Genomic DNA, 576,716 nt, shown 5'->3' with positions numbered 1-576,716 from the left:
AAATGTCGGCACTTCAGGGTGATGTAGCGTTTATAAAGGCTAGCAGATAGAGTTCGAGAGGACGTAAATTAAATTCGTCAAGAAATGGAAACCTTACAGAAGCCAATATCTGAGAAGTTTGCTGGAGTTAAACATCATCTACTGAAGAATATTAATGTTATTCGGGAAATACGCAGCACCGATATTAAGGATAATAGACAGTAAATGTATGAAATACGCAGCACCGATATTAAGGTTAATAGACAGTAAGTGGATGAAATAACAACTCCATTTTAGGACATTAAGAAGATATTGGAGGATGATAAGTCAGAGGTCATTGATGAAATCACTATTTCTGCCGAAGATATGAGAAATATCACACAGAAAGTGGGTGAAAACACAGATGTCGTAGAGGACTTGGAAAAAGAACTTATCTTCCTAAAATTACAGGGTAGAGGAACTAGGACAATTCTTAAATCTGTTAAGGAACGTCAAGATAGTCTAGAAGGAAATGTCAATATTAGCCAACACTTCCTGGACCAGAACTTGAATATTAAGGGAAATGATCCATAGAATTCTCCTGAACAAGCCATTCTTGAAGTTAGAATAAATAATCCACAGATGACAAGTTCTCTATTGGCTAATTCTAATTCTACACAGATTGTCAACATATTAAGCTTCATGAAGATCGTCCTAAGAAATTTATTGGCACAATGGGTTGATTAACACCAAGTAATTTTCCTTGAGAGCTTGATAAATATGAAAGTGAAAATAAAGTAGCAACTGAAAGATAACTTTGAACAGTTGGAAGATTCCTAGATGCTACTCCACTCCAAAGTTTTCAATCTTTTCATCATTTGTGACGATTTAGAGGGTTTCAAAAGGGCTTTAGAAGAAAAATATGGGAACACCGTGATCCAACAATCTTTGAGACTGGATCTGTTCTCCAGGAGATACGAAGCTACCATGCCGAGACGCTACGCAGATTAGTTTGTGATGCAATTACAACGCATGAGGGAGCTTGATTCACAGTCTTCCGAAATCGAATACATACAAGCCCTAGAAAAACAATTCCTACTGGATGTTCAACGCATTTTAATAGTTGCGAACGTACAAACAGCGGTACAAACAGAAGCTATTCTACTTCAGTTGGATCATACTACATAATTCACCCAGAGTCTAGAGGAGCATTGTACTTCCCATAAACGTGTCTAATTCTTGGTCAGACGTGCCTAATATAGAACCTTGGGATGGAAGAGATCAAGTTAATTCAAGATATCAAGACAGAAGGGGCAGAGAGAAATTACATCATAACCGGTATGAAGAAAATAGAGGACAGTCCAGAGATGGTCCGATAGAAGATCGGAAAGAGAGAAAACACAAAGATTTGGGACGATATGAAGGCATAAAAAGAAATAATGTGATAAATTTTCTCAACAGACGCGATTCATATCGCTGTAATGATGATAGGCTAAACATCTAAAGGAACACGCATGAGCTACATCAAGTAAGTATGAGATATCTTGATGAGCTAAGATTACCGAGCTCGATAGCTGTAATCGCTTAAGTGCGGCCAGTATCCAGTATTCGGGAGATAGTTGGTTCGAACCCCACTGTCGACAGCCCTGAAGGTGGTTTTCCGTGATTTCCCATTTTCACCCCCAGTCAAATGCTGGGGCTGTACCTTAATTAAGGCCAAGACGCATCCTTCCTATTCCTAGGCCGTTCCTCTCCCATCGTCACCATAAGATCTATCTGTGTCGGTGCGACGTAAAACAAATAGCGATGAGCTTAAAGCAGAGGCTACTGAAAACGCATAATGGAAACAAGCTGTAAATAATCAAGACACTAATGTAGACTGGAAGAAAGTGTAGATTACAAAGAATATAAGAAACAATGAAATCCATCCGCACCTCCGTACAATTAAAGAGGTGACCAAGAAAAAACCCGCCCATTTCTAATTAGAAGTTATGAACGTGGATATGTGATGTGATCTAACAATGGGCCATTTTTCAGAGAGATTCGTGGTTTTTGAAAAATGACGATGTGATAGAAAACCGTACTATAGTTAATAATCAAAGTTCCAAAGGATTATCGATTCATTTTATACGAATTTGTGGAATAAAGGTACATCTTTTGTGGATAATGGTGCGTCCATTAGTGGGATTTTTAAGGCATTATTTGAAGAATTGAAAGAAGCTTCCAACATTCCGTTAATTCCCGTTTCTAATCTTAAGATCAGACCGGTCATACCAGACCGATCTACAGTATGTATGGAACAAACTTACTTGGATTTGAAAATCGGGAACACCAGATATTCTGATCCATGCCCAAGATAAATTTTAATCTTATACTGGGCGCTGATGTTCTGAGAGAATATAATTCAATTATTGACCTACGGAATAATGAGATACGTTTTCGGAGAGCTGACGCCCTGGAACGAACCCAAATTGGAATTGCTATTTTTCAAAGGGTGCGGAATGTTTATGATAAATGCCGACGCAGATGAAAAAAGACAATAATCTTCGTGAGAGAAGAAGAAAATGATTAGCGTAGATGACGGAGAAGAAATGTATCATTTGTTGGAGAAGGTCGTGAAGGATAGTAACCCTATCAATGATATAAGTGCTATATTGAAGCCTAAGGTTGATCATATTAAAGGCTAAGAAGATTATAAAGGGAATTTGATGAATTTGCTGTCCCATTATCAAGACGTTTTTGATTCCAAGCCTGGAAATATTCCCAATTTCTGTTATACATTATTGGTGAAGGATTGGTCCCCTTATAAGAAGAAATCTTATCTAATCGCAGAGTAAAATTATCGTTTTTATGTGAATCTTTTCGTCATTGTAAGCATACCTAATGGATCTCTAATAATATGCTTAGACGTCAGACAATCAAATTAAAGGTTACTACCGGAAAATCACCAGGCACCCATCATAAAAAATGTTATTCGGAAATTTATAGACATGATTTATTTTACCTCCGCCAGCCCCGTGGTGTAGGGGTAGCGTGCCTGCCTCTCATCCGGAGGCCCCGGGTTCGATTCCCGGCCAGGTCAGGGATTTCTACCTGGACCTGAGGGCTGGTTCGAGGTCCACTCAGCCTACGTGATTAGAATTGAGGAGCTATCTGACGGTGAGATAGCGGCCCCGGTCTAGAAAGCCAAGAATAACGGCCGAGAGGATTCGTCGTGCTGACCACTCGACACCTCGTAATCTGCAGGCCTTTTTGCTGAGCAGCGGTCGCTTGGTAGGCCAAGGCCCTTCAAGGGCTGTAGTGCCATGGGGTTTGGTTTTTTTATTTTACCTCCATTGACTTCACATCCTTATACCACCACATACAAATGGATGAAAAGTCGTGTCTTTTGGCAGGACTTTTGTTTGACCAACATGTTTACGTCGTTTGAAGACTGCCATTTGTATTAAAACGTTCTGGATCCGCACTTATACGAGCACTGGATAGAAATTAAACACCAAAAAGTTAAAGAAGCAACAGTCGGATATGTGGATGATATACGCCTCGCATCCTAAACAATGGAAAAGCATTTATATAAGCTGGATAAATTAATACTAAATTTACGCGAGACCGGTTTTAAGTGAATTAGTAAAAATCATACTTTTGTCAAAAGAAATATTATTTCTTGAGCACCTTATTGATGGCAAAGGTACCAAAGCTAATCCTATTAAGATTGAAGAAATAAAAAATTCCCCAGGCCAAGAAGAATGAAAAATATGAGATTATTTCTTTGGAGTTGTCAGTTTTGCGCTGACTATTGTCCAGGCTATACCAAAACTGTAGCTCCGTTACAAGAATCATTACGTAAAAATGTTCGCTGGGAACGGGCTGAATTACACAAACAGCCTGTCCTTGGAACTAAACTGATACTAATTGACAATATCAAGCTTGGTTACCCTAATTTCGATCTGGGCTTTATAATCCAAACAGATGCTTCTTCTAGTGGCATTGGAGCGATGCTATACCAAGAAAATCCAGACAATTCTACTGATAAAACGTATTTAGCTCTTACAGTAGTACACGGGAGAAATTACAACACCACCGGGAATAGGAAATATTAGCAGTTGTAAGAGCATTGCAACACAGGAGAAAAATTATTTGTGGATATTCCATTAGGCTCAGGACAGACCATAAGGCATTTACTTTCATGCTCAAATCTGCTATGTCTAGCGAGCGATTGTCGCGATGGTCATTATTTGTCCAACAGTTTTAATATCGAGATTGAACACTGTTCAAGGTTCTAGGTGATATTTTGAGCAGAAATCTTGACGGTAATACTTCTGACATAAATGACTTAGATTCGGTGCCAAGAGACCGTGAGTTTGTAAGGAAACTACAATATTTACTCTAATCCCAGAGAAGAGACCAATTCATCAGAAAGCTAACTGACCATTCCCACAAGAAAATATTAGTGGCGACCTTGAGTAAGACTTCACGAATTGTCAAGTGACTATCTTATGATAAATGGATTAATGCATACATTTATAGACAAAGGCCACTGAAAATTAAGGATTGCATTACCAGATAAACTTCAACATGAGCTTATATGGTATGCTCATCGTGGCAATGGGCATGGAGGTGTGGACAAAGTAGTAGCTACTGTTAAAGAAACTTTCACGTGTGTAAGGATTAGACATACAGTTATAAATCTCTTGAGGACATGTGTTATATGCTAGAACCGTATCCTATTCCATTGCTACCGACCAACCGTAAGAAATAATTCGCCATGGACTTATACGGGCAAATTCCCAAGGGATAAGTGGGTCATCGTTACAATGTCGTTACCAAGGATGTTTCCTCTATATTCATTTCCCTGCAACCTATTCAGAAATCAAATGCCAAGATGATCTTCAGAAGACTTAAGTACAATATTATTCCATTAATGGGAAAACCAGAATTCTTAGTTACAGACCATGGGTCACAACTTACGTGTCTACAGAATTTCAACAGCCTATGCAAAACGTAGGTATGAAACATATTTTAAATTCTGTTAGACAGCTGTGGTTTTTGGAAGCGCAGGGAAATTTGAGAATTGAGGCACTACTTAATTTATATTACCCAGGGAATGTAACAATGTTTTGAGCTGATAATATCTTCTTAATAAGGTTTATTTGGCTTGAATTTAATATTTTGGGTGATTTATCTTGAGTATCTTCTTGTTACATATAAACCAGACTAAACCCAACAGCGCAACTACCCCGAAGGTCTATGGCCTACCAGACGGCCGCTGCTCAGCCCGAAGGCCTGCAGATTATGAGGTGCCATGTGGTCAGCACGACGAATACACTCGGCCGTTGTTCTTGGCTGCTTAGACCGGGGCCGCCATCTCACCGCCAGATAGTTCCTCAATTGTTATCACGTAGGCTGAGTGGATCTCTAGCCAGACCTCCGGTCCAGGTAAAATCCCTGACCTGGCCAGGAATCGAACCCGAGTCCTCCGGATAAAGACACAGTCGGGTGATGTTTCCTAAATTATGACACTTGGATCTGTCAGTCACGCCCCACTAATGTTTTGACCTTGGAAATGGACAAGACAACGATGACACAATAAATAGTACGACGGTGAAATCACGCACAACAACTCAAAAATCACGTAAAATAAATGCTGAAATATAAGAATAAGGCATAAATATTCTCAACTAACTACGTCCACACCAACGAGCTATGAGTACATATCGATGCAAATACCATATCCTAGAAAATGTACAAGTTATCCGCGCCTTTATATTTCCTTTTAGTTCAAATTGTGAGTCTTATTATCATTATTATTGTTTTATTATAGAAAATGAATCAACATCATTGAGTTACATTTACGTAAGAGAGCTGTAATCCATCCATACTGGTTGCTGAATGGTGGAGAGTATAAATTATTTCCTTTTTTGAATTAAATGCATTAATTTTCTCTTCATTTTGGTGTAAATAAATATCACACAAGATACGCTCATTTCCTTGCATAAAACCATTTAATGCCCCTACACCTGTTCCTTAACAACACAGAGTTATAAACAATTATACACACCTTAACACTGAAGCAATTTACTGTAGATTCTGTCAAGTACACATATCAACAAATCCTCACGCTGATCGGTCACTTCACCCTCACACAGTCGATTCTGATTAGTACAGATATCAACAAGTACACACACTGATTGTTCACTTTACCATCACAAGGCAAGACTGACTACCGTCTCACTCAAGTCAATTCTGACAAGTTAAGACATCACCAAATCATCAGCTTACTGTAACACTCACTCTAACCCACACTCTGCACTCTCTAACTTCCACTCACGATGGCCTCTCGGCCTGTCAGCTCGATATATATATTTAGTTCGAAAAACAGTCTAGTAATACCGACTTCTGGAAATGTTCTTGCAACACTTTAAATCAAGACAGACTCCAATCCACAGACCTTAATGCTACTCTCAATCGTACAAACATGGCGAATCGAGTAGCCGGACAAGGTGGAAATGTGGATTTGTTTTGGTTTGTTGTTATCGTATTTAGTCGGTGTAATTTCATGAAAGTTGACGATAAAGGTTATTTTCTTCGTAGAATGTAAGAATGCGGGTGTATTTATATGAGTCAGTTGACAGTTAGGATCTGTAGTTATACACATTAATGTGTGAATGCGTTTGTTTTGATCTGTTGTGGATCAGGATTAAGTTTAATTATGGCAATGCCTCTCTACAAGTATTCTTAAGGTTTCTACGGAATCAAACTTCAAGAGAGAAATGGATTAGGAACATACATCGTGACTATTTTGAAGTCGATTACAAAACAGTAGTGTGGATACATAATGTTGAGGATAAGTCTGAGGTTAGGGAAGCCTTTTCTCTAATTCCAAACGCTGAACATGTTCATATTCATCGAAAAAATATTATTTAGATAGAAGATAACTGATATGGTGATGTTCCGTCAGCGTCTATGTGCTTCAAAGTACCGAGTGATTTAGATTCAAGTGTGTTTTATGATAATCTGTGCTTGCCTGCTGAAATGCTTAGCTGGATCTTGGAGTATAATAAAACTTATAAGTGTGACTGTTGGAGCAATCTGTATACTGTTACACAGAAGAAATCATGACTGGGAGGGATTAGCTGGATTTGTAACGCAAGGTTCTACACTACCAACACCTTCCGATTCATTCTGTGGTTATCTGTTATCAAGGAGACTGCACCGGATTAAAGCTCGTCCATGAAGGTTAAATATTAATGTTCATAGTCAATAGAGTTGTTGCACTCATGTTCTTTAATTGGCAAAATCCTATTATATCTTTATAGTGTCCTAATATTTCATTACTAAGTTTACCATCATTGTGTGAAGTGCTGCTTTGCCATATGTCAACATTACGTTAGCATTACCAGGGCCGTTTATTGGGTTAACATAATCATTTCGCGTGCACTTGGGCTGAGTGGCTCAGATGGTTGAGGCGCTGGCCTTCTGACTCCAATTTGACAGGTTCGATCCTGCTCAGTCCGGTGGTATTTTAAGGTGCTCATATACGTCAGCCTCATATCGGTAGATTTACTGGCACGTAAAGGAACTCCAGCGGGACTAAACTCCGGCACTTCGGTGTCTCCGAAAACCGCAAGAAAGTAATTAGTGGGACTTAAAGCAATGACATTATTATTTCGGGTATACTTCCCTTTCATTGGGTGCTGGACATAAAAAAATGTCCACCACTTCAAAACTAAGGCAACAAGTTTTGTTTCATACTTCTCACGAGAGTGAATTAATTGAGGAATTTCGCACCTTAATTTATTTTGAAACATTCAAAATGATGTTATAAATATAATTTTAACCTTTTTCAATGTATTCCCATCTACCCACAGAAGTGAAATGTAAGAGAAAACGTTAGTTTACTAAGTGAAATTTCTAAATAATCATATTGTTTTTCTCATTTCTAGTAGAATATATGCAATTCTAGTTGATTATATGTGGTGAGTGCTTGTTGGCGAATCGTTTTCATACCTGAAAATGTGATTTTCCCTATGATGTTACATTTATCATCTTAAATTAACGCCGTTTGTTTTCATATTTTTTGTTAGCCAATACCAGCAGCCCGGCTACTTGGGCCGCCATGCATTTTTTAATATTACGGTCTGAGTATTGAAGTCGGTCTTGTTTAAACTGAACACATCTGAACATAAAAGGAACAATCAATCAACCAGCCTCTCGATTGGAGTAGATCAATCTCGAATGTTCGATTACACCTACAGAAAACATATAAGCTTACAGTGACAACATCTACAAAATTTCCAATGTTTCTACATGTATCTGGATAATAAATAATTACAGTAAGTTTACAGAAACCTCCATATGTATCAGAATGGTAGTGGATTATACCCAGTATACGAGTATTACACAGCTTTCTACAGTTTTCGACTACACAGATTTTGAGGTTAGACGTATTCACAATACGTATTTGAGGTTATACAAACTTACAATACACTAAGCATTAATAAAAGGGAATTAAAATATATTTAACATAATAATTGAAGGATTTACAAGCGTTAGGTTAAGAGTGGGATGGCGTACATAAGATAGACTTAGGGGAGAGTGGGGCACATTGAACCGGAAAAAATATTTTTCACTGCTACTCATCCAGTAATTTTAATACGGACCTGCGGTTTTCCCCCTTTCGAAGTTCAATCATTCAAGTATCAAATGCCCTTATATGAATATACTATGAATAGTAGTTTCTAAGCTGCATGTCTTTAAATAAAATTAGGTAAATGGTTCATTCTGCCCCACCCTTGGTGTACCACGAACCAGTCTACAGAGTTTCATTAGAATAACTTAATTACAGAGTTATTTCCAAATTTAACGTAAACCTCCCATACAATCTGTATATATAAAATAACTTGTCCTGACTGACTGACTGACTGACTGACTGACTGACTGACTGACTGACTGACTGACTGACTGACTGACTGACTGACGGATTCATCATCGCCAAGCCAAAACTACTGGACATAAAGAAATGAAATTTTGGAGATATATTCATATTAAGATGTAGGTGCTCGCTAAGAGAGGATTTTTGGATATTCCATCGCTAAGGGGGTGAAAAGGGGGGTGAAATTTTAAAAAGAGTGTATCTATATCTCAAAACTTTACAGATGTAAAAATTGGTATTTAGAATCTTTTTTAAAAATAAGGATACACGTATTTTTTGTTTTCTGAAAACCCCAATAGGAGGGGTGAAAAAGGGTGAAAATGGGGAAACATGGGTTGAATGCCTTCAATCAGGATACCGGTACTTATATCTCAGAAACTGAAGATATTACAGTCCTGAAAATTGGTACAGTTGATCTCTTTTAAAAATAAAGAAACACGTATTTTTTTGGTTTTGGAAAACTCAATTAATGGGAGGGTGAAAAGGGGGTAAATTTTTAAAATGAGTGAATCTATATCTCCAAACTTTTAAAGTTTGCAGATGTAAAAACTGGTATTTAGAATCTTCATTAAAAATAAAGAAACACGTATTTTTTTGTTTTCGGAAAATCGCAATAGAGGAGTGAAAAGGGGCGGAAAAAGGGTTGAATGCCTTTAATGAGGCTACTTATATCTCAGAAACTGAAGATATTACAGACCTGAAAATCGGTGTTTGGGATCTCCTTTAAAAATAAAGAAACACGTCTCTTTTTGTATCTGGAAGATCCAATTAAGGGAGGGGGTGAAAAGGGGGTAATATTTTAAAATGAGTGTATCTATATCTCAAAACTTTTAAAGGTTATAGATGTGAAAATTGATATTTAGAATCTCCTTTAAAAATAAAGAAACACGTATATTTTGTTTTCGGAAAATCCTAATAGGAAGGGTGTAAAAGGGTGTAAAAGGGTGAATAATGGGTTGAATGCCTTTAACGAGGCTACTTATATTTCAGAACCTGAAGATATTACAGACCTGAAAATTGGTATTTGGGATCTACTTTAAAAGTAATGAAACACGTATTTTTTTTGTTTTTGGAAAATCCAAATATTGGGGGGTGAAAAGGGGGGTGAATTTTTTAAAATGAGTGTGTCTACATCTTAAAACTTTAAAATTTACAGATGTAAAAATTGGTAGTTAGAATCGCCTCTAAAAATAAAGGAACACGTATTTTTGTTTCCTGTAAATCCCAATAGGAGGGGTGTAAAAGGGTGAAAAATGGGTTGAATGCCTTTAATGAGGATACATATATGTCAGAAACGAAAGATATTACAGAACTGAAAATTTGTATATGGAATCTGCTTTAAAAATAAAGAAACACGTATTTTTTAGTTTTTGGAAAATCCAATTAATGGCGGTTAAACAGGAGTGACAAATTGGGGTGAATTTTTTGAAAGACTATATCTACAGAATATCTTGGAAACGTAAAATGTTACAGACGTAAAAAGTGGGTGTTTGGAATCTCCTGTAAATGTAAAGAAACATAGGCGATTTGTTTTTGGAAACTCCACTTAAGGGGAACTCCAAAGGGGTGAAATTTTAAAATGAGAATTTTTACAGTATATCTAAAAAACTTAACATGTTACAGAAGTGAAAAATGGTATTTTTTATCTCTATTAAACATAAAGGAACGTGTATTTTTAGTTTTCGGAAATATCACTTGGGTGGAGGGGGGGCGTAAAAGTGACTGAAAATGGTGTTGAATTCTTTTAATTAGGCTACTGATATATCAAAAATGAAGATGTTAAAGACGTGAAATTTGATATTTTCAATCTGCTTTAAAAGTAAAGAAACACGTATTCTCTTAAAATCCAATGAAGCGGGGGGTGGGGGTGAAAGAATTGAAAAATTAATTGACTTAATTGTATGAAAATACATACATCTAATAAAAACTAAGGTTGTTACAGACGTGAAAATTCGTATTTGGATCTCCTTTAAAAACAAAGAAAAACGCGTTTTGGGCGGGAAACCATCTTGGAGGGCGGGAGTGTAAAGGAGTTGAATTCCTTTCATGAGGACACATAAATCAAAAACTGAAGAAGTTAGAGTCGTGATAATTGGTATTTAGAAGATCCTTTACTATTAAAGAAACAAGTATTTTTTGCGGGAAAGTTCACTTAGTGGGGGCGGGGGAGTAGTGTGAAATGAAGTGAAAAAAGTAAATTACTTTTATGGGGATACTTATATCTCAAAACTGAAGGTAATAGACGAGAACATTGGTGTTTGGAATCTCCCTTAAACATAAAGAAACAAGCCTTCTTTTAATTTTTTTTGGGGGGGGGGGAGGCGGTAAATAAACTTAACGGCGGTGGGGTGTAAAAGGAGGTGAGACCAATTGATTTTACTGTTATTAATGTATTTATAAGGATCCTCCGTTGCTCAGGCGGCAGCGCGCCGGCCTCTCACAGCTGGGTTCCGTGGTTCAAATCCCGGTCACTCCATGTGACATTCGTGCTGGACAAAACGGAGGCGGGACAGGCTTTTCTCCGGTTACTCCGGTTTTCCCTGTCATCAGCCATTCCAGCAACACATAATAATAATAATAATAATAATAATAATAATAATAATAATAATAATAATAATAATAATAATAATGTTCCGGACCGTCGTCAAATGTGCGGACCGCGCTGGTAACGGCTCCTGTACGGGTAATGACTAAGAATGCAGTCCGGCCGCGGGTTCAGTGCCGCCAAGGCACCCAATATGACACCACGCCGCATCTCCTGAAGGATTTTATCCATATTAAAAAATATTATAGGAAAAGATGGCAAAGATTTACGGGCTCAACTGACCGGGAGGAATACCTGAGCCTAACCTGGGAAGTACGAAAACGATTGCTGGAAAGGAAGATTTAAAAATGGGAGGAAACGTGCCGTAAAATAATAGAAAACCAGTCAGATCGGGAATTTTGGTGGATTCTCGCAGAAAACGAGTCAGATCGCGAATTTCGGCGGATTATATATCTAGAACAATAAGCATTCAATTATAAATTTCAGTATAATACCGTAGCGAAGCACGGGTATCTTGCTAGTCCTCTTATAAATTACATAACTAAGCATATAGGCATTCAACCACGCATACACATTTGAAATTAACGGACTTCAATGGACTGGAAGTTAATTCCAAATTTGAAGTATGATTTTTATCTCTTTGTCAAACCCCTGTTCAGTAGGTTTTGGCAGCACATATACTATATTGTTTGCTGAAACGGATGCATCATCCCTTACCTGAGGAAAAAAGAACTTTCCACCCATTTTTTCACTCTTTCTCAAAAATAACACCTGATAGTCGCCTGCATTATCCTTCGGTTTCAATATTTTCCCCACATAGTAAACATACTTTTTGTTTTTCAGTTCAAACTTGGTCAGAACAAAATCATCTGTTTCTGGAGATTTGTCCAAATCCTCAAAGTTGTATTCGGATTCATCAAACTCATCCAGGTTGGCATCGCTCTCTTCGTACTGAACTTCACTGTCCTCTTCCTCAGATTCCTGCTCATAAAGCTTTCGTTTGATTTTTTTATGGGCTGTTTTGTGGCTTTCAACAATTTTTTCTCTGGTGTATTAGTTTCAATTAAACTTCGTCCTTTCTTTCGTTTAGGCCTACTGCTCTTCTTTCTGTTCTCAGCTTTTGGATACCTCGAATTAATTCTGGAGAAAATCCTTTAGGAAAAAATGTTTGAGTAGCCTATCTTGCACTACACGTGGTCCTGTTGCTGCTGATCTTGTGAAAGGCTAACACTGCCATAATTAGCATCTGACGTTGTTCCATTATTTTCCTTAACTCTGTTTGTCACCTCACTGACCGTATAATCTTCATCGGTAAATATGTCTTTATCAAAAGGAAGAATTCCAATATTTTGAAAGGCAGAACATATGTTAGAGGGTGTCATAGATCTGTAGTGAGCAATTTTAATGCATGCAGCTACATCGTAAATTGTAAGAGGAATACCCTTACTTTGTAGGAGATTGGAATTTAGTGCTGAGTAATAACTTCCCTTGAATGAAGAGAACACGCCCACATCTAGAGGCTGCAGTTTGTTTGAGGTATGTGTGGGTATAGTCAGCATAACAACTCCATTGGCCTTTGCTAAATCTATCACGTCAATAGACAGATGGCTTTCGTGATTGTCTGAAATCAGAAGCGAAGGATTATCTTTGCTACTACTGGATTTATGAACGAAATGCTTCATGACATCCACAAAGAGTTCACTGTTCATCCAGCCAGTCTTTGTAGCTAATCCAAGGGTGCCTGTTGGTACACTACTTGTCATATGTTGCTTAAAATATACTCTAGGAAATACCATTGCTGAGGGCAATAAATTACCACTCACACTAATTATGCAACAGGTGGTGATCAAGACACCACGTTCACCACTAGTAGCTTGAGAAACCTGTTTGATTCCTTTCTGTGCCACAATCTTTGGAAGTCTCTCTGGTACAGTTGAGGTAGTGGTTTCATCTAAACTGAAGACCCTGGTACCATCAGCAAACTCAGAATACCTCCGGTACAGTTCTTCCAAGTTGTTGAAGAAAGTCAAAACATTATACCGATTAAAAGACGTTGCCCTGGACAAGCTGCAGCCTTCTGGGGTTCGGATACTTAAACTAGGATTTCGTTTTATGAACCCATATAACCAGTCCACACCTGCCATTCCCTCATTTCAGTTCCCTGGAATTGTCAGACCATTTTTCACAGCCAACTCACACGCTAAGCGCCGACATATTTTGGTGTCAACGCCGAAGCATACCCTAGAAGAATGCAACAAATACTCTACTAATTCCTTTCCTTGTTCCGCAGTAAATACCTTACGATTAAATAGTTTGGTGTCAATCTGCCATCGGAATCACTTTTCATTTTTTGGACGTATCGTCGAAGAGTAGGGTAAGGTATTGAATGAGATTTAGCTGCTTGGCGAACCGACATTCCAGTATTCAGAACTTCCTATACAGCATCCTGCATTACATCATGACTAGTTTTACCTTTCCCTGACTTTCTGTGATATGTACGAACCATCTTCAAGCCTGATAAAAGAAAATAGGACTAGTTAAATTTGGTAAATGAATAGACATTACCAGCACCTAAGTATTTACCCATGCTGAGAACCCCACAAAAGGACACACGGTATTTAGGGAAAATTAAATCACTCCCGGGGCACAATGAACCATTATGGGGCAAATGAACCATGGCTCACTGAGCCCCGGGAGAGCTTGGCTCAATGTCTCCCAGCAGTACATATTTTATACTAAGCTATTGTGAGGTTATGTGTGAACAGTGTTCATATTTTAAGATATATAACATTAAAACACGATTCTGATGTTATTATAATAACTTACTTAAACTGAATTGCAACCAATCATTTGCCACCAAATGTTAATCTACCATGTTCTCAGAAAGTTACTTCACTGTAGCCGTAACCAAATAACACATGCAGAGAGCTAATGGCGGGAACCAGATGTTGCAGAAACAATATGCAAGTAGATAGAGCAGGTCTATCAACATACCCAGAGCGAGAAAATAATTTCTTTATTTATACTGAAGTCATGTAACCTGGTTCATAGTGCCCCGTGGTTCAATGTGCCCCACTCTCCCCTATCATCTATCATCATCGCAGGTATTCAGTTATGGCCTTACAGTTCAATAAATATTAGTGGCAGGTTTATTTTGATTTTGTTTGCCTTGTTAATGCCAGTTGCTGTATCCTTCAAGACATTTCATGTGTATTGTCAGCACTTAATTTACGTTCCATCTATGGAGTGAGCCACCAATGAGATAAGATTAATGCCGAGGTTCGGAATAGCGGAAGCTTTTACCTTTCACTCCTCCAAATATCTACATTACCTATACGGAGATGCCTTTGTTGTACTTGGTACACAAATTGAGACTACTGATTGTTTTCATTTATTTGCATTTTCTTTCTATTAAAAGTAATGTAAAAGAAGGCAAAGGCAAACATGACAGAAAAAATGCATACAAGCCTACGAGCATTAAATTACAAATATTTTGAAATAAATGAACCAAACCCCATTGCAGTACAGTGCTGATGGCCTTTGGCCTGCCAAGCGACCGCTGCTCAGCCCGAAGGCCTGCAGCATACGAGGTGACGCGTGGTCAGTGTGACGAATCATCCCGGTCATTATTCTTGGCTTTCTTGACCGGGGTCGCTATCTCACCGTCAGACAGTTTTTCATTTGATCGAGGGAGTTGGCCTAGCGGTTAGGGGCGTACACCTGTGAGCTTGCATTCGGGAGGCAGTGGGTTCGAAACCCATTGTTAGAGCCCTGCGCGGATATACAAAATATTATCAGCATCCGCTCCGCATCCGCACTTCCTTCATCCACAACCGCATCCGCATCCGCGAATAGTTATCCGCGGATATTGTATATATTTAACTATATTACACCCAAGGTATTATCGGACCACTGATCTCTATACATGGATGGCTAGTAGCTTGTGTAGCAGTAAGCCGAATAGAAGATGACTGGCGTAGTAAGATGGCAGCGAGCTCACGGTGCAGTAGACCACGAGGTTCGCGCTTGCTTTGTTTATGCTTAGTTCAGTGACGCCAGGCCTCCTGATTGTAGTTCAACGGGTGTTCTGTGCTGTGTTATTGTAATACCGCACACATTTACAAAGGAATTAAGATGAAATACATCAATGAAAAATCACTAGTTTAGATATTTCACTCGCTGAATTGAACCAACGTGTTACTTCTGCATGTTAGTAAAATATAAACAAACAAGGGAGCCATGCTTGCACAAATACCAATTCCTAAATGTAAATAATACAAATACATCATATTTTTAAACTATCGAAGTATACATGTGTGGCAGATATAAATTGAGTACTATTTGTAAGAGGTACAACATTCTCTCCGCGCGGCTGTGAGCTTGCATCCGGGAGATAGTAGGTTCGAATCCCACTATCGGCAGCCCTGAAAATGGTTTTCCGTGGTTTCCCATTTTCACACCAGGCAAATGCTGGGGCTGTACCTTAATTAAGGCCACGGCCACTTCCTTCCAACTCCTAGGCCTTTCCTATCCCATCGTCGCCATAAGACCTATCTGTGTCGGCGCGACGTAAAGCCTCTAGCAAAATTCTCTCCGTCAGTTCAAATTACAATATTTCCTAACATAACGTAATTGTATTGATTACATAGTAAACAAGTGACAGGCAGCATGCCGAAGTGTACTCCTACGGAAAATACGCCGCGAAATACTTGAATATCCAGCGAAAAACACACAGTAAACTATGGCTTTACAAGCTTTATAAGCTTTAAATAAGCCGGAATTACTAAAATTAAAGCATATTGTGAAAGAGGAAGAATAGGGCTATTTTTGTATGAATAAAAAGAAAAAACGAGTTTTTCGCTCAAAATACGAAAAATTCAATTCATAATTTCGTGGCATACATGTTTAAAATTTATAGCAATGTTTCCAGGAACTGTTTTTCACTTGTATTGTATTACCGATCGCTAATTGCATGTATTGAGCACCTAAGTTAGTATTTGTCGGCCGTTATTAATACACTCATTTTTATTGCTATCCCGGAGATTTACTGACCTCGGAATGACGTATCGGTGTTTCCGATGTCCTTATGCTTTGAGTGAACATATCCCTATATTTTTAATTATTCCAATGCGCCATTAATTGCGATTTAAAATTGATAATATTATCATTGCTTCCCCATAAGGAGAGTTCTAGGATGGGTACAATAACATGGCGGACCGAGCGCTCAACTTGGCGTACTTTCTCCTGCAGCGGAGAGCTGCCATCAGCGAGTCATGTATAGAGATCAGTGAATCGGACAGATCTTTTAACATCATATAACAGGCCTCTTACCTGGCATGAGACCGTCTATAGTCACAGGCTTATGACGGATTTCCTCTTGCTACAATTATCGACATTTGTTCCTTCCTTTCATTAATTGCAGGAGCCGGCTTTATGGTCTCTAGGCTCTTTATACAGTACATCACCATTATCCCATTGTAATGTAAAGGGTCGCATAACCACAAGCAAATATAAGATTATACCTGAGTGAAAATAAATAAACTTAATTATTTATAAATGATCAGGAAATCTATCCGCACTGGAATTCAGTTTGGCATCCGCCAAGACACCAACTTCGCTAATATCAGTATCCGTACAGGCTCTATCCATTGTCGGCAGCCCTGAATATGTTTCTCCGTGCTTTCCCTATTTTCACACCAGGCAAATGCTTGGGCTGTTCCTTAATAATTAAGTCCACGTCTGTTCCTTATCACTTCTAGCCGTTTCCTAGCCCATCGTCGCCATAATACCTATCTGTGTCGGTGCGACGTAAAGCAACTCGAACAAAAAAAGAAAAAAAAGCTTCTCAAGTATAATCACGCAGAGCTGACCTCGAACAAGCCCTCAGATCCAGGTAAAAGTCCCCGACCTGGCCAAGATTTGAGACCGGATCCTCCTAGTTAGAGACAGACAGACAGACAGACAGACAGACAGACAGACAGACAGACAGACAGACAGACAGACAGACAGACAGACAGACAGACAGACAGACAGACAGACAGACAGACAGACAGACAGACAGACAGACTCGCTATCCCTAGAGCGCGGGTCCTGCATAGTTTCAATTCACGCAACTTAATTTTAAATAAAGATTGTTATTGTTATTGTGGCCGGCCGTCTCCGAACGAACAGAAATAGATGCTGTGAAACCAATATTGCATAATTTATACGCAGTGGTTGCGAGAATTGGAACATCCTTTCCACTTCTATGAACACTACTCACAAAAACATATTCACATCTTTGAGGGATCTTTGGTATGTTGAGGGTCTGTCTCAATCGTTTTTTGCAGACGTCACTTCATTGTACTTGAAGTAATCGAGAGGAGAGTGTAAATCACGACCACCCAAACGTTCTTGTACGGAGGGTCAATAGTGCAATAGTTATCAAAAGGGCAGGTCGCGGGCCACAGAGTAGATTATTATTATTATTATTATTATTATTATTATTATTATTATTATTATTATTATTATTATTATTATTATAGTAATTATCGGCTCCATGGCTAAATGGTTAGCATGGTGGCCTTTAGTTCAAGAGGTCCCGGGTTCGATTCCCGGTCGAGTAGGGGATTTTAACTTTCATTAGTTAATTCCTATGGTTCGGGGACTGGGTCCTTGTGACGTCTTCAGCATTAGATTTCATCATAGGTAGGGCCCCATCTTCACAGATGCGCAGGTCGACTATACGGCGTCAACTCGAAATACCTCAACCAGGCCTCTCCACGCTATTATTATTATTATTATTATTATTATTATTATTATTATTATTGGATTTACGTCCCACTAACTACTTCTTTACGGTTTTAGGAGATGCCGACGTGTCAGAATGTAGTCCCGCAGGAGTTCTTTTACGTGCCAATAAATCTACCGACACGAGGTTGACGCATTTGAGCACCTTCAAGTACCATCGGACTGTGCCAGGATCGATTCTACCAAAGTTGGGGTCAGAAGGCCAGCGCCTCAATTGTCTGAGCCACTCAGCTCAGCATATTATTATTATTATTATTATTATTATTATTATTATTATTATTATTATTATTATTATTATTATTATTAAACTCGCTAATAGTAAACATATAAAAACTTCGTATGCTGTTTCCTTTAGTTTTAGTGATTAGTGATATTATACTAATCCAATTTTCTAAATTAAGCAAATATATGCTTGCAGTAAATACCTAGTGAGAAGGGTGGAGCTGGTTTTTTTGAAGAAAACAAAGCACTAATGTCCGGTTTAAGTTCATTGGTGCTGAGTAGTAACACGTCATGTATATGATCATCACTCAGCATCGGTCTCAATCTTGATTTCTGGATCTTCAACTTGGAGAATGTTTGCTCACATATATCTTCTTCTACTGTACCTGTTTACCCTCCAGGGTCGGTTTTTCTCTCGGACTCAGCAAGGGATCGTACATCTACCGCCTCAAGGGCAGTGTCCTGGAACTTCAGGCTCTGGGTCGGGGGATACAACCAGGAAGGATGGCCAGTACCTCGCCCAGGGGGCCTCATCTGCTATGATGAATAGGGGCTTTGCGGGGGATGGGACGATTGGAAGGGATAGACAAGGAAGAAGGAAGGAGGCGGCCGTAGCCTTAAGTTAGGTACCATCCCGGCATTTGCCTGGAGAAGAAGTGGGAAACCACGGAAAACCACTTCCAGGTTGGCTGAGGTGGGAATCGAACCTACCTCTACTCAGTTGACCTCCCGAGGCTGAGTGGACCCCGTCCCAGCCCTCGTACCACTTTTTCTTATAAATTTCATGGCAGAGCCGGGAATCGAACCCGGGTCTCCGGGGGTGGTAGCTAATCACACAAACCACTATACCACAGAGGCGGACTGCTCACATATCAGTTGAAGAAAACATGGCGATCGTGGGTTCGAGCCCCACTGGGTGGAGATGGTCTCCGAGCAGCTCAACATACCGCGTACCATTCAAAGTCTCTTCCAGAACAACTAGGGGGGCCATTCTATACCAGGAAGTCATTAAGCCAAGGTGTTGAGTTCTTAAGCGAGGTTACATAATCTATTATCCTTTTTGTCAACCGATTTTCTGGTAATCTAGTCAAATGGCCGAAGAATTTAATTCGTTTTTTCCTAATGCCAATTTCGATGTTTGAGAACTTTTCTGTTGTTTTGATTGATTGTAACCTTCTTGGGTGCATCTTGCTCCTAAGATCTTCCTCTCTTCTTTTCTGATTTCTTCAAGTTCTTGCTTTCTGTGGAGTGCCAATCTTTCGCTTGCGTAAAGGACTCTTGGTTTTATGACTGTGTTGCAATGTCGAATTTTTGTATGTCTTGACTTGGATTTTTTGTTTAGATGTTTTGGACTAACACTAATGCTCTTTTAATTTTTTGGAGACGAGTTGGTTGTGAGATATTGTCAAGGCCTGTCGGTTCGATAAATTCTCTGAGTATTTAAAGTAAGGGACTCTGTCAATTGTACCATATTTTGTTCTCAGGCTCTTGATATCTGCCTCTGAACAAAATAATTTAGTTTTCTCGAATGATATCTGTAGTCCCACCTTTTCTTCACGTTCTTTAAGTATCTCGAGCTGTTTAACGGCAGTCTCCTCATCCTCTGTTAGTATCGCCAGATTATCTGAAAAAGCGAGGTATGGTATGTGGAGGTTATCTCTGGGAAAGCCCAGTCGGATGGGCTTCCAAAACTCACATATCTTGAGTTCTTTCTCCCATTCTTCCATAACCTTGTCTAGGACGACGTTGACCAGAATAGGAGAGAGTCCATCACCTTGTCTCACGCCTGTTTGAATGTCGAAGGGTTCTCAGATTTCCCCCATAAATTTCACTTTAAACTTCGTGCCAGTCAGTGTTTGTTTTATAAATTCTCGAGTTTTGGAATCTAGTCCCCTCTCTTCAAGAATTTGGATCAGTCTATTGAATCGTGAGCCCTTTTGAAATCTGCAAATATACATACGAGGGTTTTGCCTGAGAACTCGCATTTTTAGTACGGTTTTGAGGTAAGAAATTTGTTCAGGGCATGACCTATTTGGTCTGAAATCTGCTTGATATTCAGCTAATTTGGGTTCTAATTGCTTTTGTGTTTTTGCAAGAGACATGCTGATAAAATTTTGTAGATACAAGAGAAAACCCTCTATAATTATTTAAGTTACATCTGATTTGTCACTTTTTTATGTAGTGGATGGATTAGAGCAATCTTCCAATCATCCGGGAGCTTTTCAGTTTGCCAATTGTTTTGAATTATTTGTGTAATTTCTTTGAGTGAATTTGGGCCTAAAGTTTTCAAAAGTTCAGCTACAATTCCGCCCTCCCATGGTGCTTTATTTTTTTAAAGTTTCTTTTAAAGTTTCTTGATGTGTGAAGGAATTTCTTCTTTTGTTGGTGGTGACGAATTTTCTAGCGTGGTTTCTGGCTTATTTTCGGCAATCTCTGCGTGGGTTCTGGACAATTTAAAAGCTGCGAAGAAATACGTGGCTAGTTCCTGGCAATTTTCTTTTATTTGTTAAGGCCAGTTTACCACCTTGGTTCCGAAAGTAAATGTTCTGTAGAGAAAACTATTTAATTTGTTTCGCGAAGGTCTTGTAAAAATCGTGTGTGTTGTAATTTTTGAAATTGTCTTCAATTGACTTCAGTTTATCGTTGACGTATTTCCGTTTATTTTGCCTTACAATCTTAGATGCTTGTTTGCCAACTTCGAATAATCTCTTCTGTGTTTCTTCTGATGTGTTGCTATTGTAGTTTTGAAATGCCTTTTTCCTTTCTTCTAGTGCGCTCTCACATTCTTGATTCCACCAAGGGTGTTTTGGTTACTTGTGAAGAGGGATGAAATCTTTCGCCGTTTTGATGATCTTAGTTTGAAGTTTCTCCCAATTCTTTGCAAGTTGTTCTTCCCATTATTCTGTTATTTTGGAGTCTTTGATTTTGTGTAGATCAAATTTTGGGATCACCGGCATTTTCCTTTTTAATTTTCTTTTGAGTGTGACTTTAATTTTGATCCTGGTTAATAATGATCCGAATCGATGTTAGCACCTCTGCGCACTTGCTAATCGTGAATTTCCTTTTGGTAATCGTACGATATTGCCACATGATCAATCTGAAATTCTCCTAAATGGTGGTTGGGTGATCGCCATGTCTTTTGTTTTTGGGAATTTCTGGAGTGAAGTTGACTTAATTTTCAAGTTGTTTTGTTGGAACAACCCAGTGAGACGTGTGCCATTCTTATTGGTGAACCTGTGTGCCGGATAGTCTCCCAATGCCCTCTGGTATTTGCGTTCCCTGCGAATTTGTGCATTGAAATCACCGAGTAGAATTTTCACATCATCTTTTGGGATTTTGGCCATTTCTGTTTCAAGTTCTTCCCAGAATCTTTCCGTTTCTTCGGGCTCTTTTTTATTGTCATCATTTGTTGGAACATGGACATTAATAAAGTTGTAGCTTTTGTTGGTGTGTTTGATTCTTGAAGTCATAAGTCTATTGTTGATGGGTTTCACCTCTTTTACGGATTCTGAAACTTTTTTGTCTACAATGAAGGCCATGCCAAATAGTGCTGCTCCTTTGCCAATTTTCTTGTTTGTTCCACTTTTGAAGGTCCTGAAATTATTGTAGTCTATCGTTTCTGAATCTGTGAAACGTGTTTCTTGCAGGGCCTGTTGTGAGATTGTGTAGTTTTCCTGTTTAAATCAGTGTCTGAATGTTGAAAGTGCCAATGTAAGTTGGGTTTTTCGTGGAAGTTTACCAGAGCACTCCGACTTGCTCTCTCGTAGAAGTCCAAGCTCCCTAGAATCCGAATGCTTGGTTGCTACTTTAGCGTGGGTGTATCGTCCACCTGGGGTAATGTTGTCTTTACTTATACGAGTCATTATTGCCTGTAATCAATATTATAGCTTTCGCTAGTGGTGTAGAACCAGGGATTGTTAGTTCCTGGAACATGTTTACAACCACACCTCTGGTGAACAGACGCTGACCACTTTGCCGCTTGTTGCAAGTCAGAGGCGAAGTGGTTTTGAATCGGTTCTTCCGCCCTCTCTGCCATTGGGATATACCCTCTTCTGTCGTCGAGGCCGTTGACCATTTTTCTCTTTACCTCAGCTGATCCGCGAATGCTTATTTGGCTAAGCCTTATTCACACCTGTCTAGTATATCTACAGGAACTTCCTCTATCAGCCATTGGGACGCGCCGTGTCGGGGTTGAGATGTCCCCACACCATTGTCTCACGCAGGGTTGTGTTTAGCTCTTATTCAGTTCGGAGCTAAACCCCCACGCAAACTAACTCTAGGCTCGGTTATTATTATTATTATTATTATTATTATTATTATTATTATTATTATTATTAACAAATTCATCGCAATTGGGAAAAATCCCAGCGGCAATTATCACTTACAGTAGTGTGATAATAGAGTAAAGTTAAAACATAATCACCCAACAACAACAACAACAACAACAACAACAACAACAACAACAACAACAACAAAAACAACAACAAGAGTACAACAAGCAATTCCATTGAAAGAAAATATTACAAGAAATAAGGTACTACTAGTTTAACATTCTAAATCCAACATTACGATATGCAAATTCACACACAACTTAAGTATTTCCAGTGCTTAACATTGCGGTTTACAATAATATAGGCTGAGCTTACTACTAGCTTAACATTACAAGTGGTAATAAAGCTAAAACGTAACTACCCAACAACACCAACTACAACAACTAGAGTACAGCAAGCAATTCCATGGAAAGAAAATACAAGAAATACTTCTAGTTTAACATTCTAAATCCAACATCATAATATACAATTCTTCTTCTTCTTTCCCTACCGCTTTTCCCACATCTGTGGGGTCGTGGGTGCGAACTGCGTCGCACATGTGGATTTGGCCCTGTTTTACGGCCGGATGCCCTTCCTGATGCTAACCCTTTATGGAGGGATGTAATCACTAACGCGTGCTTCTGTGATGGTTGGTAATGTAGTGTGTTGTGCGAATATGAAGAGGAGAGTGTTGGGACGGACACAAATACCTAATTCCCGAGCTAGAAGAATTAATCAGAAGAGATTAAAAATCCCCGACCCGGCCGGAATCGAACCCGGTACCCTCTGAACCGAAGGCCAGTACGTTGACCATTCAGACAACGAGTCGGACAGCATCATCATATACACTCATGTCCATAAAAACACAGAACATCTTGAAAGACTAGAGATCGGAAGTTCATATTCACAGGACATGTTCATTAGTATGTTCTGCAGAAACGGTTAGCATTTAAGTTACCTAGGTTTAGCATGTGTCCTGTTGCCTAGTAGGCAGTGGGTCCTCTATGGGCAATGATAACTTGTTCCATACGTGATGGCATCGACACGTATAAGGCGCGAATGGCATCCAGGGGGCATAACCGTTCAGACTGCATTCACCTGGTTCCACAGTTCATCTTTGGTGGTTGACATTGGGTCACAGCGCCGCACCCGTCGTTTCACAATATCCCACACATTTTCGATTGGTGACAAGTCCGGTGATCGGGCGTGCCAGGGCAACAGTTTGACATCCTGTGACAACAGGAAGGCACGTGTTCGTGCAGCAACATGTGGTCGCGAATTGTCCTGCTGAAATATGGCGGCTGGGGTGTCGTGCAGAAAGGGTATGGCTACGGGTCGTGGGATGTCATTCATGTAGGTCAAACTGGTCACAGTGCTCTGGACACGCACCAAGTGTGATTTGTGTTTGTACCCAATAGCACCCCACACTACGAGGCATTGTGTTGGCGCTGTATGTCTTGTGCGAATGGAGTCAATATGATGCCTCTCCCCCTGTCCGTGGCGAACCAGAATCCGGCCATCATTTTCAAACAAACAGAACCTGGATTCGTCCGAAAACACTATTTGCTGCCATTCCTGTCCCCAGTGACATCGTTCCATACACCATTGCAGTCTAGCATGTTTATGCTCACTAGCCAAAGGTAGACGGAGAAGTGGACGACGCGCCGGTAACCAGACCGTAATAAACGGCGACGGACTGTCACTTCTGATAGAGTACGCTGTGGTATACATTGCTCCACTGTTGCGCCAGAGCCGAGGAGGACGCAGATCTCTCCTGCAATGCCATAAGGATGAGGTGTGGATCTTCTCGGGGGTGGCTGGGTGGTGCGACCAGACCCATCTCGTCGTGTTCTACGGCCTTCTGTGAACCATTCTGTACACACCCGTTGCACTGCCGACACACTTCGTCCCACACGAGCAGCAAATTCCCGGATGGATGCATCACGTTCTCTCGTGTCAATAATGCACCCTCTTTTAAACTCACTCATTTGACGGTACGGTTCTCGCATAGGCTTACATCGTCGGGGCATCCTGCACGTCTTCTGAAGCCACACCTTCGGTTTATAGCGACAACGAGAGTCGCAGGCACATTTTACCATTCGGTGGTGGTGCGCCGAGATACCGATGTGGACCTTGAACCTGAGGGTTCAAATGCCAACCAATTTTTTTTTTTTTTTGCTATTTGCTTTACGTCGCATCGACACAGATAGGTCTTATGGCGACGGTGGGATAGGAAAGGCCTAGGAGTTGGAAGGAAGCGGCCGTGGCCTTATTTAAGGTTCAGCCCCAGCATTTGCCTGGTGTGAAAATGGGAAACCACGGAAAACCATCTTCAGGGCTGCCGACAGTGGGGCTCGAACCCACGATCTCCCGGATGCAAGCTTACAGCCGCGCGCCTCTACGCGCACGGCCAACTCGCCCGGTCCAACCATTTCTTCAGAACAAACAAGTGCATATACCCTGTGAATATGAACGTCCTATTTCTAGTCTTTCAAGGTGTTCTAGTTTTTATGAACATGAGTATACAATTTCACACACAACTTCAGTATTTCCAGTGCTTAACACTACGGCTTACCGTACTATAGATTGAGCTTACTACTAGCTTAACAACTGAAGTGATATTAAAGTTAAAACATAACTACCTAACAACAACAACAATAGTACAACAAGCAATTCCATGGGGAAGAAAGATATTACAAGAAATACTACTAGTTTAACATTCTAAATCCAGTATGAAGGCATGTAACTCCACGTTCACACTATGAAAATATTATGTAATATATAATACGATCGGAAGATGCGCACTAACCGGACTGTCATGTCTTTTTGGACTTTCCGAGATGAGAAATGGAGACCTGGTGAAAAATGGTTGGATGAACGCCGTGTTAGACACAGCGAGCTGATGAAAACCATCTGGATCTAACGAAAAATGGACAAACGCTATAATGTTTAATGAAACCTATCGTGGTCGTACTTGGCCGATTAGCGAATAATAATAATAATAATAATAATAATAATAATAATAATAATAATAATAATAATAATAATAATAATAATGTCCGTCTCTGTGGTGTAGTGGTCAGTGTGATTAGCTGCCACCCCCCGGAGGCCCGGGTTCGATTCCCGATTCTGCCACGAAATTTGAAAAGTGGTACGAGGGCTGGAACGGGGTCCACTCAGCCTCGGGAGGTTAACTGAGTAGAAGGGGGAGGGGTCGATTCTCTCCTCAGTCATCCTAGGAAAGAAAGCTCATGGCACTACAGCCCTTGAAGGGCCTTGGCCTACCAAGCGACCGCTGCTCAGCCCGAAGGCCTGCAGATTATGAGGTGTTGTGTGGTTAGCACGACGAATCCTCTCGGCCGTTATTCTTGGCTTTCTAGACCGGGGCCGCTATCTCACCGTCAGACAGCTCCTCAATTCTAATCACGTAGCCTGAGTGGACCTCGAACCAGCCCTCAGGTCCAGGTAAAAATCCCCTGCCTGGCCGGGAATCGAACCCGGGGCCTCCGGGTAAGAGGCAGGCACGCTACCCCTACACCACGGGGCCGGCTCCATCCTTGAAGTGGTTTTCCGTGATTTCCCACTTCTCCCCAAGGCAAAGCCGGGATAGTACTTAATTTAAAGCCACGGACGCTTCCTTCGCTCTTCCTTGTCTATGCCTTTCAATCTTCCCATCCCCCCTCAAGGCCCCTGTTCAGGTGAGGCCACCTGGACAAGGAACTGGTCCTCCTTCCCAGTTGTATCTCCCCGACTCAATGTCTCACGCTCCAGGCCATTGCTCTTGAGGCAGTAGAGGTGGGATCCCTCGCTGTGTCCGAGGGAAAATCCAACCCTGGACGGTAAAGGTATTAAGAAGAAAGGAAAGAATAATAATAGGCTACGTTGAACGGTTTTATATTTGGCAACAATATAAAAGAATTAGTCGTATGCTTTGAAATGATGTATGTTGCTTATGAACTAGAAGAAAAGAAAAAGCATATGCACGAGAGCAATTTATAATTATTCAGTGGTTCACGCTGTGGGTGCGAACTATGTACTACAGCTGAGTGACCCATGATGTGGGTCAAGATACCGGTTAGTTGGCATAGCTGAGGACATGTTGCAAATACAGTGAGTGTAAGAAGTAATCGAATATTAACGATTCGTACTAAAAGTGCAATATATCTCTAGTAACATCTTCATAATTTTAGCCACTGAAAAATATAAACATTCCTTTAAGTGTGCAGATGGACTTTTACGGATAACTAAGCAGGAATATTATCCTGGCCACGCAAACAGGAATACAAATTAATTTCCGCACCATTATACGGGCGAAATAAGTATTCGAAGAGTAAAATCGTAAGTTTATACACGCTTTTCCAACACTTTACTCCCTTAAGTACGGGTTTTGTCAACGCAGAAGTGTACACATGTGTGTCCTTGTTCCTGTCTGATATTTCATTTGCTGCGCTCTTAACGTGTTGCAGAAAACATCCCTAAAAAAAAAAAAAAAAAAAAAAAAAAAAAAAAGAGTCGAAAGAAACGAACTTGGAAGAAAGAAATGTAATTATTTGATTGCACAACCAATGCAAATCATTGCGAGACATTTCTAGGATAGTAAATAGACCTGTAAGAACAATCAACAATGTCACTGACAGGTTCAATAAATGAAAATCGTTTCAAAATTTGCCACGAACTGGACGACCAAGATTCTTTTTCCAATTGTCTTTACGTCGCACCGACACAGATAGGTCTTATGGTGACGATAGGATAGAAAATGGCTAAGAGTGGGGAGGAAGCGGCCATGGCCTTAATTAAGGTACAGCCCCGGCATTTGCCTGGTGTGAAAATGAGAAACCACGGACAACCATCTTCAGGGCTGCTGACAGTGGAGTTCGAACCTACTTTCTCCCGAATGCAAGCTCACAGCTGCGCGCCCCTAACCGCACGGCTACAACTCGCTCGGTTGATCACTTCTAGTGACAGGAAGTGTAGCATGGCTGCCGTAATCAATATACCCCCACTAAACTGCCTGAAGTCTCTTGTGGTGTGCTTGCTCAGGGTTAGTCGTTGTCCCAAGGTAGTGGATTCGCAGCCCGGCCCGAGGACGTGATTAGTCTTGTGACTTACCTGCCGGTACGGCCGAGATCCTGTTGGATCCCAGATTAGAAAATCCTGAAATTCACGTGGCATCAGATCTGAAAATTTCCATCCAAAATCAAAAAGTGCTAGAGTGGCTTCAGTGACTCCAGAAATACCTGTAGAAAAACATCATCATCATCATCATCACCGTTCATTTAATCGTGAACTTTTTCATCGCCAAAAATTAACTTAACTTGATCAGAATATTTCTATAAAAACCTAATGAACATGATGAAGTTTCAGCTAGCACCGACGTGGAGAAAAACGCCGGCTGGCAAGACCTGTCACATACCGCGGAGATGAATACGAATTAAATGAGGGGCTCGGAAGTAAGTAATGGTAAGGGACATGCCATGTTGAATAGTAACCACAAACTTGTCAACGTTGTGTGTGATTTTGCATGTGGTTGCTATTGTACATATTATGCCCCTTACTCATGTACTTATCTATTTCTTATTCTTCTTCTGCTTCTACCGCTTTTCCCACATGTATGGGGTCGCGGGTGTGAACTGTGTCGCACATGTGGACTTGGCCCTGATTTACGGCCGGATGGCTTCCCTGACGCAACCGTATATGGAGGGATGTAATCACTATCGCGTGTTTATGTGGTGGTTGGTAGTGGAGTGTGTTATCTAAATATAAAGAGGAAAGTGTTGGGACAAACACCCAGTCCCCGAGCCAGATGAATTAATCAGACGTTATTAAAATCCCCGACCGGCCTGGAATCGAACTCGAGACACTCTCAACTGAAAGCCTCAACACTGACCATTCAGCCAAGGAGTCGGACTTATTTATCTATTTATTTACTTATTATTTATTTAATCGCAACTACAAGTGAACAACAACGTCGACAAGTTTATGGTTGCTATTAAATAAGCCATGTCCCTTACCATTATTTACTCCCGAGCCCCTCAATTATATTATTACGGAGTGCTACCGGAATGAGAGACGAAACAAAATATTTAGGAGGAAATCTTATCGCCAATGCTGTGTCCAGCACAAATTGTACACGGAGAGACAGATTAGAATCTGAGACAAAGCAGTAAAAGTTCACCACGAATATTGTGCACCATGGAGGCGCTGACAAACAAACAAACAAACAAACAAACAAACAAACAAACAAACAAACAAACAAACACATACGTACATAATACTCTTCGAAGGTCAACATAAATTGTAGTTTTCTTCATCCCCTTCCACCAGAAGTGGTGTCAATACTACTGATGATATCGGTTTTCGGACCTCCAGACAACCGTTTGTTCAATTGATTAATTGAATAGCATTTCTCCACTCAATCACATTTTCTAGAAAATTAAAAGTACGTTTTGGAGGACATAGTTCATTTTGGGCACTTCAGATTTTATTGTTCCATTTTATCCACTGCTAAATGCAAATAAAATGACCAATAAAATCAGTTCAGTACTAACGTTTACAGAATTATTTTTATTGCACCCAAATTACCTTAGGCGATATAGTGGAATAAATTTTTGAGTAGTATCGAAGCAGCATTCGACAATCTTAACAAGGACTGCAGAACTTATCACAGTCCAACGGCGTAGAAAATATCATCCACCATAGCAGATTTAGAGCACGCTCGGTTGGGGGTTTGTTAAGCAATTATGTCATTAATGCACTTAGCAAGAAGCTGCACCCAGGCGCTATTAACTGCGCGCTTACCGCCACACCCTGGGAACCGGAAATTTCTAAATTTTCCACGCATCTTTGTTAGAAAAAGAAACCTGAGATGTGCGACGAGGAAAGATGATAGCCGAAATTCTTTGAATTAGAGTCGTTGACCCCGTAGGAAAATGGCTCAGTCAATCCAATTGCTCCAATTTTAAGCACCAAAATTTCCCGCTGAGAATATTTAGTCTATCTCGGGAGTATATTTATAATGTTGCACGTCAACTGGGCTTCTAATGAGTGTATCAGGGTGTATATCATTTTTGGTGAACTCATTTAAATTAAGTACAACTTAATTAACATACAGTCATCGTGCGCGACTGATCCCGCGTTGATGACGTGAATAGAAACGGAAGTCAGAAAGTGCCGTCATCAAACATGCCCGACGTTAGTTTAATAGTGTCCACGCAAAGTGAATTACACAAAGTGGTACGATCGTATACCTACTTTCAGCTCCGTACCCTGATACCAGCAAAATTAGGAACAACGGACACCTGCTAATGACTTGTCGAAGCCTCTGGTTTAATTTGTGACGCTCCGTAATACACCGGAATTTTGGGTTAGAATCTTGTGGTAGGACCGGAGGTTTATAACGGGGAGGTGAACCGAACCCTCAGTCAGTCAGTCAGTCAGTCAGCCTCAGCCACGAGCAGCCGTGTGCATGTAAAGTATTCCTTTGTGTCCATCCGACTTCGAGTGAATGCCAGGCGACCGACTATTCAGGACTCACATAAATATACGGTAATTTGGAAATGCAAGTGAATACTCAAAAACTATATTAATTCACTTTCAGTGAGGAGAAATGGCTCTAAGCAGATGACTTCCTTGGCTTTATAATGAACCATTGCCTAGGACAATGTACGATCTCATAAGGCAAGGTGCAAAATTAAAAGCCGAGACAAAAGTAGGCAGTTTGTTCTAAAGACAGCGAGTTGGAGAGATACATTCTTATCAGTAGCAGAGCGAACGTTTTGTGAAATTTCGAACATCACAGAATGTATATAAAATTATCAAACTGTACAATAAATTTGCAAGATGTATATATTTAATTTATCGTAGGCCATTCGAAATTATTATGCTTATATATGGGGTTTTTAGTCATCTATTTCACATTATCGTCTTATTTCTTTGAATCACGGCAATGACGAAAAATGAACGAGTTAAGACTTGAGTAAGGTATTACAACTTCACCCGTATTAATAGCTTGCAACTTGCAACCAATCTCCATGATCTACAGGAACTATTTAATGCTGTTACTGAAGCCAGCAGCGCCATGGGCTTGAGGCTTAATGTAAAGAAGACCAAGTGGATGGTTATAAGTAGGAAAGAAGATGGCATTCGAGGTAATCTCACAGCAACAAAGGAGCAGATCGCAAGAGGGGCAACATTTAAATACCTGGGATGTCACATCAATGATGACTGGGACCTTACTCACGAGATCCGTTGCATAATTGAGCAGGCCAGAACTTCTTTTCAGAGACTTAGAAAACTTTTGACAACCCGTGAACTTTCCATTACACTACGGACACGACTACTCCGGCGCTACGTTTTCAGCATTCTGTTATACGGCGTTGAGGCATGGACACTAACTGAGACCATGTGCAAGAAGTTGCCAACATTTGAAATGTGGACGTACCGAAGTATGCTGAAGATACATTGGACAGCTAAAATGACCAATATAGACGTTTTTCACCGTATGGACAAAGAACCAGAAATTCTCACTACCATCAAGGGAAGGAAGCTAGAATACTTTCGTCATATTATGCGGAACAGTAAATACCACCTTCTGCAAGTAATACTCCAAGGGAAAATTATTGGAAAACGTGGTCCGGGGAGAAGTAGGACATCATGGCTCGGCAACTTGAGCCAGTGGTTTGGGGTGACAAAGCTTACTCTGTTCAGAACAGCTATGAACAAACAACAGGTCATGCTACTGATCGCCAACGTTCTGCGAGGACATGGCACATGAAGAAGAAGAAGAAGAAGAAGTAAATTTCAAGTAGCCAGAGCTCAGGCGACTGAGCACGCCATGATAATTTTAGCTCTTTACCAGGAAAAGGACATCATCGAGATTGTAGAATTACACCGTCCTTCCATATTCTGAAGAGACAGTTAGAACTTGTTAACTCGTACTTCTCGAACTTTGCTACATGACGCTTACGAAGCGCGCGAACTTTCAACCTATGTGAATGAACGTAACGAAGCAAGATGATGGATATTCAGCGATGGAAATAGGAAGGGATAGAATAGCAGATTTTACTGAGCCATGCGATATGGTAGATGGAGGGAGATTTGGAAGCTTATATACATCAACGATAAGAGCTCGTGGAGGTCTTAATAGATGAATAGCTTAACGTCGGAAGATCTTAATATCTTAAAGTGTTAATGCGAGAACATGTTAACATGTTAATATCTTGGCGTCTGAACGTATTAGCTCCTGATGGTCATAATGATAGAGGAAGAAGGTCTTTCTCATTGTTCTTATTATAGGAGAGAAGACAGGGCAGATAACAAGAGGAGGTTCTCCGTTTAGTTTACAAGTTCACTTCGGATCTGAGTAAAGCACTACTCAATGTTACTCTCATTGAGAACTGGCTATCTTAATGACGAGAGATAAAGGTAGGGAGAGACCGGTTTCTGACTTGTCTGGAAAAGGAGATAATTTGGTATATCTTTAGTTACGCTACATTTCTGTAATACGGAAGAATACAAGTGCATTCTCTCCATGAACGGAAGCCAAGGTGGTTTTAATATTGAAATTTGAGCTCAATACCACATTATGTAACGAGTATTATAAGAAGTGTTCAGGTCAGGAAAGTCGTTGTCCAATTAGTGGGCAATACGCAAATCGGAAATAGGACTAGTTTTTACTACGAGATATGACAACGACAGTACGAGAGGAACATCAAACAACAGCTCCTACATCATCGAACGTGTCCAGATACCAGAATCTACAAATGTTGAGCTAATGGCATAAATTAGTGCAAGTCTCTGCGTGACAGTTCATTTTATTAAATTTTACTTCATTCAATTTGTTTTATATCCGCAACTTCAGTTTTCGGTAATACGAGGTCACATTTATCATCCTAATAAATCATTAATTTAATTGGTACTTTCATTAATTCTTATTAATGGTGCTTAGTTTCCTGGTTAGTGTGTACTTAATGGTTAGTGCCCTGTCACTCCACCTCTGGGAGTAGTTAAGAGTCTCATTACCAATTATTATTAATTATCAACTATCGTTTTCAAGCTGTTAGTTTGAGGGCTGGCGCCCAAGGTGTATTGTTTATGGAGAGGGAAATGTGCGAGTATTTATGTATAGTAAGGTGACCCGGCACGTCACATATTAACGCGCAAGCGTGGAGCACTAAAACCATTAAGTACTTGTAGAGTACTGCTGTAAAGAATATAGAATCAGTGTTTTGCGGGGTAAGTGATGTTTATCCACAGTGTATTATTTGTGTGTTTGATTTTGGGGGTAACATGGCTCATCAAGATGAGAAAGACATGACACTGCGTAGTGGTTACGTACTGAAGGGTGTGATAGTACGTATATCACACCCTCGAATTGTATGTAGAAGTTAGAGATATTATTTTCAGTATTCGATTTATTATTATTATTATTATTATTATTGTTATTATTATTATTATTATTATTATTATTATTATTATTATTATCGGTATTTCATTTGTATGTTTTGTCATTTATATTTATAAGCTGGAAGATCTCCACATATGCAGGTATGAGTAATTTGTTTTGCACGAGTGGGAAAACATTGCTTTAATAACTCTGGTAATTTGTATGACTCATGCGGACATCAGAGTGTTTGTTGAGATGTACTTGTTGTCGGGAAGTTCTATGAGTCATGTATATATCCCAGTCTGAGGAGATGAGCTTGTTGTGGTACTAGGAAAGTTTGATGACTCATGTAATATACCCCAGAGTTTGTTATTGTCTTGGGAGCAAGAAGACGTTCAGGGTATGGTCTTTATTAGAGGTTCACTCATGATTGGCTGGCAAGGACCAATCAAGACGTATCATGTGAGAGGAAGGGGAATGCCGAGGTCTTTATATAAACTTCGACATCACAGCGGAAAACAATCACTACGGAAGAGAACCACAACTGAGACACTGTACGGGAAGGAAGTGGTGTTGATACACGGTACTGGAGTGACACGGCTACAATGGACTGGACTTCAAACTTTCGTGGAGCATAGTCTTGTTATGTTCGTGGGAAGTGGCTGATCGACAAATTGTGGAGTGTTTACGCATTAAGTATTGTAGCACTTGTGGCGGCTTGGCATTATATGTTGGTGAAAGCTATCTCAGACTTTCCATAATTTATGTTCAGGACCGATAAGCGTGTGTTACTCAAATGTATATATCTTTACAACAAGTGTTTAAGTCTGAACACAGTATTACGTGGTACGGTATCTGTGTGATTTTATAACTGCCGATTATGAGAATCGATACGTAGTATTGATACAGAGACAGTGAAGGGTATTTATCTACATATATGTACATTGTTCATCGGACTATCTACAAATGGTAGCTTAGTTCTCGCTTTCGTTTTCCCACTGTTTTAATTCTTGTTGTTGTTGTAAATATGGAGTCTTCCAGCAATCTTTTGTGTGTGTATTATATGTATAATTTTTTGTGTTGATGAGGTGTTCATGCACGGATTTTGTTAAGAATATAGTTGGCTATTTTAGAATCAGTGGAGTTATTGATGAACCTAGGTGCAGTTCCTACCTATTTAGTCGTTTTCAGGAGGTTAGGTAAGGCCTGCAGCAGATGTACCAGTACGCAGCATTATGTACACGCCCTGGGATATAAAGTTTATCATGCTCTATCAAAATTCGAGGGATCCATTCTGGTGAACTCTGGCGCCCATACTACGGATATTTCGGTTAGCTATTTTTATTAATTTAATTTATTTCAAGTATTTTATGAAGTTTTTGAGTAATATTTTATTTACATATTTTATTCATGATTTTATTTATCAGTAATCTTCAAAATAGTTACAAGGGTAGTGCTTTAAATAATTCTAAGGAAGAGGTAGATAGTGTGTAGAGGAGGAAACAGTTAATAGGAGCGAAGCTAGTGAAGGCAAAAAGAGTAGGAATAACGAAGTTACTATAGATTCAGGCGATAGTACGATGGAGGCGAGGTGGAGGTTATCTCTAACAATGAAAGTAATAATAATCAGTTACTAGAAATGATACAGTTAATGTTAAGGAAAATAGAGGATAGTAAATCTAAAATTAAAAAATGAATTGAAACAAACTAAATGTGAATAAAGTAGGAAATTGAATGAGCACAAGGTCGAAGATAATAAAATGATGGACGAACTGAGCAAACTGTTAAAGGAATTATTTGAACAAAATGAAAGATGAACAGAAGGAGAAAACTAAACAAGACAATCAAGACGTAGAAAAGAAATTTGTAGAGCAGGGGAGTTAGTTTTTGGAATTAATGGAAAAAGAAAGCAACAGCATTAGAGAGGAGTTAAAGAAACGGAGGAAAAGTATGAATAATAAAGCTGAGACCCAAAACGAGGAAATAAGAGAATTTAAGGAACAGGAACAAAACCCTGTCGATACGGTTAAGTGTATGATAGAAGACAACACTAGGGAACACAGAGAAATGTTCGCGATTGTAGAAGGCAATCCAGTGGAAATTAAAACGTTGAAAGAAAAACAGAATAATTTAGTGAGTGATATGGAAAGGAGAGAGAAAGATATAGATAATCGCATAGCGACGCCAGAAACACGCGTAAGGCGAGAAATAATGGAAAGGCAAGGTAAAATTGAGAGGCAAAGTCATGGAGGGATTTACAGTAAGGACATACACTGAAGAAAATGGAAATTGCAACGCCCAGAAGGAGTGGTGCTACATTGCTGCAATTGAACGTGCAGGACGAGTGTTCGGTTGTGATTCGATGATTACACTTTCCGATCCCTCTGACCGCAAGTTTGGACAACAATCAATACAGGATGTGCCCACAACGAGCTGCAATACATTGATGAATTCGTCGAGGCATGGAGTCAATAAAGCCCTGGATCGCTTCCTGAGGAATTATGGCCCATGTTTGCTGCACTGAACGGGTCAGTTGTTCCAGAGTTGTGGGTGGCTGAGGACGGTTGGCCAGTTGTCGACCCATCATGTCCCACACATGCTCAATAGGACTGAGGTCCGGGTATCTGGCGGGCCATTCTAAGGTTGTGATGTCGTGGAGAGCTTCTCTGGAGATGCGTGCAGTGTGAACCCGGGCATTGTCCTGCTGACCTTAAAATCGACCCAGTTAGATTACAAAGAAGCAATGGTAAATTTGAAGTGGGATGATAATTATGTCAAACTCGAACTGAAAAATGGAATTCGGAGGAAAACGGATGTTTGTGGCATGTGTAGTGTTACTAAGGTTTATAGATTTGAGGAAGAACCCAGAGAGGGTTTTAATTTATGTCAGTTGTGGTTGAAAGAGGATCAGAAGGATGGCTTATTTGAAGCTGTGAGTAACAGTAAATTAGAGGAGGTCCAGAGGGACGAATTTTTGGCATTGTTATGTGAACACGCTGATTTTTTCTGTGAAACCGGGTGAAACACATGTGTATGAATATTTTTTCAGTGCTAGATGACATTCCTTTCAGCGGGCAACCGTATGCTATACCACACAAATATGCCTAGGCAGTTGACGATCAGATACAAGCGATGTTAGCCGATGGAGTGACTGATGTGTAAAATAGCCCTTATTTATATCCTTTCATTTTTGTGCCTAAGAGTGATGGAAGTGTTCGACGGTGTATCGATGCTAGATAGTTGAATCAACCTTTTTGTGCTGACCAGTTAAAATCGCAGACAATTGAAGAGTTGATTCTGGTTTTCTGGGTAAAATGGTTTTCATCTGTTGATTTAAGAAGTAGCTGTTGGCAGATTCCGGTGGGAATAGATGACAGGCCTCTTATAGCATTTAGTCAGAAGTACAGCTTGTATCATTTACAGCGCGCTCCCTACGGGACTAAGACGAGTTCAACAACTTTAATTAGAGCATTAAATATAGCATTAGGTAATGATACAGGGGATTTCGCTACGGTTTATATTTATTATCAGATAATATCTTCTAGGACCTTTGAGGAGCACTTGAATCACTTAGAGAAGGTTTTTATTAAGTTAGAGAGTGCTGGTTTCACTTTGAAGCTAGACATGTGTGTTTTTTGGTAGACAGGAGGTGACATTTTTGGGACACCGTGTATCTGCGATAGGGGTTACGCTTGAGAGTACAAGAATTGAGAAGATATTGAATACCAGTACATTTAGAAATATCAAGGAATTAAAGTCGTATATAGGGGTATGCAATTTTTTCAGACGCTTTGTATTAAGATTTGCGAATTTACTTGAGCCGTGTAGAGATCTGTTCAATGATTTGAAAGAAGGTTTCAGGCAAGCGGTTATTCTTAGGTACCCCGTGGCAAATAAGAAGTATGTGTTACTCACAGACGCAACTCACTATGGTCTTGCTGGTGTATTATGCCAAGAGGATAACAACGGAGATTTAAGAATTGTGTCATTAGCGTCATGAGGTTTAAGTGCACCGGACAAACTGTATCCTATTACCGAGCTCGAATTCCTAGCTATTGTGTATTTTTAAATACAATTAGGAAGTACGTCTTAGGTGGAAAATTTGAGATTAAGACTGATCATCATGCTCTTTCATTTATATCTACATTTAAGCTATCAGCTAATAGGGTTAGTAGGTGGATTTTGGCCTTACAGCAATACGATTTTTCTGTCGTGCATATAAAAGGAAAAGACAACATTCTTGCTGATCTGTTGTCTACAGATAAGAAATTGTGTGTTGAAGGAAGTCTCCTCAAACACAGGGGAAGACATTTTAATTTATGCGTGCCTTACTAAAGACAATAAGCCTGCTCTAGACAGATAACGCAACTTGTTGGTGGAACAATCTGTGGACGAAGACTGTAGGGAACCTTTGTCTGTACTTCAGGGAGGTGAGCAGGTTATTGCGACTCACAGTAGACAAGTTTTGAAATCGGTAGACGTGATTTTAGCTAGAATATTTAGCGGACATAAATGGGCAATTTGTGTACCCAAATCGCTACGAATGGAGTTAATTTGGTTCATCCACAAGGAATCGCGGCATTATGGTGCTAATAAAGTTCTGTATGAGATCCAACAAGGCTTTACCTGGGACAAGATGGGGAGAGAAATCAGAAAGTATCTTGCCACTTGTGATCTATGTCAGCGAAGGAAAAGTCCGAACCGGAATTTTGTTTAGTGGGACCTCGTCAGGCAGTAATTGCAGAAGAACCTGGTGACTTGGAGTGTCTCGTCCTCTTCGGACGTATAGTTAAAGGGAAATATGGGTTACAGTATATTTTTGTTGTGATAGACTCTTTTTCAAAATTGGTCAGATGATACTCTATGAGAAATGTAGCAGGAAAATACTGTAGTCGTGTAATCCGAGGAAAATATGTCCATGAATTACGTACTCCTCAGAGAATATTGTCGGACAGTGGACCACAATTTACATCGAAGAAATGGAAAGCCGTAATTAGTAAATGAGGTTTTACACAAGTCCATTCATCCATCAGGAATCCTCAGAGTAACATGTGTGAACGGGTGATGAAAGAACTTTCGCGAATGTTCAGATCACTAGTGCACTAGAAGCATTCCCCTAGGGTAGTGCATGTACGCCTTATTGAGACATGGAACAATGCCGTACAGCACGAGACTACTAGACTGACACCATTCAAGTTCATTTTGGTGGGAAGCCACAAAATGAATTGGTGAGAGTATTAGGGATCAACGGGGAGCCACAGCGTGATGCGAAATGTTATATAAGATTGACCAGAGAAAATCTAGTAAAATTTGGCAACCTTCGAGAGAAGCAGAAAAACGTAAGGTGCTGGATGAATTTGAGGTAGGTGACCTTGTTCTTTTAAGAGTTTCCATGCTGTCCAACAGTGAAGAAAAATTCACGAAAAAGTTTTTCCTTTTATATCAAGGACATTACCGTATACATAAGAAACTAGGACCTTGTTAGCTGACGGTGGTAGTAGCATTCTGCTTGGGTCGTACAACATTATATGTCTGCGTATGAACTGTAAATTACTAGTCAGGTGGATTTTCCGTAGCTATGTGATGTGGGTGAGTAGGCTAGGCTACTCTTATCTCTTACATAACGTACCTGTCCTGGGGACGAGTGACCGCTCTCTCGAGGGTGGATTTTCTGAGATTTGTGTTGTTGTCAAGACGATGTGGGTTTGTGATTTATACAGTAGGCACGAGTTCATTAACCAAGGTTACGTCTGTTTTCCTTATGTAATGCCATGTATGATGTAACCTAGAATTTGATCTGATATAACAAGGATAATTAATATTGGAGATTAAGATTTGTATATTCAGCGTAGACAATATGAACTCATCCTAAAGACTTGCAATAGCATAGGCTAAAAGCACATGAATGTGTTAGCGTGTGTGAAGCGGTGGTTATACAGCAAGAACTGAGAAACTCTTGAAAGAGTGAAAGCGAAGGATGATTAAGTAGTATATTATGTTTGTGTTATTTTTTTACAGGTGTAAATTGCATTTTCAAGTGTTTCAAAGGCCGGATTCATGAAATCATCAAGATATGATGATCATTTGGAGAGCGAGATATCAAAAGACCTTCTCTTCCTCTTCTTAATCTGTTTACCCTCCAGGGTCGGTTTTTCCCTCGGGCTCAGCGAGGGCTCCCACCTCTACCGCCCCAAGGGCAGTGTTCTGGAGCTTCAGACTTTGGGTCGGGGGTACAACTGGGTAGAATGACCAGTACCTCGCCCAGGCGGCCTCACCTGCTATGCTGAACACGGGCCTTGTGGAGGGATGGGAAATATGGATGGGGCAGGCAAGGAAGATGGAAGGAAGCGGCAGTGGCCTTCAGTTAGGTACCATCCCGGCATTTGCCTGGAGGAAAAGTGGGGAACCACGGAAAACCACTTCCAGGATGGCTAAGGTGGAAATCGAACCCACATCTACTCAGTTGACCTCCCGAGGCTGAGTGGATCCCGTTCCAGCCCTCGTACCACTTTTCAAATTTCGTGGCAGAGCCTGGAATCGAACCCGGACATCCGGGGGTGGCAGATAATCACGCTAACCACTACACCACAGAGGCGGACTTATCAAAACATCGCTAAGTAAAATATTCTGTTTTTAAGGAAATTTTGGAGTGTTATATATTATCTATTATAATGAAGTTGTATGTGGAATCAGCAATATGACAAATAATAAGCCGTAGAAGAGACCAAGAAGTAATTTTGTAACATATTGTTTCATGTGTATAATGTTGTACAATGAGGGAATTTAGAGTTGCTTTACACACAAGTGTAGGCATAAGGGAAATGTAAGTGGGAGAGGGTAGGTGTGAGACCTCAACTGAAGTGTCACTTGCTTCGGGCTCAGATGGGCGAATGTGTTGTTTCGAACATCACATAATGTACATAAAATTATCAAACTGTACAATTAATTTATAAGATGTATATATTTAATTTATGGTAGGCCATTCTAAATTATTGTGCTCATATATAGGGATTTTAGTCATCTATTCAACATCATCATCTCATTCCTTTCTATCACGCCAATAACGAAAAATCTTGAGTGAGGTATTACATCACCCGAATTTTTTTAAAAACATGCTATTTGTTCGGAGTGTCGACCTAGAAAGATCTTTTGCCCCTACTTGCACCATATGCGAGGAACCTGCGTGTATTTTGTAAATGGCGGAAGTGTAAAGTGTTGAATGTGAGGAAAGGAACGTTAAGGACGACACAAATACCCAGTTCTCAGGCCAGGGATATTAATCATTTAAAATTACAAAACACTGACCCGGCCGGGTATCGAACCCGGGGCCGTAGGGTGACGGGCGGTCGCGTTGTCCCTACACAGCGAGGCCGGACTCACCCGTATTAATAGCTTGCAGTAAATTTCCAGTAGCCCGGGCTCAGGCAACTGGACACTCCATGATAATTTTAGCCCTTTACCAGGAAAAGGACATCATCGAGATTGTAGAATTACACCGTCCCCTCCATATTCTGAAGAGATAGTTAGAACTTGTTAACTCCTACTTTCCGAACTTTGCTACATGACGCTTACGAAGCGTGCGAACTTTCAACCTATGTGAATGAACGTTACGAAACAAGATTATGGATATTCAGCGATGGAAAGAAGATTTTTGCTATTTGTTGTACGTCGCACCGACACAGATAGGTCTTATGGCGACGATGGGACAGGAAAGATCTAGGAATGGGAAGGAAGCGGCCGTGGCCTTAATTAAGGTACAGCCTGGTGTGAAAATGGGAAACCACGGAAAACCATTTTCAGGGCTGCCGACAGAGGGGTTCGAACCGACTATCTCCCGGATGTGAGCTCACAGCTGCGTGCTACTAACCGCACGGCCAACTCACCCGGTATGGAAAGAAGAAGGGATAGAATAGCAGATCTTACTGGACCATGTGATATGGTACATGGAGGGAGATTTTGGAGCCTATATACATCAATGACAAGAGCTCGTGGAGGTCTTAATAGCTGAATAGCTTAACATCGGAAGGTCTTAACATCTTAACGTGTTTATAGGAGAACATCTTAACATTTCAACATCTCAGCGTCTGATGGTCATAACGATAGAGGAAGGTCTTTGTAATCGTTCTTATTATACGAGAGAAGGCAGGACAGATAACAAGAGGAGGCTCTACGTTTAGTTTACAAGTTCACTTCGGATCTGAGTAGAGCAATACTCAAAGTTACTCTCATTGAGAACTGGCTGTCGTAATGACGAGAGATAAAGTTAGCGAGAGACCGGTTTTTGACTTGGGGACAGGAGATAATTTTGTTATATGTTTATTTACGCTACATTTTTGTAATACGGAAGAATACAAGTGTATTCTCTCCAGGAACGCAAACCAAGGTGGTTTTGATATTGAATTTAGGGTTCATTACCTCGTTATGTAATGAGAATTATAGGAAGTGTTAAGGTCAGGAAAGTCAATTGCTAAGTATATTTTATTACAGAGCGCCGTGGGAGAACCCTAGACCAGATTACCGCCGCTTTAACGTTTCCAAGGGCACAGTATGTGATGAACATGTGCTGTTCCTGAAACCGACTAACATTTCATTAAAAAATTACTATTATTGATAATGACTACACATTAATCAACATAACAAATTAGCTCCTTTCAATTCAGGAAAAATATAATCTCTATTCCAGTTTTAATAAACCCTGATGCATCACGTACACTATCAATCTACTTCCTCAAGAAAATCATTTTCAAAATTTTTCAACTTCCTCTCGCGATACTAATTAACTATAAATACGAAGATCAATATTTTTATTCCTATATTAAAACTTAACATTTAAAGTTATATCAAGTAATAACATTCACCCTCACAATAAACTCAAATTTATACTTTCAAAATAATTCGAATTGTAAGAACTTCTCTCAGTGTAAATGTAATGCTTCACTTCACGCTTTATTTTCCATTCTAGATACACTTTCCAGTACATCTAGTATATTACGACTTATCTTACCTTAATAATGAGAGCAACGGGCGATGTGTGCATGTTTTAGAGCTAAAATCATAATATAACAATATTACTTTCAAATCCACCTTCAAATGGACCTTTTCAATGCAAGATACATTTAATGTCTTGTGTTGTAATCCATCTCTTACTTAGCTGTAACTTAATGTTCTACACCTTGATCTGACATAAATTTTAATATAAAATTAAGAAAATTACCACTCTAAAAATATAATCTTACGACGGCGGTAATAATATAATAATTTCGTGTAACTATTTCTAGCCGAGTGGAGCCCTTGTAAGGCAGACCCTCCGATGAGGGTGGGTGGCATCTGCCGTGTGTAGGTAACTGCGTGTTATTGTGATGGAGAATAGTGTTATGTGTGGTGTGTGAGTTGGAGGAATGTTGGAATTAACCAATGAAGGTTAAAATCCCTGACCCAGCCGGGAATCGAACCCGGGACCCTCTGGACCGAAGGCCAGTACGCTGTCCATTCAGGAAACGAGTCGGACACGACAGCGCTAAACAAACTGGAAAACAAACTTAAGTCGAATATAACGTGTGGCGTCGTGTGCTATGGATCACAGGTCAGGCCGCGGTATTTTGACCGTGCAAAGGTGGTATAATCATTAGTATTTTCACTGAAAACAGGAATATGTGGTATGACGAAACATTGGCTGTCTCTTTATTCTTAATCCGCTTACCGTCCAGAGTTGGCTTTTCCCTCGGGCTCAGCGAGGGATCCCACCTCTACCGCCTCGAGGGCAGTATCCTGGAGCTTCAGACTCTGAGTCGGGGGATACAACTGGGGAGGGTCAGTACCTCGTCTAGGTGGCCTCACCTGCTATGCTGAACAGGTGCCTTGCGGGGAGATGGGAAGATTGGAAGGGATAGACAAGGAAGAGGGAATGAAGTGGCCGTGGCCTTAAGTTAGGTACTATCCCGGCATTTGCCTGGAGGAGAAGTGAGAAACCACGGAAAACCACTTCCAGGATGGCTGAGGTGGGAATCGAACCCACATCTACTCAGTTTACCTCGCGAGGCTGAGTGGACCCCGTTCCAGCCCTCGTACCACTTTTCAAATTTCGTGGCAGAGCCGGGAATCGAACCCGGGCCTCCGGGGGTGGCAGCTAATCACACTAACCACTACACCACAGAGGCGGACGGTGTTATTAACGATTACATTATCATATTTTGAAAGATAAAAAATGGCCTTTAAGAACATTGATTTATGAATTATTTCTCCGTTATTAGCGATTAAACAATAAAGTTACCTTAGGGATAACAGCGTACAGAAGATGTTACAGAACATATTTTAAATCTGTTATTCGATATAGGGTCTATAACAACGCAAATTGCCTATTGAACACAACTTTAATGCAGAACGTGTTATTTTCGGGCAACAAATAAAATAAAATATACTAATTTTCTGTTGTCCGGTCCTGCGGTGTAGGGGGGCAACGCGTCCGCCTGTCATCCGGCGGCCTCGAGTTCGAACCCCCTCCGGGTCAGGGGCGTTTAATTGTAAATGATTTATATCCCTGGCCTGGGGACTGGGTGTTTGTGTCGTCCTTAACGTTCCTTTCCTCACATTCAACACTCTACACTTCCGCAATTTCCAAATACACGCAGGTTCCAAACATATTGTGCATTTTTATTTTTAAAAAAGTTTCTGTTACTCCATACATTTCCAATAATGTCAATATTTCGTTAAAGAATGTCCGCGTCCGTAGTGTAACGGTTAGTGCTATAAGCTGCCGCTCTCGGAGGACCCGCGTTCAAATGGTACATGCACTTCACCTCCAGATAGTAAGTCATCTGTATACCAAGTCTGGTCGAGAGTTGTGCTGGAACATACCACATCCATAATCAAGGTCATTTTGGACATTTTCTTCTTCACCCCTTTTCACTCAGAAGGCCGATGGAGACTTAAACGTTATCCGAAGTGTCAGTGTTCATCTCAGCTATCCCTAAATGTACGGATTCGTCACTAATATTGGTCATTTTCCTATTTGTAGCTCTCCAGCAATGTGTGGTTCTTGCACAAAACAGAAAGACTGGATCGAGTCTGAAAGCCAGAGACGTTTCCTTTCTACACAAAAATTTAGCCTTTGCCTCTGTATTCCGTAGCGTAAGGGTTAACATTATTAGCTGCCGTCCTCGGAGGCCCGGGCTCGATTCCTGGTACTGCCAGAGGTTTAAGAATGGCATGAGGGCTGGTCTAATTTCGTGTGGCTATTACTAGCCGAGTGCAGCCCTTGTAAGGCAGACCCTCCGATGAGGGTGGGCAGCATCTGCCATGTGCAGGTAACTGCGTGTTATTGTCGAGGAGGATAGTGTTATGTGTGGTGTGTGAGTTGCAGGGATGTTGGGGACAGTACAAACACCCAGCCCCCGAGCCACTGGAATTAACCAATGAAGGTTAAAATCCCCGACCCGGCCGGGAATAAAACCCGGGACCCTCCGAACCCGCTCACCATTCAGCCAACGAGTCGGACACCCAGCAGTGAGGGGCCGGCGCCGCAGGAGATTGCTGTGACCTAATGAATGGGGTAAATTTTTATGAAGTAGGTGAGGGAGATTATTTTATTTTTGTAAAAATTCCATGGGGATGTTGTAACCCCCAAGTGACCCCAAGCCTTACCCTGGCTACGTCCCTGAAACTGGAAAACGAATTTTGTGAAATGGGCGGGTTGTTGGGAGATGCAGTATAGACATGTTTGACATATCGGTACGCTTACTAGTTGTAGCACAGCAATATGTGAATCGGGAAAACATCACATAGATTCGTCGATCATTCATTTGAGTCTTCACATGTCTGATCAGGCCGGGCTGAGTGGCTCAGACGGTTGAGGCGCTGGCCTTCTGAACGCAACTTGGCAGCTTCTGTCCTGGCTCAGTACGGTGGTATTTGAAGGTACTTAAATACGTAAGCTCCGTGTCGGTGGATTTACTGGCGCGTAAAAGAAATCCTGCGAGACTAAATTCAAGCACCTCGACGTCTCCGAAAACGGTAAAAGTACTTAGTAGCACGTCCAGCCATTAACATTTTAAATTATTGTCTGATCAGGCGAAATTCTGAACTCAGCGAAGTGTGAGTCAGTGTTTTCCTGTAGCAGATAAGGGTTGATCGTTCTTGGTAGAACAGGAAGTTCGCCTTTGCAGCCACATTCCTCTTTCTTGCATTCTTCTCATCTTAGCTGGGTAGTAAACTGTTTCTACCTAACTATGTAAGCGTCGAGGAAGCAGACGAGGCCACATTGCCGAGGGTAAACAAGTACAGTCATACATTCTTAGTGTTACGGAATCCCTACAGCAAATATTTCCACCTGCCTATGTTAACTGAGTACCGTTTATCTGGCCCATGATTATGAGCTCCGCAATGTACACACCGTAAATTAATTACGTCACCGTCAAGTACACGTTTGAACACAAGCAAGGTTATCAGTCATGCGGCTCAGCCAGATACCAGACAGCTTTTAAGGTTGTTTTTGAGTTATTACTTAAACGATAACAAAATATGAAAATACCCAGGTTTCTTATTTATTCTTCTGGTAAAAGTGGGCAATCAGTGACAACTGACGGCAGTAATCGATTTTAGAGTTTGTTTTGATAGCGTCGATATTAAGTCTTCAACTGGTTAACCCTTCGTAGATAAAACCCGGTCCGCCTCTGCGGTGTAGTGGTTAGCGTGATTAGCTGCTGTCCCCATAGGCCCGGGTTCGATTCTCGGCTCTGCCACGCAATTTGAAAAGTTGTACGAGGACTGGAACGGAGCCCACTCAGTCTCGGAAGATCAACTGGGTAGATGGGGATCGATTCCCATCTCAGCCATCCTCGAATTGGTTTTCCGTGGTTTCCCACTTCTCCTCCAGGCAAATGCCGGGTTGGTACCTAACTTGCGGCCACGGCCGCTCCTTCACACTTCCTTGTCTATCATTTCGGATCTTCCCATTCAGCATAGCAGGTGAGGCCTGAAGGAATTTGTATGTGAACTGCAAGGGTCCGAGAGCAGCGCAATGTTTTAGAAAATATTATTTCAGATAGGTAGTGCAATTTCATAAGTAAACATTCTTAAGACAAATGTACTGAATAATATAACAATGACGTGTGACCTCCGTAGGTGCAGGTCTTTTGAGTTGAGTTGACTCCCTCTGGGCGACCTGCGCTATTTGTGAGGATGAGGTCCTACCTAAGAAGACTACACAAAAATCCAGTCCCTGAGCAAGAAGAATTAAAAGCAAAGTCACCTCCGTACAGGCCATGAAGGCCCTTGGAGGAGTGGAAGGTAGAGGCTTCCACCATTGTTAACCTCGGCACGTGATGGGGTAGAGTGGTTAGCTCTACGCCCGGCCGCCTTTGCCCCCCAGGAATTAACCTGATACTCATTTTTGGGGTAGGCTGAGTGAACCTCAGGGCCATATGCACCTCCGGAAGTGGAAATCTCGTTTCTTAAATTTTACGACTTCCTGACGGGATTCGAACCCACGTCCTTCCGGGCGAACCGAGTACGCCTTTACCGCCTCGGCCAGGCAGCCCCTGCCAGAAAAATTAACCAATGAAAATTAAAATCTCCAACTTAGCCGGGAATCGAACCGGGTCTCCTTAGACCAAAGGTCAGCATAATCATTTACCCGTAGAGCCAGGCAACGTACTGAATTATGCTGACACTTTGAATTATAAGTTAAGAACTTCATTTTCCCGTATTGAACTGAGATTCACAATTAGAATTAAAGAAGGTTCAACCTATTCAATACAAAGTGTGTTGTACAAGGTGTTCACAACATGTTATTTATTATTACTAGTACAGGTTTCGACGCTTAATGGCGTCATCTTCAGCTAGAAATCACAAAGTGGGCAGGGTACATAACATAAAATTGTATACATGATACATGCACTGCAAAGTACAAATGATTGACTGTTTTTACATTAAGAGCTAGATGAATAATGAGTAAGATATGATGGTATAATACAACGCATAGAGGCGTTATAGTCTAATGAGGCAGGTAGGTATTGTACAATAAAATTGGTCTGATGAATGAGAGTAAAAGTCTTAGTATAATAATAAAACGATGCGGTAGAATTGTCCACTTTTCTGTTGTTATCAATGGAGATATATAAGTCCAGGTCCAGTGTTGTGTGTGGTTGGCAAGACCATCAAATATTTGTTTAAGGCCGGTACACCTGACGTTTAGTGGTTGAATAAGGTTGAATTTTGAGGTCGTCTCAGCTCAACATAGGTGATGAAGCTTGTTCAGCGTGCTGGTTGTGTGTTGTGAGAAGGGTTGTGGACGTCCACCGGCCTTAAACAAATATTTGATGGTCTTGCCAACCACACACAACACTGGACCTGGACTTATATATCTCCATTGATAACAACAGAAGAGTGGACAATTTTACCGCATCGTTTTATTATTATACTAAAAGACTTTTACTCTCATTCATCAGACCAATTTTATTGTACAATACCTACCTGCCTCATTAGACTATAACGGCTCTATGCGTTATACAGTTACTCCCATAAATATTCGGTCAGTCTGATTTTTCACACACTTTTATTGGGTAGTTATTCTTACACTATAATGATAACGTTTAATACAACGAAACATGTAGGAAAACATAGTAACACGTTATACAAACATTGTGATGTAATTCAAAATCTTCTGACAGTCATTAGTACGCCCTCCGTCGTACATTAAATAAAAGCAATAATTCCAGTGCCACCTCAAAAATATTCGGCCACTATACAAAAAGCAACATAAACTCGCATAATTCACAACAGTGTTACACATTCAGTACTTTGTAGGTCCACCTTGATGTTTTAGGACCTATTCCAGTCGATTCGGCATACTGGCGATAACTTTCTTGATGTAATCAGGGCTTAATGCCGCCCATTCTTTTAGCAGTCTCCTCTTCAGGTCTCTGAAGGAACTTGACCGCCGCAATTGCAGAGCTGCCTTCATTCGACTCCATACCTTCTCGATGGGGTTCAGGTCGAGTGATTGTGGTGGAGTTTCAAGACCTTCGGGCAGTTGTACAACAGCCACTCCCTGACAAGTTACGACTTGTGCTTGAGGTCGATATCTTGGTAGAACTTAAAAGTACACTGTATACCAAGTTGTTCCACAAATTTACGCAAATTGTTTTTGAGGATAGCCAAATACGCCCTTTTTTGTCGAAGTATCTTCAATGAAACTCAGTGCACCAACCCCGTTCGATGCTACACATCCCTACACGATTGCTCTTCCTCCACAATTTTTTCCCGTTGCTTGTAAATTGCTTGTTCTCAGTTCCTCATGACGTTTCCAGCACACAAATTGCTTTCGATCGGACCTGAAGACGTTGAACTTTGACTCGTCAACAAATAATACATCCTCCCACCAAGCACTGGGTTTGCGTACGAAGATTTTTGCGAACTCTAGCCGCTTGTTTTTATTTACTGCACTAATGTATGGTTTCCTCCTAGCTCTTCTCCGAAAGAACTCAGTCCTTCGCAGTGCTCTTCGCACGGTATCAGTACCCACTTTCTTTCCACACTCCTCTAAAACAGCTGCTGCCAGTTTCGGAGCACTAATTTTCGGATTTCGTTTTCCATTCTGAAGCACAACCGCTCCTCTCGTTGTGTCAGCCTTCTTGGTCTGCCTGCCTGGGAAATTGAAACAATTCTGTCTTCATTTTGCATCGTCTTATTATATCTCCAATTGTTGTTCTGGTTATGTTAAGCATCTGCGATATCTTTCTATGCGATTTACCTCGAGCACGATGGAATATCACGAGCTGGCGTTCTTCAAAAGTGGTATTGTGTTGTTTTTTGCACCCCATTTGATACCATTCGGCAACACTGCAGCAAAATAATTTCTGTACGACGTGTCTCGCGTCACCGCACTCCTGAACTGAACGTTTTGCAACGCTATCTGCCCTCTCTCTGTCAATGAAAACAACGGCAATCCCGGCCTTTTCGGGTGACCGAATATATTTGAGGCGTGTCATTTCACCCACGTCCACTATGTCCTTTCTTTTACAGCATATTGTACATCAATGTTCCGTGATTTCTCTTCGACCTAAGCAACCAAATGTAGTTTCATAACTTGGACACATTTGGTTTCACATTCAGCTCATGGGTACGTTATTGTCATCACTTTTTCACGGATTTTATCAGTGGCCGAATATTTATGGGAGTGACTGTATTATGCCATCATATTTTACTCATTATTCATCTAGCTCTTAATGTAAAAACAGTCAATCATTTGTACTTTGCAATGCATGTATCATGTATACAATTTTATGTTATGTACCCTGCCCACTTTGTGATTTCTAGCTGAAGATGACGCCATTAAGCGTCGAAACCGGTACTAGTAATAATAAATAACATGTTGTGAACACCTTGTACAACACACTTTGTATTGAATAGGTTGAACCTTCTTTAATTCTAATTGTGACACTTTGAAGTCAAATGCACTGAATTGTTAATATTTGTGCAACCCTTCTTTGCAAACACGGCCCATAGCCCATCCGCAGAAAGGATATTTTTCTTATTAAATGTGCATTGGATGCATAATAGATAAAGGGTCTGCATAGCATGTGTCAAGAATGTGTGGATGTTCAATGACGGCAGGTCTGATCAGGTGAGACACTGAACTCAGCAGTGTGCGTCAATGTTTTCCTGTAGCAGATAAGAATATGAACGACCAGCAGTAGCAGAAACGTATCCGGAAGAAGAGAAGAAGATAAGAATTGATCGTTCTGGGTAGAACAGGAAGTTCATACTTGCAGCCACATTCCTCATTGTTGCGTTCTTCTTATCCTATCGGAATGTTCTAAGAAGTGACAAGTATTCAGTAAAAAATAAATAAGTGGAGAATGTTAACTATGTATGTATGTATGTATGTATGTATGTATGTATGTATGTATGTATGTATGTATGTATCGTAGGTTATGATGATCCACAAATACACGGTAATAATTCTAAATTATCCCCAAGATATTTCTTCAATACTAAGCATCACAAGCCAATGTATAATTTCAGCTGATAACCAAACGTTTCATGTGGTTGTGTGGTTATAACAGTCAACAAGTTTTGTTTGTAATAAAAGGTTCACATATTCCAGTTGATTGTGGGAAGACTGCTTGACAAGTCTATGCCGAGTTGTACAAACATACGACAGCATTTTTACTCATATCCAAGAACATTAAAGTGCCATGTGTTTCATATCAGTGTATAAACTTTCAATCAATATGTATATTCTCAACTACGATAGTGCATTTGTTTCCAACAGATTGAAACAAGACTAACAGTTCCATTCTGTGTTCCACGAACACATGACGATTTTTTGAAACCAAAACCAAGAACTTTCAAATGCCAATGTGTATATGTTTCATGTAGTTTAGTCAGATGGAGGCAGGACTGTCAAGCCCAGGAACATTCTAGAAACGCCAGTTGTTTCATATCGTATGTGTGTGTTTTCAACCAGTGCATGTGTTTCCAGTGTTCCGTGTCCATGAACGCGCGACAGTTTAGGCCAGAACTATGTCTTTGTACATTTTGTTTCAATGTGTGTGTATTTCATGCAGTTTTCTCAATAGAAACAGGACAGTCAAGTCCAAGAACGCTCTTAGAGAGCCAAGGTTTCATATCATTATAAGCGTTCGTGTCGTATTTGTATATATTTTCAACCAGTGCATGTGTTTCCAGTGTTCCGTATTCCATGAATACAAGACAGTTTAAGCAAGAACTAAGAACTTTTCAAGTTCCAAGTGCTGCTTGCCATGTGTACGTTACATTTCCAGGTAATGGCTTGCAATCCATTGATGTGTTTCCATGCAATCGCCTTTAGGTACATAATTTTTTATTATGATGATTCAGGTTCCCCTTGATTTGATTTTCAACAAGAACTAATGATGACTCCAAGGGTGTCGAAACAGGTCTTCTTATATTTTAATGTATTTTACAATGTGTTGAATGGTGGATCATCCCTCAAACCCTATCTTGTATGTATGCATGTATGTATGTATGTATGTATGTATGTATGTATGTATGTATGTATGTATGTATGTATTGTGACCGTATCGGCACAATTAATATTTGTTTCAGGTGATATGCTTGGTAAGGAAGCTGGCAGCAAGCTCTCTTTGTGTGGAGGCTGGGGGATCATCAGGTTGTGCAATAAGACGCCCGCCAGAGAGGCGCCTTCACCCGCCCACTGGGTGGCTTAAAGAATCCCCGAACTAGGCACACGTCATAGAAGAAGCAGGAGAAGAACACTATTTAGCGACTCCATATTGGAAAACAAATGCCAGCGTACAGCGATGCCAAAGCGATCGGGCAAAATTTAATGCATTTTCGGCGTAAATAAGGCTTAATTAACAATACTGCACCCGTTAGAGTAGTGTGCTGAAATTTGGTGGAATTATAAAGTCAGGAGTTCTGGTAGAAAATACTCTCCAAGCGAAAGGCGTTGGTAAACAACTTATATAACTCCGGTAGCGTACGTACGCCTAGTGAAAAACCAGATGCCTTCGGGGACTCCCTATTTCCCCTCCGAGCTGATTAATTAATTACTGCAGATCCGCCGAACATATCCAATTCCGCATATCATAGCGTACTTGTGCATAACCAAGTCACACAGTCTAGCGTATTGCTAATTTCGACAGGCTGGTCTATCCAGCAGCAGTCGAAATAAGAGTGGGGATGAAGTCACTAAACCGCCCCTACCACCGGGGCTAGTATAAGTTTTTCGCACTTCCAGGGAGCTTCAGCATTCGTTGAGGAGCTTTCGACGGGAAACGACGGTCGCTTCGCTATCGAATTACCGCTCCATTGTATACTGTGTGAACAAAGCGGGGGTGAAATCTTTCAGTTTCTTTGCTTATAATTTGTGATAGGCAACAGAAGATTACGGTAATGAGATGTAATTTAGATCTCGGTTGCAAAGTAGACTAAAACTTCGTGAAATATGAAGTAGGATTTTGCATAACAACTACTTGATAGCACGTAGGATTTCTCGAGGAGAACAAAGAACTGTATAAAACCACGCTGTTTCTGAACAGAGCGCAGGTCAGATTATTAACTGATTAACAATCTAGTGAGGAGTGTTCCTGAACTAGTAAATCATACAGAAGATAGGGATAGAAAATTCTGCATCATACGAATGCTGGGAACGCCCGGCTTAACAGTGCAATTTGGGTAGACAAAGAAGTAATAGGAGTGAACGGTAACACGTGTGCAAGAAATTGATAAATTGTGTAAATTACAATCTAATTTCAGTGATCCGTGTGCTACAAAAATGGATTACGCGAGACAAGATATGGAACTTCTGAACTCCAGGACTCCAGGATCCAGTGCCATGGAGTAATCCAACATGGTTAGGCCTCCGGAGCTTCCGGATAGGGCCGAAGACATCAGCCGTTGAGTACAAAGTTATGTTTTCTTCTCCAATGCTAGTATTTCCCTTTGTAAATAATAGTCATGAAGTATAGGGTTAAAATAACATTATAAATAGGCTTAATCCGCCCAAGAATGGTCGGAAATCCTTTTATTCATTTTTGTTTTAATTAATTAATTAGATATGGGAAGGGAGTGATCCTGTGTTAGTGTATAGAATATGGGACCCCTTTTAGTGGCTAGATTTGCATGTTATCATATTTTGTTTAATTAGTGCTGAGAAGGAATTGAGGGGGAAAAGGAGTAGAATGCTATGTAGATTAATAATGTAGATCTCATCTGAGCTATTGCCTAAGTTACGCAGGGACTAGCGAGGTGACAGAGTCATCAACAAATGCCCGTATCAAAGGAAAGGCTTGGGCTACAATCAGCACTATGTTCGTAAAGATATAGTTTGTTGCATGATAATATAAGTTTTGGCTGTAACTGAAGATATTCAAGGAATGACGTGCCGAGGTTTGAACCCTGTCCTCCACTACACTATTGAGGTTACACTAATGAGGTCTGTTAGTGTTTTTGGCAGGATTTAATAATTTTTATTTTATTTTATTATTATTATTATTATTATTATTATTATTATTATTATTATTTTCTTAATGTAACTTGATCAGTGTTTTGATACCAATACATTTCAAGCAAAAGGTTAGAGGATTATTATTATTATTATTATTATTATTATTATTATTATTATTATTATTATTATTATTATTATTTTACCGAAGGTATTTTGATTGATGATTTATACCAATAGATTTCGAGCAATAGGGTAGTATCTGATAGGTACACACTCTCGCCTCAGAGGCGGAGAAATAGGAGTATTGCTGTGGTCAGTGGCTAACGGATGGTGGACCTTTGGAAGGAGAGAAGATACGAGTCGAACTCCAGACCTCCAGAGATATGAGAGAATGAAATGTGAATTAACGGTCGAATTTGAGAAATGATTCTCGTGTACTGAATGTATGTGGGCTGGTTCGAGCATTGAATAAAATGTGCCAGTTTCTAATGAATTAATTTGATGGACACAGAGAGAAAAATCCTAGCGTGAAGCAGGTTGAATGGTGTCTTGAGTCTCCGGACAGTGGGACAAGTGTCAGTCATAAATTACGGCTGAGAGAGGGGGAGCGTCTGGAACAGGGAGGAATGAATACAGGCAGAAAGGTTGGTCGGGCCAACATTCTGTTGTCTTTTGAGAATAAAGACAGCGAGTTCTTTAATTGCCACACCGTAGGCCATGACCTGCAGAGCAATATTAACGTTTATTTTGTTATGACTGTTCTATACATGATTAGACTAGTTAGGGCTTGATTACAGTACCCTGGATGGAGACGACCAGAGTCTCAGGTTCAGACCTCGGGTAAGCACTGTAGGGACCAACAGCTCGCTAAGACAGCGGGTTAAAACGGGTTACTTACAGCCATCGTCTTTATTGATACATGTGTTTGATATATTTTCTTTTTCAGGATGTGTTTTTTTTTGTTTACTTATAATCGATGTCGATTTGAATCTAGACTTCGTGAAAGTCCACTGGTAGTGATTGCAAGTGATAGTTCGTTGTTCAAGTCTGTGTTTAATTTTATATGGAAGACTTGAGTCCATTTCTTTTTCTTTCTCCGTGTTTTAGTGACGGATTTCTGATATGGTCAGAATGTTCGGATTAATTATGTTTTGATATTTACTTCATTGATTCCTTAAGTTAGCCGACCATTCAAAAGCGGACATTTTTCTTTTGTGTAAATAGAGTCTAATGTGTAATACGGGATTCAGTCCCATGGAATACTCGCATTGGGGGAACATGGCTTGTTTTGTTTTGTTTCTGTGAGTATGGTAGGGTACTCAGTGGTTTATGCTAAACCGGGTGATAATACGCACAAAACAATTGCGATAATGCACAAACAATTGCGATAATTCACAGAACAATTTGTGTAGCATACATCCAAACTAATGTAATAATTATGTAAGCTATATAGGACACAGGCAATTCAAAGCGATAGTATGTGAAAAAGTGAAACCATATTAACAACCTCTCGGTTATTCTCTGTTTTGGTAGAGAAGGATATGGATATTAACGTCAGTGTCAAAAAGGAAAATTTATTGGATTAGAGAAAGTAACAGCTAACGTTGCCGTTCACATAGATTTTGTCTGTGGAATGTGGAGGTAACAGCTGATGTCAATGGCAGTACGGATTTTTCCGCTGCTGAAATAAGTGAGTGCTTATATCAATTGTGTAATAAGTATCAAGAGTGTATGTAAATTTTGTATATTTCACCGAGTGAATAGTAAATTGTTCCAAACGATTTTGCGCCTATCTATACCGAAAAACATGCATCCAGAATCCTCTTCCGTTCATTGTAGGCCTTTAAGATAGTTTATGTTTGATAGCCTCTATATGCCGCGAACGGTCTTCGGCCCTGAGGAGTCCGTGTTCAGACCTCAGGAACGGGAGAGTAGCTTTGATCTAGCTGAGTCGTATGGCCGATAACCTTTCATGTGAGTGGATTAAGTATACAATCCCAATGAGGGGAAATCGGCACAGACCAAAAAGATCCCTTGACTATCGACTTCCGTGGAGCATGGTCCCATGTGTTCGTGACCCGAAAGGGTTGGTTTGTTGTCACATGGTCCCATGAGTCATGGGGGACGGTGGGAAAGGTCCCATATGGCGCCCTCCGTGTTGGCATTTTCGGTATTTTCGGCATTTGCGTGTAGGCATTTTCGGCATTTTCGGTAGATATTTTCGGATTTTAATTCTTTCTGTTATTGGGCGCATGGCACATATGCCTAAGTTAAAATGGATAGGTATGGCCAGTTATGATAAGGAACTGATTTAGTTCATACTTGGATGCACGTAATTGGACCAGTAGGTAAATCTGAATGACTAAGTAAATACATAATGTTTATTTGAGGGAATTTTTCGGTATGTCGCGGTTATTATTATTATTATTATCATTGCAATAACCATGACGGTCATTCAAAGCAATGGACGTACCCGGAAGGTAAATAAGGATTCAATCGAGTCCAGGAAACAATGAAATGATTTTCCAGAATCTGGGGAAAAATGAATATCGATGCCCTTCAGGTAATCGTATTCGCGTGTATGAGTCGGAAGGTACTGTTTGATGTAGGCCTCATTGCTAGTAGTGAATGTTAGTTACGTGTTAAGGTAGATTTCTCGTGATTTAGCAAGGGTAACCTCAGGCCCTTGAGCTGATTATGAAATGGCAATAAATTAGGTTTCAGACGGAAAGTCTTGGGACGGTATGACCTATTGTATCGGGTATATCTGCCTCAATGCTGGACGGATGACCTGCTTTATTGGCATGTACCACCTGTGTTGGTAATTTAATGCGCGCGTCATTAATTTATTCAAAATTGATTATTGATGAAAAAAGGCTATGTTTTTAAATCTTGATTGTGCTCTCGGTGAAATCGGGGTGTACATGTTAGGCAACTTCGAGTTAGCCGTATTTGAGGCGGTGTTTTGGAATTAATGTTTTGATTTTGAAAAATTTTTCGAAGTTGAATGGGGGGAACGCATTCTTGAATGAACATTGTTTTGTGTGTCTATCAACCCGAGGTCCAAGGTCCGGAGGTGAAGGGGGTCTCATTTTAATGAAAACAGTGGTATTATCATGGATATGGAGGCGTTAAAGGAACTCTTACGGGAGATGAGTGAGGAGATGCAGGCAAAACTGAATAAGAATAGTGAGGATATTCAGGCGAATTTAATGGAAAAACTGAATCAATCTAATGAGGAGATGCAGGAAAAGCTGAATAAGAATAGTGAGGATATTCGGAATAATCTAACGGAAAAACTGAATCAATCTAGTGAGGAGATGCAGGCAAAATTGATTCAAACGAGTGAAAATATTCAGGATAATTTAACGGAAAAACTGAATCAATCTAGTGAGGATATTCAGGAAAAGATGACGGGAAAACTGAGTCAGGCTATTGGAAACGTTCAGGAAAACATCAAAGAAATGATAGACCAGGTGCAGACAGAGTGTAAGGTAGGAAGGGAAGAAATTAATAAGCGATTAGAGCGAATCGATGAGCGGCAGGACGAATTGGTAGAACAACTAAGAGTCGATCGCGAATGCTGCATTAAGATAACCGAACGTTTAGAAGAACGAGTAGGGAGCGTTGAGGCAAAGCAGGAGGAGATCAGTAAGACCATGGATACGGCAATTGAACGCATTGACTGTGTTGAGGCTCAAAGCACAAATGTCGCGGAGCAGTTAGACCAACATATGAAGGCGACAGTTGAATACCAGGAAAATCAGCGTAGGGAAACTGAGGCAATAACTAGGGAAATATCCCAGACCCAGATGAAGCTGAATGACGTACGCCATAAAGCCGAAGCGTTACGACAGGAGTTTACCGACACGATCGAACTGCGTGTAGCAGAAGAAAGAGAGCTAACGTCCGAAAACATTACCGCGATCCGGGAAGAAATCGACAAGAGGGACGATAAAATTTCAGACAGGATCGAGGAGTGGTCACATAGAACTCAGAAGGTCAAGCTCAAAGTAGACACCCATGACGCCATAATTCAGGAATTAAAGGAAGAGATTGGGAAAATTAAAGTAGGGAAGGATTTTCCGGAAGTTGGGAAGGAATTTAGCCCAATGAAACCCAGTCAATTTAATCCGTTCGACACAAAGCCCGAATCCGAAAGATCAGGACTCTTCCAGAAAATGAATGTGAGTCAAGATCAGATAGCGGAGACACCAGGCCATAATTCAACATTGTTTCCAGTCGAACCCATCCCCATCTATAACATGGTGAAGATGGCGGACGACAAACCAAAACGCTTCAAAGCCGGCGGGAATATGACGCCAAAGAAATTTTTGATTGAGATGGACGGTTACATGAGCGATAACCGGATCTCGTCTGAACGAAAGTTACGGGTTGTCGAGATATTTTTAGAGGACCAGGCCCTTGTGTGGTTCCAAGCATTTCGATACTGCTTCGACGGGTACGAAAGCTTCAAAAGGGCATTCTTAGATAAGTATTGGGGGATGCAAACGCAGCAGGGTTTGCGCCTCGAACTGTACTCACGTCGGTATTCGATGACGGGACCGACGCGCTTCTGCGAGTACTTCACAGGACAGCTAGTGAAGATGAGGGAGTTGGACAACCCTCCGGCAGAAGGCGAACTATTAGCAGCGCTCACAAAACAATTTCCCGCTGACGTGCAGCGTATTTTGATAGCGGCAGATGTAATAACAGCTGTTGAGATGGAGCAAGTGTTACGGCCCCTGGACCAGACGTCAGGTGGCCAACACACGCGGACCAGGCAGACTGAAATGGTAAATATCGTGAACTGCCAAGGAAATGCTAATTCGGTCGGTCAAAAGGACCAAGGGACAAGTACGCGGGAGTGGTACGCTACAAATAACCAGTCAAGGGATAGTAGGTGGAATCCTCGTCCGTGGAGAGAGGATAGGCGTAGTTATGGTCGGCAATCCTATACGAGAGATAATTACCGTAAGGACCGGCGACCCTATCCGAATTGGCAACCTAGAAACGAGAGGAATCCGCAACCACGGGGAGATTATCGTCAGGGAGACCAGAACGACCGTAAGAAAGAATCTCAACGGTACGTTAAAGAACTGCGCGAGGGGCGAAGTAATGGAGACATATGGGAGCAGCCCATAAGGCAACTCTCCCAAACAAATGAGTGTCAAGGGGCAGAGAGTCTTGCGTTACAGCAGCATAACGCGAATCAAGGGAGGTTGAACCCCTGTGCGCCAGAGTATGAGGCCACAGAGGGGAATCGCCTTAAAAAAAGCCCAAATACTAAGCGAGGAGATAGCCGGATTTTCGGAAGCTATCGATCCTCAGGATACGTCATGGACGGTCATTACGATAGACACCTGGGTGGTGCAAGCTGATGATTTACTGGAGGAACAGTTGAAAACAGACATTAAGGTCATAAGAGAAATACCCGTTATTTACATCAGGGTTAACGGGGTTCGAGTCCGTTGTCTTGTGGACACGGGAGCCAGCGTGAGCGTTGTCTCTAGAATTCTATTACAAGAACTTCAATCCAAAAATGATATCCCGGTTATCCCAATATCAAATGTCAAGGTTCGTGGAGTAATTCGGGACAGGACGACAATCCGCAATAGCCAAGCGTATCTGGACCTGGAGATTGGGAAGGATATTATTTCCCATCCATTTATCGTTCTATCCAAAATTGAATACAACGTGATCATCGGTTCAGATTTCCTAAGGGAATATAAAGCCCATATTAATATGGAAACAAACGAAATTTGTTTAAAATTTGATTCGGCCCAAACCGAGATGAAGTTAAATGATTTTGAGGAGAAACCGAGGAGAGAATTTGGACGACACAGATCTGTTCAGGAAACCCGGAGGGAGAAGAAAGCGGGATAGGATTGGACGGAATCTGCCACAAAGTCTTTGAGGAATCTGGAATGACAATCGCAGCATTGGAGACAGAAGAGGAACCATCGTTGGATTCAACCATTCAAGGGAAAGTTCATGAAGCCAAAATTGGGGAAAATGAAAAGGACCAATTATTCAAAATTTTAGAACAATGTAAAGAAGTTTTCGGTTCACGACCGGGGAAGATCCCAAACTTTCAATATACCTTGGTAGTCAACAGTTGGGAACCATTTAGGCAGCGCCAGTATCCGGTACCAGAAAAGTATCATGACAAAGTCAGTAAAATCATTGGCGAGATGGAGGCTAGTGGTTTAATTATGAAGTCCCCAACGCCTTTCCTGAACCCACTCGTAATTGTCGAAAAGGCGAATGGGTCTCTTCGCGTTTGCCTTGACGCGAGGGCTATTAATAAACGCTTAGTCCCCGAGTATGATCAAGCCCCCTGTATCAAAGACATCCTGAAGAAATTTCGGCATATGAAGTTGTTTTCTGGGGTCGACTTAACTTCCTCTTTTCATCACGTAGAGTTAGACCCGAAGAACAAAATTTTGACTGGGTTTATGTTTGACCAAACGACATACGTCTTCAATCGGCTTCCGTTCGGCATTATGAACGCGGGATCCGCTCTTATCCGAGCCCTCGATAGAAACCTTAGCGACGAAGTAAAGGCATTTACGGTAAGGTACATCGATGACATTTTGGTGGCATCTGAAACAGTCGAGGACCATCTCGAAAAGATCAAGAAGCTCTTGCTCGATCTGGATCGAAACAACTTTAAAGTCAACCTTCCAAAGTCACAGTTCTGTCAAAGGAGTATTTTGTTTTTAGGACACGTGATTGACTCCGATGGCGTGATCCCAAACCCCGTCAAAATTCAAGCAATTCAAAACTTTCTAAGACCAACTAGGGTCAAGCACGTTCGGCAATTTTTAGGGATCTGTAATTTCTTCTCTGATCACTGTCCTGGGTATACCGAAGTCGTAGCACCCCTCCAAAATTTGCTAAAGAAAAATAACCGTTGGAAGTGGGACGAGGAATGCGAAGCCGCTTTCAATAAGACGAAGCAACTCCTCGCCAACAGCATCAAATTAGGTTACCCAGATTATTCTAAGAAATTCATTGTGCAAACAGACGCATCGAAAATTGGGGTCGGTGCTGTACTGTACCAAGAAGACCCGGAGGCACGACCGAAAATCACATATCTGGCATTTATGAGCCGCAAATTGAGAACTCACGAGCTCAAATACACAGTGACTGAACTCGAGATGTTGGCCATCGTCACAGCCCTAGGTCACTGGCGGAAGTATATCTATTGCTTCCCCATTGTCCTTCGGACAGACCATAAGGCATTAACTTTCATGGTCAAGTCGACAATGACGAGCGAAAGGGTCAATCGTTGGTGTCTTTTCGTCCAACAATTTGCCTTAACGGTTGAGCATTGTGCTGGAAAGAACAACATTATCGCAGATGCGCTAAGTCGAAACCCGGACCCTAGCGAAACTTCCATTTTTTCACATCCAGCTGGAAGATGAAGACCATGCCACTCTAGAAAAGTTGAAAACTGTAGGGGAGGAGCAGGAAAGATATCCAGAAACAGGGAAATTGATCGAGTTCTTCAAGCGGAAATTACAACCGGGTACCGCCGAGCACTCAGAAATAGAGAAGAAAGCAGAACGGTACAATTACTTCAACGGGATTCTCCATAAGTTTGTCGATGATAATCACACTCGATACAGGATTGTAGTGCCGCCCGTTTTACAAGAGGACTTAATCTGGCTGGCACACCGAGCCATTGGGCACGCCGGGATCGACAAGGTTGTATCAACGTTAAAGGAAACCTTCATTTGGCAAAATATGAGGAAGATTGTCCGCCGTGTATTGATGACATGCGATATATGCCAGCGGGTGAAACACAACACCTTTTTGCTTAAACAACTGCCGCGACCTTTGTTACCGAAGCAGCCCAAAGAGCTCTTCGCGCTAGATTTTTACGGTCCCTTACCCAAGGCACGACGCGGGATGCAGCATATTTTGGTTTGCGTCGATGTCTTTTCGAAGTTTATCCAACTTTGCCCTGTACAAAAGGCAAATACCAGAGCTGTCATCAATCAGATAAAGAATAAAATCATTCCGAGGATGGGTAAACCGGAGTGTATATTAACAGACCACGGTTCCCAATTCACGTCCGGAGCTTTTAAAAGGGATATTGAAAGGCTAGGGGTGAAGCATCACCTGAGTTCGATTCGCCACCCCGAATCCAATCCAGCCGAGCGGATCATGCGGGAGATAGGAAAATTTTGCCGGATCTACTGTTCCCGTCAACATTGGCGATGGGTGAACGTCCTTCCTATTATTGAGGAATGTGTGAATGGGACGGTCCACGAGTCGACTGGGATGATCCCAAGCGTCGTTCACTTCGACGAAGTTCCAAAGAGACCCTGGGTGAATGCAATCCAATGCCCTCAAGACCCCCGCTTATCCCTGGAACTCTGCATACAAACGACGGCGGAATATTTGAAAGAACAGGCAGAGAAGCGATTACGGCGATTGCGTGGAAAAAGGTACCATCGTCCATTGCGAGTTGGAGAACTTGTTCTTGTCAAACGACCAGCGATCTCCGATCCCGCAAATAAAATTTATCATAAGTTCGCGGAGCTATACATTGGGCCGTATCGGATCATCGAAAATTTGGACAATAATTCCTACAAGGTCCAGAGCATGGACGGCACGACTGAGACAGTGTACAATGCCGCCAATTTGAAACTGTACCATCCTCCAGGAAGCGGCAGAATAGACGCCAATCAGGTGGACGAGAACGCCGAAGAAGAGGAAGAGGATTTGGAGAGAGACGAAGATGAGGATCCAGGGGACGACGAAGAAGATGGTGAAGAAGATCCAGCAGTCCATGTAATGACGCTGGAGAAACGAGACGATTTGAATGACCAGAGTTGTGAGGAATGCATAGAGCTGTACCAGAGACGCGACATTATGGCACGAATATGTTTCTTACTCCAGAGAGAAAATGCCCAGTTGAGGTTGGAATCAAAGAAACTTAGAGCAGCTAAAGAAGATTGATCTTAAGACGGATTGGGTAGTAATTATTCAAGAAATTCGCAACTCCGTTTCAAATTATTGAAACCAACGGAGGGGCAGATGTGACCGTATCGGCACAATTAATATTTGTTTCAGGTGATATGCTTGGTAAGGAAGCTGGCAGCAAGCTCTCTTTGTGTGGAGGCTGGGGGATCATCAGGTTGTGCAATAAGACGCCCGCCAGAGAGGCGCCTTCACCCGCCCACTGGGTGGCTTAAAGAATCCCCGAACTAGACACACGTCATAGAAGAAGCAGGAGAAGAACACTATTTAGCGACTCCATATTGGAAAACAAATGCCAGCGTACAGCGATGCCAAAGCGATCGGGCAAAATTTAATGCATTTTCGGCGTAAATAAGGCTTAATTAACAATACTGCACCCGTTAGAGTAGTGTGCTGAAATTTGGTGGAATTATAAAGTCAGGAGTTCTGGTAGAAAATACTCTCCAAGCGAAAGGCGTTGGTAAACAACTTATATAACTCCGGTAGCGTACGTACGCCTAGTGAAAAACCAGATGCCTTCGGGGACTCCCTATTTCCCCTCCGAGCTGATTAATTAATTACTGCAGATCCGCCGAACATATCCAATTCCGCATATCATAGCGTACTTGTGCATAACCAAGTCACACAGTCTAGCGTATTGCTAATTTCGACAGGCTGGTCTATCCAGCAGCAGTCGAAATAAGAGTGGGGATGAAGTCACTAAACCGCCCCTACCACCGGGGCTAGTATAAGTTTTTCGCACTTCCAGGGAGCTTCAGCATTCGTTGAGGAGCTTTCGACGGGAAACGACGGTCGCTTCGCTATCGAATTACCGCTCCATTGTATACTGTGTGAACAAAGCGGGGGTGAAATCTTTCAGTTTCTTTGCTTATAATTTGTGATAGGCAACAGAAGATTACGGTAATGAGATGTAATTTAGATCTCGGTTGCAAAGTAGACTAAAACTTCGTGAAATATGAAGTAGGATTTTGCATAACAACTACTTGATAGCACGTAGGATTTCTCGAGGAGAACAAAGAACTGTATAAAACCACGCTGTTTCTGAACAGAGCGCAGGTCAGATTATTAACTGATTAACAATCTAGTGAGGAGTGTTCCTGAACTAGTAAATCATACAGAAGATAGGGATAGAAAATTCTGCATCATACGAATGCTGGGAACGCCCGGCTTAACAGTGCAATTTGGGTAGACAAAGAAGTAATAGGAGTGAACGGTAACACGTGTGCAAGAAATTGATAAATTGTGTAAATTACAATCTAATTTCAGTGATCCGTGTGCTACAAAAATGGATTACGCGAGACAAGATATGGAACTTCTGAACTCCAGGACTCCAGGATCCAGTGCCATGGAGTAATCCAACATGGTTAGGCCTCCGGAGCTTCCGGATAGGGCCGAAGACATCAGCCGTTGAGTACAAAGTTATGTTTTCTTCTCCAATGCTAGTATTTCCCTTTGTAAATAATAGTCATGAAGTATAGGGTTAAAATAACATTATAAATAGGCTTAATCCGCCCAAGAATGGTCGGAAATCCTTTTATTCATTTTTGTTTTAATTAATTAATTAGATATGGGAAGGGAGTGATCCTGTGTTAGTGTATAGAATATGGGACCCCTTTTAGTGGCTAGATTTGCATGTTATCATATTTTGTTTAATTAGTGCTGAGAAAGAATTGAGGGGGAAAAGGAGTAGAATGCTATGTAGATTAATAATGTAGATCTCATCTGAGCTATTGCCTAAGTTACGCAGGGACTAGCGAGGTGACAGAGTCATCAACAAATGCCCGTATCAAAGGAAAGGCTTGGGCTACAATCAGCACTATGTTCGTAAAGATATAGTTTGTTGCATGATAATATAAGTTTTGGCTGTAACTGAAGATATTCAAGGAATGACGTGCCGAGGTTTGAACCCTGTCCTCCACTACACTATTGAGGTTACACTAATGAGGTCTGTTAGTGTTTTTGGCAGGATTTAATAATTTTTATTTTATTTTATTATTATTATTATTATTATTATTATTATTATTATTATTATTATTATTATTATTATTATTATTATTATTTTCTTAATGTAACTTGATCAGTGTTTTGATACCAATACATTTCAAGCAAAAGGTTAGAGGATTATTATTGTTATTATTATTATTATTATTATTATTATTATTATTATTATTATTGTTACGGAGATTTCCGTGGTAGGTAGAGGTGAAAGAAGGTGCGGGTGTGAATAGGTCTCCAACTACGGAATTAAAGTTAAATGTAAAATTTAACAAGGTTATATTTTCTTTCCAAAATTCAGAAATAACAAGAATGGCAGGTACGGAGTAGCAAGACAACAAAGTACAATTACAGTATTTATAGGATTTGGGCTTCGAGCCCTGAAAACACAATTCTTGAGCAACTAGCCCAACTTTACGATATACAAATTTCAACAACGGGGCAGAAGACCCCGATCAAACCCTGGAGCACTTGCTCCAAATTACACCGTAAAGCCTCCTCGAGGCATACAAGACTCAGTTTCCGGAAAAGAGCCACTCGCTCTCAAATTTAAGCCTCTCCCAGGCCACAGCAAACTCCACCTTCAAGCTGTCCTCAACGGACATAAACACAGGGGTAAAATACCCAATCTACTGAGGCCTATTAAGTGAGAAAAGGTTAATTATATGGCCTCTAAAATACCAACTTGAAAGGAGGCTCTCCGCACTCCTAATACACTTTATTTAAAACCTACTTGGCACTAGGCCGTTAATGCAAGGGCTAATCCCATACTACAGAGGTGACTTCAGAAAAGAACAATTTACATTATATTAACGAAGAATAGGTTGAGAAAAATAAGTTCACCTCAAAACAATATGATTGGGAGCTCGAGAGGGTTAAGCACTCTCTATCCCTATATGCAGTTTAAAAGATGAAATAGGTACAAGTTTCTTTACATTTTAAGGAAGGTTACATAATGGAAAAAGCTTCGGACCCGCCCCGAGAGTTAAACTGCTGAGCTAGCAAAGAAAGAAGATATTAATTGACCATTACCTTGTTGTTGACCGCTGCCGAAGAAAGAGGCGCTTCACGCCCCCTGCTATGTCCTTTACACACTGAAAGATGGAACAGAAGTGGCGCAGAGACCCTAAAATCAGCAGTTTATATACTCTCGCGGAAGGTTCTAGGCGTTAGGGGAATGAGAACACCCGCCCACAATCACTTTATTGGAGAATAAAGAGAAACCCCTACACAAGATGAAGAAGAAACACATTATTGGTGGAAAATTAATTTCAGAAATTCGGGATTGGCTAGATTTAAAACAAGGGGAAAGAAAGGGGTAATATTGCCAACTTAACCAATGACTGAAAGAAATTTAACAAAGAACAAACTTTTGAAATAAAATTTTCTCCAAAGAACAGTTCTTTTTCTTCGCACTAGGGTGCACTATTGTAGTTCTTCAGTAGTGTCCTCTAGAAGAGAAAGTTCACACTTCTTACTTCAAGCAAAACAAAAACACATCAAAAATGACACAGTTCTAAAACTCCAAAATTTACAGGTAGTGACATCTTCAGAGAAAGTAGAAAATTAATACCGTCAATAAAGTTCAGACTTCCTCCAGCAGAGGAGTTTCAACTGGCGCACCTTTTGAATTAGCGGCGTGGAGGTGTACCGCCCGGTACAATTATTATTATTATTATTATTATTTTACCGAAGGTATTTTGATTGATGATTTATACCGATAGATTTCGAGCAATAGGGTAGTATCTGATAGGTACACACTCTCGCCTCAGAGGCGGAGAAATAGGAGTATTGCTGTGGTCAGTGGCTAACGGATGGTGGACCTTTGGAAGGAGAGAAGATACGAGTCGAACTCCAGACCTCCAGAGATATGAGAGAATGAAATGTGAATTAACGGTCGAATTTGAGAAATGATTCTCGTGTACTGAATGTATGTGGGCTGGTTCGAGCATTGAATAAAATGTGCCAGTTTCTAATGAATTAATTTGATGGACACAGAGAGAAAAATCCTAGCGTGAAGCAGGTTGAATGGTGTCTTGAGTCTCCGGACAGTGGGACAAGTGTCAGTCATAAATTACGGCTGAGAGAGGGGGAGCGTCTGGAACAGGGAGGAATGAATACAGGCAGAAAGGTTGGTCGGGCCAACATTCTGTTGTCTTTTGAGAATAAAGACAGCGAGTTCTTTAATTGCCACACCGTAGGCCATGACCTGCAGAGCAATATTAACGTTTATTTTGTTATGACTGTTCTATACATGATTAGACTAGTTAGGGCTTGATTACAGTACCCTGGATGGAGACGACCAGAGTCTCAGGTTCAGACCTCGGGTAAGCACTGTAGGGACCAACAGCTCGCTAAGACAGCGGGTTAAAACGGGTTACTTACAGCCATCGTCTTTATTGATACATGTGTTTGATATATTTTCTTTTTCAGGATGTGTTTTTTTTTGTTTACTTATAATCGATGTCGATTTGAATCTAGACTTCGTGAAAGTCCACTGGTAGTGATTGCAAGTGATAGTTCGTTGTTCAAGTCTGTGTTTAATTTTATATGGAAGACTTGAGTCCATTTCTTTTTCTTTCTCCGTGTTTTAGTGACGGATTTCTGATATGGTCAGAATGTTCGGATTAATTATGTTTTGATATTTACTTCATTGATTCCTTAAGTTAGCCGACCATTCAAAAGCGGACATTTTTCTTTTGTGTAAATAGAGTCTAATGTGTAATACGGGATTCAGTTCCATGGAATACTCGCATTGGGGGAACATGGCTTGTTTTGTTTTGTTTCTGTGAGTATGGTAGGGTACTCAGTGGTTTATGCTAAACCGGGTGATAACACGCACAAAACAATTGCGATAATTCACAGAACAATTTGTGTAGCATACATCCAAACTAATGTAATAATTATGTAAGCTATATAGGACACAGGCAATTCAAAGCGATAGTATGTGAAAAAGTGAAACCATATTAACAACCTCTCGGTTATTCTCTGTTTTGGTAGAGAGGGATATGGATATTAACGTCAGTGTCAAAAAGGAAAATTTATTGGATTAGAGAAAGTAACAGCTAACGTTGCCGTTCACATAGATTTTGTCTGTGGAATGTGGAGGTAACAGCTGATGTCAATGGCAGTACGGATTTTTCCGCTGCTGAAATAAGTGAGTGCTTATATCAATTGTGTAATAAGTGTCAAGAGTGTATGTAAATTTTGTATATTTCACCGAGTGAATAGTAAATTGTTCCAAACGATTTTGCGCCTATCTATACCGAAAAACATGCATCCAGAATCCTCTTCCGTTCATTGTAGGCCTTTAAGATAGTTTATGTTTGATAGCCTCTATATGCCGCGAACGGTCTTCGGCCCTGAGGAGTCCGTGTTCAGACCTCAGGAACGGGAGAGTAGCTTTGATCTAGCTGAGTCGTATGGCCGATAACCTTTCATGTGAGTGGATTAAGTATACAATCCCAATGAGGGGAAATCGGCACAGACCAAAAAGATCCCTTGACTATCGACTTCCGTGGAGCATGGTCCCATGTGTTCGTGACCCGAAAGGGTTGGTTTGTTGTCACATGGTCCCATGAGTCATGGGGGACGGTGGGAAAGGTCCCAGTATGTATGTATGTATGTATGTATGTATGTATGTATGTATGTATGTATGTATGTATGTATGTATGTATGTATGTATGTATGTATGTACGTATGTTGAGTATTCAGCCCAAAGGCTGGTTTGATCGTCAACAGCTCCTCCAACAGCTGTCGAAGATGGCCTATGTGTCACTGAATTTTGTACAGAAAATACATGAAATATCTCCTAATTTTTCATTTCGAAATTTAATAATAACAATAATTTTGTGTGGCTATTTCTAGCCGCGCGCAGCCCTTGTAAGGCAGACCCTCCGATGAGGGTGGGCGGCATCTGCCATGTGTAGGTAACTGCGTGTTATTGTGGTGAAGGATAGTGTTATGCGTGGTGTGCGAGTTGGAGGGATGTTGGGGACAGCACAAAAATCCCGAACCAAGGGAATTAACCATTTTAAGGTTAAAATCTCCGACCCGGCCGGGAATCGAACCCGGGACCCTCTGGAACAAAGGCCAGCACGCTAATCATTTAGCCATGCAGCCGGACATTTTGAACATACAAAGAAAGGCCGGTTGAAAATTTAAGTTCGCAAGTGCAAGCACGACTGAAGAGAGGGAGCACATGCAGTACACGACTGTAGACATTTCTAGGTTAATTAATACGCGAAGGTTTACTTACAATTTTCCAGTACGAGGTGTACTGTATGTTTTTGCTTTTAGAACGAGTTTGATTACATTCGCCATAAATTGTCCTAACTGACTGAGTTGGTGGCGCGGTTAGGGACGCGCAGCTGTGAGCTGGCATTCGGGAGATAGTGGGTTCGAACCCCAATGTCGACAGCCCTGAGGATGGTTTTCCGTTGTTTCCCATCTTACACCAGGCTGTACCTTAATTAAGGCCGCGGCTACTTTCTTTCCATTCCTAGCCCTTTCCTATCCCATCGTCGCCAGAAGACCTATTTGTGTTGGTGCGACGTAAAACAAAAAACAAAACAAAAAAGCCCTAAACGTTGCTTGTCATTTTCTTAACTAAATGGAACTACGCAAGTTTATTGGCAAAGTGTGTATTACAGAGTAAGTTAAGAAATACAGTATTTGAATTGCGAAAACCGAGGTGCACAATGTTTGACGCCGATTGCGCTCACTTCTTGTGTAGGAAGTGTATGTTGCAGACTGTGCTGATGTTAGAATAGTTACATACGACTCGCGAATATTTCTCCTATTGAAATGAGGCACTTAATAGCTATTAATAACCAGTCTTATTCATGTTAGTAGAAATATAACCCAGCTATGATTTTCAAAATAAGAGGAAAACAAAGGTAAAACTAAAGGATAATATTTACGTGGTAGTCCGACTCCTGGATGAGAAATATTCTTTCTTAATCCGTTTATCCTCCAGGGTTGGACTTTCCCTCGAACTCAGCGAGGGATCACACCTCTACCGCCTCATGGGCAGTGTCCTGGAGTGTGAGACTGTGGGTCGGGGATACAACTGTGGAGGAAGACCTGTACCTAGCCCAGGCGGCCTCACTTGCTATGCTGAACAGGGGCCTTGTGGGGGATGGGAAGATCGGAAGGGACAGACAAGGAAGAGGGAAGGAAGCGGCCGTGACTTTAAGTTAGGTACCATCCCGTCATTTGCCTGGAGGAGAAGCGGGAAACCACAGAAAACCACTTCCAGGATGGCGACGGTGGGAATCGAACCCACCTCTACTCAGTTGACCTCCCGAGGCTGAGTGGACCCCGTTCCAGCCCTCGTACCACGTTTCAAATATCGTGGCAGAACCGGGAAACGAACCCGGGCCTCCGGGGGGTGGCAACTAATCACACTAACCACTACAACACAGAGGCTACTCTAATTCTCTGAGTTCTTCTTCTTCTTCTTTATCTGTTTACCTGTCCGACTCGTTGGCTGAATGGTCAGCGTACTGGCCTTCGGTTCAGAGGGTCCCGGGTTCGATTCCCGGCCGGGTCGGGGATTTTAACCTCCATTGGTTAATTCCAATGGCCCGGGGGCTGGGTGTTTGTGCTGTCCCCAACATCCCTACAACTCACACACCACACATAACACTGTCCTCCACCACAATGACACGCAGTTACTTACACTTGGCAGATGCCGCCCACCCTCATCGGAGGGTCTGCCTTACAAGGGCTGCACTCGGCTAGAAATAGCCACACGAAATTATTATCTCTTTACCCTCCAGGGTCGGTTTTTCACTCGGACTCAGCGAGGGATCCCACCTCTACCGCCTCAAAGGCAGTGTCGTGGAGCTTCAGACTCTGAGTCGGGGGATACAACTGGGGAGGATGACCAGTATCTCGCCCAGGCGGCCTCACCTGCTATGCTGAACAGGGGCCTTGCGGAGGGATGGGAAGATTGGAAGGGATAGAGAAGGAAGAGGGAAGGAAGCGGGCGTGGCCTTAAGTTAGGTACCATCCCGGCATTTGCCTGGAGGAGAAGTGAGCAACCACGGAAAACCACTTCCAGGATGGCTGAGGTGGGAATCGAACCCACCTCTACTCATTTGACCTCCCGAGGCTGAGTGGACCCCGTTCCAGCCCTCGCACCACTTTTCAAATTTCGTGGCAGAACCGGGAATCGAACCCTGGTCTCCAGGGGTGGCAGCTAGTCACACTAACCACTACACCACAGAGACGGTATGTGTGATGTTTCAAGTAATAATGGTATGTGTGTGTCGTTCTTTGAACTATTATCACTCCACAGTGATGCAGGCGTGCCGACATGCGGAGGAATGCTTTAACGTGCCAGTAAATTTCCTGATGGGGATTGACTGTGGCTAGAATTCTATTTATCAACCATAAGATCAGGAGGTGAGAATCTAAAAAAACATCGTCATCTTTACAATGTTATTAAGGAGGAAGGCATAATTTCCAATGTCAACTTAGTGAAGGTAATCAAAGTGCTGTGTTTTATTACTGGTATATTGTAGTGTTATATTTAGTGTTTCCGACACACTGAAAAGCTTTAAAGTTACATGTTGCAGATAAGGTGACTACGCACATCTTTTGCTTGTGTGCCAGGCTGAGTGGCTCAGGCGATTGAGACGCTGGTCTGCTGACCCTAACTTGGCAGGTTCGATCCTGGCTCAGTCCGGTGGTATTTGAAGGTGCTCAAATACGTCAGTCTCGTGTCGATAGATTTACTGGCACATAAAAGAACACCTTCAGGACAAAATTCCGGCACCTCGGCGTCTTCTGAAGTGGTAAAAGTAGTTATTATTATTGTTCCGAGGTATCTGTGGAACAGCAGAGGTGAAAGAAGGTGCGGTTGGAATAGGTCTCAACTACCAAATTAAAGTTAATTTAAAACTTTAACAAAGGTTATATTTTCTTTTCAAAATCAACAAATAACAACAACAGAGTAACAGGTACCAAGTAGCAGGAAAACAAGTTAAGAAATTACATGTGCTGGGGTTCAAGCCCCGGGTGAATAATTAATGAGCTCCAAGCTCCACTTTACCAATATTCAACCAGACCACCTGGGGCAGAATTCCCCTGAAATCAAAGAGCACTTGCTCTCACCTAACACATTCCGGCCTTCAAGAGGCACTCAAAACCTAATTCGAAACGAGCGAACCGGCTCCCAGTTACTCACGCCTATTTAAGGCATCCTCGACTTTTACCATCACATGCCTGCAGGCACAACTTGCAAATTTACACAGGGGTACCATGTACCCAACCTACTGGGCCTACTCAGAAAAGGAACAGGTTAATTACATGGCCCAAAATACCAAAATTGACTGGAGGCGTAGCTTGCACTCCTAATACACTTTTAAAACCTACTTGGCACTAGGCCGCTTACACAAGGGCTAATCCCATACTAAGGAGGTGACTCGAATAAGAAAACTTTATTACATTGAGAAAAGAAGAAAATTGGTTATTTAAACGTAGTCACCTCAAAACAATATGAGTTTGAGCTCGAGAGGGTTAGGCACTCTCTACCCCAATTTGTAGTTAAAGAGACGGAATTTTTACCAAATGTCTTTTACATTTTAAAGGTAGGTTACATGAGAAAAGTTTCGAACCTGCCCCGTGGGTTAAACTGCTGAGCTAGCAAGAAATAAAGTTATTAAACGGCCATTACCTTGTTGATGAACTGCTGCCCGAAGAAAGAGGCGCTTCCCGCCCCCTGCTACATATTCACACACTAAGCAAGATGTCGATGGAGTGGCGACGAGCCATGAACCTCAGCAGTTTTATACCCACAAGGAAGCTTCGAGACCTTTCATGAAATAAAAGCGCCACACCCTTTCCCTTTATTGGCTAACATCAAAAGTTACACACAACATGAACAAGAAACCTAGGCTTGGAGGAAAATTAAATTAGAATATTCGGGATTGGCTGAATTCAGAACTGGCGGAAACAGAGATCAATATTGCCAACCCAAGAAATGAAAGAAAGAAATTTAACAAGGGACAAACTTATGGATACAAGGTTTCTTCAAAAAAGTACATTCCTTTACACCAGAGTGCGTTATCATAGTTTTTTGGTAGAGACATCTGTTAGAGAATGTCCCAACTTCTTGATACGGAGCAAACAAACACAAATCGAAATAGACACAGTTCAGAACACTTCAAAATTACCAAATTTACAGTAGTGACATCTTCCGAGAAACCGTTGAGTTAATACAGTTTGTTAAAGTTCAGGAGTTGCAACTGGCGCAATATTTGAACTAGCGGCGTGGAGGTGTACCGCCCGGTACAGACCTCCCCCTCCCCCAAACGTCCTTCCAAGGGGTGACACCGAAGAAAACAAAATTTTGTTTTAAAACAAAGTCCATTTTTTTTTTTTTTTTTTTCTGATGATTTGAAAAATTTAGAAGAGAAAAATATAACTTTTCAGTAGTTGGAGGTCTCAGAAGTTGTTTGATATGGGTGGGTGCGACTAGATTAAGTGCAGTTGTAAACCATTTGTAGTAGATTTTGATGAAAGGTCTCTATGTTTGTAGTAGTTGAATTAAGACAAAAACTTTAATTCTTGAAAGGAAACATTTGTCTAAGTCCACCAAATTTTGATTTGAAGGAGTATTTAATTGCCGAATAGAGAGTCCATGTAGCAGAAGGAGTACATAGTTGCCGATTACTTTTGACGACAAGACCTGCCGCCGCTGCCTATGTCCAGAGGAGGCCGCTCGGACCCCTCAAGTACCCTGAGATACACCTCTCCCGCACTATGAGAGGGGTAGTCGTGCTGCACGCCGCAGATGCGAAGTTTGTTTACAGTCCACAAGTAGCTTCCTGGTGGTGCGCCGCACATCAGCCTTGGCCGGAATGAGGGCTACGTCGCGCCGTACACAGGTTGACCTCGCTGGAGTGGAGTGGGCCCGTACCCCACCTCAGTGGCGGTACGGCGCCGCACGGCTGTGGCGGCACTGAAACAGTAAGATCTCGGTGGCAGAATTGTGTTGGACATTAATAATTTTAGGGCACACGCGGCGCAAAGCACAAATATGACCTGTAAGATGGTGAAATTCCTTCCACAATGGCATGAACGATTTGATCTTCGGGAAAATGAAGGGCAAAAACCCTAGTATAGAATTTGATGTCTTGTATGAAGTCTGCCAGGTTTTCATCAAGTCGCAGTACTCTATAATAGTACTTCTGAATTAGAGATGACCTAGCTCGAGCCGGAATAAAATTAGCTAACAGATGGGCGTGGAAGTCTTCTATGGATGACTGTTCAGCAATTGCCCTATCTATCTTGTCTGATAGAACCCCAATTGCATAGGGATAAATAATCTGCAAAATTTGACACGGAGAAAGAGAAAACTCAACTCAACTAAAAATCTTAAGAATGAAATAACGTCACTGGTAGAGTTAACAGAAAACTTAGAAATACCCCTGGGCAACATTGCTAATGGATGAGGCAAACTGCTGAACCCTGCTGATATAGTAGGTAGAGGCCTAAGTGGCGAAGAAGCTAATTCAGAACGTGCATTATTCAAAGAGGTACGGCATTCAGACTCATTGTCTAATGGGGAAGAGGTTTATTGCAGTCCTACGGATTTCCTATTTTCTTCTCCTTTAGAAGAGTCTTCCTCGCTAATTAAGTTTACCGTAGCGTGTTGGTCGGTTTTGGGAGGGACTGCCCCAGTTAATAATAGGTTAATCTTACTGGACAATTCTGAAAGGTTTTCGAGAACAACACTAGCTTCCTTCCTTTGAATGTCATTTAACTTCAGAGAGAACAGATCGTTAACTCTATTAGAAAAATGAAATAACCTGGCTTGCACACGTTTAAGTTGATTAGGAGAAGGATCATTTTCTTAAAAAAAAAACTAACTACGGATGCCAGCTCAGTAGTATTGTCAGTGATCGTGGAGAGAGAGTCGTCAATCTCTTTCTCACCCAAAGTGGGGATGGAAATAGGCAAATTCAGGGAATCTTTAAGCTTATTGGTATCTACCGCAACCGTACCTCCAGATTGAACATTTCTAATAGTTAATTCATAGATCAACTCCTCCTTGCGCAAATAGCCGGGATGGAGGACATCGCGAGGGCCGGGCATGATGACAGAACTTTACAAATTTAGAATTTTTTTTAAAAAACCAGCGACTGAGAAAATTGTTAGAGTTCAAACAAAAGCAATATTTAGCCGTCAAAAGGGACTAAATTGAGACCCATTCAACCACGCTGTGCTACCACTTGTTCCGAGGTATCTGTGGAACAGCAGAGGTGAAAGAAGGTGCAGGCTGGAATAGGTCTCAACTACCAAATTAAAGTTAATTTAAAACTTTAACAAAGGTTATATTTTCTTTTCAAAATCAACAAATAACAACAACAGAGTAACAGGTACCAAGTAGCAGGAAAACAAGTTAAGAAATTACATGTGCTGGGGTTCAAGCCCCGGGTGAATAATTAATGAGCTCCAAGCTCCACTTTACCAATATTCAACCAGACCACCTGGGGCAGAATTCCCCTGAAATCAACGAGCACTTGCTCTCACCTAACACATTCCGGCCTTCAAGAGGCACTCAAAACCTAATTCGAAACGAGCGAACCGGCTCCCAGTTACTCACGCCTATTTAAGGCATCTTCGACTTTTACCATCACATGCCTGCAGGCACAACTTGCAAATTTACACAGGAGTACCATGTACCCAACCTACTGGGCCTACTCAGAAAAGGAACAGGTTAATTACATGGCCCAAAATACCAAAATCGACTGGAGGCGTAGCTTGCACTCCTAATACACTTTTAAAACCTACTTGGCACTAGGCCGCTTACACAAGGGCTAATCCCATACTAAGGAGGTGACTCGAATAAGAAAACTTTATTACATTGGGAAAAGAAGAAAATTGGTTATGAAAACGTAGTCACCTCAAAACAATATGAGTGGGAGTTCGAGAGGGTTAGGCACTCTCTATCCCAATTTGTAGTTAAAGAGACGGAATTTTTACCAAATGCCTTTTACATTTTAAAGGTAGGTTACATGAGAAAAGTTTCGAACCTGCCCCGTGGGTTAAACTGCTGAGCTAGCAAGAAATAAAGTTATTAAACGGCCATTACCTTGTTGATGAACTGCTGCCCGAAGAAAGAGGCGCTTCCCGCCCCCTGCTACATATTCACACACTAAGCAAGATGTCGATGGAGTGGCGACGAGCCATGAACCTCAGCAGTTTTATACCCACAAGGAAGCTTCGAGACCTTTCATGAAATAAAAGCGCCACACCCTTTCCCTTTATTGGCTAACATCAAAAGTTACACACAACATGAACAAGAAACCTAGGCTTGGAGGAAAATTAAATTAGAATATTCGGGATTGGCTGAATTCAGAACTGGCGGAAACAGAGATCAATATTGCCAACCCAAGAAATGAAAGAAAGAAATTTAACAAGGGACAAACTTATGGATACAAGGTTTCTTCAAAAAAGTACATTCCTTTACACCAGAGTGCGTTATCATAGTTTTTTGGTAGAGACATCTGTTAGAGAATGTCCCAACTTCTTGATACGGAGCAAACAAACACAAATCGAAATAGACACAGTTCAGAACACTTCAAAATTACCAAATTTACAGTAGTGACATCTTCCGAGAAACCGTTGAGTTAATACAGTTTGTTAAAGTTCAAGAGTTTCAACTGGCGCAATATTTAAACTAGCGGCGTGGAGGTGTACCGCCCGGTACAATTATTATTATTATTATTATTATTATTATTATTATTATTATTATTATTATTATTATTATTATTATTATTATTATTATTATTATTATTATTATTATTATTATTATACCAGTGTTCTAACGCCGCACTAACTCATATGCTTTCGACGACGATGACATAGTAAAAAAGGGCTGAATTTCCCCGATGCAAGAATGAGAAACCACGGAAAGCCATTTTTAGGGCTTCCGATCGCTTTGGAATCAGCCATCTCCTAATTCAAGCCTTCAGCTACATGGCTTGAACCACACAGCCAACTCATTCGGGAAGACAATGTGTGGTTATGGTGCAAGTACTGGTGAGTGTATTTGTAATCAATCAGGATTAGGATTGAGAAGAATGTAGACATGACTTGCATGTTAGATTCGCTAGGAGTGCTAAGCCAGTACCGCATAGGATACATACGCTCATTGTGCCTTATCACTCCAATTTGTTTAAATGGTCACATACCTTTACTAGTACTTATTTTTCTGGAAATGTATGGATATACTGGTATCTATTCTTAAGACTAAAGCAATTTGTTTTGCGAAACTCATGCTGGAATAAATGCCTTGACATGCTTGTGGCTCCCAAGCCACGTGGGTGTAGAGGGAAACGAGTTAGCCGACAAGGGTGCCAAGGAGGCTGTTACCTTGCTCTCGTTGCCTTACAGGGTTCTTGCCAGTGGCAGTCGCTCTCAGCAGAGACATCTGGTTATTTCCCGTTGGGAGATCTAGTGGCAGGCCACCCCTCTCCCAAATAAGCTGAGAGCGATAAAAGGAACTAGGAAGGTACGGAAGACTTCGCTTCTGGCTTCTCGGAGAGAAGTTGTGGTATTATGTCGTCTTCGGATCGGTCATGGCATAGTAACGCCCCCCCGGTGTGTACCAGCGGCGGTCTTCTAACCGTGGTACACACCCTTACGGAGTGCGTGAACCTGACCGATCTTCGCCGTAGTCTAAAACTCCCGATTGCCATTTCCCTCATCCTACGAGATGACGAGCAGTCAGCAGACCTCGTCATCCATTTTATGAGGGATAGTGGCCTTTTTATCGTGTGTAATAATGTTTTTTGTATTAGTGTATTTTTGCTTTTATCCCACTGACTCTATTTTAGTTCGTGATTGCGTATTTTAACGTGTTATTTTAACTTCTAACTTGAATGTTATATATCTATGTACTTCGAGGCAATGGCTTATTCCATTGTAATCAATATTTTCTCTAATTTTATTAGAAAATAAGGCATTGTGAATTAGATCCACTGGTTATTTTAATCTCATATCCATTTTTCATCATCATTTATTTTAAATTCTTGCCAGTGAATATATTTTTAAATGTTAATTATCATGTCTTTTCGTTACATCTCGTACCACTAGGGGCCGTTGACCTAGCTGTTAGGCTTCTCTAAACAACAAACGTCATCATGTTTACATAAACACTGAATATGCAGAATTTACATTGTATTGACTTATCAAATTAGGCGGGAGCTCTACAAAATCAGCTTGTAGGTTATCTAGTCAGAGCAATCATCATCTTCTAATGAAGTGGAACTTTCTTCAACTTCATATTCACTGAATATTTCTCAAGCACTTCGATACTCACTTCCCGAATCAAGTTGCGAAAGACAATCATCTTCGCTCGAGTTTAGATCATTCACAGTCTCAGGTTGTATGTCCAAATCACGCTAAGAATATTATATTCAGACGGTCATGGATTCTCTAAAGTCTGTATGTATCGTTGCTATTGATGCTACCACGGCCCATACTTACAGACATGATACTGTATAGGCTTTTGAGCTTAAGCCGTGTCAAGAAAATAAGGTGAAATTCTTTAGGTTTCGCAGAGAACTGTGCTCTGATTCCTCAGAAGAAATCTCGACTGTCCACGAAAAAGGCTTCTTAAACAATAACTCTTTAAAATTTAGACGTTATAATAGAAGTGGAAATGGTACGCTTATTCGCCACCATTCTCTCAGCTGATAAGGGTAATGCGACAGTGGTTATGGACACTGACGAGTATAAGAATAAGATCTCGGCTACATTGTCAGAGCCTGTTTACAGACTGAGCTCACGTGACCCCACCACTCGTGTGTCCAACGCCACCGTGAAGCTCTTAAGGCAATCTTCAATTCCACAAGAGGAGGCAAAACATCTGTCCCCGGGGGATGCAGTGCCACCTAGATTACATGGACTACCTAAGATCCATAAAAAAGATGTTCCCCCTCAGACCTATTGTTAGTGTCATAGATTCTCCTACGTATGCTCTGGCTAAATACCTAAGCAAATTGCTTCAGCCACACATAGGACGTACTGAATCATACGTCAGGGACTCTCGCTATTTCGTCAACAAGCTGTCAACCATAACCCTTCAACCTAATGCACTTTTGGTGAGCTTCGATGTGGAGTGCTTGTTCACTACAGCGCTTATTGACTCGGTCGTGTCTCTCATTGAACACCTGTTCCCTGAGGACATTACTAAGCTATTTTACCACTGTATGACTTCCAGCTATTTCTTGTGGGGTGGGAATTTTTACGAACAGACGAAAGGAGTTGCTATGGGAAGTCCACTTTCGCCCGTAGTGGCTAATTTCTTTATGGAGCATTTTGAGGAGGAGGCTATTGCATCGGCGCCCGTCAAACCTATGATATGGTGGAGGTATGTTGATGATGCATTTGTGGTCTGGACAGAAGGTCCTGAGAAACTTCATCTATTTCAGCATCTAAATCAGCAACATCTATCAATAAAATTCACTATGGAGATGGAGTCGGACGGATGCCTTCCTTTCTTGGATGGTCTAGTAAGAAAGAAACCGAACGGCTCCTTAGGACATACCGTCTATCGTAAGCCTACCCACACAAATCGCTATCTTCATGCAGAGTCTCACCACCATCCAGCACAAAAACAAGGCATTCTCACGACACTCGCCAAGTGGAAGAGACGAATTTGTGAGCAATCACATATACAGGTGGAGATGGACACTCTCAAAGTCGCGTTCAAGGGTAATGGTTACAGCGATTTGCAGATCCATAGGGCCCTGCATCCCAAAGAAGCGACCAAGCAAAGCTCACAGAAGGAAGAAGTGAAGGGGACTGCCTACTTGCCTCACATTCACAACACCACAGATCGAATTGCAAGGTCCTCCGCAAACACAATATAAAAACCATGTTTGGCACCGCCACTAAAATTGCTCACAGTCTGAGTAAAACCAAGGACAAATTGTCCCCACTTTTACATCCTGGGGTATACGAAATTCCCTGTACTTGCGGTAAGGTATAAATCGGCCAAACATGGCGGTCCATTGGTACACGTATCAAAGAACACGAACGTAATATTCGGCTCAACCAACCAGACAAATCGGCAATAGTTGAGCACGCTCTATCGTCGGGTCATGATGTCATGTTCCAAGATGCTCGACCTCTTACCTACACTAGACACTACAGGTCCAGCATTATACGGGAAGCTGTGGATATACGTAGAAATCCTAACAATTTCAACAGGGACACCGGCTATCAATGAAGTAATAACTGGTTGCCAGCCATTATGGATTTACGTAGGTAGTTCCTTTCCTTGTCTTTTCACTATTGTTATTTTGGTCCCGGTGTTTTCCAAATTCGTATGTTCCTCATCGCCAGATGTTTCATTCCAGGCTTGTGTCTATATCATACACCTGTCAATGTCATATGTTACGTACACACGTTTATGTGAACCGCTTAGACTGATTCTATGGTTCGGTCAGCTTCCTCTTCGAATGCTAGCGTTGTGCCACGCCCTAGAAGCCATCTGGTGGCGAATGAACGTACCATTTCCACTTCTATTGTAACGTCTAAATTTTAAAGAGTCATTGTTCAAGAAGCCTTTCTCGTGGACAGTCGAGATTTCTTCTGTGGACGCAGAGCACAGTTCTCTGCGAAACGTAAAGAATGTTACCTTATTTTCTTAACACGGCATAAGCCCAATAGCCTATACAGTATCATGTCTATATGTATCGCCCAAGAATGACTTGCTACTTAAATTCTTCCGTTAAAGCACATTTTTCTTGGCGTAAACATTCGGAACATTTCCGACATACAAACACAACTGAAAATCGCGATGTTAGAACATTTCCAACATACAAGAAGAAGAGAAAACCGCGATGTCGGAACATTCCCGTCACACGAGCACAACAGAAATTCGTGATGTCAGAACATTTCCGACGTACGACCACAAAAGAAATTCGTAATGTCGGAACATTTCCGACATAGGAGCTTAAAGGGTTAAGGAGTTCTTTTTGAAATTGGGGAACTTCTTTAAGTGTTTTGGGAACTCCATATTAGATGTTTTGCAGATTGCAAGGATAGTTTTTGGACCATGCCCAGTACGGTTCACTAAGAATGAGAGAGAGAAAACGAATTAGATCCAGTTATCGCCCTGTGCTGTTCTACTAACAGTCACAGGCAGATTATTTCACATTTACAATATAAGAATCCATTTTCGTACAGACCATGAAGACCTATGAAATAGGCCGGACAGGGCGATTTACTCCATGCTTGGTCACGATAGCCTCCAGGAATTAATCTGGTGCTAATTTTTAGTATAGGTAGAGTGAAGCCCAGGACCATGTTAAGTACCTCTTGTTTACAAGTGGAAATATTTCTAACTTTTTCAACTTTCACCGGTGAATCAAACCCACGCACTTCCGAATGAACTTAGCACATTTTATATTTCTCCTCATCTTGAGAGAACCCGTTTACAGCAACGGTACTTTAAAGCGTAAAATATTATTGGAAATTTATCGTCCTAAAATCTCAGAATGATGGATTGTTAGGGCAATCCATTCTTCGGATGTAGACAAATAAATCATATACACACGTAAAAAAATGCTGTGCATCACCCTTGTGTATCATTTAACTGTGATGCAATCCTGGCCAGTCCTATGCAGACCGGAAAGACGACCCTTACGATGTTAATGAACATAGCCTACTCACAACTGCACGTACCTCAACCCACACGCAGAACGTCACACTCAAATGGGAGGCCGTATTTCAGTTGAAGTTGAAGCACTATAGCTCATTCCACGTTAAGAAAGCAGTGTTGCTCTTATGGACCTACAAGCAGTGAACACACCCCCTCTGAGGGACCCAAAATTCCTCGTGATTAAGGAATATTATACTGTACTTGGAAATGTATTATGAAAGACAGAAAAAGAGGATGAGGCATTTTTGCCCGTGAGTTGTCAAAATAACTAAATAACATTTTCTTTTTGATAAATATATTCGTAGGGAGGAAGCACAATGGCAGGAACAGCCATCGCTTCGTTGCCTCCCTTCATTTTCCTTCTTCTGTGTTGCTCTGGTACAAGCCTCGTGTAGTCCCTCACTCTGTGAACTGCCGGCAGCTCACTTCTGTAAGGAAGTCATCTACAGTATTTATTTGTTGCGTGTGTGTTTTTAGTCTTTAAATCAATGCGTACTTGCCTTGTGTTGAGTGAGTGTTGGTTGTGTATTGCATAGTATTTGTGTGTGTTATATTATTTTCGTACTGTACAGAAGTTGTTACTGAAGATTGTACTGTTGTGGTATGCAGAGATACGTCATGACATAACTTGTATTGATAAAAAGATTGCCGTGTGTTTTATTTGTGCTTGTTTTGTTATTTAGCTGTTCTTTCTTAAGCGCATTTTAATTTCACCCCTTTTTTATAACCGCATTTCAGCGAACTGGTAGTAGGTCAGCGAGTGTGTGAGGTAGTATTTACGGAATGTGCTAGGTTCGCGAGATTCTGCCAGAAGAGAGGAGGAGGTCGCTAAACCTCTTTGTACTGAGTTGTCATTTCTATTATCGTGAGCATCCTCGCGATCCCATGGCAACCGACAATTATATGATATTCACAGTCTCCACGGCGGGGAGGTCCTACTAGTCATTCTACAGCTATCCTTTTGTCAATCTTCAGGCCCCAGCCAGCAGTCAGCACTGCCGGCGGGAGCAATTATCCCTTTATACGAATTTTCTACTAAATTCATGAGCAGCCTCGTGAACCGTTGGCAATCTTCAGGCTTCAGCCAGCAGTTTGCACTGCAGGGGGAGCAATTACCTCTGTATACCAAACCCCTACCATATTCGTGAGCAGCCTCGTGAATATCTGGTAATCGTCGAATAGCGGGGGAATACCACGACCCTCCGCGCAGTGATCACTGTGGGGAGGGCCCACTATTCCATTATTATTTTATCTATAGTATAGTTGAAGATGTTCGCCTAGGATGGGCAATGTTATTTCTCTCCATTAAGGATCACTAAGGTAGGAAATACTGTAGATCTGGAGGGAAATAATAATTAATCACTGTGGGGAGGGCCCACTATTCCATTATTATTTTATCTATAGTGTAGTTGAAGATGTTCGCCTAGGATGGGCAATGTTATTTCTCTCCATTAAGAATCACTAAGGCAGGAAATACTGTAGATGTGGAGGGAAATAATAATTATAATAAAATACATAAATAAATATGACCGCATTTAATTTTTACTATTGTGTTTGTTAGTGGTACGACAGCACAGTAGTACCCCGTGTTGCCTGGGGGAAATTTATTAAATGCAATTAAATGCATCCCTCATCCTTCGAATCCATAACAAAATATTTTCCTATTTTCTCCCCCAGTTTTGTTTACACTTCATTGTTGAGATTTTTTATGTGCCGTGAATCTGTACAAACCAAAAATAGCCCCTGTAAACAACGCGTCCCCTTTTATTCATGAAAATAATTTGTAGCTTAATTTCTTCCGCTTTTTAATCTTGAACTTAAATAATGAATTTCACAAATTTACGTGCCACGGTTTTCCCGTGATGGTGTTAAGCAGAGCCGTTCGATAGGTCAACTCTGTTGTCATAAGAGCAATACTGTTTTCTTACCGTGGAATGACCTATAGTGTGCAAGAACTACAGGTGTGTTGTAAGCAGTGTAGTGAGCTTATTGGTTGGCACGACGTGCAATGTCAACACGTGAACGTGTCCGCGTAATCACGTTATGTCCAGAAAGACACTTGCTTAACGTGTGGGCCGTAATCAAAGTGATGTGTTTCGAACATGGAAGCGGTACAGGGAAACAGGAACTGTTGGTGAGCTTCCTCGCACAGATCGTCCAAGAACTGAAACTACAAAGGATGACCGTTACCTCCGAATTTCAGCTCGGAGGAACTTTGAGCGTAATGCCACCATGCTGAATTATGATTTACGGGCAGACCCAGGTCACCGCGTTTCAACTCAAACTGTGAGAAACAGGTTGAACGATAAACAACTTCACTCTCGACACCCATGGCGGGCCCAGCTCTCAAACCTAGACATCATGGGACGCTGTACAGATGGGCCCAAAATTATGCTGAACGGTCTATTCAGAATTGACATAAATTCCTTTTCACCGATGAGTGCCACATAAGCCTTGTTCCTGACATCGTCGGCAACGTGTTAGGAGGCAATCTGGTCAGGATTAACGCTTCAGGCACACTGTCCGTCACATGCAGCAATGTGGATGTATCCTGGTGTTTCGCAGTGGACTGTTCAACGTGTCTACAAGCAGTGGTGTATTACACGTGGCCACGAAACACGACGTCAGAATTGCTGTCGGATAACGATCCTGACTGAGAGGGACCGGAGACGCGTTTCACGGCTTGTGAATCAAAATTGCTTCCAAACCAGACAGAAATTTCTGCAGTCAGCGAATGAAGGTCCATCCCAACCTGTTAGCGAGAGAACATTGCGACGGGAACTGCGTGCAATGGACATTTTGAGTCGGCCACCTCGCAAGAGGCCATTGCTCACAGAGGCACATAAATCTGCGCGTCTTCAATGGGCTAGAAATCATCGAACGTGGACAGTAGCTGACTGGCGGAACGTAACGTGGTCTGACGAATCACGCTTTTGCCCGTACTCCAATAACGCACGTCATCGAGTGCACCGAAGGCCAAATGAAGCATTTCATCCTGGGTGTGTGCAAAGTCATATTCAAACCGGAGGTGGGTCTGTGATATTTTGGGGGTATTTTTCGTATCATGGATTGGGCCTGCTAACTGAGGTGACTACTAACATAAACTAGCGTGTTTATTTAAAAATTCTGGATGATCAGGTGTTGCATTTCAGTCAATATCTTCATGATGAGTATGTTATGGATACTCACATTTTTCAAGATGACAACAGCAAAGTTCATCTGGCTGGACGCATATTTGACTGGTTTTGTAGACATTTCCCCCGCCCTATTACGTCTCGATTGGGCTGCAAAATCACCTGACTTGAATCCCATTGATAATCTGTTGGACATGTTGGAACAGCGGGTAAAACGCCGACATCAGCACCCCCGCAACTTGGTGGAACTGCGCGATAAAATCCTCAGCGAGTGGCTTAACATGGATGCGACGAGCCTGCACAACCTTGTGGACTTACTTCCTAACCGAATCCAGACGGTTGTCAAGTCCAAAGGCGGTGGTACACGGTATTAAATGATGCTTGTAATGAATTCTCCAGGGGTGACTAATATTTTGTCCAGTGAGCTTATTTCTCACATCAAATGGCTAAAATGAAGATAAATTATCCTTTGATTTTCTAGTAGGTACTTGGGAAATCAGTAAAGATCGATGACACAGCCCATTCCCCGCCGAACGACGAGGAGCAGATTTGCAATAAATTAAATATCGTGTTATTGTATTGGTTTACAGCAACTAGTCTCCAATATTTTAGTTCAACCAATGTGGCGGCCACACTTGTCTGCTGGATTCCAATCTGGGAGCGTATTGGCGACTCTGTATTATTCTGTGCTCGTTGATTTTGACCCAGTACCGTAGTAAACAAATTGAACAAGATTATGCATGACCAAGGCTCCAGGGTAGAGTCAACACAGAAGAACTCGCTTGGTACACATCTCACATAAATTGTTAATTAATTCACTTGCTTATCTTAATAATAAGTTTCACTTTGGTTCCAATAAAGGTATGGGAATGTGTTAGACTGCGTCGAAACTCTTCAACTAGAGTACATCAGGACCAACACACGAAAACTTTCTTTTCTTTGCAAGTTTCCACTATACAAAGTTGTTGCGCTGACAATTGAAAACATTCCACAAGATTGAAAGTTACTCTCACACACACTGGAATGAAATATACACTGTATTGCATGAAGCAATTTAGAGGAAGTTCATGCTGGTCGAAATCGTGGACCGTATTTAATCCGATCAGTTTATTACGCAGTCATAAGTATGGTTAGAAATGGCCTGTAAAATGTTATAATTTTGTATACAGGTGATAAGGGCCGCGATGTCGGTAACGTGTAGTAGGCTTCTTGGTCTTGATGACCCATTTGAACAGGGCGATATCCTCATCGATCGTTTGGGCGAGGGTAATCCGGGACTTCGTCATTCTATCTAGTTTCAAACTCTTCCAGTTGTCAGTAGGAATATTTCAATTCCGGTGGATCTTGACTTTGGACATGTACCATGGCGAGTTGGTCATGCGCTGCAGTGCCTTGTTCTAGGGCCCGGAAGTAGGCGCAGTGGTGTTTTCAAAATATAGCACCAGGCCTCACAGCCATATAAAACAATGTCTTGGACACACGTAAGGTATAAAGACCTTTTGATATCACCACTTAGGTGCTTGTCGTGGAGCAGAGGACGCAATGCTGACATTCTACCGTAGGCAACTTGTAATTCTCGGGCTATATTCCATCTTCATGTCAGGGCTTTGTCCTGTATCATACGAAGATACTTAACCTTACTTAATCACGACAACTCTCTCTTCTTGATTTTACGATGACGAGACCTGGGTTTTATCCGGATTGATTTTGACAGTGTTTTTGAAACACCAGAATGAAAGTGGATTAATCCAGGCATGTAGTTTCGCTATGGCAACACAGGACGTCTCTAAGTGGTACAAACTGTGATGTCATCAGCGAACTGTTTGGAGCACTACTACTGCGACGTAAAAGCAAATATTAAAAAAAAAAAGTATTTTCTTGCAACAGCTTTTTCTGTAATCCAGGCTAACGGTTCTGGAAATTGTGCACCTCTCTCAAAATTGAAATATTTTTTTTAGGAACCTCATGTAGAGGTTCCCTAAAGATTTAAAAAATGTTTGATTAGTTGCAATTATAGTATCTGTATTGAAGGCAACCACATATTTGGCACTTTTGAGTGAAAGGGATTTGAAGTTAAAAATTCAATACTTTCAACAGTAATAGAAGAAAACAAAACAAATGTACTAATCAAACAACCATGATTTTTAAACTGATCTTTAGGGACCGATGACCTAGATGTTAGGCCCCTTTAAACAACAAGCATTATCATCATCATCAAACTGATCTTTGCAAGAATGAATTAGAAATTGGGTTCTTTGATGTGTTTGACAACACGTATAGTACGTCTTGCATTAATTTAGTAAGACTTTCATGGTTCATCAATTGAATGCAACAAGTCGTCTCTGTCAAACACGCCATGAAGTCAGCTAAAAACATGGCTGCACTGTGACGACACGCAGCAGTTAGTGGTCAGTGGCCATGCGATGAATGCAGTCATGGAGCGCTGTACGGTACATGGGAGGAATAAATATACGTGCACTTGGTATATGGTGTATGCAATATTAATTCGAGAGCTGTCGGGCGTTTTCTCGCGGAGTGATAACCTAGACAGCATTTGTTCAAATCCATCCTCCGGATGCGCGAAAGCGATTCGGTAAATGTGAATCAGTCAAAATGGGTGTTCATGGTCTCCTAACTATACGGATTTACATTTTGACTTGCAAAGGTCCGATGCTGGCCTTCAATGCCTTAGGCGCACAGCTGAGTTCAAGGTGGGCGTTTTGGAATAGACAGAGAATGTTCCATCAATATGCCATCGCATGTTGTGGTCGTTCCAATGGGGTGCACTTTGACCTACCTGTGTCCTACGAAACTTGGAACACGTATGAATGAGCTAACTGGTTGCCTGTGTCCTAGCCACAGACCATCACCACCCCATCCTCGTCCATCCTAGCCAACGGCCTTTTACGGGACCAAATAAATAAATAAATAAATAAATAAATAAATAAATAAATAAATAAATAAATAAATAAATAAATAAATAAATAAATAAATAAATAAATAAATAAATAAATAAATAAATAAATAAATAAATAAATAAATAAATAAATAAATAAATAAATCAGCATGTGGAAACTATTAAGATTGCAACCTTGCCACATCTCAGGCAACTGGCGGTCAAAAATATCATTATATGCATGGGAATCGAAACTTTCGTACCCTCGAGCACTATCCATATAATATGCCCGACCACACCCCTGCCAATTGAGCTATTGAGAGGCTTGACATGCAGTGGGAAGTTCGCAACGTACGATATCTATTCCTGGTCTGTGCTGGTCTGTTTATACACCCGTTGTAACGTACGTGTTCTTCGTATCTGTGCTCGTTTTATGGGTTCATTCGAGGTACCCACAACCAATTAATAGTGGCGCTCACGAATCCTGCTCTCTTCTAGCCCGTAACCACACATTTGTTTATATTACCCCGGTCTAGGGAGAGGGGCCGATGTACTGTACTTCAGAAGTGTAGTAAGTGCGTTGGGTTGCATAAAATAAATCGCAAGGGGCGCGTGGTGGTCCCAAGCGGTCACCCATCCAAGTACTGACCATGCCCAATGTTGCTTAACTCGGTGATCGGACGAGAACCGGTGTGTTCAACATGGTATGGCCGTTGGTGGTGTAGGGGCAGCGTGCCTGCCTCTCGCCCGGAAGCCCCGGGTTCGATTCGAGATTTTTCTCTCGACCTGAGGGCTGGTTCAAGGTCCACTCAGCCTACGTGATCAGAATTGAGGAGCTATCTGACGGTGAGATGGCGGCCCCGGTCTCGAAAGCCCAGAATAACGGCCGAGAGGATGCGTCGTGCTGACCACACGACCCCTCGTAATCTGCAGGCCTCCGGGCTGAGCAGCGGTCGCTTGGCAGGCCAAGACCCTTTCAAGGGCGTTAAGTGCCATGGGGTTTGGTTTTTTTAATGGGGCGCTTGGACCACCCTGAATTTAGTCATCCTTGTCTGTTGCTGGGGAACAGTCATATAGCCTGCCATCTCTACACATTACATAAGATTCTTTGAATGGATAGCTTAACCTAGGTCAGTATACATTTATATCATAAGATTGCATAATATTTTGTACCGTACTTTGGTACACGGGTGTATTTTAAGATAAGATTAAGCTCATTTAAGCTTCTCGAGCATTGTTTCTGAAGTAGGGAACGACCTTCGCCTACACTACAAGCGTTAACGATATAATAATTGCATCTACATATTATTTTCTTCTTCTTCTTCTTCTTCTTCTTCTTCTTCTTCTTCTTATTCAAGATAAGTAGGTAATCGCTGTGGGTGAGGTAAGTGCTACCACTGGAATTCGATTGCCGAGTTTTCAATATACCCTAAGCCATTTAAGAATTATTCACGAAAATCTTGTGTATATATGGTGTATTTTTTCGCAGACACAGTATTAAGTTAATCCGCCTTTGTGGTGTAGTGGTTAGTGTGATTAGCTGCTACTCCCGGAGACCCAGGTTCGATTCCCGGCTCTGCCACGAAATTTGAAAAATCGTACGTGGTCTGGAACGGAGTCTACTCAGCCTCGGGAGGTCAACCGAGTAGAGGGAGTTCGATTTCCACCTCAGCCATCCTCGGATGGTACCTAACTTAAGGCCATGGCTGCTTCCTTCCTCTTCTTTGCCTGTCCCTCCCGATCCTCCTATACCCCTACCAGGCCCCTGTTCAGCGTAGCAGGTGAGGCCGCCTGGGCGAGGTACTGGTCATCCTTCCCAGTTGTATCACCAGACCCAAAGTCTCACGCTCCAGGACACTGACCTTGAGGTGGTAGAGTCGCTGAGTCCGAGGGAAAAATCAACTCTGGAAGGGTAAACGGATTAAGACAGAAGAAAGAAAGACAGCATTAAGTTATGATGTCTGACTCCTTGGCTGAATGGTTAGCGTTGAGGCTTTCGGTTCAGAGAGCTCGGGGTTTGATTCCCGGCTGGGTCGGGGATTTTAATTGCGTGTGATTAATTCTTCTGTTTTGGGGACTGGTTGTTTGTGCCTGACCCAAAACTCTCCTCTTCATATTCAGACAACATACTACATTACCAACCACCACAGAAACACGCAATAGCGATTACATCCCACCCCATATGGTTGGCGTCAGGAAGGGTATCCGGTCGTAAAACAGGGTCAAATTCACATGTGCGCCACAGTTCTCTCCCGCGACCCCACAAGGTGTGGAAAAAGCGGGAGAAGAATATTAAGCTATGATTAACTAGGTCTATCATGGTTTCACTTACCGATCCACATTAATACCGAAGAGTAAGTAGTCTCTTTAATCTGCTGAATTTATGAACATGTCAGTAAACGTAAAAATACTCATACCAGTGCCTGCAGTGTCTAAATAGAGAGATTATTATCTTTACAGTTTGCAGCGACACTGAAATGAAATGGCGTATTGCTTTCAGTGCCGGGAGATCCCAGGACGGGTTCGGCTCGCCAGGTAGTCTTTTGATTTGACTCCCGTAGGCGACCTGCGCGTCGTGATGAGGATGAAATGATGATGAAGACAACACATACACCCAGCCCCGTGCCAGGGAAACCAACCAATGATGGTTAAAATTCCTGACCCTGCCGGGAATCGAACCCGGGACCCCCGTGACCAAAGGCCAGCACGCTAACCATTTAGCCATGGAGCCGGACACTGAGAAACCAGAATTTTATTCCGCAGGAGTTCCTTTATGTTGTTTTAAGCATATCGACTCGAAGCTGGCGTATTTAAGCACCTTTGGCCCGGCAACTTCAGCACAAACTAACGCTCTACCGGCTGAGCCACTCAGCCCGCCAACGTGTATTCTACTGCATAATTACCACGATTTAATGAACCACTCGATATTCCCTCCAGCTCAGTGGTACTTTGCTGTGAAGGATGGAGATCAGATTTTTCATTATTATAATTATTTTATGTCCGCCTCTGTGGTGTAGTGGTTAGCGTGATTAGCTGCCACCCCCGGAGGTCCGGGTTGGATTCCCGGCTCTGCCACGAAATTTGATAAGTGGTACGAGGGCTGGAACTTGGTCCACTCAGCCTCGGGAGGTCAACTGAGTAGAGATGGGTTCGATTCCCACCTCAGCCATCCCGGAAGTGGTTTTCCGTGGTTTCCCACTTCTCCTCCAGGCAAATGTCGGGATGGTACCTAACTTGAGGCCACGGCCGCTTCCTTCCATCTTCCTTGCCCGTCCCATCCAAACTTCCCATACCTCCACAAGGCCCCTGTTCAGCATAGCAGGTGAGGCCACCTGGGCGAGGTACTGTTCATCCTCCCCAGTTGTATCCCCCGACCCAGAGTCTGAAGCTTCAGGACACTGCCCTTGAGGCGGTAGAGGTGGGATCCCTCGCTGAGTCCGATGGAAAAACCGACCCTGGAGGTAAAACAGATTAAGAAGAAGAAAATGATTTTATTATTATTACTAGTATTATTAAATACATCATAATTGGGAAATATCCCGGCGGCAATGATCACTTACAGTAGTGTGATAATAAAGTAAATTTAAAATGTAATTACCCGATAACTACTACTACTACAAGCAACTCCATGGAAAAATTATTACAAAAATACTACTAGTTTAGCATTCTAAATCCAGCATCATCATATACAAATTCCCACACAACTTAAGTATTTCCAGTGCTTAACACTACGACTTCTATGAATCCGAGGAAAACGTGTACGGACATTTTTTTAAATGTCATATGCAAATACAAAACAGAATTCCCCTACACCGACGTTGCTCCTTTTCTTACTACAAAGATACGAAAACAGTGGTTAACTGAGTGGACACGGGAACAACCCACAAGACTCCATGATATCAGGCGTGGATCTACAGATAAATTTGATGTTTCATTCCTTCAGCGTCGAGAACAAGTGCTCATTACTAGAATACGTATAGGCCATAGCAAACTGACTCATGCTCATATCTTCTCTAAGAAACCTCCACTAATATGTGACACCTGTCAAAGAAAAGAAAGACTGTTGACCACATTTTACTAGAATGTCATCTATACGATCAACAAAGACAGTTGTGTAATTTAAACCAGAATAATAGAGTATGTGACATCTTCAACAAAGATACTCAGTGTAAAAACATAATTAAGTTTTTTAGACAAACAAATCTATTCAGTGACATATAATTACTATCTGATCAATATGTACTGTTGTTATTTTTACAATTGTAACTCTATGTAATCAATATAATAATCCTGTATGTATAATTATGAATGTCGCGATATGACTTTCTAAGTTAAAGCGACAATAAATAAACTTAATTTTTTAAAAAACAGAATTGACTAATCTAACAGATTATTTGGTAGACAGCCAAAATATAAATTTTGACAAGTTTTATTTAGATTAGTCACTTCTGTTCAAAGAAAGGAAAACAATCCTGCTGGCTAAGAAAGTGTGTGATTTAACTTCCTGTGACACTGCGGTTTTAATAATGAAAGTATCTGGTCACTCTTCAGTGTCTTCAAGTGTGTAGAAACCCTAAATGAAATGTTATTCATTTAGAAATGGAAATTACTATGTATGCGCTTACAAGCTTGCTGTAACTGCTATAATCCACAGAGAAAATTCAAAAAGTGTTGGCCAGTATGAATATAGAATATCCACAGCCTCTTTCTAGTCAGTCGACCGGGTCAGGAATGAACTGAATGAAACCCCTGTCTAGCGGCGAGGATGGAAATGATACCGGCTGCCGAAGCCTGTTGCACTCCTCTTGGACAATGATTAATGACTGACAGGTGAAATGGTATTGGAGAATGTTTCTGGAATGAAAGATGACGGAGAAAACCGGAGTACCCAGAGAAAAGCCCGTCCCTCATCCGCTTTGACCAGCACTAATCTCACATGGAGTGACCGGAATTTGAACCACAGAACCCAGTGGTGAGAGGTCGGCGCGCTGCCGTGGAGGCTCTTGTTGGCCAGTAATGAAAGCATATTTCCAAAGTTTGGGAAAATAAAAATGTCCATCTTTAATATGTAAACGTATGAATCATTAAAGGCACGGCTGGGGAAAAATATACGAGTAGAGTGAAACATGAAAGTGTAATATTTTGTGAATGAACGATTTGAACATTTCTGAAGAGGCAATACAAGAACGTGATGATCTGACTGCTCCTGAGTTGTGTGAAGTCATGTAGATAAATGTAAATGCTTCGACAGCGGAAAAGAAATACTCTTTCTCGGAAGTGTGACTGGTTCATATCTTCACAAAAGGCCACCTTAAGGATATGTCCAAGTGAAACGCGACTTCCTAAATTTCTTTACTAAAACTATTTTGAATAGAGAATGTAACTTTGTGTTCACTAATTAATATTACCTGTGTGATTTACAACTCTTTCCTGTGAAAGTGAGATCTTGAACTTTTGATGACAATAATTTTGCTATTGAATGTCTAAATATGACTGATATTTAAGTATGGATAATTCATATAGTGAATATACAGAGCTACCAAGACAATTTTTGGCGACCTGGAAACCAGATTATTTAAGTGATAAAACCTAGTTCTAATTCCCGTGCTCCAACACATTTGTTGATACGATATTCATCCTCGTGCCATTGCACTGGACCAGCGCTCGAAATGGATGTAGCTTGGCGTAGAACTTCAAGTGGGTCGTCTCTTTGCCAAATAGGTCATCTTCAAATTGTTAAATTTTTCAGAAAACTAAAAAGAAAACATAAAATATAATGAATGATGTTTAATACATGTTGTTTTACCTTAATAAATTTAAACAGCACTTTCAATGGATGTGACAAAAATCGACCTTTTACTCGTATAATTATTTGGAATATTTAAATTTCAAAATTGGAGATTCTCGGCTTTGAAACGAAACTGTTGGAGATGGCCGAATGTGCAAGAAATTGAAGCAACGAAAAAGTACAAACATTGCTTTATTTAACAAGAAAACTGCAAGAACTCAATCCAGTGAAGAATGCCAATGTGTTTTTCTACATTTTACACAGAATACACCAAAATTAAACATTAATGGTAAAATCCAGACTGTGGACACATTTATATTTTTCATCTTCTGGTAAAGACATTTCTTTGTAGAATGATAGGCTATTACGTATTAATGCATGCTTTGTAAAGCTCAAATCCTTCTACATTTCGTCAATGAGTCCCAAATTTTCTGCAATAGATTCAACATTGCTTATCTTAATTTAGTTCACTGATTTTACCCGGTTGTATGACCTCTGGACTCCTTATCATAACACTTCTGTAGTCGTACAGAGTAGCGGCGATTGGGAATTAAAAGTACCCGGGTTACGGGATATAGCGCACAGGGGGACGGTGGGGGTTATATACATCAAAACTGAAGAAGCAAGCTAAAAAATGAAGAGTTTTCTGGTGCTTTTCTTCTTCTCCTTCTTCTTCTCCTTTATGTGTTTACCCTCCAGGGTCGGTTTTTCTCGGACTCAGCGAGAGATCCCACTTCTACCGCCTCAAGGGCAGTGTCCTGGAGCTTCAGACTCTGGGTCGGTGGATACAACTGAGGCGGTTGATCAGTACCTCGCCCAGGCGGCCTCATCTGCTATGCTGAACAGGGGCCTTGTGGGGGGATGGGAAGTTTGGAAGGGATAGACAAGGAAGTGGGAAGGAAGCGGCCGTGGCCTTAAGTTAGGTACCATCCCGGCATTTGCCTGGAGGAGAAGTGAGAAACCACGGAAAACCACTTCCAGGATGGCTGAGGTGGGAATCGAACCCACATCTACTCAGTTGACCTCCCGAGGCTGAGTGGACCCCGTTCCAACCCTCGTACCACTTTTCAAATTTCGTGGCAGAGCCGGGAATCGAACCTGGGCCTCCAGGGGTTGCAGCTAAGCACACTAACCACTACACCACAGAGGCGGACTAGAGTAATAACTAAAGACGAAAACATAAGGTTCCAAGACAAATCTGCGTTATAAACCAAATCTATTATATCGGAAGATGAGAGGAAACTAAAATCAGTAAGACTGAAGAAATACTGGCCACTAAAAAAAGAACAACACGCAGAAATTATCGCGATTCAACGTACCCCAAAGAGGGTGAAACGAAAGAAGAAAACACCCCCCTGCCACCCTTCCTCACAACATGTGCAAAGTGTCCACTACTTGCTGTGGCGCTATAAAAATCGGTTAGCCACGACAAACGACATTTTGTGGGCATTTCCGCTAATAATTTTGTTAATAATTAATAATTTCCTGTGGCTATTTCTAGCCGAGTGCAGCCCTTGTAAGGCAGACCCTCCGATGAGGGTGGGCGGCATCTGGCATGTGTAGGTAACTGTGGGTTATTGTGGTGGAGGATAGTGTTATGTGCAGTGTGTGTGTTGTAGGGATGTTGGGGACAGCACAAACACCCAGCCCCCGAGCCACTGGAATTAACCAATGAAGTGTAAAATCCCCGACCCGGCCTGGAATCGAAGCCGGAACCGTCTGAACCGAAGGCCAGTACGCTGACCATTCAGCCAACGAGCCGGACATTCTTTTTGTTGTAAACAAGGTTGGGTTTACAAAAACACAACTTCTTTATTTACTTCACATGTAAAATTACAATATTTATACTAACAAAACTGAAAGTTATCTCGAAGCAAATTGAACTATGAATTTGGAAAAAGAGTCTGTCTTTGTACACTATATACACGTTGGAGAATTCACGTTCACTACTATTTCGGAAAGATAGTCCTTGTGACATGAAAAGTTCTTGATAGTCGAAAACTATCAGAAGCACTGACGTAAATATCTCAGAGAGTCCTTCCTTGTTGAAGTGTCTGAGTTCATTAACGTAAGTTCAATGACTGAAGAGTTCCTACTTAGCAAAACTAAGTTGATAATGGGAGCTTGCATTAGCTAGGGAATGATAGTGGCATATAATGGTAAGACTGGGCATGGACAGCGGAATAGGCAAGAGGAGCGGTGACCCGAGGTGAGACCTCTTACTGCCAGAAATTCAGTCCACCTGGCCGAAGCACATTTTCAAGAGGAGTAGCCTCCGTGCTCGACGTAGGGTGTATTCTGGAGCTGGACACCGGGGTCAGTGGGCGTCTGGACAGACTAGGAGCTCCTTTTTATAGCACACACGACGTTCCAGGCACGCTCACTGAGAGCTGCGCGTCGAGGTTCGAAGAATAACACACTGGCACGCGTGTAGCTGGCTGGCGGATCGAGAAGGGAGCGACGGACATACAACACCCTCCCCTCCTAAATACGCCGGTACGGCGTGAAACGGCGGCGGCGCTGGCGGCGGCTGCGATGCTGGGCCGGAGCTGCTGATGTCTCTGTTGTATTGTCCGGAGCTGGGACTGGGCGGAGTGGCGCTGCCTCGTCCTGAAAGGAACCCATGGTTATTAAATGGTCTAAAGCTCATTCAGCAATAGATTTATCTGGCTTAGCAATGGCATCAATAGCTGGACATGGGCGGTAGCGCAGACGTATCTGGTCTTGATGGCGACAGATACGTTTCTCCGTAGTCTGTATCTCGTAGAGACGATGACCCAACGATCTGCAGATGACTCCAGGTATCCAGAGTGGGGTGGACTTGAATGTCCTGGTGTAGACCTTGTCGTTGACGGAGAACTTCGGTGGTGAGGTCTGAGGCTGGGCCGGAAGAGGCTGCAACAGAGAAAGTAAAGTTGTTGTTGTTGTTGTCAGAGAGGTTATGGGCTCTATTATTTCACCCAGCCACTACACTTATTATCGTGATATTACACTTATAATGTGAAATCACACGCAATTAGTCCACAACGAAGGTCACACGCAATGAATTTCACTACGAAGGTCTCAAGAACAGTTGAGCATCAGGTCTATGTGCACATCTTACGTAACGCGAAACAGAACAAAGGAAGTACGTAGAAGCAAAAAAAAAAAAAAACAACAGTGGAAGCAGGAGTATGTAACGGTGCAAACAAGAAACAGACAGTAATTTACAAATGAATATGAGAGTCATCCAAATATTGATTGATAGCATGTATTAGAGCAGGAGACATATCGGTAAGCAAGCAGGAGACATTGGTGGGGAGAGCTTTCTGAAGACTGAGAAGACGAGAAATAAAAGCCGGACGAAAAGAATCATACACAGGGCATTGGAATAATAAATGATTTACATCAGCACTCAGAGTACCACATAAACAGGAGGAGTGGGGGGAGAGGTTAAAACGATGTTTATACAGAGGAGTAAGAGCATGGTTAAAGCGAAGACGAATAATGTTGGTAATGTGACGGCGAGAATAGTTACCCTTCAAATACCAAGGATAGGGAGGAATACAAGGCTGAATATTGTAATAATAGCGACCTTTATAAGAAGCTGATCTAGTCCAATCTTCTTGCCACTGACCATAAGCATAATGTTTAAGAATTGGATAAAAATCGGGTAGAGGAACTGCAAGTTTAAGTAGGGATTTGCCATCACGAACAGCTCGCTTAGCGAATAAATCTGCCTGTTCATTCCCATAGATACCTATATGACTAGGGACCCAGACAAAAGTGAGAACCACCCCAGATTGATGCAAAGTATAAATGAGACTTTTAACATGATACAAATACCAGTTAAAAGAAAGATGAGATGACTTGAGCGACTGAACCGCACTGAGGGAATCCGTATAAATAGCTGCGTTAGGTATAGAATGATGCTTAATGTACATAAGAGCTTGACGAATAGCAAACATTTCCGCAGTGTAGATAGAAAAGTCACTGGGTAAACGATAGAGTTCAGCAACATTGGTATTGACAATATAGAACGCTGCTCCAACGCCAGAAGAGTTTTTTGAGCCGTCTGTATATATGTGGACGCCAGAATCACTTGGAGCAAAACGTAGCTTCTTAAAAGGAGGGCCAGTCAACGAAGAACCAGGAAGAGAAGAGGAAAAAGAAGATGTAGGGGAGATAATTATAGAAGGAACAAAAAATAAACAATCAAAATTTACTGAATAAACGGGGGAAGAAGCAGTGCGTAAGATAGTGTTTTTATAGGAAAGAAGAAATTGATATGCATACAACAAAGCAGGCATCTTACGACGGCGGGCCTGTGAAAGAAGAGAATATTCATCTAATAACTGCAATTTAGGAAGCAATGGGTGTTGAGCCAGAGCAAATCTTTTAAGTAAATATTTAGATGTGATCATTTTACGGCGAATGGGAAGAGGGAGTTCACCGGTCTCGACAAGGAGAGCATTAGTAGGGGTAGACAACAATGCTCCAACACAAGTTCTCAGGGCTTTAAATTGTAAAGTATTTAAGTGGTTAAGAACAGAATCCGACGCAGTATCTATAACATGCGCACAGTAGTCGAGTCTAGAGCGAATAGTAGCGGAATATAACAACTGAGCTGTGCCAGGGTCAGCACCCCATGATCGTCTAGTAACCACTTGGAGAATTTTAATATACATATCAGAAGAATGACGTAACTGAGTAATATGATGTTTCCAAGATAATGAGCGGTCTAGCATAACACCAAGGTATTTATGGGAGGAACAAAAAGGAATGACATGTGAATCGAAAACAAGTGGCTCAGAGTTAAACCTACGCTTAGAGGTAAAAAACATTGCACAGCATTTGGAGGTAGAAAGTTGAAGACCATGGAAAGTAAGCCATGTAATGACTTGCTCCATTAGCTGATATATATGGTGACGACACACATCGACATTACTATGAGAGTAATAAAGAACTATATCATCAGCATAAAAGAGAATGCGAGCTTTTTGGGTAACCAATTGTTCAAGATTACTCATATACAGGGCGAAAAGCAGACCACTTAAAATGTCTCCCTGAGGAACACCGACAGATGACAGACGACAAGGAAGAGAAGAATAAGCAGATTTAAGTGAAAGTTTCCGATACGTAAACAAATTACTCAAGATGTGGAGAAAATGAGCAGGAAAACCTTTCTGTGCAAGATTAGTCCAGAGAAGGTGAAGTGGTATGGAGTCAAAAGCTCCTCGTATGTCCAAAAAAATAGCAATAATACAATCCTTACGAATTTGCGCTAATAAAATATCGATAAGTAAAATGTTAATAGCATCTTGAGCACAACGACCTTTAAAGTAGGCGAATTGATATTTGGGAACCAAATTATAATATTCAAGAGACCACAGGATTCGTTGAAGGAGAATTTTTAAAAACGTCTTGCGGATACACGAACCAAGGACAATCCCTCGAAAGCCGTTAGCGTCAGTTTGAAGGTGACCAGGTTTGGGGATAGGCACTAAAAAAAAATCATTCCAAGAAGTAGGGACAGAAGTAGTGAGAAGTATATTATTATAGAGAGCTAATAAAGCTTGTTTAGCACGTAGAGGGAGAATCCGAAGCATATCATATGATATATAATCAGGGCCCGGAGACGAACTCTTTGCATTACACAAGGTGGCCTCAAGTTCAGAAAGGTGTATAGGTTGGAGTAATACAGAAAAGCGGGAAGAGCATGGAGATAGGGGGATAGTAAAGTCAGGCACGACATAATCAGGAGTGAGGGAGTTGAGAAAAATAGATAGAATCTGAGGAGGGGTGACAGAGGGTGGAATGTATTGAGAAGCTCGGGTAAGGGAACGAATTGCACTCCATAAGTGAGAAGACGAAGTATGAGCGTTTAGGGAGGAAATAAAAGATCGCCATGCAGCACGGCGTTTAGAAAGAAAAACTCGTCTAGTATGAGCAATATGTTGTTTAAGACGGAAATAATGGTGGGGGGCTAATGTTTTCCTATATATCCGGAATAAACGGCGTCGTTTAAGAACCAGATTATGGCACTCCGAGTCCCACCATCGTAAAAAGGAAGAGGGGCGAGCAGAGTGGGAAGAAATAGGTTGATAGGGATGATAAAGATCGAGATAATCTTGTATAAATTGAAAGAGAGTAGAAAAGGACAAAATATTATCCGAAATAAGCTCAATACGATGGGTAACATAAGAAATAAAAGATACTCTATCAAAGTGACGGAAGGAGCGAACATTACTGAGACATGTAGGAGCAGAAGAAGAACTAGGAAACCTACCAAGACCATACGTAAGAATAATAGGGAAATGGTCGCTAGAATGTGTATCAGTAAGACGGTGCCAAGTTACAATCGAAGCCATTGCAGGACGACATAATGATAAATCCACAGCGCTGGGAGGAGAGCCAGGGGGAGTGAGGCGCGTGGGAGAACCATCGTTTAAAATGACAAAGTCATGCAGTTGGGAGGCGGTGAGGAAATAAGAACCCAGAGAAGTATCACTACTGCTTCCCCACATAGAATGATGAAGATTGAAGTCCCCTAAGAGGAGAAGCTCGTTATGAGAAGAAAATTGCTGCAAGAAGCGACACCATTGAATGTGAGAAATAGAAAGATCTGGAGGGCAATAAAGGTTAATAATGGAACAGCGATTATATGAGATACCAATAACAAATGTATGGGGTAGACAATACGAGATATGAAGACGTTGATAGGATAAACTATGGTGAATAAATAAAGCAACACCACCGTAACCAACACCATCACAGCGTTCAACATTAAAGCCATTTAAATAAAACTCAGAGGAGGGGGAAAACCAAGTCTCCTGTAATGCTATAATGAATGGGGAAATTTCATTTATCAAAAATTGTAACTCATACCGTTTAGAAGAAATACTCCTAGCATTCCACTGCAGGATACGTAGCATCTAAAGAGAACATAGTGTGCACACAGTCACGAAGCTTATAAAGTGTATGTGCGACATGTGGCTGGTCCCCTAATAATTGAATAAGTTGTAGAAATAGTTGATGAATACCACTTTGGAGATACGCCTTTTGGCGTAGTACAGGGGAACTAGATGATTGAGAAGGAGCTGAAGGTAAACACTGAGAATTACGGGACGTAGACGGAATCGGGGACGGGGAGGATGAAGATGAAGTGGATGGAAGGACCGAGGTATGTGAAGACACTGGAGGGGGTCGGATGAGATTAAGATACCCAGACTTATCGAAACCAGGTGTTGGAATGGGGCGGGGCTCTGTCATAACCACCTGAGTAAATTTACGTTTCCTCGGGGTTTCCACAGGTGAAGTGGAACTAGTAGAAGGAAGAGGTGGAAAAAGATGGGTATTATTGGACATGTCAAATTGGGTCGAGGGTATTCTAGCAGACGCCTCGGAAAAGGATAGATTTTCGGTACACATAAGCTTTTTAAGGGCAGTTTGCTGTTGATGAGTAGGGCAGTTTGATGAGCCAGTATAATGGTCCTGATGACAGTGAACACAGCGACGAATATTTTCCTGACACTCTGATGTAAGGTGATGTAACGCGCAATGTCCACATCGGGGTGACTTAGCCTGACAGTTTTTAATCGTGTGTCCATATCGCTGACATTTTGAACAGATAATCGGGGAAAATATGAAAGGGGAAACCTCTAAATGCACTTGAAACAAAGAGACATATTGAGGAAGAGTCTGAGAACGAAAAACAATCTTAACTGTGCCAGTAGGAACATAGTTCACTCCACTGGGCTCCACAACCTTGCGGTTAAGCCGCTTGACCGATTTGACCCGAACATCAGATTTGAGGTATTTAAGAATGTCAGCATCAGAAACATCCTTTTCCACACCGCGTATAAGTCCAACACGAAAGATATTAGAACTGGGAATATATGCTTTCAAGGAGTGAGTTGCAAGTATTGAATGACGTAGAAAGGAATTAGCTTGGATCGCGGAACTAAATTCCACCAATAATCTATTGCGTCCTTTGGGCGTTATACCTTTCACAAAAATATCATGATCGTAAAACAAGCGCCCAAGCGCCATGGGATGTAGCCCACCAATATTTTTCGACTTAGTTGATTCAACAAATACAATAAATGGGCCAAAATGAGCCTGTTGATAAACCTCCAACTCTTCAGGAGGTGGGGGAGGTGGAGGAGGCGGCTGAGCGGCATTAGACTGTTGAGGTTGTAAAGGCTGCTGTAATGAAGTCGTATTTGAAGTGAGATTAATCAAATCGGTTTGCATCGGCACAGTTTCTTCACGACCAACATTGGCATTAGATGAGGGATCCGGTGCCTCATCTCCTCCACTATCAGTATCCATCACCAAAGCGTACACAGACACACACTCGCCAAACGGTCACACACTACTTGTCACCGCAGGCAAACACCAGACTGCAACCAAAGAACGATCCGCACAGTACGAGACACACGAACGGACTAGAAAGTAAAGTTCTGTGAGGTCGTCCGTGGAGCTTCTGTGCAGGAGTGATATTATCAGCGCCGGGCAGAGTTCTGTAGTTGCTTAAGAGTTGGAGCAATGCTTGGTCTTTAGTTAAGCCTGAAGAGGCAGCTTTTTTCATACTTCTCTTAAATGTTTGTACAAAGCGTTCAGCTTCACCATTAGATTGAGGGTGAAAAGGCGGTGCTAGGATATGACGAATGCCATTATATGTACAAAAGTTCTTAAAAGCAGTAGCTGTAAATTGAGGTCCGTTGTCCGAAATGAGTACTTGAGGTAAACCTTCTGTAGTAAATATTTTCTGAAGAGCACGAATGGTAGCTTCTGTCGTAGTAGTTGAATGCATATCCACTACATATGGAAAGTGCGATAGTGAATCGATGACTATTAACCACATGGAACTGAGGAAAGGACCTGCGAAATCGATGTGAACTCGTTCCCATGGAGTAGTAGCAGGAGGCCATGAAGCTAGATCAGAAGACGGGGCGTTCTGATTCATTTGACATTGTTCACAATAACGGATGAGTTTTTCGATGGCGGCATCAATACCGGGCCAGTAGCAGTGTTGACGTGCTAGTTGTTTTGTTCTGGATATACCCCAATGGCTTTGGTGTAATAATTCGAGAACTTGTTTCTGTAGGCTAAGTGGGATAACCACTCGGAAGATGGTGCCTGTTTCTAGGAGTACGACTCCAGCACGAGTCGTGAGACGATGCTGCAGACGATGATAAGGTGCAAGGTTGGCAGGAAGCTTGCTCTGAAGAGGCCAACCGTTGCGGATGTAAGTACGCACAGTAGCAAGTGTACTGTCCCTATCCGTAGCTTTAGCTATGCAGGTAGCATCAATAGGAAAACTGGATACAGTATCTTCAAGTTCTATGTCCAACTGAAGACATTCAGATTCCTGAGAATCGAAGGCAGTATCAGGACCAACTGGTAAGCGTGAGAGGGCATCAGCATTACAATGCTGGGATGTGGCTCGATAAACAATCTGATAGGAATAATCAGAAAGGAACATGGACCATCTTTGAAGCTTTCGGAGGGAATTCTCAGGGATCTTATTACCAGGGTGGAATAAGTGTACGAGAGGCTTATGATCAGTAATGATCAGGAAATGGTTGCCATAGAGATATTCATTGAAACGGCGAATACCAAAGATGATGGCTAAAGCTTCTTTCTCTATCGGTGAGTATCGACGTTGATGGTCATTAAGTGTTTTCGAAGCGAAGGCGATGGGGCGTTCCTGTCCATGACGATCCTTCTGGGAGAGAACGGCACCGACACCGTAGTCTGAAGCGTCAGTAGCTAGCGTGATGAGCTTGTCGGGTTGAAAATGAGTGAGTTGTATAGCTTGAATTAAGGCGTTGTTGATGGTTTTCCATGCCTGGTGGCATTGCGGAGTCCACTGAAATTTAACACCTTTTTTACGTAGAACGTTTAATGGAGCGGCCACTGTAGCGAAGCGGGGAATGAACTTATTATAGTAGTTCGCTTTGCCTATGAATGACTGGAGCTGCTTGAGGTTCTGAGGTGCCGGCATGTTTACGATAGCTGAGACATTCTGTGCACTAGGGCGAATTCCAGTCTTATCAAGTATATGTCCTAGGCTGAAAGAATGTACATTTAGCGAGATTCGCTCGTAGGCCATTGTCTTTCAATTTCTGGAGAAGGAGGCGTAGATTGGTTAGATGTTCCTGATGATCTTTTCCAGTAACAATAATATCATCCAGGTAGTTAGCACAACCGGGAATGGAGGCGGTGAGTTGAGCTAAATAGCGCTGAAAAATAGCCGCTGAGGATGAAACACCGAATGGGAGCCACTGGAGCTGGAGCAGTCCGAGAGGAGTGTTGAGTGTTAGAAATTTCTTAGATTCTTCGTCTAAAAGTAGCTGGAGATATGCTTCTTTAAGATCAACACGAGAGAAGAATTGTCCACCAGAAAGACGACTGAATAAGTCTTCTGGACGTGGAATAGGAAAGATATCTGTGTCGATGTGTGCGTTGACGGTAGATCGAAAATCTCCACAAAGTCGAACATTACCATCAGGTTTCTTGATGACCACTAGTGGAGTAGCCCATTGACTAGAAGTAACTGGTACCACAATTCCAGTTTGTATCCATCTGTCTAATTCTTTCGTGACCTGGTCTTGAAGTGCTAGGGGTACTGGACGTGCTTTGAGGAAGCGAGGCTTAGCTCCGGATTTCAGCTGTATGTGAGCTGTATAGTCTTTTGCTGTTCCGAGCTGAGAGTCAAAGACTTCAGGAAACTGCTCTAGGAGAGCGGTAACATCAGAAGTAGGATGCAATGTAGATACGACGTTAATGTTGTCATGTATCTGGAAACCAAATAAGTTAAATAGATCCATGCCCATAATGTTGGAGGCAGTGTAGTTGTTAACTACGAGAAGAGGAATGGCCTTCTGAATTCCTTTATAACTAGCCTGAAGCTTGATTTTACCTTTAATGTCAATTTTCCTTTTGTTAAATGTCACGAGCTGGATGTCAGCTGGAGAGCATGAAGGTGAACCTAAGTCGTGGTATGTAGCCAGGTTAATAATAGAGACAGGTGATCCAGTGTCTAATTGAAAATCGACAGATCGATCAGAGAATGAGAGAGGAACGATGATCTTGTGAGAATTCTTTGTGGGAAGAATAAGATTGATCTGATCCACTTCCATGTCTTGGCGGGGCTGTATATGCTTCCGGCGTGCTGCAGGGGTCTTAGCAGGGCGGAGCGAACTCTGACATACCGTCTTAATGTGTCCAAGTTTATTACATCGTTCACAAGTGGCTTTGAAAAAACGACAGTCACGACGTTCATGATGCTTGAAACAGCCTCGGCAGGAAGGCAGGAGTTTCGAATTGTTTTTAGAATTGGGCTTCCTTGTAAAATTACGAGAGGGACCCGTGCGAGAATGCTTGGTAGAGAGCGCCTTGTCTGCGCGGTTCACTGTAGCAGAGGACTTGCGGGCCTGAGGCGAGACTTGAGCAACTTCGTGTGGAGAAGCTATGGCTGCGGCAGTCTTGGTAGTAAGCTCATAAACCGTAGCAATACGCTGGATGTCTTCTAAAGAAGGGTTACTCTTCTTGACAGCGTCAAAACGTATTTTGTCCTCAGGAGTATGTAAAATTACCATGTCCCGAATTAGAGAATCAGTGTAGGGTGAACCACAACCGTCCTTGGAGCATATGAACTGGCAGGGTTTAGCTAGACCACGCAATTCAGTTATCCATTCAGTATGTGTCTGATGGGGTTGCTTTCTGCTCTGAAAAAATTTATAGCGAGCAGCCACTATGTGAGGAGCTTTGGCATAGTGTTCAGTGAGACGGGCCAAGAGCAGTGCGAATGGGACCTCAGAGACGTTTTCTTCTGGACTTAGTTTACGTAGTAATTCACACGTAGCATTGCCAACCGAACTAAGAAATAGTGGTCGGCGGCGTTGATCATCTGTGACAGAATGGCAGATGAAATGCTGTTGTAAGCGGGCTAAATAAACTGACCATTCTTCCTTAGCCGGATCAAAAGCAGAGAACGGAGGAATAGCTGATGGCTGTGTAGAGACAGAAATAGCTTGAATAGCCTGAATTAATGCTGTCTGTTGTTGTTGCATAAACTGTTGTTGTTGCTGCTGTAAGGCCTGGAATACTGTAGCGAGTTGCTCAGCTGTAGCCATTGCGAGAGGCGTGCAATAAAGAGCAAGTATAGCTGTGTGTCAGAACTGGTTGTAGGCGAGACCTTGACCGGTATAGCGGGGAGTGAGAGAGAGAGCAAGCAAACACGCTGGAGCGTGCCACACAGGTGGAGCGCACGACAGAGAGCTGTGGAATGTTGGCTGACGTTCCGGAGTGTGAAGAAGTCTAATAGCTTCAGTTGAGAAAAGCGAACTGCTGTGATAGGTCGTACGGGCGCCAATGTGGAATGATGATAGTTACGTAGTATAATGTCACTGTGCCCATGAGTGGACAATATCCCGCAAGAGTTTGTTGGTCTGTTGCAAATGAGTTGAGAACCGAATGGACACAGGCTTGCACTTTATTTCGACCGAGTGGGCGACACACTGAGCACTGATTGACTTCGTCGCCAAGATATAAGTGTCTGAGGGCACAGAGTTTGCTGTATCTCGGTGTGAATGAGTGGATGACGGGGCCTATAAAGTTCGTGCTGTGTCCTGTCACCACTGAGTGTCGATGGGGGCAGATGAATTGCAAGTTTGTTATCCCGTCGCCCCAGAGTTGGCGACTGGGGCCGATGAATTGTAGTTTTTTTGTTTTTTTACCTCGTCGCCACAGAGTTGTGTTGTAAACAAGGTTGGGTTTACAAAAACACAACTTCTTTATTTACTTCACATGTAAAATTACAATATTTATACTAACAAAACTGAAAGTTATCTCGAAGCAAATTGAACTATGAATTTGGAAAAAGAGTCTGTCTTTGTACACTATATACACGTTGGAGTATTCACGTTCACTACTATTTCGGAAAGATAGTCCTTGTGACATGAAAAGTTCTTGATAGTCGAAAACTATCAGAAGCACTGACGTAAATATCTCAGAGAGTCCTTCCTTGTTGAAGTGTCTGAGTTCATTAACGTAAGTTCAATGACTGAAGAGTTCCTACTTAGCAAAACTAAGTTGATAATGGGAGCTTGCATTAGCTAGGGAATGATAGTGGCATATAATGGTAAGACTGGGCATGGACAGCGGAATAGGCAAGAGGAGCGGTGACCCGAGGTGAGACCTCTTACTGCCAGAAATTCAGTCCACCTGGCCGAAGCACATTTTCAAGAGGAGTAGCCTCCGTGCTCGACGTAGGGTGTATTCTGGAGCTGGACACCGGGGTCAGTGGGCGTCTGGACAGACTAGGAGCTCCTTTTTATAGCACACACGACGTTCCAGGCACGCGCACTGAGAGCTGCGCGTCGAGGCTCGAAGAATAACACACTGGCACGCGTGTAGCTGGCTGGCGGATCGAGAAGGGAGCGACGGACATACAACACTTTTTGCTAGTGGTTTTACGTCGCGCCGACACAGATAAGTATTATGGCGACGATGGGACAGGAAAGGCCTAGGAGTTGGAAGGAAGCGGCCGTGGCCTTGGAATGAAAATGGGAAACCAAGGAAAACCATCTTCAGGGCTGCCGCAGTGGGATTCGAACCCACTATCTCCCGGATACAAACTCACAGCCGCGCGCCTCTAACCGCACGGCCAACTCGCCCGGTGGACATTTTGTTTATAATTCAAGAAAATAAAGGAAAGAATTAGCTGATAAGACAACAGGCCTTGTACAAATTGCTTTTTTAAAATAATTCCTAGTTTCAGCTGGCTAAAATGCGAACAAAAATATAATATTTTCTTTTTTAATTCTTTATTCTTTATTATTTTTCTCCAGATCTACAGTAAATTACCCAATTGATCTGTTGAGTGAGAAAAATAACATGTACAACCTAAAAGCCAGAATAAATGACACTAAAATGAACAACCCTGAATAAACAGCACTCTTTCTCCCCATGCATTGGCATATGGCCCCTGATCAACCCTTATTGGTGATCCCATAGGCCATGGCAATAGGCAAAAAATTAGTGTAAAATAACAACAATAATAATAATAATAATAATAATAATAATAATAATAATAATAATAATAATAATAACAGAACGGCATAGTCGGCCCTTTGAGGTTTACAGGCCTCTATATTCTCTTCCGGCTGAACTCGAGTAACTGGCACATTCCATGACTTCTATTTTCCATTCTCATTGACCTAGTCCAGTACGCTGATTCAGCCATAACATAACATCAAGGTCCAGTTTGTGTGTCAATTCCGCACTCCACTCACATTATCTTAATTACATAATCAAACAGCAGGCCTCATCCTTTCATTACACCGTATTTACAATTACTCTCTTGCCATGATCCACTCATCATATAGTAATTAGATCTACTTATCATAACATTAAATTATATACTCACAATATACGGACCTTTTACCATCAACCGTCAACCACATCATCACTACATTACATATCCTTCAGATTTATAAACTCAGATCCCTCTATGACCAACCCTCGTACCACGCCAATCATTCTCTTATAAATACGAAATATTCGTTCCAAAACAATTGATCCAACAATGACTTAAACTCTTAGCCACCATCATTCCCATCACATCATCTTCATATGACACTACCTCTCTTTTCATCTATCTCTCTTTCCTTCCAACCTTCACTTGTTAACACTTAGCCATCATTATCTTTTTTATCAGCGCCAATATCCTCCATATCGTACGTTTAAACAATCAAGACACCACTCCACCAACTCCACGGCACTACCTCACTTGTCATCTACCTCTCCTTCCTTCCATCCTTCACTTGCGTACTCTTAGCCATCACACCTCACTTATCTTCGCTCATACCTTTCATATCACACTTTTAACAACCAAAATACTGCTCCACCATTCACTTACATTTCTGAGATATACTGTAGATAAAGTTTTTATGAAAATTCATCGGCTAATGAAAACTGTTTGCTTAGGAGAAACAGTCTGATGAATGCCGGTCAGCCTTGTGTCGGTAGATTTACTGGCACGCAAATGAACTCCTGCGGGACTAAATTACGGCACGTCGGCGTCTCCGAAAAGAGTACAAGTAGTTAGTGGGACGTAAGACCCATAACATTATGATTATTATAAATGTTTTAGAACAGGCAATACTTCACAACACATGTGCTTGCGATTGCTTTCTTCCACTCTCCAAACATGGTGAGACAGACTGTAGAGTCGTGCATCAACATCGGCGTCACAGTTACCATTGGCAGGGAACACTTCGCACACATGGCAGAACGATGTAACGATTGTCACTTAGAGCTCGAACGGCGTTTATTTTTTTTTTATTTTTTTTGCTAGGGGCCTTACGTCGCTCCGACACAGATAGGTCTTATGGCGACGATGGGATGGGAAAGGCCTAGGAGTTGGAAGGAAGCGGCCGTGGCCTTAATTAATGTACAGCCCCAGCATTTGCCTGGTGTGAAGATGGGAAACCACGGAAAACCATCTTCAGGGCTGCCGATAGTGGGATTCGAACCTACTATCTCCCGGATGCAAGCTCACAGCCGCGCGCCTCTACGCGCACGGCCAACTCGCCCGGTGAACGGCGTTTAAAGTACCATGTTAAACAACACAGTAATTCAATGTAATACAAGGTACTTGTGGAATTTTTCGAAAGAAAAAAAATGAGGAATGTAGATCTCCAACTTCCTCAGCCTCAAACTACAGGTGGTAATATTTTGAGGATCTGTGTCATAAACGAATCAGAGCGGATATTTCACTTTAAAAGGTACAACATCCTTACCTGCTACCTTTTTAACTGTGTTGTTTTTTTTAATTTCGTGTGGCTATTTCTAGCCGAGTGCAGCCCTTGTAAGGCAGACCCTCCGATGAGGGTGGGCGGCATCTGCCATGTGTAAGTAACTGCGTGTTATTGTGGTGGAGGATAGTGTTATGTGTGGTGTGTGAGTTGCAGGGATGTTGGGGACGACACAAACACCCAGCCCCCGGGTCATTGGAATTAATCAATGAAGGTTAAAATCCCCGACCCGGCCTGGAATCGAACCCGGGACCCTCTGAACCGAAGGCCAGTACGCTGACCATTCAGCCAACGAGTAACTGTGTTGTGATGAGTTCCGATGAACAATGCAAATTTTTTGGTAGAAAGAATCTACGTAAGTGACAAAAATCAAACTTTATTTCTTTCTTCCTGTGGACAGCTACCACAAGTCTCCCAAGTGCAACTTATTTTTCAAATTTTACGTTTGGGTTCTAAGTTAGAGTTGCCGGCCCCGCGGTGTTGGGGTAGCGTACCTGCCTCTTACTCGGAGGCTCTGGGTTCGATTCTCGGCCAGGTCAGGGAATTTTTACCTGGATCTGAGGGCTGGTTCGAGGTCCACTCAGCCTATGTGATTACAGTTGAGGAGCTATCTGACGGTGATATAGCGGCCCTGATCTACGAAGCCAAGAATAACGAACGAGGGGATCCGTCGTGCTGACCACACGACACCTAATAATCTGCAGGCCCGAAGGCCATGATGTGGGCCTTGGCCCTTCGGGGCTGTTGACCCATAAGTTTGTTTGTTTGCTTGTTTGGTTCAAATATATTGTATGAAAGGATTGAAACCCTTATTTTTCATGACCGCAGTGTTCAAAAATTCCCGCTTTCTTGACAGTGATCCAGCATCTATGTGCGTATTGAAAAATATAACTTATTTGTTACTGTAAGTGCTTAGTTCGTTATAAAGAGATTTCAATAGAAAACTGGGTTTACTCCTTACGCTTAATGTGTACTAAGAAGGGCTATGTGTATCGAAAAAGTAAGAAGTGAGGTGATAGTTGTTGTGTTTGCTATGTGAGACTGTTTCGAGTCGCTCAGGTTTTAAACAGTAAGAGATCGTCATTTCGTAAACGTGATCGGATATTCACCTTTTCTGCCTGTTTACTGATATATACTGCTGAACTGGAACAGTATACGACTGGCAATGCTTCGTACTGCACACAGTGCTCTGAAGATTATTTTCCGTGGTTTCCCATTTTCACACATGGCAAATGCTGGGGCTGTACCTTAATTGAGGTCATAGCCGCTATCTTCCCAATCCTAGCCCTTTCCCTTTCTTCCGTCGCCGAAAACCTTCGATGTGTTAGTGCGATGTTATAGGCTAGATGTAGGGTAGGCAAAAAAAAATTGAAAATGCACACAGTTTTACATGTCTCTTTAAGATAATCCGAACATTTCCGAATCCGAATTGATCATGGTCCCTATTAGTTTGAATTATCGCTGTATCAAGATACTAAACATGACAAAGATGCAACAATGCGTTTCCACAATGGAGCGTAACAGCAATAAACACGGCTAGTTGACAAAGAAGCTGATGTGCCAACACTGCTAATTGTGAGAAACGTAATAGTGGCGGGCTAAGCATGATGAGGCCATGCTCATTAGCTACGTTGCAATAACAAGCAAGTTTCGCTACTCAGCGACCATGGGCGCCCGCAAGGCTTGCTTGCCACCCCCTCTCCCCTGGAATTCTAGAAAGGTTTATGTTCAATTGTTTACTATCATACCAAAGTATTTCATAAACTGAACTCACTGACAGTCATCTAGCATCTGTTATAACCGGAAATTTCTGTAAACAATTTAATGTTGCTGACGTTATATTGGATTTTATATTCAAGAAAATTGTTAATGTGCCCCCCCCCGGAAAAGATCCTGCGGGCGCCCTTGTCAGCGACGGTTGAGGAGTAATTTGAACTCACGCACTAATTTGTCTGGAACACTGAATTTTTCGTCTCTGGTATAGAATATCATCGACCGAGCTCGATAGCTGTAGTCGCTTAAGTGCGGCCAGTATCCAGTATTCGGGAGATAGTGGGTTCGAACCCAACTGTCGGCAGCTCTGAAAATGGTTTTCCGTGGTTTCCCATTTTCACACCAGGCAAATGCTGGGGCTGTACCTTAATTAAGGCCACGGCCGCTTCCTTCCCACTCCTAGCCCTTTCCTGTCCCATCGTCGCCATAAGACCTATCTGTGTCGGTGCGACGTAAAGCAACTAGGAAAAAAAAGAATATCATCGAGATAATAATATTCTCTTGGATGGCAGTTCTAAGTCCGGGAAGTGAGGGCATAGGGCGACCAACGGCACGAATGGTGGTGACGATTATTGCTTTTGAGAGCAAGTACAACTAGGCAACCATCCTCTATCTAACACTAATCAGAAAGAAAAAGGGAAGGGATCCGACATTTGAAAAAATGAAGGTATCGGACAAAGAAAAACAAGGCCACGAAAGACTCGCTAGGCCTCGAACGCTCTAATACCGACGGAAGAGAACAAGGTCGGATAGGATAGATGAAAGTGAGGAGCCTGGCTCACGTAATTGGAAGCAATGCCAACTCGGGACAAAAATGTGTCATCACCTTTCAGAAAATCAAATAATAATAATGATAATAATAATAATATGATGAAGATAAATAAAAATGTCGTATGGGTTTTAGTGCCGGGATATTCCAGGACGGGTTCGGCTCTCCAGCTGCAGGTCTTTCTATTTGACACCCGTAGGTGACCTGCGCCTCGTGATGAGGATGAAATGATGATTGAAGACAACATATATACCCAGCCCCCGTGCCATTGGAATTAACCAATTAAGGTTAAAATCCCCGACCCGGCCGGGAATCGAACCCGGGACCCTCTGAACCAAAGGCCAGTACGCTGACCGTTCAGCCAGCGAGTCGGACATAATATGATGATGATGATGATGATGATGAAGCGATATTGCTTCGTATTGTTTTAGCTAACTATAATAATAATAATAATAATAATAATAATAATAATAATAATAATAATGATAATGTTATTGGCTTTACGTCCCACTAATTACTTCTACGGTTTACGAAGACGACGAGGTGCCAGAATTTATTCCCGCAAGAGTTCCTTTACGTGTCAGTAAATCTTCGGACACGAGGCTGAGCACCTTCAAATACCGGACTGAGCCAGGATCGAACCTGCCAAGTTGGGGTCAGAAGGCCAGCGCCTCAACCGTCTGAACCACTCAACCTGGCTAACTATTTTTCAAATAAAATACTGCGAGCATATCGGTTATATTTATGATGCATCTACTAGAACACCCATAAAAATAAATTCAACAGTGTTAAATACTGGGATAGTACTGTGTTGTTAAAAATAGACAGTACGTATTGATATACGAATTACATTCACGATGTTACAACCACGTTATAACCAACAACTCTACACAAAAGAAACCTCCTCACATGTTTTCAGTGTTTCTCCTCTGGTCGCCATTGCGGCACCTCACACGCATAGCGTCCTATTTCTGCTACTCCACAGCTGCTACACGTCTGTCTAGTTGCCACACCGGCTACGCAATATAAAAATCTTTAACAGCATTTCTTCACATTGACCTGGGAAAAAACAATTCCTTGCTTTTCTTGACCATCCTCTCAATTTATTGGGATCGGTACTGGTATATGAATTAGGCCCAGTTTTCCGACTGAATGCCCTTCCTGATGCCAATCCTATATGGAGGGTTGTATTCACTATTGCGTGTGTCTTTGGTGGTTGATGGTGCGTGTGTGCGTGAGTGTAAACAGACGAAGACAAATGTACACTGACTGACAGAGCAAATGCAACACCAAGAAGGAGTGGTCAGAACTTTATGCCAATTGCAGGGTAGACTGACGTCACTGAGGTATGCTCATGATGTGAAATGCGCCGCTGTGCTGCGCACGTAGCGAACGATAAATGGGACACGGCGTTGGCGAATGGCCCACTTCGTACCGTGATTTCTCAGCCGACAGTCATTGTAGAACGTGTTGTCGTGTGCCACAGGACACGTGTATAGCTAAGAATGCCAGGCCGCCGTCAACGGAGGCATTTCCAGCAGACAGACGACTTTACGAGGGGTATGGTGATCGGGCTGAGAAGGGCAGGTTGGTCGCTTCGTCAAATCGCAGCCGATACCCATAGGGATGTGTCCACGGTGCAGCGCCTGTGGCGAAGATGGTTGGCGCAGGGACATGTGGCACGTGCGAGGGGTCCAGGCGCAGCCCGAGTGACGTCAGCACGCGAGGGTCGGCGCATCCGCCGCCAAGCGGTGGCAGCCCCGCACGCCACGTCAACCGCCATTCTTCAGCATGTGCAAGACACCCTGGCTGTTCCAATATCGACCAGAACAATTTCCCGTCGATTGGTTGAAGGAGGCCTGCACTCCCGGCGTCCGCTCAGAAGACTACCATTGACTCCACAGCATAGACGTGCACGCCTGGCATGGTGCCGGGCTAGAGCGACTTGGATGAGGGAATGGCGGAACGTCGTGTTCTCCGATGAGTCACGCTTCTGTTCTGTCAGTGATAGTCACCGCAGACGAGTGTGGCGTCGGCGTGGAGAAAGGTCAAATCCGGCAGTAACTGTGGAGCGCCCTAGCGCTAGACAACGCGGCATCATGGTTTGGGGCGCTATTGCGTATGATTCCACGTCACCTCTAGTGCGTATTCAAGGCACGTTAAATGCCCACCGCTACGTGCAGCATGTGCTGCGGCCGGTGGCACTCCCGTACCTTCAGGGGCTGCCCAATGCTCTGTTTCAGCAGGATAATGCCCGCCCACACACTGCTCGCATCTCCCAACAGGCTCTACGAGGTGTACAGATGCTTCCGTGGCCAGCGTACTCTCCGGATCTCTCACCAATCGAACACGTGTGGGATCTCATTGGACGCCGTTTGCAAACTCTGCCCCAGCCTCGTACGGACGACCAACTGTGGCAAATGGTTGACAGAGAATGGAGAACCATCCCTCAGGACACCATCCGCACTCTTATTGACTCTGTACCTCGACGTGTTTCTGCGTGCATCGCCGCTCGCGGTGGTCCTACATCCTACTGAGTCGATGCCGTGCGCATTGTGTAACCTGCATATCGGTTTGAAATAAACATCAATTATTCGTCCGTGCCGTCTCTGTTTTTTCCCCAACTTTCATCCCTTTCGAACCACTCCTTCTTGGTGTTGCATTTGCTCTGTCAGTCAGTGTATTAAGATGAACACAAACATAGTCAAGTCAATCATGGTCAAAAAGCTGTTCCTGAGCCAGTGGAATTAACCATACACAGTTAAAATTCCAGCCCTGGCAGGGAATCGAATAGGAGCCCTCTGAATCGGAGGCTATGGCGCTGAGCCAAGAAGCCGGGCTGGAAACACCCATTTTGAACGATTTAAGTGTGATTTTAAATTTTTAGGGTAAAGCGATAAAAAATGCGATATACACATCACCATATCGATTAAACGAACGCATGCCAACATTTTATCAATCTTCTTCTTCTTCTGCCTCTTCTTCTCCTCTTCCCAACTACTTGGGGTTGGCACTATACAGGGTGGTCGGAAACAACGCGAACAGAGTATATGAGCGTTAGAGCTTCGGCCATACTGATAAGTAATTTGAAAAAAATTACGTCGATATCTCGTGCCGCTCTCATTTTATCGGTTGCAGAAATTAGCCAACCAGATCGCTTCGCGGGCGAATTCAAATGGGCTTTACGTGGCGGTGTTGCTAAACCTGCACGTGGCTTGGTCGGGCCATGCCGAAAAATGCGCATCAAACTCTAACACACCGTGGGTTTCAGCGAATGCCACCGTAGTGTGCTTGCTATTGGCCGAGCCTATCAGCAGGGAGGTCCTCGTTCAAATCCCTCCCCTGGATAAGTTTATTTCTTCTATTCGGGCTCTCAAACCGGTCATAAACCACGTGCAGATTTAGGAATACCGCCTCGAAAAGTCCATCTGAAATCGCCCGCGAAGCGAAGTGATCTGTTTGACTAACTTCAGCAGCTGATATCGACCTAATTTTTTGAATTTCTTTTTCAAATTGCACCTGGCGAGTTAGCTGTGTGGTTAGGAGTGCGCAGCTGTGAGCTTGCATCCGGGAGGTAGTGGGTTCGAACCCCACTCTCGGCAGCCCTGATGATGGTTTTCCGTGGTTTCCCATTTCCTCATCAGTAGTGATGGGACATTCGATTCATTTTACTGAATCGATTCATTTGATTCCGTTCACGTTACTGAATCGATACAGTGATCCGATTCACGGCTCATTGGTCACCGCTCCTACTGCATCTGTGTAGTATGTGCTGGTAAGACAGCAGCAACAGCATTCAGTGCTCGCAGCTGCCATCTGGTCTTCATACTATGAACTCCTTTCTTAGAAAAAATGCTAGTTACTCTAATACATCGAAGGTTTCCGGCAACGCAGGGTGGGAAAGGTTAGGATTATGAAGGTAGCAGCCATGGCCTGAATTAAGGTACAGAGCCAGCATTTCCTGGTGTGAAAATGGGGAAACTACGGAAAAACCATCTTAACGGCTGCCGACGGTGGGATTCGAACCCACCACCCCCCGAATGCAAACGCATAGCCACGCGATATTAACCGCACGACAACTCGCTCAGTCTTTTTTAAAAAGTATTTTTCTATCAGCTGAGGATTTTTTTAAATCGTCATATTTTGTATAGGCTACTCGAGATGTACAGTAGCCCGCTGGTTTTCTGATTCAACATACTGTTATTGCGTCTGTCCACATATGATTGAAGTCTTGTGCAACGATGTGACATATGAACTGAGAAAATACTGAGCCGTTCTTCCCAATATAAAACAGGTACTTTTGAGTGGTCATGAGCATGACTCATAGTCATAGGGCAGGCTAGAGTCGAGTTTAATTGTCAAAAGTCAATTAAGTTATAATACTAAGATTCATTAAACTAATAAATAGTATAACCTAATAGCCTACCTACTTACTAGCTACTTCAGAATTATGTTGTGACTACCTTTTTAACACTGCAAATAAATCCATCTATTATTTAAACCTCCCTGTAAGAAGAGGACAGTGAATGCAAATGGGTATTATTTTCAAATGAGCTGAGCTCGAGAGTCCATTATAGCATACGATTCTTTCAGTCTAGCATGTCTCACTGTATGTCTCGCTGCAGCGGAAGCTCGGCTCTCCGCGTGTCCAGTGAGCCGAAGGAGCCGTGTGTATCATGCGTCTCACTGAGCCGCCCTCGTTCACGATTCTTTCGATGTGCCATGATTCACTGTATGTCTCGCTGCAGCGGAAGCTCGGCTCTCCGCGTGTCCAGTGAGCCGAAGGAGCCGTGTGTATCATGTGTCTCACTGAGCCGGCTCGTTCACGATTCTTTCGATGTGCCATGATACACTGTCTCGCTGCAGCGGAAGCTCGGCTCCCCGTCAACATCCAGTGAGTGCGCCACTCAGCACTGTCCGCTGGGAGTAAGCCGAATCGTGAGCCGTGAGCTCGCCTTTCCTGTGAATCGATTCACTCGGACACTTGAATGAATCGATACACTGCTTCGAATCATGCATTCAGTAGCCAACACTACTCATCAGGCAAATGCTGGGGCTGTACCTTAATTAAGGTCACGGCCGCTTCCTTCCCACTCCCATGCCCTTCCTGTCCCACCGTCGCCGTAACACCTATCTGTGTCGGTGCGACGTAAAGCAAATTGTAAAAAAAATAAAATAAAAAATCAAATTGTGTATCAGTATGACCAACGCTCTAACGCTCATATACCCGGATTCTGACCGTTCTCTCTATATATGGATTAAGCCCAATTTTACGGCCAGATGCCCTTTCTGATGCCAGCCCTATGTGGAGGGGTGTACTCACTAATGGTGGTTTGTGTTGTGTTGTGTTGTGTTGTGTTGAATGTGCAGTAAATGAAGATATGTATTAAGACGATCACAAACACCCAGGCCCCGAGCTAGAGGAATTAATCGGATGCGATTAAAATCCTAGGTCCAGCCGTGAATCGAAACCGGGACCCTTTGAACCGAAAGTCACCACGCTGAACATTCAGCCAAGGACCCGGATAACATTTTAGGGATTTTATTGGAACGAAATTATCTATTTCTCCTCCTTATGATGCCTTTTCCAATAATATTTCTCCCAACTACGTGAAGTCCTTCAACCCATTCTTTTATAAAATACAATCCCCCATGGCACCACAGCCATTGAAGGGCCTTGGCCTACCAAGCGACCGCCGCTCAGTCCGAAGGCCTGCAGATTACGAGGTGTCGTGTGGTCAGCACGACGAATCTTCTCGGCCGTTATTCTTGGCTTTCTGGACCGGGGCCGCTATCTCACCGTCAGATAGCTCCTCAATTCTAACCACGTAGGCTGAATGGACCTCCAACCAGCCCTCAGGTCCAGGTAAAAATCCCTGACCTGGCTGGGAATCGAACCCGGGGCCTCAAGGTAAGAGGCAGGTACCTACCCCTACACCATGGGGCCGGCCTTTTATGAAATTGTACGATCTAATTTAAGGTAAAATATGACTTGATTAGTCTATTTGCAAAACTAGCCATATAAAAATAATGGATACCATCATTTTCTGCCGAACGTGCTCTTTGTCAACGTAAAGAATTAGGAATAACACAATGTTATTGGCTTTACGTCGCGCTAACTACATTTTCGGTTTTCGGGGACGGCGAGGTGCCGGAATTTTGTGTCGATGGGGTTCTTTTACGGGCCACTAAATCTATCGACACGAGGCTGACGTATTTGAGCACCTTCAAATACCATCGGACTGAGCCAGTTTCGAACCTGCCAAATGGGGTCAGAAGGCCAGCGCCTCAACCGTCTGAGCCACTCAGCTCGGCTAAAGAATTAGTGGCCCCATGCACGTACAGTTTCGCTTTCCGATCGGCCCGAACGTTGAAAAGTTTGACAGGTAAAGTTGACGTGTATGGTGTGGCAGGCCGCCTAGTCGTGAGAATTCCGTCAGTTCTAACTGCAGGACATGGCGCCTGACAGGCGAAACGGACGCGTATACTCGTACAGGAATCACAGTCGACCGGCAGGCAAAATGCTCAATCCGTCTAGTCTCCGCGTGGATAGAGAAATATTGTTTTCTTCCCGCATTGCACCCCACGTGGTCGAAATACATTTTTATCTGAATTTATTCATGGATTCAGTGATCTCCCTTCGTCGTGGAAAGTAAAAAGTAAAGATTAAGTTCGTCCATGCTTAGATAATTGTGCAAATCCTCTGCGTACACTTATAGTTCATGCAACACATTTACGACGGTGTAATTATTTCTGTTCAACCATTGTTTTCTCCACATTCTGCATCGTTTCCGTTCTCTCTTCTTTAAGATGGATGAAAACGCTGCATATGCAAAACAATTCATCTAGTGATGACATCTTCCCCACGAAAAACATATACACTTCTATAGTCAACCAGATTACTGGGCGGACTGAAGATGATAAGCTGACAGTGTGTGTGGCGAGGAGCCGGGACAGGCAGAACTGTCTCAGCCTGGCCAGTCAATTCAAACTGAATATGGAACTGTATGTGTATGTGGGCCCTTATAGTCCGATCATAGATATGGCACGAGAATAAAGGTGCTGAGTTACATTGCCAAATCTAGTCGGCTGATTTGAAAGCTATTGCTCCATGGACTGACCCATAACGCTAACATATTTCAATCTGCATAGTGTTTCAATTAACAGATAATCTCCACTAAGCATATACTAATAATAAAAATTTATGGGGTGAGTCCTCTACGGCAAAACTCAGGGAGGTGACTGGAGCGATGGTGAGGAGAGTAACCCATGATGTATGGTCCAATACACTAATAATGTTTGCTGTATATTAAAGTTGAAAGATAAAGCGCATCGTGTTGTTTTGCCTCTAGCATGCCGACGAATCCACTTCAGCAACTGCTGTGACCTTTTCCTCCCCCAGCTCACCGTAGACGTTGCTTCACGAGGCATACTCATCAACAGTCTGCCTACAGATCGTAGTATGTAGTACAAACACGCTACTCACATTTACGCTTAAATTGTTTATGACAAGGACTCACAGTTGTTCTAGCGTCATCAGATGCAGGTCTGGATTCGCAATTGTTGTCCTACAAGTATACAATTGTAGTACAAACATTGTAGTGAATTGATCTATACATCTTAGCTTTGTCATCTTCGTTATACAGTAATTTCCTTGCCTTTTGCCACAGAGTAAGAGACACGTCCTGTATGACCAGTGAAGTAATTATTTTTCAAATTATTCAATAAATACACCAGTGGATAAGATACACACAACATACAATCACGATTTCACAAGGGCGGCTCTAGAAAGGAGTAGCAAACGGATAAGGGGGAGCCCTTTTGCCTTTTTTCCAGAAAGAGGAGACCTTTTGCCCTTTTGCCTCACAGATGAGGAGGAGGTGTCCTTTTTTCCCATTTGCCCTTTTGCTAGGAGGAGGAGCACTTTTGCTCTTTTGCTATACGGATGAGGAGGAGAATGGCGGCTGTTTCCCTTCGGAGGAGGAAGAGGCCATGAGAACCTATGTATAGCCGCCATCGTGTGCAGTAGCCCCATGACTAGCTTTCTCCATAACAGCCTGTGTATAGCCGCCATCTCGCGCAAGCGCCCTTAAGCCGTCTCCTAAGAGCTTATGTATAGCCGCCATCTTGCACAGTAACCTCTGACCCAGGTTCTAGGAGTTAGTCTCATAAGAGTCTGTGTATAGCCGCCTAAGAGTCTGTGTATAACCGCCATCTTGCGCAAGCGCCCTTAAGCCTTCTCATAAGAGCCTATGTATAGCCGCTATCTTGCGCAGTAGCCTCTAAGCTAACTTTTCCATATAAGCCTGTGTATAGCCGCCGTCTTGCGCAAGCGCCCATGACCGTCATCTTTTTCCATAAGAGCCCATGTATAGCCGCCATCTTGTTCAATCGCCCACGGCCGTCATCTTTCTCCATAAGAGCCAATGTATAGCCGCCATCTTGCGCAGTAGGCTCTAAGCTAGCTTTCTGCATATAAGCCTGTGTATAGCCACCATCTTTTGCAATCGCCCATGGTGGGCATCTTTCTCCATGAGAGCCAATGTATAGCCGCCATCTTGTGCAATCACCCATGGCCGGCATCTTTCTCCATAAGAGCCTATGTATAGCCGCCATCTTCGCAATCGCCCATAGCCCCCATATTTCTCTCCGTGCATAGCCGCCATCTTGTACAATCGACAACGGCTGGCATCTTTCTCTATAAGAAGCCGTGTATAGCCGCCTTCTTGCGCAAGCGCCCCTAAGCCGTCTCATAAGAAGCTGTGTATAGCCACCATCTTGCGTAAGCAACCTTAGGCCGTCTCATAAGAGCCTATGTATAGCAGCCATCTTGCGCAAGCGCCCCTAAGCCGTCTCATGAAGAGCTGTGTATAGCCACCATCTTGTGCAAGCGTCCCTAGGCCGTCTCTTAAGAGTCGACGTATAGCACCCATCTTGAGCAAGCGCCCCTAAACCGTCTCATAAAGAGCTGTGTATAGCTGCCATCTTGTGCAAGCGTCCCTAGGCCGTCTCATAAGAGCCTATGTATAGCAGCCATCTTGCCCAAGCGCTCCTAAGCTGTCTAATAAAGAGCTGTGTAGAGCCGCCATCTTGTACAAGCGTCCCTAGGCCGTCTCATAAGAGCCTATGTATAGCTGCCATCTTGCGCAAGCGCCTCTAAGCCGTCTCATAGAGAGCTGTGTATAGCCACCATCTTGTGCAATTATCGTGGGGAAGGGCATCTTTCCGTAAAACTACGGCCCTGTGTAGTTAGACTCCTCCATGTGGTTACGTGTGCTTACTTATGTCAATCCCCATTGCCCTACTACTTAAAACAACGTCCGGATAATCATCATTGTTCTACTCCTCCTCCTCAAGATAGCGTCGGGAAGGGCAACTCGCCGTAAATCTACGTCCTGTAATGTTAAGCCCCACCAAGATAACGACTGTCCACGTCAATAAGGGCATCTAGCCGTAAAATTAAGGTTAGGACCCTCAAGATGGCGACTGTGAGGTTAGGCTCACTCTCTTATGCAAAATTCGCTAATCGTCATTTCTCACCTACTATACAAGGGGTCAATGACCTCGGGTCAGAACACGCATAGCTACACTACTAGGTGCTGACTCATTTCCGGGTGTGGGGCCGCTATTGCCCTACTACTGAGGAGAAGTGGAAAACTACGGAAAACCACTTCTAGGATGGCTGAGGTGGGAATCGAATCCCCTCTACTCAGATGACCCCCCGAGGCTGAGTAGACCCCGTTCCAGCTCTCGTACCACTTTTCAAATATCGTGGCAGAGACGGGAATCGAACCAGGGCCTCCGCGGGTGACAGCTAATCACACTAACCACTACACCACAGAGGTGGACATCCTAGTTAGTCGACAGTTGATATACGAGCATGACACTATAGGAGTAAGAAGCGTAGCGAGGATCGAACGAGGGAGGGGAGGGGGGTTAGGTTTTAAAAATGATGGTAGAACGTAATGAAGGCGATTGTGAGTTTGTGGTGTGAGCATGCATGAGTGCCTTTACAAGGACACTGATACAAGTGTATTATATTGATATTCACATTACAATTCACGACAAAATGTTACATTAAAATACAGAACGAGAACAAGATGATCACGGTCAACAGTTTTACAGCGAATGGTATATTTAGATTGCAATCTAAAATCCAACTTTCGAGGCTTCATAGAAAATAGGTTCAAAAGATCTATTGGTTTTACAATTATGAGTCTCTGAATGATCAAAAGAGCCAACAATTTGAGTCGACTTTAATTTGTTGATTGTCAGTTTCCGTGCATTGTCTTTTGTAAGACGTTCAGCACTGGCCGCAGGGAGAAAACGGCCATGTGTTCTTGAACATCCGGGCTGAGTGGCTCAGACGGTTTAGGCGCTGGCACGTTCGATCCTGGCTCATTGCGGTGGTATTTGAAGTTGGCCAAATACGCCAGCCTCATGCCGGGAGATTTACTGGTACGTGAGAAAACTTCTGCAGTGCAAGGATTTGAGTGATTAGGCCTGTGATCCGAATGGGAAAGGACAGAATCTCAGAACTTCAAATAAGTGCGATACAAGAGGGTTAGCAAGGTCAAAAGTAATGTCTGAGTAATGTAAAAGTAAATTCGTGTCCTCATTCAGAGACGGTGCAGCCCCTTTAAGGTAGTTAGTGAGTAGTATAACTGGAGAGTTCTGCCGCCACCACCGCCACCGGCCCTCCGCAGAGGCCTCCTCCTCCCGCGGGAAATTTGAATTTTGGCGAGAGATTTGAAGTTTGCCGCGAGATTTGATTTTGTAAACAAAGCCACGTGCTTTTTGACAGCTGTCATCCGCCATCATTAAACAACAACGCATCGCTAACCTCAGTGCTGCCATCTTGATGGGGCTCGTCTCAGTGCTGCCATCTTTACGGCACTAAACCTCACGGGCGGGAAATTTGAATCTTAGCGCGAGATTTGAATTTTTAGGTGCTTTTTATGACAGCCACGTGATTTTTGCCAGCTGCCATCCGCCATCTTGCATCGCTAACCTCAGTGCTGCCATCTTAACGGCACAAAACCTCAACAACAACAACAACAACAACGCATCGCTAACTTCAGTGCTACCATCTGAACGGCACAAAGCCTTATAGGCACGTGGTGGTAGGCAATTTCCACGTGCTTTTTTGACAGCTGTCCTCTGCTATCTTGCATCACTAACCTCAGTACTGCCCTCTTTACGGCACTACCGTTGAAATGTGGTGGCGGTAATTTCCACGTGCTTTTTGACAAGCGGCCATCTTTAATCAACAGAGCATCGTGCTGCCATCTTTAGGTACATACCTTTGACATGTGGTGGCCGGCAATTTGAAAAATTCTGTCAGGTGTCATCCGCCATCTTGCATCGCTAACCTTAGTGCTGCCCTCTTTATGGTACTAAACCTAATCGTGGTGGTGGTGGGTAATTTAAAATCCACGTGCTTTTTGATAGCTGTCATCCACCATCTTCCATCGCTAACCTTAGTGCTGCTATCTTTAGCTACTACCTTTGCAATGTGGTGGCGGTAATTTCTACGTGCTTTTTTGACAGCGGCCATCTTTAAACAACAAAACATCGTGCTGCCATTTTTACGGCACTACTTTTGACATGTGGTGGCGGTAATTCCTACGTGCTTTTTCGACAGCTGTCATCCGCCATCTTTAATCAACAGAGCATCGTGCTGCCATCTTTATAACACCAAACCTCATCGTGGTGGCGGGCAATTTGAAGAATTCCATGTGCTTTATTATTGACAGCTGTCATCCGCCATCTTTAATCAACAGAGCACCGTGCTGCTATCTTTACGGCACTGCGGGCAATTTGAAAAATTCCGTCAGCTGTCGTACGCCATCTTTAATTAACTGAGCATCGTGCTGCTATCTTTATCGTAGTAGCGGGCAATTCCACATGCAGCTGCGACCATCTTTAATCAACAAAGCACATACCTTTGGAATGTGGTGACGGGTAATTTGAAAAATACCGTTAGCTATCATCATTAAACAGTAAAACGTTAGTGCATATACTAACCTAACCTCTCATCTACTATCTTGAAGGAGACTATAAGAGAGGTAAGATACCCTTCCCGACGCTAATTAGCGGTTAGAGGCTACTACACAAGATTGCGGCGGCTGTTATAGCCTCCTCCTCCTCTACCTCCTCTACCTCCTCCGCCTCCTCTACTCTTCCTCCTCTGCCAAGGCATAGCTTTATCGAGCATGCTTCGCCAAGGCATGAGTGTGCAGCGATAACATCACTGTGCATGTTTAGACTTGCGGATTACAAAAGAAGTAATTGAAACATAACAAGAATAGAATCGAACACTGTACTCGATGTTGTTATCTTCAACATGTGATCAGAACATTGATTGATGTGTTCAGAACACAAATAAGTGATCAAGGCTAGAATCGAACACTGTACTCGATACAACATGTGTTTAGAACATGTTAGGGGATACCGTTGTTCTAAGAAGATCAGATTACAAAAGAAGTGATTGAAACATAAAAAGACTAGAATCGAACACTGTACTCGATGTCGTTAACTTCAACATGTGATTTGAACATTGATTGGTGAGTTCAGAACACTAAATAAATGATCAAGACTAGAACAGAACACGATACACGATACAACATGTCTGAGGATACCTTTATGCATATCACGTACCTAGAGTGATGCATGTTTAGACTTGAACACATACTGCTGTTCAAAACATATCACAACAAGTGATGAGTGCACAAAAATCGCATACTATAGTTTGATGTTGTAGAACACTGCATGGCAAGACTAGAATCAAACACTGTTTTGGAAAAAATTCCTTCTTAACATACTTACTGAGCTGCTCTTCTTTTTCGTCCTTTGTCAAGGCACATCTCTATCGAACACGCATTGCAAAAGCAAGAGTGATCACGTGCTGCAGTAATAACATTATTGTGCATGTTTAGACTTGAACACATACTGCTGTTCAAAACATATTATAACCAGAATCGCATACTATAGTTCGATGTTGTAGAACACTGCATTGCAAGACTGGAATCAAACACTGTTCAGAAAGAAATCTCTTCTCAACATGCTTACAGAGCTGCTCTTTTAAGACAATGACATACTTACGAATCTGCTGAACACCATTTTTAACATACTTACTCTCCTTCCTCGAGTGATATAGTATTGAACAAAACTTTATCTTGGAAAGAAGGAGCGGGTGGAGGAGAAGGTAATACCTAATCTAAAATAAAAGAATATACCAATTCTACATTATTTATTTACATCTTGTATGTACAAGTTTTATCTTGAATAATTTTACCGTAGTAATGTTTGCGTACTTCTCCTTTTTCGATGCAATTCTTGTATGTTCAAGATTTATCTTACAATTAATAATGCAATTCTTGTATGTACGAGTTTTAGTTGATGCTGTGGCCCTTATAGAACACTAGTAAGGGAATCGCTATCCTATACACGTTTGTGGAAGCAATAAACATATATTTCGTTCTATCGTATACAGATAATATTTACGTACAGCATTTCTAGAGGTAAGTACATCGCGCGGTGTAAACGGCTAACGTACACCTTTTGCTTCTTTTTGAGTGTTATGGACATGCAATAGTCAAGAAACCGACTATGCAGAACGTGCTAATATAAAAACGTAAGAAGAGCAACAAAACGCATGCTTTCTCAGAAAAAAGTTCAAACTGCAGAATGTTTTATTGTGAATATTAAAAACTCTAGGACACACACTTAATGTTTTTTCTAACACTTGCAGAACAAAATTCCGGCAGTACAATACATGCTGCAGCGAACAATGCTATATCAAAAAACCGACCGATACAAAACCTAGAATGTTTGATAGTAAATATTTAAAAAAACAACACTTGCAGGATAAAGTTCCGGCACTACTATAAATGCTGCAGTGAACAATGCATATCGAAAACCAACCGATACAAAACTTAGAATGTTTCATAGTGAATATTGAAAAAACAACACTTAAGGCACAAAATTCCGGCAGTACAATACATGCTGCAGCGAACAAGGTTATATCCAAAAAACCGATCGATAAAAAACCTAGAATGTTTCATAGTGAATATTCAAAAAACAACACTTGCAGGACAAAATTCCGGCAGTACAATATATATTGCAGCGAACAATGTTATATCAAGAAACCGACCGATACAAAACATAGAATGTTTGATAGTAAATATTAAAAAACACTTGCAGGACACAATTCCGGCACTACTATACATGCTGCAGCGAACAATGTCATATCGAAAACCAACTGATACAAAACTTAGAATGTTTGATAGTGAATGTTGAAAAACAACACTTGCTAATAACTAGGTCTGTCGGATGGAGACCGTCAACAAGGGCATCCGGTTGTTTTGAGCTGACTAATAAGAAAAATTAAATTTCGTATAACACACTGGATAGAAATACTTCGAATTCCTGATAGATGCACAAAATTCTTTCATCATTTTTTTTGTTTCTATGCAGTTATATCGAAGAAACCAGTCGATAAGAAACTTACTTTGAAGCTGCACACAAAAACCGACTAATTTGTTATTTGTTGCAAGACTAGGGTTTAGATTAAGCGAATTTTTTTTTACAAAAACGTAAGAGCAAAGAATTTCGATATAACACAATAAAACATGTATGTATAGTTTCCAAATCTATTACGCATCAACAAAACTAATAACACAAGATTTGTTCTCTATTCCGCGATATATAATGCAAATAGAACGTTGATTTAGTTTTTCTATTTCTAAATCAGTTAGCACACTAAATCTATTGGGCAGAAAATCTTGAAAGTACTTACAGACGCATAAAATTCTTTTTCCAATTTTTTTAATCTTCGTAACGAAATTACTTTAAATTGCTGATTTAGCGGTAGACTTGTCGGCGGCTTGGTGGTTGGAGATGAAACATGACCTATCTGGTTAATCTTCTCCATGGTTTTTCTACAAAATAGTGGAATATTATTTTTTATAAAAAACAATGTACACATAGGAGATCGATAAAAAAGATCGAAACATACCTTAAAATGTACCCGTTGCATACTGCAAACTGTTACTCGGATGAATAACGATAATTCTTAAAATGTGCACGTTCAAGCGTTTCAAACTGTGACTCGAATAAATGTCGACGATAATTCTTGATGTACCTAGAAGAAAACAAAAATAGATTAATGATGTCTGTAGCGTTAGCACTTGCATCGCATTTAGTGATGAGGATATGAAAGGGCAAGTCGGATCGTCAAGAACTAAACTGTTATGAATATCGTCTAACTGCCTGAAAGTAGCGTTAGCACATTCTAATGTTTACATACACGGCACTTGCATCGCACATAGTGATAATAGGATATGAAATGGTAAGTCGGTCCGTCAACAGCTAGCCTAGCTATCTTCACTGAGTTACAAACATGCAACTCGAAGATCTTTATTACCTAGCGTAGAAGCACTTGCATCGCACATAGTGATGACAGGATATGAAAGGGTAAGTCGGTGTGTTAACTGCTAGCCTAGCTATCTTTACTGAGTTAAAACCATGCAACTCGAAGATCTTCATCACCTAGTGTAGAAGCACTTGCATCGCACATACCGATGATAGGATATGAAAGGGTAAGTCAGTTCGTCAACAGCTAGCCTAGCTATCTTTACTGAGTTAAAAAACATGTAAATCGAAGATCTTTATTACCTAGCGTAGAAGCACTTGTGTCGCACATTGTGATGATAGGATAGGAAAGGGCTACAAAAGTTACTTGGTTTGTTAACAGCTAACCTGTTATGAATATCGCCTAACTGTCTGAAAGTAGCGTTAGCACATTGTTATGTTTACACACAGAGCACTTGCATCGCACATAGTGATGATAGGATAGGAAAGGGTTACGAAACTTAGATCGTCAACAGCTAGCCTAGCTATCTTTACTGAGCTAAAATACATGCAGCTCGCAGATCTGTATTAGCTAGCGTGGTAGTTACTTTCGAAAAATTGCAAACACTAACCAACAGTTTAGGCTTAATTAAGGTGTGCAGATGAATAACGCTCACTGAAATAATGTTAACAGCAGACGGTGATTTTCTAAAAACAAAGAAAAAAGAAATCGTAATAATAATAATAATAATAATAATAATAATAATAATAATAATAATAATAATAATAATAATAATAATAATAATAATAATAAACTAATATTCAAGGAATTAATCTTACCACCGAGCTCGATAGCTGCAGTCGCTGAAGTGCGGCCAGTATCGAGTATTCGGGAGATAGTAGGTTCGAACCCCACTGTCAGCAGCCCTGAAAATGGTTTTCCGTGGTTTCCCATTTTCACACCAGGCAAATGCTGGGGCTGTACCTTAATTAAGGCCACGGCCTCATCCTTCCAACTCCTAGGCCTTTCCTATCCCATCGTCGCCGTAAGACCTATCTGTGTTGGTGCGACGTAAAGCAGCTAGCAAAAAAAAATCTTACCTTTTGTTTTACTACTAGACGGTAGACGATAATGAGCTTGAATCAAAGTACAGGAATTACACATGCACACACTTTACACACACACGGAGAACGGCAACTGGCGTGCGTTTCACACAGACTACATCCGGTGGACTGCGACTTGTTACTAGGCGGCTATGCAATCAGCGTACGTCAGCACTACAGTTGTAACAAAAGTTTATGCACTGACCTTCTAAGCGGTCGGGAGAAAACACACAGGCCTTTAAAGTAAGCAGTAAACTAAAGCCCTTCTTCCTTCCCTTGTTAGTATCCCAAAAAATAGTTGTTAACAAAAAGCGACTCTAAGTTATCAACAACGCGTCGTAACGAAAGGGGGTATCGTCTACGGTATCCCCTACCGGATCGAACCTGCTAGAGACGCTGAGGGACCAGAATTTAGTCTCTCAAGAGTTCTTCCGAGCACCTTCAGACTGAGTCACAGGATCGAACCTAGAGACACCGAAGTGTCGGAATTTATTCCCTCAAAAGTTCTACCAAGCACCTTCAGACTGAGCTACAGGATCGAACCTGGAAACACCGAGGTGCCGGAATTTAGTCCCTTAAATGTTTTTTGTAAATTAACCAAGCACATTTAGACAGAGCCACAGGTTCGAACCTAGAAACACGAAAGTGTCGGAATTTAGTCCCTCAAAAGTTCTATCAAGAACCTTCAGACTGAGCTACAGGATCGAACCTAGAGACACCGAGGTGCCGGAATTTAGTCCCTCAAAAGTTCTTTATAAATTTACCAAGCACCTTCAGACTGAGCCACAGGATCGAACTTAGAGGCACTAAGGTGCCGGAATTTTGTCCTTCAAGAGTTCTGCCGTACACGACTAGACTAAGCTAGGATCGAACTCAGATACGGTAAGGTGCTAGAATTTAGTTCCTTAAAAGTTCTTCCGAGCACTACCAGACTGACCTAGGATCGAACCTGGAGACCCCGAGGTGCAAGAATTTTTGTCACTTAGAAGTTGTACTGAGCACCTTCTAACTGAGCCAGGATCGAACCTGGAAACACCGACGTGCCGGAATTTTCTCCCACAAAAGTTCTTTCGTGCATCTTTAAACTAAGCCAGGATCGAACCTGAAGACACCGAAGTGCAGAAATTTTACCCCTTAGGAGTTCTGTCTAGCACTACCAGATTAAGCCGCGATCGAGCCAGCTGTGTTAACAACACAAGACGCTGAGGTGCCGGAATTTAGCCCCTCGGAAGTTCTGTTGTGCACTACCAGACAGAGCTAGGATTAAACCTGGAGACGCTGAGGTGCCGGAACTCGGCCCCTCAGAAGTTCTGCCACGCACTACCGGACTAAGCTAGTTAAACCTGGAGACGCTTGGTTGCGAGAATTTAGTCCCTTAAAAGTTCTTCCGAGCACTTTCAGACTAAGCTGGGATCGAACGTGTTATGTTGAAAAGCTACTCAGCCTGACTAGGCGAGAAAGAGCAAATCTAAAGTCTGCTGCTGAAACTTATGGCGTAGGCTATAAGGGACCGATGGACCTTGCACCATGAGAAACTCGCTGATGCACTACATTCCAGCAAGTGTCTTTGTGCTAGCCGACTTGAAGCAGCTTGTGTGTTTGCTTCAAGCTTACTCTAATACAACGTTTTAGTAAAACACATCCGCGATATTTTCTTGCTCGGAAGGGACTTACGCATCTCTAACCCGATGCCGGAAATCTAGGGTTTGCACAAGTACTCTTTCACAACCTGGTGCTAGTACATACCCTACTCCCAAAGCTTAACGCCCGAACCACACTGTAAATGCTATAACGCAGCTAACAGCTTCCTGCTCCTAGCCCTAAGAATCTGTTCTACGGCAAGATGCCCTTCCTAACGCAAGGACTAAGATTTTAAGTCGCAAAATCTGTTTTACGGCCGAATGCCCTTCCTGACGCAAAAGCCGGGATTTTAAATCGCAAGAATCTGTTTTACAGTCTGATGCCTTTATTGACGCGAGGACTAAGATTTTAAATCGCAAGAATCAGTTTTACAGCTAGATACTCTTCTTAACGAAAAAACCGGAATTTTAAATCGCACTATCTAATGTCTTACATCACGAACAATTGCTTTACGGCCGGTTGCCCTTCCTGACGCCAATGGACCGTGATTTCAAGTCGCAAGAATCTGTTTTACGACCGGTTGCCCTTCCTGACGTAACAAAACCGGGATTGATTTTTGCAAAGTCACATCCGTTTTGCTTGCTTTAACTCTAAGTTGTTGCACAAGATCATGTCAGATGCAAGTCTTGCTGAGCAGCATTCGCCTAAGTCTGTAGTTGCTTCTGCATGCTTTTACTCGAACCCTGAACAGATCCGTTGGATAGAGACCGTCAACAAAGAAGATAGCGCCTAACAAATTGCCTGCGTAAATTTTCACGCATGTGGATTTAGCTAGCACTTTGTTGATGGTCGCTGTAGAATTGCCCACTACTACGACTGCTGTAAAGATAGCAGCTTGATAGAATTTCAAATTACCACCACCACATGTCAAAGGTATGTAGATTTGTACTGTAAAGATAGCTGCTTCATAGAATTTCAAATCGCCGCCACCACATTTCAAAGTTATAAGGCTAAAGATAGCAGCACGATGCTTTGTTATTTAAAGATGGTCGCAGCTGCATGTGGAATTGCCCGCTACTACGATAAAGATAGCAGCACGATGCTCAGTTAATTAAAAGTGGCGGATGACAGCTGATGAAATTTTTCAAATTGCCCGTAGTGCCGTAAAGATAGCAGCACGGTGCTCTGCTGATTAAAGATGGCGGATGACAGCTGTCAATAAAGCACATGGAATTTTTCAAATTGCCCGCCACCACGATGAGGCTTAGTGTTATAAAGATGGCAGCACGATGCTCCGTTGATTAAAGATGGCAGATGGAAGCCGTCAAAAAAGCACGTAGAAATTACCGCCACCACATGTCAAAGGTAGTGCCGTAAAGATGGCAGCACGATGCTTTGTTGTTTAAAGATAGCCGCTGTCAAAGAAGCACGTAGAAATTACCGCCACCACATTGCAAAGGTAGTAGCTAAAGATAACAGCACTAAGGTTAGCGATGGGAGATGCTGGATGACAGCTGTCAAAAAGCGCGTGGATTTTAAATTACCCACCACCACCACGATTAGGTTTAGTACCATAAAGAGGGCAGCACTAAGGTTAGCGATGCAAGATGGCGGATGACAGCTGACGGAATTTTTTTTATTGCCGGCCACCACATTTCAAAGGTATGTACCAAAGATGGCAGCACGATGCTCTGTTGATTAAAGATGGCCGCTTGTCAAAAAGCACGTGGAAATTACCGCCACCACATTTCAACGGTAGTGCCGTAAAGAGAGCAGCACTGAGGTTTGCGATGCAAGATGCCGGATGACAGCTGTCAAAAAGCACGTGGTTTTTAAATTACCCACCACCACCACGATAAGGTTTAGTACCATAAGGAGGGCAGCAGTGAGGTTAGCGATGCAAGATGGCGGATGACAGTTGTCAAAAAAGCACGTGGCTTTGTTTACAAACAAGTGCACGTGAAATTTCTCAAATTGCCCGCTACCACATGCATAAGGTGGCAACAGTGAGGTTTAGCCCTGTCAAGATAGCAGAACTGAGGTTAACGATGCCAGATGGCCGCTTAACAGCTGTCAAAAAGCACGTGGAAATTCAAATCTCTGGCTAAGATTCAAATTTCCCGCCCGTGACTTTAGTGCCGTAAAGATGGCAGCACTGAGGTTTAGCCCCGTCAAGATGGCAGGACTGCAGTTAGCGATGGGTTGTTGTTTAAAGATGGCGGATGACAGCTGTCAAAAAGCACGTGGCTTTGTTTACAAATTCAAATCTCGTGAAAAATTTAAATCTCCCGCCGAAATTCAAATATCCCGCGGGAGGAGGTGGCCTCTGCGGAGGTGGCGGCAGAACTCTCCAGTTATACTACTTTAGTTGAGTAAGCTGCATCTTCCATTTTGACCACATACCAACACTCCTGCCATTATTACATAATAATTATGTGGCAGTATGGGGAATTGAACTCAGGTCCACTACACGGCATTTAATAGTGCTAATCATTACAGTACGAAGCTGGACGTCTGAATAATGTCCAGAATGACCTTTTACATGCTAGAAGGACGGGAAATAGAGGCGAGCTCAAGACCGACTAGCATGGATAACTGTTACTGGATATTTTGAGGCACATGGGCCACCATATGCAATCAATCGCTAAGCTGAAGTAGCTCATTCGGTAGAGTCCTGGCCTTCTGAGATAATGATAATAATTTCCTGTGACTATTTCTAGCCGAGTGCAGCCCTTGTAAGGCAGATCCTCTGATGAAGGTGGACGGCATCTGCCATGTAACTGCGTGTTATTGTGGTGGAGGATAGTGTTATGTATGGCGTGTGAGCTGCAGGGATGTTGGGGACAGCACAAACACCCAGCCCCCGGGCCATTGGAATTAACCAACGAAGATTAAAATCCCCGACCCGGCAGGCAATCGAATCCGGGACTCTCTGAACCGAAGGCCAGTACGCCTTCTGAGATCAAGCGGGCAGACTCCTTACGCTATGCCCACACTTGCGTGATTTCACACTGAGTTACTGCGTGAAATCTCGCATCAAAAATCCACACACTAGTTTGGACGGGGCCGACCATACACAGCGTGATTTCCCGCCGCGGGACACGAGTCAAGGCCCGTCTTCAAGGTCGCCTGTTCGAGAATTGGCCGAGGTCCATTTTGTTTGCGTGTTTTCTCGGTCACAGCCTGGCCACACTTGCGGAATGAACACGCTGCTGTATTGTGCTCTTGTTTGAATAATGCGCGTGGTCCATCTGCGTTCGTTTCGTACCTTCACTTTGCAAAATGGAATTAGACAGAGAATTAATATTGGAGGTACAAAAGTACCCGTGCCTTTACGATACAAAGGACCAAGAATTCAAAAACAGAGACATGAAGAGAGATGCGTAACGGGCGATTTGTTGGGGGAGACTTTGTTTCTTTTGCTGATAGCCTTTTTCAGCAATCAGAAAATCATTTCAAATAAGTTCACGGACAGTCTGTAATATTCAAACATTTATCATGGTTGTCTTTTAATTTATTGTGAAGGAGCACAGATTGTCTACTTGGTGACCTGACACTTATTATAGGATGGGTCCAATATTTTCTTTGACGACGACGACGACGACGACGACGACGACGGACAATCAACGCAGCACATAACGCAACAACGATGTTATTATTTAATGAAATTCCTTCCGTATGCATAGCAATGGCGATGCTTTGCTACTTTACAATACACTTCTTCATCATCTTCTTCTTCTTCTTCCTAATCTGTTTACCCTCCAGAGTCGGTTTTTCTCTGGGACTCAGCCTCAATGGCAGTGTCCTGGAGCTTCAGACTCTGGGTCGGGATACAACTGGGAAGAATGACCAGTACCTCGCCCAGGCGGCCTCATCTGCTATGCTGAACAGGGGCCTTGTGGAGGGATGGGAAGATTGGAAGGGACAGGCAAGGAAGAGGGAAGGAAGCGGCCGTGGCCTTAACTTAGGTACTGTACCAGGAAAGCCTAGCTCCTGGCCCATATCAATCGAAAGAAATGTTATTCCAGCATAAAATATCCGTCCGACGTACGAACAACTGAGCAAAGGAATGTTCCAGCATGTGCCAGACTCCACGAGTGCACTAAGCAAAGTCAAGTGACGTCACCTGTCGCTCGAAGCTCACCTCCCCTAGAGATATTTCTCGAAAAGAATTTTCCTTTCTCAAGCTTTTCAACGCCTTAAACAATTTCAACGGGACAAACGCTGAATTGTAGCGGACGTCATAAAAGTTAATCCCTGTGAATTTCGAATTAATCTATCCCATGGTTGTTGAGTTATAATAATTTAAAATCTAAGAAGATTATGCACTCACGGTCACATGACCAAGAGAACCACCCCTCCCAGCGCCGGTATATATGTCAAGGCTAACAAGCAGAGCAGTACAAGGACGAGTACACAGATGTGTGTGTGAGTGAGACAAAGGGGAGACCGACCCTCGTACAGGATGTCCGCGCAGTCACGGTGAAAGTACTTGCCGTCGCGTTTCCGGAATACGAAGTTATATCGCCGACAAAATTATAAAAGACGTCGCACTGTATTTAGTATATCGCGTCGCGACTACGGTCTAATTCTAAAGACATTTGAGAATATAATACGAGTGAACTTATTGAAGTGCAAATACCAAATATTTAACGTTCACAGAGTATATCATTACGTGTGGACTTAGTTTACTTTACATAATATTGAACTTCTACAATGAACAGAAACTAATGTGTAGAATTACCAGGACTCATTTCTTTTCGAGCATTGAACTGTGTTTCTTTATTCACGTAGTGTTCATGCCATATTGGTATACGACTTACAGTAGTAAACTGGGTGAATACTTAGAACATTTTCTGAGGTAATATGACGTTATAATAACCAGATAATCAGAAAATAATCCTTAGTGACTTAATGACAGTGTTCAAAGACTGTGATTATAGACTGTGATTTGCCTTTTTCAAGTGTGAACTGTGCAATTATGGACGTTCTTAGTAACGACTCTAAATAGTATTTCATACAGAAAGGACTGTGATTATTCATTTAACGTCTTAAAGTTCAATTACGCCATAAACTGTGTTCGACAGTAAATGACAGTGTCAGTTATAACTACTCGCACTAAGTGAATTTTCCGTGTGCGAAAAATCACCTTAACGAGCTGCAATTCTACATGATCCAGTTCCAGCAATCATCACCTCATCGAAGGACGTCAACATGGTGTGTTAATGGAACATCGCCGATCCTGATTCTCCACGGAACATTCCAGACGTCCGTCCTTCAACATTTGTAGCAACATTTCTTTCATTAAGTGAGTAGTAACAAACTGACTGAAATTTTCTCATTAATTTTGAACAGTGTAAACTTCAGTGCCGCGTGTGAACAAATATTTCAGAGTTCTCATAATTTCTCAGAAGTTCATCTTTTGTGACTAATTTAAATTTCAAATTTAATTTTCATATCTCATAGAAGAACTTTAGGCTTTTCAAGTGTGCTATACATCAAGGTTTGCAAACTGAAAAACTGAAAAACTTTCAACAGAAATTTAAATTCTCATGTCAATTTGCAGTTACAAATGTGTGCTCATATTTAGAAAGACTTTAGGTGGAAATCTAATACCTCGTATTCTCACATATGAAAAACTTTGGAATCAGTGACATCCGTTTAATTTTCATGAACAGAATTCAAGAAGATTACGTTTAAATTTTTAATTTCAATGCCAGATTTGAGTCCAATAATCATATTGTAGGGTGAAGAATCAATAAATCGTTTTAAAAAAAATTATAAACATCTATTGTTCGCTCTGCGAGTCTATCCTACTTTGTATCGGCTCCAAAACTAAGTTCCACTCCCTGAGGTCCTACTCATGCCCTTTACCCAAGAACTTTTCCTGGTACAGTACCAAGCCGGCATTTGCCTTTAGGAGAAGTGGGAAACCACGGAAAACCACTCATAGGATGGCTGAGGTGGGAATCTAACCCACCTCTACTCATTTGACCTCCCGAGGCTGAGTGGACCCCGTTCCAGCTCTCGTACCACTTTTCAAATTTCGTAGCAGAGCCGGAAATCGAACCCGGGCCTCCGTGGGTGGCAGCTAATCACGCTAACCACTACACCACAGAGGCGGACACTATACAATACACAACACTTTAATAAAAACTCGCCGTGCAAAAACGCAAGTATGGCGCGAGCCTAGGATTCACAAACCTACAACTGTCGGAATGAGATGAAAACATTAATAGGCCAGTAAAGGACGGACAGGAGAGATGGCCGTAGCAGACTGTGAGTGGGAGCAATGTGAGATGGAGTGGCGGCGCCGTAGTCGCCACGCAATAACCGGAATTCTGTTTTCCTTTCCTGAACAAAATCGAGATTTTCTTCTTAACACCATGTCTCAGCAAGAGCTTAGTGCACTTGCTATGTTCCCAATTGTTACCAGCACCGAGCGGTTCAACTCTGAAGTCATCGAAAAGTTCTGCAGCAGAAAACAGCGACATGTGACCTGCATATTTCGTCAATGAGTGAGTACTGTTGTTTGTTTGATGTCTTGCTCGAAAATTGTAGCACACATCACAATTTCAGCACCAGCTGCCACTAATTGTCACAGCCTTCATGACATAATTCAGAGCTCGGAGACATCCATCCCCACCCCCCACTACTTGTTTCTATGTGTTGTGTGTAACAGTAGAATTTCAGTACGAACATTTAAATAAGGATAATTCTAAACATCGCGTCTCACATTTAGTTACATTGTTTGTCATGTTTTTGACGCTCTTCACGTTCCGTATGAACTTTGTCGTATTATAATTAATATTTAGTATATTAGAATTTGCACCTGTCTGAGGTTAATTTAAGATTTCATTCAAGACAACGGTATTTCTGGCAAGAAGCCCAATGCCATCTGCGTATGCCAACTATTGCCTCGTACAACTACAGATTGAGCTACCGAGGTTAATGTCCGGCTTCATGGCTAAGTGGTTAGCGTTTGGTCACGGGGGTCCTGGCTTCGGTTCCAGGCAGGGTCAGGAATTTTAACCATCATTGGTTAATTTGCTGGCACGGTGGCTGGGTGTATGTGTCGTCTTCATCGTCCTTTAATCCTCATCACGACGCGAAGGTCGCCTACGGGCGTCAAATCAAAAGACCTGCACCTGGCGAGGCGAACATGTCCTCGGATACACTAACAGCCATACGCCATTTCATTTCATCAAAGCCAATGTTAAACAGTAAAGTTGATACGAATCCCATTGTCTAAGTCCACAATATTTTGTAAAATTATCAGCGAGTTTGTTTTATATTTGAACCTTGTTCAAGGTATTTCCGGCAGTCTGCTTTATTTGCTTGGGATTTCAAACACTGCCATTGTATTATGAATGCTCTGTTGATGCAGTCGTGAGTTCGTTTGACGCCAACATAAAGTCGATATAAAGGCAACGCTGTGCTTCATGAATACTTCACATATCACTCATGTATGGTCTCTATAGAGTACCGGCCTCTGCGGAAACCACGTTGATATTCATCAAAAGCATCTTCTTCATAGCGCTCAGAGTATTTAAACAAATCTTATATTTCATGTTCAAGAAATTCATGCCACTGTAATAACTAAACACGAATTTACTTACAAATCAAGGTTCTTGGCTGAAATCCCGTCTTGAATCTACGGTCACCTTCGAAGAATTTCTAAGTTCTATTTCGTCCGAACTTTTCCACCGACCATTTAGTAAGTTTTCTTCGTTCAGTCTCCTTCTCCACTTTAACATTTCTTTCGGGTTTCTCCTTGAATTTGTCCGCCTCTGTGGTGTAGTGGTCAGTGTGATTAGCTGTCACTCCCGAGCGCCCGGGTTCGATTCCGGGCTCTGCCACGAAATTTGAAAAGTGGTACACGGGGTCGAACGAGGTCTACTCAGCCTTGGCAGGTCAACTGAGTAGAGGGCGATCGATTCTCACCTCAGCCATCCTCGAAGAGGTTTTCCGTAATTTCCCACTTCTCCAGGCAAATGCCGGGATGGTACCTAACTTAAGGCTTCCTTCCCTCTTCCTTGCCTATCCTATCCAATCTTCCCATCCCCCATTAGGACCCTGTTGAGCATAGCCGGTAAGGCCGCCTGGGTGAGGTACTGGTACTCCTCCACAGCTGTATCCCCAACCCAAGTCTCACGCTCCAGGACACTGTCTATGATGCGGTAGAGGTGGGATCCCTCACTGAGTCCGGAAGAAAAACCAACCCTGGATGGTAAACATTAAATAAATTTAAATTACACTTGAATATTTCTATAACAGCACTGGTTTCTCTACCACCTTCTTCTTTAGTTTAATTGCTTCTCTAATTTATTAATTAAATCACGAATTCCTTTGTTTGCTTCATGCAGTGCCTCTAACAACTTCTATATATGCATATATTGCTTCATCGTAAACAAATATCGTTTAACAGAAGAATTTCCTATCATTCGAATCTCAATTTTATCTTTGATGACCTCTTAGAACAACTTGTAGGTGATCAGAATCATATCGCAGAAGTCTGTCAGGTCATGATTGTTTCGAAATGGAAATTTTAGGTTCAGAGGAGCCCGGTTTTGATTTCCGGTCAGGTTGCTGGTTTTAACCGCGACTGATTAATTCCTCTGGCTTGGGGACTAGGTGTTTATATTTGCCTCAATACACATCTCTTCATATACGCAACACACTACCAATAACCACAGAAACATGCAGTAGTGAATACATTCCTCGACATAGAGTTGGCGTTAGGAAAAGCATCCTGTTGGCAAATTAATATGTACGACACAGTTCGCACTCGCGACCCCATTAGGGAAAAGTGCCAAAAGATTTATTATTATTTCTTTGTTACTTTCTTTCTTTCTTTCTTTCTTTCTTTCTTTCCTTCTTTCTTTCTTTCTTTCTTAATACGTTTACCATCCAGGGTTGATTTTCCCTCGGACTCAGCAAGGGATCCCACCTCTACCCCCTCAAGGGCAGTGTCCTGGAGCGTGAGACATTGGGCCGGGGGATAAAACTGGGAAGGAGGACCAGTACCTCACCCAGGCAGTCTCACTTGCTGTGCTGAACAGGGGCGTTGTGGGGGTTTGGGGAGATTGGAGGGGATAGACAAGGAAGAGGGAAGGAAGCGGCTATTGCCTTAAGTTAGGTACCATCCCAGCATTTGCCTGCAGAAGTGGGGAAACCACGAAACAGCACTTCGAGGATGGCTGAGGGGGGAATCGAACCCCCCTCTACTGAGTTGACCTCCTGAGGCTGACTGGACCCCGTTCCAGTCCTCGCACAACTTTTCAAATTTCGTGGCATAGCCGGTAATTGAACCCGGACCTCTGGAGATGGTAGCTAATCACGCTGACCACTACAGCACAGAGGCGGAAGTTTCGTCTTAATACATTTCTTCTTATTTAAATACAGCACACCACACCATTAACCAGTTCAGTAGCACGCAGTAGTGAATACATCCCACCACGTAGAGTTGGCGTCTGGAAGGGCATCCTGCCGTAAATCTGCACCAAATCAACACCCATTGCTGACCCCAATTAATTGAGACAAAGGCCGGGAAGAAAAACTACAAAAACTAATTTCTTAATATCCCTGCACTTTCCTCAACTGAAGTACAAACCAGGTTGTAACACTGAAGTCTCCACTATATCGTGCACTCAAACCTGCTGCATTGTGTATGACCAAGCTATCGCGTGTCCAGGTCAAGCGCTCCAAGGAGAACACGTAACAGTCTCTTATACAATGTCACAACTCGTTACACTTTCACATTTACAACATACGAAGTGCTAGAAAACATACACAGCAGAACGCTGTGGCACAACTCTACATTCGGGAGGCGAGTGGGTCCAAACCCCACCGCCGGCTATCCTAAAAAAAAAGGTTTTCCGTGGTTTCCCCTTCTCACATCCGGGCAAATACCGGGATAGTTCGAGGCCGTGGTGATCCCTCCTTACCCTCTAAGTGGCCCTTCAGGTTACGGAATGAAGGTTTGAGAAGAAGACTCGACTGAAGGCAAGGAAACGTAGAAATCATGGCAATCAAAACTGGGATATGATCCGGGGGTGGGGAGTGGAGGGTGTGGGGGTGGCGTGGCAGCCGAGTAACATCCTCACTGGTTCCTCGCCCGGGTGGCCGTGGTTCAAATTCTTGTTATGCAAGTGGGATTTTAGAAATTAAATGTCACGCCCCAATGATTTCTCAATGGAAAACTGGAGGTCTTGTGGGTGTCACGAGATTTACAGTCGTGTAAAACTAAAAGTATGCCCTGTGTGTAGGAGCAGCATGTCTACGCCATAACTGGAGACCCTGTGTTTGATTCCTTGTCAACGCTGGGATTTTAATTCTGGGTTGAGGACTGGAATAGGGTTCACTCATCCTCCTGAGACCAACTGAGGAAATGCTCGGTATCAGAGACAATGGATAAGGTCACATGCTGTTCAGTATGTCGTCAGGCTGACAACGTGGGGCTCCAATATCTGCAACCATTAAGACCATTAAGGGCTGTATGTCGCAGGAGTTGTTTGTTGACTTGCCGAGGCAGGAGGTTTGCTATTGCCGGCATGATCAACCTCCACTGTTCGGTTGGTCACAGGAGAGGCAAGAAGTAAGACGTAAGAACAACACAGGAATCTCTCAACAACAACAACAACAACATCACGGCGTTCTGAACACAGGCACTAATACCCCCTCACGACAAGAGAGGCTCACATCTGAAGGAAATAACGTATATTCTCCCCATCAAGGATATGGCTTACTAGTTAATAGTACGTAACCAACCAGCTAAACGATTTTGCGAACAAATGGTAGGACAGCCAATAATAGCATAAACGAAGTAGAAAAGTTGATAGACATGGATATGTCAGACGCCAGTACTTCAACATCTAGTAATCCCTCGATCCAAGACGTGCCAGTAACTAATCAATCAAGTTCAAATAAGCTTAGTTATGATAAGAGAACGCCTACCTCTCAAAGTAAAGACAATAGACATAGTCGCACAGACATAGTCCCGTATTGTATTTTCGTGGAAAGCTTGGACAGTACAGTTGGCCAACTACACCCCATGTCGATAGGTAATTGTTTTTTCAATATAACAATGCCTTTTAAAAGGAAGTGGTTGACATCAACTCTATTGGAAAAAGTCGTTTAATACTTGGAACTCGTACGGCAGGATCTGCAAACTTAATTGTACAATGTGATGTTTTTAAACAAAGAAATTTAGAAGCTTACATTTCAAACTTCCTAATACATAAACAGGGTATAATCAGAAATGTCGACACCGCGTTAAGCGATAAGGAAATTTTAGGAATAATTGTCTCTCCATATCCAGTTTTAAGACGTATGGAAAAGATCACATACGAACTCGGATCAAGTTATAGCAATCCCAGTGTGTCTCGTAACTTTTCGATCGCAGTCCCTTCCCACTCATATAGTTATACTAGTAAGATACCCGTACTGCGCTACGGTATTGTACTAAAAAAATATCCATGGCCTGTTTCCAGTCATCCGACCGGGTGAGGAATGGAATGAATGAAGCCCCTATCTAGCGGCGAGGATAGGAATTGTGCCGGCTGCCGAAGCCTGTCGCACTCCTCTGTGGCAATGATTAATGAATGGTAGATGAAATGAAACGATATTGGAGAGTGTTGATGGAATGAAATATGATAGGGAAAAACCGAGTACCCGGAGAAAAACCTGTCCCACCTCCGCTTTGTCCAGCATAAATCTCACAAGGAGTGCCCGGGATTTGAACCACGGAACTCAGCGGGGAGAGGCCGGCGTGCTGCCGCCTGAGCCACGGAGGATCACGGTATTATACTGACATTTATAATTGAATGATTAACATTTAATATATAATCCGCCAAAATTCGCGATCTGACGGCAAAATTCCTCCCATTCTTCAATCTTTCTTCCAGCAATCGGTTTCGTACTTCCCGGGATAGCTCCAGGTATTCCGCCCGGTCAGTTGGGTCCCTAAATCTTTGCCATATTTTCCTATAAGCATTCTTAATATGGACAAATCGTTGAGGAGATCCGGCGTGGTGTCGTCTTGGGTGCCATGGCGGTACGCGGCCGGACTGGATTCCTAGTCATTACCCGTTCAGGTCCCGTTCCCAGCGCGATAGGCACATTTTGACGACAGTCCTGAAAATTATTATTATTATTATTATTATTATTATTATTATTATTATTATTATTATTATTATTGTTATTATTCTGGCCGTCGCACCAAGATGCAAGACCACTTGGCGGTAAATTACATCTGCTGCCATTGTCATTGCTAACAATGTGACCAGCACCATTGTCGCGCGTAGGCAAGTGCGCGGGATTTCTGGCGATGCGAATGATATACTTCCGTGCATTATTGACCTTATTATAGAGGTGAACAATTGCACGGTCAATCTCATTCCTATCGTTTATTTCAAATGTGTCTGGCTCCATGGCTAAATGGTTAGCGTGCTGGCCTTTGGTCACAGGTGTCCCGGGTTCGATTCCTGGCAGGGTTGGGAATTTTAACCATCGTTTGGTTAATTTCTCTGGCACGGGGCTGGGGGTATGCATTGCCTTTATCATCATTTCATCCTCATCACGACGCTCAGGTCCCCTATGGGCGTCAAATCAGAAAGACCTGCACCAGGCGAGCCGAACCCGTCCTGGGATCTCCCGGCACTAAAAGCCGTACGTCATTTCATTTTCATTTCAAACGTGTTTAAAATGTATTTATGTGCCAGGAGAATCTACTGTAATCAAAGTCTGCAAAGGAAAATATGCCTCTTCAAAACGAACCCAGGAAAGATTAAAAATTATCGGTGTATGATCGGAATCAAGTACATTATGAACAGAAAAATCAATTGGTCTCAAATCCTTTTCCACTCCACCGCCGTTAAGTTGATTAGCTCCCCTCCCCCCCCCCCCAGAAAGAAGGCGTGTTTCTTTATGCTTAAAGGAGAACACAACACAAAAATCAAGTTGCCTCAGAATCAAAGAGTGTATCGGACAGTGTTCAACTATATATTTGCTTTTGCTGTGCGCCGCTCCGCAGGCCGGTGAACTAAGGAAACACGAGTAGCTGTGACGTCACTGCGCTGTAAGCGCTGAGCGAGCCATCCAGTTGATTATTGCAGTACGCGCTCAGCCGCTCTTCCGTTTACTTGAAGTGTTGTCTATTATAATAGTGCGTTGACTGTTTGTCGAAATGCCTTCCTGTAGTGTGTACGGCTGTAACAACACAACGAGTAGAAACCGAAAGTGTAGAGAGAAAGAAATACATTTCCATAGGTTTCCAAATCGAAGTAAGTCGCCTCGAAGGTTTAGCAGTGGGGTACAATTTTGCAAGAGGAAACATTTTTTTTTTCCAGGTAAGGGAGCTACTGTGTGCTCAGTGCTTTTTTAAAAATACAGACTATGATGAAACGCAACTTTTGAAAATGAAGGTGATGCCTACGGAAAAGCTGCAAGGTCCGGAATTGAAGCCAGGGTCTGTTCCTTCAATAATATGTCTGGCGTCGACAGATGAAGATACTTCTCAGGTAGGAATGCTAATTCATACGGAAGCCGCTTCACAAAATACACTGTGGGAGTACTCGTCAGAAACTAAAAAGAGCAGGACGGAAAGGTATGAGGCTAAAAGACGAAGGGAGTTTGTTGACACAGTATTAAACGAAAGTGATAACGAAAATGATGTACACGACGTTCAGAATGATATGAATGAAAATATTTCACCAGACAGACACGAATGTAGTGTAGAAATACAGTGTGAGTTAGGAAGTGAAATAGCCAGAAAATACTTCGACGTTGCAACTTCCGGCACTGCCTTGAACAGTGACGTAATGGGAGAACAGTTGAATGACAGTTTCTATGAACCAGATGAAAGTGACAGTGAAAGTCATATTAGTGATACTGATAACGAACACACTCAGGACGATGTACATATTACAGGTTCATATTTCTTTGTAGCGGGGACAAGTTTGCTCACACTCTTTGAAATTTTTTATATTTGTAAAAGTAAAATGAAAAATATTTCACATTACATTGAAGGTACTTTGTTGTGCGTAAAATCACTTTGCGATTGTGGTTAGTATTCTCAACCTATGGAAGGAAGAATGTCCTAATATCATCAGCGTTATTGTTGTCAGGCATTCTGTTTGAAACTTTTCGGTCATTCTGCAAGTCCATTAACTTACATATGATGTCACGAACTGTATATGATAGAATTATTCATAGAGTAACTGGTCCGATAGTGGAGGGTGCTTGGGATCAGGAAAGGACTAATGTTATTGATTGTTTGAAAAGCAGTGCCAAACCCATTTGGTCAGCCGGAGATGGCCAGGACGATTCTCCCGGCTTTTCAGCCAAATATTTAGTGTATTCACTAATGGATAGAAATACAGGCCGCATAGCTCATTTGGAACTTGTTCAGAGAGTGATGGTGAAAGGTGATCTTGAAAGGGCTGCGTGTGAAATCGCGATGAGGAAGATTGTACAGGAAGAAAATTGTAATATAAACTCTTCCTTTCCGGTAGACACAAAGGAGTAAGGTATTTACTGAGAACGCAGTATCCTGATATTGAAGATGAATTTGATGTTTGGCACATATCAAAAAGTCTAATGAAAAAGATGAAAGCTCTCGATAAAAATCATCCAGAAGTTCAAGCGTGGAAGGCCAGTATAAATAATCATTTATGGTGGGCAGCACAAACATGTAATGGAAACAGTTCTGTGTTAATCGATAAATTTACGTCAATTTTGCACCACGTAAAAAATGAGCATAAGTGGTTAGAAAACGGTGAATGGAAATCCTGTGAGCACGATACATTAACGGAGGAGGAAGAGAGAAAGAAAATGTGGATTAAAGGAAATTCAAGTTCATATGAAGCCTTGAAGAAAATAGTTTCAGACAAATCTTTTTTAAAAGATGTGGAACATATAAAACACTACGTTCACACCGGAAGCCTAGAAAGTTATAACAACCTTCGTTTGAAATACGCTCCTAAAAGAGTTCATTTCTCGTATAGAGTCTTAAAGCTCAGGTCAGTGATTGCTGCATTGGACTATAATTGGAATATCGATAAATTGAAAGCTGGTATCAAAACTCAGTACCATTTAACAGGAGCCTGGGTGATAAAACAGAAATATGAGGCGTCAAGCGATGGATGGAGGAAGGCAATAATGAACAAAATAAATCTCTTGCAAACTAACTATAGTAGAGCCTCACCTGAAGATCAAGCAATGGATCTGTCACTGTCTAAAACATCGCTCCAGTACCTCTACCTTCCAATGACGACCTGATCAAGAAGCACTTTTCACGATTTCACTCGCAACAATAAATGAGGTACCGTACTTCATGTCAAAATAATATATTATCTATATTTATCATACAAACAAGCTTAGGAAACTCTTACATAATTCTACTGTTTTAATTTCATTTTTTCATTTACAGCTTGAAGCCCACATATGTGCCATCGGGTTCCGGAAATGTGTTCCTTATGGTGTTGACAACACGTGATGGTACGACAACTCTGCTTTTTTTACCAATCGCAGTCCATGAATTTACTTACGAAGTGAACTGTTTGTAACAAATAAAACGCCAAGTTCTATTTGATGGATTAAAAGCTGTCAGTAAACGTTTCCTTGCCATGTTCTTTGTTTTTAAGCTCATGTTATGCCTTGTAATTGTCAATAATTCACGGTCTAAAATAAGCCTTGTAAACGAAGGATTTCTTGTTATACACATGAATTTCTAAAATTTTACTGCTTTTACATTGTCTAATTCACAACAGCATACACTATCTTCAACCGTATCCAGGATGGTACACTCATTACATTTACACTAAATTCGCGTGCCGGCACGGCCTGTAGTGTTTAGCATATCCATGTCAAGATCGCTATCTGAATGGACATCAGCAAACGTCGTTCGTTCTGGCTCATACTGATACGGACGCCTAAGACCGCGACCCTAACCTCACATCCGCCATCTTGGAGGGGCTTAACCTAACTTTTTTATGCGTAAGAGAGCTAGCCTAACCTCATGGAAGGGCCTAACCTCAGTTTTACGGCCGGATGCCCTTCCTGACGCCTAAGAGAGTGAGCTTAACCTTACATCTGCTATCTTGGAGGGGCTTAACCTAACTTTTGACGCACAAGACAGCAAGCCTAACCTCATGGAAGGGCCTAACCTCAGTTCTGCGGCCCGATGCCCTTCCCGACGTCAATTGCACAAGATGGCGGCTATGCATGGCTCCTTATGAGACACCGCCTAACCTCACATCCGCTATCTTAGAGGGACTTAACCTAACTTTTAACGCACAAGACAGCAAACCTAACCTCATGGAAGGGCCTAACCTCAGTTTTGCGGCCGGATGCCCTTCCCGACGTCAATTGCACAAGATAGCGGCTATACATGACTCCTTATGACACGCCTTAAGGGTGCTTGCGCAAGAACTTTTGACACGCTAGACAGCAAGCCTAACCTTATAGCAGGACCTAACCTCAGTTTTACGGCCGGATGCCCTTCCCGACGTCAATTGTACAAGATGGCGGCTATACATGACCCCTTATGAGACTCCTCAAGGGTGCTTGCGCAAGATGGTGGCTGCAAGATTGCTGCTATACATAGGCACTTACGAGACTCCCTTGGGATGCTTGCGCAAGATGGCGGCTACAAGATGGCGGCTATACATGGCTCCTTATGAGACGCCTTAAGGGTGCTGGCGCAAGATGGCGGCTGCTCTTATGAGACGGCTTAAGGGTGCTTGCAATGACTCCTTATGAGACGCCTCAAGGGTGCTTGCGCAAGATGGTGGTTGCAAGATTACTGCTATACATAGGCACTTATGAGACCCCTAAGGATGCTTGCGCAAGATGGCGGCTACAAGATGGCGGCTATTAACGGCTCCTTATGAGACGCCTTAAGGGTGCTTGCCAGAGCACCGTGCTGCTATCTTTATCGTAGTAGCGGGCAATTTGAAAAATTCCGTCAGCTGTCATCCGCCATCTTTAATCAACAGAGCATCGTGCTGCCATCTTTATCGTAGTAGCGGGCAATTTGAAAAGTTCCGTCAGCTGTCATCCGCCATCTTGCATCGCAAACCTCAGTGCTGCTATCTTTAGCTACTACCTTTGAAATATGGTGGCGGATAATTTAAAAAATCCACAGCAGCCGTCTTTAATCAACAGTGCACCGTGCTGCTATCTTTAGGTACATACCCTTGAAATGTGGTGGCGGCAATTTCCACGTGACAGCTGTAATCCGCCATCTTGCATCGCTTACCTTAGTGCTGCTATCTTTACAGTACTGCGGGTAATTTAAAATCCACGTGCTTTTTGACAGCTGTCATCCTCCATCTTGCATCGCAAACCTCAGTGCTGCCATCTTTAGCTACTACCTTTGAAATATGGTGGCGGATAATTTAAAAATCTACAGCAGCCATCTTTAATCAACAGACCACCGTGCTGCTATCTTTAGGTACATACTGTTGAAAGGTGGTGGCGGCAATTTCCACGTGATTTTTTGACAAGCTGCCATCTTTAATTAACAGAGCAAACAAAGCCAGGTGCTTTTTCTGACAGCTGTCATCCGCCATCTTACATCACTTACCTCAGTGCTGCTATCTTTAGCTACTACTTTTGAAATGTGGTGGCGGCAATTTCTACGTGCTCTTGTATGGAAACAAACCCACGTCCTTTTTTGAGAAGCTGTCAGCAGCCATCTTTAATCAACAGAGCATCGTGCTGCCATCTTTATCGCAGTAGCGAGCAATTTGAAACATTCCGTCAGCTGTCATCCACCATCTTTAATTAACAGAGCACCGTGCTGCTATCTTTAGCTACTACCTTTGAAATGTGGTGGCAGCAATTTGAAATTGTATCCAGCTGCCATCGTTAATCAACAGGACACCGTGCTGCTATCTTTAGCTACATACCTTTGAAATGCGGTGGTGGGTATTTTGAAAAATTCCGTTCGCTATTATTATTAAACAGTAAATCTTTAGTGCATACGTGAACCTAACCTCGCATCTACCATCCTGAATGAGACTATCCTTAGTTTACGACGAGATGCCCTTCCCGACGCTAATTAGCGCTTAGAGGCTACTACACAAGATAGCGGCGGCTGTTATAACCTCCTCTTCCTCTACCTCCTCCTCCTCTGTTAAGGCATAGCTTTATCGAGCATGTATCGCGAAGGCTAGAGTGAGCACATGTTTCAGCAATGACGTCATCATAGTTGTGCATGTTTAAACCTGTTCGTTGACTGAAAGCTTTTTTCTTCGAGATACATTGATAGAGAGTGGAGCGCAAATATGATGAGAACATTCATAGTTGATGTACAAGGCTTTAAAGTAATCGGCAACAAATTTGTGTTTAAAGAGGTGGCTGTGTTAGATTGCAGTGTATTGTGGGCACCAAAACTTGTAAGTTTAGTATTTAGCCCACCTTTCCTTTACTGTCTGCAAACAGATGAAAATAAAAAGCAGACTCATTGGATTGAAAAAAATTAGGTCTGCAGTGGGAGGTAAAAGGAATACCTTACCATTTTCTATCTTTAATGATGAACGCACATTTGTCAAGAGCAGATCTTGTTTTTTTTATAGGGTTGTGAAAAGAATGGTTGCCATCATGTGAAATTATCGACCTGCATGAATTAGGGTGTCCATCATTTAAAACTCTTCCGAAGGAGCATAGTAGAGAAACAAGTAAACAGTCTTTACAACATGTTTGCATGCTCCTTGATTAGTTTTGTTGCAGTGCGTGCCGGGAGATGAACAACATCTGTAAACTGTAGTGTCGAAATAACGTTGCCCGGCTGAGTGGCTCAGACGGTTGAGGCGCTGGCCTTCTGACCCCAACGTGGCAGGTTCGATCCTGGCTCAGCCCGGTGGTATTTGAAGGTGCTCAAATACGCCAGCCTTGTGTCAGTAGATTTACTGGCACGTAAAAGAACTCCTGCGGGTCTAAATTCCGGCACCTCGGCGTCTCTGAAAACCGTAAAAGAGTAGTTAGTGGGACTAAAGCAAATAGCATTATTATTATTAAATAACGTTGGTGTGAAAGAAACATTTGTAGAGTAAAGACATCATGTCATTTCTAACATATACTAAGTGTAACGCAGTTGAAAAGGCAATCCTAAAGTTTTATGCATGCAAAAAGAAACTAAACACTTTTACTGAAGAAGAGTTAAATGCATTACCAAAGTCATTTTTGGTTAATGTAGCTGCGAATGCTGTAAAGAAGTTTTGGGACAAGGTGCCTCGTGAGTGGGCTCAAGATCCTGTTTTGTCAGAGCTTCAAACTTGGAGTTTACATCATGAACACGTGAGTTTAGGTAGAAGACCTTCTGTAAGACAGTGTCGTACATGTCAACTGCTTAAACTGTATCACGGACCTAAAACTAACGAGTTGTCTTCGCTTATAAACATTTATCATGGCTGCGAAGAGAGTAAACAAGGAAAAGGTGAAGAAACGCGCTGGGAGAAAGATGAGGAAGCATGCTGGGCATGGGCTCATCAATAAAGTGATTGATCTTCTTCCCTTCGAGCTTCATCTTCCCTGCGGCCCTAGAACACGTTCGCCTGACACGTGGTTAGATGCTCCCTGCAAAGAGCATGTCGACAAAACAGTCCTAAACTAAGACGTGTAGACAGTAAAAATCTGCTTCGTACAGCTATGCTGCGTGTGTTATTACCAAGTGCTTCAGATGCTCAGAAAATAGCAGCACTTGTTGTTGGTGGTGCAATAAAACGAAAACTGAGTGACAAAGACAGTAAAATAAAGATGGCAGCACTGAGGTTTGCGATGCAAGATGGAGCATGACAGCTGTCAAAAAGCACGTGGATTTTAAATTACCCGCAGTACCGTTAAGATAGCAGCACTAAGGTAAGCGATGCAAGATGGCGGATGACAGCTGTCGCGTGGAAATTGCCGCCACCACATTTCAAAGGTATGTACCTAAAGATAGCAGCACGGTGCTCTGTTGATTAAAGATGGCTGCTGTAGAATTTTTTAAATTATCCGCCACCATAATTCAAAGGTAGTAGCTAAAGATAGCAGCACTGAGGTTTGCGATGCAAGATGGTGGATGACGGAATTTTTCAAATTGCCCGCAGCAGCAGATAGCAGCACGGTACTCTGGCAAGCACCATTAAGGCGTCTCATAAGGAGCCGTGTATAGCCGCCATCTTGTAGTTGCCATTTTGCGCAAGCATCCTTAGGGCGTCTCAAGCCATCCTGTGCAAGCACCCCTAAGCCGTCTCATAAGAGCAGCCATCATCTTGCGCAAGCACCCTTAAGGCGTCTCATAAGGAGCCATGTATAGCCGCCATCTTGTAGCCGCCATCTTGCGCAAGCATCCCGAGGGAGTCTCATAAGTGCCTATGTATAGCAGCCATCTTGCAGCCACCATCTTGCGTAAGCACCCTTAAGGTGTCTCATAATGAGTCATGTATAGCCGTCATCTTGTGCAATTGGCGTCGAGAAGGGCATCCGGTCGTAAAACTGAGGTTAGGTCCTTCTATAAGGTTAGGCTTGCTGTCTAGCGTGTCAAAAGTTCTTGCGCAAGCACCCTTAAGGCGTGTCATAAGGAGTCATGTATAGCCGCCATCTTGTGCAATTGACGTCGGGAAGGGCATTCGGCCGTAAAACTGAGGTTAGGCCCTTCCATGAGGTTAGGCTTGCTGTCTTGTGCGTTAAAAGTTAGGTTAAGTCCCTCTAAGATAGCGGGTGTGAGGTTAGGCGGTGTCTCATAAGGAGCCATGTATACCCGACATCTTGTGCAATAGGCGTCGGGAAGGGCATCCAGCGGTAAAACTGAGGTTAGGCTAGCTCTCTTACGCATAAAAAGTTAGGTTAAACTCCTCCAAAATGGCGGATGTGAGATTAGGGTCGCGCTCTAAGCCAGCGTGAGGAGGAGGCCTCTCCGAGAGCGTGTGGAGGAGGTGGTGGAGGAGGCATCTGTGGAGGTGGAGGCGCTCGAACTCTCCAGTTATACTACTTACGTGTTTCTTTACTTTTAAAGCAGATTCCAAATACCAATTTTCACGTCTGCTACGTCATTCGTTTTTGAGATAATACACTCATGCTCATAAATTAAGGATAATTGGATATTGTGGTGCCACACAGCGTGGCACTACACAAAACTGGCGCTAATAGCATAGGCACATAGTGAACACAAACGAAACATGTCTCTAAGTCCACGGCATTGGGGATAAGTTGAGAAAATCGTCCCAAAACACATGTGCTACAAAACGCCAATGTTTCCTGGGCATGTACCCCAACATCAGTATGGGATATGATCACCATGCACACGTACACAGGCCGCACAACGGGTTGGCATACTCTGGATCAGGTGGTCGAGCAGCTGCTGGGGTATAGCCTCCTATTCTTGCACCAAGGCCTGTCGGAGCTCTTGAAGTGTCCTAGGGGGTTGAAGACGTGCAGCGATACGTCGACCGAAAGCATCCCAGCCGTGCCCGATGGGGTTTAGGTCTGGAGAACAGGCAAGTCACTCCATTCGCCGGATATCTTCTGTTTCACGGTACTCCTCCACGATGGCAGCTCGGTGGGGCCGTCCGTTATCATTTATCAGGAGGAAGGTGGGACCCACTGCACCCCTGAAAAGGCGGACATACTGGTGCAAAATGACGTCCCGATACACCTGACCTCTTACAGATCCTCTGTCAAAGACATGCAGGGATGTACGTGCATCAATCATAATCCCACCCCACCCCATCAAACCACTACCTCCATACAGGTCCCTTTCAAGGACATTACGGGGTTGGTATCTGGTTCCTGGTTCACGCCAGATGAGAACCCGGCGAGAATCACCGTTCAGACTATACCTGGACTCGTCCGTGAACATAACCTAGGACCACTGTTCCAATGACCATGTACTGTGTTCTTGACACCAGGCTTTACGGGCTCTCCTGTGAACAGGGGTCAGTGGGATGCACCTTGCACGTCTCCGGGCGAATAAACCACGTCTGTTCAGTCGTCTGTAGATTGTGTGTCTGGAGACAAGTGTTTCAGTGGCTGTGGCAAGGTCCCGAGCAAGGCTACCTGCAGTACTCCGTGGCCGTCTGCAGGCACTGATGGTGAGATATCGGTCTTCTTATGGTGTTGTATACTGCGGACGTCCCGTACTGTAGCGCCTGGACACGTTTCCTGTCTGCTAGAATCGTTGCCATAATCTTGAGATCACACTTTGTGGAACACGGAGGGCCCGTGCTACGACCTGCTGTGTTTAACCAGCCTCCAGTCGCCCTATTATTCTACCCCTCATAACGTCATCAATATATGTTCGTTTAGCCATTTCCACCACACAGTCACCACTAGCACGTCTGAAAACATCTGCACACTTACTCGCTTCACCGTACTCTGACATGCACCAACACACTTCTGCGTATTTGGACTGCTGCCAGCGCCACCGTGCGACGACCGCAGGTCTAATGCACCACATGGTCATGCCCCGAGGTGATTTAAAACTGCAAACCGCCCACCATAGCGTTGTTTCACCATGTATCAGCATTATCCTTAATTTCTGAGCATGAGTGTAGTATCTTTATACAAATCATTCAAATAATTTTTTATTCTACCCCCCAACCCCCTTTAAGTGGATTTCCGAAAACAAATACGTATTTCTTTATTTTTAAAGGAGATTCCAATTACCAAAGTTTACGTCCGTAATATCTTCAGTTTTTGAGATATCAGTATCCTAATAAAAATAATTCAACCCCATTTTCAGTCATTTCTATCCCCCACCCAAGTGGTTTTCCCGAAAACAAAAAATAATGTTTCTTTATTTTCATAGAGATAAAAATACCATTTTTCAATTCTGCAACATGTTAAGTTTTTGAAATATACTGTAGACATGCTCATTTTAAAATTTCACCCCCTTTTTAGTTTCCCTTAAGTGGAGTTTCCGAAAACAAATCACCTATGTTTCTTTACTTTTACAGCAGATTCCAAATACCAGTTTTTACGTCTGTAACATTTTACGTTTCTGAGATATATTGTAGATATAGTCTTTGAGAAATTTCACCCCATTTGTCACTCCCGTTTAAACCCCATTAATTGGATATTCCGAAAACAAAAAAATACGTGTTTCTCTATTTTTAAAGGAGATTCCAAATACCAATTTCAGGTCTGTAATATCTTCAGTTTCTGATATATAAGTACCCTCATTAAGGCCATTCAACCCCTTTTTCACCCTTTTTCAGCCTTCCTAGTGGGATTTTCCGAAAACAAAAAACACGTGTTTCTTTATTTTTAAAGGAGATTCTAATTTTTACATGTGTAATCGTTTAAAGTTTTGAGATATTGATACACTCATTTTAACAATTCACCCTCCTTTTCACCCCCTTAGCGACGGAATATCAAAAAATCCTCTCTTAGCGAGCACCTTCATTGTAATGTAAATGTGTCCTCAAAATTACATTTCGTTATGTCGAGTAGTTTTGGCTCGGCGATGATGAATCAGTCAGTCAGTCAGTCAGTCAGTCAGTCAGTCAGTCAGTCAGTCAGTCAGTCAGTCAGTCAGTCAGTCAGTCAGTCAGTCAGTCAGGACATGTTCTTTTATATATATATTGTTAATTAAATAAATTCAATGAGTTTTAATTCCTTGCAGTGGAATGCTAGATCTACCATAGCTAATAGGGAAAGGTTAGAGCATGAACTTGGTCGCAGAGATATCAAGGTGGCAGCATTTTCCGAGAAGTAATTTAACGAATAAAATCTTATAAGATTTCGAAATTCTACGATACGATCGGTTCGATGAGAAAGGAGACGGAGCACTGTTCATACATAGCGCAGTTCCTTTTAATGTATGGCCTGTCACAGTGGGGGTAGATCCAGGTCAATCGTTACCGCACGTATCCATTCATCTGCGCTCAACTTCACATGTCTTTCAGTATAATGTATTGTAAACCAGACAGAATTATAACACCGGCAGTTTGGAATCAAATTTTATCTCCCTTGGCACCACCCTACCTTATATGCGGAAAACTCAACGCACACAGAACCACCTGGGGGTGTGCCTTCACCGACCGACAGGGTTGCAATATTTTTGAGAGAGCCGACACTTACAATCTGTACATATTGAATGGTGGCTCACCAACACTAGTTCTGTCCTTATATCACCGTCCATCGGCAGTTGATATAACAATGTGCTCTCCCGTCAAAGCCACAATCGCGCACTGGAATGCATTTAAAGACCCGCTTGGTTCAAATCACTATCCAATACTTATAAACATTGATATTTCTTCTATAAATAACCCCTCACCATATCCATCAACCAAGTGGAATATCAATGGTGCAGACTGGACGCTTTTTATGGAAAGAATACTTGAGGAAACACGCGGTTTCCCGACCCAGGCATCTGCAATGGTCAATTATACAACATTTGTCGAGACGATGGGACGTGCTGCTCATATATCTATCCCCCTGAGAGAACCTCCTGGTCAGAAGAAGAACACTCCAACAGTATGGTGGAACACTGATTGTTCCCGAGCCATTGCTCTCCGGTGGAAGGCTCTACGGGAATTCCGAACACACCCTACCCGAGAAACACACCTACATTACCAAAAGATTTCCGCTCGAACTAAGCGATTTCTCAAGACAACTAAGAAACAGAGTTGGAAAAAATACTGCTCCACGTTGAATAAGGAAACCCCAATTGCAGAAGTATGGCAACGCATATGGCATTTGCGCAACAGAATATATAGTACTCAAGGTTCGTCACCTGATACCTCTTGGTTAGAAGATTTTGCTGATAGAATTACGCCACCATCACCAAGTTATCCACCGTGTACATTCGATACATAGCAATCTGAACAATTTATTTGTTCGTCATTTACAATCAAAAAGCTCCGAGTGGCCATTAAGAATACCGCCAATACAGCACCGGGCATAGATGAGACCCGATACCCCATGTTACAAGACCTTCCTGACGAAACATTGCAGCTTTTCCTGAGGATTGTCAATGAACTTTGGTTTTTTCTCTAAAATGCATACCTGCCTGAGTCATGGAAGCATTTTTTTTTGCAATTTGCTTTATGTCGCACCGACACAGATAGGTCTTATGGCGACGATGGGACAGGAAAGGCCTAGAAATGGGAAGGAGGCGGTCGTGGCCTTAATTAAGGTACAGCCCCAGCATTTGCCTGGTGTGAAAACGGGAAACCACGGAAAACCATATTCAGGGCTTCCGACAGTGGGGTTCGAACCCACTATCTCACGGATGCGAGTAACCATGGAAGATACAAATTATAATACCCATCCTCAAGCCAGGAAAAGAGGCAGGAGATCCAGCAGGATATCGACCTATTGCCCTTTCTTCCTGCATTGAAAACCGGTGGAAAGAATGACTAAAGTCGCTTAGAATGGTGGCTAGAATCACAATCTCTGCTACCTTCTACTCAAAATCGATTCCGCAAGGGTCGTGGCACATATGATAACCATGTCATACTAATCACATACAGCTTCTCTAAATAAACATTACCTTTCTGTTCGCTTTTTGAACATATCAGCTACGTATGACAATCTACGAATACCAATACTAATGGACAAACTGTTGCTCTTGGATTGCCTCCAGCCTTTGTGTCGGCTATATATCAATTTATACATGTTAGATGGCTCTATTTCCGTCATAACCATAGACTTCTCGGACCACGACTATCGACCCAAGGACTTCCTCAAGGTGCAGTACTAAGTTCACTACTATATGCCAGTTATACTGTGACGTACCACATATGGCCCATAATTAATTTATTCAATATTGCGCAACACTGTTCTTTCATCAGAATGGAAAGTTTTGTGGGAGCGGCGGTTAGCCAATGGATTTCATACTGGACCGCGCGGAGCATGCCTTTGAACCGCGAGTATTTTAAAACTTTGAACGTGTTTGCAAGGTGTCTTGCAGCGTCGCCTGTTGCGCGAAGCATTTGAAATAGACCTGTCACAAGTGTGTAGGCGTGGTCTACGGCGGCGGTGATCCCCGAGACAAGTGAGCCCGCAATACCAACTTCATACTTCGCAGTGCTGAACCTACCATCATCCGTCGGGTGAAATCTGCCATTAAGCCTATGCTTCACGGTTTTTATATGTCCACTGAGTCGTGGGTGAATTTAGATATACTTCAGTGTTGAAATTTCTGTTACGTATAATTACAGTTTTGAATTGACCTTTTCAAACAGCTGTGTGCTTTGTTTTCAAGTGACAGTTGAACCGCCAAGCCTTAGTCTCCTAGGGAACCCCCTCGTTTGAATGAGACAACCGCAACTATAAAACCAGCCCGGAGCGGGGGAAGCGCTCTCAATCGTTTCTCAGTCGTGAGGCCATGTTCACGCCAGTTGGGACGACGGTAGTCTTTGTTGTAAGTATCTTCAGTGAGAATATTGCTATTTATCTGAGACTGTGTACAATGAACTATGTCAGTAACGCACCATCCTGGCGCAGTTTAATTCTGTAATTCACGGGAATAAAAAGTTCGTATTTTGTGGCAGTTACCTCTGCCTGCATTTGAAAGACGGTGTCGCCAAGTGCGGTAGGCACGGCTTTGTTCGCATCTGTGAGACGGTACGCGTCGTTTCATGCATCATACAATTAACTTTGCAGATTAAGCGAGTATTTACGTATGCACAAACTGTTATCGGGTCGCGAACCGTGGTCGCGTATGTTGCGGGTGCGTCCCGAACGACCGCTGATGTCGCATATAGACGGATACGGTATTTTACCCGCTGAATAGTAACATTGAACAAAGTCTTCTGTGTTTGTGATTTAAAATAATATTGTATAAAAGTGTTTTGTATTTAAAGAACGTGTGTAAATAGAAGTAAAGAGATACTAACGGTATCCTCATTATAGGAGTGCTAATTACAATCATCATGATGGCAACTTCAAGTTAAAATCCAGTGTATTGTGTCAACATCCTATGCCCTGATATGGAGGAGTAAAATCTACAGGCGCAGCAGATATGTGAAAGCCGTGTCGACGAAGATGAGTAGTATGCCTTGAATTTTATTGCATTTTCTTAGATAGAAGGAGTCAGCTTAGTTTCATCCAGTGTAAATATGATTGTAATATTAGATGTCAGTCCTGTGAAGCTGAGTTTGCTATTCTTCATTTCATTTGAAAGTAAATCCAGGGTATGCATGTTTAGCCCTTTGTTTTTGTTGTGTTTAGGTTAATTATGGGAAGAGGGATACGGATAGGTATAGTTAGGAGTGTGTTTCTTTGCTTTAATTACAGAGTATTCCGTAATGTGTGTTTAGTATGTAATCCTGGCGTTAGCTTCATCGTGATTGAGGCTGTGCGCCGTAAATTTCGTGAGGGAGAAGATATGCAACTCAGAGTAGGTTATTTTATTTCCGTATGTAGCGCGTTTTCAGGAATTTTTGGCCATCGAAGGTCGGAAGCCAGCGTTGTAAACGAAGGTCTTTAATTTAAGCAGAAATACCAGTAACCGGTAGGAGATCGAGATGAGTTGTGAAGAAAGGCAGGTACCGCCTAAAGTGTAACGAGGGCGATGAAACAGGAGCAGATGCCTGTGAAAATGACGCTTCAAGGGGAATAAATGAGTTATAGCTGCATTTTTGGAAACGGGTTAGACCACGCCCGGAAATGTGGAGTTGCAGTCGAGAATTGAACTCCTAAGCTGCGAGTTTATGATGGCCCGGATGACGTCTTGTTTAATAGAGGATTCCGCGCCCGTTAGAATGAGATATAAAGGCCTAGTTTTCTGTTGAGACAGAACATATTGTGTATGAGAGAAAGATGTAATATTTTGAGTGAAGTAGCAGCTGAATAAGTTAAATGTGAAGTTTCCCTTGGAACGTGACAGACAGAGCAGAATAAAGGTTTCCGCTGGGGAGCAAGGGGATTGCAGTTGAGAAAGAGCTCTCGAATGAATGGCTCGCAACCGCTTGCTGTGTAATCTTCTGCATGTAGAATTCTTGACGTTTACCGCTGACCAGCCGACGATGAGGAGTGCGCCCTACCAGCTGTACCCTAGTGGGCTTAACCTACTCGCACAGTCCTTTAACTGTGCCACGCAACTGAGTGGCCTCCTTCATGAGGAAGTGTTTATTTGTTGTATGTATTTTATTTCTCAGACATCCGGATTTTCTGTTGTTTGGTTTGTTTATTCTTGGCCGGGCTGAGTGGCTCAGACGGTTAAGGCGCTGGCCTTCTAACCCCAACTTGGCAGGTTCGATCATGGCTCAGTCCGGTGGTATTTGAAGGTGCTCAAATACGACAGCCTCGTGTCGATAGATTTACTGACACGTAAAAGAACTCCTGCGGGTCTAAATTCCGGCACCTCGGCGTCTCCGAAGACCGTAAAAGTAGTTAGTGGGACGTAAAGCAAATAACAATTATTATTGTTTATTCTTGTGTATTGTGATTGTGGTTTTCTTGTGTCGTTGTCCATGTCATGTCAGCGTTGATTAAGCATTTTGCATTTTAATTAGCTCGATGCTAATTTTAAGGGAAGTCAGCTTCTATGCTGATTCATTTGTGACAGATCGGTCTGTCGGTAGCTTCAGTGTAGTTATAAGAGTCGGGAAACCTGGATTGACTGTGACGTGTTTTTGTGATTTATTTGTATATATTATGGATTGAAACTAGCTTGATCTTCTTTTATCGAGGAACATGTTATGGACGTTTACACGAACGCAACCCCGTTGGGGTACCGGCATATTATTTCGTCCACGTAGATACAATGCAATGTGTAGATTTCATTCTAAGATTTCATTTGAATTCCATTTGTATTTAGATTGTTAATTAATTTGATCGGTATTTTTGATCCGACTAATGTATTTTCTTTTCATTATATTTTGTTCTGATGTGCGCGGCACATGGTCTGTATGTTTACGGACCTTCGAGTCCAGTTATCTCATTTTCATTGAAATTTGCATAATTAGTTCGAATTGATGTCATGTGTTTTGGATCAATAAATCCATTTTACCCCCTATTTTGCTTCTTATTCATAACAAATGCAACTGTTTCCCATTCATACATACCGTTGGTTTTTACTTCTTAGGAAGTTAGTTTTTAGTTTTCCGCCCTTTGACCGAACGTACCGTGAGCTCGCCGAAGCTAGCCTGGCATATGCAAATTAGATGGATGGGAACGGTTCAATACCCCAGATTTTGAAAATATTCTGCCTCCTTGAGTTAGCATTCTTCAATATGCTGACAACGTATGCATTTTTACTTCCGCGACGACAATACCTGCTGCCAAGTGTCGTCTTTCAGGTGCTATACAGCATGTAAATCAGTTGTTACATCAACATGGGTTTAGACCTCTCTGCAAGTAAGTCATCGGCAGTAATATTCACAAAAGGAAGTATTTAACCACCAGTTTACAACATTCTGGAATCACACATCATCTTGGTTCAACCACAAACCATATTCATCGGACTGGTTTATGATTCCCGACTCACGTGGACTGCTCATATGCAATATATTATTCCAGAATTGGAACAAGGGATCTATATCCTACGCACATTAACTCGAAATTGGTGCGAAGCATATCCAACTATAACACTAGTCCTATGTCGACCGCTGATTCGCTCGAAGCTGGAATATGGAAGCAACTTTTATTTCAGTGGCAATAAACGCCTACTAAATGAACTGGATAGCCTTCAAATGCAGTGCATTCACATTTGCCTTGGAGCTATGAAAAACACGCCAACTAATGCTCTTCTATTGGAAGCCACATAAATGCCCTTGAATATTCATACACAGTTTTTTCAGACAAGTTCATATTAAAGCAAACTCACACTAACAATTAAACAATTCTAACATCTCTTCACAGTTTACAACACTTAGCAATCGATCAAGACCGGTTTTCTTTGAATCAAAGATATCTCCTGATGCAAAGTGTCACGTATCTAGACTAACTACTGACCCAGCACTGTCAAAAGAGTATAGCAAACATATACGATATTCCATTTTGAGCACTGCATATGCCCTATGGAAGTGAATGGATCTCTAACATATCTACAAAAAGATCACAGACTGGCGCAGTTATGTCAAGATGATTTGACTCTCTGGTATCTTTCTTCTGTTACGATTTATACTGATGGCTCCAAAAAAAACGAATATGTGGCGTAGGATGTGCATTCTATTGTCCTGAACAACATGAAACTCAAGGTTTTTGATTGCCAGAACATATTTCTATATCTATACAGCAGAAGCTATTGCCATTATAGAAGCCCTCAAATATGCCAGGCGATTCTTCCGTAAAAGTACCACTATCCTTACCGATTCATTGAGCGCCCTTTCCACACTATCTACTCCGCTTATCCTCCAGAAACCCAATATCTACCATATCAGTATTATTAAAAACCATACGAACTCCAAAGACGCGGTTCCAGAGTAAAATTCCTATGGGTCCCAGCACACATCGGGATACCATATAATGAATACGTAGATGCCTTAGCGAAGGAAGCATGTGTCAGTCTACAGGTCATGAATACTCCCAGCAACTTCATTGATTATACAGTGGATAAAGAAGTGGGAGGAAACAAAGAGCCACAAAGATAAATTTTACTCAATGATCGAACAGAATCCCCGTGGCGTCCTTGGTTCGCACAATGGAACACTTAATGACGATTCATCAGGACAATCACTCGAATGCGATTCAATCATTGACATTTTCGAAGTCACCTTTATCTGGCCCGCCAGATCGCCCGATCTTACGCCCCTGGATTTTTTCTGTGGGGCCATGTAAAACAACTGGTGTATGCACAGGAGCCGGCCAGTCCTTGTCACCTTAGACAGCTCATCACCGATTCATGCCGATCCGTTTCGCCAGAGATGTTGCAACGGGCCAGACGGTCCTTACAACATCGCATGTGCTCATTACCACCAACAGAAAAATGTGTTGATCACATCTCTGCTTCACGCTAAGTAGCATACCAGGCACAACGCCTGTACCAAGAATGTCTTCCGGAAAGACGACAACCGACGGGCATGATACAGTATTTCGGAGTGTGGGAAGACGCCTGCGGTATACTGCGTTCCTGGGAAGGACACGGCCTGTTCGAGATCATCCCGTGACGTCTCCCGAAATGAAGAGGTCGTGTTTGACGCTCTCCGGCGTAACCTTCATACTAGCACACGGGCCATTGCACAGAAGAACATCAGCCGAGCGTCTGTTAAAGGGATATTGCACACCCACCGGTTTCACCCATACCATCTACACTTACACCAGGAGCTCCATGGCCATGATTTCGATGAACGGGTGGAGTTCTGTCAATGGAGCCTACAGCATGTCGACACTGATCCTGCCTTTCTACCGGCTCTCTTATTTACGGATGAAGCACAATTCCACAACAATGGAACCGTTAATTGCCATAATATGCATTACTGGAGGGTGAATAATCCCCATTTAGTGTGACAGACAGCTTTTCAGGTACAGTGGGGCGTGAATGTATGGTGTGAAATAATGGGTGATCACCTCATCGGTCCCAATTCCTTTGAGGGCCATCTGACTAGTCAACGCTATCTGCGGTTTCTCCAAGATGAGCTACCACCGTTTTTGGAACATCTGCCACTCTTTGACCGCTGCAGGATGTGGTTTCAACATCACGGAGATCCACCGCACGCGGCGGTGGTCGTCCGGAACCATCTCCTTGCGACGTATCCTGATAAATGGATAGGAAGGGGAAGATCTGTCCCCTGGTCCGCCAGATCGACCGATCTTACGCCCCTGGATTTTTTCTGTGGGGCCATGTAAAACAACTGGTGTATGCACAGGAGCCGGCCAGTCCTTGTCACCTTAGAGAGCACATCACCGATGCATGCCGACCCGTTTCGCCAGAGATGTTGCAACGGGCCAGACGGTCCTTACAACATCCCGCGCAGCTCTGTATCGACCACGGAGGTCGTCAGTTGGAGCAGGTGCTGCATTAAACGACGTGGATAACTGAAAACCTTTCACATCTTTCCTAGCCTCTATCAACCCATCTCCATACCAACGGCCCTTTTCAGGGACAAATAAACAAATCAGTCTGTGAAATATACAAGTATTAATTATACAACCTTGCATCATCCCAGGCAACTGGCTTAAAAAAACTTGCATGGGACTTGAACTTTCTAAGCCTTGAGCACTGTCAACTGTCACACATCCTATCGCGCGCTAGCCATGTGAGCTACTTCGACACTTGACCTACGGCGCCCGCTTCCCAGCTCATACTGGCCACATACCATCATCCCCACACCCTCGTTCACCCCAGCACCATACCCAGTGTAACGATGCATACAGTCTTTTATAGGGGCAAATAAACAAACCAGTCCTTGGAAGCTATCAAGTATGCAACCTTAACCACATCCCAGGCAACTGGCTGTTAAAATAAATCTTATGGGGAATTCGAACCTCCTACCTCGAGCACTATCCACAATCACATATCTCCCAGCCCGCTTGCCATGCGAGCTACTGCGACACTTGACGTACGGCGCCCACTTCCCAGCCTACACAGTACCGTGCTCCCGGTCTGTGCGTCCACCTCCTGTTTTACAGCACGTGTTCTGCGTATCTGTACTCGTTCAACGAGTTCATTCGAGGTACCCGTAATGAACCAATAGTGAACCGATGTCTGTCAGAATTGTAGTAAATGTGAAGGGATGCATAAAACTGGATCGCAAGGGGCTGGTGGACCAGCCGGTATATACCAGGCGGCTCGCGAGCGCCGCACTTTCTACTTAGAATGGACCCGCATGCACTAGTGATGCATGGGATGCCTAATCACTTGTTTTCGAGAGCTACAACGTGCTGTATTGTGGATGTTGTGAAACACATAGCAGTCATTTTACTGCACACGTTCCATAGATTCAAGATTCAAAATACCCGTCTCCCTTTATCTCAAAATCATAGATTAGGGAGAGGGTATTATTTATTGTAATCGTTCCATAATTTCATAATTTGTGATACATGCCGTATACAAAATTAGAAGGAGTAACTTAAATAACTATTGTGAATATTGTTAATAATTGGTACATGCGATAAATGTTCGTATAAGACAGGTGCATAGAAATTGAACAGAGAAAGAATACTAGAAACTGAATGTTGGACTTCCATTCATATATAGTATTATGGCAGAAAGAAACACCAAAACATCTATTTATAGTGATATCTTTTCAGATTATCAAAGCTAATATTGCCTTTGCAGGCTGTTAAGAAAAAAAAGAGAAAACGGAAATTATTACTCGACAATACATAAAACTAGTAGAACTACTGTAACGAGGTAGTTCCATACTATCCCTTAACCCTATGTACCTAGTGGCTCTAGACTTCAACGGAGTTATATTGTCTAGGTTACCTTAGGCACAATTCGGTTCCTGGCTGACATGTATCACATCCTTTCCTTCCTTCAATTTCCTGCTCCACCTTCCCCTAATAATGTTAAATAATTTTGCAATTCTATCCGGGTGCATCCATTCTCTGTTCAATAACTTTACAATTGTATACAACTGATTTTCGTTCTCAATTTTCTTTACATCCTCATCGTCTATGAATTTTTCTCGTATTTCCTTTGTCATAGGGCAATCTTTACACACGTTCCATAACAGGGTGCATTTGTAAATATGGCAAAGGTGAAAAAAAGAAAATGTGATAACTTATTAATTTGTACACGTGTAGACATTCCACTCTATAAAAGAGTTTTTTGTATGAAACAAAAACTAGTACTGTTCGGCGAAATACAGTACGTGTGCAGAAGACAGACGTCTGTTTGGAGCTTCGACTGCATTCTCACCAGATTCTCCACAGATCAGAATGATGTCTGTGTATTCGTCGTCGCTGAACACACTAGCTACTGCCGATATGCAGACAGCAAATGTAGTGCTGCTGTACACTAGTACATACACCAGCCTAGTAGTAAGTGGTCGTAAACGAGGTTTGCTAATCCAAGGGTTTGCATTAGACGGGTAGCGCTGAGTAGCATGTTGCGAGCGACCGCCCGGTCTCTTCATATTCTGACCTAACCTGCCCGCTGGCAGTAGTTCCCCTGTGGATATCAGTTAGTAGATATCCCATTCATCATTTGTGTATGCGGGACATTTATAAGTAGAAAGTACGGCGCTCGCGAGCCGCCTGGTTATATCTAATACTGATATAAAGCCAAATAAATTTAAAAAAACACAGGTATCTGTTCGACGGAACACAGAACACAGGGTTGTGGACACAAGTGGCATGTAGTGTAAGAACAACACAGCTATCTGTTCGACGGAACAGGGAACAGAAAGTTGTGGTCAGAAATGGCACGTAAGGATTTTTTAGTGATGTGCGCGAATAATGCCTGGAATCGCGAGAATCGGTTCCTATGACTCGAGGCCGCCCCCGAATGTAGCATGCGAGAAATCGGTTCCGCGATGACGTCACCAAGAATGTGCTGGGTGCACTCACTAGAGTGAGTAGTCCGTTTATAAGTGCGGCAAATTCGAACGTGCAATATTTACTATTTCTTGTGTGTACAGTATAGTATGATATAACACCCATTTAAATTAAATGCCGTATTGTTTGTTATGAATGAATTATGCCACATAATAAAGAAATAACAATTTAACCTGATAGTCTGGGAATAACATTGCACATTTCGACACTGTTATTTACGCTTATTCTGTATTCTGCTTCTAATGTGGTTTTCAATTATTGCTAGTATAAACGTATAAGGTCTGTAGAATCATATTTGTAATAAGAAAACAACCTGTTTGGTAGCGTACCTGCCTTCCCTTACATTTAATTTGCAATTAATATTTCATGTCCGCCTCTGTGGTGTAGTGGTTAGTGTGATTAGCTGCCACCTCCGGAGGCCCGGGTTGGATTCCCTGCTCTGACACGAAATTTGAAAAGTGGTACGAGGGCTGGAACGGGGTCCACTCAGCCTCGGAATGTCAACTGAGTAGAGGTGGGTTAGATTCCCACCTCAACCATCCTGGAAGTGGTTTTCCGTGGTTTCCTACTTCTCCTCCAGGAAAATGCCGGGATGGTACCTAACTTAAGGCCACGGCCGCTTCCTTCCCTCTTCCTTGTCTATCCCTTCCAATCTTCCCATCCCCCACCAAGGCTCCTGTTCAGCATAGCAGGTGAGGCCGCCTGGGCAAGGTACTTGTCATCCTGCCCAGTTGTATCCCCCGACCCAATGTCTCACGCTCCAGGACACTGCTCTTGAGGCGGTAGAGGTGGGATCCCTCGCTGAGTCCGAGGGAAAAACCAACCCTGGAGGGTGAGCAGATTAAGAAAGAAAGAAATTAACATTTCATACTACTACTGCCCTAACGGACACCCTTATTCAGCGGACACCTCCCTATACGGACAATTTTCCTCGGAACCGATTTTATTTTACATAAGACAGGTGTTAAATTGGCCTCATTTAAGCGGACACCTCGAACTCCGTACAGAGGACATCGCCATTTGCCCCGTCCACTTGACTTAAGCGGACACTTTACACGTTGCAGGACAATTTATTACGCCGGACCACATGTCATCCGTTCTTTTAAAACCATTCTTCAGACATTCTTGCACTATTTCGAGTGCAAGGGGAGAGAAGTTACATCGGAATGCAGTTCTACCTAGTGGTGTATAGGTCTATTCCGAGAATTCTAATTGCCCAGAAATGCTGCCAGAGACTGTTGACTCACAAGTTACCTGTGGATTTTCTTCCCTTCTTGCATCAATCTAATCATAACTCGGATTGTCGCTGATAAGGTCGAGTTCAGGTAGTCAACTTAAGAAGGAAAAGACAGTGCAGGCGCTCCTTAGTGAGACAGAAATGCCGTAGCATTTCAGTTGTCTGTTAAGCATGAGTACCAAGGGATTACTTCACGAAGCTGTAATGTTTGTGGATGATGTAAAATCACTTATAATAACTCTCTATGAAATACTAACACAGAAATAACTTAGAATAATAAAAATAAGGACATGCATGCTTATATTTTAGGTGGATGTTCTTTGCCGTTAAAAAGTTATATTGTGTTTACAAACTTGTTTTAGCGGACACCTCTCGTAACGGACATTTTTCCTCGGAACCGACGGTGTCTGCAGGAGGGAGGTTCGACTGTACTAAATATTATTATGAGCAACTGTTAGAATTACTATTTTTGTTTTCATTACTGCTTAATGCTAGCTAAGATTGTATCTTTAGTACAGATGAAATTTGTTGAAATAATATTACATTATATTATGTCATAATCCACACGAAATTTTGATTTGTTCTTTCTTTCTTTCTTTCTTTCTTTCTTTCTTTCTTTCTTTCTTTCTTAATCTGCTTACCCTCCAGGGTTGGTTTATCCCTCGGACTCAGCGAGGGACCCCACCTCTACCGCCTCAAGAGCGTCAGACATTGGGTCGGGGGATGAAACGGGGGCGAATGACCAGTACCTCGCCCAGGTGGCCTCAACTGCTGTGCTGAACAGGGGCCTTGGTGGGGGATGGGAAGATTGGAAAGAATAGGCAAGCAAGAGGGAAGGAAGCGGCCGTGGCCTTAATTTAGGTACCATCCCGGCATTTGCCTGGAGGAGAAGTGGGAAACCACGGAAAACCACTTCCAGGATGGCTGAGGAGGTATTCGAACCCCCCTCTACTCAGTTGACCTCCCGAGGCTGAGTGGACCCCGTTCCAGCCCTCTTACCACTTTTCAAATTTCGTGGCAGAGCTGGGAATCGAACTCAGGCCTCCGGGGGTGGCAGCTAATCACACTAACCCCTACACCACAGAGGCGGAGAAGTTTTGATTTATTGACAATCCATACAACTTCATTAGTTTCAAACAGAGAATCATGTATTCCAATCATGTATTAGAGTCGTATTAGTGTATAGGTATAACTCCAGGACACTATAATGAGAGCAGGCATGGCTTTTAGAGTGACCTGGTTATAAACCAAAACCATCTCACATTACAGAACACATTCGTGCTGCACGTATTTACGTATCTGCATCTTAGATGGTGCTACTAGTTCCTCGGAATCGATTCCGTAATCGGGTACTCGATTCCCCAGGTGATTCCAGCCGAAATCCATCACTATATAATAGTATTTATTTCTAGATCTGGGAGCGGAGCGAGTAATACCGTTGAGTTATTCGGTTTTAGCGGTAGAGTGCACCACCGATCCCCTCCGCTTACAGCTGCAAGTATAGTATGCGCACCTTTTAGTGATACATGCACACCCTAGTGCTGAATCGGTCGATCTCGGTCAGCTTCGAGATTCGTATTGGCAACCTTTGAAACACAAACTATGAATCAGTTATGCATCGCAGTGTGACATCTGGCGTACACTTTACGTACTAGTACTGTTGTTCTTTACACAGCAAAGCCAAACTATAGAATTCATGCTAGGAACAAGATTCGCATAGAGAAATATTATATAATGTTAAATAATGTATCTGTGACACAGTTGTTGGAGTAATATAATAAAGGTTTAGAAAATTCATATCGATCGATCATTATTATCGATTCAATTCAGATTTCATTTCCATTCAGTTGGCAGTATTACCGGAACCGGGTGTGCTCCCTCCTTACTCCTCACCCCCGTACAAAGTAATATCGCTAAAAGGTGCGCTGACTATACTCGCGAAGGACCACATCACAGTGTAGCACACGACGCATTTTTAACAAGGGGAGGCCACGACGTTCGGATCACCGATTATCTCCTACTACAACACCTAAAATGTTCTCTTAGATGGTGATGCCGTCTCTCAGGCCGGGAGACTTGTTCGGTGAAGGAGATTTATGTAGAAGGTGAGGGGGTTGGCGGCCTTGGCCTATACTAGGAACTGTCCCGGCATTCGCCTTAGTATAGGAGAATGGAAAACCACGGAAAACCATTCTCAGGACAGTCGACGGTTGGGGCCAGGCGTGAGGACCAGCCCAGTCCCGTCTCCCGAATACAGAGGCGTAGAGCCAAGGTAGAGCCGTGGTACGAGGGCTGGAACGGGGTCCACTCAGCCTCGGAAGGTCAAATGAGTAGAGGTGGGTTCGATTCCCACCTCAGCCATCCAGCAAGATAAGTTTCCGCGTTGAATATGTACCGGTGCGTTGCGATTAAGTTCACAAGATGGAGGCGGTCGAGTGGTTGGCGCTGAAGCTCCGTCATCACTCGATTGTTGGATCGAGTCCCACTCATCACTTTTTCCAAATCACAAGAGGCATACAGTATATTTTCAGGAAAACTTTATGCATTTGGTCGTTTACTTGTCGACAATTTTCAATAATATATTTTTGTAATGATAAAAATGGGTCCGCCTCTGTGGTGTAGTGGTTAGTGTGATTAGCTGCCACCTCCGGAGGCCCGGGTTCGATTCCCGGCTCTGCCACGAAATTTGAAAAGTGGTACGAGGGCTGGAACGGGGTCCACTCAGCCTCGGGAGATCAACTGAGTAGAGGTGGGTTCGATTCCCACCTCAGCCATTCTGGAAGTGGTTTTCCGTGGTTTCCCACTTCTCCTCCAGGCGAATGCCGGGATGGTACCTAACTTAAGGCCACGGCCGCTTCCTTCCCTCTTCCTTGTCTATCCCTTCCAATCTTCAGATCCCTCCACAAGGCCCCTGTTCAGCATAGCAGGTGAGGCCGCCTGGGCGAGGTACTGGTCATACTCCCCAGTTGTATCCCCCGACCAAGAGTCTGACGCTCCAGGACACTGCCCTTGAGGCGGTAGAGGTGGGATCCCTCGCTAAGTCCGAGGGAAAAACCGAACCTGGAGGGTAAACAGATGATGATGATGAATGATAAAAATGGTCCGCCTCTGTGGTGTAGTGTGATTAGCTGCCACCCCCGGAGGCCCGCGTTCGATTCCCGGCTCTGCCACGTAATTTGAAAAGTGGTACGAGGGCTGGAACGGGGTTCACTCAGCTTCGGAAGCTCAAATGAGTAGAGGTGGGTTCGATTCCCACCTCAGCCATCCAGGAAGTGGTTTTCCGTGGTTACCTACTTCTCCTCCAGGCAAATGCCGGGATAGTACCTAACTTAAGTCCACGGCCACTTCCTTACCTCTTCCTTGTCTATCCCTTCCAATCTTCCCTTCTCCACACAAGGCCCCTGCTCCGCATAGCATGTGAGGCCGCCTGGGCGAGGTACTGGTCATTCTCCCCAGTTGTATTCCCCGACCCAATGTCTCACGATCCAGGACACTGCTCTTGAGGCGGTAGAGGTGGGATCCCTCGCTATGTCCGAGGGAAAAACCAATCCTGGAGGGTAAACAGATTAAGAAGAATAAGAATAAGAAGAAGGATTAAAATTAGTAAACAGCCAAATAACCTTGAAATTTCAATACAAATATTCGTGCAAACACACGTATTTTTTACATTATATTACCTTTCAATTGTAATATATATGAAATAATATGACCAGTGTTGAAAAAAATGATGAGCGGGACTCGACCCAGCGATCCAGCCATTACGCAGCTTGAACGCTGACAATTCGACCGCCGCCTTCTCGTGCTCGTGACCGCAACGCAGCAGTTCATATTCGACGCAAAACTTCTATTGCGATTTTCTTGAGAACGCCTTACTATTTGCACATTATGTTGTCCAAATGGACTACTAAAAGTGTACAAATTTTTTTCGTGATCCGAACGTCGTGACCTCCCCTTGTAAGGGTACTGTATATGTATTCAATCTGTGCTTATCAAATTTGCGTCTATATTTCCTCCGCTTGTTGTGTTTTGTAGGTAATGCAAAGTATCTTAGATAATAATTTAATATTTCTTTTCTTTTTGCTAGTTGATTTACGTCGCACCGACACAAATAGGTCTTTTGGCGACGATGGGACAGGAAAGGGCTAGGAGTGGGAAGGAAGTGGCCGTGGCCCTAATTAAGGTACAGCCACAGCATTTGCCTGGTGTGAAAATGGGAAACCATGGAAAACCATTTTCAGGGCTGCCGACAGTGGGGTTCGAACCTACTATCTCCCGAATTCTGGATACTGACCGCACTTAAGCGACTGCAGCTATCGAGCTCGGTATTTAATATTTCATCCCCTTTTTTCGACGGTATTCATGTTTTTAAAACATTGAAATAAATTTAAATAATTTTTTACAGAAATTTGTTCTACAAATTCCACGTAAACCGTCTGTTGCATCGCAGTTCTTTGAAATGAAATGGCGTATGGCTTTCAGTGCCGGGAGTGTCCGAGGACATGTTCGGCTCGCCAGATGCAGGTCTTTTGATTTGGCACCCAGAGGCGACCTACGCGTCGTGATGAGGATGAAATGATGATGAAGACGACACATACACCCAGCCCCCGTGCCAGCGAAATTAACCAATTAAGGTTAAAATTCCCGACCCTGCCGGGAATCGAACCCGGGACCCCTGTGGCCAAAGGCCAGCACGCTAACCACTTAGCCATGGAGCCGGATACAGTTCTTTGAAATTACTGATGATAAAATACAGCTAAACGCAAATTTTGCATCCGCGTTTACCCGACGGGTGGTGGCGTATCAAATTTGTGGGATCATATCAAGAGGCATCACGAGGATGAAATGAGCAGGTCGCTTCTTCAGCAGAAAACAACATTGCTGTATTCAGCAAAACAGTTATGTTGTGAGAAAAGAGCACTGAATAGACGGGTGAAATACCTTTTACGTTGTCCTACCAATAACGTATTTGAACGTGCCGCTACAGTACATTCACTCGGTAGTTCACTAGTTACAACCGGGTGGTGACGTCACAATAAATACATCGCTCCCAACGAACTAGAATAACATAGAGAGGCGGAAGCGCTGCATGGCTGAAGCTAATTGATCGAACGTCCGCTATGTTTTCGGTGGTCACAGAAGCAAGGGGGCGTGGCTGTCGAATGACGAAAAATATTGAAAATACGCATTTTAGAATCATTGGTGCAAAATTAAAGACAGTTAGCCGAAAGATTAAAGCATTAATAGTCACAGAGTGCGAATTGCGCCACTTCATCCATGTTACGGCGAGAGGCCAGCATCACGATCAGCTGATAGTAGGGTAGTTCGAAAAGGATATTTTTTTGCTATTTGCTTTACGTCTCACCGACACAGATATGTCTTTTGGTGGCAATGGGATAGGAAAGGCCTAGGAAGTGGAGAGAAGCGGCCGTGGCCTTAATTAGGGTACAGCCCCGGCATTTGCCTGATGTGAAAATGGGAAACCACGGAAAGCCATCTTCAGGGCTGCCGACAGTGGCGCTCGAACCCACTATCTCCCGATTACTGGATACTGGCCGCACTTAAGCGACTGCAGCCATCGAGCTCGGTCGAACAGGAACTAAGGAGAATCGCCATACAATGACATACGAACAAGCCAAGAAATCCGAACACGAGTGTTACCCTTTTGGCTGTTGTAATTAAGCGTAAATTACAACAAAAACCGTGGACATAAATTAGTATTTATGAAGGAAGTCTTTAATACGAAAGAGACGTACGATAGGTTGCAACCTCATTCTGATGATATTTTAAACGCATGGCATCCCCATGAGTACCACTATAATTGTTCAATGTAATTACTTATTTACTTTTTGCTAAAGTCAGATGAAGAAATTTCGGAGGAGAGCGACCCTAAATATGTTTAATAGGATAAGCCAAGTAACGAGGATAAGTATTAGTAATGTAGATAGAGCTGCGAGACGAGGTTAATTATGGTGGATGTTGGGTTTATACAAGAACAAGGGATGGATCCGGAAAAAGGACAAGACTTTATGTATACTGTGTGATGAAGTGAGGGAAGGTCTTTATTTGTTATCAATATATAAAGAAACACAAAATGTGAGAGGGAAAATATTGAGTGAGAGTCAGCGGGAATTGTTAAAGCAGCCTGGTAATGAACAGAAAATTATTGGATGGGTGGTAAAAGAGTGGAAAAGGTTAGGTAATTTAAGTTTGTATTTAAGTGCAGTGAGGAAATTATGTATAAAAGAAAATAAAGGGAGCGGACATGTGATTAACGCGCAAGAAACACTTGGACACAGAGGGGAGTTATCGTGTGTGAGTATTGCAGTTGTATTAGTGCTATGATGTAATTATGTTTAATGGTAGTGTACGTAGGGGTCTGATAGATTTTTTTGCTATTTGCTTTACGTCGCACCGACACAGATAGGTCTTATGGCGACGATGAGATAGGAAAGGCTTAGGAATGCGAAAGAAGCGGCCGTGGCCTTAATTAAGGTACAGCCCCAGCATTTGCCTGGTGTGAAAATGGGAAACCACGCTAAACCATCTTCAGGGCTCCCGACAGCGGAGTTCGAACCCACTATCTCCCGGATGCAAGCTCACAGCTGCGCGCCCCTAACCGCACGGCCAACTCGCCCGGTCTGGTAGGTTTTGTTTTGTGTTGTTAGATATTTTGTGTTGTTGTTCGATAGTTTGTGTTCCGGGTAAATAAAGTAAGATGAAATGAGATATATAGGGCACTGAGGCTCAGCAAGGATACGGGAAAGAAGTTGGTTGAATCAGCAAACGGTCTTAGATAACGACAGAGATCTGCTCATGACAGTGTGGCGGGATAGGGAAGGGAACATGCAGCCGTGTCGAGAATCAGTGAAATATGATTCAAGGACGAGCTGATGCATTGTTCTAGGTCGTGGTTTGCGAGTCTAGAGTTGGAAGACAAAACACGCTGATTCAATCAAGGCTTGACATGCATATAAATTTTTCCATTTGTCGTATGATCAGTCATGCAACCATTAACCAATTATTAATTCAAGTCATTAATTCATTCATTTATTCAGTTCATTCATAGGTCTGTTGTAATTGGAGGATAACGCTGTACAGACTGGTTATATAAATAAATGTATTTATTGTTGCTACTTGTATAACGTCGCGCGAATACCGAAGGTTTCTGGCGATGAAAGAATGGGAAAGGACTAGCGTTCGGAAGGTAGCGGCCGAGACTTTAATTAAGGTACAGCCCCAGCATTTGCCTGGTGCGAAAATGGGGAAAACACGGAAAACCATTTTCACGGCTGGCGACGGTGGGATTCGAACCCACTACCTCCCGAATGCAAGCACACAGCTGTGCGACCCTAACCGTACTGCCAACTCACTCGGTAAAATTATTTATTGTGTTGTAGTGGAAATATACTTTTTATCGTATCATGCTGGGATATCCAGCTGAAAGATAACCTAGAAAATTGTCCATTATGAAGTGTAGCCTAGTTTTAAATATTAATGTGACTACAATAAACTTTCTTTACAACCGGTTTTATGTTGCACCGACACATATAGGTCTTATGGCGACGATGGGATAGGAAAGGGCTGGGAGTGGGAAGGAAGTGACTGTGGCCTTACGTAAGGTACAGCCCCAGTATTTGCTTGATCTGAAAATGAGGAACCACTGAAAACCGTCTTCAGGGATGCCGACAGTGGCGTTCGAACCCACTATCTCCCGAATGCAAGCTCACAGCTGCACGCCCCTAAGCGCATGGCCAACTCGCTCAGTGTACAATAAACACGTTATAAATTTCACGAACGCTAGTAAAATACTGTATTTACCGTTTGACTTACATAGGCCTACACCAAACCAACGCCTGAGCACAAGACAAGTCTTCAGAGCCATTATGGAGAAGAACAAAGAAAGAACCTGAATATCAAACTTCAATGAATAACACAGCAACACCAGATGGCAACAAAAATGAACTTTCAAGGACAAAGATAAATAGGTACCAAGAAATCATCGCTTATGATAAGTGTGAAAAGGGGGAATATTATCAATCACTTTACTGCGAGTCCGCCTCTGTGGTGTAGTGGTTAGCGTGATTAGCTGCCACCCCCGGCGGCCCGGGTTCGATTGCCGGCTCTGCCACGAAATTTGAAAAGTGGTACGAGGGCTGGAACGGGGTCCACTCAGCCTCGGGAGGTCAACTGAGTAGAGGTGGGTTCGATTCCCACCTCAGCCATCCTGGAAGTGGTTTTCCGTGGTTTCCCACTTCTCCTCCAGGCGAATGCCGGGATGGTACCTAACTTAAGGCCACGGCCGCTTCCTTCCCTATCCCTTCCAATCTTCCCATCCCTCCACAAGGCCCCTGTTCAGCATAGCAGGTGAGGCCGCCTGGACGAGGTACTGGTCATACTCCCCAGTTGTATCCCCCCGACCAAGAGTCTGAAGCTCTAGGACACTGCTCTTGAGGCGGTAGAGGTGGGATCCCTCGCTAAGTCCGAGCGAAAAACCGAACCTGGATGGTAAACAGATGGTGGTGATGATGACTTTACTGCGATTAGTGCAGCCATACACTGAGCATACGGCTGCCTGGCATTCTTGAAGGAGAGAATCTAATTTTTCACTTCTTAAAATTCACGATGTTCAGTCGCCAAGCACAATCTCCGTGTCACCTCATCATATGTTCTGGCGTCAACTCGCTTTGTTTTGACAACTCGAAACATGGTTGACCCTTTCTCAACTTGCCTCCGCAAGGAGCGCTGATGTCAAGCACACAGCCCCTCTATGTTATTCTAGCTCGTTCGCTCCGCACCGCTCCGTCCCCGCCGCTACTAGTGGCTTACAACCGGTGGCAGCATAACATGCACAAAACAAAAAGTACACAATAAAATGAAATTATAAACTACACTATACTGATTCTGGATGTCAAGCGAAGATAAAAGTAATAATGGGCATAATCCCTTGTATGAAACTGATATTAAACATGTTTCCAATAATAATTTGCTAATGATCAATATAAGAAAACATTAATAAAAATCTATTAATTTTGTAAATTCAGAATTGAATTAAATAGCCGTATTTCCGTAACAATAATAATAGTCATAATAGTAATAAATGTCTTCTCTTTTCGTTATCTGTTTACCGTCCAGGGTCGGTTTTTCCCTCGGACTCAGCAAGGAATCCCACTTCTACTGCCTCAAGGGCAGTGTCCTGGAGCTTCAGACTCTGGGTCGGGGATACAACTGGGGAGGATGACCAGTACCTCGCCCAGGCGGCCTCACCTGCTATGCTGAACAGGGGCCTTGTGGGGAGATGGGATGATTGGAAAGGATAGACAACGAAGAGGGAAGGAAGCGACCGTGGCCTTAAATTAGGTACCATCCCGGCATTTGCCTGGAGGAGAAGTGGGAAATCACGGAAAGCCACTTCCAGGATGGCTGAGGTGGGATTCGAACCCACCTCTACTCTGTTGACCTCCCGAGGCTGAGTGGACCCCGTTCCAGCCCCCATAACATTTTTCAAATTTCGTGGCAGAGCCGGGAATCGAACCCGACCCTCCGGAGGTGGCAGCTAATAACAATAACCACTACACTAAATAGGCGGACGTAATAAATGTCAGTTATAATAATGAAGGTATCAATAATAATTATAATAACAACAAAACCTTAGTAAATAAAATAAGTTTATATCAATAAGGAGTAAGTTGCTTTTACGTCGCACCGACACAGATAAGTCTTATGGGGACAATGGGACAGGAAAGGTCTAGGAGTGGTTGGGAAGCGGCCGTGGCCATAATTAAGGTACAGCCCCAGCATTAGCCTGGTGTGAAAATGGGAAACCACGGAAAACCATCTTCAGGGCTGCCGACAGTGGGATTCGAACCCACTATCTCCCGAATATTATATCAACAAAATAACAGTACTTCTGATAATCAAGTTGAGATAACATTGTGGTCTGTCTGGAGCATCAAGGCATGTAAATCCATCTCACACAATTAAAATATTATATATCATTTTATATCATGGCCTTTGTATAAAAGGAACAGTTGAAAAAGAGCCAGAGATTGAAAAATATGTAGGTAATCACAAATTCAGTGTCCGTCATTTACAAACTTTTGCTTTTCACTGGCACTAATGATCTTCCTAAACGTTTTGATACCGGAAGGGAATGTATCAAAGATTTGCTGCAGGTAATTTATTCCAATCCCTTAATTATGCTCGTGTTTACGAAGGAAAACTTGCCCACATCCGTATGCTGGTTTCTGGCCCTAATTCATGCTTGTGATCATTTCTCGGTATGTACGAGGGAGGTTCCAAGCTATTTCTAATACTACTCCAGGCAGCCCTTTACGTGTAGCTCTTATAAAGACCACCCAGCCGAGCTCTAATTCTTCTAGATTCAAAAATGTCCCAATTAATGGTAGTCCTCCTATTTCCGTTTACGAAACGCACCGCTCTTCTTTTAACTCTTTCTGAGGAAGTTATTAAACATACTCTGTGCGGATCCCAACACGCAGATCCATATTCGAGAATCGATCTTACCAAAAATTTATTATAAGCTTTACATTTGGCACCAGAAGTGGCTTTCTTGAGATTCCGCATAATAAAATGTAACGATCTCCAGGATTCCTTAACTACCTTTTCCACTTGTTCTGACCAGTTTGAGCCTTTTCTAATAGTAACACCCAAGTACTTACAACTATCAACTTCAAAAACACCCCCACCCCGAAGTTAGTAATCCCTCTTTCCTGTCTTTTTCAATTTTTTTTTTACTGAAACACAATTTCTTGCATTTTCCGCTCTGGATTTTCATTCGATTTTCACACGCGCATTTTTCAATTGTATCTAAATCCTGCTGAAGCAATAGTTCGTCCTCCTCTGTCTTTATCTCCTGGTAAATGACGCAATCATAAGCAAAGAGGGCGCACTTCCGACTTTATCGAATCAGGCATATCATTCATGAAGAGTATGAAAATAAATCGCCCAATAACGCTACCCTGAGCCATGCCAGACGAAACGATTACTGGAGAAGGTAGCGTTTCTCCCACTCGCACTCTCCGAGATCTTATATTGAGGAGTTCTCGTATCCATTTAACCACTCTGATGTCAATGTTCGTACGCCCTAATTTGTTAAGGAGGATATCATGTGGCACAAGATCGAATGCCGCAGCAAAATCAAATCCTACTGCATCAAACCTCGACCCATTGTCGAGCTTTTCGGATATGCCTTTATATATGGAATAGGACTGGCTTTCGCAGGAGAAGCCTTCCCCAAAAGAGAAGGAACTGACGTGTTCTCTCCCTTCAATCTTCGTAAATATTTTTAAAGAAAGGGTTCCAGGAATTTCGATTTTCATTTAGGATACTGTCAAGGTATTTCTCTTCAGCCATTTTCTTTTCTGCTAGCAAATACTTCACCAAATTTCTATATTCCGCTTTGCACGCATCATTGTTATGTCTTCTGTTGAACGCTCTCCTACTCTTTTACGTTTAAGGTTCCTAATATTCGTGGTGTAGTATATCGGATCTGAATTTTCCCTAATTGTATTTTTTGGGAAGGAATTTATTCAGTCCAGTATTTAAAATGGTTTTGAAATTCTCCCAAAGTCGTCCATCCGCTTGCACTCCTTTAACCAATTAGTACAGCACAACATCAAATAGCTTTGAAAACCTACGGAGTCTCCCCACGCATAGCACCAAATAACCTTAGAAATTCCCACGAGCCTCGTATTACAAGTTCCCCAAGAGAAATCAAGTACCACTGCACTGTGGTCACTAATCCCCTGAATTACGTCACAATGTCGTCCGGTCTGACTAGAAAACATCTAAAAGCGCTCATTTCGTGTGATTCAGATTGACGAACTTGCCGTATTTGGTATTCCAGAGATCCAGCCGCTGCCTGTTGCTCTGCGTCAGAGGAGAGAAGTGGGAAGTGGGAAGTGGGAAGTGGGAGACAGAGGTAAAGCTCCACGCGAATGCACAAGTTTCTCGTACGTTTCGCACAGTCGCTTCCCATCCCCAGTAGGCAGTGTACAGTTTGACTACCATGTGAACCCCATGGAAAGAGAAGATGAACTTGCACCAAGAATACAGGCAGCCTTCCGGGTTGTTCGCGACACACCACACATACTGAACAGAGTCCAAAGGTCACTACTACACGGTTGTGAACTGTGCATCGAAGTGGGTGGGGGCATATTGAAACTCTGCTGCAATCAAACCATTGGGCGTATTGTTTCCTTCGTTTAGTACTTCATTCCATTTACAATGTAGTCAGTGAAGGAATACACAATCGTGGGGCAGCAGCGTTGCATCTTCGAGCATGTTAAGTAATAAAGAACGTTACTGCGACCAACAGACGAGCGGAGAAACGATCTGGTGCCTTCCTTGACCGACAAGTGTGTCTTAATTACTGTGTGCTCTTGTACTGTAATGTGCGCAGTTACGGCTGTTTAATAATGGAACTGTGGATATTGCCTGTGGGAGACAATGACAATCCTGTGCGAGTCGAACGAGGAAACTTGTGCATACGCACTGAGCATTATCTCTGTCTGCAGCATAAACCCCACTTCCCCTCCCTCCCCTTCTCTTGCCTGAAGCGCGGCAGTGGCTTGTACTCTGGCATAGCAAATACGGCGAGTTCGTCAATTTGATTCGCGCGTCCGGAAGTAACAAAGTAACCTTATTTTCTCGAATAGAACAATTTTCTCCGCCAATCCGATTACACCATCGTTCTTAACATAACACGAAGAGCATCCCTGATTTTTTGTAGGTATAGTTCTGATACACCTTGTATAGATTTCGCTCAGATTTCTTCTTCGACAGTAAAAGGTAACTTCAAAGCTCTTGAGGCTTCGAACAGACAAGTTAAATATAGATATTATATTACAGACAAGTCCGCCTCTGTAGTGTAGTGGTTAGTGTGATTAGCTGCCACACCCGGAAGCTCGGGTTCGATTCCCAGCTCTGCCACGAAATTTGAAATGTGTTACGAAGGCTGGTACGGGATCCACACAGCCTCGGGAGGTCAACTGAGTAGAGGAGGGTTCGATTCCCACCTCAGCCATCCTTGAAGTGGTTTTCCGTGTTTTCCCAATTCTCCTCTAGGCAAATACCTAACTTAAGGCCACGGCCGCTTCCTTCCAACGCCTAACCCTTTCCTACCCCATCGTCGCCATAAAACCTATCTGTGTCGGTGCGACGTGAAGCCAAAAAGAATGTTTTACAATGTAGAAATAGACAATTAACAAAAGTTCGTCCACAGTCAATATAAAAGGAAACTGTGTCGCATAAACCAAAAATGTCCATTTTTAGTAACGTTGTGACTATCTATAAACATTTAAGTAGTAGCGCAATATCATTGTCTTTGCAGACCACAACATTATAAGAATTCATGCGCAGATTTCACAGTAAAGCCCGTGATACTTCTCCTCTAAATAATACAACATAGCCAATAAGACATTTTTTTTGGCGTTGGCGTTGCTAATGACCGGAATATTTCCGCAGGGCTGGATGGACGGTATGTTCCTTATGGCATTATGAGATCGTCCTTGCTCAATATGTTGCTGTCAGTTCACACCTCTATTTCACTTGAATGATTGTCTTGTTTAGTCAGTGGTAACTCGGCTGTTGAAATCTCTATGCATGACAGGATGCTGATTTTGAGAGGCGCAGTGTTTAGAAATGTGTCACTTTCCTTAGCGAAGTCAAAAAAAAATCCTCCTTTGTCATTAAGATTAACTTGATATGGTAAGAAATGCCTGGCATTTCGGACCATCTCTGCGAATTCCTCCGGAACCATCGTTGGGCAAACTTTCTTAATCTTTTCGATTACGCCGAAGGCGCGATGACACGGCATAAGTAGTGATGTACGCGAATGACGCCTGGAATCGCGAGAATCGGTTCCTACGACTCCGGGGCCGCGCTGAATGTCACATGCGAGGAATCGGTTCCGCGATGACGTCACCAGTGTGTGCTGGGCGCACTCACTAGTGTGTGTCGTCCGTTTATAAATTCGAACGTGCAATATTTACTATTTCTTTTGTATACAGTATAGTATGATGTAACACCCATTGAAATTACGTGTCGTGTTGTTTTTATCAATGAATTATGCCACATAATAATGAAATAACAATTTAACCTGGTAGTCTGGAAATTACATTACAAATTTCGACGTTGTTATTTATTACCTATTCTGTATTCTGCTTCTAATGTGGTTTTCAATTATTGCTAGTATAAACGTATAAAGTCTGTGGAATAACATTTGTAATAATAACACAACTTGTTTGGTAGCGTACCTGTCTTCTGTTACATTTAGTTTGCAATGAACATTTCATACTGCTACTAAATATTATTATGAGCAACTGTTAGAATTACTATTAATGTTTTCATCACTTCTTAACATAGCTAAGGTTGTCTCTTTAGTACAGTTGTATTTTGTTGAATTAGTAGTACACGATATTATGTTATAATCTCCGTAAAGTTTTGATTTATTGACAATCCATACAATTTGATTAGTTTTTAACAGATAATCATATATTCTGATCAAATTACAGTCGTATTAGAGTATATAACTCCCGGACACTATAATGAGAGCAGGTATTATAACTTGTATAGTGACCTGGTTATAAAACAAAACGAACTCACATTACAGAACACATTCGTGCTGAGCGTGTTTACGTTGGTTCTACTAGTTCCTCGAAATCGATTACGGAATCGGTTACCCGATTCCCCAGGCATATGGAATCGACTCTTCGCGATTCCAGTCGCAGCCCATCCCTAGCATATAGACTTACCATTTGGTATGGAACTGGATTCGGAGGCAGTTTGGTGATTGAAACTTCACGACAGGACAGAACAGAACAAGAATAACAAAGTAGACACCGGCGTAAACAAACCCGGGTACAGTAAACTTCCCCACAGAGCGCGAGGCTTGCGTGTCATTCCTCAGGCCAAATATCGTGGACTCAATGCAAGTACAATCTTCCGTCACTCGCAGGACCTAAACCATTCCACCCATTGTCTTATTGTTCATTCAGTAATTCAGTGATATCGGCCCGGCCGTTTACTGTTCTTTCCATGAAAAAACGAAAATTCGATACTGTGTGACTTGCTGACTTCTCCATGTCAGCGCCTCAAAGCTTTGTGCCGCGATCGTTTGCATAGGTGTGAAGCACAAGCAGCATACATGTTTAACCAAATGCAGTAGAGATAATAGAGGACAGTCTGCGAGATATCGAGGGACAGCGATTAGAGCTCTGTCTAGCGGTGTGACCTGGAGTTACTTAGCATGTCATAAGAGCGCGTGCATTCTTTTGTGAAGTTTTGGGTGTTATTTATGCGTTTGGAGTAAGTTAAAAGTAGTGAATAATAGCGCGTGCCATTCAATTATATCTCCTCTCGTCATGAGTGGAAAGATATGTGCTGTGTTTGGCTGTAATAATTATGAAGTGGAGAAGAATTCGCGGTCTTTCTTCCGCCGTCATCGTGACATGGAAATGCAAGTAGATATTGTGTTTACATATATGTTATTCCAGTGACAAAGAGATTTTTATATTACTTTCTGAGCTGTGTAACTCATATTATAAATGGCTTAAAATGTAATAAGCTTATTATATTGTATAGTGCATCGGTTAACCTGCAATACCGATGTGTCGTTGTAGGTGTGAACTGTGGGTTTTGAAATGTCAGAGAAGTGACTTGGATAAGGTATACAAGAAAGATGGACGTTACGCTTGAATAAAAATTATAAGATGTGTTCAGATCATTTCCTGGTCAGCGACTTTACAAATGTTATATTCTTCCTCCTAATTGTACGTAAATATTCCTCAAAACATAACTATCGATAGCATTTTAATGCTTTTCTTTGTTTTATCCCTCTCCTCAGATTAAAGCCAACAAAGAATCTCCCGAAAAATGAAACATCAAATGCTACGGCCCCATGCAGGAGGAAAAGACAGGAATGTGCCGATTTGTTTATTGACAAGTGTCTTAATGCGAATACACAATGTTTTTTTAAATGAGCGAATAGACAAATCTAACCGTAAACGTTCAGACAGGAAAGTAAACCCCCAAAAAGTAATGCATGAATGAAAGATCAAACCCTTTCACAGCAGTGCATTTTATATCTTAAATGTGTGTCTAATTTCAGTCTTTAAGTAATAACCTGCTAAATAATTCTTCTTTTATTTATCCAGAATTGCTTCGGCAACTTTGAAGTTAATATCTTAACAACACTTTCATTCTAAACGTAATTTACTTATCCATTTCCGTATATGAATTTCAATTGATATTTGAATTCGGCGCGAGTATCCAAGCCACACCACTACGAGCGCCACTTACGAATTGTCTCCCATTTTAACAACATTAAATCCAGAAGTGTCCTGTATTGTCTATACCCGTACTGTATTTGGTTTAACATAACATTATATTATCCGAAAAAATAAGACGCTCTGTCGCTCACAGGTATAATGAAGCTATTAATATCTTCAAAATATCTGCATAGAGCAGAATTGAAACCATGGTTCCAATTTCCGAAGCCAAAGATCTTGCAGAATCATCCACAATGACGACACACTCCAGGCTCGCAGTAAGCGCAATACAGTTGCCTGCTCATTTCACCTCGACATTTAATTTCCGTGTCATATGTTTGATTCATGTTTTACAGCGTTCATTTAGGTTCTATCTTAGCAGGTCGCTTCACACAACCTATTGACTTGGTCGTATTAAGCGATACATACTGTATATTGTGCCCTACTGGACTCTAAAGTTCCGGCCAGGCGAAAGCCGGTCTCGAACCCAGAGTACAGTAGTGAAAGAACTCTCACAGACGTGAGCTGGTGCACATAGTCTTACCTGAACACAGTCCTCTTCACTCAGCCGGATAAGCGCTCTTCTCAGGGATAACATGGGGATAACGGGGCAACATGAAGATAAAACACTAGGACATGTGCCTACTCAGGTAAGAATTCGCTAAATCAAAATAAAATAAAATATCTAACAGAAAACATCGCTGCATTCAAAGTTTAACAAATAGGGATTTATTACACAAAATTGAATTATTTACAAATGAAAGAGCTTTTCAATATGATAGGGTAAAATAACGCTGAGCCGATGACAACCAGTTCACTGCCTTCACGAACCGCTGTTCTGTAACAAGCATGTTACAATAGTGTAAGTAACGAACTCTAGGAGAATGGATATCTGCAGAAGTACACAGAATTGAATGACTCCCATGAAATTTAATATGCCTCGTACCGTCGAACCCCGGTGCAAACAAAAATCACCACAAAATTTACAATGACCTGACTCGGTCACGAACCCTAGTCCCATGACGAGTAAGGCGTCAAAGATACCTATGCAAACCATATAAATAGGACACAATCAACATATACATGGGTGTCAGTATCAAACGGGCCAGTGTTAAAATTTTACGTAAAACAAATAGGATATAAAAAAGATCTCTTCCTGCTTTCAAACATCACGGTCCTCCTCCCCTTCGCACATTTGACAAGCTGCAGACGACAAAAACCAATTCTCAAGCCTGTGACGTCAAGCTCAACAACCTTCACCCTCACCACTTCACTCGCGGCAGTCCCCCTAATTTATGAGCTCATCTGGGGAGGAAGGCTAAAAATCTCGCCTTTCAAAAGAAACACCTCACGTAGTCTGCTGCTAAAAGCCCTCTTTTAAATACACCTGGGCTATCTGCTCTCGTCTCAATACCACCAGCAGTATCGCAAATCTTACTTACGCCTCTCATGGGCTCAACCTTGGTGCTACAAAAACACTAATCATTAAGCGATAGTCACATGGCCATACTAGGCATCTCCAATACATACTCTCAACTGTGCTGGGCTCTCTCATATCAGTCGCAAATCTTATTTCTGCCTCTCATGGGCTCATATCTCTCAAATATTCGGACTCGCTCGCTCTATTAGTGAATCTGGGTGAATTACTGGTTACGTCTTGGTCACAACTATACACATCTACGCCTGCAGAAACAAATGCCTAAATGCGATACAAAAAATGCCTATCTGTTAGACTAACCTCCTATGACCACAGGGGTTCGATCAGACCCATAAAATCACACATACGTAAAATAATACCATCGAAATAAAATACACACGCTAACAAGGAATCTACAAAAATCATCTACCTTAAAGTACGGGGTTCGAGCTTGAGGCCTAGCTCTAAATTACAAGGAAAATTTTCCTACCATAACTAATCTGTTGACCGACGGCCCCCATATTCCTATCTAAATTTAAATGACATGCTTGAAACAGAATTGGAAAGCTCTGACCTTATGTTATCGATGACATTACGGAGCGGCCCTCCCTGTGGACCACTGAATCTACCACATCATGATAGACTGCGGCGCTGGCATCAGATACTGTTGACCACTTGGAGACATTCTTTCTTGTGTGGCGTCTTCGTACAGCTCCCTCTGTAGTTGGAAGGTGTCCCCTTCGACGTTGCGCTGATCCGGTGCTCCCAACGTTCCTGGATCGATGCCCGTTGTCGTGTTGGCTTCAGCTCCTGGTTGTGGCTTCCTTGCAATGATGATGTCAAACACTCGTTCGGACTTGATGCTGGGGTAATTCCTCGCAGAAATAGCAGTACCAGTCGTCGGTGCAGCTCGAAGACAAAGCGTTGTTCTCAGAACCAACACGCAGTATGACGACTCGTTCAAGCGGTCTTCTGGTCCAAGAATGAGCCTGATATGCCAGGCGGCCTTATTTTATAATCCCGTATCGCGTCATCACGCCGCTTGATCGCGTGCAATCTGCGCGCGCCCGCGAAGCTTTTCCCGCATTCAGTCTATCATGAGCTCTAATTAACGAATGCATTAATGAATGCAGCCCTAATGCATATCAAAATAAAGCAGAAATTATACAGGTTGCAATTCTTGTCTCAAATCCAATGCAACTCTTCCGTAACCAAAGATATTAATTTAATTCTTTCTTCCCTCCTAATATAAGTTTTGCCGGGATCTGGGAAGCGTCCCCAATCTTCATCAAGAGGCTTGGCTTGGGACATAACTCCTTTTAATGAGTTTCTGGAGATTTCTCATAATGACGCTCGCGCTCACTTCACACAAGAACGCTTCTTCTGGACTCCTTTATGACATATACAGTAAGACACTGGCTTCGTGGGTGGCCTTGTGTGATTCCAATATCCAATACTAAAATTAATACTATTGTCCCAATGAACAGGATGGTTCAATATTATAACAGCACGTCGTAAACAGCTTGCTTGTGATATAGTTCTTTAATCTTGGAGCGACGATTACATATCGTAATATTTCATGCGCAGGTTTGACTCGTTTTATGTTGTTCATGTGTAGGTAGCAAGCACAGCAGTATAGACCTTAAGGACTAATATTGTTACCTGGGTTGCATATCTTCATGCGTGATAAGGAGCTGATTAGGCCACTCTTTACATGCCGGGGTCATTTCGTAAGTCATAGCAAGTGTGTTATATCGTCAGTGCGAAAATTCATTATATGCGTTGGAAGGCCTAAAAAAGGAGCGTCTCAATGGGAAAGGATAGGGTTGATTGAGTTAACGACAGTAGGGCGGGGGGGGGGGGGTCGAAAGACACGTAGGTAGAACGTAGTGTTGTACTATGATAATATGCAGTCCGGCCCCGCGGTGTAGGGGGCAACGCGTCCGCCTGTCACTCGGCGGCACCGAGTTCGATTCCCGGCTGGGTCAGGGGTTTTTAATTGTAAATGATTAATATCCCTGGCCTGGGGATTGCGTGTTTGTGTCGTCCTTAACGTTCCTTTCCTCACAATCAACACACTACACTTCCTCCGTTCCATTTACACACAGGTTCATATCATATAGTGCAAGTAGGGACAAAAGATCTCTATAGGTCGACGCCCCAAACAAATAGCATTTATAGGCTATATTTAAAAAAAATGGTATTATGCACAAACTGAACACACATCTGCCTTACAAACAGCTAACGCCCTTCAGGATACCCATCCAGGGAATGGCGCTGAGTACTATCGACGATGTTAGTTGCACACCTCTCACGGGTATACCCTTACGTTGCAAAGCACTTTGCGCGCAGTTTCCGAGTTTTGAATTTCGTGTGGCTATTTTCTAGCCGAGTGCAGCCCTTGTAAGGCAGACCCTCCGATGAGGGTGGGTGGCATCTGCCATGGGTAGGTAACTGCGTGTTACTGTGGCGGAGAATAGTGTTATGTGCTGTGTTTGTGTTGCAGGGATATTGGGGACAGCACAAACACCCAGCCCCCGGGACATTGGAAATAACCAATGAAGGTTAAAATCCCCGACCCGGCCGGGAATCGAACCCGGGACAATCTGAACCGAAGGCCAGTACACTGACCATTCAGCCAACGAGTCGGACAGTTTCCGAGTGAGATCCAATGAATAGGGAGACTGTTATAAGACATCTCACTCCCACCGCAGTACAAAGTTCCTGTCGGGAGCAGCAGTTTTGGTTTCGGCGTTATGGTGGAGAAGTATGGCATTGACAAGCAGTGCCGGACATTTCCGCCGATCTATACGATGCAGATGACCATACAGACCTGGGCATTGACGGTGTGGCTATCACAAACAGGATGTCACTCAAGAATACCCCGGCTGTCATACGCAAAAATATTAAATATCATTTCGTGTGATTATTGCTAGCCTGGTGCAGTCCTTGAAGGGTAGACCATCCGAGAGGGTGGGCGGCATCTGCCGTGCTTGGGAAACTGTGTGTTATTGTAATGTAGGATAATGTTGTGTGTGATGTATACGTTGCAGGGATGTTGGGAGCAACAAAAAAACCATCCAGTCTCGGAGCCAACGGAATTAATCTATATGACCGGGAACCGAATCCGAGACCCCAAGGACCGAAAGCAACGACGTTGACCACTCAGCCATGAAGCCAGACATTTGTGTTGTAGTGACGCCGGACTATGCCATTTAGCGACTGACGCTTCACTTCTGGTTCATACGTTGCGTCCAGATTTCGCCAATTGCAGTAATGTGATGAGCACATTTTCTTAGCGCTGAAATCACTCCAGATGGATAGAGCAGGTCTTGTATCGTGTCCACTTCTGCACCTCCATTAACTGATGTGAACATCCCAGTGTTAGTTAGCCTGTTTTCTTCTTCTATCCTAGTTTCTCCCCCCCCCCCCCCAATTTTACGGGGACAGGCACTCATGTAGATCAAACTCTGCTTTAAGGCCGTATGCCCTTCGTGACGTTAACCGCATCTTCTGACCTCCAAAAGTACTTTTTATCCCCATACTTAAGTTGAAACAATAAGATGTTACTTCAAAGGAGAGCATAGCAGTAAGAACTTTATGTAACCTCCGACTAACAGACGCTGAAGCTGAGCGATTATTGCATAAGTTGGCCGTCATTAAAACTGATACCACAAGGCAACTCAGCGCTAATCTGTATGGCGTGCATACACTGAAATGCACGACTGTCTCCAGTCCCGCATCCCTGATGCAGAGTCCGGGATGAGGCGAGATGAAATTTTGTGGCATGTTTTTGCGCCAGAATGCCCTTCCTGATGCCAACTTCATTTGTGCTAAAGAAGCTGAAATGAATGATTGTGAATAAATTTGGGTAAGGAAGTGGAAGAAATTGTCTGTGACCAATGAATATATATTTTATTATCATTAACAAATACATCACAATTTGGAAATATCCCGATGGCAATGGTTACTTACAGTAGTGCAATCTTGTCTGTACATTGCTCAGAATTTGAAAAGAATGGTATTTCTGTATCGGTCATGTCCACAGTAACAAGGAAATGTACTTTTTACTTTTCCGTAATGTCTGTCTGTCTGTCTGTCTGTCTGTCTGTCTGTCTGTCTGTCTGTCTGTCTGTCTGTCTGTCTGTCTGTCTGTCTGTCTGTCTGTCTGTCTGTCTGTCTGTCTGTCTGTCTGTCTGTCTGTCTGTCTGTCTGTCTGTCTGTCTGTCTGTATTTATGTACACGCATCACGGGAAAACGGCCGAAGATAATTTCATGAAAATCGGTATGTAAAGCCAGGGGATGAGCCACTACAATCTAAGCTATAAATCATTTTATTCAAGCTGAGTGAAATGGTAGTTTAGGGGAAGGCCTAAAATTCAATTCTCAAATATTTATATTATTAGTGGTCCTGTCGATAAATACTACATAACTGAAGTTACATAGAATTAAATTTCCGATCATTTATGTATTATACATTTTTACCGTAATGGCTATGATAACACAGATATTCATGAATTTCGATTCTTTTACTAAGTCCACATCAACGCCGAGCCACGAGAAGATAGGTGAACAGAATTTAATGAAAATCGGTATATGGAGTCGGGGAAGAAGAAACTACAGTCTAAGCTGTAAACAATTTTACTGACCCTGGATGAAATGGTAGTTTAGAGGTAGGCGCCTAAAATTTAATTTTTAAATCCCTATGTTATTGGTCCTATAGAAAAGTACTGCATAACAAAAGTTATAGAGAATACAATTTCCGATCATTTATGTTTTATTCATTTTATTATGTTTTACCGTACCGACTATGATAAGAGTAGTATTTCAGAGTCGGAAGAAAATTAAATGTGAAGGCCTACAATATCGAAGGCACATAACATTGATCAACAATAACATTACATTGACCATTGTTTGTTGTGATGGTCTTTGCCTCTTATGGTACCCTCAACCCTCAACTGCTGCGTACCGAGTATAACAGCCTGACTGAATATTGGCGGGAAATAGCTGGGGAGTTAGAAAACATTTTTCTTTAGCATGCCATTCCTCGGGTTCATACATTGTCTGATACTATTGGTACGTAACCTACTGGTTCATCATAGTATTCTAGCTGTACGATCCCTACTCTGACGCGCTGTTTTGAATGAGCAGTGTGTACATTTGGCAGAGGCTCACTTAGTAATAGTAGTATGACCTGGTCTAGAATTACAATTTAAGCCTATTCCAAATTATAGCACCAGAATTCACTAAATAATTCAAAATCCAACCCAGAAAAGAGGCGTTTCTTAAGAAAAGCATCTTCCTCTTCACCTTTATTAAAATCTACATTCATTTTAACCCAAATTAGCAGTGAAGAGGGGTTTTCTCCTCTGGCTCGGAGGAAAAAATTTGCCTCCAAGTCAGATAGATTTTTCCGCCGCCAGTGTAGTGAAATGAAATTTTCCGACTCATCGGGTACTCCTAAAAATCGGATTAGTAAAAGGGCATAGATTTGCCATGGGACTCTCCACTACTCGACCCCCTCCCTCCCTCCCCCCCCTCCCCGCCGAAGAAAGACGAAGAGTGTTCATGAATCACGGCTGTCTGCGGCTTGGGCATTCCGGCTCTGGAACTTCGGACTGTTAGATCGACAGCGTAGTATTGTTCGTTAAAAGTGAACAAATGCGTAGTTTTTCATTTGATCGAGTATTTCATATTGCTTTTAATCGCACCTTCCCTACTGACGTCATTGTAATGACCTATGTTCATTTCACTTGGGAAAACCATTAAGAGAGTCTTTCTGGGGATGTACAAAAGCAGGTGGAGAGTGAGTGTCTGCCATTATAATGGAAACTCCGAACCTGATTGTGACTGATGGTAGGCATGCTGGCCTACCATTACAATGAAAATTCCCTAACCCAGTCTTCATATGAGAAAAGACGTTTGGTGACTTCCCCGTCGCGTTTCTAGGGTAACGTTAAGAGCTGTGCAATATAATACATTCTTGCTCACAAGGTGTACACTACCCTACCTAGAATTCTGTATACAATGTAGAATTCCGTAGCGAAGCACGGGTACATCAGCTAGTAATAAAATAAAGTTAAAGCATAATTACCCAACAACAACAAGAGTAGGGCCTACAACAAGCAATTCTATGGAAAGGAAATATTACGAGAAGTACTACTAGTTTAACATTCTAAATCCACCATCAATATAAAATTTCACACACAACTTAAGTATTTCCAGTGCTTAACACCGCGGCTTACAATATTATACGTTGAGCTTACTTCTAGCTTAATATTGCAAGTGATAATAAAGTAAATTTATAACATAACTAGCAATAACCCGCGGCTTCGCTCACGTGGATTTCGTAATTTGGTCATAGTAATCGTTCCTCGGCATTGTACGAAGACATTATCAGAAAATTCCTAAAGTATAAAATTTCACCCAAAAATTGAGTTTCATTTACCCCAGAAATTCTTTGTAAACCATGTTTGTGGTATTACCTTTTGGGACTAAGACGACCATGCGACATACAACTGTACATGCGAGAAATAGTCTAATCTCAAGTCGAAAAAATAAATACATGTTCCTTTATTTTTAAAGGAGATTCCAAATACCTATTCCCAAATCTGTAACATCTTCAGTTTTTGAGATATACATAACTATCCCCATAAAAAGAATTCAACCCCTTGATCAGTCCTCACTCCACCCTCACCCCCATCTAAGTGTATTTTCTGAAAACAAATATACATGCTTCTTTATTTTTAAAGGAGCTTCCAAATACCAATTTTCACGTCTGTAAAATCTTCAGTTTTTAAGATATAAGTATCCTCATAAAAACAATTCAACCATTTTTCACTTCATTTCACCCCCTGTTAAGTGCCTTCTCCGAAAACAAAAAGGTACAGGTTCCTGTATTTTTAAAGGACTTTCCAAATACCAAGTTTCTTGTTTCTAACATGTTAAGTTTTTGACATATTATGTAGATATACCGGAACTCATTTTAAAAATTCACCCGCTTTTCCAATTCTTTACAGCCCCTTAACTGGATTTTCCGAAAACAAACACATACGTATTTCATTGTTTTTAAAGGAGATTCCAAATATCAGTTTTCATGCCTGTACATCTGTAACACCTTCAGTTTTTGAGATAAATGTGTACTCATAAGAATAATTCAACTTCTTCTTCTTCTTCTTCTTCTTCTTCTTCTTCTTCTTCTTTCCACCCCTCTTCCGCCTTAAGTGGACTTTCCGAAAACAAAAAAATACGTGTTACTTTATTTTGAAAGGAAATTCAAAATACCAACATTCTCGTCCGTAACAGATTCAGTTTTTAAGATAACGTATCCTCATAAACATATTTCAACTCCTTATTTACTTATTTTCAACCCCACACCACTTACGTCGATTTTCCGAAAAAAAACAAATGCGTGTTTCTTCATTTTAAAGGAGATTCCAATTACTAATTTTCACGCCTGTAACGTCTTCAGTTCTTGAGGTATAATTACTCTCATAAAAGTAATTCAACTCCTCCTTCACCCCCCTTCCTACTCGTTAAGTTGATCCCCCCCCTCCCCAAAAGTACGTGTTTCTTTATCTTTAAAGGAGATTCCAAATACCAATTTTCACCTCTTTAACATCTTTAGTTTTTGTGATGTAAGTATCCTCACACAAAGAATTCAACTAATTATTCAATTCATTTACCCCCCCCCCACCTTAAGTGGATTTTCCGAAGACAAAAGAACACGTGTTACTTTACTTTGAAAGAGGATTCCAAATACAAATGTTCATGCCACTCACATCTTCAGTTGGTAATATATAAGTATCCTCATAAAAGGAATTCAACTCATTTTTCACCTCAGCCCGTGAAGTTGATACCCCCTACAAAAATGTGTTTCTTTATTTTTTTAAGGTGATTCCAAATACAAATTTTCACGTGTGTAACCTTAAGTTTTTAAGATATAAGTTTCTCCATAAAAAGAATTAAATTTTTTCACTTCCTTTCACCCTCCCCTTAAGTGAATTTTCCGAAAACAAAAAAAATTGTTTCTCTATTTATAAAGGAGCTTCCAAATGCCAATTATAACAACTGTAACATCTTAAGTTTAAGATATATGCATCCTCATCAAATGGAATTATACTCCTTTTTCACCGCCCCGCCCCCAAGTTGATTCCCCCCACCCCACCACCAAAACGCGTGTTTCTTTATTTTTAAAGGAGATTCCAAATACTAATTTTCACGTCTCTAACATCCTTAGTTTTGAGATATGAGTATCCTCATACGAAGTATTCAACTAATTTTTCAATTAATTCACCCCCGTAAGTGGATTTTACAAAGACAAAAGATTACGTGTTTCTTTACTTTGTAGGAAAATTCCAAATACAAATTTTCATGCCTGTAACATCTTCAGTTTTTGAGATATGAGTATCCTCATGAAAAGAATTCAACTCCTTTTTCACTCCACCTTCGTCTGTTAAGTTGGTTTCCCTCCACCCAAAAAATGCGTGTACCTTTATTTTTAAAGGAGATTCAAAATACCAATTTCCATGTCTGTAACCTTCACTTTTGAGATATAAGTTTCTCCAGAAAAAGAAATAATTTTTTTTACTTCCTTTCACACTCCCCACTCAAGTGGATTTTCCAAAAACAAACAGTACCCGTTTCTTTAAAAGAGCTTCCAAATACCAATTATCACGACTGTAACATCTTCAGTTTTTGAGATATATATATCGTAGTAAAAGAAATTCATCTCCGTTTTAATCCCCCCCCCCTACCGAGTTGATTAGCCCACCAAATGCGTGATTCTTTATTTTTAAATGAGGTTCCAAATACCAGTTATCACGTGTGTTACATCTTTAGATTTTTTTAGTATATATACATTGTCATACAAATAATTCAACTAATTTTTCAATTCTTTCACCCTCCCCCCCCCCCTGCGTTAATGTTTTTCCGAAAACCAAAGAATACGTGTTTCCTTATTTTTAAACGAGATTCCAAATACCAATTTTCACGTCTGCAACATGTTAAGTTTTTGAGATATACTGTAGATACGCTAATTTTAAAAATTCACCCCCTTTTTCAGTTCCCCTTAGGTGGAGATTCCGAAAAAAAATTTTATATTTCTTCACATTTACAGGAAATTCCAAATATATAGTTTTCAAACTTAAATCTGTATCTCAGACACGTTGTCATAAACTTTTTTCTCTTCTCTCTGTGTGAGGAATCCATTCCTAAATTTTTGCCGTCGAGTTTTGGTACACCCCTGTACAGTAACAGCCTGCTTTTTTCGTGTTATTATATTCTAAGCTGATATCATGCGATATTTACATGTAATTAAGAAATTGTAGTAACAGAAGTACTGCACCGGGTGCTTCAGATACATACTGTACCCGCAGTAGAATGCGTAATTTACCTGGCCTGCTGTCACAGCTATCGTTCTGGTGCACGAAACGGCTACACGCAACAACATAAAGGTGGAAAAGTTGCCGAATTTCAGGGGCTGCAAACTAAAGGCCTCTACAAACGACACAGTCTGCTGGGCCCGATCTGCAGTAGGTTGACTGGCTGGCTCTACACTGAAAACACGCGTGATCATGGCTCCTTCATTTTATAACTTTAAAAAGATAGGAATTTCATTGACTTTGTCGTCACTGAATTCGATGCGTAAGAGAAAATACTGGACTAAAAGTCGTTATTGCAGAGGAAAGAATTTAGTCATACAAATATTATTAAAGAACTAGAATCATTCGATTTTAGAAACTTTCTACGAATGGATATTGACACCTTCAATGAACTGCTCGAAATGGTGGTGCCATTAAAGGAACAATATGTTGTGTGCGTCCTCCGCGCCTACAATCTCCGCAGCTCTCCCGACACATATATGTTTCCAGAGACCACGAGGCAGACTGCAGTGCGCTGACGTGATCGTCGGTGACGTCAGCCAGCGCTATAAAAGGAGCAACGTTTCTCGCCTCTCCAGGACTACCACAGTGTCCAACGACCAAACTACACCGCAAGTCAGACACGGAGGTACCCTCTTAAAAATGTGTTCTGCATAGGTGGACTGATTCCTGGCCGTGAGGTTTCACCTCTGGACATTGCCTCATTCATCCTGCATCCCGTAGCCACGTTGAGCACCCATCCAAGCATTCTGCTACCCACTCAAGTCCCCTACAGTGCTCCGACTCCAATAATAGCATTCTGCTATATATGAACACTAGACGCAAGTTCCTTGCAAGTTATTCGCCTCCTGTTAGCATTCTGCTAATACGAACTCTCTCTACAAGTTACACTTGTTATTATACGTGACCGATAGTTTTCGACTATCAAGAACATTCTCTCATTTGAACAGACTGTCTCATCAAGACAAGATTGAATGTATATAGGAATCTCCATTTGTACCTGTGTAAATAATACTCAAGCCCTCAGCCTACTACCTTATATTAACATTAAACGAGCTTCAAGAAAAGTTTCGTTCTATTTCATGTACATGTTGTATAAATGTGTTGAAGCAATAAACTTTTATGTTGTGCCTAGTATACCAAGTTCCTTGTATACAACACAATACACTGTATTGAGGGAAGTGCGAGTGTTCAAGAGCGATCAATCGTGACCAAGATGTTTAGCAACCTGAGCGAGTTACGGAGATTTGCAATTTAGTGCGACCGTGTCACCACATATTTCCATTTTCCCCTTTTAAAATACAGTTGGTCGCATTCTCATCGACCCATTTATGTTTATCTAGTAAAATTTCTAACGCTTCATTGCGCATATCTCTATTGGAACTTGAAATATCCCATAGACAGGGAATATCTTTGTATAGTTCCAAAATCTCCTCCCAAACCCAAATCTATCGCTAAAAAGTGCGCAGATAATATTCGACTCCGATATTGCCTTCGAGTTCAAATGTCGACGAGAGAGCTCGCTAGTGCACATAGCGACAAATCTACACCGAAGATGATCGATCACATTCAATATAATCGCTGGAGCGCATAAATATTGTTAGTGGTAAAAATTATACGCACGCTCAATCGCTCGCAATAACGCATGCATCATTGATAGGGTTCTCGCTGTTACCGAAGGATAATACAAAGTTTAATATAGGGATTTTCAAGAGACAGAGAAAAGCTGTAGTTATATCGGAGGTCTCGTTACATGCCGTGCTCACTATAGCGGACTTCTACTGTACATTGGCTGATGGACCTAAAGCTTTGCTTTATGGATATCCAAGCAATCAGGGGATATTCCAATATTAGAATTGTACTGCAGTTAGTCAATGATCACTCCTAATTTGTAAATATTTACTGGCCTTCGGTTCAGAGGGTCCCGGGTTCGATTCCCGGCCGGTTCGGGGATTTTAACTTTCATTGGTTAATTCCAATGGCTCAGGGGCTGGGTGTTTGTGCTGTCCCCAACATCCCTGCAACTCACACATCATACATAACACCATCCTCCACCACAATAACACGCAGTTACCTACACATGGCAGATGCCGCCCACCCTCATCTGCTCTGGTAGACCACAAAAGTGCAAAGACAAGCAATAGCAGGTGAAACCTTTAATGCACAACGCTATAGCCAACAAATGATTCATTTAAATCACGCATTGATCGAAAGACGACCGGAATGGGACAGAAGACATGGCAAAGTGATTTTGTTACACGACAGTGCGCCATCTCACGCAGTAAGACCAGTGAAAGACACCTTGAAATCGCTTGGATGGGACATCCTTCCGCACCTGCCATACTGTCCTGACCTGGCGCCATCTGACTATCACCTCTTCACATCAATGGAGCATGTGCTCACAGAGCAGCACTTCAGCAATTTCGAGGAAGTTGGAAAATGGCTCAGTGAATGCTTTGCTGCAAAAGACATGCAGTTTTTCTGGCATGGCACCGTATTCATGACTTAACTGAAAGATGGGTGAAACGTGTAGAAGCCGATGGCCAATATTTTGAATTTACAAAAATGAATTTCCCTTGAAAATTAAGTGTTTTCTTTACCACAAAAATCGGCAAAAACTTATGCATACACCTAGTAAACTGATGTTCAACAATCCCAGTGTCACACGGAAATCCAGACAGCATTGTTTATCAACAGTACATGCCTCTAATTCCTTACAGTGTGTATTGCGAGACCTTATATTACAAGGGGAATCTAAAATGTGAAGATAAGTGAGACACTGCATCAATGCGAGCTGAGCTCGTCATTTGATTAATGCGCCAAAACACTGTGTGCGACCACTGCTAGTCAAATTATGCAAGCCTGTTAAAGATAAGAGGTACAGAACTAAACGAGGCCACAGAACTCTATAGATGGATTCACAGAGGCTTTTAGACTGAATGGTGAAACGCTGAGTCTAGAATGAAGATGTATGTATGTATGTATGTATGTATGTATGTATGTATGTATGTATGTATGTATGTATGTATGTATGTATGTATGTATGTATGTATGTATGCATGCATGCATGCATGTATGTATGTATGTATGTATGTATGTATGTATGTATGTATGTATGTATGTATGTATGTATGTATGTATGTATGTATTCGCTCAATAAGATTTTTCTTAAAAGCGTCAACACATATACAGTTGTTCAAAGAGAAACTACTGGCAACCCCTCTTCTACCTTTGCCGATACTTACCCAGTGGGGAACTTGGCTGTCTGCTACCATTTACTATGCTAAGCATCTAAAAGGCATTAAAAATGTCTTAAATGACTTTGATGAAACAGAAGCTATCTCCATCGTCAAGGCCAGGATATGACTTGAGTGTCCCACTCTTGCAACTTGCCTTGCATATACAGAGTGATTTCTTCCACCGTGTACAAACTCTAGGGATTGATCATGGAGAGGATAGTAGCAAAATGGTCTAATGAACATATGTCCAGAAATGCATGGTGTCCATGCTAGTGACCATGTATTCAATCATACTTTGTTACAGAGACTGCAGGCCAATACGCGCTGTACCATGCCGCCACAGTTACAGTATGCATGGTTTCCTCCTAGAGGGTGGTACTGTTCCTCATACGTTGTACCCTAGCACCCTCTCTACAAAATGGTTCTGTATTCGACTCGAGAGCTTGCCGACATGGTGTTTACTTACGGCAAAGCAAATGGCAACGGGCGGCGGGTAGCACAGTTGTATCGGGAGACCTATCCCCACCGGCAACAACCACAGCATTCAATGTCTGCAACAGTGTTTCTCCGTTTGTCTGAGACAGGGTCATTTAAGGAAGCAGGCAATTGTGAAGGATGTACCTGCCATATTCGGACACCAGACGTGGAGGAAAGTGTGATTAACACTATGGAAGGCGACCGCCGTGTCAGTACCAGGCAGCTGGCACGCCAATACAGGGTAAGCCAGACGACCATGTGGAATTTTCTCCAAGACAATAGTTACTACCCTTATCACTTACAGCGTGTGCAGGGCTTACTAGCGACAGATTCTCCACATCGGGAGCGGTTTTGTCACTGGTTTATTCAGCAGGCAACCACGATTCTGGAATTTGTAGCATCCATCCTATTCACAGACGAGGCCACCTTTACGCGGAGTATTATCTTCAACTTTCATAAGTCATCTGTGGAACTGTATGCAGAACCCGCATGGTTTGGTGCCAGCGAAACATTAGCAGCAGTTCAGCCGGAATGTGTGGGCCAGGATAATTGGTGACCGTGTTTTGGGACCAGTCTTCCTTCCACGTTGCCTAACAGGCTGGAACTATCGGTGTTTTCTGTGGGTGACCTTGCCTCCCCTGCTGAAGGACGTACCAATGATAATTCGCAGGGTTATGTGGCTGCTACATGATGGTGCTCCAGCCCACTTTGCCGTGAATGTCCGGACGCATCTCAATCGTGTCATCCCTGGTCGATGGATCTGACGAGGTGGTCCAGTTGCATGGCCTGCTCGTTCACCAGATCTCAACCCGTGCGATTTCTGGTTATGGGGCCATCTCAAAAGTATCATGTATGCAGAGCCCATTCCAGATGAGGAGACACTGGAGCAGCGTATTCATCCTGCCTTTGACACTGTTCGGATGCAGTCTGACTGATATGAACGTGTGAAAAAGAACATGCTACAGTGTGTACACACATGCGTCGAGGCACATGGAAACATTTTTCAACACATACTGTAACTGTGGCTGCATGGTACAGCCAAGGCCAACTAGATAGACAGGCCATAAGGCTCCCCCTCCACATCGGGCGCTACGTAACACAAATCGCCAGCCGCTTCACTTCTCGCCAGTGACTTGTAGGCTGATCTGAACCTCGCAGCAGTGAGGCTATCGATGGTGTTGAATGATTTAAATGTGTGTGAACATTGTGAATTATGGCCACGTCGTGTTGTATACCTGGTTGTAGAATCAACTACAGTTCAAAACAGCCTAATATTTCAGTGTTTAAATTTCCTACTGACTTCTTTCAGAAACAAAAGTGGATCATAGCCATCCATCGAACCGAATTCGTCCCTTCAGCAAGCTCAGTTGTGTGCATAAAACACTTCGACGAAGTTTCGTAATTAGGGACGATTCTGTTAAAAGACCTGATGAGTCTATTTTAACTGTAAAACCTAACCATTTAAAACTCTCAAACGACGCTATTCCTAAGTCTGAAAATGTGCCTGCCTATCTGTCTAAAAATCTTCCAACACCGAGCAAAAATCATATTCAAAGACAAGAAGAAATTGAAAAACGGGAAGAGGAAGGAAAGAAAGCTGAGGAAGAATATGACAGGATCAAGGACTTCGATAACGCTCAGGGTAATTTCAGTATTAAACGCAAATTAGATTTGGACAAAGTTTTCGTCAATTTTAACAGCCAAAGTCTCTGTATTTTCAAAATGTATATGACTGAGGAAAATATTCCAAAAATTGGTACTTCCTTAACATTAAACGAGGCTCTTGATTTTAAAGCCATTAAACATGATATTTTCATGAGTGATAACCCTGATATACGTGCATTAGGTCAAATTAGAAAAGTATTTGTAACTTCCTGTTTAGACCTGCTTGTAACTCAAAAGTGACTGTCCACGACAAAATAGAATCTGTGCACAAAATAATCGATGAAATTGAAAGTGAAGTTGATGAGTGTATCATTACTGATAAATTATAATTTTGTAAGGAACAGTTAAATACAGCCTTTGCAAAGAAAGTATCTTACTCCTGTATACTAATAACATGGTTCACTTCAATATTTTTCGTATTTCCTAGGGCATAAAAGAAGATAAGACAGTCAACGTTTCTTACAATGCCTCACCCGGTTATTCGCAGTCGTGTACTGCAGAACTAGGCATGGGAAATCCAGGTATTGATGATTCATATTGGAATTACTTGAAAAAGAAACAAATTGTTAAAGGAGCATGAAAGATTTTGTAACTTGTTGGATGGAGTCTACGTAAAACGTGAGCTGAACTATAAAGGAGGAAAGGTTTTGTTTTTGTTTTTGCTAGTGGCTTTACGTCGCACCGACACAGATAGGTCTTATGGCGACGATGGGATAGGAAAGGCCTAACAGGTGGAAGGAAGCGGCCGTGGCCTTAATTAAGGTACAGCCCCTGCATTTGCCTGGTGTGAAAATGGGGAAACTACGGAAAACCATCTTCAGGGCTGCCGACAGTGGAATTCGAAGCCACTATCTCCCGATGCAAGTTCACTGCCACACGCCCCTAACCGCACGGCCAAATCGCCCGGTAGGAGGAAAGGTAGAGGGAGTTGCTTTTAGTAGTAAAAGCAGAGAAAATAACACTACATTAGCTACAACTGCACAAACATTTATGTTGTCATCCAGTCTTTAAAAAAATAAAGACGTTGTTGATTTGTTTCCATGTAAGAACCTAACGTGACATTTCTCAGAAGAACTATCTTTGCAAGTCTTTAAAGTATTAACAGATAGGCCTATAGCTCATAAGGTAGCATGCATAATATATATATTGCAAGTTGCCTTACGTCGCACCGACGATGGGACAGGAAAAGTCTAGGAGTGGGAAGGAAGCGTCCATGGCCTTAATTAAGGTACAGCCCCAGCATTTTCCTGGTGTGAAAATGGGAAACCACGGAAAACCATCTTCAGGGCTGCCGACAGTGGGGTTCGAACCCACTATCTCCCGAATACTGGGCATAATTTCTAATAATAACAATGTTAGTAGGAAAATGTTTGAAAAGCTGTGCAAGAGCAATTTATAAACCACTTTTCAAAACTCATTTGACGAAACACAAAAAATAAATAATAGTTTGATACTGGTCATTTATTTAAAATCTTAATAAATAACTGGCTTAATAAAGCTGACAACTTATCCTGACTTTGACAACCCTGAGTCAGACAAAAACATGTTTATCTGAATCTATCTAGTGCAGCCTTGGCTTGCTCCTGCATTGGACCAAAAGGTGTTGTAACAGACACTTTTAGAGCTATAAAATGTAAACCTGTATATTAATGTTTTTACATGAGGATTCTCAGAGAAAAATTCTGATTTCGCTTGTCAACAATGTTCTGGAAAACGAAAACGTCATGTTTAAAACATACAGTGATTAAATAAATGGTTTTAAGCATTTCGTTGACAAATGTATATACATCTTTTGTAAAATATTATTGAATAACAATAGAAAAGTTACCGTAGACAAACTCATGGCTAAGAAGAAGAAATCCCCAGGAAAATAAAAGTGTATAAACTAAAACCTTAGGAATTGTTAGGTAAGTTTTAAGTTGCAGCTTAATTTCTAAGAAAGGTTTCAGACTATTGTTGTGAATTGCCATCATGTATTTTCCTAGTAACATTACAACTATTTGTATACGTATTATGCGTTCTAATCTTTTACATGATACCGTGTTCAGTTACAAGTGACAGATGTCAGCATAATTTTAAGTAAAGAAATGTACATATACTGCCCAGCCAGTTTTCTCCCCACATAAAACTCGTGTAGTATACAAGCCTAAGTAAAGCCACAATTGACCGAGTGTTCAATTATATCGTAAAGGTTGAATAAATGAACAATATCATGGTGAAAGTGAGAGCGGGCCCTACACTGCCATGCTGAATGCCAGCCACTCTCGTGACGTCACGGTCTGAGCCTTGTGGCCTGTCTATCTAGTGCGGCCTTGGTACAGCGCGTATTAGACCGCTCTCTCTGTAACAAAGAATGATTGAATACATGATCCCTAAAAAACAAACCATACATTTCTGGACATACGTTCATTAGACCTTTTCTGTCCCGTATCCTCTCCTCGAGCAATCCCTAGAGATTTACATGGTGGAAAAAAATCACCCTGTATTAAGACACATTTTTGTTTTAGCTATTCCCTGGTTGGGAAGTGCAACCCAGTCACTCGAAGATGCTCAGGATTACAATGGCATTGCTTCCAGAAAAGAAATAGACTGATCTGGGGGAGTTATTCTTTGAAGCTGCAGAAGATTCTTCAATGCAATCGTTGTTTTGAAGATATAAAAGTCATTAGTTAAGTACTATAAGAAAACAAATATATAGGAAAATTAACTCTATAATCTGCAGCACTAGCATCTATGCCATACACTCCAATGAGTTCACATTCCATTGAAAGAACGTTTTCCTCATACAACAATGTGTTACATGTAATAGGAAATTATTTACACCAGAAAATCTGGGTAAGTATGTAGTTATCTACTGTAACACCACAATTTACCCACAAAAGAAACAGTAAAATCTATTCTGTGCATTTTTGATGAATATCTTTGACAATGTAATCTTTTATGAAAGAAAGAAAGAAAGAAAGAAAGAAAGAAAGAAAGAAAGAAAGAAAGAAATCTCACAAAACTAAGTAAAACAGAAAAATATTGGTGCCTGTATTGATCCATGCAGTCTAGAAAGCCAAGAATAACAGTCGAGAGGATTCGTCGTGCTGACCACATGACACCTCGTAATCTGCAGGCCTTCGGGGTGAGCAGCGTTCACTTGGTAGGCCAAGGCCCTTCAAGGGCTGTAGTGCCATGGGGTTTGGTTTGGTACTGATCCATGGTGCAAAACAGAAAATAACATATTTGAAGCATAAAGAATCTTAAAATAAATGTTTAAACCACCTAAAAATCTAGGCCCTAGTAATGGGAAATAGACCACCTAATAACATTCCCTAATAAAACTAGAAGGAACATGATTATGTTACTATTCTACAAAGAGTGCTTACCTCCACCACAAACCACAAATGTTTCATACAGACCTGCCAAGAAAGTATATATCTACAGTGTATATCTATCTATATACACTGACTGACAGAGCAAATGCAACACCAAGAAGGAGTGGTTCGAAAGGGATGAAAGTTGGGGAAAAAACAGAGACGGCACGGACGAATAATTGATGTTTATTTCAAACCGATATGCAGGTTACACAATGCGCACGGCATCAACTCAGTAGGATGTAGGACCACCGCGAGGGGCGATGCACGCAGAAACACGTCGAGGTACAGAGTCAATAAGAGTGCGGATGGTGTCCTGAGGGATGGTTCTCCATTCTCTGTCAACCATTTGCCACAGTTGGTCGTCCGTACGAGGCTGGGGCAGAGTTTGCAAACGGCGTCCAATGAGATCACACACGTGTTCGATTGGTGAGAGATCCGGAGAGTACGCTGGCCACGGAAGCATCTGTACACCTCGTAGAGCCTGTTGGGAGATGCGAGCAGTGTGTGGGCGGGCATTATCCTGCTGAAACAGAGCATTGGGCAGCCCCTGAAGGTACGGGAGTGCCACCGGCCGCAGCACATGCTGCACGTAGCGGTGGGCATTTAACGTGCCTTGAATACGCACTAGAGGTGACGTGGAATCATACGCAATAGCGCCCCAAACCATGGTGCCGCGTTGTCTAGCGGTAGGGCGCTCCACAGTTACTGCCGGATTTGACCTTTCTCCACGCCGACGCCACACTCGTCTGCGGTGACTATCACTGACAGAACAGAAGCGTGACTCATCGGAGAACACGACGTTCCGCCATTCCCTCATCCAAGTCGCTCTAGCCCGGCACCATGCCAGGCGTGCACGTCTATGCTGTGGAGTCAATGGTAGTCTTCTGAGCGGACGCCGGGAGTGCAGGCCTCCTTCAACCAATCGACGGGAAATTGTTCTGGTCGATATTGGAACAGCCAGGGTGTCTTGCACATGCTGAAGAATGGCGGTTGACGTGGCGTGCGGGGCTGCCACCGCTTGGCGGCGGATGCGCCGATCCTCGCATGCTGACGTCACTCGGGCTGCGCCTGGACCCCTCGCACGTGCCACATGTCCCTGCGCCAACCATCTTCGCCACAGGCGGTGCGCTACACCGTGGACACATCCCTATGGGTATCGGCTGCGATTTGACGAAGCGACCAACCTGCCCTTCTCAGCCCGATCACCATACCCCTCGTAAAGTCGTCTGTCTGCTGGAAATGCCTCCGTTGACGGCGGCCTGGCATTCTTAGCTATACACGTGTCCTGTGGCACACGACAACACGTTCTACAATGACTGTCGGCTGAGAAATCACGGAACGAAGTGGGCCATTCGCCAACGCCGTGTCCCATTTATCGTTCGCTACGTGCGCAGCACAGCGGCGCATTTCACATCATGAGCATACCTCAGTGACGTCAGTCTACCCTGCAATTGGCATAAAGTTCTGACCACCCCTTCTTGGTGTTGCATTTGCTCTGTCAGTCAGTGTAAAATAACTTGTCCTGACTGACTGACTGATTCATCATCGCCGAGCAAAAACTACTGGACATAAAGAAATGAAATTTTGGACATACATTCATATTAACATGTAGGTGCTCGCTATGGGAGGATTTTTTGATATTCCATCGCTAAGAAGGTGAAAAGGGGGGTGAATTTTTATAATGAGGACATCTATATCTCAAAAACTTCATGGTTTACAGACATAAAAATTGGTATTTGGAATCTCCTTTAAAAATAAAGGAAAAGACCATATCTGCAAATTATCTCAGACACGTAACACATTACAGATTTGAAAACTGTATATTTGGAATTTCCTCTAAATGTAAAGAAACATAAATATTGTTTTCGGAATCTCCACTTAACGGGAACTGAAAAAGGGGGTGAATTTTTAAAATGAGCGTATCTACAGTGTATCTCAAAAATTTAACATGTTGCAGACGAGAAAATTGGTATTTGGAATCTCCTTTTAAAAATAAGGAAACTGAGTTCGATAGCTGCAGTCGCTTAAGTGCGGCTAGTATCCAGTATTCGGGAGATAGTAGGTTCGAACCCCACTGTTGACAGCCCTGAAAATGGTTTTCCGTGGTTTCCCATTTTCACACCAGGCAAATGCTGGGGATGTACCTTAATTAAGGCCACGGCTGCTTCCTTCCCACTCTTAACCCTTTCCTGTCCCATCGTTGCCGTAAGACCTATCTGTGTCGGTGCGACGTAAAACAACTAGCAAAAAAAAGGAAATATGTATTCTTTGGTTTTCGGAAAAAATTTAACAGGGGGGGGGGGTGAAAGAATTGAAAAATTAGTTTAATTATTTGTATGAGAATGTATATATACTAAAAAATCTAAAGATATAACAAACGTGATAACTGGTACTTGGAACCTCCTTTAAAAATAAAGAAACACACATTTGGTGCGGTAATCAACTCGGTAGGCGGGGGGGGGGGGATAAAAACGGAGATGAATTCCTGTTACTACGATACATATATCTCAAAAACTGAAGATGTTACAGTCGTGATAATTGGTATTTGGAAGCTCTTTTAAAGAAACGGGTACTGTTTGTTTTTGGAAAATTCGCTTGAGTAGGGAGTGTGAAAGGAAGAAAATAAATTATTTCTTTTTCTGGAGAAACTTATATCTCAAAACTGAAGGTTACAGACGTGGAAATTGGTATTTTGAATCTCCTTTAAAAATAAAGGAACACGCATTTTTTTGGTGGAGGGAAACCAACTTAACGGACGAGGTGGAGTGAAAAAGGAGTTGAATTCTTTTCATGAGGATACTTATATCTCAAATACTGAAGATGTTACAGGCATGAAAATTTGTATTTGGAATTTTCTTTCAAAGTAAAGAAACACGTAATCTTTTGTCTTTATAAAATCCACTTACGGGGGTGAATTAATTGCAAAATTAGTTGAATACTTTGTATGAGGCTACTCATATCTCAAAAGCTAAAGATGTTAGAGATGTGAAAATTAGTATTTGGAATCTCCTAAAAAATAAAATTAAGAAACACGCGTTTTGGTGGGGGAATCAACTTGGGGGCGGGGACGGTGAAAGAGGAGTATAATTCCATTTGATGAGGATACATATATCTCAAACTTAAGATGTTACAGTTGTGATAATTGGCATTTGGAAGCTCCTTTATAAATAGAGAAAGAAGTTTTTTTTTTGTTTTCAGAAAATTCACTTAAGGGGAGGGTAAAAGGAAGTGAAAAAATGTCATTCTTTTTATGAAGAAACTTACATCTCAAAAACTTAAGGTTACACACGTGAAAATTTGTATTTGGAATCACCTTAAAAAATAAAGAAACACACATTTTTTGTAGGAGGAATCAACTTAACGGGCTGGGGTGAAAAATGATTTGAATTCCTTTTATGAGGATACTTATATATCACAAACTGAAGATGTTAGTGGCATGAACATTTGTATTTGGAATCTTCTTTCAAAGTAAAATAACACGTGTTCTTTTGTCTTCGGAAAATCCACTTATGGGGGGGGGGGGTGAATGAATTGAATAATTAGTTGAATTCTTTGTGTGTGGATACTTATATCTCAAAAACTAAAGATGTTAAAGGCGTGGAAATTGGTATTTGGAATCACCTTTAAAAATAAAGAAACACGCACTTTTGGGGAAGGGGCAATCAACTTAACGGGTAGGAAGGGGGGTGAAGGAGCAGTTGAATTACTTTTATGAGAATACTTATACCTCAAAAACTGAAGATATTACAGACGTGAAAATTAGTAATTGGAATCTCCTTTAAAATGAAGAAACACGCATTTGTTTTTGTTTCTCGGAAAATCGACGTAAGGGGTGTGTGGTTGAAAATAAGTAAATAAGGAGTTGAACTATGTTTATGAGGATACTTTATTTTAAAAACTGAAGCTGTTACGGACGTGAAGGTTGGTATTTTGAATTTCCTTTCAAAGCAAAAAACACGTACTTTTTGTTTTCGGAAAGCCCACTTAAGGCGGGAGAGGGGTGGACAGAAAAAGAATAACAATAATAATAAGAAGAAGAAGAAGTTGAATTATTCTTATGAGTAGGGGAAGGGGGGCAAGATGGGGACGCTAAGAAAAAAGTAGTTCAGGTGCGTTATACATGTTGATAATGTATTCATAAATAGTTCCATTTTGTTGCGTCACTATCTGTTTCTCATAGTGCACTGAAGTATTTTTTGAAAAGTCAAACACAAAAACTCCACACACAAAAAATCGTGCATACTACCAATGCCCCGTCTTGCCCCATATATGGGGCAAGATGGGGTGGGGGTTTCCTTGTCTCCATGGTGCTGCTACTGGCCTGGAAACTTGCATTTTTCAGTAAAAATTATACTAAAATTTGAATCTATTCCCATAACCTTGAATTACTAATATCAACGTAAAGTATTACACCATAATAAACCATCATAAGGCTCGTAGATGGCATAATGAGCAAGAATACAATTTAAATTCATTTTTATGGTAAAAATGTATGGATTTTTAAGTGACCGATTTTTTTCGTGTGACCTCCTGAGAGGCCGTGTGCAGGTCTTTAAATTCGACTCCCGTGGGCGACCTGCGCGTTGGGATTAGAGATGAAATGGATGAAGATGAATGAAACTGGGCAAGGGTGTTGAAGTAAGGTACCGTCAGAAGGTACCGTCCCAGCATTTGACTGGTGTTGTAAATGGGAAACAACGGAAAATCACTTCAAGGACGGCCGACTGTGGGGCTCGAACCCACGCGTCTACCGAGTCAGCAGAGAGCTTGGCCCCATGACCTATCGCTTCGCTTTAGCCAGCGTAGCCACTGCTGTCGGTAATGACTAATTGAGAACCCCACCACCCTTTGCACTCAGTATTTGATCCCTGGGCCTATAATATACTATTTGTCCTAAAGGGCAAGATTAGGACTGGGGCAAGATGAGGACGTCCCCGTCTTACCCCAAATGTTGTATTGAGTCTAACGGAATAAAAATATCTTTATTTATTTATGAATTACCTCCACAAGCTCAATATATATACACTAAGGTACAGTCTAATGGATAGTGTTCAAGAACAAATGTATTGCAATTCCAGTTTACCTCATCAAAGTCCAAGGGATACAGATGTATAAGATCACAGCGGTGAGAAACAGTAAAATGGCCACACCACGAATACAGACTGCTCACACTGACTAGAAGTCGTACGAACTGTGTAACCTTCATCTGCCCTTCAATCTATTTCCGTTTTCAGGCCAGTGGCAGCACCATAGAGACAAGGAAACCCCTACCCCGTCATGCCCCGTGTCCCCGTCTTACCCCCCCTGCCCCTACACATTTATCTCAAAAACTGAAGGTGTTACAGACGTACAGGCATGAAAACTGATATTTGGAATCTCCTTTAAAAATAATGAAATACGTATTTGTTTGTTTTCGTAAAATCCAGATAAGGGGCTGAAAATAATTGGAAAAGCGGGTGAATTTTTAAAATGAGTTCCGGGATATCTACATTATATGTCAAAAACTTAACATGTTAGAGACAAGAAACTTGGTGTTTGGAAAGTCCTTTAAAAATACAGGAACCTGTACCTTTTTGTTTTCGGTGAAGGCACTTAACAGGGGGTGAAAAGAAGTGAAAAATAGTTGAATAGTTTTTTATGAGGATACTTATATCCTAAAAACTGAAGATTTTACAGACGTGAAAACTGGTATTTGGAAACTCGTTCAAAAATAAAGAAACATGTATTTTTGTTTTCAGAAAATACACTTAGATGGGGATGAGGGTGGGGGAAGGACTGATCAAGGGGTTGAATTATTTTTATGGGGATACTTAGGTATATCTCAAAAACTGAAGATGTTAGAGATTTGGGAATAGGTATTTGGAATCTCCTTTAAAAATAAAGGAACGTGTATTTATTTTTTCGACTTGAGAGAAGACTGTTCTCACATGTACAGTTCTATGTCGCATGGTATCTTAACCCCAAAAGGTAATACAACAAACATGGTTTACGAAGAATTTCTGGGGTAAATGAAACTCAATTTTTGGGTGAGTTTTTATACTTTAGGAATTTTCCGATAATATCTTAGTACAATGCCGAGGAACGATTACTTTGATCAAATTACGAAATCCACGCGAGCGAAGCCGCGGGTAATTGCTAGTATAAAATAACTTGTCCTGACTGACTGACTGACTGATTTATCATCGCCGAGCCAAAACTATAGGACATAGAGAAATGAAATTTTGGGGATACATTCATATTAACATGTAGGTGCTCGCTAAGGGAGGATTTTTGGATATTCCGTCGCTAAGGGGTTGGAAAGGGGGTTAATTTTTAAAATGAGGATATCTATATCTCAAAAACTTACAGGTTTAGAGTAATAAAAATTGGTATTTGGAATTCCCTTTAAAAATAAAGAAACACGTATTTTTTTTGTTTTGATTTCGGAAAATCCCATTAGGAGAGGGGAAAAGGAGTGAAAAATGGGTTGAATGTCTTTAATGAGGATACTTATATCTCAGAAACTGAAGATATTACAGACCTAATAACTAGTATATGGGATCTCCTTAAAAAATGCAGAACATTTATTTTTTGTTTTTGGAAAATCTAATTAATGGTGGTTAAACAGCAGTGATATATTGGGGTGAATTTTTAGAGAGAATATATCTACAGCCTATCTCAGAAACGTAAAATGTTACAGACGTAAAAACTGGTATTTGGAATCTCCTGTTAAAGTAAAGAAACAGGTATTCTTGGAAAATCCAATGAAGGGAGGGGGGGAGGTGAAAAAAATGAAAAATTAGTTGAATTAATTGTATGAGGATACTTACATCCAATAAAAACTAAAGTTGTTACAGACGTGAAAAAAGGTATTTGGGATGTCTTTTAAAAATAAAGAAACATGTACTTTTTGTTTTTGGAAAATCCAAACAGTGGAGGTTTGAAAGAGGGGTGAATTTTTAAGAATAATGATAATGCTATTTGCTTTACATCCCACTAACTACTTTTTCGGTCTTCGGAGACGCCGAGGTGCCGCAATTTAGTCCCACAGGAGTTCTTTTACGTGCCAGTAAATCTACCGACACGAGGCTGACGTATTTGAGCACCTTCAAATACCACTGGACTGAGCCAGGATCGAACCTGCCAAGTTGGGGTCAGAAGGCCAGTGTCTCAACCGCCTGAGCCACTCAGCCCGGCAAGGTGCATTTTTAAAATGAGTGTATCTATATCTCAAAACTTTCTAAGTTTACAGATGTAAAAATTGGTACTTAGAATCTCCTTTAAAAATAAAGAAACATGTATTTTTTAAAAAAAATCCCAATAGGAGGGGTGAAAAGGGGTGAAAAAGAGTTGAATGCCTTTAATAAGGATCCTTATATCTCAGAAACTGAAGATGTTACAGAACTGAAAATCGGTATTTGGGATCTCCTTTAAAAATAAAGAACATTTATTTTTTGTTTTTGGAAAATCTAATTAATGGCGGTTAAATAGCAGTGACATATTGGGGTGAATTTTTAGAAAGAATATATCTACAGCCTATCTCAGAAACGTAAAATGTTACAGACGTAAAAACTGATATTTGCAATCTCCTGTTAAAGTAAAGAAACAGGTATTCTTGGAAAATCCAATGAAGGGAGGGGGGGGGGGAGGTGCAAAAATGAAAAATTAGTTGAATTAATTGTATGAGGATACTTACATCCAATAAAAACTGAAGTTATTACAGACGTGAAAATTGGTATTTAGATCTTTAAAAATGATACAACGCATTTTGGGTGGGGGATAACCTCTGGGGACGGGTGTGAAAAGGAGTTGAATTCGTTTCATGAGGACACATATCTCAAAAACTGAAGATAATCGGTATTTTAAGATCCTTTAATATTAAGGAAACAAATATTTTTGCCGGAAAATTCACCTAACGGAGGGGGGGGGGGAGTGTGAAAGTAAGTGAAAAGAAAGTTAATTATTTTAATGGGAATACTTATATCTCAAAACTGAAAGTAATACACGTGAACATTGGTATTTGGAATCTCCTTTAAACATAAAGAAACACGCCTTATTTTTCTTTGGAGGTGGGGGGAGGGGGTAAATCAACTTAACCGTGGTGGGGTGTAAAAGGAGGTGAGACCAATTGATTTTACTGTTCATAATGTACTTACAAGGAGCCTCCATGGCTCAGGTGGCAGCGCGCCGTCCTCTCACTGCTGGGTTCCGTGGTTCAAATCCCGGTCACACCATGTAAGATTTGTGCTGGACAAAGCGGAGCGCGACAGGTTTTTCTCCGGGTACTGCAGTTTTCCCCGTCATCATTTATTCCACCAACACTCTCCAATATCATTTCATTTCATTTGTCATTCATTAATCATTGCCCCAGAGGAGTGCGACAGGCTTCGACAGCCGGCACAATTCCTATTCTCACCACTAGCTGGGGCTTATTCATTCCATTTCTGACCCAGTTGAATGACTGGAAACAGGCTGTGGATTTTCAATGTAGGCTACTTATTCTGATCATAAACCGATCATTTTTAATCTTTCCTGGGTTCGTTTTCAAGAGCCATCTTTTCCTTTGGAGAACCTTCTTAGATTACAGTAGATTCTCCTGGCATATAAATAAAAAAATTAAACACATTTGAAATAAACGAAAGGAATGAGATTGACCGTGCAATTGTTCACCTCTATAATGAGGTCAATAATGCACGGAAGTATGTCTGTTGTGTGAGATCAGTTAGTGTAACCTCTTTGATTCTTGTTACTCCTGAGATTTGTTTACGAGAGCTTTGAAATAAGCAAAGAAACACACTTCAAGTTTTAGTTTGGTATCATTTATGTAGTTCGCAAGATGGCTTCCATGTATAGGCCTATATGTGTATTAAAATAAATGTGTTCGATTATTGTGGAATTGTACCCGTGTTTTATCGTTTTCGAAGTGCATTCCCAACATTTGGCGACCGTGACAGGACATTAGACAGTTATATAATCATATAAACAGTTTCATACGTAGTATTTCAAGCATGGAAGTGAATATAGCTGTGACAAAGAAATCAAGAGCGGTATTACGGCGATCAATAACCAAGATCTACAATGAGCTCGACGCGTTACTACAGATGCCGGAGAAAGATACGGAAAGTATTAGTGCACATATGGATCTATTAGAAACAAAATTTCATGAATTAACAGGTATGGATACTCTTATCTTCACTAATATGATTGAGAACGTGGAGGTTAGGGATGACGAGTTAGACAAAGAAATCAGTATGGCTGACGAGTATAAGTTCAAATTTTATAAGGTTAAGACTGTTGTTACGAAATTATTAAATGAAGACGGGAACTCAGAAGCTACTGCAGTATCAGTTAATTCTAACTCGTCACTCCAAGTTAAGCGTTCATACAAACTACCTTTGTTGGAATTGAAAAAGTTCGGAGGTGAACTAAAAGATTGGCTTCCTTTCTGGTCACAATTTAAGAAAATTGATGAGGACCCTCTTTTAGACCCTAGTGATAAATTCCAATACCTCATACAGGCCACCACTTCTGGATCCAGAGCAAGAGATTTAGTTGAGAGCTTTCCTGCTACCGGAGAAAATTACTGTAAAGCAATATCAAGTCTCAAAGCACGCTATGGGAAGGATGATTTGCTGGTAGAAGTGTACATTAGGGAGTTGTTAAGTTTAATCTTACAGAATGCTGTGAGCCCTAATAAGGTGTGTTTATCATCCCTCTATGATAAGCTTCAGAGCCATATAGGAGCCCTAGGAACCTTAGGTGTCACAACGGACAAGTGTAATTCCATGCTTTTACCACTAGTAGAGTCATGTTTGCCTGAGGACATTCTAAGAACTTGGGAGAGAACTTCTTCAATCGCGCTCATTGGCCAGTCTTCTTCAAATTCAGCTGTTGAACCAGGGGGGGCTAGTGTCGGTGACCAGAGTGTGAATTCCAAGAATCGTTTAGACAGTTTGATGCAATTTCTTAGATGTGAAGTAGAACAGGAACAGAAGATTACTTTGGCTATGTCAGGGTTTGGTGTTTTGTCTTCGGTAGCTGTCAAGGGAGGTCCAAAGAAGAAGGAAAAGAGCTTGAATTACACCACTAATCCGAATGAGAACATTCCCACAGCAGCAGGTCTCCTTACTGCATCTGGTAGAGAAACAGCAGGGTGTGTCTTTTGTTCGTCTAATCACAAGTCTCAAGACTGTATTAAGGCCCAGAAGATGACTTTGCAAGAACGTCGTCTTGCACTTGAGACTAAAAGATGTTGTTTTTCTTGTCTCAAGGTCGGACATCCAGCGAAGAAATGTAGAAATAGGCCTAGGTGCATCATTTGTAGTCGAGGGCACTTTGTGGTTATGTGTGATAAGTTGCCACAAACCCAGGTAGACTCAGCCGTAGAGAGACTGAACTCAACAGGAGACAAGATGGCTTCTAGTGCGCAAGTCCAGAAAGATGAAGCTTTAGCTAGTTTGTCGAACCATTGTGGGGTGCTGATGCAAACACTAGTTGTCAAGGTTCGGGGCCAAGGAGTTGAGCGGACTGTAAGAGCATTAATTGATTCAGCATCACAACGTTCCTACATTTTGAAGAGTACAGCCACGGAAATGGGATATCAAACTGGCAGACAGGAAAATATCCAACACTCGCTATTTGGAGGTACAACCACTGGAGTATACCATCATTGTGTGTACACTATTTATCTCTCTAGTCTGGATGGTAGCTACAACTGTCACTTTGAAGCATTAGACCAAACAAGAATTTGTGGTGCCATACCTTCAGTACAGCAAGGTCCTTGGATTGAAGAACTAAGTAGTCAGAACATTGTTTTGAGTGACATCGAATCTTATGGACCAATAGAAATATTAATTGGAGCTGATGTTGCAGGCAAATTGTTTACAGGAGGCCACAAGATACTAAGTACTGGACTAGTGGCCATGGAAACTCGTTTGGGATGGATTTTAATGGGCAGAGTACCTTCAGAACATAGGAATGAGGAAAGTATGGCTATGGTGGTGACTGCTATGCTAACAAGAGAAGCCACCATCACAGATTTGTGGACTCTAGATACTTTAGGGATTAGCGATCCATCTGAGAAACGCAGCAGATCTGAGATTGAGTCTACTACACAGCAACATTTCCTTGATACAGTATCAGTCAATGAAGAAGAACGGTTTGAAGTTCACCTCCCATGGGTTGAGAACCATCCTCCACTGCCTGATAATTACCAATTATCACTGAAGAGACTGATGTCTACTGTTAAGAGATTGAAGACTGAAGGTTACTATGATGCTTATCAGGAAGTACTAGATGATTGGCTGAGGGAAGGGGTGATAGAAGAAGTGCCTCCTCAGGAAATGGATGTTCATTGCCACTATTTGCCTCATCGTCACGTTGTGAAACCTGGATCAACAACACCAGTGCGCCCCGTGTTCGATGCCTCGTCTAAAGAAGATAAACAGCCCAGCCTCAATCAATGTCTTGAGAAAGGCCCTAATTTAATTGAGAAAATACCTTCCGTGTTGGCTCGTTTCCGACTGAAGAAGGTGGGAGTTGTTGGAGACATAAGAAGAGCTTTTCTCCAGATCAGCATTCGTGAGAGAGACAGAAATTTTTTGAGATTCTTGTGGTTAGACAGAAATGGAAGTCTCAAGACATACAGACATTGTCGTGTTGTATTTGGAGTCTCTCCAAGTCCTTTTCTATTAGAATCATGCATCAAACTTCACCTTGAAAATACATTAGTACTGTGTGAGGAAGGGAAGTCACCATGGCCCAAGTCATTTGTGGAACTTCTTACCCATAGCTTCTATGTTGATAATTGCCTTGCCAGTTTGGACGATGAAGAACAAGCTAAACAGTTTATTGATGTAGCTTCAGGTGTCATGAGGGAACGGCAATTTTGTCTTCGAGGGTGGGAGTTGACCGGAAGTAATGATGTTTCCGGACCTACCAATGTGTTAGGACTCCTATGGAACAAGTCCGACGATTCCCTAGCAATCAACATAGATAACCTTCTTTCGATTAGCTTCGAGAAAATAACAAAGAAAGTTATTTTGAGTGCTGCCCATAGAATTTTTGATCCGGTGGGTGTCACATGTAGTGTAGCATTAATACCAAAATTGTTGCTTCAACAGACTTGGAGAGAAGGTTTGACATGGGATGAAGAAGTCAATGAAGAGATCAAAATGAAATTCTTGAGTTGGCTTGAAGAAGTTCCTCTTTTAGCTCAAGTCAAGATTCCTCGTTGGTTGTCTAACTGCAACAGCCCAGACGACTCCTGGACACTTCACATTTTTTCACATGCCTGTCAGACCTCATATGCAGCAGCTTTATTCCTGCGTGTTGAGCAAGGGGGTGAAGTGAGTGTTCACTTGGTGGCTGCCAAGTCAAGAGTTGCACCAACTGGAAAATCAGGCAAGGGATTGACCATTCCCAGGTTAGAACTTTTAGCAGTTTCAATAGCAACGAGATTATATGCATCGATTGTAAAGGATTATTGTATTCCCGATATTAAGGCAATTTTTTGGACAGATGCTTCAACTGTTCTCGCTTGGATTCAGCGAAGTGAAGCATGGGATGCTTTTGTCATGAACCGGATTAAAGAGATACGAGAACTGTCAGTTGGTTGCGAATGGCGACATGTTCCTGGAAAAGAAAACCCATCAGATCTTCCATCACGCGGATGTTCTGTGAAGAAGTTGATACAATGCCGTTGGTGGGAAGGCCCTGGTTGGTTGAGAGAAAATCCAGACTGCTGGCCACAAACTGACTTTTCTTATAATGAGGAAGAGATAAATTCGGAGAGAAGGAAGAATGTCGTTTCATTGATATCAAGTAATTCAGAAGACATCGGTAAAGATTGGTATTACCGACACTTTTCTCAGTACAAGAAAATTGTAAGGATGGTAGGCTGGATGTTCCGCTTTCTGACCAACTGTCGCATTAGCAAAGCTCAACGCATACATTGTGACCTGACAAGTGAGGAATTTGTCACGGCAGAAAGGAAGATTTTACGGTGGGTGCAGGAGGAAGTGTTCATAGATGTTTTCAATTCCAAACTAAAGAGCTTACTTCCGTTTGTTGACGAAGAGGGATTGATTCGTTTGATGACCAAGATATCAAACCGGGATGATGCCAGGGACTTTTGTCATCCCATTGTGCTCCCAAAGGCTGATCACCCAGTCGTTCAGCGACTGATTATGGACGCCCATCTTAGCAACTGTCATGCTGGTACGCAGATGCTTTTGTCAATTCTGAGGCAACAGTATTGGATTCTAGGAGGTAGACAAACAATTAGAGCTGTTATTAACTCCTGCATGATTTGTAAACGTCATAGTTCAAAGAAGTTGGCAGCTCATCCTTCACCTTTACCTGAGAGTAGAGTGCGTGACGCAAGAATTTTTGAAGTTACTGGAGTTGATTTTGCTGGTCCTCTCTACGTCAAAGCCGATGATGGAACCTCGAAGAAGGCATGGGTTTGCTTATTCACTTGTGGAGTTTACCGTGCAGTTCGATTGGAACTGGTATCTTCGTTATCAACAGATAGCTTTCTACAAGCTTTCAGACGTTTCTGCAGCAAACAAGGAAGACCTGTCATTGTCTACAGTGACCAGGGAACAAATTTTGTTGGGTTTAAGAACTCCTGTCACAAACTGGACTGGAATGCAGTCTCACAATACAGTTCAGCGCGGAAGATAGATTGGCGTTTTAATCCTCCAGCTTCGCCATGGTGGGGAGGTTGGTGGGAACGACTAGTAGGAATGCTCAAAACTCTTCTCCGTCGAGTGCTTGGTCGATCATCTGTCAACTATGAAGAGATGCAGACAATCCTCTGTGACTGCGAAACCGTTAAAAATTCTCGGCCATTAACCTATTTGTCTGACAACCCATCAGATCTGGCTGCTCTAACTCCAAACATGTTTCTACACGACATAGAAGAAATAGGAGTACCTGAGTATGACCTGTTCGAAGCAACTGATCTTCGGAAAAGACTGCAGTATCGCCTTCAGTTGAAAAAGAATCTTAGAGAAAGATTTCGTACTGAGTATTTAGGTCAGTTGAAGTTATTCGCCAGCAAGTATAAGCCACACGATCTCAAACTGGGAGAAATTGTTTTGGTTGGCAATGATGACACTAGAAGAATGGATTGGCCATTGGGACGAGTTGTCGAGCTTGTTAAGGGAAAGAATGGCAATGTTAGAGTAGTTCGTGTCATCACTGCTTCAGGCGAGCTTATAAGGCCAGTTCAAAGAATATACCCACTAGAACTCGAGTTTCAACCACCTGAGGATACCCAGGAAATCCGAAACCACCTAAGGAAAGACTTTGTTCCAAGTGAGGAAAATATAAAGGATAATCACGAGGCCGGAACACGTGACTCTTCTACTCCTGCTGAAGATGGTCCTCAAGTTACAAAGCAGACAGTGAAAATAACTCGTCTAGGACGATTGATTCACAAGCCAGAAAAGTTAAATTTGTGATATGTGTCAATTAACATATTTATTTGTGTTTATGTTATTGAATTTCATCATTTTGTAATTGTTTCAGGACTATTTTATGAAAGTGGCAATTTGTGCATAAAGGTGTAACTCAATTCATGTTAACATTCATTTGACTTAGGTGGGAGGATGTTGTGTGAGATCAGTTAGTGTAACCTCTTTGATTCTTGTTACTCCTGAGATTTGTTTACGAGAGCTTTGAAATAAGCAAAGAAACACACTTCAAGTTTTAGTTTGGTATCATTTTTGTAGTTCGCAAGATGGCTTCCATGTATATATGTGTATTAAAATAAATGTGTTCGATTATTGTGGAATTGTACCCGTGTTTTATCGTTTTCGAAGTGCATTCCCAACAATGTCATTCGTATCGCCAGAAATCCTGCGCACTTGCCTACGGGCGACAATGGTGCCGGTCATACTGTAATCAATGACAATGGCACCAGATGTAATTTACCGCCAAGTAGCGGTCTTGCATCTTGCTGTGGGGTTCAGAACATCAATAATAATAATAATAATAATAATAATAATAATAATAATAATAATAATAATAATAATAATAATAATACCCGTGTGGGGATTTACCGGTTACCTCCATCGGGCGCGTCCCATTGGAATTGGGGAAGCTCGCTGGCTCTGCCGCCAGCAGAGTCAGAGGGTAGTAGTGAAAAAAAAAACTGGTCCCTTGCCAGGGTTACGGCGAAGACTGGTAAATGACCAGAAGCCAGAAAAAATCTTGAGGCAACCTCTAGGGCTAACAACCCTAGTTGTAAAAGGATGGGTACCCGTCCAAAGCAAAGTCAAGTCAAAAAGCATGATGGCACAACATTTCAAGAAACATACCCCAGGGGATAAATCTTCGGATAAATCCCTCGTCGTGAACGCCACGGCGCACGAGTCTCGTTTGGATTCTGGGGGAGACTCGACATCATGCAAGAGATGAGTCGGAGCATCTCGGTGTACCCCGAAGAGTCAAAAACTCAGGCCAAAATCTAAAACCTTTCTAGCAACTTTCAACATAAATTCACTTACATAAACTGGCAAGCTGAAAACCCTCACCAAAGCTCTTCACGAAAATCAGATATCCATAATGGTCCTACAGGAAAAAAGGTACCCAGATGAAGAAATTTTTGAATCCGAAGGCTACCGATTTTTCAAGAGCAAAGCGCAAAGAGGAATCCTCAATGGAGCTGTGATGCTTGGAACCGCGTTTGCTGTTAGAACCAAGATCCTTAAATTGGTTGCAAATTTCGAACCTGTGAATGACAGATTGTCTATACTCACAATTAAATGCGCGAACAAAACCTACGCCCTAGTTAACGCACGTGCTCCTACAAACGATAAGAACAAGTCTGATCCAGATGAAGTTGATAATTTCTGGGACCTACTGGATGAAAAATTAAACAAAATCCCCAAACACCATGCCAAGCTTCTTTTGGGTGACTTCAATGCCCAACTAGGTCGTGAACAGAAGTACAAGAAAGTTATACGAAATTACCCTGCTCACAAAAGAACCAATCCCAACGGCAAAAGACTGGTGTCCATTTGCGAAAATCACAACCTGCAGGTCATGTCGACCCACTTTCGCCATCTACCCGGAAAGCAAATGACTTGGCGTTCTCCCGTCCAAGCTCCTGGAGAGTTCCAAATTGATCATGTTGCAATCTCCAGGAGAAACAGCCCTCAGATTATGAATGTCAAGGTAAAGAAAGGCATCAATGTGGCCTCAGATCATTATATGTCTCTTATCAAATTCAAACCAATTCCCGCAAACACAAGGAAGACAACCAAACAGATCACACGCTTCGACAATGATAAACTTCGGCAAAGGGTCGAGGAGTTCCAGGAGAAGGCTAGACCAAATGACTGTGATTTTAACAATGCCAAAAGTCTCCTTGTTGAGGCCGCCAAAGACGTTGCAGAAATCAAGAGAAGCAAAAAGCATGCCTGGTGGAATAGTACCTGCGAATCAGTCCTCCAAGAAAGACTCAATGCGTGGAAACAGTACTACTCTACGAAATCAGAAAATGATTGGGAAACCTACAAAACCCAACGTGCCCAAGCAGCTAGGGTGTTCAGAACTGAGAAACATAAATACGAAAAATCTCTCATTGAAAAGATAGAACAAAACTTTAGGAAGAATGAAAGCAGAGAGTACTACAGAGCCTTCAAACACAAACTCACTGGCTATAAACCACCATCTCTATGCTTTGAGCGAAAGGACGGCACACTGGCGACGTTAAATGAAGAAAATTGCAGCATTCTGGCAGATTACTTCAAGAATTTACTTAATTGCTCTAAACCGCAAAGCACCATTGAGACCAAGGAACCCTTACTCAGGTACCTAGATTCCAGACCACCCGACAGAGATGAAATCAAGCGCCACATTGCCCGTCACAAAAATAACAAAGTGCCGGGGGAAGACTCAGTAGTAGCAGAACTATGGAAATATGCCCCAGAGGAACTACTTGATATCTTGCAAAAGCAAGTAGAAGAAATTTGGAACAAGGAGACCCTACCCGAAGATTGGAAAATAGCTTTGATCTATCCATTACACAAAAAAGGCAGCATGAAGAACATCAACAACTACAGAGGAATATCTTTGCTACCCGTGACTTACAAAATTCTATCACTTGCCATCCTGGAGCGTTTGGAAGCACAAGTCGAACATCAAACAGGTGAAAACCAAGGAGGGTTCAGAAAAGGTCACTCAACAGCTGAACAGATCCAAAATCTCAAAACGATCATCAGATATTGTACACTAAGGTCCAAGCAGTATGTGTCTGTGGACTTTAAGAAAGTGTACGACTCCATTGACCGGGATGTCCTGCTAAACTACTTAAATGAATTTGGAGTTGATCTGAAACTGCTGGCATTAATTAGAGCCACCCTGACCGATACAAAATCCAAGGTGAAGTTCCACGGATGTCTGTCGCATTCCTTTGACATCAAAACAGGAGTCCGACAAGGTGATGGGCTATCCCCAATACTCTTCAACTGTGTTCTTGAAAAGATCATCAGAACCTGGTGGGTGAGATTACAGGAAACCAACTGCAGTCCATTGAGAATAGGAACCAAATCCAAGGGGATTGCAACAGACTGCTTAGCAGTTGCCGATGATATTGCTGTTCTCTCAAACGACATAGAAACCGCTAGAGCTCAAGTTGAAATTTTAAAGGAAATTGCCGAACAAACTGGTTTGCAGATATCATTTGAGAAAACAGAAGTAATGGCTAACATCAAAGAGGCTCCACCAAAACTCCATACAAAATATGGGGACATCACCCGAGTATACAAATTCAAATACCTGGGTGAGATCATCATGAAAAATGGACTGGACAAAGAAGCACTTCAGGAGCGAGTACGCAAACTGGAAACAGCCTACCAAACATCCCGCACAATCTACAACAAAAAATGCCTTTCCCAAAACACCAAGATACGTCACTATGAAACAGTCCTGAAGCCAGCAGTTCTATATGCAGCCGAAACCCTGTCTCTAAAGGCCAACAAAGGACTCCTTGAAGAACTGGAGAAAAGAGAACGCAAAATTGTGAGAGGAATCTTGGGATCAAAGTACAGAAATAGAATCCATCAAAAGAGATCCAACAAGGAAGTCTACAGCAAAATAGAGAAAATTACTGACACAATCAGAAAAAGACGGGCACGATTTTATGGTCATCTGAAAAGAATGGACGGAAGAAAGTTACCTAAAGAAATCTTTCACTTTTTTGATTCAAACCCCAAAACCACAATTCCCTGGTTTAGAAATACCAAAGAAGACCTGCAAATGCTCCATATCTCAGCTGAAGACGCCCTTAACAGAGATCTCTTCCGCAAGAAAATATTGACGAACGGGCTAAACCGAGACGAACAACCGAAGAGAAGACATGGTGCCCCTTGGACAGAGGAGCGTAAGCAGGCCCACTCACAAAGAATGAGGGAAATTTGGGCTCTAAAGAAGGCCAAGTTCAGTGTCAAATGCAACAAGACTTAACGTGGTCCTTGATGGCCCAAGCGAATTATATAATAATAATAATAATAATAATAATAATAATAATAATAATAATAATAATAATAATAATAATAATGTTCTGGATCGTCGTCAAAATGTGCGGGTCCTGGACGGGTAATGACTACGAATGCAGTCCGGCCGCGGGTTCAGTACCGCCAAGGCACCCAAGACGACACCACCCCAGATCTCCTCAAGGATTTGATCCACATTAAGAACGCTTATAGGAAAAGATGGCAACGATTTAGGGACCCAACTGACCGGGTGGAATACCAGGACCTAGCCCGGGAAATACGAAATCGATTGCTGGAAAAAAATTGAAAAATTGGAGGAACGTTGCCGTAATCTCTCAGAAAACGAGTCAGATCGCGAATATCGGCGGGTTATATATAAAACGATAAGCATTCAATTAAAAATTTCAGTATAATACCGTAGCAAAGCACGGGTATCTTGCTAATCTACAGGGTGAAGCGAAATTCGCGCACTCGGGCGTCGCAGCGCGACTCCTCACATGCCAGCAATAAAAAAATGTCTCTCACAAAAGTTCGTCCTGCGAGTATATCCGGGAGAAAAGGGTCGTTGAAGAGTGGGCAATCTGGCAACACTGTAACGACATGTAGGGTAACTACCTCATGTCAGCACTTATTAGTCTTGCTGTACAGTTGGAGCAGTGGATAGAGTTTTGGGTTAACATGCAGGAGGGCGAGGGGTCGATTCTGGGTTGAGGCGTATGCTTTTTTTTATTTCGTAAATGTAGTCCAGGTGGTATGGTATCTGGCATCTTAATCGTCAACAGCGATTGCAGCGGGTTCTCTAGAACCATTTGCACTTACTACGATCCTAGAAATGGACGAACATTCGTTTTGATTGGTCAGCTTTGAAAGACGCCCCTTCCACGTCGTGGGCGTGAATTTTTTCGCACCACTTCATCTACTAGATGCGTTACAACGTGTTCAGCGTTACTAAATTTTGTAAGTGTAGGATACATGTGACCTAAGAAACGGTGTCTTACTGTGTTACAGTATGTAATGTCCGATGGAAATTAGCAAATAACCGAGCTCGATAGCTGCAGTCGCTTAAGTGCGACCAGTATTCAGTAATCGGGAGATTGTGGGTTCGAGCCCCACTGTCGGGAGCCCTGAAGATGGTTTTCCGTGGTTTCCCATTTTCACACCAGGCAAATGCCGGGGCTGTACCTTACTTAAGGCCACGGCCGCTTCCTTCCAATCCCTAGGCCTTTCCTATCCCATCGTTGCCGTGAGACATATCTGTGTCGGTGGAACGTAAAGCAAATAGCAGAAAAAAATTAGCAAATAAAAAAGCGCCTCAACCCAGCGTCGAACCCTCGACCCCCTGCATGCTAACCCAGAACTCTATCCACTACACCAACTGTACAGCACGACTAACACCTGCTCATAGCGGTAGTTACCCTACATATGGTTACAGTGTTGCCAGATTGCCACTCTTCAATGACCCTTTTCTCTGGGATATACTCGCAAGACGAACTTTTGTGAGAGAGACTTTTTTATTGCTGGCATGTGAGGAGTCGCGCTGCGACGCCGGAGTGCGCGAATTTCGCTTCACTCTGTATATATATACTAGTACTTGCCCGCGGCTTCGCTCGCGTCATACTTGAGTTAAGTTCCATTATAATTTTTATTTCAAATTTTCTTTTGAAGGCCACCGAATAATTCCATGCGTTCATCAACTTCCGTAAGAAATGTAAGAAGTAAATTATGTGCTTTGCCGTTCCGGCTTCGGCCAGAATTGAAAAGTTTCACGTGTATTCCGAGTTCGCTATTAAATGACATTTGAAATTCCCTGTGATCTCGAAATATAAATATATTAATATTTTACATACTTCGTTTGTAACAATTTCTTTGCCTGCTTTATGAATGGAATGAAACAAAAATGAAATATTAAACATATGAGTGAGCTTATTTAAATTGTCTTAATCTTAAAAGTTAACTTTGAATTATGAAATAAAAATACAGAGTTAAAATACAAATATTTGCTATCGAACTAAATTATAATTTTAAAGATTTAAAGAAACGAATTATAATTAACCATATCTAAAACCTGTTCGCCTCTGTGGTGTAGTGGTTAGCGTGATTAGCTGCCACCCCCGGAGGTCCGGGTTCGATTCCCGGCTCTGCCACGAAATTTGAAAAGTGGTACGAGGGCTGGAACGGGGTCCACTCAGCCTCGGGAGGTCAAATGAGTAGAGGTGGGTTCGATTCCCACCTCAGCCATCCTCCGTGGTTTCCCACTTCTCCTCCAGGCAAATGCCGGGATGGTACCTAACTTAAGGCCCTCTTCCTTGCCTTTCCCATCCAATCTTCCCGTGCCTCCACAAGGCCCCTGTTCAGTATAGCAGGTGAGGCCGCCTGGGCGAGGTACTGGTCATTCTCCCCAGTTGTATCCTCGACCCAAAGTCTGAAACTCCAGGTGGGATCTCTCGCTAAGTCTGAGGGAAAAGATGACCCTGGAGGGTAAACAGATTAAGAAGAAGAAGAAGAAGAAGAAGCAGAAGAAGTTAACGCTCTAATGAATGTTGGCACCCAAAACCCATTGCCGATGTTCCTTGTTAGAAACAATCTCTAAAGCAATTTGCTTCCTTTCATTGACCTATTGTGATTGTGATAAACTGATGGTAATAAAAATTTGGGTTTAGTAATGGAGTTGGGAAGATCTATGCTACCTGGCAAATTCAACTAGTTATATCATGGGATTTTATCTACAACCTTCAAGGTTTAATTTGTTCCATGACATTTCAATTAACAGAATCTGAAACTGAAGACAAATAAAACAGATTTTGACTTGGATATACTAGAATCTTGAAGATTTCATGCCATTTTTACCACCTCCTTTCTTACTTTAAATACATGTTGGGAGTTGCTACATGCCAAGTTGAACCATTAGCCTCCATTTCATTCACCTACTATTGCCAAGTCTTTTAGTCTCACAGGAAACCTTACCTCACTCATTCACATCACATGGTTCCACTTCTTAAGCAGATTCATTCTCATGGCTTCCATTAAGATACTGACTATAAAGCTGACCTATTACTGTATCTCATTAACAAAGTACCTTGCAGCAGTTATATTCCCTTGTCTGTACCAGAAAACATTCTCAATACCACAATTCTGCCATATTTTTACTCTCCTATAGTGGAATTTACATGAAAGCTGAATTACGTAAGGATAGTTTGTTCAAGAAATCCAAATGGAACAGCCTCTCTGTGAAACTGTAGCTACATCAAGGGTAAAACGCTTTGGGCGGGTAAACAGATTAGATTAAGGTCATAATAAAGCGGCTAGAGTATGGCTTGACAAAGATATGGAAGGCAAGTGACCTAGAGGCCAACCAAGAAAAATATGGCTCACTCAAATAAAGCAAGATATGAAAGGAAATAGAGTGGAACGGTGCCAAGTTCAAGAGGGACAAATGTAACTAGACTGGCAGGAACAAACTGCACCTGGACCCTGTTCCACAAAGCTTTCTTGTACACCATTACTCCATACTTACAACTGTACATGTGAATTTACACTGTTCTCTTTCACGTAAGTATTAGTCATTCTGTTCTAACTTTTATAGATTTCTCTAGAAGTGGGAAATATTAAGAACGTTGTTTCCTGTGTCAAAAAAAGGGCGACAGAGAAAATGTAGACAACTACTGCCCGGTCTCTGTAACATCTCGTATATGTAAATGCATGGAACACCTAATTGGTAAACATGGGCTGGATTTTCTTAACCCCTTAACAGAGTATTTATTTTTCATCTGTTAGTAATTTATTTTTCCCTCCTTACGTATGAACATTTTTCACTAGCGAAAAGTTAATGTGAAACATGAGAGACACACACACACTCTCTCTCTCTCTCTCTCTCTCTCTCTCTCTCTCTCTCTCTCCTCTCTCTCTCTCTCTCTCTCTCTCTCTCTCTCTCTCTCTCTCTCTCTCTCTCTCTCTCTCTCTCTCTCTCTCTCTCTCTCTCTCTCTCTCTCTCTCTCTCTCTCTCTCTCTCTCTCTCTCTCTCTCTCTCTCTCTCTCTCTCTCTCTCTCTCTCTCTCTCTCTCTCTCTCTCTCTCTCTCTCTCTCTCTCTCTCTCTCTCTCTCTCTCTCTCTCTCTCTCTCTCTCTCTCTCTCTCTCTCTCTCTCTCTCTCTCTCTCTCTCTCTCTCTCTCTCTCTCTCTCTCTCTCTCTCTCTCTCTCTCTCTCTCTCTCTCCCCCCCCCCCTCCCCATATGATATCAGTTCATCAGAAAAGAAATGTTCAAAAAATTCTTCTTCTTCTTCCTGCATTGATCTTCGCATAGCCCTATGTCCAGATGCTCAAAACCATCTATAGCTTCAGAGTTATCCACAAAAGTGTACATGTAAACTAGCATCGGCGGTAAATAAAAACCTTTCGGGCTGTTCGAAACAATGCCCACTCTATTTCATTGTCTATAACGTCGCTGTTACCTGTGCCACCTTCTGCATCATTGCTACCGGTACTACTCAGATCACTAAAATAACTGTCACTATCAGCATCACTATCTTCTGAATCTAACAACATACACGCAAAAATAATTTTTGGTTAAATCCTTCAATTTGCTTTTGCCTCCACAACCACTGAAATTTGCCATGCTGATAACACTGCCTACTATATGCAAGAGCAGTGTGCTGTAGGTGGGACAGGCAAAGATCCTGAAAATTTTTCCCACCTGCAACTTGAATTCCATGATCAGCATGTCATGTAACCATCACTAATAGATTGCAGAAAGCTTCAGAAAAGGTTTTACACTTATACGTGGCTCACACAACATACAGTGCTAATTTGAAATGGCTTGATACTTCAAAATGGTTCACACTACTAGCAGACTGTACGACATGACACATATAAGCAGTTGACGCGGCTTGGCGGTCAATGCGAGAAATCTGTTGAATAACAACCAACATAGATTCCTCCCTGGAAAACCCTATACAACACTTAACAACAATAACTGATGAATGGCAACATTTTCTGGACCAGTTTAATATCTCCCAAGTGGACTGTGTAACTCTTGACTGGAGTAAGGTCTTTGATCAGGTACCTCATCACATGTTAAAACTTGTCAACTATGGCACTGAAGGCAAACTGCTGGTATGGCTTGAATCATTCCTGGCAGGTTGAATGCAGTGTGTTGTATTCAGTCAGACCAGGTAAGACCAAACTAAATCATCCTGGGTGTGATTAAGGGTAGCGTGATAGTGCCACTTCTGTACAAAAATTTTACACTGGATCTACCAGGTTGTGCATCGTCTATTATAGTGCAGTACGCTGATGGTCGTTTACAGAGCCATTCAAAATTAGAATGACATACACAGGTTACAATAAGATCTCGGTAATGTGACTCCATGGTGCAGTGTAAATGGAATATCTATAAAGGCATAGAAGTGTAAGTATATAAACTTAATAGAGCAAGAACAACGTTACAAGATAAAAAAAATTGCTTGACATTTATATTTTAAAATGGAACTAGTATGTGGAGGAAATAAGGTGAAAAGCATAGAATCTTGAGATTTATCTGCAGATCTCTACTGGGAGCTACAAAGAAAGAAATTCACACAGCCTATCTGACATTACTTTGGCCAATATTACTGTATGGGCCTCCTTACTTGCACCCCTCGACAGTAGAGAACATTGTGAAACTAGATGGAGTTCAATGCCGAGCAGAACGACTAATTACTCAACACAGACGTTTAAACACAGCCAAGTCACTGCCCCCATAACAGCTCTCTGTAAACAAATAGATATTGCTTTTCTAAGAAAATCCCTCACGGGTAGCATTCACATCAACCCTTTCAACCGCTTACAGCTAAACCACTGTTCCGCTTAAAGAAGTCGAGGTGTGTCCCTTTTTCCTCCACTTGCAAGAACATCATTATATCAGAGTGGTTTCTTTATTCATTCTGCTCAGCTGTGGAATGAACTCTCACCGCAGAAAAAAAGAATTTCCTGCCAAAAATGTTTGTAAAGATGTAAAATGACTGGATATTTACTGAAACCTTCTGTACATAACATAATTTTCTATTTGTGTGAATGTTCGGTATGCGTGGGAGGATGGATTGATATTTATCTAATCTCAAGCGTGTAGGACTGTATGTGGGTATGAATGAGTCAGCCTAACTGGAGTATATGTGGAAATTTGCGAGTTTGTGTAAGTGGCAATGAAGGCACCTTCGTATATGTTGGGCTATGTCCTTTCTCGATTCACCATCCCTAAACTATTTCACCAATTGGATGACGACAATGATAAAGGCAATTATAATACATTTAGGTGTTATACAAGGAAGTATAGGAATAAAATATGTTGTCTAGTAATAATAGCAAAAGTAATGATAATGACAATAAAAGAATAATATAAACAAATTATTGTGCCATCTCTTGATCAAGATTGGTACTATGTTGTAGGAGAGATTACATTAGTAACCTACTACGCTTGCGTAGCAGGGGGAGAGGTGATACTCCCACGTGGCATGTCTCAGGTGGCGGATAGTGGGGTCCTAACCAGTTTGCCCATGGACTTGAGGGAAATAAAATACCTCTCGCAGACCAAACACACAACCTCCTGTTGATAGGGGATGCAGACGAAGAATACATCCACTGTATCCCCTGCCTGTTGTAAGAGGCGAATAAAAGGGGCGACCAATGGATGATCAAATTAGAACCACGAGACTACTTGTAATTAGTACCATCACGCAGGGAACACCATGGGTCGCTTTTACTTCCGCGTAGTACCACTATGTGAGGTACAAAATAGGTTTGTGATTAGTAGAGACAGTGTGTGGCTCAGGATGCATTTTACAGTACCTGTGATTCGTACCCCTACATGAGCAATACCATGGGATGAGCGACACCATGGTTCTGCCTTGCCTGTGCTTAGTACCCACTATGTGAGGAACACCACGGGATAGTGTGGGTCCCTGTAGTTAGTCCATTTATGTGAGGAACGCCATAGGTTTGCGTTGCCTGTAAATATTGCCGCAGTGTGCAAAACACCATAGGTCTGTGTTACATGTGCGAATTTCATTACCTGTGAGTAGTACCACTATGTGTGGAATACCCCGAGTCTACGCTACTTTTGATTAGTACCGCAACATGACAAATAGCATGGTTCTATTTTCCTAGCGATAAGTACCATTATGAGGGGCCAATGACCTGGATTTTGGACCCATTTTGACTACAAGCCTAATCGATTCAGTATTGTGCTTGAGAAGCAATCCCTTGGTCAGTAATATTATTGTTTAACACTAGTTTCTGGGAATGTGGGGCATTGTGGGTTGGATCCACCGATTGTTTTAACTTCATATCCATCCATTCATTCTTTGTCCTCATGTTTTCAAATTCTGGTCAGTGGAGGATTATGGATTTTTAAATTGTCATGACATTTCGTCTCCGTTTCGTACCATTAGGGGCTGATGACCTAGATGTTAGGCCCCTTTAAATAACAAGCATCATCATCATAATCATCAGATTACATTAGTCTCAAAGCAAAATATTGCATTTCAATGTTGACCAAATAATTAAAGAATCTGAATTGCTATGATGCCTGATAAAAACATCAGTTTACTACTGAGGAGTTATACATAACCTAATTTAAGCTGTAGTATTGCTTGTCAAACAGCTGTTCCATCATATATTTCCATGACAACACTTGTAACTTCTTACTAATACAAGGACTGTAAGTAAAGTAGTGGCAACATAGTCCAGACACTTGCAGAAGATGGGGTATGCACAAATAGGACATGGGAGCAGTCAAGTGGCGCTGTTGTTGATGTGTAGTGTGCATTTGATAGGCATCCAATTGGGTGTGTTGTTGCTGTGTGGCATTGAAGTGAAGAGTGTTGATTTCACTGCTCTAAAGCAAGTTTTCAAAAGGTGATCAGTCTAGCTCCATGGCTAATGGTTAGCGTGCTGGCCTTTGGTCACAGGGGCCCCAGATTCGATTCCCGGCAGGGTCAGGAATTTTAACCATGTTTGGTTAATTTTGCTGGCATGGGGCCTGGGTGTATATGTCGTCTTCATCATCATTTCATCCTCATCACGACGCACAGGTCGTCTACGGGCATCGAATCAAAAGACCTGTACCTGGCGAGTCAAACTTGTCCTCGGACACTCCCGGTACTGAAAGCTATACGCCATTTCAATTTTTTTTCAAAAGGTGATCATTGTTCGTGGATTCAAATTGAGGTTGCCCATGGCAAATATGCATCAGGATATTATCGAGGATTATGTGAAGCCTGTGGCAAGAATGCATTACCGTATAGGATGGTTGCACAATGGGTCAAGGCATTTCTTGCAGGTCGGAATGAGACTTTGTTATTTGCACTGGACAGGTCAGCCGTCCATTCCTCAAGATCAGACTGACATCGGGAGTGGTTTCATTTCTGTGGACCATCAATGGACTGACCGGGAATTATCCATAGAGTTTGGTCTCAGTCATCAAACGGTGAGCCACATACTGACGAAATGTCTTAAAATGAGGAAAACCGCATCCTATTGTGTTCCACATCAAGTCACCGACATACAGAAATGGCAACAATATGCACTAGCTGGCATCCACCTGGACAGATACTGCAACAGAGGAGATGCATTTCTGCAGTGTATTGTCGCCATTGATGAGATGTGGGTATGTGCGTACGAGCCTGAATTAAAGCGTCAATTGAATGAATGGCGCCAGCCGGATTCGCCACGTCCACAGAAATTTACACAGAAATCCAGTCGTGTGAAGCTTATGCTGATTGTGGCATACAACTATGAGAGTATTATTCTTACGTATGTTGTGCCTGAGGGATAAACCGTCAACAGTGACTACTATTGCCGATTTCTGGAGTGACATCTGCATCCAGCTATGCAGCATTTATTGTGAGATAATCGCCCTATCATGTTGCATGTCATAAACAATGTCAAGCACTTATTGTAACGGTGGTATTGGGACATCTTGGAACACCCTCCGTACTCACTAGACTCCTTGGGACTTCAACCTGTTTCCGAAGTTGAAGGAACCCCTCCGAGGTCGCTGATTTTCTGACATGACCTGTACTTTGCGCAATAGGGTGCTCCATTGCCATCACCAACAGAGAATACCTTGCCAACAGTCCCCCACGTCTTCCTGACATTTGGCTGACTCTGCTGGCGACTACAATGAAGGAACGTAATGCAATTGTACTGTACTTTTTAGTTCATTAATTATTGCGTCCTATCAATATTGCCACTACTTTAATTACAACCCTCTTAGTTTATTAGTGTTGTACATTATAAGTCATTTAAGAACATTTACTAATAAATAATTATGTATTAGACCATACTTTTGTGGAATAGGGCCCTGGACATCTGGAGACTGCTCGAGGAGGAGGTGGAGGAGGACGAGGAGGAGTTAAGTCTGGAAACTACTCCTTGTATACAGTAGATCTCAAGTGAGAACTCACTGTCTTAGCTTTCATGTACCTTGGTTTTATTTCTTCCATAGTAATGTCACCCTAGGAGAATAAATGATCCTAGTACATGAAATTGTCTATCTGAGATTCGTTCTGCGTTTCTCTTCTTTACCAAATTCACTTTTATATTTCAACCAATATCATTAGACTTCAATGTTAACTAAAATTTTTAATAATAAAAATCTCTCATTTATTTTTCAGGACTTCTGTAACGGAGGATACTACAGTGTAAGGACAACAGTAGGAGGCAATTAGTAAACGACAGTAACTGAAAAAAAAATAACGTAACCCACTGGGTCATTTTACTGTAAAACTTAATTCATGTTCCTTAATACAAGTTGATGCTCTAATCTGTACAAAACTTATCTGAACATTTTGGTTGCAAATTCTCTTAGACCTTCAGACTACTGTAAGTACATCATACAGGAGCTTCTGTCTGGTGGTCAATATCCAAACAAAGGAGACAGTAAAATATTTGTTGATGCACGTGTTAATGAAAGTATTAGTTTGACTAAAAACATTGAATATGTTCCACAGTAAATATTCCCCCTGTTTACTGCCCAAAAATAGTTCTCTTTTATACAATATTCTGAAAGAACAATTATCACTTTATAAATTCTTTTGTATTAATAAGAGTTCCACTCAACACAAATGCATTCATATGCATGCACATACTGGAATAATACACTGGAATGTGAAACTGAAATAAAAATGGACGGTCTCATTTTGATATTTGTGACAAGGAATTCCTACACTCTAACATAAAAACTTTGAACATTTCTTCCTTTAGCTAGTCAACATTTAAGATAATTTCAACATTTAAGATAATTTAACAAGATAAAGGTAGAATGAAAGAAATAATTACAACAGATACATAGGTTTGACTTGTGTTACATAATTTTCATTTGCATTGTCCAACATATTATTTGTAAAAAGAAATGTTAAATGAAATATCAAGGTGGTAAAAGACTTCTTGAGAAAATTACTCAGTGTTGTTCATATGACGACCTTCCTTCCCCCCGTGAATGCAGAATGCAACAAAAATGTATTATTTTGTAAATAAAACAATTTTCATAAAAATTTCAAGATATTAATTTATATTGTTTTAAAAATATTGACATTTGTATTCTTATTTTATGGAAGATATCATTGGTTGCTTCTGCATCCCTGTAAAACCACACCTGATGAGAAAGCTTTCACCATGAGCTGTAGAAAAATAAAATGTTCAACTCTCCTTTAATTTATACATTCATAAATCTAAGGCCTCAGATCTGATTCTCATGTTTATATTAGATTAGATGCATTTTTCACTTATTCAAACAGCTTTAAAAAAAATATGTCAAAATTTTCCCGCTTGAAAATTGTATTTTAAAAACCTGCAGGGTCACAAACTATCTGATCATTGATCTTCGTCTAATAAAACTGAGATATAAACGGTAATATATAATAAGTTTTAACTACAAGTCCCTCGCACAGAGTTAAACCTAAAATATTGTTGTCTTTACAGGTATGATGATAAAGTGATACAGCTGGAAAATTAGGACCACTGAAAAAATTAAATCACTTCGCTCTCCTGAAAGATGGTAATGGAATTTCTTTAAATTATTTCAGTTCAACTGAAAATTTTAGGAGACTGAACTGGAATCATTAATTTTGTATTACAGTTGCAGAGGGTAAATAACATGTTTCATGAACCAAATTCATTTAATCCATTAAAATATAACCCTGAACTTTGCATATCCCATAAAACCATATTTACAAATATAATAAACATCGAGAAAGATTATCCAAGGCCTTAATTCCTTGCTCTTAAAATTCATCAATCTACATGAAAAAGGTGAAAGTTCTCTCCAAGTGTTACAATGATTGAAGAGGCTATAGGAATTTTTCATATACATTTTTTTTGCAGATAACCTCTTTGCACCTGAAAGAGTAACGAATTCCAAGACAATGCATGGGAGCCATAGCCCAGTGTAACTTTGTCCTTAGATGGATAGGGTCCTCATGTATTCCTGTACAAAATATATCTGCCACACTCTCCATCACATATATCACAAGGTTTGTCCTATCTACTGAACTGTTTCTTCTCTGTATATTTGGGTCCCTAGACTTCTCGTGAATGGCCATCAATCTTCATGCATTAGAATCTTAATACGCATCAATTTGACACAATAATCTGATATTTCATTTAGAACATGACAATAATTGTGACCATTTCAAGTGAGTTGCTACTAATGTTGCAACATTCCATGAACCTTAACCTGAACTTTAACAGCACAACACATCTTACGCCTTAGCTGTGGTTCTCTACGATTAGGAATCGAGTCATGTTTTTATTTAATTGTAATTGGGTGATTTTCAAGTTTTCCCAAATACTTCTAGTTGTTTGTCAGTTCTAGATTTATATATTAATCACTTGGTTGTCTTATGAAAATTATTCTTCCTTAAGCCACATTTTGGAATGTTTGACATATAATGAACAATGTCATGACACAATGACTCAACACTCAGACTTGTCCTCTTCTACGAGTTTCTGTGTATCCTTGCCAGTGTCTGTGGAACTTGGATCCAGCTCACGGTGCCGGATGTGAATCTGCGGTGAAGACCGCTGTATTACACTGGAAGGTGCTAGGATGGCAGATGCTGGTTCAGGGTGGGGTATTGCTTCTACCTCACCATTACTGCCTGCCTTTAATTTGGTAACATCAGCTGGTACTTCATAGATTCCCCCACCACTTCCACCATTGCCTGTTGGACCACCTTCTATATTTCCAAGGGCATCATACATTGGATTACTGAAATCACGATTCTTGCTTCCAATGTCTCCCATGTTGTATTCCACATCCATTGGCTCCTGTAAGTATAACAGAATACGTCAAGTAGAGGAATATTCATTATATACCCAAATATACTGTACATGAAATTACATACAATACAGTATTCAGCTGACTGATTACAAAGAGGACAAAATTAAAGGAGAAATATTGCAAAACCGACAACTAGCACATAAATGAAATTGCCGGTAATTTTTTCCATCATTTAAAAAGGATATTAAAGTAAAATCAGAAAAATATTTCAGAATCTTACAAATATTTAATATCTAAGACATAAATAATTTTGTTGGAAATCTGTGTAAATAGTATTAGCACACAAAAAATGTATATGCTTTTGCAGAGAAATGTTCCCTGCATAAAGTGCTTTTCTTTTCAGGGAAATCTTATCAAACAGAGTACTCAAATCAAACAATTCTTAGCAATGTTCCCCAGCTGTATGAATTATTTCAACCATAATACAGAAATTTACAAAGCCTGTTCCATTTACAGAATAGAATAATATGTTCAATAGCAGCTAAGATGTCTCTCACATACAGGAAAGCCATCAAATTATCTTTCTTTCTATTGATCCCTTTCAAATGAAACTGAATGAATCTGCTACGTAGAAAGTACAGTGCTATGGTATGGAACAATGAACTATGTCTATATCCATCCTCGATATTTTACTGATTATACATGCAGTTAAAAAGGTACTAAGATAACTGCTTTCAGAAAGGTATGTCTGTATGATGTGGTCATACAGTACATCAGGTTTGAAATGCAGCTGTTTATTGGATAATTTATTAGCTTCTTAAGAAGTGTAGCAAATCTGTTCCCCCACTCCATGGTGTTACAAGTCCTGATGGGACTGCACATAATGGCGTTAAGCATGGTCAGTGGAACAAATTCTCTTGGCTGTTATTCTTGGCTTTCCAGACTGAGGCCGCTACCTCACTGTTGGATACCTTCTGAATTATTTTCACATAGGCTGAGTGGACACTGAACTAGCCCTCAGATCCAGGTAGAAGTCCCTGATCTGACTAGAAATCGAAGCAAAGGCTTCTGGGTAAGAGGCAGGTTCATTATCTCTAGACTGCAGGGTTGGCTGAATCTGTTTGCTATTTGCTTTACGTCGCAACGACACAGATAGGTCTTGTGGCGACGATGGGATACAAAAGGCCTAGGAATTGGAAGGATGCGGCCGTGGCCTTAATGAAGGTACAGCCCCGGCATTTGCCTGGTGTGAAAATGGGAAACCACGGAATACCATCTTCAGGGCTGCCAACAGTGGGGCTCGAACCCACTATCTCCCGATTACTGGACACTGGCAGCACTTAAGCGACTGCAACTATCAAGCTCGGTCTGAATCTGTTTTATGAAGTGTATTATTTTATCGTCACTCTGCAATGGAGATCAATGTCCAAGAATTATATTGCTTCTTTTTTCCTCAGAAAGTTGCACTGCAACATATTTCAAACGAATTTTAAGGGTTGCTTCAAACCTTACCTTTCCTTCTGTCAATAGACTATATGATGTTATCGGTAGAGTGGTTTGTATAACAAAATTTTGTATTACATAATTCTAGGTGTTAGGAAGGGGAACAAGTCCTAAATGCTGGTTGCCATGCATTCGAGGGCATCTGATGAGTTTTGTGCTTACATTCACTCGCACTGCTGTCATCAGATCATATAATAAAATGGGTGACAAAGTTACAGTTATACATATATATGCGATGTATGATGATTTAAATCAAAATTAAATAGCTACCAGTGTTCAAAAGTTATTCACACAAGATGGTATTTTCTAATGTGCGTAAGTGATATTTGGGTAGAGGACAATGAACACATCACCTGTCCTCCTGAAAAAATGAAATGGCGTATGGCTTTTAGTGCTGGGAGTGTCCAAGGACATGTTCGGCTCGCCAGGTGCAGGTCTTTTGATTTGACACCCGTAGGTGACCTGCGCGTTGTGATGAGGATGAAATGATAATGAAGACGACACATACACCCAGCCCTCGAGCCAGCGAAATTAACCAATGATGGTTAAAATTCCCGACCCTACCGGGAATCGAACCCGGGACCCCTCTGACTAAAGGCCAGCATGCTAACCATATAGCCATGGAGCCGGACACCTGTCCTCCTGTGGTTATGAAATGTAATTAAGTGCTGATCCAAGATGTGGGATTATAAAAAAACATGTTATTCAAACCACATACTTTGCTAAACTGTTTTAATCTTTTATCGAGATTTCCTGGAAAATGCCCAACCTGCTCAGTTAAGATTTATAGTTCACTGTATACGATTCCAGCATGACAGATTACCTACCAATTCTAGTTCCATGGAAAAGCGATACCCCGATGGAAATATCAGATGAATGACATGCGGTCTTCTCGGATGGATTGCATGCTTTTGAATCTTAATTTGATTGACTCCTACGCCCCAATGACCTACATGTTATGCCTCTTCAAATAATAAAAATAATAATAATAATAAATCTATCCATCAATGTAAATGTTACAATGTTTGGGCTGGTAAGACTTGGGAGAAAGGAGATGAGCTGCTCGACTAAGTGTTATGTTCCGAGGCGTCAGTGGAGAGATGTCGTAAAATGATATTAGTAGACGAATAAGTTTAAGTGTTTAGAAGTAGGAAGGATACAATATGAAGATAAAGTTGGAATTCAAGAGGACAAATTGGGACAAATATTTGTTTATATGAAGAGGATTTAGGGATTGGAATAATTTACCAAGGGTGATGTTGAGTAAATTTCCAAATTTTGGCAATTATTTAAGAAAAGACTGGTAAAAAAAAAAAAAAAAAAAAAAAAAAAAAAAAAAAAAAAAAAAAAAAACAGATAGGGAATCTGCCACCTAGGCAACTGCCCTAAATACAGATCAATGGTGATAGATAGATAGAGAGATATTGGCACCAAGCAGCAGAGCAGCCAAGAGTTAATGCTGGGTCAGTTCAAGCTTACCCTGTTGCACTGAATTGACGTAGGTATATCTCAGTTACTCAGTCACACTAATATTTTGGCTGAAAAGAAATGGCGGCAAAGACTTTTCGATTTGCCCCGGTATTATTAAATAATGTGTGTGACTGAAGTTCGGCATCTTTTGTCGTAAGTCACCCAGAACAAATCTAGCTGCTTTTCCTTGGAATTTTTCTAGTTCTCGAATCAAGTAATCCTGGCGAGGGTCCCATACATTGGAACTGTACTCTAGTTGGAGTCTTACCAGAGACTTATACGCCCTCTCCTTTACATCCTTACTAAATTTTCATTGACAATGTGCAGAGATCTGTACCATTTATTTATATTTCTATTTATGTGTTTTCACCAATGAAGATCTTTCCTTATATTAACACTTAGTACAGTGATCCCCATATGGAAATTTCACCCCATCAATGTGCTAATTAAAACTGAGAGGACTTTTCCCTATTACTGAAACTCACAACTTGACTCTTAACGCTGTTTATCATCATGCATTGTTGAAGTCTTTTTGCAGTTGCTCACAATCTTATATAACTTATTCAATGCTCTATACTGTATATCATCATCTGCAAAAAACCTTATCTCTGATTCCAGTTCTTTACTCATATCATCTATATATATAAAACTAGCAAGATACCCGTGCTTCGCTACGGTATTATACTGAAATTTATAATTGAATGTTGTTTTAGATATATAATCAGCCGAAATTGGCGATCTGAATCGTTTTCTGCGAGAATCCGCCAAAATTCGCGATCTGACTCGTTTTCTAATAGATTATGGCAAGTTTCCTCCCATTTTTCAATCTTTATTTCCAGCAATCGATTTCGTACTTCCCAGGCTAGGTCCAGGTATTCCACCCTGTCAGTTGGGTCCCTAAATCTTTGCCATCTTTTCTTATAAGCATTTTTAATATGGAACAAATCCATCAGGAGATCCGGCGTGGTGTCGTCTTGGGTGCCTTGGCTGTACTGAACCCGCGGCTAGACTGCATTCTTAGTCATTACCCGTCCAGGACCCGTTTCTACCGCGGTACGCACATTTGACGACGGTCCAGAACATTATTATTATTATTATTATTATTATTATTAGTATTATTATTATTATTATTATTATTATAGATGTTCTGGACCCCACAGCAAGATGCAAGACCGCTACTTGGCGGTAAATTACATCTGCTGCCATTGTTATTGTTGAGAATGTGACCAGCACCAATGTTGCGCGTAGGCAAGTGTGCGGGATTTCTGGCGATACGAATGACATACTTCCGTGCATTATTGACGTTATTATAGAGGTGAACAATTGGACGGTCAATCTCATTCCTATCGTTTATTTCAAATGTGTTTAAATTTTTATTCATATGCCAGGAGAATCTACTGTAATATAAGAACGTTCTCCGAAGGAAAAGTTGGCTGTTGAAAACGAACCCAGGAAAGATTAAAAAGATCGGTTTATGATCAGAATAAGTACATCGAAAATATACAGCCTGTTTCCAGTCATTCAACAGGGTCAGGAATGGAATGAATAAAGCCCCATCTAGCGGCGACAGTAGGAATTGTGCCAGCTGCCGAAGCACTCCTCTGGGGCAATGATCGATGAATGACAAATGAAATGAAATATTGGACAGTGTTGCTGGAATGAATGATGACAGGGAAAAGCGAAGTATCCGGAGAAAAACCTGTCCCGCCTCCGTTTTGTCCAGCACGAATGTCACATGGAGTGACCGGGATTTGAACCACGGAACCCAGCTGTGAGAGGCCGGCGCGCTGCCGCCTGAGCAACGGAGGCTCCTTATAAGTACATTATGAACAGCAAAATCAATTGGTCTCACCTCCTTTTACACCCCACCGCCGTTAAGTTTATTTACCCCCCCCAAAAAAAAAAATTAAAAGAAGGAGTGTTTCTTTATGTTTAAAGGAGATTCCAAACCCCAATGTTCACGTCTATTACCTTGAGTTTTGAGATATAAGTATCCCCATAAAAATAATTCGCTTTTTTTTTACTTCCTTTCACACTTCTCCCCCTCCCCCCTTAAGTGAATTTTCCGGCAAAAAATACTTGTTTCTTTAATAGTAAAGGATCTTCTAAATAGCAATTATTATGACTCTAACTTCTTCAGTTTTTGATTTATATGTCCTCATGAAAGGAATTCAACTCCTTTCCACTCCTGCTCCCCAAGATGGTTTCCCCCACAAAACGCGTATTTCTTTGTTTTTAAAGGAGATGAAAATACCAATTTTCACGTCCGTAACAACTTTAGTTTTTATTAGATGTATGTATTCTCATACAATTAAGTCAATTAATTTTAGAATTCTTTCCCCCCCCCTTTCATTGGATTTTCCGAGAATACGCGTTTCTTTATTTTTAAAGGAGATCCCATATACTAATTTTTAGTTCTGTAATATATTCAGTTTCTGAGATATATGTATCCTCATTAAAGGCATTCAACCCACTATTCACCCTTTTACACCCCTCCTATTGGGATTTACAGAAAACGAAAAAATACTTATTCCTTTACTTTTAAAGGAGATTCTAAATACCAATTTTTACATCTGTAAACTTTTAAAGTTTTAAGATATAGACACAATCATTTTAAAAATTCACCCCCCTTTTCACCCCCCATTATCCGGATTTTTCAAAAACGAAAATATACGTGTTTCCTTATTTTTAAAGTGGATCCCCAATACCAATTTTCAGGTCTGTAATATCTTCAGGTTCTGAAATATAAGTAGCCTCGTAAAGGCATTCAACCTCTTTTTCACCCTTTTCCACCCTTCCTATCGGGATTTTCCGAAAACAAAAAAACGTGTTTCTTTATTTTTAAAGGAGATTCTAAATACCATATTTTACATCTATAAACTTTAAAAGTTTTGAGATATATATACACTCCTTTTAAAAATTCACCCCCCCCTTTTCACCCCCATTATTTGGATTTTCCAAAAACAAAAATATACGTGTTTCTTTATTTTTAAAAGAGATCAAAGGTACCAATTTTCAGGTCTGTAATATCTTCAGTTTCTGAGATATAAGCATCCTCATTAAAGGCATTCAATCCATTTTCACCCCTTTTCACCCCTCCTATTGGGATTTTCCGAAAACAAAAAAATACGTGTTTCTTTATTTTTAATGAAGATTCTAAATAGCTATTTTTACATCTGTAAACTGTAAAAGTTTTGAGATATAGATGCACTGTTTTTAAAAATTTAACCCCCTTTTCACCCTCCCATTAATTGGATTTTTCAAAAACAAAAAATACGTGTTTCTTTATTTTTAAAAGAGATCAAAAGTACCAATTCTCAGGTCTGTAATATCTTCAGTTTCTGAGATATAAGTACCGGTATTCTGATTAAAGGTATCCAACCCCCTTTTTTTACCGTTTTTCACCCCTCCTATTGGGATTTTCTGAAAACAAAAAAATACGTATTTCATTATTTTTAAAGGAGATTCTAAATACCAATTTTTACATCTGTAAACTTTCAAAGTTTTGAGATATAGATATACTCATTTTAAAATTCCAACCCCCTTTTCACCCCCTTAGCGAAGGAATATCCAAAAATCCTTTCTTAGCGAGCACCTACATCTTAATATAAATCTATGCTCAAAATTTCATTTCTTTATGTCCAGTAGTTTTGGCTCGGCGATGATGAATCAGTCAGTCAGGAAGGGTGTAAAAGGGTTAATAATGGGTTGAATGCCTTTAATGAGGCTACTTATATTTCAGACAAGTTATCTATATATATATAATAGCTTGTACTGACTGACTGACTGACTGATTCATAATCGCCGAGCCAAAACTACTGGACGTAAAGAAATGAAATTTTGGGGATATATTCACATTAAGATGTAGGTGCTCGCTAAGAGAGGATTTTTGGATATTCCGTCGCTAAGGGGGTGAAAAGGGGGGTGACATTTTAAAATGAGTGTATCCATATCTCAAAACTTTAAAAGTTTACAGATGTAAAAATTGGTATTTAGAATCTTCTTTAAAATTAAAGAAACACGTATTTTTTTGTTTTCAGAAAATCCCAATAGGAGGGGTGAAAAAGGGTGAAAATGGGGGAAAATGGGTTGAATGCCTTTAATCAGGATGCCGGTACTTATATCTCAGAAACTGAAGATATTACAGACCTGAAAATTGGTACATTTGATCTCTTTTAAAAATAAAGAAACATGTATTTTTTTGTTTTTGGGAAATCCAATTAATGGGAGGGTGAAAATGGGGGGGATTTTTAAAATGAGTGATTCTATATCTCCAAACTTTTAAAGTTTGCAGATGTAAAAATTGGTATTTAGAATCTTCATTAAAAATAAAGAAACACGTATTTTTTTGTTTTCGGAAAATCGCAATAGGAGGAGTGAAAAGGGGTGAAAAAGGGGTTGAATGTCTTTAATGAGGCTACTTATATCTCAGAACCTGAAGATATTACAGACCTGAAAATTGGTGTTTGGGATCTCCTTTAAAAATAAAGAAACACATATTTTTGTTTGTGGAAAATCCAATTAATGGCGGGGGGGGGGGGGCGGTGAAAAGGGGGTGATTTTTTAAAATGGGTGTATCTATATCTCAAATATTTTAAAGTTTATAGATGTAAAAATTGGTATTTAGTATCTCCTTTAAAAATAAAGAAACACGTATTCTTTTGTTTTCGGAAAATCCCAATAGGAAGGGTGTAAAAGGGTTAATAATGGGTTGAATGCCTTTAATGAGGCTACTTATATTTCAGAACCTGAAGATATTACAGACCTGAAAATTGGTATTTTGGATCTTCTTTAAAGTAAAGAAACACGTATTTTTTTCGTTTTTGGAAAATCCAATATTGGAGGGTGAAAAGGGGGGTGAATTTTTTAAAATGAGTGTGTCTACAACTTAAAACTTTAAAATTTACAGATGTAAAAATTGGTAGTTCGAATCTACTCTAAAAATAAAGGAACACGTATTTTTTGTTTCCTGTAAATCCTAATAGGAGGGGTGTAAAAGGGTGAAAAATGGGTTGAATGCCTTTAATGAGGATACATATATCTCAGAAACGAAAGATATTACAGACCTGAAAATTGGTGTTTGGGATCTCCTTTAAAAATAAAGAAACACGTATTTTTTAGTTTTTGGAAAATCCAATTAATGGCAGTTAAACAGGAGTGACAAATTGGGGTGATTTTTTTGAAAGACTATATCTACAGAATATCTTGGAAACGTAAAATGTTACAGACGTAAAAAGTGGGTGTTTGGAATCTCCTGTAAATTTAAAGAAACATAGGTGATTTGTTTTTGGAAACTCCGCTTAAGGGGAACTAAAAAGGTGTGAAATTTTAAAATAAGAATTTTTACAGTATATCTAAAAAAAAACTTAACATGTTACAGAAGTGAAAAATAGTATTTTTTTTATCTCTATTAAACATAAAGAAACGTGTATTTTTAGTTTACGGAAATACCACTCGGGTGGAAGGGGGGGTAAAAGTGACTGAAAATGGTGTTGAATTCTTTTAATTAGGCTACTGATATCTCAAAAATGAAGATGTTACAGACGTGAAATTTGATATTTGCAATCTGCTTTAAAAGTAAAGAAACACGTATTCTCGGAAAATCCCTTGAAGGCGTGGGGGGGGGGGGGGGGTGAAAGAATTGAAAAATTAATTGACTTAATTCTATGAGAATACATACATCTAATATATATAGTTACAGACGTGAAAATTCGTATTTGGATCTCCTTTAAAAACAAAGAAAAATGCATTTGGGGGGGAAACCATCTTGGAGGGCGGGAGTGTAAAGGAGTTTAATTCCTTTCATGAGGACACATAAATCAAAAACTCTGAAGAAGTTAGTCGTGATAATTGGTATTTAGAAGATCCTTTACTATTAAAAAAACAAGTATTTTTTTGAGGGGAAAATTCACTTCGGGGGGGGGGGGGTATTGTGAAATGAAGTGAAAAAAGTAAATTATTTTTATGGGGATACTTATATCTCAAAACTGAAGGTAATAGACGTGAACATTGGTGTTTGGAATCTCCCTTAAACATAAATAAACAAGCATTATTTTTTGGGGGGGGGGGGCGGGGGGTGGCGGTAAATAAACTTAACGGCGGTGGGATGTAGAAGGAGTTGTATCCAATTGATTTTACTGTTATTAATGTACTTATAAGTATCCTCCGTTGCTCAGGCGGCAGCGCGCCGGCCTCTCACAGCTGGGTGCCGTGGTTTAAATCCCGGTCACTCCATGTGACATTCGTGCTGGACAAAACGGATGCGGGACAGGTTTTTCTCCGGATACTCCGGTTTTCCCTGTCATCAGCCATTCAAGCAACACATAATAGTAATAATAATAATAATAATAATAATAATAATAATAATATTCCGGACCGTCGTCAAATGTGCGGACCGCGCTGGTAATGGCTCCTGGACAAATGACTAAGAATGCAGTCCGGCCGCAGGTTCAGTGCCGCCAAGGCACCCAATATGACACCACGCCGGATCTCCTGAAGGATTTTATCCATATTAAAAATGATTATAGGAAAAGATGGCAAAGATTTACGGACCCAACTGACTGGGAGGAATACCTGAGCCTAGCCCGGGAAGTACGAAATCGATTGCTGGAAAGGAAGATTGAAAAATGGGAGGAAACGTGCCGTGAAATAATAGAAAACCAGTCAGATCGGGAATTTTGGTAGATTCTCGCAGGAAACGAGTCAGTTCGCGAATTTCGGCGGATTATATATCTAAAACAATAAGCATTCAATTATAAATTTCAGTATAATACCGTAGCGAAGCTCGGGTATCTTGCTAGTTTATATATATATATATAAGGAAACATGTAGGTCCAATAATACTGCCTTGAGGATTTCCCTACGTAATGATTACAGGATCAGATAATACTTCACCTACTCTAATTCTCCGAGTTCTATTTTGCCACCCATTCAGTTACTCTTTTGTCTAGTCCATTTGCACACATTTTTTTTTCAGTAGCCCCCCGTGATCTACCCTATCAAATGCCTTAGATAGTCAAACACGATACAGTCCATTTGACATCCAGAATCAAAGATATCTTGCTATATCGGATGGCCAGTGAGCTTACCACATCTTGTCATAAGGGAGCAGTTATCCATTTTCTATAGAGCAAGGGATGAATACCCATCAAGGTCCATAGGGAAATCCAACAGACATACGGTGATAAGCATCTCGCTTTGAAAATTGTGTGTTGGTGCTGCTGCGAGTTTATAATGGCTGAGAAGACCTTAACGACAATGAGAGGTCACCCAGCCTTGCACCTCACTCACACTGGACGACAATGCCTGCAAGGATGCAAAGGCAAAAACGGATCGGCATGTGCACCTCAAGGTCATTTCCAAGGAGACTGGCATGGCAGCATTTATGATATTGTTCACAATTCCTTGAGGTATCTTAGGGTTTTATGACATGGGCACCTAAACTGCATCTCCAAACTTGTGGTGTGATGGGATAAAGGCCTGAATCGCTGTGCCAACTCTGTGGAAAAATTGTCAAAGATATTTGGGAACACCGCTTATCTTCTGATTTCCCTATATGTTTATTATTGTGGCTGAAAAAATTGGAACAAAGATTTTTTTGATTTGCCCTTATATATTGATTTTGTTTAAAGAGCTTTCATCTACCATGAACTACTACAACCAAAGTTGTAACTGCATTTTACTTAGGAGGGTAATTCTCTGTTTGACAGTTAGAAAAGATGGTTAGTGTGAAATATAATACCAACGAACTTACCCCTCTTCCCTGTGGCCCATTAGCAGCAAATGTTGGTGATCCAAACTCAACATTAGTGCCTTGCCTGAAGGAGACACTCTGGGAATTTGTGAGCCCTCCAAGTCCAGTTCCTTTACCACTGTAAAAAAAATATTTATGTCATAACTAGAAAATATGAATGTGATTTTCATATTAACTGTATTATTCAGGTGTTCTATTGAGGAAAATCAAATTATCTATTCATGCAAAATATAAATTCTGATGATCAGTGTTCTACAAATGGTGATCCACACATGGTGGAAACCATAACATACTAATCTGAGATAAATTTTCAACAAGTTAAAAAAAATTCAAACAAAAGCAGAGCATATAGACGAGCAGGGAAAGGAATGAAGAAAGAACAACGTATGTAGGCATGGCCCTGATATCTCATTGACTATCCCTTTTTTCTTGAGAAAACAATTATTATATTTTCATCAGTGTAGGCCCTACATGGAAGACTAATATAGGGAAGGCTCCTCATTCTCTGTCCTCGCCTGACTATTTCATATAATCTCCATCCCATAAATAAGCGAAAAGTTCTTACAAAGGAAGTGCTTTTGGTTTTCAAAGCTTATTTTCTATTTTAATTTACATGGTGTAAAAATGGGCAGCAACTTAAAAATTGTTTACAGTCCAAATTTATCCCAACAAGTGTCTTTGGACAAAACTTTTTTTCTTCAACCCAACTTGTGTATATTTGCATGCTCTTCCCTGCATTCATTATGTGTCTTACATATGTAGCTATACACAGACATTTAAATAATTCAAAATTAAACCATTCAAACATCACTTTCTTCATACAAAAGAAAGTTATAAGTGTCCAAAATTACCCTGTGTGATGATTGTTCACTATTTCCCCTTTTTTAAACTTGATTTACATTCCATCAACACAAATAGGTCTTATGGAGATGGTAGGATAGGAAAAGGGCAATAACAGAGTATGGAAACACATAAGGAATTATGATACAGAAGTTATGTGTAAAAAGGCCTACTGGTATTTTGTTTAAGGACCGTTAATGATCCAGACTTGCAACATTAGTGAGCCCTGTTCTTCCTTCTAAAGGAATATTATGTGACTTGATTCCTTCTTAAACTGTGCGGATACAATATATTAATAAAAATTTAATGCTTTATTTTCTTACAATGGTCTCTTCCGTAGAACGAAGTACACAACTCCAGCAGACAGAAGAACTAGCAAGCAGACTATGATGGGTATTACTATCGCTGCTGTGTTGGGGCCTTCACCAGGAGCTCGTGTACGCTGTACGTAAATATCACAGAAACTGCCAAGGAAATCTGGTGGACATTCACATTCCAAATTACCAGCCGTTGGTTCTCGACATACTCCACCATGTTGGCACTTGCACACACGAGGCGGTGGGCGTTGCCCTTCCTTAGGAGCATCACAATTAATCTCTGAACCTCCTCGTGATATAGCATTGTCTGGACATAAGCAACGGTGTCCACCAGGAATAGCCACACATAAATGTGTGCAAGGATTGTTGTGGCATGGGTCAGGATAAGATGTGTTATACCTCAGAGGATGATAAACTGAAAACATAGAAATGGAATCCATTAACACATTTGACAATTTTTGGTTCATTCCTTTCTTTACAACTCTAAGGAAATAGAATCAAATCAAAGAACTGACCTTTTACACCTGATGGATTTACTAGATCCTTGGCTACAACAACAGGAACACCTCGCCCAAACTTGTCTTGCTTTATGAGTTCACCTGTATCATGAGTTACCCAAAATAGAGAACTCTCAAACACATCAAGTGATATAGGATGATTAAGTGATCCTGTAAAGGGAAAAAGGAGAAGTCAATTTACGCTGATAGAACATTGCAAATAAATTTAAAAAGAAACAAAGAAAGACTGACAAATCTGTATATGTAAACACAGCTCTGTCTTATTAAAGGGTCAATCTTTTTGAAATAGAAGGTTTAATGAATATAAGAATAGTGACTAAATTATAAACTCGAATATTAAATTTTCAATCTTTACAGCCACAATACTACATAAAATGACTAATATACTCTTTATCAATGAAGAAGTTGTACTATCAGGAACCCGACTTGCCTCCTTTCAAGACAACACGTCTATTGCTTCCATCTTGTTTCATCAATTCAATAGTGTTTAGCTTTGTATCCACCCAGTACAACATATGGTCCATAGAATAGTCAATAGCTAGTCCAGTGGGGTGTCTGATTCCTTCCGTCACAAGTGGACGTCTCTTACTGCCATCCATCCATGCCATTTCAATCTTAGGTGCTGCTCCAGAATCGGCCCAAAACATGCGCCCAAGTTGTGGATCCACAACAACAGAAGATGGAGATTCAAGTCCAGTTGAGACCAACGACCGGCGGTAACGTCCATCATTCTTGGCAACCATTACCTTTCCACGAGGTTTATTGCCAGACCTGTCTATCTCTGTCCAGTACAAGTTCTTAGAGATCCAATCCACTGCCAAACTAGTAGGCTTTGAGTTACCTGAAAAAAATAAAATAAAAAATTATACTTGTATCTCGTAAAAGATCGCTAAAGGGCAGGAGAAGGAAAGAGAAGAAACATGTTTCCACCCACTGGATAAGAAATTAATACAAAGTGTCTACCCCATCAAATGCCAGGACTGTAATTATGATACAAGACCAGACTGCTCTTATCTTTCTGGAACAGATAGTCATATTAAGTATAGCTGGTAAGGGTTATAATCATAATTTAGCTGTCTTTTGTCTGAGTGGTTGCACATTTATACTTCCATGGATATTTTTCCCAGTATTATGTCTGACTCCTGACTAACCCAGTCCTGAAAGGATGACAGGAGAGTTGCCCAATTCAAGGTATAGCAACTCTAATTTACAAAACTAAGATTGCTGTTAGTGGGAATTGCTACATCTCTATCATATACGTTCCAGTACAATACTGTACTTGTGTATCGGGTGGTACAGCTGTGCCTATTCACTCAGTTTTTGCAAATCTGTTTAAAAATATTCACCTTTCCTAATCATAATAACGTCTAGTTTTATTACACTTTCATGTCAACCAAACCAGCGTAAATGATGAAATATTGAACGATGGTACTGTACCTGTACAGGATGGACTACGTGTTACGATTTGAAATATTATTTATATCATAATTTTATACATACTAGCATACATTTGCTCACCTGGGCAATATTAAGACACTAACAAGATACGAGGACAATGCTGTCGCCAGACAGATTACCAATAGGCAATAAAGTAATGAACATTTCCAAATGGCAGAAGGGATGGCTAGTCAAGCTGCTTAGCGAGTCAAAATCATAAGAAGTGGCCGGTCCACTAACTGCCAAGTGGAAGGGGGAGCTAAGATGCCCACCCACGTACTGAGTCACATAAACCAAGTATTCTTAGAAAATGACCAATTGAAATTTCCAGCCCACAAGCAATTCATCGTGAAGGTTGGCCATGGCTCTGAAGAAGTAATATTTAAAATCCTGCTCAACTCATAGTCCAATCAGAAAATTCTATTACAAATCTTAGAGAGATACAGGAGTGCCATCTATGATTCTGCAAATATGTGATCCAGCTAACTTTCCCATTGATAATAAATTGTACTGGTGACTGAACCACAATCCTGAGAATTCTTGGAGGTCATAACCAAAAATATTGCAATAATTTAATACTCTAAGGTGTCAAGTTTCAAGAATCAAGCCAAACTGCCCTATGATTGGAAGGAAGCACCTGACGCCAGTAGCGAAGCCATAAATTGCGCAAAAAAGAGAAGAAGGAAATTTAATCATGACTTTTCATTCCACAATCGATTTTTCATAAAATTGCAACATGGGAATTAAGATTACTGTCCTGTTCAGTGATGCATATTTAAAGGTCCAGCTCAGTCTACAAATGCAAATTCCAGAAATACATCTTTTCTCTCTCAACTATGACCTCAGACGAACCGGAAAAAGTGGCAGAAATATTATAAATTAAGGCTTCTCGCCGAATGTCAAAACACTTCTTAATAGTCAATTGAGGAGTGAACTACTGCCCATCAGCGAACAATTATTCGTGCTGCACTTAAGTTATCTACAGTACCCAGCCCGAGTACTTTGTTCTAGTATCATTCAGAGCAACAGTGATAATTTCAGTTCGGAATTTATTATTATTCTCATCATGTAGGAAGTGATTCCGGTTAAGTTTAAATTACCAGCTGATACCAGGAGCACTTTTTATAAAGACAATGTGCTGAGCCTGCATTTTTCTATCCTTGGACTTTGAATAGACATGTAAAGGGACATTTCTAGCATTCACTTGGAAGGGAGACTGGCAATTGTCATAGTAAGTACAATCTAACCTTAATATGCAGACAGTGAGACTTTGCCATTTGTGGAGGAAGACCAAGTCAGCATAGCAAACACTAGCTGGCCTTGACAATCATTTCCGGAAGGGCCATGTTCGATCTTCACAACGTGCATTGGGTCGCATAACACTATACTCGTCATGTAGTTCCTAGTTCGGGAAGGAACACTGAATGTGTTGGTGGTCTTAGGCACCTAAAAGTCAGAATACTTGTGTGATCTTGTGGATTTGTTAGGTTAAGATGTGTTTGATATGCGAGTGCATGGGATTAATTCAACACCATGTCCTGATGGCCAAAACCATGCCAGCGCAAGGTGGATTGCTGGCCTCATTTTTCAAATACCTATGCCGTATCCATTATTTCAACAAGAGCATTTTTAAGCACCAACCTTTATGAACAATTTTAGAGACAAAAACGGTTTTAACAAGAACCGATTTAGGTGTATTTTAAAACATATTTTTGTAATTAGTCCATTTTGAAGTGTATTCATCATTATTTCCTACAATTAGCTAAAAAAAAAAAAAAAAAAAAAAAAAAAAAAAAAAAAAAAAAAAAAAGAGGACTGGAGTGTTGTTCTAACATTTAATTTTTTTTTTTTGCCAGTTGCTTTACGTCGCACCGACACAGATAGGTCTTATGGTGACGATGGGACAGGAAAGGGCTAGCAGTGGGAAGGAAGCGGCCGTGGCCTTAATTAAGGTACAGCCCCAGCATTTGCCTGGTGTGAAAATGGGAAACCACGGAAAACCATTTTCAGGGCTGCCGACAGTGGGGTTCGAACCTACTATCTCCCGAATACTGGATACTGGCCGCACTTAAGGGACTGCAGCTATCGAGCTCGGTGTTCTAACATTTAAAAAACTGTTTATCGTAATAAATAGTCGACATCATATTGAACAGGTGGACGTGGAAATGTAGTTCTTTTGAGAATTTTGTCAATACGGAACAAGAATGAAATTAATTTGTTGCAAATTTCTGATGTGTTACAGCCTTATGACCCTGTTTTAAGCCTTTGGAAAGCTCTAATGGTAGTAATTACATGGTGTATATCACAACTGCTGTATAGCATTTACATGCCATAGATTATAAAATTATGTGATAAACACGTTTCTATCAACTTCAATGTGATGAGCCTACATAAAATGGTAGTGAATTGACTTTTATGTTATTGCTCCTAACCTGTCACATCTTCTATGATACCATGACCGCTCATTGCTATCAGAAGAAAATGGTCTCTTGGAACAATTAGGTGCAAAATTCTATAGGGATACCTATAGGGGTGGATATGATTTGTAATTAATATTTCATAAAAATGATTTAGAGAATTGGACTCCACTCTACATAAAAGGTACAGTGTTTTTGAGATGAGCCTCGCTTACTGCCTCATGTACGGTTTTTGCATCGTACGAGGGAGTCTACATCGGGCTGTGTGAACATAAAATTGCTGTAAGATGTTGCGTAAGATACAACTCAGACATTTAATTCCCAACAGGTTGCATTATGTTCGAGAAAAAAATAGGCACAGCTGTACCACCCGGTATATTCATCAGACATAAGATAGAACCCAGAGCAGCAGAGTATGGGAAGTTCCGACCATTGATGGGTTGTACGGCCACATAGTTCAGTTCTTGAATGCTGGTGTCCAATGTGTTGTAATAATATACAGCTGTTTGTACAGACTTCATAAAACATCACTGAAAGTGCTTTCCAACAATATGATTTCTTTCTTTCAACAAATACATGAACGTTATTAGTAGTAGTTTACTTGTTAGCTTCTGCACACAGTTGTCTTACTTTAAGATTATAAAGGAATGGAACAATATTACTTTGAAATTTCATATTATGCCCAGTCTGATCTCTTTTCATAAATACATTACTGGCACTATAACCCCACAGTTTTGATGGAACAAGCTTAAAATAATCATAATTAACTATGATGGTTCTGAAAAAAAAGGATTGTTCTAATTAATACATCAAAAGAAAGCAGAAAATAAAATGCAAACCTTTCATATTCAGATCTTGAGCATATCCAGTCTTTACCTCCCCATTTTGGGCATTTAACATGTAAGAACGCTTGATGGTTTTGTTGTAAGAGTCAGCCCAGAAAATAATCTCACTGCGAGGATCATAGTCGATAGCATCAATGCGGCGTTCATCTAAGATTACATCAGCTTCACGTTGTTCCTGCAGATCATAAGCTCTAATATCTGGTCCATTTGCGTACAATAGGGTAACTTCAGCTACCTCAGCCTTGCATACACCACTCAGCTGGTCAGATAACTTGAAACCTTCATGACAGAAACAGCCGTATGTGCCATTCAAATTGGTACATATCTGAGAACAGTGATTTGCACCAGTAGCACATTCATCCACATCTGAAAAGAATTCAAGCAGAACATATTTTACAGACTGATATAACAGAAAGAAAAAAAAGTTAAAGAAAACTAAAGAGTTTCATTGCAGTGACAATTTCATCAAGAAACTGAAACATAAAGCTCCTCTCTAAAAATCAATACAAACTGAACAAAATGTACAAAACTGATTTGGAGGAAGTAAGCCCAGTGATCTTTTACAAAGAAGCTGCTCCAAAAGGTAAGGAAGGTGGACCTACCTCCCTACAGTACTGTTAGGTAGGCAACTGTGTGAAGTCATTATGTGAAAACCTCCTATTCCTAATCTGATGATACGTAAATTTCTGCAATAATTTGGAACACATTTTAACACAACTTAAGATATAATAGTATAATGTAAAGGACAGCCTCCTTGTACACATATTGTATGTAGGATACAATAAAGTTACCAATTCACTTTGGGCTATACAGGAGTGTATGTCACTAGCTTGGCAGTGGTTTAGGATATGTAGTTGGAGTACATGTCCACCATTTCCATCACACTGTTACTTAAATATAAGGTGTGATCAAAAAACGTTTCAGTCTGAGGGCATTGCTGCAGTGGACATGTGGTGTAGCGCGACTAATGCGGGTATATAAGCACGGACATGTAGGCAAAGGGATCAGTGTGGCAGTCGTGTCGTGCGGAGGTGTGCGCTTTAAATGCAGCCACGTGAACTACGGCGATGTTATTAGCAAATGCGTCCAAACAGGACCAACCTGCTGCTGTTCTGTTCTTGGCTGCCAAAGGACAAACACCGGTGGACATCCATTGGAGAGTCGGGCAGCATGTGTCAAAAATCACAGTCGTGGAACGGTACACCAAGTTCCGTGCGGGTCACGTTTCAACACAAGACTCCGGTCGATCTGAAAGACCAGCCTTATCCATTAAGGACAACAAGGAGAGGGTGGTGGGAGACACTCAAGCACCCACCCTATAGTCCTGATTACCATGCCTTCGGTTCACTCAGAAAGGCCTGTAAGGGTCAACACTTCCTGTTGGACAAGGTGGTTACAGACTTCAAGCAGCAGGACACAGTGTTTTACCAAACTAGTGCGTCAGTGGGACGAGTGCCTCAGTGCTCACGGTGATTTTGCCTGATTGGCATCCCAATTTAGGACTGTACGGCTGTCGAATGGAAACTTTTTTATCACCCCTTACATCTGCTATTTCTCACTGTCATTCCATACATACAAGGTGATTCGATTATGACCAAGATCTATTTCCTTTCACAAAACCAACCAATGTGCAGCAAGTCTACAACTTTCGGCTCCTTCTGCCACGCTCAACAGTGCATTGTTATAATTTGTGTTAATTATTATTTTCTATTATAACAAGACATGACTTTTCTTGTTAAAGTGTGAACTTATATTTAATTTGTCTTAGTTAAGGATAGCATATAGGACTGCACAACTTATTAAACATTAAAATGAGTACTGTCACTTCCACTTCGACAGTGAGTGAGTTGGCGGGCCCAGAATGCTCGTGTACGAAGGCAATTTCTTTTAAGTAAGGTCCATCTGTCAATAGAAACTAATGCACTAATGATATTGTCAAAATCTTATTATTTTCTCTTTACACATTAAACTGTTTTTCTACATATTTAATGTGTTTGTTTAAACATTTATCATAGCGTTCCACCAATTTTTGTGTCCCCTCATCGTAGAATACTGTTGCCTGTGATTGAAGTCTATCTTCAAATGCTGTTTTCACTTCTTTTTCGGCGTCAAACCGCTGAACGGCAAGAACTGCTTCAGGTAACAGAACAGATGGTAATTGCTCACCTCAAGGTCCGGGCTGTATGGTGGGTGGTCCACTTGATCCTGCCCAAAAGATCAGATTAAATCTTGAGTTCAAGCAGCTGGATGAGGTTGTGCATTGTCATGCAGGAACAAAACTCCAGATGACAATACGCCACATCGCTTATTCTATGCAGCATGCCGAAGCGTTTTCAAGGTTGTGCAGTACACAGCCAAGTTTATTGTTGTCCCTCGTGGCATGAAGTGAACTAACAGGACATCATGTCTGTCCCAAAAAAACAGTGACCATATTCCATAGAGTACTGCTTCGAACTGGGAGTCAAATGCGAAACCCATGTTTCGTTCCCTGTGACAATGTGGTCCAAACTTTGACCTCCTTCCTCACTGTATTGTGACAAAGTCAAAATACAAGCCATTCTCCTGGTTTTGTGTTCCTCAGTAAGCGGTCTGAGAACCCATCACGCACACAGTTTTCTGAAATGCATGGTGTTGAAAACTATTTTGTATATCACTGACCTTGAAACTTGCGGAAATTGGAAAATATGAAATGAAATGGCGTATGGCTTTTAGTGCCGGGAGTGTCCGAGGACATGTTCGGCTCGCCAGGTGCAGGTCTTTTGATTTGACACCAGTAGGCAACCTGCGCGTCGTGATGATGATGAAGACGGCACATACACCCAGCCCCCCGTGCCAGCAAAATTAACCAATGATGGTTAAAATTCCCGACCCTGCCGGGAATCGAACCCGGGACCCTTGTGGCCATAGGCCAGCACGCTAACCACTTAGCCATGGAGCCAGACGTGGAAATTGGAGTGACAGAGGAAATCATGAAATGCAGGTCTTCATGGACTTTTGCTTCTACTGTGTGCACCAAATCATCCGAGACTACAGAAGGTCAGACAGATCGCGGTTCATCATGGACAATGTCCCAACTGTCCTTGAACAATCTTGCCCATTTACACACCTTGCTGTCACTCATTGCATTTGGGTCATACAGCTTGCATATCTGGCAATGAATGTCTGCAGCCGACATGTTCTTTGTTGTTAAAAATTGAATCACAGACCTTATTTCACACTCGGCGGGATGCTCAATTATCTGAAACAATTCAACTGCCCACACCGAACCATACGCAATCATATTCAAACTGCAACTGGTGTTGACTCATGCGCAAGGCATCCCGGGAGACAGCGAGCATGCGCATTTTGACAGGTGCAAAAAGTTTACAAAGCTACAGCCGATCACACCTTTGTTAAAAAATAACCCTCGCATAATACAAAGTTTAATGAACACGCCATTTTCGTTAAGAACCTTTGAAAAAAAAACATAATTGAAAAATTATGTCCAGGAATCTAAAAGAACAGCATGATAATTTCATGACTCATGGTACAGAGATCTGCACTGGTTATGTGGTTGGGCAGAAATGAATTAATTTTATTGTTGACCATGTGTTCTATTTCCCTCAGAAAATAATGCTTAGGATAAAGACGATTGGAGAATGTAGACAGTTCCAGAGTTTTAAGGAGACTCCATAAGGTGTCTCACGCAAACATCAATGCTGCTGCTGATATGATTCAGTTTGGGAGGTCTAGAAAAGAGTTCTGTTTAAGTACGGCTTATAGAAAGAAAACTGACAAGCATAATGAGCTAGTAAAAAATAAGAGATACAGTATCAGCCCTTTCCTATTTCACTTTTAATTTCATTACGTCCTAAATGTAGTAGCCATGTCACGAATACCTTTTCAGAAGGCTTTGCACACATATTTGTTTTCAAGTGCAATACTTTAATTTTTGGCCATATTTAAGCATTCTAGATACATGCCTCAATTATCTGAGCTCTTCCACCTTTGGGGATACCACAAGAAGAACTACCTCCAAATATGACAATATTACCACCCATTCCTTTTTCACACTTCCTAATGTCATTTTGTAGGTGACCAATGCAAATAACAATAACAATAATAATAATAATGTGGCCTCCAGATGGAATAGTTTCTTGGCCTGATGTAGTAAATGTGAGAAATCTTCTCTTCCTGCAAGCCTGAAGCAGAAACTGAAGCAAGATTATTTTTTACCTATTTGCTTGACGCCTACTGGCATTACATGCAAATGTCCAAGTTCCTTGTCCCAGCCAGGTTCTCCCTCATGAAAACTATTCCATCAATACTTAGTGCTATTTTCTTGAGCTTGATTAACTACAAAATCTCGTAGCCCTTGTAACTGTTCTACCCTTAAGGATTTCTGGTTATTTCTTAAGTATTCAAATCTTTGAGCTTCAACTCAAGTATATTGATCAACATGCTCTGTGACTGCTCATCGCCCATAATATGGTCAATTTTGAAGAGTCTCTCTCATGCTCCACAATGGCATGATGATTTTCTGTGCCCCAGATCCTAACAATATGGGAATTGACTTTTCTGCCTGGGTGAAACGTCGCCTTGTCACCGAACACTAACATGTCAGCAAATCCATCCTCTTAAAAGGTTCTGGATTTCAATGCAGAAGGTAGCATGTTATGACTTGTCTGCTAGTCTCAAAGTCTGCACAAGCTGCACTTTGTATGGCTTACAGGACAGACTCGAAATACAGCGAGTTGTGGCACATGTAATAAACAAATAGCCTGAGTCATCGATTTCTCTGCACTCCTTGCATACGCACCTTGGATCCTTTCTACTGTCTTTCGTAACATTTGCTGGCAATAAGGTCTTTCTTCAGGGAACAAATGCCCAGTGGATACGAACTGTTGCATCAAACACGATGTGCAGTTCCTATGTGGTGGGCGCTTGTTAAATTCTGCTCGAAACTGTCTCTGCACTTTTAGAACAGCCCCATTCGTGCAAATTCCATCACACAAAATGTGTTCTCTTGTTGCGAGTTTGCCATTTACACACCAAACTGTAAACATCAGTGCCTCTTGCAGCAAGTGTGTAAACTACAAGGACAGACGTGGAATTTATGAACAACAAATTTACGAATGTTGTCTATCATTGCATACCACTGTGGATTGTGTATGTCAGTTCAATAAAGAATAAATTAGCTTTACTTTTGCAGCATCCTTTTTTAATATCACAGTATATATTTTTAATATGAGGAATAATTTAAGGTCCCCCCCCCCCCAGTTTGTTTTACTCACAGTTATTAGGAATATTCCAACATTTAGACACTTTTCCATAGTGCAATAATCCTAGCAATTTCATGTTCATAAAAGTTCCCTGGTAGCTAGGTGATGATAGCCTCCTGTAGATCAGGATGCGAAGCAAATCTATGACCTTTCAAATGCTTCCTTAGTGCACCAAATAAAATAAAAATTACTTTATGAAATGTCTGTATTGTATTGTTTTTCACTTTCCTCTGCTCGAGTTTGCACAGTAGCTTAGCCTCCGATACAATGCCTTACAGCGTTTATTTTACAAAGGTAAAAAATGAGAGTATCCTCCTAATTCAATACAATAAATATTCCGTCATTAGACGGAGTAAACAAATTCAAACATGTTTCGGCTCGTTTGAGCCATCTTCAGTGAAAAATGATGGGAGATTTGAAATAATGTACATAATATAAGTTGAAAAAATGCGAAAAAAACATAATGAAGGAGCAAATGATAAAACAAACAAAAGAGCGCCTAGACGGAAACAAAATTAGTACAAATATACAATATTTACATCAATATGCGGAGCAAAAAACAACTCACTGCGACAAAATTCAGTGAAAAGGTGTTAATTTAAAATAATAATTGAATCTAAAAACTGTGTTAATCTAAGAAAACAAAGGAATGAAAAAACAAATGATGCAGACGGAATTGAACAATAGCACATGGTGAGGTTGTGGACTTCATAGTTTACAAAATATTGTTTAGTAACAATAACAAACAGGTTCCTTGGTTTTCTTAGATTAACACAGTTTTTAGTTTCAATTATTACTTTAAATTAACACCTTTTCACTAAATTTTGTCGCAGTGAGTTGTTTTTTGCTCCGCATATTGATGTAAATATTGTATATTTGTACTAATTTTGTTTCCGTCTAGGCGCTCTTTTGTTTGTTTTATCATTTGCTCCTTCATTATGTTTTTTAGCATTTTTTCAACTTATATTATGTAAATTATTTCAAATCTCCCCTCATTTTTCACTGAAGATGGCTCAAACGAGCCGAAACATGTTTGAATTTGTTTACTCCGTCTAATGACGGAATATTTATTGTATTGAATTAGGAGGATACTCTCATTTTTCACCTTTGTAAAGTGAAAACCGTCAATACGGAATGATTCTAATATCTTATAACAGCGTTTATTCTCTTGCTACAACGTTTATTCTCAACTGCTAGGTGTAAACATTGCACAAAAATGTTCAATGTTGATAGTCTACCAAGATTTGATAGATTCCATGAGTGAAGGTCCCTAAACATAGAATATGAATGAATGAATAAATAAATATATAAACATCTTTCTGGGAGAGAGGATGATGATGATGATGCTTATGCTAGTTGTTTAAAGGGGCCTAACATCTAGGTCATCGTCCCCTAAAGGTACGAAATGAGACAAAATGTAATGACAATTTAAAGTCCAAAACTGACCAGAATTCAAAATGTGATGAAGAATGAATGGGTGAACATGAATTTAAAAACAATCGGTGGATCCGACCCGCAATGCCCCACATTCCCAGAAACTATCGTAAAACAATAGTATTACCGACCAAGGGACTGCTTCTAAAGCACAATCCTGACTCAATGATGTTTGTTGTCTAAATGGGTCCAAAAACCAGGTCATTGGCCCCTCATAATGGTACTTATCACTAGTAAAGTAGAATCATGGTATTTGTCATGTTGCGGTACTGATAAAAAGTAGCGAAGACTCGTGGTATTCCACACATTATGGTACTACACACAGGTAGTGTAATACGCTCATGTAACGCTGACCTAAGGTGTTTCTCACATTGTGGGGCCACTTACAGGCAACCCAAACCTATGGTGTTCCTCACACAGGTGTACTAATCACAGAGACTCTGACTATCCCGTGGTGTTCCTCATATAGTGGGTACTAATCATAGGCAACGCAGAACGCACGGTGTCATATAATGGTACTAATAACAGGCAACGTCCAGACCCATAGTGTTTCTCACAAAATGGTACTAATTACAGGCAATGTAAGCCCGTGGTGTTCCGCATGTAGTGGTACTAATCATGCGTACTGTAAATCCCATCCTGATTCACACTCTGTTGCTACTAATTGCAAACCTATTGTGTACTTAACATAGTGGTAATACTCTCAAGTAAAAGCAACCCAGGGTACTCCCCGCGTGATGGTACTAATTAAAAGTAGTCTTGTGGTTCTAATTCGATCATGCCTTGGTCTCCCCCTTTAGTCACCTCTTACAACAGGCAGGGGATACCATGGGTGTATTCTTCGTCTGCATCTCCCACTCACAGGGGGTGGAGAGAGGATGGTTTTAGCCTCCTTCAAGGATAGTGTGCTTCCATTATAGGGTTTAATGTTGTCTCCAGTTTGACACAAAGTTTCAATGGTGAAACAATGTTGTACTGAAACAAACCGTCTTCAATCTAATAACTTAACAGATCAGTGAACACACCACCTGCTCTCATATGAAGTTCAAAAGCTTGGAAATCCAGTGGGCACAGAGCAGGTGATTGCTCAGATGTTATTGAATAATGTGCACTAAGCCACAACCGATGTGCACTCTGGAGGCCACATCAATACTGCAGCGATCATCACGCAGTTACATCTGGTGTTTGTCCTGTACTTCCATCATCTCTGCAGTTTTTACGTCCATCCTGGAAATGCTTGTTTCATCGTTTTACAGAGAGGTCTGGAACAGATCTTTTGAGTTGAACAACATCGGCGACTTGCACCTCTGCGAGGATGGGGCCCTACCTACAATGAACTCTAATGTTGAAGACAGTGGACACACCTAGCCCCGAGCCGGAGGAATTAACCAATGAAAGTTAAAATCCCGACCCGTCTGGAAATCTTAAACTCGGGACCCATTGGACAAAATTCCAGCATGCTAACCAGTTAGCCATGGAGCTGGACAGAAGAGCACATTACATATCTATATAGAGACTGTTAAAATCATTATGACTACTTATACAGAAATAAAATGTTTTTTTTTACCCACAATATTTGGGTAGTTTTTTCCCCAGCAAATATTTAACATTAGAACGGCCACAGCGGTCATTTTGACCGTTAGCGAATTGAGGTATTTCCACGCTCGTAATTTTTTACGCACGAGGTTGTTCTTTTGTGACTTTTAATTTTTTAGGGTTATGTACATTCATGCTAAAAATTACATCCGTAGATAATAAGGGAACACCGACATTGTCCCCTATACCTAGGAAGGCCATAAGCAGTCATTTTGACCGCTTCACTTCCTTGATACGGAGAGCGCTATTCTGCTCACTGCTTGCTTCCTGTGATATATTTACAAGTGGCGCTATAGGGGCGTATGCTGTAACTAAATAGTGTGCCTCTAGCAGTGGTTGTGAGTGGACGAGTTTGTGCCTGTCCCTTGTGTTGTATAGTGCGTAATAATGGCTCGGCGACAAAAACTTACTCCTGTTCAATTATTAGCAGAACTTGAAAAGCTAGGAGAAGACGAATCAGGTGACAAAGATACATTATTGGATATAGACGCAATGAGTGACAATGAGGATTTTATACTTCAACAGTGTGATAATATTTCGGATAGTGATGCTGATTCGGCTGATGAAAATATGCACACAGTGGACTTTGCACCTACGATAGACGCAGTTACTACTTCAACCAGCCGTGATCAATCTTGCAGCAGAGGACGATCTCTTAGCAGCCGGCAACATATTCGAAGAGGAAGGGGACGAGGTGAGAGAGGTCATGAACTGGTAAAGTCTTCTTCATTTGCACCAGGGGATCAGTTATGTGGTAATGATGGAACAACTATTTGGACTGTTGTCGACAGTAGTGGGAACCCCCCTGGAAGGATGGCTGCTCAGAATGTACTGAAAGAGGCAGCAGGGCCTATTTCTCATGCTAAGCGTAACATAGAGACTAACAGCAAGGTTAGTGCCTGGCGTTTATTCACTGACGCATCCATGTTGAAGCATATAAAGATGTGCACAGAGACCGAAGCTCGTAGACAGACAACGGATAATAATTGTTCTATTTCTTTTTAAGAATTAGATGCTTTTATTGCTTTGTTATACGCCTGTGGAGCTTATAAACTTACTAGTCTAGCTGTAGATCATATGTGGTCTTCTTTATGGGGTCCCCCTGTTTTCACTAACACTATGGCAAGAAACAGGTTCAAAGAAATTCTAAGGTATTTGCGCTTTGATCGCCGTAAAACTAGATCCACTCGTTTGCAGACAGATAAATTTGCTTTGGCTTCGGCTATTTAGAATAGATTTATTGAGAATTGTTATGCGTGCTATAAACCAGGAGCGAATGTCACAGCTGATGAACAACTCTTCCCCAGCAAAACTCGGTGCAGGTTCAAGCAGTACATGGCCAACAAGCCACATAAATTTGGCATAAAATTCTGGCTACTGGTAGACGTTGATTCTAAGCATGTGTGCAATAGGTTTCCTTATCTTGGGAAAGACGAAATGCGACCCACCAATGAGTCACTACCTGAAAATGTTGTTATGAAACTTATGGACCCATACCTCATGAAAGGATGTAACGTGACCACTGATAACTTCTTTACATCGGTAAAGTTGGCTGAGAGACTGAAAGAGAAGAAAACTAGTATTGTTGGAACAATCAATCGAGTGAGGAAGGAAATCCCGGTGTCAATCAAAGCACTACGTATGAATCTGTACGAGACTGTCATACTTCAGAAGGAAGATCACACTACTCTCACAGTATATCAAGGAAAAGTGAACAAGAATGTGCTTCTGCTAAGCACTCTACACCCAAGCGTTCAAGTCAGTGAAGATAACAACAAGCTCCCTAGTACTACTGAATTTTATAACGGAACTAAGTATGGTGTGGATGTAGTTGATCAAATGGCGCGTAAATACTCCACTAGAGCTGGATGCCGAAGGTGGCCTGTACATGTATTTTTCAACGTACTTGATCTAGCAGCAATTAATTCATGGATAGTCTACAAGGAAGTTACGGGACAGAGAATCTCTCGACATGATTATATTCTTGAAGTAATACAAGAACTAAGATCTGATTTTGTGAAGACAAGATCCCGGTTGATTGAACTCCCTACACTTCAGCCTGAGCCTCAGATTCAGGTTCAATGTGCCAGTCGTAAGCGACGACAATGCCAAGTGAACTCCAATTGTAAACAGAACAAAACCTCTGAAACATGTTCTTCGTGCAACAAAGTAGTCTGTGGAAAATGTTCGTGTAAGGTAATAACTTGCATAAATTGCTTGTCAAGTGTCTAAATAGGCTTTTAAACAAATAGAGACCGTTATTTTTATCATAATTTTTCACAAAGGCATTCAATAGCAAGTCCGCTGAAATATTTCATTGTTACCTATTGGAAGTGAGAGAATATGAACAATTATTAATATTTAACAATGGATTGATCTGTATACAATACATCCTAATGGTTAACTGTTGTTTTAAAATAAATTATTGAACATTCTCATGTTTCCCAGATCCTGGATCCTAGGTATATGTCAGTAAGCGGCAGCGGTCAAAATGACTGCCTGCGGCCTTTATGGGTATGAGGAATGTTCGGCCGTTCTAGTGTTAAAGCTCTTACAATAATACAGAGGTCAATATATACTTGTTTTTCAGTACCACTCATATCAATTCTCTAGTATTCAATACACATTTGCTGACTTGAGATTCTGAGCTGGTATTGTACTTACCAAGACACTTCTTCCTATTATCTGGAGAAATGATGAAACCAGTATAACAGGCACATATATAGCCACCATCAGTCAGGTTCATACAGTGATGTTCACAGCCTCCTTTGTCAGCCTCTGTGCATGTCTTGGAATGATCTGAATAAGAAGGAACATGCTGTATTATCATATTATTTGGTATCTTTGAATGAATGAATAAGCAATGTGCTACTGAATCTCAATAATAATAATATTATTATTATTTTGTGTGGCTTTTGCTAGCCTGATACAGCTCTTGGGAGGCAGACCCTCTATGTGGGTGGGCAGCATCTTCCATGTATAGGAAAGTGCAAGTTTTTTGGAGGAGGATAGTGTTGAGTGTGGTGCATGTGTTGCAGGAATGTTGGTGACAGTACAGAACAACCAGTCCCCGAGCCAAGGAAATTAACTGCTGAATATTAAAATCCTTTGATCCAGCTGGGAACTGAACATAGGGCCCTGTGGACTGAAGGCCAAAGAGCTGACCAGTCAGCCATGGAACTAGTCAAGCTTACCTAACATTAAGCTGTTACTTAAGGATTACAAGTTGTTAAGAGTAAGAGTAAGCAGTCTGTATCTCAGTAAACTGATCTCTCTTTAATTCTTTTTCCTGCTTACCAATGTAGCCTGCGTTACACCCGAGTTTGAGAATGCAGTATGGATTGTAAATACAAGAAATACAAGATAACCTTTATAATTTGGCTGAACTGGGAGTGTACAATCAATCAATATGAATATCAAGAAGAATGCAGCATAATATCTTTGCACTTTTTAAAATAGTCTGAAAAACAACAGTGCAACAAAGCCATATTATAGTTCAACAACTAACAGAAACATGACTGTAGACATGGGACTCACTCTTGTGGTAATCATCATCTAAATTTATACAGAAATAAATTCAAACAAAACGAGTTTTCAGTTTTGTGTGAAAGCATACAATACTGCAGTCACTCCAACAGAATTCTTGGTAGTGTTGGTGAACATAAGCACAATCTGAGACAGAACTACAGGACAGACAACAAACTAGGTGACCTGGCTGCCCTTCAAAAGAAGATTGTATTTTGGAAGGAATGTCACAGTTTCAAGATTTCTAAACAAAGTGGATATTAATATATTTAACTGCTCATTGTCAAAATTTAGAAATCTCTTACACAATCTCCAGAAGTGACTATTACTTTCCTGTTCTTACTTGTATTGTAACCTGTGTATATATTTGTTTGTCCTTTTCTTATACTCCACTAACCTTTCTTTTTAGTGTTGTCGTTGTTGTTGTTCATCTATTGTGTGTAAAATGGTATTACCATTAAGAAAGTAGTAGTAGTAGTACTAGTAGTAACCCAGAATTTAAAAAAAATAATCATCTGCAACAAAGTGTTTTCCAGAGAAGCTGTATGTCAGGCCAGTGGCAATAGCTGATTTGTGAAGGTACGTGGCCCTGGTAATGAAGTAGATTGCACATTTAATAACTCTCTGTTGAATAGTGAGCAGCAGTAAATAATTCCACTACCAAGCGAGGCCAATGACTTCAGAAGGGGAAAGATATAAAAGAATACACACCTCTTGCCTGCAAAGTCACATATAATTGCTATCACATTTTAAATTTAACTTTAAGGAACTTTAAAAGTAATACTTACGACAACCAAGCTCATCAGATGAATCACCACAATCATCAGCAAAGTCACAAACACGGGTCCGATCAATGCATTTCTTGTTAGCACACTGGTATTCTGCATAATGGTTGCATGGTTTTATACGACTAGCACATAATGTCATATTATTTTCATCACTTCCATCACCACAATTATCAATGCCATCACAGAGTTGATAACGAGGGACACACCTATGATTGTCGCACTGGAACCGTCTCAGAGTATCACAATTGAAGTTAGCTGGAAACAAAGAGACAATAAGATGATAGAAAAAGAGATGCCTAATTTTAAGGAATCAAATGTTTCAAACAATAGAAGACTTACTGCAAAATGCTGGACTTTCATCTGAATTGTCTCCACAGTCATCTGTGCCATCGCACAAGTCTCCCTGATTTACACACAGATGATTCTTACACTCATATTTGCTGTCTGGACAGTAACGGTTGTTAGGGTACCGTGGCGGGCAGTTCATCTCATCGCTCATGTCCCGACAATCTCTATCTCCATCGCAGCGGAAATAGGAAGCAATGCAGTGTCCACTTGCACACTGGAATGTATCATTCTGAAACATATTTAATATGTGGATAAACATATTTATTATGTGGATAAAACCAAGACTGTTCACTTTAAGGGATACATTTAACAGAAAGATACTGTAACTTTTTCATAAACTTATATACATAAATTCATGTTTAAATAAGCAAAGATTACACTTCAGTTCCTATTTTTGTAGGCATTATTAAACACTTTTCATACAAAATAGAGGGATCACAGTTATTAGACAATAATTGCTTTTGGAGACATAAGCAAATAAGTTTGTAGTTTAATTAAAAACGAACCATTGGGATGAGATTTTTTATTTTATAAATTTCACACGCATTGACTGGGATCCAAATATTGGCACTCCCCTTTCATGCTTCCATGTGGAAGATGTACACAGAATACATGTCTAAGAAGGTTCATTAAAAGTGTGTACTACTATTTTAATTATTCAGTTTTATGTACAATAATTACCCATTTTTTCCATGCCTTACACTAGAACATATTATTAACAGAATTTATTATGAAATTGTCACATCTCTGTATTTCATTTGAGCAGATTTTCAAGGAATAGAATTTTATACAACTAAATTAAACATGTCACTAACAAGATAAACTGCTCTCCCATTACAAATTAAGCAATGAAAGAATGAGCTTGGAATGGCAAGAATACCTGTTCAAACTATGGCAGTGTTAAAAACAAGTTAATGTTAATAACATTACTGGTTTTATGTCCCACTAAAACTTTAACACACCAAGCCAGTGGCTGCGCAGTTTGGGGCACGTAGCTGTCAGCTTGCATTCGAGAGATAGTGGGTTTGAACCTTACTGCCAACAGCCCTGAAGATGGTTTTCTGTGGTTTGCCATTTTCATACCAGGCAAATACTGGGGCTGTACCTTAATTAAGGCCACGGATGCTTCCCTCCCGCTCCTAGCCTTTTACCATCCCATTGTCACCATAAACCTATCTGTGTCAGTGCAACGTAAAGCAAACTGTAAAAAAAATAAAAAAAATTTTAAATTAAAGAAACCCTACTTTTACAGTTTTTGGAGAAACCAAGATGCTCAAATTTTGTCGTCCATGAATTATTTTATGTTCACATAAATCTACTGACATGTGACTGGCATTTCTGAGCACCTTCAAATACTACTGGATAAACACTTGAGCAGTAAAAATCACAACCCAGGGTTTCCGATTCCAAGTAAATTTGGAGGCAGTATTGGTATGATCACATAGCCAAGTGTCACGTGTAACAATGAGTTTGCTTCCTTGGTTAAAGCTTTTTCTTCATCAAACATAATTCTCCAAGACTAACATGACTTCCATAACGGATCGAAGCACAATGAGGGACCGATATGAAAAGTGTCGTGTCAGTGAAACTCACCTTACACTGGAAGCCAGAGCAGTTTATCTCATCAGAGTTATCACCACAGTCATCATCATGGTCACAGCGCCATCGGTTTGGAATACATTTGTTGTTGGCGCAGCGGAATTCAGACTCTGAACATTCCCGATACTGGCCCTTGCACACAGATTCCTGTTCATCACTGTTGTCACCACAGTCATTCTCAAAGTCACACAGCCAGCGCCTGAATTCACACAGAAACAAAATTACTATCTCTCTATCTCACTTCTTTAAAATGAAAAGAATAATTTGGAAAGTGCATCAAGAGTATATGAAAGGTCAGCTGAAATATGGCAACTATACTTCAACTGCTATAAATAACAGATAATATAGAATTCTGAGGAGAGAGACATTGACCTTAGAATATACCAATGCTCTTGTAACCAATTCATTAAGTTGATATATTAATATATAAAAGAATGCCTTACTTTGGAATGCATCGATGATTGTTGCACTGGAAGTCGCCTGTTTCGTGGCACTTAGGACAGTTTTCAGGTAATTCATCACTGTTGTCTCGACAATCGTCCTTTCCATCACAGAACAGCCATTTAGGAATGCAACGGTAATTGGCACGACCTGGACAGCGCTGCCAACCTTTTGTGCAGTTGCGTTGCCTGTTTTATGAAATATCAAGAATTGAAGTTCTTTGGTTCATTTGGTGCAGCACATATACAATGAATAGTAAGATGATTTTGGAAAAGGTATTGTATGATAGACTCTGTGTGGTATATGAGCTTACAATCTACCAGTTGCAAAGAATGAATACTATCTACAAATTATAACTGGGTTTTTTTTCTATCAATCTATTTTTCACAAAATATTCTTAATATTACACAAAATGAATTTTTAGACCCATTTTAAGCAAAAGGAAACAAATGCACAATGAATTTTATAGAGAAGTTCAGCAATTACTTATTTCAAAAATGCTTGTTCTCTTTAGAGCTCCATATGCAAGTAAATATGAATATTCAGGTATAAACATTTTGAGGTATTTTGAGAGATATTCAATTTGCTATGAAAAATAAATAAGAATACAGTATAATCTGGTCAATATGACTAGGAATCACATGACAACCACTAATGAAATGGCGTATGGCTTTTAGTGCTGGGAGTGTCCGAGGACAAGTTCGGCTCGCCAGATGCAGGTCTTTTGATTTGACTCCCATAGGCGACCTGCGCGTTGTGATGAGGATGAAACGATGATGAAGACGACACATACACCTAGCCCCTGTGCCAGCGAAATTAACCAATTAAGGTTAAAATTCCCTACCCTGCCGGGAATCGAACCCGGGACCCCTGTGACCAAAGGCCAGCACACTAACCATTTAGCCATGGAGATGAAGTAGTGTAAACATTAAAAACTATCTCTCAATTGCCTAGCAGAGAAATCTATCAAGTGTTTTTATGGCTAACTGCAGTCACAATACATAGTTATAGAGCTACACTATGACCAAGGAAAGAGTGCCTGAAAACAGAAAAACTGGAAGTTCATTAAATATCAGCAATATTTTAGCTAAGGATAAAAGAAGAATTTCAGGACTATTTGAATGAACCTGGGACATCAGGACATACCTACCAACTGTAGCTATCAATGGGAAGATGAAGTTTCATATAAATAAATAATTTTCTAATCAAAATAAATGATGAGACAAATGTAATATGAATAGTAACATAATTCTTGACATAAATATCTCACCTGCACATATAAGCTGGTTCATCAGAATCATCACCACAATCATTATCAAAGTCGCATACCCATAGTTTAGGAATACATCTACCATTTTTACAGTGGAATTCAGTTTCTTGATCACATGGTCGATTATCTGTAACAGTAAATTACCATTTAACTTCTTGGACAGGTTAGGATTTTTAAACTTTTTATGAAATATAAATTTGATGAATTTATGTTTAAAAAAGAAGCTTAACTTATAACTATCTTTTCTGAAAAGGTAAACTAAACCAGTCTCATATTTAGAAATATTTTCTGGGGAGAGCTTCAGAGTTAAGTGAAAAAAAAAAAATGAAAACAGCAATGAGATAAATAATATTCTATGGAGTATATACCATATTTTCTCACATAATTAACGCCCTTGCATAATTTACGCATCCCAAAATTTTTTGGGTCGAAGGTGGAGAAAAAGAAATGTTCACGTATTTGACGTACCCACTTCTTCGAACATCCATCACGCAGCTCCGGATGAGTTTTGAAATAAAGATGTCAATTACTCAGGTAGCAGCCTTTCTATTGTGAAACCAGGCATTCCGAATACCAGGCAACGTGCTGTTATCAGCCGGTAGGAAATACCACTGCATTAGTTCAGTGAGAGAATCAGCGCAGAAGTGACTAGTGATGCTCTATAATTCCAGTCTGGTACAAATGTATTTTACGAGTGTTTCAGATATGGGACATGTGTGTTTTTTGTGATCTCAAAATTGTTTATAGTTCACAGAGAGTAAGTGTTTCAGTAATACTGCATCATATAAACTTACGGTGATCAGTTACGCCGAAACGTACGGGAATAGGGCAGTGGGCCGCAAGTACTCAGTGTCCGAATGCAACGTGTGCTACCGTGGTAACAGAGAAATATACTTCAAGCAACCAAGTCTCGCAAAACATTTTGCAGACTGAAGTGCGGCTAGTTTCCGAAAGTAGGGAAGGATCTGCTTATATATATGATTTCGTTACACAACGTTGGGTATGCCGTTTCTCGCGAAATGATGTATTTTAAAGGACGAGAAATAGCTGCTGCATGTGGAATCAGTGTCTCTGATTTGAAGGTTAGCCGAGGCTTGATGATTAATTTTATGAAGAGAAATGGACTTTCTCTTCAACTAAGAACAACATTATGCCACAAAATGTCAAATGATTTCAACTAAAAAGTAACTGCTTTTCATCGCTTTGTGACTGAGAAGCATAAAGTGAAGGAATATTTGCTCTCCCAAACAGGAACCACAGGTCAGACGCCAATCAGTTTCCGTTTGTCACAAAGTCGAATAATCGACAAGAAAGAAGACATCGAGTGTTATCGTATGCACTACCGGAAGTGAAACAGAACAATGTACTGAAATGCTTGCTGTCACAGGCGATGGCAGAAAGTTTGCACCTTATGTTATTCTCAAACGATAAACAATGCCTGAAGTAAAATTTCCACGAGGGATCCACGTTCGTATCCAAGAAAAAGGGTGGATGGACACGTCACTCGTACAAGGTTGGATACGAACGGTTCGGGGAAATATAGCAAAATATAGCAGGGGTCCCTCCTTTGATGCCTGTCCCTTCTCGTGGTGGGCAGTATTCTCTTTTTTTTTATTTTGCCGGTATGTTATTATTATGTACTTACATGAACTGTACTTTTATTAGTTCATGTTTATTTCACTTCAGGTCATATTGTCAGCTCGTAATGGAAATAATATTTTACAGTGTTGGTACTTCAAACCCACAAGTCGAACTTACCTGATATATCTTATTTGAGTTTTCAGAAAAAATATCACACTGGAATTTTATGCCAAATGACAATTAACGGCAAATGAGTTGAACCAATTGAATTTATATTATATTTGATGTATCTTTTAAATGTAAATGAATTGTAAATCTAGTTTTAAATACCTGAATTCCTTGAATAATTTACGCATCTAAAGTTTTCGCCTGTACTTTTCGTCAAAAAAGTGCGTTAATTACGTGAGAAAATACGGTAATATGAAAGGGAAACCTGAATGGTAACTGGTGCAGAAAGAAACTGTATTAGAGCCATTGAAATGTTGTGTTATGGAAGAATATGCCAACTAAGTGTGAAACAGAGCAGACATATTTCAAAGGAGTTAGTTAGTTAGTGAGAAAGGCACTATTGTATTTGGTGAAATATAACAAGAGAAGATTCAGGTTACATCCAGAACAAATATAGTTTTGGAGGGAAATTTGTGAAGTAGGTATAATAGGGGGATATAAACATGTAAAATAAAGTAGTTACATGTAGATTAAAAGTAGAGCACACATTTGGATGGAACATGACCTTTTCTGCCGTTATAAGCATGAGTTATAACTGAGCCATGTTTTTTCCTAGGATTTGAGGGTTGGACTTGTGGATCACAAACTTGAAAATAAACTGAAAACTCAAACAATATACTATTCAGATAATTTTCAAATAACTTTGACTATATTTTGTGTTAAAATATACAGTAAGTATCCTGTAGAAATAAAGGTTTCTTAACAGGAAGTATGAAAAGGCAAGAGGAAAACATAATTAAATAAAAATGTTAAGTCAATTGCAGGGAGACAAAAAAATCTTAGAAACTGGACAATATAACAAGAAGTAAGCAGTATTCTCCTCGACGATTTGACAAATTTACAGAAATCTGTGAAAGGACAAAGAAAGCCCGATGAAAAAAAAAAAATGTTAATGGTTCCTACAGGTTTTAGTTCCTGTCTGAAAACTTCTTTCAAGTAACAGTTTTGAGAGAAATTGAATAATCAGAAAAAGAAAATTTAAATAATGACTTGTGAAAATTTATACATACGGCAAATGGAGGGATCTTCATCACTGCCATCTTTGCAATCAGCATCTCCATCACATCTCCAAGCATTCAGAACACAGCGGCCATTCGAGCGACATTTAAACTCCAGATCAGGACATGGCAGGTCACAATTTTTCTCATCTGAACCATCTCCACAATCATCCACACCATCGCAGATAGTAGCTGATGGAGTACAATTGGTGTTGGCACACTGAAACGAGCCTGCTCGACAGATGCGTTTCGGACAGCTTGCAGGTTCATCAGAGCCATCCTTACAGTCTTTTTCACCATCACACCTACGCAGAAAGTACCACTTATATTTCTATTTACACCATTTTATAACTGTTATTGTAAAATACAATAGAACACTACTTACCAAATCTTCATATGAAAAATAATTATTACATCACAACAGAATTTACAGATTATGTTTTCTTAAAATCAATTAAGAAAAAAAAAATCAAATTTCATGAATGGTGCCTGCCTAGAAAACATACAAGTTCCGAATTGAATATCTTAATGAATTTGATATATTATTTTTTAAACTAAAATGCTGCACATAAACTGATAGATTTTAAACAAAAATATAACTTAAACAAAGATGATTTTGGAAATTGAAGTGAATTAATACTGTTTTAAATCTAGTTAAGAAACAAAGTTATAGATTACAGAGTGCTCCTCTGAATTAAAGTACTCCTCTTAAAATCTATCCCACTATCTAATGTGGATTTCAGACATTTATATTAATCAACACTATGCAATATTGAAGGATATTTTCCTAATCAGGACCCTCCACCCCATCCCAAATGCTGTTTTTCTTTCAATTTACAAACTTGCAACATCAATCACCTTTAACAATATAAAGTCAGTCTGGTAACTCAGATGACTACAATATTCATACTAATGTGTGTATGTCTAATTATTTGGACCTAGAATTAGGAAGAAAGGTACTGTGTGTAATGTACTGGATACCATTCTGGCATTTGTATGCAGATAGAAATAGGTGAAGATTAAAAAAAAATTACTTTTGGAATGGTTAAAAGTTGGATCTGAACTCCCTTTTAATTTTTCTCAGCAAGAGCACCCGGCTTCAATCCTCGTAATAGAACAGGAATTTTCCAAATCAAAGCTGAGAATCAAACCTTGGGCAACTAGATGGGAAGCTAAAATGTCTATCTAGTCCACTAACATGTCTGCAATAAATGTACAACTTTTCCCTAACTCCACCAATCACTGCATACTTACAAAAACACTCCTACAGGTAAGCATATTTTGGAATACTTTTGAGGAGGGCACTAAATTGTTCAAGTCTTCTGAACACACAGCTATGTTATTTTAATTTTTATGCAAAAATGGGCAAGTCAAAACAAAAATTTCCCAATTTTATTCCAAAAAAGGAAGACATCCAGCTCATTAGATTACTTGTAGTAATACTGTAGTTATACCATTAAACAGCACATAACAACTAGCCAATGCAACAGCAGTGACAGTATGAAAATGGTGGAGATACTGAAAGAAAGGTTCAGAAAAGGAGATAAACACAATATTTTCATTCGTGTATGCAAAAAAAAGTCAGAGTCTACATTCATCCCACAACAGACTGCATAAGTGGGGAAAGCATATTGTCATGAAAGAAATGAAGCTGTGAATTTGTCAAACACTATGAAAGGCAAAGTGTGTAGTGGCCATTTATTAATATCATAAGTTTTTGTTAATTTCTCAGTGATATGATATGGGAGAACAGACATGTCATGACAGAACAATTTGTCAATGGATTTCAACAGGCTCAAAGATTTCTGTTCACAGACATGTCTTGGCTGAGTGCAGTACCAATTTAACATCTCCACCATTTTCTAACTGTTGTTGTAGCTAGGTTCCATTTTATTGGCTAGCACTATTTTGTCCATTTGGAACCTTAAATCTAAGGAAATAGTACAGTCGAACCTGTCCTGACGGACACCCTTATTCAGCGGACACCTGCCTATACGGACAATTTCCCTCGGAACCGATTTTATTTTACATAAGACAAGTGTTAAATTGGCCTCATTTAAGCGGACACCTCAAACTCCGGACAGCGGACATCGCCATTTGTCCCATCCACTTGACTTAAGCGGACACTTTACACGTTGCAGGACAATTTATTACGCCGGACTACATGTCATCCTTTCTTTTAAAACCATTCTTCAGACATAAGGAAATCCCTTTTGAATGTTTGTACTATTTCGAGTGTGAGGGGAGAGAGTGTACATCGGAATGCAGTTCTACCTAGTGGTGTATAGGCCTATTCCGAGAATTCTAATTGCCCAGAAATGCTGCCAGAGACTGTTGACTCACAAGTTACCTGGGGATTTTCCTCCCTTCTTGCATCGTTCTATTCATAACTCGGATTGTCGCTGATAAGGTCGAGCTCAGGTAGTCAACTTGAGAAGGAAAAGACAGTACAGTACAGGCGCTAATTAGTGATACAGAAATACCGTAGCACTTTAGTTGTCTGTTAAACATGAATAACAAGGGACGATCGTGTTTAGATCTTGAGGCAAGAAGAAATGTAATTATAGAAAGTGACAAGGGACTTTCAGTAAGAAAGCTTACCGAAAAATTCAACTGCGGGAAAACTCAAATAAACACTATTGTGAAGAATAGAACTGAATATCATAGTTAAGAAAACGTGTGCTAAATTTACACAGACAAGGCTTCACGATTACTTCACGAAGCTGTAATGCTTGTAAATGATGTAAAATCACTTATAATAAATCTCTATGAAATACTAACACAGAAATGACTTAGAATAATAAAAATAAAGATATGTATGCTTATATTTAAGGTGGATGTTCTTTGGCGTTAAAATGTTCGATTATTTTTACAAACTTATTTTAGCGGACACCTCTCGTAACGGACATTTTTCCTCGGAACCGACTGTGTCTGCCGAAGGGAGGTTCAACTGTATTTGAAACAAAAATGCTTTTTACACAATTAATGTTTGAACTAAATTGCCATATGTCTTCACTGTTCCCAACATTGCAACCTGTAGCTTGCATGGTGAAAAAATTTTATGTTGCTTACACCCATGGGTCCAAGGAACCCAAATGTAAATAAGTTTTTCTACCACATATTGTATCAGGTTTTGAAAATTTTCTGAAATTGCACGAGCTTTAACTGATCATTTTCAATGAAAATATACATTTAACTGTCAGTTCATCTTCTACAATATTCTTCAAATCTAACCATGAAAACAATCACAATTCCAAAAATGCTTACCGGTATTTTTAATATCCTATAACCATACTAAAATTTTGCTTTATATTACACTAGCCAACATGATTTTGCGGTAAAATAGAAAATATGTAATTCTTATGGAAATCGCTGCCCTGATTCCGAAAATGATGCTATTTTTTCCCTATCACATCTAGTTTTGATGTAATTTGGTGTTTTAGTGTCTGCATGATATCGTAAGATGTAATGTTGAGAGATGTTCTCGCGCAACTTTTTTTAGAATACAATTATGTGATTTGACCTGTTATTGTTTGCATTTTATCATAGGTTTATTACCGTCTCAATTTTTATTTTGTAGTTTGGGATTTCCTGGTAAATTCATAACAAACTCCCCCAGATACGCAATAGACCGCGAGGTATGTAGGATTGAAGATAAGACAGTTGAGTGTTTGATACTAGTAACTGGCATTTTTTATTGACTCTTCCAAAAGAAGTTTAAAGATGTTTTGCTTCATATTACAAATGTTCTGGCATCCATACCACTTGCACACTCCACAGAAACTCTGAAACATACGAGACCTTAAAGCTGGTGCTTGAAAATATTAAATATCACGAGCATAGGTGGCAAATTTGCGGTGATTTGAAGATCATTGGATTGTTGCTGAGACAACAAAAAGGCTATATAAAATTTTCCTGTTTCCTATGTGAATGGGATAGCAGGGTATGGGATAAATATTGGGATACAGTGAATTGGATAGAAAGGAAACAACTACAACCAGGATCCAAAAATATCTTGAATGTAAGTCTTATTGACCGTGAAAAAATTATACTTCCACCGTTGCACATCAAATTAGGATTGATGAAACAGTATGTCAAGGCATTAGATAAAAGTAGCCTATGCTTCCAATATTTATCCACTAAATTTCCAACATTATCAGATGCAAAAATCAAAGAAGGCGTATTGGATGGACCACAGATTCGTAAACTGATGACGGATAAAAATTTCACAGACGCGATGATCAAAATTGAGAAAGAGGCATGGAACGCATTCAAAGATATAGTGACTAAATTCCTTGGCAACATTAAGGACCCTCAATACAAAGAAATTGTAAGGAAAACGTTGGTAAAGTTTAAGGAACTCTGTTTTAACATGAGCCTTAAGCTTCATTTCTTAGCTTAGCATCTGGATTATTTCCCTCCAAATTTAGGAGCCGTCAGTGAAGAACAAGGTGAAAAGTTTCACCAGGATCTCAACGATGCAGAACGATGCTATCAGGGACGTTGGGATGTGAATATGATGGCCGATTACTGTTGGTCGATTGCAGGAGACGACCCTTCTAGAGATCATTCAAGAACTTCAAAAACCCGGAAATTCCACGGAAAACGGAAAAAGACGAAGGTATGAATCTAACTTGCACATAATGTAAGTAACAACTCTATGTATGTTTCACCATGTAATTTTTATTCAAGGCACGGTTATATTAATTTTAAAACAACTGTACAGCCGAAACTAAATAGGCGCTTTATGCTTCAGTTTCACGAATTTCAATATACATTAAAATATAATACAAATCATCTACTTGCTTACAAAGCAACATTTATGTGTATTTAATGCATGCAAAATATGATTACGTTTTGCAAGCTGAAAATTACATTAATATATCAAATTTAATCAATACTAAGTATCAACAATTTACGTAAGAACAAAATAACATTTTGTAAAATTGCGACTAAACCAGACGTGATATGCCAAAACTAATTTTTTTCTCAAATTCTGAGTTAAGAAATTCATAAAACCCACCTATTTTCGTTTTTACTGCACAAAAATAGGTTTTTTATGCAGGCTAGTGTTATTAAGTTATATGGTTTTGTCATAAAGAATAGGATTTACATATTTACATAAGGTTTTTCTCAAAATTGTCACATTTGCACAGATTTTCAATGGGGGAAAAATCTCTGTCAGTCTGTTCTACTAAAGTTCAAGCACACAGTTATGGGATCAAACCTTCAAAGGAGGAGAGAATTACTCTTTTAATCACCAGGAGGCGGCTTTAAACCTTTATAATTCAGCACACTTCAAGCAAATGACAGTCCCACAAGACCTGCACAGTGGAAATTGACACTTAGCACATGCACATGCCTTTCTCCTCCTCACTTTCAATAGTACTTGAATTATGTTTGCTAATTTCAAACTCACTTTCTGCATCCAATACATCATTTAAATCTTCTTCTAACAAAGCTCTCACATCATACCTACAGTACATAGTGACATATGATTCCAAAAATAACGTTTTAGGGCACACATAAATTAGTTACTTTCCTTACACACATGGGTCCCAGAGACCCAAACGCTGTAATTACAGACAAAAGGAAACCTCAGCATATCTGCATCATATAGAGGATGAACAGAAAGGAGAGTACAGGGAGGATAAGCGCAGTGTGGCCATCATGTGAAAAATTAATTACAAAAGAAAACACTCATGGATCCCAGGGACCCAACCGTGTAAGTTACGGGTTAAACCATTTTTGTTCATAGATTCGACAACTACAAGCATTTTTCCCCATGTATTTATGACATTTCTATTTGCTATTTGCTTTTACGTCGCACTGACACAGATAGGTCTTATGGCAATGATGGGAGAGGAAAGGCCTAGGAATGGGAAGGAAGCGGCTGTGGCCTTAATTAAGTTACAGCCTGGTGTGAAAATGGGAAACCAAGGAAAACCATCTTCAGGGCTGCCGACAGTGGGGTTCGAACCCACTATCTCCCGGATGTGAGCTCACAGCTGCGCGCCCCTAACCGCACGGCCAACTCGCCCGGTATATGACATTTCCTAAATGGTACAAGTCATGTCTGATATTTTATACTTATTAAGCATTGTTGTGTTTATTTTTAATTAAATGTAGTGTCAATATTCCACAGTAAAATTAGTTAATAACAATAATAAAATAAAATTCTTTGTTAAACTTAACATATTCCTGAAGATACAATTTAGATTTCAGGACTCTCATTTTAAAAGTGCTAGTTTCTTGAAAGGAGTTAGACTTCGCCATTACTTTATTATTACATGTAGACACTGAAAATACGTACTTTGTTTCACCGTATTCCCAAGTTCCTCACTGTAATCAGTTAACAGGAGTTTAAACATCAAAGTATCACCCACATAATATAATACTTATACATTTTTTTAGCCTGTATTATTTATCTAACATTTAATATTTTACACAGTATATTGTCAACGGAGACTATTTATTCCTCTATCAAAACAGTGGACTGTACGAAAGTAAACCATAAAAACTAATTAGAAATAAGGAAATGATATGAAAAACTTACTTCCAAAACCATGGAATACATTTTTCATCTGATCCCTGGCAACGATGCTGACCAGCAGTACAGTTAGCCACACAAGTTTTGTTGTCAGGTGATAAGAAGAACTGGTTGGGACATGCACATGTGTAGGTAACAGCAGTCTCTCCTTCTCCAAATCCATCTGGAGAGGGATTAGCACCTGGGGGAGGACTCAGCAGACATAAATGAGAGCAGCCACTATTGTTGTTGGCACACGGATTCTGGTACGGTAGCTGACGCAGAGGATGGTAGACGTGAAGATCGTAAGGACGATGTGTTGTATTTCTGATTGTCTCCAAGTCTTTTCCGGTGAACTTATTGGCTTTATTGATAGCTTTGAGATTCCAATCAGTCCAATATATAAAGTCGTCAAAGAGTGTAATTGCAAAGACATGTGGTACCTGTTGGCCTGAAAGTACTACATGTCTGTTTCTACCTTCCAGATCAGTGAAGGCAATATAGTCCAAATGAGCATCTGCCCAGTATAGTCTATCGGTGAAATAATCTATTGTCAAGGCATTAGGCCATGCAATATCATTTTCCCATGTCAGAATACGAGTGAAATTGGATCCATCCATTCCCATCTTGCCAATGAATGCCTAAACAAGAAAAAAATTCAGTAAGTTCTCAATGTCCTTGAAAATTAACATAACAGCCAGAAAAAACAAGTAATTACATAATGAGTACATAGAATTAACAGGAGTTTAAACATAATATAATAAAGTTTAGTCTGGTGACTAGAAAACATGAAAAGGTGAAGTGAAGTTATCTAACTATAGCAAACAAGAATTTTTAACCGACAGACTATAAAAATAAAGATCTTTGCATCATAATCTATTACAGAACTAGTTGAGAAAATTCTTGTATACTACATTCATTAACCATCAGAAATATCTTATTACTGAGGTTCAAAGGAAAATATAAGAAGAAAATCTCTTAACAGAAGTTTGTCTTAGAATCACACACTGACGTACTCTGTCAGTGACACAATTACACGCTCACTTATATTCTATTTACACCCCTATACCATTCTGACTCCCACCTGTCTCCAACTTGCTGCTGTTTACCATGCACACAGTACCATCCCCAGAGTGACGTAGTGAATCATGTTTGGCCTCTTAGGATATGTGCCTGTAATAACTTTCCTTCAAAGACTACAAGCAGGTAGGGAAAGTTCCCTGAAGCTGGTATTATACTCTTTTTCTCCTAACCTAGTCCCCAATTACAAAGGCCATTACTTATCATTCTTTATACGACTCTATTCACCATGTTTCATTCTATTCCATTACTTACTTTCTTACTTACTACTACTGTGTTTGTCCTGTGTTCGCAGATTTTTATCTCCAAGTGGGTACGATTCAAGCAACCGTTATTAATTCCAATGAATGTATGGTAACCCTAACAGAACTTCACGCTCAGATGAATTGTGTTTGACTTACAACACCAGACTCTTCTATACTCACATTACATCTCTGATATGGCACTCCTCGATCAACATTTCTTAGTAATCTGAAGGACTCACTTCATAGAAAAAGATTTGAAGGTAAGAACTCTCTTGTGATAGCTGCTACACAGTAGCATAGACATGCTGGACCAGAATTTTACCGAGCAGGCATAAGGCAGTTAGAAGGAGCGGAGTCTGAGTGGAGAGGCGACATTGTGTGTCTTAAGGGTGTAGCTATATACTGTAAAAAAGTTGTAGAATAAAAATTGGCTTTATAAAAACTGTGTGAACTAGTTTTGAGCAATGCTCCTAGATGATCAGAAACATCATCCGATTCGTTGGCTGAATGGTCAGCATACTGGCCTTCAGTTCAGAGGGTCCTAGGTTCGATTCCCGGCTGGGTCAGGGATTTTAATCTTAATTGGTTAATTCCAATGGCACGGGGGCTGGATGTATGTGTTGTCTTCATCATCATTTCAACTTCATCACGATGCGCAGGTCGCCTACGGGAGTCAAATAGAAAGACCTGCACCTGGTGAGCCGAACCCATCCTGGGATATCCCGGCACTAAAAGCCATACGACATTTCATTTCATTTCATCAGAATCATCAATAAGTCTCTCAGTATACAGAGTAGGTTAGGTTGTCAATACTGCTCACACATACAATTTCATACAGTTTTCCTAAGAAAATAAACTTTCAGCCTATTACAGCACATGAACATGCCCTCTGACACTCCCGGCACTAAAAGCCATACGCCATTTCCTTTTACAGCACATGGATGGCCTTAGGCTTAGCCAGACGGACTGCAGTTATAGGATGGGATGTGATTAGTGTGACAATTTCTTCAGTCGTTTTGCTAGACTTTCTTGACCATTACCGCATTCCTGGTGGCTCATTAAATTGTGGGTAAGAATGTCCTCCCAACCACCAAACAGACATATTAAGAATAAATCCTTTTAAAAGATTATAAACAAAGAGAGAATACTTGCCTGTAAGTGCCAACTGGTAAAATATAAGTAACCAGTTCCAGGGTGCACAACCAAAGCACGAGGATCTGCAATGCCAGCTTTTAGAGTCCTGCGGTTAGTTCCATTAAGTTCTGCTACCTCCAGATGTTTGCTGTGACGATCCAGCCAATAAAGTTTACGTCCTACCCAGTCCACAGCTATGCCTTCCAAGCCATGACTGTCATGTCGAATAACAGGTTCTTTTACAGTTGGTCTACCGGTTGGCCCATTGATGCGAGATCTGAAATCCCATTATAAAAAACACTTAGAAATATATATATATATACATAAACAAATGTATAATGTATTCAAGCCTGAAGGGAGTTCTACAATGAGCTGGATTTGAGGAAAGAAAAGTATAGACAGAAATACCTTAGAACTCCAACAGACAAAACTCACATTGTAACACATAAGGTCAAATACGAAGGCCATCCGGAAAGTGGTACCCGTTTGCGTAATAAAGACACAGGAGTAAATATTAACAAATATAAACATTTTTATTGGAAAGAGCATACTTTACACTACTTCTCCACATAATCTCCAAGCAAATTTAGGCATTTGTCATAACATGGGAAGAGTTTTTGTTTTTCAGCGTCATAGTACTCCGCCGCCAGCGTACTGAGATATGTAGTCATGGCTCGATTAAGTTCTTCATCGCTGTCAAATCTTTTTCCCACCAGAAAGTCTTTAAGCTTCGTAAAGAGATGAAAATACTAAGGGGCCAAGTCCGGGCTATACGGGGGATGGTCGAAGGTTTCCCACTTGAATTGCTGCAAAAGTTGTTGTGTTATCGCAGCTGCACGAGGCCTGGCATTGTCATGAAGGAGAATGACGCCTGTAGACAATAGACCTCGCCGTCGATCTTGTATTGCCCGCCATAATTTCTTTAATGTTTCACAATATGCATTAGCATTAATTGTGTCTCCACGGGCCATAAAATCAATGAGCAGTACACCTCGGCGATCCCAGAGAACGGTTGCCATGAGTTTCTTAGTGGACAGAATTGTCTTGAATTTTTTTTTGGTTTGGTTGGTGAATGAGCATGATGCCACTCCATTGACTGTCGTTTACTCTCAGGTAATGCATAACAAACCCATGTTTTGTCCCCGGTAATGATGCGAGTCAGGAAAGTCTCTCCTTCATCGGAATAACGTCCCAGAAACATCAGTGCTGCAGCAATACGCTTGGTTTTGTGCTCCTCTGTAAGCATGCGAGGGACCCACCTTGTACAGATTTTTGAATAATGCAGATGGTCTTTGACAATTTCATGAACAATTATTCGAGACACATTAGGAAAATGTTCACAGAGTTCATCAATTGTGACGCGCCGATCGTTCCTCACGCTCCTCGTCGTGTGTATTCCCCCTCCCCAGGTTGAAGTTGCGACACCAGCACCGAACAGACGACTCGTCCATCACATTGTCTCCATACACCTCCATTAATTGGCGATGAATATCACAAGGTCGAACGTTTCGTGCATTACGAAATTTAATCACGGCCCTCACTTCACAACTGGCAGGGTTCTCAATTTGTTTAAACATTTTAAACAATCATAAACACAACACAGGCAATGCTAGTGTCATGCAACCTCGCACAGAGCAGACAGACAAGCCACTGACACGGTCTGACCTTGCCCAGCGGCTACCCGAGTCGTCAGCGCTCTATGTGGCGCTAATGGATACTACTTTCCGGATGGCCCTCGTATGTTTGCTAAAGCCTGTATTTGTAACAGAGATAAGAGATGATTATTTAAATTTTTCTATTCTTGTAATATTCCTATCATGTCATAATTACTGCTCCCAACACATGTGAGCCTTGCTTAAATACATATATGATTAAAATATCAGACTTAAATTTTAAAAATTTATCTTAATAGTAATTTTTAAGTCTTTTTGGTACCTAACAGAAGAATGTTAGGAGTGAATCACATACCATGATGAGAGCTAAGTAGAGATGGGTTCTCAATACAGAGGTATCAACATCGAACAATACTACTACAGATGAGCTAGATTGGTACTATGTTAATAGAATACTAAAATTTTTCATTAATACTGTCAACTTGGCAGAAGTAGCAGATTTTAAAGTGGTCACAAGGAGCGCCTGTCTCAACTCATAAGTTTCAAAATAGCAGGTGAAAGATATAACAAGAAATTGGGCTCATTTATAGCTCTACTAATCCCAAAACAATTTTGAATTTCTACAGATGTTCTGGTGCCAGTATGTCTGAAGTACAAATTTCTTTAAAAGTCATGTACCAGGGCAATCACAGTCTAGAAAGGCAAAAATAATGGCCGAGGGGATTTGTCGTGCTCACCACACACTACCTTGTTATCTGCAGATCTCCAGGCTGAGCAGTGGTTGCTTGGTAGCCCAAGGCTCTTCAAGGCTGTTATGCCAGGGGGTTTGGTTTACCAGGGCAATAAAACTAGCCAATTTGTAGCTTGCAGGAAGATATTTTGAACGTGATATGGCACTAATTTGTAGCGCTATTTATTTTCAATTTAGATGGCACTCTGCCTACAAAATAACCTAGTTCTGATTGTTACCAATAATGAAGACTTCCAGTAAAATATCAAATCACAAGCAAGGAAGCAACTTATTGCAAAAAAATAGTCAGCAACTTTAACATTAAACCTGTTTTTGATTTTAGATTACTATTTTAAAATGTTAAGTCAGTTGTTATCATGAAGTGATAGAAGCTGGTACATTTTGTAATCTACCACTTTTGGATAATATGAGTGAAGTGTGGAACTACACAGCCTCTCATATAAATTAAGACAGTCCAAGTGACGTTTTTGCTCTCCGATACGTAAGCTCCAGGATTGGAGGCGTGTGCATAGTTCTTGACCTTTCAAGCAGCATGCACACATTCGACCTCGCAAGCATTAGTCGCCAGTCTGAATCTCGGCTCTTAACATAGTGAGACAGTTATCATTGCAACACCATATTTTCGTATGTAAAAGTTATTTTAAGTACGAGTCAGCTCGAGAGGTATGTGATGCATCTGTTTAGCAATTTCCCGGTTAAGTACCACCTTCACGAGCACAGATTCACGTAATTATAAATAAATTTGAAACTACTGGCTCAATGCTCAATAAAAAAACATGCACGCACACAAACAGTTTTAAAAGAAGATTCACTTCTTACAATCTCAGAAGTATTTGCAGACAGAGTGATCAGTGCTAGTCTATTTTCCCCTCGTTTTCCAGATCTAACAGTGTGTGATTTTTACTTATGGGGTAAACTGAAAGAAAAAGTGTATCAAACAAATCCTCACACATTGGAGGAACTGAAAGAAAATATTATGAATGAAATCAGAAACATTCCAGTGGGAGAACTCACTCGCGTCAGCCAGAATGTGGTTACCAGATACAATCCCTGAATGACCCAGGAAGGACGACACTTCTTACGTCTTTTATAAGGTAAGATTTTATACACACTTCAAGCAGGGCGGCCGTGCACAACATAAGCTCGGCTGAGGCAACTGCTGTAGCGCAGAGTACAAACATTGTGCGTTCGGTCCTAGTTTACATAAGAGATCCTGTATTTCCAATTAGACCCTGTTAGTGGTAACCATGCCATATGCCACATTTGTAAAAAGAGTTTCATGTGAGGAGGATAATCTCACAACACTAGCAACCTGAAGAAGCATGCCACCTTGGTTCATAAAATTATTTTTACTGAACATGAACATCCCTACAAGAAAATAATATTTAAATGGTAAAAGTGTAACAAGTGAAGAAATGGCAGTGGAAGAGCCTGTGCCCATTCATTCTATATAATATGCAAAGAGAGCCAGCAATTAGCACTGCACAAGATTAAGGATTTAAGTAGTTGATTCAGTACCTCTAGATATAATATGTCTACTCATAAGCACATATCAAATGACATCCTCCAAGAACAGAGTCAAGAAGTAGAAACAGAGTAAAAGACTAGCTCCAAAATGCAGACAGTACAGCTGTTATGACGGATTTGTGGACATCGCCAGCAACGAACTACTACCTAAGCATTATCGCTCATTTTTTCGACCAGGACTACAAAACTTCAGCACATATGCATTTAAGTTATACCATTTGAAATAGTGAGACACATAGGTGAAAATATTGCAAATTTCTTGAAGACCTTAGAAACTTGGGGTTTAATGGATAAAATAATGGCTGTGATTCAATGAGAACAGTCATAATGTAGCAAGTGCCATAACTATGGGAAAATTTCCCCATTTGCTGTGTGTAGCTCATACTTTTTTTTTCTTTCTTTTTTTTTGCTAGTTGCTTTACGTCGCACCAACACAGATAGGTCTTATGGCGACGATGGGACAGGAAAGGGCTAGGAGTGGGAAGGAAGTGGCCATCACCTTCATTAAGGTACAGCCCCAGCATTTGCCTGGTGTGAAAATGGGAAACCACGGAAAACCATTTTCAGTGCTGCCAACAGTGGGATTCGAACCTACTATCTCCCGAATACTGGATACTGGCCGCACTTAAGCGACTGCAGCTATCGAGCTCGGTGTAGCTCATACTCTACAACATGTTCTGAAAGAGGGACTTTTCAGTTCCAAGAATAATCTTGTATTATGTAGAAAATTAGTAGGAAGTTTTAAACATCCCTCAAAATCCACACAAATATTCTCAAAGCTGCACAGAAATATCTTTCTCTACCACTACACCATCCAATTCAAGAAGAATCTGCATGATGGAAATCAACTCTTCATAAGCTAAAGAGACTTCAAGACAGAAGAGAGCCACTGTATTTGCTTCTTCCAATCTCACCCTTCCAGTAAATCTCACACCATTGCAATGGGAACATAATGGTTTATTGATCAACACATTAAACTTTTCTGATCAAGCAACAATTTCCTAAAGTTGTTCTACAGTGGCAGTGTCCGAGATAATCCCCACTGTAAACAGTGTCATCTCTTATCTTTACAAACCAACATAGAGTGGATCAGGAATTGTGGTAGTAAGACAGTCATTGCTGGATGCAATTAATATGCGGTACCAAGGCATTGAAAGCCTCCGTGGCTCAGGCCTCTCACCGCTGGTTTCTGTGGTTCAAATCCCAGTCACTCCATGCAAGATTTGTGCTGGACAAAGCGGAGGCAGGACAGGTTTTTCTCTGGGTACTCCGGTTTTTCCTGTCATATTTCATTCCAGCAACACACTCCAATATCATTTTATTTCATCTGTCATTCATTAATCATAGCCCCAGAAAAGTGTGACAGGCTTCGGCAGCTGGCACAATTCCTATCCTCGCCGCTTGATGGGGCTTCATTCATTCCATTCCTGACCTGGTCGAATAACTGAAAACAGGCTGTGGATTTTCACCAAGGCATCGACAAGAACAACGTATGTTCCATCGCAACGCTATTCAACACCCTGCTTTTCAATGCAAGTGCTCTCACCGCTGCTACAGAAAAACTGCTGCAACTTGCTAATCAACTGGAGGGTCCTGAATTTACAGATAAATAGGTAAGCTTGTAACTCCATTTTAACAGACTGTGTATTCAAATCTTTGGTGCAATTATAGGCTGCACTTAAATACTTGTTAAAAATAGTACGGTATAGTAAAGATTTTTTTAAATGTTTACTTCAAGTGAGTCATTCTTTGCAGCCAGAAAAATTGCCTGGTGTCTGGTGCTTGTATGGAAGCATTGTGCAAGAAAATGACAAATTCATTGTCACTTAACACCTCTGAAGATGAAATCACCACATACCTAAACGAAGGTAAGTTATCCTCTCCTTCAAGTGTTAACGATTATAGGAAAACAAAAAGGTGAAAGCTGTGAAATATTTATGTATACCAACAGCAACAGCATTTTCTGAGACACTGTTTAGCACAGCAGGACCCATATGTGCCAGGAAAAGAAGTAGGCTCGACCCCAAAAAATTGAGAATGTTTGTATTTTTTATCAAAACTTTGTTGTTTTTTGTTCAAGTCATCAGTTTAAAGACTGGTTTGATGCAGCTCTCCGTGCCACCATACCTTATGCTAATACTGTATTTTCATTTCTACGTAACTACCTACTTCCTACATCTGCTCTAATCTGCTTGTCAAATTCATACCTTGTCTACCCCTCCTGTTCTTACCACCTACACTTCCCTAAAAACTAACTGAATCAGTCCTGAATGTCTTAAGATGTGTCCTATCATTTAACTAGTCAAATTTAACCAAATCTATTTCCTCTCACCAATTCGATTCGATATCTCTCCTTTTGTGATTCTATCTATCCATCTCACCTTTAGTATTCTTCTGTAACACCTCATTTCAAAAGATTCTATTCTCTATCTTTCCGAGCTAGTTATCGTCCATGTTTCACTTCCATACAATGTGTGTTCCAGACAAAAGTCTGCAAAAACACCTTTCTAATTCCTATATCAATGTTCGAAGTAAGCGAATTTCTTTTCTTAAGAAAGGCCTTCGTTGCTTGTGCTAGTCTGCATTTTATGTCCTCCTTACTTCTTAACAAAATTCATCAACTTCCTTTAAGACTTAATTTCCTAATCTAATATTTCCTGCATCACCTGACGTCGTCCGACTGAACTAGATTGCTTTTGTTTTGGACTTATTTATTTTCATCTTGTACTCTTTCTCCAAGACTCTGTCCATACCATTCAGCAATTTCTCTAGATCTTCTGCAGACTCAGATAAAATAACAATATCAAAAATTCATAACACTATCAAGCTACTTTTTTTATCATTAATATAAAAATGCCCATTTAATACATAACATTGTATTTAGAAATATGTATTTTATTTCAGGAATGAAAGTATCCAAGTATCTATTATAGTGAAAAGGTAATATATTAGTATAGAGTATAGACTAAAACTGATATTGACCCATTTCTAGAGAAAGGCAAATCTATCAGCACAACAGAATGGAAAAAGATCAGCGGTAGAATGTAGATAGGATGAACAATACAGATTCAGGTCATTATGACAAGCAGGGAACATAAAATAATCCCACTAACAGGCCACTAATCAATTATCTATGTTCTATGTAACAGAAACATATAGTAAATCATCTTACCTAAAAATTGTTTTAGCACTGACATCGCAGAAGTACATCATCTCTTCTTTAATGTCAAAATCAAGGGCTACCACGTTCATAAGATCTTGATGTACCAAAGAATACAGAGATGCATCGAGAGACATGTTGCGGATGTAATACTTGTTTGTAAAGATAAGCCATGGTGTATTGCTATCACGACGTTTACAAGTGTGCTCGTCTGTAGCTCGTTCATAATAGGCTTCATTACATTTGCAATAATATGAACCAGGAGTGTTGGAACAGTATTGTGAGCAAACTCCAGGAGTCTCAACACATTCATCAATATCAGCACATGCCTTATTATCCTCCAACAGCCTAGAAACAGAAGAAGTTAATGAGAAAAGTACTGAAAGCATACTACCAGTATATTTCAGAATACAATTCTTTTTTTCTCAGTCAACCTGTGCATAGCATACATGTTGTCTCTAAAATAATACCCATGTTATTCACGAGATGAAACGATTCCTGTTTGGAAATATGTTCACCATAAAATAATATTACACTGAAATCTCTCTTCTGTTAAGAAAAGGTGCAGAATTCAAGGGAATGCTAGATACGAAATAAACTATGCACAAATGAATGTGTAATTTGTATTTTCATTTTAACTAAACAGGAGTGTCTGATATCTGTGTCACCAGACATTGCTTGAAAGTGCCTAATATAACAAAGAATTATTCCATCCATACTCACTTGTATCCTTGGTTGCATTCGCAGTAATAACCTGTAAGTGTATCAACACACTTGTGGCCACACTGATGTACCTCCACTTTAGAGCATTCATCCACATTACAGTGAAGTGGTTCATCGCTATCGTCTGAGCAATCTGATACTTTATTACACACCAACTGATAGTCAATACACTGACCATTATTACACAGGAACTGGCCAGTTGGGCATGTCGGTTTTTCTTTCTCTGCAGAAACAATAAACATGCATAAATATGAAATATTTAACATAAAAAGGATATTAAAAGAAAATTAAACTCAAATAAAAACTTGCATCAAGCTGTTCCTGGACCTATCTCACAACCACTCCCAAATTAGCAAAAATCATTGTATTCATGTCTATGCCTCTTCATAATTTCATCCATCACAATGATAAATAGTAAAAGAGTGTACTGATGCCCAATGTCAATATGGTTTCAATTTCAAATCATCTTGTCTTGTACATTTGCGACTTGACATGATGAGAGAGAAGTGCCAGAGCAGCTTTATGCAGTAAATAGGAAGACTGAAGAATGAGAATCAGTGTGGGGAAAAAAGCACAATGATGATGATCATGATGATGATGATAAGAGAGGAGGATGAGCACAGAGTTGGAAACAAAGATTTTAATGATTATGCTTGTTGTTTAAAGGGATCTAACATCTAAGGTCATTGGCCCCAACAAACATTTTGAAGAAGTAGAGAACATCAGGAATTTAGAACTACTACTACTAAAATGTTTCCATTCCTCCCCTCTTAGATGGTGACGCCGTCTTTCAGGCCGGAAGATTTGTTGCGGTGAAGGAGATGCTAAGAGAAGGCGAGGGGGTTGGCGGCCGTGGCCTAGACTAGGAACTGTCCCGGCATTCGCCTTAGTGCAGGAGAATGGAAAACCACGGAAAACCATTCTCAGGACAGCCGACGGTTGGGGCCAGCCGTGAGGTCCAGCCCTGTCCCGTCTCCCGAATGCAGAGGCGTAGAGCCGTGACCACCCCTCCTCTGCTCGGTTGGCTGGTCAGAGTGCAGAGTTGTTGGACCACGGACCAACCGTGGCCGCACATAGGCCGAGACCCGGTCTGCATCTACCGACTGAATTTAGAAAACAAATAACAGGAAATGTCAAGATGGGATTTGAAAATCAGATGGAGGATACTACTTGAGTTAAGTTTCAACGATAGAGTATAGAATCTATTATACGTCTATTTTATGTCCCACTAACTACTTTTACAGCTTTTGGAGAAGCTGAGAAACCAGAATTTGATCCCGCAGGAGTTCTTAAAACCTTGGATGCTCGCGTGGGGTACCGGTGTAGCCCAGTAATTCATTTTGATAGGTTATGAAGACTTTACTTTCAATGCTGAGTCTCCCTGTAAGTGCCTGTCATTGTTGCTTCTAAATAGAGAGTATATTGTCAGCAATCTCAGACAGGTGAAATTAGCGTCAAATGATAAATAAATCATCTGGCTAAACGTGTAAACCGTGCAAGTAACAGCGCAAGGTTTTCTACTGCAAGTATCTGAGAATGAACATGCCAGTAAATCTACAGATGCGAGTCCGACGTATTTGAGCACCTTCAAATACCACCAGACTGAGCCAGGATCGAACCTGCTAAGTTTGGTTCAGAAGACCAGCGCTCTACTATCCAAGCTACGCAGCCCGGCAAAGACATACCAATGAATGCTGTGAGATGGACAGTGGACAGTGGTATGATGGTAAATGTGATGAAAATTCAGGCTGTAAGTTTCACCAAGAGGAAGTCCAGCTCCATGGCTAAATGATTAACGTGCTGACGTTTGGTTCAGAGGGTCCCGGGTTCGATTCCCAGCCGGGTTTGTGCCGTCTTCGTCATTAGAATTCATCACAGTAAGGGTCTCATCCTAAAAAACGCACAGGTTGCCTATACCGTGTCAGCTCGAAAGACCTGCATGAGACCTCTTCGGAGGCCACATGCCTTTTTATTTATTACCAAGAGGAAAAGTCCACTCAGTTTTAATTACTGTGTAGATGGGCTGATAGTACCCAATGGGGAAAGATCATCATTGGGGTAATCATATTAATGAGGTTGTAAATAAAGGTTACAAGTTTTTCATGTGGCTACGAGGGGATTTAAAGGTTTTAGTAAGGAAGTAAAGGGGAAGGCATATAAGTCTCTGGTAAGACCCCAATTAGAGAATGGTTTCAGTGTTTGGGACCCACACAACGATTACTTGATACAAGAACTGGAAAAGATCCAAAGGAAAGCAGCACAATTTTTTCTGGGTGATTTTCCGATAAAAGAGTATTGTTACGAATATGTTGCGAAATTTGGGCTGGGAAAACTTGAGAGTAAGAAGACGATCTGTTCAAGTAAGTGGTATGCTCTGAGCCATCATTGGAGAGATGGCATGGAATGACATTACTTGACGGATAATCTTGAGAGGAGCTTTTAAAGTTAGAAGAATTAGAGATTGGAATAATTTATCAAGAGAAATGTTTGTTAAATTTACAAGTTCTTTGAAAAAATTTAAGAGGAGACCAAATAACTGATAGGGAATCTGCCACCTGGGCGACAGCTTTAAATGTAGATCAATGATAACTGACTGACTGACTGACTGGACTGAAAGCTAAATAATGGACCAGTTCCTAACATGAAAAGTGGTAGACTGAAAATTACCAAATCTGCGACTGCATGTATGACAGAAAAGAAGGAGTACATTATCACAGAGATATGTTGGCTAGTTAGTATATAGAGGTTCATCTACACTTTGCCACAAAAGGGGGCACTTCAGTTATTAAAACAAGTTTGTGATAATATTTGCAATAAATTGCTTATACGCTTGTTTTTCCTAACATAACAGAACTATACAAGTTAACTTTCAAAGTGGGTATTGGATCAAAGTATGTTAAAAAGGAAAGAAATTTTATTACCTAGCATGGGACAAGGTATACACCGATACTGATTCTTTTGTACAAGGGTCCACTTAGTTTTTATGTTAGGAAACATAAGAGGTTTATGATGACGCTTGTTGTTTAAAGGGGCCGATGACCTTCGATGTAAGGCCCCTTTAAACAACAAGTAACAACAAGCAAGCTGTTGTTTAAAGGAGCCTAACAACTACGTCATCGGCCCCTACAAGGCTTATTTTGTACATTTTATGAGAAGAGAGAATGTAACTTAAAAGCCTTTCAGTCTGTCAAACATACAAGTTAAATATTATTACACTGTAGCACACCTGTAAAAAACACATTATTAAACCAGAAAAAAAGTACATACTATCAATTCCTTGTTAACTTGTGTGTTCAACAGACTGAAAAGCTTTCATGTTACATTTAACTGAGTCAACACTGAAAAGTACGGCTTCTGTTTTAACATCAACAACAACAAAGAGAATGCCAAATCAAAGAATGGAAACACAAACCATATTATGATGGATGGACTTGGTTACCAACACCATAAAGCAATGGGACCAGGACTGGAACATTGTGTATGAGGAGTGGTGAAATGGAGAGGAATCCTACTTGCCCTAAACCTGCTGGATCTGAATGAGGATGTCTGGTCACAACAGCAGCATTTAAAATACACTGAGTCTTCCAGTTTTACGGTTTCTTTCCTGACAACTCCCTCTAACTTTGGTCTGGGGGCACTATCGTAGGCCTTTTCCCATGCAACAAATGTCATTCTCATATCCATTAGTCCTGATGCATTTTGCATATTTTGTCAAATAACAAAAACTCATCCAATCACTGAAACCAAACAGTTGTATCCCCATCTGTACAGTAATTCTCCTTTCTAGCATTCTTTGCATTATTTTAGCAACATGGGATAGAATTATTAAATGTCCTCTTTTAATTCTCTTTTGTCCATCTTCCGGAAACTATTCACTTTTTCTTACATTTCCAATTTCTGAGTTTAGTATTATTGTCCTAGGTCCTTCATAAAATCTTCCTATACCTGCTAAAAATATATTTTTTTTAAAGCAAGCAAGCTTATAGTTTTACATGACTTATGATATCGCAACCAGTCTTGCATTAAATCTGAGGCACAGGAATGTGACTTTTCATCTCATAAATCCCACGTGCATTGGTCAGGATTCAAACCACGGCCACTTTAATGAGAAGCCAGCAACAATGTAAATTGCCTATCAATTCCCTCCTTGTTAATATTTCTTTTTTTTTTTTTACACACTCTATTTTCTTCTCTCTTCTTTCTCTTTCAGCTTGTTTCAAATCCCTGTTTTCTAATCATTTCCAAAAGCTTCTCCAAGTGTAACTAAAACATTCATCAGATTATTAAAATTTGCTTTACCCATCAATATGTAGTTGATTAAGGATTAATTTTCTATTTCCCCAAACATCTGGTATTTTTCTGACCACCTTTCTTCCTGAACAATGTGTTCTCTATAATCTTTTAGTTCCTCTGTCAAAAACCTATTAGCACATTCACTACTTGATTTTTTTCTCCAAATAACTTTGGTGTCCCAGTGGTGGAACAGACCACTATGAATGTGTTCAATTGGTTGCCCATCTTAACACCATGTGATTTTTCATGTAAAAACTCCAAATCGAGATTGACAGGGATTTGAACGTCAAGTCATCTGAAGTGGAAAGCCAGCAGTTAAGCCATTGTGCTAATGACATCCCCAATGGGAGATTGAATGCTCTAAAATATTGTATTTCTTTGCTATTAGCTTTGTCACACAGACATTAGACAGGTCTCATTGTGACAATGGGATAGGCTATGGCTAGGACGGGGAAGGAAGCAATCCTAGCCTTAAGGTACAGCCTGGTATGAAAATGGGAAAACACAGAAAACAATCTTCTGAACTGCCGACAGTGGGGTTTGAATGCACCATCTACAGCAGGGGTCTCCAATCTATGGCCTGCATAACATTTTTAATTGCCCCTGATAAGGAAAGATAATATTACAGCTATGGTATTTTTATGCCTGTACCTCAGAGAAATATTAGCAAGTTTACTAAGTCTCATACATCATTGTTATAAAATATTGAATGAAATGCATAGAATTATTTCTTTAAACCTGCAATCAGAGGGCAAACAATGCTGTTGTACAATAATTTTCTCAATTCAACTATCATAGGCAGTTAGCTGTGTAATTTTTTATAGTCGCTCATATGACCCAGTGGGTGGGTTAACTGGAAACTCTGGAAGACCATCTATTACTGCTGCTTCCTTGCACTTTCTGTTGCACTGGCAACACTAAGCCATTACTAATTTGTAGACATTGTTCTTTCTATTTGGTTCAACTATAAGTGATTGTAAAATACCAGTAGCTGAAAATTATTTCTGATTGATCCCTTTTAATATATATATCTTCCTGCCTAGCCAATGTCACCCCCTGCAGAGAAGAGTTGGAGACCCCTGATCTATGAAATGCAAGCTGACAGCTATACGGCCTGAACCACACAGCTGAGTAAAATATTTAAAACAAATTAAAACAACTATTTTACCGCTTACAACCATACTCAAGGAATATGACCTTATTACATGATATACTTACTTTGACAACCTACTTCATCCGAGTTATCCCCACAATCATCTTCTCCATCACAGCGGTAAGTGTTGCGAATGCACTTGAAGTTATTGCATGTGAACTCGGCACTGCTACAGGTCTTGTACTTTGAATTACATAACTTCCCTTCATCTGTGCCATCACCACAGTCATTATCATGATCACACATCCAGCCCTGTACAAACAGACATTACCCAGATTACATAACATGCAAACTGCTTAGTGAAAGACAATATCAAAGGGCAATAAAGGGCAATCACAACATAACCAGAGAAGCATTAATACATTAAAACTTCAATTAACCAAACTTTGCTAAACTAAAACCCAGTTTAACTGAAATGATGGTGAAAAACATCATAATTTGTGGGACCAGTGCTCAAAATGTTGAGGAAAGTAGAAGAGAAAGAGGAGGGAAAGAATAAGGTGGTAGTTTTTCACATCGGTACCAACAACGTACGGCAAGCAGATACAAGTACCACCATATAGGGGATGCGCGAGTTCTGGTAAATGCAGCACTGACTGTACAGACCTTCCTTACATCTTTTGCTTCAGGTTCCTCTTTTCCCTCCAATATTTGTGACAGTAAAATGTAGCCTATGCTAGATGCTTTGAACATTTATTCTATTATAAATTTATTTTTACAGAATTCACTTCAATCACTTAGAAGTGATAATGGAACAGTCAGTCAGGTACACTAGTGTAGTTTCAGTTTTATTAAATAGTGTATGTAAATAGATATTTTTTATCACTTTGAATAAAACATTATACTTTCTAAACCAACCATGAAGAATGAAGAAGGATCTCACTAACAGCAAGTGGTTACTGAAGATGGAAGTGTGAGGTCTTGATCAATTCTAATAAGAGATGAGAGGTCATGAATTTTTGAAAGTAAACATAATATACTGTATATATGTACTTTACCTTGTTAATGCAACGGCCATTTCCACATGTAAACTGTTCCTCTCCACATGGAGTTGGACTAGGGCAGTTTGGAAGAGTCGAGTTCTCATCTGCACCATCCACACAATCAGGATCTCCATCGCAGAGCCATTTTTTAGGGATACATTGAGCACGGTTCCAGCGTTTATTTTCAGTGCACGTGAACTCAGTCTCGTCACATTTGCGATCATCTGAAAATTCGAGAAATTATTTTTAATGCTTAAACAGAGAGTGGTAAAAGCTGACAGAGGAGAGAAGAAATTAGTGGAGGGTCTGACTGAATTTCATCTTTCTTGGTGAAGATATACATTTCCACTCCATGGAAAATTCCCTCAATTCAGGAGTCATTTCTGTCTCTGACAATGATGTCTTACTATCTGAAAGGAGATGGCTCAAGAAGTAATTTTTTTTTTTTTTTGGAATGTCTGAGAAAGATCACCATATTGGTGAATACTGTAATTCGTATTCAAGTTCCTCAGTGAGGATCTTTGGCACCTGGCTCGAGGACAACTTTCAACTCCATACAATTTGGTGTGATGCCATGGAGAAGTGGCTATGAAATTTCTGAAAAAGAGCAGGAAGGTGACAAAATAGTTTTCTCCATCCAGTTCAGAAAGTTGATTATGAATGTCTGTTGAGTACCACAATACCTGCATTCCAAAAATACACAACAGACTGCATTTCACAGATAGTACGCTGCCTGCTCTGTACATGCTGAACACAGCGGCGACACTTGACAATTCATGGGTATTAGTGTTTATATAAAATCATCCACGAACCCATCCTCCCCAAACGTCTGTTGGTCCTGAATTTTCGGCAGAAAAATGTAACAAAATCATGGAACCCGGGATTCTTCTTTAAGATTTTCAGAAGGTCCTACTCAATCAAAATTAACAATAATTCTGATAATTTTTCTTCTGCCTGTATACTTCTTAAATAAGATGTTATCAGTTGTATTGCCAATAAAGCTCATTTGACACAGACACTAGTAGCAGTAATACTGAAAATTAAAATACAGGGTTAGGTTTTCTTCGTGTGGCTATTTCTAGCCGGTTGCAGCCCTTGTAACCTTGTAAGGCAGACCCTCTGATGAGGGTAGGCAGCATCTGTCATGTGTAGGTAACTGTGTGTTATTGTGGTGGAGGATAGTGTTATGTGTGAGTTGCAGAGATGTTGGAGACAGAACAAACACCCAGTCCCCAAGCCAAGGGAATTAATCATTTAAGGTTAAAATCCCCAACCCGGCCAGGAATCGAACCCGGGACCCTCTGGAGCAAAGGCCAGCACGCTAACCATTTAGCTATGGAGCCGGACCAAAAGTAAACACGTGTCTTCATCCTGACATGGTGCAGCTCTTTTCAGGCACACCCTCAATGGAGATGAGCTGCATGTACCATTTCAACCACATACCAGCCCTCCTGCCATTCTTAAATTTCTGGCAGTACCGGGAATCGAACCCGGGCCCTCGAGGACGGCAGCTAATAACACTAACCGTTATGCTATGGAGGCAGAGAGTTAGGTTACTTCAAGTAATGCCAAATTTAATCCTGAGAATGTTAATATTTATAATGTTCCAATATGCAGGACTTCTTGAATTCTGTTGATCCATTGATGGTCAACAACTATGGTATATTTTGAGAACTGCACAATTTAACCAGGGACTCTTAATAGCTATGTGAGAAAAGTCTGCATACGTTTCAAGTAAGTCAAAATCGAAAAGTTTTGAATTTAGAAAACTGTGGGCACAAACGGCATGTCTTCATCTCTCGAATAATGCAATGTTTTCACAGTACCGTATTAAATAAACAGTATACTTATATGCTGTACTATTTATGTAGTCATATTCATTGCTTTTATCATTTTGCATGGTGTTAGGCTGATTAACATGGCAAATGCAGACCGCCACACCCGGCTAAACAGGAGTCTAGACGATTTCACAGTCATTGTACATATATTTTAAAAAGTTTTGCATCACCTCGGAACAAAAAGTTCCTGGCTCTTTACAATAAAACAAGAGAGAGAGACATACAGAGGTACCATATCAGCGTTATTTATTGCCCAAGAAAACAACAAACGAGGGACTCTACAATAAGACGGCTTTGATTTCTAAATTTGAGTTGCTGAATATACCACAAACCAGTACCTTTAATACTGGGTAAAACTTCCCCTTACTTTGATGCATGCCTGAATTAGTCTTGGCATAATGTCCACTAGTTTATCAAGGTAATGTTGGTCCAAACTGTCCCACTTCTCATTGGTGAATCATTATAGATTTAGCAGAGTGGTTGGTGGGTCATGACGTCCAGAGGTGGTTTAAGGTGGGTCTTCCCCCCCCCCCCCCTTAGTTACATATAGAAGTTAAAAGTTTGACTAAACTTTCAAGATTTTTGGGCTTGGGGGTTTGCTGTCTGATCAAATATGTCAGGTAAATATATTGGAACCCAAGCACTGATTTTAAATGAGCAACCTCTAGCATTTAACACTCACTGCTTCAGCCATAGACTGAACTTGTGTATTACAAAAAGCTATGATATTAGGTGAATTAACAATATGTTGGGGATTATCTCATCAGTGACAATGTTTGCCTCTGCTTCTGCAAAAAGAATGTCTGCTCTTCAAAGAGTGTTATTAGTGAACCTGGTAAGAATTCTTAAGACGGGTAAATTATTTTAATGTGCACTGATTTTAACAAGACATTCCTGTTTTTTCAAGAGACATTAATTTTAAGGATCCTGATGAAGGTTCAAATGTTTTAATGTATATTTTAATATATGTCTTAATTTATAAGAGAAGCACTGAGAGTGAAGCTGTGCCTCATGCAGCCTGTCTGAAGAACATTATTCGGCATGGTGTTATATGTGATGTGTTCAGGGTTCCTCAGAGCTGAAATTCGAGGGTAACAGCCACCGACTGCAATCGGAGCCCTTGGACAACTGTGCGAGGCAAGTCATCGACAGTTCCTTTCTCCCTGTACCGCTTCCATGTTCAAATACATCACTTTGATTGTGGACCACATGTCAAACAACTGCCTTTGTTGACCATTTTTCTCGACATAAGATGATTATGATACAAATTCTTATAATTTTGTTAATTACCACCTATTCAATACAATAAAAATGTAATTAAAATGTACATATTTATTAAGTTGTTAATATGGTACATGTTTCGCTCCTTTTTCGTGAGCATCATCAGCCAATTATTATTTACGAGAACAATTCAAATTCTACATCACAATAGAAAGTGTTTATTCACCAACAAGTTTGTTCATGAACAATATTCTTGTATTGACAACATAAAATTAATGCCAATACATTTTGTACAAATGTTACTCCAGCAACATCGAGAACAAGTAAAATGTTCATAACATAGGCAATTATCAACTGTAGAAAATTGTTAATATAGTTAATGAATTTCAACGACAATCATAGAAGTCAAGCAACATTGAATCATTACGAATTAGCCAGATCTCAAAAGGTTTTTTAAAATAATTTTAAAGGATGTTCACCAGATGAGTTTCGTCAATAAAATGTTAGACTTAAGATAGATTTTAGACAAATATATTTTAACTTAAAGACATAATTTTATTGTTATATGACTTGTAAAATATTATAAGATTTGTCAAGGTTTACAAGCATAACCTTAATCCAATAGAATAGATTCATGATCTTATATAACCTTAAGTAAATAAATAATGCTTCCACACTACTGCAACAACTTCAGCTGATAAACTGCATGCCATTTCAGCATAGCATTCTTCCTGTGGGTTGGGGTACATGCAGTCTTGAGCATGTTAACAAATATCCTACCAGTTGTCTTCCGGTCTGCATAGGACAGACCAACAGAGGAACACAGTTAAATGACACATGGGGGTGATGCAAAACGTTTTTGATGTGTGTGTTATTGCTGAGGCTTACTAAAGCTTAAAGGAACTTCGTGTATATGTGTTCAATCATGGCTGCAATGTTGCAGCAACAATTCCTGCAAGCAGAGCTTACTTTCTGGTTGTAGCAAATAAGTATGGGAACACAGGCTGGAAAGAAATGGAGGGAACAAATTGAGAACATTTATAAAATAATACTACCAAGTTTTTGAGTGGCAAAAAGAAAATGCTGTGAACTCTAGGTTGTTTAATCTCTCGATCATCCCTGGAAAGGAAATTTGTCATAGGAAATAAAACTTTATCCTTCTTTGTGGTAAGTTCTGGACAATGTTACTAACAAGTCAGAGGGAATCCTTTAAAAGATTTTTGAAGTCAACATTTTCAATTCTGTTGAGTAACATGAGGAATTTTGTTACTGCTGTGTTTATCACATGCTTTACAAATAAGTTTTATTTCTACATTACTTCATTTACACCTACAGAAAATCAACAACATTACTCACTGCATTGATGACGTTCATCTTCATCAGAGTTATCCAAGCAGTCATTGTCCCCATCACAGATGTAGATACGCGGGATGCAATTGCCATTATCACAAGTGAACAAGTCTCCAAAGCAAGTACGACCCTCTGATTTGCAGTATTCTGGTGGCTCATCAGATCCATCGCCACAGTCATCATCTCCGTCACAGTACCATGTAGCTGGTATACAACGATGGTTGGGACATCTAACATTGAAAATGAACGTAGTTAAACTTTAAATGGTTGGTTGCAATTACTATATTACTATATTTTAGCATTTATTAAATTGTTAAATACTAGCTCTTGGTTGAAATATTAAGGTGATCTGAAATAACCCCATCAATTTCTTATTATTTGAGCTCTTTTAAAGAATGCAGACTAGTGAAACTTATCTCTATCAGATAATTAGAATACAGTCGAACCTCGATATCTCGAATCTCCATTACTCAAATTTTCAGTATCTCTAAATTTCCCGGCTGTTTGTCCTATTCTTCACGTGTATTTATTATTCAAAATTCAGTTCAATGAATTTCTCGATTTCTCGAAGCAAACATTTCCTCCCTTGAAGCAAAAAATACTCCAACTCGAATTTTGTGCAACACTGACTGTGCAATATGGCATTTGTGGTTTATGAGGAACAGTTAACACATAAAGAAAGCATCATAGTGATGCTGGACGCTTATATTACGGGAACTGAAAAACTAAAACCTCTAGTAATCGTAAAATTGGGGAAGCTTCGCTATTTCTTAGGTGTCAATTAATTACCGGTCACGCACGAAAGCGACTCCCGAAGTCGTGGATGACAAGCTCTATTTAGGAATCTCAGCTGCATGGTATTGATGAGAAGTTTCAATGTGAAGGGAGGAAAGTTCAACAGTAACAAACAGAAGAGACTAACGGATTGTTTCACTACTGTATGTACTGTAGTCTGTCTTCTAAAAAAGTACTATAATAAGAGTTAAAGTGATGCCATAAAATAGAGTTAGTTTGTATATTTTTAAATACTGTTAAAAATAATATGTTCAGTATAAGCCCTTAGAGACAAATAATTAAATTATGTGCTATCCATGCTCAAAAACGGTATTCTCTGTATCTCGAAATTTCGATAACTCAAAATAAAATTTAGCTCCCAGGGTGATTCGAGATATCAAGGTTCTGCTGTAATTCCTCATTGCACAAATATCTGACTATAATAACAGGATATCATTTAGAAATCAGCTATACAATACAGTATTTTAAAATGAATAATTAATGTTATTAGCTTTACGTCCCACCAACTACTTTTACGGTTTTCGGAGGTGCCGAGGTGCCAGAAATTTAGGTCCCACAGGAGTTCTTTTAAGTGCCAGTAAATCTACTGATATGAGGCCGACGTATCTGAGCACCTTCAAATACCACGAGACTGAGACAGGATCAAACCTACTAAGCTGGGGTCAGAAGGCTGGCGCCTCAACTGTCAGCCACTCTGCCTGGCATTTTACAAAGAAAATGTGTAGTCACTGGTTTACTCTTTTTGCTTTTAACTCATAGAGGGACAAGGGATAGGCAGCTCACTAGCCACATGCACTGTAAAAGTAGAACTCGTGACAACCTGTGTTACTGGGGTGCCCATAGAAGTTACAAATTATTTAGTGCTGGATTTGGAATAGGTGCCTTTGGAGAAATAAGAACTCTAGCATTTGACAAGAGTGAGTACAGAGAAAATCAAGGACACTTACAATAACCACTGAAAGTTGCACGATTCCAGGAATAAAAGTATTAAATTCTGGCTTCCTGATCTCACATATGGCTTTGAAGACACATTAGATCCAACAAACAGCATTTTTTAAAATCTGAGGCATTATATAGATACAGACAATGAAATTTGCCTTGAAATATTTACCTAGAATGTACTACTACTACTACTACTACTACTAGTAGTAGTTTAACGTCGCACCAACACATTCGATTTTCATCGATGCTGGGATGCGACAGTGCTAGGATCAGCAATGTAGTGAGAAACTGCAGAAAACCATCTTCAAGGCAGCGGACATTGGAGTTTGAATCACGGCAGTATCTTCAAGCTACAATATGAAATATTTGATGTTCCAGTATGGTTAAATCACCTACCTAAAGCTGTTGAGAGGACACGATCGCTGAGCACAATGCAGAGCATCCTCGTCACTGTTATCTCCACAGTCATTGTCTCCATCGCATAGCCAGTAAGGTTCAACACAGATGTTAGTTTTCTCACATTTGAGGTGATTCACTGGGCAAGTCGTGTTGCGCGGGCACCGATCGTGAGTTTCATCAGATGTTACATTATCTTTGCAGTCGTTCACACCATTACAAACCTGTTAAGGAAACTTCATTTATTATTGAGAACATTAAAAATAATTGAAATTCAAAGCTTATGCTAATCCCTTCTAGAAATCTTATTTAAAAATGTCTCCTTTCTGCATATCACCATCATTACAAGGTGTCTGTAATTCAGTATCACATAGTTTAGTAGAATCTGGATATGGATTTTGAAAAGCATATGAATTTATGACTATCTTCTCTTCATACATAAGATTTCTTACCTTTAAATAATAAGTATAGAGAAATAGACATGAACAATGGTAGAATGTAGGCAGCCAATGTCAAAATTAGAAGAAAGGTTTAATGAGGCAAAGACAATATGGATATGCACATTTATCATATAGTACAACACCACAAAACACAAACAATTGTGTACTAACCCATACCGGTACCTTTACAATAATGGGTACAACCATTATATTATGAGTATCTAAACTGGACATGCAGAACTGTGACAAATTATTTATTTTGTTTGTGAATGCTAACAAGATGCTTATCATTGCAAGGAAGAGGAAAAATGTTTCTAATTGTTCCTCAATATTGGACAAAGCAGCAGCAGCACAGAAGTATCTGGTAAGTTGAGTGATCGTGGCTGTTCTAACTTTAAGATGAAAGTTAAAGACTAATTCTCTTCTCTTACAAAGTGCATCATATATCATCATTTAACTCTTCAGTTTAAGGTAAAAATCTAAAATGTATGACAAACATTGTTGGTTTCAACATTTATAACACAAAATGTAAAATAATCTCATTCAACAGTTCCTTTTCAAATGATTTAATCTTGTGTCATTGGGTGAAGCCTTCATCAGTATGAATAGAAAAGTGCTCTGCAGCCCATGAATGGAGGTAGAAAATGGAGGGAAAGGGATAGAGAAGAATAAAAAGAAATTGGCAACATATGAAGCCATGTGCAGACTTGGTGTGCTCTGAAGTTACAACAACATTATTATAAGATCAGCTACAAGTGGAAATAGGAAGGCAGCTCTGGAGTTTGCATTTACAAATTTTTTATGCCTATCCATCCAAATGGATATGGATGTGGATGGCAAAATGTAAGTCAGCTGTTGCATGAAATTTTAGATGAACGATTGCCATGCCCGTCAATGGAATTGGTTTCACTGTCGCAAATGGTCGACATGCAGGTTGTGCTCCAGCCATTCACAATGGAAGGAATCTTGCTGAAGTTGACTAATATAGCTGATGATCGGCTATCTCTCCTCCACACATACAAAACCTTCATTCACCGAGCCTCCGGCTGAAAAAGTAATGATGATGATGATGATGATGATGATGATGATGATGATGATGATGATGATGATGATGCTTGTTGTTTAAAGGGGCCTAATATCTAGGTCATCAGCCCCTAATGGTACAAAATGAGACGAAATGTAATGACAATTTAAAAGTCCAAAATCCTCCACTGACCAGAATTTAAAACGTGAGGATGAAAAATGGATGGATGGATATGAATTTGAAACAATCAGTGGATCCGACCTTCAATGCCCTACATTCCAATAAACTAGCGTTAAACAATACTATTACTGACCAAGGGACTGCTTCTAAAGCACAATCCTGAATCGATAATGCTTGTAGTCTAAAGGGCTCCAAAATCCAAGTCACTGGCCCCTCATAATGGTACTTATCACTAGGAAAGTAGAACCATGGTATTTGTCATGTTGTGGTACTAATCAAAAGTAGCCGAGACTCGTGGTATTCCACACATTATGGTACTACTCACAGGTAATGTAATGCGCACATGAAACACAGACCTATGGTGTTCCTCACATTGCGGCGCCATTTACAGGCAACGCAAACCTATGGTGTTCCACACATAAGTGTACAGGGACTCGTACTATCCCATGGTGTTCCTCACATAGTGGGTACTAATCATAGGCAAGGCAGACCCATGGTGTCGCTAATATAGTGGTACTAATCACAGGTACTGTAAAACCCAGCCAGAAACACACACTGTCACTACTAATCACAAACCTATTGTGTACCTCACATAGTGGTACTACGCGCAAGTAAAAGCGACCCATGGTGTTCCCTGCGTGATGGTACTAATTACAAGAAATCCCATGGTTTTAATTCAATCATCCCTTGGTTGGCCCTTTTAGTCACCTCTTACGACAGGCAGGGGATACTGTGGGTGTATTCTTTGTCTGTGTCCCCCACCCACAGGAAGTGGCTGAGAAAGTGGCTGTTCCTGTGGCTTCTAGGATTGTAACAGAGTGAAAAGTGGGACAATGTGGTAAGTATAGGAACTGAGTGTCAGTGCAAGATATCATTCGATCTTCTTCTTCTCCATACATTCCCTTTTTCAGATTCTCTCTGGGTAGGGTAGTGTACCAAAGCCCTCCACCTTACTCGATCTTTCCGCCATTCCTCTTCTAGTACTTTATAGCTATCAGCTCCTCTATTTGCAATACAGTCCACAACAGAGCTCCTCCATCTCCTTCTAGGATGGCCCCTAGGCCTCTTTCCAGTCTCTGTATCCATTAATGTTCTCTTTGGTATTCTCTCTCCTGGCATTCTCATCATGTGTCCAAACCATTTTAGCTTTGCTACTTCCATCTCTTCTTGAAGTTTACACACTCCCACACTTCTCTTTATTTTCTCATTTTGTATTCTATCTCATTTGTCTTTCCCTGTATGCTCCTCAAGAACCTCATTTCAGCTGCTTGTATCTTACTTTGGTTCCTCTTAGTTAACATCCAAGCTGATGAAGCATAGGTCAGTATAGGTTTATAATAGGACAAGTATGAAACCTTCTTGCACTTCATTGGCACATCTTTGTTCCATACAATGTCTCTCACACACTGGTAGAAACATGCAGACTGCTGTATTCTTAAATCAATTTCTCCATCCTAATTTCCATCTTGTGATATCACGCTGCCCAAATATTTAAAATTTTTCACTACTTCAAAAGGTTCATTTCCTATTTTTATCACTCCCCTGGATTTTCTGTTCTCTTGTCATGATCAAAGTCTTTATTTTTTGCAGTACTAATCTTCATTCCAAAATTTCTTATCTCCTCATTCCATAAATTAACTTGTGTCTGTACTTCCTCTTCATTATCCCCCCAAACTACAATGTCATCAGCAAAAAGCATAGACTTTGCTTGCTCGCCCATCATCTTCTCCTTGATATTATGTAGAATTCTATCCATGATGATAATAAAGAGTAAGGGAGACAATACACTTCCCTGTCTAAAGCCTGTCTCAACTCTGAACAATTCAATTTGACCTGTTTTGCTTCTAACACAGCTTTTGCAATTCTGATACAATGCTATTACCATTTGCATTGTTTCACTCCCAGTCTGTGCCTCTGTCAATATTTTCCATACCAAATTCCTTGAGACACTGTCATATGCCTTTTCAATATCTAGAAACGTTACTACCATGTCCTTTCCATATTCCCAATACCTTTCGATCATTTGATGCAATGTAGGCCTAAATATTGGGTCAAATGTGAACCTGCCTCTTCTGAATCCATACTGGTGTTCTGACAATTTTCCCTCTACTCCGTCTCTTATTCGTCTATCCAAGATTCTTTCAAGGATCTTAGCTGTATGAGGTATCAGTGTCACTCCCCTGTATTTTTCATATCATTTGATATTGGGTGAAAATAAAATGGGGTGAGGCCATGGCAACAGTCTGCTGGAAGCAAAATAGAATATGGTACCAAAAGTCACCATCTTCATGAAGAAGCTGTACCAAATGAATGCAGAGTTGCTATAGTAGCAACTGCATTCAGAAGTTATTCCAGTGAGGCTCAATTTAAAGGATTCCAGTAAGGTATAACAAATATTTCAGATTCAGCAGAAAGGAGACAAGCTAGTCGATTAAGCAGTCTGTTCCAAGCTGTCATAGGAGAGATGGCTTGGAATGACATTAGTAAATGAATAAGCTTGAATGGTTAATGGGATAAATATGGAGAATTAATTAAGATTGGTGAAAAATTGTAAATGAAAATGTCTTCAGCAATTGTTGAGCAGTATGAAAACAAGTATGTACCTTTAAAAGGTGGTAAAGAATGGTAAAAACCCCACTATATAATAACAGCCAAATAAAGAGTCTAAGATGGAGGTGCAGATTAGAGAGAAATAGCATTAGGAATGGTTGTGGAACTAAGAAACTTTCTAGAAAATTTAACTTAGCAAAAAAAAGTCTGTTAACATAACATAATGGCAAGCATTAACTGTCAGTCATATGAATTTTAGTGAAAAATGGAAGGGTAAGAATAGGTACATTAAGGTAGAAACATGTTCCAGAAGGACATTCCAGTGATCATAAAAGGCCTAGGAGAGAGAATATGTAAGGATATACAGAAGGCAGAAGTATTCAGTCACCAATTTGTTAAGATAGCTGGGCATATGGATATTGTTCAGACAGAGGTAGTGACTAAAACTAGCAAAGTACTGGTATTTACCTATGATGGTAAAGATATTTGTAAAAATATACAAAATTATGAAACCAAGAAAAGCAGTTAGAATTGATAACGTTTCTAGGGATATACTAAAAACAATGGGTTAGGATATAGAACTATATCTGAGCTACTTACTCTGTTACAGTTTGCATGAAGAAGTTATACCAAATGAATTCAGAGTTGCTATAGTAGCCTCTGTGTACAAAGGGAAGGGTGATAAAAATAAAGCGGATAATTACAGGCCAGTCAGCACGTAAGCTCTGAGAGAGAGCGTTATTTTTCTTCTTCTTCTTCTTTTCCGACAGCGTATCCCACATCTGTGGGGTTGCGGGTGCGAACTACATCGCACATGTGGCTTTGGCCCTGTTTTACGGCCGGATGCCCTTCCTGACGCCAATGCTATACGGCAGGATGTAATCACTATTGCGTGTTTCTGTGGTGGTTGGTAGTGTAGTGTGTTGTGTTGTGTTGTGTGAATATGAAGAGGAAAGTGTTGGGACAAGCACAAACACCCAGTCCACAGGCCAGAAGAATTAATCAGAGGCGATTAAAATCCCTGACCTGGCCGGGAATCAAATCCGGGACCCTCTGAACCAAAGGCCTCAATGCTGACCATTCAGCCAATGAATCAGACTAGAGCATTCTTTTTTATTATATTAGACATATTTGCAAAATTACTAACTGGATTGATAGAAGGCAGTTCAGGTTGTTACTCCAGCGAGGCTCAGTTTGCAGGATTCCAGTAAGATATAAGATACGGTACAGCAGATATTTTAGATTCAGGAGGTCAAATGGACTGTATTGCTATTGACTTATCCAAGGCTTTTTATAGGTTAGATCATGGGAGGCTACTGATGAAAATTAAATTTATTGGTCTAGACAAAAGTGTGATTGAATGGGTGACAATTTTTAGAAAACAGAATTCAGAGAATTATGATCCTGTAGTGATTAAGAGGGAGGTTCTACAGGGCAGTATTACTGGACCTTCAGGTTTTCGTACGTGTATATTTATTAGTGATATAAGTAAAGAATTGTAATCACATAAGGCTTTTTGCAGATAATGTTTGTCGCCTGTGGTGGGAAAGCCAAGATTTAAAATTATGAAAATCGCAGTTTGACTATTCATTTACTGTTTAACTGGACCTTTTGAACTGCAAAATTAACTGAGTGTAAAATCATTTTATGTGTCGTATAAATATATCTCCTTCGAAGAAAATTATTTATGTAACTTGAAGAAATTATTTTAGGAAAACTAGGAACAGTGTAGATAGTGTAAAAAAATTGGAAAAACTATTAAGAAATTCTGAATGTTGTATTGTGTAATTGTGTTGGATGAGGACTAAAGGAAGAACAATTATTTTAGAATTTTGTTTTGGTGTTGTATAAAATTATTATGAAAAATGTTATTTTGAGAACATACAACCTTTTAGGCAACCTGTACTGACACGTGGAGTTCATGATGAAATTGTTGTTGCATCAGCAACCTTCTAGAATTTACTGGACTGAATTTGAAGTGCTTCCTTATTGGAGGAAATATGAACAATTGTCGTAGGTTGGAATAAGCGTGTTTCTTATTGGTGAATGTGTGTGTTAGACGAGAAATTTCTGCGTGCTAATTGGTCTTTGTGATCACTCGATTTCCGGTTTAGGGCTCCTCGTGAGAGTGAGGCAACTGTCCACTAGAGTGTCCCTTAAAAGGGAATTTTTTTTTTTTTTTTCACTTATTGGAACACATACCCCGTTATTGTGTTTATTAGTCTATTAATTACCCAAGTACAGAATTTCAACTTCCTACATTAATTTTAACCCATGCCGACGGGGCCTAAAACTTTTAGAAAATAGCTGCTTAAAGGGTCTCTTAAATATAGTTGTAGTTGATCACTCAAAACAATTATTTTAGAGAAATATAAATGAAAACAGAAATTTATGTAATGCTCTTCTTGTAAGTAACAAAAAAGATACAATTTTTATAGTTATTCATTTGGATATTTCCTCTTCAAAGTCTCTTTTTTACAGTCTGGGTAAATTTTTCTATGTTCTTGCACACAATGTAATAAGAAGTGCTTCTGTTCTTCATCTGCGATAATCAAACCATGAAAGTCTGTCATCAGTTTAACAGCTCTTTCAGCTGTGTCATTAACTGCTTTTAAGGTAGAAACCCTCTTTTTAGATTCCACAAACGCCACGTTGTCTTTCCATGAAGATGGAATTTCTTGAAGGAAACCACTGTCAAGTTTCAGCAGTTTAATTTTTTTTAATTTCGTGTGGCTATTTCTAGCCGAGTGCAGCCCTTGTAAGGCAGACCCTCCGATGAGGGTGGGCGGCATCTGCTATGTGTAGGTAACTGCGTGTTAATGTGGTGGAGGATAGTGTAATGTGTGGGGTGTGAGTTGCAGGGATGTTGGGGACAGCACAAACACCCATCCCCCGGGCCACTGGAATTAACCAATGAAGGTTAAAATCCCCGACCCGGCCGGGAATCGAACCCAGGATCCTCTGAACCGAAGGCCAGTACGCTGACCATTCAGCCAACGAGTCGGACAGTTTCAGTAGTGAAAATAAATCTTTACTCTTGACAGAAACAAAATCACTCAAAGATTTCCCTGAAACAAGATAAAAAATACTTGTAGTGCCTATAAATAAAACAAATAAGTTCTAAATTAAATACCAGATTAAACGTACCATATAGAGAGCCAGACATCTCTTCTCTCGATGGAACATATCTCTTTCCGGAATCACCAAAGCTTTCTTTTTGTAAGTTTTCTACAATGTTTCCTTTACTCTGCTCATCAACTTCATTATCAAAAATTGAAAGGATGGCTATTTCCTCCGACAAGTACCACAAGTGTTGACTGAACTTGTTTAAAGCCGCATTGGAAATCAACTTGTCAACTTTCTCGTAATCTTTTAAGGTTTTTAAAAAACAAAAATCTTGATTTGGCGCTTTTATTGCCAAAGTACATCCAAGCCAGGGCTTCACGTATACTGCCACAACGAATAAACAAACATCTTGTAAAGCTTGTTTGTCCTTAGTGCTCATTTTAAACTGGGACTTCAGTAAACACATTTTTAAGGAGTAAATAGCTCTTGCCATCCATTGTGCTTGATGCATTGCACCAGGAGCTCTGATTTTTATTTTATTTTTAATGTCTCCACCCAGGAAAACAATAGTGAGTTGTATGAGCTCGCGATAATCATTCGTACATTCGATTTTGCCAGCTCACTGTAAAAAAACATCACCAATTCAATAATGTTTGCCTCACAGAGATGTTGTTGGACAAAATCAGTGCACGGTTCGATGGCACTAGGATTAATATTCATCCAGTTGTCTCTAAACTTTTTGAACAGCAGAATATCAGGACTGCTAGTGATTTGTTGGATCTTTGATTCAAACACACTTTTGAGCACCAGTTCGTAAATATGATGGCGGCAAGGAAAGAGTAACAACTCTCTTCTAGTTTTTGCTCTAAAAGCACACAAGGTCTGTTCAAGCGTCCTGTATTAGATGCTGTTGTATCACAGCACATTATTTGTACCTTATCATCCAGGTTCCAGTCATGAAGGGCATTTGACACTGCTTTTGCTTGCTCTTTGCCAGAAGAGTTGTATAACATCGGCACAGCAAGAAGCTGTTCTTCCTTGTCATATGAAATAATAATTGGTAGGCATTCTTCTTTAGAACTTCTTACGTCCAGAGCAGGTAACAATTTTCCATCCCAGTGAACAGTAACTACTTCGGGCACGTTATTCTGAAAATCGGATTTAATGGATCTCGCTCTATCTTTTCTCATTTGTGTTCGAACGCGTTGAATAGAAGATTTGCTGATCGGGTAATTGTCAGAACTAAGACCAAGTGCTTCTACTACAGACTGAATTATATAAACAGAATCTCTGATGCTTAGTTGACATCTGTCTAAAGTTGCAACTAATTTAGATGTGATAAAATCTTTTCTTCCTCTTCTTGTCGACGTAGCTTAAGAACTTACAGATTGAGATGTGGATGGCAGAGATTCTTCCAGGCTTTCTTCAGAGCTTGTGGATTGTTCTTCTACGTCTTCATGTGTATCGAAAGTCTGTAAAGTTGCAGATTCCAATAAGCTCGCGGAAGGCATTTGCTTTAGTCACTTTTTATCTTCTGCGAGTTTTCTCAGCTTGGCCCTTTCTTCAATATCAGCCAACTTTTTGTCAACACCTGCTAGGTACCCCGGACCTTCTTCGATTTTTATTCTTTCAAGAGCATCAACATGTGCGATATCGAATAAATTATCTAATTCAAGTTGAAAGTTCTCTTCACAGCGCCTATGTAAATCCTGCTATTTTTTTTTTTTCTCCAGTTCTCGCCAGACCTGATAAAGATCCACTAACTTCTTAACACAATTAGGCACAGCTCTGGTAGGTATTCTAGCCTTTTCCCAGAATATATTGCACTTCCGAATGACAAGATTTGCGCTTTCAATAACCTCACGTATGTTGAAAAATAGAACTGCGAGAACTTGACGATTAGATGGTAATTTTGCGCCTGTTATTTGGTAATTTACTTCACCAACCAAGAAAATGCTTTTTTTTATTGCTCCTTAGTTCCACCAACATCTTTGAAATATAAAACAATCCGTGATAGCTACCCGATAAGCGAAAACTAAGTGACAATAACTATGAGAGCGCACCACTCTTGTGAGGCATCTTGTATGGACATGTTTGCGCACGAGTCGGCACGGGTTGCACTGTTTCAAATAAAGAAAAAAATTGTTTTTGGGTGTTTTAGGCCCAAATGAGTAAAACAATAACCTATGCATTGCAAAATTAAAACTTTGAAAAATAAGGGACACCCTACTGTCCGCGTCTTTGAATACTGATCACCTTAGCAGTCGGACGCGCTCTGCTTCCGGCCAGTCTCTGGACTCTAGCCCCTTAGGTAAGCACTATCATCTTATGTGTGAGTTAATTTAAATTCTTATTTGTGTTTCAGCCCTTTTTCTCATTTAAAGTAACTTTCATGATAATGTCAATTTGTTTTGCGTAACAGAGTTTTCCTCTAGACTTCCACATTCACCAGTTTTGGGTTTATGAATGACTGCGCCTCAATGGACAGTATTTGGAGGCAATTCTCTTTACTTGTTTAGTATTTGTAACTAAATGTAAATTTAACTTCCTTTTATGATTAACGATGTTACCAATCACGTGTAAAGATTTGTTTTCATTTGAGATTGCCTCCCGTCATTCTGTGTCAACTTCTATGTTAAAGTTTAATCCATATCGTCAGAAGATTACCATTTGTGTTTTATAAATTTTTTTAAATATCCTTTGTTTTAATGTGCTTAATTGTCATCACCTATGTCACTGCTTTGTTTTTATTTGATTTGATTTTGTATCTTTTCATTTTGTTAATAATTAATAGATTAACTGAGGGTGATTATCAAGAAAATTTTCTTCCCCATTCCGTTATACTTTCCCACGGACCTCAATAGGGCTCCCACCACTTCCAAGTCCTTTCCGTAGTTGTCATTTGAACCACCTGTAAGTTAAGTTTTATCTCGCGTATGGTTTGATTTTGCATATATTGATAAGTTTACCATCTCATTCCCATTATTTTATGTTTTTGAATTAAACCCACCGCCACAATGTTATGCCAGATAGAGTAATAAATATGTTCCAGGATTGTGAACAAATGCAAAAGGATCTCAACAATGTTGTGAGATGAATAGCAGACAATGGTAAGATAGCAAACAGGGTGACAAGTCAGGTTATATGTTTCAACAAGAGGAAAAGTCCTCCAGTTTTAATTACTGTGTTGATGGGATGAAGGTACCTCATGTAAATCACTACGGAGCTTGGTGTTAATATTAGGAAAGGTCTTAATTAGGGAAATCACATTAATGAGGTTGTAAAGAAAGGTTACAGATCTCTTTATATGGGGTTATGAGGATATTTAGGAACGGTAGTAACGATGTAAGGAGAGGGCGTATAAGTTGCTTGTGAGACCTCAAGAAGACTATGGTTCCAATGTATGGGACCCTTGCCGGGATAATTTAATTTGAGAACTGGAAAAGATCTAAAGGAAAGCAGCACAACTTCTTCCGGGTAATTTCTGACAAAAGAGTAGCATTACAAAAACTTTGCAAACTTTGGTCCGGGAAGACTGGGAGTAAGGAGACAAGCTGTTTGGCTAAGCGGTGTGTTCAGAGCTCTCAGTCGAGAGATGGCATGGAATGACACTGGTAGACAAATAAGCTTGAATGGAGTTTTTAAAAGTAGGAAAGATCATAATATGGAGATAAAGTTTGATTTCAAGAGGACAAATGTGGGCAAATATTTGTTTATAGGAAGGGGAATTAGGGACTGGAATAATTCACCATGGGAAATGTTCAGTAAGTTTCCAACTTTTTTTGAAATCATTTAAGAAAATGCTAGGTAAACAACTGATAGGGAATCTGCCACTTGGGTGACAGTTCTAAATAAAGATTATGGTGATTGATTGATTGAAAGAATCAAATATGAAGGGGAAAGGTTACGTTCCTACTGGAAATGAGGAGTTAAGGTTGCCCATAAAAAATTGAATATATTCATCTCTACATCCTAATCAATTCAATCTTTGTCTACAAAGGGAACCACATGATATTTTCCTTCCTTATCCCCTCATGAGAGAGAGAGAGAGAGAGAGAGCGAGAGAGAGAGCTAGGAAATGGTATTCTCAAAATACAATCCTATATCAATGCTTTCACAGACAAAAGAACAAAATAAAGGAAAGAATTTGTTATGAGAACAAGTGCATGTTCTGAATCCTTTGCAACTGTAAAGACATCTTATTAAAGTATCACTTTTAATAAAAATAATAATGCAGTTTGGAAAGATTAAATTAATATTACATTTTCCACATCTGTGACTATTAATGATGAACATTTATTTGTCCATCAAGGTACAGTACTACTGAAAAATGATCTGGAATTCTTTGGATCTCAGCCTCCCAATATGAAGTACAAACAGCATTTATCAATTTTAATCTTACCTGAGACATTGGAATACAGCGATGATTAGCACATGTAAATTCCCCAGTGGCACAAGGAGGATAGTTACAGTCAACCTCATCTGAGCCATCACGGCAGTCATTTTCATGGTCACACTTCCAAGATCGGAAAATGCATCGCCCATTTGCACAGCGGAATTCATTAGGACTGCAAGAATGATAGGCTGGAAAAAAATAATTTACATCAGACAACTGATATGTCAAAGGGACATCCTTCATTAAAAGATGAATCTTGAAACCTCAACTAACTAGTGAATGATATGGTGGTAATATAAATGTTTTTGAAAGGCATGACGATATAAGCTACAAATATTTTATTTTTAATTAGATGAGAAAACAATTAACTCACTGCAGTAATTTACATCCTCATCACTGTGGTCTCCACAGTCGTCATCTCCATCACAGGCCCACATTCGCGAGATACACTTGCCATTGTGGCAGTAAAACTTGCTACCTTCGCAAGTCAAGTTCTTGGGCACGCACATTCGATTCTCATTTACCAGCTTTGAGGTATCATCACATTTGCATTCTGCCTGGAAACACATAAAACAACACTTGGGTTACCAAATTTGAAGCTGAAGTAAGGGAAGATCTCTCAATGAATACTAGGTACTTTGTATTTGTATTTGTTTATCTAATTTAAATGCAAGGTTTACATCTCAAAAGCCAAACTAATAGGTACTGTATATATCATTAAGAATTACACATGCAATGATAAGCTAAAATCAAAAGACCATCACCACTTGGTTGGAGTGGACATTAAGTTATCTTGACACCATGATTTACGAGGTGCTGATGTTCAAACAAAGATGATAAGCTTACAATATACTGACATGGCAATCAATGGGCAAGAAAACTTCATACTACAGGGAAATGGTGGCATTTTAATAAAGTATGAACCAACAGAAAGAAATGCTACTGTTGCTCAAATTACAAAATGCTTTAATCAGGGTGCAAAAATAAATATACAATGAAATCTAGAATATTAACTGTTGCTGCATAGTGGCCTGCATAGTCATAGACTAATCCAAGTGCCCATCAGGGGCAGTGCATGGTATTGTTGCAGTGTCGCACAACCCCGATAATTTTACACTTCATTTATCATCTTTTCTTCTACTTATTTTAGTTTAATAAACCTAAAATATATTCTAAAATATGTTAAAAGCAACTGTCTTTGGTCGTTCGATGTACTAATGTTTTGTAATGGGCCAATGGAACTCTACCGGCTACGAGTCAAACTCAAGGGGTTTGCTTTCCTACGGCAACTCTCAACTGGTGCACCTAAGCCTGTATGTAACATCAGGTAGCACACTCTCCAGTATCGGTCCATGAGTGTTGCACAAGACCAGCAAACCGCCTATCAAGTAACAACTCCAAAAGTCCCCATAAGATTGCACCATTCTGTGGAGAGAACTTCATGCCCGCTTTTTCTCCTCTTGCAACAGTAATTTCTTATCCACGCTACTAGGGTACGCCACATTGGTACACGCACAATATTACCAACATTTTGCATCAATGAAAAACAGAAGGGCAAATTTTCAATTCAAGAGTGGTAAGAATAACTGTAGTTATACTGTATAATTAGCCTCTTATTTCCTGTGTTTTAATTGCCAGATATATTTCAGTTTTAATAGGAATGTAGTTCATTACTTAACGATAATTAAGTTTCTTGTTATATCTATAGATTTTTCATATAAAAATGTGAGATTGAAATATTTGGTGCAACACCCAGCTGCAGACACCACCAGCTGCCACTGGTGCCCATTATAACCCCTGGTCACAATTACTTTCAGTGCATACAGTAGTCTCGATTATCCGACTTAAACGGGACCTGGAGTATGTCGGATCACCGAAAATGTCGGATAATACGGAATAACTTTGAAAATGAACTAAAACAAACAGGAAGGCTATACTGTATTATGTACTATGTTTTACGGGACTCTATTTATTGACTTATTAATTCAATTGTACAGTAGATGCAGTACTCTTTTCTTACTACGTCTGTAGCCAGGTGCAGACGTCTTGGCTTGGGCTGCAAGAGATTTGATGTCAGCATCTTGAAATTCAGCCCAGTCTCATCACAATTAAAAATCTGATCACCGGATAGTCCTTCAGCAAGAATTATTTCTTGAAATTGTCTTTTAAATTTCACAACCTCATCGGATTTAGCTGACAGTTTTTCTCCACAGATATTAAGCTGCCCAATGCTGTACCGTTTTTTCCACCGATCAAGCCACCCAGCACTGGCAGTAAAATTAGGGTCCCTTTATTAAACTCCTTCTGGATATACAGTACACCGCCATTTCTTGCAGAACGGGGCCAGATATTGACAAGCCCTTTTCCTGGTTTTTAGTGAACCAAAGAAATAGTGCTTCACTTACTTTTTCGTACTCACATTTTTCATTGTTTTTTTTTTCTAATTTTCAGTGCATCACTTGTTGCTCTGGTAGAGTACCACTTTTCAATTTATTCCCTCGTATGTTTCCAGTCTCCCACTGTAACACGTCCAACAGCATAATCTGAAGCCATTTTTTGGAGAGTTTCCCCTTTGTCCAGTCTCTTTAACCCACTCTACTTGTCTTCCACAGAAACAGTCACTTTCTTACGTTTACTCGCCATACTCACAGAGGATATGAAAACTGTAACATCCACACCCAACCAGTACTACATTGAACGATCCTACCGCATGACTGCCAGTGCTTGTCCCACAGTCGCACCCTCCACACCCCGTGTCCCAGAATTGCATCCCCCTAAATTTCAAATTAAGACTACCAGTGTCGGATAACACGGAGTGTCGGATAAGCGAAGGTCGGTTGAGCGAGACTCTACTGTATGTGAACATTGGAAATGAATTTTTGGTCAGTGCAAGAAGGCTGACTGATTTGATAATACCCACTTACTTCTGCATAAGATGGATGCTAAAGTACACTGGCATCATTTACCAAGAGAAGAAATGGCATCAGGATGCAGTCTCGGAAAACAATCACAAGAAGGAAAGAAGATGGAAAGTAGTAATTTTCTGTGCTTTATTAACAGGAATGGATGAACTATCAGTGTTGAAGTAAACTATTAACCTGACTTAACATTCCTGCTGTGACAACAAAAATCCATCCAATAATTAAATCAGTAACTACTGAGGGGAAGAGGAGAAGGCAACACTGACCATTTCATTCTCTACTGATCTCCCTAGAATAATTTAATGAGAATGGTTCAGGTATCAACCAGTGTACTGGTAAGTCCAAGGTCAGCCATGGTGCAGAATACTACGTATACTGTGTGTCTATTTTCATTCCAAAGTAACTTACACCTACTCTCAGGCCCATCATCTGCTGTACCCGAGTCATTAACCCTCAAAGTGACAGTCATTTATCCTGTAGCGGCAGAGATATTTTACCCGTTTTGCAGACTCTTAGTATAAATTGTATTAACAGCACACCCTTTTATCCTCAAAAGTACAAGGAATAAGATGATGATGATGATGATGATACTAAAGCTGTTATTTATCATCCAAAAAGTGCAAGATCAATATACTGAATTTGTTTATATTATTTATTTTTGCAAAAGTTTTGCGATATATAATATGTTTATATTTACGTAAATTTAAAAAAATGACGTATACAAAAAGAAGCACCAGTTCATAGTAAGTAGTTGCGTACCGGTATATAGTTTATAATACTGTTCTTTGCTGGAAAAAATATACAACAATTGTATGCTATACTACTACTACTACTACTACTACTACTACTACTACTACTACTACTACTACTACTACTACTACTACTACTACTACTACTTGCAAGCACACAACACATAGGCGATTCTTATTCTGTGGTAATTTTTCGAGAGCATGAGAGGGGCCTCCTGCATGACCTGTTGTCCTCACAACTGGAATTGGGAACTGTTCATTTAGCAATCCCCTAACTATACTGACCATGAAGTCTCGTCTTGCTAAAGGCTTATCAGTGTTCTTTATGTACAGGATGTACGCGTCAAATGATGTCATATCTAGAAGATTTGAAAAAATTTGCTTCCAGTACCTTCTGGTCAGTCTGGAACAAGTGGCATGGTAAATGCACTTATCTTTATTATCTACACCACCCATGAAGATACTGTACTTATGAATCAGTAGTGGTTTCAACCCTTCCATTTCCCTTTCGACTCCTTACAACATTGTCCTCAGTGCGACATCCAGTTGTGAGACAAACTGGTTTCCGTGTTTTCTTCTCTCTATAAGCAACCAGTAGAACGTCACCTTGCCTAAAGTAAACGGTTTGCCTATGTTCAAGTTTTATACCTAAAGCTATCTGAGACAGTCCCTCTGAAGATTTATTCACTGTTCCTGTGAGGTACGTATCCCTTTCAAGTAGTTTGTTAGCCAAGGGGATTTTTGTATACCAGTTATCGGTGAAAAAAATAGTACCCTTTGTCTAATAAGTGGGTTCTTTCTAGCAAAGCCAAATGACCTTTCGGGTAAATGGATCATTTCCATCGGGTAGGAAATCTTTCCCACTATGAAGTTTCACATGCAAAACATACGAGGTCCTACTGTCACACACTTCAAATTTTTTAATGCCGAACCGAGCACGTCTTATTTGGCATGTATTGTATAAACACGTATCGGTTCTTCACGCCTATCACTGATTCGTCGATGCATATTTCCTGAGTTGTTATGAAATGCCTCTTGAACGATGCACTGATGGCATCTAGAAAAGGACGTACTTTGAACCAGGGATCGTGACCAGCTTGCCCCTTAGGAATATGATGTCCTGAGTACAAGTGTATCATTGATGATATCAACTGAAATCAAATTAGTGACATAGTCTCTGCATAAAAGGGTATTCTTTCTAGTGGATCCATGTCCCAATAATGTGTAATATTGTTGCGAAACGTCAAGCCCATATTGATAATTATTGCTATAAATTTCTTTATTTCAGCTATAGTGACATCTACCCACCCGCGTATTTTGCTGTGCCTCGGTACTTCAGAGCAATGTTTTGCAGCAATGTTTCCACTAACATAAATATTTGTCCGTCTTACAATCAAGTTCCACACAGCTGGAGTAAAATACAAATAAAAGTAATCTATAGGGTGTGAATTTCTTTGTGGACAGTTCTTTATACCTGCACTTGCTTCTCTCACCTTGACTTCAGGGGGATACACTCTGACCCAAACTGGAGACAAATTAGAAGGAGCAGAAGAACTTCTACTTGCACTTGCTGAACTTATATGACCTAGGCCTACTGTTAGAACATCATCTTCCACATTTTCTTCATCTTCACTATCAGATGTGTTACAGTTTGATGGCACATATTCTTCACCACTTCCTGATGAATAATCTTCCAACTGCACTTCACTGTCCTTGTCAATATCAAAATCTGATACCCCATCATCACTGAAATCAGCCTCGAGAATTTCTCGAATATCACTGGAACGATCCAGAAAATGATGTCATAATAAGGGTATTTACACAGTCATGAACCGGAAACTCTACATAGATCAATTACGACAATATTTAGAGGCACAAACACAACGCGGAACATTACTCCTGACAACGTCAAAAAGACATCTGTCTTAACGACTAAGAGGGAATTTATCTCGCTAGCCAGCAATTCATTCCGCCAGAAGAACGAGGAAATGATTCAGTATTACTGACATGAGTGCATATCAACACTTCAGATTGATATCAGAAGGAAAACTGGCAACTAAATATCGCTGGCTCAGCTGAGACATACGTGTGGCTGGCCGCTGAGTATGTAGCAGCTACAGTGGGATTATGATGCTACTTTGGCAACGATTTACACTAGATTAGTGCAACATGCTATTATACAAACTATTTCATGATAATGGCCGAACATTTCTCCTTTGATTGATTCATAATTAGCACATTTCGATAAATAATAATTTGATTATCAAAATAAAATAAAGAGCCTGTCAAAACGCCTGATATCAGGCGTTGCCACTGGGCAAATGCATTAAACACCTGATATCAGGCATTTTCCATTTGGAGTGTTAAATAGGATGTCTTTAGATAAAATAATTTTCCTTGACAAACTTTTGACATTTTGATGGGAAACAAACATATACAAGAGGTCTCTCATTTACTCCTCCTCTTTGTCCTATTTTCATCTCGTGCTCTGTAAATGATGTTAGGGGTCAGATGAGTATTGTCCAGAAATTATTTCACCTCTCTAACTCTAGTCACAATTGTAATAATTCATCTCAGCTGAACCTTACCAATGGAAAAGTGAGTTATAGCTGGGTGGGGTCATCATAGTTATGTTAACTAGGATTGAGAAAATCATCATCATCATCATCATCATCATCATCAATGTCCCACTCCAGTCACCCGGGTGTGGTTTACAAGCCTCCTCCACTCCTTTCTGTCCTTCCACTTTTCCTGCTACATTACTTCCGCCACATCCAATCCAGCTTCTCTAATGTCCTTCCAAATCTGATCCATCCATCTTCTTCTCGGTCTTCCAACTGGTCTCTTTCCCTTAACTTCTCTTTCCAATTCCCTTCTTGTTACCCGTTCCTTTCCCATTCTTTTTACAGGTTCGAACCATCTCAGTCTTGCTTTCTGTATCTTTTGTACTAACAGGTCTATATTCAGCTCTTCTCTGATTTTAATATTTTGAGAATATGCTGAGAAAATAATGTGCATAAATACCTTCTAAGAGGAACAAGTAAAAACAATAGTGTTTTATCCCAACCCGATAACACAATTTTCTGAAAACTATTTTAATTTGTATAACTTACAGTTCCATTAACTCCAGGGTGACATGACTGTGCACATCCTCCATTATTAATTTGACAAGGGTTCACAGTGCATTTCTGTCGTGTTCCAGAAAAGACATGGATGTCTCTGGGAGAATCCTCAAGCCGTTTCACCATTTCCACCATGTTAGCACCTGTATGCTTTTCTGCACGATACACACCACGTAACTGAAGGTCAGTCCAGTACAAGTAGTTTCCAAAGACTGTGATGGCGAATGGATAAATAGTAGCTGCAATGAGTACCTGAGGAAAAAAACATTTGATCGAATCACTAAAGCAAAAATATTTCTATTTGTTCATTTATTCACGAAATAAGGAATGCTCTAGTTTCAGTAAAAGTACATGTTACAGGCAGAGTTAAGAAATAATTGAGTAAAAGTAATCTAATTAATTTAAAAAAAAATGTATTTTACTAATCTCGACTTGTAATCCTTACTTCTTACAAAATTTCATTTTTACTCGTAATTTACTTCCTGAAATAAAACTGTAATCATTATGTTCTGATAATCTATATACACCGCTTGGAAGCAAAGAAAGGAAAAAATTAAGTGATAAAGAAGATAACATTTTTCAGCTTTACTACAGCAGAACCAGTAGCTTCACCAGTGCTGGATGACATACTTTCTTACCTCTCCAGTACTTAAAAAAACATATCAGATGTAAGGCTTTTCAGGCGTTTGCTCTATTAACCAGCGTTTCGTCTTAGGTCTGACACTAGACTCGTCAGAGTAGGATGTGTCAGACCCTACCCACTGACGCTGGGTGTATGCAGGTGAGCTTATCAGAAGCCTATATATGAGGCACAGTCTGATAACTGCATATGGGAGATAAATCTCCACAATGGAATTATTGCCCACCTAGCAATTCCGAATGGAAAATTCTAAATTCCCATGGAGGGAATTAAGCTCACCTGCATACACACAGCGTCAGTGGGTAGGGTCTGACACATCCCACTCTGACGAGTCTAGTGTCAGACGTAAGAAGAAATGCTGGTTAATAGAGCAAACGCCTGAAAAGCCTTACATCTGATATGTTTTTGACATGCTCTATTGGTGAAAAATATCTAATTCCCTCCATGGGAACTTAGAATTTTCCATTCTCTCCAGTACTTCTGAAGACATCAGGCTTATCCTAAAATATCCATCACTGCTTGGGATGTTCTCAAAATTCAACACAGATTCTTTCCAAGTCCCCCTGTAGAGTGTCTGTTCAGCAAATGCAAAGATGCATTTCACCCCCATGAGATTGATGCTTAGCAATGAGAAATTTATGAACCAATTATTGTATAAATAAATGGTAAATTATTTGAAATGCTGGAAGTCACTAACTAAAATTTGAAAACATGAAGAAAACATGTTTTGGAAGTTCCAAGCTATCATGTTTAGTCTCATTTAGTGATGGAAGCAACTTAAATGTCTCTATACTAAAGAAAAAGCACAAAATGAATTAATATCTTTCTCCTTGCAAATGTTGACATTACTCAAGCCGTATCCAAAAGACTATTGTCACCAATTTCCTTAAGAGTGGTGTTATGTGAAGTAATTGGAAATTAGTCAAGTATTTCTTTGGTAACTAATTCATCCCAATTTATCTTTTTTTTTCTCTCTCTCTCTCTTACTCTTTCCATCACTGGTTATAGGCATAGTGAAAGTCAATCTGCATAGTCTAAAATCAGAACAGTTTTGCTTGTGAAACATTTTATCTACCTGACGGTTATTGCCATCTAGCGTAGAACGCTCTATTTTTTCTCTAACAGCATCTGTCCAATACAACATTCGGTCCTCATAGTCGATTGCAAGGCCGCTAGGTTGAGACAGGTCCTTATCGATCACAGCTTTCTTCAATGATCCCGCCATAGTAGTTTGGAAAATTTTGCCTGAGGTGCCAAACCGTCCCCAATCAGTGTAATAGAGAGACCTGGAATTGTAAAAGAATGTCACATAACTATCAAAAAGGCTTCAAGACATTTCACTAAGAAGATCAGTTTATTGCTGAAATTGGACCTTAAGTTTACCACAGAAAGCAAAGCACCCTGGGCAATGAGTAGGCAAAGCTTTATCTGACCCTGTAATAATTAAGAGGGGTATTCCTCAAAGCAGTATTATTGGATCTTTATGTTTTCTTATATATATAGAAATGATATGAGTAAAGGAGTGGAATCAGAGGTAAGGCTTTTTGCGGATGATGTTATTCTCTGTAGAGTAATAAATAAGTTACAAGATTGTGAGCAACTGCAAAATGACCTCGATAATGTTGTGAGATGGACAGTAGCCAATGGTATGATGATAAACGGGCTTAAAAGTAAGGTTGCGAGTTTCACAAATAGGAAAAGTCCTCTGAGTTTTAATTACTGCGTCGATGGGGTGAAAGTTCCTTTTGGGGATCATTGTAAGTATCTAGGTGTTAATATAAGGAAAGGTCTTCATTGGGGTAATCACATAAATGGGATTGTAAATAAAGGATACAGATCTCTGCACATGGTTATGAGGGTGTTTAGGGGTTGTAGTAAGGATGTACAGGAGAGGGCTTATAAGTCTCTGGTAAGACCCCAACTCGAGTATGGTTCCAGTGTATGGGACCCTCACCAGGATTTCTTGATTCAAGAACTGGAAAAAAATCCAAAGGAAAAAAGCTCGACTTGTACTGGGTGATTTCCGACAAAAGAGTAGTGTTACAAAAATGTTGCAAAGTTTGGGCTGGGAAGAACTGGGAGAAAGGAGACGAGCTGCTCGACTGAGTGGTATGTTCCAAGCAGAGAAATAGCATGGAATGACATTAGTAGAAGAATAAGTTTGAGTGGCGTCTTTAAAAGTAGGAAAGATCACAATATGAAGATAAAGTTGGAATACAAGAGGAAAAATTGGGGCAAATATTCATTTATAGGAAGGGGAGTTAGGGATTGGAATAACTTACCAAGGGAGATGTTCAATAAATTTCCAATGTCATTGAAATCATTTAAGAAAAGGCTAGGAAAAGAACAGATAGGGAATCTGCCACGTGGGAGACTGCCCTAAATGCAGATCAGTATTGATGGATTGATTTCAGTTTATGTTGGTGGAAATCTTATTCAAGAACTGTCTAAAGGTTAGGGAATTCTCTTGATCTCACTTCACAGTCAATACAAATACTTCCAGGAGTTATTTTAACCATTCTAAGGCAAAGGTAACAAACTGTACTTTTAGTAATTGCTCTTTTGAAAGGTACTTCGTAATAGAGAATGCCTATTAAAGAGCACTAAAATGAACCCAATCACTTCCTTTGTATACTTTTACCATCACTTACCCATTGCAAGGGTCCACAACAATAGCTCTAGGACGTTCTACTCTTGCGATCATGACTAGTTCAGATCCATCCATGTTCATTGCATAAATACTGTTGTTGGAGGAATCTGTCCAGTATACTTTCTTCTGTGTCCAGTCATAAGCAATGCCTTCTGGGTTAATGCCACGTTTAATAATGGTGTGAATTTCACCAGAGGGTTCTTTACTTGAAATCCATGCAATCTTCGCCCAAGGTCGAATCTGTGTGAACAACAGTTTTTGGTCTGCGAAGTCGAAGTCCACACCAACCACATTCGTCAAGTTAGTCTGTAATGGACAATTTATTATAAATTCTTCCTCCACCTATAGGCTGCTCGAAGACAAAGAATACACAAAACAGTGAATGTTGATTAAAAGAGAACTCAAAAAATAAAAAGGATTGTGAAATCATATCTACAATTTTAAACAATTCTTTAAAAAAATAGTCAAGTTAAAAGCTACAAAAACATTTTCAATGTTGTAAGAATAACTTGAGAAATAATTCCAACAAAACTTGAAATATATATATGATTCAGATTTGAGGTCAGTTGATCTTATTCAAATGAGTATAGGTGATGTCTTAACCTGAGGATACACATCCTTAGATCTTTTAGTCCCACTGTAGCTACAACGTTTGAACCCACAGAAAACATAGGAACTGCAGTTTTACACTGAAACAGGGAGAAAACTTTTCATCTGAAAAATCTCACATGTACTGGCTGGGATTCACACTGTGGCCATTGTGGTGAGAAGCCACTTGGCTATCGTGCGACCTCCCCTTGAGAATTTGAATAATCATGTATAACTGTATACTCAGAAAGGGCAGTAGCACACAGAATATCATGGAACACATGCATCCTCTTTATGAGAGAGAAGACAAAGCATGAAGAAGGAAATCTACAGACCAATAACAATCATTTTTTAAGAGAAAAAGAAATGCTGAGCTGCTAGCAAAGCTGGAATGCATAGAAAGTTTTAAAAATACCTTTTTTTAAGAAATGCAATCTTGTTTGAAATTGAAAAAAATCTCCTTTCTGAAAAATACCCTCGACTTTTGCATACACATGTTTGTATGTATGTTCAGTCTTCAGCCCTAAGGCTGGTTGGATCCTCAACAGCTCCGCCATCAGCTGCCATAGATGGCCTAGGCATCACTAAAGATGCGTACTAGGGAAATGAGGAGCGAGGTAGTTTCCCGTTGCTTTCCTCACCGAGCCAGAAGTTGCTATTACATATCAGTCTGCCAAGCCCACTGAAATGCATGCACCAACCGACCCTATGAGCAATGTTTTCGCACCATTCATAGCAGGGACTGGCTGCAAAAGGAATGGCATTACTAGCATCGCTCATACCTCGGTCACTTTCATATTGTCAAAGCCAAGGATAAAACAGAGACAGATCAATGAAAGTAACAAAATTGCTCTAGCCCATACCAGAAGACATAGTGCACTGTAAACACTAGGTCCTGCCAGCAAAGGCATTACACATGTTTATTAGAGATAATTTTAAAAGAAAGAAAGAAAGAAAGAAAGAAAGAAAGAAAGAAAGAAAGACTGCATTACTTACCACTGGCTGGAAAGGCAGGGTGGTGGCATGAGGGTCCAAGTGAATGCTTCTAATCTCTGTTCGTGTTGAAAAGACCAAGAACTCCTCCACAGCAGCACATTTTTGACTGTTATCTTCAGCAGGCTGGCCAGTTGCACAGTCACAGCGGGACTTTACTGGCGTGTTGTTGGAACTGGCAGGGTAAGAGAAGCAAAGCTGTTCACAGCCACCATTGCCATGTTTTAAACAAGGATTACTGGAGTCAAATGGCTGGCTAGATTCATCAAAGATGGCAATGTCACGCAGATTCTGAAGGTTTGTACGAACGGAGATGGGCCGTGTACTATTAGCTGGTAACTTTGATGCTTTGAACACTGTGTTTAGGTTGCGATCCACCCAGTACACATCATTCTTGTACACTGCTATGCCCATAGGATTGGGCAAATTGCGACGAATAACCTGCAGAAAAATGTACACGAATCAGTACACACACACACACCATGACAAAGTATATGCAAGTCGGTTGTAATTCACACTGTTGAAGTATGCATGTACTCGTATCTACAAGATAGAAAGTATGATTTTGAAGTTATTCATATTTTTGGGTAATGACCTAGATATTAAGTCTCTTAACGAGAAACATCAAATCATTCTAATTTATCAGACTTTCTTTCTACATTTTCTTTTGAATCCTCATTTAACTGCTATTTAGTTTTCAAGTAATAACTGCAGATTGGAAACCAAATTTACAATATCAGCAGCTGTCACGAACAAAATATAGACCAATTATACATAAAAACTATCAAATACATGGAGAATGCAGGTTCTTGATCAAGCTAAATAAGCAAACATTTAAATTTCCATAAGTTATATTCCTCACATCTAAATACCACATAATCTAATAGTGGTTAAGTGTAAGACAGGGCCCAGACTCCCAACTTCACCATCAATAAAGACTATATCTTATCTAATCTAATCTAAATGTGCTGTAAATAGTAATTAAAGTTGTTTCTAAAAAAAAATAAGAAGAAAACTTTTTCCTCTTCCTAAATGAATCATTGCTTAACCCATAAAAATATAATCACAGACTGAAAAGCACAAGTTATTTACCACACTGTCTAAATAATACTGGAAAATACAGAAATACAGTTTTCTAATAACCTGTTCTTCACTTCGTTTTTGTTTACTAACTTGGAGAAGCTGTTGCACTATGACAGGGATATGAAAAGAGCTAGGAGTAGGAAGAAAGTTATCATGGCCTTAATAAAGGAAGAGCCCTACATTTGCTGGGTGTGAAAATGGGTAACCGCAGAAAATCATCTTCAGGGCTGCCGACAGAGGACTTCAAGGCAAACGCAAGGTCTACCAGCTAGATGGCCTGAAATGCACAGCCAGCTCGTTCGGTCACTACTTCTCAAAGTGATTATGATCATATACCAGTCTCAAACGGGAGCTGCTTAACCGAGGTGTGTTTGGTTCACCTGAAAGGATGTGGGTTCAATTCCCTGTCAGGAGCCAAAAATTTAGAAAGAAGGCTTCCACATCTGGAGAGACACATGGCCTTATGGTACACTTTCATACACTGGAAATAAGGACCAGGTTAATTCCTGGTATAATGAAAATGAAAACCTACAACCTGTTTTCCAGTCAATGACCGGGTCAGGGATGTAATGAATGAATCATATAAAGGCTATTAGTACGTTGGGGTCGCCACTCCCAAAGCGATTTATAAATGACTGATAGATGCTATGAAATGAGAATGAAGAGTGTTGCTGGAATGAAAGATGACAGGGAAAACCAGAGTACCCGGAGGAAAACCTGTCCCGCCTCTGCTTTGTCCAGCACAAATCTCACATGGAGTGACTGGGATTTGAACCATAGTATCCAGCGGTGAGAGGCCGATGCACTGCTGTCTGAGCCACAGAGGCTATCGACTGGTATACTGTAAACAAAATTCGAAATAAAAGAACATGTTTTTGTAATGAATGCGTAAATAACATGGCCGAGAGCAGTTGTTAACTCATTAGAAATAAAGGCTGAAGTAAACAATCGTTTAATTTTAATGCTATGTACTGAAATAAGTATGAATGTTATCTACCTCAAGATACAACATTTTGAAGATCAGTTTATATTTTCTGAAAATCTGTTCCCATGTAAATTTGTATTGGTGCTTGAAATATGTCTTCACGATATATATACCCACACACACGATTAAGTTAGGGTAGGTGCTGTTTGAATAACAAAGGTGAAACATTTGCCACAGAAGCCTTGAGTGATACTAATTATAATTTTTAAGAATGAAATTGATTATATGCATTCACGTATTATCGAAAATGAAAAATTAACTACTGTGTAAGCTGGAGTATGGAGATCATCTGCCAAAATGAAAGTTTTGAACAAACTGATTGCTGTTTCATACTGATTTTAACGTGAGTGGACTTTTTTCCTGTCCTTTATGAAAAATCGGATATAACGACAATCTGCTGTAGCGAGTTAACTTTTTTCCGTTATGAATTCTCGCTATAATGGACTTCTACTGTATGTACCCCCTTAGACACGGAGTCTGGGATGAGGTGATATGAAATTATATGGCATGTTTTTACAGTTGGATACCCTTCCTAATGCCAACCTCAGTTGAGGAGCTAATTAAGATGAAAAGAATGATTGTAAATGAAATTCTGTAATGAGGTGGAAGGAATTGCTGTGTCCTATGAACAAGAGGAACTGTCCTGGCATTTGCATGGGAGTCAAAATAGGAAACCACAGGAAACCAATCTCACAACAGTCGACAATTGGTTTGCACCCACTCACCTCCCGAATACAGAGCTTGGCTCCATAGGTGCAGCACATTAACATCTGCAGCCACTCCGCTCAGTAAAAAGAACATTCCAAGTACAAAGCAAATAACTGAAATATCTGAAAATAAGCCTGGCCATGGCAATAACTATGATTCAGATACAATTTTCACTACTGTACCTGCCGATTTCCTCCACTGGCAGAAACCTTTTGAATCATATCCAGCTTGGAGTCAACCCAGTATACTTCATGGGTTTGCATATCCACTGTTATATCACGAGGATTGCTGATGCCAGTAGTTACTATTGATGTCCAGTTACTTCCATCCAAAAGGGCTTTCCCGATCCTTGGATACTGGCCGTAGTCAATCCAATACAATAGTCTGAAAATAGAAGTACATTGCAACTGTCACACATAAATATCCTTTTACTTGTAAAAGAAAAATTATCATCCACCACTGAAGGAACCTTTTGGTGAAGGGATATACGAATAATGTAATATGCATGAAGAAACCTAGAATATCATTAAAAATAATTCAAGATACAAGATATAATACCAGTAACTGCAAGTCTAAACGTTTCATAACTGCATGTCAACTCCTTCCTTCCTTCAACTACAAGAATGTCCTCCCATTAACAGCTGGTCTTCCATAGTTATAAGATTCATTCGCTTGCTTCGTGTGACAGCTTAGTAATATCACTAGCATCTCAACAAGGCACCTGTGGTTCAAATCCTAGTCAATGTATGCAACACTTCTTTTTTTGCAATTTGCTTTACGTCGCACTGACACAGATATGTCTTATGGTGATGATGGGATAGGAAAGGGCTAGGAAGTGGCCACAGCCTTAATTAAGGTACAGCCCCAGCATTTGCCTGGTGCGAAAATGGCAAACCACGGAAAACCATCTTCAGGGTCGCAGACAGTGGGGTTCGAACCACTATCTCCCGAATGCAAGTTTACAGCTGTGTGATACTAACCGCATGGCCACTTGAAACTTTTTCAAAATGAATGGTCATGCCTTAGTGATTTGGATACCATGCACAACTGTTGGCCCCTTGACTTGTGATAAAAAGTTAATAGTCACATGAAACATCAAACTTGTTTGCTTTAATTAATTAATTAATTAATTCATTCATTCATTCATTCATTCATTCATTCATTCATTCATTCATTCATTCATTCATTCATTCATTCATTCATTGAATTTGCCTCTGTTGTTGACAATATGAAAGTGATTGAGGTTTGAGTAATGATGATACCGTCACACTTTATGTAGCCATTCCTCGCAATAATGTGAAAATTCGGCTCTATGGTCGGTTAGAGTATATACATTCAGTGGGCCTGGGAGACTGATAGGTCATCATGTGCCTAGAAAAACAAATACAGGTATGTGAAATATTTCAGCTTTGAACTTTGGACAGAAAGGTTCTGTCATCTAAGGTTCAAAATTGTGCAAATTATATCAGAGAATTCTTGTGCTTAGTGATATGTGTGCCGCAGAATTCTTTCTTTCTTTCTTTCTTGTATGGCTTTTTAGTGCCGGGAGCGTCCACAGACATACTCTGCTTGCCTGGTGCAGGTCTTTCTATTTGACGCCCATTGGAGACCTGCAATGCTGGGTGTATGATTATGACAATGATGATTACAATGATGAGGATGATTATTATTATGTAGGGAGAGGGTGAAACACAGTGTCAGCACATCCTCCTCCCGTTGAATAACACAACAGGGTCTGCTCAAGGCTTAAGGGAAGGGTAATAGGGAGGAACGTTCAGGGAAACGGCGCGGCCTAGGGAACGGCGATAAGGGAACAGGGAACTGGAAATCAAGTAGGGATGACATAAAAATGTTAGTGTTGAATTGTAGAAGTATTGTAAAGAAAGGAATAGAATAAGTAATTTAACAGAGATATATTTACCAGACATTGTAATACGAGTTGAATCATGGCTGAGAAATGATATAATGGATGCAGAAATTTTCTTGCGGAACTGGAGTGTATATCGTAGAGATAGGATAGGAATGGTTCGAGGGGGGGTATTCATTCTGGTGAAAGAAATATTTGTAAGCTACGAAAAAGTTAAAGATGAGAAACATGAAATTCTAGGTGTAAGGCTCATTTCTAAAGATAATAGGCAACTTGGTATCTTTGGAATGTATAGACCGGGAAAGGGTAGCGCTGGCACGGATTCAGAATTATTTGATAAGCTAATCAGCTATGTGGGAAACGACATGGAAAGGAATGTGATTGTAGTGGAAGATCTGAATTTAACAGATGTCAATTGGGAAGGAAATGCAAATGACAGGAATCATGACCAACAAATGGCAAATAAGTTAATATGGGAAGGACAGCTGATTCAGAAAGTGATAGAACCAACTAGAGGGAAAAATATCCTGGATGTGGTGTTGGTAAAACCAGATGAGCTCTATAGAGAAACCAAAGTAATAGATGGTATTAGTGATCATGAAGCTGTTTTTGCCGTAGTTAAAAATAAATGTGATAGAAAGGAAGATCTTAAAAGTATGACTATTAGGCAGTACCATATGGCTGATAAAGTAGGCATAAGGCAGTTTCTAAAAAGTAACTATGATCAGTGGAAAACGGTAGATAAAAATGTAAACATACTCTGGGATGGGTTTAAAGCAATAGTTGAGGAATGTGAAAACCTTTAAAGGTGGTAAGGAATGGTAAAGACCCTCCTTATTATAATAGAGAAATAAAGAGACTAAGAAGAAGGTGCAGAGAGGAAAGAAATAAGTTAGAAATGGCTGTGGAAGTAAGGAGAAATTGAAGGAACTTACTAGGAAATTGAATCTAGCAAAGAAGGCACCTAAGGATAACATGATGGCAAGCATAATTGGCAGTCATACAAATTTTAGTGAAAAATGGAAGGGTATGTATTGGTATTTTAAGGCAGAAACCAGTTCCAAGAAGGACATTCCAGGAATAATTAATGAACAAGGGGAATGTGTATGTGAGGATCTTCAAAAGGCAGAAGTATTCAGTCAGCAGTATGTAAAGATTGTTGGTTACAAGGATAATGCTAAAGTAATATTAAAATTTACATATGATAACAATGACATTTACAGTAAGATACAAAAGTTGAAAACTAGAACAGCGGCTGGAATTGGTAAGATTTCTGGGGATATACTAAAGACAATGGGTTGAGATATAGTACCATATATGAAGTACTTATTTGATTATTGTTTGGTTGAAGGAGCTATACCAAATGAATGGAGAGTTGCTATAGTAGCCCCTGTGTATAAAGGAAAGGGTGATAGACATAAAGCTGAAAATTACAGGCCAGTAAGTTTTATATGCGTTGTATGTAAGCTTTGGAAAGGCATTCTTTCTGATTATATTAGACATGTTTGTGAAATTAATAACTTGTTGGATAGAAGGCAGTTCAGTTTTAGGAAAGGTTATTCCACTGAAGCTCAACTTTTACAATTCCAGCAAGATATAGCAGATATCTTGGATTCAGGAGGTCAAATGGACTGTATCACGATTGACCTGTCTAAAGCATTTGATAGGGTAGATCATGGGAGACTACGGGCAGTATTTCTAGAAAATAGTCTCAGAGAATTAGAGTGGACGGAGCTTTATCTGACCCTGTAATAATTAAGAGGGGAATTCCTCAAGGCAGTATTATTGGACCTTTATATTTTCTTATATACTAGCTGATGTACCCAGGCTTTGCTATGGGATTCTCAGAAAGATGTCTTTGTGGTTTTCTAACTGAAGTCAACATAGGTCATTATAAAAACGTCAGTAGGAATGTAGCGATTAAAAGCAATGTTATCATATCAAATACCCGATCAAATGAAAAACCACACATTTTCACACTTTGAACGAACAGTACTATGGTGCCGATCTAACAGTCTTAGTGCTGGAATGACCAGACCGCAGATAGCCATGAACACTCCTCTGCCATTATTTATGTAAGCGTGCAAACTGCTCATCCTAATCAGTGCCACAGTAGGGATTGAACAGCTCGAATGCTATGATGAACCAGTGTGTTACATACCAGTAGTATCAGAAAATTTATGAACCACAGGATTGGCATGCTAAAGAAGAAAGTTATCTAACTCCCCAGCTACTTCCCGCCAATAATCAGGCAGGCTGTTATACTCGGTTCGACCAGGTGAGTTGGCCGTGCGGTTAGGGGCTCCCATCTGTGAGCTTGTATCTGGGAGACAGTGGATTCAAACCCCACTGTCGGCAGTCCTAGAGATCGATTTCCGTGATTTCCCATTTTCACACCAGGCAAATATAGGGACTGTACCTTAATTAAGGCTGCACCCGCTTCCTTCCCATGCCTACCCTTTTCCTATCTTATCGTCGACATAAGACCTACGTGTGTCAGTGCGACGTAAAGCAAATTTTAAAAACCCTCGGTACACAGCAGTAATCCCATCTATCGGAGATAAGTGGCAACAGAAGGCACAAAGCACATCACAACAAACAATGGTCAATGTAATGTTATTGTTGATCAATTTTATGAGCTTTCTATAGTATAGCCCTTCACATTTAGTTTCCTTTCGACTCTGTGATATTAGGGCGTCTTATCACATTATTTATAGCATAAACTGTAGTTCCTTATTCCCCAAGTTTACATACTGATTTTCATTAAATTCTGTTCACCCATTTTCTCGTGACTCGGCGCTGATATGGACTTAGGCAACAAAAATCTGAATTAATGATTATCTCTGTTATCATAGCCGGAACAGTAAAAATGTATAAGACAAATTATAAGAAATTTGATACTATATAACTTTAATTACGTAGGACCAGTAAATTTAAGAATTAAATTTTTGGCCTTCCCCTAAACTACCATTTCACTCAACGTGAATAAAATTATTTATAGTCTAGATAGTAGCAACTTATTCCCTGACTTTGCATACCGATTTTCATTGAGATACGACTACTAATAACATAAATACTTGAAAATTAAATTTTAAGCCTTCCCCTAAACTACCATTTCTCTCAGCGTGAATACAATTATTTGTGGCCTAGATTGTAGCGACTTATTCCCCGACTTTGCATACCGATTTTCATTAAATTCTCTCTAGCCGTTTTCTAGTGATGCGTGTAAGTACAGACAGACAGACAGACAGACAGACAGACAGACAGAAATTACGGAAAATTAAAAGTGCGTTTTCTTGTTACTGTGGACACGACCGGTACAGAAATATCATCCTTTTTAATTTCTGAGCAATGTATAGACAAAACTCTTATTTTATATATATACTAGCTGATGTACCCGTGCTTTGCTACGGGATTCTCAGAAAGACTGAATTTGTGATTTTCTTAACTGAAGTCAACATAGGTCATTACAAAAATGTCAGTAGGAAAGTAGCAATTAAAATCAATGTTATCATATAAAATACTTGATCAAATGAAAAACCGTACATTTTCTCACTTTTAACAAATAGTATACGTACTACGGTGCCGCTCTAACACTCCAAAGTTCCAGAGCTGGAATGACCAGGCCACAGATAGTCGTGAACACTCCTCTGCCATTATTCCGTTAAATATGCACACTGCTCATTCCAATCAGTGCCTCAGAGTAGGGATTGAATAGCTCGAATGCTATGATGAAGCTGTGTGTTATGTACCAATAATATCAGAAAATTTATTAACCAGAGGAATGGCATGCTAAAGAAGAAAGTTATCTAACTCCCCAGCTACTTCCCGCCAATATTCAGACAGACTGTTACACTCGGTACGACCAGGCGAGTTGGCTGTGTGGTTAGGGGCACACAGCTGTGAGCTTGCATCTGGGATATAGTGGATTCGAACCCCATTGTCGGCAGCCCTGAAGATGGTATTCCGTGGTTTACCATTTTCACACCAGGCAAATGCTGGGGCTGAAGGCCTACCTTAATTAAGGCCAAGGTCGCTTCCTTCACACCCCTAGCCCTTTCCTATCCCATCGTCGCCATAAGATCATCTGTGTTGGTGTGACGTAAGGTAAATTGAAAAAAATACTCGGTATGCAGTAGTAATCCTATCGGAGATGAGTGGCAACAGAAGACACAAAGCACATCACAACAAACAATATCAATATTATGTTATTGTTGATCAATTTTATGGGCTCTCTATATTGTAGGCCTTCACATTGTTTTCTTTCGACTCAGTGATATTAGGGCATCTTCAAAATTATTTATAGTGTAGACTGTAGTTCCTTACTCTCCGAATTACATACCGATTTTCATTAAATCCTGTTTACCCATGTTCTCGTGACTCGGCGCTGATATCCAAATTCATGAATATTTCTGTGATCATAGCCAGTACGGTAACAATGTATTAGACATAAATGATTGGAAATTTAATACTATATAACTTCAGTTATGTAGTATTTATCGATGCGATTCATAAATATTTGAGAATTAAATTTTAGGCCTTCCCCTCAACTACCATTTCAATCAATGTAAATAAAATTATTTATGGCCTAGATTATAGTGATTTATTCCCCGGCTTTGCATACCGATTTTCATTAAGATATGACCACTAATAACAGAAATATTTGAGGATTAAATTTTAGACCTTCCCCTAAACTACCATTTCAGTCAGCATGAATAAAATTATTTATGGCCTAGATTGTAGCAACTTATTCCCTGACTTTGCATACCAATTTTCATTCAATTCTCTTCAGACGTTTTCTTGTGATGCGTGTACATACATACAGACAGGCAGACAGACAGAAATTACGGAAAAGTAAAAAGTCCATTTCCTTGTTACTGTCGACACGACTGATACAGAAATACCATCCTTTTAAATTACGAGCCATGTACAGACAAAGCTCTTATTTTATATATATATAGATTAATACAGTAAATGATATGAGTAAACAAGTGGAATCAGAGGTAAGGCTTTTAGCAGATCAAGTTATTCTGTATAGAGTAGTACAGTAAATAAGTTACAAGATTGTGAGCAGCTGCAACACGACCTTGATACCTTGATAATGTTGCGAGATGGACAGCAGACAATGGTTTATTGATAAACGGGGTTAAAAGTCAGGTTGTGAGTTTCACAAATAGGAAAATTCCTCTGAGTTCTATTACTGCATTGATGGGGTGAAAGTTCCTTTTGGGGATCATTGTAAGTATCTAGGTGTTAATATAGAGAAAGATCTTCATTGGGGTAATCACATAAATGGGATTGTAAATAAAGGGTACAGATCTCTGCACATGGTTATGAGGGTGTTTAGAGGTTGTAGTAAGGATGTAAATGAGAGGGCTTATAAGTCTCTGGTAAGACCCCAACTTGAGTATGGTTCCAGTGTATGGGACCCTCACCAGGATTAGCTGATTCAAGAACTCGAAAAAATCCAAAGAAAATCAGCTTGATTTGTTTTGGGTGATTTCCGACAAAAGAGTAGCGTTACAAAAATGTTGCAAAGTTTGGGCTGGGAAGACTCAGGAGAAAGAAGACGAGCTGAGTGGTATGTTCCAAGCTGTCAGCAGAGAGATGGCGTGGAATGACATTAGTAGACGAATAATTTGAGTGGAGTCTTAAAAGTAGGAAGGATCACAATATGAAGATAAAGTTAGAATTCAATATTCATTTATAGGAAGGGAAGTTAGGGATTGGAATAACTTACACAGGGAGATGCTCAATAAATTTCCAATTTCTTTGAAATCATTTAAGAAAAGGCTAGGAAAAGAACAGATAGGGAAACTGCCACCTGGGCGACTGCCCTAAATGCAGATCAGGATTGATTGATTGATTGATTGATTGATCCAATGGGGAACCACCAGCAACAGCCTTGTATGCCCTCATTCCATATTATGAACTCTGCGGAGATGTTTGGAATTTAATGCAGACTTCTCGCACACAATCTAGTGATTAGAAAGTGTATAAAACACAGGCAAGCATTGTACCTCCTACTTTTCTAGTGGCAGATTAACGAGAGCAAGGAATAAGGGAGCATCCATCTTTTAAGACACTGTGCCATACAACCAAGGCCATGCCGTCATTCAACTCTTACTTCAACAACAACAGCATTAACAGCGACAGCTTCAACAACAAAGCAGATGTTATAAAACAACAAAGGATGTTTCCCCAACTGCTCAGATTGTCTTAATATCAGCGCTTTACAAGACCGTTAATTCTGATACTTGTTTTTATGCTTCATCGACGATTCGAGTACGAATATTTGAACATTTTTTAACATATGTTTTTATACCCACAGTAACAAATAAGAACTTCACAGTATTCCTCAACTTCAAGTTTATATATATTATCTTCAAACTCTTGTCAACATTGTACAAACGCACTACAGTTATCTGTGACCTGGATCGTAGGTCATTGTTTAAATTTTGTTTTTATGTCATATAACTCATGTGTGTTTAAAGGCAGATTTCATGTTGATTGTTGTTAAGATCCTTTTGATTTTTATATTTACTGTGAACTGATGATGATTCCAAGGGAATCAAAACTGGTTTTCACTTAATAAATGTTATGTATTATATTAAGTGTTGAATGGTGGAACATCCCTCAATTGATTCCTATTATAGAAAGTGTATATCACCACCACTCCTATCCTGCTGGCCAACATTCTGATGGTAATTTCCCCCCCCCAACAAACAGGACTTGAACCGGCTAACCATGGTGTCAGACCATACAGACTTGATGCCGTAACGATCACAGCCACCAGGTGGGCTGCAGGTTAGTACTTATCCTACATCATCATCAACAACAAACTACCTTGCTCTTTATTTTCCTCCTAAGCCCTTTCAGTGATACCTGATGGTGGAACTGTTGGGAGTGGGTGCGGGTATAACCAGCCCTCGACAACCACGTTAACATCCTTACAACTACTACTGGTCTTAAGAGAAGCATAAAACATGGAAGGTGGTTATGACAAGAGAACTGTGCGATATAAAATTTAAAAAAAAAAAAAAATTTAAAAAATTAGGAACATGAGAAGATCCAAGCTTCCTTATTATAAGAGATTTATTAGATGTGGTTATTGCTCAATGTTGTGTGAGTAGAAGAAAATAAGAAGCTGTACTAAGAATTTAGGATTAAAAGATGTTCCTGGGTGTGTGCTGCTGACAGCATTCTTAACTGATTTGTTGCTACTCTGTCAGTTTTTTTAAACGTACATTGTTCTCCTCGCAAGCAGCTTTTGTATCCGAGTATTTCATATTAGCAAGTTATTTCTAAGATCCAGAAATGCAATCAACATATGAAAGAAAGTAAGTCAGAACTTGTACAAAATATAGATATGATTCTTACCGCTTGATAGGATTTACAGCAAGTTCTCTAGGAGCATCAGTTGTAGTTTTCACAAGGACTTTGCGGTTTGATCCATCCAACCAGCATACTTCCAGGTAATTTTCATGTGGGAACACATTAGTAAAGTAAAGGTTTCCAGCAATCCAATCAACAGCTAAACCTCTGATGCCATTAGAACCAATACCATCTTTAATGATTGGCTGCAGCTCTGTGCCATTGGGGCGGATGCGATAAATACCATTCCACATGCCACGATTAAATTCTACCCAGTAAATCCAATTACCAGAGAAATGAACATCAACATGGAAGATATGGTGACCTAAAACAAAATTCAAATAAAAATATTAATGTAAATCTCTGAAAATTCCTTTACTGGTATAAAGAAGGAAAAAGAAAAAGCATGTTTAATATCTAAACTTTTTTTTTTTTTTTTTTACTTCTGATTAGCCTTTACTAAACTCAAGAATCCTATGGTAATGGGATACTACGCAGAAAACATGACTTTGCTAAATGTGATTCTTTGTGAAAATTTACCTAATTCAAGATCATTAATGAAAGTAAAAAGCTTTACCATTGCAAACTTAAGAACAAAGGGACAACTACCGTATTAGATATACTGAACAAAATTAACATGTAGAATGTATAGCAGTAGATCATCAGAAAGAATAACTAGCAGATGGAGTGTTAACAGTGAAACAAATAGTAGATAATGAGATAATGAAGAAAGATAATGATAAAAAGTGCATGAAATGACAGAACATGTAAAAGAAATGTAATGGAATCAACAGTAAGTGCAATAGGTATCACAGAGTCATGAGCAAGCTGGCAGTCTTTTTTTTATCATGTTACTCCTGAACTATCTTCAGCAGTGTGAGTCAACCTAATCCAAATCCTCATATCAATAACAAGTCTTAGGAAGAGCAAGGAGCTAATACAACACATAAAATACATTTACTGTAGAGTTGACAAAACAGAAATTATTACATTTCATATTTCCTTTCTGGTATACATAAATGTATAAGAATAAATACTGAAAAATAATAATTACAAAAAAGTAACAGTCAAGTCGTCATGTAGTTTATGTACTTATACATACAGTACACACCACATGAACTGATAGTTCGATCAATTTCAAATTTTACATACATACATACATACATACATACATACATACATACATACATACATACATACATACATCTTTCAATAATTAAATTGTCTTCAGTGTTTCAAACAACTCAACGTGACTCCTCACGTGCAAACTAAGTAACTTATAAGTTACCAGAACATAATGCAATTAATTTCACTTTAATTTGATTATAGGCTAAAACAGTCAAATTTTTTAAAATTATTATTATTATTATTATTATTATTATTATTATTATTATTATTATTATTATTATTATTATTATTATTATTATTATTATTCTGTACCAGGTGCATGCATACGTTTCTGCCGGTTTTTATGGTAAAGAAAACACGTAATTTTCAAAGGAAAGTAATTTTTTATTTACTCAAAATATTGGCCATCACATTCTACACACTTCGCCCACCTTTCAGGTAAGTTATGAATACCATGCCAGAAAAACTGCTTGTCTTTTGCAGTAAACCATTTATTGAGCCATTTTCAAACTTTCTCTAAATTGCTGAAGTGCTGCTCTGCAAGCGCGTGCCCAACTGATGCACAGAGGTGATAGTCAGATGGTGCCAGGTTGGTGCAGTACAGCGGATGTGGAAGGATGTCTCATCCAAGTGATTTCAAGGTATCTTTCACTGGTTTTGCTGTGTGAGACGGCGCACTGTCGTGTAACAAAATCACTTTGCCATGTTTTCTGGCCCATTCCGGTCGTCTTTCAATCAATGCATGATTTAAATTAATCATTTGTTGGTGTTAGCATTGAGTTTGAGTTGGGTCATCATCCACTAACACCTGCAATTGCTCGTCTTTGCACTTTTGTGGTCTACCAGAGCGCACTTTCACATTGAAATCACCAAGTTTAAATTGTCAAAACCAAGTCTCGCATGTTCTAATCGATAGAGCGTGTTCACCATATGTTCTACCAGGGAACGATGACTTTCGACAGCCTTTCTCTTTTGATTAAATAAGAGAAGCAATGCGTGCCACAAATATTCTTTTTCTGGCACAAATTCGACATGATCACTGAATGATACAACACAGACGCTAGTGTTTGGCGGACTCAACTTGTGTGTGTGTGTTGGTAGGTAAATGTCAGACGAACAAACTGACGTATGTGTCCAATTCATCTGCTGCGTACTGTTCGCTGGCGCCATCCCTTGGTGAAACCGGAAAAGACTTGTGCATAGACCTGGTATGTCAGATGCTAATATATTAAATATATTCTAGATGCCTTCTTGACTCGTAAATCACATTGGTACAGTCCTACATAGAATAATGTGTATCTACTATATATGTGAATATATTCTAGGTTTACCATCAGTTAAGCAATTAATGTGGTTTGAGAGACCAACTGTTGTCTGGGTGGTACTGGGATAAAATCCTTGCTCTTCCTAACACTTATTCTTGATATAAGGATTTGAAATAGGTTCACTCACCATGCTAAGGGTAGTTCAGGAATTACACAATACAAAAGTCTGCCAGCCTGTACATGGCAGTGGAATTAACTATATGGACTGTGTGATATATAGTGCAGCTTATGATTACAATCATCAGTGCATCAGTCCATTTCTCCAATAGTCTCAGAAGTGGATTGTGTGTATTTTTTTAAACTAATATTTTCCTCTTTCTTTCCCATTTTCTGATAATTCGTAACCCAATGGCTGCCAAGATCTGATGTACGTCGATGCTCTGTGAATTGTAAAACTACTGCGATCCGATGAGATTCGATGCCGTAAAGGCTGGTTTTCAAATACCGTTTTTTAAGGTTTAACGCAACAGATGATTCGTGTATGCATGTTGGCTGATCCATAGTATCTCTAACTATAAATAAATACCATTTTCTCTCTGACAAAGAGACTATAACATTCTTATTCTTCATTTCTTTGAGAGGTTGGTATGCGCTGACCACGTCATGTGCGCCACAAACTTTGCGCGGCAAGTTTGATGCGAGGTATTGCTTTTATAGTGTTTTTGAATATTATATTGCAAATTTATGTAGGGTAAGATGGTGAAATATTCGACAGTGATTATTCTTCTAGTGATGAAAACAGTGAGAGACAATAACAGTTCATGTGGCAGATATTAGGCCTAATGGTGTTTTCCCTCCTCAAATTACTACTTCTACTGTCAAAAGTGAAGATGACAATGATGTTAATGTTAGCCAGTGAAATGCAAGTTACCATGACGACGAACCTAACCTCAATTTTCAATTTCAAAAACTAAAATCATTTGAACATTTTTAAATACAGAGATTTAAAACTTTTAACATTTAAAGGCAACAAAGTTTAGTGATTCTAAGAGTGTCATCAACATGTATGTGAAATAATTATTACTATGCCAAATACTAATTCAAATTTTGAAAATTAATTACAGAAAGTGGAAATTAATAATTTATTATTTTTTTAACATAAAGACATAAGTGCCACCAAAGTAAATCACAGGACATATACATAGATATATCATGAATCATGAAAAAAAAAATCATCTATACAGCTTCAAAACTGAGGCAAGCACAACATTTTCAGTAAGACCTTACGTTTTGCATTAATTTAGGTTGGTACTTTTAGCAGTACTACAGCATTTTAGCTTGGTAGGGGCATGGTTAAGCCCTTTAATGCAACAAGCAGTTTATTTTGCAAGATTCCACCTATATTTAATGACTTCCTGAGCACATGAGATGTATTCAATATTAACATTCAAATAGTGTGTTAATAATTCCCATGAAGGTTCTATTAAAAAAAGAGAAAAGAAAAATAAAACAAAGTTCACCAACAAAGATTTATGTTAGCAAATATGTCAAATTCATCTGAAGGAGCACACTCACCAGGACCAGAAATTGGTACCATAGCTTCTGACGGATCCTCAAGACTATAGCCACGTGTTATTTCCAACTGAGATACAACTGCAAATGTCTTGTATGCTACACAATTCATCTCGTTCTGTTTCTTATAACCTACTGAACAACTGCACACACGTGAACTTTCACCAATAGGAATACAGAGGTGTTCACAACCACCATTGTTATGGCTGCAGGGATGTGTCAATGGCACTGAAATCAAAATAAATGTAAATACATTATAATGAAGCATAAAATCTTTGAAATCACAATATCTAAACCTGAACTGTATAAATCCATCTGTACTTACAATCAATTTCAATTATAATGATTTGTTTAATATCAATAAAATACACAAATCAAATACAGCATTACATGTTTATGTATTAAAAGAATGGTATATTTCATCAGATAGAATGTACATACAGTGAGGTCCATCAAATGTTTTCACCTCAAATATGTTCAGACTAGTTGAAGATACAGTAGCTACATGTGGTTTTCACCTAAGTGAATAAGAGGCATATGAAAAAACTTGCAATGTGGTTCCCATGCTTTAATAACCACCGAGGCAGTGATGTTAAGCTGTCTTTTTAAAACAAAACTAAACCCATTCCTCTCCTATGACCACCACATTCAATGATGCAATTATTTCCACAGTCAGTCTGATGAAAAGGATTATTGAAGTGTGCATGTTTTCAAATGTTGCAACGTCAGGCGTTAGTAGCCCAAAGGTCAAGAAGACAAGGTTTACATGCAACTCATACCTCGTGTTGGCGTCACCGGGGAAAATGAACATACAAATTTAGATGTGTCTCAACTGTTCCACTCCTTTACTACTCTATAACTTGATACGTTGATATTTGAGTCGAACCATAGGTATACTCCTCTTAACCCCTTTCCATTTCCATAACCAGGCCCCATTATGGAAGACTTTTCATTCAACAAGTAATTTATAAATTGGATTTAATCTCTTCATTACAAATCTCTTCAATCATTCCCAATTCTCTAAATCACAATTATTCTTGTTCTCTGCTGCAAACCCAAGGTCTATTAAGACAACCCCTGCTTAGTCAAGAGGTCTACATATAATGGACAGTCACATGGTCAATGTGACAACCCCTCAGTTTCAATATTAGGCTTTCATGATCGGGTTCACAACTTCTTCAGAAAGTTCCTCAATTGGAGTGATTCCCATACCCTCGCACCACGATTGCACTCCTCTGACGAGGTAAGTATTGTGGCCTCCAAGTAACAACACAGATGCTACCCCACCATCACAGAACTATGATCATATCACTTGTGGGCTGCAATAGTGGCACAACTAAAAAAAAAAAAAAAAAAAAAAAAAAAAAAAAAAAAAAAAAAAAAAAAAAAAAAAAACGAATTTGGAGTTAAGCACTCTCCAGCATTGCAGATTAGCCTTCCTTCCAGTAGCAACAGTGGCAGATCTTTTAGTTCAATATTCCACCAACAAATGGCAGAACTGCCCTTGTTGCATTCTCTGCTTTGTTGTTTACGACTGCAATACTGATGCTTCTCAGTTTGCACGCGGAGCTCCGCAGTCGCGTAGCACATTCTGTTCATCACTAGACACACATTGTAATTTGTGCCAGTTTTGCAGAAGAATTTAATTAATTTCTGCAGTACATCAGAAACTTTAAACTCATTTATCTCAGAACTTGTTTTTTCAAGTCGTGCCACTATTGTAGCCTACAAGTGATATGTCTAATGCTTCCCTTTATAAGAAAGATGTAGCAGTTGGTCTGGCGAGGGTTACCTGCTATGGGATGGAGCAGACCGTACAGCCAGCGACTTAACGCCAGATGTGGGACAGCAGGAAATAACCTGACTTGGGCGGAGGAGCTCCTTTAATTGGGTGCTGGTCCCCCAGTGGAGGAAATGCCACCAAAATGTTCTCCAGGTTAGGGGAAGCTGCACTGAAACCTGAGAGTTGGGTATATGGATGTGGCAAGCCCATCGTAATAATAGCCTACATGAAGTATCAAAATGGATCAGACAAAGATCTAAGGAGTACCCCAGAAGCAACGCGCATCTCCTGTGTCCACAGGGAGGTGCGAGAAGTGGATGGAAGTCAATGATCCACAGCCCAACCTAGGAGCTCACTGGATAAGGATGACAGAGGGAGCAGATGTAGCAGCTGATAACATCAATTTTAGGCCACCTAAAATAGCAATTACCAAAAACATTCCTGACCCCTTCCTTCAGGTTAGTGCAATTATTGCTTTAATTTTTTTTTCAGAAAATACCTTACCTAAGTCTCATACTAATTCTTTAAAATCAGTTTATCCCTACCATATCACAGTAGTTTACCCCATTTGATGTAATCCACTTTTGCTTCCATATACAGCAGATGAACTTGAAAAAAACTGAAGGTAAGGAATAGACCATCTTTATTTGAACAATCTTGAGCAATGGAGTTGTCAACTGGACAATCTTATTATTTTTCAGAATTTTACAATCAATTACTCCTGTTACTTTTTTAAGTCAGAGAACACAATCTGAGTCTGGAGCTTTTCTATTCTCAAATTTATCTGCACATTAAGATAAATAAATTAATGAATGAATACATAAATAAAATAAATTTGGACATTAAAGAAATTTCACAAATTATTTACAGTGTTTCTCACCTGTTGATATTGACATACATTTATTGGCAGCGTAATTAATTTATTTTAGTGCAACCCTTGAAAAATCTCAGATGTGTGTTCTCCATCAAGAAAAACTTCCTTTCTAAAGTAAAAAATGATTTCTACCTCACACCTTTTATTCTCATACTTTTTGATGGGATCAAATTTAAACTTTAGTAGCTTGAGGTTTCAAAACCCACCTTGTCGTTTGCGGAATATAGTGAAAGTCTTCAAATCAGATTCGTTATCAACAATATGTTTTGGGTTTTCTCCAGTAAGGTCAACTCTTTCAATTTTGTCATACTTAGGATCCAAATAATACAAGCGGTTCTCATAAACTGCCAGAGCACGAGGTAGGGCAATGTTGTCATCTTCGGTCAAAAGATCACTAACCTCCTGTCCATCAACAGTCATTACCTGGATCTGAAAGGCATCCATAAAACAATTAGTAAACCAAAGCAAACATTATTAACTTATAATGAACCACAAAATATTTATTTCATCAAGTCTTACAAATCACACAAATACTCAAATGCAAATAAACAAAAACCACAGCTGAGGGAAGAAGGGAATGTGTGATTATGATGATGAACAGAGAGATAAACGTATCCATCTAACAAACTATTAGTGTTGTAACTTACGAGTTAGTGTTGTACTAACCTGCAGAGTCAAATATTTTTAAGAAGATGTTCAGACTATCAGCTCACATTCTAAAGACTCATTCCAATCTTTGAAGTTCAATGGGCACATGACAAAAAATACTACTGTTTGGGTACTTGCAATTCTTCTACATGTGAGCAATAGTACTAACAATCATACACTTATCATACCAACATGAAGATTATGACCAACAACCAAATTCTGAATTGACAATTTAACCGACTGTGCAGAAAAATCTAGTGGACTACATGCTCTTCAACCAATACTACTGCACTAGCAACACACAGCAATGACATACCATTAGATTCCAACTACAGAACACAACACACACTGTTTTTTCACTTCATGAAGTTGTTACGAGTTAAAAGTAATAACTAACAAGATTCATTTAAAATTAGGATAATTAAATATCTGCAATAATGAAAATATAAGATACTCAGAGGTCATTCTACATTACACCTTGAATGTTAAATTTGAAGTTACCAACTTAAAAATGTTAAGCTAGTTCTGGACAAAAATCCAAATGCATCTGGCTGCAAGAGGTCAGCACTTGTACCAGCAAGGTACATACAAAACTGTCTGCAGGAATTAAACATATAAACTAATCTTTCTTAAGGTGGTGTGAAAATGTTGACAAGATTATCCAGTATTTAAGAGATGATTTTATTGGTACACTGAAACATCCTGGAAAACACAGGCCCTAATTTCTTCTCGAAGGGTTACACATCCTGTAGATATGAGACATGAATTAAAATACCATATTCATGTATAAAGCTGTGCTGTTAATCAGATTTCATACTATAACAAGGGTCGCAATATCTGTTTAGGACACAGAAGTTACTTAGCACGTCAAATTACTTCAACAGGACTGCATAGGAATATTTATACCAGGAAGGACGTTTTCATCTTGAAGAAATCAGGACACCTATACTCTCAACATTTTAAACTGTACAAAGAATAATTTCTCCTTAATTGATAGAAGAGTTATTCAGGATGTGTAAGCCCTGTACGCAACAGAGATCTGCAATGTTAGCAAATTAGATATTCAAAATCTGATTCACCCATAATAATACCCAATCACCACTACCAAATTAAACCACACAATGTTCTTATTTGTTACCACAATTACACAGACTATAGTAGAGATATGCTCCAATAGGAAAATCTAATTACATTTAATTCCTAGAAAACACCTTCCTTCTAGTATGTTCTCACTTATGCAGCCAATACTCTAATTGTCCACTTATTATTATTATTATTATTATTATTATTATTATTATTCATGGCTAATTTATCCAGTAGCTCTATGAAGTTTTACACTACATTTTCATGCCCTCCTTCCAGCTTGTTCTTGCTTAATTATGGTGACTAATTTAAATCTTAACAGGTCTTATTTTGAAAAACTTCATTTATATTATTTACAAGATACTCATCACTCACCTTGGTAGGATAAAGAGTGCTGAAATATAGCCGTTTTGTTTCCAAATCAATAGTTATTGCCTCTGGCCTCTCTGACAGTTTGAGAACAGTGGGTTCTGAGCCATCCATATTAACCTTTCCAATTTTTGCAGGTACACCAAATCCACCTTCATCGACCCAATAAAGTTTGCTAGAAAGAAACCAAAAGTTTGTTTAGAAAACAATTTAGCAACAATTATATGAAAATAAGTGTATTATGATAAAAGCAGTTAGTGACAGTACATCAACCATCACCACCACCACCATTTCCATTTGTCCAGAGTAGATTTTCAACTTAGTCTGAGTGAGCTTTCAATGTTCATTTCCATTACTCTGGCAAGTATGGTTGGCACCCACATAGTGCATAATCTGTTCTACCTAAATAAATGTAAGTGAGAACAGCAATAAGTTTACATACATTGAGGAAACGGTCCAGACAAGGTCAGAATTGTGATATTGCCCAGAATTTTCTAGTTTGTGATGTCACCACTTGCAACACGTTGCTGTTCACCGAGACTGGTCTAAAGTAGTCCTTTACCCATTCTTGGAGATGATCAAGGAAAAATGTGGATTCTCTCACTGATATTCCTCATTGGAAAGAAGGATAGCGACAAATTTATAATAAAACTGAATATAAAATGCATTAAATTACATTTGTTGCCTGATGCCACCTCTTCACGGTGGTTGTATTTTTGGAGTTATCCTTCGAGGTAAGTCAGACTAAAAGATACCTTCACTAATTTCTCAGTCTACTTTGTGAAATTCATCTCTTTTGCTATTTGTTTTACGTCAAACTGAGACAGACATGTCTTATGGTGACAATGAGATAGGATATGATGGAGCAGAAGTTCCTTTCAGGGCAAGTTCAGTACTTTAGGCCGATGATTTTAAGAAAATGATATATATTTAAAGTACATTAGGAAAATAAAACACACTCTTTGTACAAAGGCACAAAGGCATGTAGAAAACTATTTTCCATGACAAAAAAACAGAAACTCTATTGAAATTCATCTTTTGCTTTTTGTTTTATGTCGTACACAGACAGACAGACAGATATTATGGTAACAATGAGATAGGAAAAAGCTATAATTGGGAAGGAAGTGACTGTGGCCATAACTGAGGTTCAGCTCTAGCACTTGCCTGGTGCAAAAATGGAAACCACAGGAAACCATTTTCAGGACAGTGGGGTTCGAACACACAATCTCTTGAATGTAATCTCACAACTAAATGACCCAAACCATGTGGCCAACTTGCTTGGTAAATTTCTCTATTCATATGTTCTAAATGTAGAATACATGTCTGGTGTTAAGTTTTGACTGATAACATAATGATGCACTTAAGATTTTAAAAATTAAATTTAAATGTTTAAATTTATATATACTGGTAAATTATATTACTAGGCCATATTCTGTGAATAAAATAACCAAAAATGAATAATGTATATTAAAAACCAACATGCACATATTGTATCTGGGGTTGTACACCCTTATAAAAGTTTACGTCAGCAAACATAACTGAAAGAAATCGAAATCCATTAATTGCCTTAAAAGATAAAATGTTATGCAAGGAAAATTTCATAAGTTTACTTACCCTGCAGCTGGGTCAAGACACATGGACTTCGGTCTTGCAACAGAAACATTACGGCCATCATTAGCAAGGATAATTGAGCGGTATTTCACCTTTCCATCTACTTTCACCGCCTCAAAATTGGACGCAAGTCTATTTCCAATATAAAGGTTACGCCCAATCCAATCAAATGCAATGGTGTATGGTGCTCCAACAATGCCAGTATCTTCACTAGTCAAAAATTCAGTCTTATTACCTCCACCATAAGGTGTTGTAAAGATGGTACACTAAAAAATAAAACATATTACAAAAAATGAGTACTTGCTAATATATATAATTCTATCTTAAATTATCTTACTAGTATCATCTGTTTTTGACTGCCATAAAACAGGATGCCATGGACATATTGCATGAGGAATGTTGCAAAGGACTCCTAGACATGTCTTAAATTCAAAATTAAACTAAGACTATTCTGTATATACCAATAATTTTGCACCTCTCCATTCTCAATAAACTTTGGTCAGGTAATAAGTTCATCAGCCACTTAAATACTATAACATATCCACTGGTGCTCTGATAGTCCAAAGGTCTTTTGAACAATTTCTTAACAGCAGCCAATCATGCACTAAGTTGTTACAATTTATCAGCAGACATTGTAATCTGCGAGCCAAGGGAAGATTGCAATACAGAACTGTACTACATCATTTAATGAGGGGGCATTATTTAAAATTTTCTAATTTGCTCCACGTCTGAACTGCTGTTTTGCTCCATGGAGCACAAGCAGAAACTTGTATGTCCAAAATGTGCACAAGGGTATGTGATCTTACACAGAGGACAACTTTATTTATCTTTAGAGGATCACAGGACACAGCAAAGAGTATATGATAGAAGGTATGTTGTAGTCCTACAAAATTCTGTCTGGTATCCTGAGCTTCTGTAGTATCTATATTTGTGGGTATATTAAATTCACTGAAAGTGCGATTGGGTAAGATATCATTACGACCTTAGGAGAGGTACTATGCCTCAATTTGTCTGATGTTGAAATGGGAGACTGTTTCAAGTATGACCAACAATGCAATTCAAAATAAACCTGCCCCATGAGTCCAGAGGTATCTCGAACACTGGTAAATGCTTCAATACACAAGTCTCAAATTAATTGTGGAAGACACTGTAGTAACTATGCTCAGAATCAGTCAAAAGTGTCTTTTATCCCAAATTGATTTTCTGTTTGCTAGTTATTTATCTCTGCACTAGCACAAGCCTCGTAATCTGCAGGCCTTCAGGCTGAGCAGCGGTCGCTTGGTAGGCCAAGGCCCTTCAAGGGCTGTAGTGCCATGGGGTTTGGTTTGGTTTTGGTTACTAGCACAAGTACTTTCTCAGAAACAAAGGGAGAGAAAAGGTAAGGGATGATAGCAAGTATGGCCTTAATTAGGAAACAGACCTCGCATTTGCTTGATGTGAAAATAGGAAATAACAATTACAAAAAAAAAAAAAAAAAAAAAAAACATCTTCACGGGTACCAATAGTGAGGTCTGAAGCCAAAATCACCTGAATGAAACTTTACAGTCATACAATCCAAACCGTGAAGCCAATTTCTGTGGAGTACTACAAATTAAAATATTACAATCTAGCTAATCAAAAAAATTATTCAAATGCACGTGTAATCCACATGTTGCAAGATAGTAGTGGGGAAAACAAGTATATTCCATAATATAACATCATGTACACTTCCTGAAACAAAATGATCAACTGAAAAAATCTTAGGCCTGAAGTACAAGCATGACTGAAACAAATGAGCACATCGGTGTAGAGATTTCTTGGCTAGGTAATACATAGAAGATTATCTGCACTTTGCCAATAAAAGGGTGCATTTCCATGCTTTTAGAAAAAGTTTAAATGACAACATCCGCTACAAATTGCTCTGAACGCTTCTTGTCAGTTACCTCACATAATTGAATTATGCAAGTTCTTTTGGCGAAGTATGTACTGGACAAGTGTATATTAAAAAAGTAAGACAAGAAATACTAAGGTATACAAAAAGTGTGAAGTGTGATGCTGATTCTTCTGTACAAGATATCGCTCAGCTTTTGTGTCAGGAAGTGTATTAGTATGTCATAAAAGAGAAATTGTTTTTACACCTCAAAAATGAGAATTTCATTACCCTACAAAACTCCAGAATTTAATTTGTGTTAATTTTAATAATTTATACATTATAAGAAGAATCTAATAATCTCTGATAGTGAACATACACCCAGTGAGTAAGCTCATTGTTAGCTCAAATGAAAACTCTAGCCATTCTTTTTTGTTTGTTCTTTTTAACGTCGCACTGACACAGATAGGTCTTATGGCGACAATTGGATGGAGATGGCCTAGGATTGGGAAGGAAATGGTCATGGCCTTTGTACTGGGAGGTACACCTCTAAGCAGCACCTTTAAATCTTGCGCCTAAAAGAACTCCTCTACTACTCAGAAGATGTCACTACAGTAATTTGACGTAATTTTCTTATTGTGAAGTTTCATGTACTGTATGAAATTCTACGTGTTTTGTTTACCATTCATCAAGAAGTTTGGACTTTCTTCAACAGAGGTCACTGCTAAAAAACTATGATTATGCACCCTGGTGCGAAGTGGATGAACTTTGATTCAAAGAAGTTTTGTATTCATAAGTTTTTTTTAACTAATTAATGTTCCTTATTTTTGGGTTGGCAATACTGATCTTTTCTTACCGCCAGTTTTGAATCCAACCAATCAAGAATTTCTGTAATTAATTTTCTACCAATCACCACCTTCTTCTTCGGTTTTGAGTGTAACTTTTTAATTCTCCAATAAAATTGAGAGGGTGTGGCTGGTTTATTCGTGAAAGGTCTCGAACTTTCCCCGAGGGTTTATAAACTGTGGATTTTCTCGTCTCTTGGCCATTTCATCGTCGTCTAACTAAGTGTGTGTGTCAAGCAGAAGGCGAGAGGCGCCTCTTTCATCAGGTAGCAGTTCTCCAGCCAGGTAATGGCCATCTAACATCTTACCTTTTGCTAGCTCCGCAGTTTAACCTGAGGGAAAGGTCCAAAACTTTAACTATGTAACCAACTTTTCTAAAATGTAAGTTCTGCCGACTAATGTAAAAATTTCATAAAATCTCTAACTGTAACTCGGGGATAGAGTGTGATGTACCCTCTCGAGCTCCCCTTCATATTGGTTTGAGGCGACTACGTTTTGTAACTGGTTTTCTTCCCTTCCGTAATGTCTTAATTTATTCTTATACGAGTCACCTCAGTAGTTTGGGAATAGCCCTTGTTTCATCGGCCTAGTGCCCCTTAGGTTTTAAGAAATCATATCTAGGAGTGCAAGTACTCGCCTCCATTCAAATTGTGTTTCGGGCCATTTACTTAACCTGTTCTTTTCTGCTACGGCCTAATAGGTTGGGTACTAGATACCCCTGTTTCAAATTTTGTAAGTTGTGCCTTGGTGGCAAGTAATTGTAATTTTCTGATATTGCCTTGAGTAGGCTTCAGAACTGAGAGCACGTTAGCTCTTTTTCAAGTGTTGTAAAAGTGCCTCTGGGAGGCCTGATATTGTAATTGCTGGAGCAAGGGCTCCATGTATTAGGGGGTTTCTGCCCTTAAGTAAAGTTGTGATCTTTGTAAATGTGAGCGTGTAGCTCAGGAAATGTAAGCGAGGGGCCTGAAGCCCAGGACTTGTAGAATTCACTACCTTGTATTTTACTTGACTCATTTCTAATTTGCCTATGGGACCTGTTATATTGTTATTTGTTGATTTTTTGAAATTCTAAAAAAGAAAAGAAAATACAACCTTTGTTAAAGTTTTAAATTCCATTCTTGACTTTATAGTTAGACCCATTCACCCCGGCACCTTCTTTCACCTCTGCATCCACGGGTAACCCCGTGACAGCCTTAATTAAGGTACAGCCCCAACATTTGCCTGGTGTGAAAATGGGAAAAGATTGAAAACCAGTTTCAGGGATACCAACAGTGGGGTTCGAACCTACCACCTCCCAGATGCAAGCTCACAGCTGCACGCTCCTAACCGCAAGGGCAACTCGCCCGGTAGCCATTTGTTTGTGTGAGCAGATATTCACCTATCCTAGCTGTAACAGTGCTTTGTAGCATTGCCACCAGTCATTTGTTAGTTAAGTGAGAACTGAAGAACAACAGAACAAAATAATTCGAGTTAACTACTTTAATGGATTTTGGAGATGTCCAGATGCTGCAATTTTGCCCCACGAATTATTTCATGGGCTGGTAAATCTACTGACAAGAAGTTGATGTGTCTGGGCACCTTCAAATACCAATGGACTGAGCCGAGACCAAACCTGCCAACATGAGATCGGAGGACAGTGCTCTGCTTTCTGTGCTGCTCAGTCTGGTGGTATCAAGATATGCTGGAAGGGCAAAGGCCACTGACCATCAAGGGGTAAAGACATAACATACAAATCTATAGAGATATGAATGAGATATCCTTTCTGGTACATACTCACTACAGTTATGTAGAGCTCACTACAACCAAGCTATCCCATCAACATGTACTGAAATAAAATTTAACAGTAGTAGAACTTACATTCTCTTCATCATCCTCCTTTCCTTGGACCCAATAGATTGTTTCTGTCTTGCGATCAAAATCAATCTGCAGGCCTTTCTCAACACCCACAATTGGTGTGAGGAAGCCACTTGTCTTATCACCAGGATTCAGGCTAATATCCACAATCTGAGAAGCCCTCACTACCATCAGGAAAGGAGTCTCCTCTGCAAACAAACAAATGGCAGTTAAACAGGTTCATAATATTTTACAATTTGCTTAATGTCGCACCGAGAGAGATAGGTCTTACGGCAATGATGGGATAGGAAAGGGCTAGAGTAAGAAAGGTCTCCCAAATGCAAGCTCACAGCTGCACGACCCTAACTGCACGGCCACTTGCTCAGTAAAAACAGGTTCACAAAACTTATTCATAGTAAGAGAAAATTCTAAGCAGCACAGAGAATGTCAATTTACAAACCTGAACACACTACACAATAAGTTTTACAATGGCCAATAGTTTTAAAGTTTGACAAATTTAAGAAAAGGAAACAAAATTATGTTAGCAGGCAAGAAGCTCCTGAATGGAACTGAAGCACATGACCTAGTCAATTATAACATCTAGGGGAAAGTTCAAGAAACGTCAAGAATACTCAATAAAGCTTCAAGTTTTCAATGTGCAAATTGAGATTTCCTATCCTTTTGCATCAGTAAGAAATGTAAAATGACTTGGCAAAGAAAATGATACAGTATTAAGCACAACTGTCAGATTTTTTATTTCTTGGATTTATTCTAGTAATACTTGTCTAATGAGTCATCAGTGCTAGTTAAATTGCTTGTGAATTGTATAGGTTAACTGAAAATTTAATATTTCATATATTAAGAGCTGATATATATATATATAAATATTTTTTTTTAACTTTGAAAGTTTCATTGGGCATAATCATTGTACTTTGCCCACCTTCCCATGCTAATCCACATAAGACAATGTCTAATGTTTTGGTCCTAATGTAGGGTATGCCTTCTGCAGCCTTCCTTTGTTCTTCAGCTTAACTTACTTTCTTATGGAGAGAGAAAATAAATGTACTCCCATGAATTTTCTCATCCATGCTAACCAGCTTTTGTCTGTTCACCTTTGACTTTAACAGTTCACCTGCTTTCATCATCTCTGATTATGCCACTTTTTTTTTTTTTTTTTTTTTTTTTTTTTTTTTTTTTTAGAATCATACCAATGAACTATCTCAGCTCCATTTGTCAAATTACATTTTATTAAGTCATGTTCCAGTTCACATTCCTCATCTCTGAGATTTTGCCAAATACAGCAACACCATAGTTAGATCGTAAGGAACATCATTAATGGAAATATAATAATTATTGAAGAGTTTTCAACACATTTGTAACCCATTGTATGGAAAGGGACCTAAAGTCAGATTCTTCACTTTTGAAAATTTTGTGCTTCTAACACTGACATAAGATAATTAACACTTTAAAAAAATAGTTCAAGCTTCTAGGTGCAATACTTCAGAAGATATTACTTATTGACTATTGCTGTTAGGAAAATTGTACTTTTAGAAAATCCAATTACAGCTTTCACTAATTTTCTAACCAACTGTACAAAGGTTTCACGACATCAAGTGGCAAAGACTTGAACTTCTGCGTAACATAATTTGGTAAGAAGACCCATAGGTAGCGCAAGAAGTTAAAACATAGAAATGCAATTTTTAGGCAAAAGATATTTTTGTTCACTCTGCTGCAAAATTTACGTTGCCGACTTTCGGTCCCTTTCCGCACAACGGATCACATTATTGTGAGTGAAACCACAGGCAGAGGCAGAACAATTCTCTTGTTCTAGCGGGTGGGTTTGGGCAGTACAAATAACCAAATTTAATCTCAAAGTAAAGGGCCAATAAGGACGATCTTTCATGCCAGTTCTAATTACAGTATAACTTCAATTTTGCCTGACCTCAATTTAGCGTAAACTCACATTTAACGGAAGAAATTTCCAGTCGCGAAAATTATTCCATAAGAGCAATGCAATTTTATATTCAATTTAACGTAATTCACAATAGGACAAAACCCACATTTAGCGTGAAGGAAGTGTTAAAATTATCAAATATTTATTTCTATTAGTTTTTGGTTATGGGACATTAAGAACCTATGAAAAAGATGCCATAAGCTTGCTAACGATGATTCAAGGCAGAAGGGGAATTTAGAGTGCAGGCACTTAGGGCTAAAGTGAGATTTCGGACTCTAATACACATCCGACCGCGGCCGCTGTAGTAGAAGAGAACCCCGTTTTAATGACAATGTTATTATAACCTTTAAAAATTCCTATATTAACCTGTGCAATATCCTTCGGTTACAATGAGAACCCTTTTACTGTTTCATCCAATATTACGGGCAAATTCGGGCGTGTTAGTTTTTATCCGTTATCAATATTCATACACTCTACTCCAGTGTTTTTCGTAATGCGATCAATCATCTTCCATATCGATTCCTCACTACGCACAAGCGAGTCAATCTTGAGCGAGCCTGAGGTCTCCTCACAACTCCGACTAGGCTGTAAACAAACATCGGGATAACATGTTTTAGAAATAAGTGCAATGATAGCAGTTGTTAACTCCTTAGAAATAAAAACTGAAGTAAATGATTGCTTAATTTTAATACTATGTACTGAAATAAAATAAGAATGTGATACTTCTCAAGATACAGCAGTGTGCATAACTAATTTCAAAGGTTAGGTTATGTACTTTCGCGTCTTCTTAAATTTCAGAAAGGCTGTTCTTGTGTAAGTTTCTAGTGAAAATATTATTCTACAAGGAGCTTGAAATATGTTTTCATAATACGTGCGCAGTACACCAGACCAGGGTTAAGTGATGCCGTTTAAAGTAAGAAAATGGAAATGCTTGCAACAAGCCTCTGGAGTGATGCTACTGCAATTTTTAAGAATTAAACTGAATATGTATTCAGACTATTGGAATTAGAAAATACGTGTTAATGAGCAAGCCGCTGCTTGGAAAATATCCGCAAAAATGTTTAAACAAACAGATTGCCGTTTCATACCGATTTTAATGTGTTTTTGTGCGAGTTTGGTATCTTTCCCGACTTTTATGAAAAATGATGTACAACGTTATAAGAACAACCTTAAACCGAAGCGGTTTTACATTCACCACCAAAAATCTGTTAAAATGAAGCACAAATCGCAACTGCAGTACAGTGTGTAGGGTAGATATCTCCTTGTTTTATTGCTGTCACTGGGTAAATAATGTATGATGGTACAATTTATGTTAATAGAGGCAAAGATCTCTGGAAATGGTGTGCTATCTACTGAAACCTCGATTTAAGGTAAACCCCCATGTAAGGTTAAAAAAGTCAGGTCCCTCTAAAAATGTTAAATAGGGGTTCTACTGTATATGGAATTACCTACCCTGACCTAAACGCACTGGAGTCCAAGACTACACATACTTTTGTAACCTTTTACATACTTTGTATCATTTACTTCAATTCTGAGACAATAGCAGCATTTTGACTCCTGTAGTTTTCTCTCAATGAAAAGTGGCTCCTGAAGTACACTAAATAGGGCGAGTCAATAAGAACATCCACCTGATCTGTTGAAGATAGAGATGTGCTATATATGCCCTGATAATTGGTAGCAAACCATTTTGTTCCTCCTATCTTGGTTTTTTTTCACTACTAACATATTTTCTGTTCAAAGCTTTTATAATTTGGCACTTCTATCTACTCTGTGTAGTTGTTTTTCCTCAGTGCATTACAAACTGACTGCCTCGATACACTGTCACAGATGTTCTCAATATCTATAAATGTCATCAACAAATCTTTCCCAATCTCCCATAAAGGGAAGAACTTTGGGAAAGATCATATCAATTACCGATCGATCAGCAGTTCAAGAGAAGGAAATGGCAGTGGACTTGGCGTACATAGTGGGATTTGATAACATCTTCAATGCTGATCTGTCTTTCTTAAAGCCATATTCCTCTACTTCCACCACAAGAAACCTGGAACTTAATCCAAGAGAGGAAAGTTTCTAAAGTTAAAAAATACAGCATGAACAAGAGATGCTAATGAGTAACACCTATGGAATACACTGCAATCAATCAAAATATAGTTTTTACAGAGATAAAAGGATATTCATGAACAACTGAGCCACAGAAGCAAAGCCTGCAGTACAGGAGGAGATGCTAGAACCTTTTATAATAATTACAAGACAACTCTCAAACAAGAAATTTGACAGCAGTAAGCCAATAAAGACTGAGGATGTCAGCTTTCTTTCTTCCCAACAAGAGCAGCTGAAGAGATGGAGGGAGTGCTTTAACAGGGTCATTGAAGAAACTTAGATCAAGGAACAGGAAGAGGAGACTCCAGAGGAATGAAGGATCCGTACAGACCCACCAACCAAGCAGGAGGTAATCAAAGCCATCAAACATTTGAAAAATGGTAATGCTGCTGGATTAGGCAACGTAATCCCTAAAGCTCTTAAAGCAGGCCCCAGTTCCACTGCTTACAGCCATTCCTAAGGAATAAATTTAGCTTCCAGACAGATGCAATCTACCTGTCTGCAACTAGCACAGTATACACTGCTTTCAATGTCTATTAAGATATCATCCTAGATCGGATTAAAGCTTGTGTGGACAAAAAACTGCAGAAAGAACAGGCAGACTTCCAAGAAGGTTTCTTGTGTGTTGATCAGATCTACATGCTACGAATAATTACAGAACAATCAATGGAACACCAGTTTCTCTACATGTTATTCATGATAGTATCATTAGGTCTAACAAGCAGAGAGCCATGAAGACCTTTGGCATTTCCAAGAAATTTAGCAACTTGATTCAGTGCATGAAGGAAAATTACACATGCCTGAACATGGGTGTGAAGAAAGGATACCTGCTCTCATCCATCCTACAATATTCCTTATGGTTCTAGACACACTCATGACATGTGCAATGAACTGTCATTTGGGTATACAGTGGAATCTTGCCGAATGTCTCAAAGACTAGGATTTTGCTGATAACATATGCTTGTTGACTCACCACTGCTAGGATATGGGAATTAAATTTAAAGGCTGTTCCAAAAAAGGTTGGTCTGAAGATTGACACTGAGAGGATGAAGGATATGTGCCTGGGGAATCACAACACCACATCATTGCAGGTCGATGGTCAGACTATAGAGAGGGTAGATAGTTTCTGCTATCTGGGAAGAAATTATAACAGCTAATGAAGGAGCAGGTGAGGATGTAGACAGCCTATAAATGAAGTCTAGGGTGCCTTTGTAATGCTCCGTTCTATATGGAGATCAAAAGAACCAAACTGTGGATCTTTAATAGTACAGTAAAGTCTGTCTTGCTGTATACGTGTGAAACTTGGAAGACAACAAAGCAAGTGATAATAAAGATCCAGAACAAAAGTCTCAGAAGTATACTAGGCATCCACTGGCCAGACATAATGTCTGGTGATGAACTTTGGGAAAGATCACATCAATTACAGATCGAACAGCAGTTCAAGAGAAGGAAATGGCAGTGGGTGGACATACAAAGTGAGATTTGACGAGTTCTTCAGTGGAATCAACAGGGACAGAGGAAGAGGAAGACCTAAGATGACATGAAGAAGATCGGTGGAAGAGGAGAGTCCACAGCTGGATTACGGTTGGAGAGATTTAAATTGTACAGATCAGCACAGAACCGCATAGCAAAAACTGGTTTCAACCTTATGATCCTCCCCATGACTTTAAGGAAATAAGTTAAAATAGGTAAGTGAAATGTGGCTTGTACAGTGGACAATACTCAGCATCAGGGGATCGTGGCTTATAGGTGTAAGTCACAACATACTGACACACGTTAAATCATCTCGTATGCCCTTCGTAGCCATTCATTGGAGTAATCAGTAGTGTATCTATCTTCAAAGATTCAGGAGGTATCCAAGATGGACCTTCTTAATGACTCAACTTATATATCTCCATCTATGGTAAGTCCTTAAAAATTTAGAACTATTCCATGGAAATTGATTTACCTTCTGTACATTTTCCATCGGCTGATATACGGAAACCAGGTCGGCATTTACAGGTGTAACCAAGAGGCGAAGAAGGAGATAACAAACAGAGTTGTGAACAAGTTGCCTTCAGACAAGGACTGGGATACTTAGGTTGCAAGGATGGGTGATGAACATGGATACTGAGGGTATGGGAGATGAGGTGTGAAACTACCGACTGGTTCTGTCCTCGAAACTTATGGGCTGAAAGAACCCTGTTCAGCTGCCTGTCTGTCCAGTACATGGTGTCTTCAAACAGAGTCAAAGAATGTGGATGCAAGAGGTAGTGACTGCTCGCAAGGACCTGTTGTCGACCAGAACCATTATAATTACAGAAATCAATGAAATCAAGTTTTGAGTCTGCAAAGTAAACACGTTGATTTGCTATGTCCAGTGTTAGTCCATTGGGCCAATAAATTTTTGTACTTATGATGATGCTGCGGTTTAGGCCATCCATTCCAACACGCTCGATGCGTGGGTTCTCACCCCAATCTGTCCAGAAGAGCCAGCGAGCACTGTAAACAAGAGAGAGAAACTAAAGTCAGAATAAAATTTAGAATATTGCTAGCCAATGATTAGATATAACAGTTCTATTATATATATTGTAAGGAAAACTTTTAGAAAAGTATACTTTTTTCAATCCAACCCTCAGTAGAATCTGTTTTCCCTATATGATTTTTTAAGAAACTGAATGTTTCTCTGTTACCTCCAGTGACAACATTTGCAATATAAGTTAGGTACAGTAAACTTTTTCAAAATTACAAAGGTGACAGTGACAGTGAAGGACTTCTGCATTCATAATGTGTCATACTTGTTCATAACATCACCAATTCACAATAACTGATGTTTAATTTCATGTTAACCTCCTTTACAATCATCACACATTATCATAAGAACTACATGGTAATTTTTTTCAGTTTATGTGAATGATCACCTTCGCCAAACATTATGAAGATCAGAGGTGTTTATTTTGTACATTCACTCAAAATTAAACTAAAAATCCAGCAGATCAGCAGCAAAAGTAAGAGATTTCTCATCAAATTTTCATCTTTCCTATGACTTAATAGTACAATTTATAATCTAAACAATACCAATAATTTATGATACTAATACAATTCAAAACAGGGAAACAAGAGAGAAGATGTGAATGCTAACAATACAAATCAGGTGTTCACACAGATACAGCCCAACCCAAAAGGAACCAGATAAAAAGAAACATTGTAAAGCTTGTTTCCTGTTGTTGAGTCATTCAAATACAGTGCAAATACTTAATAAGTACACGGTAGCTACTATTTCACTATGATATATTATTGAAAATTTGTAGGTATAGTAAATCTGCACCTCAGTTGCTCACAATTCTATAGCAAATATTTATTTTAACAATTATGAACAATTCGATGTTCAAATCTCAAATCTGGTTAATAATATGCTTATAATCTTCAGAACTACAATACTCAGAGATGAGAGCTGCTCATAAATGCAAAATTCACCAAATATACTTTTCATATCAACTCTATGGCAAATGTAATGCTAGAGACACAATTAAATGTGTACTATGATTGATCCATAAATTATTCTCATTTCTGTGATTAAAATTATGTTTCTATTTTAACACAGTTCTCTCTATATCATATTCTATTGCTATGACAATTAATTCAAGTGTGATCACATCTGTACTACCAGTCTTCAATACACTTTTGTCGAAATTATTCTACAGGTCTCTAAGGTGCTTATAAAAGTAGCTTATGTTTGTATCACATTATTATAGGATAGATTCAACATTACAGTCTTAAATACACAAAAAGAATGTTTTCCTTACTTAGGACTAGGGTCGAGAGCCATGCCTCGAGGCTGGGTGATATTCTCCTTCAGTAATACCATGCGATTTGAACCATTCTCCCGAGCAACCTCGATGGTATTGAGCCTTGAATCCAGCCAGTAGAGATTACCACCAATCCAATCATATGCCAAACCTTCCACAAGGTCCAGTCCATTAGAGATCACCTGTCAAGAACATAACATTATTAATGTACTATCCTTGTTCAAAAAGTTCTCAATTTTCTTCAAGTGCTGTTGAGTAACTGAGCAATTTTCTCTTCCTTCACTACACACAATGTTTAAGAGCAAAGAAAATATACTGAGACTTGATTTGTAACCAATCATACTTGGAATAGAAACAAGAAATGGAAGAGAAAATTATGGTAGCATACATACATCAGAAGAGGACAAAATAAAATGACAAACGTTTCAATATTTAGTTTTCATCATTCCGAGTGAAAGAAGAGCCTGCTAAGAAAGATGCTGCCTTCCCTTTCAGAAATTCACTTGCATTTCTAGTGTGCCTTTACTGTCACTTCACTAGTGTTGGTAACAGTATTATTTGCACCTACAACACAGTCAAAAATTATTTAGGATACCTGCCAAAGCATTCTGTATCTTGTTGCAGTCTGACAAAATAATAATAATAATAATAATAATAATAATAATAATACAAAAAACTAAATGGTGTATGGCTTTTAGTGCCAGGATACGTCTGAGGACTTTCGCTCGCCAGGTGCAGGTGCCTACAGACGACCTGCACTTCGTGATGAGGATGAAACGATGATGAATACGACACATACATCCAGTCCCCGTGCCAGGGGAATTAACAAATTATGGTTAAAATTACCGACCCTGCTGGGAATTGAACCCGGGACCCCTGTGACCAAAGGCCAGCACACTAACCATTTAGATATGCAGCCGGACATAATAATAATTAAAACTATAGTATACTTGCAAAAAAAGAAAAAAAACACTAATAAACAAACAATGTCATGTTTCGTTCTACAGAACATCCTCAGATTCTACGAAATCGCTTTTAATGATGTGTATATCGTTGAGAGTCAATGTTCCCTCATATTGTATACTCTTTGGCTGAGGCATTTACTCAGTGAGAATGTATAGACTCCTTGGATCAGCTGTGTACTTATAGTATGCGCACTTTTTAGTGATAGATTTTTATACTCGTTGGAGAAGTAAGAAGAGGGTACTGCCAGTTCCGGTAATACTTCCAACTGAATGGAAATGAAATCTGAATTGAATCAATAATATGATCGATCGATATGAATTTTCTAAACTTTTATTATTTTAAGCAAACAACTGTGTCACACACACAATATATAATACTATATAACATTTCCCGTTGCGAAACGTGTTCCTAGCATGAATTCTATAGTTTGGCTTTGCTGTGTAAACAACAACAGTACGAGTACTTAAAGTGTACGCCAGATGTCGCACAGTGATGATTAGCGATTCTTAGTTTGTGTTTCAAAGGTTGCCAATACGAATCTCAAAGATAACTGAAGTCGACCGATTTAGCACTAGGGTGTAAATCTATCGCTAAAAAGTGCGAAGATAGTATATTAATATGCGACAGTAGTAGGATGCAGCAGTAGTAGGATGTGCCAGTTGTTGGATATGTGAACAGTTGGATGGTACTTGTACATGAGTTACAATGTAGTAAGCTGTGAATTAGAAGAGTGAACATGTACAGAAATGTTGGAATGTTGAATAAACCATTCTTTTAACTAACATGTGGTATCATGGTTATGTTACTCCTCACATAGCCTGATAGTTCACCTACATATATTTGTACAATATTGTTTATGTTGCATAAATGTGTCAATAATTGTGAACTGGTGATATTATGAGCAAATACAGAAATTATGAATGCAGAAGTCCTTCACTGTCACCTTGGTAACTTCCAGAAATTTGCTGCATTTATCTTAAGCTGCCAACTGTCTGTTTCCTCCAGTGACAACATTTCAAATATACGATAAGTACAGTAAATTTTCTCAAAGTTAGGTATCAAGGTGACAACGGAGGACTTCCGCATTCATAACTTGTCTCGCTTGTTCATATCATCATCAATTCACGATCACTGACAAGTTTATGCAATGTGAACAATATTGTACATACATACGCATGGTTAAAATTGATTTCATAGAATCCGAGATGTTCTTGTAGAATAAAACGTGTTTATTAGTGCGTGTGTTTTTTTTACAGGTATGTTATTTTTATTATAATTAGTGTTTCCACAGACTGAAAACCTTTGAAGTTTAACCGAGTCGACACTGAAAAAGTATGGCTCCCTTGTTATCAAATCTTGTTGCTCTAACATTGGTGGAGAAGTTACTTATTGAGAGATTTTGAAGCAAGCAAGCTTGTAGTTTTATATTAATACTAACATCATGATAATAGCCATGTGACTTTTAGTTTTAAGTGGAATATAAGCCATTTCAAAAATCTCACATGCATTGGCAGGACATTAAGAGATTTTTCTCAAATATTACCATTCCTTATGACTACAAAGCTGTTTTGTTCTTCATTCATCAACAACCAATGAAAAGTCACATCCCTGAAATTAGGATTCCACATTAAACTGGAGATCCCATGGCTATGATCATGATATTGTGACAATGAGGGCTGAGGGTGCAGTGGCCGGCAGAAGAAACGATGGTGGTGGAGCGGAGTTAATGTTGGCAAGCATATTCTGCTGCAGCATCATATAACAAATTGCCAACTGAGTTAAGGAGTATTTAAAAAACTTTTTACAAAAATATATAGAAATGTATTAATTATTATTGCCACAGTTATATACAATTGCTCACTTTCTCCAGTGTACTGCCAAAATTGTTGTGATCAACGTATATTATATTAAGGATATAAAACATTATTTTTTGTTACCATGAATTGAAAAGCCAAAATTGTAAAGGGCAGTCTCTCCCTCAATCTAATAGCTCATTGGGACAACACTAAGAAAAGGAAAAAAAAAAAAAAAAAAAACAGTAGCCCCAGTTAACTGCTGAGGCACATAAGTTCAAGCTCCTTTGAAGATGCTGAAAACTGCCGACAATGGAGAGGCACCCAGAATGATCTGGAAGTGGAAACTACAAAATTCCTGACCAAGAATCTTCCACCAGCCTGTAAAAAGAACAAGTCATTTGGGAGTGCACCAGTAACATATAAGACAATCAGATGGTATTTGCTATGCAGAATTCAGCACAGCATGTGAATAGAGTTTTTCTGCTTAGCTGTGTTGTGGAGTGAACTGTTTTGAGAACAACACTTTATTGCGAGAGGCCCTGTTGAGCAATCGGAGTTTAAAGTGCCAGAGTGCAGTTGGCTGAGTTAGCGATTACAAACTTGAGTGCAATTGTAATTAGTACACAAAGCAGTTTTAATACATTTAGTTCATAGTAAAACATGCTACCTCTCTGAGCAGCCATTTTCATTTTTACGACCCTGATAACCTGCAACAGAATCAATGTCACCCGAAACTGTGTACCTGCTTGCTTGCTTTTAAACAACTGTCCGTCTGTCTGTTTCTGTTTGCGTTTGCTCAACCCTTGTCCCGCTGCTCTACAGGGTTGGGTATGAGGTGAGATAAATCTGTCGTGGCGGGTTTTATGACCGGATGCCCTTCCTGACGTCACCCTCATCAGAGGAGTTAATGAGATGAAATGAGTGACGTGATATATGATAGTACGAAGGGAGAGGGTGAAACCCGGTGCCAGCACATAGCCTACTCCTCTCGGATAGCACCAAGGGGCCTGCTCAAGGCTTAAAGTCCCTGTCTGACGGACGAATCGCCATCAACAGAGTCATATGCCCTCACTCCACATCAGCACTGTGGAGAGGTTTGGAATTTAATCCAGGCTTTTGGCATGCAATCTAGTGATTAGAAATTGTATACCACCACCTCCCCTACACTGCCGGCCAAAATTCTTATGGTAAAATTTTTCAACCAATGGGACTAGAATCAGCTAACCTCGGTGTCAGACCGTTTGGACTTCAATGCCGTAACGATCATGGCCACCAGACGGGCTCTTATTTTTGAACAACTATCAATGAAATGTACATTCCTTATGCAGCCATTTCCTGCAATGAATGGTATGAAATTGTGACTCATACAGTCTGTTGATGTGTACATTTCAGTAGGCTTGGCAGACCAACATGTAACAGTACCACCTGGTTTAGAGAGGAAAGCACTTCAGCAATACCTATGCTTTGGGGATTCAACAGCCTTCAGACTGAGGACTCAACAGACAGAGAGATATACCTTACTTGTTCGCGTACCATGTGCATTTTTTTAATCCTCGCAAAAGTGGATGTCTACAATAGCAATATATAAGATTCCTCAGAGTACAAAAAAATTCCTTACCTCTTTAGGTTCACTGCCACGATCCAATCGCGAAATTTTCTTCAGTTTCATATCAGACCAAAAAATTGTTCCAGTGTGCATGTTAGATGTGGTAGCCACAACATTTTCCACTACAATAGGCACCCTTTCCAGGCCCTGTTCATTTAGATCTGCTATTAGGATTGAGTGACGGTTTGAAATGATCAAGAAAGCAGCTGTATGATCTGCAAAAGAAAGAAAATAATATATTTTACAATATAGTAACTACATGTGTTAGTGATATATTAACTAACATTTCAGTTGGAATTTAGAAAATATGAAACTCTGAATGGACGGGAAGGAGGAGAGTAAATTTTCTACAATTACCGTATTTACTCATGTATTAGACCCCCCTCCTCCCCTGGCTTTTTGGGACAAAGGAAATGAAAAAATGAATCTTGCATACAAGAACCCCCAACATAATTCATCAGAGAAGAACAAAGATTCGGCTTCGAAGCGGGTACAAGACTTACTGCAGTTCTGATGACATCACACAAATTTGTCAATAGTTTCGTCCATACAACCCACGCAATGAAAACATGTGTCAAAGTCATGTGGTACATCTGTGTTTCATAGTTAAGAAATGTCACCTCCATAGCATAAGCCTACTGCAGCTCTGATGACGTCGTACAAATAGGTGAATCGTTTTGTGTCCGATCTGCGCAATTAAAGCATGCATCAGTCATGCTATATGTCTTTTTATTTTTTGTAGTTAAGAATGTCCGCCAGCACAATGGTTTGCACAATTAGCTGCCGTTCTCTGGGGCCTGAGTTTGATTCCCAGTACCGAACTGCCAAAGATTTAAGAATGGCAGGAATGTTCATATGAGGTAAAACTGGTACATGCAGCTTCCCTCCATTGGGGCTGCACTACCTCGGGATGAGGAAAAGAGTTTACTTAAGTTAAGAATTATTCACAGTTGCTGCTATCAATATAGCAGGCGAGATCGTTAACAAAATGATCGTTTAATATCTCATAACTCGGGCCAATATAGACTACGTAATCTTTGCAAACAAATGCGATAAAAACAGTCCAATCATAACAAATGTTTTACTTGCCAACATACCTAAATAAATAATAATAATAATAATAATAATAATAATAATAATAATAATAATAATAATAATAATAATAATAATAATAATAATCTATATAAATAAAAATGAATCGCTAAATGTGTTGCTAAGTGCAAAACTCGGGAATGGCTGGACAAATTCGGCTAATTCTTGTTTTTAAATATTCTTCAAAGTCCGAGTAAGGATTTTATGAATAGAAAAATTGGAAAAAATGCCAGGAAAAACGTAAAAGCCTCATTTCTCTTTTTCCATTCAAACTGTTCATCTCTCTTTCCTTCTCCCACGTTTGCGCTTAGCGCTGTCCTCTTCTAATCCAGCGCATTTGTCAAATGTTCGCAAATCTCAATATTATCTGTTAAAATGGATGAATATCGGATTATGTACAAAATTTCAAGCCGGATTTGATGCCGTTAACAAAAAAAGGTTTACAAAATTATTGAGTGTGAAAATGTTAATATAATGGAATGTTACCTCAAATGCAAAATCCTCATTGCATAGAACTTATCATATCATAACTCCTATTTCATATTCACTATATTTTTAACTTTTTCACTACTGGTAAAGGAACATTTCAGCTTGACGTAGATAAGTTTGTTTTTAAATTTAAATGATAAGAATATGCACTATTTGTGTTTCTTTTCAGTCATGTTCAGAGATTTTTATGTGCAGGCACGAAAAAGTCAGTCGCTGGCCAACTTCTTTGCTATTGAATTTGCATGGGGAGTCAAAGCAAGGCAAATAATCTTCAGACATGGAAGTTATTTTTAAAACAAACCCCAAGTTCTTATCTTGCTTATTTCTCAGTTTGTGACAGGAAGAATGTCTCCTTGGGTTTTGCTTTCGCGCGGGCTGGCTGGCTGCCTCGACTGCCGTTACGGATCTTCCAAACTTACGCTCTCCAAACAGTCGCGTGCAGTGTCGTCTTTTGTTATAGTTGGAGACCTTTGTCTACCCTGATTGTTTTTAAATCTTCGCTTCTCAACAAAAGTTCATCGATTTATTTGGTTGATTGGTTTATTTTCTGTGTGCTTACATATACAATATACTCATTGCAAGACTCAAGCCGCCTATAAGACACGGGCGGAGAAACTTCGGTCGAAGAACTCGAAATACTACAAGCCAAGTTCATTTTCAGTCTAATCGGACTATGCAATAACGTGAATAGCAAAATGAAACTGAAAGAATTCGAACATCACAAACCCATGCAGCGCGTCATTCAGCTAATAATCTTGCAAGTTTGAATCGAGCTGCTTTCAATTACGATGTCTCAATTGACTACAGTGCCTACCAATGCATTGCTATTGGATCTATGCACTCAGTTTGCCAAAATTGTAAGGCATTGAAATACAAAAATGAAGCTGTTGGATTGTGTTGCACAAATGACAAAGTGAAATTAGTGCCATTGATTCCACCACCAGATCCATTGTATTCATTGGTTTCAGGAACAGCAACAGATTCCATACATTTCCTTACAAATATACAAAACTATAACAACTGCTTTCAAATTACTTCATTTGGGGCAACAAATGTACTTCGGGAGAATTTCATGCCAACTTTCAAGGTAACATATAACATTGCTTTCTTTTAACATATAACAAAGAGACTTATCCCCCATATAGCTTTGTTTATTTTATTTTATTTTATTTTATTTTATAGCTGTTGTGAAAAAAATAATAAACCTGTCCTCCTTAATTAACAGATTTTCGAACTCGCTGGATTTGTCAGGATTGCCGCCTCACATTCTTCAATTAAAGGTCAGATCAGTGGTCATAATGTTACAAAATATCAACCAATCGCGTCTTTGTAATGGCACATGGCTAGCGGTGAAAGCATGGGTTTGCAAGATTAATGCTGCAAACACTCAATGAATGCCCCTGGGATTTGGGATTTGTTTATGGTCATAGCAAAAGCGACCCGCACTGGAAACTGCAGTGATCGAAGCAACCATTCTAATGGGGAAGTATAAAGGGGAAGATGTTTCGATACCACGCATCTTTATTATGATTCTGACCGACATACCATTTGAAGTTAAACGACTGCAGTTTCCAGTGCGGGTCGCTTTTGCTATGACCATAAACAAATCCCAAATCTCAGGGGCATTCACTGAGTGTCTGCAGCATTAATCTTGCAAACGGATGTTTCTCGTATGGCCAATTGTATCTTGCCTGATCCTGTGTTGGAAAACTATCAGCTTTGTTTCTTTACATGCCAGGTAATCAAACAAAAAAAATATTGTGTACCTTAAAATGTTACAATGAAAAATATCTTCATAGTGTTCATAGGAATCAGTGTTTTCTACGATAGTTATTTCCTACGAAGAAAGAGGAGTAACTTTTGCCACATTACCTTCATGCCATCAACTTATCAAATTATTTGATTTGCAACGGGGGATAATTATGGCTCTGTGAGGGATTTGAAGACCTGCTGAACAGTTCCCATCTACGTTACAGACAATCAGGGTTATTTCTGGGTAGTGATATGCTGTGACCTATTTGCTTGCTATTTGCTTTACGTCGCACCGACAAAGATAGGTCTTATGGCGATGATGGGATAGGAAAGGCCTAGGAGTTGGAAGGAAGTGGCCATGGCCTTAATTAAGGTACAGCCCCAGCATGTGCCTGGTGTGAAAATGGGAAACCACGGAAAACCATCTTCAAGGCTGCCGACAGTGGGGCTCGAACCCACTATCTCCCAATTACTGGATACATGCCGCACTTAAGCGACTGCAGCTATCGAGCTCGGTGTGACCTATTTGAGCATTTCCTTATTCACAATCAAGATATTAATATTGCAGGTAATGAAAACACGTTTTTCCAGTAGTTTGTTACTAACTTTTGGTAGGAGTAGAAAATTAACTCATTTGATGTTGATAATGTAGTCATAGCATTATTCTGATTTTTGCGTGCAGTACAGGCTGAATTTCAGTTCGTTCCATTGTCATTTATTTTTGACAGAACGACGTCTGTCGGGTCAGCTAATAATAATAATAATAATAATAATAATAATAATAATAATAATAATAATAATAATAATAATAATAATAATAATAATAATAATAATAATAATAATAATAGTATTGAATGCCAAACAGAACATACTATGCATTAATAAAACAAATATGGAGCCAATGAACGTGCAAAATTAAACATTATGATAATAAAATGCATTACCGCCACACCTGTAGGTATCCATAAATGCAACAAGCTTTCCTGTTCCTTATTTTTATTATTTCGCTGGGCTGAGTGGCTCAGACGGTTAAGGGCTGGCCTTCTGACCCCAACTTGGCAGGTTCGATCCTGGCTCAGTCCGGTGGTATTTGAAGGTGCTCAAATACGTCAGCCTCGTGTCGGTAGATTTACTGGCACGTAAAAGAACTCCTGCGGGACTAAATTCTAGCAACTCGGCTTCTCCAAAAACCGTAAAAGAGTAGTTAGTGGGACGTAAAACAAATAACATTATTATTATTATTATTATTATTATTATTATTATTATTATTATTATTATTATTATTTCTGTTGTGGAACTTCGACACTATCCTGGCCCTTAGTAGCATATGTAACCTAAATAATGTGGTCTCTCTTATGTCAATTACAGCTATTTAGGTAAATCCTGATGTGATAAATGTAGAGAACGAGCATGAAATATACTTAAAATTAAGGTCTGGCTTTCAATAGCTGCATTTATCTAAAGAATGCTTCCAGTCACTATGTATTACTTTCGGAAATACAACTTGTAACATATGGTAGTTATCAGCTGGTGGATTGGCAGGCTTTTTACAGCACACCTTTATTCAAAAGGGGTGGCTTCTGCTACACATACACCAAATGGAAATAACAGAGACCATTTCTAGAAACCATTTGCGAATAGATTCTCACTGAACTTTTTTTAAGTTGCAAAAAGACGGGATCTCGTACTCACAACTGCCGTGAAGATGACGTCATTTGTAATGATGACATGCCGGTAGCAGGGAAGTTGGCAGCACAAAGACAACGATAATTCAAATGAAAGCAGTGATCATGTTTACTATGTGGTAGGTCTACTGCTTAACTGACAGATACAAATGACTGCCATTACGTTCTTTTGTATTAATATTGCATAATACAATACCCTTAACCCTTTTCTCTACAGGGTCGAGTATGAAGTGAGAAGAATCTTCGTAGTGAGTTTTTAAGACCGTATGCCTTTCCAGACATCAACCTAATTAGAGAGTCAACGAGATGAAACGAATGACATGATATAAGAGTAACTAAAACTGACTATATTTACTTTATATGTAGACCTAAAAGTCATGTGTTCACCATTCATTCTTTTTAAATTTAGAAATACTGCCATCGAACAAAAATAGCCAGTAAAACTCATAACACTTTCATAAGTTTTTAAAAGAATAGTGTCAAATGTTTACATGTACAATTTATAGCCCTTTATAGCCTAGAAGGTATATGTTCACTGCACAAAATTTGAGATAACATTTTTATGTAAATGTGAAAAAAAAAAAAGAAAAATAAGAAGGGGGTCTAATACGTGAGCAGATACAGTAATATGTAAAGTACCGGATAAACACAATATATTGGATATGCAGGCTTCCTCATCACAGAAGAAGCAGTAGTAGCAGCAGCAGCAGCAACTCCTGATTATCTAAACAATTTTTACCATCATCATCATCATCAATGGAAACATATTTCAATGGACTTACTATACTTAATGAAGAATTAAAAAAGAAAAGTAGATAGTCAGAACATATCAGAAACACAACTTTGAAGAAGCAAAAAGGAACAGAAGATAGCTATGTTTTCAGAATGTTAATATGAAAGGAAGAATATTATTTACAATTAAACATTTCTCCGGTATAAAATTGGAGACATGCATCAGGAAGAAAAAGTCTCTAAGTCAGGAAATATTTAACTTTTTCATCATCTCTTAGTTTGCCAAGTGTTGAAAAATATTATTTTATGACAACAAAGAAATATTTATATTTCTGAGAAATTTATTGATGTAGTAAGAAAGAATTAATTGTTAGATACTAGCAATTAGTTTGAGTGGGTGAAGAGCTGAAGTAAATAAAAAAGAAACAGCTCACCTTTTTGCTATTTTGAAGCAAAAATACACGAGTGGTCAACTTAATATCCAATTCACGACCATCTGACTAGCATTATTTTCAAAATTTACAAGTCAGAAATTTGATTTTACTCAAGTATATTATCAAGAAGTATCAAATAACAGTTATTTTGGATAATTTGATCACGCAATTATGAGAATAAAAACAAGAGGAGTTACCAATAGGAACATAAGAATCAATGGTTGACTCTAAACCTGTTGACAATATTTGAATTAAAAGCTATCACTTGTGATTTGCATGTCATGTTGAAGTTTTTTTATTCATCTTGAGACAAAGAGGAGAGAATTGTATGTACAGAATCTGTATAAGGTCAAACTAAAAGTTAATGATAATCATAGCTTATTCATTGATGTTTTATAACAAGTGTTTCAGCACTTCACTATAAAAGAACTTACTGATTGCTTTGCACGTGTGCTTGTCTTTCTCAAGGACATAGCCCTGAACACAGCCGCAGTAATAGCCTCCCTTGATGTTAGTGCAATGCTGAGAACAAGCACCTGGTGGTTCACACTCGTTCAGGTCTTCACAGGTATGTGTGTCATTGCTCAACACCTCACCATCAGGACAGGTACAAATGGCACCCTAAAGATAAAAGTTAGAAGGAAATCAGTCTTCAAGAACAAGAGTATATATCAAATTGTAATTTTATGTAAATGGAATCATCTTAGTCTACTCTCATCCACACCATAAATTAGGATAAAACTCCCCATTTATAGTTATAAATAAATAAATAAATAAATAAATAAATAAATAAATAAATAAATAAATAAATAAATAAATAAATAAATAAATAATTCACAAGAATAACTGGAGTTAATTTATTTTCAGGTATTCCACTAACCTGATATAATAATAATAATAATAATAATAATAATAATAATAATAATAATAATAATAATAATAATTATAATAATAATAATAATAATAATAATAATAATAATAATAATAATAAAATATATATTTAATATATGATTTATAAATTTTTTTTTTTTTTTTGTCCTACTAACTACTTTTTATGGTTTTCAGACATGTTGAGGTGCCAGAATGTTGTCCCACATGAGTTCTTTTACATACCAGTCTACCAACATGAGGCTGATTTATCTGATCACCTTCTAATCCCTCTGGACTGAACCTAATCAAATGAACTGAAAAAAGTCCAGACAGATTAGACTAGCATTTCCCTACTGGGAGAGGGGGCATGGCTTAATCAATCATCTCATGCGATGTTCCCTCCTAGTCAAAACTACTCAAAAGGCAATAACTTGCAAGTGGGCCATTACACATTGCTCCACAACTAGACCTAAGATAGAATAATTGTGCTTCAGACGTGTCTGACAAGTGCCAACAGTTTTAGTGACCTATTTTACTATGACATTGATTTAGAACAACAGAACTATTTGATTGTGAATTTATTATAGTACTTTAAGACAAGAAGAGTGACATTTTAACAGCAGTAAATTGCTATTTTAGTTATAAGTAATACAATATATCAGCTGAAGATGATCTATACAGATCGCAACTAGTTCTGTGATATATTTTTAGAACATAAATACATATATTTATCATTATACACAGTAATGATTAGGTGGAAACATCCAGAATTGTGGAGTCATCAATACTGGAAAATGAAACGAATATAATGTGAGACATGACTATGGATCATACAACTAAACCAGTAGATAGACTGTGCTGTTGTACTGAAATAATTGAAAACAGCTTGGATTACCTAATGGGTTGTTTTACCTTTGGGCTATAAATTACTGCATCACCCTTGACACTGCTGGGGATCATTTGAGTAGGGTATTTTTAAGTATGTTATCCAACAGTACGTGTTAAGTAACTGTATCTTGATCCTTTTGAACCCGTCAACAGAGTATGTGCAGCTAGTTCCTGATTAACAAGTTTTACAGCAAGGCAGAACAACAAAAAGGAAAGAAAAGTAATATCAGATGTGAATTCTTTCAATGAAAGAACTACAAAAAAAATGTTGTATTCCAACTTACTAGAAAAAAAATAGTTTTTAAACACTGTCACCAGATTTTATCACTTAAGTGATTGTTATGTAGTTATGACAAAAACAGAACCACAGAAGAATATACAGAAGTTTTGAATTTACTACTGAATGACACCTGAACCTTTTCCTTCAGTCAGATTTCCAAAAACAAGGTGTAAGTGCTTTGTACTCACAAGTGGTGTTTGTTTGCACTTGTTAGAACACAGTCCTCCTTGATGCTCACATTCAGACAAGTCGCAACCAGGCCCTTCATCTGCACCATTAGGACAGTCTAACTTGCCATCACATACAAGCGAGATATTGACACATCGTTCTGTTACACCAGGGCATTGCCATTCTCCAGAACCACATCTGTACACAACACAAAAACATATGGTAAATGTTCCATTGAAAGTACATTATAAGGTGAAATGTTACAATGCACAGAGGTAGAGAAGTGCAGTGGAAATTGATAAGGTCTGCTGAGAAATTAATCTGGTGCTCACTTCTTGGTGTAGGCTGAATGAATTGGAAATCCTGTTTCTAAATTGTTTAACTTCCTTTACAGGAACTAAACTCGTCTCATTCCAGGTGAACTGAGCACACCTTTATAATTGAAGCATCAGGGGAAAAAAGCAGGAGAGTCAATATGTGTACAACTTGAGAAAAAGCAACTTTTGTGCTGGACTTCCCTAGTTCTTTCCCCTAACAGCGAAACTTTGAGTGCTAATTTCTCCTGACTCGCCTGCTTTTTTTTCTATTTGCGACTGCTGAATAGATGCGCATGATCACTCTGAAGCGGATTGTAACAATATCTCAATTTCGATGAAAAAGTGACTTACCTGGTTTTTTCCCCCGACCTTTCAATTAGGGGCTGCCTAGCCAAAGTTGTAAGACAAACCATATAATATTCTAATATCTAATCATCCATCATGTACGGAACATAATATGGGACAAGGGAGTTCCTCAGGGGGCTAAACAGACCCGGTTTAAGACTCATCTCCTGCCCATCATGACACAGTCCGGAGAGTTGCACCTTACATAAAAGAGAAGTAAGTCAAGTAGTATAAGATGTTGAAATGAAGCTCCTTAGATCAGCTGTACAGAGTACAAGGAAGGACAGAATTAGGAATGATCAAATATGAAGAGACCTGCAGATCAACTTGACCATGGAATAAAGGCTGAGTGTCGCAAGGCTGAAGTGGGTAGCACACGTTAAGCGGATGCAAGTGACTAACACCAAGGAAGTATTTTGAAAAGATCGTTCCGGGATGAAGATAATTGGACACCCTAGAAAAGGTGGTTAGATCAGATAAGAGAAGACCTAGAGCAGAGAGGAGAAACATGGGATGCCCTAGAGAGAAAACAAGCATGCCAGGACCGTAATAAATGGAGGCACATCATTCTTAAACATCCTACCCAGTTTGCTGGAAGGAATTCATGATGATGATGATGATGATGATGATGGTGGTGGTGGCGGTGATGATGATGACCTGATCATTCTAACATTACAGGGTGTGAAACAGTCCCATGTTAAATTCACATAAGTGAGAATGATGCATAAATTTATGACAAGAATATATTATACTACAGCTCTTACTGCTACTGTATGACCAGAAAGCTTTCATGTGGTCATTTCAACAGGTCATTTTGACAAACAGAAAAGCAGTTAGATACATTTCCCTCAGTATCTAGAGTAAACATCCTTATGAACATCAAAAGAAAGAAACATACCTGAAAGGTGGTGGACCACAAGCATGTCTGAAGTCTTCATCTGAATTGTCACCACAATCATCCTTTCCATCACAGATGTACGTTTTGAAGACACACTGCGAGTTGTTGCACTTGAAGAAGCCCATACCACACTCAATCTGCAAGAAAAAATTCCTCAATTACAAATAGCCTCTTCATAGGCGCTACATCATGATCACCAGCCACGGACAACCAAAGAGAGCGTAAAATGTGCCCAAAGTGATTTCTTGAAAAATTCAATTCTAATAACCCACTCCTTTCTTTGTTTTGAGCTGAAAAAGTAAGTCTTTCTTGCATCCTTCCCAATGTGTTTACAGTCATTCGCCACAACCAAAATACACACCCCTGACAATGTAGGAATAATATCCAATATGCTATGATGATGCCACATTAGAAAGTACTATCTGTAATCACTTGGATCTACAATGAGAAAAGCTGTGCCAGTATACATATCATACCACACTATTTGCATAGAATGAGCAGAAGAAAACTATCCACTCTACAAGTGATCAAACGTCATTGGGAACCAATGGTGTATACTGAAGGCTACCAAGGTTATCGGTGAAGCCAAACCTCAACTGAGAAGGATGCAATTCTAAAGCACATTGTAATGTAAGCATCTGACATATTGTTCCATTTACAAAACTTGAAAGCAGTGAGAAAAAACATTGCATGTATTTCTGAGAGCAAGGCATCAGAGACTGATATTGCAGCCCAGACTCTCATCCCTCTCCTCTCGACCCACCTCGCGCAGCTTGCTGAAGTATGTTCGATAGGTGCTGGGACCATGGTGATAGCTGTGCTAGGCTTCGGTCCGCCAGATCGCCACTGCTATCAACAATGCATTACTCATCGTATACGCTTCCTCACCTAGTAGATAACAGAGTGCTGGTATTTCACTCCTGTTTACTTCTACATCCTTGTAGAGGAAGACACTGCAGGCCTACTGTTATAGGAGTAACATAAGTTTCTTTTTATAAGTAGATCTGCTAAAATGAAATGCAGTCTTCCAGGTTTAGTGTTCTCTTTCATTGGTTGGAATCGAACCTGTGATCATGGGTCTGACACCACCACTGATCTCCCGAGGAAGCTAATTAACCAGTGAATGATGGGTACAATCGCTGTAAAATTCAACACGTTTATTTAATAATAATAATAATGAAAATGAAAATGAAAACCTACAATATGTTTTCCAGTCAATGACCAGGTCAGGGATGGAATGAATGATGCAGATACAGGCTATTATTACGATGGGGTTGCCACTCCCAAAGTGATTTATTAATGACTGATAGATGCTACGAAATGAGAATGGAGAGTGTTGCTGGAATGAAATATGACAGGGAAAACCGGAGTACCCGGAGAAAAACCTGTCCCGCCTCCGCTTTGTCCAGCACAAATCTCACATGGAGTGACCGCGATTTGAACCACGGTATCCAGCGGTTAGAGGCCGACGCACTGCCGTCTGAGCCACGGAGGCTCTCTTAATAATAATAATAATAATAATAATAATAATAATAATAATAATAATAATAATAATAATAATAATAATAATAATAATAATAGTGCATGACATATATATAGGCTTGGTGGTGACCTAATGAGGATAAAATGAATGGCAAAGACATCATCAACAACCAGTCCCCAAGCCAGGGGAATTAACAGTATGAGGGAGTTGATTCTGAGAATGAACCAGGGCAAGCATTCTATCCAATAAGCCACATAGTCAGACATTAATTTGTTAAATCTTAGGCTACCATCTCCACTGATCAGGTGTTGAGTATTGGCAGTGGCAGAGGCCAGGGCAGTAGCTTGTGCAGCAGCCTTGACAACACAGCAGGCTTCTCCTTTGGCTATGGCTGCAGCTCATAACGCTGAAGGCTTCACGTTCACTAAACCAACTAGGCCTATCAAAAACGCCATTCATTCATTCATTCATTCATTCATTCATTCATTCATTCATTTATTTAAATTACTGCATCACTGATCAACCTATTCTGTGAGAAGCAACTGTGGATAAATAACATTACCTGTCCACAGGTAGGTGGTTCATCAGACTCGTCTTCGCAATCTGGAGTACCATCGCAATGCCAAGAGCGTGGGATGCAAATTCCAGATGATTGACATTGGAACTGCTTCTCCGTATCGCACTGATCTGGAGCTAATGAAGCTGCAGGACATACCACATTGTATTAACATCAACTGAATGAAAGAAAATACAGTACATAAATTTAATATCTTGTATTATTTATTTATTTTTAAAATTCTGACCTGTAATAATTTAATATGGCTATTGCTCACCTGGTGCAGCCCTTGTAAGGCTCTCTGACGAGAGAGGGCAACATCTGACATGTATGGGAAACTGTGTGTTATTGTGGTGGGGGATAGTGCTGTGTGTGGTGTATGAGTTGCAGACAGCACAAACACCCAGCCCATGAATCAAGGAAATTAACCATATAAGAATAAAATCCCTGACCCAGCTGGGAATCTAACCCAGAGCCTTCTGAACCAAAGGCCACTATGCTGACCATTCAGACAAGGCAAAGCAAAGCAAACTCATCTCCATACAGGCTAAGAAGGCACTTGGAGGGGTGGAAGTGAAAGGCTTCCACTATCCATAACCTCGGCACCTGACGGGGAAGAGCGGTTGGCTCTATGCCCGGCCACCTTTGCCCCCAGGAAGTAACCTGGTACTCATTTTTGGTGTAGGCTGAGTGAACCTCAGGGCCATGTGAAACTCCAGAAGTGGAGATCTCGTTTTTTATTAAATTTTACAACTTCTTGGCGGGGATTCGAACCCACGTCCTTCCGGCGAACCGAGTACGCCTTTTCCGCCTCAGCCAGGCAGCCCTTTTTCAGACAAGGAGCCAGACAAAATCTGACCTGAGAAGAATAGACAATTCTGAAATGTTTTGAAGACCATGCTGATATAGAATGGCACTATTTACTGATCTCTACACATAGAGCTTTATGATTTGTCAGCGACACTGTCTCACCACTCAGTCCGAAGTTTAGGACACATTACCTCTAACTCTCTCAGTGCACATAAATTGTAAAAGACAGCAGTTGAGGATGTCTGTACTAAAGAAGCTATTTCCACTTTAAGAAAACTGTGAATAAACTTATAATAGAAGGCACATGGAACATACCCATGATTGAGTAGGATACTACTTTCAAAGGATTACATCTTTCTGGTCTGGATTGCTCATGACATTCAATAGTATTCAACTACTGCAATGGATGTGGACAAAATACTAAAAAGTAATTTGAAGTGGAAATAGCACCTTTTGAACAGACTCTCCTCGATTACCAATTTCCAGGTCAAATTAACCGCAGGGATGGGAGAATATACAGAGAGAGGCAGCGAAATGTTATTGGCACTTCAGCTGGTTCTGCTGCACAGGTGAAATGGCGAAATGCTTGCACTGTTACCATATGGCAGGGATAGAGTGCATGGTCAGGCAGCGCAGCGAGCATGGTAGGTGGTAAGCGTAAGGAATGAATATTTAGTTTACGAGTGGAGTTCTTGTTGAGCGCATAACCAATGACATTCTTTAAACATCTAGTTGTCACAAGAATAATCTCTCTAAATCCATACGAATCAGGACTTACAACATATTTGTTTACAAATGTGATTATTGCTCAGAGGAAATACATATAGAAATCTTAACTCAAATTACTCTGGATAGACATTTCCAGTGTTTTTAGATTACTTTATCACTTGTGAACTGTATTTATAATTATTTTTAGTTAAGTATGTCCAACACTTGTAATATAATATTGTAAAGGTGACACATTTTAGGACTCATATTTGAGGTTTTAACTAGATTTAAAATTATTTATTTTTTAATATATCTTGGATTGTGTCATAATAGGATTTTGTATTAGGAGTTGTAAACCAATATCAATATGTTGGTTTTAAGTTGTTATTATGTCCGACTTAATACGAGTATATCATTTTAGCTTCTAAATCTGTTGTTAATCAGCAGAAGGAGGAGGCCCAAATTAGGGTCAAAACATGTGCTATTAAATATCATATGCTGTATTGAATTGGTGGATTGACCTTGTAATTTATTTTGAAGAAATTTTACATATCATTCAAGAATTTGTGTAACAAAACTGTTTGCAAATTTCTATGTTGATCCTTCCCTTTTTATGGATAAAGCTTATTTCCATTTAGTGGGTATGTGAATTCTCAGAATTCAAGGCACTGGAAACACTGGCAATCCTCATGCAGTATACGAAATTCCTCTTCACGATCAGAAAGTCTGTTTGGTGTTTCATTACTGCAAGCAGAATAATTGGCCCTATTTTATTTTATGATACAATTAACTCAAACTTTACAGTATGTGCTAAACACAGTGCAGCCATTTTTTGAAGTGATGACTCAGGCAGAAAGGCAGTATGCATACTTCCAGCAGGATAAAGCCACTGCCCATATAGCTCATCAGTCGATGCATGAACCAGAACAGGTGTTTGCAGACCAAATAATTAATCATGCAAATTGGCCCCCTTGTTCCGCCTATTTAAGTGTCTAATTTTTATTTGCAGGGTACTTTAAAACAGAAAGTGTAGAAGAACAATCCACATACTCTTGAAGCCCTGGAGAATGAAATCAGATGACTGATACAAGTGTTTCAGAACTTTTTATGCCAATTCAAAGTTTGTATCGAGAAGAATAAACACAAACTTCAAGAACTGCTTTGATGAAAGGCAAGATCTACATTAGTTTTAATGAAGTTATTTGCTTTACATCCCACTAACTAATTTTACGGTTTTCAGAGACGCCAAGGTGCCGGAATATAGTCCCGCAGGAGTTGTTTTATGTGCAAGTAAATCTACAAACACAACTCTGACATATTTGAGCACCTTCCAATACTGATCCACCTGACTGAGCCAGGATTGAACCTGCCAAGTTGGGGTCAGAAGGCCAGTGTCTCAACTGTGAGCCACTCAGTCCGGCTGCATTAGTTTATCAACTTCATTCATTATTAACTCTTAACTAATAATTTAGACCGACCGTAATGAAACTGAATGCGCACCCATGCTGCTACAGCTTGATGTATCCACAAAGATGCACACAAAATGCTATCACTTGTGCACACTGTTCTATTTCGCACTTGCACTCGTATTCACTCGAAAATTATTCTTACGTCCCTGTCACAGTTGCCAGTTGATGTATCCACAAAGATGCACACAAAATGCTATCACTTGTGAACACTGTTTTACTTACAGGTTATGTACACAAATTCACATGCATAAACTAATAAGCTGCCCTCATAAAACAAAACACTACTACGAGAGAATAAGGATAAGGAGAGACTGCAACAGTTGCATGTCAACTACCAATCCAACAAAACCAATTCACATACTTGACTTCAAACACTCAGCTACCACAACTTTCCACACAAGTCTCATTAAACAACTCCACTCTACTCCCAAGACTGCCTCTTTATATACGTTGCCTGGCCAGGCTTCTGAAAGAATATGACATAACATGTTTTCTCGTAAATTTGAGAGTCTCCAATAGCTTATTTACAATGTAGGGAAGTCTCTTCACAATTCGACACACACATTGCATTGTTCTAGACTATTACAGTGTGTTGCACAATATTACATTGGATTATACATCATATATACATGTAATAATAAATTATATACTATTAATTACATGTTCTTACATTAAATAAACTCATATTAATATATATATAAATCCAGCAGATGTTTCATGACATAACCTTACAAATAATACGATGAGGATTACACCAAATAAACTTCGTACATAACTACGTAAATAATAATAATACTAATCCAACTTCATAGCCACACCTCATAAGAAGTAATAATAATAATAATAATAATAATAATAATAATAATAATAATAATAATAATAATAATAATAATAATAATAACAACAATTTGAGCTAGATATTTGCATTTTATTTACCCCTAGGTTAGAGAATATTGTTTCCAAGTTATATTAGTCTATTACACTTGCGTCAAGCTTACGGGCAAGTCTAGCAATGGACTGTGGGCAGTGTGCTCCCCAGGCATCTCCACCAGTGTGGTAACTCTTTGCTTCATCTCCCTATAGTTCTCCATTAAAAATAACCAAGATCTGCAACCTGTGCATGAACTTATCAATATTTATTATTTTCATATTTCCTCATGCTGAGTAATGAACCATGTCTGGTGTGAAATGGGTGAATTTGCATACAGTACATCCATACGCACATCATTATAGACTGTTAAGTTTTTCAGCATTCAGTCTGCAAGCCTTCTGTGAATTAACTAAGCATTTCTACAATCCTCTATTCACAACTAGCTCTGTGACCTCATCAAATTCCACACCCCTTATCATTAAATCATTCAAACCCAAGTCTAACCATTGGCACCTTAGTCACCCTCTGCTTCTTTTTCCCTCCATGGGGGAGTCCATTAATCACCTAGTAACCCAACCTCCATTCACCTCACATGGTATCACCACCTAAGCCAATTTATGCATACAGATTCATCAAGTTCACTCCTAAATTAGGTTTTATTTCCTAATTCCAAGTACCCATCTGCCAGTGTTCCCACTCATTTGTATCAGCAATCATTCTCACTATATTCACGTCTGTTCTCTTCAACTTACGAATAAGATATTCTGAGTCCGCACAGATCTGACTCCTGTACGGCAAAGTCGATCTGAAAAGAGACCGTTGTAAAGACAGTTTCGTCTGACAGCCGACTTCCTTCTTACAGAATATCACTGACCCCAACTTCAAGTTCACTGTATTAGCTTTGCTGTACCTTTATACAATTTCACTCAGTATACCTACCATCTTCACTGAATACACATCCTAAATACTTGAAATAATCCTACTCTTCCAGTTTTGTATTTCCAAAACAAGTTTCATGATTTTGCACAAGGCAAAATAATGCTGATAATTTATACATTTCTAATTTAAATTCTATTAAGTTATTTCAACCTTGGAAGTACTGATTCACAGTCATAGCCAAATCAACAGCCAGAATTAAATAGCATAGGTGTCAAACTTTGAAGCGGGTTTTCAGTAACTCCCCCCTCCCCACAGAAAATTTTCAAGTCAACTCCAAATTATCCTCCTACCTTCTCAATACCACCACCCCCCCTTCCCAACAGCAATCTCTTCTAGACAATAAAATTTGCACATTACCAGTTAGTTCTGTCATAAAACCTTCTTTGTAGCTTTATTTGCACCCAGCAGCTGCTTTTCAGTATGGATTTTCTTGAAGCATCATCCCTTTGTGATGGCATTTTTGCCTTCTGAACCATAAGTGATTCAAGTAATGTAGACCTGAATTCTCTATGATTTTTCCTATCAACACTGTAAATTCTTTCTGTGGGCGAGTTACTGTCAGATATACTTAATACCGCAAATACAGTATTACTTAAGGTTTTATAGTTCAGAGGAACAGAGTGCAGCTCCTTCATACACAATGATTTTCACAATGCTCAAGGGTAGCAAAAGAAAGTGGCGATTGAAGTGTCGTTGCCAACTCACAAGCATTGAAATGAGGAGGGTTGAACAGTAGTGCTCAAAAGGATTCATTTTCCTGCTTTCCCTCTTTTCCCCGTAGAGAAGTATTTTTTCAGGATAATGTCCTGTTTTTCGTAAAATTTTCCCCTTTGACCATAATGCCGTAATCGTGAGGTGAAATCTGAAAATAATTACGGATAATCCATAATAACTGGCACCTCTGAAGTAGTAATGTAACCTATTAGTGATGAAGAATATCCATCTACATTTTTATCATAATGAATTCTCTGTTTGAACACATGGGTGGTGGTTTGAAATATAAAAATAGAAATTGTTATAGGTCAGATGGCAACACCTAAAGAAATATGTGCAGTATTATGATAACCACATATACTTACGACAGCCATGTTCATCGCTACCATCATTACAATCAGGTATCCCATCACACTTATAGGACTCCTGAATGCATTGTCTCATGTCCGTACACTTGAACTGCGAGGCTGAGCACGTTATCGGAGGACAACCTTCTTCATCTTGATTGTCGAAACAATCGTTGTCACCATCACAGACCCAGGACTGCGGGATACAATGTCCTGAACGAGGACATGTGAACTGTAACATAATTGTTATCAATGGAAATCAACATATTTAGGAGAAAGGTATAGTCTAACAAGTAAAGCAACAGAATATTAGGGATTACGGTCCAGGAAGAAAGGGAAAGGGAGGTTACTTGGAACATTAACTGACTTGATCATGAAAAGGAAAACAGAAGACAATTTAAGTGACAATGGGTACACAGTTTTATTTCATGCTTCTAAAATACTGTACAACTACCAACAGGAAAAACACAGAATGAAAGATATACAGAGAAGATCAATTTGGACTCAGAACAGGAAGAGGAACTAGGGCAGCATTCTTGTGCTATGTTTGATTTTATAAAAATGTCAGAAATTGACAGAGGGACTTGTTTGGTATGTTTTGATTTAGAAATGGCTTCTGATATAGTGAACTGGAAAGTCTTATTTCAGACAATGATGAGAACAGGAATTGTTATTTCAACTCTACAGGAATCAGAACACCTTAATAAAAGTTTATGGTAGTGTGAAAATCACTGAAGTATTTTTTTTTTTTTTAAAGCAGTAAGACAGGGGTGTCCACTCTTGCCACTTTTATATAATATGTTTACTGAGCATGCGACTGAAATCATGAAAACCAAAACTAACAGAGTACAGGTGAATGGATGAAGGATTCATTGCATTAGATTTGTGGATGACACTGTTGTCACAGCTGAGTCAGAGAACAAAATTAACAGGATGCTGAAGAAATTGCCACAGACCCCAACTTGATGGAAGCTAAACATTAACGTCATGAAGACAAAACATTGCAAGGTAGTAACAAAAATGCAAACGCAAACATAATTACTACTATAGTAGTGTTATTACAGCAGACAACAGAGAACCTACAAAACCAATAATAGAATTGCCCTAGCGAATAAAGCATTTACAAACAAAAGGAATTTATTGACAAGTAGGCTGATGGATATGGCGCTGAGAAAAAATCTGCAAAATCCTTTATCTGGAGTGCTAAGATATATATACAGTAGAAGTCCGTACTAGCGAGAATTCATAACAGCGAAAAATTTACTCGCTACGGCAGATTGTCGTTATATCAGATTTTTCGTAAAAGTCAAGAAAAACCCTATACACATCAAAATCGGTATGAAACGGTAATCAGTTAGTTCAAAACTTGTGTTTTTGTGGATGATATCCTCGCTATGGCTTGCTCGTTTGTTATTTTTCGAAATACGATACTACGTGGAAGTGTATGTTTAATTTCATTCTGAAAAAATTATAGTATCACTCCATAGGCCTCTGTGGCAAACGTTCCAGTTATCTTCTTCAAACAGTGTCACCTAACCTAACCGTATGTATATCATGAAAACTTATTTCAAATGCATGTAGAGAAATAATTACCTCCTTGCTACAAATTTACTGGGAACAGCCTTTCCGAAATTTAACTAGACGCGAGAAAATATAAACTATCCTCTGAATCAGTGATGTAGCCTACTCTGCCATTATCTTGAGATGTATTCCATTCTTACTTAATTTCAGTATATAACATTAAAAATTAAATGATCGTTTACTTAAGCCTTTATTTCTAACGAGTTAAAAACTGCTATCCGCCACGTTATTTACACATTTAATACAAAAACGTGTTATCCTCTTTCATTTTTAATTTTCTTTTAGATAAAAGCAGTCGAAGGGCATTACTAATCGACTCAGACATCGCTTTCGAATCGTAATCTATAAGTTTCATTTCCGCATTGATATTATATACAAATACAATGAGAAGAAGATTTCCACCTAATCAACACTTATTTTATTAAATTGAAACTACAGGACTGGTTTCGGACCTTTCTAGGTCATCTTCAGCTGGTCACACATTCACACATAACATATCATGCAATCATAAAACATTACTATATCTAACAAAGAATGTCATACGACGATAACATTGTATTTGTTATCACTTTCGAATGTCGAGGAGAGAACTCGCAAGTGTTTACATAGCGAGAAAACAATACTATATCGAAGATGAGTAATCATATTTTCTGCCAAATGTTTCAGTTTTCTTATTCAAACCAGCATCATCTAACCTAACTTAACCGCGTATGTAGACCTACCATGAAAATATATATCAAGCACCAGTAGAGAAATTATAACCCCCTTGTTATAAATTTACATGATAATAGCCTTTCCGAAATTTAACCGGACGTGAGAAAATATAAAACTAACCTCTGACCCTCTGCCAGATCTTGAGGTGTATTTCATTCTTACTTACCTGCAGTATTTAGCATTCAAATTAAGCGATCGTTTACTTCAGCTTTTATTTTTAAGAGTTAACAACTTATCGGACAAGTTATTTACGCATTTATTACAAACACATGTACTCCTCTTTCATTTTCATTTTTCTTTACGGAACAGCAGTTGACAGGTATTACTAATGGACTCAGAAATTGCCTTTGAATGTCGACAAGAGAGCTCGCAAGTGGAAATAGCGAGGAACAGGTACCAAAGATGATGGTTCGCATGTAATAGAGTTGCAGGGTGCATAATTGATGGTAAGGGAAATAATTGCACACGCTTAATCACTCGTAATAATGGATGCATCCGTGATATGACTCTTGCTGTAACTGAAGGATAATACACAGTTTAATATAGGAATTTTGAAGGGATGGACAAAAACTGTTATTATAAGAGGGTTCTCGTTATATGCCGTACTCGTTATAGCGGACTTCTACTGTATTTGGGAAACATGAACACCACGGAAAGAGAACGCAAGATGGATGGAAGTAGCAGAGATGTGGATGTGGAGAAGGATAACCTGTATAAGACATACAGAGAGAAAAACAAATGGGGAGGTGTTCTGAGAGGTCAGAAATAACTGTACACCACAAAGTGTAATTAATGTATAGTAAAAAAATTAATTAAGGTATTGTGGACACATTGATTATCATAAATTAATAAATTATTATTTAAAAAAACAGGCTGGATTAGCTTAGGTGGTTAGATACGTGCCACCAGTGCTCAAATATGTGATGAAATTGTACACAGTTGGTTGCATGCAAGAGTAGTTAAATGCAGACGACTAATATGATATTCACCAATGCACTGAAGAACGCCTTAACAGGGCAAAATTCCAGTAATATGATATCTTTTAAGAAAAGATAGTAGTTCAAGATATATAAGAAATAAAAATCATCAAACACGTAGGTTGAAAAATGTATATGTTCTGTTATAACATACCTGAAAATAGGCACATGTTTTCTCAGCACAGAAATCTCCTTCATCAGAGCCATCACCACAATCATTTTCAGAATCACATTTCCATGTAGCTGGGATGCAGCGAGCATTTGCACAGGAAAACTGAGACAGTGAACAGGTCACATTTTTGCAACCTGTTTCATCTGAATAGTCACCACAATCGTTCTCTGCATCACATTTGAAGCTGGAAGGTATGCAACGCCCTGAAGAACACTGGAACTCTCCTGGACCACAAGTTGGCTCTGAGGAAGACATACATTATTCATATACAAAATCATGCAATTAAACAGATTAAAACTATTCATGTTATTACAATTTTATACCATTAACTTTGAGTTCCATATATAATATAAATGCAACTTTAAGTAATCTGTTTTGTATATTCCGTGTAATATTCTTGAGATTAAAACTCAGAAGCTGCAAAAATGAAACAACACAAAAGAACTACAAATCATACAATATGTAACATGGGTAAAATAATTTTATGCAAAATGCAAAACATTTTAAAATATTAAGTCCAATAGGAATTTATTTCCTTCTTTCAAGAAATGTTTGAAAGGTGTATTTCTTAATATATACAGTAGGTATATTATAGGATTCCAATAGGTACTGGATACCCAAAAACTGGTAAACTTTATCAGGAGCTACTTACAGCCATCAGCTCCTAAGGTAATCTATCACTGGAGGACTTACAAATTATGATGGCAACTGATCATCCCGCAAGACCATTCTTGTACTAAGGAGTTCCCAGATAATTATTCTGAATGAACTTTGCTTGATACAAGTTTTTTTGCCACTTTGCAAATGATGCTTGTAATTCTTCTTAGTCACTATAACTTATTCCTTCACTCTCGATTATGACATATTCAGGAAAGAAGTCGTCGTCAACTTCTTCTTCATGCAACTCTCGCATCATTCATCAAGATTTTGAATGCTTTTTCACTGTCCAGTATTACTTCAATACGACTGTGAGCGGCCATGTTCGTCAACTAGCAGTAGATTCCCAAAAGCCGTAAACATTCACTTGCAAAAACTAAGTTTACAGCACTTCCCATGAGGATATGAACAAGGATAAGCTTCAGTACTGTAGCCAATATGACTTGAATTATCATCTGTTTGTTATTTTCCAACACTCAATCATATCTGTTAATTTTGCTTCCTTAGAAATCAACAAAAGTAAAAGAATAAATTCTGTATCTGGATTACATGACTTGACAATGAAATGATGGCAATGGATAATCAGGTAATAGGTGCAGTACTCACTGGTGCAGTTCTGTTCTTCATCTGAATTGTCTAAACAGTCATCATCCCCATCACACACCCAAGCTTTTGGAATGCAACGTTGGTTATCACAAGTGAAGTCCCAAGTATTGGGGCAGGCTTGCACAGGAGGTTCAGCATCAGGATCAGGTTGGCAAGTCTGGTTATCTGGTGCCACCAGCCTCTCACCGTATGGACACCCACATTTTGCCTGAAGAGAATAACCAAGAGAAATACATATATTTAGGATCTTCACATCAACTGTACAGCATATAACTGCTTAATTATTCTAAACCTGACTTTATTTTATACCAAAATAGTATACAGAGGAATACAAAAAAGAATACAGCTATCACAGCAAGGATGGGTTTATTTAAGTTTGAAACTGTGGTATGTAGAAATTCTTTTCACCCTGTAAGAGGACCGCCATACCCCTTCAGGGTACGGAATAAAAGCATATATTTTAGAAAAAGAAATAGCAGCACACAATAGTGATTACATCCCTCCATATAGGGATGGTTATCAGGAAGAGCATCTGGCCGTAAAACAGGGCCAAATCCACCTGTCCAACACAGTTCGCACCCAGGACCCTACAAATGTTGGAAAAGCGGTAGAGGAAGAGAAGACGGCTTGTTTATAGAAATGTTGATTGTAAATAAAGTTCAATTTTAAATGTGTTCAAATATTTATTGATTTTTTACATTTTCCCAGATGGGGGCAGGGGCAATTCATTTTGGGCATTCAATTGGGGAGGCATTAAGAATTGTTACAACATGTTACAATGGGGGGAGGGGGTTCAATTTTATGGCATTTTTGCAAACATATTTTAGGAACGACCCCTTGCACAATTTTCTTTATCAAAAGGAAAGTAGCGTGAATTTGATAAACTTGATTCACATGATTGTTGCCCATTACTCATAACTGAAAGAAGAACATTTTCTTCTCATGTTGAATTTGCCCTTGATTTTCACAGAGCCTCCACTTTAATATGCTGAGGATGCTGGTGACAAGACAGAGTCTATACAAAAACTGCTACTGATGCAGGAAATAAAGAAATAATGAAAGGAAAAAACTGACAATAGTTCTGCAAAATCAGAGGAAAATGCACCCATAAAACAAATTGCCTTTCTAGGTTTTTACTATGAACCACATCCAAAACACTACCTTTAAGAGTTTGTTGATAGTATTTTTTTTTTACCAACATTAATGCCACTTTATCTTTCTCTCTACCTGTTTCATCTCACCCATCATCTCCACCCATCAATGGCCTCAGAGGCACTTCATTCTGGTATCTCACTGTACTCACAATGGTGAAGACTTGATGTGATATATCTTTATTTTAATTGTGTGTGTCGCCTGGAGAAGTTACTCTCTCTCACTATGTACAACAATCTCAGATAAGAAAAGCTCTGGAACAAATACCTGCACTTTTAATATACAGAAATTTGAATATGTTATTTCTAGTTCCAAGGTGGTAAACTACTACTCACACCATAATGCTTCCTCAAGTGAGGGGGAACAACCACCACCATGAAACAGTAAACAAGAGGGTCTACTTCATCTAAATTAGGTTGTAAATTGTTCAACAGTTATGCATCTGTTAGCCCAAAGAATTCTTCAGCCTAGATGTTTGCTTCCAGCAACAAATTATCTTTGTCCTCTTAAGATGTGATAATGGTTCATCATTTAATCATTCTGGCACCAGTATTAGTACACCTTAAACATTGTGGAACTCTAACAACCCATAATTCCAGCTTATTTTGGGAGGATCAAGGCACAAGTTAGTTGCGTCCTTTAACAGCCCTGTAAATCCTACCCTACGCCCATGATATTCAAACTTAACTCGCATAAGTATGTTACAATCTGTGTGGGGGCAGTAGAACACATTCACGGTATTCCCTGCCTGTTGTAAAAGGTGACTAGGGGCTTTCAACTTAATAATAATAATAATAATAATAATAATAATAATAATAATAATAATAATAATAATAATAATAATAATAATAATATTGGCTAAAAGTCCCAATAACTACTTTTACGGTTTTGGAAACTCCTAGGTGCCGGAATTTTGTCCTGCAGGAGTTCTTTTACGTGCCAGTAAATCTACCAAAATGGGGCTGACGTATTTGAGCACCTTCCAATACCACCAGACTGAGCCAGGAACAAACCTGCCACGTTGGGATCAGAAGGGCAGCGCCTCAACCATCTGGTCCCCTAGATGAGTCTGACATTGTTTGCACTTGCTTGTAGATTTGCTGACTTCCAATTTTCCTATCCAACCTCCCTTGGCCAGCTCATTGTTCTCTTCTGGGCCCAATGGTATTAGGTTTGCCAGGCCTAGGGAGTCTCACTTTTATGCTCTTTGGGACCTTTAGCTTTCTTTTCCCAGTATCTTCATTCTTGGAGGTGTTGGACCTCTTCCTTTTCTCTTTTGATTACAGTTAAGAGAGGATGGTTGCTTAATTGCACTTTCCCTTAGGGGAGTCATGACTGAAATATTGCCATTTTCGACCAAATAATCAAATTTTCAATTTTTAAAAATCCTCAATTCTTCCTCTTTCAAATCTAGTTATCAGCTTGTCCCTAATATCATTTTTAAATCTCTAAAATTAAAGGGTAGCGGTTCGGCATATATGGAGCAAGCCCTTTTCTCTCACTGGTCAGACACAATTGTCTACAAATGTATCTCAAGCAACCATTTCAATAATACCGCCAGAATATGTTTACTTTGTAGTAGGCCTACAGTGTATGTAAGAGGAGAAAGACATATGAGGGAGTAATTTACACTCCAGAGCAGTTTTAAAGCAAGTATGCTTCTTAAAACTTGCTATCGTTATTATCTACCTTAACATTTTTTCAACTCTTTGCCATGCATAAAATGCTCCTCATGTGACAGTTCTGATTCACCCAAAATTTTCAGGGAATATTTGAATATGTATAGGAATCAAAATTAGTTCTGCATTTTATTATCTGATGAATATTACCTTAATATTTTTACTCCTGAAATAGCACAAAACTAGATTTTTGCCTATTGAATAAATAATGGAATTTTTTTTTTAAAATATGTCGAACAGTGTATATGTGATTGCAAAACCCGGAGTTGTTCACAAATACGAGTATTTTTGACAAATATGCCAAATTATAGCCAAACAAACTGGAGCATTTTCCATGCAAGATATAAAAATATAAATAATTTGTCAATAATTTTGCAACCAATTAACCAATCAACTCCAAGGTTTGCATGGGGCTATATCTTATTAATATGTGCTTGTATTTTAAATTTGGTTTTGATAACTGGTAAATTGTAGAAGTTCAACATTTCAGTCATGACTCTCCTTAAAACAATAATCACCATCACCAACAAGACATCTCTAAAGCCTGGATTTTTAAGCATTAATAAGTTGGAGTTCAAATTTCTTTAAACAAGTAGCAAGTATCTTCACCACAGTTCTGCCATGAGATTTGCATAAATATAAGGTATATGACTTAAGATTTATGCACCTTGCTTACATAACTATAGAATAGGCTATTTGCCAAATGAGTGTGCTCACAGCTATGCGACTAACCGTGTGAGCAACTCAAATTGTATAGAATAGTAGATACACTGAAACAAACTTCCCTTTAACAATATTCATCAGAAATTACTGCAGCCATAAAGCTCCATCCAAGAATGTAGTGAAGCAAAGGGAAAACAGTTTGGCCAACCTTATAATACTTTGCTCATAATAAAACTCACCTGAAGTCCAGTTGAAGTGTTACTTGGAACAGCAAAACAAAGCTTTTCACATCCTCCATTAATAATAGAACATGGATGGTTATGAATGACGGTCTGAACCGAGCTACTATATACTTGAACACCATACAGACGGTTTGTTTGTGGTTCTCGCACCAATACTTCTTCTAAGTCGCCAGTCAATTTATGTAGCTTAATGATTGCATCCAATCGCCAGTCAGTAATGTACATGAAATCTGTAAATGTAATCACAATGGAGAATCTACATTGATACACACTTTAAGCAGAATGCCACAAATAAAAATTGAAGATGATGACATGCAGTCATGTTTTGTGATGGACATTTTATTTATTTTGGATTCATGCTAAAATATGAAATACATTTCCCTTGGATGGTATGGACAAGTGAAGAGACTGTAAAAGAAGAGGATACCCAGGAGAATGTATGAGATGGGAGTATAAGACAGGAGACCAAGAGACAGATGAGTATTAGGAGAAAGAATTACACTTTGCTGACTAACAATACATTCTCAAATATCAAAGAACATTGTTAAGGTAACATAGTTTTGCAATATAAACAATGGAATGAAATGAGAAAGTTGAAAATTTTAAAAAAAAGTTGTAAACTTTTTTTTAAATTTTAAAATCTTCTAATCAGGCCTTTATCACAGATATTTTGAACATAAGGATTAACCAAAATGTGTCAATTGTAAGGGAAATGGATTAAGTTTTACATTCAAAACTTAATATTCAAAACATTACATTAATTCAAATGTAGAACTGCAAATGAATAAATTAATATAATTATTAGAGAATCCATTTCTTATGTACAATTACTGCTAGTGCTTCTGTATATAAATACTAAAATAAAGACAAAGGATTAAAAATCTATATAAATTTAAATTCACTATTCACTCACTTTAGTTAAGTAAGTTTTAAGACTTCAGAAATACCCTTCAATCAAAATAAGAGGCACCAGATGCTTCACCTTGACTATCCACTTATGAAGTGTTACGTCATCTACAAAGTCATCTTTTGGGTATCTATATTAGAACTACCTGAACAATAAAGTCCTTTATACCTTCACTCACAAATGTCTGATATTGTAACAGAATTTAAGATTAACACTTAGCTTCAATAGATTTCTTTATCCTTCGCAATGTATTAAAGAGGAATTTTTAAAAAAAATTTCAATCGTGCATTACTCACCCTTGTAGATAACTATTGAGAAAGGATGTCGTATAAGCCTTGAGTTCACAGTTCGTACGTCTGTCCCATCCAATTTCGAGTGCTGAACATGGTCCAATAATGCATCACACCAATACAACCTATCAGTAGCAAAATCCACAGACAAACCATTGGGCCAGCCCAAGGTCACATTGCGGAACACCATCAAATTGCTTCCATCTGTGTGAGCGCGACTGATATTTGCTGGACGGTCCCATTCTGAAAAGAAGATGTAACCTTTGTTGGGATGCACAACAATAGCCCGGGGCCTCTTCAGGTTCTTGAGAAGAGTTCTTCGGTAAGCCACATTGCGTGTACTCAGTACGTTGAGAGTTCCCTTGCGGCTGTCAATATAGTAGAGGTTTTTAGACACCCAGTCAACTGCCAAGCCTTCAACACCCTCATTCTGAGATGCCAGCACAATCTCTCGTCCTGAAACATATAGGATTATTGTATAAGCACCCTAAAATGTAGAATTGCCTGCATCTATTGCATGCTCCTAGTTAGAAGAACCACAATGAATTTAAAAAGTAAGCCTGTTGGGTGAATTGCAGAAACAATAGTCACAAATATTCAATTATTATATGATCCTTGAAAAGTAATTTATATACACATATATTGATTTCTAAACTATTGTCTTTAACCCTTGTAAGACCAAATGATGATATATCGTTAATGCCCACCCTTGCCAAAAAAACACTGATAATATACTGCATTACCAATAGCTGCGCTATAGAGATCAACTGGCAATATTCTGTCAATGGAATGAACCTATAATGTGTTTTGAAATAGCCTTTTTTCTTTCAAAGCATATCTTTTTTAATTTCATGCAAAAAAAATTAATAGTTTTCTCAATATTTTGGAAATAATCATATCAATATGTTAGTTAGAACCTATGCTATGGACTGATGAATGGAAAACTCTAAATATTAACCTCATGCACTACACAACCTCATCATGTAAAACTGCCAGTCAGTAATAGTTTCAAAAGATGAACTGTTACTATCCTGGGAGTCAGTTTGCTAACAACAGTTGTACAACAAGTGGCTGAAAGTGCAGCAATGAGGTAATAAATTAATTATAAACGTAGTGAAAAGCAGTTTAATTCCATGAACTGCAATTAAATGCTGAAAGAAATATGTATTTAGTTATTTGCAGTATGATGCAAAGCAAATCATTAATAGGCCTTTGAAATCCAAATTAACCTTGTTAAGTCTGCCCCCGATAAGCCAGATAAGACAGACTGTTTCATCCGGACAGCAAAATAAAAATGTGTAAAAATAGAGAATGCAAGATTTTAAAGTGACTGGAAGTGAAGAATCTAATTTGTCACATAGCTCTGCAAATGTTAAGAATATTTACTCATTGTGGATACATACTGCAACCAGTTTCTATTAAGCTGCTGTAACAAACATTTCATTCTTTGTATTGTACAGTACTGCATTTTACTAAATTTCAACAAGCCCTTTTCTGGATAGAAACACAAAAATTACCTGTTATTCAAAAACTTAGAAAAGGTGCATCCTTCAGAAAGATAACGAGTGAATTGTTAACATTTCAGTTAAAATAATATAGAAAAATGGAAAAGCCTGCCAGTAAAAGACCTGTATGATGCTGTGTACAAGTGGTCTATACAACTACATTTGAACAGATTGACAGTCCGATGAAGTGAACTGTAAGTTGGGTTATTTCAATTAATATGGACTTTCATTTATCCAGTCAACTATCCCCCAACTAGTCTGGATTAATGAGGTTCTGCTGTATTATAATTCTGAAGTTTCAGAGAAGAGAAAGGAACTGCAGCAAGGTATTTCAAGAGGATCTGACTATACTACTTTCAGAGTAACTGCCACTCAAGAACACATGGCTGAATTTAGCAAAAAAATACAAACACTTCGGCATTTACGTTGAAATATAATGTTGATATATAAATAAATAATATAACCATTTAGTCCCATCCAATTTTCATCAGAATGTTGTTATACCTATTCCCAAGAAAGCCAGTGCTGACAGGTGTGAAAACTACCGCACCATTAGTTTAGTATCTCATGCCTGCAAAATTTTAACACGTATTATTTACAGAAGAATGGAAAAACAAATTGAAGCTGAGTTGGGAGACGATCAGTTTGGCTTCAGAAGAAATGTAGGAACATGTGAAGCAATCCTGACTTTACGTCTGATCTTAGAGGATTGAATCAAGAAGGACAAGCCCACGTTCATGGCATTTGTAGATCTAGAAAAGGCATTTGATAATGTTGATTGGACCAAGCTATTTAAGATTCTGAAGGTGATTGGGATCAGATACCGAGAACGAAGAATTATCTACAATCTGTATAAAAATTAGTCTGCAGTAATAAGAATCGAGGGCTTTGAAAAAGAAGCAGCAATCTAGAAAGTAGTGAGGCAAGGCTGCAGTTTGTCCCCTCTCCTTTTCAATGTTTACATAGAACAGGCAGTAAAGGAAATCACAAAGAAATTTGGAAAGGGAATCACAGTCCAAGGAGAGGAAATCAAAACCTTGAGATTTGTTGATGATATTGTTATTTTATCTGAGACTGCAGAAGATATCAATAAGTTGCTGAATGGTATGGATGAAGTCTTGGGTAAGGAGTACAAGATGAAAGTAAATAAGTCCAAAACAAAAGTAATGGAGTGCAGTTGAACGAAGGCAGGTGATGTAGGAAATATTAGATTAGGAAATGAAGTCCTAAAGGAAGTAGATGAATATTGTTACTTGGGTAGTAAAATAACTAACGATGGCGGAAGTAAGGAGGACATAAAATGCAGACTAGCACAAGCAAGGAAGAGCTTTCTTAAAAAAAGAAATTTGCTCACTTCAAACATTGATATTGGAATTAGAAGGATGTTTTTGAAGACTTTTGTGTGGAGCGTGGCATTGTATGGAAGTGAAACATGGACGATAACTAGCTCAGAAAGAAAGAGAATAGAAGCTTTTGAAATGTGGTGTGTTACAGAAGAATGCTGAAGGTGAGATGGATAGATCGGATCACGAATGAAGAGATACTGAATCAAATTGGCGAGAGGAGATCGATTTGGCTAAATTTGACGAGAAGAAGAGATAGAAAGATAGGTCACATCTTAAGACACCGAGGACTTGTTCAGCTGGTTTTTGAAGGAAGTGTAGGTGGTAAGAACAGTAGGGGTAGACCAAGGTATGAATATGACAGGCAGATTAGAGCAGATGTAGGATGCAATAGTTACGTAGAAATGAAAAGCTTAGCACAGGATAGGGTGGCATGGAGATCTGCATCAAAGCAGTCTGTGGACTGATGACTCAAACAAAATAATCTTTACAGTTTCCGTAGAAGTTCATGCCGATCAGTGCCTGATGAATGCAATATCACTGGTGAAGTAACCAGATTTAAGAACAATATACAAACTTCTTAATAAATTTAATGGCTTTGGAGGCTTATGGAATACCTAACCACAAATTAATCAATAGCTGTTACTTGCAAGAAGTACTAACAAAAATAAAGCAAAAATTTTCAGATATCTCTTTATTTATAGTGATATGGCTGAGCAATTTTCAGACCAAAATCCCTTTGGCAGTTTTTGGCTATTCCTGTTAGGCATGCAAAATTGGTGACACCTGACAGTAACGTAAACAAGCTCTTATTTCTCCTATTTTATAAATTCCAGATAATTCCTAATTTAGAAGTCCTTGCATACTCACCAGTTCCATTTTTGTGAATTCGGTGAATGACATCTTGTAGTACATCAGAATAATATATGAATTCATCATCAGCATCAAAATCTAGTCCAACGAAGCGTGCACGGCGGGATACAACTGGTAATATTGCATCGCTGAAACCTTCTATTACTGGATCTAACACTTTTCCTTTGATGAATCGTTGTTGTGAATACATTAGAAATTCTGTCACCACTGCAAAGCATCAATCAATATTAACATAAACTATGTAGCACTTGAAAAAAACAAAACAAATAAAACAGTAATCATATCTGTGAAGAATAAGTAGCCCCATACCATTTTGATTGCTTTGTTGTATGTCCTTGGAAAACATAGTAAACAGACACTGAAGTGAATATGAAGTTTGGCTGATTATCAGTGTAGCTATGGTGTTTGTATTGGCAAGTGTATAATTGAGACCTGGGAATTCGCTAATGTTAGTGGCTTTATGTCCCACCAACTACTTTTACGGTTTTCGGAGGGGAAGTCATTGGTCAGGGTCTGTATGTTTGGTACCATCCCGGAACTTATATGGAAACGGAGAATGAAAACCGTAAGAGAATATTTCTAGAATAATACAGCATAGGATTTGGATTCTCTTTCAAGTTCATTTAATGCTGCTGAGTGTGTCCTTCATCTCAATCTTTATACTAGGATAATGATTTTTGTTTTAAGGGACCTAACATCAAGGTCATTTGTAATGATTTCTTAGTTATAAACACATCTAATGAGACATGGTTTTATGGTGTCAAAAAAGTATTAATATATGAGGAATTTTTGATAAACCATGTGCCTGTGGCTAATGATCATAAAGTGAACAATCAAGTAAAATAGAGTTCAATCAATCAATTCATTAATTTATATTTCCTAGGAGGAATTTGCTAGTGATTTCCTTTGAAGTATTGTGCAACACAATAGTTCCTGAAGAGCATTTATTAATATTTTTCCTGACTATAGTGAAAATGCAAGCAAACTTGCTGTTTTATACAACAGTTGATACCATCATGATCACAGACATGACACATTCAGTTTAACATGGAATCCAAACTGTAAGGACTAGAGTTTTTCTTTCAAAAAGTCCCATATGCTTTGGCTGGGTTTCGAACCAGACCCATCTTAATGAGAAGCCAGTGACAATATCTTTCAGTAATCATGCCCCCCTCTTGAAAATGCAAAAATCCAATCATTTAATACACATTACAAAAGGTGTATGCTATAGATCATTCCATGTTAAGAGAACAGTATTGTTATTATGACAACAGGGTTGCCATATTGAACAGCATCACAGGAAAGCAGCAGCATATACATTAGTGAAACTCAGTATTGAAGTTCAAGGTAAAAGGGGGAAGAAACTAAGCTGAAAATTATTTTTAGGAACACAAGGGAATGGGCCGTTTAGAGGAATTCATTCATTCATTCATTCATTTTATTTTATTTAGCAACAAGGGTAAACTACTGCAGATACAAAACCTCAGCACTGAGGTTCGAGGCAAACTGGGGGAGAAAATAGACAACATATAATTATTTTTATGGGCTTGAGGGGTAAGGGATGCATCTAATTGGATTTAAGACATTTGTCCAGGCAACGTCAGGTACTACTATACTGTCGTATCGCCCCATGAAAACAATGGTTAAAATTAAAAGCTCTTGTGCAAAAAACAGTGGTAAAATTAAAATGCTTTTAAGAAACAACAGCTAAATAACAAAACCAAGCACAAGATGGTGAATTTATGTTTCAGTACAAGTCATTTATGATATATTGCTGCACACTACAGTACCAAAAGCTTCAGTAAGAACTGCTGTAGAATATAATAATATTAGAAAAAACACACACACACACAAAAATACTATGCAAGATACAACCAAAGCAAAATATCTGCCATTAGACAACCACTTTCTGGCACTCGCCAAATGTTACCTCCTCACCGCTGTAGGCTGGAGTCCCTATCGCTCGGAACCTGGAAGATTCACTGCCGACAGCAATGATGAAGAGGTCCATTTTGTCCTGGATTAAGTCAGATTTCTACATGTCCGCTTCAATTTTAATAGGGTTCAGCTCACAATGGTATGGCGGTAAATGAAGAAATGTGATTACACTTTCTCTTGCCATTTCATCAATTCTGTGGTGATCATATTTCCATCACAGAGTTTATGAGGGCTGTTAAGTCTGTTTTTAGCATGTTCTCATCCTACACTGCACCATGTTCTCGAAGCCATGACCATACGTTTTCTTTCTTCCATGCCTTCAAAGGCAGAGCTTCTTTCTTGCAGCTGTGATAGGAGGCATTGTCAAGGACAATGAAAGGATTTCATGGCAGGTTCGGTAGCAGATGTTCTTTAACATATTCCTCATAACAATCATAGTCCATCTCATGAGTGTCTGCAATATTCTTCTTGCAATGAAAACATGTACTTTGCCCCTGGAATGAACCCATGCTCGTTACCAGCAGGCACTGATATGAACGGCAGTCAACGACCTGTAGGCGACTTAAGACCGCATGAGAGTCCTAACAGAAAAGCATCCCATGGAGTTGAAATGGTCTTATATAACCTTTTTATCCCAACAGTGTGCCCTGCATTTCCCTGACTTGTCAATGTGAAAAAAATGTTCTTGCCCTATTCTCAGTATTTCTTAACTGTTGTCAGATACTAACATATAAGATATAATGTCCTCTCTTTCCATCATATGAGCTGAATTCCCTTTCTTTTTGTACTATAAACACATGTCCTTCAACAAACTATACAGGATTGATATTTTGAAATCGGGAAGGTCTTTACCATTATTCGCAGACAGTAGCACTTGCTGCAAGGTTGGAGGTTAGTTTGTAAGGAAAGAATCATGCAACTTACACCACTGCAAACATAATCGTAAACTTGACTGACCTATTGCCTTTCCACTGTGCTTTAAGTTCTCTTCATTTAACCGGAGCCTAATATCTTGTAGTGGCTGCTGATTGTACTTTATAAACAGTCCTCTCAGAGAAGCCTGTTCCTTCAGCAGTTTCTTTAATCACCTAGCTGAGACATTTATCTGGATTCTTTCAACAAAGGTAATCAAGTACATTAAGCACAGTTTGCTTTTATTTTTCCTAAGTACCTGTCCGTGCTTATTTTTGAGAACAGCCTCAGCCATAATGCAAATACATCACTGTATTAATGTTAAAGGAAGAAATTGCACAAGTAGACTAATTAATCACATAACACTTGCTCAACACATGACAAATATGCACAGATACTAAGGCTAAAAACACACACACAGCAAATGGAAGACTTCCTTACAACAGTGATAAGCTGCCGGTGATTTATGAAGCAACGGATTACGCGGTACATGTACCACAGCAACACAGAAGGATAATGAAGAAAGGCAAGAAAGCGATGACTGTTCCTGCCATTGTGCTTCCTCCCTGCGAATGTATTTATGAAACAGAAAATGTTAAATAGGTATTTTAATAACTGACAGGCAAAAGGTCTCTTTCTTTTCATCCTTCTTTCATAATACAATATAAAGTACATTAAAATATTCCTTAACCGTTACTGGTCGACTGGCGGGCCGGCCCCGATATTGTGTTTATCTTGGAAAGGTCGAATGTTGGGTGGAACACAACATGTGATTTACGATCATCTTACGGCAATTATACATTTCTTTGCATAATATCGATGGTTGTGTTAACTTCTCGAAGGAGTTAATAAAATATCTCAATATATATCTAAACACTACTATCGAATTCTAGCAAGAAACAACCAATTGTTTCTGTTTATATTCTGTGTACTTAATGAACATCATGGTGTCTTAACAGTAATATATATATAACAAAAGTAAACATATCTTTTTGAGACATTCAGACATTATTGATGCACTTGAGAATCCCTATATTTCAAAATTACTTATATTAAAGCATTTATGTGAAACCTGTAAAACTTGCTCCTTTTAAATACGACCTGCTGAGCAATCATTCTCTATTTAAATACGGCTGCTAAAGGTTAATCATGAGAAATTATGGGTGTCTGGGGGGGGATATTCATTCCTTGTAGGTCAATAAGAGGAACACTGTTTTCTTAACATGGGATTATTTATAGGAGATTTTGTTGTATGTCCGGCGCTCCCTTCTCGCTCCGCCAGCCAGCTACACGCGCGCCAGGTGTCATTCTTCTAGCCCCGACGCGCAGCCCTCAGTGCGCGTGCCTGGACCGTCGTGTGTGTACTATAAAGAGGAACTCCCAGCCTGTCCTGATGCCCACTTGCCCCGGTGTCCAGCTACAGAATACACACTACGTCGAGCACGGAGGCTACTCCTCTTGAAAATGTGCTTCGGCCAGGTGGACTGAATTTCTGGCAGTACGAGGTCTCACCTCTGGTCACCGCTCCTCTTTCCCATTCCGCTGCCCATATCCAGTCGTACTATTACATACCGTTATATTTCCCTAATTAATGCAAGCTCCCTTGGTTTCGCCAAGTAAGAATTCTTCCAACATTGAACTTGCTTTTATGAACTCAGCAAGGAAGGACTTTCCAAAACATTTATGTCAGTACTTCTGATAGTTTTCGACTATCGACTTTTCATATCACAAGGACTATCTTTCGAGATAGTAGTGGATGTAAATACTGCAAACTTGTATATAGTGTACAAAAGATAGACTCTTTCTCAAGATTCCTAATTCATTTTGCTTCAAGTTAAATTTCAGTTTTATTTGTGTAAATAGTGTATTTTGCATTTGAAGCGAATAATAAAGTTGTGTTTTGTAAATCTCAACCTTGGTTACAACAGATTTTATAGGAGATATACAGGAACTTTCTTCTCTATAGTCATCATATTGTAATACTGTTTACGTTCATTACTTCAAGGCTTAGTTCACACAGATTTCTGTTAAAAAAATGTTAATATAAGATTGGAGATTATGTTGTGGTGATTTTTCTTAAAAAGAGTAAAAGAAGATGATCAATCCCTCAGTATTTGATTTTTGGAGTTCTTACTGAGCAATATAGATTACTGAGAATTGCATTCTTACTAATAAAATGAACTAATTACAAGAGATATGACCATGCAAAGAAGACTCACAGTTACAGTTCCGCTGATCAGAGGCCAACTGCCAACCAATGTGACAAGCACACCGGTATGCTAAATTCCCTGGTCTATCTGCTGCTGTCACAATGCACATATGTTGACATCCACCATTATTATTTCCACAAGGATTGAACACTGTCAATAAGAAAATAACATATTAATTCTGTATTTCTAATTCAACATTCACGGAATGTAAGACCTGTGAAGAGAATACTCACCACGCAGCTGTATCAGTTTATGGACAGCCTTTACAGCCCTAGGCTCTCTAACATCACGATTCCTATATATGGCCTGTATAGAGTTGGCACCTTCAAACTTGTTGACACTCATAATTCCTTGCTTTGTACCATCGGACCAATAAATATTGTTTTCAAACACAGTTAATCGTGATGGTGACGGAACAAGCTGACCTAGGAAGAAAAAAAAATTCACCAAGAACTAAGATTAGCTACATGTTACTGAACAGGTGCCTGGGAGAATATGACAATTGCTACACACTGAAATAAATATTCAAATCTAATGGAACCACTAAAGAATGACAGAATACATCAGAAAGTATGAACAGTTTATTTATTGAGAATCAGACACATCATGGAGCCGAATTACAAGGATCTGTCCCATACTCATCATAGTGGTTCTGAAAAAGTCAAGTTTCAAAAGGGGTTTGGTCCCCTATAGTAGAAAAAGGGCAGTCTTTATATCAGGCATTCTACTGTAGAATTTCCAGTAAGATTATTTATTGGGCACTACATATTGTTCATCTGGCAACTACACATGCAGTATGTGTTTGTATGGGGATCAACATCTGAGAAATGTTACTGGCTCCTTTCAAATGCGCAAATAATCTACCCGCCACTGAGGTCAAGGATCAGTGTCAACATCTTCACCTCAGAGTCTGTTAAGTGATACAAGACTTACGAGATGAGCATTAATTTGGTGAAAATTAGAAATGAAACAGTATTCCACTGGAGTTTGATACTGTCTAGGATGAATTATAAATTCAGTAATGGAAGGGGGAAAAAAAGTATTTAATATCGCAACTTTCTTCTGACTCTTGTGGCTCTCCTGTGCTTAGCAGTTACTATTTTTTATGTGATCTATTTTAATTGTCAATTTGTTTCCTTATTCCAGTTCCCTTGTCAGTGGGATGGTGGGGTCAACTCCACAACCTGTTCCTACAGTCCATGAAAGTGTTTCAGAAAGATATTAAGTTAATCAGATTTTCTGACCTCACAATAACATAGATCACCACACAATTCATATGCTCAGAAACTGATGATAAAATACATTACTAAAGCCTGCAAAGAATTTCTCCAAGGAAGTTAGAACTAAATGGAAGGAACTACAACAAACTAAACGAAGCTTACCTCGTAGGACCAGATGACGGTTCTGTCCTTGATAATCGACCGTCTCAATGTAATCCAAAAGGGAGTCACACCAGAACACTCTTTTAGCAATGATGTCTACTGCAACCCCAGAAGCTTTGTATGCAGCTTCAGACACTATAGCAAGAGAATTGGTGCCATCCATATTTGCTCGTAATAATTGGTTGCTGTCGGCTACAAACATGTACCTTTAAAAGAACCATAAATCTTAATAGAATATTACAGTGCTACATATAATCTATATAATTATATAAAATAACTTGTCCTGAATGACTGACTGACTGACTGACTGGATACATTCATATTAACGTGTAGGTGTTCGCTAAGGGAGGATTTTTGGATATTCCGTCACTAGGGGGGGGGGGATGGGGGGAGTGAATATTTAAAATGAGGATGTCTATATCTCAAAAACTTAAAAGTTTACAGATGTGATGATGATGATGATGATGATGATGATTGCTGTTTAAAGGGGCCTAACATCGAGGTCATCGGCCCCTAATGGTACGAAATGAGACGAAATGGAATGACAAATTAAAAGTCTACAATTCTCCACTGACCAGAATTCAAAGCGTGAGAACAAAGAATGAATGGATGGACATGAATTTAAAACAATCAGTGGATGCGACCCGCAATGCTTGACATTCACACAAACTGACGTAAAAGAATAGGATTACTGACCAAGGGACTGCTGCTATAGCTTAACACTGAAACGATGATGCTTGCAGTGTAAAGGGGGTCCAAAATCCAAGTTATCGGCCCCTCACAATGGTAATGATCACTAGGAAAGTAGAACCATGGTATTTGTCCTGTTGCGGTACTAATCAAAAGTAGCAGAGACTTGCGGTATTCCACACATTATTGTACTGCTCAGAGGTTATGAAATTTGACATATAATACAGAACTATGTTTTTCTCACTTTGTGGCATCATTTACAGGCAACGCAAACCTATGGTGTTCATCATGTAAGAGTACTAACCACAGGGACCTTCCCCTTTCCCGTGGTGTTCCTCATATAGTGGGTACTAATCACAGGCAAGGCAGAACCATGGTAGCTATCATCCCATGGTCCTGTTCATATGGTGGTACTAATCACAGGTACTGCAAAAGCCGACCGCACGCTGCTCCTGTGTGCTACTAATTACAAACCTATTTGGTACCTAATATAGTGTTACTACACGCAAGTAAAAGCGACCATGATGCTCTCCGCATGGTGGTACTAATCACAAGAAGTTTCATGGTTCCAAGACAATCATCCCTTGGTCGCCCCTTTCAGTCGCCTCTTACGACAGGCAGGGGATAATGTGGGTGTATTCTTCGTCGGCGTCCCCCACCCACAGGGCGTTGTGTGTTTGGTCCGCCAGCGTAGCAGGTTCGTGGTTTACAGATGTAAAAATTGGTATTTGGAATCTCCTTTAAAAATAAAGAAACACGCACTTCTAGGGAGGGGGAATCAACTTAACGGGTAGGAAGAGCGGTGAAAAAGGAATTTAATTACTTTCACGAGTATAATTATAACTCAAAAACTGAAGATGTTACAGACGTGAAAATTACTATTTGGAATATCCTTTAAAAGTAAAGAAATACACATTTTTTTTTTGTTAAATCGATGTAAGGGTTGTGGGGTTGAAAATAAGTAAATAAAGTGTTGAAATACGTTTATGAGGATACTTTATCTTAAAAACTGAAGCTGTTGCAGACGTGAAAGTTGGTATTTTGAATTTCCTTTCAAAATAAAGAAATGTAATTTTTGTTTCCGGAAAGTCCACTTACGGCGGGAGAGGGGTGGAAAGAAGTGAGGGAGAAGTAATTGAATCATTTTTATGAGTATACATTTATCTCAAAAACTGAAGGTGTTACAGACATACAGGCGTGAGAACTGGTATCTGAATATCCTTTAAAAATAATGAAACACATATTTTATTTTATTTTTTTCGCTTTCAGAAAATCCAATTGAGGGGCTGAAAATAATGGAAAAAGCGCATGAATTTTTAAAATGAGTACCGGTATATCTACATTATATGTCGTCCAGCTCCACTGCTAAATACTTAGCGTGCTGGCCTTTGGTCACAGGGGTCCCGGGTTCGATTCCTGGCAGGGTCGGGAATTTTAACCATCATTGGTTAATTTCCCTGGCACGGGGGCTGGGTGTATGTGTTGTCTTCATCATCATTTCATCCTCATCAGGACGCGCAGGTCGCCAACGGGAACCAAATCAAAAGACCTGCACCTGGCAAGCCAAACCCGTCCTGGAATCTCCCGGCACTAAAAGCCATACGCCATTTCATTTTACATTATATGTCAAAAACTTAACATGCTAGAGACAAGAAACTTGGTATTTGTAAATTCCTTTAAAAATACAGGAACCTGTACCTTTTTTTTTGGAGAGGGCACTTAACAGAGGGTGAAAAGTAGTTTAATTGTTTTTTATGAGGATACTCATATCTTAAAAACTGAAAATGTTACAGACGTGAAAATTGATATTTGGAATCCCTTTAAAAATAAGGAAACATGTATTTTTGTTTTCGGAAAATACACTTAGTTGGGGGTAGGGGGAGGACTGACCAAGGAGCTGAATTCTTTTTATGGTGATACTTATGTATATCTCAAAAACTGAATACGTTACAGATGTGGGAATAGGTATTTGGAATCTCCTTTAAAAATATAGAAACATGTATTTATTTTTTGACTTGAGAGAAGACTGTTTCTTGGATGTACAGTTCTATGTCGCATGGTCATCTTAGCCCCAAAAGGTAATACCACAAACATTGTTTACAAAGAATTTCTGGGGTAAATGAAACTCAATTTTTGGGCGAGTTTTTATACTTTAGGAATTTTCAGATAGTCTCTTAGTACAATGCCGAGGAACGATTAATCTGATCAAATTACGAAATCCACGCAAGCGAAGCCGCGGGTAACTGCTGGTTAAGTTATAAAAGCTTATTCATTTCTCTGATAAACATAAAACAATGCTCTAAGACACATAGCAGGCTCTTCAATCATTGTACTGCATCACTGAAGAGGCTTACAGAAATGAGAAGCGAGGTATACTCCCATTGCTTTTCTCACTGAGTCAGAAGGTGCAAATACATATCAGTCGGCAAAGCCCACTGATATCTACACAGCAATCAACACTAGAAGTTACAACTTCACACCATTCATCAAAGAGATTGGCTGCAGAAGGTTGGCATTACTGGCATCACTCACATTTTCATGACTTCATGTTCTCAAAGCCTAACGTGAGACTAAGGCAAGTCTTCGTCCACACCAGAAGACACAGTACAATGTAAACACTATATATTACCAAGATACATTATTCTTGAGTTACAAATTATTTATTATCAATAGTATTCTGAAATATTTCTGAAATAGATGTGGCTAAATCTAAGCTGTTAATTAATATCATAACACATAAGAAAGCAGTAAGTGTACATTGTTGCTAAAGTAAGAAGTGACAAGGTCAATTGGTGAAGATAACAGTCCAAAAATGTACTTCAATGTAACCATTTATTCAATAGCATTCATGAAGTGTCAAAAAAGCCACTGTTGTCGCTCTAATTTGCAGTAGTGAATTTATGGTGCAAGGTGCTTGTTTCAGGATAAGCTTCCGTTAATAATAACAACAATTCAGTCTAGAATAAGCAGTATTGAATTAGTAAAGAACGTTACGTGAAATAGCTCAATGGTAGTTCATTAAAGGTTCAGAGGGGTGAAATAGTTTGAAAAGCTGCAGGCAAATTAAAGACTCTTTCATAAATGTACTCTAGGATCCAGAAGTTTGAGACCTAGTGCATAGTTCATTATCAGGAATACTTTAGAACAAACATGGGCACAATTCGGCTCAGTGAGCAGCGCTTCAGCTCAGGCAGAGCATGCATTCTGGCGGCAGATACAGCCTAGCAGCTGCTTGCATGGCTCTCGATTACAACTAGTGTAGGGGCGTATACATAAACAGGTTAATACATTTAACAGTTTTATTGTACCTAATGTCTCACTCTATTCAGTGTATTAGATTATGGTGAGAAAACAAAATAAGTTATTTTGTATACAAATGTCTTGCACTAAGTAAATATGTGTAATTATATTCATTTCATTAGCTAACGGGTAGGAAAAAAAATTAATTCTTTTAACATTTGATAACAGAATACTCCTTTGATGACTACTACTACTACTACTCATGGAAATACTGCAGGCTAACATAAAAGCTTGTTTAGGCATACAGCATAAACGATGAATGACAAATTAACTGTACGATTGTATTGCATAAACATAATATACTCAGCCAGGTTCAAGCATACTGAGGTGGCTTTGCTTGCATCTTGATTCTGCATATCGCCATCTACTCTTTATAGCATAAGCTATTAGAAGTCAGCTGCTCTCAGCTCTTCCCACACTCGTGCCGTTAGCTCGTGGAGCGGGGCTCTCTCTCGCTGCCCACCTATGCTTTCGAACAGAGGTGCTCACGCTGGGCATTCCGTCCCACAGGCACCCAGCACTGTAAGTGGGCGAACTGGAAGATGACAAGTGCAGCCATGTGGCTACCTCACAGGCCATGAAGTTTGGGCAAATGTCTCCCAGTCACTCTCGATTACTGCGGCGATACCACAAATTGAAATGGAGGCAGAAAATAATGAAAGAAAGAGGGCAGAAATCCACGTCATTTTCAATTTACATTCTAAGAAATAAGTTATTTACATTCATTACAGTTTAAGTCTTCTTCTTCTTCTTCTTCTTCTTCTTCTTCTTCTTCTTCTTCTTCTTCTTCTTCTTCTTCTTCTTCTTCTTCTTCTTCTTCTTCTTCTTCTTCTTCTTCTTCTTCTCTTTGTTTTACTCCTTGGATCCACTGGTTGCCATTCTTGCTCATGTAAACATAGTTAAACACTTGGTTTTTCAATCTACTGTTATCCATCCTCATTATGTGAGCAAAAAATTTAATTCTCCTCTTTCTGATCATGTCTAACAGCCTTTCATTTTCTTTATCCTTGTATAGATCTTTACTCCTCCTATGTCTAAACTCTCCTTCCTTCCTTCGGTTTCAATGGTCCCCAAATTTTCCTCAATATTTTCCTTCCTTTTTTCTCTCTTCTATTTCACCAGCTTTCATAGAGAACATGCATTCTGTGGCATACAGACTCTCTGGTTTGAATACTGTGCTATAGTTTTTTATTTTAGTTTTCCTTCAGAGATTCTTCTCATTGTGTATCTTTAGTGAGTTGGTATGCTAGTTCCAGTTTTCTTGCTCTTGATCAGTTTGCTTCCTTATAGAGTCCATTAACCTGAATTATTTCACCTAGTATTTACATTTATTAACCTTGTTGATTGATTTTCCCATACTGTTTTTAGCATTGTGGATGAATCCCTAATATTTGACATGAATTTTTTTTTTTGCTAGGGGCTTTACGTCGCACCGACACAGATAGGTCTTATGGCGACGGTGGGATAGGAAAGGCCTAGGAGTTGGAAGGAAGCGGCCGTGGCCTTAATTAAGGTACAGCCCCAGCATTTGCCTGGTGTGAAAATGGGAAACCACGTAAAACCATCTTCAGGGCTGCCGATAGTGGGATTCGAACCTACTATCTCCCGGATGCAAGCTCACAGCCGCGCGCCTCTACGCGCACGGCCAACTTGCCCGGTTTGACATGAATTTAGTCTTCTCAAAAGATATCTGAAGTCCAACTTTTCCTGCTCTTCAGAAGATTGATTTGCTCTAAGGCAGTCTCTATACTTCCGGAGAGGACTGCTATGTCATCAGCGAAGACCAAACAGTTTACACCAACCCCTTTGTGCTTTGAACCTAATCTTATCTCATGATGGAGTCCCCTTTCTTTAAGTCTTTCTTTCCATACTCTTATTACCTTATCCAAGACGATATTGAAAAGAATTGGGGAAAGCCCATCTCCCTGCCTGATACCGGTTTTAATTTCAAATTCATCTGAGATCTCTTCCATAAATTTTACTCTGGACTTTGTTTCAGTCAGAGTTTGGCTAATTATATTGATTGATTTTGTGTCAACTCCAAATTCCTCTAAAATGTTCAGTAGTGAACTTCTGTCTACTGAATTGTACACTTTTTTTGAAGTCCACAGAAACTATGACATAGTTTTTGTTCTTTGTAACCCTGTCTTGCATTATACTTTTCAGGTTTAGAATCTGTTCTGCACATGATCTGCCTTTTCTGAACCCAATTTGTTTGTCTATTATTGGTTCAATTCTATTATGAAGAGCTTTTGACAGTATTTTATATGTAACTGCTACTAGGGAAATTCCTCTGTAATTGTTTACATCTGTTTTGTCACTGTTCTTATATAATGGCTGTATCAGTGCATTCTTTCAATCATCAGGGATTTTCTCCGTTCGCCATATTTCTTGTATTATGTTTGTCAGTTCCTGTCTTGCTTGACTGCCTGCTTCTTTCCACAGTTCTGCAACAATCAAATCTTCCCCTGCAGGCTTATTGTTTTTCAGACTTTGGATTATGTCATATATTTCTTTCTCATTTGGTGGGTCTAAGCGTTTAGCTTTTGTTTGTGGTTGACTGAATTCCAATCTTTCTTCAGGTTCTTCGCAGTTCAGTAGTTTTCACAGTTGTCCTTGTTGTTTAGTCTGATTTTTCCATTTTCATCTTTAAAAGAGAGACCGGGTGGTTGATACTTTGTTGTTTCCTTTTTGAATGTATTTTAAAAATTTCCTGTATTATGTTTAGTGAAATCTTTTTCAATTTGCATAAGCTGACTTCTTCCATATTTTCTCTTCACATTTCTTATAGTTTTAGAAGTTTGTTTCCACGCTATCTTGAAAGTCTGAAAATTCCCATCAGTTTTGAAGGAGTGCCACCTTCTCCACGCTGTCAGTGGTCTCTTCACATTCTTCATTCCACCATCTATGCTTCTTTTCCCTCTTCAGAGGGCTAGTTCCTGCGCAGCTTTAGTTATTTTTGTTCTCAGATCCCCCTCAATTCTTGGCACTGTCCTTTTCTAACGTCTCTTTGAATTTTTGGTTTACTTCCGAGTTGATTTTTAACATTCCAACATCCAATTTAGTTCTCCTGTTTGTTCTCTGTTTTGTCTATTTTGAGGGATGAATCTCATTTTTATGGTCATGAGGTAATGGTCACTCTCAATGTTGGCTCCTTTTTTTTACCTTGGCATTGTGGATCTCTTTTCTGCTCTTAGCAGAGATAGCTACTTGGTCAATTTGGAATTCCTCAAGGTGTGGGTTTGGAAACCACCAGGTTTTTTGTTTTCTACTTAGCATTTTAAAGTAGGTAGACATTAGTTTGAGATTAAAAGCCTTGCATAGCTCTACAAGCCTTATTCCATTTCTGTTTGTTCTTTTGTGTGCTGGGAACTCTCTTGCAATCTTCTTATAAATCCTTTCTCACCCAACTTGTGCACTGAAGTCTCCAAGTAACACTTTTTGACGTGATCTGCAGGAATTTTGTGGATTTCGTTTTCCATGAGTTCCCAGTACTCTTCCACTTTGTCAGGATTTTTCCTGTTATCATTTATTGGAGCATGAGCATTAATTAATGTATAATTTTTATTTCCACATCTTATGGTCAAGAGAGACAGTCTTTCAGAGGGTGAATAGAAGTTCTGGACTGATTCCACTATGCTCTTATGTACTATGAAAGCAGTTCCTAGGTGGGGGATTTTCTTCATTATTCTCTTCCATGCTTTTCTTTTGTATATTCTGTAATTTTCTGAGTCTAACATATTACTGTCTGTACATCTGGTTTCCTGAAGAGCAAATATTAACATTTTCTGGTCGTCTAGAATTTTGATTAGTTTTTTTAGTTTTCCAACTTTCAGAAGTGTATTAATATTTAGCGTACCAAAGGAGTATTTTCATTTTGGTTTCAGTTTGCTGTTACTTGATGGGTCACCAGTAGGAGGCTCTGATTCCTCCTTGCATGCTGTTCTGGGCTCTCCAGAATCCTTAGGCCCAGTTATACGGATTACTGCCGTGGTGGATTGACGTTTCCAATTACCACCTGATGTAGTTATTCCGTAAGTTTGCATCATGTATAGGTTACCTGACTTTCTTGGGGAACGGTTTGTTGACCGTTCCAAGATTAAAACTATGGTTGTGAGCTGTTGAGTTAATTTCTCAGCCGTACTTCACATGGTGTACAGATGCTGACCACAACACCGCTCGTTGACAGAACAGACATATGTGGATTTAAGTTTTAAAGGCAGTTCTTCCACCTCCTTTGCCACTGGAGCTGTTGACCTCTTCATTTGATGGATTTTAGTGACATTTCCTTCACTAAGGACCATCACCCTCCCAAGGAAGCTCATCCGCCCGAAGCCGTTGGCTCCCTTAGGGTGTCGGGTTATTTTACGCCGCCCAATACTCGGCACTGAGTTGCTGTCAGTACGGTTTACTCCATTACCGTAGCATGCAGTTTATGTACTTTGACCGGATACAATAAAGAGTTAGGCCTACAATCTCAAATACTTTTACAAGATACGTAATGAACTACAATTTTCACTATTAAATTTTACGAGGTTCTTTAGAACATTTCTAATATAATACAGAGTTTAGGTGGATAAATTGTGGCTTGTGGTGGTTTGGATTTAAAATATGTGATAAACTCGCCAACAATCGAATCATGTTTACCGCGAATAACATCAGTTAGGTTATTTATTTGAAGCCATACTGTATATCTGGTAGATATATTTACAATGTTGTTGTACTTTAATCTTGGATTAGTAAATATCTATGTCCTCACTCGTGATGAAACTCCCTCTCGCCATTTAGCGGCTAGCTATTATCATCGGACGCCTTTTAAATTTAAAATACCATTTTCAGAAATTCAATAAACAGAGTGTCACACAACACTACAACAATGTCCAAATTCAAGCAGTAAACTTGTTGAATTTGTAATTATATTACTTTTTGCTTAATGAATAACAGGAATTTTACTGTTTTTAAAAAATGGAAATACTGTCATATCCATCCAAGGAATTGTAAATTGTAGCTTGTACGCTTAAACCCTGTACCTTGGTAGATTGTAACAAAAAAGATTAACATGTCAGGTTTCTTTGAATTAATAAATAAATATAAGAAAATAAAACTGACTTTATATCAAGCACAGTGTAAATCAATCCGGAATATCTTGAAAAGGTCAGGGTTTTTTTTGCTGTATTATAGCACTTTGTTTTAAATACTGCACCCCAATCAGCATTTCGCTGAGTACTCGAGAAGAGCTTCATAATCACAAGTGAATGTCAATGCTTCCCTCTCTTCCCTTCTAAATGTATTCGCCCTTTCACCTCACTGTGACGTATGCTTGTTACGTAGGCTGCCCGCACTTACGTCATGCCAGCCCGGCTGCACTGGGAGCCTAGCTGAGCACCTCTGCTTTAGAACATAAATGCACAACCACCTTCGAAGTAATCTTCTTTTGTGACTGAACACTTTTGTCGGCATTGATAAAGCTTCTGGAAGCAATGCAGGAAGTCGTCTTCTGGGACCTCCTGTACGTGTGATACTTGTTTTTATCTTAATTGTGGGCCGATGACCTTCGATGTTAGGCCCCTTTAAACAACAAGCATCATCATATCTTAATTGCTGTTGCAAAATGACATTCTTTCAGAAAAATTTTTCATCTGTAGAAAGAGTTCAATCGTCTTGAGGAGGGGGAGGGGGGTAATACAAGCAAATAGGCAGGATGTTGAAGCACAAAGGTTCTATATTTGGCAAGAAATTATTATGGTGATGGTAGTGGCAACTGTTGTTTCAGAGAACAAAAAACTTAAGTATATCCGAGACAAGTAGGGATCAAAGTTCAGGCATTGCCATGGAGAAGATATCTTTGTCCACTTCGCTACATCTCAGACTGCTTACAATGGATGAATTTGCACGAATGTCCACGAAAGATTGTGGTAAGCACATTATGCCTCGCAGTTAATGATTTTGTCCATCCATGCAACCACTGGTCAACAGTGTGCTCATTATCGACAACAGATTCTTGGCCCTTGATGAAATACCAAAGCCACTCAAACCCTTTTCATCTCATCAACGTCGATTCACCGTAACACTGTTGTTAGCATGTTGAAGTCTCTGAAGGTGTGCCCCCCAAACTCAGATGAAATTTAAGCTTTCCACACTGCTCTTGAAAATCCAGAACTTACTTCAAGGCAAAACACTACAACAGAAGAAAGTCTGCCCACAGTGCTATTCTGCTGTTCACAAGTAAAACCATACTGATATGGAGGGGAGGGATGGTGGGTGTAATTGAGACTCCATTGCTTTAACTACATGCTAATGGTTTACTGGGTGTGCATAGGCCCCAACTCTTGGATTATATTTCATATGTAACACATGTTGGTTTTGAACAACAGCAAATGTTCAAAAAATTCTGAATTCTCTGTTTATTGCAATGAACTTACCCAACAGTTGGATCAAGGGCAATGTCTGCTGGACTACTGAGGTTACTTCCGAGGACAATTGCATTTCCTCCACCACCAATCTCAAAAACGTCAATCTTTTGCCCAATAGCATCAGCTATATATAGCTTGTTACCAACCCAATCAACTGCCAGTGCAATGGGAGCCCAAGTACCAGGAAGAGTGATATCACCTCCTGCTATTCCATGTCCTTCAGTCAACAATGTCTGAGTATGAACCTGCAAAAAAATACAATGCACATCATTAGGTTAAGAAGTGAAGTAGCAAGATAACTTTACCAAGGATCAGATGAACATTCTGAACATAATCAGAACAAATTCATCCTGTATGATGTGTGTTGCTTGCTCCCTTTATGGAGCTGATCTTCCTTCTGCCTTTGTTTACTTTTTTTAAAATACATATATACTGTACATACATTATCATTAAAGACTGTCATGCCTTTCAGCGTTCAGTCTGCAAGCCTCTGTGAATTTACTAAACGTCGCCACAATCGTCCATTTGCAACTAGTGCTGTGGTCTCATTTAGTTCTATACCTCTTATCTTTAAATCGTTAGAAACTGAGTCTAACCATTGTCGTCTTGGTCTCCCTATACTTCTCTTACCCTCCACAACAGAGTCCATTATTCTCCTAGGTAACCTATCCTCCTCCATTTGCCTCGCATGACATTTAAGGTGTAATTTTAATGACATATTTTAGCATCTTACTGGAATGAGACAAAACACTCTAAATATGAATCATGCTTATAAAGAATCTAAACCTCTTTCTTCCTTATTTAGCACAGTCAGCAAAGTCCACAAAATTAACCCCATCTGTAGACAGGGCAGAAAGAAGAAAAAAGCTGTATCTTTTACAAACATATCCCTTGCGTAAACAGTCACCAATTAAATTCACGTTCACAGATACTTCTGCTGAGCAGAGTTTTGACTTTTGGAAATGGGTAGTAATGTGCTAGAGAATGTGGAGGATGAGGTAGGGCAGGTATGTTATGGGGTAGTTTGAGTACTGGTGCATTGCTATGACTGAGAACCCAATTCTCTGTTTGCCACAAATAAGGTATCATTCATTGCACTGCAACATAAAGACATTGAAGAATTGTGACATACATCTCCTTAGCAACAGTTTGACATTCAGGTATTAATTCAAAATATACCAATCCCACAGCACTAGTTGCAAATAGAGGATTGTGGCAACATTTAGTAAATTCACAGAGGCTTGCAGACTGAATGCTGAAAGGCATAACGGTCTATAATTTTGTATGTATGTATGTATGTATGTATGTATGTATGTATGTATGTATGTATGTATGTATGTATGTATGTATGTATGTATGTATGTATGTATGTATGTATGTATGTTGAATAATACTTGAAGCATAATGTTTCCTTTTACTCTGGGATCATAGGTTATACCCTAAGCAGGCACAGCAGAGAAGTACCCTGAACAGAGAGGTAGAGCCAGCCAAAGTTACTTTTTGATTCTACTGGCATGCATGTTAGTACTGTCCCTCATGTATACATACTTCCAAACTGCTGTAGAATATTTGTAAAATGCAGAATTGAGAAAACAAAGTTCTTATATAATTTTGTCCTCATTATTTACTGGTGCAAGAGTAGTCAAAGAATAGAACAAAATGGTCATTCATTAAAGTTCAAACAAATGGAAAGTTTGCCACCGTATTTGTTATCTGTTGTTGTATTTTAGGGTACTGAACCAAGCAGTTCAAGTTCCCATTCTCCAGAGAAGAACTGAAGAAAACTTTGTATTCTTAGATCACTAATTTCAATGATTAAATTCAATTTTATGATCCTTAAATGGCCTTTTACTGGAGCATTTACCCTATCTCTTAGGTTTGAGTGTTGTCTAGTCAGAGTAAATGTAATCACTAGAGCTTTTCAGTTGGCCAACCTGTGATAAAGCATACGTTAGGTAGAAGTAAAACATGAAACTAATCATGCTAGTTGTTTAGAATACCGATATGAAACTGAAATGGAGACATGAAAGGATGTGAGAAATTAAACAATAGAAAAATGAAAAGCACCTGGAACAGTAAGACAAACGGGTGAACCAAAAATCTGTGTGAGTTAGTAAAATGTTTAAACATTGTAGACAGACGTATTGAATGAAGTACTCAGTAATAAATAAATAAATAAATAAATAAATAAATAAATAAATAAATAAATAAAACAATCAATTTTACATTAAATTGGGACTACAAAATAGGAGTTATAGGATTCATCTGTCATGCAACAAACTTGAGACCCAAGGAAAATTAATTGTAGTAATGGAAATTGAACGAACAAACAAGTAATAAATCATTTCATACAGAAAGATCGGAATGTGAAAAGGAATACATAATAGCGTGTATATAATGGCAGGTCAGCGTAGGAAGAGGAAACGAGGGGTATTATATGTTCCTATTTTCTATACTACTTTATTTGTCACTTGCTTTTTCCTTTCTGCTACTTATATCGATCTATTAGGAATCATTTCCTTTTTCTGCATTTCCACTCTTTTTATCAGATGTACTCTTCTTTATCTTTGACTCTTCCCTTTTTTATTTGCCTTTCTTCTTATCCTACACTTCCTCTATCAAGATTGAAGATCTGCAAGATGGCTGCTCAATGAATGTTGAAACCCACCATCCTGATGAGGCTTGAAAGCAGAAAAACATTTTGGGGGCCAAAAAAAAAGCAGATGTAATTGAACTGGGATTGATGAAGAGAAAGCCCATCTTGAGGTTCAGCAGTGCAAAAGAATGTAGAGATTTTCCTTGTCCTTACGGTGTTTTCATATTTTTGTCCTGCTCTTCTCTTTCTGTTGCACCTTCTTCAGTGGCTGACCTGTCATTGTGTTTATCCAATCAATCATTCATTCAATGTATCACAACTGATCTGCATTTAATACAGTCACCCAGATGATTGATTCCCTATTAGTTGTTTACCTGGACTTTTCCTAAATAATTTCAAAGAAGTTGGAAAATTATTGAACATCTGCCTTGGTACATTATTCCAATCCCTAACTTATCTTCCTACCTATATATATAAAATAACTTGTCCTGACTGACTGACTGACTGACTGACTGACTGACAGATTCATCATCGCCGATCCGAAACTCCTGGACATATAGAAATGAAATTTTGGGGATGCATTCATATTAACATGTAAGTGTTCACTAAGGGAGGATTTTTGGATATTCCGTCGCTAATGGGGTTAAAAGGGGGGTTCATTTTTAAAATGAGGATATAGATATCTCAAAAACTTAAAGGTTTAGAGTAATAAAAATTGGTATTTGGAATCTCCTTTAAAAATAAAGAAACACATTTGTTTGTTTTTGGAAAATCCCATGAAGGGGGGGGGGGGGCGGGGTGAAAAGGGGGGGGGGGGAAGGGTATAAACACCTTTTATGAGGAGACTTATATCTCAAAAACTGAAGATGTTACAGTCAGGAAAATTTAAATTTGGAACCTCCTTTAAAAATAAAGAAACACGTTTTTGTTGTTTTTGGAAAATCCAAATAACAGGGGGTGACAAGGGGGGTGGATTTTTAAAATGATTGTATCTATATCTCGAAACTGTAAAAGTTTACAGACGTAGAAATTGGTATTTAGAATCTCCTTTAAAAATAAAGAAACACATACTTTTTGTTTTCGGAAAATCCCAATAAGAGGGGTGAAAAGGAGTGAAAAATGAGTTGAATGCCTTTAATGAGGATAGGCCTACTTATATCTCAGAAACTGAAGGTATTACAGACCTAACAATTAGTATATGGGATCTCCTTTAAAAATACAGAACATTTTTTTTTTTTTTTTTTTTAACAGGAGTGACAAATTGGGGTGAATTTTTAGAAAGACTATATCTACAGTATATCTCAGAAACTGTAAAATGTTACAGATGTAAAAACTAGTATTTGGAATCTCCTGTTAAAGTAAAGAAACAGGTATTCTCGGAAAATCCAATGAAGGGAAGGGGGAGGTGAAAAAATTGAAAAATTAATTGAATTAATTGTATGAGGGTACTTACATCCAATAAAAACTAAAGTTGTTACAGACGTGAAAATTGGTATTTAGATCATCTTTAAAAATGAAACAACGCATTTTGTTTGGGGGATCATCTTTGGGGACGGGTGTGAAAAGGCTTTGAATTTGTTTCATGAGGACACATATCTCAAAAACTGAAGATAATCAGTATTTATAAGATCCTTTTCTTTTAAAGAAACAAATATTTTTGCCGGAAAATTCACCTAAGAGGGGGCGGGGAAATGTGAAAGTAAGTGGGAAAAAGTTAATTATTTTCATGGGAATACTTATATCTCAAAACTGAAGGCAACACACATGAACATTGGTATTTGGAATCTCCTTTAAACATAAAGAAACATGCCTTCTTTTTTTTTTGGGGGGGGGGAATCAACTTAACCGTGGTGGGGTGAAAAAGGAGGTGAGACCAATTAATTTTACTGTTCATAATGTACTTATAGTAAGCCTCTGTGGTTCAGGCGGCAGCGCGCTGGCCTCTCACCGCTGGGTTCCGTGGTTCAAATCCAGGTCACTCCATTTGAGATTTGTGCTGGACAAAGCGGAGGCGAGACAGGTTTTTCTCCGGGTACTCTGGTTTTCCCCATCATCATTCATTCCAGCAACACTCTGCAATATCATTTCATTTCACATTCATTAATCATTGCCCCAGAGGAGTGCGATAGGCTTCGGCAGCCGGCACAATTCCTATCCTCACCGCTAGCTGGGGGCTTATTCATTCCATTCCTGACCCGGTTGAATGACTGGAAACAGCCTGTGGATTTTCAATATACTTATTCTGATCATAAACCGATCATTTATAATCTTTCCTGGGTTCGTTTTCAAGAGCCATCTTTTTCCTTGGAGAACTTTCTTAGTTTACATTAGATTCTCCTGGCATATAAAAAAAATTTTTTTTTTTTTTTGCTAGGGGCTTTACGTCGCACCGACACAGATAGGTCTTATGGCGACGATGGGATAGGAAAGGCCTAGGAGTTGGAATGAAGCGGCCGTGGCCTTAATTAAGGTACAGCCCCAGCATTTGCCTGGTGTGAAAATGGGAAACCACGGAAAACCATCTTCAGGGCTGCCGATAGTGGGATTCGAACCTACTATCTCCCGGATGCAAGCTCACAGCCGCGCGCCTCTACGCGCACGGCCAACTCGCCCGGTAAATAAAAAAATAAAATAAAATAAAATTTTAAAAAATTTTAAAATTTTTTTTAACACATTTGAAATAAACGATAGGAATGAGATTGACCATGTAATTGTTCACGTCTATAACAAGGTCAATAATGCATGGAAGTATGTCATTCGTATCGCCAGAAATCCTGCGCACTTGCCTATGGGCGACAATGGTGCTGGTCATACTGGCATCAATGACAGCGGCAGCAGATGTAATTTACCGCCAAGTAGTGGTCTTGCATTTTGCTGTGGGGTCCAGAACATCAATAATAATAATAATAATAATGTTCTGGACTGTCGTCAAAATGTGCGGGCGCACTGGAAACGGGTCCTGGACGGGTAATGACTACGAATGCAGTCCAGCTGTGGGTTCAGTACTGCCAAGGCACCCAAGACGACACCACCCCAGATGTCCTCAAGGATTTGATCCACATTAAAAATGCTTATAGGAAAAGATGGCAAAGATTTAGGGATCCAACTGATCGGGTGGAATACCTGTACCTAGGCCGGGAAGTACGAAATCGATTGCTGGAAAAAAGATTGAAAAATGGGAGGAACGTTGCCGTAATCTCTCAGAAAATGAGTCAGATCGCGAATACCGGTGGGTTATATACAAAACGTTAAGCATTCAATTATAAATTTCAGTATTATACCATAGCGAAGCACGGGTATCTTGCTAGTAAACAAATATTTGCCTCAATTTTTCCTCTTGAATTGAAAACTATCTTCATATTGTGATCTTTCCTACTTTTAAAAACACCGCTCAACCTTATTTATCTACTAATGTCATTTCATACCATCTCTTCAATGATAGCTCAGAACAAACCGTTAATTCGAACAGCTTGTCTCCTTACTCCTAAGTCTTCCCCAGTCCTTTTTGTACAACTACTCTTTTGTCGGAAATCACAGAGAACAAATAGTGCTGATTTTCTTTGGAATTTTTCCAGTTCCCAAATCAATTAATCCTGGCAGGGGTCCCATACACTGGGACCATACTTTAATTGAGGCCTTACTTATGACTTCTATGCCCTCTCCTAACAGTATTGATTCTCTACTTCAAGTATTTACAGAAATAAAGTAGAATGGAATAATAAAGGAAAGAAAAGTTTCCCTGTATAAGGAAAAAAACAATGTATACATCAAGGAGCTATATGATAGAGATCAATATTACACATACGCATATGATTTATATATAGAACAGAAGTTATTATTCGAGGCAGAAGCGAAGCCTTATAAAATCTTAAAAGTACTCAAGGAATCAGGCATCAACTCCTCTTGTAAACATGCACAATGTGAGTTACATTTTCGTCATCTTCTTGGAGAAACGAACATAAGGACAAACGGCTTCACTTCGCAACTGACAAACATCCAAGACAAGTGCCCAATCACAAGAGAGGAGGTCAGCCAACTTATAAGCAATGGGAAAAATAACAAAGCAGCTGGACCTGATGGGATTTACATAGAACATTTAAAAGACACACTTCATGACCTGCTAGATCCGCTAACATGCCTATTCAATGAATGCCTAAAACGTAAGTCAATTCCAGAACAATGGAGGAAGACGCTCATAATTGTGATTTACAAAGGAAAAGGGAAGGAGGAGGATCCAAACTCTTACAGGGGAATTGCCCTGGAAAATGTTATGTTCAAAACCTTCTCTAAACTCCTAAGACAGATGGAACAAGGTCTACGTGCTAACATACCATCGAATTAATACGGCTTTACCCCGGGGAAATCAACTCTACAGGCTGTGCAGGATCTTGTGCAAGAAATAACAACGACCTTAATGCAACCTGGTAGAATGCTGTATGCAATATATATAGACTATTTCAAGGCATTTGACTGTATTAACAGAAGGATACTTATCCATAAGTTGGAAAACATATTAGGCACTTCCAATAGTGAATTAGAAACAATGAAATAGATTTTAAATGTGAACTATGTAACAATCTATGATGGCACCACCACGTCGAGGAGTATCACTCGAACCAAGGGTGTTCTACAAGGGGATCCGACGAGTCTAGTTCTCTTTAACGTAATGACCTCGGATATTGGGCAATCTATAGACTCAAGATCAGTCAAACTGCTTATGTATGCGGATGACATGGTCATCCTCTCAAGATACCGTGAGGACCTACAAAGTGCCATGGAGAACATTAGGGTATGGAAGATAGATAATTCTATGGAAATAAATAGTTCCAAAACAAAGGCTATGAAATTTAGAAGGGGAGGAAGGATATCTAATATGGATCAACTAAAATGCAAAGAAGAACCTTTAGAATTCGTATCCAACTTCAAATACCTGGGTGTTGTATTACAAACTACCAGGCCCCGATTTCAAGTAGTTAGCGCCCTGGGCAAACAATCTTTAAACGCCCTCCCCCACCAATCTGCTCGTTTTTTTTATTGTTTAAAAATTAAAGATTACAGTTTTCAAGAATATGAGTTTTACAACAATATCAAAGGAAACGCTATGTAACTAACACTACTCGAATTAGAATCATGAAACTTCACACACTGATTTAAAATACATTGTTCTTAGTTATAAACATTAATCAGTTAATTTACATAAAATGTTTTTGAAAAGAAATATTTTTTTCCATACAGAATACTTTCCCAGTTGACTGTGAATACAATAACGAATCTCTTAAAACAACGTCTCCATTCGGAAGAGTACTCTTAAACAAGTTTTGAGACAATGTTCTTGTACCATCATTGTAAGTTCCCAGAGATTTCGAAAAGTCCACCATTACGTTTCTGTTTTGGACGATGTTTAATAATATTCTCAACTGATGAATTCCAAGTAGCAGGATCATCAATAGAAGATGAATTAGGCACTTTAATTAGTTCAAGTTCGTCACTCTGCTTTTTAGCAGCGCGTTCATTTTTGTTCAGCACTACTTAACTTTTCACCCTTGGACAAATACTGAAAAACATGTAAGAATTACACGAGACAATAAGTTGGCTAGGTGAGGTTATCAGGTTGATGGTGAGCGGATGTAAACAATAATACACACACAAACCGTCACGAGCCAATGACAGACAGGGTTGTCTAGACTAACAGGGTTGCAAAGCTACCAATTACAACTGCCCACCCAGCACCCGCACGAGTTAAATATTACCTTTCTTATTGTTTGCAGTTATTAATTTTTCTTCATAAAATTTAAATACCCTATATAGATTAAATTCCGGTTTTAAAGTTAGAATAGTTTAAATTGATTTATATAGGCTAATAAAAGAATTGAAATAATTTGTGGAAAGTAAAAGTAATTTGAGTGTAATGAATTTAAGACGTAATTCACGCAGGCCATAATTACTCGATCCGCTGGCCGCTGCCCCTCAAAAACTGGCGCCCTGGGCGAATGCCCAGTCCGCCCATTTGTAAATCGGGGCCTGCAAACTACTGGAACGGCTTTCTCCCTACATGTACCGGAGCGAGCTACGGCAGCAACGAAAGTCTCATACGATATCCCCAAACTCCAAAATCTATCCCTATCAACAGCGATGAAACTATTCAAAATTAAAGTTATGCCAACTGTCACATATGGCATTCAATTAATTTGGCCTTACTTGTCAGTGAACAACCTTAGGAAGCTAGAAAGCATCAAAGCGAGATTTATTAAGAGAGCTCTCTCAATATCAAAATTCTCAAGAAATAGCTACGCCTATAAAATAGCACAGGAAACCTTCTTCATGGAAGACATAAAGCACATTTTTGATCTACCGGAAATGCGTGCATATAAAACTATCATCGAGGAGAGACGGAAAAAAGCCGACGAGATACCCCAAGAAATAATGGAGACTGATGCAATGAAGTCAGAAATTTGGAAGGGACCGAATTTCAAACTTCGACATCTATATACACGATTTGCTGTCCACGGGTTTCATGGAAGGATCTGCCAGAATGAGGCATTCCATGAACCCAAGGAGGATTGCGTCTGCAAGAAATACAATAATCCATGCTCTAAATACCATTTAGTGGAATGTGTAAACAGACCTCAATCTCTAATCACAGAAATGACAGAGTGGTGAAAAACTTGACTGTACACATTGTGTTTTAATAAATTAATTAAATGATTTCAACATATGCAAGTGTTAGGAGAACACAGAATATTGAGATTTGTTTGTTTCATTCTGCTTGTTGGTGAGTAGGGCTACTTGCCTAGATGAAAAGTAAACTCTTATCCTTGACTCAAGGTGGTGCAGCTCTTTTCATGCACAACCTCAACGGAGGTGAGCTGCATGTAGTATTTTAACCACATTCCAGCCCTCCTTTCAGGCTTAAATCCCTGGCAGCACCGGGAATCAAACCTGAACCTCTGAGGACAGCAGCTAATAGCACTAACTGTTATGCTACAGAGGTGAACACTCTTGCCTAGGTAGGTCACTTTCTATTTTTGCTTTCTCAGCTTGAATTTATTGCCTGAGTTTTGCCTTAAAGGAATGAAAATAAGGAATAATGTCTATTGTCCAAACATTATAGTTCAATATTAATTCCTCAGGTTTTCTCTTGGAATGAATGAATGAATGAATGAATGAATGAATGAATGAATGAATGAATGAATGAATGAATGAATGAATGAATGAATGAATGAATGAATGAATGAATGAATGCACCAACAAATAAAGAGAATTCAATTACCTTGCGTGTTTTGATGTCTGACCAAAAGAGTAGATTGCGTTCATAATGGAAATCCAAACCACTGGCACCAGTTGTATTAGCCATGAGTCTCTTGTGTTCTCCATGAAGCCCCATCCTCCACACAGAACGATCGTGAGCAAAAAACAGTTCCATAGGTTCACTCGAATTCTGTGACATACAATGAGTGCGATCTACCAAGACATAGCCAGGTATGCAAGAGCAGGTATATGACCCCACCGTGTTGGTGCAGAGCTGGTCACAGAATCCCCATTCAGCACACTCATCTCGATCTAGAGAACAGAACAGCAAGCTATATACTGGAACACCTTTTTAAATAGCAAACCCTGATATGAGGTCTGTCACAAAAGCCAATTAAGTTAAAAAAAAAAAAAAAAAACTGAAGCAAATAAATCTACTATACACAGCAGTAAAATTTTATTCAAGATCTTCACCACCAGAAGTTACAATCAAATCGGATCCCATGGGAGATAAAAACAACAGCTGCTTGGCAGTGACAAATATCAAAAGACCTGATCTCCTTTAAAACTATTTTTTTAAATAAACAAAAGTATATTAGCTGCTGGTACTAACAGGGAACCCATCCCACTTTGAGTTCAAAAGAGCACAAGGTTGATACAGAAAGTGCCATGTGATATCCCCGTTTGCATGAGTAATATTGGCTACATGTGGAAACTTTGTCCTGCAGAGTTCTTTTACGATCAAGCCTGTCTTCACGAGGTCCAAAAACCAGCACAATACCATTTGAGTTACTCAGCATGGCCTAATATAAAACCCTGTCCACAACACAAAAACCAAACCCCATGGCACGATAGCCCCAAAAGGCCGTGGCCTACCAAGTAACCACTGTTCAGCCTGAAGGCCTACAGATTACAAGGTGTTGTGTTTATATAGATGTTGATTCGCATAGGGAACCTGAAATATTCGTTCCGAATTAGTAAATTTATATAGCAATATAGCTGGTCCGTTATTGGACATTATAAATTTTCCAGCCAACTCATTCCTGGTTGCCAGCATTCCCTATGGGAATCAACATCTATATCATCTGATGGCCAGGCAGGCATCAATTTCTGAAAAATGACAAAGTCTCTCATAGTGCATTGGCACTGCCAGTGGCTACAAGTAGCCTACGCAGTGGCCTCCACAGTATGCACTAGCCACGCATCTTTATAGGTGTGCTATTTACCAACTGATGAGCCCAACTTAGCACACTGGGGTGAAACGCTGGCAACCAGGAATGAGTTAGCTGAAAAATTTATAATGTCCGTCCAATAATGGATCAACTATATTGGTATTATAAGGTGTTGTGTGGTCAGCATGACTAGTCCTCTTGGCCATTATCCTTGGCTTTCTAGACCAGGGCTGCTATCGCGTTGTCAGATAGCTCCTCAATTGTAATAGCACAGGATGTGGGGACCTCGAACCAGTACTCGGACCCAGCTAAAACTCCCTGACTTGGCTGGTAATCGAATCCGGAGCCTCTGGGTAAGAGGCAGGCACACTATCGCTACACCAAAGGGACAGCTTGTTCACGGTAGAACAACAGAAAATTTACCTTTCAGTGATGCAAAGAAGAAAAGTCTGTCCCTGAATAGAAAGATGACAGGATTTGTACTTCACTAACTGGTCAGTGTCAGGTATCACAAAATGATCAAAGCAGACTTTTAACACGCATTAAGTTAGATTACAAATGTGTAACTACTCAAGAACATGTACTGTATCACTACACAATACAAATATAATCGTCCTGCATGGTAGTTTTAGATTTAGAAGGAGTGAACTTTAATTTTGAATGTACACTTTTCTGACACCATGGTATGAAGTTTTAAGATACCAAATCATCATGCAGGGCAATGAAATTACTGGCTGTCTAGTCATCCCCACTGGTTTTCATCTAGGACTCTTACACACAGGAATGATTTAAATTCACTTCCCTCTGCATTTAAAGTATTAAAAAAATTCTTCTTAATTAATACACATTCCTACAGCATAAAATAAGCTTGGGTGAATAGGAAGTTAATATGTAGTAATGCATAAATAAGCTTTTATTCTAGAACTTCTGTTTTGAATTTATATGACACATAAATAATGACCATTCAAACCCCTTCTATAGAACAAAAAAAAAAAAAAACACCCTTCTATGACTTGATAATATGCATATACAATAATATATTTTGATGTTTATTTGAAGAAATTGTCATTCTGGTTATTATTACTGACACAGCAACTCACTCTCTTCAAGGAAATAAGAAACAGTTTGGGTCATGATAAATTTTTCCATCCACAAGGGGTACAGATATGGAGAGACGATGGATATGGCCAAATCAAATTCATAATTATTAGGTTTAGAAAATTATAGCTCACCTATACAAGAACGGCTATCGTTGGCAACTTTCCGGCCTTCTGGACAGTAACAACTACCACCAGTGAGGGAAGCTTGACACTTGTATTCACAGCCCAATGCTGAACAGCTGCTTGTTGCTAGGAACAAAAAGAAAATGAGCTTGTGAAATAAACACTTCCAGAAATGACAAGAAATCAAAGTTCCATAATTCAAAATATTAGCACAATGAGAAATGGATCACAAATTGTAACTATAATGTGGAGATTGCCCTTTAACTTCCATGTTTTCATGTTTGTCAATGTCTTCTTTTTCTTGCTCCCTCTTTCTACAATGACCTCTTAATTTTTATCCTATTATGTGCTCCTATTCATGTTCCTACCTTTACATGACTAATCTAGTATGTGTGCACCTTTCATGCCTTTGATCAGTAAAGGCACCCTTTCTTCACATTTTCATTACTGTCTTGATTTATGCTGTATATTGAAATTTTAAACATATTCTAGGTTCCTTCCTTATGAGGTACAAATATGTTTTTCCTAATATGAATTTTGGCTCACTTCAGAGAATTTCTGTAGTCAATGCCTTGGAATCTACATGTGTAAGACAATGAATTTAACACCAAATTATGCAAATACGGTTGCATCATATTTCTTAAATATTAACATAGGTTGAACTAGAGTAATCTGATATCTCATATCTTTTTACTCACAACATGCAGTCTCTTCATCTGCAGAATCTTCACAGTCTTTCTTGCCATCACAAAGTTGTGTACGTGAAATACAATTTGGACCGCCACCAGGAGCGCCCCGTGGGCAAAGGAACTTATTTTCAGGACAAGCAATTGCTGTGCAATTGTTTTCATCAGTACCGTCAATACAGTCTCTGTACCCATCACAGTGAAAACTAGCCGGAATACACAGGGCATTGGCACATCGGAATTGACCTACATGGCATGGAGGAAAATCTGAAACATAACATTAGAGGTGAAATTACTTAATACGGTATTCTACCAATACTGCACAATGCTCATAAGTAGCAATATTACACAGAAGGAAAAAAAGTGCTGGTATTCAAAATAACAAAGTTGACCATGCACCTAACATCTCAGAATGAAAAAGAACACCTTGGTTATAATGAAACTGCATTAGAAGAGTGCATATACTTACTGCAGTTCTCTTCATCACTGTTGTCTCCGCAATCATTACGATGATTACATTTCTGAAAACTATCGATGCAACGCTGTCCATTGGCACAACGAAACTGATCCAAAGAGCAGGACACTCCATGATTTGGTGGACAACCTTCCTCATCTCGTCTGTTCCGACAATCAAAATAGCCATCACATTGCTTTTCTTTTGGTAGACATGGTGGCCCACCATCTACACAGTGGAAGTCATCGGGTTGGCAGGCATGAAATTCTGTAATCATAAAACAACAATTTTTTTACCTATCAATATCATTTCCAATTTTGTTGAACAACAGCAGTGGTCAAAATGGACTGTAAATCTCATTTATATAGCAACTTCGTCTCTGACATGTTCTAGTCCTTTATTAATGATTGTCACACAAAGATAGAAAACAAGCTGGGAAGGAAGAAAACAGATGTAGAGGAATGGGAAAGATATACATCTGTAGTAAATTAGAACGATTAAAAGAAATCTTCCTGGTGGTGTCACGAACAACCAAGCTCATGGGGAAGAAGAAAATGATGTTGGTGAAATTATGCTTGAGGAAGTGGAAAGGATGGTAAATAAACTCCATTGTCAAAGCAGCAGGAATAGATGAAATTAGACCTGAAATGGTGAAGTATAATGGGAAGGTAGGGATGAAATGGCTTCATAGAGTAGTAAGATAGCATGGAGTCTTGGAAAGGTACCTTCAGATAGGACAAAAGCAGCAATTGCACCTACAGTGTCTATAAGCAAGGGAACGTGAAGGATTGCAACAACTATTGAGGTATCTCATTGATTAGTATACCAGGCAATGTATTCACTGGCATCTTTGAAGGGAGGGTGCGATCAGTGGTTGAGAGGAAGTTGGATGAAAACCAGTGTGGTTTCAGACCTCAGAGGGGCTGTCAGGATCAGATTTTCAGTTATGCGCCAGGTAACTGAAAAATGTTACGAGAGGAATAGACAGCTATGTTTATGTTTCGTAGGAATAGACAGCTATGTTTATGTTTCGTAGATCTAGAGAAAGCATATAACAGGGTACCAAGCGAAAAGATGAAATTAAGGGTAGATTATTAAAATCAATCGAAGGCATTTATGTTGACAATTGGGCTGCAGTGAGAATTGAGTCCTTGGTTCAGGGTATTTACAGGGGTTAGACACGGCTGTAATATTCCGCCATTGCTGTTCGTAGTTTACATAGATCATCTGCTGAAAAGTATAAAGGGTCAGGGAGGGATTCAGTTAGGTGGAAATGTATTAAGAAGTCTGGCCTATGCTGACGACTTTGATTTTATGGCAGATTGTGCTGAAAGCCTGCAGTCTAATATCTTGGAACTTGAAAATAGGTGCAAAGAGTATGGTATGAAAATTAGCCTCTCAAAGACTAAATTAATGTCAGGGGGAAGATTGGTGATACAAAGCTGGAACAGGTAGATAATTTTAAGTATTTAGGTTGTGTGTTCTGGTAATATAGTGTGAGAGATTGAATCACGATGTAGTAAAGCTAATGCAGTGAGCTTGCAGTTGTGATCAACAGTATTCTGCAAGAAGGAAGTCAGCTCCCAAACTAAACTATTTTTACACCGGTCTGTTTTCAGACCAACTTTGCTTTATGGGAGCGAAAGGGGTCATGTGAGATGAATGGAGGAGGATAGGTTACCTAGGAGAATAATGGACTCTGTTATGGAAGGTAAGAGGAGTAGAGGGCGACCAAGACCAACTTTACGTAACGCCTTAGACATGGCTGCTAGAGGCTACAACCCAACTACAGAGTGGAAAAGACGGTGGGAAGCAGCAACGGAGATCCACCTGCACAGTATGTTCTCGAATGCCAAACTTCCAAATGGATTCCAGCTACCACATAAAACATGGTCTGCTCTGAACAGAATAAGAACAGGCCATGGCAGATGCAGAGACATATTGTTTAAATGGAACAAGTTGCCGACACCCGCGTGTGACTGTGCAGCTGCACCACAAACCATACACCATATTGTCAGAGAGTGTGAAATGCGGGCATACACAGGCAGCAAAGTGGATTTTCTGATGGCAACTCCAGAAGCAATACAGTGGATCAAAGATCTTGACATTCAGTTGTAAGGAGTCTTTTCTTGTTCATTGTTTTCATGTATGTAAATATGTATATAATTTATTTCTGCACTCAACTTGATTATATGGGTCATATGCTAAATTATAATAATAGTTACTAACGATTTAAAGATAGGAGGTATGGAATTAAATGAGGCCACAGCACTAGTTGCAAATAGAGGATGGTGGAGAAGTATAGTAAATTCATGGAGGCTTGCAGACTGAACGCTGAAAGGCATGGTTATTTTTAACAATTGGCGATGGCAACGATAGGATAGGAAAGGTCTAGGAGTGGGAAAGAAGCAGCCGTGGCCTTAATTAAGGTACAGCCCCAGCATTTGCCTGGTATGAAAATGGGAAACAATGGAAAACCATTTGCAGGACTGCCGACAGTGGGGTTCGAACCCACTTTCTCCCGGATGCAAGCTCACAGCTGCGTGGCCCTAACCGCACGCCCAACTCGCCCGGTACTGAAAGGCATAACGGTCTATAATGAAATGTCGTATGGCTTTTAGTGCCGGGATATCCCAGGACGGGTTCGGCTCGCCAAGGTGCAGGTCTTTCTATTTGACTCCCGTAGGCGACCTGCGTGCAGTGATAATGATGATGAAGACAACACATACACCCAGCCCCTGAGCCGTAGGAATTAACTAATTAAGGTTAAAATCCCCGACCCGGCCGGGAATCGAACCCAGGACCCTCTGAACCGAAGGCCAGTACGCTGACCGTTCAGCCAATGAGTCGGACGGTCTATAATGATAATGTATGTATGTATGTATGCATGTCTTTTTTTTCCTCCAGATTTCACTTTCCCAGCTTGATTTAAGTCTTTAAACACTTGCACAGTCGAACCTCCCAACAATAATATGTTTGGGCCAAAGCAGATCTCAGCGTTAGTGTTATACTGAGAAAATGGGAAATTGTATGCAGAATACTGTTTTACGTACAGGTTAATTCAAGATAACAGGCAAAGAGACTAAAAATAAATAAAAATCACCAAATATGTACTTACTCATACTGTAGCTTTTATCTGGCTTAACTACACACTAAAAATGTAAAATGCATTATACCATAGTACTGAAATAAACTGTTGCAAAACTGTTCTTTTCCAGAAAGAAATCAGTAAATTTTGTTTATATTTTATCTTTGGTAGCCTCTTTAATGTATACTGAACTTCAAGATTTCAGAGCAATGAACTACTCCTTTGTATAACAATGAAGCAAACTTGCGAATCTGTTCCACTTATCCCGACACTTCTAACTGTTGTCAACATAAATTGCAAACATTTGAGGTTTTACTTTCTCAACCACAGCACATTTCATTCCATCATGGAAATCTTTAAAAGCTAGTAATTTTAATGAAAATAGAAGTTGAAGACCGTGAAATTCCAAGCTGTTAGGCTGGTGATTTTGTTTCCAAACTTACTAACTTGCATTGAACAGAGCCCATACCTACGTTATATAAACGCACTGCAAAAAACTGGAAAATAAGGCTATGTTTGAAGGATGCATGATTCATGGAAATTCCCATCCCCCAGTCATTAGCCATTCCTGCTACCAACTGCAGGGATAAGTTTCTTGCTTACTGAGAATCATTTGAGGTTGGGATGCATATCGATACAACAAAGTGTTTCTGAAATTGCTTCATCACTGTAATGAATAAAGATTAACGTCCTTGAGACCATACTGTTGTGTATACCAACCTCCCCAAGGGTCGAACCGGTGGACTGCCAGATAAGCAGCGGCTGGGACTCGACCCTAGGGTATCAAAGAGGAATAAGCCAGTATAAGAATATTAGTTAGTAATAAGGGACATCTTGTAATGGCATTATAACTGTATGTTAATTCTATTATATTTTAAGAGTTGGCATGGAGGAGAAATGTTTCAGCAAATCAGAACTAAGAAAAGAGCTTGCCTCACATGCTTTTAATAACAACATATTTATGAGCAGATGTTTGTTATTGACAAACCAGTGCCTAAGCAGACCGTACAAGTGCACTCGGTCTCGACCAACAAAAGGATCAAAGCTAGCATTCCCAGTGCAGTTATTTTCCTACCTAAGACTGAGAAACGAGAGTACTGAGTAAGAGATTGAGATATTAGTATCCAGGGGGCACCACTTGGCAGGGTGAGTGGCCCAGCTCCTAAGGTAGTGGGAAGGGATTGACCTTTGCTTGACTGAGGGTAGATAAAACCCAGATCCAAGATGGCAGAAGAGCTCTCGACAGTGAACTAGATACCGTTGAACGTAAAGTGCCGCAAGGCAGAGTTCGATCTTAGCATAGAGCAGTAGGCTAGTGAGCAAGCTCCCGTCAGACGAACATAGTGAAAACTTTTATATATCTTGTATATAGTAGGTGCCGTCGTCCTGAGTAATAAAGGACTGTAGCTTTCACTTAGTCTTCTCATTTCGGGAGTTCTGGGACCAAGTACGTACCTACTAATTACCTCCCTACAGAACCGCTCGGCAGGAAAGGTGGTACGCCAACTTCAACGGCCAGTGACCGACCACTAGAACGTCTCACAGGACAGGTAGGTCACGACAATACTAAGATATAGTTTAATGCAAGTTTATTGTATGGAGATTCGACTGCAGCATCTACTATACTTGTGCCGTTACTTGCTAACATAATATTCTGCAGCTCCTTGAACATCTATGCTTTGAAATAATATCGTCTGAAAATATTTTGCAAGTTGTTTAACATAGACATGTTTTCAGCAAAGCAGAAAAAGGTAACAGAACTAGGAAGGTAGCAGCCATGGCCTTAATGAAGGTATAGCCCCAGTTTAAATATGGCAAACCGCAGAAAATATTGTTCTGAGCTGTCGACGGTGGGGTTCAAACCAACACGTCGTGCATACAACCTTCAAAATGCTTTTATTGCTAAACCTACACGTTTACAACCCTCCATCTGAGTAATATCAGATAAAACTAGCATCAGTACAAAGTAAAGTTCTCTAATAAAAGGAAACAGGGGAAGTTAACTCTTCCCAGGAACTATGTGTATAGTACTGATTGTCTCAAATTTAGTGAAGGCTAAGTAAACAAACTTATACAATACGTATTCCATCTATAGGACAAAATTCAGGATGTGGCTAGGGTTTAAACAAAGCCACCTCTGCACAGGTCGTGAAGGCCCTTGTAAGAGTAGTAGGTAAAGGCTTCCACCTTTCATGATCTCGGCACTAAGTGGGAAAGAGTAGTTACCTCTACGCCCGGTTGCCTTTGCTCCCATGAATTAAACTAGTATTCATTTTTGGTGTAGGCTGAGTGAACCTCATAGCCAAGTTCTGCTCCAGGAGTAGAAATATAATTTCTCAAATTTTTTGTCTTCCTAATGAGGAATCGAACTCTCAACCTTCTGGGTGAATCAAGCACACTTTTACAACCTTGGCTAGGCAGCCCCTAGTTATCTACAAGGCCATATCTTAATCATGATATGAACTCTCCTTTAAATTTGCCGCATGTTTTTAATAAATACCCGTGATTAAATATACTTACTACAGTCTGCCTCGTCTGTGCCATCTACACAATCCACTGTCTTGTCACAGCGGTAGTGTGGTGGAATGCAGTAGGTCTTGTTCCATACATACTGTGCACATGATAACTGGCCAGGTTCACAGTCTGGAGGAGCTGAAACAGAAAACAATATTATAATTTTTAAAATCTCAAATACAAATTAATGTTCACACAATTTAAGTACATCACAGAAAGAATAAAACCAGTTTAATGGATGACATGTAACCCAGATCAGCAGCATGGTAAGAATGAATGCATACAGAGGAGGAACTACAGGCTGGACCATTTTGAAGTTGATAATGTGAAAAATCTCAAAAACTGTAAGTTTGAGAGAAAGATGGCTCACGATGTTAAATGACAGAAAGGGAAACCAAAGAGCATTGTGTGTGTTTCATTTGGAGAATACTGTCCAAGGCTAACAAACTACTTCTGATCCACAGAGGGAACCAAGATGTGTTTCATATTGATAAGACCACTATGTTTTTGTGGTGTTATGGTGTAATAAACAATAGTAGCATGAGTTATAGAATTTAAACAGAAACATACAACATTTATAGGACATATAGCACTGCCACATTATTTGTTACTTGTAAACTTTAATTACAAAATTTTAAAAAATACCCCTCTACTATTGCAAAATGATAAGATCATCCCTTATCTTTCTTAACAATACTGTTTCTATTTCTACTCCTACTTGCCTACATCTGCAGCGTGGGCTTCCTTGTGCATTTTGTGTGTTGAGATTATAGGCCAAAGTCGTTTATAAAAGTAGGAATGATCACAATATGAAGATAAAGTTGGAATTCAAGAGGACAAACTGGGGCAAATATTCATTTATAGGAAGGGGAGTTAGGGATTGGAATAACTTACCAAGGGAGACGTTCAATAAATTTCCAATTTCTTTGAAATCATTTAGGAAAAGGTTAGGAAAACAACAGATAGGGAATCTGCCACCTGGGTGACTGCCCTAAATGCAGATCAGTATTGATTGATTCATTCATTATCAAGTCAAATGCATTAGAAGTCACAATTGTCCCCACATACAGCAGGAACTGATTACAGTCTATTAGGAAGAGGGATTATCTTTCTAGCAAGCCAAAGTGTCAGATCACTTACTGCTGTAAACAATTTTCTGAAGTTAAATTATGAAGAAGGAAAAAGCATTTGCCTGAATGACCACAGAAACTGACACCTAGACAAAAAACCCAAACAAGTTATTAGGAAGATTAGTGCTGGTGGAACAACACTGGGACAACTCTCACATGATCCCACTATTGGTATCCACAAGTCAAAATACAAGGAAAGAAAGAAGTAGCCTTGTATAATAATAATAATAATAATAATAATAATAATAATAATAATAATTATAATACATAAATAAAACAGAGTTAAGTAGGCTGGAGAGCATGTGACTTGGAAGAATGGAAATGTGTGCTCTTCAGTGATGAAAAGAAATTTAGTTTTCGTGTCCCGATTGTTTGTCATACGTACTGTATAAAAAGAAAAGAGCAGATCTATATGTATGAGTATTGTCTGTACACTGCTCAGAATTTGAAAAGAATGGTATTTCTTTATCGGTCATGTCCACAGTAAAAACGAAATGCCCTTTTTACTTTTCCGTAATTTCTGTCTGTCTGTCTTTCTGTCTGTTTGTCTGTCTGTATGTACACGCATCACTAGAAAACGGCCACAGAGAATTTAATGAAAATCGGTATGCAAAGTCGGGGAATAAGTCGCTACAATCTAAGCCGTAAATAATTGTATTCACGCTGACAGAAATGGTAGTTTAGGGGAAGGCCTAAAATTTAATTTTCAAATATTTATGTTATTAGTGGTCCTATCTTAATAAAAATTGGTATGCAAAGTCGAGAAATAAGTCGCTACAATCTAAGATACAAATAATTTTATTCACGCTGAATGAAATGGTAGTTTAGGGAAGGCCTAAAACTTAATTCTTAAATATTTACGTCATTAGTGGTCCTATCTCATTGAAAACTGGTATACGAAGTCGGAAAACGAGCCACTACAATACAGGCTCTAAATCATTGTATTCACGCTGAATGAAATGATAGTTTAGGGGAAGGCCTAAAATTTAATTCTCAAATATTTATATTATTAGTGTCAGTATCGATAAATACTACATATCCAAAGTTATACAGAATCAAATTTCCGACCATTTATGTCGTATACATTTTTGCCGTACCGGCTATGATAACACAGATATTCATGAATTTGTATTTTTGTTTCTAAGTCCATATCGATGCCGAACCACGAGAAAATGGGTTAACACAATTTAATGAAAATCAGTACGGTATATTAGAGTCGGGGAATAAGAAACTACAATCTAAGCTATAAACAATTTTATTCACCCTGGATGAAATTATAGTTTAGGGGAAGGCGCATAAAATTTAATTTTTAAATACCTATGTTTTTGGTTCTATCGAAAAGTACTATATAACAAAAGTTACAGAGAATACAATTTCCGACCATTTATGTTTATGTTTTATTCAGTTTTACCGTACCGAATATGATGAGTGGTATTTCGGAGTCGGAAGAAAACTAAATGTGAAGGCCTACAATATCGAAAGCGTATAACATTGATCAACAATAACATTTCATTGACCATTGTTTGTTGTGATGTTATTTGTCTCTTATGTTGCCTCTGAACTCCGATAGATGGCATTTCCGCTGCGTACCGAGTATAATAGCCTGACTGAATATTGACAGGAAATAGCCGGGGAGTTAGAAGACTTTCTTCTTTAGCATGCCATTCTTCTGGTTCATACATTTTCTGATACCGCTGGCACGTAACACACGGGTTCTTCATAGTATTTCCGTTATTCGATTCCTACTCTGACGCGCTGCTTTGAATGAGCAGTGTGCATACTTATGGCAGAGGCTGACTCAGAAGTAGTAGTAGTAGTAGTAGTAGTAGTAGTATTATGATGACCTGGTCTAGAATAACAATTTAGGCATATTCCAAATTATAGCACCACAATCCACTAAATAACTCAAGATTCAACCCTGAAAAGAGCCGTTTCTTAAGAAAAGCTTCTTCCTCTTCACTTTTATTAAATTCTACATTCATTTTATTTCAAATTATCAGTGAAGAGGGGGTTTCTCCTCTGGTTTGGAAGAAAAATTTGCCTCGAAGTCATAGATTTTTCCGCCGCCAGTGTAGTGAATTGATATTTTCTGACTCATCGCGTACTCCTAGGAAACAGATTAGTAAAAGGGCATAGTTTTTGCCCCGGGAGTCTCCACTATTCGACCCTCTCCCCTCCAAAAAGAAGACGAAGAGTGTTCACGAATCACGGCAGTCTGCGGCTTGGTCATTCCAGCTCTGGAACTTTGGACTGTTAGATCGTCCAGTTCATTAAAAGTGAGAAAATGTGTGGTGTTTCATTTGATCTATTTCATATGAAAACATTGCTTTTAATAGCGCCATTCCTATTGACGTCATTGTAATGTATGTTCATTTCAGTTGGGAAAACCACTAAGACAGTCTTTCTGAGGATGTAAAAAGGCAGGTGGAGAGTGAGTGTCTACCATTATAATGAAAACTCCCCAACCTGATTGTGACTGATGGTATGCAAGCGGGTCTGCCATTACAATGGAACTTCTCTAAGTCAGTCTTCATATGAGAAAAGATGTTTGGCGACTTCGCCGTCGCGTCTACAGAATCACGTTAAGAGCTATGCAGTTTAATAAAACCTTGCTCACAACGTGTACACTAGAATTCCGTATACAATGTAGAATTCCGTAGCGAAGCACGGGTACATTAGCTAGTATTTTATAAGAGACAACAAGAGGCAAAGTTTCTGATGGTATGGGGTGGATTCAATTATTGAGGATAAGCAACTCTTTCTTTCCCCTCAGGCCATACAAAAGCTACAAACTATCAGGAACTGCTTGAAGACCATCGTTTACCACTTGCAGAGGAGAATGGCACAGAGTTTAGGGGTATTCCTACAAGACCAATAAGTGGTTTCACTGCAAAGATATTTATGTAGTAAATGGCCAGCCATTTCCCCAGACCTTAACTATATGGAAAACTTGTGAAAAATCCTTTGCAGGACTGTATATGAAGGAGGAAAACAGTGTGACAATGTAAAGAACTGAAAACACCTATAATTTGAGCATGGAGGAAGATTAATATATCTGTATTACGAAACCTTGCTTAGAATCCTACACTTCGGCGCCACACTGTTTCAAGAGGAACGACGGCGATGTGAAGAGGATAAACGACAAGGACTGAAAGTTCAGTCAAGCTCAGTTCCGCACTTTCCCAACCATTTCATGTGATCTGTGTGGACGTATGTTTCATGCCAAGATTGGGTTACTAAGTCATATGCAACATACAAAGCTTTGCGAGTGTGAAAATGTAAACCGTTGAAGAATTGTTTACTCGGATAATAATTGCAGCTGACGACAAAACCTTGGAGGGTATGATTGATTGTGTGTTTTGGGCAGCTGTCAACAAAGGCCTTTTCTTTACAGGGCATTAAGATGAAGTACATTTTAAAACTACAGTTAGTTTTGTTTTCAGATATATCAGATATATCAGATATATATATATATATATATATATATATATATATATATAAAATCAGTTAGGTAATCAATATTATTTACATATCCTTTAATTATTATAAATATGTCTTACAAGTAAATCAACATAAATTGTGTCTGTATTTTGTTTCACTGAAAACATTTTCATTATATGAACTTATTTTGCAGTGCATCTTACTTAAGAAATAACTAATTGTCAGGATTATGTCCCTCTCATCTCATGTACATGGTTTTGAGTTTCGCTATTTGCTTTACGTCGCACCGACACAGATAGGTCTTACGGCGACGGTGGGATAGGAAAGGCCTAGGAATGGGAAGGAAGCAGCCGTGGCCTTAATTAAGGTATATCCCCAGCATTTGCCTGGTGTGGAAATGGGAAACCACGGAAAACCATCTTCAGGGCTGCCGACAGTGGGGTTCGAACCCACTATCTCCCGAATACTGGATACTGGCCGCACTTAAGCGACTGCAGCTATCGAGCTCGGTGGTTTTGAGTTTCAGTGTTCATCGTTCTTGAAATAGATTCCTTGTTCAAACATTATGATGCTACCTTCCTCGTGACCAGAATTCATTCCTCCCCAATCCCATGCCCAAAATATTACATACTTATACCAGTAAAGACAACACAATAACATAATTCATCATAGAATCTGCACAAATTAGTACCATAAGGCCATTCATCATAATACCCTAGCTTCTAAACTAAAACTAAAGTATGAGTGATGTTAGTAATACCATTGTATTAGGGAGATAGTAGGTTCGAACCCCACTGTCGGCAGCCCTGAAAATGGTTTTCCGTGGTTTCCCATTTCCACACCAGGCAAATGCTGGGGCTGTACCTTAATTAAGGCCACGGCCGCTTTCTTTCCACTCCTAGCCCTTTCCTGTCCCATCGTCGCCGTAAGACCTATCTGTGTCGGTGCGACATAAAACAACTAGCAAAAAAAAAAAAAAAAATGTAATACCATTGCTTATGCAGCCAGTCCCTGTTATGAATGGTGTGAAAATATCGCTTATAGAGTCGGTTGGTGCATGCATTTCAGTGGGCTTGGCGGACTGATATGTAATAGCAACGGCTGGCTCGGTGAGGAAAGCAACGGGAAACTTCCTTACTCCTCATTTCCCTAGTACGCCTCTTCAGTGATGCCTAGGTTATTTATGACAGCTGTTGGCGGAGCTGCAGAGGATCAAACCAGCCTTCGGGCTGAATACCCAACATACTAAACTAAAAATAGTTTCTGAATCATAGGTAGGGTGACCAAATGTTGAAGAAAGGAATGAGGGACAAATTAGTATATTAAAAAAAGGGGGGGGGGGGCATTCCCGAATTTTGGGAGACAGTTACATTTTTAGCTGTCATTTAAAAATGACAATATTTTTAACATTTTCAAAAGCACTGTGTTGCCAGTTTCTATATTTTTTGACCAAGAGTAATAATGTAGAAAAATACATTTCACTGATCGTTATTGTACAATTGCTTTTCCAGTCTGTGGGTCGAATACTCTTTACGGTAGCTAAATGAAAACATTAAAAAGTCAACAAATTCTGAAATAACAAAATAAATATTGAATATATTATAGCCAAAATGTTATCACAAGTTTTCAAAAAGTGGAAATAGAAGAAAAAAAAATACATATTTCTGGCACCACTTAGTTTTATCAGTTACCTGGAATACTTTCTAACGGCACTTGTTCTAAATGTTAACCTCCAATTATAACTAATAAGTATAGAAACAATACTGAAAACCTCAACATAAGTAAAACTATTACATCGTTTATCTTGCTTGAAGCTGTAGAGCATATTTATTGGCACTTCTTGCACAAACTAAAATATCTCTGTCATTCAGTACTGCATTCAGTACAAAATACCTTAAAATGTGGGACGGTTGGTCACCCTAATGGGTAGGAAAGGGTACAGCCCCAGCACTTGCCTGGTGTGAACATTGGAAACCACGGAAAACATCTTCATTTATTCATTCATTCATTCATGATAAGTCGACATTCTTTCACTATATACTGCGCGTGAAGTACGTCCGCTGACGTATAACAACTCAATGCTTCGAAGTTTCAACGTGTTAAATAAAAGGTTGGATATTGCCATCAAAGAAAATTTGGTACCTACCCTTCTTCTTGTTGGCATAACACCGGAGTAAAACAGACACCGCGCACATTACAGAATGCATTTCAAATTCCGTCCAGTGGTTCAAATACTAAATAGCGAGATGTGAAGATTATATTTATCTGGAATGTATGCTACTCTTTCGTGAATAGGGTAGCCTACCTTGCAAATCACCAGCCCCATCCAAACTCCAGTGCATCTTTATTGGACCTCTGTTCACACTCCCCTGTGAGTGCAAACAATCAACGCGAATTGTTATTATCGTATTATAGCTGGAACCTGAAGAGAACACGAAGGTGTTCGATTGTCCTGCACGTCTATGAAATTGTGACGTCTGGTAATAGCCTACAAACCCATTTAAACAGTACGAGTGGTTCATTTTCTTTGCTAATGAGACATACTGTTCTACTTGAGCGCGATCATTGCAGTTTTCCAGATTTTTTTAAAAAAAATCTGCTTTCTGAAGCCCTCGATGAGGGAAGTTTCCACTGCCTCCTTTTGATACATATTCAAAACAGATTCTCGTTTTAATGGAATTTTCTCTTTCCGTAATTCAAAATATCTATTTCCTTTAATATTTTTACAAAACATAGGTCATGTTTCTTACACGTTTCAATGGTCTTTATTTTGTTTTTCTAAACAATACTAACAAATTTTATTCCTACGAGGGATGAAAGCCAAGGGCAATTTCACTTCTCATTTTTTAGACCTAACGTTGCACACAAATTTGCAGTTAATTACTTGGGTTTTCTCACTGTTGTTATTGTTTACCTCACCCGAAATTTACTCCGAAGAAGTGAAAAATTTCTACTATGGCACCAGCTAAGTAATCGGAACATTAATGGATTCTGCTACTATACTATCACAAAGTTTCCGCGTTGGTCACACCTATAACGACTTTCAATTGTTGAGCGCGTTCCTTTACGTTAAGCACTTTCGTTCTTCCTAAGGAAAAAGATAACGACAGTCCGCTATATTAATGACAACCACTATTCAGACAAGATAGTCTGCAAAGCACATGTTCAACCAACTTTGCTCACTCTCGGAATACAAACACGAAGGTGGGATCCATCCACGAAACGTAAGTTAGGATCACGGGAGAGATGCGCAGTAGCAAAGCAGAGCTGTGACGTCACGCAGGACCCTCGCGCTGAAGCTGCCCTGAATTAGGCTATGTAGAGAGAGGTAGTTCGAATAAGAATCGCTGTGTACGCAGAGGCTAGGTGCTAATAATGCATGACTAGCAGTTTCCCACTGGCTCCGCCCGCACTGTACAAAGTATGGTGTTGTTCGTTACTATCCTCACGAATGTATTTGCAAAGTTTCGAGTTAATGAAATAAAGCACATGATCTGCTGTGGTAATAGAATGTAATATTATGTCAACAAAACACTTGAAAATACATCACACAAAGAAATTGAATTAAACGTTCCTTGGAACAACACTACGCGCCGAACTGTTAAAACGTCCTTCAAAGATCTTCGTCATGGAGACAAATGTACTCATAACTTTTCTCAGAATCTACCAATTTAAGCAGTTATTACCTCAAAAGACAGCGCTTGATCCACTGAGTGTTTTTAGACCAAAACTAATTGCGTACCTCAATTAGAACCAAATATATGATTGCTTCAAAGAGACAAAAATTGAAAAAATCAAATAATTTGAGGAAGGCGGAAGTTAAGTGATTTATAGTACCTGATGACAAATCTGTGCATGAATACCTTTCAGTTTAAAAAAAGGATGAAGGAAATCGACCGGATAGAATGGCCGGACTGACTGACTTTAGTTTTCATAATTTTTTTAAATATATAGATAGTAACATATCTGTGGTGTATAAGAAATCGTGTGTGTTTATTTAATGTGATAAAACGTAAAAAGCAGTAATAGTGTACACTTTTCAGTATGGTTTGTTGCGCCATTGCAGGTTGCACAAATCACAGCAGGCACGAAAAGGAACGAAACGTACACTTTCATTTATTCCCTGAACTCCTAAAGCCAATGACTTAAATAAACGGTGGCAGCAAGAAGTAATCAAGACATAACTGAAAGCTGTTTTTCTCATCTTCAAGGATTCGGAATATTTTATGACCAACCTCTTCCCACAGCTATGACGCAAAGGGTGAAATAATTGCTTCTCAGCCTCAATGCTTCCGAGGCGATAAGAAATTCCAACTGTTTCTCCAGAAGAGAATGAAACATTACGTGCAAATATGTTATCGCAAGCTACCGATGAAGTCTATCAAAAGTCTGATATCGTGTGCCAGTCTAAGGCCAGTGTTGAACTCATAACATCCTATTCTTTACCAGAGGATGAACAAGGGTTCGTTAAAGCCCTCGAAGAGCTAGTGGAACAGCTCGAGGACAGTCGCGAAACGAAGGATCGTGATGAGTTGCTTGAAGACTTCGCTGACTATATAGCTTTTAGGGTAAAGAAGAACGTCAGCTTAGAAAGCGATTATGGAGAGAAAACAGGTCAGTCTACAACAAGGTGTGGAAATTGGATTTCAAAGACGTCTAGAGATAGTTTGATGCAGCCTACAGAGAGATGGTACACTTCGGTAGTATAGATGGAAAAAATAGTTCAAATTGTAGCACGGGAAAGAACTGAAAGAAGGTTATAACATCATCACAAACCTTACGGATATCCTGAATAAGAAATTCCCCGAAATTCATTAATTTGCAAGTTACTTCGTGAAAAGCCGTTCTTTTATTCGAATGAACGCTTTAAACAAACGTAAAGCATTCAAGAGATTGAGTTTCAGTTAATACAATACCGTAGATAGAGAAAGAAGAAAAGCAAACAAATTCTACTGATTCTATAGATAAGTGTGTTTGATATCTTTTTTTTAATATCAGCATTATTATTTTTGTGTATAACACCCCTGTAATTTTTTTTGAAAAACAGTTTATTATGTTGTATATGAAGCCAGTGCTAACACTGTTAATATAGAGGGTCCTTAATTTATATGTCCGGCTCCATGGCTAAATGGTTAGCGTGCTGGCCTTTGGCCACAGGGGTGCCAGGTTCGGTTCCCGGCAGGGTCGGGAATTTTAACCATAATTGGTTAATTCCGCTGTGTCGTCTTCATCATCATTATTTCATCCTCATCATTAATTTGTATAGCCTATGTAAGGTTAATGTGGAATTTGTCAGTTCCTAGTACTTTGAGAACATTTACTGTCTATGTTGTGGACAGTGTATATAGGTTCCTAATATTGTTTGTAACAATGGGCATACTCCTTGTAGTCATCAAGCTTTAATGTTCGAGTCTGTAACAATTAGAGCCCCTTGTTATGGAATGGCCATTCCGCTGCGATCGAAGTCTTAGCATTGTTACAACCTTTCATCGTCTTGTTCTTCTTCTCCGTAATCTATTTACCCTCCAGGGTCGGTTTTTCCCTCGGACTCAGCGAGGGATCCCACTTCTACCACCTCAAGGGCAGTGTCCTGGAGCTTCCGACTTTGGGTCGGGGATACAACTGGGAAGAATGACCAGTACCTCGCCCAGGCGGCCTCACCTGCTATGCTGAACAGGGGTCTTGTGGAGGGATGGGAAGATTGGATTGGACAGGCAAGGAAGAGGAAAGGAAGCGGCCGTGGCCTTAAGTTAGGTACCATCCCGGCAATTGCCTGGAGAAGAAGTGGGAAACCACGGAAAACCACTTCCAGAATGGCTGAGGTGGGAATCGAACCCACCTCTACTCAGCTGACCTCCAGAGGAGGAGTGGACGCCGTTCCAGCCCTCGTACCACTTTTCAAATTTCGTAGCAGAGCCGGGAATCGAACCCGGACCTCCGGGGGTGGCAGCTAATCACGCTAACCACTTCACCACAGAGGCGGACACGACCTTTTATACCGACCGAAATATTTCACAAACATTGCTTGATACACACCGTATTTGATCTATTATTACTCTAATGTAAAAGTGAAGTGAAATGCCTTTTCTGAGGTGAGGTTGAAATATCCAAGTTCTCTACCTCTAACTTGTGGCTAAAACAGAATAGCTCACAGCTGTGTACTACATCATACGGCCAAGCGCGGTAGAGAGACCTGCGCGTGATCCCTACTTCTTACTCTAACTACCTTGGGATCCTTCAAAGACCTAGAGTCAGACCTGGAACTCGCGCACTACTGCAAAAACACGTAACAAACATCTTAATGGACCGTATACCACACGAGCGCCCTAACAAATAGGCAACGATACTGGGTGGGAATGAGGATTCTAAAAATTCTCTTGGATGCAGAGCAAGTACATTGCCCAATCTTCCCCAAGACCAATAATGACACAGAATGAAAGACAAAAGGAAATAGCATACGCTATGTTGTTGGATTTACGTTCCACTAAACTACTTTTACGGTTTTCGGAGACGCTGGGTGCCAGTATTTTGCCTACAGTAGCTCTCCCATGAACCAGTAAATCCACCGACACGAGGATGACTTATCTGAGCACCTTCAAATACCACCACACTGACAAGGGGGCATTCCCTACTCGTCACCACCGATTGCGCTCAAATTTATAGAACATTTTTATTTTTATGTTTATTTTCTATACGCTTGGCCATCTGGAGTTCCCACTTTGGGTACCTTCATTTCTAGCCAAGCCCTGCATGTTCTATAAATTTGAGCGCAATCGGTGGTGACGAGTAGGGAATGCCCCCTTGTGAGATCGAACCCACTAACTTTAACTCACAAAGGATACAAAAGGTTGATTATTATAGTTATTATTATTAATGTTAAGTGGCCAAACATCGACAAATTTAAGAAACGAGAGTTCCACTTCCGGAGGTGCATATGGCCCTGAGGTTCACTCAGCCTACACCAAAAATGAGTACCAGGTTAATTTCTGGGGGCAAAGACGGCCGGGCGTAGAGCTAACCACTCTACCCCATCACGTGCCGAGGTTAACAATGGTGGAAGCCTTTACCTTCCACTCCTCCAAGGGCCTTCATGGCCTGTACGGAGGTGACTTTGCTTTGCTTTGCTTTGCTTTGCTTTGCTTTGCTTTGGCCAAACATCGACACCATCGGCTACTTAATTATATTAGCCGGGACGTGGCTGAAGAAAGAAAGAAAGAAAGAAAGAAAGAAAGAAAGAAAGAAAGAAAAAAAGAAAGAAAGAAGCTTATCGTGTAGCTACGTACATCAAATACAAAAGATTTGAAACAGTGAAAATGTAAATCGGGACCTTTGAAAAATGTAAGATTTGGAGAAGATATGAAGTATCAAAAATGCAAATCAAATCACTTATGTGATCACGTGACATGAAACAGTACAAAGGAATTTGCAGAGGATATAGAGTGCATATTATTAACAACGTAATGTATAAAATATATGAGGCACTTAATATTGATATCGTATAGGCCTAAGTACGGCCGTCTCAAAAAATTGCAACAAAATATGTTTACATATATTTATACAGTTTTGCAAAACAGTTGATATCGTGAGCTTAATGTCTGATGTGGAATCCGAACCGCTGGGACGTGACTTTTCATATCAGAAACCCCATATGCATTGGCATGGATTTGAATCGGGTCTGTATGAGATGTAAGCAACTACGCCACTCTGCCGTCACGCCCCCAATGGTTGGAAGCAATTTTATACAATAATACTGGTAAAATTTCATAGGACGGAAGATTGTCGCTACTCTTTCCATATTAATTTTGTCCGACTGGTTGGCTGAATGGTCAGCGTACTGGTCTTCGGTTTAGGAGGTCCCAGGTTCGATTCCCGGCCGGGTCGGGGATTTTAATCGCTTCTGATTAATTCTTCTGGCTCGGGGACTGGGTATTTGTGTCCTTCATAACACTCTCCTCTTCATATTCACACAACACACTACACTACCAACCACCACAGAAACACGCAATAGAGATTACATCCCTCCATACAGGGTTGGCATCAGGAAGGGCATCCGGTCGTAAAACACGACCAAATCAACATGTGCTACCCCACAGGCATGGGAAAAGAAGAAGACATTTCCATATTCATTTTCGATCATTATATTCATGGCGAAGAGCAGAGGTGGGTTGGCCAGAACTTCAAACAAGTTATTATTTAGCAACGGTTATTATTTCGTATGGCTGCTTCTACCCGAGTGCAGCCCTTGTAGGACAGACCCTCCGATGAGGGTGGGCGGTATCTGCCATGTGTAGGTAACTGCGTGTTATTGTAGTGGAGGATAGTGTTGGTGTGTGGTGTGTGAGTTGCAGGGATGTTGGGGACAGCACAAACACCCAGTCCCCGGGCTACTGGAATTAACCAATGAAGGTTAAAATCCTCGACCCGGCCGGGGATCGAACCCGGGACCCTCTGAACCGAAGGTCAGTACGCTGACCATTCAGCCAACGTGTCAGACAGTAACGATGAAAATTGAATATATTTGTTTTCGTGATCTGTCGTAACTCATGCAAATGTTTCACTACCGCTAAAGTGATGTAACAATCACTTTCTGAAATCACGGAATTCAAACCGCGGCTACCTTTGTGAGAAGCCAGCGACGATGTCGCCCGGGTATCATATCATAGCACATAATCACTGCAACTACTCAGAAATGTATAATGCCGCAAAAGTTCAAGATATCCTTGAAGCACGAAATTAACATCTCCATGGAGTTTCGTGGAACTGAAAATAGAAAATCTACACCACATAGTCAATGGACCGCAGTACTCGCGGTGAGTAAAGCCTTCATGCCTGACTGCATTCGGGCAGTTTACCTAGATGCCCACGAGACAACCAGTAACAGAACAATCCACCGCCGAGAGGAGAGCCGGATGTTACAACGCTAAGAGTGACTTGACTCGCGCAATCTAATGAATAACAGCCTGTACCTCCGGCCACGGATGCAAGTTGTTAAGACAACATGCCAAGTGGAAAAATAGTAATTAGCTTCCAGCATTAAGCGGCGGGGACGTTTTATTCATTAACAGATATATGAACGAAATTGATGGTTTATATAAGGGACTTAGGGCGTCTTGTTCGTCAGTCCGATGTACCTATGAGGAATCTCGATATCTCGAACCTACAGTACTCGAATTTCCAGTACCTCGAAATAATTTTAATTTCCCTGTCGTCTATTCTATTCTTCACGTGTATTTATTTCTCTATGGCTCGAAATTCGATTACACGAATTTCTCCACTTCCCGAAGCAAACGTTTCCTCCATAGACGCTGAAAATATTCTGTAACTTGAATTTTGTGCAACATTAACTTTGTAATACGCATTTAAGGTTTGCGTACTACAGTATATCTTATCTGTCCACCCCTGGTGCGTTGACCACAGGCAGTTGGAGCTGTATGAACCCTCTCCTGGATCGTCACTACACCAGACGTCAAATGCACCGACTATTCTTCGATCCTACATACAATCAGTCGAATGTAAATGAAAATACTTTCACAGCATTAACTCTTGTTGAAAACTATGTGGAAGAAAAGAAGCTTGAGAGAGAAAAACATGTTCCTCTACTGTATGTATTCTCTCTTCAACGACTTGCTATAGTAAGTGCTGTAATTAAAATAACAAAATAATTCGAGTTTGTTCTTGTATGGCATTATCAAGCCGTAGTACACGTGATTCGATTACGTGCAATCCTATAAGGCGTGAATTCTCTATATATCGAAATAAAATTCAACCCCCGTGGTGATTCGAGATATCGAGATTCGACTGTACTTCGTATAGCGTGATGATTCAAGAGGCGTTCTTGAAGAGTGGTTACAAATGTGATCGCCCCGAATGGTTTACCACACCAAGAGTTCGCTTTTGATTTACAGTGAACTTCTGTGATCCCCAGCCGAGGCGGTAAAGGCATACTCGACTCGCCGAAAAGACGTTGGTTCGATTCTCTGTCAGGAAGTTAAAACATTCAGAAACGAGATTTCCACTTCTGAAGAGGTACACGGCCTTGAGTTTCACTCAACCTTACAGCATAAATCTTATATAATAAGCGCAGTGACTCATTCTTCATTCACTGCTCTTGGTGCAAGTTAAAAGCCTACTTTGAACATTTTGTGACCCTGATTGTGACCACTTTGCGAAATGTAACTCATATCTCCTATTCAGACACAAATAATATCCGTACCAGCCAAAACTAAACTGTCCATCGCTTTTCGGTACACAAGGAGTAAAATAAATAAATTTCGTGTGGCTATTACTAGCCGATTGCAGCCCTTGTAAGGCAGACCCTCCGATGAGGGTGGGCGGCATCTGCCATGTATAGGTAACTGCGTGTTATTGCGGTAGAGGGTAGTGTTATGTGTGGTGTGAGAGTTGCAGGGATGTTGGGGACATCACAAACACCCAGCCCCCGGGCCACTGGAATTAACCAATTAAGGTTAAAATCCCCGACCCGGCCGGGAATCGAACCCGGGACCCTCTGAACCGAAGGCCAGTACGCTGACAATTCAGCCAACGAGTCGGACACACAAGGAGTTAGTTAATACTATGCAAACAGAGTATCGTGCGGTGCTCATGAATGACATCAAAAGAACACTGTACTTCGCCGACCTCGGAGAGAGAGCTGTACCGGAATTTATTCATTCGTTTATTTATTTATTTATTTATTTATTTATTTATTTATTTATTTAAATTGTGAGTTTCAATCACAGTGTTCATGAGAACGTACTCATCAAATCACTCATCAATGACGCACAAATTGCGTAAAGAGCAAAATGAGACAATCTGAAAAGATTATGATTAATCGATAGGATACCATTTAATCTCATATCATCATCACATCACGAAGTGCTACTGTAACCTATTAACAAACCTAAAATAGCATTAAGATGTCTGTAATTGTGTACAAGAGATGATAGGCCTACATGATTTGAATAGGGTATACGAAGGTATACGAACATTCTTTTTCGAAGACACCGGTGTAAAACACACAGCAATTTAATGACTTCACTTCACTATGAAAGAAGATTCTTCCATAATAATAATAATAATAATAATAATAATAATAATAATAATAATGATTACTTACGACACGACTGGAACTCATCTTCGCCTTTGTCGCAGTCTTTCTGGTAGTTGCACACCAACAACGAAGGAATGCATTTGCCCTCTGGACAATGAAACATGCCTGGAGCACACGTCGTGCCATCTGAAAAAGAACATTTGTATTAGTGTCCCTTTCTATGGAGTTAAAACAACAGTAAAACACACTTCACCTTTCAGAAGATTTTAACAATACCAGGTATAGTGAAGACAACGCAACGACGGATCACAGAACAAAGACGGATCGTTACATCACAGCAAGAAATGGAGAGGAAACCCATACGTGCAGGTTCAGTGAAATGTGCGTAACACTATACTTCATTCCATGTTAAGAAAACAGTATTGCTCTTATGACAACAGGGTTGCCATATCGAACGGCTCTGCTCAACACCATCACGGGTAAACGGCGGCACATCAATTAGTGAAATTCACTATTTAAGTTCAAGATAAAAAGCGGAAGAAACTAAGCTGCAAATTACTTTTATGAAGTAAGGGAGACGGGGAGTTTACAGGAGCTATTTTTAATTTGTACGGAATCGGAGGTATACTATGGCAAGTACAAACCACAGCAATATAAACCAACTCTCATTCAAAACAAGACAATTACGCACTGATTTAAAGTCTAAAAAACACACGCAACAAATAAATACTGTAGATGACTTCCTTACAGAAGTGAGCTGCCGGCGTTTCACCGAGTGAGTGACTACACGAGGCTTGTACCAGAGCAACACAGAAGAAAGAAAATGAAGGGAGGCAACGAAGCAATGGCTGTTCCTGCCATTGTGCTTCCTCCCTACGAATATATTTACGAAAAAGAGAATGTTATGTAGGTAGTTTAATAACTCACGGGCAAAAATGCCTCATCCTTTTTATCTGTCTTTCATAATACATTACAAAGTACAGTATAATATCCCTTAATCACGAGGAGTTATGGGTGTCTCGGAGGGGGGGGGGGGGGGGTGTTTACTTCTTGTAGGTCCATAAGAGCAATACTGCTTTCTTAACGTGGGATGAGCTATAGCAACAATTTCCGGTATCAGTCTACAGACTGGTTTGCATATTGAGTACTCAACACGAAGGCCGGTTGGGTCCTCAACACCTCCGCCATCAGCTGTCATACATTGCGTAGGCGTTAATGAATCAGTGTACTAGAGAAATGTGTTAATTCTCCGTTGCTTTCCTCGCTGAATCTGTGATTGTTACTTTAATTTGCTTTATACCTCACGAACACATAGGTCTCGTGACGATCATGGGATAGGAAAGGCCTAGGAGTGAGAAGGAAGTGACCGTGTTCTTAATTTCATTTCATTTCATTTCATATTCCTCCTATAAAACTAACTCCACGTTATTCAGGAACTTTTCCATGTCGACTGCGGACAGAGATAAACCGACAAAACAATCGTTTCTTAAAATGTGTATTATTTCTGCTTGGAGGTAATACCTTTTCCCACCGGGTGAGGTGGCCGTGCGGTAAGGGGCGCGCAGCTGTGAGCTTTCATCCGGGAGATAGTGGGTTCGAAACCCACTGTCGGCAGCTCTGAAGATGGTTTTCAATGGTTTCCCATTTTCACACCAGGCAAATGCTGGGGCTGTACCTTAATTAAGGCCGCGGCCGCTTCCTTCCCACTCCTAGCTCTTTCCCATCCCATCGTCGCCATAAGGCCTATATGTGTTGGTGCGACGTAAAGCCAATTCTAAAAGTAAAAATGAATCCTTTTCCACATGTCACATTTGTTCTGTAATCATATTATCTAGAAGCGTCCGGCTCCATGGCTAAATGGTTAGCATGCTAGCCTTTGGTCACAGGGGTCCCGGGTTCGATTCCCGGCAGGTCGGGAATTTTAACCATCACTGGTTAACTTCGCTAGCGCGGGGGCTGGGTGTATATGTCGTCATCATTTCATCCTCATCACGACGAGCAGGTCGCCTACGGGCGTTGAATTAAAAGACCTGCACCTGGCGAGCCGAACATGTCCTCGGACACTCCCGGCACTAAAAGCCATCCGCCATTTCATTTCATTTCATTACCTAGAAGCGACGCCTAAGCTTCAACCCTGCCTCAACGTTAAGAAGGGTAACTAACGGTTTATGTCTGGGGAGAATGTGTCTCTCTCGTCTCAAGGAAGTGTGATAAGCTCATTAACATCACCCATGGATAGGCTCGGAGAGTTTGTTCTCTACAACAGCATTTCCCAACCTAACGTATGGATACCCTGAGATACGCGCTAAGCTTATGTCTGGGGAGAATGTGTCTCTCTCGTCTCAAGGAAGTGTGATAAGCTCATTAACATCACCCATGGATAGGCTCGGAGAGTTTGTTCTCTACAACAGCATTTCCCAACCTAACGTATGGATACCCTGAGATACGCGCTAAGCAGTACGGGATCTGAGGAAATTAATCCGTAATGGCGGAAAAAGACGGAAGTCCACAAATCAAATCCACGAAAATTAAAGAGGAACTCCAGTGCATAAAATAAGAAATACCAAACAATTCGGAATTAGAGTCACGTGTTTAAATGTCCGACTCGTTGGCTGAATGGTCAGCGTTGAGGCCTTCGGTTCAGAGGGTCCCGGGTTCGATTCCCGGCCGGGACGGGGATGTTGATCGTGTTTGATTAATTCTTCTGGCTCGGGGACTGAGTATTTTTGTTTGTTCCAACACTTTCCTCTTCATATTCAAACAACACACTACACTACCAGCCACCACAGAAACATGCGACTGGCGTCAGGAAAGGCATCCGACCGTCAAACAGGGCGAAATCCACATGTTCGACACGGTTCGCACCCGCGACCATCGAGATGTGTGAGAAAAGCGGTAGAAGAAATCACGGGTTAAAATATTCATGGAGGCACTGTAAGGCCTGCCTGGAAGCAAACGGTGAACATCTTGAGAATCACTGAAAAGGTAAGCAATGTGTAGGCCTATAACTGGCATCTTTTGAACCCGATTTCAAAAAGCTGAATGCATCGCAGCACTATTAGTGATCTCATTCACAATGTTTCCACTTGCTAGTGAACTAAGCTACAATTATTACGGGTTCTTCACATAACACAAATTATTATTATTATTATTATTATTATTATTAATAATAATAATAATAATAATAATAATAATAAATCAACAGTTCGATAAGTACTTTATCAATATTTAATATGCTTATTTAATATTATGAAATTACATGTGTGCATTTTTTTAATTTTTGTGTTTTAATTTCCCTTTCCCGACTCATTACTTCATTTTTAATATTTCACATTAAGACAAGCACCAATATGAGTATTTAAGAGAAAGGGATACAACTGATAAAAATCGGTTTGAAGCCGGTACACAAGTGTGCTCTAGAATACCAGGAAGTAGCTTCCTATTTAAGCCTGTATCACTAACAAGGAGACCCTCAGTGGTTCAGTCACCGATTTTATTGATACTTCGTGTATTAATAGCAGTTATTAGGTAGATCGAAATGTTGGGGTAATGAAGCGCAGCTTCAATTCAAACTGCTTTTCTGATACACTAAACAGACACAATTCTACCTGAAAAGAGATTCCTTAATGTGCCAGTAAACATCAAGACATGGACATCTCATATTTAAGAGTCTTAAATATGAAACTGGGTGCCAGCAAGTTCCTAACCAACTGAAGTGGTGGTTTCCAAAACTTATTATCCAAGAAACTAACTTAAAATCAAGCAAGTTGGCACGCGATTGGGGTCACGTAGCCGTGAGTTTGCATTCGAGAGACGGTGGGTTCGAACCCGCACTGTTGGCAGACCTTAAAATTGTTTTCCTTAGTTTCTGCATTATCACACGAAGCCAATGCTGGTTGGAGCTGTACCTTAATTAAGGCCAAGGTCGATTCCTTCCCAACCCTAGCCCTAGGAAAGGGCTATCCCATCCTATACCCTCGTCACCACAAGACCTGTCTGTATCGGAGCGGCGTATTACAAAAGAGCAAAGACAAATTAAAACTGGTACTTGTACTTACATATTAAAAGAAATGGAGACATTGTAAGTAAAAATTTATTTCATGACCGAGACGTGATCCCAGTTCAGCAAAACTCCAGATCCGTAGACAAGAACGTTACCACCATACTACCGCTGGCGCGATGGCTGCGAGAGTATAACAAGAATAATTGCCTCACACCATGTACTCTGTAAATGTTAAACGATATGTTCTTGCGAATGGAGTTACGCTTTATTATTTGAACATTAAGTTATACCTAATATCTGCTATTAGTATCAAAATCTGCGACCTGAACGTCTGAGGGTCTCCTTAGAAAAAGCCGTGTAGTCCTACGTCAACGCGATTTATTTAGGAATGAGTTTAATCAGGAGTTAGCTCATCTACTTAAGCCTACTGGGTGTGCAAAATCTTCTGGATCAACTCATTTTCTATGGAGATCGTATAGGTACACGATATCCTCCCACTTTCCGTAAGTAAGTGAAGAAAATTCCGGCAATTGACTGTAGTTGAACTACTTAACTTCATCTTCCTATTTAACATGGCCGTGCGAGTTTGCTATGCAGCTTGGATCACGAAGTTGCGAGTTTGCATTTGGGGGGTTAGTGGGTTCGAACCCCACTGTCGGCAGCCTTGAAGATGGTTTTCCTTGGTTTCCCATTTTCATACCAGGAAAATGCTGGGCTGTGACTTAACTAGGCCCACAGCCGCTTATTTCCTAGTGCTAGGCATGTCCTGTCCCATCGTCGCTACGAGATATGTGTGTTCGTGCGACGTGAAACAAAATATAATAATAATGACAGTAATAGTGTCCGCCTCTGTGGTGTAGTGGTTAGTGTGATTAGCTGCCACCCCTAGAGGCCAGGGTTCGATTCCCGGCTCTGCCACGAAATTTGAAAAGTGGTACGAGGGCTGGAACGGGGTCCACTCAGCCTCGGGAAGTCAACTGAGTAGAGGGGGGTTTGATTCCCTCCTCAGCAATCCTGGAAGTGGTTTTCCGTGGTTTCCCACTTCTCCTCCAGGCAAATGCCGGGATGGTACCTAACTTAAGGCCACGACCGCTTCCTTCCCTCTTCCTTGTCTATCCCTTCCAAACTCCTCATCCCCCCACAAGGCCCCTGTTCAACATAGCAGGTGAGGCCGCCTGGGCGAGGTACTGGTCATCCTCCCCTGTTGTATCCCCAGACACAGAGCCTGAAGCTCCAGGACACTGCTCTTGAGGCGGTAGAAGTGGGATCTTTCACTGAGTCCAAGGGAAAAACCGACCCTGGAGGGAAAACAGATTACGAACGATCGAACGAACGATAGTAATAATATGATGATAATAAAAGTATGGCATTACAATTAGGTTCGAATGAAACTGTCAGTTATATAAATACGGTAATTTTGCATGAGAGGTGTGTGGTAGATGAATGCTATCGTCAGTGGATTGTGGATTGTCCCAGCAGGTGAACGAAGGACTTTCTTTTTTTCATCCTTATTTTGCGGTTTCCACTTAAAACTAAAGATATCGTAACTGATGATCACTGCAAGCTTCCCTGCTTCACATTACGAGAATGGGAAAAAGACTACGTTTGTTCAATGGTGGCATAGTAATTTAACAATATATTTGACTAATGACAAATTCTATTGTTGTTACTTCATTTCAGGAAAATAAAGAAGCCTCGTGAAAAGTGTCTGTGCAAATCTGTATAGCTGTAAATGTTGCTTTTAGGGTATATTATTACCCTTCACTGCATTTCGTCACAGTAGTTATAAATACGACGCCTGTCGTGCATCTGCCCTCCCTTTGTAATTGGTGTGATGTAAACCCTATCTGTATGCCACTGATCAGTTTGGCACACTCCAGCTATAACTGTCTTAAACTGGCAGTCGTAATTAAGTTTAAAGCCTTGGAGACAGGAAACTAGGAAGAGTCAGTTGGTTGTGGTGGTAACTTCAGCTAATGAAGAACGGATAACTAAAGAAGCAGATCTAACTGCCCAACTAATTTCTACCGAACGAGTTGGCTGCATGGTATAGGTCAAGTAGCTATAAGCTTGCATTCGGGAGGTAGTCGGTTCGAATGCCACTATCGGCAGCCCTGAAGAAGGTTTTCGGCGGTTTCCCCATTTTCACACCAGGCAAATGTTGAAGCTGTGTCTTAAGGCCACGACTGCTCCCTTTTCAGTCGTAGCTTTTTGCTATCCCATCATCGCCGAAGACCTATCTCGGTGCGACGTTAAGCCACTAGCTAAAAATATACTATATTTTGTCAAAAAGCAAAAAGCGTCAAGAGTCCTGAACGACACTTTGTAATTGCTTTTATTGTTTATTATTTTAGAGGCTAAATCAATCAATCAATCAATCAATCAATCAATCAATCAATCAATCAATCAATCAATCAATCAATCAATCAATCAATCAATCAATCACTACTGATCTGCATTTGGGGCAGTCGTCCAGGTGGCAGATTCCCTATCTGTTGTTTTTCTACCCTTTTCTTAAATGATTGCAAAGAATTTCGAAATTTACTGAACATCTCTCTTAGCAAGTTATTCCAATCCCTAACTCCCCTTCCTATAAACTAATATTTGCCCCAATTTGTCCTCTTAAATTCCGACTTTATCTTCACATTGTGATCTTTCCTACTTTTAAAGACACCACTCCAACTTATTCGTCTACTAATGTCATTCCACGCCATCTCTCCACTGACAGCTCGGAGCATACCACTTAGTCGAGCAGCGCGCCTACTTTCTCCCAAGTCTTCCCAGCCCGAACTTTGCAACATCTTTGTAACGCTACTCTTTTGACGGAAATCACCCAGAACAAATCGAGCTGCCTTTCTTTGGATTTTTTCCAGTTCTTTAATCAAGTTATCCTGGTGAGTGTCCCATACACTGGAATCATACTCTATTAGGGGTCTTACCAGAGACTTATATGCCCTTTCATTTACAACCTTACTGCAACCCCTAAACACCCTCATAACCATGTGCAGAGATCTACATCCTTTATTTACAATCCCACTTATGCGATTACCCAATGAAGATCTTTCCTTATATTAACACCTAGGTAGTTACAATGATCCCCATAAGGAACTATCACCCCATCAACGCAGTAATTAAAACAGATTACTTCTATTGGTGAAATTTACAACCTGACTTTTAACCCCGTTTTATCATCATACCATTGCCTGCTGTCCATCTCACACATTATCGAGGTCATTTTGCAGTTGTTCACAATCTTGTAACTTATTACTCTATACAGAATAACATCATCCGCAAAAAGCTTTATCTCTGGTTTCACTTCTTTACTCGCATCATCTATATATATAACAACTTGTCCTGACTGACCGACTGACTGACTAACTGACTGACTGATTCATCATCGCCGAGCCAAAACCACTGGACATAAAGAAATGAAATTTTGGGGACACATTTATATTACAATGTAGGTGCTCACTAAGGGAAGATATTTGGATATTCCGATATTCCGTCGCTAAGGGGGTGAAAAGAGGGGGGGGGTGAATTTTTAAAATGAGTATCTATATCTCGAAAACTGAACAGTTTAAAGACATGGAAATTGGTATTTGGAATCTCCTTTGAAAATAAACACTTATTTTTTTGTTTTTGAAATTCCACTTACGGGGGTGGTGTAGGTGAAGGGAGGTGAACTTACTTGAATTCTTTTTATGGGAATACTTACACATCAACATCTGAAGATGTTACAGTCCTGAACAGTTTTATTTGGAATCTCCTTTAATAATAAAGAAACGCGTAATTTGTTTTTGTAAAACCTACTTGGAGGGGGAGGGGGATTTACAAGACTGACAATGGGGGTGATTTTCTAAAAATGAGTATATCTCAAAATCGGAACAAGTTACAGACGTAAAAATGGGCATCTTTAATCTCTTTTAAAAATAAAGTAACACACACTTTTTGTTTTCAAAAAATCACTTGGGGGATAAAAAAGACTGAAAGAGGGGTTGAATTTATTTTTATTAGGATAATGGTATCTCAAAATCTGAAGATATTACAGGCGTGGAAATTGGTATTTGAAATCTCCTTTAAAAATAAAGTAACACGTATTTCTTGTTTTCGTAAAATCCACTTAAAGGGGATGTAAAAAGGACTGAAAAGGGGTTGAATTCTTTTTATGAGGATACCTATATCTCAAAAAAATGAAGATGTTACAGACAAGAAAAGTTGTATATGGAATCATCTTTAAAAATAAAGAAACATACATTATTTTGTTTTCGGAAAATCCAATTATGGGTGGGTAAATGAACTGAAAACTGAGTTTAATTCTTTGAATGAGGATACTTATATCACAAAAACGAAGGATGCTACGGGCGTAAAAATAGGTATTTGGAATCTTTTTTTTTTTTGCTAGGGGCTTTACGTCGCACCGACACAGATAGGTCTTATGGCGACGATCGGATAGGAAAGGCTTAGGAGATGGAAGGAAGCGGCCGTGGCCTTAATTAAGGTACAGCCCCAGCATTTTCCTGGTGTGAAAATGGGAAACCACGGAAAACCATTTTCAGGAATCTTCTTTAAGAATAAACGAACACGCATATTTGTTTGGGGGGGGGGAGAGAATCAACTTAAGGGGGATGTAAAAGGAGATTAATTTTTTTTATGGGGATACAAGTAAGAAGTGGACTTAAATTAATACAGCGTTAAAGGGTTTTGACTGAGGGATGAGGAATGATTACAAAAAATATATGTTTATATAAAACTGTTTGAATTACGAAGTTAAAATGTCAAATGATATCCTAGGTCTTAAATAACAGATTATATGAAACAAATTTAACCCCTCAGAGAGTTAAGTGGGGTTTAAGATCCGAAAACAAATATATGAATTCCTTCCTCCGAAACGGTTTAACGTACCGGTACGAAGACAAAATTCCAAGTAGCGGTATATATTTTAAATCTTAGGTGAGAAATAGGAAATATTTTTAAACTTTCCACAACTAAAGTGTCAAATGAGGTTAGCTCCATTTACTAAAGTATTTATCCCTTCAAAACCGTTTGGCGTACAAAGTTGTGATTTTACGAGAAGGGTCTTCTTTTATGTCCTAGATGTAAAATACCGTATACTTCAAAACATTTCTCCTCTAATAGGTTTAGATAGTTGCTCATTCTCAAAAACACAATATTGATTCTTCCGAAACCGTTCCAGGCACGAACATAACTTTTTTATGTGGGTGGTCTGCTATATCCTAGATGTTAATAAATATTTCAAAACATTCAGCCCTAAAAAGTATTCATTCCTCCATTACTGTTCGACGTACAAAATCAAAATTGCACAGGTTGGTCGCTTTTACGTCCTAGATGTTAAATCAGTTTTGCTTTTAAACATTCAAATTCTTCCGTACGAGGTTCAAGTGAGTGGTGGATTATAAAATAATCATTCCCCCAACACCGTTTGACTTACGAACTGAGGACGTATTTTACAGGCTCAGCTGACAGTGGACTCTCCAAAATGTAAAACTTTGAATAATAACTTTCATTTTAAAGCCGTAGCGAAGCACGGGTTTCTTACTAGTATATGGGGGTGAGGGTGGGGGAAGTACTGATCAAGGGGTTGAATTCTTTTTATGGGGATACTTATGTATATCTCAAAAACCGAAGATGTTACAGATGTGGGAATAGGTATTTGGAATCTCCTTTTTGGCTATTTGTTTTACGTCGCACCGACGCAGATAGGTCTTATGGCGACGATAGGATAGGAAAGGTTTAGGAATGGGAAGGATGCAGCCGTGGCCTTAATTAAGATACAGCTCCAGTATTTGCCTGGTGTGAAAATAGGAAACCACGGAAAACCATCTTCAGGGATGCCGACAGTGGGGTTCGAACCCACTGTCTCCCGGATGCAAGTTCAGAGCTGCGCGCCCCTAACCGCACGGTCAACTCGCCCGGTAGGAATCTCCTTTAAAAATAAAGGAACATGTATTTATTTTTTCGACTTGAGAGAAGACTGTTTCTCACATGTACAGTTCTGTGTCGCATGTCGTCTTAGCCCCAAGAGGTAATACCACAAACATGGTTTAAAAAGAATTTCTGGGGTAAATGAAACTCAATTTTTTGGTGAGTTTTTATACTTTAGGAATTTTCAGATAATGTCTTAGTACAATGCCGAGGAATGATTACTTTGATCAAATTGCGAAATCCACGCGAGCGAAGCCGCGGGTAATTGTTAGTTTATATATATATATATATATATAAGAAAACAAAGGTCCAATAATACTGCCTTGTGAAATTCCCCTCTTAATTATTACAGTGACATTCAGAGCATGACTAGTGCATCTGAGTGTTATGAAAGGTGCTGCTCATAGGGTCAGTCGTGCTGCAATAGTACTTTCTGACCCAGTGAGGAATGCAATGGGAAACTACCTCACTCCTCATCTTGCCTAGTACGCCTCATGTTGGTGCTGCCATTGGTTTTTGGGGTTTCCTTATAACCGCATAACCTTTGGTGGTGCTATTTGAGGATCCAACCAGCCTCTGGGCTGATGACCTAACAGACAGACAGAATTATTACAGGGTCAGATAAAACTTCGCCTACTTTTCGTGAACTTATAAGGGTTATTAAGCCATTTCTATCGCAAAACCCTAAGATAAGTAGTGGGGTCTGATTAGATGAGCATTTTGATTTGGAATGAGTGTACCGCTAGCGTGCTATACGGAGAATAAACATTTACATTTCTTTCTTTCTTTCTTTCTTTCTTTCTTTCTTTCTTTCTTTCTTTCTTGGTCACGGTCAAAGTATGCTTACTACAGTTAAATAAGCGAAATAGTACATGAAGTCAAGTGGAGCAGAAATCGTGTGATGAGAAGGGACGTGACTGTCATACTACGAATGTGATCGCAATAGCCACACGAAATAATATTTCTTTTTATTTGCTTTACGTTGCACCGACACAGATAGATCTTATGGCGACGATGGGATAGGAAAGGCCAAGGAATGTGAAGGAAGCGGCCGTGGCATAATTAAGGTACAGCCCCAGCATTTGCCTGGTGTGAAAATGGGAAACCACGGAAAACCATCTTCAGGGCTGCCGGCAGTGAGGTTCGAACCCACTATCTCCCAGATGCAAGCTCACAGCCGCGCGCCACCAACCGCACGGCCAACTCGCCCGATAATAATAATAATAATAATAATAATAATAATAATAATAATAATAATAATATCGGGACGTTCCCGAGTACTTAGGGTAAGAGGCAGGCTCACTACCCAAAGGCCCGGGATTATAACCTGGATCTGAGGGCTGGTTCGAGGTCCACTCAGCCTACGTAAGAATAGCTGAGGAGCTATTTATGGTGAGATAGCGGCCCCGGTCTAGAAAGCTATGCACAGCGGCCGAGAGGATTCGTCGCGATGATCACGCGCTATCTAGCTACCAGCAGACTTTCGGACTGAGCAACGGTCGCTTGGTAGGCCAAGGTCCATCAAGGCTCTAACGTTATGGATTTTATTATTATTATTATTATTATTATTATTATTATTATTATTATTATTATTATTGCCTCCGTGGCTCACGCGGCAGCGCGCCGGCCTCTCACCACTGGGTTCCGTGTTTCAAATCCCGGTCACTTCGTGAGAAATTTTGTGCTGGACTAAGCGGAGACGGGAGAGGTTTCCCCTGCCATCTTTCATTCCAGCAACACTCTCCAATATGGTTTCATTTCATTTCATCTGGCAGTTAATCACTGGAGTGCGACAGGCTTCGGCAGCCGGCACAATTCATATCCTCCCCAATAGATGGGGGCTTCATTCATTCCATTCCAGACCCGGTCGAATGATTGAAACAGGCTGTGGAAGATGTTTTACTTCCCACCAACTACTTCTACGGTTTTCGAGGACACCGAGGTGCCAGAACTTTTCTCCACATAGTTCCTTTACGTGCCAGTATTATTAGTGAAAGGAAGTGCTTATCATTCTGCACAGTATGTGTGAATGTGTTCTGACAACTTTTACTATTGAGATACAGTATCTGTAGTAGTGCGAGATTATATGGAAGAAAAAAAATGAAATGGCGTATGGCTTTTAGTGCTGGGAGTGTCCGAGGACAAGTTCGGCTCGCCAGGTGCAGGTCTTTTGATTTGACGCCCGTAGGTGACCTGCGCGTCGTGATGGGGGATGAAATGATAATGAAGAAGACACATACACCCAGCCCCCGTGCCAGCGAAATTAACCAATGATGGTTAAAATTCCCGAACCTGCCGAGAATCGAACCCGGGACGCCTGTGACCAAAGGCCAGCACGCTAACCATTTAGCCATGGAGCCGGACTATATGAAAGAGAAGTCTCGTTACTCAAAATGCGATATTTTCTGGGCACGTATCTGAAGGATACTTTATATTTAGGATAAATCTTTAAGATCCTCGACTGAATAACTGTTTGGTTCTGGTTTGTTTTTTTCTGTTTTGTTTTTTTCAGTGTCCGCTTCGTATTCCCATTAAATAAGTAAGACCAACACTTAAGTAACACCATGTGTCTGCAATAAGAAGTATTACGTTAGATACTGCATCTTTTTGTAGCCTTGAAGGAGAAATAGTCAACTTCTGACCATCGACAGGGAAGCTGAAGGCCTTGTAGTAGCAGTAGAAGGAAAGGAAATTTTATTGCATGATAATTTGGTGCTGTCAGTACCAAGCAATGGGCAGAATCACATCATTAACTTAAAAGATAACTCTGTTCATTACTGGAAATAGCCTGCCATGTCTATTCTCCATCAACTGAAATCAAACGTACTATCATTACTTTACAGAAGTACAGGAACGACAAACTTCAGGTGTTGTATGCATAGTGACGCTGAATTCGATAGTACATCAGCTGTAAGTATACCAGAGACTGTCAGTTTAACTCCTGCCGAAGGCATGGTTTAATGTATTGTTTTCCAATAATGTTATTGGTTTTACTTCCCACCAACTACTTTTACGGTTTTCGTGGACACCGAGGTGCCAGGATTTTTTTTTTCCCCACAGGAGTTCTTTTACGTGTCAGTAAATCTACCGACACGAGGCTGGTGTATTGGAGCACCGGAATGAGCTGGAATGGAACTCGCAAAGTCAAGCTCAGAAGGCCAGCTACCCAGCCCATTTTTAAATAAGTTCTTGAGCTCATGGCTTATGGCTTATGACTAATTGCTCCAAATGTTATAATAAAATGACCTGACAGTGTTCGAAGCATATGACAACTGAAACCCCTGGTATGGCTTTAAAAATATTCAAATCCAAATATTATGTTTAAATAGTATTATAACAATGCACGTCCATCTTAGGCACGAGTCGGCATGACATAATCGACGTAAGTTCGAAGTAGGATTCGAGTAGTGACACGGGTGTCGTTTTGTACATCGAGAGTTCTGAAAACCGAGCGAGTTGGGCGTGCGGTTAGGGGCGCGAGGCTGCGAGCTTACATCCGGGAGATAGTGGGTTCGAATCCCACTGTCAGCAGCCCTGAAGATGGTTTTCCGTGGTTTCCCATTTTCACAACAGGCAAATACTGAGGCTGTACCTTAATTAAGGCCACGGCCGCTTCCTTCCAACTACTAGGCCTTTCCTATCCCATCGTCGCCATAAGACCTATCGCGATAAGACCTGCGCGTCGTAATGAGGATGAAATGATGATGAAGACACATCCACCCAGTCCCCGCGCCAGCGGAATTAACCAATTATGGTTAAAATTCCTGACCCTGCCGGATATCGAACCCGGGACCCCTGTGACCAAATGCCAGCATAGGCTATCCATTTAGCCATGAAGCCGGACAGGGTCACATTATAGGCAGAGGACCAATATTAGGAAATTTAAAAAAAGAAATGTATAGACTGTAAATATATGTTGTGAAGCGGCTTCATTTGACCTTAAGAATGACAACAATTAGTTAACATCATTTGCATCAGAAGGCTTAATTATAATACAATATCCCATAACGGGCCCAGATAATGGGAAAAGCACCTGTAATATGAAATCAGATTGAAAAAAAAAAAAAAAACCACACACGAGTATGGAATAGCAGGTAATCCACTTTTAAACTCCCGTAACATTGAGCATGATTGATCGTGTATTAATGTAATCTTCTGTGATCGGTTCAATTTTGAAATGAGCTCTGGTCGCCACACACAAGCATTTTGAAGCTGAATAGCCCGCAGCAATTACGAGCTTTGAGAGATGATTAGTTAAAATGGAATTGTTGCGCACGTAACTCCGTTGAAATGGAGACAGTCGAAATTTCGAACATTGGAACCGATAACAACAACAACAACAACAACAAGTATCTGTCTCTAGTCAATTAAATAATAGAGATCTGGTTTGAGGACAGAGTTGTCATTATTCCAATAGTGGTGGGAGCAGTAGGACAAATTCTCGCCCAGCTGTACGATGCAGTCCGGCTCCATGGCTAAATGGTTAGCGTGCTGGCCTTTGGTCAAATGGGTCCCGGGTTCGATTCCCGGCAGGGTTGGGAATTTTAACCTTAGCTGGTTAATTTCTCTGGCACGGGGGCTGGGTGTATGTGTGGAACTTGTCCTCGGACACTCCCGGCACTAAAAAGCCATACTTTACTTCATTTGTACGATGTACTTCATCAGCCAAAGCGTAACAAGAACATCTAGCCTATATTGAACTGCAGAAAGTTTTAGAAACCGGCAGCATAAGTGGAAAGTGCTAAACAGGTATTTGAAGGATCCCGCTTAATGCAATAATAATAATAATAATAATAATAATGATAATAATAATAATTAATTAATTAATTAATTAATTAATTAATTTCGTGTGGCTATTTTTAGCCGAGTGCAGCCCTTGTAAGGCAGACCCTCCGATGAGGGTGGGCGGCATCTGCCATGTGTAGGTAACTGCGTGTTATTGTGGTGGAGGATAGTGTTATAATAATAATAATAATAATAATAATAATAATAATAATAATAATAATAATAATAATAAAACGAGGTCGAGAGGCTAGTCGCAAATAGAGGATTCTAGAGGCGCTTAGTTAATTCACAGAGACTTACAAACCGAATGCCGAAAGGTAGAACAGTCTATAATGAAAATGTATACTTTCGAGTTCACGACTGACCCAGAAATGTTTACTAAAATCTGCATTTCAAATTATCAAACGAACAGTCTTCTTCTTCTTCCGCCGCCCCCCCCCCCACATATGTGGGGTTGCGTGTGCGAACTGTGTAGCACATGCCGATTTGGCCCTGTTATACGGCCGGATGCCCTTCCTGATGCCAAATTCATCAAATGAAGAGTGTGATGATAAAATGTGCTGTTACCATGACAACAAGTGTCTCACATTACAATATCCACACATACATTAGGATCCTTTCTTAATGGTTCAACTTTTGGCAGAACTTCACGGGTCTAAAGCACTTCCATTTGCATTATCACTCTTCAAAACACTTTAGAGTTGTGGCTTGAACAAGCCCAGGTATGAACGCACCATTTCACGGCTTTGGACAATGAGGCTATTGCGAGTGCGCGCGCGCGAAACTTTAAAGCTACCAGCAGCTTGTGGTTTAGCGCCATGAATAACACAGTAGTGGAGCAGTCTTATTTAACGCACGTCCTTCCTGCCTGCCTGCGGTCCACCATTAGCAGGACCTCGTCAGCGAATAGGACAATAAATTACGAGAATGAGAGCACAAACTGAACTGTTCAGTGTAAATAGGAGATCTGTAAGAGTTCTCAGCCATAGCAACAACCAGTTTCCAGTTCTGGGAAAACATCAAATGTTTCAGAATAGTCATATCCATCGTTATGTTGATCAAAGGTCGCTAATCTCGACATTCATTCGCTAGAATTATTCTTAATAATAATAATAATAATAATAATAATAATAATAATAATAATAATAATAATAATAATAAAACACAGCCATCTCCGTAAAGAACTTGAGGGCCCAGAGAGGAGTGGAAGGTAAAGGAGTCCTTATTCATAACCTAGGCATTATGTAAGATGCCAGGTCGCCTTTGCCACTAGATATTAGCCAGACACTAATTTCTTGGTGTAGGCTAAATTAACTTCAGTCCTGTGCTTCAAATGTGGAAATGGCGTTCCTAACTTTTTCGTCTTCCTGACGAAAAATCGAACCCACGTCCTTCGGGACGAACCTATTACTACTTTTTTTTCTAGAGTGTTGTACGGAGTGGAGATTTGGGGAATTGAAGAGAGGGTCGATTCACTTGATACAATCACGAGTAGATTTGGTAAAATAATTATGGGTCTACCCAGTCGTTCAGCTAACTGTGGGGTGAGAATGATGTGCAAAGATGTAAGTCTGCAAGCGGATATTATTAAAAGGATAATAAAGTACTGGCTGAGACTGAAGCTGCAAGAAGGGGGTGAAGTATTACAGATAGCATATCAACACCAAATGAAACATCAGAACCAAGGATACTGGGTGGATGGGGTACGGAACATTTTGGAAACGAATGGGATATTACTGGAAAAGGGACTGTATAGAGAAGATGAGAATATGTAAAAAAATAGTCCTAAGAGTTAAGGATATTGAAAAGCAAAGTATTGCTGCACAATGTAGAAGTAAGAGGTCATTAGAAGAATTTTGTAACGTAAGTGGGAGAATGAGGTTAAACGTAGAGATAATAACAAAAAAGGCAATGAGGCGTATAATATGGTGGTTAATGGGGATACATAGAAATAAAGCATACAAAAAAAAAACAGATGAAAATAAATGTTTACTATGTTCTGAAGATATGGTATGGGCACACCTTATAAAAGATCGTTCAATGACAAAGCAAATACGAGAGAAATTTATAGATGAGGAGGATGTAAGGAAAATTGAGAACGAGAATCAGCTGTATACAATTGTAAAGTTATTGAACAGAGAATGGATGCAAAATTATTTAACATTATTAGGGGAATGTTGAGTACGAAGCTGAGGGAAGGAAAGGATGTGATACATGTCAGCCAGGAACTGAATTGTACCTAAGGTAACCTAGACAATATAACTCCGTCGAAGTCTAGAGCCATTAGGTACGTAGGCTTAAGGTATAGCATGGATCTACCTTGTAGTAGTTCTATTAGTCTGCCGTATTGCCGAATACTAATTTTCATTTTTCCCTTTTTTCAATAGTCCGTAAAGGCAATATTGAGATTCTTTGAGGTTTTGTTCATAACCTGAAATATATATTAACATTCATTGATGTTTCGGTTTTTCTTTCAAAGTGCCATCTATCAACGCAACTTTAACATTCAGTTCAGGTTATTCTTTCTCTGCTCAATTTCTAATCATCTGTGTTTATACTAATATTCACTGAATGTACCATTTATTAACACAATTTCAATAGTTATCTCCGATTACTCCTAATTTTGTATACTGCATGTATCACAAATTATGAAACGGTTACAATAAACAATACCCTCTCCCTAATCTATGGTTTTCGAGATTAAGGGAGACGGGTATCTTTGATTTTGACTTTACTACACTTTTTTGGTAGTGGTATAACGTCGCACTAATACACCGAAGGTTTTCGGCGACGTATGGATGGGAAAGGGCTGGAATTGGGAAGGAAGCGGTCACGGACTTATGGTATTGCCCCAGCATTTGCCTGGTGTGATAAATATTCAGGGCTGTCTACGGTGGGATTCGAATCCACTATCTCCCGAATGCAAGTTCACAGCTACACGACGCTTACTGCAGGGCCAACTCTCGTGGTCTTATTATTATTATTATTATTATTATTATTATTATTATTTAAAAACCCACGGTTTAGTACATAACATACAGGTCACAGTCACTCCCAATTCCTTGCTCCAGTTAATGACAACTATATGCATCAGTAAAGACACAACATCGTCATAGTTTGTCTGATAAAATTTGACATACAGTAAGTACACAGGACTGACGATCACGAAGTACAAAATAACAAAAAGTTGAATTTCTATTGGTTTTAAGCTCATAGGTACCTTACAGAAGGTAAAAGTTCTGGGAGTTTCTACTGTGCCGGTTGGGGTACAGGAATTCAAAGAATCTAGCAGTTCAAGTGACTGCTGATGCGGTGATGACCACGATATGACCTCCAGTTTTTCGTCCAATCCGTATAAGGGAACGTGACTTTTCACATCAAAACTTTCACATGTATTGCCTGAAATACGACCGTGACCATCTTAGTGAGTGACGATGACACTAGGCTGAAAGAACCCCCGCTCTAAATTCAGCCGAAAATGGTGGTGGTGGCGGCGGCGGCGAATGTCATCGTTTTACTGGGCTTTGTTATTGCCACCACGTGATGCGAATTATGATAAACTGGAAATTAAAAGAGATGCATGCTAATTTCATGGTATCGGACTCTGCCCCGGGACGCTGCCCCTCGTGAGGTTTGGTACGGGATTCATTCAGTTTCGCGAATTCAACTGAGTAGACTTAGGTTAAAATCGGTATTCTTGGCCAACCTCGAAATAGTTTTCCGTGTTTTTTTTTTTTTTTCCATTTCAACTCCGGCCAAAGTGGAGGACCCAATACGCCGTTCGTTCCAAATCCCAGATTATCCATTTCTAATTTCCATTCTTGAAATGCCCTCATTAGACTTAGAGGGCACGGGAGCTTGGCCGAAGAGCCAATCCTCCACCTCGATGTAAGCCAAAATTAAGTGGAATTTTTAAAATTCTGCTTATGGCAACGATGGGACAGGAAAGGGCTAGGAGTGAAATGAAGTTGCCGCGGCCTTAAAAAGGCACAGCCCCAGCATTTTCCTGATGTGGAAGTGGGAAACCATTGAAACCATCTTCAGGGCTGCTGACAGTGGGGTTCGAATCCACTATCTCCCGGATGCAAGCTCAAAGCTGCGCGCCGCTAACCGCACGGCCAACTCGCCCGGTCAGAGGAATTCAAGACACTGTCTGACAACAGTACTGAGGTGAGGAACCGCCCCGCTACGCATCCCCACCGCGTCCGAGAAAATCGGCGGAACGCGGCGGGTAAATGTGAAAGACAAAGCAATACAGAGAAAGGAAAGAATCCCTTCAACAATGAGGATCGTGGGTCTTCGATACGTGCAGGAGCCAAAAGAGGCAGATTGGAAAGAAATGACACGCTCTAAACCCACCGGAAGTAAGTAAAACGGACTGCTACTAACTAGCCTAACCAGTAGTAATACTGCAGTGGCCGGCAAGTTTCGTGCTCTGGACGTCATGTCAATCTCTGGGTACTGAGCGCGACTAATAGTGCGCTCCATTCTTCTTGAGACAGTATGGTGGCAGTATAAATTGTCCTCAACCGATTAGAAATTTCAGTCTATGACATTGACAATGATAAGAGCCTCCGCGGCTCAGGCGAAAGCGCGCCGGCCTCTCAACGCTGGGTTCCGTGGTTCAAATACCAAGTCACTGCATATGAGATTTGTGCTGGACAAAACGGAGGCGAGACAGGTTTTTCTTCGGGTATTCCGGTTTTGCCTGTCATCTTTCATTCAAATTTCAATTCATTTCATCTCTCAATCATTAATCATTGCAGCCGGCACAATTTCTATCCTCGCCGCCTCATGGGGTGTTATTTTCACGGAGACTTCATTCGTTCCTGACTCGGTCGAATGACTGGAAACAGGCTGTGGATTTTCACATAGAGAATGATAATTTCGTTCATGAAAACTGAACGATACGATCGAGATAAATTAATGCAGCAAAATGCCATGCTTCTTCTTCTTCTTTATCTGTTTACCCCCCAGGGTCGGTTTTTCCCTCGGACTCAGCGAGAGATTCCTCCTCTACCGCCTCAAGGCAGTGTCCTGGAGCTTCAGACTCTGGGTCGAGGGATTCAACTCGGGAGGATGACCAGTACCTCGCCCAGGCGGCCTCACCTGCTATGCTGAACAGGAGGCTTGCGGAGGGATGGGAAGACTGGAAGGGATAGACAAGGAAGAGGGAAGGAAGCGGTCGTGGCCTTAAGTTAGGGACTATCCCGGCATTTGCCTGGAGGAGAAGTGGGAAACCACGGAAAACGACTTCCAAGATGGCTGAGGTGGGAATCGAACCCACCTCTACTCAGTTGACCTCCCGAGGCTGAGTGGACCCCGTTCCAGCCCTCGTACCACATTTCAAATTCCGTGGCAGAGCCGGGAATCGAACCCGGGTCTCCGGGGGTGGCAGCTAATCACACTAACCACTACACCACAGAGGCGGACAAATGTCTTGCTTTGTAATTATTTAATGTGCTTACAGAAGCACGAAATACATAATATCGCTAAATGTAGAAACTTTATCATATGTAAATGAGGCTGTGAAACTGCTGTGAACATATTTTGAACAGTAGCCTACTACCCGTGAGCGTTTGCAGAAATACGACTCCACCGCTCGATCTGCCATGTTCTTTCCGCTTGACTGGCTCTTACGTCTGCCGGCCACTGTAGTAGCCTACCGTGTATCGGTGTCCGACTCCATGGCTAAATTGTTAGCGTGCTGGCCTTTGGTCACATGGGTCCCGGGTTCGATTCCCGGTAGGGTCGGGAATTTTAACCATCATTGGTTAATTTTGCTGGCACAGGGGCTGGGTGTATGTGTTGTCTTCATAGTAATTTCATCCTCATCACGACGCGCAGGGAGTCGTATCATAAGACCTGCAGCTGGCGAGCCGAACATGTCCTCGGACACTTCTTTTCCTATCGCTTTTCCCCACACCTGTGGGGTCGGGGGTGCGAACTGCGTAGCACATGTGGATTTAGCCCTGTTTTACGGCCGGATACCCTTGCTGATGCCAACCCTATATGGAGGGATAATCACTATAGCGTGTTTCTGTGGTGGTTGGTAGTGTGGTAAGTTGTCTGAATATGAAGAGGAGACCCGGCACTAAAAGCCAAACGCCATTTCATACTGTGTATCGATAGTACCTGCTATAATAGAGCCGAACAGTTCCTTCCACTCCAATGACATGATTAATTAAGTGCAGTATATATCCTATAAACTCATTAGCACTGTCACGTGCATGTGCTCGACTGTATTTCAATGTGTAAGAAAATATCCGAGAAGATAACAATGGAAATTAGATTCTATTCAGCATAAAATAAACGAGAGTAGCGAAAAAAACAAGGTCCCGCGGCAAATTAAAATTATACAATTTGATTCCAATTAAACGCCAATGCTGAGACTGGGAATGGAATTAGCAAAGTGTAGCCTGTGCAGTCCAGCAGCACAACACAGCAAAAATAATTAGTACATTAACAATTCTATGAACGTAATTTGATTTCGTATCAACGAATGCTTTGAATAATCAGCTTATAACTTACTAAAACGAAATGTCCACGGATAATAGCGTTGTAGTTTAGTATACGCATCCCATTTCAAACTCCCTATACGTTTACCAACGCAGTTCTCTATGATCTAAACTAATTATTAATAAAATGACACACTACCATCTCACCGAGGGCTTTAAAATTCATCTCTCTCCCTCTCTTACCGTTATGATTTTCGCTACTAGCAGGGGCCGTTCCCAGTACGGAGTATTACCGCGGGGCTATCCCACCACCTCTCTGTAATTCTCAGGCGGCCTGGTCTGCCTTCAACAATCAAGTGAATTTTCCAGACTCCCAGCACACTTTTCACAGGATGGTTAAATAAAATATCTATTTCATGTAGGAATGTTTAAAATCAGCTATTGGCTTAGTCAGTTATTCCGAGCTCAAATGTTTACATTATTTTTACATTATTATTATTATTATTATTATTACCCACTTAAGTCAACGTTTAAGCTCATGGATATTATAGCAACTCTTGAAACATTTTGGAGAGAGAAATTGTTTTCAAATAAGAGACCGTTATCACCTCTTTTTTCAGTTTTTTTAACCGTTCTTTCCAATCTGTCATCTGCAATCTTCCTTCGTTTACCTTCCTTGTTGAGCTGTGCCTTTATTAGTCCACATGCTGTGCATCAGCTTTTTTATTTAAAAAGTTGATGAGGTCCTCGACTCGAGAATTCGATCTTCCAAGTTCGGGATTCATTTTATTGTATGATCCTTCGACAGAGATGGTGGTTCGATGACGCCTACTGTAACAACTCCAAAGCTCGACTGGGACTTCCTGGCTTTCCATCCATCTCTCCCCGAAACAAACGAAAAATTCAGAAAACTTATTGTCAGGCCCTCTGGAATGTATCTCCAGCCAGCTGTCGTTAACATCCTCACGCCGAAGAAACGCCAAAAGAGCACACATGCAGATAATCATTCTCATGCCTTTGTTCTCCATATACGTTGGCCTTGTGTCGGTAGATTTACTGGCACGTAAAAACTCCTGCGGGACAAATTTCCGGCACCTCGGCGTCTCCGAAAATCGTCAAAAAGTAGTTGGTGGGACGTAAAAAGGTTATTTATTATTATTATTATTATTATTATTATTATTATTATTATTATCTAACAGTTATATTTAATTGCATTTTGTTTTCACAGCAGATTTCCTGTTGTTCGAGGGTACCCCGTTTGGGATGCCTAAGAGGTGATATGTCTGTTGAGCATTCAGCCCGAAGGCTGGTTTGATCCTCAACAACTCCATCATCAGGGTCAATCACGAGGCATACCACAGAAATGAGGAGTGAGGCAGGTTCCCGTTGATTTCCTCGCCGAGCCAGACGTTATTACATATCAGTCTGCCAAGCTCACTAAAATGCACAGATCAACCGACCCATTGAGCTAAATTTCCACATCATTCATAACAAGGACTGGCTGCATAAGCAATAGCATTACTAGCATCGCTCATGCCTCAGTTAATTTCAACCAAATCAATCAGTCACTACTGATATGCATTTAGGGCAGTCGCCCAGCTGGCAGATTCTCTATCTGTCGTTTTCCTAGCCTTTTCTCAAATTATTGTAAAGAAACTGGAAATGAACTGAACATCTCCCTTGTTAAGTTATTCCAATCCCTAACTCCCCTACCTATACATGAATATTTCCCCCAATAAGTCCTTTTGAATTCCAACTTTTTCTTCATATTGTGATCCTTCCTACTTTTGAAGACACCACTCAAATATATTCGTCTACTAATGTCATTCCACGCCATCTCTCCACCAACAGCTCGGAACATACCACTTAGTCGAGCAGCTCGCCTCCTTTCTACCAAGTCTTCCCAGTCCAAACTTTGCAACATTTGTAACGCTACTCTTTTGTCGAAAATCACCCAGAATAAATCGAGCTGCTTTTCTTTGGATTTTTTTCCCGTTCTTGAATCAAGTAATAATAATGAGGGTTCCATACACTGGAACCATACTCCAGTTGGGGTCTTACCAGAGACTTATGTCATCTCCTTTACATCCTTACTGCAAACCCTGAACACCCTCAAACATGTGCAGAGATATGTACCCTTTATTACAATCCTATTTATGTGATTACCCCAATGAAGATTTGTTCTTATATTAACACCTAGCTACTTACAATGATCCCCATAAGGAACTTTCACCCCATCAACGCAGTAATTAAAATTGAGAGGACTTTTCCTCTTCGTGAAACTCACAACCTGACTTAACTCCGTTTATCATCATACCATTGCCTAGTGTCCATCTCACAACATTATCGAGGTCATTTTGCAGTTGTTCACTATCTTGTAACTTATTTGTTACTCTATACAAAATATCATCCGCAAAAACCTTACCTCTGGTATCATTTTTATATATAAGAAAGCATAAAGGTCCAATAATATTGCCTTGAGGAATTCTCCTCTTACTTATTACAGGATCAGATAAAGCTTCGCCTACTCTAGTTCTCTTAGTTCTACTGTATTTTCCAGTAATACAGCCACCCATTCAGTCACCTTTGTCTAGTCCAATAGTCCTCATTTTTGCCAGTAGTATCCCAGGATCTACTCTATACTATGCTTTTGATAGGTCAGTCGCTATACAGTCCATCTGATCTCCTGAATCCCATATCTGCTTTATCTTGCTGGAATCCTACAAGTTGAGCTTCAGTGGAATAACATTTCCTAAACCCGAGCTGCCTTATATCGAACCAGTTATTAATTTCGCAAACGTGTCTAATATAATCAGAAAGAATGCTTTCCCAAAGCTTACATGCAATGCATGTCAAACTCATTGGCCTTTAATTTTCAGCTTTATATTTATCGCCCTTTCCTTCATACACAGGGGCCACTATAGCAACTCTCCATTCATTTAGTATAGCTCCTTCATGCAAACAAGCAAATAAGTACTTAAGATATGGTACTATATCCCAACCAATTACCTTCAGTATACCCCCAGAAATCTTATCAATTACGGTATTTCATGTCAAAGTTAAGGTGAGATAAGACATTTTCAATAAACCGGAGGTATTGTCCGAACAAACCTTAAGTTCTATCTATAATTCTACTGAGAATTCGTTTCGAATATATTTCAGGGAATGAGTGGTCTCAAACTGCAATTTATCACAATGTTTTCCTCCAAATAGTATCAATGAGAACTTTTAAACATGACCACGGATCAAAAACATGAGATGTAACCATTATCCGTCATTTATCTTAATCTCCAAACATTACTTACCGCTCGCAATTACCCAGTACACAAGTGTGTATGCAATCACGGCATAGGAAACGACTGTATTTCAGGTGCGAGCACATCCCGCACGACTCCAGGAAGCAGCAGAAGAGTAAGGAGTGGGGCAGGGGAAAAGCGTATGCTGAATGTCAATTAGGACGTGGGGAAAGGAAATTAACCTAGGCAGTGGTGTGCATGCCCATCATTTCTGGGGACAGACATTGGCCTGTACCAGCAGACAAGAGTGAAGTTTTACTACAGAAAAACTACGCGGTTGGGTTGTCCGGCTCCATGGTCACAGGGGTCCCGGGTTCGATTCCAGGCAGCGTCGGGCATTTTAACCATCACTGGTTGATTTCGCTGGCACGGGGGCTGGGTATATGTCGTCTTCATCATTATTTCATCCTCATCATGACGCGCAAGTTGCCCACGGGAGTCAAATCAAACGACCTGCACCTGGCGAGCCGAACATGTCCTCGGACACTCCCGGCACTGAAAGCAGTTCGCCATTTCATTACGCGGCTGGGTTACAGAAAGAGCAGCAGACACCAAGCAACCACGGAAAAGCTAGTTCTATATTAGAAGGAAGTTAACGCATTCTTGTACACCTGTCATAGAAGCAAGCACGCAAAGTTGTGGTTAAACGTGACTGTTAACCCTCGAGTTCTAGCTTATCTTGCAGATTCCCCTATGTATATTTTCAAGCTATTTTACCTGAAGATGCATGGTCTATCTTTTTAATATCTTGAAAATATTTAGTGTAAATGCCTATTATTTTTCTAATTTAGAGGCTTTAGTTTATAAAATCACAACTTATTACAATTTTTAAGTAACAACTGTTTCTAGAAAACAAAAACGACCGAATTCTTCAAGTTGCTTTTCAGCTTTTAAACCTTTTCAGCACAAGTATGCATTATGCATATTTTCACCAGATTCAACATTTTCTCATATTCCTTGGCAGTGGATGCCATTGACTGATAAAATTCGTCACGGATAGTCTATCAGAGGATATATGTCTAATTCTACGGTCTACTAACAACCCACATGGTTAAGAAAAGGTGCTTGAACCTCCTAGTTGGTCACGACAGAGCTACAACTTTCTCTAATAATAATACAGCAATTCTGAAAAGAACAACTATATGATCATAATGTATCCAGCAATCTACGGGTTAATATAATGATTCTAGCACCGGGCGAGTTGGCCGTGCGGTTAGGAGCGCGCAGCTGTGAGCTCGCATCCGGGAGATAGTGGGTTCGAACCCCACTGTCGGCAGCCCTGAAAATGGTTTTCCGTGGTTTTCCATTTTCGCACCAGGAAAATGCTGGGGCTGTACCTTAATTAGGGTCACGGCCGCTTCCTTCTCATTCCTAGGCCTTTCCTGTCCCATCGTCGCCATAATACCTATCTGCGTCGGTGCGACGTAAAGCAACTAGCAAATATATATATTCTAGCAACGGGCCTCCAATTTTTACGTGGAATCAGAACAAGAGGTACGTGAAACACTGTTTCCAAAATCTCATATTCATGGTCCGCGATTCGAACTGGAGCCGCCTTAGTGACGATGGACAATTTCTCCCGGAACTGAAGAGAACTCTTTCCTTACCCAGTAGAGTAAGAAAGGCCTGGACCATATGAGACACATAACAGACGATTGAGTAAGAGAAGACTGGACCATATGAGAGACATAACAGACGACGCTAATTAGAAAAGTACCGGGCGAGTTGGCCGTGCGCGTAGAGGCGCGCGGCTGTGAGCTTGCATCCGGGAGATAGTAGGTTCGAATCCCACTATCGGCAGCCCTGAAAATGGTTTTCCGTGGTTTCCCATTTTCACACCAGGCAAATGCTGGGGCTGTACCTTAATTAAGGCCACGGCCGCTTCCTTCCAACTCCTAGGCCGTTCCTATCCCATCGTCGCCATAAGACCTATCTGTGTCGGTGCGACGTAAAGCCCCTAGCAAAAAAAAAAAAACAAAAAAAACAAAAACAAAAAAAAAGTTTTGGAACACCAAAGGCCCTTTCAATAATATAAGAAAACTGAACTGGTTAGTGGCTGTGCAACAGACAGTACAGAAAATGCTAGGTATAACCTAACCAAATCTAAAATGATTGTTTGTTACCCAGTTACATCACTGTTCTTGTGGGTTACTTTTAGTATTATCCATCCCTTGTAGAGTTTCACCCAAGCAAAAACGCTCATGAAAAATTTAGCTGATGATTTAACAAGTTGGAGATCGAATTCGAGCAGGTATAGGGGTGGCGATGAAGGTATGTATATCTTATTCTGGTGCTAGCCTTCTGAGCCCAAGTTGACGGGTTAGATCCTGGTGTAGCCTACATTAAGTTCCCGCTTAGGATTTTTACGAAACTCACATACAGTAGCTGACAGAGATTTATCTATTAGAAACTTTCGTTTTGCTGTTCGATTCACGTCGCACCAACACAGATAGGTCATATGACGACGATGGGATAGGAAAGGCCTAGGAGTTGGAAGGAAGCGACCATGGCCTTAATTAAGGTAAACTCCAGCATTTGGCTGGTGTGAAAATAGGAAACCACGGAAAACCATATTCAGGGCTGCCGACGGTGGGATTCGAACCCACTATCTCCCGCGTGCAAGCTCACAGCCGTGCGCCTCTAACCGCACGGCCAACTCGCCCGGTCTATTAGAAACTAGGGTGAAGTCGTCTGTTTCGCAATAACATCTTAGGGCAAGTAGGAAACGACGAAATATTGTCTCACTTGACGCATATTTTTTTGTCAGAACAACAACTTTGCTACACGGCTAGAGGAATATTTAGGGAGCAAGGAAAAAGGCCCTAACCTAAACGACAGCGTTTTAATAATGAAGATGTATAGCTTTATTTATAACTGGTTACGCTTTCCCAAATAACCCCCTATGTTAAGGTATGCTAGTCAGCATCTGGTGTATTTTTTACCGCGTACAAGCAAAGATGTGTTTCAAAATGCATTGGAAATCAACTTCAAGGCAAGTGCAAACTGTTTATTTCAAGAATGTGAAGATAGTGCATTAACTGTGTGTTCTTGGAGCGAGAAACAACTGTTTCCAACGCTGCGATGCAACAATCCATCATAATCTGGAGTGAACATACAGTACAGAGTTTTCAGTTTTATATACTGTACACCCTGGACGTTATTTACTTTGTTTATGATCTGATCCACATTTATAATATACAGAGGTGCACAAGGCAAGAGATCAATTTCTAATGCAACCGACAGTAAGGTACAGAAAACAATGTTCGTTTTTGTGTTATTATAATTCTATAACATCAAATATGCAATATATATACAATAAAATAATATACAATTCAATTTATATGAGTAAACATTTAGTTTCCTCTACGGCCTGTGTTATTTCGAAACAATTTTGTCATTTTTGTAGGCTACTTGTCGTTTTTGAGGAAAAGTATAATTACAGTTTTAACTCTACAAGCTGGTAGAAAAGTTCACTGTCTTTCGAAACAAAATTTACGTAGTTAACTATTCAGAAACACGATCGTAGGCGGCAACTGCGTGCACTTTCCTTGTCAATCCGGTGGTACCTGAAAGTGCTCCAATATGCCAGTCTCGTGTCGGTAGATTTACCGGCACATAAAAGAACTCCAATGAGACAAAATTCTGGCACTTCAGAGTCTCTGAAAACTGTGAAATTAGCAGAAAGTAAAACTAATATAACATTACTATTTTACAAAATACTCAGTTTGATCTTGTGTAATATTCTTCGTTAGAACAAAGTGATTGATTCCAATATCTACACTGGCTAATTGGTATAATATGGGGCTAAGAGATTCTCTTTCCGAATCTGTAACATAGAATATTAAAGCTTTTAATAATAAAACTGTCTTACAAATAAATTACGGCTCTTGGTTTGCCAGGACAATTGCTGCCCAGCCAGATGGTCTGCATATCTAGAAATATAACGTGGTCAACGGAAGAAATCATTAGCTTCTGCGACAGGGTCTCATATCAAATAGCTCATCAACTGATCTCGAGCTGAGTTAAAGCCGTTTCAGCCCTCAGTTCAGAATTAAAATCCTTCGACTGGACGGAAATCGAACCCAGGGCCGCCTACGTGTAAGAAGCAGGCACGCCACCCCTCCACCACGGGAATGACATAAAACCTATTGATTTCCAAATTTTCTTGAAAACATGTCAAATATAACGCGTTGCTAGCTCCAGTGCCATTTTAAGAGAACTGTCTCCTAAGTGCTAAGATATGAGCCATATTAACATCAAATGGGCCGGGCTGAGTGGCTCAGACGGTTGAGGCGCTGACCTTCTGACCCCAACTTGGCAGGTTCGATCCTGGCTCAGTCCGGTGGTATCTGAAGGTGTTCAAATACGTCAGTCTCGTGTCGGTAGATTTAATGGTACGTAAAAGAACTCCTGCGGGACAAAATTCTGGCACCCCGGCGTCTCGGGAAACCGTAAAAGCAGTTAGTGGGACTTAAAAGCAAATAACATTATTATTATTATTATTATTATTATTATTATTATTATTATTATCCAATGAGTAATGGAACTATCCACATTATGGTATATTTAATAATATGCATATACTAATTTCTAGCAGCTTAGCGCCACAGGTTACAGAGGTACAAGGACTTAAGATAACTTTACTACAAGCCGCGGTTAATTAACAGTGCTCAGTTTCTCGGAAGTGGGGTATGAAGCTGGCGGCAATTCCTAAACAATGTTCCGACCTCGGATCTTCATGCATGATTACTATTTTGTACAATTTCCTTCCGATTTTTAACATATTTCTTCAAACATCGTCCCAGTTCTCATGAAAAATAATTCCAGAGTCGCCCCGAGTGTAATGTTTAATGAAGAATTATTCATACATTTTTACGTAACACGCACTCCAAATACAGTCTTTACCAACATTTTAAGACAATTCATCCGTGGGCTTAAATTTGAAAAGCTGAGTGGTTATATGATTTACAATTTTATGTACTAACAAGTAAGATTTAAATGTTCACACAAAAACATGTCTCTCTGTTATTTAGTTATCCAGATATGATTTTAATAATAATAATAATAATAATAATAATAATAATAATAATAATAATAATAATAATAATAATAATAGCTTTAAGTCCCATTAACTACTCCTACGGTTTCGGAGACGCTGAGGTGCTGCAATTTTGTCCTGCAGGAGTTATTTTACGTGCTGGTAAATCTACAACACGAGGCTGGCCTATTTGAGCACCTTAAAATACTACTCTAATGGGCCAGAATCGAACCCTCGAACTTGAGCTCAGAAGATCAGCTCTCCACCGTCTGAGCTGCTCAGCCCAGTTTAAAAAAACAGAAAGAAGAAAGTTGACGGGAAACATCTTGGCTACGTGCATGTTTTTTTTAATTACTATTTCTGTAATATTACCATACTATTGTTGTACATCTCACACCTATAGTACGAGAGGCTTACACTATGTTGTACCTCGCTTTTTTTCCTTTTTTTTCCTTTCGTAGCACCTATTCAGCCGGCCCCACACCCAGGGGTAGCGAACCTGCCTCTGACCGGGATGCCCGGGTTCGATACCCGACCACATCAGGGATTTCTTTACCTGAAACGCTGGGAACTAGACAACCAAATGGAACACTGCCTACAAGCTCGGAAAATTAATTTTACATTCATCGAGGCGCCGGTCGTGAAAGTCGGAGCTGTTATGTATATTCGAAAAAAAATATTTAGGGCATAATTTCTTGATATTTAAGTTACATTGATTTTAAGGGCATACTTGTAGGCATATGCATAACAAACATCTGATAACCAACTTGAATGCCGAGGCCTGAATGTTTCTTAGATATTTCTGACATATTATCCGATGATATAGATCAAGCGCTGGGCTCAGACGATGGAGGCGCTGCCCTTCTGACCCCAACTTGGCGGGTTCAATCCTGGCTCAGTCCGGTGGTATTTGAAGTGCTCAAATACGCCAGCCTCGTACCGGTAGATTTACTGGCACGTAAAAGTACTCCTGCGGGACAAAATTCTGCACCTCGGCGTCTCCAAAAACCGTAGAAGTAGTGAGACGTATAGCAAATAACTATTATTATTATTATTATTATTATTATTATTATTATTATTATTATTATAGATCAAGCTCCTATCCTGGTAGGCAACTGGCATTGATAATCACAGCACCTAGAATTATACATTTAGAGCGACACTGGAAGTACGCATGTGGACTAGAAATGAGATATCATATCCTACCATGAATAATCCAACAGGCTAAACAACACTCCTGGGAGCGAACAGACTGCAAACATTTACAAAGAAACTCAAAAAAGGACACATGTTCGTCACCACAGAGTATATCTATTAAAATACTAATTCCATGAGTTATATCATGTAAGTCAAACAGTTTTCCGAGTCTAAGAAAATCTCTATGTTGTTCTAGTATTTGGGGATAGGTTCAGAGTACGATACAATCTCAGATTTTGTCTAGAATTGAGGTGAGGTGAGAAACCACGGAACATTATTTCAAGAATGGCGGACAGGAGATTCGAACTACAGCTCACTCATGTTCAAGGCTACTCTCCGTAATGCTCTAATATACTGAACGAAGTCTGGAGTGATGAGTGTAGGTATAATTATTAAGGTTTAGGATTGAAAGTGTTGCTCCAGAACTTGAAGAGAAACAACACTTGTTTTACTCATTGGAGTATCGGGAAAACTGCGAGGAAAATCACACTCCAGAAATTACCCTGGCCGTGATCAAATCGCGTAACTTCGGTTCCCTTGTCCAACGATGATTCGAATTTAGACGTACACAGTGGTGAAATCGGGCTGAGGTGATTTAGATCGTTCTAATAAAGGGACTCTTAATGGTGCCCATCCTTGATGTACGGCACTGTAGCTTCATAAATTCTCCGCTTTTTCAGATCTGATTCATTTAGCTGGTTCTCCTCTGTCTCGAACCGTACTGTCGGGTCTATTTTACAGTATATTGATCCTCAAGGATGAACAGCAATGTAGTGCACTCATTTTTCCAGAAACCTTTACTTTTCCAATGATTTTGCAGTATATATAATACTTGAGTTACCAACACAAAAAGAACTGAAGGCAACTTAACAGAATATCCATAACTTAACCCGACAGCTAATCAATACGCTTTGATGTACATTAATGATGTTCATCTCGTAGCATCCCCATGCCACACTGTGCGTGCACAATGCTCCACTGAAACAGTGTGCTGTTTACACTCGAGCCGGTTGACAGCACACATGGCAGTAGATTTCGAACTTTTCCATCAAAGAAATTATACAAGAATTAGTTCCATCCTGCACATTGTTCCAAGAAAGGTAAGGAATCCGAGAGTTTAGGAGGAACAAGTCGTTCTGGCGGTGCCAAAACAAATTACATAAATAGATTTAATGAACAAATATATTGTTGAGTCTATGAACGTGATGAATGCGCAGAGAGAGAGAGAGAGAGAGAGAGAGAGAGAGAGAGAGAGAGAATTGAATGTGAATTTATTGATAATCGACATGCCACTGAGGCTGAAAATCCCCTTTACTAACTAAATTTGTATACATAAATACATCACCATTATAGACCGTTATGCCTTTCAGTGTTCGGTCTGCAAGCCTCTGAATTTACTAAACGTCGCCAATATCCTGTATTTGCAACTAGTGCTGTGGCCTCATTTAGTTCTATACCTCTTATCTGTAAATCATTAGAAACCGAGTCTAACCACCATCGGCTATGGTTCCCTCTACTTCTCTTACTGTCCATAACAGAGTACGTTACTCTCCTAGGTAACATATCCTACTCCATTCGCCTCACATGATCCCACCACCGAAGGCGGCTTATGCGCACAGCTTCATCCATCGAGTTCATTCCTAACTTAGCCTTTATCTCCTCATACAGAGTACTCTACTGCCATTGTTCCTACCTTGTTTTACCAGCAATCACCCTCGCTACTTTCATGTCTGTTACTTCTACTGTATATTATGAATAAGATATCCTGAGCCCACACAGATTTCACTACCGTAAAGCAAACTTGGCCTGAAAACCGACCGATGTAAAGGTAGTTTCGTCTGGGAGCTGACTTCCTTCTTACAGAATACTGTTGATCGCAACTGCGAGCTCACTGCATTACTTTTACTGCACCTTGATTCTATCTCACTCACTATACTACCATCCTGGGAGAACACACACCCTAAATACTTGAAATTGTCTACCTGTTCCAGCTTTGTATCACCAATCTGACATTCAATTCTCCTGGATTTCTTACCTACTGATATCAATTTAGTCTTCGAAAGAGTAATTTTTATACCATTACTAATTGCACCTATTTTCAAGTTCCAAGATATTAGACTGCAGGCTTTCGGCATAATCTGCCATTAAGACCAAGTTGTTAGCATAGATCAGACTTCTTACTACATTTGCACCTACCTGAATCCCTCCCCGCCACTTTATACCTTTCAGCAGAAGATCTATGTAAACTACGAACAGCAAGGGTGAAAGATTACAGCCTTGTCTAACCCCTGTAAGTACTCTGAACCAAGCACTCATTCTACCATCCATTCTCACTGCAGACCAATTGTCAACATAAATGCCTTTGATTGATTATAATAATCTACCCTTAATTCCGCAGTCCCCCAGTAGCTTTTCCTTGGGTACCCTGTCATATACTTATTCTAGAACTACGAAACATGAACCTAAAGGGCATTTTTCAATTGCCTGGCGCATACTGAAAATCTGATCCTGACAGCCCCTTTGTGGTCTGAAACCACAATGGCTTCATCCAACTTCCTCTCAACCAATGATCGCACCCTCCCTTCCAGGATGCCAGTGAATACTTTGCCTGGTATACTAATCAATGAGATATCTCGATAGTTGTTGCAACAGGAGTTTCCTTGTGTATAGATAGGTGCAATTACTACTTTTGTTCAATCTGAAGGTACCTTACCAACACTCCATGCTAATCTTACTACTCCATGAAGCCATTTCATCCCTGCCTTCCCAGTATACTTCACCAATTCGGGTCTAATTTCATCTATTCCCGCTGCTTTATGACAATGGAGTTCATTTACCATCCTTTCCACTTCCTCAAGCGTAATTTCACCAACATCATTTTCCTCCCCATCAGCTCGGTTGTTCGCGACACCACCAGAAAGATTCCCTTTTACGTTGAGAAGATTTTTAAAACATTCCCTCCACCTTTCCAGTAATTCCCTGGAATATATTATGAGTTCATCTGAATGACCCAAAACACTGTTCATTTCCTTTTTCCCTCCCTACCTAAGATTCGTTATTACTGTCCAGAAAGGTTTCCCCTGCTGCTTGACCTAGCCTTTCCAGGTTATTACCAAAATCTTCCCACGACTTCTTTTTGGATTGAACAACTATTTGTTTCGCCCTGTTTCCTTCATCTACGTACAATTCCCTGTCTGAATCAGCCCTTATTTGAAGCCATTTCTGATAAGCCTTCTTTTTGCGTTCCACAAAGATGTTCGCTTTTTCTCATCTTTACACACAGTTGTTCCTAGGCATTCCCTTACTGTTTCTACTACAGAATCCCCGTATGTCACCCATTCTTTCTATATCCTGAACGTGCTTCCTGTCCACTGTTCGGAACTTCTCACTAATCATATCCATGTACTTCTAACTTCCTCGTCCTGGAGATTTTCTACCCTTATTCGTGTGCGGACAGATTTCACTTTCTCTATCCTAGACCTAGAGATACCTAGTTCACTACAGATCAGATAGTGGTCTGTATCATCGAAAAATCCCTGGAAAACCCGTACATTCCTAACAGATTTCCTGATTTCAAAGTCGGTTAAGATATAGTCTATTGTGGATCTGGTTCCCCTAACCCTTCCATGTGTAGTGATTAATAGCCTTATGCTTGAAGAATGTATCCGTAACTGCTAAACCCATACTCGCACAGAAGTCTAGCAAATGCTTCCCATTCCTATTAGCTTCCATATCTTCCCCACATTTACCAATCAACCTTTCGTATCCTTCAGTTCTATTTCCAACTCTCGCATTGAAATCTCCCATTAGTACTATTCTATCCATGCTGTTTATTTTGACTACGATCTCACACAATGCTTCATAAAACTTGTCAACTTTATCCTCATCTTCACGTCACACATGGTGAATGCACTGAGACAATACTCATCCTAATTCCTCCAACCACCAAATCTCCCCACATCATTCGCTCATTTACGTGTCTAACAGAAACTATGTTGCGTGCAATAGTATTCCCGATGAAAAGCCCTACCCCACACTCTGCTCTTCCTTTTTTAACACCCGTCAAGTACACTTTATAATCTCTTATCTCTTCCTCGTTATCTCCTCTTACCCGAATATCACTAACTCCTAGCACATCCATATAATATTATAATTATATTATGATTAATATTTTAATATTAAAATAATCATTAAACTTTAAAAATTAAAATAAAGATACCAAATCCAATAAAACATACATTATATAATAAGCAAGAAAGTAAAATATTAAGCCTAGTTATTATTTTAGACTACAAGAGTCTAAACATGTAAAGCTAAAACAGAGAGTAAAACAATTTTCTAAAGAATATACATATTTCTGGTTGTTAGACCATTGTTAGAGAGAGAGAGAGAGAGAGAGAGAGAGAGATATTTAATAATCAAAAGCAGACTGGTGCTTCAACGTGACTGTTGATATCATGATCATAACCAAGGGACCTCCAAATTTACGTGGAATCGGAACGAAATTTTCCGATCACGTCACCCAATCTTACATTGACTACGCCTCTGAGACAGATGCACGCTACATGCTTTAACAATACTGCACCGAACCCTTAACCTACATTCCCCAATCTACCTATACGAACGATTTCACAGCCTTTCAGAACACCACGAGAAGAGTACCAGAGCGCTGAATACGACATTGCTCACCATTCCTAAGCACCAATCCTCAAACTACAACTTCTTCAACGCTGTGACCAGCCGTGAACAGAACCACCTTCTCCATAAGGTGGAAGGAAAAACTCGCGGAAGCTTTAATAGCGTCATCTCGAAATGTCTCCATGGGATGGGCTTGTAGAACTACAGCAGATTATCATTATAATTAATATTAATAACAATAATAAAATGAAAATTATGTTGTACTCTGCCGTGGTTTCCAGATTAAAGAATAATCCTCGTCTCAAATCATATTCAATAATATTTTTTCGTCCACACATCATAGGTACTGGCAGCTTCTTTAATGTGAAAATTGCAAATAATTAAATTATAAAAATACTACGGTTATTATTATTATTATTATTATTATTATTATTATTATTATTATTTTATGCATAGATATAATTTAATTATTGTATTTAGGAATCAATTTCTCCATTTTAAATAACGATAGCAGAAGTAAGTAGGACATAAAATGCAGACTAGCACAAGCAAAGAAGACCTGTCTTATGGAAAAAATTCTCACTTCGAACACTGATATAGGAATTAGAAAGATGTTTTTGAAGACCTTCGTCTGGAGCATGGCATTGTATGGAAGTGAAATATAAACGACAACCAGCTCAGAAAGAAAGAGAATAGAAGCTTTTGAAATGTGGTGTTACAGAAGAATGCTGAAGGTGAGATGGATAGATCGAATCACGAATGAAGAGATACTGAATCGAATTGGTGAGAGGAGATCAATTTGGCTAAATTTGACGAGAAGAGATAGAATGACAGGGCACATCTTAAGACACCCAGGACTTTTCAGCTGGTTTTTGAGGGAAGTGTAGGCGGTAAGAACGGTAGGGGTAGACCAAGGTATGAATATGACAAGCAGATTAGAGCAGATGTAGGATGCAGTAGTTACATAGAAATGAAAAGGTTAGCACAGGACAGGCCGGCATGGAGGGCTGCATCAAAAAAGTCTATGGACTGATGACTCAAACAACACGGCTTACGCATTTGCTGATTACGTGTAAGACAGGACATGTATCCTTAATTAGATATGTAGATAGACAGATCACAAAGAAGTGAATTATCATTTCAAAAATCCCACATCCACTGATGACCGTCTTGGTGAGAAGCAAGTTACGGGTCAAGACTGCCTGAGGTGCGTGTAAATGGTGCGAATATACAGGATTTATTGGGGTTGAAATGAGAAGGTGGCCTGAGCCTTTTATGAAATGAACCAACCTGCCATTTGCTTGGTACTGAATTGGAAAAAATCACAGAAAATCTCTTCTAGGATGGGTAGGAGTAAAATTTATTTCACTTCTCTTCTCATTGCGATTGCTTGATGCTGAGTCTCGATAATCAGTCTTAACTTTGTGGGAGCGGCAGAAATCGAACCAGGGCTATCCTGGCGGGAATCCAAAACATTATTTCCTGAACTAGAGTGTCACGATATTTGAAGATGGCTTATCTCTTCCATCAATGTTGATTTCCAAGCGAATTTCTTATTAGATTTTAATTTATTTATACAGGCCACCCTGCCCGGCTGCATGGCAGATTGGTGAGCGTCTTGGTCTTGGGGCTCTGGCTGAGTCGAGGAATTTTAACTTAGCTTGGGGCCGGGTGTCCGTATTGTCCCCGACATCCGTGCAACTCATATACTACTGACATCACAGTAACACGCAGTTTGCCCACCTACCCTCGTCGGAGAGCCTGCCTTACAAGGGCTTCCCTCGGCTAGAAGAGCCACGTGAAATTATAATTATTACAGATCACACCAATGGAACAAGCTATAAGATGAAGATGGTGCACCAACCGAGGGCACACAAACCAAACGCACTCAGACGCCCACTCCTGCCTGGTCTAGGATAAGTGAAGCTATCTGATATATCTGACAGCTGAACACTGAAGTACCGACTGGAAGGAAATATTTTAAATGCATCTAAATTCTATGTTTCCACTTCGAAACTCCTTGAAAATTTTTGTTTTGCTTGTTCATAAGAGGGGAGAGGAGATAAATACAAAAACGTTCGTGTTATTTACCCCTTGACATAGATAGTTCTTCACGGGTAATAATTTCTACTATTTCCGTTCCTATACCTTACACCGAAGAAAGGTTGCACGGAGTAACGGCCGCTGAAAGGTAATAGACATCAATATAATACACTGCATGTGATTCAGCCAGTTAATACAAGACTGTTCGAAAACTTCCAAGGTGTGTTGTTAGTCGCACCGAAACCCGCATCGAACATGAAGATATCAGCTGCTAACCACCAACCAGTTCCAGCCGCACTGCAGCCAGGCAGCAGAGCGAGAAGAAGGGATTACGAGCAATTTGCTTGTTCTTGTTTCTCGTCTCGCTCTAATTCACCTGCTCCATTAACATCAGATGCAAGATGAATAACTGTAAGGAAATCATGACTTTACAAGAAGATCTAAGGTTCGAATCCTGTTCCAAGCGAACCGGTAATGAGGTGATCTAAAGCAGAACACTTAGTGCTTAAGACGGACAGGTCTAATTTCAACTCTGGTTGAATTCAGGTCGTTACAATGGTAAAATAATCAGTGTAATCACATACTTACAAGTGTCCTGCTCAATCACACAGGAGGGACTGATGATAAAGATACTGATCTGTCCACGAAAATAGACATCAGAGAAGATGAGACCGAAAGACTCAACGATGCCCATGGTCTGTGGACCTTATTGAGCTGTTAGCACACAGGATTACCTCTTAAAGGTCATCCCTGGATCACCTCAGGGCGAATGTTCTGAAGCTATAACTGATCACTAGTTTACCTCATTGGCACAGTCAGTCATCCCCCCTGTTCACAAGATATCGGGTTCCATCCCAACTAAGGTCTGTACCATTTGAGGATGTTTAATTGTGGTAACTCCGTGTTGTTGGTATTTGAAATATTACAGAACTCTTGTGGGACCAAATTCCGAGAGATCATCATATCTTAAAATCTATAGCAATTGGAGAGACGACAAACAACTAACTTTCCTTTAATAAGCTGCTTTACGTCGCACCGACACAGATAGGTATTATGGCGACGATGGGATGGGAAAGGATTAGGAGTGGGAAGGAAGCAGTCGTGGCCCTAATCAAGGAACATCCTCAGCATTTTTCTGGTGTGAAAATGGGAAACCACGGAAAACCATCTTCAGGACTGCTGAGAGTGGCGTTCGAACCCACTATTTCCCGAATGCAAGCTCACAGCTGCATGCTCCCGGCCATACGGCCAACTCGCTTGGTAGCTTATTAAAAATAAAACATATCTACTCATAGCCAGGCATCGCCGACTCAAGGTATCTATACATCTTTGAATTGATTCCATCCTTTAATCAATCCAAATTTGTGACAGAGAGCTTTTCATCACCTTGTAACGTCAAATTTGGTGTCATGAAAAACTTCAGATATTTGACTCCTCGTAGAGTTCTGTCTCATAAGGCAAAGTCCTGCCAAATGTTATTTTTAACTATATTCTGAATAAAAAATTAGAACCCACGCCGTGATCCTTATATTTGGAGACGTAGAACATAGCAACGCAAATCTTATTCTACTCCGGGGAAGAATTGACTACATTTTAGGATGGAATTCGACTGCAAAGATCTGTCACACCCGGTTTTAAACAATGTTTTAGTTACAAATAATCCAATGTAACGAAGCAGGCTGGTTAAGTTAGCATTTTGTGTTTGTTGGTGTTATTAAATACTCTACCTACAACGCGAATAGTAGGGATTTATTTAAAAAAAGGTCCTTTGACGAGACCCACGGAAATATTTCTAAAATAAATGTAACGCACAAGTACGCTGAGTAACTCAGGCTGAAGAGCACTGGCTTTCTGAGCCCAAGTTAAAGGTTCCATTCCAGTTCAGTCCGGTAGTATTTGAAAGTGTTCAAATACGCCAGCTCCTTGTCGGCATATTTACCGACACGTACATGAACTCCTTTGCGACTTGGCGTATCCAAATACCGTGAAAGTAGTTAGTGGGACGTAAAATTAATAGTGTTATTTGTTATTAATTTCATTAGCTAGTTGTATGGTGGTCGGCCCCGTGGTGTAGGGGCAGCGTGCCTGCCTCTTACCCGCAGGCCCCGGGTTCGATTCCCGGCCAGGTCAGGGATTTTTATCTGGACCAGAGGGCTGGTTCGAGGTCCACTTAGCCTACGTGATTAGAATTGAGGAGCTATCTGACGGTGAGATAGCGGCCCCTGTCTAGAAAGCCAAGAATAACGGCCGAGAGGATTCTTCGTGCTGACCACACGACACCTCGTAATCTGCAGGCCTTCAGGCTGAACAGCGATCGCTTGGCAGGCCAAGGCCCTTCAAGGTCTGTAGTGCCATGGGGTTTGGTTTGGTTTGGTTTGGTTTGGTTTAGTTGTATGCTGTAGTTGCCTAGTCACTTGCCTCCTATGCCAGTACTGTGGCACTTAAAATGTGATTAAATATGAGCGGATTTAAAAGCATGTTAATGAACCCAGTTTTGGACACTTTCTGCCGTCTCCTTAGACCACTAGCATGTTAAATGCAGTTTTGGATATGGGATGGAGAACGAACAGATATTGCGAACTTTGACGCTAACAACATTGGAAACTCCGTTTCTATTACACATTTACTCTGAAATTAATTTGGTTAAAAGAGGTAGGAGAAAAGTCATGAGTCATTGGTAATGTCTACGAAAACCAGCATACTAATGCTTGTATTTAGACTGTACGTCAGCGCAACAACGCCTTTCGGTGTCCGTAACCAAACCAACAGTTTTGTTATGCGGGATGCGTTCTGATTTTAAGTTAGGCGAGTCCGTTCAGGTCTGGTCACCAACTGGGTGGGAGCTGTAATAACTGATACAAGAAGTAGGATGTGTATCAGAGTAGTGAAGACATCTATCACTGTACAAAGTTATGTTCTCATTTTGAAATACGATATTTTATTTGCATCTGTATGTTAACTGTGAAAGGGAATCTTCAAAGTGGACATGAGGAAATAAACGACGTCATGAGTAAGAAAGGTGACTTGACTTCTTTGTACTGTAAACGCTAAAAATAGCTCAACAGATAGAAGGAATATTTAGAAACTCACCTAATGTAATGGTAATTGCTGCTTTAAGAGGCCAAGCATCGAGGTCATCGGCCTTCCTGCCTAGTATAAGCGAATACATTTAAGATAATCAGACGTGCCAACTTTCAAAAGTAAAAATTCGGGAGATTTTTTTGAAACATATCTCGACATGTTACGACACATCACTGATAATGTTAAAGATTATTTAACATATTATACTACTCAATTATGTAATTTCTCAATTAATTCTTTCATTAATTTATAAATACTGAAATATTGCATGTATTTTATAAATACTGCATGTATCTGAGCTTTAGAACACATGACTATTCATTGTAATTGCCTTAGGTCTCTTCATGATATTCCGATCTAGATTTAAGCTCAATGCACTGGCCTGGTTGAACTGGTTTTAACGTTTTAATTTTTTTCAGAATTCGTTTTTCGGAAAGCTTTGATTTGAATTGAGTTTCTTCTCTTTGTAAATATGCTAAAAGGTAGTCTCACAGTCGGCATTGCTATGTGAAAATGATAAAATAAAAAGCACTGCGTTTGAGATTCTGACATATCTAAGAACACAACAAACTGATTGCATCTGTCTTGGCAGTGCCCACTGAGTATCAATTCTCTCCAGCTACTTAAAGAACGAGGAAAAACCTGGGATTTTTTTTAAAAAATACAGAAATATTAAATTTGTTCTCAAAATCGTGAGATAAGTCTCTGCGATCAGAAGAGAGGGAGGGTGGACCAAAATTAGGGAGTCTCCCGCTAAATCGTAGGAGTTGGCACGTCTGCGTAATGCTTCTGATCATACTATTCAGTGGCATGAGGACGAGGATGGAAATGGAATCATGGTTAAGGAAATTCAGAGAATATTTTAATAACGATAGCAGCCGGAATAAACTGTTATATTGAATGATAAGTTATATTTGACCTACTATTATACTAAACAAAATGTAAGGTGGTCCGAAATGGTGAAGTACAGCTTAGGGGCATGGGAGAGAAAAAATTACTTCAGAAGGAAACAATAGAACAAGCGTGCTAATTTGGATATGGTATCTACTGATTCGACCAATACAGTAACTGGATTATTATACAAGACGAGGAACAGGAATAGTTATGGTTCTAAACTACGTATATAGAACACTGTTAAAAAATACAATCATGGTAGAGATTTAGGTTTCCGAAAGTCTCTTCCCTGTCGACGTAATGGAAATGTTAACATACTCTGTGCACTTCAAACTTAAAGTGCCATTGTAAGTTTTCTATACGATCTGTCACAGGCCACTGGCATGAAATGATGGTTGCAGGATTTCCACATGACTGAATCCTACCCGTCTTTCTCTGAAACAATGTACTTTTGGTACCATAATCGCCGGGCTGAGTAGCTCAGACGGCAGAGCACTGGCCTTCTGGGCCTGAGTTGGCGGGTTCGTTTGCGGCTAAGTCCTGTGGCCAATGCTTGCCCATTTGAACCACTCAGCCAGGCAATTCAGAGGTAAAATTCAGAAAAAAGAACTCGTGGGGAACAAAATTCCGGCACCTCAGCGCCTCCGAAACCATAAAAGTAGTTAGTGGGACGACGTAAATTATTATTATTATTATTATTATTATTATTATTATTATTATTATTATTATTATTATTATTTGCCTTTGCTAGCTGGACCTCCTCCTTTGCGAACCATGTGACCTTGCCGCGGTGGGGAGGCTTGCGTGTCCCAATGATGCAGATAGCCGAGCCGCAGGTGCAACCATATCGGATGGGTATCTGTTGAGAGACTAGACTAACGAATGGTTCATCGAAAGGGGGGTAGCAGCCTTTCGGTAGTTGCAAGGGCGGCAGTCTAGATGATTGACTGATACGGCCTTGTAATAATACTCAACATGGCTTAGCTGTGTTGATACTGCTACACGGCTGAAAGCAACGGGAAACTACGGCCGTAACCACCTCCCGAGGACATGCAGCTCTCTCTGTATGAATGATGTACTGATGATGGCTTCCTCCCGGGTAAAATATTCCGGAGGTAAACTAGTCCCCCATTCGGATCTCCGGGTAGGGACTACACGAGAGGGGGCGATCATCAGGAAGATGGATACTGACATTCTGCGAGTCGGAGCGTGGAATGTTAGAAGTTTGAATCGTTGTGGTAGGTTAGAGAATCTGAAAAGGGAGATGGATAGGCTAAAGTTAGATGTAGTTGGTATAAGTGAAGTACGTTGGCAGGAAGAACAGGATTTTTGGTCAGGCGACTACCGAATTATCAACACGAAATCAAACAGGGGTAATGCAGGAGTTGGTTTAATAATGAATAAGAAAATAGGGCAGCGGATAAGCTACTACGACCAGCATAGTGAAAGAATTATTGTCGCCAAGATAGATACCAAACCAATGCCCACCACAATAGTGCAGGTCTATATGCCTACTAGTTCAGCGGATGATGAAGAAATTGAAAGAATATATGAGGAGATAGAAGATTTAATACAATATGTCAAAGGTGACGAGAATCTAATTGTGATGGGAGACTGGAACGCAGTGGTAGGCCAAGGAAGAGAAGGTAGCACAGTAGGAGAATTTGGATTGGGACAAAGGAACGAAAGAGGAAGTCGGCTGGTTGAATTCTGCACTGACCATAATTTAGTCCTCGCCAATACTTGGTTCAAACACCACAAACGACGGCTGTATACGTGGACGAGACCTGGAGACACTGGAAGGTATCAAATATACTTCATTATGATTAGGCAGAGATTCAGAAACCAGGTGTTGGATTGCAAAACTTTCCCAGGAGCAGACGTGGACTCTGACCACAACTTGTTGGTCATGAAATGCCATCTGAAGTTGAAGAAATTGAAGAAAGGAAAGAATGCAAAAAGATGGGATCTAGACAAGTTGAAAGAAAAGAGTGTGATGGATTGTTTCAAGGAACATGTTGCACAAGGACTAAATGAAAAGGCCGAAGGAAATACAGTAGAGGAAGAGTGGAGAGTCATGAAAAATGAAGTCAGTAGGGCTGCTGAAGAAATGTTAGGAAGGAAGAAAAGATCAACTAAGAATCAGTGGATAACTCGGGAGATACTAGACCTGATTTATGAACGACGAAAATACAAGAATGCTAGAAATGAAGAGGGCAGAAAAGAATACAGGCGATTAAAGAATGAAGTGGATAGAAAGTGCAAGGTAGCTAAGGAAGAATGGCTGAAGGAGAAGTGCAAGGATGTCGAAGGCTGTATGGTCCTGGGAAAGGTAGATGCTGCATACAGGAAAATCAAGGAAACCTTTGGAGAAAGGAAATCTAGGTGCATGAATATTAAGAGCTCAGATGGAAAGTCACTTCTAGGGAAAGAAGACAAAGCAGAAAGATGGCAGGAGCATATCCAACAGTTGTATCAAGGTAACGATGTAGATAATTTCGTTCTGGAACATGAAGAGGCTGTTGATGCTGATGAAATGGGAGACCCAATTTTGAGGTCAGAGTTTGACAGAGCTATGTGTGACCTAAATAGGAACAAGGCACCTGGAATTGATGATATTCCCTCTGAATTACTGACTGCCTTAGGAGAAACCAGCATGGTAAGGTTATTTCATTTAGTGTGCAAGATGTATGAGACAGGAGAAGTCCCATCCGATTTTCGGCAGAATGTTGTTATACCTATTCCCAAGAAAGCCGGTGCTGACAGGTGTGAAAACTACCGCACTATTAGTTTAGTATCTCATGCCTGCAAAATTTTAACACGTATTATTTACAGAAGAATGGAAAAACAAGTTGAAGCTGAGTTGGGGGAAGATCAATTTGGCTTCAGAAGAAATGTAGGAACACGTGAAGCAATCCTGACTTTACGTCTGATCTTAGAGGATCGAATCAAGAAGGACAAGCCCACGTACATGGCATTCGTAGATCTAGAAAAGGCATTCGATAATGTTGATTGGACCAGGCTATTTTTGATTCTGAAGATGATAGGGATCAGATACCGAGAACGAAGAATTATCTACAACCTGTATAAAAATCAGTCTGCAGTGATAAGAATCGAGGGCTTTGAAAAAGAAGCAGCAATCCAGAAAGGAGTGAGGCAAGGCTGCAGTTTGTCCCCTCTCCTTTTCAATGTTTACATAGAACAGGCAGTAAAGGAAATCACAGAGAAATTTGGAAAGGGAATCACAGTCCAAGGAGAGGAAATCAAAACTTTGAGATTTGTTGATGATATTGTTATTTTATCTGAGACTGCAGAAGATATCAATAAGTTGTTGAATGGTATGGACGAAGTCTTGGGTAAGGAGTACAAGATGAAAATAAATAAGTCCAAAACAAAAGTAATGGGGTGCAGTCGAACGAAGACAGGTGATGTAGGAAATATTAGACTAGGAAATGAAGTCTTAAAGGAAGTAGATGAATATTGTTACTTGGGTAGTAAAATAACTAACGATGGCAGAAGTAAGGCGGACATAAAATGCAGACTAGCACAAGCAAGGAAGAGCTTTCTTAAGAAAAGAAATTTGCTCACTTCAAACATTGATATCGGAATTAGAAAGATGTTTTTGAAGACTTTTGTGTGGAGCGTGGCATTGTATGGAAGTGAAACATGGACGATAACTAGCTCAGAAAGAAAGAAGGAGAATAGAAGCTTTTGAAATGTGGTGTTACAGAAGAATGCTGAAGGTGAGATGGATAGATCGAATCACGAATGAAGAGATACTGAATCGAATTGGTGAGAGGAGATCGATTTGGCTAAATTTGACGAGAAGAAGAGATAGAATGATAGGACACATCTTAAGACACTCAGGACTTGTTCAGTTGGTTTTTGAAGGAAGTGTAGGTGGCAAGAACGGTAGGGGTAGACCAAGGTATGAATATGACAAACAGATTAGAGCAGATGTAGGATGCAATAGTTCCGTAGAAGTGAAAAGGTTAGCACAGGATAGGGTGGCATGGAGAGCTGCATCAAACCAGTCTGTGGACTGATGACTCAAACAACAACAACAACAGCTGGACCTAGTGTTTACAGTGCACTATGTCTTCTGGTACAGGCTAGAGCAATTTTGTTACTTTCATTGATCTGTCTCTCTCTTATCCTTGGCTTTGCAATATGAAAGTGACTGAGGTATGAGCTATTCCTTATGCAGCCAGTGCCTGCTATGAATGGTGTGAAAATATTGCTCATAGGGTCGGTTGGTGCATGTATTTCAGTGGGCTTGGCAGACCGATATGTAATAGCAAATGCTGGCTCTGTGAGGAAAGCAACGGGAAACTACCTCACTCATTTCCCTAGTGTGTCTCTTCAGTGATGCCTATGCCATCTATGACACCTGATCGCGGAACTGCTGAGGATCCAACCAGCCTTATGGCTGAGGACTGAACATATATATATTGTTATTAATATTCCTCAGTACGGTTAACATCTTTTTAAATGCTACTTTGTCACATGCCATCTTCAAAACTACAACAGCCGGGCCGAGTGGCTCAGACGGTTGAGGCGCTGGCCTTCTGGCCTCAACTTGGCAGGTTCGATCCTGGCTCAGTCTGGCGGTATTTGAAGGTGCTCTAATACGTCAGTCTCTGCCAGTAGATTTACTGGCACGTAAATTAATTCCTGCGGGACCAAGTTCCATCACCTCCGCGTCTCCGGAAAAAAGTAAAAGTAGTTAGTGGGACGAAAAGCAATTATTATTATTATTATTATTATTATTATTATGATTATTATTATTATTATTATTATTATTATTAAAACTATAAAAGATAAACATGAATGCATTCTTTTGTACCATTTGTCAATTAGCAAAAAATGTGTTGGTAGAGGCCATTCCCAAATGTAGTCTCCCATCAAACTACTCTCCATACCAGACTGAAATGCAGTCTAGTATTTTAAACACATATCAGTGGCCATTCTAGGAAAAACAGGCTCTTAATTTGAATGCTGCACAAACCCAGCTCAGCATGAAAAATGAATCCTCCTTGTACACGGAAACTAAACGTGGTGCGCGCAATCACCTCTCATAAAAAGACAACGGGATGAGACTACGCGTGTGCTCGCGGCTAAACATTAGGTACACCGTGCAAACTGGAAATCCCTAGGGGGACGAAATTAGATGTGGGGAAGGAATTTGCTATGGCGCGAAACTGTCAGCTTGGAGGTACGTGTTGAAATCCCTCCCATGGCGAAGCTTCTTCTTCGATTGGTGCTTGCAAGCCAAATTATTTATCGGTATGGCCGACCTTCCAACGCTCATATACCCGGTTCACGTTGTTTCCGACCATCCTGTATATATCTCCGTCGATAACATGTCAACGAAGCATAGAGACCCCAGCGTAAAATGTAGTCTACATAAGAATGACTTCATAGAAATAAAAACATACAACAGCAGTCATCTTCGTATGAGCGATGCGTGTCTGTGGAGGAGTGGAATATAAAGACTTCATCTTGTTCGCTTGTTGTTTAAAGGGACTTAACATCGAAGGTCATCGGCCAAAGACTTCATCTACCGGTACTCAAAATTTTAGGAAGAGGTAGCTGTATGTTATTCTTTACGATTGGTATATTATTCGATAACAGGTGAATTTAATTCATATGGCAAAATACCTATTAATAATACCACCAAACAAAATATGTATAACGACAGCTCTTTGTCCAGCCACTTTTCCCTGGTACTTTTATCTGAAGTAGAGTTTGTGAAGCCCAGGACGATATGCCTCTCCAGCAGTGGTAGTTGTATGTTTAGTCCTCAGCCCGAAGGCTGGTTGGATCCTCAACAGCTCCGCCATCAGCTGTCATAGATGGCCTAGGCATCACTGAAGAGGCGTACTAGGGAAATGAGGAGTGAGGTAGTTTCCCGTTGCTTTCCTCACCGAGCCAGAAGTTGCTATTACATATCAGTCTGCCAAGCCCACTGAAATGCATGCACCAACCGACCCTATGGGCAATATTTTCACACCATTCATAGCAGGGACTGGCTGCAGTAGGAATGGCATTACTAGCATCACTCATATCTCAGTCACTTTCATTTTGTCAAAGCCAAGGATAAAGCTGAGACAGATCAATGAAAGTAACAAGATTGCTCTAGCCCATACCAGAAGACATAGTGCACTGTAAACACTAGGTCCCGCCAGCAAAGGCACGTTTTGAAATTCTCAGCTTCCTTGTGAAGAATCGAACCGATGTCTTTCTGACGTGAGCCATAATCGACTAGACAGACCTAACATATCGTCATGCCGGGCTGAGTGGCTTAGATGATTGAGGCGCTGACCTTCTGACCAAAACTTGCTAGGTTCGATCCTGGCTCTGTCCTGTGATATTTGAAGGTGCTCAAATACGTCAGCCTCGTATCGGTAGATTTATTGGCACGTAAAAGAACTCCCCATGGAATAAATTGCGGCACCTCGGCGTCTCCGAAAACCGTAAAAGTAGTTAGTGGGACGTAAGGCAAACAAACGTAAAGCAAGCTAATAATAATTATTATATCTTCATGCCCTGCCACTTTGCAACGAGTACCAGTAAATAAATAAATAAATAAATAAATAAATAAATAAAACGCCCCACGAACTATTTTCACGTTTCTTGGAGACTCCGAGGTGCCAGAATGCTGCCCCGCAGGATTTCCTTTACGTACAGGAAAATCTACCAGAATGATGGTGACGTATTTGAGCAGCATCAAATACCGACAGATGAAAGTGGAATCGAATTCACCAACTTGGACTCAGAAAGTCAGTGCTCGCCCATTTGAACCAGTCAGCCAGGTAATTCAGAGGTAAAATTCAGCAAAAACTGTAGATAAACCTCAGTATAATGGGATGTATAATGAGAACTCTTAAACGAGGTACCGGTACCTGAAGACTAAGTCTTGACAAAGGGTTCTATACGGACTGTAGCGATGTAACGCTCCGCTTCACCTCTTCGCCCCCTTCGTTTTCCCTCCCTCAGCAGAAAGCCGCACGCGGTCACTGAGGTCAGAGGCAAAGGGCGGGGGGGGGGGGAGGCAGATGAAGTTTTAATTGCCAAACTTGGTCCTGCTGTTTCAGTGGTTACCAGCAATTCGTTTGCTTACTAGCTGACCCTCTCTTTTCCACCCAAATGCCGTAACATATTCGAATGTGATATCTGCCACTAATGGTGGATGAACATTTTGCAGAGTTGTTTCCAAACAACCCAGACTACACACTACAGTACTGGAAAACACATTCCTGTCAATATGCCCAGGAGGAACACAGGACCTTTTGACGAAGCGTACCTTGTTGTATGCATTCATGAACTTTGAAGAAAGTTTGATGTCTCCTGCACGAACACAATATTCTTTTTTTCTTTCTTTCATAATCCGTTGACCTTCCAGGGGTTGGTTTTTCCCTCGGACTCAGCGAGGGATCCCACCTCTAGCGCCTCAAGGACAGTGTTCTGGAACCAGTGATTTTGGGTCGGGGGATACAACTGGGCAGAAGGACCAGTACCTCACCCAGGCTGCCTCACATGCCATGCTGAACAGGGGCCCTGTGGGGCGATGGGAAGATCGGGAGGGATAGGCAAGGAAGAGCGAAGGAAGCGGCCGTGGCCTTAAGTTAGGTATCATCCCGGCATTTGCCTGGAAGGGAAGTGGAAAATTACGGGAAACCACTTCGAGGATGGGTGAGGTGGGAATTGAACCCCCTCTACTCGGTTGACCTTCCGACGCTTAGTTGACCCCGTTTTCAAATTTCGTGGCAGATCCGGGAATCGAACCCGAGCCTCCGGGGATGGAAGCTAACCACCACAGAGGCGACACTGTTGCTACATGGTGTATGCATGCCTACCCCTTAGTCTCGTTTTCTGATTCGGGATCGGGAATGAGGCGAGATGAAATTATATGGACATTTTTAGGCTGGATGTCCTTCCTGACGCCAACCTCGTTTGAGGAGCTAATGAAAATTAAATAATTATGGTGAAGGAAATTAGGTGCCGGCCCCGCGGTGTGGGGGTAGCGTGCGTGCGTGCCTGCCTGCCTCTCACCCGGAGGCCCCGAATTCGATTCCCAGCCAGGTCAGGTACTTTTACCTGGAACTGAGGGCTGGTTCGAGGTCCACTTAGCCTGCGAGATTACAAGTGAGGACCTACTTGACGGTGAGATAGCGGGCCAGATCTAGAAAACCAAGAATAACGGCCGAGAGGATACATCGTGCCGACCACATGACACCTCGTAATCTGCAGGCCTTCGGTCTGAGCAGCGGGCGGTCACTTCATAGGCCAAGGCCCTTTGGGACTGCTGCGCCATGGGGTTTGGTTTGTTTTGGTTTGAAATGAAAATGGATCAGGAGGTGGAAAGAATGTGCTGTGGCCTATGAATAGGAACTGTACCGGCATTTGCCCGGAAGTGAAAATGGGACACCACAGGAAACCATTCTCAAGGCAGTCGACGGAGGGTTTCGAACCTACTCGTCTCCCAAATGCAAATCTTGGTTCCATACCAGAAGCGCGTTAATACACGCGGCCACTCCGTTCGGTACTGTTGCTATATGGTACTTCAGTGAATTAGTATCAGGGGATATTCTTTGGAGAAAAAATAATTACTGTACGATAAAATGATTGGATTTTACATACCGCTAGTAAAAATACTTAATTTGAATTTTTCTTCAATTTGCTTTACGTCACACCGACACAGTTAGGTCATATGGCGACGATAGGATTGGAAAGGGCTAGGAGTGGGAAGGAAGCGGCCTGGTGCGAAAATGGGAAACGTCGGAAAACTATCTTCAGGGCTGCCGACAGTGCGGTTCGAACCCACTATCTCGCGAATGCAACCTCACAGCTGCCCGACCCTAACCGCACGGCCACCATGCTCGGTTGCAATATTGCTAGCCCAAAAGTTTTCCAACTTCGTGATGTCACGATTTGGGAAGACAGAGTTTGCGGTCACGAGCGCCGGAGAGAAAATGAACGGAGTCGTAAAAATTAACAGGTATGGAAAGCAAGCAGTCATGCTGTTTGCGTGATTGTAATCATATGATCATAACCTGCGGAACAGAGAGCTTAATGAAGAATACTGACCATAGGGACATGATTTTCCGTTTCACATTTCCCTCGTGCACTGATCGGAAGTCGAACTTAGGCTGGTTACAAAATCAGAGTTATCATTGGTACGACTCCCAAACAACTTGCATTAGACGATACTTTTTGCTGCTGTCAAGTGACCTCGTCGGACGTCAAGGTGGCTTTAATCGATGTACTGGCTAATAACAATGTTATTGGTTTTACGTCACACTAACTACTTTTACGGTGTTCGGTAACGTCGAGGTGTTGGAATTTTGTCACGCGGGAGCACTCTGAAATGCTGGTAAATCTACTGACACGGGGCTGACGTACTTTAGCACCCTCGAACACCACCGGACCGAGCCAGGATCGCACGTGCCAATTTGGGGTCAGAAAAATCAGCGCCTGAACAGGCTGAGACAGTCGGCCCATCTAACCGACATTTGGTATGTTTTTCGTGATAAAGGTAGATACAAAATATAAAATCTCTTGAAATATGTGCTATGTTGATCTCCATTATGTAGCGACGATGAGTTCAGGGACAAATATCGATTTCTGTACAGTCTGGTAACAGTTAATGAACCCACTCGCTGGAGCGCTTTAAATCGCCTTCTGCATGACAGTCCTCAGTTGAGTAGTACCGTCGGTTATGATTTTTTTTTTTTTTTTTTTTTTTTTGCTAGTTGCTTTACGTCGCACCGACAAAGATAGGTCTTATGGAGACGATGGGACAGGGAAATGCTTGGAGTGGGAAGGAAGCGGCCGTGGCCTTAATTAAGGTACAGCCCCAGCATTTGCCTGGTGTGAAAATGAGGAAACCACGGAAAACCATCTTCAGGGCTGCCGACAATGGGGTTCGAACCTACTGTCTCCCGAATACTGGATACTGGCCGCACGCGACTGCAGCTATCGAGCTCGGTGGGTTATGTTTAGAATAATAATAATAATAATAATAATAATAATAATAATAATAATAATAATAATAATAATAATAATAATAATAATAATAATAATAATAATAATAATAATAATTGTACCGGGCGGTACACCTCCACACCGCTAATTTAAAATGTGCGCCAGTTGAAACTCCTCTGCTGGAGGAAGTCTGAACTTTATCTACGCTATTAATTCTCTACTTTCTCAGAAGATGTCACCACGTGGAAAATTTTGAGTTTTTGAACTGTGTCATTTTTGATGTGTTTTTGTTTCGCTTGAAGTAAGAAGTGTGAACTTTCTCTTCTAGAGGACACTACTGAAGATCTACAATAGTGCAAACTAGTGCGGAGTCAAAGAACTTTTTTTTGGAGAAAATTTAATTTCAAGAGTTTGTTCTTTGTTAAATTTCTTTCTGTCATTGTTTAAGTTGGCAATATTTACCCCTTTCTTCCCCTTGTTATGATGTATCCAATCCCGAATTTCTTCTATTAATTTCTGACCAATCTGGTGTATCTTCCCCCAACTTGGATCTGTTGCGGGGTCCTACCCAATAAAGAGTTTGTGGGAGGGTGTTTTCTTTCCCCTAACGCCTAGAACCTTCCGCGAGAGGATATAAACTGCTGATTTTCGGGTCTCCGGGCCACTTCTGTTCCATCTTTCAGTGTGTTAAGTACATAGCAGGGGGCGGGAAGCGCCTCTTTCTTCGGCAGCGGTCAACAACAAGGTAATGGCCGATTAATAACTTCTTTCTGTGCTAGCTCAGCAGTTTAACTTTCGGGGCGGGTTCTAAGCGTTCAACTATGTAACCTTTTCCTAAAATGTAACTACTCTTTTCATATATTCTCTTTTAGAGCGACATGTCGGGATAGAGAGTGCTTAACCCTCTCGAGCTCCCACTCACAGCGTCTTGAGGTGAACTTATCTTTCTCAACCAATTCTTCCGTAATGTAATGTAAATTGCTATTAAGTCACCTCTGTAGTATGGGATTAGCCCTTGTGTTAACGGCCTAGTGCCCAGTAGGTCTTAAGCAAAGTGTATTAGGAGTGCAAGTTCGCCTCCTCTCAAATTGTATTTTAGAGGTCATGCATTAACCTTCTTGTCATTTAACAGACCTCAGTAGGTTGGGTATTTTACCCCTGTGTATATGTCCTTTGAGGACAGCTTAAAGGTGGAGTTTGGAGTGGCCTATGATAGGCTTGGATTTTAAGGGGAAGTTGCCCTTTCTTGAAAATTGTGTTTCTGCCTCAAGGAGCCTTTTGGGTGTAATTGGAAGCAAATGTTTCTGGCATGTTTGGGGGTTTTCGGCCCCTTTGTTGTATGGTGTTCATTGTAAGGTTGGGCTCATTGCTCAAGAATTATGTTTCTGACTTTTGAAGCCCCAAATGGGGTACCTATGTAAATGTATTTTTCAATCGTGTTTCGGCTACTAAGTACCTGTTCTATTTGTTGTTACCTAATTTTGAAAAGAAAATATAACCTTGTTAAATTTTAAAATTAATTTCACTTTAGTAGCTTGAGACCTATTCACCACCCAGCACCTTCTTTCACGCATAACTACCACAAAAACGCGGTAACAATAATAATAATAATAATAATAATAATAATAATAATAATAATAATAATAATAATAATAATAATATTTGTTTTACGTCCCACTAACTACTTTTACGGTTTTCGGGGACGCCGAGGTGCCGGAATTTTGTCCCGCAGGAGTTCTTTTACGTGCCAGTAAATCTAGCGACACGAGGCTGTCGTATTTGAGCACCTTGAAATATCACCGGACTGAGCCAGGATCGAACCTGCCAAGTTGGTGTCAGAAGGCCAGCGCCTCAACCGTCTGTGCCACTCAGCCCGGCGGTTATGTTTAGAAAAATGCATTTTTGTGATACAAGAGTTATACTTTACTCATTCCAGAAATGGAGATAATTTGTAACAGAAGGTTCTCAAATACCCAACAACCGATCTCAGTGGTACAGTCGGGCAGTCTGGTGCAAGATAGTGGATTCTAATCTAGCTGCAATCGAAGGCAGTTGAGAGTGCTTTAAATGAGACAACTTAAGTGTCATTACCTTACAGCACGTTCACGAACTTCTGCGAGATAAAATTCAGATATCCCGGCGTCTGTCAAAACAGCTAGCAGATAGAACGAGCATGATGTGTTACTGTTTTTTCGTCCAAATATCTACTATTACGGCTTTCAAAGAAGACTGAATTCTGTCCCGCAGGTTGGGTTTTTGTTTACGGAACGGCAAATCTACCGACACGAGGTTGGCGTACGTGAGGACCTCCAAATACCACCGGACAGAACAGGGATGGAAACTGGCAACTTGGGCTCAGAAGGTCAGTGATATAGTCTACCATCTGAACCACTCATCCCGGCGTTATATAATACAGGGTGGCCCAAGAGTGCGTTAACATTTGACAAGGCAATACTTCACGGAATATTGGAGGTAGAGAGGTGATAACTGACACACATGATTTTTTTTATGACATAGGGTTTTATTGACACCAAAATAATGCACACAAAATGACCAACAGATGGCGCTGGACAGCAACATGTCATGTACAAATGGGCACACATGCTTGACGTGACATGGGGAGGGGTTATAAATGACAAGAGCAACCAGTTCACAAACAGGCCAACGGATGGCGCAGTACAGCAACACATCAGTGATGCCACACGAGGCCCGTGTACGGCATAAAAAGAGCTCTTGTGAGAGAGGGCGCCAGATGCGCCTGCAAACGCGGCATGTCATGCTTGACCTCCACGGTCCCCCGACCTCACTCCGTGTGATTATTGGATGTAGGGTTACCTGAAGTCGCAAGTCTACCGCGATCGTCCGACCTCATTAGGGTGCTAAAAGACAACATCCAATGGCACTTTCTCACCATATGCTGTACAGTGCTCTTCACAACATTGTTTCTCGAATACAGGTATTGTTGATGAATGACAGTAGACATGTTGAACATGTGTTATAGAGAACATCGTCTAACTAAACCTGGATCGTTATGCTAATTATTGATTGTGTATCGTATGAAGCGCCATCTGTTGGTCACTTCGTGTACTTCATTTTAGTGTCGGTAAAACCCCTTGTCATGCCAATCATGTGTGTCAATTATTAACTCTCTACCTCCAATGTTCCGTGAAGTATTGCCTCGTCAAATGTCAACGGACTTCAGGTCACACTGCACATCATCATCATCATCATCATCATCATCATCATCTTTTATACAGTACAATTAAGGCCATGGTCAACATTTCGGTGTAGAATTTTGCAACGCACTTTATAAATCCGAACTTTTTTTTTTTTTTTTTTTTTTTTTTTGCTATTTGCTTTACGTCGCGCTGACACGGATAGGTCTTATGGCGACGATGGAACAGGAAAGGCCTGGAGATGGGAAGGAAGCGGCTGTGGCCTTAATTAAGGTACAGGCCCAGCATTTGCCTCGTGTGAAAATGTGAAACCACGGAAAAACATCTTCAGGGCTGCCGGATGCGAGCTCACAGCTGCGCGCCCCTAACCGCACGGCCAAATCGCCCGGTAATCCGAACTTACAGCACTTGAATATCATCAATGTATTGCTCAATTCTTGTATGGTTGTTTCTTATTCGAGAAACAAATTTTGTTTTACTCCCCAAGTAAGATGTATTCGATCCGTAATAACGAAGTTTAATACATAGGGTGTTTTCAGCCCGAAGGCAGGTCCGAACCTCCGCAGAGGTGTGCCTGAGCCGGAGTTTACGTACGGCAGGGTGGCCAGTTCCTTTCCGCTCCTCCATTCCCTTACCCTCCACCAACAGCGCCTGGCAACTCATCCAAATCTTGACCACGCCCAATGTTGCTTAACTTCGGAGATCTCACGGGATCCGGTGTTTCAACACGGCTACGGCCGTTCGCTAGTACATAGAAATACTATTAATGAAAAATTTCACAATGCGAAGCAATAGCTAAGGAGAAGAATTTATAGTCGCTCAAGAAAACAAGTGCCTGGTAATGAATGTCCTTCGAATTTCAAATTTTATGAGACTTCGTGTTTAATTATTATCAGACTATAATTCAGCTCCCACTAGACAGAAACCCCGTGGAGACAGAAAACAAACATTATATCTTTAGTCCCAATTGTCTGAGAAAGGTATACCTGCGGGGAACTTATAAAATACCATGCACTCATTTCTAACAAATATTATTTGCTTTACGTCCCACGAACTACTTTTACGGTTTTCGGAGACGCCGAGGTGTCGGAATTTAGTCCCGCAGGAGTTCTTTTGCGTGCCAATAAATCTACCGACACGAGGCTGATGTATTTGAGCACCTTCAATACCACCGGACTGGAACCTGCCAAGTAGGGGTCAGAAGGCCAGCACCTCAAACGTCTGAGCCACTCAGCCCGGCCTCACGCATTTCTTTTGAGCAATGTTGAACATAAATATTTAGCTTTTCACGACCACACTGTACTTGAAATACACTTCCAGCTCATTAGATCCCTGATAACAGAACAAAAACTGCCTATGCCACCGTGGTCCAGTCAGGAGAGCATCGGGCGCGAAATACGAAGGTTGGGTTCGGTTGGTAATTTTTGTTATGTGCTTAACATTTTTTTGGCATGTACTGTATGTACTCAACACGGCCTAATGAGCTGAATATTTATTTCAAGTACCTCAGACCTCACTTCCCTAACAAGTCTCTTGAGTTACGCCTAGGCCAGGGGCGTCAAACTCAAACTGGTGTGCGGATCATATAACCTAGTCAAGAGAGCATAGAGGGCCAATGATCGAAACAAGAAAACTCCAGTTTGGAACACAGGCTTATATATTTTATTGAAATTGATATAATATAATTATAATGAAAATTAGAATCATATATAACTGAATATAGAACAAAAATAAAATGAGCAAATTGCAAGAACAGACAATTGATATGTGACCATATAACTTTAAAAGTATATAGTTGCATGTAAGGTACAAGAGTTATCATGTACTGGAAGTCTGGATCGCTTCCCACCTGCGCGATCTTCAAAATCTAGGTTTTTTTTTCACACGTTGCTTTACGTCACACCGACACAGAGAGGTCTTATGGCGATGATGGGACAGGAAAGGGCTAGAAGTGGGGAAGAGGTGGCCGTAGCCTTGATTAAGGTACAGTTCTGCCATTTGCCAGGTGCGAACATGGGAAACCACGGAAAACCATCTTCAAGGCTGACGACAGTGGGGTTCGAAACCACTATCTCCCGAATACTGGATACTGGCCGCACTTACGCGACTGCAGCTATCGAACTCTGAAATATTTTTTGGCTTGATACAGGGCTCATCATACTTTTCAAATGTTCAGCTGCAAGCAGACTTAATTCGGATTTGTTCAACTTTAAGAGGAAGAAAAACAGTTCACACACATATTATATGCTGCCGATACTGACAATATGCAAGTATCTTAAAAGCCTCATGTTTCTAGAATCGAACCTCTGACGGCATACAGTAGCTGATTTCATTCTATTATTTGAACCAGGCGTTGTTCTGTATTACACTCATTTATTATTTACACTTGTCAAAAACGAGGTGCTAATTTATATTTTGTTCCCTCAACTCAGGAAGCAAAAACTGTAATAATTTAGGACCAAATTCAATAGAAATTTCATATTTTGCCGCGGGCCATTCGGCCATATGTTTGACACTCCAACACTGGTCCGTCTGTGAGGGCTGACTGTGGAACAGTTAGGGATCCAACCAGCCTTCGAACTGATGACTTCAGAACAAAGATCCTGGTACGCATGGTTATGAGTGTCATCCGGATATTAAGGATATGGGGTAATTATCTAAAATTTTAATAATGTGCACTTATAACTGAAAGTTAGAAGATTAGTAATAAATGAGGTATAACAGTACGGTGAATTCAGCATGATAGATACGGAAAAACAAGGCGCATTTCCGCTCCACTTGCCATCAGCCCATAATGTCGAATACTGTACGTTCTCGTCGGAGTAACAGCGCCTCATTAATTTCGATTATTTCGGTTCAGTAGTGAAAAGCAATGCAGGTGGGCGGGCAAGCGAGATGAATCCTGCACTACAGATTCTCTGTTCACCTGTGTACGAATATGATTACCACTCTCAATGCCACTGCGGTATGTACAAGCCTCCTTACAGCATCCAAGTTTTGGCAGAAGTTCTAGTGTCCATGAAACACGACAAAAATAATAAAGATTTTATTTATTTATTTATTTATTTATTTATTTATTTATTTATTTATTTATTTATTTATTTATTTATTTTACTGCGACATGTTAATGATTTTACGTCGTGCCAACTGCTTTTACGGCTTTCGGAAAAGCAAAGCTGCCGGAAATATTTTTTCCCGCAGCAGTTCTTTTACGTGGAACTAAACTTAATCGACATGAAGCTGTCGTATTCGAGCATCTCCAAATACCACGGGACTGGGTCAGCATGGAATCCATTACATTGCGCTCAGAAATGGAATGACAAGTTCTGTAGACGAATAAGGCGGAATGGAAAGTAGGAAAGATCATATTATAAAGATGAAGGTTGGAATTCAAGGGGACAACGTGGGGCAAATATCAATTTATAGGGCAAGTATTAATTTATATGACGAGTAATTAGGGATTGGAATAATTTACGAAGGGAGAAGCAGAAGTTCAATAAATTTTCAATTTCTTTTAAGATCTATATACCAGCCGACCCGCTAGTGTCGTATTTTCTACTTATAAATGTCCCGCATGCAGAAATGATGAATGGGATAACAAACTGATTTTCACAGGGGCACCACTTCCAGCAAGAAGGTTATGTCAGAAGAAGAAGAGATGGTCGCTCGCAGTATGTTCCACAGCATTACCCGTCTAATACAACCCTTTGCATTAGTAAGCCTCGTTTTCGACCACATGGTACCTAGCCTGGTGTGCGGTACAGAAGCACTACTGTACATTTAAGTCTACATATCGGCAATGGCTAGTGTTCAGCAAGGACGAATACACAGACATCATTTTAATCTATGGAGTATCTGGTCGGAATGCAGCTGAAGATCGCAGACTGTATGCACAGGAGTTTCCAAACAGTCTGCCTTCTACACACGTATTTCGCCGAACAGTATTATTTTTTGTTTCATACAAACAACTCTTTTATAGAGTGGAATGTCTGCACGTGTATAAATTAATAAGTTATTAAATTTTATTTTCTGCATCTTTGGCGTATTTACAAATGCACCCTGTTATGGAAAGTGTGCAGTAAAATGACTGCTAGTTGTTTCAAAACATCCGAAATACAGCACCTTGTAACGCTCCTTCGAAAACAAGTGGTTAGGCATCCCATGCATCACCAGTGCATGCGGGACATTTTTAAGTAGAGCGCTCGCAGCCCGCCTTGTATATAAAACTGTTAGGTTCTTCAGTTTGTCGAAACTAATTTTGAGTAATAAATTCATAAACTATCTGAAAAAGAAAACATAGTTAACGGCCACATACTTAAAAACTTAAAATAGGATGACATGCTTCGTTCTTAAAAGAACATTACCAGATTATATCATATCATACTCATATATCACTTATGAAGCGTTATGAAGTGTTTATACTTTTCTAGATATTTGAGTGTGATATGATGTAATCTGATGATGTTCTTTTAAGAATGAAGCATGTCATTCTATTTTAATTAAGTTGTTTCTTTTTTTCTTCAATTGAAGTACTGTTGCTATGCGTTTTCTTTTTCATGTAGTTTATACATTTATTAATCAAAATTAGTTTCAGCAGACTGAAGAACCTAACAGTTATAAATTAACTTGAGACGAAACTGAAAAGAGATGGCTTCATATATTACAAATTTAAGAGGAGACAGCAAAACAACTGACTGGTCATATGCCGCCCGGGCGACAGCCCTAGATGATTGATAATTGACTTGATTCTGAAATGGAAAATCGCGACCTAAGGGTGCACAGGACAAGACTTGGGACCACAAAATTAACATTAACATAGGTAAATAAGCAAGTAATTTGTTTTTATTCGTGGCTCAAGGTCCTCTCTTACCACAATATTTAAGATATTATTTAACAGAAATGTAATTTTAAAAATACAACAAATAATTTTTAAATTATATAATCGTACTAATAACAAATATGGAGATAATAATAATAGAAACAATTAAAGAATGTCAACATGACAATACAAATGATAAATTATAAAACTAACAATAGTAATATTAAAAGAAGAAAATACAGTGAAAACCTGTAACTAGCAAAATATATTTCTAATGTTTATGAAAATACGCTCATTCACGCACTCATTCACACTTCACTCATCATAAGAGTCAGCTAGAAGTATCCATCAAGTGATTTCAGCAATCCATTTTAAATCCCTAATGTTAGCGGCAGTGACTACAAAGGAGCCCTGGAGTGACAGAGATACAGTTAAAGAGGAGCCACATCGTGTATCGTGGTTAAGATAGGAGGAGAGGTAATTAAAGTTTGATGAAACGTAATTCGGTACACCTGAGGTTAGAACTCCATGCATAAGTCTGGGACCCTCATGCACATGAAGCCATGACAACTTCGAATAATAAGTTGAAATGTGAGAACCATATTGCAGCTTAAATATAAATCTGATACAGATGTTTAAAAACCCTTCGAGCATCTTATTACTCTCTTGAGATATGTCCGTAAGTACAGTGTCGCAGTAGTCTAGAACAGGTAAGATTAGGGATTTTACCGGTTGTATTTTTTTAAGATGTAAACGTAAACCTGGAAGCCCGTTTGTCTTTAATACCCGCGAAGTTTTATATGATAACCTGTGTCCAAGTGGTTTGTTTTGGTGAGTATATCTGGTACTTTTATATGCTAAATCAGGGTGACCATTCGCCTGGTGTTGAAGTGTAAAACCACGGAATCCTATTCTAGAAAAGTGTGATCTTAATGAATTTCTCTTTCCACTGTGTGATTCTGGGCTGAGTGCGCTCCGTGCTAATCCTTTAAACCTGCTTTAAATTTGTCGAGGAAACGAATCTGAGTCCACTGGACGGGAAGTTGCCATAGACCACGATAATATTGTAAGCCATGTTGATGTATGGAAAATGTAGAAAGTAATAACCACATGCTCTGCAATAAATATTAAGTAAAACGGTCATACAAGGCTGGTCCGGGGTTAAATTAATATGTTGTACGGGCCTCGGTACTGCGCCCCCCATTTTAAGAGCGAAGCTGTGATACCTTGAATTCAATATTCAGTTTTACGAGCCTTCATCGCATTTGTAACAATGAATGAGCATTTTAAAGCTGCTTCAGTCACCGTCTTTAGGATAAAACAACCATGAAGGTCACAGATTGGGAATGTCGATGATATAACGATCACGCTGTCCGGTGGCACAACTGTAGGATTCAAACTTATATAGACTCGAGTTTAAACCGCTATAAATATTGAACGAGTGGGACGATCTGAACTTACAATACACCAAAATCCATCTCCTTTTGTTTTACGTTTGGAAATGGTATAGAATATCTTGTTATATACTTAACGTTTCACATATTTTGACGGGATCTGAAAAATAACATGTTTTATGACCTTCTACAGACGAACATCCACTTAAAAGAAAGTACAATAAAACCTTACCACCCGATCGTAACCAAATTTTAATACAAAGCAGTCCCATGTGTTCTTAATAAGCTTCTTAAACTATAATAAGCTTCTTAAACTATGGACCATTGCCATTATTTATTTTATTTTATTTTGTTTTATTTTATTTTATTTTTAAATGCTATTTGTTCGGAGCGTCGACCTATGAATATCTTTTGCCCCTACTTGCACCATATGTGCGGAACCTGCGTATATTATGTAAATGGCGGAAGTGTAAAGTGTTGAATGTGAGGAAAGGAACGTTATGGACGGCACACGCACCCAGTCCCCAGGCCAGGGATATTAATCAATTGCCTTTATTAATCAAGAAGTTATTAATGTAGCGAAGAAACGTTTCCTCGGTACCGGGAATTCGGATGAAATCGCACTAATGCGTTGTTGCACAATTAGTGTTTTTACGAAAAACAATTACCTAAAACTTGGATCCATGGGTTGATTTTATATCTAGCGATAGTAGAAAAGAATGCGCTCTGCTCATTTAACACAGCGATGATGGGGTGGCCCCAGAGTGCTGTGTTGTCACGTACGGTTCTCGGACGGTAGTCGTTACCGATTCACTTCAGGTACCATCGACATCCTGGTCCTCAGAACCCAGTAATTGTGGCATTAGAAACTAAAAAATTGGCTATTCTAGTGTAGGCAGGAATGATAATAATCAGGACTAGGAAAGGATGGGCTGCTTAGCCACGGCGCTAAAGGCATGTTTAGTTCACTCGGAATGGCGTGGGTTCAATGTCCCTTCAAAAAGTCGAAATAATTAGAAATGCGACTTCCATTTCTGCAGAGGCACATAGCCCGGGAGATCTCTCAGCCTACACCAGAAATGACTACCAAGGTAACTGCTAGAAGCAAAGGCGGTCTGACATATTTAACCACCTTCACCTTTCTTACAAATAGTGAAAAATTATAACTCCTCCAGGACCTCTATTACCTGTAACTGAGATGGTTTTATAAGCTACAGCCGCTTCCTCCCCAATCTTGGCTCCACTTTAGAGCAGAATATGCGCTTACACAGTTTCAAACGCCCCAAACTCTTTTTCATGGAACAACAACAATTCTATAGACAGTTTATCTGCGTTCATTTTATCGCTGGGGCTGACGACCAGTAAGTGAAACCCCTTCATAAAACAAATTGTCGTCACAACCTCATATCCTGATCTTCCTAAACCAGACCTGTGTGTACCCTGGCACGCCACTTCTGGATGAAGAGCTGTACAAAACATTACGTAAAAAAATAGAATTGAGCCTTTAGTATAGTTACCTGACTAATGCAGTATGAAAGTATGGTTAGGATAATTCCAAACGTCGGAATAAGAAACGTGATGTACAAATCTAGAGGGAAGACTTGGGGCCAAGGAAGAGTATAGAAAACGAAATAATAATAATAATAATAATAATAATAATAATAATAATAATAATAATAATAATAATAATAATAATAATAATAATCGTGCGGATTCAGATTACCGCGTGCAGGCATTTTGATTTTACGCCATTGAGGCTGCTTGCGCGTCAATTTCGGCGTTCCGTTTTACTCTACCAGACGGTAAGGAAAGTAATCTCTATCGGACGATCTAGGACTGAGTTTTTTTTAACTAAATGTGTCTGTTCAGAGGACCGTAGTTTCGATTCCTGGCCTGGTGGAGAATTTTAACTTCATGTAGTTAATTCATGTGTTTCGGATACCGGGTGTTTTCGTTTGTCTCAACACACATCTACATACAGCATGTCACACGCATGTCAAAAATAAGGAGTTTTTTCAGCATATTCTGACATCTTACGACACAACATTGATGACGTAACTCTGAAGAATATTTAACACATTATACTATGCAATTATGTAGTGAATTAATACTGAAATACTGCATGCATTTTATAAATACTGAAATACCGCATGTATCTAAACTTTAGAACACATGAATCTTCATTGGAACTGCCTTAGGGCTCTTCATAAATTTCCGAACTAGATTTATGCTCATAGCACTGGCCTTGTTGAACGGGCTTTAAGATTAATTTTTCCAGAATTCTTTTTCGGGAAATTTTGATCTGAATTGAGTTTTTGTCCTTGTAAATATGCTTAAAAATAGTCTCTCAGTCGGCATTGCTATGTGGAAATGATAAAATAAAAAACATTACGTTAGAGATTCTGACATATTTAAGAACACCACCAGCTGAATCCATCTGCCTTGTGAATGCCCATTGAACATCAATTCTCTCCAGCTACTTAAAGAACTTGGAAAAACCTGGGATTTAAAAAATACAGGAATACTAAATCTGTTCTCAAAATCGGGACATTAGTCTCTGCGATCAGGACAGAGGGAGGATGGACCGAAATTAGGGAGTCTCCCGCTTAAATTAGGGGAGTTGCACGTCTGCACACGACAAACTGATGATGATGACCCATCTAGGTCATCTGCCATTCCACACGACAAACTACCTTAGAAACACGCAATAGTGAATACATCCTTCCACATAAGTTTGGAGTTAGGCAGAGCATCCGGTCGTAAAAGTGAGCTGAATACATACAGAATGCCGACCCCAGGTAACTAACAAAAACTCAAGAAGAAGAAGAAGAAGAAGAAGAATTGTACGACAGAGTGGAATGGACTTTCTTCCGCCCTTCAAAAAATTGAGGTGCCTCTGCTGTAGTTGAGCTCACTGTCTTGTAATCAGAGGCTAAGACTACCACTCATCCACACAGGGATTTTGCGGCAAGGAATGTTCATGTAGACAGGACACACAGGGACGTACAGATTTAAGAAATGAATTAGTGAGCACACACTGCACAGGGATGCGATGGATCAACTGTGGAGGTCATTGATTGGAAGAAGATAAAAGCGGGGACAAGGTGATGAGTCGAGTTCCTGTCACCCAACACAACAAGCGGAAATGACGCCATTGTACAGTCCCTGCTTCAAGATAGGAGCAGGCTTTCAGTATCACGTGACTGTTGAACGTATAACTCCATTTTTACGTGGAATCCAAATTTGAAAAGAAAAAAAAGTAAAATGCAAGTAGACAGGCCTCTTGTCGTTAGGAATGATAAGTGTGCATACAGAGAAGTTATCCTATACTAAACTTATATACTTCAAGCAAATGATAGGATGAAAGAAATATTGTCAAATGGATGGAGCCAAGCTGCTACGTCATCTGTTACAGTGACTAGAATAAGCTGTTTACTTTCTGAATCTAAGGTAGCAGGTTCGAGCTCTACTCAGTCCGGTGGTAAGAGAAGGTGCTCAAATATATTCGAAGACGTAGAGGTGCCAACATTTTGTCGCTCAAAAGGAGGCGTTACAAACAACGTTGGAAGTGCCAGTTTAATATAATTAGGGCTTACAGAGACTTTGATAACTTAAACCTGAATTAATATTTGCATTTTCGTGTCTTCCATTTCCCTAGTTTATCTGGCTATTTTATTCTACATTTCCCACATTAGGACATATCTATTGTGACAGCCCATCAATAGGTTTAAGTGTCGACGACAGGCCTCCTGAAGCTGTGGCTCCGACCCTGATAGGTTTTTTGGCGATGACGGGATAGGAAAGCGCTAGAAGTGGGAAGGAAACGACTGTAGCCTTAATTGGGGTTCTTTCTTTCTTTCTTTCTTTTTTTTTTTTGCTATTTGCTTTACGTCGCACCGACACATGTACGTCTTATGGCGAAGATGGGATAGGAAAGGCATAGGAATGGGAAGGAAGCGGCCGTGGCCTTAATTAAGGTACAGCCCCAGCATTTGCCTGGTGTGAAAATGGGAAACCACGGAAAACCATCTTCAGGTCTGCCGACAGTGGGGTTCGAACCCACTATCTCCCGATTACCGGATACTGAATTAGGGTTCAGCATTTGACTGGTGTGAAAATGGGAAACAACGGGAAAACTATCTTCAGGGCTGCAGACAGTGGAGTTCGAACCCACTTCCTCCCGAATACAAGTCGATAGCTACGTGACCCAAACCGCGCAGCCATTTGTTCGGTATTATAAAGCAGAAAAACTCTCAAACTGTTAAAGAAACACTTTATTATTCGCATCCCAAATTGGCTACTAGATTACGTAAAGCATGTTTATGCAGGATAAACATTTCTTGAGATTATAACTTACTCGAGTAAGTAGCACTATTTTGGGAATGTCTTGCGATATAATGTTGGTAAGAATTACAATCTACGTTTACAACCAGGCCTCATTTAATGTAATCGTCAGAAATAAACATTAGCAAGCGAGAGGTTTTACCGAATCTACACCATGATCACACACAGAGATTGTTGGAATGCCATTATTTATTCTCGGGCACTTGTCGTGTGACCTTTCGAATTTCAAAGGTCTCCCTGCTGTTGCGGTGTCTAATTGAATTGGAAGCCATACTTGCCTAGCCTACGAGGCAGTGACGACTCAAGGGCAACACTGACGACAGGGAGTTCTGGAAAATACCGATGACGTCGTTTTCAAGACAGACCTAAAAAAAATATCACTTTTTTTATACTACTGAAAAGAATACTGCCTAAGATATTTTTATTGTTTGATTTGACTTCTGAATGCTACTGAAGAGAAAAAGAAATAACGCCTAGAATATTTTTACTGCTTGATTTGAACTCTATCCAATGGCTAAATAATCTATGAAGGCAATCATCATCTACCGCTTTTCCGCACACATGTGGTGTCGCGAGTGTGAACTGTGTAGCACATGTGGATTCGGTCCTGTTTTACGGCCGAATGCCCTTCCTGAAACTAACCCTATATGGAGGTATGTAATTACTATTGGGTGTTTCTGCGGTGGTTTGTAGTGTGGTATGTTGTCTAAGTACGAACAGGAAAGTGCTGGGACAAACACAAACACCCAGCTGTATCTTAATTGAGGTCATGGCCGCTTCCCATGGTTCCGTCGCAGGAAATATTTGGTGTGTTTGCGTGCCGTAAACCAAGTAGCAAAACACCCAGTCCCCGAGCCAGAAGAATTAATCGGACGCGATTAAAATACTCGAACCGGACGGGAATCGAAACCGGGACCCTGTGAACCGAAGGCCTCAACGCTGACCATTCAGCCAAGGAGTGGGACCTACGAAGGCAAGCATGTTTCTCGAACTTTTTTGTTGGTGAACTGTTTGTTCTGAGTTTTATTACACTTTGCTTTACGTCGCACCGACACATAGGTCTTATGGCGGCGATAGGTGAACCGCAGTTCAAAGTGAAGAACGCTGTTTCATTTCAACATCACTCCCTTTTCTCGATGTGATCATTGAAGCCTCTGTCACAGCATACGGGTTATTCTATTCCCCGAGTCATTTCACTTCCAGTGCGCTTCAAACCGATTCAGCGTCACAGCCTGATCTCCTTCAACCCTTCGACATTTCATCAGTAGCATTAACGAACCGGCCGCCCACCTGTGTGCCTACACACTAGCGAATACATTAGTTGCAGCGAGCTCTATTCGTTTGAATCCGAGCAATACAATTCAACTTTAACCTGATTCCAGCAAAGTAGCGGTTCGATGATAATGAGGCTTGTTGTTTAAAGGGGCCTAACATCTAAGGTCATCGGCCCCTAATGGTACGAGATGGACGACATTAGATGACAGTAGCGGTTCGTGTAGTGTGGTCTTAACTAGAGCATAGGTATGGGAGCGCGCTGGTTGGCGAGGTATGTCACACTTCTGAGGCGAAGGTGAAAGATTGGAGTGCAACTGGAATGAAACTGGGTATTTCGGACAAAACCTGACTTCGCCTAGCCCAAATTTTCGTGTAGAGTCACCTAAAATTTGGCCATCTGTTGCTATTCCTTGACGGATGTATTTTTACATCGGTCACTTAGCATAGGCAGAGCAAAATATAGCTTTCACTGAAGTCCCAGTCCCGCTAGTCGCTGTGACGCTAGGCAAGTGCTCAGGAATGGGTGGTGCGGAGTAATGGCATATGGAGCGCTAATAGTGCGTCTGAGTGTTATGAAAAGTGCTATTCGCAGGGTCAATCGCGTGGTAATAGCACTTTCTGGCCCAGTGAGGAAAGCAAATACCTCACTCCTCATCCTGCCCATTATGCCTCATTTTGGTGCCAAGATCGGGTTCAGCGGTTTTCCTGTAACTGCATTATATTTCGTGGTGCTGTTTGAGGATCGAGCTGATGACGTAACAGACATATATTTTAACCCAATATGTATCGGCGAGGCCCCACGTCAAAACGTCTGAGCTACAGAACAGTCATTTACATGGAGGTACACAGTTTAAGTTGTAACTAAATGAGACTGATGGCACGACAAGCCGTAAGTGACTGACAGCCAATATTCTAACATCTGGAGGTCAAAAGTAAAGCAAAGAGAAAAGTCATCTCCGTGCAGGCCATGAAGGCCCTACAAGGTGTGGAAGGTAAAAGCTTCCACTATCCGTAACCTCGCCACTTGGTGGGGTAGGGCGTTTAGCTCTACGCCCGGCCGCCTTTGCCCCCAGGAATTAAACTGGTACTCATTTTTCGCGTAGGCGAGTAAAGCTCAGGATCATGTGCACCTCCGGAAGTGGAAACCTCGTTCTTCAAATTGTTCCATTTCCTGAGGGGAAATCTAACCCACATCCTTTCGGGTGAACCGAGCACGCTTTTACCGCTCAATGAAAAGTTCGATTCGTTTGAGAAGGAACTCTGTACAACTCGACGAGATGAAGATGGTGAGCACAATATCAGCAACTGCTCTTATAGGTTCGTGTAAGACCGAGCTCGATAGCTGCAGTCGCTCAAGTGCGGCCAGTATCCAGTATTCGGGAGATAGTAGGTTCGAACCCCACTATCGGCAGCCCTGAAGATGGTTTTACGTGGTTTCCCCATTTTCACACCAGGCAAATGCTGGGGCTGTACCTTAATTAAGGCCACGGCCGCTTCCTTCCCACTCCTAGCCCTTTCCTGTCTCATCGTCGCCATAAGACCTATCTGTGTCGGCGCGACGTAAAGCAACTAGCAAAAAAAAAGGTTTGTGTAAGAACAAGTAGTCTCTATCGCATAGTAAAAATGTTTCTGCTTCCCCACGGCAACAAATTTAGTACCAATGGCCAAACGAAGGAATACGCACGTGGATTCAGTGATGGATCCTGTAGAATGGCAAAAGAAAGGGAGAAGTGACCATCATCTGGATAAAACCTCCAGTGGATTAAATAAGTTTTCATACATTATACGGGAGCCTCCGTGGCTCAGACGGCAGCGCGTCGGCCTCTCACCGCTGGATACCGTGGTTCAAATCCCGGTTGCTCCAAGTGAGATTTGTGCTGGACAAAGTGGAGGCGGGACAGGTTTTTCTCCGGGTACTCCGGTTTTCCCTGTCATCTTTCATTCCAGCAACAATCTCCATTCTCATTTCATAGCATCTATCACTCGTTAATAAATCACTTTGGGAGTGGCGACCCTATCGTACTAATAGCCTATATCTGCTTCATTCATTCCATCCCTGACCCGGTCAATGACTGGAAAACAGGTTGTAGGTTTTTTTACAATAAACGAATTCAGACAGTTCACATAATTATGGGAACTATCGGTAAGCGATTTACATTAATGCTACATATACACCACTCTCTGACGTAATTGTGCTGTACCCTGGGTGTACGGATTATATTCCCTAGTTTTTAACGAAGAACAGAACAACAGCACACAAAGAAAGTTGTCATAAGTTAGATCGCAGTCATGTATGGTACTGTAACGTGTCTGCGGGTAGGTAAATTCAACTGGTAGCGTTTACTCTAGGACGTATTAACTAACTTAATTGCTTACACAATTACATCAGTTTGCTCTCTCTCTCTCTCTCTCTCTCTCTCTCTCTCTCTCTCTCTCTCTCTATCTGCTCAGTCACACTAGTTGTCCACTTTATCGCTTAAAAAAATAATCACACTACATTCTCCCACCACTGTCACTTACAGTCCGAGTCAGTTCGCAATTACACTGTCACAGCCACTTATTTCACAGCCCGCGCACAACAAAGTCTTGCAATCCCGTAAGCGGTATACTGTCCGTACTCTCACATCAAACTTCCTTCAGTGTCCTTTGCCGAGTCGTACACTCTCACGCTGCTCCAGAGACAAGCAGAACTGCTCTCGTTGAACTACGCTGTTCAGCTGCATTAAACCGCTGACCGACTGAACTCCATGGGAGTACGCCCATACAACAGTACTCCACTCAGTGCTCGCGCACAGCACTACCTCTCTGACTGAATTCTACAGAACCACTGACAGAACTGAACTGTCCACTGATTGACCCAGTGCTCCATAGCAGTATTCCTCAATAGCACTCACACAGACTGGTACTGTATATACTGAAACTCAACTCCAACTGAACCACTGAAGCTCGTTCAACCTGCCTTAAATAGGGAGGCCGGCCCTTCCAGATACTTCGCGAGAGGAGAAGCCACAAGTGTCTTCTCGAATCCAAAAGCTCTGGGTTCACATTCTAGATCTTTCTTACACCGCCGGGAGGCCTCCAGTGAGATAAGGGGGCGACGACAGACTGGTGGCAGAGGGGCTGGCCTTGTGCGCCCATCTCGTTCGTGAATGGTTCGCTGTGTGGCGAGCGGCGGGGTCCAACCTTAGTGGCGTCACTCATGGCCAGGGCTAGGCTAAGTTGCTCTTCCCAAGACCCTACAATAAAATGGCGGAAACCACGAAAAGTATGTAAACGTCGCCGACTGACAGCTGCAAAATAATAATTTATCGTGTTTCTAATACAGCAATGCATGGTATTGTCTGGAACTGGGGGTATGTCACAATTGTGCGTTGATCGAGTGAGCAGCAGCTCGTTCAACCTGTCTTAGAGCTCTAACGGACCGACAGTCACGATTTATAGTACAAGAAGCGCGCAAGAACTCCGGCGTGAGAGCCAAAATGCTTTCTAAAGATATTGTAAAACAGCAACAGGCAAGAAACTAACACCTCAAACCGTAATAAATTACATTAATGAAGCTGGCTTCAAAGTCAGGGCGGTTAGAAAAAAGCCATTCATTAACCAGCGCAATAAGGCGAATAAACTGAAGTTTGCTAGCACATATCCAGCCCAAGGAATACCGGAAGAAGGTTGTATTCTCGGACGAGAGCAAGTTAAACCATGTTGGATGTGATGGGCGAAGGTGTGTGTGTGGGGGGGGGGAGGGGGGCGTAAACCAAATCAAGAGTTTGACCCTAAGAAATCTGTACCAACCGTCAAACACGGAGGTCATCACACTGGAGTGGGAGAAACGACAGTTGTTGAGGGTTATATGATTGCCACAGCGTATGTGAACTTACTCCGTGCTAATTTGCCGGCCAGTGTCATGAAATTAAATCTAAACAAGACAACGATCTCAAGCATACAGCCCGTATAACGAAAGAATGGCTGCTGTGTGATGTTCGCAAACATCTTCCAACGCCTCAGCACCATTTAAACATATGTAGGCAGTAGCAATTACCCGCGGCTTCGCTCGTGTGGATTTCGTAATTTGATCAAGTTCCTCGGCATTGTACTAAGACATCTGAAAATTCCTGAAGTATAAAAACTCACCAAAAAATTGAGTTTCATTTACCCCAGAAATTCCTTGTAAACCACGTTTGTGGTATTACCTTTTGGGGCTAAGACGACCATGCGACATAGAACTGTACATGTGAGAAACAGTCTTCTCTCAAGTCGAAAAAATAAATACATGTTTCTTTATTTTTAAAGGAGATTCCAAATACCTATTCCCACATCTGTAACATCTTCGATTTTTGAGATATATATAAGTATCCCCATAAAAAGAATTCAACCCCTTGGTCAGTCCTCCCCTCACCACCACCCCACCCCCACCCCCATCTAAGTGTATATTCCGAAAACAAAAATACATGTTTCTTTATTTTTAAAGGAGATTCCAAATACCAATTTTCACGTCTGTATCATCTTCTGTTTTTAAGATATAAGTATCCTCATAAAAATAATTCAACTATTTTTCACATCTTTTCACCCCCCGTTAAGTGAGTTCTCCGAAAACTTAAGGGTGCATGTTACTGTATTTTTAAAGAACTTTCCAAATACCAAGTTTATTGTGTCTAACATGTTAAGTTTTAGACATATAATGTAGATATTCCGGTACTCATTTTAAAAATTCAACTGCTTTTCAAATTATTTTCAGCTCCTTAACTGGATTTTCCGAAAACAAAAAAAATTGTGTTTAATTATTTTTAAAGGAGATTCCAAATACCAGTTTTCATGTCTGTACGTCAGTAACCCCTTCAGTTTTTGAGACAAATGTATTCTCATAAGAATAACTCAACTTCTTCTCTCGACTTCTTTCCACCCCTCTCCCGCCTTAAGTGGACTTCCTAAACAAAAAACAAAAACAAAACAAAATACGGGTTTCTTTATTTTGAAAGGAAGTTCAAAGTACCAACTTTCACGTCTGTAACAGCTTCAGGTTTTAAGATATCAGTTTTTAAAATAAAGTATCCTCATATACATATCAAAACTCCTTATTTACTTATTTTCAACTCCACACCCCTTACGTCGATTTCCCCAAAAAAATAACAAATGCGTGTTTCTTCATTTTTAAAGGAGGTCCAAATACTAATTTTCACGTCTGTAACATCTTCAGTTTTTGATACATAAGTATCCTCATAAAAATAACTCAACTCCATTTTCACCCCCCCCCCCCCCCATTTTCCTGGCCGTTAATTGATGTCCCCGTTTCCAAAAGTGCGTGTTTCTTTATTTTGAAAAGAGATTCCAAATACCAATCTTCACGCCTTTAACATGTTTAGATTTTGAGATATAAGTATAGTCATAAAAAGAATTCAAATCCTTTTTCATCCCAGCGCGTTAAATTGATTCCCCCCTCCAAAAAATGCGTGCTTCTTTATATTTAAAGGAGATTCCAAATACAAATTTTCACGTGTGTAACCTTAAGTTTTTGAGATATAAGTTTCTCTTTAAATTGAATTAATTTTTTTCACTTCCTTTCACCCTCCCCCAAAACACATTGCGGACCGGTCCCGAGAAAACTCGTGTTTGCCTAGCCGAGCGTTGCGGACCGGTCCCGAGTTATCTCGTGTTAGCAGCAGACCCAGCAGACTGAACTTTAGTGCTATCTTTTGAGATGTACGGGAACTATTTGGAAGTCAAGGGTGATAGAACTCTGTTACGTATGGTTCTACACAATCGATAGTCGCATTTGTTTTCGAGTATTCTTCATATCGTAGATTTTCTTTGCATTTCTTGACAACATGTTTACAAAGTTCGAAGAGCCATGCAAGATGGCAGCGCCTAGCGATCGCACGTGTTTACACAAAGATGAAATTATTCGCGAATTATGTACTGATACAGGCTCCGAATATTAAGTGATGCTGAGTATTTAGAGTTCGACGATGAAATATCTTCTAACGGAAATGTTTCAAGTGATGACGAGGCAAGGTGTGGAACTCACGTAGCGCAGAACGAGTCGTAAGTTATATTTGTGTTACGGGTGTAAATATTCTAAATATTGTAAATAATGCAGTGTTTTATGACGACTGGGTTATGGACAACAGTGAACCTAGGTTAGAGGATTTTGAAGATGCTCCTGGTATAAAGGTATGGCCTAATGAATCTGGAAACATAGGACAAGTAGCAGGACTTATGTTTGGTGAGGAAGTTTTTCAGTATGTAGCTGAAAAGACAAACTTACACTATGAGCAGAAATCACATTCTCATAATTTATTCCCTAAAACACTAAAGTGGACTAATGTCACTAGCAGGGATATTAAAATATCAATCCTCTGTGTATATTGATACGGCGGGTGAAGAAATCATGTCTGAAAGATTACTGGCCAACCGATCCCCTAATAAAAAGACCAATATTTCCGAAAACTATGAGCCGAAATAGATTTCAAGAAATACCCTGCATTTCAACAATTATTCAGGAAGGCCAATAGAAAAATGCACAATAGTCCTTCAAAAGCTATTGGAGTTCTGACAGTTTATTTGTATGCATGCACTCCAGCTTAGAGGTAGTTAGAAAGTGGCCGGGAACAGGGCTGTGCATGGGGCGAACGGCACCCGGTCCGCAATGTGTTTGAATTTTCCGAAAACCAAAAAATTGTTCCTTTATTTATAAAGGAGCCTCCAAATGCCAGTTATCACGACTGTAATATCTTCAGTTTTGAGATATATGTACTGTATCGTCATAACAAGGAATTAAACTCCTTCTTCACCACCCCCGCCCCAAGTTGATTCCCCCCCCTCTCCCCTGCCGAAAAATGCGTGTTTTTTTACTTATAAAGGAGATTTCAAATACTAATTTTCACGTCTGTAACATCTTTAGATTTTGAGATATAAGTATCCTCATACAAAGTATTCAACTAATTTTTCAATTAATTCAAGCCCCCTTAAGATGATTTTCCAAAGACAAAATATTACGTGTTTCTTTACCTTGAGGCAAATTCTAAATACAAATTTTCATGCCTGTAACATCTTCAGTTTTTGAGATATAAGTATCCTCATGAAAAGTATTCAAATCCTTTTTCACTCCACCCCCGCCTGTTAAGATGCTTTCCCCCCACCAAAAAATGCGTGTTTATTTACTTTTAAAGGAGATTCCAAATACCATTTTCCACGTCGGTATCCTTCAGTTTTGAGATATAAGTTTCTCGAGAAAAAGAAGTCAATTTTTTTACTTATTTTCACACTCCCCACTCAAGTGGATTTTCGAAAAACAAACAGTACACGTTTCTTTTACAGAGCTTCCGAATACCAATTATCACGACCGTAACATCTTCAATTTTTGAGATATATATATATATATATATATATCCCCGTAAGAGGAATTCATCTCCGTTTTCATCCCCCCCCCCTATCAAGTTGATTCCCCCACCAAATACGTGTTTCTTTATTTTTAAAGGAGTTTCCAAATACCAGTTTTCACGTTTGTAACATCTTTAGATTTTTTGGTATATATGTACATTCTCATACAAGTAATTCAACTAATTTTTCAATTATTTCACCCCCCCCCCCCGTTAAGGTTTTTTTCCGAAAACCAAACAATACGTGTTTCCTTATTTTTAAAGGAGATGCCAAATACCATTCTTCACGTCTGCGACATGTTAGGTTTCGGAGATATACTGTAGATACGCTAATTTAAAAAATTCACCCCCTTTTTCAGTTCCCCTTAAGTTGATTTTCGAAAAAATATTTATGTTTCTTTACATTTACAGGAAATTCCAAACTCCAGTTTTCAAATCTGTACTATGTTACGTGTCTGAGATAATATGCAGATATATTGTTCTTAGAAATTCACTCCGTTTATCATTCATGTTCACCCCCTATTCATCGGATTAGCCAAAAAAAACAAAAATACGTGTTTCTTTATTTTCAAAGGAGATACCAAATTTCAATTTTCATGTCTGTAACATCTTCAGTTTTTGATATATAAGTCCCCTTATAAAAGGTGTCCAACCACCTTTCCCCCCTTTATCACCCCTCTTAATGGGATTTTCCGAAAAAAAATACGTGTTTCTTTATTTTTAAAGGTGATTCCAAATACCAATTTTTACGCCTGTAACCTTTTAAGTTTTTGAGATATAGATATCCTCATTTTTAAAATTCACCCCCCTTTTCACCCCTTTAGCGACGGGCTATCCAAAAATCCTCCCTTAGCGAGCACCTACATGTTAATATGAATGTATCACCAAAATTTCGTTTCTTTCCGTCCAGTAGTTTTGGCTCGGCGATGATGTATCCGTCAGTCAGTCAGTCAGTCAATCTGTCAGGACAAGTTATTTTATATATATATAGATTATTGGAGACGAAAATAAAACGAACATGCTCGTCAAAAGCGGACGTCATCGATTATCTGAAGAAGGAATGGTCGAAAAATTTATGCTATAACCTCAACAGACCTTGTGGGCTCCATATCACGAACGCTTTAAGCAGTTATACAATCCCAGGTAATGCATGTGAAGCACTAATCGTCAAGCTCTGTGTGTGGACAGTGTATCAACATGTAGGAATACTTATTTTGCGACCGAGCGAAATGGGCGTGCGGTTAAGGTCTAGTTGTGAGCTTGCATTCAGAAGATGGTGGGTACGAATCTCATCATCAGCAGTCCTGAAAATAGCTTTCCGTGGTTTACCACTTTCACACCAAGCTAATGCTGGGGCTCTATCTTAATTAAGGCCACGTCCGCTACCTTCCCAATCCTAATCCTTTCCCATCCTTCCGTCGATGGCCAGTATGCTGACCATTCAGCCAAGGAGCTGGACACTTCATATAAAATAATAATAATAATAATAATAATAATAATAATAATAATAATAATAATAATAATAATAATAGTTTTGCGTCCCTGTAAGTACTTTTATGGTTGTCGTAAACTACTGGAATTTTTTACTAAGATTACCTGTATGTTGGGATTAATTTAAGTAGAATTCAACTGAGAATATATTCTTAGAGAGACGTGCATTCAGTTACAGCCACCCTATTAAAATACTTTTACCGGGCGAGTTGGCCGTGCGCGTAGAGGCGCGCGGCTGTGAGCTTGCATCCGGCAGATAGTAGGTTCGAATCCCACTATCGGCAGCCCTGAAAATGGTTTTCCGTGGTTTCCCATTTTCACACCACGCAAATGCTGGGGCTGTACCTTAATTAAGGCCACGGCCGCTTCCTTCCAACTCCTAGGCCTTTCCTATCCCATCGTCGCCATAAGACCTATCTGTGTCGGCGCGACGTAAAGCCCCTAGCAAAAAAAAAAAAACTTTAAACTGAAGTTTCTTCAGTTACTGTCAGTAATAACTTACCTTCGCAGGTAGCGCGGTGCACAGTTAGAATGGCAAGCCGAAAGAGTGTAGTTGTTATAACGGCCACAATAAATCTTTATGCCCACACCAGGCATACACAGATGTTACGAGAAAAATGATCTCAAATTCAAAAAAATTAATTAAAAACAATTTTCCAGTCCAGGTCGAACAACAAATAACGTACTGTGATTTGCCTCTCGAATTTCACGGGGTCCAGTCCCGGGCAACCTATCAACCCTCCAGCATTCATTGTTTCGATCCGTTCCCGCTATAGCAACGCCACTCAATTACGGCCCTCAGAAACTAAACACTCCCCTTTACCATGCAATACGAACCTGTTACGAACAATGGCATCCGTTCCCACCAAAGCACTCTGTGTCAAAGCACACAACATGCCCTACCGCACACTCGAAAGTAGTAAAAAATAGGCCACGAGTCTAATTATATCAGAAGTCCTAAAATATACTGATCCTTATGAAGCTTCCTACATACCATATCGGAATAATTAATATTGTTCAAATGCAATGATGTATCTAAGTGTAAATTATTTAAATGCCATTTCAGTTTTGACAGACGCTATAGTTATCAAAACTTCGCTGTTAAGAGATGTACTTTAACGTACCAGTACGCCTAAGTACATTTCCAGAAATCTCTCACATTTCGGCGCTCATAAATGCCGAAAGATTACGCTGCAATAAGAGCAAAAGTGGCGAACATCCAACCAACTCCGCTACCTAGTCGGTCGTCTATATTTTTGAGTTTCCTTAAACTTACGCAGGAAAGGACAGCTACATAAGGACAACTTTATGTTTTTATGAAATCTACATTATAGGCTACGCGCACATCTGGGAGCATGATAGCAAAGTGGCATTGTCAATGACTTCTCACCAAGGCGACCGCAGATTGAATCCCGGTCATTTCCCTTTTTGCTAGTGTTTTAACGTTGCATTTACTCGGGATAGGGTGTCGGTGACAGTGGGATGGGAAAGGGCTTGGACCGGAAAGGAAGCGGCCGTGGCCTTAATTTGTACAACCCCATCATAGACCTGATGCGAAAATGGAAAGCCACGAAAAACCATATTCAGGGCTTCCGATTGTGAGATTGGAACCCATCATCTTCCGCATGCAAGCTTGCAGCTCCGTGGCGCATACCACGCAGTAATCCCGGTCAATGCATTTGGGGTTTCTGAAATGGAAAGTCACGTCCCTGCGATTCGGATTGTACGTGAAACTGGAGGTCTCGAGGCTACGAGGAATCGGAGACGATACCATATGAAATGTCAGGGGAAATAACAGGTGAGTTAACTTCTTTCAGAACTCAGAAAAACGAAATTTTAATTGCGATACGTTACTAGATAGAACAAAATAAAGGTTACAAAATCACATACTTCGAATAACTGAAGTTCTCAATGTAGTAAATTGAATTAAGCTTGGTCCGATGCCCAGTACATCAGCGCTAATTCTATTACGATAAAAAGCTGACTTACCTGGGGTGCTTTTTCCTCCCCTGACCCTTCATACGACTTTCATGCCTCCGCGAAAAATTTCTTTCTTTCTTTCTTTCTTTCTTTCTTTCTTTCTTTCTTTCTAGACTAGGATAGCATATTTGGCTGATATTAAGAGTGATATTAGAAGTAAATCTACTCCACAGTAATGTAATATAGTATTAATCTTGCTGTAGTAAGTGTTCTACTGACTCCAACTGCTGCAATAACAGTAGCATATATAGCCATGGTTGAAATTTGAAGCGCATGTTGCATCATTCCTCAGACAGCTCACGAAAGTCTTGGAAAGGAGGCGAGGGGTAGAGTACTAAGTCATCCACCCAACCAATCTTCTGTCAAGCCAAGAGGAAAAATATCCGTACACTCACGTGGAAAACGTTGTAAACAAGCTGTGATATAACCAATGGATGGCACTGTGATTTACAACGTGGGCAACTCCGTCCAAATGAATTACTCAAGTAATGCGTATTATATATACGATTACCTTTTCAAGTGAAAAATATTCCTATCTTCAAATTTCGAAGTAAATGAGGGGCCAAGGGATGACAAGAACCTGAGTGGACGAACATATGTATATTAAGTGGTCGATCATTTTATGTAACAGAGATAATTAATTTCGTGTGGTTATTTCTAGCTGGATGCAGCCCTAGTAAGGCAGACCCTCCGATGAGCGTGAGCGGCATCTGCCACGTGTAGGTAACTGCGTGTTATTGTGGTGGAGGATAGTGTTGTGTGTAGTGTGAGAGTTGCGGGGATGTTGGAGACCGCAAAAACACCCAGTTCCCGAGTCAAGGCAATCAACCACTTAAGGTTAAAATCTCCGACCCGGCCGGGAATCCAATCTGGGACCCTCTGGACCAAATGTCAGCACTCTAGCCATTTAGCAATGGAACCGGACAACAGATATAATGATTAGGTAGATATTAATTTTACCTTTTCAATCAAGAGATTCACTTGAAACAATTGATTCAAGTAAAATAACCCTTAAAAATGCCTATTCACTAAGTATGAACAATTATAACTATAGGTATGTACCATTACAGACATCCATTCTTCTTGAACAGCAAGTTGTGAATGGTGAATATAATTCATAACAGCTTACAAGAACTATGCTAAATTCTCCATAATTAAGTTTAAATATTGTACCACGTAAGTTGCAATGTTTCCATCAACTAAGCTATAATAACGCTTAAAGTATTGTTTAAAATAATTTTACAAACAGCATCCTAAAAATCCCAGTTAGTTATATATTAACAAAAACTCATATTTTATTCTTGCTGAACAATTTAATTTGAGGCTGAAAGATTTTAATGGTATTAAGGAACACTGGAATGCTGGAATGAAGCAATGACGACTGGCAGGAGAAGCTTGCAAATATCGAAAACGGCTGTCGTGTATGAACATACACAAATGCTATTAATACGAGCCGACATCGAACCCCTCCCCTTCAGTTTAGATGCACAGTTGAAAACAGCGGGTGGCTGTTCTTCGGTCAAAAACACTAGAAACTGCTTATCACTTATAATAATTTTATTGGCTTTACTTCTCAGGAAGTGATTTTACTGTTTTCAGAGACTTTGACCTGTCGAAATTTGGTTTCATATTTCTTTTACGTCGGATTGAGTGGCTCAGATGGTTGAGGCGCTGGGCTTCTAATCCCAACTTGGCAGGTTCGATCCTGGCTCAGTCCGGTGGTACGTCAGTCTGGTGTCGGTAGATTTATTGGTACTTAAGATAACTCTTCCGGGCCTAAATCCCGGCACCACGGAGCCTCCGAAAACCGTGAAAGTAGTTAGTGGGACGTAAAGCAAATATTATTATTAGTTATTTTAAGTGTCAGTAAATCTACCGACACGAGGCTAGCATATTTCAGCACCTCCAAATACTATCGGTCTGAGTCTTTTGAGTCGAGATCGTACACAGTAACTTGGACTCAGAAAGTCACCACTCTACCGTTTGAGCCACTTAGTCCGGCTCTGTCACTGACAATGAGTATAATAATAATTATTCTTACGCTCATCAGACAGTCCAGAGGCTTTCAGCGAAAATCAAGCAACCACTATCTGTTTTCTTTTTTTTTTGCTAGTGGCTTTACGTCGCACCGACACAGATAGGTCTTACGGCGACGATGGATAGGAAAGGCCTAGGAGTTGGAAGGAAGCGGCCGTGGCCCTCATTAAGGTACAGCCCCAGCATTTGCCTGGTGTGAAATTGGGAGACCACGGGCTGCCCACTATCTGTCGACTTCTCTCTCATGTATAGCGTGACGAAGAAGTTTTGCACTCAACTTTGATGCTTGTTATCCCCCACCACCTCTCTAAAGCACACACGCACCTGAAATCACTTGTTCGGCTTGAGTTCGTAAAAACCAGCCAGTAGCGTAGCCAGGATCGGCCGATGGGGGGAGGGTGTTTTATAGTTACAAAAAATGATGATAAAACACAATGACGGTGCTTGTGTGTGGGTGGTGCGCGCATGCAAGACTTGCCGCTATAAGGACACTGATACAAGTGAATTATGTTGATAATCAGACTGCAGTATGCTACAAAATCTTACATTAAAATACAGAACAAAAACATACGATCAAATTCAAGAGTTTTACAGCGAATGGAATGTTCAGTTTACAATTTTTTTGCTATTGGCTTTACGTCGCACCGAAACAGATAGGTCTTATGGCGACGATGGGGCAGAAAAGGACTAGGACTGGGAAGGAAGTGGCCGTGGCCTTAATTAAGGTACAGCCCCGGCATTTGCCTGGTGTGAAAATGGGAAACCACGGAAAACTATATTCAGGGCTGCCGACAGTGGGGTTCGAACCTACTATCTCCCGAATACTGGATAATGGCCGCACTTAAGCGACTGCAGCTATCGAGCTCGGTTTTTTACAATCTAAAAATCAAACTTTTGAGGCTTCTTATAAAATATATTCAACAGATCTGTTGGTTCTACAATTACGTCTCTGAATGTTTGTTTATTGTCAGTTTCTGTTTATTTTCTTCGTGTAAAATTTCCACGGGCGGGGTTCTAACCCGCTTGGCTACGTCTCTGAAGCCCGCAGGTCATCAACAGTTTCAAACTACCTACCAATCTACCAAGCATAACTGGGACAGACGCTCCAGATTACGAAAATACCACTGAACAGAGACGGCAGCCCATGTCATCCTAGGGAGTTCAGAGTCAAAATTTTTGTCAGTTAATTCCGGAAGTTTCATGAAAAGATAATCTCCCAGTCGTCACTGTTGACTTGGGGAATGGCGGGGGCAATAATTCGTCTTTCTTTAGGCGAATGACGTCACTAACAACTAGCTTCCTGGAACAGGTGCACACGGCGAGGTGAACGTGCCTTGCTGGTTAGTTGAGCCCCGCGGCATTTCATGTACACACGCCTCATTTAACTTGGAGCAGGCTGTATCGCTCCTTAAGTTGTGATCATCCTTGCCATTATCATTCAGTTCCTAAGTCGGAGACTGTCTGCCCCAGGCGGGTACACAGAAAGTAAAAAGTACCATTGCATTCGGGCATTAATACACAGAAGTTGGGAATCATCTATCTCAGTTTTCGTAACAATCAGATGGGACATGAGTAGTTCGCCGATGTCGACTAATATTGTAGTCAGCGCTCCTCTAATTTGTATACAATTCTACAATAATACATGCCCTGATAACATGGTTATCTAAGTGTGATCCGCTAACATTTGTCTTCCAGTAGTTCAATTTCAATGATCAAATATGGACATGTGAGTGTATGATAGCGTAGAATTTTGTTAACTAGTTGTGGCTTGGATCATTGCAGATATTTTTTATTTCTGTGGTACTAAAGCAGAACCCGATATGTAAAAAAATCGGGTTTTCGATTTTAATGCCAATGTGGTAAATTTTACAAAAAGGAGTATGACGGCAAATCCCGATATGAATCTGGTGCCCGTAAAATACGTTGCTCCTAAAAAGATTCCGATATGTTCAGTATAGACACTAAAGCAACCGAGTGATCTGCTCCCTGAACTTGCTGAATAAATAATAATACGACTTATTCCTTCTTTTTATTACATTCACAAATATGCGCTACTTCAATTTAGAGCTCATTAAAATACAATGTGAATTTCAGCGATCTCGCCAACATTTAAAATCGCCTCCTGAAAAATCACGTTCTTTGACATATCAGGTCCTGCCTTAGTAGCACAGATTTAATGCCGGGCTGAGTGGCTCAGGCGGTTGAGGCCACTGGCGTTCTGACCCCAACTTGGCAGGTTCGATCCTGGCTCAGCCCGATTATTCTTGAAGGTGCTCAAATACGTCAGCCTCGTGTCGTTAGATTTACTGGCACGTAAAAGAACTCCCGTGGGACTAAGTTCCGGCGCCTCGGCGTCTCCGCAAACCGTCAAAAAGTAGTTAGTGGGACGTAAAACAATATTATTATATTATTCATTCATTCATTCATTGGGGGTTGGGCCTTTATTAGCTCAGTGGCTAAGCTGTGGCTTCCTACCCGGAAAACTGAGGCTCGAAACCCAATCTATTTTGGGTCAAGATTTTCATCTCAAAAATCACACCGCGTCAGGAAGGGCAGCTGGTGTTAAACCTCCAGCCAAAACCAAAATGAGCCTGGTTACCTCCAGCGACCACTGTAATAAGTGGGAAAAGCTGATAAGTTATTTACTTTTTTAAGAAACAGCAATGCACCGAATTACGAAGATCAGTCTTCTTCTGACTCGACGGTATTAGTGCATTCGAGACCCAGACTTTACATTTTTGTCAGCAATTTCCAAATACGTAACAAACAAAAATCAACACTGGACGTTACAGCCGATACATTTATCTGAGAATGTGATAAAAATTCGTCTTTGTATACGATATGTCGCACTAAACTATTTTTTAAATACACTGTTTTTATAGGATTTAGACGGGGCCGTTAGATTTCACCGTTATATCGAATACGTCATTAAAAGCAAAGGATTTCTTACTCACTTTGCCATCATTTTAGTAAAATTTCAAATCGGAAATAGCTGTGTCGCAATAAACTGTTTTGACTGGATTTTGAAAGACTGCATTTTTTGTGATGCCGCCTTGCTATTATTTTAATCATTTTTAAAACTATATTACTGGATTTTGTGTGCTTAAACTGACTGCAGATTGTATCCTAATCTTCTGTTAGGAGTTCCTTACATTTATTTTTTATCACCATGCTGAGATGGCCAAATGCGGTTCTTCTGGAAGGCCAATAAAAAAGGTCTGAAGTCATACGACGGTATTATTATTATTATTATTATTATTATTATTATTATTATTATTATTATTATTATTATTATTATTATTATTTCGCGTGACTATTTCTAGCCAGGTGCAGCCCTTGTAAGGCAGATCCTTCTACGAGGGTGAGCGGCATCTGCCGTATATAGGTAACTGCGTGTTATTGTGGTGGAGGATAGTGTGCGCAGTGTGAGAGTTGCAGGGATGTTTGGGACAGCACAAATATCCACTCCCCGAGCGAAGGGAATTAACCACTTAAAGTTAAAATCTCCCACCCGGCCGAGAATAGAACCCGGGGCAACGTATCATACGTCGAGAGACGAGTCTTTCAACTTTCATGGATTTCAAGGAGTTCCAACGAGTTGAGTGTCAGGAAATTTCACAGGATAAAAGTGCCTCACGTTTGATTTCTAATTCTATCTCTGATTTTGTGTTTTTGTTTTTATGCGTTTTTCTAAAAGGAATCTGACTTCTTGTTCATGGTTTAATGCCCTGGGCCATACTAGCGGCTTCACTTTCTCAACTGAAGCCCCAGACATGAAACTCGCCAGCCACCTCTGACTCGTACAGGAGTCGCCGTGTTCTGTATGAAGCCAGCAGGGTATAAGCCGATGCAGAATATCGAAAACAACCAATAATTAATTATGTCGAACTGTTTACGTTAGGTTTTGAAAGGTTAATCACTGAAGCAGACCAGTGGAGGCTAATCCCAGCAATTCCCGTCCCTAGCTTGCCCTTATCACCCCGGTGCGCCGCCACACAGAACTAAGCGGATCTGTGGCCATGGTCACTGGACTCTTCAGTTATTTTCAAGCAACTGCTTAGAGGATATTTCAAACGGCAGCGAACAGGATTACAACATACATCCATTTTCTTTCTTTGGTAAGTTGTTTCTTAGAGTTCGACTCTATAATTAGTGACTGTAAACACCGTAAACATCAGACAAAAGTTTTTTTTTTAAACTAGTATTTGTTACGCAGTTTCGGAAGGGAATGTACGCCTCACTGCCGACAGAATTGCTGTAGTTACGACAAAACAGACAAGAAAGTAAATATTGTGTTTGAAAACCAATACAAATCAGAGTCGAGGCGCCTAACGCCCGATATATACTGTATATGTTTGTTAACGTCCCAATGTCCGACTACATAGCTAAATGGTTAGCGTGCTGGCCTTTGTTTACAAGGGTCCCGGGTTCGATTCCCGGCGGGGGCGGGAATTTTAACCAAAATTGGTTCATTTCGCTGACACGGGAACAGGGTGTATGTGTCGTCTTCATCATCATTTCATCCTCATCACGACGCGCATGTCACCTATGGGGGTCAAACCAAAAGACCTGCATCTGGCGAGCGGAATTTGTCCTCGAACGCTCCCGGCACTAGATGCCATACGTCATTTCATTTCATCGTCTCAATGCTTGATATTCTTTTACACAGTCTAGGCAGGGATGGCAAACCTTTACCGACTAGCGAGTTAAGGTCTTAGTGTGCCATCGGTCATTTTCCTTTCAAATCATCATGACACCCATCATTTGACTTCATTTATGTATTAGATTGCATTATATATAAATCCATTCGACTGAATGTTTCATGATTTAAATTTGTAAATATCGTTGAAAATTTCGTTTTAAAAACACGCAAATTTTAAGAATAAGGTATATTATTTCTTTAATCTAACAAAATTTGTAATAAATGTGGCCACAGAATAATTTAGACATACTACCTTATTAAAGCGTAATGTTAAAAATGTTGCTAGATTTTCGACCTATGTATTACATGATAAAAACAGTATGTTTCTGACGTGCCACAGAAGTTGTCTTCGCTTGTCCTAGATTCGCCATCCCTGGTCTAGGGATATGCATGTCAACAGCACAGTGTACTCAGCACGCTTGTTTGAGATCTGAGCAATTGTGCTGATGTGGTATCCATAAAAGTTCTACTATAGTCTGTGTCAAATGGGAAGCATTTTGGCCTCGAGAGGCTGCTCAGAATTGCCCAACCAAGCGACTGCTATGCTGTCGCGTTAAATCACAGTGCAGATATACAGCGTGTACTGTAGGTAGAATGCCGTCCAGTAGTTACTGGCGATGATCAGGATCCAGACAACTAGACTAATACCTCCTGGCCTTCCACTCAATTTATTGGCGTCGGCACTTGATAAGGATTTGGCCGAGTTCCACGGCCGGATGTCCGTCCTGGCAAGAATTTTATGTGAGGGATTTGTTGACTACTGCCTGTTTCTGTGAAAGTAGTGTGGTGTGCTGTATGTAAATGAAGAGAAGTGTATTACGACGAACACAAACACTCAGTTCCCAAGTCAGAGGAATAACCATACGGCGCGGCCGGAATCGAACCCGGAACACATTGGGCTGTTAACCATATCCCAAACCGTTCACATGATGTAACAACATTTTTTAAAACTACTGTTGTTCACTTGTAGAATACGGGCAAAGTGGCCCACTCTTTCATTAGTTTTCAATGTTATTCATTAATAAATCCTAAATCGTAATACGCCTGCTGCAGTTTTGCCCGCAATACACTGCTATCTGTTCCCCAACACCCCCTGCACAGACCGGTTAACGCTTCACTGCCTCTCCCATTACTTTCAAATATGAATGGACTGGGCCGATTTTTTTACCATTTGCTTTACGTGGCACCGACATGTTAGGTCTTACAGGGACGATGGGGCAGGATAGGGCTAAGCGCAGGAAGGAAGCTGCCGTGGCCTTAAGGTACAGCCCCAGAATTTGCCTGATGTAAAAATGGGAAACCACGGAAAACTCTCTTCAGGGCTGCCGACAGTGGGGTTCGAACCCACTTCCTCCCGAATGAAAGCTCACAGCTGCGCGACCCTAACCCCACGGCCATTTGCTCGGTGGTCGAAAATGAAAGCCAACTTAAGAAACAAGATTTAGGAATTTTCGCTTGCTACTTGATTACAAATTAATCTGACGTACGAAAACGATAATCTCTCGAACTGTGTTTCATATTAGATTAGATTATATTAGATAAGGAACCTGTAAAGCAAGCTGTTGTGTGTCACCACCTGAAGAAGTGACATCAGGCCTACCCTAATCTTAGCAAATCAATTGAGATTAATCTAGATCGAGGCTCCCAGGTTAGTTTCGAAAGGGGCTCAGTATAAGACTGGATAGCGAATGCACAAAAACGCCAGGCAACATAATTCAGTTCCGCAAAAATAAATTTTCATTGCCGCGAAAGATACATTTCCATTTGCGCAACGTTCAGTTTCTAATGATAATGCAAAGTTCCTTAACTCAGCGTTACTCTCTTCTACCCTGCCTACATAACTATCGGCAGATGGCGCTGAAAGGTCAAATGTATTGGATACCTAACCTCCGGACTGTACATCAGTTTCAGCTCATCCCATTCTAGGACAAGCATTTTAGGATAGAGTTCTACGTTGCCAATTTTAAAGGTAATATGCTGCACATTTTTTATCTGCGGTACTGAACTGCTATGTTTTGCGGTAATGAGCGCTACTAATTCGCAGTTACAAAAATATGAAGATTTGCTTTAAAGTCATGCTGTTTTGTACAAGAGCAATTCACTGCAGTACACACATAGAAACAGGGAGGTAGGAAATGCTACAACAAATGACAGAACGTTCGTGGCACAGATGAATTTCACAAACGTTGCCATCAGAATAACATATACCAACATCAGTTCATGGCTAGATGATATTTCTCACGAACTATGTAAGAGTTTTGTCATTAACAAAATCGTTCGTATATTCCTTAGTTTATAACGCTCATGGCTCAATATCTAGTTTTCACGAACATTATAATTTTGGGACCAAGAGCCTCCTCCTATCCTGTGTGTGGCATGAGGAAGCGGGGTGTAAAAGGAAAGCGCAGGCACGCGGGTGTAGTAGGGGGTTGCCCAGCCAGGAATTTTAATGGCCAGGGGACCTTCAGAGCGTTCAAAAATTCTGCATCACTGTGACAGCAGCTTATAGATAAAATCTTGCAGGGCGTATAGCTAGGATGAAAATAACTAGACTTCAGAGCAGTGACAAGAATCCTAAATACAGAAACTGATTCAGTGTTGTTCAGGATGAGTTATTATTCCTTACGTAGAAACAACGATATTTAGAACTTCCTACAAATTTAGAATTAATCAACGTTGCTCATCACTTTTGAAAATGAGCCATTACTTCACAGTTTTTGATTTCGTTTATACTTTCAGTAATTTCATTGTAGAGTCCTGATACTTATTTGGACATGAATCTTGTGCATTTACTAGAGTAGAAACCTGGGAAAACTAATTACACCGACGACAGTTGTTGGGAATGCCTGGATTCGAACCTCAGATCTCCCAACATGCAGCGTTCGGCTACGAAGGGGTGTAAAGAAAAGAAGAATAAAACGTCACTCACCAGAGCGAAAGTGAAATACATTAACGTTGCATGGTTACAGTTTTAGATGTTACAACCCGTATTATTCCGTCATGCTTCTCGTTTACATATCCATGGTTTTTCCCATGCTTACAGTGAATGCCATCCTTTGGTGAGAAGTACTGTTGCTACTCGTGCCCCTGCTTCATTAAAAGGCTAAATAAGTATCAGCCATTATTATTGTGACTTTGAAGAAACTTCGTTAATTTTTTTTTTTTTTGCTAGGGGCTTTACGTCGCACCGACACAGATAGGTCTTATGGCGACGATGGGATAGGAAAGGCCTAGGAGTTGGAAGGAAGCGGCCGTGGCCTTAATTAAGGTACAGCCCCAGCATTTGCCTGGTGTGAAAATGGGAAACCACGGAAAAAACTTCGTTAATAATGTCATGGGTTTAATGTCCAACCAAATATAGCACGCGAACCTTTTCTTGAGCCCTGAACTCCATAGTGCAGAATGGGAACTAGGGATCAAGAAAAGGTTCACGTACTATAATTTTACTGTTTACGGTGACGCCGTTGTGCCGGAATATTGTCCCACAGAGTAATTTTATGTGAACCCACCGACATATAGCATATTTGAGCACCTTCAAATACCACGGGTCTGAGCCTGGATTGAACCAACCAACTTGGGTTTAGAAGACCCCATTCAGCCCGGTAGGATCTATGTTACTGTATTAGTTTATTAGTGCCAAGCCGAGATGATTTAGATCTAGGAACGCGATAGGTGTCCAATGACCGGATATAAGGAGCCACCCTTGTATTTATTTTGAGCAAGGGGAAAGGCATGGTCACTATCAACTCTGGGATCCGAATCATGGCTCTCGAAACACAATTTCCCTCCGCCTATCACACTTATCCGCGCTAGAGCAACAGGAAGACCGCGGTATCCCGGGCTCTGTTAGCACATGCGCACTGGTTCATTGGAAATTACATCTATGTACCGTATAAAGCAAAATCTGAATACGGCCTCCCTTATCAATCAATCAATCAATCAATCAATGATCAGCATTTAGGGCGGTCGCCCAGGTGGCAGATTCCCTATCAATCGCTTACCTCATATTTACATTTATTTATAATTGTTCACCAAAATTTTCTTAAATATTTTCAACGAACTTGAAAATTTTTCGAATATTTCCCTTGATAATTCATCCCAGTCCCTTACTCCTCGTCCTATAAATTAATATTTACCCCAATCCGTTCTCTTGAATTCGAACTTTATCTTCCTACTTTTAAAATATTCACTCAAGCTTATTCTACGCCAAGTCACCACTGACTGCTCGAAACATACCACATAGTCTAGCATCTCGTCTCTATACTCCCAAGTTTCCCAGCCCAAAGTTTGCAAAATTTTAGTAACACTACTCCTTTGTCGGAAATCACCCGGAACAAATCGTGCCGCTTTCCTTTGGATTTTTTTTTCCAGTTGTTAACCGGGAATGTTCAGGTTATCAGTCAACACACTGTACTTCTACTACAACTCCATTACCAGCCAACAGAGTCCGGATGTCCGGGTACAGCTTAGCTGGAGTAAGTAATGCGTCTTTATTCGTAACGAAGTTAGGGCTCACGGCCTTCTCTTACACAGAAAACACAATACCGTGAGAAAAGCAGCGGGACAGTTCCTGCTGAGAGGTAACAATGAAATGCATCTTATGAACTACTTGAGCCTCTCTGTCGTGTTACAATGGGTGGATGAACAATCTCAAGTCATCAGAAATTTAGAACACTACTAGGCATAAGATTATACTTCAGTGTTTCGTTTCATTCTATGGTAGCAGTGCAGATTTCCACCCGGCTGGACGGGTTCAATTCCCGTTCCTGCAACGAACTAAAGACTGGGTTGAGGGTCTGGAACGGAGAGAATTCAGCCTTCAGAAGAGAGGTTGCCCTAGAAATGTTTCTCACACAACTTCAGACGTGTACAGAAATGATACCAAATACAAAGGCCATTACTTCATTCTACCTTTTATCTGTTATCAACAGACACTAGTACACATATTGCGACGTAAAGCCCCTAGCAAAAAAAAAAAAAGTACACATATTACAATCTGCAGGTTATCAGACTGATGTCACACACAGAAAGTGCCCGAAGCTACCGAATACAAATCCTAAGCCTCTTACATGAAACTAAGACTACTATTATTTTACGATCTGAGAAGACCTGATCAGACTTTTCTTTACATTGAGATGGGAGAATTACGAATAAGAGACAATGTATATAAATAAATAAATAAATAAATAAATAAATAAATAAATAAATAAATAAATAAATAAATAAATAAATAAATAAATAAATAAATAATAATAATAATAATTTCAAAAACGGGGTGGGGATGACAGCGGAGTGGCTAGGCCACTGGCTTCTCACGAAGGTGGCCGCGATTCGAATCCCGACCGATGCATGTGGGATTTTTGAAGTTAGAAGTCGTACCCCCTGTGGTAAGGACTGCACGAATAAAAGAATGTTCCGTGGCGGTGATCACGATATCAACAGTCGCGTAAAATTACAACCTTGCTGTTATGTTTTACTAGGTAATTCTACGGTTTTCGGAGACGCCGAGGTGTCATGAATGTTGTCTCGCAGGAGTTCTTTTATAAGTCGGTAAACATACCAAAACGAGGCTGTGTAACCTAGCACCTTCAAATACCACCGGACTAAGCCGGGATCGAACACACCAACTTGAGTTCGAAAAGCCAGCGCTCAACTGTCTTCGCCACTTAGAATGGTAAACTGGGGCAAATCCATTCGTCATTATACTTTCAAATACCTTCTTCTGGCTAGTCAATTCCATTTTACAAGAAGTAAGCTGCTATTTTATTCCTGGATCCCTTGAATCCTAAGTCCTTTCTTTCTGCTTAATTAATCAAGTAGTAATCAATTAGTATACAATTAATTTAATTAACCAGTAGTTTAATTAACCCATGAATCCATTTCTGATGCACCCGTCTAAATCGGTTTTGAACATTGTACTGAGTCGAGAAACTCAAGCACGAGTGAAGTTGACCATTCCCTTACATCATGTAACCTATCTAGTCAGCTTACGTTCTTTCCCTACAGAGCGCTTTTTTTTACAATCTACTTTACGTCGCACCGACACAAATAGATCTTATGGCGACGATGGGATAGGAAAGGGCTAGGAGTCGGAAGAAAGCGACCGTGGCCTTCACTAATGTACAGTTGTAGTATTTGCCTTGTGTGAAAAGGGAAAACCAAGGAAAACCATCTTCAGGGCTGCCGGAAGTGGGGGTTCGAACCCACTATGTCCCGAATGCAAGCTGATAGCTACGTGACCCAAACCGCACATCCACTTGCTCGATAGAGGGCGCTTCTTAGCTTGGCTTACAAGGGTACGGCAAGCAAGCGCCGTGTGCGCGTGCGATGCAAACAAATCGATGCCAATCATAAATGAGACGTTAAGTTGGTTTTCAGTGTCTGAATTCCAATAGCTTCACTGTTCTCTGAGCAGAAGCGACTGAGACATCAGCTCAAGAGCAAATTCTCTTGAAAAGTTGCAAGGGTATATCTAAAATGGCATGTGAACATCATGCAATTCTGCAACCCTTAAAACCACGCGCTGTTTTAATTTTTTAAGAGAAGGTCCGTATTCCGAAATTCAGGAACAATTTCAGAATTTTTGAGTAGGTGTACGAAAAGTTCAGTGAGAAAGTGGTCACATCAAAGTGACCGAAAAAAAAAAGATATACGATACAGTACCGGTACTTAAATACCTGTTCGGCTCCTTAGCCATACTGGCCTTCAGTTCAGAGGGAGCCTGGTTCAAGCCCCGGCCGGGCCGAGGTTTTTAACTTCGTACGATGAACTTCTTCGGGCACGAGGGCTAGGTGTTTGTTTCCGTCTTAATAGACATCTCCCCATCTACATACAACACACCGAACTGGCAGCTACCACAGAAACGCGTAATAGTGAATACAACCTTCTATTTCAGGTTGAAGTCAGGAACGACCGACACCATCCGTCCGTGAAACTGGGCCATATCCACACAAGGTGCCGATCCCAACTTACGGAAAAAGGCCACTAAGAAGAAGACGCTACCTAAATGCGCCGAACTGTTTTCTATTTGTTTTACGTTGCACATACACATGTTCTGTGGGGACAACGGGACAGAAAACTGGGAAGAAAACGACCACGGTGTTAAGGTACAACCTCAGTATTTGGCTGCTGTGAAAATGGGAAACCAAGGAAAACCATGTTAAGTGTTGCCGACAGTGGAGTTCGAACCCAATATTTCCCGAATGTAAGCCGACAGCTACGTGACCCAAACCGCATAGCCAACTCATTCGCTATATGCCCCAAATATTCCCAGTCATGTTACGTTTGTATTAGCCATTGAGCCACAGACAACATATCTTTCATATCTAACTAAATGCCCATCCAGTCGCAAGTGAAAGAAAATTGGTGGTCCTCTTGAAATTAACTGAGCCATAACGAGTCACATAAGCTATAAATAAATAAATAAATAAATAAATAAATAAATAAATAAATAAATAAATAAATAAATAAATAAATAAATAAATAAATAAATCGTTTCTGGTCAAATATGACTTGATGATAAAGTCTAGCGAAGTATGCATTTAGATGATCAATAGAAACCATGTCATCTTGTTTAGTAAAGCTAAAAATGTGTCCAATGTAACTTAAGTTTGTAAAAAGAGACCAGGCTAAAAACGTGACATGTCACAAAAATCAGCTGAACCCGCTGAATGTGCGTGTGTGGTAACAACGTTTACTGAATGTTAATTAGGTCCACAGAAGATATCGTGGAGCGTTTCATTTTCCACGGCTCGGCAGAGTTCCATCCAGAGCTGCCAACCTGCACAGGCAAAAATCTGCTTTCATATTAAATAATTCTGCTATTATCGAAACTATTCTGCTACTTCCTTTCAGCTAATTGAGAATGTGATTAATAACAATTTATATGAAACACAATGAATTCAGATCAATTTTATGGGCCCCTAGCCTTTTTTGTTAGAATCCCCCTGTCTTTCTTTCTTTGTTTCCAATCTTCCGCACCTACCTCGCATCTCACATGCGTAGCTTATTAGAGTCACTCATAATATAAAAAAACATTTCTAGTAAAATAAAATATACTAAAAAAGTGGAAAAGGGAACAAGTAAATGAAAACTAAATATCTGCTGTTTGTTTAATGTCTCACAAATGCATCTAACGGTTTCGGCGACGTAGGGATGAGAAAGGGCTAAGACTGGGAATGTAGCAGCCTTGGCCTTAATGTACAGCTCCAGCATTTGCCTGGTGTAAAAATGGGAACCGTGGAAAACCATCTTCATAGCTGCCGACGGTGGGGCTCAAACCTTCTATCTTCCGAATTCAAGCTCACAGCTTCGCGCCCCTAAACGCACGGCCAACTAGCTCGGTCATTCACCCCAAAATGCTACAACTTGCACAATTCCTATCCCCTAAAAAAAACACACAAATAGTATGTTGTCCGATCTCAGTAAACTGCGCTATTTAAACTTATTCTAACACGTACAATATTTAATAAATGACAATATGCCACGTTATAAGAATACATACGTCAGTCGTAATTCATAGCGGCTAAATTTCATAAGTTTGGGGGTTGAAATATGAACATGTTTAAAATTCCAGCCTCTTTGCGGTTCAGATTAAATATATTTGATAGGGCACACGCGATTTTAAAGTTTAGACGTCAAACCTTTTGCACAACGTCTTGCATTATTTAATGCTGGCCCATGCCTTTTTCCTTTTCAACCACGGTGAACTTTAATTCAAATCTCTTGATAATATTAACGTGAAATTAAAATCACACCTGCACAGAGCTAAGAGAAAATTAAAAATACATTAACTAACCTATAAAACGATGCGTTTACTTTGAATTGATATAAGCTAAATTATAACATAGAAAAAACACATTGATATTGCTGCAAAAATCAGAATAATAAGAAAATATACAACATTAACTTAAATTATAGAACATACTTGAACATTTTGCCAAGTTATTCGTGTTCTCCTGTCACAAGTGCATTGGAAAACTGCTTCGACAAACTCTGGGAATTAGAGCTTAAACAGCCAAGAGCTTTGCAGGCAGCTCATGGGTTCACGAAGTCCTCGGTTCTTGTTTCCAGAAGAAAAATCATATATACAAATTTTCGAGCTCTTTAGAGCTTTTCAATCGTGAAATCACTAGCGTTTCGCCCCAGTGTAGCAGTAGATTGCTACTGCTCCTATGTACTGTAGGACAATGCAGTGTCCGTGCACTACGGGAAGCATGTACCTCCACTTGTATAAATGCCTGCATTTGGTCTTTATATCAAACACATATAAAGTGTTGTTATTTAAAAAATAGCCTGTTTCGTATTTATATCGCATTTTAGTACGAATTTCATCGCATTTTATTGAGTTTTAAAACACTGGCGTGTAGCCTCGCACCGAGTATACGCGAGGATGTTGAGAAGCCCACGGACACCAGGTACACACTGGTGGGCTGTTTCATTCAAAATGCTATTTTCACTTACAATTTTAACTTTACCGGCACACGCGTATGACATTCTTTTATGACAAAACCATACTGTTTCACCCGTCTTGTTTTCTCTCTGTTCATAAAACCGTTATAAATTACATTTAGTTTAGTTTACCCTTTTGCGAAGTATTGAATTCGATGACACCAACCAGAATAACTGAGTGAAGGTCAGTGCTATACTTGGAGAACTGGCAGGGTGATAATTCCTGTCAACAATACATGGGATATTCCATTCGAAAAGTGGGTGGACAGCCAGGGGTTGAAGGGCAGCGTGAGTCACCACGCACCTCACCCCTCCTGCGGTCATCGCAAGGGACCCGAAGTCCGGAGTCATGAATTTTGGGACTCATTAGAATGTTCGTTTAGTTACTAGTTTGTAGTCGTGAGTTTTAATACTATTTAATATTAATTTTAGCCCATGAGTTTTGAGACGTAACCCTTGAGTGGAGGAGGACAGGGAGTGAGTTGACCCTCCTAATGAAAATAAACTCTGGATCAGTAGACCTGTAACTTAGCGGAGCTCTGAGCAGCTCAGGTGATAGAGAACTGGCCTTCTGAGCTTAATGTGGCGGGTTCGATTCCAATTCGGTCTGCTGGTACTCAAAGGTGCTCGACTAAGACATCTTCGTGTCGGTAGATTTAACGGCAGGTACAAGGACTCCTCTGGAACAAAATTCCGGTACCTCGGCATATCCGGGGAACATAAAAATAAGTAGTTTGAGAGACAAAGTTATTATTATTATTATTATTATTATTATTATTATTATTATTATTATTATTATTATTATTATTATTATTATTATTATTATTATTATTATTATTATTATTATTATTTAACTGGGGACGCTGACTAGGTTTCCAAGACCCAAGGTTTAGTAGAAGACTGCGTAGCGCTCTTGTTTTTCAGTAGAGGGTGTATTGTATTTCGACCACGATAGTGGACTAAACATCTACAATGACGCACCCTATACTAGTTTGATATTAATTAAGGCCTTACTAAAGACAGGAGATAACGAGCTCTCCTCCCTCAAGTATTGAATGATCACGCTTGCCTATAACAAGTGAGACAGTAAGCCGAGAGAGTCGCGAACCACGCAAACAAATCTTGCCGTGTAAATTTACTGTGGCACAATCCCATTTATTCCCATTGTTCTTGTCTACAGCAAGACAAACTGCAATGTATCCACTTCGGGAAGCTCCTCACCCAACGAATCACAGTCCTTGCTCCCGTCAGGTGTATGTGGAGAGAATACCAAGCAGAATTCAACAATATCAGGTAGTGTGGTTACCAGTCATTAAATTTATTGACTGATTTAGACCACAAACAAGACAGGTTGTGTTTTATACCATGTAACAGTTTAATTTTTTAACATTTTGTTTAATAATAATATTTGCTTTACGTCCCACTAACTACTTTTACGGTTTTCAGAGAGGCCGAGGTGCCGGAATTTAGTCTCGCAGGAGTTTTTACGTGCCGGTAAATCTACCGACACGAGGTTGACGTATTTAAGCACCTTTAAATACCACCGGACTAAGCCAGGATCGAACCTACTAATGTCCGGCTCCATGGCTAAATGGTTAGCGTGCTGGCCTTTGGTCACAGGGGTCCCGGATTCGATTTCCGGCAGGGTCGGGAATTTTAACCTTAATTGGTTAATTTCTCTGGCACGGGGGCTTGGGTGTATGTGTCGTCTTCATCATCATTTCATCCTCGTCATGACGCGCAGGTCGCCTACGGGAGTCAAATCAAAAGACCTGCACCTGCGAGCCGAACATGTCCTCGAGCACTCCCGGCACTAAAAGCCATACGCCATTTCATTTTTTCGAACCTGCCAAGTTGGGTCAGAAGGCCACCGCCTCAACCGTCTGAGCCATTCAGCCCGGCTACAATTCGTTTTACGTCACACCGACACAGACAGGTCTTTTGGTGACGATGGGAAATGCCTAGGAGCGGGAAGGAAGCGGCTGTGGCCTTAATTAAGGTACAGCCCCAGCATTTGTCAAAATGGGAAACTACGGAAAACCGTATTCAGGGCTGCCGACAATACAAGCTCACAGCTGCGCTCCCCTAAGTGCACGGCCAACTCGCCCAGCGTAATAAAAGTAATGACAAAGGGAAAAGCGCAACAGCATAACTTATTGTACACTTCCCTGGTTTTCATATTATATAATATAGTTACCATTTTCCCCAGATATTTCCGCAAACGTATTGAATGCATTTGATCTTTAGTAACGTTGGAAAGTAAAGCCCCACCCAATACGCCGGAGGACTAACTTCCTGGGTTATCCGTTTTGACATTCAAGTGAAGTGATAAAATAAGTATAGAAGGTTTGAAAAGTGCTAGTCATCGAACTGACCTTTCGTTTAAAAGGCTTGGGCTATTTCGCCTGTCGGCAACCGGTACTTACTGTGGATGAGAGATATTGCTGATGACCGGTGTAATTTTTAATCGATTGGAAAGGGTGTGGTTACAGTCCATGAGGAAAGCCTAGAATTTAAAAGTAAAACCACACAAACCATTTCAAGATTGGTCGTTGGTGAGGTATCTTCGAAGCCAACGGATGATACCACTGTGGCCAGCACTTTATCTAATTGAGCCATTCTGGTCTGTCCTTGTCCCCAATGACAGAAAACGAAAGAAAGTAAGGTAAGAGCACAGATTGATTTTATCACCCGTTTTCATACGGACATTCCAAATCTCAATATCACGAAATACAGACCAAATGGAGAGAACCCCCGCCTCTTTTTCTTTGCTAGTGGTTTTACGTCGCACCGACACAGATAGGTCTTATGGCGACGATGGGATAGAAAAGGCCTAGGAGTGGGAAGGAAGCGGCCGTGACCTTAAGGTACAACCCCAGCATTTCCCTGGTGTGAAAATGGGAAACCACAGAAAACCATCTGCAGGGCTGCCGACAGTGTGGTTCGAACCCACTATCTGTCGGATGCAAGCTCACAGCTGCGCGACTCTAACCGCACGGCCAACTCGCCCAGTTTTCTTTATTCATTAGAGTTTCTTTTGTTAAATATTTTAGATAACGAATGTCAGAAGTTCACTATACTGTAACAAATCCAACACCGGGTGCTTTATAATTCACTGAAGTGGCGTGGTAAGCCCAAATTTCGGCTGAATATGAATGGCCGCCGTGTTTTCTTCCTACGCTGTAAACAACAACAACAACAATAACAATAACAATAACAATAATGGCATAACATCTCCGCAGAGGTCTGGTGCAGGATTTCCGAACTGATGCCTGTAGGCGACTTGCGTGTCTGTGAAAATAGGCTCTACCTATGATTAATTCCAATGTTGAAGAATGCATACACGTCCAGACCCTGAACCAAAGAAATCAACCAATTAAAGTTAACATTCCAGACTCGGCAGGGAATCCAACCCGGAGCCCTTGGACGAAAGACCAGCACGTTGATCATTTAGCACGGGCTAGCATTTAAAATGATCTAATGCAAGAAGGTCTGCAAAAGGTTTGTCGTCTAAACTTTAAAATCGGTTGTGTCCTATCAAATATATTTCATATGAACCGCAAAGAAGCTAGAGCTTTTAACATGTTCATATTTCAACCTTGAAATTTATGAAATTTTGCCGGTATGAATTACGACTGACGGATGTATTTTTATATCGTGGCATATTGCTATTTTATTAAATATTGTACGTGTTAGAATAAGTTTAAATAGTGTAGTTGACTAAGATCAGACGTCATATTTGTGTATTATACGTGTAAGGAGATAGGAATTGTGCAAGTTGTAGCGTTTTTGGGTGAGCGTACGGGTTATTCTATGATACAGATGGTAAGTATTTCTGCCGGGATAGTTGCAATGAACGTCGTCTGGGTTGCACTAGCTAGCTCTGCAAATCTACGGCGTGTTCGAGCCTATAGGTATAAAAACGAGAAAGATGTAATCAGGAAGCGACTTCTTATACTGCAGCAGTAAAATGAGTAAGGTTGAGTTTTTGCTCCCACAGTATATTTTTCATCGTGAAGCAGTGCAGGAAAATGCGAGACGGTGATTATGTCTAATAGCTATTAACGTGTGAATTAAAATTGCATTTAAAACAAATTTACGTATAATCTAATTCCACACTATGGAGATTAGCTTATTGCTAACAGTTATAATGTAGTGAAATGTATAGTGTAACGGCAGCATTAACGGCATTCAGCATAAATGCCATTAATCTTAAAGATTAATAACTCGTTTTGAGACTACAGTGTGTGTGTTTTCTGAGTGAGCTCAATTCAAGATTAACAACAATTTCATCGGAAGGAGAAGTCTACTCTCGTACACGTGCTAGCGTATAGAGAAAATGAAGGAAGATGGTGGAGCAGCGGAGAAGGAACGAGATGCCAACCACTACGTATCCTGCATGATACAAAACTACTAGAAAACTCGGATCTCATCAAGGAATGAGAAGCGTGGGAGAACAAATGTGGGCTTGTTAAAATGTCGAATTAAAACACATTAAGGTATTTACGAAAGAAGCACAAGGGAAAAGTGAATAAATTGTTATGAATGCCATTGTGATCGGATTCTGTAGATTATTCGTTATGATACGTTGTTTTGAAATGTTTATTCGAATATATTTATTTTCCAAGTTCGTTTGTCGATTCATCGTGGAGAAATCCTTGTGGCATATTATTCGTCAATTACATCGTGTTTATAGGGTACTAGGTAAGGCCCAACAGAATACCAGCTTTGCAGTTAATGAACGCGACGTGGGATGATATTTTCATTTGCTATACCGCTATTATTTAAACATGAGGGATCCTCTGGTGAATTGTAGCACAAATTTACCCAGATTTCCATATTATTATTATTATTATTATTATTATTATTATTATTATTATTATTATTATGTATTGCAGTTATGATAAGCCTCCGTGACTCAGGCGGCAGCGCACCGGCCTCTCACCTCTGGGTTTCGTGGTTCAAATCTCGGTCACTCCATGTGGGATTTATGCTGGACAAAGCGAAGGCGGGACAGGTTTTTCTCCGGGTACTCCAGTTTTCCCTGCCATAATTCATTCCAGCAACACTCTCCAATATCATTTCATCTGCCAGTCATTAATCATTGCCCCAGAGGACTGCGACAGGTTTCGGCAGCCGTCACAATTTTTATCCTCGCCGCTAGATGGGGGCTTCATTCATTCCGTTCCTGACCCGGTCGAATGACTGGAAACAGGCTGTGGATTTTCATTTCATTGCAGTTATGCTACAATTGACGCCCAACAGTGAGGCAATTATCAGTAAGAGTTTACAGCGGTGACCACCGTGGTTGTAAATAATGTTACAAACTGAACTCAGGCTTCTGGTTTGGTAAAATGAGATTGCGAATTGAAGGGGCCATCTAAGGCGATCAAGCGAGAAAGTGAGCTTGTATTGTTACATGACTGCTGATATCGTAAACTCTTTTTCACGGAATTCAAACGACACGGACGTCGATTTTTCTAGTAAAAAATCCCTCTTGCATTGGTCGGGATTCGAGTAAGTTGCTGTCATCCTTGTCCTTCCACCCGTAGAGATTCACTGATAATTTCACTATTAATGATGCCAGGATAAGTGAATTTACGATCAGAAGTATAATGATAATGTTACTGATTCTACGTTCCACTAACCAATTTTACGGTTTCAGAGATACACAGGACTCAACAACTTGAGCTTCAAAGATATATTTCCGACATCTGTTTAATTCAAATTACCCAATAATAGTTTTCGGACTTCCGTATCGGTTTCTACGGGAATGACTTTTGTACTGAAAATAATTACCATTTTAGCCCGCAGCAGAAGGCACGTGATCGCGGCGCACTTGGTACGCCCCCTGGAGAGGGCTGAACTGGTCTCTCGCTCGCGGCGGCAAATTGAATGAGGAACGCGCCAAACCGTGCCACAGTGGAACGTGACCCTCGTGAACTTCCTAGCTCATGCTGAATTTAACAACGTTCTTGTGTGAGAGAGAGATCGAGATGAACGTTTCTAGAACAGCTATTACAGTATTGAAGATGCCAACTTACTCTTCTGTTATAGGTGACGAGCTGCTGCCACCAGAAAACCATCTTACCTGAAAGACAAGAAACTCATATTAACATTACACAATGAGAGATATATAATTACTTAAAAGAGCTCAAATTACATTTCACTGGTATAAATTAGAATATCGTACATTATCCTACTGTAGTGTGTATCCTACTCTATTGTAGTGTGGCCAACTAATGATAGCCGAAGCCGCTAAAGCAAACTAACTGTTAGCCTACTGTGCTAGATAAATATGCCAAGAATAATTTTATCAACTTTAAACCAGAGGTGGGCAATGAGAGAGCCCCCGCTCCTTTAGCTAACGACACGAGTGTGGGAAGAGCCGAGAGCAGCAAACTTCTAATAGTTCTTGCTGTAAAGGCTAGGTGATATAAGGAGTCTTTCATCTTTAATTAGAATGCGTCTGGGGCATGGATGCTATCCAAGTCATCTTCACAGGATCAAGGTCTTCGACAACCCTCACGGCCCAGAAGACCCTGGAGGTATAGCCGACTTGAACCACATCGTACTGTCCTGTAAGTACTCCCAACAACAGAACCATCTGTACTCTTCTTTGGTAACGTTAAATACCCCACTGCCAACTTCAGTTGCCATCCTGTTATCAAACCTTACTCCACAATTATGCGCTGTCATTTGCCAATATTTAAAAGACTGTAATATTAATTTCTAAGATATGACTTTCTTTTCAACCACGAAATGTAAGCTCACTCTGTAAATGCAGGCCGCATGGTCTTCTGAGGCCTAACGCCAATATATTAATAAAAAGAAAAAATATACGGAATCAAGGTGCAAGCGAAGCCACAGCAATGTACCTGACTGGCTCTATTATGTTTACGCTATACAATCGTAAAGTTCAATTGTAGTTTATTGCTTGTGCTGTATTCCTGAACTATCTTTTACGTTGGCCCACAGTATTTCTATAAATTCAGGTGGTGGCAGTAGTAGTAGTAGTAGTAGTAGTAGTAGTAGTAGTAGTAATGAAAAGAAATGGCGTACGGCTTTTAGTGCCGAGAGTGTCCGAGGACAAGTTCTTCTCGCCAGGTGCAGGTCTTTTGATTGACGTCCGTAGACGACCTACGCGTCATGACGAGGATGAAATGATGATGAAGACGACACATACACCCAGCCCCAGTGCCAGCGAAATTAATCAAGGTTAAAATTCTCGACCCTGCCGGGAATCGAACCCGGGACCGCTGTGGCCAAAGGCCAGTAGTAAAAGGAGTATTTAGTTATCACTAGGATTAGGAAGTTTATGACCTAAAGGAGTAAAAACTATGCAAGCAAATATTGCCTAAAAGTTAGCAAAATAGGAGTTAAAACAAGGTAAAATATCACTTTCTTTTTAGGATTAGTGTTGGCTACTGAATGCATGATTCGAAGCAGTGTATCTATTCATTCAAGTGTCCGAGTGAATCGATTCACAGGAACGGCGAGCTCACGGCACACGATTCAGCTTACTCCCAGCGGACAGTGCTGAGTGGCGCACTCACTGGATGTTGACGGGGAGCCGAGCTTCCGTTGCAGCAAGACAGTGAATCATGGCACATCGAAAGAATCATGAACGAGCGCGGCTCAGTGAGACACAAGATACACACGGCTCCTTATCGGCTCACTGGACACTCGCGGAGAGCCGAGCTTCCGCTGCAGGGAGACATACAGTGAGTCATGGTACACTGAAAGAATCGTATGCTATAATGGACTCTCGAGCTCAGCTCATTTGAAAATAATACCCATTTGCATTCACTGTCCTCTTCTTACAGGGAGGTTTAAATAATAGATGGATTTATTATCAGCGTTAAAAAGGTAGTCAAAACATAATTCTGAAGTAGCCAGTAAGTAGGTGGGCTATTAGATTATACTATTTATTAGTTTCATGAATCTTAGTATTATAACTTGGTTGACATTTGACAATTAAACTAGACTCTGGCCTGCCCTATACTGAGTCATGCTCATGACCACTCAAAAGTACTTGTTTTATATTGGGAAGAACGGCTCAGTATTCTCTCAGTTCATATGTCACATCGTTGCACAAGACTTCAATCATATGTGGACAGACGCAATAACTTAACCAACAGTACTGTATGTTGAAACAGAAAACCAGCGAGCTACTGTACATCTCGGGTAGCCTATACAAAATATGACGATTTAAAAAAATCCTCACCTGATAGAAAAATACATATTTTAAAAAATGACTGAGCGAGTTGTCGTGCGGTTAGTATCGCGTAGCTATGCGCTTGCATTCGGGGGATGGTGGGTTCGAATCTCACCGTCGGCAGCCGTTAAGATGGTTTTCCGTAGTTCCCCCATTTTCACACCAGGAAATGCTGGGACTGTACCTTAATTCAGGCCATGGCTGCTACCTTTCTAATCCTAACCTTTCCCACCTTGCGTTGCCGGAAACCTTCGATGTATTAGAGTGACTAGCACTTTTTTTCTAAGAAAGGAGTTCATAATATGAAGACCAGATGGTAGCTGCGAGCACTGAATGCTGTTACTGCTGTCTTACCAGCACATACTACACAGATGCAGTAGGAGCGGTGACTAATGTGCCGTGAATCGGATCACTGTATCGATTCAGTAACGTGAACGGAATCAAATGAATTGATTCAGTAAAATGAATCGAATGTCCCATCACTATTTAGGATAGACATCTCGTATTGGAGTACCGTAATACTAACATTAAACGTGCCAAAAAGTGATTAGCGATAGTATGGCAGACACATTTAATCATGCAAACTCACATAGGTACAGTAGGTACCGGTACATTCAATATCTTTTCATTTATTCAGTATCACAGCCCTGAGGCGCACTTCTCAATCTGTTTTCCTATACAAAACTAAAAAAACGAAGTATAAGCAGGCTTTTTGGTATCTTCTGGCGTACGTTCGTACAGCGTCCCTTTGTCGGAATCATGTCTTCTAAATCTTCTACCTGCCTTTTTCGGGAAAAGAAAGAAAACTAAATCTACTGCAGTATTTTGAAATCCTGTGTTTAAAATGCGATGCAGATAACATGTACCTTGTTAAAACCGACAAATGCTCAAGATATAACCAAATATGACCTTATATCACTAAAATGAATAAAATATCACCAAAATAATAACAATGGTCAAACTATGCATTTATACGCAACATAAAATTGCTTTAAACGGGGTCAAGGATCCATCATTCACTTATTTCTCAGATTTCTGGTAAAATGAGTTCAGGAAATAAATATGACTTTTCCTTAACATCCGAACCTTAGTTTTTACACGTAGAAATAAATTTTAACACAAGGCATTTGTATACAACATAACTTATTTTGTTTCCTCGCCATAATCTTGTGCACTGAATAGAAAGAGACATTAGGAACAACAGAATTGTTGAATGTTTAAATCTATTTCGATACGCACCTATTCACTAGTTGTAACAGAGCCGTGCAAGCAGCTGTCAGAGCTGGAGCACTGCTCATTGTGCCGAATTGTGCCCGCCTTTGTTTTAAACGATACCACGGTGTCAGATTTGACCTCCAAATAATTTAGACGTAAAATAATAATAATAATAATAATAATAATAATAATAATAATAATAATAAAAACATACATTTAAACATCTTTAAAGATCAGGGGCGCACCGACGATGGGGTCCATCGGGTACAGACCCCCTACTCCCCAACACCCAGCTAGAAACCGGAATAATAATGCTCTTTAGGGCTCTTCAATCGTGGAATTACCAGTATTTTGGCTCCGTGCGGCAGTGGGCTCATCAGTTGGATGGCTATACCTTTTCAAGTCCCTGGTAGCTAGTGCACCGTTGAGACACCGTTAATATAAAAGCCAAAAGGCAGGCATTTATACAAGTGGAGGTACATAATTCCCCTAGTGCTCCGTCACTGCAATGTCCTACATAGGAGACTTGCAGTGGTATTTCAACGGCGCACTAATCGCCAGCGTCTTGGAAAACGTATAGTAATCCAAATGACGAGCTCGGGTGTTGTCGAACTGGTCCGACGGTTAGCAAAGGCGGTGGGGTCGAACTGATCCAACGCTAAAATATGAAAACCAATGATCGAAGAAGCCTTATCGTCCGCTCATATATTATACCAACTGTCCCAATAACATGACGCAGGTCAATATAATGAATATAAATTTGTAGCGGCCTTTCGGCCTTGTCAAATAACGTATAACTTCTTCCTAGTTTGCCGTACGGTTAGGAGCGCGCAGCTGTGAGCTTGCATCCGGGAGATAGTGGGTTCGAACCCTACTGTCGGCAGCTCTGAAGATAGTTTTCCATGGTTTCCCATTTTCACACCAGGCAAATGCTGGGGCTGTACCTTAATTAAGGCCACGGCCGCTTCCTTCCCATTCCTAGGCCTTTCTTATCCCATCGTCGCCATAAGACCTATCTGTGTCAGTGCGAAGCCTTATTGTCCGTTCATATATTTACCAACCGTCCGAATAAAATTACACAGGGCAATATAGTAAATATATATAGTGGCCTTTCGGTTAGGTTAGGATCGCCACTTTTGACCCGATTGTGTCTTGTCACTTTTTGAATATTTAAATCCCTCAAATATGAGTAAATTCAAGCTCCTCTCACTTGAGACTGAAAGTACTGTCTAAAGAAATGAGGCAGTTGTTGAAGGGTGGCGAGTTAGGTTAGTAACCTATTCGGAAATTCCTGCCTCTACCTGCCAACTACCTGTCGGACCAATTCAGCAGCGACCTTTCGTTATGGAACAAAAATATCATTGGAATGTTTTGACCGTCGGACCAGTTCGGTACTACCCGATGAGCCCACTGCCACACACTGGGAATATCACGACTGAAAAGGCCTAAAGAGCTTTAACTAATGTTTTTGTCATTTGTAATCAATGACATTAAATTATGGCTTCCTTCTGGGATCTCATTTTGACTTTTTCTTTACAAGTTGTTTTAAGTCGCACCGACACAGATAGGTCTTATGGCGACGATGGGACAGGAAAGGGCTAGGAGTGGGAAGGAAGCCACCATGGCCTTAATTAAGGTACAAGCTCAGTACTTGTCTGGTGTGAAAATGGAAATAATGGAAAACCATCTTCAGGGCTGCCGACAGTGGAATACTGGATACTGGCCACACTTAAGCGACTGCAGCTATCGAGCTCGGTGACGAATAATAATGCTTTGTCAAATGTATAATGCGAGTGAATAAGGAAAATAGGATCATTTTGTGCCGCTTTTCATACTGGGTTAAAATGTATTTGTAGGCCTTCATCTAAAGATCAGAATGTTCTTAGTCTAGGGGTAAATGTATGTATGTATTGTTTGGCATATATCTTGGTACTGCATTAATAAAGTACACATTGATATTAATTATTCAGATATATAGAAATATTGTTATTCATCACAGTTTGCTTTTAGAACTTGATAATTTTAATTGGACTTACCCTCCTAAGAAAAATCCTAAATAAAGAGCAATTATTAGTTGAATGTTGTATCCTGATTTTCTGTTACTAACGTGTACGCAAAGGTGCGTTCTTTTTCTTTCCAAATCCGCAGATGTTGCTTTAAGTTCACTTCAGGATCATCACATTCAACCACCTCAATCATCACTGACCGTTTCTACCACTCTTTCTGAAAACATTGTTGATATGTCGATTTAGTTATAATAAACTCACGAGAAAGATATCCTCGGACGTACTCTATGAAAAATATAGGGAATATGAAAACTTAATGAACAGAATGTCATTGGTTTCGACAAAAAATAATTGCAGTGCTACTGTGAATCCAAACGCTGGTTGATATGTGATGCAATAACGGACATATAAGTCTACCAACGTATCGTTCAGGAAATCATTACACGAACACATGCAAGAGAAAGAAGAGTATTTCCTTGACGAGACATCATTACACATAAGCAAGGAATTGCACCTGGTCAGTTTTTAAACATTCTTCTAGAATAACAGTATGTATTATTTATGCACACCAGAAGACGAACATTCAACTCCGACAGAATATCATTACTAGATTCATAAAGTCATTAGAAACGTTACAGTTTTTAAAATCTCTAAACGTCAACCTCAGTGGCTTAGTCAGTTTGTCGTTATCCTTCTGTTCCCAACTTAGCCAATTCGATCCCGGCTAAGGTCAGAGGCGTTTGAGGATGTTTCAAAGCGACAACTCTGTATCATTTGGTTTCAACACGTAAAAGAACGTCTGCGGGAATAAATTCCGTCACCCAGGAGTCACTTAAAACCCATGGAAAGTGTAAAGATGTCGTACAGCAACAAGCATCATCATCATCATCATCATCATCATCATCATCATCATCCACAATACACTACACACCTCCATCCTCCAAGGAATGAGACGCTAGCGATTCGTTGACCGTTGTAGGCCTAGGTTTGTTACCGCTATTCAAATAGCACTCGCCGCAGCTCACACAGGTCCAAGCATCTCCATTTTTAGCAAAACCAGCACTACCTATAGACTCAAAATGGTACCAAATTAAACACTTTTCACAATGGATACCATTCTTCACTCGCTTCTTGTTTACACCACACTTGTTCCCGATTATTTCGCAAGAGAACCGGGAGCTATCTTCACTTACATCCTTCGCTGACGCCATCTTAAAAGTCTCAAACTCAGATTGTTTAAATATACTACATCAAAATGTTCAATGTATTAGACATTGCAGTTTTAAATTTGAATTTCACACATTTCAACACATTCAGTTTTGAAGGACTCCTCTCTATTTAGTTTTCTGTAAAGCTACCAAATGTCCGTTGCGTTTTATATAACTTTTATTGAACTAAAGTCTTCAAGGGATGTTACATCTTGTACATCATGAAATGCAAGTCAAACACTGTATAATGTCACATTAAAGTGACAGTAATTCTATTTGCCCTCGCATTTAAAACAAAACACCGTGGCACATATTCAGCACACTGAGAAACTTGGCCTGTCAAGAAGACACTGACCTGCATGTACTGTGGAGTATCATACGATCAGTGTTAACGTTTTATTGCTTCTTTGACCGGGATCGCTCTCTCATGTCATTGCTCCTCAGTTAACCTCACGAGGCTGAGTGAACCCCACTGGCAGCTTTCAGTCAAGGCGGGGACGAGGACTAAAGAACTGTTGAAAGCAGACAAGCCTGTCGTTTTATGTGACTGGTGATATCGTGGTCATAGCCACAGAACCTCCAGTTTAACGTGGCATCCGAACCACACGGACGTGATCTTTCATTTCAAAAATCCCATATTCACTATTCACTGACCGAGATTCGAAGCATGGCCGCCTTGGTGAAAAGCCAGGGACTAGACCACTCGGCTGACAGGTCCTCGACGAGGATTAAACTCGGGCCTCAGGGTAACAGACAAACACGCAACCCTTGCCCCATGGCGCGAGCTATTCGCCAAATATTCTTAAAACCCAACCGACTGTATCAAAATTCGATCTAGCAGCCCTAGGGATCAACCTCGACACACAAAAACAAGTTAGCAGGAGGTTGTCATGAGGAGCTCGCAAAAGGCCAGTTAATTAGAGGACGGATGATATTAGCTACTGCAACAGTCATATCAGTCGTCTGAAATATCAGTGCAGGTAGCAGTTTCCGCAGTTAAGATCCAAGTGGCGTCAGGCGAGAGAGATGTAGTTAAGGTACAACCAATAAATAAAATCGTCTCTCCAATCGCGCAGTACGCCTCATGGACCGTACTGTGACTACAAACCAAACTAAAGCGATGAAGAACGCTGTAACTGAAAGTCCATTTCTTCACTTAGACCTATTGAGAACATATTAAAAGGAATTGGAACCTCTTACTCCGGCAATGTTAAAATTACCAAATGTATGTCCCTGTAACCTGTGTAACTACTATGTAGAGCTTCTAAATGTATATCCCTGCATCTCTAACCTGTGTGTGTCCTTGTATTTCTGTAACCTGTGTATCTTTTAACATAATCAGATTACCTTCATGTTGCTTGGCATTTCTTCTGGTTTCAGATACAACTCGCCTCCAGCCGGGCGTTCTAACACGCATAGGTATTCATCCTAACAGAGTGTTACAACCTGGATATTCTACATGCTGTTTTCAGCACCTCTCGTAAGTCCACCAGACCAGAGTTTTACCGGGCGAATTGGCCGTGCGGTTAGGGGCGCGCAGCTGTGAGCTCGAATCCGGGAGATAGTGGGTTCGAACCCCACTGTCGGCAGCCCTGAAGATGGTTTTCCGTGGTTACCCATTTTCACACCACGCCACGGACGCTTCCTTCCCACTCCTAGCCCTTCCCTATCCCACCGTCGCCATAAGACCTATCTGTGTCGGTGCGACGTAAAACCAATAGCGACCGAGCTCGATAGCTGCAGTCGCTTAAGTGCGGCCAGTATCCAGTATTCGGGAGATAGTAGGTTCGAATCCCACTGTCGGCAGCCCTGAAAATGGTTTTCCGTGGTTTCCCATTTTCACACCAGGCAAATGCTGGGGCTGTACCTTAATTAAGGCCACGGCCGCTTCCTTCCCACTCCTAGCCCTTCCCTGTCCCATCGTCGCCATAAGACCAGTCTGTGTCGGTGCGACGTAAAGCAACAAGCAAGTAAACCAATAGCGAAAAAAGAAAAGAAGACCAGAGTTAAGTGATTATCATGGTTTGAATATGGTTTATGATAGTCATTTTTGAAGGGAACAAGTATTATGTAAGTGTCTTTGAATCAGACGATGAGAAAGATTTTACATTGACTTTGGCCCTGTAGTTCCGTAATTGTTTTAAGAAATTGAGAAGAATTTGAGAAAATTTCAGACACAGGTACACATTATATCGAAAATGTGAAGTGCTAGAAGCAACGATCAAAATAATTCGTTAAAAATACTCATACAATACAGTGCTTAATTGCTAAACAGGTAATGCACTCAAGCTAGTCATGCTTGTCACGGCAATACTACCAACGTAAAGTCCGACTCGTTGGCTGAACGGTCAGCGTACTGGCCTTCGGTTTAGAGGGTCCCGGGTTCGATTCCCGGCCGGGTCGGGGATTTTAACCTTAATTGGTTAATTCCAATGGCACGGGGGCTGGGTGTACGTGCTGTCTTCATCATCATTTCATCCTCATCACGACGCGCAGGTCACCTATGGGTGTCGAATAGAAAGACCTGCACCTGGCGAGCCGAACTTGTCTTCGGACACTCCCGGCACTAAAAGCCATACGCCATTTTTTTACCAACGTAAAGAACCACAGCCTTCTGAAACATCTGTCTCAGGCATTGGAGAAGTTTCAATAGAACCACGTGCAAAATGATTTTTAACCATACCTTAGCAAACGTCAGGACCTTATTCCTAAATCCAGTTTCTTAACAAATTATTCAGCAATTTAATCAGAAAAAAAAAAAATTCGCAGGATGAAAATCTAAAAATGTCAACTTTTTTTATAGGATTCCGACTCCTCTTTTTTTGCTAGTGTTTTTTTTTACGTCGCACCGACACAGATAGGTCTTATGGCGACGATGGGACAGGAAAGGCCTAGGAGTTGGAAGGAAGCGGCCGTGGCCTTAATTAAGGTCTCTAACCGCACGGCCAACTCGCCCGGTGCCCGACTCCTCTCAGGACTATCGAAATGTGCAATATGATAATTGAAATTGGAAATACAGCACACATCGCAGCAGCAGTGATTTCGTTTTTATTACACGACAAGCAGGATACATTGTGCTTATATCTTTTACACACAAGTAAGTTATTTAACACAGTGCATAACCCAAGTCAGTAAGCTACTGTGGTAATAAATATCTAAATAGGAATATATAATACTTTTGCTAGGCTGATATCATGCTCCGTTAAATGTTGGCTCGACGACAAATTTCACTCCGGACTGTAGGAGTATCTGGCACATACATACACAAGTTACGCGAGTCTGGCGGTTAGCGAGTTCATTTCTCCCCATGTAGGTGGAAGCAGTAGAACACTTCCACGGTATTCCCTGCCTGTCGTAAAAGGCGATTGAAAATGGGAACCCGGAGGCTCTCAGCTTGGGTGGGTGGGTGGGCTGGTTGGTTAGTTGGAGACCAAAGGGGCCCCTAACTGAGCCTGGCATTGTTTCCACTTACTTGCACCAGTCAATTTCCTCGCTTTCAACTCTCCTATCTAACCTCCTTTGGTCAACTCTTGTTCTTTTCCGACCCCGACTGTGTTAGGTTTCCGAGGCCTAGAGAGTCTCTCATTTTATGCCCTTTGTGACTTTTCCCTCCCTCCTTTATTTCATTCTTCAAAGTGCCCGTCCTCCATTTTCCCCTCTGATTAGTGTTAAGAAAGAATGGGTGCCCAGCTGCACTTCCTCTTAGAAAAATAATTACCATCACCACCTAGTTCATTTAAAAATAAACACACATTTACAAATATTTCTTATGAAGTTATGGTTATTTGTCCAAACAGCACTGGGAATTGGCCTGGTATCTTATTACGTCTAGTTAAGTGTAAACTCACTTCACCGCAAATATAAAATAATATGTTTATAATAATAATAATAATAATAATAATAATAATAATAATAATAATAATAATAATGGATTTACGTCCTACTAACTACATTTTTACGGTTTTCGGAGATGCCGGAATTTAGTATATGTTTTAATATCACTCTGAAAGGGTATTCAGAGATACTTTCTACCTATAAAGAGGATGATACTGTTGTTATCGATTTATTTTATCGCTAGCCTTATGTTAGTTTTTGTCTGAACTCATGATACACTAACCTGCGATGATTCTACTCTCCGGATGCAAGTACGTGTATGTGGAAAACACTTTTTTTACAATTTGTTTTACGTCGCACCGACACAGATAAGTCTTATCGCGACGACGGGATTGGAAACGGCTAGGGAAGTGGAAAGAAAGGTACATCCTCAGCATCTGCGCCCCTAACCGCACAGCCAACTCGCCCGATACTGAGAAAAGGACGGGTGGCCACGACTCTACCGTGTCTCAACACGTCTGCATTCGTGAGACAGAGAGGGGCTGGTCCCAACCGTCGGCTGTCCTAAGAATGATTTCCCTTGGTTTTTCATTCTTCTGCATTAAAGCGAATGCTGGGACACACCCTAATATAGGCCCCAGCTGCCAACCCTCTCACCTTCACCACAAATCTCCTTCCCTAATACAAATATCCTGGCCTGAGACACGGCGTCTCCGTCTAAGAGGCCCGTCTCCCCCTTCAGGGGAGGAATGACAAGAAGAAGAAGAAGAAGAAGAAGAAGAAGAAGAAGAAGAAGAAGAAGAAGAAGGAAGCAACAGTCGAGGTTCAGACCAACTCAACTGTTACTCTAACGACCAGTACGAATTCTGACATCTCAGTCACATACCGACCACATGGCCACATTCAATTGCTCACTCTCTCGACCAGTAAATGTCTGACGACTTAAGACGCGTACCACGCTGTACAATTACACTCGTAAGGACGATCACAGTGCCATTTCGACAAAAGAGCTGCTGTCTCTAATTCAATTGCTCATCGTTGTACATCCTTCAACGTAGGGACGGAGTCAGAAAGGGCGCTCGGCCGTAAAACAGGTTCAAATCTACATGTGCTACACATCACATTCGGGACCGAACTAGGGTGTGGGAAAAGCGGTGGAAGAAGGAGAAGAAGGTTATATCCCCATAGCTGTGGCAATAATGATACCCTTATGGAAAAACAAATAGCCTGAGCACATATGAGTGACCCTTCTATCATTTTTCCCCTCACCTCGGTGGGACTGTGGGTGCGTTCTATGTACTTCGTGTAGACTTGGTCCAGTTTTACAGGCGAATGCCCTTCCTCACGAAAAACCTATTTGAGGACATGTTTGCCTGTTCTACTAGAGTACAGTGTGTTCCTATGATAACAGTTTGGTGTGTTGTGTATAAATGAAAATATGTGAATTAAGAGGAACATAATTACCCAGTCTCTGAGCTAGAGGAATTCACCAAACACGGCTAAAATCCTCGACCCAGCCTGGAACAGAACTCAGGACCCTCTGAACCGCTGTCCTAGCCATGAGTGACACTTCGTTCATGCACGCATTATCACAAAAAAAGACCTAGGGTTGTCGGGATTTTGATTCTCAATTCCTCATCTTTAGCATACAAGTTTCTTCAGGTTTTGAACGTGAATGTGATCTTGTTAAAAAGTGACCATAAAAAAGGAAATTAATAAATTCTATCAATGGCGATGCAGGAGAACGGCGCTACATCATGTGAATATTGTTCCAATATTTGCCAATACAAACCTAGCCTCTGGAACAAAATATGTGTTAGCATAATACTTCAAACAGCTCAGTTTCTATTCATTACTCACGGTCGTTGACAGCGTAGAGTCCACTGTTTAATATTCTGTGCAATTTTTTACATACGCTTTTTGTTGTGTAAAAGTTAAAGAGTAAACAATAGCATGGCTTCAGTCCCTGCAGTATCTAGGAAGCAATGTGTGTACAATCCAAATAATCTGTGTTTGATATATTGTGTGGTTTAGGCTTACTGGTCAGGAAGACAGAAGATTATATTCAATCATTTATTCAGAAAGTAAATTTTGTGTGTTATTTTAAAGTCTGAGATCAGAATACGATGTAGGCTCTACATTCTGAATAGATATGTTGAAGGTCAAAGGCTGTCTCCATGAGACACTAATGCAGGCCGGGCGGAGTGGGTCAGACGGTTAAGCGCTGGATTTCTTTGAGACCAATTCTCTCCCGGCTCAGTCCGATGGTATTTGAATGTGCACAACTACGCCGGTCTCGTGTCGCAGATATACCGACACATAAAAGATCTCCTGTATGACAAATATTCCAGCATCTCAGCGTCTCCGAAAACCGTTAAATTAGTTAGTGGGACGTAAAACCATTATTATTATTATTATTATTATTATTATTATTATTATTATTATTATTATTATTGTCCGTCTCTTTGGCTGAATGATCATGTACTGGATCGAAGGGCCCTGGGTTCGATTCCCGGCCGGGCCGGGGATTTTAATCATCTCTGGTTAATTCTTTTGGTTCGCGGGCTAGGTGTTTGTGTTCGTCTCATTATATTTCTTCATTTACATGCAACAAATCACACTATAAACCACTGCAGAAACCTGAAATAGCAAAAACTTCTCTCCACATAGGGCTGGGGTCAGGAAATCTATCCGGCTGTAAAACTAGGCTAAATCCGACTGCAGTAATTCAGAATAGGCCCGGATTATGACTTTTTTTTACAAGTAACTTTACTTCGCACCGACAGAGATCGATCTTAGGGCGACTAGGGGATAGGAATTGGCGAGGAGTGGCGAGGAGTGGGAAGGAAGCGGCCGTGGCCGTAATTAAGGTACAGCTCCAGCATTTGCCTGGTGTGAAGATGGGAAACCACGGAAAACCATCTTCAGGGCTGCCGACAGTTGGGTTCATACCCATTATCTCCCAAATGCAAGTTCACAGCTGCGCGCCCCTAACCGCACGGCCAACTAACTCAGTGGATTATCATCATCATCATCATCATCATCATCATCATCATCATCATCATCATCATCATCATTGTACCGGTTGGTACACCTATACGCCGCACATTTGAATTTTCCGCCTTATATTACTCCTCTACAGCTGAAACTCTGAACTTTAAAACTGAATTAATTCAACCGTTTATCTGAAGATGTCACTGTGTTAATTTCGAATTGTTTTTGTTTACTAATTATCAAGAAGTGTGGACATTCTCTCACAGATGTCTCTACCAAAAACTATGATCATGCACCCTGGTGCGAAGTGAAGGAACTTTTCTTGAAGATATTTTGTTTTCATAAGTTGTTGTCTTTACTAAATTTCGTTCTTTCGTTGATGGGTTGGCAATATTAATCCTTTCTTTCCGCCTGTTTTGAATTTACCCAATAAGGAATTTATGTAATTAATTTCCCTCCAATGACAGGTTTCTTCTTCATTTTTGACTTGTAACTTTTAGCCGACCAATAAACGCATGTGGGTGTGTCTTAAGTATTCATGAAAGGTCTCTAATCTTCCACGAGGGTATAAAAGTTGCTGATGTTATGGTCTCTGGGCCACTTCACCAACATCTAGCTTAGTGTATGTAAGCATAGCAGGGGGCGGGTTGCGCCTCTTCCTTCGAGCAGCAGCTCTTCAGCAAAGGTAATGGCCTTTTAACATCTTTATTTCTTTCTTGCTCAGCAGTTTAACCCCCGGGGAAGGTTCGAAACCTATTCAAAGTATCCTACATGTTTAAAAATGCAACTTAGTGCCGGCTTATGTTAACATTTTCTTACTACTTTAATGGTAAATCGGGGATAGAGAGTGCTTTACCCTCTCGAACTTCCCTTCAATTTGGATTTGAGGTGACTACGTTTTTATAACCGATTTTCTTCTCTTCATTAATGTGTTAAATTAATTTTCTTATACGAGTCACCTCCCTAGTGTGGGAATAGCCCCTGTGTAATCGGCCTAGTGCCCCTTAGGTTTTAACAAGTTGCATGTAGGAGTACAAGCAACGCCTCCATTCATATTGGTATTTTGGGCCATTTCATTAACCTATTATTTTTCTTTTAAGGCCCGGTAGGCTGGGTACGAGATACCCCTGTTTAATTCGTGTAAGTTGCGCCTCGAGGGCAAGTGGTTGTAAAGCTTTGTATTGCCTTTAATAGGCTTGAAAGACTGAGAGCGGGTCAGCTCTTTATGGTGTTGTGGTAAAAGTGCCTCAGAAAGGCTTGAGATGTGAAGGTGGGAGCAAGTGCTCCATGTTATGAGGGGTTTTCTGCTCTTTGGTAATTTGTGGTTGTGAGCTGAGAGCTCAGAAATTGTTAAACTTTGGGGCTCGTAGCCCAGAATTTGTAAAGACCCCTTAACTTGTGCTTTCGTTTGTAAAGTTACATTGTACCTGATTTTTCTTTGTTATTTCACCTAGTGAAAATTGTTAAATTTTGTTGTCTATTGAAAATATAACCTTTATTTAAATTTTAAATTCATATTTCGGACTTGTAGTTAGACCCATTCCAGTCCGCACCTTCCTTCACCTCTGCTGATCCACCAAAACACGGTAACAATCATTATTATCATTTTTTTTTGCTAGTTGTTTTACGTCGCACCGTCACAGATAGGTCTTACGGCGTCGATGGGACAGGAAAGGGCTAGGAGTGGGAAGGAAGCGGCCGTGGCCTTAAGGTACAGCCCCAGCATTTGCCTGGTGTGAAAATGGGAAACCACGGAAAACCATTTTCAGGGCTGCCGACAGTGTGGTTCGAACCTACTATCTCCCGAATACTGGATACTTAAGCGACTGCAGCTATCGAGCTCGGTATTATTATTATTATTATTATTATTATTATTATTATTATTATTATTATTATTATTATTGGCACTAGGACCTAACGCATACCGTTTAGGATTTATATGACCTAGCGCAATGCAGAAAATCACCACCCCAATGGTTGAAACGGTTCCTACATCCTGATAATTTAGGAATTCTGATTGATAAGCAGAGATAATCCTTTTATCAAGAAATAAAATTGATGTAGAAAAGATAGCACGGAAGGAGGAACAAGTCAGTATAATAATAATAATAATAATAATAATAATAATAATAATAATAATAATAATAATAATAATAATAATAATAATAATAATAATAATAATGGCATCCGTAGAGGCCTGGTGTAGGTCTCTTTTTAAGTTGAACTGTAGGCCATCTGCGTATCAGTGAGAATAGGGACCTACCTAAGATGAATTCTAATGAATGAAGACACGAACCTCCAGTCCCCGAGCCAGAGGAATTAACCGATTAAGGTTAATATCCCCGACCTTGCCAAGAATAGAAGCCGGGACCCTTTGGACCAAAGGCCAGCATGCTAACCACTTAGCCATGGAAGCCGACAACACAGCAGTGATGGCGAACTCCTGCTGGTGCTTGAAAAAGAACGCGTAACGAAGACGTAAATATAAATCAAAATGGCCCTCCCTCCGAACTAAGGAACAATGCACATTATGAGACATTTTGTATCTTTCTTAAATATATTGTTACGAATAAAGCTTTACCGGTTTTACTAATGCAATTTAATGAAGAATGATCTAATTAGTACAGTGAATGACAACAGTTCCCTAATTAGGGGGTTATTACAAAGTCTCCAGCCCTCTCATAGCGGGTGGTGGAGCGGCGGCGATCCCTTCATTGATCTTCAACTCGCGCTACCGGTCACTTCTCATAGCAGTTTCACACACACGGGTTTGAAGACAGTCCGCCAGCAATCACGACGCACGATGACTGTCCCTTGGCTTGACTCCATGCGAGTCCAGTAACTCTCACAATCAACAAAGTCAACTCGTTTTTCTCACAGTCTACGCGGCCTCTCTATACAGTGGACTATTCAGCTCATATTACTCGGCAGGACAATAACATAGGCACCACTATACAGAGTCTCTCTTATAAACCCAGACCGAACGCGCGTTATTTGTGCTCTGGGCTACGGCAGCTGCAGTATGGGCGGCGCGTGCATAGTTCTTGACCCAGCAAACAGCCTGCACGTGTTCGACCTGGCAAGCATCAGTCGCCATTTATCATTGCAACACTGTAGTTTTGTATGTAAAAGTTCTGGTTTCATCTCAATGGTCGTGTGAACAGTCATAACTCCCGCTATTGGTGTGCAGAAAATCCTAATGGTGTTATTTAAGACCCGCATTATGATAGGAAGATTGGTGTTTAATGTGCTGTTAGCGCAAGACGATTAATTTGGCCTACTTTTTTTCGAGACGACAGTAAATGAAGACAGGTACCAAGATGACATTTTGACACTATTCTTCCATCAGTTAACGGAAGAAGAAAAATCGCGTGGAAGGTTTCAACAAGATTTAGCCCCTGTTCACACCGCAGAAGATTCCCTTCTTACAATCTCGGAAGTGTTTGCAGACAGAGTGATCAGTGCTGATCTGTTTCCCCCTCGTTCTCCAGATCTGACGGTGTGTGATTTTTACTTGAGGGTAAACAAAGAGAAAGTGTATGGAACAAATCCTCACACACTGGAGCAACTGAAAGGATTTTTTTTTTTTTGTTGCTATTTGCTTTACGTCGCACCGACACAGATAGGTCTTATGGCGACGATGGGTTAGGAAAGGCCTAGGAATGGGAAGGAAGCGGCCGTTAATTAAGGTATAGACCCAGCATTTGCCTGGTGTGAAAATGGGAAACCGCGAAAAACTATCTTCAGGGCTGCCGACAGTGGGGTTCGAACTTACTATCTCCCGGATGCGAGCTCACAGCTGCGCGCCCCTAACCGCATGGCCAACTCGCCAGGTGAAAGGAAATATTACGAATGAAATAAAAAACATTACAGTGGCAGAACTCACTCGCTTCAGGCAAAATGTGGTTACCAGATACAATGCCTGTATAACCCAGGAAGGAAAACACTTTCAGCATCTTTTATAAGGTAAGATTTCATATAAGATTTTATACACGTTTAAAGCTTTTTTTTTTTTCTTGCTAGTTGCTTTACGTCGCACCGACAGAGATAGGTCTTATGGCGGCGATGGGACAGGGAAGGGCTAGGAGTGGGGAGGAAGCGGCCGTGGCCTTAAGGTACAGCCCCAGCATTTGCCTGGTGTGAAAATGGGAAACCACGGAAAACCATTTTCAGGGCTGCCGACAGTGGGGTTCGAACCTACTATCTCCCGAATACTGGATACTGACCGCACTTAAGGGACTACAGCTATCGAGCTCGGTCACGTTTAAAGCAGGGCGGCCGCGCGCGAGATAAGTTGGGCTGAGGCAGCTGCCGTAGCGCAGAGTACAAACACCGTGTGTTCGATCTGGGTTTATAAGAGAGACCCTGTACAACAGCGAACACCATTACTCTTCGTCGTACTCCTTCATTATACTAAGCTACGATAACCACGACGACACTGCTGCTGCTGTCCAGCTCCGCAACAAGACTCCGACACTACTGATACTAACTCCGGTGAAAAACTCGCCACCCACAACAGCTCCGACGACAGCACGCACTACTGTCATCCAACTCCACAACTGACAGACACTCACACTGACTAGTGGAATACCCACCATACACTCTACACTCCAACCAACACAACTCTTCGTCGTTCGTGACGGCCCTGTATTTATATCTCTGGCGATGAAGTACTGGAATGTTCGAGATACGGTTAGAGAAGGAATATTCTCGTTTATTCTTGGAGAAAGCACAAGGGGAAACCAAACGAAAGCACAATAGAAAGAGTGGCCGCGACATGCCCTCGGGCCGGCTGTAGGTCCTCGTCCTGGCTTACTCATCCCTTCCAGCAAATACCGAATTGGGCTTCCAGAGGGCTGGCAGTCACCTGAGCACGTAACAATATATAGGAACTCAGTTTTACGTAATGGGAAATAGTCCCCTTAGTTTATAGCGTCTCAGAGAGTTAAAATCGTCTTTCACATTCTGAAACAGTAGAAAGAAACTTATTTCTTAAAACGGGTTCTAACATGTTTAATTGTAGTGTTTACAGTGTGCGAGAACGTAATACTTTGGGCCCAACCAACATTAGGAAAAGTCTCCCGAGACTTGAAATGAAGAACTGCTTCTGTATTTTCTTCAAGTGATCTGAAAATTAAGAGGGGAAATGTATACTCTTGGCGGCTGCTATCAGGATCAGACTTGAAATTCGGAACTCTAAATGATGTAGCTTCCCAGTCCTATTGTGATGGTGAGTTAAAATGCATGGCTTCGAAGGTGGGTTTCAACATAAAACATTTATAAAATGAGTTGCAACACAATGTTAAAGGGAATGGAATTCAGAAACAAATAATTTACGACACAATGGAAGTTTGTTTGTGTTGGTTGTATTAGGGTTAAGGACAGTGCAAACTCATGCTTGCAAAAATGTTTTAACCTGTGATATTGTAATGCTCCGGGCCGAGTTGGCCGTGCGGTTAGGGGCGCGCAGCTGTGAGCTCGCATCCGTGAGATAGTGGGTTCGAGTCCCACTGTCGGCAGCCCTGAAGAGGTTTTCCGTGGTTTCCGATTTGCACACCAGGCAAATGCTGGGGCTGTACCTTAATTAAGGCCATGGCCGCTTACTTCACACTCGTAAGCCTTTCGTCGTTAGGTTCTCGGTACGGTGATTGTGATTCGAATTCCGGACAAAGGAAGTATGATTTCCGGAAAGGAACGAAAGCGATATTCTAGTGGTTGGGATTTTAAGTAAAACTGTAGGCCTCATGTCGTAAGTTATTACAGAAGATTAACATTCATGTTAAAATATAAGCTTGTTTTAATACTTGTATGTGCGTCTGTGTGTGTACGTTGCGTCCAGTTCCTCCGTGAGCTGTCATAAGACAGCTAAAGCGTCAGTAAAGAGGCGTACTAGGAAGATGAGAAGTGATTTAGTTTCATATTGCTTTCCTCGCCGAGCCAGAAGGTTCTGTTACATATCAGTCTGACGAGTCCACTCAAACGTACACATCAACCGATCTTATCAACGACACCTTCACCACCATTCCTAACAGGGACTGGATGCGCACGGAATGGGATTGTTCATTCTTCATACTGTCAAAGTCAAGGATAAGACAGGCACGTCGATAAAATTAATACAATTTGTTCCAGTCCCTACCAGAAGATATGGAGCACTATGAACACTATCTCAAAGGAAATAGGTCTGTGTGTGTACTAGTAATTCATACGAACTAGCACTGGGATAGTTTTTTTTTTTTTTTTTTTTTTTGCTAGTTGCTTTACGTCGCACCAACACAGATAGGTCTTATGGCGACGATGGGACAGGGAAGGGCTAGGAGTGGGAAGGAAGCGGCCGTGGCCTTAATTAAGATACAGCCCCAGCATTTGCCTGGTGTGAAAATGGGAAACCACGGAAAACCATTTTCAGGGCTGCCGACAGTGGGATTCGAACCTACTATCTCCCGAATACTGGATACTGGCCGCACTTAAGCGACTGCAGCTATCGAGCTCGGTAATGGGATAGTTTCCTCGGGACTTCAAGTAACGAGCCATCAGCAGTACCTTGCAAATTGATTTTCACAATCAAAAGTTTGTGGAGTTAATAATGTATTCTGAGTGCTCGACTCACGCCAATTAAGGCTTTTCGGAAAGCAAAATATAAAAGTCAGTGCGATAATCCTGCCACTCAATTTGCAATTATATTAACTCGTTAGCAATGTGCATCCCGACGTTAAATGTGTCCTCAACATGTGTGCGTTATACATGGGCTTATGATGATCGCCGTTCTAACCTCTCATTGCTGGCAGGGCTCAAGGTATGATAGAGCTGCAACATCCTTCATTGAAATGCCAATGATTCTTCCATTCCACAGCATTCGATTCATTGTTAACATTCTGAATATTCAGTTGTACGAGGAATTCAGGCCAGCGGCAGTCAATAGAGCACTCGAGCCATGGGCACTCCGCACTAAAAGGTGGTAGTATTTCACTGTAATCCATTAGCTCAGGTTCTTCTCTTTACAAGCTAGAGGGTTCTTACCCGGTTGAGATCGGTGGCATTTCAAGAGATCTAAATAGGTATATTTTCGTTACACAACATACAGTTGAAATTGATAAACTCGATCATATAGTAAAATAATAATTCTAAATAATTAAATAATTATAAAAATTATTTCTTACCCCCCGGAGCGTAATGTTAGGGCCTGCGAAGCAGGCGGACCAGGGCCTTTAAGGGGCCCCGCAGAATCTTCGCGAAAACATTAAAATAGTATACTAATCCTAACGTCACTTCACGGAAATGATCAGAGCAGTTTTGTAGAATCAGTCTAAATAAATATATATTTCTTATCTTAATCTGTTTACCCGCCAGGGTTGGCTTTTCCCTCGGACTCAGCGAGGGATCCCACCTCTACCGCCTCAAGGGCAGTGTCCTGGAGCTTCAGACTTTGGGTCGGGGGATACAACTGGGGAGAATGACCAGTACCTCGCCCAGGCGGCCTCACCTGCTATGCTGAACAGGGGCCTTGTAGAGGGATGGGGAGATTGGATGGGACAGGCAAGGAAGAGGGAAGGAAGCGGCCGTGGCCTTAAGTGAGGTACCATCCCGGCATTTGCCTGGAGGAGAAGTGGGAAACCACGGAAAACCACTTCCAGGATGGCTGAGGTGGGAATCGAACCCACCTCTACTCAGTTGACCTCCCGAGGCTGAGTGGACCCCGTTCCAGCCCTCGTACCAGTTTTCAAATTTCGTGGCAGAGCCGGGAATCGAACCCGGACCTCCGGGGGTGGCAGCTAATCACGCGAACCACTACACCACAGAGGCGACTTAATATATATTTACAATTTGTATTAAAGGGAATTGGTACTTTGTTGCACCTAGCAGCAGTTTATTGTGTTGAGTAACAGCACAGCTGTAAACAAATGCTTACCCTTGCCGTCTCTCGCTACGCCTCGACAAGCTCTTCATAAAAGACCTGCAGCAAATTATTTAAAAAGAATTGCAGCACTGAAAATATCATATTTTAGTTAGACAATTATACATTCCTGTTGTGTAGTGCACCTGAGATCGTATTATGCACAAATTTTGCCGAACATTTTACTGCTGTCACACATTTATTCGACAACATGTGCCAATAAGAATTTAGTGTAGTAACAATCAGTCAAGAAGCCTCTCACTGCTGGGTTCCGTGGTTCAAATCCCGGTCACTCCATGTGAGATTTTGCTGGACAAAGCGGAGGCGGGGCAGGTTTTTCTCTGGGCACTCCGGTTTTCCCTGTCATATTTCATTCCAGCAACACTCTCCACTATCATTTCATTTCATCTGTCAGTCATTAATCATTGCCCCAGAGGAGTGCGACAGCAGCCGGCACAATTCCTATTCTCGCCGCTAGATAGGGGCTTCATTCATTTCATCCCTGACCCGGTCACTGATTGGAAAACAGATTGTAGGTTTTCATCATTTCCAACAGTCAGTCAAGTCAGTTTCAAACGAGCTCTCTTTGCGTGAAGTTAATAATAGGCTTAGCTGCTGTGCGGTTTGACAGTTTTTTTCAAACGTTATTTGAACAGTTTTAGATTTTAATTTTGTTTGTATATTTTTCTTTGCTGTAATTGAGTAAATTATTATAACCGAGACTTTGGTATCGGTTACAGAATATTGTTCTGCAGTTATTCGGACATGAGCATGTATGTGGTGCATGGTTGGCAGTTCAGCAGCTTAGCCGTTATAAAAATCTATATATATAAAATAACTTGTCCTGACTGACTGACTGACTGACTGACTGACTGATTCATCATCGCCGAGCCAAAACTACTGGACATAAAGAGATGAAATTTTGGGGATATATTCATATTAAGACGTAGGTGCTCGCTAAGAGAGGATTTTTGGATATTCCTTCGCTAAGAGGGTGAAAACGGGGGTGAAATTTTAAAATGAGTTGCTCTATATCTCAAAACTTTAAACGTTTAGAGATGTAAAAATTGGTATTTAGAATCTTCTCTAAAAATAAGGAAACACGTATTTTTTTGTTTTCAGAAAATCCCAATAGGAGGGGTGAAAAAGGGTGAAAATGGGGAAAAATGGGTTGAATGCCTTTAATCAGGATACCGGTACCTATATCTCAGAAACTGAAGATATTACAGGCCTGAAAATTGGTACTTTTGATCTCTTTTAAAAATAAAGAAACACGTAATTTTTTGTTTTTGGAAAATCCAATTAATGGGAGGGTGAAAAGGGGGTGAATTTTGAAAATGAGTGAATCTATATCTCCAAACTTTTAAAGTTTGCAGATGTAAAAATTGGTATTTAGAACCTTCATTAAAAATAAAGGAACACGTATTTTTTTGTTTTCGGAAAATCGCAATAGGAGGAGTGAAAAGGGGCTAAAAAGTGGTTGAATGCCTTTAATGAGGCTACTTATATATCAGAAACTGAAGATATTACAGACCTGAAAATTGGTGTTTGGGATCTCCGTTAAAAATAAAGAAACACGTATTTTTTTGTTTCTCGAAAATCCAATTTAGGGGGGGTGAAAAGGGAGTAATATTTTAAAATGAGTGTATCTATCTCAAAAATTTTAAAGGTTATATATGTGAAAATTGGTATTTAGAATCTCCTTTAAGAATAAATAAACACACGTATTTTTTCGTTTTTGAAAAATCCAAATATTGGGGGGTAAAAAGGGGGGAGGTAAATTTTTTAAAATGTCTTAAAACTTTAAAATTTACACATGTAAAAATTGGTAGGTAGAATCTCCTCTAAAAATAAAGGAAAACGTATTTTTTTGTTTCCTGTAAATCCCAATCGGAGGGGTGTAAAAGGGTGAAAAATGGGTTGAATGCCTTTAATGAGGATACATATATCTCAGAAACGAAAGATATTACAGAACTGAAAATTTGTATATGGGATCTCCTTTAAAAATAAAGAAACACGCATTTTTTAGTTTTGGAAAATCCAATTAATGGCGGTTAAACAGGAGTGACAAATTGGGTGAATTTTTGAAAGACTATATCTACAGAATATCTTGGAAACGTAAAATGTTACAGACGTAAAAAGTGGGTGTTTGGAATCTCCTGTAAATCTAAAGAAACATAGGTGATTTGTGTTTGGAAACTCCACTTAAGGGGAACTCAAAAGGGGTGAAATTTTAAAATGAGAATTTTTACAGTTTATCTCAAAAACTTAACATGTTACAGAAGTGAACAATGGTATTTTTTATCTCTATTAAACATAAAGAAACGTGTATTATTAGCTTTCGGAAATACCACTTGGGTGGAGGGGGGGGTAAAAGTGACTGAAAATGGTGTTGAATTCTTTTAATTAGGCTACTGATATCTCAAAAATGAAGATGTTACAGACGTGAAATTTGATATTTGCAATCTGCTTTAAAAATAAAGAAACACGTATTCTCGGAAAATCCAATGAAGGGGGGGGGGGGGGAGGTGAAAGAATTGAAAAATTAATTGAATTAATTGAATGAGAATACATACATCTAATAAAAACTAAAGTTGTTACAGACGTGAAAATTCGTATTTGGATCTCCTTTAAAAACAAAGAAAAACGCGTTTTGGGGGGAAACCATCTTGGAGGGCGGGAGTGTAAAGGAGTTGAATTCCTTTCATGAGGACACACAAATCAAAAACTGAAGAAGTTAGAGTCGTGATAATTGGTATTTAGAAGATCCTTTACTATTAAAGAAACAAGTTCTTTTGCGGGAAAATTCACGGAGGGGAAGGGGGAGTAGTGTGAAATGAAGTGAAAAAAGTAAATTATTTTTATGGGGATACTTATATCTCAAAACTGAAGGTAATAGACGTGAACATTGGTGTTTGAAATCTTCTTTAAACATAAGAAACAAGCCTTCTTTTAATTTTTTTTTTTTTGGGGGGGGGGTTGCCGGTAAATAAACTTAACGGCGGTGGGGTGTAGAAGGACGGTGGGGTGGAGAAGGAGGTGAGACCAATTGATTTTACTGTTCTTAATGTACTTATAAGGATCCTCGGCAGCGCGCCGGCCTCTCACAGCTGGGTTCCGTGGTTTAAATCCCGTTCACTCCATGTGACATTCGTGCTGGACAAAACGGAGGCGGGACAGGTTTTTCTCCGGATACTCCGGTTTTCCTGTCATCATCCATTCCAGCAACACATAATAATAATAATAATAATAATAATAATAATAATAATAATAATAATAATAATAATAATAATAATAATCCGGACCGTCGTCAAATGTGCGGACCGCGCTGGAAACGGCTCCTGGACGGGTAATGACTAAGAATGCAGGCCGGCCGCGGGTTCAGTGCCTTCTAGGCACCCAATATGACACCACGCCGGATCTCCTGAAGGATTTTATCCATATTAAAAATGATTATAGGAAAAGATGGCAAAGATTTACGGACCCAACTGACCGGGAGGAATACCTGAGCCTAGCCCGGGAAGTACGAAATCGATTGCTGGAAAAGAAGATTGAAAAATGGGAGGAAACATGCCGTAATCTAATAGAAAACGAGTCAGACCGCGAATTTCGGTGGATTATATATCTAAAACAATAAGCATTCAATTATAAATTTCAGTATAATACCGTAGCGAAGCACGGGTATCTTGCTAGTAAATAATAAACTAAACATTACTTCATAATAATCTTACAATAACGAATACTTCGTTTGCTTATATAACTTGAGAATATATTACATTACTTCTACCTGCTGTAATTAAATGTACACAGTATTAAGTTATTCACAGGTTTTACATTTTATTTGAGGGGGTCCGCATTTTATTTTGGCAGCCGGGCATGTATTCCATTCTTTACGCCCCTGTCTAGCCCTATACCAATGCAGAAAGCTATGATCATCAAATTACTGAATTGTTTTGAAGCTACTAAATGTATGGTCACCTTTATTGTATCGTGATATCATGAAGGGCAGCACAAGGAACTCGAAGATACGAGAATGCACACACAACTCTTTGTTGATTAAATAAATTGTGGTCTGAGTGAATTTGGAAGATTGGAGAACAGAAATTGTTTGGAGAAAAGCAAGACAAAGGTGATGGCAAGAGGTATGGGAGAAGAGGAGATATTAAATTACGGAGATTTTCAAGTACTTAGAAAGTGTAATAAAGGGGAATTCAGGATTAAATAGGGGAATCAACCGGAGGAGATAACCGGTAATGCGCTAAGTCAGTGTCGGTGTCTATCAGCCCATTAAATAACTCTCGGGGGATATAATTCTGTTATTCCAGCGTCTCTTAAAATCTCTAGTAAGTGAAGCGATGTTAAATAAATAACATTAAAATAAAATAAACAACAAAAACGAACTCTTAGCACAACTGTGTATTATGGGCCTTTGCCTGCGAAGAAGACTGCGGCCATGCCAGATGGCCTGTAGATACTGGAGTGCCAACTGGTCACCGTGTCAACATTGTCATCGGTATTGCTTTGCTTTCTTGACCGGGTCCGCTGCCTCTCACATGAACAACTCCCCAGTTAATCTCACAAGGTCGAGTGAACTCTGTTCCAGCCCTCAATCCATAAATTTAAAGAATCCCTGGGTTGGAGAAGAATCGAACCCGGGGTCTCGTAGTAACAGGCAGACTCTCTACCCCTACGTCACTGAAGTGGATAAAACATTTGTCTGCCGTACTGTTTGCTTGCGGTTTAAAGTCGCACTAACACGTCGAATGTTTCAGCGGCGCAAGGATGGGGAGGTAGCGGCCGTCGCCTTAATAAAGGTACAGCTCCAACATTTGCCTGGTGTGGAAATAGGAAACCACGGAAAACCACCTTTAGGGCTGCCGACCGAGGGTTTCAAACCCACCATCTCCCAAATGTAAGCTCACAAGTACGCGACCCTAATCACGCGGCCAAGTCTCTCGGTGCCATACAGTCTAAAAGGGCTGTTAATCGTGAGGTCATCATGTTGGGATCCCATTGTTTTACCCGTACAGAAGTTGCCTATGGGTTGGTTACTCTCCTTATATGCTCAAGATTGTGTCAGCACAGAATGCGCAAATGTGTGACACCGGTGCTAGTCTGTTTACTTGTGCGTTAAACAATCCTGTCTGGGCAAACGTTTGACACTCCGGTAATTCCTCCAGCCTTCAGCGTTAAATGTTGTTTTGGTAGCCGAAAGCTTAAGATAACTTAAGATGAGGGGTTCGATCCCAGATCAATGCGATATTTGATGGCATTCTTAAGACGTATTCCTCAAACACACATTTCCACTCCTGGTGAAGGTGAAAAACAACTTCTGTTCAAGAACCGGGACTCTTACCCAATCTCAACCCAAATTCAGTAGTGACATCAAATAGAATCACAATAACAGATTCTGGTACAAATAGGTGGGTACAATGGTAGGAAGGGATTCGCAATGAATATAAAAAAGGCTAGGTTAGGAATGAACTTGACAGATGAAGCTGGGTGTATCAACCGGCTCCGAGGGTGGGGTCATGTGAAGTGAATGGAGGAGGACAGGCTACGTAGGAAAATAATAGACTAAGCCTGAGAACAGAAAAGAGACCAAGAAAGCAATGGTAATTTTAAGTTAAAAGGCGTAGAAGACGCCACAATGCTAGTACAAACATAGGGTTATGAAGGCATTTTTCATTCACTGTGGCTTGCAAAGTAAACACTGGAAGAAATAGCAGTCTACCGCAAAGATGTATTTATAAACTTATTTATTTATTTATTTATTTATTTATTTATTTATTTATTTATTTATTTATTGATATACATTAGTGACGTCTACTTAGTTCCACTGTTTGCCGGAGGATTTCCCATTTCTACCACGAGCTCACAATGAACGCTGTACTAACAGTGTTCTTTCCGATTTCGAGAAGATATAACATTTCAATGAAGAAAATCCCTCGAAAGCATTGTAGAATGCCTGAGCTTGACTGCCGAAAGTGAGATTTATTTCCATGTAAACCTCAACGGAATGCTATCGCTCAATATCTCGCCTAGAGCGATACAGCTTTGAACGACGAGGGAACAGCGGGAAAGGAGTGACTGCGCCTTCTGTCAACACCAACCTGGACACGCACGTTGGTAGCCCTGTATGGTCGAGGTCAAGGTTGACAGTCCTGCTGGATAAGTGGCGGGTTTACGGGGTCAAGCTGAAGAATTTCTGCTACCGCCAATGTCCCGTTAGCTGAGAGATATGTCGATCTGTGTGCTGGAGAAAGTGGGTCACGGGCCTTCGCTCATTCCATTCGAGATAAGGTTGGTCGCAGACACGGAATTCCTCATTTCTAAGAAAATACACTTAACAAACGAGAAATGTTATGATACAGCCGTACATCATCACCATCATCAAATTTAAAACACATTCAGTAATAACAGGGTCTAACGTATTATTCTTTGCTGATTTATTTGTATTTAAAATTGTTTTGAACTTAAATGTCTACTAAAATCCTTTTTTTTAAATTTGCTTTACGTCGCACCGATACATACAGGTCTTATGGCGACGATGGGATAGGATAGGCCTAGGAGTGGGAAAGAAACGGCAGTGGCCTTAAGGTACAGCCCCTGCATTTCCCTGGTGTGAACATGGGAAACCACGGAAAACCATCCTCAGGGCTGCCGACAGTGGGATTCGAACCCACTATCTCCCGGATGCAAGCTCACAGCTGCGCGCCCCTAACCGCACGGCCAACTCGCCCAGTTCTACTAAACGTGGCACAAAAGGAATCGTTATTCGAAATAAGGGTAATAACATTGAAATTCATTTTTTTGAAAATGTATAAGCTACCACAATTACGGTATGTATTCCTAGCATTATGGAATATGTAAACATGATTTTTTCCTTTCATGGGGGCGTGATAGCCGAGTGACTTATCACTGGCTTCTCACCAAGACGGCGGCGGTTCGAATTCCAGCAGACGCTCGTGGTAATTTTGAAATGGAAAGTCATGTTCCTGTTGTCATATCACTACAGGCTAGCTTGCTCGCTTTGCCACATTTGTGTATTTCAGCTATATTCGTGTTAACGAGTTATTTACTATTCTTTATTAGTTGTACCTATCTCAATTAGCCATTGTTGTGGAAGTGCCCTCATCCACCAAATTCTTAAATTTAGTATTTTGAAAGTAGCTAATGTTTCTGTAAATACAGGAAAGAAGGGGAAGGATGAGTTCAGAATATAGCCCGATAATTAGCTCAACTACCTGTGAGAATGTGGGTATGTATCTTGCACACGAACCCTAATATCGAGCTCACGAGGTGGCTAAGTCTGTCAGATTCCCGGCAGGCTGAGTATGGAATTCCAACCCTCACACTACATATTATAGGCCTATAAGCATACATTTCAACGGACCTTAACATCTCACTAACCAGATGCTATGCAATGTATGTAGTGGATTGAAAAATTGATTAAAGGTAATGTTCCAAATTAATGGTGATCTTCTGTAGTTAAAATACGCTGGCAGACATGGAGCCGATTAGATTCAGGTTCAAGTATCGAACTAATCTAAAAGGAACCTGGGTTACAGAACGCTGGTGAAATATTATCCGAGTATTACTTCAGAAAAAAAACGAAGCTAATCCTTCAAAATAACAAGAAATACGTAGACTTGTTTCTTTCTCCGCGGTGACAGATACTTCAACTAAGTACTCGATCATACAATGAGAAGAATCTCTGAAATGAAGGTTTGTAGAATATACGATAATCTATTACAAAAATGAATGAACAGGCGATAGATGATCACAGATTACAACTTACCGCTTTTGTTACTAGCTATATAGTCTAATAATAATAATAATAATAATAATAATAATAATAATAATAATAATAATAATAATTAAGCAGAATTTTACAATCTGATTTACCTCGCACCGACACAGATAGGTCTTATGGCAACTATGGGAGAGGAAAGGGATAGGAGTGGGAAGGAAGCGGTCGTGGCCTTAAGTAAGGTAATGGGAAACCAAGGAAAACCATCTTCAGGGCTGCCGACAGTGGGGTTCGAATCCACTATCTCCTGAATGCAAGCTGATAGCCTACGTGCCCCAAACAATGCGGCCACTTGCTCGATTTACCAGTTATGTCCATTGATGAAACGAAGTGTTAAAAATTCAAGCTCTTCAGAATGGTAAATAATTTGGATTTTATTTAATGTATTAACTTAAATAGAACTGGAGTGGTTCATAATGATGATATGCTATCACTTGTGAAATAGTCTGGTAAAAGATTCAGCCAAATGGTGATAAATTATATCACAATTCAGAGGATAACTCCCTCCAACAAATAATACGAAGGCGTACTAAAGGAAATATGGAATGTGAAACCATAACCGAGTTTTGCACATTGTACTGTGTAGCTAATGCTGAACAAGTGGTATTGTTATATACTATTTTTTAATCATGTGTTGCTACTCTCAGTTATAAACAGATCATTTGAATTTACTAATACATAATAAATTCTTTAATTATCTCTGAGAAAGTAACACGTCTATTTTACAAACTCTTGGCTAGAATGTGATTTTTTCTTTGGCATGCTTTCATCCAATTCCTGAACTTGGACTACTTTCTTACAGATACCTTCTTGACCTGGGTCGGGGCCATACGCTGCAAGTATCAAATTCGCAATATTGCAACTGAGACCTTTAAGGTTTTCGCCACGTTAGAGGACGGTGTGAAGGAAGTTACGCCAGGTGCTGGCGGACCACGGACAGTTTGCAGTCTGCAAACCACGTCACGGCAAGAACAGGTCCAGCTGAAGTCAATAACCTGCTACACGGCCCCCCGCAAGTCACTCACAACTAGCTCCAGGTTAATGACCTGCTACTCTGCTTGCGGACGCCTACAACTTTTCATCAACTCCGAAGAATGCAGATGAGTATCGCCACCGCGCGAGATGTTTGGTATGACTACATCAAACATTTCGATTGCCAAACACGAATGAAAAATATTATCCGTGAAATACAGCGTCCTACTTCTAATTTATGTTATGATTGAAGTCGTGAATTATCAGTTTAGGTGGAATGGGGACTGAGTATTCATTAAGGAGTACCCAAGACTTACACAAGGAATCTGGGATATATGAACTTCTCAAAAGATACTTTTGAAGATAGCATCGTGCTGAGACATTTATGGAAAAAGAAAGGTTGAAGAGGTAGGCTGATTCAGCCATTGAAAATAATTTCTGATAGTTACGTGGAAGAAGTGGGCCAAACGGGGAGGGTCATTTTTTTTCTTTATTTTGTGTTGACAGTTTAATTTGCCTTCTACATATGTATGTTCATCATTTTGAACAGAAAAGCATAAGATAGGTCACAGAATTTTAGATGGCCATGAAAAATGGTATTTGATGCAGATACCGCACAAGTCTGTGACGTACGTTGTTTCTGCACTTAACAGCCCATACGTGGTGAAGTAAAATACAGAATTCAAGTAGAGATCTCCGATTGTTCTGATATAACGGACTATAAGTGTTGGTGGCCAATATATTACAAGAATAAAAAGTGCTAATCAATTATTTTTTTTCTACCGTATCAGCGTATCCCGAAGGGAAAGAAGATATCTGATAAAATTCTCAATCTGATGGAGAATATCCCTTAAGAGGAAGAAACTACCACATTGTATGAAAAACGGATACACTGTTGGCTAGCGTGCAATTGATTTAATTTTCACGATGTTTCCAGGGACCGGAACAATCAATTTGCAAGTAATATGTTTATGCGTGTATTATACGTTTCATGTAAGTATATAAACCAAGTTACTAATTTGTCCGTTTCTTTGACTGAATGGTCAGCTATTGGCCTTCAGTCTTGCTCTATCCCTAGGTGTTTATGCTCGACTTTTTATATATATATGGGAAAAAGGCCAGCAAGAATAGGAACAATATTCAAGTTACTAATCTGAAGGCATCTGCATTTATTCCAAAATATAATTTTTAAATACTTTGAGTTTTAGCCAAATCATGGCTTATTTCAGAAACAGTGTAAAAGGGTTTTATTAATATATAGAAATAACTTCAAATTTAGATTGTTGACTGAACAAAATTTTAAAAAAACCTTCTTAAACATGCCAAAATAACTCATAAAAAATGTCACTATGTTTATAAAAACTATATCCTTGTAAGAATTGTATTTTGTAATTACTGTAAAGTTACTGTTCAATGGCTTTTTGTTGTTTCTTAAACAAGCTATTGATTCGTTTTCCCTACATTCGTCTCCGTAGCGCTACAGTCATTTCCCTGTTACAGGGTCCCTCCCCATCACTTCCTTCTGCGCACAGGAGTCCAAGTAGTATAATAATATTATTATGCTCACGAGCGCTCATGTCGTGGACGTATATTTTAGGCTATAGAAACAGTAAAGTAGAAAAATTCGCTTCCTTGGCATGGCTTACTGTTCTCATTACCTAGTCGGAAGACAGTGCTGTGTCTGTTTTCATATTGTCAGCGCCATAAGAGATTAGGGAAAGAAACTAATTTTCTTCAAGTAAAAACTTTCGCTTCTTTCATTTCAGTTTGAGAGCTTCTGTTGTTCCGTGTTTTGCTTATATTGGCAAGAAACGGAAGTTCATTAATGTTGGAAAGTGAATCCAGAATGGTAAATTTGTAATTTTCCTGTTCTAACAATCTCTCCTTCCTTATTCTTAATACTGTACCAGTGGAAATTCAACATCAGAATGCATCAAATTGAATGCTAACACACTTATCTCCAATCCCTCGCTGGCAATAAACCAGCCAAGAAATAAGACTGCCTCGACAGAAAAAGACTGAAAAGAATGTAATTCTATTTCCTGGAGGACATTAAGTGCAGAATAATAATTCTTACGCCGGCTACAGACGGATTCCTACAAAACACTTACGATGTAGCGTCAGCAAGCCATTTCACTGGCTTAAAATATACAGGATATATTCTTACATGCAAAGTAGCACATCATCCATGATCTCCACAGTAGTAATTTTGATTCCAGAATCCTTAAAAGTGAATCTTCATAGCCGTGCGATCTAAGACTCGTAAAGTGTGTGACTTACTGTTCGGGTTTTATCCCATACCATGAGAAATTCCAGCAAACTGACGGGGTAAGTAAGTTGGTCAGGCGCTCACATGCTATGTCCCCAAGAGCGTGATCGTATTTTGGAGCAATCCGTTTGCATTTAGGTTTGTTAAGGTGACACACAATGCCCTATGATCTCAATGTTTAATAATGCAAGACATAAGGAACATTCCCTCATAATCTATTGAAGCTTTTCATGCCAAATATATTAATTTATCATATCGGTATCGGGGAAGAGTTCCTTGAACCCAAATAAATAAAAAAGCTAAAAAAGTCAACTTAAAAAAGAAATAAATTGATAAAACATCCCCTCCTAAAATTATACAAAATAATAGTCTTATAAATAAAATACTAGTATATTCAGCCAAACAAATTAAAGCAAATCTACCTCTTCTATATTCAACATTAAACCCCGAAACCAATTCCGATTCCCCTTCTGCAAAATCAAAAGGGGTTCGATTAGTTAGTGCAATGAGTGTGGGGTGTATTCGCTGTTGATAATGCTACCCTTACTCGATTCTAGGTTATACACGCTTATCTTAGCTTGAAATTGAAACTATTGATTTTAAAATATTTGATTTTTCTGAATATCTTAATTATCAACATGACCTTCACAGGATTTTGTCTGATGAAATCACTAATATCTGACCTATTAGCAAAATATCATTTCACTATATGCATGACAACGATTTGAAGAAAATAAGGAAGTTTCAATTCCTTGCATTAAAAAAAAAGATGAGAAAATGTTCCGTAAGTATTTAAAATATAACTTACGGAAATGGCTGTTTAAGTCATAGCTTACTTGTATGGATCACATGTATTGTTTTTACAAAAGAGAATAAATATTTACAGTTGAAATATTAGCGTAAAGTATATACCATTTTAAGGGGGAATTATCACGGGTTCAAAATTCAAAATAAAATAAATAAATTATTTTTAATGTTCCTTTCCCAGTAAACACAAGAGTCGTGTCAGTAGATTTAAAGACAAGTTTTGCCGGGCTGAGTGGCTCAGACGGTTGGGGCGCAGGCCTTCTGACCCCAAATTGGCAGGTTCGATAATGGCTCAGTCCGGTGGTATTTGAAGGTGCTCAAATATGTCAACCTCGTGTGTGCACGTGGAGTGTATGCCAGTGACCACACACAACCTACAATGAATGCCAATAATGATCTGGAACACTCAGGTCTTCTAGGTTGAATATTCTACAAACAAATGATTTTCAACCTGAAATGTGTGACATCATCTGCAGTCTGTGTTGGTGCTAAATTATAGTCTATGGTTTTGCACGAGTTTGAATTTAGGAAACCTAACGTAAGTTACACATCTCGTTCTTGGCTTTACGAGGCAATATGAACGAGTTTGTTAGCCGCACACTTCAGCGTCCATTGTTAAGTGCTACCGTTCATAACAAACGCCCAGGTGTCTGATTTCTTTACTGTACCGGAAACCGACGACACAGAGATAAACACCATCAAACAGTACTGACTTAAAGGCCACCACACATAGAAAGCTACACTACGCAACCCAACGAAAAAGAATCGTTCCAATGAAGTTGAATGGAATGACACACACTCTCTCTCTCTCTCTCTCTCTCTCTCTCTCTCTCTCTCTCTCTCTCTCTCTCTCTCATATTAAGCTGCGCTAACTTGAGCAATGCCAAGCAAAATTTTACAGATCGCCAAGGAGGCGATTTTCATATCTGCAGCTGGCTTCGCGAATGCGCACAATTACTTTTTTGCCCGGCATCTAGCAAACAGTCGTTTTATGTGTATGGCTTTCGTGAATTAACTCAATACAGCAGCTATTATATTGCTTAACTGTTTCTGTGCTTGTTAATTATCATGGAAGGCAGGCCAAAGGATAAAAGGCTGGCTGAACGGAGAGAAGATATACCTGTCTGTAAATGTTTAATTTTTTTGTTTTTGCTATTTGCTTCACGTCGCACCGACATAGATAGGTTTTATGGCGACGATGGGACAGGGAATGCCTAGGAGTGGGAAGGAAGCGGCCGTGGCCCTAATTAAGGTACGGCCCCAACATTTGCCTGGAGTGAAAATGGAAAACCACGGAAAACCATCTTCAGGGCTGCCGACAGTGGGATTCGAACCCACCTTCTCCCGGATGAAAGCTCACCGCACGGAAAACTTGCCCGGTGTCAAATTATTAAAAAGACATTACAATGAAAGACAACTGTTGGCAACAAATAAATGAAACTCTGGACATTGATTGTATCATTTATTGCTTTTACATGCATTTTTACCCTGTATTCTATAATTTGGGTACTTCATATTCATTTTTTTATATATCATCCCCAGTAATAGATGGAAGTTGATGAAGGTGTTCCTGATTTAGACGAAAGTGATTTTTAATTTTTCATCACTTCCGTGCAATGTGTGAATCAAATGATGGAATTCGCCATGAATTTTTATTCCTCCAATTTCACGTTATACAGAATCCTCTCCTATTTCAGTGTCTTTCTTCATCTTTCACAACAGCAGCCAATAAAAGAGCCACCTCTTAAATTAATCCGCCATCTTTAAACGGCTGCCTAGCATAGTTTAGCTTTGCTTTTTGTGTGTTTGGCGGCCTTAAGTCTGGCTCCTTGGATGAAGGGTCAGCGTATCGACCTTCCGTTCAGAGGGCCCAGGTTCAAACCCGGTCGAGGCGGGGATTTCAGTAGTGTCTGGATAATTTGTATGGCTCGCGAACCGTTCATAATACGCACAGAAC

At 40.3% G+C, this 576,716-nt stretch overlaps 1 protein-coding gene and 1 pseudogene across 1 annotated transcript; both read right to left on the bottom strand.

The window, feature by feature from the left end:
* Positions 1 to 87,400: 87,400 nt before the first annotated feature.
* Positions 87,401 to 87,518, bottom strand: LOC136865078 (5S ribosomal RNA; annotated as a pseudogene).
* A 141,101-nt stretch (positions 87,519 to 228,619) lies between these two features.
* On the bottom strand, positions 228,620 to 442,307 carry mgl (megalin). The gene is made up of 57 exons (XM_067142002.2): positions 442,192 to 442,307; positions 426,511 to 426,642; positions 420,918 to 421,169; positions 420,461 to 420,715; positions 419,772 to 419,888; positions 417,390 to 417,679; positions 407,533 to 407,768; positions 397,121 to 397,326; positions 395,972 to 396,163; positions 395,748 to 395,888; positions 390,676 to 390,885; positions 386,964 to 387,413; positions 385,758 to 385,990; positions 382,025 to 382,232; positions 380,744 to 381,003; positions 377,336 to 377,549; positions 371,466 to 371,605; positions 369,421 to 369,557; positions 367,881 to 368,058; positions 366,089 to 366,275; positions 359,483 to 359,685; positions 355,100 to 355,284; positions 353,263 to 353,795; positions 347,285 to 347,469; positions 342,737 to 342,999; positions 341,129 to 341,297; positions 339,229 to 339,451; positions 336,369 to 336,593; positions 332,407 to 332,725; positions 323,342 to 323,543; positions 320,387 to 320,824; positions 318,804 to 319,108; positions 317,228 to 317,438; positions 315,504 to 315,764; positions 309,094 to 309,277; positions 308,727 to 308,908; positions 297,065 to 297,288; positions 294,938 to 295,161; positions 290,538 to 290,746; positions 289,605 to 289,791; positions 284,094 to 284,316; positions 283,383 to 283,718; positions 276,338 to 276,596; positions 273,888 to 274,501; positions 267,344 to 267,636; positions 264,525 to 264,651; positions 263,257 to 263,442; positions 262,808 to 263,012; positions 261,206 to 261,443; positions 260,867 to 261,121; positions 259,218 to 259,352; positions 248,257 to 248,628; positions 243,994 to 244,404; positions 243,561 to 243,713; positions 243,052 to 243,460; positions 241,889 to 242,006; positions 228,620 to 231,209 (listed from the first exon to the last, which is right to left on the bottom strand). Exons 1-57 carry the CDS (start codon positions 442,286 to 442,288, stop codon positions 230,856 to 230,858), a joined length of 13,755 nt encoding a protein of 4,584 aa, XP_066998103.2. The 5' UTR covers positions 442,289 to 442,307; the 3' UTR covers positions 228,620 to 230,855.
* Between the last annotated feature and the right edge of the window lie 134,409 nt (positions 442,308 to 576,716).

This window comes from Anabrus simplex, chromosome 2, assembly GCF_040414725.1.
Source record: "Anabrus simplex isolate iqAnaSimp1 chromosome 2, ASM4041472v1, whole genome shotgun sequence".
Classification (NCBI taxonomy): domain Eukaryota; kingdom Metazoa; phylum Arthropoda; class Insecta; order Orthoptera; family Tettigoniidae; genus Anabrus; species Anabrus simplex.
The sequence above is the reverse complement of the archived record's forward strand: the minus strand, read 5'-3'. Positions and strand labels throughout refer to the sequence as shown.

Excerpts from the sequence above, each read along its gene's own strand:
- mgl (XM_067142002.2), bottom strand. The coding sequence starts at position 442,288 with ATGTTTCATTGTCCAGAGGGCAAATGCATTCCTTCGTTGTTGGTGTGC. Across the intron at positions 377,550-380,743 it reads AAACATGTGCCTATTTTCAG|TTCACATGTCCTCGTTCAGG; the intron begins GTATGTTATAAC and ends ATTATGTTACAG. Across the intron at positions 263,443-264,524 it reads GAACCAGCTTATATGTGCAG|GCAACGCAACTGCACAAAAG; the intron begins GTGAGATATTTA and ends TTCATAAAACAG.